Source organism: Oryzias latipes, chromosome 13 (assembly GCF_002234675.1).
Source record: "Oryzias latipes chromosome 13, ASM223467v1".
NCBI lineage: Eukaryota > Metazoa > Chordata > Actinopteri > Beloniformes > Adrianichthyidae > Oryzias > Oryzias latipes.
In genome coordinates, this window is record NC_019871.2 from 29,444,542 (window position 1) to 30,019,356 (window position 574,815).

General features: G+C 40.1%; 4 protein-coding genes and 2 long non-coding RNA genes across 16 annotated transcripts in view; 3 read left to right on the plus strand and 3 right to left on the minus strand.

The window, feature by feature from the left end:
- The first annotated feature begins 123,428 nt into the window (after positions 1-123,428).
- Positions 123,429-458,493, plus strand: bcas3 (BCAS3, microtubule associated cell migration factor). Of its 3 annotated transcripts, XM_023961828.1 has the most exons (25): positions 123,429-123,554; positions 124,339-124,432; positions 124,735-124,789; positions 125,600-125,675; positions 131,880-131,986; positions 140,488-140,569; positions 145,955-146,027; positions 156,468-156,575; positions 156,654-156,730; positions 161,136-161,212; positions 162,315-162,398; positions 167,730-167,900; positions 171,453-171,546; positions 184,850-184,983; positions 189,920-190,250; positions 211,597-211,747; positions 216,972-217,016; positions 224,483-224,607; positions 224,771-224,936; positions 225,019-225,116; positions 230,447-230,547; positions 242,730-242,926; positions 243,413-243,510; positions 432,906-433,082; positions 456,743-458,493. In XM_023961828.1, the coding sequence occupies exons 2-25, from the start codon at positions 124,362-124,364 to the stop codon at positions 456,889-456,891; spliced, it is 2,847 nt and encodes a 948-aa protein (XP_023817596.1). In that variant the 5' UTR covers positions 123,429-123,554; positions 124,339-124,361; the 3' UTR covers positions 456,892-458,493. The 3 variants fall into 3 exon arrangements, with proteins under 3 accessions (XP_023817596.1, XP_011481281.1, XP_023817598.1); XM_011482979.2 differs by lacking the exon at positions 216,972-217,016; XM_023961830.1 differs by lacking the exons at positions 432,906-433,082; positions 456,743-458,493 and adding an exon at positions 312,169-312,552.
- LOC110016264 lies at positions 269,494-285,257 on the minus strand. Its single transcript, XR_002291586.1, has 2 exons — positions 284,182-285,257; positions 269,494-270,700 (listed from the first exon to the last, which is right to left on the minus strand). It is a non-coding gene; the product is annotated as an uncharacterized LOC110016264 (long non-coding RNA).
- On the minus strand, positions 448,747-454,858 carry LOC110016263. The gene is made up of 3 exons (XR_002291585.2): positions 451,674-454,858; positions 451,082-451,297; positions 448,747-449,830 (listed from the first exon to the last, which is right to left on the minus strand). It is a non-coding gene; the product is annotated as an uncharacterized LOC110016263 (long non-coding RNA).
- A 5,738-nt stretch (positions 458,494-464,231) lies between the features above and the next one.
- tbx2 (T-box 2) lies at positions 464,232-472,239 on the plus strand. 2 transcript variants are annotated; one of them, XM_011482980.3, is made up of 8 exons: positions 464,232-464,348; positions 464,455-465,297; positions 465,991-466,258; positions 467,436-467,597; positions 468,601-468,677; positions 468,782-468,951; positions 469,472-470,049; positions 470,546-472,239. In XM_011482980.3, the coding sequence occupies exons 2-8, from the start codon at positions 464,939-464,941 to the stop codon at positions 470,993-470,995; spliced, it is 2,064 nt and encodes a 687-aa protein (XP_011481282.1). In that variant the 5' UTR covers positions 464,232-464,348; positions 464,455-464,938; the 3' UTR covers positions 470,996-472,239. The 2 variants fall into 2 exon arrangements, with proteins under 2 accessions (XP_011481282.1, XP_004075985.1); XM_004075937.4 differs by having other exon boundaries at positions 467,451-467,597.
- Positions 472,240-491,570: 19,331 nt separating this feature from the next.
- Positions 491,571-526,166, plus strand: tbx4 (T-box 4). The gene is made up of 9 exons (XM_004075986.4): positions 491,571-491,854; positions 496,928-497,073; positions 497,332-497,426; positions 512,261-512,380; positions 514,290-514,437; positions 523,950-524,102; positions 524,595-524,683; positions 524,903-525,138; positions 525,243-526,166. The coding sequence occupies exons 2-9, from the start codon at positions 496,930-496,932 to the stop codon at positions 525,896-525,898; spliced, it is 1,641 nt and encodes a 546-aa protein (XP_004076034.1). The 5' UTR covers positions 491,571-491,854; positions 496,928-496,929; the 3' UTR covers positions 525,899-526,166.
- The window catches only part of brip1 (BRCA1 interacting protein C-terminal helicase 1), a 131,965-nt gene continuing 54,182 nt past the window's right edge, over positions 497,033-574,815 (minus strand). For 2 of the 8 annotated variants that reach the window (XM_023961280.1, XM_011482982.3), the window contains exons 17-26: positions 571,855-571,967; positions 571,617-571,699; positions 571,155-571,472; positions 567,825-568,514; positions 559,749-560,069; positions 559,318-559,373; positions 556,367-556,445; positions 556,083-556,286; positions 555,741-555,883; positions 527,259-528,252 (exon numbers count right to left, since the gene is read on the minus strand). In XM_023961280.1, the coding sequence (XP_023817048.1) occupies positions 528,196-528,252; positions 555,741-555,883; positions 556,083-556,286; positions 556,367-556,445; positions 559,318-559,373; positions 559,749-560,069; positions 567,825-568,514; positions 571,155-571,472; positions 571,617-571,699; positions 571,855-571,967 (2,064 nt within the window). In that variant the 3' untranslated portion in view covers positions 527,259-528,195. Of the gene's footprint in view, positions 497,100-527,258; positions 528,253-555,740; positions 555,884-556,082; positions 556,287-556,366; positions 556,446-557,049; positions 557,966-559,317; positions 559,374-559,748; positions 560,070-567,824; positions 568,515-571,154; positions 571,473-571,616; positions 571,700-571,854; positions 571,968-574,815 lie in introns of those variants that run through there. The other 6 variants (XR_002874397.1, XM_023961281.1, XM_011482983.3 and 3 more) reach the window with 6 other exon arrangements.

Here is a 574,815-nt window from a genome sequence, read left to right on the forward strand (position 1 = left end):
CAATTATCTCAATCCTTTTGTATTAACACAGAGAGTTAAAATGCATTTCTAAAGAAAAAATATTGTTTTTTCCTGCTTTTTAATGAGAAGTCGAGCTGTAAATGCAGACACTGCACCAGCGAGATGGCTGCCAAGGGACCGTCAACAAAGTGCAGCCTCTGTGAAAACATCATTCTGTAAAAATCAATCTCTCAAAAATGAAAAGATGTCTACAGCTATATGAGCTGGTAATGAAGACTTGTCAGCATATTCATGCTACAATCAATATTTTGTGATAAATTCCATCTTTAATATTTATTTTTCACATTTTAAGAGATATGATTCATAATGAAGGTGCTCAATAGTTCTAAAGATGCTAAAGCTAATGTAACCAAACTTTCTGTACTGACCAATCATGACCCTATTGTCCTACTACAACAAAGATTATGTCATCAACTCCCTTTGTTTATTTTTAAGAATTATTTAAAATTTAACTATGAATCCTATTTGCTCAGAAATGCTCAATAAAGATACTGAAGCTAACAAAGTAATTTTCTAACAAACTGCTGAAATAAAATGTATATGTATGTATATGTGCGTATACATTTCACAGTGATTGTTTAACCATTGTTATACCACGGTCCGGTTGAAAACTCAATTCTGATTGGCTGCTGGGTGGGCATTAAAACCTGATAACCGCACGGTGAAAAAAGAAGTTCCGGTCAGCTAGCTTAAATGTTTTGTATCACTGCGCCGGCTTCTTTGAAACAACCTTTTGCTTCATCATCTGGACAAAAACAAGCAGGAAGAGATGAACTTTCTCTCTGAACTGATGCTTTATTCAACCCATCAGGACGATCAGCATATATATATCACCAAATCTTGACTGCAGCGGTGGTGCTGCGCGACGCGGTGTGTCTAAATGGTGACGCGGTGATGCGGCTTTTTGTGAGAAAAGCGATCCAAATCGGAAAAAAAACAAGCATTAAGGACTATAACCTGGTTAATATGTATTTCTTATGTAACTGATCATGGTATAAGCGGGTTAATGGCCCTTCGAAGTGTGCGATTATTACTTTTTAACGCACTTCGCGGAAGCAACCGTCCTCCGCTTCGCGTCGGACTGTTCAGGCTTCCACGGATCCTCCCACAGATATCTTAGTCATATTTCAAATATTGTCTAACATAAGGTTGCCATTGAACAAAATCATTTATCCCCTTGGCGCCTTAATATATTTCTAGCTGTGAAAAAAGATACATCTATGTTTTTCATTACAGTAGATGCCACATTTAGGTAATTTTGGAGCCAAACAGGGTTTGATGCATATTTGCATCAATAGATGTTAATAGGTTGTTACTTCTATCAGCCTAATCTTTAGTTTAAGTTTCCCATATGAGAACAAAGTGTAAGGTTGTGCAGACCATCTAATATGCCTGCAATATTCACCTGTACAAGGTTATACTCATAATGGGGGGTTGAGGGTTATTCATAGGAGAGTGTCTTTGGCAACAAATAGGGAAAGAGCATTAGCAAAGGTGGAAAAGGTTGCCATTTGAGTGTGGGAATGATTGATGTGAGCACGGGAGCACACAGCAGTACTCAAGTTGGGCCTTGCTGACTATCTGTGTGTAGACAGGCACAGGGAGGAAGCGCGTTGACCTACGGTTCACTGTGACAAAATGCTTAACAACAGTAGCAAAGCACTTAGGGTGGTGGGTCAGGGTCATAAAGAGGAACACAAAGAAAGCTTTAATCACATGTGTTGTTACATTACAACTGGATGGATTATCAGAATAATTTGGATTCTTCACAGCACTCTCAAATATTATTAAAGCTATTTTTTATCTTAATTTTGTTGTTATGACAAAGAGTTTGTCTTTTCGTATATTTTTGATTTGATTTGAATTTGATTTGAAATGGTTTATTTCAAGAAATTAAGTACAAATAATACACAACAGCAATATAATCATCAGTTATACATTCATACAGTAACTAATCAAACTAAAATAATTATACATATTAATAAATATTGCTTGAAAGGGAGTGGAAGGAAGCTAACTTATATAATCCCACCCCGTTATACTGTAACCATTTTATTACATGATTTATCAATATCTGGTTCCCAGTTTTTATCAGACAGAATTAAAAATCATAAGATATCGATAAAGCACATGACAAAGATGAATTACTTAAGTATTACGTCAAAAATAACTATTTTAGAAATCAACATGGCAAATGCAGATCAGTCATCTGAAATATATGCAGATTATGTTACTTATAAAAGCCATTCATATGAATAAAACATAATACTATATCAGTAAAGTAGACACAACACTGTTTCAGGAATTTTCATAGCAAAATTTCATCAAGTATCAAAAGTTAAAAACATGTGCAAAATTATGCTACATTAGGAAAGATTTTTGAATCAATTTATTAATTTTTGGAGAAATTGAAGTAATATCATTAAAAGTCAATCAATTTAACAATTTTCAATAAGTGATTAATCATTTGTTTTACTTTTTTTTAATATTTTTTTTGTATTTTTTTTTTTTTTTTTTATAATAAAGTAATGCTGTAGGGGGAAAGTAAAAAGGGTCCATAACTGTCGATTGTCCAAGGTTGGTATTTCTTCTTTTACTGATAACAGCCGTACTTCTGGGTTTAAACAGAGTTAATAGTTCTCTTCGATGTTATGTCTGCAGACATTAGATTCAGGTCCATATCCTTCTTCAGCTGATATCAGCGACGGTGAAAGTTGAGGTCAAGTTGTCTGCAGGTCAGAACTCTGCTGTTATTCAGGTTACGTCAGACATACAGAGAAAGTGAGGAATCCACGTGTCATAATTCTTGAAATTATTTGGCTCTTTGGTTTATTACTCTATGTTGTTTCAGACGACCGTGACCAAACACTTCTCAAAGTCCTTCATGGTGCTCACAACCAGAACCTTGGATCGGTCCTCTGGACCGAGCGGTTTGACGTAAATCCTGCAGCCTTTAACCCAAGTGTTCTCAATCTGCTTACGCTTCCTGAGAAGCCTGGCATGTTTTGAGATTTCAGCATTCCTTCTGGTCAGATGGTCGTTCAGATAAGCAGCAGATCCTCTGAGATTTTTGCGTTGATTCATCAGAGCTAGCTTGTGTTTGTGATTCACAAACCTGATGAGGATCGCTGGTTTATCCGTCTCCTTCCTCCTGGGGAACAGGTGGCAGGTCTCGATGGTATTGAGATCCAGGGAAATCCCTTTAGATGTGAGAAATGAATGTATTTGCTGCTCAAGAGACTCTGCACCGATCTCCGTATTAGCACTGCTAGCTACGCTAGCGCTAGCATTAGCAGTGCTTGCTCCTGCATTCAGTTTCGCTTGAGGCTTGATGATCGGTACTCCAGTGAGAATGACATTATTCATCCTTACTTGCTGTTCCACATCGTCCAGTCTTTTCTCCAGAATCTCGACCTGGTTTTCTCACTGCTCGTTTTGAGGCCGAAATCTTCGGAACTCTTCCATCATTTCCCAAAGTGGCGTTAGCTTAGCCGACACTTGTTCCATAAAACTTTTTAGCGTTTCTTGAATAATGTCAAGAGTCTTTTTGAGGTCTTGGTATTCCTGGGGTTTATTTGGAGGCATGGTCAGCTCTCTTTTTTGGGGAAAATCAACCTTTTAAGTAATTTGAACATAGTTGTATTCACAGAGAGGCACGCCACGCGCCCTGCCCGTAACCCGGAACCGGAAAATATATTTGAATATATAAAAAACACCTCTCACAATTAAAGACTCACTCCAATAAAATTTGTGTTTTTGGTGCTTGTTAAAGTACTTGTTAAAGTATTTCTCTCATGATGCAGGACATGTATATATATATATATATATATATATATATATATATATATATATATATATATATAAAGGTTGTCATTTGAGTGGTGTCATGTGATTCATTTTTTGTACTATTAATTTATCGTCATTAATACATCGAATTTATCTTTTTTTAATCAGAATTATTTTTAACATATTAACAATTGTAAAATTCCTGACTTTGATATATTTTAATGTAAATTCCTGACAAGTTTTCCTAGTAGAACAGACTCCTAACCATTTTTCAATCCCAAACACTGAAGAAAAAACAAAACATCAGGTTCAAAGTGCTGTAATTTAGTATATAAATATGGTAGGAACAGTATTCTGAGCAATCCAAAAAATATTGACCACAAACTTCTTAATAATACCAAAATATATACATTGATTTATCTTATTCCACAATTTACCATCCGATGCAATTAGCCCTACCCCATTAATTTATGATAGAAAACACCTCGATGGGCTTTATCCCTTACATAATAGATAATAGTTGTGGCGTTGTGGGTTTATTAGACCTGTTAAGAACTACAAAGTCGCACATTGACAAGGTCACAGCAGCAACGCGCCATGTGCAGCATTCACAGCCATACACAGACACCAAGAGGTGCACTGGGAGCAAAGTAGGAGGCGTTTTCAGCTTAGATCAACTAAAACATTAATGCAAGTAAACAGTTGGAGCTTAGTTTTATATATTTGAGAACACAACAGTGGTTACAGGTAAAAAATTGGAATAATGCAATAAATTAAAAAAACGCACTAATTGTCTGTAATGAACTGATCGCAATTAAGGCGTTGATTTGACGCCCCTATATACATAAAAAAAGAGAAACTGCGTGTCTGAGTATGTCTTTATTCATATCACTGTGAATAAGGTGCAGACAGAAAATGTAATTGGAAAACACTTCCAGTTGTTACATAAAACTTCAATCGGCGGGAAAAAGTCTCTCTGCTCTGCTCCATTCTGATCATCCATTTGCAGACAAATAGATCCATGTAGGTCTTTGTTTTCCTCATCTGAGCTGGAATTTGGCTTAAACTGTACGGTTGGATAGCTCTGATATTGCTTGCCATTTTTGTTTCACCACTAATGTAAGCTTGGGGTTGTGAGGGGTTGTAAGCTAGCGGGAGAACTTGTAAACAAAGGGTATTATGTAAAATGACTGCTGGTTTACTGCCAGACTGCAGGAACCATGTCCAACAGGTTTTTTTTTTTTTTTACTTTGCCTAAAAACAGCATAATAGTAGTTAAATGACCACTACAAATGTAACATGTTTTTTGGTAGTTTAAGTGAGACATACAAAAGAATGAACATATCTTGCTTGGTTGCGTTGAGTCACAAAAGAAGGACTAAAGATTGTTGAAGGCACACTGCTGTTCTGCCGTTGTGTTGAAAGCATTGGTTACATCTAAGAGAAGTACAAACAGATATACTTGTTGAAAAGAAACTGAAAATGCACATAAATATACACTAAAAAGCCAGGGTCAATGAGAAAACTGAGCAGGATCATAAAAGACAGGAAACTCAGAACTGCAAACACCATGGAGCAAATTTGCCAAAAGCATCAGAAAAAATAAAATGAACAACATGTGTATTTTAAAATGAATAATAGAGGAAGCAGATAATCACAAATTTGATCAAAATATCAACGACTGAACTCATGCGACAATCTAACTTTCGGTCACAAAACATCATTACTTTCTCCCACATTCATATGCTTCATAATTCCTTGGTGCCCTTCAAACTAGCTCAGCATGTTGAGCAATGGGTAGCAGTTAGAAGGATTTTATATTCCGAAGCAGAGCCAGGGGGAGCAGACCCTGACCTCAGCCTCCGTCACCCAGAACCAGGTATGCAGGTCTGATCTCCATAGGAATCAATAGACTACAGTAATAATGGTGATCTATGGGGCCGACATCAAAGAAGCCACTGACCTTTCCTGGCTGGGGGGTGGGGGATGACCACCGAGCGACATGGGCGTACATGTGTGCACAGAATAAATGTTTTGTCAGAGAACAAAGCCCGCGAGTGTGTGTGCAAGATGTACACACAGTCAGCGGCCTACATGAATATAAAGCAAAAACGATGCATATTTAGAAGCCACCACGGCCAGCCTTACATTTGCACATGAAAAGAAAACATAAAAGGTTTCATCGTTTCCTGCCTAGATATGTTTATCAAGTATCTCACTACTTTGTCATAACCTTTTTGAAATTGTTTACCTTTTCCCTCATGCCGATAGAAACTTAAATTCATTCTTCAACTGCACAAAAAAATTAAAAATCTTGTGTTTCAGTTTTAGATACTGGCATTAATAATAATTAAAAAACATTTTTTTGATAGACTATGAGTTTTCTGTGATAAAAATAATCTTAATAAAAAGTAAAAGTAAGTGCATAAAACTGGTAAGATAATATTAAAACAAATTTTTGTTTTGTTACAGTGATGCGAGGTCAATGTTTTTCTATGCTATTATTCTATAAATAACCTAGAGTTCCTCATAGTCCCAAAATAATCCCTATATCAATTATTTTTTTCTTTTTTTGTTATACCAAAGATATAGATACATTTTGACATCCACAACATATCAGACCATGGTGGAGCATTTTTTGTTGCAATAAAAATAATTGCTTTAGTTTTTTCTGATTGCTATTACTCTCAGGATTTACAAATTTTTAGAGACTAATTTTCAATGTTAAGAAAAATGTGCTTTTTTTTGGCTTTCTCATTAAAAATCTGTACATTGAATTTGTATTTTCCTTTGTGCATCTTAGCAAACATCCAATTTGGATTATTAACTAATAGAGCAATTTATTCACTTTCTAGATTTTTTGTATTGAGTAAAAGTCTTGATATTGATGTCCCTAACCCCACTGAAACAGTTGTTCCCTGCACAGCTAACTGCTGGGCTGCAGTCACATTTTATGTGTATGAGTGGAATGTGGAAAGCACTATTTTATCAGCAGAGTAGAAAGGGGGTTTTACTCTTTTTCATTGGTTTATAATCCGCCAATAAATGAATGGAAGTTTCTGTAATATGTTACCAGGATGTAAGTTAAATACATGCCATACATTCCTATTGTGGTGATTGAGGACGTTTGTTTTGTTGTGCCTCAGGACGTATTTTTATAAAATCATTTTTAATACAGATCCATATCGTCTCTGTCCGCCAGACAGTGCTCTGGTTCACTAGAAACATAGACACATAGTTCACTTAAAGTCCCTTTGCGATCATCTTTTGATCCATTTTCAAAGCATTTCCAGTTGTCTTGTAATAATTATTTACAAATTAAAAAACATTTTAGCCAAAAAAAAGAAAAAAAAACAGTTTTGTTTTCTAGGACATAGTTTCTGCAGAGCAGCAGCAGTTCATTAGAAATTCACCTGAGATGTGAGCGGAACCGTTGGAGCGGGATAAGCCAGCACCCATTTTCCATGATCCCTTTGCTGACACTCTCTGCCGCTAGCTTACAGCCCCTCACACCCACAAGCTAGCATTGGCAGTGCAACAAAAATGGTGTAAACATTGGAGGAATCCAGCCGTACAGTTTAGATCCAGATTCCAGCTCAGACGGGGAAATCAAAGGCACACATGGATCTATTTGTCTGCGAATGGATGCATCAGAATGGAGCAGAGCAGGGAGCTTGTGGCCTGCCCCTTGTAGTTTGTACGTAACACGTACAAGCCTTTTCCAATAACATTTTTGTCTGCTCATGATTCACCACGATTTGAATAAAGAAATACTCAGAAACACAGTTTTAATCTTATTTTCTTTTATAAATGTATCTCTTCCATCATGAGAAAAATACCACACGAACATGTTAAAAAACGGCAAAAGCAAAATTTTCCCCTGAACTGGACTTTAGGTTTTAAAGATGGTTGGGTGCTGCATAGACTGGCTTTTTTTTAGAATGATCTTACCCAACTTTCAGTTACAACAAAAAACAGCTGAATCTCATCGTATCAGGGCTGACGGTTGCAATGTCTTGAAGTCCTGCTATACTAAAACATGCCCAAATCACCCCCAATCTGTTATTGTGCTTGACAGTGGACAGTTGGAGCGAGCAGCACGTGTTCCCCCATCAACAGCTAAACACATTCCAGGCCCCACCCCTGGCCTGCACCCCCCTTCTGGGGTTATTATGGGCTCTGACATACCCCAGTGGCTCTATGAATGTTAATGCAAAGTGGAACGAGCTCTGGGTCTAAACATCCAAACACACACAAGGCTTCACACAGAGTCTTGCAATTACATATATATGCTTCTGTGTTTTCATAGAGTGTGTTCACACTCTGGGAAGCATATAAACAAATAGCAAGCACACGCAAAGAGCCCCCACCGAGTATAAACACACATACACACAAAGTGTGTTCTAAAGAACTGCCCACAGCCATTCACATGTGGATGTACCTATATATTCCTATGCCATATTGCTGTCTAAACAGATATTGGACAGCACTTCTTCCATCTCATGCAGCAGCCTCAGTAATGTAGAAGATAAAGATGGAGGACGGACATGAGGGTGGATGGATGAATGTCCACAATTTTACCTCAATTCTTGTCCCTTCTGTCTCTCTGACTCTTGTCTTACCTCCATTCTTGTTTCCTTTCAAGCAGTTTCTCAACATTTCAACTAACTTTGATGCCAGTAATTAAACTATCATTCTACTTGTGCATTCCCACCCATTGTGACTTAATTTATGAATGAATGAATGACTACGTTTTTATAAGTGTTTTATTTTGGAAGACCTCATCATCAAGATATTTTCCAGCACAGTTGCACTTCAGCATGAGCAATATATTTGAACCTTTGCAAAACATCAGTGTTGCCTTTTGTTTAAGATATGATGGCAAATGAACTTTAAATCCAACTGTGTTTTTCATTTATAATCGTGAATTACCAGCACTTTGAGCAAACTTCTTATTGATGTTTAGTGAATTACAGCCACTAAACATCTCTTCCTGCTTTTTGTGGGCCCACCCAGTGTTTTTCTGTTTGTGTTTTTCATTTTGTCATGTTTTATTTAACATCATATGTGAAAATTAGGTGACATTTTTTTCAGCTCAGCCTTTACACCTTTGAGCGGTGGGCGGCTCCAAGTGAAGCATTTGGTTACTGGTTTAGGGTAAGGTGCCTTGCTCAAAGACATTTTAGGAGTCATGGATTTTGGGAGAACCCCATCAAAAATGGCACCATTGTGTAATTATGAAAGCAGTATTTTTAAGACTGTTGACCAGGCTTCAGGTCATGGCTATCCTCCAAAAGAGAAAAAAAAAAGGTTCTTACTGAGTGTAAAAAAAAAAAAAAGAATCGGTGTCACTGTAAATATTTTAGCCAATAAATCATTAGCCCACACTACACTTTTTAAAAGTTGAAAATGATGATATTAAAATTTTTATGGCACTTTTGAGATGAGTTTTCCACTATACTGGGGTATAAATAATAGTACTGCAAAGTTTCCCAATGTAACTTGAAATACAATAAAAGTATTCTATTTTAAAAAAAGGACATTTCAACAGAAAATTTGAAAAAATCAGTTTTCATCACTGACATGTACATGGATATTCACCATTTTTGTTTGTTTTAGGCAGTGACATATTAATCCATCCAGCTTTTTGGTAAAAGTGTAAAATATTTGTTTTTATGTTAGAGTCTATAAGCTACCGATGAAATATTTTCAGGCATCCTTTAAGTTGTTTAAACAAAAGTTTAATAATAAAAAAAGGCCTAGGTGGTAAACTAATCCATGTCAAAGTGTTTGTTACTTTCAGGAGAGATTGAAAAACACCTTTGGCATTTCCTGACAATACTATACGTCAATGAATCTCCAGCTAGATCAATGTGCTGCACACTAAACATTACTCTGAGAACTGCTCTGGTTTCAATGACACTTCTTTTTTTCTTTTCTTTCGTGTTACATTCAAGTTCATTGTGATCCTGTTTTTCCCTTCTGTATCATTTTCCTTTGTCTTCCATACTTTGCTCAGGCTTGCATCTCCTCCCGTTTTTCTACCTTGTTGGGCATTCAACACTCGGGGTGATGCGACTCTTCCCTGGAATAAGAATTTCTGTATTATCTGATCATCAGAGTCTATTGTAATCCTTGACCCTGGCCCTGCATTTTCGACACAGATTGTGGATTAGGGTGCTTATGTGAGTTTCTGTGTGTGCATGAGTGTTTGTAAGTGTGGTTTAGTCGCACAAAACCATAAATGGGCCGTGCAACCTTTTCCATCAACATGTTAGTGGGTGATTGAATTCCTTTAACAAAATGGTCTTTTATGCAGCAAGATGCATGAAGATTACCAGTGAGGTGAGCAGATTACAAACCGACTCCTCAATATATATTTTTACACACAAATACAAATTATCTCCTTCCTAAACCTTAACTGCCTGGATTTTAATGACGTTTAAGAAGAACATACAATCTACACATCTTTGCACACAAAATGGAAAACTATCAATGAGAAGCTTTAGCAATTAGTTAAATTCAAAATGTTTTCTGCACCACAAAGACATCTAGCAAGTAATGTTTGTATAGTGATGTACATTTAGTATGATGTGAAACATTGTATGGATGTATTTTTGTCTACCGTTTCATTGGAATGATAGCAATTCATTTAGTGTTCCACTGGCAGAAAAACACAACATTTCTACAACCATTCCCAGTTCAATTATTGTTGTCTCACCTGAGATTTTAAAACTGGTGATAAAGGACACAATAGCATTCTAAATATTGGTTATGTTACTTTAATAGTAAGTAGGAAGTACCCTGAATGAGCTCACACACACTTTTTAAATGTTTTCTTTTATAATGTCCAATGTCTTGTGTCTTTGCAGACTTGGTCACAGAGGGTAGACTTTGGGTGCTCATTGCTTAATTCTTTGCAGTCAAGTGTGTTTTTTGGTTAAAATAAGAGAAGACGTTTCAGCCCCAGGGATCCTAATGGTAGTAATGGGTAAAAACAAGTCTCAAGTAATGCTTTCTTGAGAAAAGATTCAAAAAACGATTGCTTTCTTTTGTTGTAATTTCCTTTTTCTACTATCCCGTTTTTAATCATAAAGTCATTGAGCTTGTGCACTTTTTTTCTCTAGGGAATCCATAAAGTAGTGAATTCTGCTCGATTCCAATGTGGATGCAAATGCAGTTTTATGAGCCGGAATGCCTGTGTGATGAACAAATGGTGACCTTTCCCTGAAATCAAGAAGTCTAAAGGTACATAAAAAGATAAAAGCAAGTGGCAAAATGTAAAGCTGGGAGTGTTCCTCTGATGATTATGTCTTTCTCTGTCCTCATAAAGTACATTATGCCAAGCTCCATCCACAGACACACACATATACGAGTATTGACAAATGTGACAGCCAATGAAAGAACATTTTATCAGCTTGTACGCCATTCTTACTTTCCCAATAACAGTGACAGTTTTCCACTCAAGTGTATAAGACAGGCAGAAGAAGTGAGAAACAAAAGCAAATGTGAAAACGCACACTCACACAGACCAAATAGTGCAATGGTAAGCCAATTGAGTGAAAGAAAAATCACTCCTACATGCATAGTGGCAGGCAACGGAAATTTTCCTGCAACCCCAATGACTAGCTATTAATAAATGGAGTAAGATCCTAATGAGAACAGAATCCTCTGGAGGCAACTCTTCTTTTCTCTTTACTGCCACCTTTTTTCCCCATCATTTCACGCACTTCTCTGCATTCGTACTCAGGGGTTTTAATAGACTGAACTCTAGTTAAACTGAACCACTGAACCACAACTCTATTCCTTAACTGTTGGTCAATCTTTTCACAAAATCCACCCTTTTTTATCCACAAGATGACTTTTAATCACACTTTTGCTTTTATATATATTTATATATATATATGAACGTGTGTGTGTGTGTGTGTATGCAGCTGTGTCATCCACTAACTTCTGTGAAGCAGTTAGATATATTGAAGACAGCAGAAGCCCACCCATCACTTATTTCCATTTTTCATACCCAATTGATCATATTTTGTGTTGTGGGAAGTCATTTCTGTCATAATCTTGCAAGAAGTTTGACACACCTCAACGGGTTTTGACTCCATCGCAGTGTGACCCGGAGACCTAAAACATGCACCCTAACAGAAACTCCTACGGTTTGGAATTGCCAATTAGTATGCATAATTTTGATCAGTGGGGGAGAGCCTGAGGAACCCCTCCATGATTTAGGATTACATGTAAATTCCACACAGAGAGGTTCCCATCTAGATTCACAGTGGGAACTTTCCTGCTGAAGACAGCAGCACTAGAATAGCGTTCAGAGACATAAAATCCTGCAATACAACAAATTATTATGAAACTATTAATTGCAATAACGGTATTAGCCCAAAGAGAACATATTTCTTGCACGTTTTTACGGTTCAAATTTGACATATAAATGTTTATAACTTGTAAAATTTTAAATGTTAGACAGCACATGATTTTTTTCAAGCCAACAAATCACTGAAAGATAGATTACAGAAAACAAGTAGAACGCTTTTATTTGTACAATAAATGCATTGGTTTATTATTTACGGTGTGCCTCTGAGGAAACATTGAACTTTACCTCTGAATGCACATATTTACTGATAACTCGCTCAAATATATTTAAACTCCTTGTAATGATTGGAATTTAACAACCCTAAGTTATGTCATGCAGGTGTTTACAAATGAATGACATATTTTTAAGTTTATTTTTGGTTTGTCATTTTGAGCTTCATAAATGATTCATAAATAACAATAACCTTGATTTATAGGAAAAATACTGGTTTGTAAGATTGCCCTGAGATCACAACTACAAGGAAATTAGCAAAGCAAATATTTCAAAAACAACATTCAATTTTAGAAAACGAAGCAAAATTCCAGAAATCAAAATGTGAACACCAACATCGAAAAAAACATAAATTTGGAAAACAAAAGTAATATCGAGCAAAGTGAAATGTTAGAAAAGCGTAGGTAGTATGGGTCATCGCTGATTGGATAACGACGTTTGTCCATCATTTTCACTGACAGTTATTTAACATAAAACCATACTGGATATCATCATCCAACAAGCGAAATCACATAACCTTTCTGGTTTCTTTTTCTGTCATTTCATTTGTTTTCCAAAATGTTTTTCCCTTTTTAAGTTTTGGTTTCTGGAATTTCCACTTTTTTTTAAATGCTATTTTTTTAATATATGTTTTGCTTTTTAATTGTTGTGATCTTTAAAATGTTTTAAGCATCAAGTGATTTGTTGATGTGATTTGCACTTCAGGGCCACGATAAGTTTGGCTGCTAAAGACATGAAATACATAGTTCTAAAGGACAAATCAACATTCTTCACTCTTTAACCAGAACAAACTAAAAGCTCTTTTTCACAATGCACCTCAGACGCATGCATTCACTATGCTGTCCTGCCACACACAACAGTGCCATCTAGTGGACCTATTATGGCGTCTGTGGTCAGAACTGCAGAGAAAACACAACTATGACATCCAAACTGAACTACTTTGACTCAAAGTTACAAACAGCCTATCTAAAAAAGGGTTTTGTGTCACTACAATGTTTTTTCTTCAAATATGCTGCAACTAAAGTTAATTCTGAGGTTCTTTGTTGAGCACCAAAAACAACAAATATACAAACTCATCTGTCTCTCTCCATCAATTTAAAAGCAGATGTAGACCTCAGATGAATTGCTGCATTTATTTTATTACATACATTTGTTTTCAATAAAACTAAATCTAAGCTAAAATACAGGATCACGTTGTAGAAAAAAAGAACTAATGCACTTTCTGGTCCCAGCTTGTGGTTCTGTCAGGTTGAAGTTTGAACTTTGAAAGGACCATTGCAGCACTTTAAGTCTTTTGCTGCTTTTAATAATTGTTCAGTTGGATGAGGCAGCTTTAACCAAGCTTGAATTGTCAGAGAAATGTCTTTGTTTGAATCAAAACAAGCCTTTTCCTGGATCTCTACTCCTGGAAAAACTGGCAAGTTGAATGTTTTCCATTAGAAATATAATTCTTACTGTAGAGCGATGGATTCCAAATCCTAACTGAAAATAGTATTTGAAGGCTTTTCAGGTATCAAACAATTACATTTAGGATCACAGCTAAATATTCTCCTACTTGTTTTTGTGGAGCTGCAAGCGAATCAAATCAAATCAATCTTTATATATATATATATATATATATAGCAGTTTTTATTAAACATGGCACAAACTGCACGAAAAAAAAACTATTTTTGCCAAAACCTCTTTATTCGAATTTCACTTCATGGAATTAATAATCTAATGTAATTGTAGATTGTTTAAAAAAAATAATAAATTATTACAACATATAGTTGAATAGGCATGTCGAATGTGTGACATAGTTTTCTCATTGGAGCACAATTCCCCCGCCTCACTGGTAAATCCGAGCCAAGTCAATCCAAACTGTTGCCCTCGAGCCTAAAACGTACTCTTCTTCTTAAATGTGGTCTAGCTTCAACACAGGATACAGACATGAACTTGGATCACAAAGTCAATCATCCTGCAGAGCTCTGTTGTTCTTTATCAGCTGCAGCCCAACTTACTCCTGCAGACCGCTTTGTGTCAGCTAGGTGTCTGTATGGAGTCACTGCAACACAACACAATCTTTTTTCTAATAACAAAAAAAAAAGAAATTCATGACACAAATTAATCTATTGCTATGACTTGATCAAATCACATCAAATTAAACTTTATACATATGTGTTCTGTTTTTCCTATAAAAACACAACACAAAATGCTTTACACAAAAACAAAACAAATACAATAAATGATACAAAAACAAGCAAATAAACCAATCAGACCGCTGTGTTTAGCAATTACATAATCTGATTGAGACAATTGTCGGAATAAAAAAATTAAATAGAAAAATACATGTATTTAATGAGAGGTGTTTGTCTTTTTCAATGGTTTTTTCTACCGTTTCTGCTTCACTTGTCTCTCTCCACTGCTGTTATTCTTTTTGCCTTCCCCTTTTCCTTTGGAGATATGTCTTTTACAGATCAAGCCTAAGACAGACGTTTCAATTTACTTATTGGCCTTTGAAAAGCACCTCTAGTAATATTTGGATACTGTTGTTCACTTAATGGTGTATATCTGTTAAATGGCAAATGTGAAGCACAGCATCGATCAGATTTGACAGAGGAAGATGGCAGTAGATATAACAGCAGGTACATAGCATAATCCCTCTTTCAAGGATACTGGACACTTCTCACAAAGATGTGGATTATCTGCGCTTTATCCTGTGACCTCTTAAAACAAAAGGGTTTCCTGCTTTAAAATCTCCAGCGATCGGAATGTCGACACAGAGCAGCCCAGTGTGGATGCCAAGGCCTGGATCAAGAAGAGGCAAGAAGGAAGATCATGAGGGGTCGTAGCAGACAGGGGGAACTTTTTACTGTAAATGTTTTAGTAGTTTATTAGTTATGTTTTGGTTTGTTTTTTTTGGTTTGTGTATAATGCTGAGCCCTTGGTTGAAAAGAGTTTTTTTCTTCTAGGTTTTTGTTAGGAAAGTTATTGTTATCACTTCGAACAGGACAAAGATGTGTGTGTGTGTGTGTGTGTGTGTGTGTGTGTGTGTGTGTGTGTGTAGAGGTGGGAGGCGTGTGCTTTGGGATGGTAGAGACCTCATTTTACTTTCACATGCCCCCCCACCCCCCACCAACAATCAGAGTCGGAGGATTCCAATTAGTATTAGATATGCAAGACTTTAGATTAGAACATGTATTTTCCCTACTGTAGAAGGGCGAGGGGTTGTTACTCACAGCCTGAGCCAGAGTCTCAAGTCGTGATAAAGAATTGTGTATTTTATGTATGTGTGTTGAGGGTGACGAGATAAGGCATCAAGGGGGACACAGCTGAGCGTCAGGACCTCCTCGTGCACTCAGACTGACTCACATAGATCGTAGCCTGTCCCATCTGTCCGCTGAGGGAATATTTATTTCTGAAATAGCCTGACTGGTCCCAAACAGGAGTGGAGGTTATTTTAATCATCGCAGAGGGAATAGAAAAAGATATGATGTTTTGTGAGTGTGTGTGCGCTTCTGTGTGTCTGTGTGTGAAATGACTTGCTGAACTGGTTGAGAAAATATAAGAACTTTTCAAGCTTTGAAAGAAGAAAATGGCAATCATTGTTTTACCAAGAAGTATTTAACACATGGAAAGGACAGTTTTCATCAACACAAAATCTTATTTATTTATAAATTGATTGATTAAATGTGTTCTTTAAAAAATCAAACACTGTCCTTTTAATTGAATGCACAATATCACAATCCGTTTGAGCCATTGTTTTCACAATATACAGTGTACAACTTGTATCCACAAGCTGAAAGGAAAAATTAAAACAGGGCTTTTTTGTCAAAGTTTGTATTTATGTGTTCATCCTCAAAATGAAGGAACGGGTATACTAAAGGTTTTTTTTTTCTAAAATCACATCCCCTTTCCTGGATGAGACAACACTTCTTCAATGTATGGAAACAAACCTATACCTATAAACACCTACATCTACTAAAAGGAGGATTAGGGCACAACCTCACCAGGGACTCTTTTTTTATACCCCAATGGTGTTGACCTCAACTGGCAGTTGCTTCTTGCTCGGTTTCCAGCAAACCTTGCCAAAGTGGTTAGCCAGCATGGTGGGCTCTGACGGGGTACCCAAAGGGTGTGATTGCCATTAGTACAAGAGCATAATTCCTAAAAGTTATGACATCACTTACATCGCATTTTACTTTTTAATTTCTAAAACCAGCATGGACCATATTGGACCTCATTATGTGGTGACCATGTTGTGTGACAACTAGCAAACTGCGAGTAATTGTGTGATTTGAAAACCAGATCACTGTTGAAAATTTAAAATGTACTTTTAGCTCTAAAATGTATCCATTAGTTTAGTTTTTTCATTTGCTTTGTTTTTTAATGTAGCAGTAATCATTCTTCAGTGTTACAGGACATTCGAGAGCCGCTCAAGGAAAAGTTGGACTAAGAAAACAATTGTGGTTTGTTGTCATTTCTTATAGTTTACCTGGTGCACAAAGAAACAGACAAGTCTAGTGTTTTCTAAGGAAAGGCTACATAGCCGTCTTTTTATTTGGACTACTTCTCACATTTCAAAGTTTCAAAAGTAGATATCTGAAGACCTCGTGACTCTAGTTGCTCCTCAAAGTAAAAAATGTTTCTTTATGTTGGCCACAACATCTTACAGTACAGAGTAATGTCTTTCTCAAACTTTTTTAATCATCATTCGCAAGTCCGCAGAGCTGAGTCCTCCTCTGCATCATGTTACAAACAGAATCTTATGACAGCACATCCAAAATGACAGTTTTGGGTCATATTTTTACTTGATGTTCCTTTTTTAGCCCCATAACATGGCCCAAACCTCTCCTTCCATGAACATTGAGATTAGTCTATCATGCTACCCTTAGACCCTCAAACTGTGCAACAAATCTATATGTTCAATTGGAAGTGTCACCAGCTAAGCTCTCAGCGACATCTCAAAAGGGAGCCCTTCAGATAGCTCCAGCTGTTAATATACGCCTGCTTCCCCCGATGAGATTCTGAGAGGATAAATAGAGATGGGGAGGATTAGTTCTCAGGGCTATGAGGATGGGATCCAAATTAGCACGAGCCTCAATCACTAGACACAGACCTCCCCCCCCCCCCCCCCCCACATGCATTTGTTCGCAAGGCAAGCTTTTACAGGGTTTGTTGTCTTGCACTGTCGTATGTACTCAAGGCTGATTGGCAAGGAAATTCTGATGCAGCGACATGGTCAATTTGGCCACTAATTCCTGCCTCGGCTCAACTCAACATCCCAGCGACAGACCCCTCGATCCCCCTCTTCTGCACTCCTGTATGACTGTCAGATTACAGCTCATGCCTCCACTGAATTATCGCAACTACTCATTTATTTCTAAAATAATCAGTGAATCTGAATGTGCAGATAGCTTGTTTAACCATCATTTTGCAAACATGCAGTTTAATATAAATGAAAGTTGTCCTAGAACTTAGTGTAGTTTTTTGTGTCAAAAACGGGATGGACACTGAATTTTAAAACATATATTTTTGGTGATTGGGAACTAAAGTCCTAATAAAGTAGTTCAGAACAAGGCGGACATTCCCATTCAGACTTTATCATTACTTAAGTCAAAGTGTAATTGAGCAGTTCATTGTTTCCATTGTCAACATTTGAAAAGAATCTTGACATGTAATGTATGGTATATGATGTAAGTGGTTGTGTATCTAGATAGATAGATAGATAGATAGATAGATAGATAGATAGATAGATAGATAGATAGATAGATAGATAGATAGATAGATAGATAGATAGATAGATAGATAGATAGATAGATAGATAGATAGATAGATAGATAGATAGATAGATAGATAGATAGATAGATAGATAGATAGATAGATGTAGCTAGGTAGTTCAGTTGGTAAGGTGCAGGTGTGGATGCACAATGTATTGTGTAATACAGTGATGTAGTGATGTGTGGTCATTATTTTTAATTTTCATTGGTCAGAGAACATTTTCATGTTTGTGTTGAGAGCTTGTAGGTTGTTAGTAAATCAAAAACAAAGCAGTAATTAAAAAGCCAAAATTAGTACGGAAGCTTTATTTTCGGTCATCTTTTAGCTATCAAGCTAAAGCCATGTAGCAGCTAGCTATTTGTCAAGAAGTCAGTTGGGCTTTGTCAAGAATAGTTAGAAACTGCCTCTAACTGTTATTACACTAATGGTTTAAACTTCATTCACTGAGCATGTAATATTACATTTGAAGAAAGCACAGCCAAGCTATTTTCCTCACAGTTTATTCTCATACTCCCTTTTTCTGTGCATGTGTGATCTGCTGAGGAGGCCTCAGAGTTATCTTCACTTTAGCCTTGAAGCGCCTTTCCAGCAGTAACCTGTTGGCGTGATCTTCACACAGGGTCTATCGGACGATCTTCTGAATATGCAAATGCAGGCTTTATATACCAAGTTCATCTCTGAGTTTGTTGGTTCGGACTTTGAATGCACCATGTTCATCTGTGTGTCCCCTTCGTGTTTGTACAAGTAAAACCTCCACAAAAGATAAGTAACTGTCTCTAAGTCTTATTCATTCATTTCTTATTACCTGTTTTACAGTCCTGTTTAGAATCTCCAGTTTCCTCACAGGGTTGGTTGTCACAAGTCACCAAACCTTTCCAACATTTGTTCAAACTGTGTGTGCAGACAGGAATATTGTTCATACTTACATACATTTGTCACACCTTTGACTGAATGAAGCACCGTCTGTGCCATGCAGGGTTTCCTCTTTTACAGTTTTCTATCTTACAGATAATGATGTTCTTAGATATGTTATTATATCATCTTTTCGAATCTCAATTACTGTTAGCAATCTAAAAATTGTTAAGAAAATTGTAGATCTTTTATGGCTGTTTGTATGTTTGGTTTTGTTTGTTACTATTATGAAATGATAACAAGAAATATTTAGAGCTGAAATTTTCTTTCTAAAACTTTAACAGAAAACCATTTAAGTAACTGATCACCTCCTTTAGTCCCATTATTTAAACATATGAGACATTGATGACAACTACCATAGGGGTTGTTTCATTATAAAACTTATTTGCATTTTCTATCTTTAAAATCGGAAATTTTACACAGCATTTTTTAAAATCCTAATTAATCGCTGAAATCCCATTGAAACTCCATAGGAAAACCAGCCCCACACCCTGTGACAACCAACCCCAACACATTGTATCAGAATATCTTTGATAGTTTATTACTGCTTGTTACGATGACTTCAAAAAGCAAAAGAGATGCACATTTAAAAACAAAACTTCAAGCTCTCATTTTATGTAGTAATTACTGCTGAAAGATATTTGGAATATGAGCAAGTAAAAAGTGTGACAACCAAGTCGTCTTGCTTTTCTGTCAGTTTTCCGTATTTCTTTGGTTCAGGTGGCTTTATGGCCCTGGGCCGGTGGGTGTGTTGCGGGTTTCTGCCCTCTTTCTCCTCCTCCTGCACAGGTGCAGGTGCTTGGTAATCACACAATGGAAATAAAAGATCTGCCTTAGGGACTCCTCATGGCGTCCTCTCCCCCTGGTCCTCCTGCTGCGTCCGGCTTCTTGCTGCGGCGCTGCTCCGGGTCATCAGGCTTCTCATCACTCCCCTGCATGCACTCTTCTGTTTGGCTGCATTTACAAACATACACTTACTTTCCCAGACACTCATGCAACAGCATACCTTCATGTGTCATATGACTTTGTTGCTTATTTTTCATTATACATTTTAAAATACTTTGTAAGTCCTGATACGGGCTCTGTCTCTCCTCTTCTTTGTTCCAGTGAAGAAGTGGATGGATGGATTACCACCAGAGTCCAGACCAACATTTTACTGAGGGTGTTGCTGTTGTCCCTACAACCTATGTGTCATAAATACTTATCAATGTACCTTCTTAGCTGTCTTTTTCCTGCAGCATGCATCCATCGGACTAAAAAGTGAGTAAAAGTTGTTGACCCTGACGTTGATACAGACATTAGGAATTGGTCAGCAAAATATACGGTTTGACAAAGTGAACTGCATGTCGACTACTACCAACAAGGACTTCTATAATTCCTGACCCATGAGTGAAGAGACCTTTAGTCACATGGTTTTGTTTAGAAGCTTTGGCCCAGAAAGGAAATCTCCAGTTGATGGCAGTCTGAATATAAAACAAATGCAAAGTTCAGGACCCAATCCGGACCAAATTAATTGGACTGGACCCGAACCAAATGAAAAAAAAAAATCATTTTTTTTTGTCAGTTTAGTTTGTTATTAGGATACATTACATCTATAACAGAATTTCTGCACAAAAGCAAAAACACGCAGGGAATCTTTGTACCAAATTTATAAGAAAATTCTTGCTGAATTTTTTGATGTATAACCGTTTTTGCTCAACAAATGTAAAATAGAAATGAATTAAAAAATAAGAAATGAATAGTTTTATTGATCATCTCACATCTTTTTCTTTATTAGAAAGGGAAAAAAAAGCATATATGTGGAGTTTGATTCGGCCCATCTGGCAGCCAATCTGCCTTCCTCATTTTATTCAAATCAAAAAGGTAATCTTGTTCAAACATGTTTTTCATATTTTTTTAAACAACATAACTGACAATGTTTGCAATTTCTTTTTTTCACAAGCCTAAAATCTCCTATGTGGCAATAACAGTGTGTAGGCCTTTTAATAATCTACATACGCTCACGCAGAGACCAAAATATTCCTTTTTTCAGCTAAAGCTTACTGGGAGAGATTTGTCTTGGTTTAGTGGATCAGTACTTACAATCCAGATGCTTCTTCTGCATCATACCAGCCTCAAATGCATCCCAGGCTTCTGTCATCAGTCTTTTTACAACAGTAAATGATTTTTATTCTCATAGTGAAACAAAAATGACACATACACACATGAACTACATCAAATGACCAAGACAAAACAAGCCAACAAGAACAAAAAAAGCATAACTACACTCTTGTCTCTGACTTCTTTGTTGTTTTGTCTATCTCAGCACGGACCAGTGTTCCTTGCCGTGAAGTGAAAATGGTATTTGGGAGACAAACAACTTCATTCCGCTGTGCATCAGTAATTAGCTGTGGAATTAGCGGGTCTGACGTGCCTCTACAGATCAGCCGGCCCTCCAGGGAGGCCTGTGGGTCCAGGCAAGCCGCATTTCCAATTATTGCGTTGAATTGCTAATTTAGTTATTGTGCCTGCCGTAATTGTGATGGGTATTGGGTGTGCAATTCAATTTGTTTTAAATATTTGTGTGCCGGCAGACTGGTAATGGAGCTGACCTATCTGCAGGCCTAGTGTGAGAGTTAGGAGGTAAAAGAAAAAAAAATAGAAAAGAAAAATTGCAGAAAAGATTGCTCACACACAAAAAACAGGACGCACACTCACTCACACACACTCAATCTCATGCTCTACTCTGTATGATCTTCCTCATCCCCTCTAAGACTGTTGAAGTTAAAAAGCCTGAAATTTAGAAAAATGCCACTTTGATCATCTGAGAGCTTTGGTTCGATTGGTTCAATGAGTGTCATGGGGGCATTGCTTCTCCCTTTGCCTTCTGAGCAGAAGTGTTGTTTCTGATGAGGTAGCATCACCCTCAGCTTATCTGGACACATTTAGAGCTGGAATAACAATTAGTACAATTCCTCAAAAACCTTTGCTGACTGATGTCTGTAAAATATGTAAAACTAAATAAATAAATAAAGAGTGTAAACGCAAACAAATGTGTATCCATTATAAAATTTGTTTGTTTTTTTTAAACATTAGATTGAGATACTTCGAAAAGTTTCTTTATTGCTTGCTTGACTTTTACAAAGCCCAACATTCCAGGTCACTGCTGATAAAACAAATGTGGAGCATCAGTTGTTACAGCTAGACTAACTGTAGAAAACCTCAGAGGAACAAAACAAAAAGCTAAAGTGTAGATCCAATGGATTCAATAACAAAACGTTGCCACAAATATATATATATATATATATATATGTAAAAAAAAGCAAACTTAAACTCCAAAAACATGAAACAACATACACAACACAACAAGAAAAGAACTGCAGTGACATTAAATACAACAGGCCCTTCAATACAAACACCAGTGACTAAGTGCAGGCAGCTGTGACAGACCCTAGTGGACCAAAGATGGGTCCATCAAGAGCCACAGCCAACTTTCACAGGAGCTAAAACCCCAAAGCAAAGACTAGACAAGAATGTTTCACATTTGTGACAAGTGCCACTGGATTTCACAGGATATACACGTCAGTAAGTTCTTTAGTAGTTTGTTTAAAAGCAGCGCAAACATCCAATCTCAACTAAACTGACAGCATAAAATGCCCAGTCAAAATACAAAAATTGTATTTTCCCAAAATAGTTTTAATGAAATAAATACGTGTTTACGTTTTCTTTGACTATGAAGTTAAAGTCAGTAATAAATCATGAAAACATATTATTAAGAATCAATGAAACATGTAATGTGAAGGAGCGAAAGCAAAATAAGTGACCAAAAAACCAGACGAATGATATAAACTTGGCACATCCGTGTTACCTCTGTTTTTATTAAGCTAATAGGAAGTAAATCATATTTCACAATCCTTTGTAGACCTAACTACAATGGGAATGTTTAGAATGGAAAATAATCTTCAGATTCAGTAGATACATATTCAGTGCATCGTTTCAACACATGGAAATGCGTTTGAATTTGACACCACTGTGTTCATTTTACATCATGTGACAAGAGCTGCCGTAGTCGAAATGGACTGTTAAAAACATGCTTTGTCTTTGGAAAAATGTAATTTCTAAACAGTGTGGGGCAGCTGCTCTGGAAGGTCTCACTCTGTGGTAATTGTGTCTCCTTCATGTTGATGATAGCGAACACGCCTGTCTGTTGTTGCAGTTACCCAGAGGTTACGATAAAAGAGTGGATTGAATGGGAGCTCTTTGAATTCATTTGCTTGTTAAAATGCTGCAATTAAAAAATGTTCATGCATGGAGACACTTTACAGGACGGACAGCAAAGGTTCAAGCAGAAAAAGTCATTTAGATGGAATTTCCAAACAGACAAAAAGACAAACAGCTGGTCAGGCATAATCAAGTAAACTCCATATTGCTGGTTTTGTCAGCTGTGTGCCAAAGTAGATGTACAAAATTTGACTTTTTTATCTTCTGAGTCTTCCTCATTATAGCCACTTGCCTGTTGGGTGTCTAAAAAAATCTTTTGATCTGAAAGCTGAATTTTGATCATGCCAGCTGCACCTGTAAAAGATTGATCTAGAGGACTTTTGCTTCTCATCTGAAGAAGCTTCTTCGGTTCTGGATGACTAGAACAGGACAAAGAGCGAAATGTGTGTACGTGTGTGGAGGTGTGTTTGCTCTTTTGGTTGATATTTTATAAATCAACGTTGACATATCTTATCCAATTATTGACATGGCGATCAGACGGGGGCTCACAGGATCTAAAATTTAGCACGGCATAAAGAGACAGGGATTTGTGAGAGGCTCCAATGTCCCATAGACATTGCAGGAGAAGCACTGGTTAAAGGGAAAAGATTAACAGGACGGCAATTAGCTTCCTAATCAAAACAGAGACTCTTTACTGCTGTTTTCACCTTTCAAATGTCCATATTATTACCTGTTCTTTTATTTATGCATTTAACAGAGTTAGCATAGATTTACTTTTGAACTGAAAAAAATGATTGAAACAATCTATGGACATGGTCAACACATAAAGCATGTTTGCTTAAATACATTTTTGAAAGAAAGCTCTATTGCATTTTTGTTTGTTTTAAGAAATTTGCTCTGACAAGGACAAACGTGCACTCAAACCTTTGTTATTGGCCTGTGATTCACGCCAAAATACATCTAATCACACATTAAGAGATACATTAATCTGCCTTTTAATTGACATTTTAAAAATATCACTTATGAAATTAGCAGAGAAAAGGGGAGAAAAGCTTTGTATGGTCAATTACTAACGCTAACACTTGGGCTTGGCACAGGAGCCATTGGACACAAGCCATAAGCATTTAAATTACACAGAACCAGAGGGCCTGATTACAGCAATGCTGAATTTAGAGGCTGTAATTGTAGTCAGGAGCTCACAATGATGCTATTCACAGCCTCTTGTTGGAGCAAAGAAGGCTTTCCTCTATTATATAAAGACTTGGGATTTAAATGGCAAAATCTGGTCCAGGTGTCATTTTGAAGAGGTTGAATCACAATGTATCACACCTCATGTGTTAAGGTTTTACAAGAGCGCATGTATATGATAAACACTCCAAACGTTCAGGTTGGAGCAACACTAGTGGTTCATCTGTTACACTAACTATGACTCAGGTTTTATAAAAGTAACAGAAAGCTAATCTATGGAGGAGACAGAATACCATACAAATGGCCAAATCAGCCTTTATCAAAACATGTCATCGGCTTACTTAAATCTCTAAAAACCTTGCTTTCAAGATGATATTTTAAACTTTTCCCTCCTTTCTACCTCTTGTTATCTTCATTAATTGCAGGTTGTTGTTTTTTTAAACAATGCAGCTATGTACATTTATAGTAGCTATTCCCACATTTTCTACTATTTGCAACTATTTGTAAGATTTTTGTATGTGATTAATGCCAGAAAGACCTCTGAAAGTTACAGCAACAAAAAAATAAAATAACTCAACACGTCAACATATCCCATATGCACATTTAGATTGGTATTTGCATAGAATACAAAGAAACAAGACATTTGTCAACAGAGTAGAGCAGGCTGTGGCCAGGAACCAGTTAACACAGAGGCTTCAGCTACAAAGACACACAGTGAAATGTCACAAATCAAAAATTCAAAGTTTCACAGCCACAGAGGGGAAAAATACCACACCACTGCCACACCACGATATTGCCTTTTGGTCTCAACTTGATACGGGCAAAATGCATATTCATGAAGTAAGCAACTTATGATCCCAAACAAAGTAAAGCCCTGGCTTAGGGAGATTGGGCCTGCCGTTAATGACTTCTTCGTTTTAAGCTCGCATAAGAAACCCCCCAATTTCCCTGCGCTTGTAGTCCATGAGAATATTTAATACCGTTATTAATCATTTTTAATCCGTTTGCTTTTAATTAAGAAACAGCATGTTGCTGTCCTATCAGCCTGTGCCAGCGCACAGATTAATTGTAGCTTAAGATAGCTGGCCATGATTGGTGTAATGTATTAGCTAACAAGACGCCCGGCTTCTAAAGATACTTGTATGCTACCTTGGGAACTTGGCACCACTCCAGGGTCCCTTTCTCCATCCCTTTCACAGTCACACTTCCTCTATCTCTCATCCCGTGTGTCTTTCCTGTTTGATGCTGCAGTCAGGCATCTTTGGGAAACCTTCTCTCTCATCTCGGCATGCTGCTGTATTTGTAGCACCATTACTCTGATGGCAGGCCAGTCTCTCCCTGATGTGGGAACATGGTGGAAAGGAGGCTTTCATTCTGGCTCTGCCCACAGGCAATACTCTATAACCTATAGCCCCCCTTGCTGGGCCATGAGTTTCTTTTCCAGACAGGTTCAATTTGACGCACTTGGCCCCAGGTCTCCAATTTTTGTTATAATCTCTTATCACAACTAGGAAACACAGTCTTATGATCTGGAAAATACTTACAAAATTCTGCATCTTTCTAAAAGAACTAGTCATGCTCAGGAAAACAGAATATTTTGCTATAAATTAAAAAGAAAATCTAAATCTTATTATTCAATCCTTGCATTGATTAATAGTGATTCTTGGCGCATTTGCAATTAACATACTAGGATGTTGAATGAGTCATACTCAACTGGGTGGTGGGACTGGTTTGCCCCCACAGCATCTAAGAACCTGCCCCTATTTTTTACAGACATGGTTGGAACAGTCTGCCCTCCTGTTTCCTCTGCATGTTCTTCACATGTTAAAAACATGGAGACTGGTCTGTCAGTAAGTATCTTTAAACCTAAAGATATAAACAATTATGAAATAAAGGTTGTTTACACATTAATGGATTTTAAATATGTATGAATCAACAAAAGAAAATAGGTTGTCCCTCCATATGTTGTAATCTATTTTAAAAATGACTAGGTTGTTGGTATTTTGAAATATATTTCATAATATTTATGATATATTTTTCACTAAAGTGCAATATATTTTAAAACTCAAGTGACAAACATATTTTAATAATAATATAAAGAACCTAATATTCAGTGGTTCCTATACTTTGTAATGAACAGTCTTACCGGTCTTTGAGGTTCTTTGCAAGCACTGTAGAAACAATTTGTTTACATTTATCTTTGTTTTGTCTTCCAATATCCATTGTTTATTTATTTATTTTTTTCAAATACTTGTGGACCAATACCAGGCTTCAACATTTACATGTTTATTCAATTAATTAAAATATTACACCAAGTCAACTACTTTGGGATTTACAGAGGCATTTAGCACTAAGCAAAACAAGAAAGCATGAATAACATGAAGTTTTGTAATCTGAATGTGGCCTCTAAAGGCCATGTTACACTGGTGCTACGTAGAATTGCATGGATTAAAATTGGTCATACGTGAACATACGTGAAAAAGTTGTGGTTCTTTACAGTAAATTTTCATAGATGTATCACGAATGAAACACGATAAAACCACAGAAAAAGTATGAATAAACCACCCAAAGAACACGTAAAGCCACACTTCATTGAAGTTCTTCACTCTGACATTCAGAGCACTGAGCAGAAATCACATCCCTTCAGCACCATGGTCAGCACCAGCCCTCGCTATGCTTTGTTACAGTTGGATTCCTCTGGTCCGCACTAGTTCTAAGTCAGTTGTTAGGTGCTATCCAAGTCAGCCTGCTGGAGGGGGACCACCGCCAGCTGGGGAGACCACGAGAAGGGCCTGGCGTTTAACATCCTTGCTCACCATTTGCTGGACACGGCCCCCGCGAGAGACCTAAACCCCACACACACACACTTGGTATAGACTGCTCGAGGGGTGAAAGATTGGCTGATTTATTTACCTGTCACACAGTTTGCCAATTGTGCATGAACTGTGTGTGATTGTTGCGTTGTCTATATGCAATCTATCAGTGATTTGTGTGTCAATTACGTAATTTTAACATGATATTGTATGCGGAATATAAAAGTTATACATCGGTGGTACATGCGTGAAAACTCCGTTAGACATACATGAAACAGTCGTGGAAAGCCACAAATTTGCATCTCACAAGAATCACGCATGCTGTGTAAGATTTACACAACAATTGGATATGAACCATGTAAATTATGTATGAACTGTGTAATTCTGAACCGACTAAACATTTTGAACAGCTCAAAACCGAATTCATGTAAGAACCTGTCGGCCAAAACCCTCGATGGACATCTGCGCACATCAACAAATAATTAACGTAAGAAACACGTATTGATAACGTACATTACGCATGTATCATGAAAGACCGAAATTAAATATGTGGACAGTGTGGAAAATGTATGTAGTGTGACACCGCCTTAAAAAAGGAAATTATTTTAAAAAAATTAACAAAAATTGGGAAACGTTTTTAAATGACAGCACGTGGTTGTACTGTATGTTGAAGTGACTGTAAAATTACATAATGTGGCTTAAATGGAAGTCATTCACCTTCAATTGACCATGTGTAAATTACAAATATTGTCATTTTAATTCACTTAAACAATTTATTAATATGCATACTAATTTTGATCTTTTTTTTAAGTTTAATTGAAAAAAGTAGGAAAGTAATAGTGTGATAATTTATTTGCAGTGTCAACAAAAATCTCCAAAGAGCTGTAAGTTTGAGGAGAAAGTCAAAGACTCCAAATTGTGAAGATCCTAAAAACAATTTAAAATTAATTTTAGAAAAGGAACTAGCCTTCTCATTGATTGTCATAAAAAGTGATCACTGACAACGTTTTGAATTAGTAGAATTCATCCATTCATTCATCTTCTAAACCCGTTTTTTCCCTTTCGGGGTCATGGAGCTGCTGGAGCTTATCCTGGCCACTTGCGGGCAAAGGCAGGGAACACCCTGGACACTCACATACATACACACTCACATTCACACCTAGGGACAATGTAGAGTAATCAATTAGCCTATGAATTTTACTTGTGTACTTTGCACAAACCAGATTTGTTTACCATAACAGAAAAAAAATATTTTTTTGAAAAATGTTTGACGATATTTTTATTTTAGGTTAAAAAATAAATAAAAACTTTCCAACACTGTCAGTTTTAGAAGTAGCCTGGAATGGGAAACTGCACATGGCCCAGAACTAAATCACAAGGAAGCTGAGATTCCTGATCAAACCTCATAGATAATGGAGAATCCCTCACTTTTTTAATAAGGGGTGACGATGGAAGAAAACCATACCTGTGATCAACTGGATGCCCAGTCTAATGTTTGAGATGCTGTCAATGTACGTGGAAGATTGTGCAGAATTCAGTTCAACTATTCTAGCTTCTGTGCCATATAGAATCGGGTATATTAATTTAATTAATATATTTAATTTATTTAATATTTAACTGTTTCTGTACACATTGTGCATTTTTTTGTTAGAGATGAGAGTACAGTATTTATATTTTATTTTATTTATCTCCATCCCTCCAAGGCTGCTGCAATTTCATTGTATCACCATGTACAATGACAATAAAGAATTCTGATTGTGATTCTAAGACTGTGCAGAGCTATTAAGTGATCAAACCTTGGAGATTGGGATGCTTTTGAGGAATCTTTCCTGGTAAGAGTCAACAATCGGAACTCATTTCTCTGCGGCACTTGGCCATTTCAAACCCTCCGAACCTTAAAAGGAGTTATAGTGACCGGAATCCTGAACATTTAATAAACCTAAACATGAAAAATTCAGCAATAAAGCAGATGACCTGGCAAAGTAGATGACCTGGAAACCAGACACTCAAATACCCTGGAGGACAATTGACGTGAGTAAAAAGCTGTGGATGATTAACATGAACCTGTAGTGACTGAATGACTCAGAACATGACCAAAGCACCACTTAGAAAAACTAAACTGCAGAGTCCTCACAGTTGTATTCAAACAAACCAAAAACAGTCTGAACTCAGGAGGAAGTTCTAAATGTATGAGCGGTTCAATGAGGGAAGACAGGTAAACACTGCAGAACAACTCTGCTGTCAGAACAGGTTTGGTATGGTGGGATCATTGCCAGTTTAATAATATTTCAGAATCAGAATCATTTTTGCAACATATTAACTTGGATGACAGGATCTGCAGAAGAAAAAGCAACTGCAAAATCCATCCAGGAAACTGTAAAACAGAGAATGCGGGGGGAAAAACAGACATGTATTACAGAGAATTATAATGGAGAGTGTTTTACCATGAGATTGAACTTTAACTCTAATTTGACAGGGAGAGACACAACTATGAATTAGATCACTGCTTGCAGCATTGAAAGATACAAGACAGAAGGGGGTGATTCTCCATTACAAGCAAACTCTGCCTGACGGTCTGGACTGGCCAATCTTTATCCCCAAGCTCTTCCATCCTGCCTGTTTTCAAGCTTTCCTTTCTCTCATTGCTGCTGAAAAGCTGACTCAGGTTTCCACAAATCCTCATTGACTAAACACAGCTGATCCACGGAATCAGTGCTATAGCAGTACAGGACTCAAAAAAGGGCGGGGTGGCAGATCTCAGAGATAAGGTTTGGACAGCCCTAGTTGGTGTTATTCTTCCACATAATTGGTTTATACTCATACTCACAGGCTTTTGGTGAAAGAGTCAACACTTTATCCAAAACATTAATCCGTTTAACTTGGCTGAGTGGCTCAACTGAAGATCAGCCTGTTTTACTCATGCAAAATAAGACATTGTGGAATCTTAGAAGATCATCTAAAGGTTCAGAATCTCTTCATTACAGTTGGAGAAACTAGAGGGCTCCAAAGCATCTTGCCTAGGGCCCCTATATAGCGGAACAGCACACAATGAAGGATGATCTGGAATGGAAACAACATAGCTGTTGGTCATTTTTTGGACCTGTGATTCTGTCCTTGTGCGTTGCTGTAGATTGACGAAGCATTCAATAAGCATTTTTTTGGCTCCAAACATACCAGTTTCTTTCACTTCATCTGATCAATGGAGTAACTGTCCTCCATGTGACAGCATGGAGGGTTAACTACTACTTTATGCTTAAAAGATAATAATAAAAGGAAAAAATCCTCTACTTGTCAATAAATAGAGGAGATTTACTATAAAAATGTTTACTTTAACCTCATAAGACATCCTCATGTGTGAACATGTCATTCTGGCTTATATTAACTCAGTAGTTAATTCTGCCTAACAGGCGCCCTTTACTCACATGTTTAGAGGGTTAGCTCAAATATTAGCTCAGGTCTTAAGAGGTTAAATAAGAAAATCCAACAAAGCAACAAGTGCAACAATAAAAACAAATGAACACTTAAATGGCTAAGTATGTTACAATCACATTTATTAGTATAACACTAATAATAAAATTCATTATTTACGGTAACAGTTTATAGTCCTCAAAATTTTCCCTTCCGTTCCTGTTTATTTTCAAAGTCATCAATGAAGTCCTCATATGACAGCTGCTTGTCTCTCAAAATCCTGCTGTTGACCACGTAGATGCGTCTTTCACAAACCCCAGGATCTGTGATGGCCCTGGACCTTCTAAGAAGGAGGTTCTGAGGAATGTGATGGGCCTGGGCTTTCCTGATCCGGATGTTCAGGAGATCCCTCTGGCTCGTTGTCTGGAGTTCCAAAATATTTAAAATCAGTCCTGCAAAGACGAAGCTCATTAGAAAATTCAGCCAAATGGATCATGAGTGCACATTACTGTTTTATTATTACAGTGATGTTGCTTTAACAAAGGAAAACTTTTTTTATGAATTCAAATTATTTGTTTTTATGTTAAACATTGCCAATATAGTGCCCTTTACCCAACCACAAAATAGTCACTTTGAAGAAAACATTACATTTGTTTTGCTCACTTTACTAGTTCAAATCATTAAATATGACATATGACCCACTGCCACAATAGTGTAAAATAGTCAATACAATACAATACAGTAGCACAGTTCTAGATGGGGCTTATGGAATACCTACAGAAGGCTAAAATAACATGAAGTGTCAATTAAGTCAGAGACAACTCCCACCTAGTGCTCTGTTATTGCCACTGAATACAACAAGATCCCCTCCCTCCCTGTTAACGTCTGAAGAAATGGCTCTGATACTTTGTGGGTTTTACCCAGTACCAGTACTAGCTAACTTGTGAACAGGACAACATATTCCACCTCTTCAGCCCAATCATCAATAAATATATCCTTTGCCCCTTTGTCTTCATTGGTTTGCGTTTTCTGGAGTTTTTACGCACCGCTGAGATAACAAACTTTTATGCCTTGTTATCGTGGTTTTTTTTTTTTTTAACCCCCTTGGTAATGGGAAAGAATGTTGGCTGTCCATGACTCCTACCATACCTGTCGCTGTCAGTGTGTGTCTGACAGTATGGTCCAAAGACCTGGTGAAAGAAACAAAATAAAAAAGAAATGTCAGCCACAGCTTAAAAGCAATAAAACAATAAAAGAATAAAATTAACAAGCTGACCCACTAAATCCGCTCACTGGAGTTGAAAGCCTGAGTAAAAAGTTGAGTCTTTAAAAGTGTCTTAAAATTACTGACGGTTCTGGCAGACCTCACAGGAAAGGGAGAGCATTCCAGAGCTTAGTTGCTGCAACTGAAAAGGCTCTGTCACCAGCCGAGTCCTATCCATTAAAAGCATTTGACCTTCAGATCTTAGGACTCGACGTGGACGATAATAAACACATGAAATAGCAACAGGTAAAAAGGGACTTTTCAATTCTCATCAAAAGAGGCTCAACATGCAGCTTTGTGGCCCCCTGATCTAGAAACACTTCCTCCCTCCTCAATGTTGCATTAGAAACATCTGTTTGACCATCAACTATAACAAACAGTTATATTTATTCATTCATTAAAATACTATATAAGCCTTAATAAAAAATTAATTTAAACATGAATTCCTGCAACATTACCTGTCTGAGTCGTCCACTGTTCCCTAAGGTCAGGGGCAGCAAAAAACAGACATATCTAAACCAAAATCTAGATCTCAGTGTGTGCATGTGTGTTGGAAATTAAATGTATGAAAAACTAGACAGCTTATTTCAGTACTAATCTTAGTATCTGCCTCAAAGGAAGTATGTCTGTCTGCTTGTCTGTCTGCCCGTCTGTCTCCCACACTCACACTGAGCGTACCATCTCCAATGAAGAGGAGCCCATTGTGTGAGATGAGAGTTAGATTGGATGGCTCCCCGGGGAGCTGCTCTCCATTAGCTAAGGTGATCTAACAGGTAATCAGCAGATAATTAAAAAGCTTCACTTCTCTGATGGGAGGGGTTGAGGGAGTTATGTATGTGTGTGTGTGTTTGTGTGTGACAGTAACACACGCGCAGAGAACTTTTGCGTGTGCATTTGTGACTGTGATATCGTTTCCAAAAGTCATCAGGGCAGGAGGCTCATAGTCGCTCGTGTTTTGATGAGACATGGATCACATTAATAGACACCCCAATCCTGACAGAGAAGGGCCTCTGAATGGTTGTTAAAAGAAGTCCAGGTTAAATTAGCAGAGCATTTTGTTTTAAAGACAGAAGTCCACAAGTTGGTGCACTGCTGCTTTTGATCTTTACATTTAGGTAAAGCCTTTTGCGTGTTCTGAACTTTTGTGCTTTTTCTCTACCAGTTTGCCTTGTGAAAAAAGATGTGTGACTCTACAAAGTAGTTAAGCATGTGTAAACTTAATTTGGTATTGTAAACACTTTTAGCACCCTTGCAAAAAGCGAGCTGCCTGACTCCAGAGAACCGTGTCTCAGAGCGGAACAGAGCAGCCGGACGCTGTAGCTCGTTGTCTGTGAGCAGGGGAAATGTTTTGCTTCAATGTGTGCTCTGGAGGAGGGCTCGGAACGCGGTCTGGTGTCTCTGAGCAGAGGAGTGGCTTTAGGATGGTGTGTGTGCTTTTGAATGTGGAAAAGCCACTCCGTGGTATGAGCAGTTCTGTAAAACTGTGCAAACTATCGTGAATTCGTGCAAAAGGACGGCCAGACTGCTTCCATCCTTGATCGGTGGACTTCAAAAGAACAATCCTCTCCCATTCTTTAATCATCAAATCCATACAGTGACTCCTTGTCTTTGGTAGATGATAAGGGACTAAAGTTATAGCGTTTTGAACGAAGAAAGTATCATTCCACTGTCACTCCCCCTTTAAAATATTCTCAAGTTTAGACTGTTCAACTGTCACAAGTACATGTATTTACATGCGGGCTAAGAGGCACAATACTGCTTTGCTCAGACATATTTTAAGTGTGTCCAAGGCGTAAATGCTGGTGTTTGTTGCACGGATTAAGCTAACCGTAAAGTCTAACCCTTCCTCCAGGTCCGTGTGGATAAGAAAAAAGTTCAGCACTGGCAACAAAAATCGAATAAAAGCACATTCAGAAGATTGTGTCACACCAAGTTAACAGCAGCCATGTTGGTTTACAACAAAAAACACATGTACTGTATTTAGAGCTAGTGCTCCTGCACATAAAAGGATTTTGCAAAACGCTATTCAAAGGGCTCTATTTGATAGGGGTTTTATTACAACATCTTGGATCCTAGTTAACTTCCAAATAACATGTTTCATCTTGTCAATATTTTAAGGTTGAAGATTTGAATCAAGTTGTGATTACAGTTGAGAAGGTCAGCCGGTGTGAAAGCTCTTTCGCCTTTCAAGTTGCTTTGTTGTAACACATTTTGGAAAGATTAAGAAAAAAAAAGGATCTTTAACATCAAAATTTGATGAACCTAAAACATTTTATCACCATTGATTAACATGATCATCTTCTGTCATGCAGGAAGACATGGGAAAATTACAAAGTAGGGGTGGGCGGATGGATCTGAGCATTGTTACCAAGGTGAGGTATTGATACTAGCATTATGAGATTGATACTTTCAATACTTTCATTGCAGTTTTTCTTTTATAAGTACAGTAAAGAGCTTGAATGTGAGCGAAGCGTCTGTCTGTCTCCAGTGTTGCCAGATTGGGCAAAAACGGCCCAATTTGAGCAGGAAATTGCCCAATCTGGCAACACTGAGTGAACAGCGCATACTCCCCTGCTGTTACTCATATCTTACCCCTCCCTTCCCTGCTTCATTGGGAGCTTCATTAAGGAGTCACCTATTTGCACTAACTGGCAGGATTGTTTGTTGCGTTCTTAACATTTTTATATTTCCTGGTATTTAAGCCACCAAATGGTTCCTGAGCGGCTCTGTCTGCAGCTCACTGCTCCCCCAGCGGTAAAATGCAGAGAGCAAATTTCACAACACCTAAGCTCTTGACAACCAGTGGGACTTTGACTTAAATTTAATACATTGATCATTTTGGTTACTTTTTGTTTGACTGCCTTTATTTTTAAAATATGTGTTTGTTGTGCTGAAAAAGTACCGGTATCTGTATCGATGTCGGTGATATTGGCCCTGTAATAACTTGGTATCAGATCAAATCGCCAAATTCTCAGTATCGCCCACCCCTATTGCAAAGAACTTAAAAACTACTGTTTGTTTATTTTTTTCATTTAATGATTTATAAATGTTTTAACCTGTTGAGACCTGGCGTCCATATGTGAGGACATCACAGCGTGGGTTTTATTTTAACTGTAGTCAATTCTGATTATTTGAGGCCCTGTGACTACAAAGAAAAAGGATGTCATACAAGAGCTCAGGTCTCAAGAGTTTAATGGTCTCAGGGCTTCTTATCTCAGTCATCTGCTCTTAAAGACCCGGAGATCCATTGGCCTTCTAGTGGTTCATAAGGTGAGGTTTTGTTCTGTCCCCTCGTAAATGAGGGGAAGAGCTCAAGAGCTTTAATTTGGTTCTGCCATTTTGACTTACTCAGACTGACTACAAAAATGGTTGATATGTTAAAAAATGTCTAAAATTAGGACCGTCAACCGAAATGTGAAGTAACAAATAATGGATGACCAACGTTGGACCATCACATCTTCATAGAGACTGAGAGACTTCTAAAACCAAAAGAAGAGACGGATAATGGATTATGCTACAGTCTTTAGCCGCGGTTACATGTTCAAAATATCTTGATCGGATCAATGGTCGGATTAGAATCCAACCGTGTACATTGGATCAGAAAACCTTTTTCCGATCAGAACAAACGTTCACATGGTAACACTTTCGGTCGGAATAAATCATTTGGACATGCGCAGTAGTGTTGAAAATACCGGAAGAGGAAATGAGTTCCACTGTAAACAAAGTGAGCTGCCATATACATTCATGCAGCAGCTCGGCAATATACGAGATGATCTTCTAAACGTGCTTTTATTAATGTTATATTATGAAGCACCTGCTCGCTCATCATTTTATTTTTAATACGTGTGGTCAGTGCTTTTTTGTGAAAGAACGGAGCTGGAAGAAGCCAGGGTTATGAGAAGGCTAACACGGGCTAACAACAACATTAGCCTTGTTTGAAGAACACAAAATCCATGCGGGAAATGCTGCAATCTGCATCTTGGCTGCACAAAAATATGTGGGAATAATATCAGTCTTTATTTAGTCGGGACACGACTGGGAACACAAATTCATGATTTGAAGGGTTTCTAAGGACTGAGCGACATTTCTGCTTTGAAAAGCTCACACACTGCCCCAAAGCCGCTGTGTGAGCTGGCGGTCCGAGCTCTGCTCGGACAGGCACGGTTCTCCTGAGTCCGGCAGCCGCTAACCGAGAGCGGCGGATTGGAAGCCTCCCCCCCCGAAACGCACACGTAACAAAGCACCACCCCCCTGTCCGCAAACACAAAGCTACAAGTCCGGCTGCTGTGCTCACAGACACAGTTCACTCGGGTGGAGCAGCCGGTCGGTCCTGTATGAGCTCCAAAGCTTTCTCTGGAGCACCGCACCTTCAATGCATGACGTAAACCAGAGCAGTAGTGACACACGATCGGAATGACCGTTTACATGCTCCACGATCGGATCAACAATCGGTATAACCCACCTATCTCGATCGGAAAGAAATTTTGATCCGAACGAGTGTGATCGGGACAGACTATTCCGAACGGCGTGTTTACATGACGCATTTTTCTTCCGATGAGGCGTTCTTTCCGATTACTTTTGTCCATGTAAACGCAGCTATTGAGATTTTAGGACAGAAGGAGAAGCCTGTGGACTTCATTTACAAGTAAATGTTAGACCGGCGAGCAAATTCTGTGTGTGTGCCTACGTATGTGTGTGAGTGCCCCTGTGTGTGATAGAGCGTGCATCCTTGTCTGTCTGTAGCATCCACCTTGGTGTTTTTTTGTAGCCATCCTGAACCATTGTACAGTATTCATTGGCCCATTATGAACCTGCTATGTGTTTGGAAATAATGCTGATATTAGACATGAAACACAACCAGAAGTCAGTAAATATTTTGGGCTTGTATATTTTTAATTTAGCTAAATGAGTCAGTGCCTCACCAGCCACAAACCTCACCACACGTCACGCTACAATAATATAATTTAAGTCATTGTATTTTTTATTGTATTATTTCATATCTTCCTTTAGGAGGTGGATTTGTTCCAATCTTATCAAAAAAGGCGACATTTTCCCAGCAGAAAATAAAATGAATAATAAACTAAGAGTCCCTTTGAAATGAATCTGAATTCAGATAGATCAAGTGTAAACTGATAGAAAAAGGAAGACACAACAAGGACATTTTAACAAAAACCTTATTTTGTGATATGAGATCAATGGTCCCACATGGCGGGAACCTTTCTTTTGCCTTAATGCTGCTCCATAATTGATGATGATGAGTCTGATAATGAACTGCAAAAGATTGTAGATTCTTTTGACGGATGCATTCCCGCATAAATGCAGTTTCGCACGTCAGTGTCAGTTTGAAGCAGGTATCGAATTCAGTCACGTGACTCTCGTGACGATATGCACACTGACACAGGGCTTTGCTTTATGAGCTTGATGCATGCGCCAACGCATCAGTTTTGCCACACACATCAATTCAAACAACCATTTGTGTGTGTGTGTGCGTGTAGATCTGTAGGTCTACGGTCTATTCGTGCTTGTGACACACTTTCAAAGACAAGCTAAACTGGGCACATTCGTTAATGCTTGTTTAGCATGTGGTGTTCACACTGGACTCTAGCTACCTGATACTAGCGCATGTCTGCCACTTACAGCTGGAGGAGGCTTGGTGCAAAATGTTGAAAGGATGGAAATCTCGTGAATTTTGCTCCAGGCTTTTTCTTTCACAGCTCTATTCCGATACAGCGTTCCCTTGTTTATTGCGGGGGGCACACCATAAATATCCCACAATTGGTGAAATCCACAAAGTAGGATTATTGATGTTTTAAGGCTGTGAAACTCCTCACTATACACTTTCTCCACTTTTCTCAGACGGTCAAACATTTTCTTGATTAAACACACAGTTCAAACCTTCATAGATAAATAAGTCCAGTATTCTAGAATGGATTTTGTTTATTTATTTCTAGCATTAATTGTAGTCAGTACAATTTAAAAAAAAAAATCACACAGATTTATCAAACTCATAACAGAAATGATGAAAAAACAAACAAAAACTCAAGTCACATTTGCTTAATTAAATATAGTAATCATTAACCTAAGTCAAGTAGAGCTTGATTTATTGCTTGAAAAGGAGTGGGAAGAACCGATCTTATTTAATCCCACCCCTACTGAGTTATTTAATTTAATAGTTTTGCATAGTTTTCGTAATCCGGTTCTGATCAGATAAATCTTTGTACATAAACCCCAAAACAGTCATTTAAACTTGCTTAGCAACAAGTAAATGCAAGTTTTGAACCTGGAATGTCACAGTCTTTAGTTCTGTTTTATTTACCTGTTGTGTCTTGTGTGCAGCTTGGCTGTGGGTTCTTCTAGAACAGTGTTTTTCAACCTTTTTTGAGCCAAGGCACACTTTATCCTTGACAAAAATACAGCGGCACACCAGCATCCAAATAATTAAAAAAGGAAAAACTCTTAGTCTGTATTGATGTACAGTCCCTCCATAATCTCATGTTTGTGATAATTGTGGCAGGAAGTTGCAGCTGTTTTTTCTAAAAGTTGTAATAAAATTGAAGTTAGTTTTCAGTAATAATTTTCAACTAAATAATTTAAAATGTTACCCTGGTAGTTGTTTTTTCCTGCAGTTTATTAATATGCAATTTTATGTAACCTCACAAAAACCAAAATATCTTTCTAAATAGTGATTTATTTATTTTTTATTCATTTTTATGTTTGTGCAAGGGAAATTGTAATTTTTGAACAAAATGATCACAATATGTTTGATAAATTTGACACAAAAAAACGAAAATTAACATATTTATGTTTTCTGTAGCTGCACAGAAAGTGAACATGTTGAAGTTTTATTAGTTTTTCTTTTGTCTTAATCAAAGATAAAGTCTTTGAAAACTTTAACAAAAACGTTTTAATTTCTTTTCAGATGATTAAATTGTTTCAATTTAGTTTAAATGTGTCTGTTGGCCACTTCACCTTAATCCTGTTTCTTAAATGTTGTCATTACTTCTACTTTTACTTCTAGTATTACTTCTGCTTAAGTCTGAAAGCGAATTTTCCTTTAATCCAGACATCATTAGAAAATTGTTTCAGTTAAAAAGATGACTTGGACCAAACTCTGGGATGTTTGGCTGTTAATAAACACAAACTTTGAAGGAGAACTAAACTGTTGACCTCTGATTTCATCAAGAAGATTGAAAAACTGTTTGATGTGTTTGTTGTGGGTTCAAGACGTTTAACAGGAAGATGCTGTCACTTTAACACAATGCATCATGGGAGATGTAGTGATGCCAGAAAGACTCTGAGCTTTATTACTTTGATCACTTTCTCAGCGGTCTGATACCGGATTCTGTGGAAAGCTACACCGCTGAAGACGAGCTTTAGCTGGTATTTTTGTTGGAACTGAGAGACTTTATGAGCTAAATTGGAACAAGGAAGTGAAGACTTTAACCACTTCTGATTGGTCAGACTGATGACATATGATTAAGCCTCCAAGACTGATTGGTGGAGACAGTTAAAGGGGCAGAACTTTTTCAAAAACAGAGCTGAAGCTGTGGCTAAATCGCGGTACCGTCATTCTGATCAAAATTTCTTTAATAGAATCAAATAAACACAAAGAAAATAGTATTTTATGATCTTTCATCTTCCTAACTACTCAGTGTTTTATCAGGGCCTGTTTGGATGAACAAAGAGCGGGGGGGTGTTATAGACGTTTTATAGACGCAAGAAATTAGGTTGAATAAATTTAACTCAATTACAAAATTGGATAAGTTATATATATATATATATATATATATATATATATATATATATATATATATATATATATATATATATATATATATATATATATATATATATATATGCGGCACAAGGAAAATGGAAAAAGATCAGAAACTCGTACAATTACTTTGTCTGTTCTTACTACAAACAGAAACTCTTTCTTTTGATGATGCAGCCGTATTACTTTTTTGATGGACGTGTAATCTTCATACACCGTCATTTAATTCTCCGACTCCGTCTCACTGAAGTATAGCGCTCTCTTTTTTTCTCCAAGCATTTCCATGGTGACTCCGGAAATCGACGATCCATTGACAATGTCTTTATGTACCTGCTGTGCGCGTGCATTAACCCAGGGTTACCAAGTCGAGCGTAATTACACCAACTCATATCCAGTCTTTTGGAACCGACATACCCAGAGTAAGCAAGTTCAGGCGGATTTCAGAGTTCAGGATTAAAGTCAGGCTAGTTTAAACATACTTCCTGGAATACCCCCCCTGATATCCTGGTGATGGTACTGTAAATGTTTTTAGATCAATGAAAATGGGTAATTTCCAATGGCAGACCTGATCATATCTCCGGTTGAAAAACACTTTCCTAGAGGGCTCCTCTCCTGTAGCTCTCCATGAGTGGCACTCAGCTGTCTGCACTTTTACACATTTAAGTGTTCTGTTTTTGCTCTGTGTTGGAGTGTTTCTTTAGTTCGGTCTGTTGTCCTGGTGTCATGCTGGTTCCAAGTCCTGTTACTTTGTGGAGTTTTCCCCACCTAGTGTGGTTTTTTTTTTTTTTTTTATTAAAAGAACTCTGGATCTTTCCTCAACTTTTGAGTGGGTCATCCTGATATACCGTAACATGGAAACCCAAAACACACATTTACATAGATTTGTAGTTGAAGGTAATCGATTGAACGCTCGTTGCCAAGGGCGGTCAAATGTAGCTTTATGTTTATGTTGACAGGAACCTGCTGAGATGTTTGTGTGTACTTAGTCAAGTGTGGGCACCCACCCAACTAGTACTAGCAAAGCCCCGTGACTGAGTGTGTGTACATGTACAGTAAGTAGTATCTGAGGATTTTTAATGTCCAGATGAAACTACCACAAAAAATGTCATACAGTTACATATAAAAAGTATGGTCTCACCCTGACACCGAACCCAACATGGGTCTTGATCCAGCTATTTTTTTATACACTCCAGTCCACATGGAGTCCTAGCAAAAAGACCTATGATTAAAGTAACATTAACAGATGGGTCAATGTCCATTTTCTGCTTCACTTAGAGACTCACTGCTGTCAAAACACCCTCACTTTGTCAAGCATTAGACAAACAAAGCACAAAAAAGAGGGAGGTCTTGGGAAAATGGGTGGGGGGGGGGGTGTCACCTTGAGAATTGTGAGGCAGCACCCAAGGCAAATCAATACTTCTACACAGACAGTTTTTAGGAAAGTATTGTGATTTTAAATAGAGCTGTAGTTTTTTTATACAACACACTAACACAGATTCATTCACACATTCTACCATGAATATAAATATTTGCCTAAGCACAAAAACACTGAGTTAACTTTTAAACTGTTTATATTTTCTCAGAGTTGGGTTATTACCAGAATTTCAAAACAAAACACATTTAGTTGGGAGAAACGTAGTAATGTGAAACTTAAAGGACCCCCTTCACATGCACAGCTGTGTTTCATTATCACCCCCATATGAGCTCATCGTGATGTGAAAAAAACATTTTCTGTTTAGCCCAAATCTTTTGTGATAATTTGTATTGATTTGTATGATGCGTTTGTCGTGGTCAAGCAAGCAGGCGTTAACCCATCTCATCTCGCTTTGATTTTGCATTTATAAGTTTAATTTTATGGTGCCATATCTGCCACCAAACAGCCTGCTGATTGGTCTAGATTCTATCCAATCTAGTCTCGTATTGACAGTGCCTGTAAGCAGACATGAACTTTGGACGGTTCTATTTGAACGAGATTCTGCAGCCTTCAACCATTCTGGCCCGTTTATCTCAGTAAAACCCAGAAGGAGCAGCAATGCCACATAAATAAGGAGCAGAGAAAAACGTCCAGCCAGAAGTTACATTTTAGTACAATTAAAATTTGTATCTGAACTATTGTTTGATTTTCATGAAAAAATATTGAAATATAAAGAGAAAATTGCATTTTTTTCATGAGTATTTAGTATTTACTTTGGACAAAAGCACACGAGTTCTTAAAAATAAGACAGCCTGAAAATTAACATGTCAAAAATGTTTCTTCTGCTAGATACATTGAGTCTACTTTGATGAGTCATCATTGTTTTGCTTATTATTGTTGTTAATCTATTCCAAAACACGTGTGGAGCATAAAATAACATGTGCTCTAATTATTTTATTGTTTTGTTTTAGCAAACAGATCTTAAAGAAAATCCAACTTTTTACCAGTTCACAGATCACACACAGGCCGGTTGATTTAGTCTGCAGATAAACTTTACAGTTTATTTTACAGTTCAGGAGATACTCAGCCATGAATTCATAAAAAAAAATTAACTAAAACACAAAATTAAAATTAATCAACGCTTTAAAAATTATGAAAAAATAATTATCAATTATTAAAAAAAAAAAAATTCAATTATTTTTAAAATGACTAAAAATTAATTGTTCTTCAGCCAAAGAGGCAAAATTGAGGGTAGGAAAAAAAATCCAGTCTAGCTTTCGAGAAAAGTAACTCCTGTTACTTACGGTAACGCAGCAATACATTTTATATGTTTCTTCAGCTGTCTGCAAACAAAACAAATAATTTAACTGCAATAATGGAATAAAAGTGACACTTCTAGTATTCTGGTATAGTTTTACTCAAGAGATCGTGGCATGGTGTTTAATTATAATAGAGAAGACGGGTTTGAAATGTGGAAATATAAATGTTTACTTATCTGAATCACACAAAACTGCAAAAAGCAATATATAAATATTAATATTAACATCACATACACAGAATGTAAAGGTAGCAAGTATTAACTTTGAGTTATCCCATTTTTAGTTTAAATAAACAAAATAGTTTCAAACACAGTGACAGAAAATGAAAATGTAAAAACAAGAATTAGCAACCCTGTTTAATTCAAGAAGGGCCCAAGCCTTTAGTTTTCTAGTCCTCTGAAATGATAAAAGTGAGGTGCTTCATATTATAGCATTTGTAAGCTATGAACTGGTGCTAAATCTGGGTAAAGTATGAATCATTTGGTGTAGCCTCCCTGTAAGCTATGCAATTCAAATCATTTCCTGGAAAAAAAACCTCTTGGACACAACATTCAGGAAATAATGACAAGAAATTGTTATCATGGAATTTCTACAGTCATAACTCTATGAGCTTTTTTAACTTTCAATATTTCACTCAATAACCCTTAAAGAGCAGAAAAATAGACTTAAAAGAAACAACAATCCTCACAGCTTCAGATTAAAGTCTGCATAATGACTACATGAAATGTGCACTTTCTCTACTCGTAAACTGGTAGACTGCAAAGTTTCACATTAAGCACTATTCACTTGTGTTTCTAGGCTTTATTATCATATTTACTAGAAAATATGAGCTCAGTCAGAGATGATCAGTCAAAGGAGCAATAAGGGTACAAATTGAATGTCTGTCATGACAGCTATTAAATCTGGTTAAATCTCCATCTGTAATTAGCTTGACTCCCTGCTATCTGCCATTGATTTCGATTCCAGATTTGGTCCAAATTTGTTGTTTGCCAAAAGCCATAAATACATTTATCTCAGTGACAGTGTGACTGGCCATTATGTTGCAATGTGAAGTTTGGTAGTACTTCTTCTGAATTCAAGCATGCTATCAAATGTGACTCACCACAACAACGAAACAGCAAATTCCCATTGTGACATAAGTGAGGAGTCTGTTATGATTTTACCCCAGGAACTACTTTATTTTTACTTCATTTCTGTTGAATGAAAGCATTTGATATAAATCACGTGGAAAATGATAATACAAACAAAACACAATATCTGAAACATACTTCAGTGAAAGACACTGGTCTTCACAGGAGGACCTGAGCACTGACCAATCAAGGGGAAATGCACGATTGTCTTTGAATGTAGGCACGTTTCTGTGTCAGCATGCTCCCAACTCTGTGTCCATGGGCTGTGATTGTGTTTGCTGATATGCATTTGCCTGGGTTCATGGACACACACACATTCAGCTGTCTTCCAAGTGGGTTCTGCATGTGTGCTGAGAGGTAGGGGTTAGCTGGCGCTGAGGCTCCTGTAATGAGTAAGCATTGGGTGGCCTGTGCTAAGATAAATGGTGGGGGCCTGCCACTAGTGCAGCAGTCAGCAGGATGCACCGGAGCCGCAGGCTTGTTTGTGCCAAATGGAGCTCGCAAATATCAAAGGCCAGCCATCCAGAAGACGCAAGCGTCTGACAAATTTTAAATTAGCCAGAAAGAGAAAGGCGGAGGGGGTTAAAGGGTGAGAGAGGGTGGGACGGGGGGCTGGAAGGAGAGAGAGAAGACTTGGACGTGCAGAAAGGGAGACATTTTCACACAGTGGGATTACAAAGAAGAGAGTAGGAATTGAAGGAAGAACCTGGAGTAGGGGAAGTAGAAAGAGGGAAAAGGGAAATGTTTGGTTCAAGCGATGTGCAGACACATCCATCTGTCCACCAACCTGTCATTCTTCTCTGTCTTTGTTTTCTTTGGTAGCATCAATATTACTATTAGCTGGTTAGGGGGGTTATTTCACCGTTTTGAGGATAGTAAGTAGGGTGACACAGCTATGTTTAACTGGAACAAGAGTCAAAAGTGGAGTTTTCATAACAAATGTAACACATACTTTTTGGAGCAGCAAAGTAGTGTCCTACTCGACTAAAAGAGTCGAAATAATAATTTACGCAATATATTTTCTGTTAGTTGTGTATAAAAACAACACAACACTTTTTTTTATTGCAGGAGGATACTGAGGCTTTAAAAAAAGGTGATGATAACTTGTCTTTTTGTCTGCATGGGGTCAGTCACTTTCATAGAACCCAAAACTTTTATTTCCTTTCTGTGTTCATACTAATATATCCAGTTATTTTCTTCTCACAGAGCCAACAGACAACAGTTGGCTCTGTGAAGGCTAAGAAGTGAAGTAATTTGAACCTGCTTTTGTTAGGTAGAATTCCTCATAGTCATCCTTGGGCACACAAACGTTTTCTGTTTGGTCTTTTATTTCCCAACAGATATTTTTAGAGTACCTTTCTACCTTCTGGTTTTTATGGACCAAACAGGCTAAAGTTCGAGGTTGGTCCTCTATAGTTGTTTCCTGTGTTTTAACTTTAATGAAGAATATATTACATTGTTAGTATTAGTATTAAATCATCTTGTCCTTGATCTAAATGTAAAATACTGAGATTTCTTGTTGTATTTCTACAAGTATGTTACAAAATTAACACAGATGTCATCTGAAGCATTGCAATTCCAAAACAGTCGTTTTGTAAAGTAAATGATTACTTTTTAAAATAAGTAAGTAATCTGCAATTTTAATGTAATGAGAGAGAAATTCTGTGTGCCTATAGCATCTTGACTTCTGAACCCCGACTCTTTAGGCTCCACCATAGAGAGTTCATCTTCAAAATTCTATGAACTTTGAACCCATGATTTTACTTTAGGGTAGGAGCAGGGGAGATGGACAGTCAAACATCTGGTGATTATTATTGTTTGAAATAACTGATCATAAATAAATAGAGTCCCAAAATGCAAAAGGACCTTCTGTGTGGGAGGACACAGCCTTCAGCGGAGGATTTGACAGATCCTGCGAGAAACGCGCATGTATCATGTTAACGGGGCTAGCAGGCTCCTTCCACAGTCCGCCCTTACTCACCCTCGCATGTTGTTTAAGTGTTCGCTATGACCAGTCGCCCACAGCATGCCTACAGAATAAATGGGCATTAACATTTTTGCACACAGGTTCACCAAGTGGTATATACAACCTGCAAGCCACTTACAGGTTTACCCATTTTTGAGACAGTATCTAGCTGTGAGGGCAATTGTGACTAAGGCTTTAGTAGTGCATAAAAATGACTAAGTTTTAAACTTCAAGATCTATAAATCAATGAAAAAACATGTCTATGTACACGGGAAGTATTGAAATTGTTTGGTATGAGATCTTTTAAATGTATTCATCAGAGACAACTTTTTGAAAATAAACTCAGTTTTCTTTCTGCAAATTTAAAATTTGAGATTTAAAAAATGTGTTTCTTATTTTGTTCGGTGACTGTAACTAAGTTGAAAAGTTGATGGTTTGAATCTAGGTCTTTAAAGCCAAAAATAAGATAAGTCAGGAAAAATCTTTTACATAAATTGTCCTGTAGAAACCCATACATCTGAATGTATCAAGATCTTCTTTCTCTTTCAGCTTTTCCCATCTGGGGTCACCACAGCGAAACAACCTCTCTTTTGAAGAAGAGTTGCATGGTTAACTTTGCAATGTTTTACGCTGGATGCCCTTCCTGATGCAACCCTCTCAATTTATCCAGGCTTGGGACCGGCACAGAAGTAGAGAAGGGAATTGGGAGCAGCCTGGATTCAAACCCTGGTTTCACAGACGGAAGGTGCAGCAAACCAGCACGAGCTAAACCAGCTCCACTCTGAATGTATCAAAATATATAACAAAAATAAACTGCAAACTAGTCTGTGTTATAAAGTATGACTCTATGGATGAGTGTGCTTTGTTGAATGAAACGCATTTTATATAAATCACATAGAAAAATGATTTGTTATCACACTTCGTTTAAATTTATTATTTTATAATATTTAAGAAGTAAATAAGAAAAATGAAAAGAGAAGAATTTAAACTTTTCATAGCAGTATATCTCACTCTATCCTGTACCTTTTCTGTACCAAGCTTAAAATGAGTTATAAAAAAAACAAGTAATATTAATTTTTTGTTCCTCTTCTATATGGACATGAAATTTACAACCATTTGCAGACTTCTTGCTCATCATTCTGACAGGTAAGGTTTTCAGCAGATTAAATGTCATACTCTTCCTGCACCACAACGTCTAGGTTGTCAATTGTGCCTTTAAGTTGAATTTTATTTGTTTGGTTTCTGTTGTGATTTCTTTGGCCAATTTTTTTAATGTTTATTTTAGTCAGGTCATCTTCTTTTCTTTCTCCTATGGTTTAGAGCAGGGGTCGGGAACCTTTTTGGCCAGGAGAGCCATAAACGCCACATATTTTTAAATGTAATTTCGAAAGAGCCATACAATAATGTAGTGTCCCTTTCCCACACTAAGGCACGGAGACTTAACCTCTTTTAAGGTTCTTTATTCTGGTTACTGTAGACCACAACAAACGCCGTACAATTAATTCAGCAACTCCTGAATCTCTCCCGCCGAGACGAGAGCACTTCTCCCAACTTTATATTCCCCCGTCCTGCTCCAGCCCTCCCATTTCCTTATTCGGCCCATGGCTGAACCCCATTGGTCCAAACTACCTAACAACAGGCTGAGCGACAGAACTGAGGGCCAATCAGATCTCTGCTTGAACGATGCGTTCCATGAACTCCAGAACTTTTAACGCGGCCCAACAGCCAAGTTAAACTCAGTCCGCGACAATATGTTTAAAACTAAATATACAAATGAATGTGTGCATTTGATGTAATTTCAACATTTTTAAAGTCCAATAAGTCTGTGGATTCTTTTTAATAACATTGTTATACTGTTGCTAATAAATGATGAGTATTTCTCGTGGTGGTTTGCTGATGGTCTAGTCTGGTTGATACGTGGTGAGTTTCTGCTTCATGCAGGCGTTGAGACTTTAAACGTGATCGTAGGTCTGAATGTTCTGTAGATGTGAGACAGACATGGAACCAAACACACACCCACGCTGCAGGAGTGACGGGCAGCGGGTTTACGTTTTTACCATCTCTGCGCGATTCACCTGCTGCCGGTCCCCCCCACCCCCTCTGCTTTCTTCCTCACACATCCCGTCCCCAAAACTGCGCGCTCTTCCTCAGGGAGGCAATTCAAAGGTTTCCGGGTGGTACAAACTCTGTGAAATAATAGATAACAGTAAACTGATAGTTTTTTCTCCAAGCACAGCTACTACTGCGCGCCTCTGGCATCGCATTGCGCCCGAGAAGGACTGGTCTAATGAAAAAAAAAAAGTATAATTAAGGATTTGTCTGCGAGCCACATGTGATCATCAAAAGAGCCATATATGGCTCGCGAGCCATAGGTTCCCGACCCCTGGTTTAGAGTTTGGTCATGCTTTAAAGTTCTTGCCAGACGCCCTTTAGCCTTTCATTTGACATGTTTTAAATCATGTAATTTTAATTAACAGCAGGCTGCTGAACAATTATTGTGGCTATGCAAAGTCAGAAAAAAAAACATAAATCTTAAAGGGTTCAAAAAATCTCTGCAGCTGTGACAAGAGTTCAGTGGGTCTCCAAAATGACCGCACTCCTTCAAAAATCAGATAAAAACCAATGTGACAGATGTTTTATTTTCAGCATGGTGGCTGCATACAACGGCAATGCAGTGATCCTCTTATTATCTTAGTGTTTTCAATCACTCTGCTGGCAGTTTCAGTGTTTTTCCCACCCCTTCCCCCTTCTTCTGTTGTCTCCATCAGACTGCTGGGCTCACCAAGTAAAAGAGTTTTCTTTTACTAATGTCAATTTACAGCATAGCAAGGGCTCTCTCTAATCTTTTCCCACTCATTACACACGATTTCCAGGGCGTGCAGCAAGGGTGCCGATTGGTTCCTTGCTGTTTATGCAGTGAAGGCTGCTGTGATTGTTTATTCCTCATTTGTTTATTTATTTACACCACTTCCCCCCACATCCCACCCCTTCCACTTTCTTAATTTCCAGCTTCACCCACGCCCGTTTCAGTCCCACAGTCCCTAGTCTGCATTTTCTATGAATAATCAGAGTACAGCCTAGCATGTGGATCCGCTCTCCTGCATTCGTTTCTCCAGAGCAGTATGACCGCATTCTGAAGGACAAGTCTACACAAAAATAGGCTGACACCCATCATCACTGCACACCCATTGCCAACACACTAACAGTAAGTTATATATGTACACAAAATGTAGATTTGTTTTTCAAGTCTTAACCTGACTATCTAATAAACCCTTTACGTACAAATTTGGTACCATTTAGATTGTTACACATTTGTTAGGAAACCATTGTGCATTAAATTTTCTCTTGTCTATTATTTTACAGCATAGCCATAGGGGCTGGAAAGGTGCAGCATAAATTTTGCAACAAGGTGGAACATTTAAAAATCTGCAGCATCTCTGTTCATTTCATGATGAGACATTCATGTTAAAGCCGATAGACTGTCTGCTCATAGGCGCTTCCTGCTTCCTGCCAATCAGCACATTTTGTTTCCAGATTTCCCAAGCTGATCACAGAATTACTAATAAAAGACAAAAGACACACCCGTACTTTATTCCAGCATAAATGAATGCAATAAATAAAAATGAAGTCACAGCTGAAAAACAGGATCTCCATTTTGAAATCGAATCTACACAAATAGAAGTGTGTTTATTTCTCTCTTTTCTTCTCATTTTTCAACTTTACTCTACTGACTTCATGGATTTATTGATCAAACAAGCTGATTCATCTTGAACATTAAATGACTGCATGCATGAAATGACTGCATGCATGACTGAGCTCTTCTCTCCTATATGCAGGTTTAAGTGAACTCTGTATGAACTTGTCTTCATCCTAAGTCTTCAACACTAAATATCTAATGGCATATAAACCAAAATGTTTAAAATTGTAAAAAGAAACTAACATTAAAAAAATAAATAAAAACACACATTTCAATATGTCAAATAAAAAAATACAGCAAAAACAATAACTCACTATCAGCAGTAAAAGATAGAATACAAGAAAAAAGGGAATTATCCAAAAGATAAAAACAATGCATCTGAGCTAAGTTACAGCAACAGCCCGCTAAACCTGCATTATACGGAAATTCCTAGCTCTTCAGTTAAGCTCCTGCACAAGTGACAGACAGAATCAGTTTTTTAAACTGGGATAATTGGTCATAAACCGATCTAGACTGCCTGTCCCCACACTTATTGGGGAGGTGACCACTGTCTGCTATATTCAGACAAGTAATGTGATCAGTTTCAAGGGAACCTTTCGTGTTAAGCCGAATGTCATGTCTACTGTGCACATTTAGCGTTTCGTGTCAATTGCTTGTTTTTTTCTACACTCCCCTCCAATGTTGCATTAGTATTTTTATCAGTCAGAAGTTTCAAATATTGTTTCCAGAATTATGATCATGGCTGCCACACGAGCTACTGTGGCTAATAGCAGAAAGGTGGAGAGCAAGAGAAGCAAAACCCCAACTTGGACGAAGAGTAATCAAAGCTCGGCGTTTGAACCTAAAGCCTGCACGCTATCAGGGTGTCCAGAGTGGTGGACCGGGTCTATTTGCAGTTGCTAAGTCAAAATGGAGTCATCCCATTTCATTTTGATACTATGGAAATGTCAACTTCAAAAAAGTGTTGAAATGCAACAGTTGTGTAACACCGAATGACAACATTTCAGCTGTTCTGGTCTAACTACAGAAGACTTCTATCAATGCCATCCTTGTCTTTTGACTTGTTCAGATTTTTTTACATTAGATTTGCTATTTAACAATTGCAGTTCAAAACAGTAGCTGGAGAAAAAAAAATCCACTAAGCCACATTTTGAGAACATGCATATTTGAGCACATAACAAACGAGGCTGAAATAAAAAAGGCAGCTAGAGTTTTGCCCCATTTCACAAATCCTTTTAAACTTCAATATTTGTCACAATTTATGAAGTCAGGTAATGACGCTTAACCTGTCACCAAATATTTACATGTGTTTACATTTGAGAGCACATGTTTGTACAAATGATTACTTGTGTTGTCCTGTTTTTTTTCTAATAGTCTGTTTCTTTAATGCAGAACTTTTTGCTGGGTTGACTGTTTTTTATCCAGTGTAATGAGTCCACTTTGAAAATGACATATTGGTGTTGCAATACTTAGTGACCATGTAGCTCCAGCCTTATCATATGTATATATATATATATATATATATATATATATATATATATATATATATATACACATAGAAAAATATATCTTTGTATTTAAAAAAATTTGTTTACAAGTTAGTCTGACTCTATACCACTGTAACGGCATCAAATAGTAAAGTCAGTGCAGCCAATCTGCTGTCTCCACCCACATCTGGTGAGTCATTTCCTGCTCTCTGCACCAGTCCCAATAGCGTGAGCATGGATACCCAGCGGCCCATGACTATCAGTGAACAGGACAAACAAAATTAATTAAAGTGCCATCATAAGTGACACCTCACAGTTACCTAGTGCAGAGAGGTATTAGGGTGTCAGGAGGTAATGTGCTGTCATGAGGACAGCTTAGAAGTGTATCACCTCATCTAATATGCATGCATGCAGTCATGCATGTAGAGCAGTAACAATGTCCAAGATTGATTTTAATTTTCAGATTTTAAACTATTCCACTTTACATACTAACATCGACTGGAGGTATGAAGCTTGAAAATCATTTATTTCTATACTTCTTAAAGCTAGTTATGAATAATGGCTGTACTTTATACCAATAATGGACAAGAGTTTAAAGATTGATAGCACAAAGACGCACAGACTCACAAATTCAGCTTTGTGATGTTCCAGAGGAACCAAATAATAATCTGTGGTGCTTTATTACTCACTTATATTTCAGTGTTCATTACCCTCGATGTGGCCTTTGTCAGACCCTAACTGACCAATGTAAGAACGTCTACATCACATCTCTGATTCCAATCACATCTCTAAAACCATCCAGCTGCAGTCATTCCAGGAGCACTCCCGGTGCTCAACTCCAGCCTAACAGGTCAAAGAAAATTGGCAGGGATGGCCATTTTCGAAAAAGAAAGGGCAATACAGGCAAAACGACAAAGTGACTTCATATTGGCACCAAGATTACTTCTGCTGAAGTCTGAGGTGCAAAGAGTTATGGGTAATTTTCATGTTTTTCATTAGCGGTTAGATGAGGATCAGGAGATGACTGTGGAAATGGCCTCATCACCATTGCTCTGTTTTTGTGTGTGCATGTGTGTTGGGTTTGTGTGTTTGCAGATCACACCCTTGATTACAGCGGTCCCTGCTCAATGCAAAGGGAACAAATTGTTCCTTCTTTTTCTTCTTGTTGTATTCCACCATTACCTCGGAACATTGAAAGATACAAGGCTCTGTAAATGATGAGGCAAAAGATTGCAGGAAGAACATGACATAAAGGAGAAAAGAGGGGAAAAACATGATAGTCGGGTGGGTGGTTGTCGGGTTTAGTGAGGTGAGAGTACGGGGCCAAAAATAAGACTGGAGATGAGGAAAGAAAATGGAAAGACGTGTCTGTCAAAATTGTGATGAGATGCCACAATTGCACATGCTAGGATGTGGAGGGAAAATTAGAGCAGAACAGAATTGAAAAGAAGCACGCAAGGTGGGGAAATGGAAAAAAAATTGAAGGAGTGAAATGGCATACAAAAAGATAGATTGTGGGATCCTTTTTGAAACTTTAAACTGCACAAAGTCTAGCTCATAAGCTGCTCTTTAGTGATTAAAGCTAACATGAATGTCACTGTCTGCTCACAGGTTCATGATACAGTGGATGGAATTATCACTCTAGTAAAATGAACAGCATGAGCATAAACAACGCCATCTTATTTTCCGTAGAAGAAGCTTAAACAAACTTCTACTTAGTTTAAGGAGATTATTCATGCTAGCTTTCCCTTGTCTATTAGCTACCCAAACACAATCAAGATCCACATTAGCATCTTAGTGTAGCTGTGGGTATGGATTGAACGATAATTCTCCTACCAAAAAAAAAAAAAGTTCAAGGACAAAAAATTCTACTTTAACAGATCGTTTCCAATAATTCACCTTTTTTGGGGGATTTCTTTTAAACAACGATAAAATAGTGGAATTACATTACAGCAGTTTCCATTTGTAAATAAAAAAGAAAATGTAAAATATAGTAAACGTGTAAATTCAAACATGACAGGCAGATATATGTTTATTCTACTGCTTCTGCATGACCATCTTTTTTATGATTGTTTCCTTTTGTGGTTACTCTTCATCTTCAATCATCGAATATTCCAGGCTAGGATCAAGAAGATGTCTTTATTTTATCGTATCTTTTGTACTCCAAGTCCCTTTAATCTATAAATAATGTGTGAATAAAATATAATAAGGCAATAGCACACATAGATAATCTTAAACAATAGCAATATGTTACTATTTTTTGTTATTTATGTTAAAAAGTGATGGCATCAAAACTGAAAGAAAATTATATCACATTTTCATTACATTACATTTTATAAATAAAAGATCTTTTTAAAAAAAGCGTTTAACAGTTTAGCTTTGTTTTTTATAGGGAGTTTCCTGATAAATATTTTTTGCCAAACATTTCACAATTTCCACAGAGGCAGGAGGAAGGCTTTAGTGTCAACTGTTTTCCACGGTTTGCTTTGTTTTGACTCTTTCTTTTGTAGAGAACAGAGTGAATCTGCTAAGTGTGTCTAAATGAAATGTCTACACGCTGAGCTGTGAAGGGTTTAGAGAAATACAGCAGAAAGCTGAGGTCTACAAAAGGCCTTATCAGCATTTTCCTCCTCTCTTTTTAACCCATCTTCCTCCTTCCATCCTACTGTGGTGCTAGCACTACAGCTTTAGAGGTTACTACTCAATTAAGCTCAGCTCTTCATTTGTGGACATGACAAAGGCTACTGTCTCTCCTCTTCCCCTCTCTCTCACCTTCTCCTCTAAACCAAACTTGTAATTACAGTGTTGGACACTTCTGTCCACACTGACCCACTGTAAAATATGACCCTCCATTTGGCTCTTATCCATTCATCGCAGCTCCTACTCTTCAAATTGGACCGTCGGATGGTACTCACCCCGCAGCCCCGTCCCATCACTGACGGCCACTTTACCCCCCTTCACCTCACTGCTTTCAGCCGCTGTGCTGCAAAGCGTCAAGATGAGGAATACCACTGAGCACTATCTCCCCATAATGAATTACTCTCACTTTTAACCCTTAACAGATATCCACTTGAACTTCCCTCTGCAAATCATCTTTTGTTCAGCTTTTGCTCAATACTCGATTCCACAACCTCCACTCGCTTTGTTTATTTAGCCCTTCTTAGGCACAAGTTCAACCAAGCTTCATGACAAACTAAACGTAAAAGCCAGAAGCTTTCAACAAGACTAAATATAGGAGCTACAACACTTGAAATAGCAACAAGAGACAAAACACACCAATCAGGACACCAAGCAAGCAACGAAATGAGCAAACTTCACAGAGAACTACGTCTTGTGGTCGATTTTTAAAACTCATAGAACTATCGATGATTATAGATTCCACTTTTTGTTGTTGTTGCACTGTTTATGTATTTATGTACTTGTCAATCTCAAGTGTATAAACAGTGTGGATGGAGTTGAAGAAGCAAAACTAACGCTCCACTCTCTGTGTGGTCTCTGTGGGATCTGTGTGTCATTCTTAGTGCGAACAGCACACCTGAGCAACAGTATGGGGAGCATTTGATGAGAGAACTGATCACACCCCACAGTTAAAAGACTTCACAGGACTTGTTGATGTGTTCTCTGGAGGACAGTTTCTCACACACTAACCAACCCTGTTGGATCATGTCACATGGGCCTGGGATGAGCAAGATATATGGAACATATACTTCTTTCCTCAGCATGTCTAAGAAACCTGCACCTTCTCGCTGGCTCAGTGAATGCTAAAAAAAAGTTATGCTAGGATCTGTTGTATATTTAGGGAAGGATCTTTAATGACAAAAGTCTAGCTTGTTATTTTTCTTGATGCTACTGTTACTCTGATATGAAATACAGACCATGTGATCCAGATGTTGAGATTCTAGATGTGTCCTCCTAGGAAACAAAAATGGTTGTGACGTGAAACTGACATGGACAAATGCAAGAGCTTTGAAGCAATAACACTTTAAGACTTAACTTAGTTGTTACTAGTGTTCAGTTATTTGAACTCGCAAATTGTACTGCAGCTAGAACAACGCACTGGTCCCGCCGCTCAAATCACACCGCAGGACCTCAGATGACATCTGTACCATTGACTTAACATTGAAACTCGACCAACAGGCAGATAGCAAGGGGCAGGAAAAAAAAATAGAATCAGCTTCCGTCATTTGAGAGTCGACTCTTTCAACTCTGTACCAGGCAGCGATTCTTAGAATGCCTTCTTTTGAGGGCATGACCCATCACTGCAAAACAGTTTGAAAGTAGTAGGTTGGTAAAAATGTGGTTTCTTCAAGACAGGTCTTTGTTTCAAACATTCTTTTTGGGGGGGCTTCTATTTCTTGCTCCAAATTTTTTTTCTACCCCAAGTGTGTAAATGTTACAAATGTTATCAGAAAGTACGCAGTTCCAATTGTCACTTACTTGGAAGAGATGTTTCCTGACAGAAACAAGGGAAAAAAGCTTGATGAAGAAATCTGACAAACCACGTTAATCCTCTGACCAGGAGCACCTGGTGAGGCCTAACTCACTTTTGGGCAGTCAGGTTTTCTATCATTTATAATGCGTATGGCATTTACTTCTTAAAACGGACTTCTGCACTTTGGTTTAACCAAAAATGAAAGCAAAATGGATTCTCCCAGGAGATGAATCCTGGAGTGAATAAAACCTACCAATGTGTAAGACAAGAAAACTTGCCATAGCAACATTTTGTCTTCCATTATCTGGGTTTGTTGGCAAAGATAAGCTCACTTTGTCGTTACATGAACTGCTCCACGAGATTATTTAAAATGTGGTTTAGCTTGTGCTGGTTTGCGGCGCCTTCCGTCCGTGAAGCCAGGGTTTGAATCCGGGCTGCTCCCTATTCCCTTCTCTGCTGCTGTGCCGGTCCCAAGCCCGGATAAATTGAGAGGGTTGCATCAGGAAGGGCATCCGGCGTAAAACATTGCCAAGTTAACCATGTGACTCATCCTCAAAGGAGAGGTTGTTTCGATGTGGCGACCCCTGATGGGAAGAGCTGAAAGAGAAAGAAGAAGATTAATATTATGTGCAGACAACTGATGACCGAGGACTGCAGTACATGTTTCATCTTTACAGGGATGTGGTTATAGTACATTTTGTTTTATTTATTACTTTTTCTTTTTATTTCATTTCCTTCATTTTTAGATTATACTCGTCTATTAAGGCTTATTTATACAGTTATGTGTTTTTACTTTGATGTATTTCATTCCTTTTACATTTTGTTTAAGTCCTCCGTTGTCCTCAGAGGGATTTATTGAGCATTCGCTGCAGTGGGATCTCTCGGGTCTGGCTCCTTGCTTTGATCGGGGGGATCCTATCAGTGTCCTGTAGATACTGTATGTGTGGGGAGGGTCATGTCATCAAAATATCGTTTCCCCATTTCAGTATCAAGTCAGATTTTTACTTTACATTTTATTTATAAATCATTTTATGCTTGGTTTTGTAGTGAGCATTAGGGTTGGTTGGGTTGTGTTTTACAATTTTAGTTTATGTGTGAATGTCTTTGCTTTTGCTTTCATTTTTTAAGTTAAAAAATGTTTTCCTATGTGGAGCACTATGTGATACATACATGAAAACTGCTTTGCAAAAAAGGTTGATTCATGGATTTGCTGTTATTTTATTGTAAATAAATAATAGAATTAATATGGAAGTTGGTCTGTAATGGTGTATTATTTCAAATAAATACATGGAAGAGCCCCGATTTTTTAAAAATTCAGCTGAGTATATCATATATAAGCCTGCCACTCATCCAACTTCAGCATTGTGTATAACTGGACGATGTAGATTTATTCAGTGACATAGTCATTTTGATCGAGCCCGGTTTCTGTAAGAAAAAAAAAAATCTTTCTTGCAATCCTCATCAATTTGTTTAATAATGATGGTGTAGAAAAGAAAGATCATTTGAGTCCACTTTTGATTATCTGAAAATGAATGTGTGATCACCAGCCATATTTAAAAGTACATTTACTTAATTAAAAATGGAGTAAGTGCATGATTAAGTTGCTAGTGCAAGCATTTGTGTAATAGTTTGACTAATAGATGTGGGAGAAAGGCTTCTACTAAGATGTGAACCATACAAAAGACAACTGAATTGCTACACATATCTAATAAAAATACATATAAAAAAGTATATGACATTTTTAATTAGTTTATTTCAAGACCAACTATGTAGAAAAAATTGAAAATGAACAATATTTTGCTTGGTTGTCGTTTCATCAGTTAGACAGTTCAGTGCTGATAGAGACAGAGCTTTTTATTTATATTATAAGTATTTTATAATATTCTTTTAGTGACCTTATTACACTTTACTAGGGATGGTCGAATGGTTTAACAGCAACACACAGAACTCATCCCTGCATTTGGATTCACTTCAGCCATTTTTATTGTGCATTCAATGCCCTTCAGTCTTTTTCTGATCATTTCTGGTAAGTTTCACCTAAATTTGGGAAAGATAAAAACATTTTATAAAACACAAAAACAATATCTGGTTTATTCCACTGGACAGAGTCTGCCAAAGTCTTCCTAATGACACTTTCTAATAGACCACTGCAGGAAAGCTGAAAGTCTTTCATTTGGACTCTTTTTTTCTCTAATCTTGTTATAAAGTGATTTATATTCTTACCCAATTTTTTTTCCACTATTTTACTGTATTAATTGTAAGATGTGCTTCTGTGTTTTAGATTCTGGATTTTAGTCTTTTTTTAGATAGCACTTTTACTTACTTTGTGTATAAATTGTGCTGTACAAAAAAGCATGCCATGAGCTTAAATAAGGGTTAAAGGCATGAAGGTTCCGGTTCTGGGTCAACGCCAGCAGTTGCACGCTTGTAGTGGTCAGCAGTTAGCATCATCTTAAAATCGAATTTATTGTGAAATTATTGCAAATGTGAGCCGACCGTGGCCCTAAAGAAAAGCCAAATTGCTAATGAAATTAAAGACATCAAACAAGCATTTGAAGACTTGCCTGAGAGTGTGACAATCACGAAGATTCAACAGAAGCCACTATTGGAACTTAATGTATGAGTTGAAGAGCTAACTTGGGAGATCAGGAGACGTTGAGCCCAGAATGAACATTGAGACAAGTTTGAAATATTCAAGAAACAAGTGGATGATGAACAACATGATTATTACTCGATTACAGATCAAACCCTAAGGCTGATGTAGTTAATGCTAATAATGCTCCCGGTGCTGGTGAGCCGGATAGAAACTCTGGAGCAAAAGGTAGAGGTTTTTCTCAAGGCAGATAAATTTCCCTGGGTGTAAATAACATCGAGACCTGCCACTCCCTCCCCAAGAGAAGAGTGATAAACCAATAATCATCTTAGGCTTTGTGAATTGAAAACACAAACTGTCTTCATTGAAATAAAGGAACTGAACGGGATTAACTTATTCATAAATAACCACCTGACCAGGAAGAATGCAGAAATTGCCAGAAAACCCCAGCTTTTGAAAAAGCAGAAAATAATCAAGAAAACCTGGGACTATAAAATATCCATCAAACTAAACAAACCAACAGAGCTGTCAAGGTTATGGTAATCAACAACATGGAAGACTTTGAGCTGTGTTTGGTCACATAAGTCTGAACAAAACACATAAGGTAGAAGATTAAAATATGTGTTCGAGAAAATCGCTAAGGCACCTGAGATCTTCACTATCTGTCACCATGATTCGCAACAGAGTTCTGACCTGCAGACAACTTGAACTCAACTTATTCAGCTACACTGATAAGTACTTGCAGAAGGCCAATGATCCCGATAAACATCAACTGCAAATATTTTAGCATGGAGAACTTGGAAGAACCCTGGAGCCATCCCAGGCTATCTACAGAATATGGACCTTTCATTTAACATCATAACCATATCTGTAACGTGGTTCAGCTGTGACAAGGACACTGATTTTGAAAAAAAAATACAATGAAGATAAAGCCCTAGTCTTTAAATCATAATCAATAAAGGCTCCACTTTGTTACAAGCACTTCATTTTGATACTGGCACTGTGGTATATAATACTGATTTGATTTTGATTTTTTTTAAATGGTTTATTTCAAGCAATCAAATAAGAATAATGCACAAAGACATTACAATCATCAGTTATACATTCATACAATGACGTATCAAACTTAGAATAATTAAACGTAAAATGAAATATTGTTTGAAAGGGAGCGTAAGAAAGCACATTTATATAATCCCACCCCTGTTCTACCTTAATCATTTAATTACATGATTCATCATTATCCGGTTCATAACTTCTATCAGACAGAATTAAGAATCCTGACATATCAATAAAGCACAAAACAAAGATGAATTACTTAAAATAGTATATAAAAAATAACTATTTAGAAATCAACATGGCAAATGCAGATCAGTTAGCTAAAATATATGCAGATTATGTTAAGTATAAAAATAATGTATAAGACTAAAAAATAATACTATATCAGTAAAATAGACATAACACTGTTTCAAAAATCTTCATAGCAAAAATGTATCAAGTATCAAAAGTTAAAAATATGTGTCAATTATGTTTCATTAGGAAAAATCAGGAATCAATTTTTGGAACAAGTGAAGAAATATCATTAGAAATCAATCAATTTAAACATATTCAATAATTGATTAAGCATTTAAAAAAAATTTGTTATAATAAGGTAATGCTGTGAAATAAAATAAAAAAGGGTCCATAATCTGTCGAATGACCAAAGTTGGTATTTCTTCTTCTGCTGATTAACAGCCGTTCTTCTGGAAACAGAGTTTATAGTTCTCTTCGATGTTATGTCTGCAGACATTACATAAAGGTCCGTATACTTCTTCGGCTGTTATCAGCGGCGTTGAAAGGTGAGGTCAAGTTTTCTGCAGGTCAGAACTCTCTGCTGAAAATCAGGGTCACTTAGAGTGATGAATCCTGGCCCCATATTTCTTAAAATTACATTTGACTCTTTGATTTATTCTGCATGTTGGTTCAAAAGTCCGTGATCAAACACTTCTCAAAATCATTTATGGTGTTAACAACCAGAGTGGTTTGACGTAAATCCAGCAGCCTTTAACTCAAGTGTTCTCAATCTGCTTACGCTTCCTGAGAAGCCTGGCATGTTTGGCGATTTCAGCATTCCTTCTGCTGGTCGTTCAGATAAGCAGCAGATCCCTTCAGATTCCTCCTTTGATTCATCAGAGCTAGCTTGTGTTTTTGATTCACAAACCTGATGAGGATTGCTCGTTTATCCGTCTCCTTTCTCCTGGGGAGTAAGTGGCAGGTCTCGATGGTGTTTAGATCCAGGGAAAATCCCTTTCGATGTGAGAAATGATTCTACTTGGTGTTCCAGAGACACTCCATCACTCCCCATTTCAGAAGAACTGCTAGCAATGCTAGCGCTATTAGCATTAGCAATGCTAACTCCAGCTGCAGTTAGCTTAGCCCGAGGTTTGATCGGTACTCCAGTGAGAATGACATTATTCATCCTTGCTTGTTGTTCCACATCATTCAGTCTTTTCTCCAGAATGTCGAACCGGTTTTCTCGTTGCTCCTTTTGAGCTCAGAGCCCGCGGAACTCTTCCATTAGCTCCATGAGAGGAGTTAGTTTAGCGGTCACTTGCTCTTTGAAAGGATACAACGCAGCTTGGATATCATCAAGAATCTTCTAAGGTCATCGTAGTCACCTGTTGCTTGGTTTTTCTTAGGGGCCATGGTCAGCTCTCTTTTTTGTGTGTGGAGAAAATCCACTTTTAAGTCACTTGAAGATAATTGTATAGCCGCTGTGAGCCACGCACGTCCATGCTGTAACCCGGAACCGGAAGACATTACTATTTGTGGAATAATGTACTGTCTTTTTGTAATCAATAAGCTCTTCATCTTTGTTATTTGATTTCAATAACACTTATGGATTTGATAAATGAGCAGCACTTGGATTGGTAAAATATAAAGAACTTTACTTAGAAGTTATGACCAAGATTATAACTATGTAAAGACAATTGCCAAAGAAAACATAATGGGGGCGGAAGTATATAAGTTTACTTGTTCACACTACTTTTCAAGCAATTAATTGAACTCTTTTTGACAAACATATTTAATGAATTCAATGCATTATGTACTGTGTATTTAAGTTCAAATTTGTCTATTTATGAATAGCTTGTTCCTGAGCTGCCAGGATGAGCGCTTCAGTGCTGTCCTGTAGGCCAGCCCCGTCTTAGCCATTGATATGACTTATTGATATCAGCCACTTTAGTTATGGTCCGGTGGTAAATCCCATGCAGGGGTTTGTCCTCCCATGAGGATCTGTCCTCCAGCATTGCATCATCTGCTCTCCATTGCCTGAGACATTCACTGAGCACACAGTCAGTTGGTGCCTTGAGCTTGATGTATTCATCGATCTTGCATCTTGGATGTTTAATTCTGGATAGTGGCTTTCACGCTCACTAGTCCTCAGCCTCCTTCCTTGCAGCTAGCATACAGTCTCAGGGTGCTGGATTTGGGATGGAACTCTCCGGGCATGTTGAGGAGCTTTCGTGGCTTAACATCCGTGGTCTGTATCTCTTCCGCTGGCCATCTTATTATTCCTGCAGGGTATCAGATAACTGGCAGTGTGTAACTGTTTATTGCCCGGGTCTTATTCTTGCCATTGAGCTAGCTTCTCAGGACTTGCCTTAGGACAAACATCCAGGTGTAGGAGCAGGAGCAGAGACGAGGTACTCGGTCGGGTACAGAGCAGAGACGAGCCAGAGATGAGCCAGAGGCAGGATCCACAGCCAGGTGTAGGAGCGGGAGCAAAGGCGAGGTAGACGGTCAGGAACTGGAGCACGGATGAGCCAACAGGAGTCTGGAAGCACTCCCACTCCCCAGGAGGGGAGAGGAAAAGAGGGACAATACATGAATAGCACTGCACCAAACAGAGGCATGGAGAACTAAGTGATGAATAATGATCAAGAATAGAGAAAAGAGAAATAGAAATCTGCAGCTAATCCATCTCAAAACTCTTCACAGAATTTACTACACTGAACAGAGGATGTTCAAGATGGGTCTCAGTAACTCAGACATTTGCGAGCACTGTGATAATAATCTACCCGACAGCTACATGCACGCACTGTGGTTCTGCACTCCTGTCCAGGCTCTCTGGCAGCAGGTATGTGCCGATTTATCAGTCTGGCTTAAGGTTTCAATCACGGCCTCACCGTCACTTTGTGTGCTTGGTGACATGAGTGCCATCGATATAGAAGAAGGATTAGCATCTATCATTTTCACAACTCTTTGTATTGCCAAAAAAACTATTTTAATAAATTGGAAAAACAAGAAAAATATAAACATAAGTCAACACAGAAATCTGCTGTTTGATCATATCAGCTTGGAAAAAATGTCAGCCCAAAGCTCAAGTAACTTTGAAAGAATTCAGTCTCTCTGGTCTCCTGTGGTTGACTCCATGACTTAGGGGGTGGGGGGCTTGGTCGTCGCTGCTCCTTGCCCTTCTGCCGTGGTTTGGGGTGGGGGTCGGGGCCTCCGGTGCCTGGCGGGGGCGGTTGGGGCTCCGTTGGTCGGGGGGTCGGGTCCGGTGCCTGGGTGGGGCGGGCTGGGGCGCTGCGTGGTCCTCTGGGCTTGGGTGTGGGGGTGCGTGGTGGGGAGGTGGGGTGGTGGTCTGGCTTGGCTTGGGGGGGGTGGTCCCTTTGCCTGCGCTGGGGGGGTTGGCGGGGGGCCCTGCTCGGGGGGGGGGGGGGGGGGGGGGGGGGGGGGGGGCAGCGGCGCCGGATGGGCTGCCCATCTGCACCTGGGGCTGGGATCGGCCCTTCCCTGGCTCTGGGACGGGACGGGACAACCCTCTCGGGGCCCCTGGTCGCTCTGGGTGTCATCCGCTTCGGCTGCGGGGTCTGGGGTGGGGTGGGGGGCTTGTCGGCCCTGTCCTGTGGGGGGGCGTTCTGGGGGGGAGGGGGGGCCCATTATTGGTACGGGTCGGGGGGGCTAACGGGTCGGGGTCTCCGCTGAGGCAATCAGGCCTGGGATTGCTCCGGGGGGGGGCGACGCTTTCTGGCTCCTCTCTCTCTGTGTGGGGTGGGTGGTGCCGGGCCTGGGGTGTCGGCGCCTCCGGGGGTGGGGCCCCTGGCCTGGGTGGCCCTGGCCCCTTTGCTGGGGGGGGTGCTGGGGGACAACTGACAAGCTACAAGCTGTCCCCAACTTACCCCCTTCCTCATATAACCTCATATTAGGGTGAGGGGGTGGGGGGTCTAGCCTGCGATGCGCCTTGGGGGGGGGCTACTTGGCAGTGGCCCCCCTTCTATGGTTGCCGTATGGAGTGGGGCCCCCCTCTTTCGGTTTTATTTGCACCTTAGACATGTAGGGTCCTTGGTAGGGGGGGTGCTTGGACATCACTGCAAGCAAGCAGCAGATGTCCTCCTGGCACCCTACCCGCCAATTTTAACCGCACCTTAGACATTTAGGGCCCCTTGGTGGGGAGGGTGAGGGGACATCACTGTGAGTAATCAGGAGATGTCCCCTTAGTGCCCTACTCGCCAATTTTAACTGCACCCCCCTTAGTACACCCACCCCTCCCCCCTTCAATATATACATTCCAACATAAACACACACACATGCACACACACACACTCTCAAACACACATACACGCACACACATTTTGCAAGGAAGGTGGGACCTGGGTCCATCTGTCCCCTACCCCTTCACTGGTGGGGGGTGCGGGCCCCTTGGCGATGGCGGCCGTGTCCCTTGGGTGCCGGCTCCCTGGGCCCGGCGGTGCTCTCTCCGCACGGTGGGGGGGTTCATATCACACCTGAGCCGGGGGTGTTTGTGTCCCTGGGGGGTGGGTCCTGGTGCTTGCCCCTGAGCGCTGGGCCCCGCCAAACTTCCAACATGGCCGAGCCTGGTCGGGCCATATTTATAACACCCCTTGTGGGCCACCCTTTTTTCCCCGGGGTTCCCCCCCGGGCCCCTGCCTTGCTCCTCCCTGGACCAACCGTGGGCCGGGTGGGTGGCTGCCTGGAGTGCGGAGCGGGTCTCCCTTGAGGGGTCCTGGCTCGTACCTGGGGTTGGGGCGGGGGGATGCCCGGAACTCCTGGGTGGTGGTGGGGTGCTCGTCTGGGGCTGTGGGCGTCCTTCTCCGGTGGGGCCCTGCGTTGGGCTCTTCCGGCGCGGCGGGGGGGCTGCTTTCCTGGCTGGGCTGGGGCGGCGCTCTCTTTCCCTCCGCGCCTCCCTGCTCTCTGGCTCTGGGGGCCTCGCGGCGGTCCTGCTGGCCCTGGCCTGGGTGGCGGTCTTGGTCGCCCGGGGGGCGGTTGTTCCCTGCCTGTTCCCGTGTGGCGTTGGGGGAATTCCGGCTGCCGCTGCTACTGCGGCGGGGGTCTGGGTGTGGGGGTGGCTGGGCGCTCCTCCTCCTTCTTTTCACATTCCACCATCCATTTTAGAAGAACATAAACACTCACCTGAGCACAGGTGTTAGCTCACCTTTGCACTTATAGTTTGCATGATTGAATGAATGAAAGATTTCACACTAGTTGGTTTAAAGGCATAGGTATGCGTTCGTGAACACTATCTGTTTTGTGTACATGTTGACATGTGAACATTTTTTGCAGCTAGCAGGTGTGTTGATAATATTTGAGTGTGTGTGAACAGGCCCCGCCCTTTTTGTATTACATTTGAACTGTACCGTAACGATAAACAACCAGTAAACCTGTCTGCTCTATGCTGCTTCATGGTCTTATTCCACCCCCCCCCCTCCCACTATCACCCCCCCCCCCCCCCCCCCTCTCTAACATCCCTCTCTCTTCTTCCCTTCTTTTCTTTTCCGTCCGGTCCAACACCAAAGATTTTCAATCATGGTTGAAATGAATAAAGTTTGGCCTCAATTACAAAAGGGGTTTGTTCAGTCACACCTTTGGTTTGTCTGAAGATTAATAACCCCTCTTGTTAAAGTAAAATATGACCAACACAAGAGGCCCTCAGCTCTCATCTGCCTGCCTAGCTGTTGGACAGGACAAGTATAAAAAAAAAAAAAAAAAAAAAAGAGAAAAGAGAAGGGGTAGAAGTAGCAGAGAAAAGAGGACAGAACCCCGGAGCACCATAGTTACCCCAGCTTCAACTTCTAGCAGCCTTTTAAAACAAATAGTTACTATTAAGTTTAATTTAAACAAATTAACATTAAGTTAAATAATCTCTGAATACTATGTAGTCTGACAATAAGCCTGTCCAAAGAGGAATGTTTTCAGTCTAACTTTGAATGTAGAAACTGAATCGGCCTCTCTTACATGAGCTGGGAGCTTATTCCATAAGACAGGGGCTTGGTGGCTAAACGCTCTACCTCCAACCGTACTTTTACTAATTCTAGGAACCACAAGCAGTCCTGCATTTTGCGAGCGAAGTGTTCTCATTGGATGGTAAGGGACTATGAGGTCCTTAATATAGGACGGGGCCATTCCATGTAAGGCCTTATAGGTTAAAAGGAGGATCTTGAACTTGATTCTGGAATCAACTGGGAGCCAATGGAGCAAAACTAACACAGGAGTGATGTGATCTCTTCTGCTAGTTCCAGCTAACAATCTAGCTGCTGCGTTCTGAACAAGCTGGAGACTTCTTAAGGAACTCTTAGGACACGCTGCTAACAAGGAGTTACAGTAATCCAGCCTCGACGTAACAAATGCATGGATGAGTTTTTCAGCATCACTCTTAGAAAGTATATTTCTGATCTTAGCAATATTCCGCAGGTGAAAAAAGGCAGTTCTACATGCCTGAGATATGTTAGCCTTAAATGATAAATCCTGGTCAAATAAAATATGTATAGAATGACCCTCTCACCCTTCCGCGGGTGGTTTCTCACCCAAGCTAGGGTCCTCTACCAGAGGCCTGGGAGCTTGAGGGTCCTGCGCATTATCTTAGCTGTTCCTAGCACTGCGCTTTTCTGGACTGGGAGGTCTGAGGTCTTTCCAGGTATCTGTTGTAGCCTCTCCTCCAGCTTGGTGGTTACTGCCCCGAATGCTTCAATTACCACAGGCACCACTGTCACCTTCACTTTCCAGGATTTCTCCAGTTCCTCTCTGAGTCCCTGGTATTTCTCGACTTTCTCATGTTCCTTCTTCCTGATGTTCCCATCCATCGCTTGGCACTGTATTAGATAGATAGATAGATAGATAGATAGATAGATAGATAGATAGATAGATAGATAGATAGATAGATAGATAGATAGATAGATAGATAGATAGATAGATAGATAGATAGATAGATAGATAGATAGATAGATAGATAGATAGATAGATAGATAGATAGATAGATAGATAGATAGATAGATAGATAGATAGATAGATAGATAGATAGATAGATAGATACCTCCTGGAGAGTTTTTTTCACTTAGTTGGCTGTTGTGAACGGGTTCCTCTTCACAGGTCTTTTTGCGTTGCTGAGTTCACCAGTGCTTTCTTTCTTTCTCAGGATGTACCACACTGTTGATTTTGCCACTCTTAATACTGAAGCAATTTTTTGCATGTTTTTTTTCTGTTTTCTCAGCTTAATGATGGGTCTTTTCACCTTCATGGACAGCTCCTTTGACCGCAAGTTGTCTGTTCACAGCAAAATCTTCCAAATGCAAGCACGAGTCCTCTAATCAACTCCAGGCCTTTTATCTGCTTCACTCATAATGACATAACAAGGGAATTGCCCATGCAATAGCATGGAAGTTAATTGTCCAATTACTTAGGAACCCATGAAATGAAGGGATTGTGTTTAATAAAATGCTTTCGTTTTTGACATTTTTTTGCAATCTTTTTAATTAACCCATGGAATAAAAACTGAAACTCTGCACTTAAATGGCATCTGAGTTTTTTTATTTAAAATTTACATTGGTAATGTACAGAAACAAAATTAGAAACAATGTGTCTCTGTACAAATACTTATGGTCCTGACTGTATATATATATATATATATATATATATATATATATATATATATATATATATATATATATATATATATATATATATATATATATATATATATATATCACAATTAATTCATACTCCAATAGGCATACTCCAAGCAGCTGGATAACTCAGTGGGGTAGGTGCAGGACTGGCACAAAGGAAAGCAGGGTTTTCGATAAGCTTCATCTAGTGTGGGTTCTTAGGCAAGACCCTTCACGGTACTGCCTAACTATGTAGCCACTATGGAACCGAAGTCTGGGTCTCATTCTCTGGGGATACTTAGTCAAGTATGTCAAAGGGTCACAAAAATAAAACAACACATAAGACCACTTGAATGCATAAGCAGGGAAACATGCAAAACATGCAGGACAGTGTGCACCGAGGATCAGGGTTGGGAAACACTGTGCTAATGCATGGTCCTTAAAGCAGAAGAACATTTTGAAACTATACTGAATAATGATCACTGTTGGACGACTATAATCCAGGAGGCCAAGATTTGGGGGCAGGATTTGATTTTAATAAAGTAACTAAATATCTATACAAAATCATATCTGAACAAAAGATAACCAAAACAAAAGTGAGAATGTGATGTGACAGGGTGACCAGAGGTTCTGGCAGCCAAAAACCGCCATCTTAAAGTTACTGAGAATGAATAAGGCATAGCTACTTCAATTGCTTTGTCTTGGTTATTTCAGTTTAATAAGATAACAAATCTGTCAATTTAATTTGTATGCCGTTAGCCTCCTGCATTCAGGTTCAACACCCCAACAGCCTGAAGTCAAGACTCTTAATAGTTTGCCCACAGGGGCAATTTGGACTGGGTGTTCAAAGGTTTATTCCCTAAACTACCCTAAGACAAAGATTTTTTATGTCCTTTGATACCAGACCTTACAACGCTGTAGAACAGCATGTTGTGATTTATATCAAAAGCAACTGCTGTCTACCATTCTCATTAGAATATTGTCTTACCTATAAGCGAAACAGCTAAAATACCACAGCTTTAAATGTCTAAACAATAAAACACCTTAATTGGAAAATAGCCGTAAAATAGCCACAAAAACAAACCTATTGATTAAAAAACAGAGTTTTCAGTCCCAGATATGGATCGTAAGAAACTAGAAGACGGCTGTTCTTATTTTTTGTGTATTATTTTTTATCTATAATTTTTCTAAAAACAAACAACCACAGTCGAAGAGTGGTTACAGCAATACCAGATTCTCTTTTATGTTGCTTCTGATCCTAGACAGCCGCTACTACTCTTTCAAGACGTTCACATGGAGGATCATCTGTGTTGCTGTGTGTGTGTCCATCAGTGTCACGTCCACCTGGCCTGGGAGATGTAATAGGCCTACTAATCTCCAAATAATAGCAGCGGGACTGGGAATATGTCACAGGAGCACCATGGCCCCACAGCCCCACAAGATCAATACTTTGTGCCCCTTGGGAGATCCTGCTATCCAGGGAGATGTCAATACAGTCGATTAGGCATTACAGAACATTTCATTAGCATATGTGACAGCAAGAGTGAGACAGTGTGTGCTCTGTGGATCATGGAGGTCATCTATTAAAATTTGTGGTTGCTAGTGGGAACTTAAATATAAAAAACACCTAAGGCAATGTGTTAACCCTCCAAATAGTTATTTTTCATCACCTTATGTGTAAATTGGTTACGGCAGAGCTAAAATGATCAAATCAATGACTTTATGTTTTTGTGAGCTTTTCTTCCAGCTGAATTTTAGACTTGCATTTAATTATTACAACCAAGTCTACACCTATTTTTCTCACAGATGAATGTTCATCACGCTAAAACAATAACCCATTCTCCCTTAAAAATTGTTTCAGTTCATTGAGATCTTAGATATATGCTCAGTCTTACTGCAACAAGATTGATCTGAAATTTGTCTAAAGTTCAATAACGTGGTCCTTTGAATTTTCAACCATTCTAATGTAGCCTTTGTCATGGAATATTTTCTGCAGCGGAACCCACTTTTAGATGATATATACATATATATATAGGTGTAAGTTTTGAAAAGACTTTCACTTAAATTTTTGATCTGCACTTCTAAAGAGACATAAACTCAGATTCAAGCCCTGTGTGAGGTCCTAATCAATATACATCCAGCTCTGTGCTTGACACTTAGAGGAATGTGTTTGGTTTTATCCAAACATGATAATGGGCAGTAAGGCTGAAAGACTCATGCTTGAGCTCATCTGTCCAAAGAACACTCTCAGAGATTAAACTAAAAAGCTAACAGACAGCCAATACAATGTCAATTCGCCAATGAAAAATATACACAATTAATGTAAAAATAGGACATTTTGTTTAACCTCTGGCAGATGGATAGGCAAATCCAGAGAGCTACAGCAACTCTCCATGTTCAGTTAAGTAGTTATACAAAAGCTTTAGCACTCACCTGTAATAGAAGAGCCACATTACACCCGTTTTAAAATCGCTGCATTGGCTCCCTGTGCGTTTCAGGATTGATATTAAAATTCTTTGAATGGTTTATAAATGTTTTTATGGTCTTGGGCCTTCTTATTTAAATGATATTCTTTTAAAGTATGAGCCCTCGCAGACCCTGATGTCCTCCGGTGCTGGCCTCTTAGTTGTTCCTACGGTGAAGACCAAAACTTTTGGTGAAGCTCCGTTACGGTCCTTGCCTGTGGAACAATCTGCCGGAGAACCTCAGGGCCACAGAGACTGTAGAGGTTTTTAAAAAGAGGCTCAAGACCCTCCTTTTTATTTTAGCTTTTAGTTGATTTTAACTGCTAATTTATTCTATTAGTTTTAGAATAGGCTATTTTATGTATTTAATTCCATTTTATGCATATTTTTCTCAATTTTATGTTTTTATATACATCTTATGTCTTTAATTTTAGTATCTTATAATGATTTTAGCCCCAGTGTTTCTTGTGGAGATCTTTTCCTCCAGGGCTCGCCGGCTTGGTTGGCGGTTGTTGCTGCAGTTCTTGCCCTTGCTGGGACAGCTGGGGTCTAATTTTGCAGCTTCACGGCTGTGAAGTGGACCCCAGTGTTGTCCCAGTCTGGGTGGGCGCTGTGGCGATGCTCCCATGGCCAGGCTGGCTCCTGGTGTGAAGAGATTCCCAAAAACCGTACTGTTTCCTCACAGCAGAGCCAAGCCATACTTGTTTGTTTGTTTGCTTATTTATTTATGTATTTAAAGTTACAAAGTCATTGATCTTTGTACGTGGGGGCCATGGGTCATATGTTTTAACGGAGGGGAGTGGGAAGGGTGAAGGGTGGGTTGGGTTTTACTGTAATGTTGTGTGTTTTCTGTTTTTAATGTTAAAGCACTTCGAGCTGTGCAAAATGCATGAGAAGCGCTATTTTATAAATAAAGTTTGATTTGATTTGATTTGTAAATCTAGCTGTTTGAAATGGCTGGCTTTTTTTTAAAAAGAGCAATTTTGTGTGTATTGTCTTCTTTTGGTTTTATTTTATTTGATGTCTAGTCCGTCTTCAGAAACAGTAACCATAGTTTTTACCCAACATCAACTGGTAGAATTAGAAAGTTGTTGAGAGGAAGTGGTATCAATACTGAATGTAATGGTTTTTTTTGTGTGTTAATTATAAATCCTGGACTGAGCAAGTGTGACGTCCCATAGAAAATGCCTTACTTCCAACGACATTGCTTACAGACATTGTTAGTAAGCCATGAATGGTCCTTGTCAGTCTGAGTCCACATTTTTATGGCAACAACTCTTAGTAGGCCACACCCCTTCCACTGAAACCAGGCTTGAGAGAATCTGTAAATCAAACACATCACGTTTGATGTGAAACACCACCTACTTTTACTGAGGCATCTGATTGGCCAGTTTGTCACTTTAATAACTTGCACTACAGCAAAAATATCAACAACAAAAACAAAATGATCAAGAACATGTCTAAAAAAAATCTATCAGAGCAAGAATGCTTATTGTGACCAATAGAATGACTGAGTAACATCCGTTTCTCTAAGAAAGGTCTAAGGGATTTCAGCTTTTTGCGACACGCAGGTAATTCTTATTTGAAATGTCAGGGGGGAGGACTCACTCAGTACAGTTCTCCTACAGTCAACAAAAAGACTACCCTTCCATCTTCTACACCCACTTATTCCTGTACAGGGGCATAGGAGTGTTTGCCAGTCCAATGCAGGGCCACACAAAGACAGACACACATTTATATATAAATGGACCTTTTTTTTTTAATCAGCAATAAACCTTTGGTTCATTGCTTAATTCAGTCTGTGAGAGGAAGCTGGATTACCTGGAGAAAACTGTCATGTACAATATGCAAACCAACAAATAAAGGACCCAGCTGGGATTTGATCCAGGACCTTCTTGCTTTGAGGCAATAGTGCTAACATTTATAACAAAGTATAACCTTTGTACAGCCAGCAGGTATTGGAAGACATGTCTGCAAAAATAACTGTTTGTACTTGACAGTTAGACACCGTAGCAATATTAATCTTTCTGACTTCAAAATGCTCTAACCAGATGTCATTACTGCTGTTTAGAATAATAATTATACTGAAGTTTATTCTATCCTTAGCCAGCAGTTAGGCCAGGAAAACATTACCATCTGCTCTGTGTGTTAATGCCTCTAAAATACTAGCATGATTACCTTAAAGACAGAGGCCCCTTTACATAATCTCCCGAGTAAGAGCAACTGTTCAATGTGTTTTAGTAATGCCATTAATTCAATGTGCTGATTGAGGCCTACAGTCTTACGTTTTTACTTCATTTTTGTGATGTTCACCTGTTTGGCTTGACTTGTTGAGCATTTTTTTTTTGACAGTAACACCTAAAAGTTGATGCCCACTGATCAAAGGTCAAAGTTAACGATGTAAACCATGCTAACCAACATAAACTGCCTACAGGATACAGAAGTAACTTTCCAATAACTAGACCTAGTTCTCCTTTAAACAACAAAAACCATGGTGGCAGAAGTGAAACATGTGTGTTCTGGCCATCCACCACAAGATCTTTTACTGCTTTTTTGCAACAGAAGAAAAGTCACATTTTAAAAAAAATCCCTTGCATCAGGGGTTTTCATGTTTTATCCAGCCAAGGCCACAGGATCAGCATTGTTCTCCGTGTGTCCGCTACCTTTGTGCCCTGCTGCACTTTCACCCAGCCACCACCATCTGTTTGCTGGCATGGGCCTCTGCCCCCCTCCATGCAGGGCAGGCCCAGAATGCTGACACCCTCTCACCAGCCACACAGCAGGAGGAAGTATCTGTCTGTGTGTGTGTGTGTGTGTGTGTGTGTGTGTGTGTGTATGATTGTGTGTGTATTTATGCATGTGGATGGTGGATTGGTAACTGTGTTATTCTTATGAGATGTGCATGTTAAACGCCATGCCTAGGACATATGACTGTATGTTTTAGTATTTTTAATGGGTTTATTTTATATAGTGATATATTAGAATGTAATCAATCGTATATAATCTTACAACATATGCAAGACTTGCAGTTAACAAGGTTTTTGCACACAAAAAAGTGTATACTAATAAAACCACAGATTGAAAAATCATGGTTTACATGATGGTTTACATCATGGAAGATTTTGGGTCTTGTTTTTACCTAAACACATTTGTAGATTTTTTTTCCCACAATGGCAGTAAAAATACTATATGTGCTTGTGCAGTGCAGTATCCAACATTTACTCCAAAGTGTCTGTTCACAGCCAGATGCAGTTCTCTGAAGAATGGCTCTGAGGCCACTGAACTCATTTTCCTTTCCCCTGCAAAGACCCTTGACCTTTGACTTTGAGGGTCAGAATGCCCCCCCCCCCCCCCACTCTTTCTGTCCTGTATCCATTCATCAGGCTTTCCTTCAAATGGGGGGAACATCTTTTGCTACTGGACCACGTCGCATGTCTCACCTCTTTTGTTTTAACCTTTTTGCCATCACTCCTGCCACAGGGGGGTTGGGTTTTGGTTTATGGCCTTGGTGGCTTATGGGTACTGGTGAGAGGACAAGGAGAAGGTGGGGCTACAAATCTCCTACTAGCACCTAAAGCTGTCAGTGGTGCCCTGGGGGCCCTCCAGCGTCAGCCAACACGGTCACCTTGGATTGGTGGACGAATTAGATGAAGACACACAGGATTGTGCGCACACACAGAGGCGAGATGGCAAACAGAGGATATTGCCAATGCTATTACAATTCCCAGCCACTGCACACAGACAGACATCCACATGCAGACACATCAACAGGCAAGCAAACACTTTGGCTGACTGTCTATCAGACAAGCCCACAGCCACATACACATTCTTTCCCTGTTAGAGATGCAATTAATATTCTAGAGGAGAGAAAGGGAGGCCAGCATGTGTTGATACAGATTACTGCAGACTTTCTTTCCTCATCCTTCACCAGACCCCATCCCCCAAGCTGGGCGATGTCTGTTTCCATCCAGCTTCTGTTCGGCTGACTGGAGTTGTGGCCATGATAACCGGATCAGAATGTCGTGTTTGTTAATAAAATGGATGCTTTTCCTGCCAGGTGTGGGCAGAGAATGTGGAGATCCTCTCCTCACCCATCATCACAGTCCACCTCCTGCTGTTCTCAGAAGCACCCTGCGGTGCCCCAGTGAGGAGTTGGTCAAGAAGGCGGAGCTGAAAAAAAAATGTGTGTCTGAGGAGAGATGGGGAGAGGTGGTGTCAGAGAGTCAGGGGGATGGTCCAATGGCTCCTTGCAATCTTGGGTCAAAACCCTCCCTTCCACCCCACCAGCCTCTTTCTCTTAGCAGCTGTGTGAGAAGTACATCGCTTACAGCAATTCAGCCCAAAAAGGTGGGTGATAATGTGTAAATGCACAAACATCCCCTAATGGTAGTGCAGCTATCTCAGCTACTGGAATTGTATGACTGTAGGTTATTATGAAACCTAAAGCCTTAATCACATGTAAATGTGCCAAGGGTTGACCCGGACAGGTGCTGCAGGTTTTTGGATTGTCCGGGCCCACGTAGGGTCGTGGACAGGAGTGGACCACAGCTGCGTTCCCTGAAGTGTGATCGCCAGCTCCAGTCATCAGTCCATACTGACTGCGAGCAGTGCTGCATGCACGGGGTGTGCACGTGACATGTGGGTGCCCCTAGGACACCTGTAGGATCTTAGCAGAAAACCTAATTTCCAAATTTCTAACAGCCAGGCTGTGCAGAAGGGGTGTGCAAGGAACGTGTACTTCTCACTTGAACAGCACTAACAGGCTAATTGCACTGGGTTTGAGACAGCCTATATCCACCCATAAGGGCATTTGTGACCTGGACTTAAAGAAAGCACCCCTCCAGACCAAAATAAAAAGTAGATTCAGTTTTCATTTATTTAGATGTATTATTTGTTATGTTTTCCTTCTGTCTAATCTGTCTGTGTAGTGCTGTGTCTGTTTGGTTATCATTTGCAAGCAACTGGAGCAGATGTTGACAAGCCTCCCCACCTCTGAAGGTGAGGATGGTGTTGTGCTTCCAGACGTTTGAAAGTTTTAGATGTCAAAGTGTTTGGAGGCATATTTGGAACAAATAGAATTACATCTCCTTATGGGACTATCTTTGCTTTGAAATATTTATGGGAGTATGAAGAACAAAACTCGGATTTTTGCAACAGAGAATAATATCAGCCTTGAATGCCGATGTAATTCTTTTTGGTCTGCATCCTGCAGGCACGGAGCCCAGTGAATTGTCGAGGTGCATCAGCAAAGTGGCTCATCAAAAACCCTACAACGAGCCAGCACTGAGCCTCCCTGCCCAAAAAAGGCCATGCAGCTCAGCAGCAGAGCAGTTACACCAGCCTTACCAAGGTCAAGACGGTCAAGATACATTTTCGTTTGACAGACTTTCAGATCATGTTGATCTGTTTCAAAAATGATCCAATTTACATCAACAATGGACAACTTAAAATAAGCTGGGAACAAGAGTATCAAGGAATTACTTCAAGGAAGGACAGTGGTGCGGGAAATCCTGGGAAATCATTAATCATCATTTATTAATAATAACAATTTATGAATAGAAAAACATGTGGGCTTTAGCTCCACCCTCACCTCAGTGAACTTCATCCTGAACAGGAAGAAGCAGAAATAATTAAATAGATCTAAACTGGGGATGTCTCGATTCGACCACGTGATCAGAAATCGGACCCGATCATGTGGTTGATGACTTGATTGAAAATCAAATGCTGTAGCCCGATCAGGGATCGGACATTTAATTTATACTTATCATAATCAGAGCTTTATTTTTCAAACTTATTATTCCAGACAACTGCCATTCTAGAGGTCTGCATCTCAAAAGCGCTAGTTTGAGCAGTAGGCGCACAAAAACAGTTCAGCTAAGGTAAAAGAAAATAAGCTATACCGAGTTAAGCTAAGCTATCAATAACTCCCCAACAAAATCTTTTAAACTAACAGCAAGTGTCTCTAATGGGTTGTCTTAATGCAAACAATTATCTACAAAGACATTTTAGCAGAGAAAAGATCAGGGTTATGTTTCTTTTCAATGAGAACGTCTCTCTCCGTGATGCGGTCAGACAGAGACACAGTAAAACGCTGCTCCGGGAGAAGGAGATTTAACCCCTTAAAACTACGGGCTTCATGCATGTGAATACCAGGTCTGAAGAGATTGAAAAATTATTCCATATTCTTTAAAAAAAAACATCCCAAACTAATAAATGTTTGTCTTGACAGGAGATAGTCCCCATCCTCACATTTATTTTACGATTTTATAAAGAAAATCATCATTTATTTCTAATAATTTTTAACAGAGATATGAATCACATCTGATCAAAAATGTTAAATCGATCTAAAGATACTAACACTACAGTCACCAAACTTTCTCCACATAAGTAATTATCACCAGTGTTTACTAGGTAGTAGTTAACTATTTTTACTAGTTGATATAGTTTCACTATTCTTACTTGATTGTTGAAGTTACTTCACAGAAGTGATCTTTTTAAGTATAAAAATGCTAGAAGAAGTTAATAAAATAAATAGATTTGTTCAATGTTTAAATATGTCACAAAAGTATCTGATCAGGACTTTGTATCGGCAGATCCTCAAAATTAAATGATTCGGTATAAAGTTTGGGCACAAAAAAACCTGATCTAGGCATCTCTCGTTTAAACCACAGTTTTGGTGGAACGTATAAACTACTGTATTGTATGCAGTGTATACTTTAGGCACCATCTTGGGTAAAGAGGCTCAAATCATTCCTGTTTTTTTCTTCCCTGTCATCTCCTTCAGTCTGTGTGACTGCAGTGACTATCGTACCTCCTTGAAATGTCCATAGATTCTTGCCATCACACTGAAGTCTCCAGTCTGCCATATTTCCTACAATGTTTGACAACCTGCCAGTATGAATGACATGTTGGTGGTGCAGAGCAACACAGTACTGATGTGCCATCTAATTTCACATCACTGTGCACTGTAACAGAAAAAGCAGAAGAAAAGAAAGAACTGAAGCATCGGACATTGTTGAAGGTAAAAAAAGAACAGGAATTGGGCACGGAAAAAGAAAGGAGGGGTTGCAGAGGGAAAGAAATCTCTGTCTCAGCAAAAGTTTTCATTAAAATTTTGAGACAAATGATCTCTGTGTCCTTCTCCTGAAGCTGCCTGGGGCGTCATGCTATTTCTATGCAAATAACAACCTCACGCCTTTGCTCCTATTATTTCTGCAGGAGCTGCTGCAACATGACCCAAGAGAGAAGGGGAGGGAGGAGACAGAGGAGGAGAGAGAGGGAGGGTGATGTGAAGTGAGAAGGAGAAATAAGAAGGAAAATGCTATATGGAAGGAAGAGAGGGAGCGACAGAAAGGAGGAGAGGGCGAGGAGACAATCAGAGAGTGTGCTTGTGTGTCTGTGTGCATGCGATGGACTCACTGAGGTGTGAAAATATATAACACCAGGAAAGGGAGAGAGGGAGAGATGGAGGGCTAAGAACAACACAAAGACACAACTATAATTTGTTTGGAGGCTGCCTTTCTTGTAATATATGACACCCTCAGCACGGGTGCTTCCTCGCTGCACACTATTGTTTAACCATATAGCACTTACAACACTATCAGGACCAGTCCATCTCACACACACACACACACACACGCGCAGACACACACGTCAGGATTTACGTACTGAGCTTCTCCACTTCTGCAGTATGCTGCAAATGAAAACCTATGTGAAAAGTGAAGCAGCAAATGTGTTCTGTCAAATACATCTGTGCATGATATGAAAACCCTCACAAGCATGGAACTGGGTTTTCTAGCTAGACACAGCCTTTGCTTTTAGAACATTTTTAAATGTTGTTTTTTTGTAACTAGTCATCAAATTATTTGAGATACATTTTATTTGAAAAGATTAGCATTCAAAATAATAATGTTATTTAACCTTCTTTTTTTTCCACCCGCATTCTCTTTTATTCAACCTGATGCTGCATCTCTCCAACCCGTTTCCTGCCCCACTGTGCTGGGAGTCTCTCTGGTTCTGATACATTTTTGTACCATCTTGCAAAGCTGTAACTAAAATAAGTGCAATGTGAATACAGAGAGAGGCAATGGTCAAACAGGTCACAGACCTCTGCTTTTTTTGCTTCGTACGTTTAAGTACAAAGTGTTTTTCTCACCTCTTTTTTTGATCGAGGAAAACCAGTAAAGGAAAACAGCTTTTTTTTTTGGAGCTCAATTGCAGGAAATAGGGCAAAGACTGAAAAACCCCACCAGCGACATATTAGAGGTCACACACCATAAATGATTTGCATATCCAATTTTGAATACACAAATTGTAAAGACACCCAGACACTAACACGCACAAGCTCATCTCTAAGAGCACAACGGGATCTTCATAAACTGAATACGATTTCTATTTAAACATCTAAAAGTGAAATTAATCTTATGAATGGTCTTGCAATACCTTTTAGATCTAATAGGGAACTAAAATGTGGCAGGCAATGACGGGGACTGATTTCCCTAATCTTTAACCTGTCAGTGTGTGTTTTGCATAAATACACATTCCAATAATTGGCCTCATGAAAACTTGTTGATGTTGGAAAAGGATAACTGACTCCCAGTTTTGTCACAGCATGATCTGGGTAATATCCACATTTTATTTTTTTAATTTGCACCCGCAATGATCTCCCTCCAGTATAACCAGGACTGGTTCAGGCGCAGCAGGACCATTTACGATATAAATAAGCTCACTTTTTTTTGCCTGACTAAAGATGTTACACCATGTTGGTCCAATCAATCTCCATGCTAGCATGTCCAATTGTTGGGGTTTCATGCAATCTGTAGATAGAACTGGCCTGAAATAGTCTCAATAAAACTGGAAAAAGCTATATTTAAATACTTATCTTTAAAAATCTTAGTTTTAAGTCAATGCAGCTGCAGAAACTCATTTTGTAAACCGGGGACCGCTTTCAGTCACTAACAGTCAGGGTTCGCGTAAGGAGCGCGCATGTATCACGTGAACAGTACTAATTGGGGCCCTTTGTGCAGTCTGCAGGATTTGGGAGAGATTAAAAACAGAAAAATACATACAATGTGTCAGCGCCTCACATACTTCACCCTTACTTACCTTTTTGTGTTGCATAAGTGTTCGCTAGGACCTGCTGCCCTTAGAAAAACCATGCATGAACGTTTTCAAGGCCCGTACACACCGGGACGAATATTCGCCAGGCGTTATTCGCCAGCGTTTTTCGCCACGTTTTTTGTGTTCACACCCAGGCGATTTTCGCTGACGATGAGTGAAGTGAACATGCAATTTCATTCCCTGACATTAGATGGCGCTTAATGTAAACAGAAATACTCCTGTACACAAGGTGGCGCTGCGCAACTTTACGCTTCTTAAAGTCGCTTTTCACTCAGAAGAAGAGAGCAAGTATTTACACGCTTGTCAGAATCAAACAAAGAAAACATGAATATTTCAAGCACCAGTAGCTCCAACTGGTGCTTGGTTCGGGGATATTTAAGAATGCCCGTCATTATTTCTTCGCGGCAGTGTAGACGCTACTTGGCGTCTATCTTCTTCGCTGGTATGTGTGCTCAGCAAGGCAGTTTTGTGTTTGAGCTTCCCCAAGTTGTGTTTTACTGTAACTTCAGAAGCTCCAGACACGTGAGCAAAAGCGCCATTCTCATTGGTCGAGTAGATTTCGACGCGACGCGTCGAAAAAAAAAAACGAACCCGAGGCGTTTTTTTTTTTTTTGACGCTTTAACGCGTGGCGTTTTTTCGCGTCGGTGTGCACACTCTCGTTGGTGCCCTTTGTTTAGTCACGAGGCGTTAAACGTCGGCGAAAATCGCCGGCGAAATTCGTCCCGGTGTGAACAGGCCTTCACTCTACAGGCTCACCGAGCGGTCTAGAGGTTGCTACATGGTGCCGGTCCATTTCAACCCTTAAGAGCAGTTGTGACTAAGGATTCAGTTGCAGTTCAATTTGCACATACATTACCATGCACGTTGCTAATGGAGGTACTTTTCTAAACTTTGACATCACGGGTTTTGTGTTTAAATACGCAAGTATTAACTTTTTAAGTTGTTTCAGCTGTAAGAGCCTTCTAATAAAGTTCGTTCACATGTTTTAATGGGACTTTTTTATGCCTAAAATTTTAAACAGACTAGTAAGTCTATGTTTCTTTAATAGACTGGTAAAAAACACACACACACACACACACACACACACACATGGATCTATATAGGTGCATCTATTTTTTCCCCCTGTGGGTAAAATAAAAATCATCTAGTGGTCAAGGAGTCACATTTGTGGCAGTGTGGGCAAAGATTTACTGGAAAATAAAATCAGAATATTTCCACAGTTTGTCATCAGAGGGGTAGCTTTAAGGACTCTAGAATAAACTGTGGACGTCAGAAAATGCAATAAATTTGTGATTTTTATTTTTTGCAAGCCATAATATTAAAAAAAAAGGGTTAAAACATTTCAAACTGTGTGCAATGATTCCATAAGTAAGTTTCACTTTTTCCTTTTGACAAAATATTTAACATTTTTTACATTATTGTGACTCCAATTCAGTAAATTTACAGTAAAAACATTTTTATAAATGTAAAAAAAAAATCTCAAAACATCAAATTAGACGAGAAGTGAATGCAAAACTCTACATTGCACATAAGCTTTTAATCTTCTTTACCGTTTGTTCTCCTGTGATTTTTTCCCCTTTTTTTACACCCATTTCCACTCTATAAATAATTAAATCTTTCTCTCATGCTTGGGTCATGCCTCTTTGTGTAAACAGCTGGTTGCGCATGTAAACCGAGGTGCAAAATCAAGAGAGCAAATTCCACTCTTAATCAAATAATCCTAGATATAGCCTATTTCCATCTAACCATAATGTCAAATAATGAATATTTATGAATGACAGCCTTTTTGATGCAGCTCCTTAGTCTTCTCTGAGATCTGGCACACATTGGTTTCTCTGCAAAACATTAGTATGGTTTTCAGAGTCATCTGTGTGTTTTAAATAGCTTTTACTTTTTCTTAATCCTATTAGGAGGCCAAAGGATCAAAACTGAAACAAAACGTTGGAATAATTTTCAAATGGTCAAACTTCCCAAAATGACTATGACTCTTGGATTCCACCTGTGCACCCCCCCCCCCCCCCCCCCCCCCCCCCCCCCCCCCCCCCCCCGACACAGCAGGCTGAGGCTAATCCCAGCAGATGTCAACCAGTCTAACCTAAAAGAAATCACATTCACACTCACGGCACACTATGTGAACAAACCTATTCATTTAAAATGAAAATCTTCTGTCGGTGCAGGGGGCGTTGGAAAACAACCTGTGGGAGTTTGTAAATTCTCATGTCCATCAAGTATGATTACGAAGTTGGGAGTAAGTTGTGCCATTTGCTGCTGAGTCAAATTAAGAAGGCAGAACTATTTGTACATTTTACAGGTGTGCAGGGTACATAAACAGTTTTATTGCAGGGTTTAACCCCCAAACATGTTCTTTGACGTTTTTTTTACTACCATAATTATTCATCCTTAAACGCAAATAAAGTAATTCCAATGGATTCTGAAGTTGAATAAAGCAGCGTTGTGCTGATATGCATCACTTTACAGTAGTTAAGCATTTACACATCGACATAAACCAGCAGATTCTGTCACAGAGAAGGGCAGCTTTGTGCAGTGATGAAAAACCTACCAGCGTATAGTGTTGCATATCCAGCAGAATCCATTGAAATGACGTCGTTTGCATAAACGGTGGAAGAGAAACCGCAAATAAAAGAGCATGTGTTATTCTGCTGTCACCGGTGACAGCTCAGGTGTTAAAGTGTTAATTGCACTAAAGTAAATGAGAGAACATGTCAAACATCCGTGACAGCTTCCCTCAGAAGCAAGTGAGTCTTATGTGGTGTTGGTGTGAGAGAGAGACAAATGAGGGCGGACTGGTAGATGGTTTCCCTTAGCTTGTTAGTAAACACAGAATTTTCACTACAGATGTTTTAAACTGAATTCTGTTAAAGCAAATGATTAACAACAGGTCAGTCATGGTCGAGGTGACATCACATCTGCAGGTACGTCCTTACCCTGCAGCCACCCTGACATGTGGCCTTGTGTCATTGTGACTAGGTGCGGATGCTACGTCTATGTGTGTGTGTGCACCTGTGCAGATGGCACCCTGCCGCCTTCCTCACCTGCTGCCCTGTGGGGGGTCACTAGCGAGCAGCATTGCTATTTCAAACAATTACTGAACTGTGAAACAACTGCAGTCAAAACACTGAGCTGATTAAACACTAATTATATCTCCCGCCATATGGTGTTAACTGACCTGTGTGCACACAACCCCCAACAGAAATGGAAAGAACCTCCGCAACTGTGTTTGTGTGCACATAAAAGAGAACAAGGCTAAACAAGTGTTCTGTAGCTGTTACACCAGTCTATCTACGTTTTCTTTCGAATCATGTAACATAGATGCATTAAAACAAGTAAAAAGGCTTTGCTTCACCTGGTTATGGAGCCTTCAAACCGCAACCAAAACATCCGTAATGGATCCATTTGTAGAAGTGACCAGTTCTGAATAATTTCTACTTTCAACTGATACTTTAAAGAAAGTGAATTTTAGCTTAGATGGCAGTGTCTCATTGCACATTTGCCATCATATTGGATTTAATTTGAATGTTTTGGGGGGGTTTGGCAGCTTAAAGTGCCTTTTTTAATGTCATTTTTCTGCAAGTATTAGAAAGCCTATTTTTTTCTATAGTCGTATTTTTATTGCGACTAAGATACAAAGCAGGGTGATACTCATACTAAAGTTTGCTTCATTGCATTGTAATATTTTGTATAAGTCTATTTTAAAAACTGAAAAAGGAAAAAATGTGTATCAGGCCATAGATAGAATCTGTTCTAAAAAAATGATAATCGGATGAGGAGTGTTCTATGCTGTAACCAAACCAAGCATTTCTATTCTGGGCTTTCTGTTGGCTTAATTACATTTATTGAACAATTCAAGCCACATTTTTTTCTTTTTTTGCAGCTAAAATGTATTTCTATCCTAATGATGTTTTATTTTAATTTTTTTTAATCTTTCATTTTTGAACCATGGCAATGCGAGGAGGCAAAAATGATTTAAGCCTAAAGGAAAAGATCTCTGCCCTGGCTATGATGGCTTTCTGCTGTGGTGAGGGTAGATGCACTTTAGTGACCCTATCAACAGCACAAGCCTCAGTCATCAGTGAACTGGGTGAGAGGAGTCCTTACATTCACTGGGGCCCTCATGATTAATTGAAATTACTTTTACTCCTCCCCCATTTTGTTTGATTAAAATTATCTTTACAAAATATAAAAGTAGAGCTGTCCTAATGTGGCCATTCTTTGTGTAAACACACAGTGCTTTATAAAATGTCACATGGATCGAAGTTCACGTGTTTTTTTGGCCCATCTTGACTTGACGCAAAAACATTTTAAGGATCAAAAATAACAGCTATTCCACCACTAGTGTGAGTCGAAGAACAGCAACAACTGCAACACAGAGCCCCTATTCTCAACGTACACAACTTAGACCACAACAAAAACACACTAAAGACATGTCAACAGCTCAAATAGGTGACTCTCACCTCACACATACTCACACACATGCGCTACCTTGAAGCTACACCTAACGTACAAAGTGAATCCAGGACAGATGAAGCTAAAAAGACAGACACAGGCACAAACCTCACAAACCGCCTTCTTCCTTCTCGATCCATCTGTTTCACGTTTCCATTTTATGCCTGGCGGCAATTTTTTGAAGTGGCAATACTTTGATGCAGACTGAGGGATAGATTATCATTATTTCAATTTCCATGCTAAAGTGTTTTCTGTGTGGGGGGGGTGGGTGTGGGGGTGAGGGGTGTGTGGGTGAGTCTGTGTGTGGAGACAGACACAGATTGGACAGGATGTGCACCAGGCCTCTCAGCGGCAGCGTTGTCTTCATACTCCTGTGCTTGTGTGAAAATAAGGCACTGCAGGAGAAAGAAGCCGAAAACAAAGAGAGCTGAAGGAGGGGTGAGGCATGCAGAAAGAGCGGAGGACTTGAATGCAAATGGAATGGAACCAAAGGAAGAGCAAGACAGAAAGGCTGGAGATAGAAGTGGTAGAGGCATGAGAGAGATAAAGGGAGCAGCTAAGACTGCCTTGCATTTTGACATGGGCGTCTCAAGCCTAAACCTCTCCTGCAGCTATGTGCTTTGTGCCGGCTCCCTCCACTTCTATCTCTATTTCTATTTCACACTCTCTCTAAAGTCACCTCTCTCTTTTTCCTTTCTTCAGTTTAATCACCCCCCATACCTCCTTTTGCTCTCTCTTTGTCTCTCCAGGTGTGTAGAATATTTCAGTATAAGATACACTTTTTGTTATACTAGCAGGCTTGATATTTTATTTAAAAATAAAATGTTAGACGGATACATTATTAACATACAAAACAGCAAGCAACATACAAACATTACTTGCATGGAGCAACACATGAAAATAACATGACAAATATGTATGCACACAAATCCATAAAATCAGAAAACACCTCATTTTTTTAATAATATAAATTTATTTTTTTGTTTACTAAACCATATTTACCATTTTGAATGTGTATACGATGACCTAAACGTAGCTAACCCAACTCCGGGTTAAAAAGGGACTTACTACTTGATGGGTTATTTTAAGCCACAATTTTGGGTTGATAATAAAAACCCATTAAAAGGTCAAATTAACCCAACCTCTGAGTTTGTTTGACTGATAATCTCGGGTTAAATTTATCAATTTCGGTGTTTCCTCCTAGAACCTAGTGTTTTTTAATATAAGCAAAGCTTGGAATATATTATACTAAAAATACACATTACTACTCAACATGTGTTTAACCCAAAGAAAGAAAGAAAGTGAGGAATTTATGACAATTACTATTTAGACAAACAAACCAAACAGGGATACTATATAAAATGCAGAAGTACACTTCTAAAGGCCCGTACACACCGGGACGAATTTCGTGCACGATTGAACTGGAGCTAGAGCTACTGGTGCTGGAAATATTCATGTTTTCTTTGTTTGACTCTGACAAGCCCATAAATACTTGCTCTCTTCTTCTAAGTGAAAAGCGACTTTAAGAAGCGTAAAGTTGCGCAGCACCACCTTGTGTACAGGAGTATTTCTGTTTTACATTAAGCGCCATCTAATGTCAGGGAATGAAATTGCATGTTCGCTCGGCTCATCGTCAGCGAAAATCGCCTGGGTGTGAACACAAAAAACGTGGTGAATAACGCCTGGCGAATATTCGTCCCGGTGTGTACGGGCCTTAAACCAATCCTTTCTTGCATCAGCAGGGGTTAATGTTTAACAGATAAATGTTTTAATATTATAAACTGAAGTAAACATTACATGAACTGTTTTATAACAATCACTTTATTGCAGTTCAATCTTTTAACACCAGCAACACCTAAACAACACATGCGCATTGACGTATCATATATCTCTGACTGTGCGATCTAGGTTTACATGAATCCGTTAATTCTGGAGAAATTTGCACGGACACAACTTTCCTAATGTAAAGTGTGGTTTAATGGTGCAAAGCCACCTTTCTCCACATCAGAATCAGCTGATTCAAGTTGATTGCATTAGCACTTCATTACTGTAAAGTGCTGTATTTCAGCACAAGGCTGATTTTCTTTAATTCAAAATCCCTTGGAATCAAAAAGCGTAGGTGTTAAAGGGTTAACCCAATTATTTGGCAATTTTTAAAAACTTCACTTCATGAAACTCTTGTCCCTCCATATTAGATATAACTTGCTGGAGGAACTCCATGAAGAAACACACTGCTTGGGGTAGTTGATATCAAAGACATAAAATGCCTGAAAGCAGACGTCAACTGCCCCAAGCGGTGTGTCTTCAGGGTGTGCCTGAACCCCACACACAATAAGAGCTTGAGGACATCATTGCGCTGTTTGTCCAAGGGCCGGAACAGATGGGTAGGGTCTGGTATCCACCTCAAGGAGGTACTCCACCAAATTTGTTCCAACGTAAGAAGGGTAAAAAACATGATAAATGAAAGTAAATCATAAGCAAAACAAAACAGACAATTGGCAGTATAACAAGTGGTATCGACCATCTATAGAAGAAAGCAAAATTATTTAATTAGTTACTACACTAGAATGTCTTGAACCCCTGAATGGTCATAATATTGAGCCTGTATACCGTGTGTGGAATGGTTGCTGGTATCAGTCTGACAGCCACCACATCTCTGGCATCTGTTTGGGCACCAATATAAGTGTCAGGATGGTGCAGCAGGTACTAAATTGGTTTGAAAGGTTCAATGATTTTACTGAGAACAAAACACAGTGGCTAAAACCCACCCATCCTAATCCCTGACTACTAAAAAAAAATACTAAATAGTGCGGGGGTACGTAGTGGCAATTCGCAACTTTTCACAGAATTCACAAAGTGAAAATCGAGTTGATATGAACGTTTTACGACGACTATTTATGATTCCACTGTTTTCTGATGATGACAATGTTGATGATTTATTAAAAAAAATTAATGTAACTACACTTTCTCCGCAAAAATTGTTCAAACTCAACGCATTGTGGTCTATATGCGCCAATCTAGGAAGCATCGATACACACAGGTTTTTCACAGAATTCTGGGAAATTTCTAGGGGGGCAACCTGTTTTGGAATTGTAGATTCAAACAGGACTACAAAATGACAAATGCACTATATTGTCCACTATGTAGTGAGTAGTGACGGAACTCAGACATACCCTGTGGATTCATAAATAGTCATTATGGAACACTTTAGATTAGATTTTCACTTTGTCAAATAGATGTCATTTTATATTTCTATACACATATCCCTTCATTTTAATGCAAAAAGTGGATCAAGTTTACTGTAAAATCAATTATGATGTATATATAACCCAATTTATGGGTCGGAAAAATAACTCATTATATTGGGTTAAAAATAACCCATAATTGGATTGTAATACACTGCTATAACACAGAAAATTACTTATCATCCCAAAAAGTAACCCAGAATTACAATCCAACGTGAATCAAGAAATAATCCAAGTTTTTAAGGATGTGAACACACCTGTCTTTAACAAGTAGCAATTTCTAAACGTTTCTTACATTGTAATCACAGGGTGGTTAAACATTCAAAACGTCTCACACTAACATCCTCTCAGGTTGAATAATAGCTCAGTTTGTAGTTATTTTGTTTTATCGACACTTGTTTGGACCATCATTGGTGTAGATCTTTAATGAAAAACCTTCTGGATTTCACTTTCACTGTCTTTTGTTGTCTGTTATGCAGCTTTAGTGTTCCACCCCCCCACCCCCATGAGTGAACAAGTCAGGAAGCGCAAGTCAAGGAATGTGAAAAATCTTTTTCATATAAAACAAGCAAAACGTCCATTTTGATTAAAATTCTTTAAGAGTTTGTGGATGACATTGTCTGAAATGTTTGGCATTTGAAACTTTCTTGCAAACAGCCGAAGAATTTGATTTCAAAGGAGCTTTTCTTTCAAGCGTGCAGCAAAACATAGAGTGTTTTTTCCTCAGCAGTTCTGCTGGAATCCAGCCTCTTTGGCATCTTTGGAGTTCTTGGTCAGCTCTAGAAGATTAGTGGCAAGAAGCTGCACTCTATATTTCAGCTTGAAGTTTCAGAAATTTTTTTAATTACGATGTACAAAGGATGGTTCCGGAACAATATTTCCACTTTAAATTTCCACTGTAGCTGCAATTCTTTCACTTTAAACCGTTTATTTATTCTCATGAAATGAAATTACACAGTCCAAGCAGGGCTCTGGGATTAGCCAGTTACTTCCTGTGTTTGCCCCTTGTTTTGTGCTTCTTTATCCCCAGCTTGTCTCCTGGTGTTGGTGCTATTGTGCACAAAACTGCTTTTATCCTCCGGCCACGCTGGCAGAGCACTTGTTGCCACAATTAGTCATTGTTTTTTTGTTGTTCCAAACAAGCAGCTGTCAGGGGCAAAGTGTCTTATATCAAGGTGTGAAAGTTCAGAAACCTACCAGAAAATATATTGATATTTTTTTGTCTTGTCTACATTTTAAAATGCACTCTTTATATTAAGATAAGAACTTTACTCTCATTTCTAAGAAGTTTTAGGGGTTTTAACTAAGGTCATCTATTGTATCTTGAGATCAACCACAAATTTAAAAAAAAAACTGAGGAAAAATACATTTTCCTCTATGAATACAAAACGTGTGATAGCCATTTTGAAAAACAATATATAATTTTTTTATTTTTTTATCAGAACCTTTCCGTATCTTTGGGAGCTAGCCTGTTTGCAATCAAGTTTATCCGAATGCACTCCACTGGGACATGTGGTTCTTTTGTAAAATAGTGAAAAAAATATGAAGAAATTTGTAGTAAAAAAAAAAAATAGAAGATACAAAACTAAAAACCAAAAACTGCAAATTTCTATTTCCTTAAACCACATCTTCCTAAACAATGTTAGTCATTCCTACACAGTGCTTTACCAAATAACAACAAATAAACTTAATTTGTCAATTTAGATGACACATAAGAAATGAAAATCAACTAATTACACTGACTCTAACCATAAGCTGCTCAACATGGTTTTGTACTTATAAAGAAGAATCTAAAAATTGTCTTTTTGATATGTCCTAAAAACATTAAACTAATTAGAAAAGATGCAACGCTTTTTAATGTCCTACATATTAAGGCACCTCCAGGCCTAGTTACACTAATTAGAGCTATGTAGCTTGAACCTTAGAATGATTTTTACATCTTTTTTGGTCTGCAATCAGAATATGTGACAGAAGGTGAGTTTAGGATTCCATAGAAGGTAGAACAATCCAATGCCAACTTTTATCCTTTGTTTGTTGGTTGGTGAAATTCTCTGTATTAATTGGGTATGATTTTACCCAACTAAAACTATATTTAGATGAACAAAGCAGTTATATATAAATATAAAAAATAACCTGATAAAGCAGAGTTCTAGCCCCTGCAGGAGCTAGAATGAGAATAAACTCTTTGGTTCTGGGTGGAAACAAACTGCCTTTCACAAGCATTCATGTTTGATGAGTCAAGATGATAAATGCAGCGCTTCATAAAGCCCAGAGCCTCAGTCAGCTGCCTCCTGTGTGGGAAAGTTATGACAGAAAACAAAGGAGGTGCCTTTCCTGAAACACGTCATATGTGCGTTTTCTGACTTCAGGTCTATGACCAAAGTCAAATTAGGAGGCAAAACATAAAACTGGGACAAACCTGCGGTTTGTCTGATTGTTTTGTTGGAAGAAAAGACAGCATATCGCAACAGTTCAAAATAATAGAGGATATAATCACAACTAATTGTTTAACAGAACCTGTAAAAACAATTAATAGCATCACAGTTTTGTCTAACAAGCTTAGGTTTCAGGGGGGCAACAACATGGAGTGTACTCCTGAGGGCTTGTAAGGCATCATTAACAAAGTGGTCATTTATACTAGGACTGATACTATGGGAGCTGGACTCAGAGTATTTTCTCAGAATATCACTAAGTACTGGCTGAACTGTGAGTTTAAACTCAGACACAGAACGGTCAGATAAGGTTCTTCTAAGATGTTTTTGTTCACTGGGGCAGAAGGATGTTCTAATGTAAACTGGAAGGTAATCAGAAAGTGATCAGAAATGATGGGGTTATGATGAAGGACACTCAGCTGGCTGATCTCTATCCCATGGGTTAAAACAAGGTCCAGGGTGTGCTTATGACAGTGAGTGGGTTCATTCACATTTTGGATGAAACCAACATGATCTAATAAAGCTGCAAAAGCCTTTCCTAGACAGTCACTGGGATCATCAACATGAATATTAAAATCCCCTATTATTATAGTTTGATCAGAATCTAAAACAATATTAGATAATCTGAAAACTCAGATAAAAACTCTGAAAAGGGGCCGGTAGGACGATAAATAATTAACTAACCAGCGGTTTAATGATGAAAAGCAGCTGTACATTTCATCACTGACCAGGTTCGGCAATGATGGAACCTGGACTTACTCTGAGCAAACATCCTAAGGTTTCCCTCGATTTCACCAATTCTGGTCTGGATAACACCTGACTGTAGCCGCTGGGAGCTTCACATGTCTAATATAGAAGAGCCACCGACCAGGGTTGACAGTTCAGCGGGTGTGTCGCTGAGAAGAGAGAACCTGTCACACATGTTCTGAAGAGTCCGCCCATTCCGCTCCCTCCGCAAGCACAGAGGTGCCGATGCACGCTTTTATTTTTAGTAGATTACATTAATGTAATGCCCTGCTCTCTGGTCTACCACAAAAATCTTTTGGTAGCCTAAAATTATAACAGAACTCTGCAGCTCGAGTTTTGACGAGGGCCAGAGGGCGGGAACACATTACAGCCATTTAAAAATCGCCGCATTGGCTCCCTGTGTGTTTCAGGATTGATTTTAATGTTCTTTAATGGTTAAAAAAATTTTAATGCTCTTGGGCCTTCTCATCTCAATGATCTTCTATTCAAGTTTAACCCCTCATAGACCCAGAGGTCTGCCTTAGAGGTTTCTCAGGTGACGACCAAAAGCTATGGTGAGACTTCATTCTGTCATTACGGTCCTCGTCATGGAGCAGCCTGCTGGAGAACCTCTGGACCGCAAAGACCATAGTTTTAAAAAGACCCAGCTTTTATATTTTGCCTCTAGATTATCTGTGCCTATGGGCTGCGCGGTGGCGCAGTGCCTCACAGCAAGAAGGTCCCCGGTTCAAATCCCGGCTGGGGGACCCGAAGCAGAACAGCAATGGGGGACCTTTCTGTGTTTAGTTCGCATGCGTGGGTTTTCTCTGGCTTCCTCCCACAGTCCAAAAACATGCATCATGGATTAATTGGTGACTAAATTGTCCCTAGGAGTGAATGTGAGTGTGCATGGGTGTGTGATGTGTGGCCCTGCAACAGACTGGTGACCTGTTCAGGATGTCCCCTGGATACAGCAGCCTTGTGACAAAATGGGTTTAGAAGATGAATGGTCTGTGCTTATACTTTATTTTTTATTATTTTAATTATATATAATAATTTCTATTATTTTTTATAATTATAATTATTGTCCATTTTATATTTTGACATACATTTTGTGTATTTAATCTGAACATCTTTCTTACTGTGATTTTAGCCCCAGGGAATCTTCTGTACCAGGCTTGTACCAAGGGTTACCGGCTTGGTCGGTGGTTGTTGATGCAGTTCTCGCCCTCATTGGGCAGCTAGGATTCAGCATTGCAGCCTCACCGTCGCTGTCCGGATCTGGGTGGGCGATGTTCCTGAGGCGGAGCTGCTCCTGGTATGAAGAGATTTCCAACCTACTGTTTCCTCACAGCAGAGCCAAGCCTTGGGTTTCTTTTGGGATGTATGTGTTGATGGAGGGGAGGGGGTAAAGGGTACACTGGGTTTTAATTTGAATATCTGTCTCTGTTTTTGTTTTTAATTGGAAAGAACTTCAAGCTGTGCAAAGCATGAAAAGCACTCTTTTATAAACCAGAGTTGACGTTTGATAAGGAACACAACTAATAAAATGTCATTTGACATCAAACCAGCAAAGACAGACTATAAAAATGAAAACTTTGAACAGAATATGATTTGTGAATATGGGAAGAAGATGACTTCCTATGATCGTACAAGTTATTAAGATAATTTGCCAATGTGTCTATGGATATGATCATATTTAAAAAAAATACTAAAGAAAGAGGTCTAAGATTAAACAACTAGAAACTACTAAAACAATATTAGTTATAAACTTCAAATACTGTAGACCTATTTTGGAATAGATAGAGAAATATTTAAATATTTGCATATATACACATGTATTGATAGATCTAGATGTACATGTGATGTGAGATGGGGGGAGTTATAAGTGGGCGCACCAGATTCAGCTTTTTTACGTTATTATGAAATCTAAAACAGTTGTTTTCTTTATTTTGATCATTATCCAGGTTAGAAAACTTTGTCAATCAAGACCCCCAAAAGACTAATGTGTGTTCAAAAATATGTGAAGCAAAACTGGTGCAGTATTTCTGTCCCATGCAGCGTTTTTAATATGGCTGGGTATCTTTACAACAGTTGTTTTTTTATTTAATTTAATTTAATTTATTTATTTATTTGGGGGGGGGGGGCAGATTCAAAAATACGTTTACATTTGAGTGTTCTAAATAAATTCACTAGTAGAACATGTTAAAGCAGACTAACATAAAGGAGATTAATTTGTAAAACAAAAAAAAAATCCACTTTCATTTAGGTGCTACTTCTCATTGCAGCAGTGAGGTTTGATCTCAGCCAAAACATTTCTGTCAGTGGGTTCCAGAAGATGCAGATGTATCCAAGCTAGGGTCACTCAAAAGGATCACACGAGAAATCTCAAAAGGATTTTTATGATATTTCTTTCATGGCAAAATTGTAATACATTTTCCGAAAAGTCAGCAACTGTTTTAACCAAGAATTTTATTAAAAATCTATTTGTGTTTTATCTTTTTGTATTGAAGAAACTGCAATAATCAAAGCTTTTCATCACTGACTTTCTTTTTTTTTCTAAATACCTTTCTATTCTTGATTTTAGCAACTTTTACAAGATTGATCACTAAGGTAAACTGTTTTATAAGATATAGAATATAAAATATAGAATAGAATATTTATACAACCTTACTTCCTATTGTGGGGTTTTATCATGTTTTTGTATTTTTTTTCTTTTATTAGAGACCTATTTTTAAGCCGCATGCTTGTCTAAATTAATATGCTTTAAAACAAACAGTGCTGCTGTAAATTAATGAAGCTAATGGAGGTTTAGGAAATTAGAAGACAGGCTTGGTCCACCTTGCCGAAATAGATTTTTTTCATGTAACACACTTGCATGTTATCTGTTTGCCCCTTTTCACTTAAATGTTGATTGCGTTAAATGTGTCCATAATCTTTCCTTTTTCTTTTTTTAATTGCACCCTTGTAAAGTGTAATGTTTGTGTTCATTCTGCGCTGAATATTTGCCTTCCTGCTCTGAAGCAAAGGGTGCACATTCTGAGCGGAGAACAGCTGCATCGGTGACTTCTGAAGAAAAAGAGGGACACCCATAGGAGCTGCCAAGGAACTGCAGGTGACCTCACTTCTCTATCTGCGAGATCTCTCAGATAGTGATTGATACAAAAAGAAGATAAATGTAAATTTAGTGATTCCTTTTTACTGCTAAGCCAAGTTGTCTATTCTTATGTCATTAGGTATATAAATGATGAGGCATTCAGAAAGTTGGACAAAATTTCTGAACACTAAAGCACGGGAGGAGTGAAAGGGAACCATGGACAAGTTTGCGTCTACTCTCCTACACAAAGTGATGTCCACATGTTTCTTGACTGAAACAGATTCACCCACTCACCCAGAGTGACATGCAAACAGAACACTGACAGACTGACAGGCTGGCTCGGAATGAGCAGAATAGTGCTTTTGTGTTTGTCTCCCCCTCTGTATCAAACCTTGTCAAACGTGGCCTTACAGTACTTACAAAGAACCTGTCTGTCCATATGTTTCAGCATGATAGCATACAATGTACTGCAGTAGGCTGTCATCTCCCACACGCGCACACACACACACACACACGCACACACACACACACACCCCTGAGGTAAACTCTTTGTCCAGTATTGCAAGCCAAAACACTCCCCTATTATAACACGAGCCCAACCCGCCTGATTCCTCAATACATTGTAAGTGTTAATTAATCCAGCTGAACACAATGCATTCGCAAATGGGTTTTATGTGTAATACAGTCTGCCAAGTACAAGTAGATGCACTATGAAAATCAGCTTTTGGTCTTTGCTTCCACGGCTTCTATGCATGTTATTGCATGTCTGAGTGTGTGTTCGTTGTGCGTGTGTGTGTGGGGGGGGGGGGGGTACTTTTGTGGTAATGATGTTCAACCTGCTTTGTCAGAACTACAAATAATACTTCATGCTACACACTAAGTGTTTCACCACCCACTAGCAGTGTCTGATGAGTAATATTCTCAATATGCTTTCTCATTACCTGTTTGCAACTCCTGATGGGGGCAGATAGCAGACCCCCGATGTTCAAGGCTTCTTCCTGCTTAAAGGGGGAAAAAATGTGATCAGGAACTGGTTTCTTTGTTCGCTGTGAAGTCGTTACCTTTCTGCCGCATGCAGATTTTCTAAAGAGGTTCCGATTTTACAAATAAGATTGTACTGAGCTGAACTCGTTGTCATGCAGTCATGGATATTGTCTGCCAGCCAAGTTATGAATTTCAAAGTCATTAGTCTGAGATTTAAAATCTATTTTCACACCATGTTGTGCTCATTTAAGACCACTGTTGTGCAACAGCTCTAATATTCCATAATAAAAAAACAAACAAGCTTGGTAATGTTTCTTTCAGCTTTCATTTGATACAAGCCTAAATAAATTGTATGATCAATTGTATAATTACAGTCAATATTAGAAGGAAAATTGTGCTTTAATTGCTGATTGATACAATGGTCTTACTTGGATGCCCTCAAGTGTTGCTTGCTTGTTTGTAATCTACAATTTTAACAAACTGGTAAAGTAATGACGAGCAGATAGTTTTATTACTTGTGACCATTGAATTACTTAGGAAGTCATTGTGTCACTAGCAAGCTTTACGATCACATTGTTACATTTTCTGTGATATTTCTAAAAATCTTTCTAACTTTCAATCATCAGTATATTGCAGTCACATTCAATAACAACTAGATTTTCAGTGAATTTATATCCTACATGCCACAATGTCCTCTTTGGTCCAAACACAAAGAGAAGGATATGGACCTTAATCTAATGTCTGTAGACATAACATCAAAGAGAACTAGAAACTCTGTTTAAACCCAGAAGATCGGCTGTTTATCAGCAGAGGACGGAATACCATTCGAAAGATTATGGACCCTTTTTATTTTCCCTTACAGCATTACTTTATCATAAAAAATAAAAAAAAAATACAAAAAAATAACAAAACAAATGATTAATCAGTTATTGAAAATGGTTAAATTGATTGACTTTTAATGATTTTACTTCACTTGCTCCAAAAAAATTGATAAGTTGATTCATGATTTTTCCTAATGTAACATAATTTTGCACATATTTTTAACTTTTGATGTTTGATCAAATTTTGCTATGAAAATTCCTGAAACAGTGTCATGTCTATTTTACTGATATAGTATTATTTTCTAATCATACCAATGACTTTTATAAGTAACATAATCTGCATATATTTTGGATACTTCATTGCCATGTTGATTTCTAAAATAGTTATTTTTTACAAAATAATTGAAGTAATTCATCTTTGTCATGTGGTTTATTGATACTTCGAGATTCTTAATCCTGTCTGATAAAAGATAGGAACCGGATAATGATAAATCATGTAATAAAATGGTTACAGTAAAACAGGGGTGGGATTACAAAAGTTCGCTTCCTTCCACTCCCTTTCAAGCAATAATTATCCTAAGTTTGATTAGTTATTGTATGAATGTATAACTGATGATTGTTTTGTTTTTGTGTATTATTTCAATTTGATCGCTTGAAATAAACCATTTCAAATCAACTCAAATCAAAAAACATGAAACTCTTTCAGCAACTATTAACCACTGCATCTGTTAAAGTTACCCTGTTTTTCCTAGAGGAGAAGTAAATCTATCCAGCATTCAACTGCTGCTACACCTACCCAAACCGTTTGCAGATTACAAACTAGCAAATTGTGCTGTTGTTTTTTGACCAGGTGTTTGCAACATTTCCCCCCAGTCCAAAGACATGGCGGTTCGTTTCAATTTGTACAAGCATTGACCTTTCAAACCTGTCCAGTTTACCACTCATCCAGCGTCTCTTATATGTACAGTCTAAAAAACAGAGCTGGCATGCAGTGATGCACTTTGAAGTCAAGAAAGAAACTATTGTACAATGTACTATACTCTATAGCCCATATGTATGGTGTAATATGTAATGATACAATTATTTTATCTTGAATTAAGGTCATCAAATAATGAATGTTTTCATAAGAAATTCATGGTTTGTTCAGCATTGCTAATAGCTGGACTGTAGTCCACAGAAAACCTTGACTTAAAGATATGAAAATTGTCAAAAGTCTGTGGTGAACCCTCATGTCACATAGTTTTGCAAAGAAAGTGCTGTCAGCCTGAGCAAGGAAAGAAAGTGTTGTCAACAGACTGAAGGATGTGAGGGTTTATTGAGATGGAAAATGGCTGCTGGTAAGTGTCCTGGGCTAAGTAAATGCTATAAAAGCCAATCTCAATGTCTTAATGGCCTTCATTCTTCTTGGAGGGGGTGAAGGTAATTATAAAGTTCATTACAGTAATGAGATAGGCAGCGTTTGAGAGAGAGCCATCAGTATCCAGGCCAAGACACAGCGATATAACTGTTGATCAAGTCACTGGAATAGGGCACGAATGAGGTTAGGACAAGTTCTGATTATGTCATTTGTTCTGAAAGTTTTTTCTTTCCTCATATGATAGATGAACCTTTAGGAGTTTTGTTTTCGTGTCATGGCGTTCTGTGAATACTCGCTAAGGAGGGGTTGTGGCATGCCTGCGTATTAGAGTATTTCCCACCGCACATCCCTTTGTAAAATTATATGTTTTCTGCTTTATCAAAGAAGACTGACCATCAGAAACTCCAGGAACCTGTTATTCTCACACTAGCAAAGGATCAGAGGCTTTTGAAGATGGTAGCTACCAGAACCTCCTCAAGTGTTGACCAGTTAAACATAAATGTGGTACAGAGTCCTATGCACCCATCACTGAATCAATCGCAGCTCTTTGCAGGTGAACAGAAATCTGGATCTACCTCTTTCGGCTTCTCCCATCAGGGGTCGCCACAGCGAACAAGACCCATGGTAAACTTGGCAATGTTTTACGCCGGATGCCCTTCCTGACGCAACCTTCTCAAACCGGGCTTGGAACCGGCACAGGGGTAGAGAAGGGAACAGGGAGCAGCCCGGAGTCGAACCCCGGTTTCACGGACGGAAGGCGCCGCAAACCAGCACGAGCTAAACCGGCTCCTGTGAACAGAAATCTGGATGCTAACATGTAAACATGCAAACCTAAAGATAATGCATTTGTTTTCTTGTCCAATGGAACCACATTAAATTAATAACATCGACTACTTCAGGGGATTTAACTTTTCCATTTGTAAGCTCTAAAACTTTCACGAATTTACTCAAAATGCTAAAATGCCTCATTACTCTTCAAACTCATTACATTTAATGAGCTCAATTCAGCTTTTTAACTAAACCACATTTACTTTGAGGACTAATGAATACAAGGGTTGCATCTTGATAGATTGAAAGTAAAGTGTTAAAAAAACATAAATAAAGCAGAATTTATTAAAACAAGAGATTGTTTCAGAGACATACTTATTGCGGGGCTTCAAATAAGACACACGGTCCACCTGTTTTCCATTCTTGATGCTGTGAGACTCGGTGTTTAGCGACAGAGTGCTGCCTGCCTTTGAGAGGCCTTGTATGATGCAAAATTGCCAACACCTGCACCACCACTGTTGAAACAGCTTTTCTGAAACATTTTAAGTGAGGTCATTTTTAACAGTTTCATTCCTCATGTGTGGCTTCGGAGTCTGTTAAAAAGGCAAAGATTGACGCTACAGCTAAAGGTGAATGACAAGAAGAAGAAGAAAAGTGTTTTTTTGTCTATCAAAGAGGCTGAAAGCTAGAAAAAAATTGCTTCAATTTGGCTGTGACTCAGTCTGTGAGGAATCAGTTATTTACACAGTAAATTATGTCAGCGGCTGTAACCTGATTTATTGAAAAGAAAAGCTATATTTGTAATAAAGCAGGATAAATTATTGTTCAGTGTTAATATTGGAGATGTGATTGAACTGGATGCAGGGTGAAACCTCCGCAGAAATCATTACATTCCAGCTAGGTCTTCACTGTCTGAGGCTCCTTCAAGTACCTGAGAAACCTCACAGAAAATGATGGGACTCGTTTTCGTTGATTAGATGTTTCTTTGAAGTGATTTCAATATATAACAAGGAAAGAAAAGGCATAAATAATGTTCATTTGTAGATTTAGTTGTGTTTAAAATGGTGGTCAAAACCACCATAAAGCATTGAGAAACCTCACCCATCCGCAATTATGGTTGGGACATCTGACAATTTAGGCAAACCGATAAATTCATTTGCTGCTAATCCCAGTAAACTCCAGCAGAGTTAACATGTTGAGGATGTATGGCACAATAGTCATAGCAGCACATAGGCTGAGGTGACCACTGGACAAGTAGTGCAGGACAGCAAAAGAGACCCATTTTTAAAACACTATTCCTAAATGTATGACTTGCTCGTTGTTGTTTGTTTGTTTGTTTTTACCTCAGAGGTGCAGACTAGTTCATCTTAACCTGAAATTATCTGCTCCATTCACTAACTTTCCACCTTATTCTAGTCAGCATCAGTGACGCTACTCACGTTTTACAAGGCAATCATAGACATCAGGTCTAAATCATTATGTCTACTTTGTTTGTTATTGCTCGGGAATCTTAAGATTCTGTATTTACCATAATTTTCTTTTTTTCATAGTTAACCAACATGATTTACATGGACACTTACCAGCATTATCCATGTTCTCCACAGAGATTTTCTAGTTGTAAAAGTCATAGAAATGAATAATTTAATGAATAAACATGTAAATAATAGTGAAGTGAGCATTGTGTTTAGGATTGCATTCCCTTGCTATCTTAGTAAATTGAAAATCGCTGCATACACAGAACTAATAATACTGAAAAAAAAATGTTCCTAAGCAAACGGTTCTTGTCATTGTGTTGGTTATGCACGTTTGCTTCATGCATTGTGAATCCAGATACATTTTCCATTTTGTCTATAAACCTGTTACAATAGATTTTAATTGCCCGATGAAGAAAGAGTGGCCTGAGAGAGGGAAAGAGAAAGAATATGCCACTGTGTCATGGAGCTTATTACAACTCTGACGGTGTCCTCCCTTTACTCAACAAGCCTGACATGTGCCAATAAATGCCCAGTGTTTGATGATTGCTGCAAAAAAAAATCCGAAAGGGACAAAACGGGTTTAGAGGATGAATGAAGGAAAAAAAATCCCTCGTTGTGCAGAGTCTCATGCTTCACAACAGAAACTACCTACAATGGCCACAAAAAAGCTCTATGTGTATGGCTTTGGGGGGAAAATTCACACTTTTTGTCGAATAATGAAAGACTATAGTTTAGTAATTTTTGCTTTTCTCTGAGAGAAACTATAAAATAGTCAAACTAATCCCTAATTTAAACAGAAAATAAAAAAAATTGAAACAGAAAATATTGTACAAATTTGTTGAAAGACGAATCGTGACCCAAAAGACATGATTTTTTTTTTGTCTTGATGCCTAACTACACAATTTCCCCTTTTAGCCAGAGGATTTTGATGTGCGCCTGATTACTTTGGATAAATAGAAATGTTCTTTCTTTCTGCAGCTGCTGAAAAAGGACTCTGACCAATTTCTGCTTGTTTTCAAACTGAACGCATATAGTGAACCCTGAAAACATCCAACATTGTAGTCTTTGCAGTTAGACAAATTAAGGCTTAAAAGTTAAAAACATTCTTAGTTCATTTATGTTGGTACACCTAAACCAAACTTTAAACAAAAATAAAATTACAAGTCAGTCAGGTTTTGGGAGGATTTTTTTACATTAATATATTTTAACTTTTTGAAATGCAACAAACTGTTAGGATCTGAATAAGTAAAAGTCTCGTCATTATACAATAATTTATGGCATAAACGTTTCTGAATTACATATTTATGAAATTACTTAAGAATCTATTTAAAACTGTACGCACCTGCACAAGTAATTTTAATGGATTTGATGTTTTTACTATAATTTAGATTGGAAATTTTAGAAGCGAACACTTTGTTAAGGAGTCATAAAAGTACCTTCTTAGTCTGTCATATGAAGATTACAGAAATAAGACAAATTCAGTTTAAAAAACGTTTTGTTTTTTGTTGCCATTATTCTTTTCATACCATCTATAGCAGACATTTTTTTAACAATTATGTTTCATTGAAAAAAATAGTTCATGCACACCCCTTCTCTATTGTTTTATGGTAAAAGCACACCATTTTGTTCATTTTGAAAAAACAAACTGAGAATGCAGAACCACAAAGCAAGCAGCAATGCTGAGGAAGACGGTTCACACACGCTTTCCAACACATGCAGCTGGTTTAAATGTGTCTGTGTTCCACATGGCAAAGTGCGGAGTTCCAAACTGTAAGCGGATTAATGTCTGGAAAAAAGTAGCCGTCATTATATTGAAGGCTTACCAGCAGCTGGAAAAAGGCAAGTAGTCAAAGTGAAGGTGTAACCCAGCCCTGAACATCATGTCCAAATGCCTTCCTCTCAACCTCAGAGACTTGCATCACATTTGATCACTGAGCCTTAGCTTATTAAAGACATTTACACATTTTGCAAATTTAAATCTTCTCAACTTGCAGAGAAAGGTGCCTTCAAGACAAATTATTCATGTGCTATAATCTCTGGGAACTGCCTGGACCCTGAATCCTTCTTTCCGTTACCACAGGGGGATCGCAGAGCTTTATCCCCATTTACGATAGCGTAGAGCCAGATATGTGCCCTTGTAACAGCTTTAGCCGGATGGACAGTATTCAACCACACAAGCAAAGGCCAAGAGAGAGCACGAGTCTTTTGTTAAAGGAGTACTTCTCGTTGTGAAGATTCTGGTTTCCATCTGGAGAACATTTAGTCAAGATGCAAAATATTTCAAGTAGTCAGGTGGCAAGAGCAGAAATTAACATATAAAATAGAGTCGATCAGAAAAACAGATACACAGTATAGTGATTTTGCATCAACCCAACGTGGAAGTGTTCTGTGGACTAGTAGCTGCACGGTTAAGTTATAAGGGGACAGAAATAATTATATATTAAACCAAAGAGACCTTAAAGAGCACATGTAGGAATTGCTAGCACACATTTGGACTTCCTCCTCTTTATTTATGATCACATCCAAATTAACTTTTTCTACAACCTTCAGCTGCTGTATATAAAACACTGAAAGTAGTTCAAACATTGTAAGAAATAGAGTACATACGTTATATGATATATGACATTTTCAGTTTTGTGCCCACCGACATGAAAATAGATTTTCAGTTTAAAAAGAGTTTAAACATTAGCAATTTTAAAGTTAGATTAAAAAAAAGATTAGTTCTATCAACAGAATAATTTTTTGTTTCTACAACTAATCAGCATGAGTGAACATCTGTCATTAGTGTATTCAGGCACACAACATTAGACCCTGTGGATTCTACATTCTACACTTCATGATGACCTGCTGGTCCCTGTTGTCCACAAACAGAACCAGCCTCATATTGTGGGTCTTTGTAGATGAGCCTGAAACATGTGTGGGTCACCCCCCCCCCCCCCCCCCACACACACACACACACACACACCTACACACAAATACATATGCATTTGACTAAATTACTGAATGTAGTGATATAACCCACACCCAGACTCTCCTCTAATGAAAATGACAGTGTAGTTGTCATCATTGACGGCGCTGCCAAATCACTCGGTTCTGCCTACAAAGCCAAGCGCACCTGGTCAGCCTGTTGAGTACAGTCTTGTTTAGTCTAAACCTGTGATTGTCACCATGAATCCAGCACGGTCTGCTCTCAGTATTGATCCCTCACATGTGATTGCACTTGAGGGCAGATCCAGCGACTAGGAAAGAAAATCCCTGCCAATGACCTTTAGCATCTTATTGTGACCCCCCTCATCACTTGTCTCTGTGAAGAATAGAGCTAATGTTTTATTCATTTAAGGTTGATGGCGTGATTGAGATGACCAGAATGCCATGGTTTGGTGCTATTAACTCTTAAAGACAACAATCTTGTGGGGTTCTTGGAGTGTGGTGTTTACAGCCAGACAGTGATTGCACATAGATTCACAATGAACATCAACCAATGGTGTCCTATTCAAGTAGAGAAGGTACAAATCGTTTATTGACAAAATTGCAGAGGACTGATGATGAAGAGATAAATACATTTTAAAATGTGATGTACCAAATATTTTATTTGAATACTAATGGTATTTCACTTTCAAAAATATCTAAAGAGCTGACAGTGGCCTCCATGTTCTCTAGCAATGTTTAAAAGACAAAACCTGTTTGGCAGAAAAAAAAGGTCAAGTCAAAACTGAAGATTTTTGATGCTTGACAGGTACATTTTCATCAATTGGTGATGCTATTAGGGAATTTAGCATACGGTATTTTACTTCAGTGAACTTTATATGTTTAAAACTTGCAAAAAACAATCTGGTCAAGTGATTATTTTCAACACTTCTCTGTCTCTCTCCTGGTCTCCAACCTAAAACCTAAAAGTAGATGGTTGCCATTGCTGCCTACCCTTCTGCTGAATGTTCTTCCCTGTTTCTCCATTTAGAGCGATCATTCTTCTTTTCCCTAGCTTAGAACAGAGAAAATAAAAATTAAAAAACAGTATAGTCAGCTGGTAACTTTAAGTCTAATATTAAAACACGGTTAGTTCATTGGAATGACTTTAGCCATATTGGATTTCGACAAACCTGAATCGCCTGGAATAAAATAATTCTTAAAGTTGTATAAAAACATTTTTATGTTCTACTGGCTGTGTTATGAGAAATTTACTCCACTAAGTTGACTGTGAATTGTAATTTTACCTATTTTGGTGCTTGAAGGGTCTTTGAGTGAGTGAACTAAATACACTCCAATACATCTTTAACTAAAACAGTTTTGTATTGCAACACCCAGGTAAAGAAATAAGAACTCAATCAAGACCAAGAAAAACAATGTCCAAAATTCATCTGTTCAAACAGTAATACTTTGGTTTAACCCCATATTTGTCAGTCTATCAGAGAAATGATACTGTAAGCTGTTTGGTATTTAACTGCAGCTAATTATATTAGCTCACAATCCATTCAATATTAAGGGCTCCCTTAAGTAATATTAAAGTCTATTTTCTCAGCCAAGCGATGGTACCCAAGTCATTAGCCTCGGCCTGCGTGGCATTGGTTTCAAATCTAATGGGCGACGGGGTGCCTTGTCGGTGTAATTTCTCAGCTTTATCAAAATTGTTTTCACAACATTGATCAGATTATAGCCCAGTGGGGGCCTCTCTCAGAACAGTGCAAACAACTCAGGCCCCTGGATGAAGCTTATACTGTGTTACTAAGAGTAAAAGTGCTGAGGACATGTAATCTATGGATGATGAGTCACACATTAAGCATGACAATGTGAAGCTGTTTCCAACCAAACTAAGTGTAGCTTTTTTAATTAACTGACCTCTGTTTAAATTCATGTTTTTAACAAATAGGTTCATTTTGATTTTGTAATTTTCTTCTCACCTTGCCTCAACTTCTGTTTAACAAATTCCACTCTACTCAACATAAAAAATGAAGAAATAAAACTGGAGATCCTAAAAAACCCTCTGAAATTACTAAACATTCCTTTCATCCATCATGAAATCAGTATTCCTACACATGATGATAATCTCTGCAGTTTTGGTAAAGACATGAATTCCACTTTCAATCTGTCTTTGTCATAGCAGCTTTTACGGCTGATGCAGTGGCAGTATAGCATACAGCCAAAGTGAAAATAATATGACTTCATATATATCAAATGTTATCCAAAATATTTAATGAAAAGTCTTAGGTCATTGTTTATGTACGTTATTAAAGGAAACTGTTTTTTTTAACTAAACTTAGAAAAATATGAAATATATCAAAACAGCAACTACACGAGCGATAGCAGAGAAAGAGTTTAGCAGATTACACTGAAGTCCAGTTTGGTTGAGCTCTCACTGTTTCTCTTTTGCACTTCAATTTCATGCCAGAATTGGTAATTACATGGCAATGATTGGCACAAATGGAGCCACCACCTGCACATTTGTATATTTCAGTGGTTGACAGTATGAGGGGACAAGGTGTGAAACACAGTCCCAGCTGATTTGTTGTTGTAATTGAACACCTTCCCCACGTTCTCTCTGCAGAGAGATATTTTATCTTTAAAATGCAAAAAGTGAGAATAACACTAGGTAAATACAGTTGGATTTAAAAAGATTATTTATACATATATATATATGTGTATATATATATATATATATATATATATATATATATATATATATATATATATATATATATATATATATATATATATATATATATATATATATATATATATATATGTCTCTAAGTCTGGTCAGTATTGGAAAAGTCAAAAGTCATGGTTTTGTTACTTAATAGTGGTACAAGTTGGCAGTGACCTCAGAAGTTAAAATACTGTATTCATGTCAGCCCAATAAAAACTAAGGGGTCATTTGACCATCTATATGCACCTTTTTTACTGTCATTGACATTCCCTAAACAGGTCATACAAATGTCTATGAAACTGTTACTCTGACTTAAGATTGGGTAGAGTTATAACAAAAAGTGGTATTTTCAATTGGTAGTTCAGTTTCACATCAACTAGACCAAAACCATATTAGATAAATGTCATTAACAATGTTCACATTCAAACATATGGAGCTCTTTGGATTTGAGTGGTTGAATGACAATATTTCTTGAGTTTCAACTGCTCCTGTTATATTTCCCTGTAAGTTGATGGACCTAATGAAACACTAGTAGCACGCATCTTTATTTAAATCACAATAGAAATCAAGTAGCTTTGCACCATAAATACAAAAAAATATTTTTAAAACCCCATTAACTTTTACGTAAAAGGCAATTATTGTCCTAAATCTGAAATCATACCTTGGACACATTAATCTTCCCCAATTCAACCATTGATTACAAGTCAGTATTCTCCACCACACTTTAAGCTCTCCTCTTTGCTTTCTATGAGCTCCTCTGTTTTCTCTGAGCTGCGTATGGCATCTTTCTAGTGTCTCCTTCAGAAAGCTGCTTTGCATCCTCAGCGGCAGCGAATCGATATCTTTCTCTGTGTGTGGTGAGCCAGGCGTCACTGCTATAATAACAGCTGTTCAGCATGTTTGTACAGAGCAGTCTTTCAGTCGGTCCAGGGTACTCAAGAAACTCAATGCAAAACAATCATTTACAACAACTTGACTGTCAAAGGCCACCAAAGTGGTGGCTCTTTCTTGTGAAAGTATAGATTGGTTCTGTCTTTGAAGTTGGTCTTTAAATAACAGGACAATATGCTAAATATTAAGGACCAATAGGTCAAGCATGGCATCCTACGTGTGACAACATAAGTGAAAGCATGTTTCAGCTGAACCTCCAGCTCAGCTGTCCCATGGGACGAAGAAAAGACTCTTGGGATGATTCCAGCACTTGATCTGACAAAACAACAACATACTTCTTTCTAATAAAGCAACCCAGATGCCAAAGCTGAGAACCGCAGGTGCTCAGTGGGTGAGTGTTAATTGCTGCTAATTGGTGTAGCAACACATCAAGGCATATGTGAGTCTGAGTATATTGTTGTAGAGATCAGAGGGGAATGTGAAGCATTTCAGTGCTATGACTAAGAGATTATCCAGTACCTCTGCACACTCTTACGATGTCCTGAAAAGAACATTTTGGAACCAAAAGTCCTTATCAAGTGCAGTGGATTTCTGTTACTGTGCAAAGCTGCAAACATTGATGTATAAAAAAGCTTCATGTTGATTTTATTTATACATTTATTAATAATTTGTGCACAAAAAAGACAGTGATTGTGTAGACTTGATACATCTTTGAAATTACAGCAAACCCAATATACATCTTCAAGATTATATGAGAGACCCTCTAAATTGTATCAATGGTATCCCTTCATTTTTTATATAGACTAGTGTACTAGGACGATTTATCTCCCTTTTTGTCTGTTCTTGTTACTTCCAGGGGCTTATTAGAATAGCACACAAAAACACAGTATGCTACCTGGCAGCTTTAAAAATTGTTCCCCGTTTTAGAGGTTCACTCTTCGTGTTTTTTATTTGTTGTTGTTAATTATTGAAGTTCATTAACTTTTTCATGTTACTGTCTTTTTGGGTCTCAAATTTGGTTCATGACATATCCGTATAGTTAAGTTTCTTACATGCAAGAGCCCAGTTGAGTATTTTTATATAGATTTGAATAGAAATCATTTATTGTTTCATGTATTATTTAGATTTAGATACGTATACATTCAACACAAACATTCAATCTTTGTCTACTGTTGTTTTTTTTGTCTTGCTTTTAACTGTGCTGTTTGAACTTTTTGAGATGTTTTAAATAAATCGCTCTACAATTCTTTAAGCTCTATTCATCTTTTTTTTATCATTCATCCTCTAAACCTATTCGGTCCCTTTCGGGGTCACAGGGCTGCCGGGGCCTATCCCAACCACTTAAAGTTCCACTTCCCTTTTAATTCTACTTCTTAATTGGATTATCTGGCAAAACAAGCAAAGTGTCTCGGTGCAAGACTGGTTGTGTTTTCAATAAGAGGCAAAGCAGATTGTACTTTTTGGGAAGCTAAAGTCCTTAAGTCTTAACAGGAAGATGTTGCACATTTTCTTCTGTTCTGGTGAGTGTAATCACATCTGCATTCACCTGTTAGGGGAGTTAAATCTAGGAAGTTGATTAAAGAGGTTGTACAAACTGATAAAGTGGACTAACTTTAGTTTGGGTTGTCTAAAGAAAAATGTTTTTTAATATAAAAATAATCCTGGGACACTTTGAGCACCCTTTGCATGAAACCATGATTCAACAACAGTTTTCACTCAAACTTCTTCAGATCTGCTCCATCTCTGCCCACTACAGGAGCTCCTTCTTGCCCATAGCTAGTTTACAATCACTCTCTGAAAAATCTTAGAAAATGATCTCTACGTTTTCTCATTTCCCCTCTAAAATTATAAAGTCTTTTTGAATTCAACTGAAATTGAATCGACTCAATAATATCCGCAAGAGCAGAAAGAGAGAGTAGGAGGAGAAAAAGGACAGGGATATAAAGAATTTTACCAGGAGATGAAAGAAACAGCTGTATACAATTGACAAGCTTCTGAACCCCACCATCAGCAATGCTACTGCTCCCTCCTCCCTTCACCTGCAGTGATGTTGCCCTGCGCGGTCATCGAACAGCTTCAAAGAGCTAGCCAGGCAAAATGATGTGAGGCAAGCAGGCCGAATCCTCAAAGAGACGGCCGGTGTCTCCTCCTCCACTAACACTATGGTCTGTAACACACGCACAATCTACCTTATGCAGCACACCCTCCTTGCAGCCCACACCTGCCTCTTTGCAACCACTATTGCATGGGGAACTGGGGGAGGGGGATAAAGTCATAGGCGTGGCGTGTCTTGTTCCAAGGCAACGCCAGTTTTCCTTCATGTTGTGTGGTCCAACAAATTTGACACAAATCTTTTTCTATTTAACATTTGCAAAGTGTTAGCAAAAATGCACAGTTCTCCAAACAACAGCAAGGCCACATAATTACAACCCTATTCTCCTTCATTTCAGCAAAACTGTCTTTCACCAAAGTCTGCGTTGGATATCGCACACCTATGGGGGAAAGTGTTTGTTTAGTTTATCAATTGTTGATAACTATTCAGTATAAAATGGATTTATTGGTTTTAATAAATGACCATTGCAGCTGATTTTGAAACGCATCTTTAAATGTTTGCATGTGGCCATTTTACATTTGATCAACTTGCAATGTAAATAGTAGTTTGTATTATTTATTTAAAAACTTCAATGTCATTTAGTTTGAGAGAAGTAAACTCAACAAAACTGCAGTTGATGAAAAAACTTAACTTACTGTTAAGCTGCAAAACGTGCAAAGTGTTTGAAGGTTCATCAATTAGCAATACTGCTAAATGATGTCAAGATGATTAGACAGAACATAAATGTTTGTGTGGCACAGTAGAGACACCGGTCAGTAACAAATACTAAATTGGCTTTTGAACAAATCAAACCCTGCTGCCTTGATCAGAAGTGACACTGCTGGACTGCAGGTCTTGGCCTTTTCAGCTCACATGTGACAGTTATGGACACGCCTTCCTGAAGAAAAAATAGTAATCAATAAAACCATAGTGTTGCTGAGATCTATTTTGACATTATATCAGAACTCCATCTTCCTTTTTCTGAAACACCACCTGAACCTCCTCAGCCTGACCGATACAGGAGGAGGAAGTACGTTAATATTAGAATGTCATCACTGAAACTACAAGCTGTCTGCATCAACCCATGTCACTGTTTTCAAACTCATGCATGCGAGCATACACATAAACACTACCCACTGACTCAATCCCATTTTTTGTTGTCTGGTCTGGGAAATGAAGCTTGAGTGAGAATCTCATTACTACAAACACAAAAGGTTCTTCTGAGGTTTGGTGTGTAAGAAAAAAGAGTACAAGAACACAAGCTGGACAGTGTTTATGCAAAAGCTTTTTTGCTGACTGTGCAATCATGGGAACAAATATACATTAGCAGGTGCCACTTCTTTTATTTCAGTTTACTTCTGTAAAAACATCAGATGATAAAAGTTAATCCTAATATAGCAAAAATGCACAGCTCTTCATGTAACAGAAAGGCCACATAGTTAAAATATATTTTCATTTGTATCAGTTAATCTTAAGATCAACCACAAAAACACCTGCTAGAAAGGAACCTCATTATAAAGCAACCCAGGACAATAATTTAATAGCTCTTATGTCCATCTACTGCTTTACAGCAACAGCTCCAGTCAAATATGCTGTATGCCTTCCTGAAATTTTACACCATTAGAACAGAAATTGGCCCAGTCTTAATTATACAAATTTATGACTGATTTGTTCAGATGCACTTTTGCAAATTCATGATTTCATGTATTTTTTGTTTCTATTTTTTTTTTCTCCAACAACCCTTATGAAGCTTTCCAGCCTTTTTTATTCTAAATCCCCTTTAAACAACTAAGCAAAAAGGCACGAGACCACAGAGATATTTAGCAGAAAACTGGTATTGTTTTCCCTCAAGATTCAAAAGAATCCCAACTGACTGGAAGCACCAGGCCTGTGAAAGCAATCAACATGACAAAAACTCACTTAAATTAGCACCAACAAATGAGATTTTTATCTAAAATGGAACTAACTTAGAACACAGAGACACAGAATTAGATTTGATAAAACCACATTAAACACAATAGAGTAAACTAAACAAATAGAACACTAAGAAGCTAGATCAGGACACCTCTCTCCCTCCAATGACCTGACTTCAGCATCTCTGTAAGCTGCACTCATGCCATTCCTTTTTAATTCTAGAGGAAAATGTAGATCACACAAGAAACTATAATCCTTCAAATTTTGATGAGTGAACTTACCCTAATATACATCCATTTTCTAAATCAGCTTAATCCCTTTCAGGGTCACAGGGTTGCTGGAGCCTATCCCTGCTACTGTTGGGTGAAGGCAGAGCATACCCTGGACGGTTTGTTATAGAGCATGGACCATTTCATTATTTTTTTTAATTGCCATGTTATGTTAAGACCTGTCTGCCCTGTCAGGGCCATCAGTTCTCAAAGACAGCTGCTAAGTGTCAGATGTTGTTATTTTTGGTAATTTTGTGTTTACTGTACTAAAGTTAGATAAGTGTACTGATACACTTATAAAATACAGAGAAATATACATAAGGGTTAATGGCCGACGAAGTGTGCATTATCAGAAATTAACACACAACGTGGAAGCCTGAACCATCCTCTGCGCTTCGGCAAAGTACATTGATGCTGATAATGCACACTTCGAAGGCCATTAACCCACTTATACCATGGTCACCATGGTCACTTACAAAATAAATAAATATTCAACCAGTTTTTAGTACTTTGTTCATGTTATTTTTTCGGTTTGGATCACTTTTTTCACAAAAAGCTGACTATTTGTCATGTGGTGCGGCGCCCCTTTGCCGGCTCAGCCTGGGTGGACCTCGACTGCAGCGGCAAAGGAAAGAGATATATATGCAGATCGTCACGATGGGTTAAATAAAGCATCAGATCAGAGAGAACGTTCATCTCTTAATGCTTGTTTTTGTCCAGATGATGAAGCTAAAGTGTGTTTTAAAGAAGCCAGTACAGTGATGTAGAGCATTTAAGCTATGTGACCGGAACTTCCTATTTGGGCGTGCGGTTATCACTGTGGTATATCACTTTTTAAAGCACACCCAGCAGCCAATCAGAACCAAGTATTCACCCCGACCATGGTATAATTGAGGAAAATTGCTGGTTTATTACCTCCTGACTTACTGATAGTTATCTTCTCTTGAATAGTCTTTATTAACTTACTGTAAAACATAAAACTTGTGCTTGAAAATAGTATTTAAACTCTTCTGAATGAAATGCACCTGAAAGAATTACTGTTTTTCTACCTATTACTGTGTAAATAAAACCTGACTGATCAAGACAAGCAAAACCACAATGTTAATTACTGTAAACAAAACATAGAGCAAAGATTTAGGCTGTAACTTTGCCAGCAATAAGTAATTGGAAGAGACGTGTATCATAAAGAACTGACCAAAAAAAATCTTTCCTGGTCAGAATCACCTGTGAGCCTGCAAACTCTTTGGAGAGTGACAGCAGTGTTACTCAATGCAACTACCAACATTTCACACAGTGCGATGTATTTGCATGATTTGCATCAAGAGAAACAATTTTGCAGTTTCCCTTTCCAATAATCAGAAATGTGTCATTTTCATCTGCTGCATCAATGCAGTGTACTTTAGCCATGAGAACCAAAGGGTTCTGACCAGTTTTCTGGTTGGCATGTATTTGTGCCTTTTCTTTTTGTAGAAAGTTCCAATGATCGAACACGGTTTTTTGTCTTTAACTTCGAAGGTCATACTTTTTTTTTGTGTATCTTACTTTCTTCTTTTCTGGAGGTCTGTGGTGCTCATTTCGGTCCATCAGTGTTTCTTTGAAGGTAGTGTTAAGAGGTGGTGCAACATTTAACCTTAAGGTCTTATTTTGTGTTCTATGATCCTTCGTAGCGCAGCCATTGCGTGGACTGTAGGGACTTCTAAAACCTTCATTGTTACATGGAGAACAAACATTGCCACCTTTAAAAAGGCTTAAAAACGTATTTTTTTATAATGCTTTTTAGTACCATATGTCATTCTTAATCGTAAACTGTTTTTATTGCTGCTTTATAATGTAGCGCTTTGAGATTTTTTTCAAAATGTAAAGCGCATTTCTTTCTAAATATCATTATTATTATTATTATTATTATTTTTAACCCACAAGTGCCTGCGTAATGCATGCACAATGCAAATGGAAAACATTAAAATGATTGACTAATTTTTAATAAAATGACATCAATGACTATTAAATTATCCTAATCAGTAAAAACTGAGACTGAAAAGAAATGCACATTACCTGCAGGGTAGAACCAGCAGGGTTTCTAACTTGGCCAGCTTGTTATATCAGAAATTAGCATAATTTAGCATGACTGCATTAACCGCAGTAAACAAGCCTTTATGCTAAATTCTGCCATATAACATTGGACTTCTTGCAACAGTGACCTTATTGTCAGAATTGTCTGCATCTATATTGGTCATTGACCTCTGTCTAGGTTGCTGGCCTTTGCTAGCAAATATAGTTATAGCTAGTTGCTTTTCTTCAGTTTCTTCAGTTTCTTCAGCAAATGATTGCTGCTGATATTAGTTATGCACACTGACACGATAGTAACGTTTGAGATATTCAGTGGTAGGAACTTATCCTACAGATCATAACTCAAAACATGAATCAAAGCTGGTAAACAAAGGAAAAAATGGAGTGCAGAAGACAGCTTCCAGATTCATCATTCATTCATTCATTTTTCACTAGAGAGAGAGAAAATGAAAAAAAAACATTTTGACTCTTTGGGCATAAAATCAAGCTGCGGTCTGGCAGAGGACTTTAAGGTCTCCCATACAATACTGCTGACCCCCATGTCTCCTCAGCAGGTGTTGATTTTAGAACAAGATGGAAGTGGCACACCCAGGATGCAGTGGAACAAGTGGCAGCTAGGTTGTGACCGGGCACAGTAGCTACTGGTCAGGGTGGTCAGCAATCCAAGACCAAGCTACATTAAAGATGCTACCGCTGGCTGAGTGTAGAGGAGGAAAATAATCCAGGAAGACACACAGGCAGAGGGTCTAGTTTAAAAGGGGGATGCGTGGCGTGATGCCTTATCTGGACACAAGTCAGGGGCTGACCACCTCTGACTCGGTCACCCAAGAATCACTGATGATGAGTCCAGGTTGCAGCACAAGGTGCATCTCTTTACTAATTAAAACTTGGAGTGTGATAGAGCGGCAGATAATAGAGTACATATAGGTAAAGGTCCCATTAGTTCTCACTCAACTTGGTGTGTGAAATTTGTTCTCTGCATTTGGCCCATCTCCTGGGAAATTGGTGAGCTGCAGATCTGGCTCTGCTTGGGAACTATTGGTGGTTAAAGCCACTTATACCATGGTCTGGGTGAAAACTCGATTCTGATTGGCTGCTGGGTATGCATTAAAACCTGATAACCGTAAGGTGAAAAAAGAAGTTCCGGTCAGCTAGCTTAAATGTTTTGTATCACTGCGCCGGCTTCTTTAAAACAACCTTTTGCTTCATCATCTGGACAAAAACAAGCGGTAAGAGGTGAACTTTCTCTCTGAACTGTTGCTTTATTCAACCCATCGGAAAGATCAGCATATATATCGCCGAATCTTGAATGCAGCGGTGGCGTGACCGCATCACGCTGCATCACGTAACAAATAATCTGCTTTTTGTGAGAAAAGCGATGCAAATCGGAAAAAACAAGAATTAAGGCCTAAAAACTAGTTAATATGTATTGCTTTTGTAAGAGACCATGGTATAAGCTGGTTAATGGCCTTCAAAGTGTGCAATATTACTTTTGAACGCACTTCGCGTCGAGTCTGGGAGACGGTATACAGTAGCTGCTTTGGTGGTGTCATTTTGATTGTCAGCCTGGCATTACTGAAAGTATTGTCATCTGGACTTCCTAAAACATTGGCTAGCTGACATTCAATGAATAGTCATCAAACTGGAGATTAAGTCAAACTGGCAAGCAGACCTGTCTGACTAAAACTATGCAGAAGACTTAAAGGCATAAGAACAGATGTTTTTTATAACACTCCAGCAGTGCCACAGACTGATTGCATTTATGTCCCTTTTGCAATGATACAATGACTCATGGAAAGGGATCACCAAACCAGTAGAGTTCTTTATATGTTAATACTTTATTGGCACTGGGCAATTATCTGATTTTCTAAGATACTGAACTTTACATTTCCATTAGCTGCAAGTTAAATTATATATTATATAATACATTTTATATATACTCTGCATTTAAATAGAATAAACACAAACTACACACCAGTCAGTGTGCAATACACCCATATATGCGTGTGTGGTGTGTGTGAGTGTGTAAGTGTGTGAGTGTGTGTGCCTCTCAATCAGCAGCAGGCTGATAGAGAGGCAGAGTGAGGCAGCTGGGGCCTCCTGCCCAGGCCCTCAATTTTCCTCCCAGTCCAGCCACTGGAGTGTGTAATTACTATGGGGCCGGCCTGGGGGTTGGCATGGAAGTGCAAAGGCACACACCACACTCACACACCCACAGCATCTCTCAGTACTCACCCTACCGCAACCACTACCACCCCTCAAGTAACACACCTCCCTCTAATAGTCCCCCCCACATACATGCCGTCTCTCACACACCAACGGACACACACAGACACACACCCACAGAGTTAAGAAGGACGGCAGCCCTGCTGCCCCGGCTTGTAGTTCATCCTTATGCTCCACGTTGCCCTGGGGTGGCTGAGCATCTCTGATCCGCGACTGAGAGCACACTATGAAATCCCACTCAGCTCTGACTTCAGACACGCTAGGAAGCATCCACTCCCTCCACCAGGAAACATGGTATAGATTGCATATTAATCAGCACTAAAAAAAATTCTGTGGTTGGCAAGTCTGCTGTGAGTCGCATTACAGTAGTTCTTTTACATAAAACTAGTTATTAGAATCTGTCAACAAAAAAAACTAAATAAATACAATAAAAACCACTCTGGCCACTCTTTTAGACTTTTTTAAATATAATTCAAAGATGTGAACTTTTGCTGACATAGCTTTGTCACCTTTTACAAGTCTGGTGTTGTTAATTTATGGTTGTTTATACGTATATTTATGAAGCTAAATTGTGTGTGCTCCTGTGCCACATTTGAATATTGTGCCCCCTACTCTTCATATGTGTAAGCATACAACTAACTTTAAAATGTATTAAAACTAATGTCTTCAAAACTTGTGTTTGAGTTCATGTTTTTGGACTTTACAGGACAAGGCTGTGTGTTGCTGGACCGTGTCACGTTCCAGAAGGAAATTGGAAATAAAATAAATAACAAAAGTTAGTTCATGACTTTCTTGCCAAGCCTGCCTGTCACTTAATTAACCGACAATGAACTGATCCAATACAGGAAAAAATGTGCTCTGATAAATTGATGGCCCTTAACTCTTATTTGAATTACAGACTGGCTGTGTCACCTGAAACCCTGTTTAAAGTTTGTTAATAAAGTGGGAATTTTGATCATGATGATATGACCGAAATTTCTGAAGGATTTTTCAAGCCGTCACACCACGGCCAACATGCAGTGAGTATAAGAAAAAAGAAAACACAACCCTAAGAAATTGTGCAAATAATGAGGTATTTCATGGTGCTTCCTAGCACTCATGTCGTTTTGTTTAATGCAGGACCTTACTGGCATGAAACCTTCTGAATTTGATGCTGACTAATACTGACTATCCCAGACTTTTTCAACGAGGACCAGTGAGTACCTCGCAAAAATCCGAGACAGCATTTCACTGGTTGCCTTCCTTTTCTTTCCCAGGATGTTAGAAATGACACCGCTTTTTTCTGTATTTGTGTCTGCCAGTCTTGCCTGGCTCTAATTGTTGTACATTCTTTGAACTGAATTATGAATAAACAGAATGTTGTTGTCTTCTTATTATTTATTAGTAGTAGTATTACTATATATTTTTTTCTGTGGTTTTAACACATACTGAAGCACTTTTTATACATTTTTTTGTGTTATAATTTTAGTAGTACGTTTTGGGTTTTTGTTTTTTCTCAACAGGGATTGTTTTTAAGGTATGAATGTTGCAATGACCAGAAACCACTTTTAATTTCAATGTACTTGTGACAGTGACGGGAGAAGAAGAAGAAGAAAACAAAAATTACGTTTCTCCTGTAGGACACCTAGAAATAACCACCAGATCTGCTTCAAGCCCATTTTGATGGGACATCCATTTACTACATGCATCTGACAGTTGCTATGAGGGTGTGCGTTGTAACGCTCTGGCTCCCTGTGTCACATGTGCGTGGTTTTCTGTTGCTGAGCTTGTCCTCCTTGGCACAGCATGACCGTGCATACACACTCACAGGTGAGCTGTGGGACAGGCAGACAATTAAACAGGTCGGCATGGGGTAACCTCGGCCAACTTGCGGGGGGCGGTGAGCACACAGCTGGAGATAGCAGGACAGGCGAGAACAGCAACACCTCCAACGGACATGCTCTCTGTTTCACAGGCAGACACACATGCAATACACAAGTGCAGCTTGCTAGCATGAGAGAAGGATGATTAAGAAGTTAGAGATTTGAAGAAAGGCAACCCTTCATGTCACTGTTCCTCGAACAAACTCCATGTCTTGAATCAAATAAGACTATATTTAAACCTCCTTCTGCAATAACAAACAATGGCTTTACAGCAACCCAGTCAGACGAAAAGCCAAAGAAAAACGTGGAGAAGGTCATTTCATTATTCTCTTCATTTTCACTGTTGTGCTTTCTTTTGTTTGAATGTAACTTTTTATCTTTTCCTTTATTTTGCTTCTCTGACAATGAGATGAACACATTGGAAAAGGCAGTGGCTCACAGTTTTGGAGCAAACTTAAGCTACGGCTCCTCTGTGCTAAAAAGCAAATTAAAGCCTTTTTTAAGTATATTTATTTGGTAACCAATTATTAAAACAATGCAGAATTACCTCCATTTTGAACCAAATATTCAATTAAATTCACATTAAATGCTATTCATTTTGACTAGAGGATACTTTTTTTTCTCCTGTTTTTGTCCTCTCTCATGTGGCTGGGGGATGGAGAGCTGCAGAAAGAGGAGAAGCAGGCAGGAGAACAAAGAGGGACCTCTCCGAGGTTTCACAGATGCACTCACACTGCCATCCGATGGACAAAAGCCAACACTGCACACGTACACCTCAGAGGAGCGGTTCGCTTCTCTGAAGAGAATCATAGCGACTGTGGTGCTGTCTTTCTTTAGAAAAAGCTGTTCTTCTCCAACTGAAGCCACTCCCACCCACCACAGTCAGTCAAACAGCCACCATGCATTTATCTGTGTCTGTAATGTCATCGGGTTTAAAAAACGGTGATCGTAATTACAGCAAAACAAGGTCAAAAGTGACATTGGTTTTCATGACAAGTTGTTGGTGAATGCTCTACTGTATCGGTCAACCAACAACAATGAGATTCAAAAGAGCTGTATTCAATTCTGGAAAGAGATGACAAAGGCAACCTGACTTCATGCAAGAGAATGAAAGAAACATTTTATAAATTGGAGTGAATGGACAGATGAAATTATCATACATTGTGGTGTGGATATATCATAAATTGTTGTGAGACACTGGTCTCTAGTTCTAGTTTTGAGCATCTGATCACATCGTATTGAGCTAATTAGAAGATGGAATGCCAAACTGGACCTACATTTTAGTTGCTTAAAAAACAAAAATAATCAAACAAATTAAAAGCAAAACAGTTTGATGTAAATGTAATTACAAACATTTATTGTTCATTGAAGACTTGCAGATTTGTTTAACTGCCCAATTCCGAGCAATTTTGACAAAATTGTATTGGATTACAGACAAAAATTTGGAGCTACAAGTGCCAGGCATGGTTTTTAATACGATGATCATAAGTGTAATAACAGCATTGACAACATGTCTGATTCACACAAACCTAGGGCACAAAATAGTTAGAACTTCAGTATTGTTTTATTTTCCAATTAAAACTGCAGTATTTTGGTCTTATAATCTGTCTTAAGTGTGCCCATTATAAATAAAGGGGTGTACTATTTCAACAATCAGGTATGGTACAAAAACAATCCGTGGGATTCATTTTGTGCTATAATTCAGCTTTAGGTTGTAGGCAATGCCACATCAAATCTATTTCAAATCACTGAGGTTGCCATATTCTTTACATGTAGTACTCAACATTATTGTGTATTTCTAGATTTGGAAAAGAAAAAATCCTTGTTTCTCTGGAGCTACAATGACAACAACCACAACTCCATAACAGTTTGATGACGTAGAAAATCTGTCATTTCTCCATTGATCCTGCCCACACATCCATCCATGCGTCTCCTATAACCTACTTTAGTTTCATCAAAGCACAGGTTTTTAATGCAACAACACAGGATAGATTAAAATGACTTTATACTGAGAAAAATGTAACGAGCACAACATAGAGACACAATGTTAACCCTATTTTAAACTCCCAGGTTTCTGGAGGAGAGACCACATGTGGAGGGTAAAAAGGGAAGTTAAATTCATTTCTTTTCCTAAGAAATGCACACACACATGATTTATATAAATTTGTTCTTGTAGCCCAAACATTTTTGGTGAAAAAGAAAACTAGCCTTCAGCAACACCGCATCTTTGTTGACCTGCCTAAATTAACACACGTCTTCCCGCTCTTGTCCTGTGTCAAGGACATCAGGAAATGCGTCACCTGTTTGTTAGAAGTGCTTACATCCACAAGAATGCATAAGACACCAATGTTTGTGAGCACAGCTCGGGTTTATCTTTGAACAGATGCTTCCAGACACCATGTGACATCCAAATGAAAACAAATACAAAAAAAACACAATACAGCTCAGGAGACATACGTGGTCGCACATACGCATGCGTACACTTGCGTCTAGTTAAATGAGGCATGTGATACACTGTGGCGGAATATGTATGACAGAAAGACACAGAGAATAATTGCAAACAGGAGATAGAGCAAATGATGTGCTGGAGGGGAAGTAAACAATGCCAGTTCTTGTGACAGACTGCAGAACGCTTTCCATCTCATTGAGTTTGAATAATTTTTCACATCAAATAAAAAGTAATTACATCACAACAACTCCTGCTGAGTGGTTTCCTCTGTAACTTTGTGAGTCAGTGTGTATGTGTTCAGAAGCATGAGCATTAATACTGGTCAGTGATTTAATTGAGCTATTCATGATGTCAAGCAAGAGGTGACGCTACACTGTCTGCAACAGACCTCTTTACAGGACAACAGGCTCACAACAAACAGACACACAACAAACTCAAAAGCACACGTGTTACAAACAGCAGGGAACTGCTGTCACAAAAAATGAGATTTAGGGTGTGATTTAAAGAGAACACGAAAATGCCTACTCAATGTACAATGAGAGTAGTAGTACAATCACCTCAGAGCAGGCATTTAGACTGAAGCACACTCCGGACCAGCTGCAGCAGACCTAAATATTCTAGGAGTGTGTCAGTGCTAAAGCTCAGTGGGATTGAAATGACTCAGGCCATGAAGAGATCTGAGAAACAGAAACTTTTCGAACTAAATCCAAGATGGACAGGAAACCAGTGAATGGAAACTAAAATGGAAGTGATGAGATGGTGTTTAAAGCTACTAGTTAAATGAGCAGCAGTGTCAACTGCAGAGTGTGACAGTAGCCTATACAGCTAGAGATGTGGCATTTAAAAACAGAATTTATGGCTAGTAAAAGATTTTGTTGTCTTGTGCTTCGAAATTGTAAATGGCGTATACTCATGTAAAGCTTTTCTGCCCCCATTGAAGGCCTAAAGTGCTTTACAGTGACAATTCCATTCACCCATTCACACACTGATTGCAGTTGTGTTACACTGGCGCCAACCTATAACCACCATGAACGATGTGGAGTTCAGCGTCTTGCCCAAGAACATTGCAACACATGTGATCTTCCAAAAAAAGTTCGACCACTCCACCTGTGCACCACGAGTTTTCCATCCTTTCTGGGTCATGGGGCTGCTGGGGGTAACCCAGCTACTGTTGGAGAAAGGTGGGATTCCCCCTGAACAGGTTTGTTGCTTACACACACTCACATCTAGGGGCAATTTGGAGATCCCAGTGCACCTATGAAGCATGTTTCTGGACTGTGGGAGGAAGCCCACACATGCACTGGGAGGACATGCAAACCCCACACAGAAAGGTGCCAGCTGGGATTTGAAGCAGTGAGGGAAGATCACTGTGATAGAGTTTGAACACTGGAGGGAAATGCTTGTATATTAGCTTCCCTCAACTGAGCTCCAGTCAGAGAGAAAGGCAAGAAGCCAGTTCCTCGCAGACTTTTCATATCGAAGGTTTACAAAATTTGAGAAAGTGTATGGTTTTAGCTTCTTTACTCTTGTATGCCAACTCTGCCTTCTCGCCTAAGCATACATCTTTGCTTTTTTTCTACTCTGAGAAGGTTTTCTTTCCTCACTGATAGCATTTCAGCTCATATACGAGCACCTGTTCCTCCATCTGCCCCTTTCACCTCTGCTAGCTCAATGCAACACCTGCTCCTCCAACATGGCTGTCTGTAGTTCAGATAGACTCTCTCTACTGGACCTTGGAGGATACAGTACATGTCCTGTAGGTATGACAGCACTATTCTGAGAGTCTGAGACTTGAAAAGACAGAAAATTTGCTTGACTTTGTTTCCCCACATGGCTGCAGTGAAAGCTGCTCCTGGTCTGTATCCCCCATGTTGCTCCAGTGTCCTCAACTCGATAGGTTGGGGGCGTGTAACTCCTGGTAAATAACCAACTTCAAAGTTTTGAAGAAATGCTGGCAGCAGTCTCTCTGCTGAAGTCTAGAATGCACCACTGTATCTGCATAAGGTTGTTCTGACGCCATTTACACTCCATAAAACTACAGATCCGGCTCAAAGGACCCTATGATGGAGTTTGAACAGTCTGGAGGGAAATGCAGGCCTAATACCTTCTTTTAACTGAGCGCCGGTCAGAGAGCAGAGCACAGAGAAGCCAGTTCCTAGCAAACTTTTAATGTTGAGGTTAAAGGTTTACAGGATTTGAGAATGTGTGGGACTTTAGCTTGTGCACGCAAACGGCAGCAACAATATGAAGAAGTGCGGTCTCAAACAGAAAAATTACTCTGAAAAAGAAAATTACCGTACTTTGCTAATACATGAAAAATTAAATACCTAAGAAATATACAGTACAAGCTCTAAGTACTATCCCACCGTGCAGCCCAATAAGAGTTTTCCAGTCTCCAAGAAAACTCTCAAACAACGGTTGTTTGACTAAAGTTATTTGGCACAAAAGAAAATAAAAGTGAATTATAAACTCTTTCACACCGAGTTACACACGGTGTGCACATCTAGATAATTTCCTTGGTTTGATACTTTTTCTGTGATCTACTTTCATCAGGAAAACATTACTGAGAAGCAGAGCATCTGCTGTGCAGAGGAAATTTAGTTTTTGAAGATATCTACCAACTAGAATACAAGTATGCTGATTTTAACTACTTTTTGTTGAAGCATGCTAATTTGAACTTCTAATTTATCTTTACTGAATTTTAAACAGACTAGAGGTTTTATTATTCTTTTCTAAATGAGAACTTCAGAAATCTGCTGTTTAGAAATAGTCTTTTTTCTTTTTGCGGTACTGTGATAAATTTTAGAATAAAATTCAACCAGAAATGGATTTGAGCTCATGCATAAGTCAGGACTTTTTGACCTTCTGGAACGATGACTAAAAAGTGACGTCGAAATTCTAACCTATGTGGTTACGTTATAGATGATCTTTGCAGGTATGTGCACGGCGCAGTTAGTTGAAGGTTAGTTTGTTTTCAGAGAGATGAAGCAGCATGCCGTGTCCATTTGAAGATGATTTAGTGGATGAAGAAGCTCAGATCATACGTAAGAGGGTGTGATAAGACCACGTATCCATGTTTTAAAGATAAACTTTTTTACTTTGATCTAACTTACTTATTTGCTTCAGTTAAGATAAATCATTTTTTTGAGTTGAACTTAAAAATAGCACGTAGCTATCAGACATTTATTTTACTTTCATTCAAATTAATCCAATTAAGTAGGTGCAACTTTGGTGCTGCTGTTAGATTGGCAGCTCAAGGAATTGTAGGATACCATTCCCTTTGCCTGTCTGAACGGATTTGGGTTTAAGTGCGGGTTTTTGACCAAATGGACACACGGTAAAAACCAAGAATTCCCTTTTTTTCCTTAACAGCAGTTTTTAAGCTAAATGTTTCCCCACTAATATACCCCTGGTATCTATTTGAACCTTAACTAGTATTTTTGTTTTTACTAGTTTTAAAGTTTTTTGTTTCCCCTTATTTTACCAATGTTAACCATTAACATAAAACCCAGTTTTCTAGAAAAGCCTAACCCTATAGACTATTTTTCTGTAGTTTCAGAGAGGTGATGGAGCATGCCGTCTGCATTTACTGGAGCCGTGACGTCAGTGATGAAGAAAGACAGATTCCTTATTGCAAATGAGTTGGTGCAAACATCTAAACCATTTAAACCATATAACCATTTATATTGAATTTATTTTAAAAAAATGCTAAAGGCTGCAGAAGTCTTGTGCCCCAAAAAGCAGTTAACCTTTCCCAGCATAAGTCTGTCAAGGATTACCACTGCAGATCCAACATCTCTGATGTGACTTGGGCGCCAAATGAAGGAATCCAGTCATTTTTTGGATGTCGCTGTTGATGAAAGCACCGACATCACAAATAATAATATTAATAATAATAACAATAATAATAATAATGATAAATTCTTCTCCACATTTTGACCCACTAAAGCAGTCTCTCATTAATGTAGTCACTACTTAAACCTATTAAGCTTTAGTCACAACTGCCCTAACAGGTGGATACGGGGTGTGTCCAAGTGAAAAATGGAGGTCAAATCTTTGCAGGGCACATAGGTGGTCCGTACAAAAACTTAAGCTTGTAGACCCCAGTCTATGAAAATGTTCATGCACCTATTTTGCTACGGGCAAGCTGTGGGCGACAGGTCTTAGCAAACACTTAAGCAACACATAAAGGGTGAATTTGGTGAGATGCAGGTGTGTTTTTTTTTTTCGACCCCCTGAAATCCTGCAGACTGCCCAGTAAGCCCGTTAGTGCTGTTTAAGTGTCAAGCGTGCACTCCTTCCGTAAAGCCTGATTTTTAGAAATGAGGAAACTAGATTTTCCGAGGGTAGTTTGTGTGGACATACAGGTGTCTTGCGGGCACTTGCACATCACCTGCACACCCCGTGCGTCATTGCACACAGTCAGAAAGGAACCACTGCACGCACCTCAGTAACTACTGGAGTGCTGTGGGTGCTGTTCAAAAGCATCACTCGTACGTCATGGGTGAGTGACTTGCATTATCTTTACCAATATTTCCCAATAATCTTAACGCACATACGACAATGGTACATCCCATTTCCAGAAGGTAGTCAATTAACCCTTGTGCTATCTTAGATGACCCCCCCCCCCCCCCCTTACATTGACGTGTTCTCCCTACCATGACAAAGGTGGATAAAGGTGGAAAGATTTCATGTAATCCATGGACACCAGTGAAGATCACAAATCATTGAAGGAAAAAGGTTCAGAGCACTGTCTAGTGGGTCTAGATGACCCCACACCCAATGTTCACATGCCTAGGATAGCACAAGGGTTACGCCTGAAGGGAACAGCAAGACCTGAACCTGCGCTTCTGTTAAGATGCAGCCCCTGCTCTCTACAACCCTGTATGGGCCCTGACAACCCAGAAACTAGCAGCACCTGTATGGATGTTGACCTTTACGGGAACACGTGACAAAGTTTTCAACTTATGGATGTTTCACTTTTAGCATGGGAGCTTTTTCATGACTTTTTGTAAGTTTAATTTTATGTTTATTTCTTTATACTAATTATATGTATATTGGTCCAACTGTATATAACAAAATGTCAAAAAAACAACAACGTTAAAATCAACTTTTATGTACAATTATTACATGAAAAATATTAGTTATACTTCTTAGACATTGAACTTACAGCTAATGAAAACTTATTACTTAAAACCAGAAAGAAATATACATAATTATATTATACATGATTTTGATTCTGATATAAAAACTGTTGAACCTGTTTGTCAAGGACTCATGGTAAAGAGCTTCCTCTAGCAATTTGGTGCATTATGAAATACACCGTCATATGTGTCTGGCATTTTTCTTTTTATGCTTTCAATTCTCTGTCTGATTTAGGTCAGATGAGTGTAACCAAACTATCATTGACTGGAGATCTAGTAAATTGGATGCTGTGCTTGTCCTCTCTTTCTTCAGACTCTGTAACCTTAAAAAAGGGGAAAATAATTTATAGAAATATTTAAATATTAAATATTTTCAGTGACAATACTACTGTATACCACTGAAAAACAGTCCAGTTCCTTTTGGGGCGGCCGTGGTGCAGCGGTAGGGCGGTTGACCCTTGATCAAGACACTGAACCCCACTTTGCCTCTGGTGGGAGGTTGGCACCAGTGTTAGGGAGCAGAGCTGCCATCAGTGTGTAAAGGTATGTGTGCACATGGGTGAATGTGAGGCCCTTTGGACCATCAAGTAAGGTGAAAATTACGACATCAGTATATGCTATTTACCATTTATGAAGTCATTTTGGAAAAGCAGTTTACAAGTGAGATTCAAAGAAAAAGCTGAGCCAAAGCAAACCACTTAAAGTTACCTGACCTGAGGAAAAGTGTTCCATTCATAGAGTCAAGAATTATAAAAACAATGATTATTTTCCAATTTTGTGCAAGAGAAATTACAAAATGAGGAGATGGTTATATCTTCCATGTGCAATGTCAGTAGAAACTAATAAGTCTGCAGTCTTTCATGGCTTATGATGGTTAAAGTAACAGACGATAACCGATGGAATATTGTTTTGTGTTTTAAATAGTTATCTGATAACACTGTCAAACAATAAGGTTGCAAGAATGAACTGCTTTCTTATAATAATGTATACAAAAAAGGTTTGGATCTTAATTTATTTGTTCTGAAATTAAGAAAAGCATAAACACTGTACCTGACAATGATAAATCTACTTACGGTAGATCAATCTCTGTAAAACCATCAGACATTTAAATCTCTTCACCTGTACCAGAAAGATTTTTTTAATCCTCCTTTAAACTTCATACACTGTCTGTTATTTTTATTTATTTTATTTTTTATTGTTTCAACTTAAAAATATATGTATCCAGACGAAATGAAATCGTCACACCCTCTCAGCATTTTGATTGGATTGACGAGGTTGTTGCTGTTCTCTGATTGGCTGTCTACTCACAACACAGTTCCGCAAATACAGTGCATGTTTAGGTTTTGTACTGGCAGCTCTTCCAGCGGACAACAGTCCAAACCGAGAACCGCTTCATTTTCTAAAGGTATTGCCGTCTGACACATTCGTAAATGTCGAACGACAGGTTTGCAGTGATGTTGTTGAATAAGCAGCGGTGCGTTTGGAAGCTAGCTGTAGCTAGCTGGGTCTGTTGGTTAGTTAGCTGCTGGGTCCTGTCTGTCTCTCTGCTGCCAGCAGCTGGGTGTTTTCAGCTGACAGATGCCCGGGTTGGTGCTCGAGCTGCCGAAAGTGTAGGTTTGGAGAGGCTTAGTTCCGGAAGCGTTTTGGGGGTAAAAAAAAACAAACAAAAAAAACAGGCATGTCAGGACTTTCGTCCAGTAGTGGAGACGCTGTCTCACTCAGTGGATGACAGCAACGTCATCCACGTCACACGATACGACGTGTCTTTGTTTTGGTTAACTTTTGATTGTTTCCACATGAACGTCTGTCGAAGATTAGGTAATAATAATGATAATAATAATAGGACAGAACGCAAGTGTTGATTGGCAATAACCAGTTGTATTTGACTTCCATCCTAAATGCAGTAAACAAAGGCTCTTTGCTAGCAGAACATGGTTTTTGAGTCTCCCAGCTATTAAATAAAAGCAACCATGTATAGATATCTATACTTTATCATGAAAACATTTCAGAGGCTTACAAATGCTATCGTGTTTTAAGGCAGAAATGTGGTTAGTGCTTCTAAAAAGGTTGCTTCTCTGAAAAGATCTGTCACAGAACTTAGAGTTTCTTGAGTTGAATATTAGGTACAAACCATGACATCTTTCTGGAGTTGTTTGAATCCTCCTTATGATTCCTTTCTGGCTTTTCAGAATAAAGAAAAGAAGCCACAGAGATGGCATCGGACTCTCCACGCAGACCGAGTCGCTGTGCTGGAGGAGTTTTGGTGCGAGCACAAGCTGCAACGTAAGAAGAAACTTTTGTTATCTAGAAATCCATGCCATTTTGTTGCAGTGGCTCCACTGATGTTTGTCTTCAACCAGAGTTCATTATATTTAACTTTAATCTGGAGTGTTTGTGTGTCTTGTTTTATGTATAATAGGCCATGCATCTGTTTGTTGCTCAAACGCATCAGCTTTAAAGCATTAGCACTGCAGGGGCTTGATAATGAGACACAGACATTTGAATTTGGTTTTCTTTCCTTACAAATCCAGGAGTGAGACTGGTTTTTGGGACACCTGCCAGATTAATTTTCCTTTTTTTGACAGGGAACAGTCGTACATGGAAAGTGTTGTGACCTTTTTACAGGATGTTGTCCCACAGGTAATACACAAATACTACTATTGTTATTCATTCACTAATACACTTATATTAAGTGTAAGGCATGTTTAGGATTGTGGGTTGTACTAACATGAATTAGGATATAATTTGCTTACAGTCACCTACATGAGAATAACAGTCTGCAGCCTGGAAAATGTCAGGTTTGGGTACTACAAGTGTAAAAAATAAACATCCTATTATTAGCAGCTTTTGGCAAATACAGCTTTGCATAATTGTCTGTATTACTCATGCATTTTGGACACCAATGTTAAGCATCTTTCTTAAGCTTCCTTCTGGAACTATGCCTCAGTTTTTGAACATTTGCAGTCATTAATTTACGCTCTGCTCTCTTCAGGTCCCACCACAGATTTGTTGGGTTGATGTCTAGACTTTGACGTGATTGAAACCATTTTCCCCACTTTCTGTGGTAGATTTTCCAACTTTACTAAAGCAGAAAGCCTGCATTTCCATCTCCTTACCATCTCTGGTGTATTTATGAATACTAACCAATGACAGAGCCTACAATGTAGTTCTTTGTAAAGCTTGTACTGCTTACAATGGGATGTTACAAGGTGGAAAGTATCACACCTGGCTTCTTTAAATCTCACAAAGGTGTTTCATATACTGAGAAATAATAATCTAATATCAGTGTTTGTCCATTTTAAAAACATGCAAAGACTATGACTTTGAACTCTTCCATTGTCTATCCTCTCTAACCTATAGAAGAGTTCACTGGATCACAGTATATCATTCAGTTTTTGTTGTTATATGGCTAATAAATAAAATGAAAACGTGTATTTCTTCCTTTTGTAGGCCTATACTGGTGCTGTACCCTCTGATGAGAAAGAGAAAATCATTTGGATTCGGTTTGAGAAAGCTGACATCAATGGTAAGTGTTAAATAAGCCGGAGTGGACAAGCCCTCTAACGTGTCCAGGGATCAGCCACACCACAAAAAGGAACTAGCCATCACATCATACATGCTGGAGACTGTGCTGCCCGTTACATGAGGATAAAGCTACGTTCGCAACAAACGTGGTTCATGTCCATTTTCAATGCTAAGATAACATACAGACGTGATCAAAGGTTGGCATGTTATGGCTGTGTGGCGGCAGCGCAACACAATGTTTCCTGGCTGGGTAGCTCGGTTGGTAAGGTGAAAGGCTACCACGCAGGAATCCAGGGTTCGATTCCCGGAGGGGAATCAACAATGATAACATATCAATGGCGAGCAATTAACATCACCCAGTGAGGGCCCTTGGGCAAGCCCCTCCCTACCTCTGTGAATGATCCCGGTGTCCATTTATACAACCGTAGGCGCTAACTGGCAGCCACTTTTCATCACCAAGTGTGAATGAATAATGGACACAATGGAAGGGCTTTTAGCATCTGGAAAAGCGCAGGTAAATCCATTTTGCGTTCCGTAAATCATCCAGGAATTCAGCTTTGGCCCATGACGTGTTCGTGATATGATCAGCGAGCGAAGTGAAAACCATCAGGAGAAGCTGTAAGCGCTCCACCCGAACATTATTATTCTATTCTTATTTGTGTGGAAACAATAATATAGAGGTCCACTAATTTGATTTTTTTTTTTTTTTTTTACATCTTTTCCCACCTGGTGGTCAAACTGGGTCACAGAGAGACGGAAGTACCGCTCTCTCAACATCATCCTCGTTTTGTGCATTGACTATGTGAGCTGCAGTCAATGCTCGCGTGTACCGATGAGGCAAAACAAATTGACTGACGGTAGCTCCTTCCACACGTCAGCAGTGTCAAGTTTATGAAAACAGTTTTGGCCAAGTGTCGAGCAATTAAATTTGACACGAGTCAAAAGAGATTCAGCGGATGTGAATTTGACGTGTGAACCATGTTTGGTGTGAACTTTGCAGAAGTCTTCAGCTCCTTGTCAGTTTGTGTGAACATCCCAGAACCAGTGCACTGCTGGATGTCTCCTGATTAACCAGGGGAAGAGAATTTGACCTTTGGGTTTTCATGACTAGCCTCATACAAAAGCTTGTCTGGCAATCCTTAAATCATTTTTTTCCACCAAGTGATACTTGACTGCATACATGATCCTTTTTTAAAGTCCCCTTATGACAATTTGTTAAAAGCAAAAATGTTCCCAGTAGGGTTGGGCGATGTCCCCTAATTTGGCGTTGACGATGTTTGCTGTCAACCATCGGGATGGACGATGACATCGTCGGGGGGGGGGGGGGGGGGGGGGGGGGGGGTATTTTTACATTTTTCATACTTATATAACTGCTATTCGTTATTTTGCTCTTTTCATTTTATTTCCCAACTAATGGTTAATCCGCGATGATCCAGTATAAACTGAGGGAAGTGACTTTAACAGAAAAAGTAACAAGCAAAATAGAAAATTAGTGTAGTCGCTCCCGCACTTAATTAGTGAAGTGGACCGGCGGAGCGCGGACTTAAAGCTTTGTGTTTGATGGGAAGGGGGGGGGGGGGGGGGGTGGGGTACATGAGCGGTATGTGTGGGAGATTTAAGACTGCGATCCGTCCCGCAGCTCTAGGGGTACAAGCAACCGAACTCAGAACCGGGTCTAAAAGTGTGTGTCTGAGCACAGCTCGGATCGTCAGCACACACACACAGCGGTTTGAGCTTCAAAGCAGAAATGTCGCTCAGTCCTTAGAAAACATTCAAACAATCACGTGGATTTGTGTTTCCAGTCGTGTCCCGACTAAATAAAGGCTGATGTTATTCTTACATGTTTACGTGCAGCGCCACCCAAAGCTAATGTGTTAGCCCGTGTTAGCATACTGCTAATCCTGTCTCCGTTCAGAAAAAGCACTGACCACACGGATTAAAATTCAAATGATGAGCGAACAGGTGTTTCATAATAACCGTAACATTATTAAAAGCACGTTTAGAAGACCGTCTCATATATTACCGAGCTGACATGTCAATATATATAGCCGCTCGGTGCTGTTATCGTTTTGTATTGAATTGTTACATTCAATAAAGTTTGGGAAAAAAAACGCTCGGCGGAAGTTGTATCCCCTTCCGGTTTTCAAACTGCGCATGTGCGAATGATTTATTCCTACCGAAATTGTGACCTTAGTGAACGTTTTTATATTCTGAACACATTTTTCTGGGCCCATCTACACGGTTGGATTCTAATCTGACCATTGATCCCATCAAGATATTTTGTACAGGTAACCGCGGCTTATGGTGTCGACGCGCAACATGGCGGGGGCGTGGCATCACGATGGTGGTCTCTCCATCGGGATGTCAGTCACCCATCACGATGGACGATGATATCGTCCATCGGCACAACCCTAGTTCTTATGAAGATTGTGATGATTATGAAGTTTTTAACCAAAATCTCACAACCTAAATGTCTTAAAAAGTCATATTTCCTGTTTATCTGAAGTCCCTCTTTCCAAAATCCCCTCTACATGGGCGTGGCCATTGGTGCTGAGTTGGGTAGCTCCGCCCTTTCTGATAATGATATCTGTCTTGCATGAGTGAAGAGCTTGACACAAGGGGGGGGGGGGGGGGGCACAAGAGACACTGACCAACACTCTCTATTCTCAAAAGTTTCTCTTTAGTTATAAAGAAACTGTGAAAATTGATATATTTTTGGTTCCAAATCAACACTTTGTGAACAATGTATAGAATAACAAAAAAAATATGTGTACCAGACCCAACTGTTTGATAAAATGACACATAAAAAATAACTTTAATTAGTCCATGAAAAATGCTTTGAATGACATTATAATTTAGGCTACATTGCAGCAGCACTGGCTGTGGCTCAGAACTGATTTGATGCACAAGCAGATTGTTGAATCACATTTCACAGCAAATAGAATGAATTGCCATAAAAATAGTGGCCATTTACACGTTATTTTCAAAATATGTGCGGCCAGTGCTGAGCTTTTTTAAGTTTAGGGTTAAGTTTAGGATCACAGGTTACGGTTAAACTGCGCTCACAGTGAAAGCGATTCAGCGGCGCGATTTGAGTGGCGGGTGCAGTGCAATAGTATCAACAGTTGCCCAACAGTACCCGTCCCAGCTACTGTTGGGTGGAGGCGGGAACACCCTGGACAGACTGTGGCAGGGCGGATGGAGCTGGAGATGGAGATGGAGCCGATCACTATGCCGGCTCCCGGGAGGTGAGCTGGCGGCCAGACACAGATCCGATGCGGGATGGGGAGCCGTGCTCTGCCCTCCAGAACTTTAGGATATTTCTCCTATCCCCTAATTTTATCCTTGTTTTTATTTTTACCCTCTCTGGGTAATACTGGACAGCAAGCCTTCAAAGTTAGAGAGAGAACAGCAATGTGGAGAACACATTTGGGATTTGAACGTGTGGCCAACAACAAAATCCCGCCTGGGACACACTTGGTATACGTGCGGGGAATGCAGCAATGTGCCACCTGAGCTGATGTGCACAGCGGACAGGGCAGATCGGGGAGCTTGTGCATTGCACATGCGCTCCTGGGCCGTTGTGACATCACAACAACTCGTTAATTCAAACCGAGTGTATTTGCAGCACTTTGATTGACAGCGATTTAAAAGGAAAAAAACTCGTAAATCCAAAAATGAAATGGATTTTTTATGACATTTGTTGTCTTTTATAAAGAAAATGCCACACGTACAAGTCAAAAACTCAAAAAACATGATTTTCAACCTGGATAGATTCCTGGATACGTTTGATTCTGAAAATGAGAATTATTCTGATCCCAGCTGAGAGCAGGATAGGAGGCTGATCTAGTACCTGTTTCTCCTTTACCCCCCCCTCCCAAAAACAAAAAAAATATGAAAGTTGCAAGAAAAAGATGCACTGCTAAAATTTTGTGCTGCAATTGTTGAATACTGGTAAAATTTCAACATGCTTTCTCAAAAGAAAGAAAATCATGCAGCTCATTCATCATTAAACTGCTGATAGTAAGTGACTTATTTTTACTTCTTGTTTGACAATGGTTCATTTTCTTTAATCAGAAAAGACAATTTGAATTTTTCATCTTTTTATTAGAAATTAAATTTGTAGATTATCTCAATACTGAGATCAACAATACAGACACATACATCTATTAACAGAAAAGCAGCTTAACCTCAGAGGACACTCAAAACAGAGACAAAATCCAGAATCCTGTTTTAGAAGTTCATGAGTCAAAGGGCTCCACTCTTGTCTGAGGAGTTGTTGAACATTTCACGTTTTGTTTAAGGTGTTAAAATGTGGAAAAGGCAAATACGAAGTACAGTAGAGACTCATCAGTTCACACACTTACTGTACATCGGCTCAACATTTAAATAAGTGTAATCGAACACATGAACTCCTGCAGAGAAGCAGGTCTCTCATGCTCCACAGCCTCAGACCGGCGACGAGAAAACATTTAAATGTGTCGGTTTACTGCACGGTCACATCTTTAAATAAACCAGACAGAAATGCACCTGGAAAGAAGCAGAGAAGAATTAAAGGGAGGTTTTGTTAGTATGTTTAAAAAAAAAGGGAGTCTCCTGCTGAATCAGCCAGATCGATTGAGCAGAAGCACGAAAAGTTTGATTTTTTTCATGCTCTTAAAGAAACTACATTCTCATGGTTAGCACTTCTTATTTATAGGCTCTTCTTGATCCGGGAGAAAGCTCTGCCTTTTTCCATGTTCTCTCATCTTTCTGATTCTTTCGGGTCATCCCAAAATCCCCATTCAAGTGGATCTAGGTGATTTGTTGTGATCCAGCTAAGTTTTGAAATACCAAGATGAAAATGTCTGATCCCCGGAGTCGGATCAGAGGATTTGGTCATTTGGATCACTTTAATCCTGATCCAAAGTTATGAAATACTGGGCCTTGGTGTAAATAAGATATAATCAAAACACAGTTAAGGCAAATTAGCCTCACTGGTCCACATAACAATTTTAAACTAGTTTAAACGATTTGAAATATAAAATTGTAATTTTTCTTTTGTTTTTTGATTTGTGTGGTGCCTTAGGACAATCTTTGTTAATTCTGTATATAACTAACATATAATATATAGATAATCAGCTTGTGGCTGAGCATAACCTAGTCATCAGATGAAGATGGCTGAGGGCTCCGTTTTGTAAATTCGTGGAACCTGATCAAGACGGATTGGTGCAAATGTGGATGTGTCCGTGGCTATTGGGTTTGTTTTTGACCAGGAGGAAAATCAAGGTTCATGTTGTTTGACAGGACAGTCCAGTCAGTCGGAGAGCTGGTTACAATCGACAGTTGTCTCTGCTTAAGGCCTCAGAGTGACACGCAAAAGCTAGATGGAGAGGGGAAGATCCAATTACCATATGTAGATGTGGGAATTAAAATCCATTAAAGGAAATGTAGAAACTCTATGATGTTCTTCTTCTTTCAAAAGTAATATTTTCAAATATAGTTTTACATTACAACAATCAAACAATGATGAACAAGGTAGTTTATTATATTATCATATTTATCTATTATTAAATACATGTTACTATATAATATTGCATGTCACTTTTATGTGGCCGTTTTAAATGGCATTCACAAAAATTTGCTGAAAAGATTTTGCAGTTTGTCAATCATATTTAGTTGTCTTTTTATTTATTTTTCCTGCTGATAGACATGGACCACATAGGCTGAATCCAAATTCATTCCCCACCCCTCCAGCTTCTCCTTACCTCCTACATTTATCCCTCCAAGCAAAGAAATATAGAAATATAGCGACTTCAAATCCGGACGTTACCACCACTTGATGACGTCATCTACGTTAGTGCGTAGCTGCCAGCGCTCAGAAAATACTAAATATCGGTTTTATAACTTTAAAAAGTCATGCAGAGATCCTATTTGTTTAATAGTAACATCTGCATCTAGAAACATAAAAAAAATAGTTTATTGATCATCACTTTAAACTTTTGATGTTACGGAATTACTGTCTAGGATTCGGGAAAAACAACCTTAAAGATGTCAAATTAAAAAAAGCATGGAAATGAGAGGGACAGAACAATACATGCAGCAGCAATATATTTATAGCAACTGTTTTCTTGTTACCGCTTTTTATTGCTGATAGCTCTTTGTGTTACCTTTTTTGGTGTACTTCATACAGAACTGTTTGTGACTGAACATTCTCTGCATGTAGACACTGCTCGAAACCCGGAGTTCATAGAGATGCATGGTGGCACCTCAGACCCCCCCCTTTGCCTCATGATTGGTTATTCGGACGGGATGCAGATCTGGAGCCTATCTGTAAGTCTTTTCTTTCTTTTTTGATGTTTGAATAGTTTGTGTGTGTGTGTTTGTTTGTAAGTAAATGCATAAAAATACATTTTATCTCTATAGGTTCACCATAGATAAATGGTTTCCTGTTTTTTTTCTTGTGCTCTTTATTAAGTAACCCAAAAGTGAATGTCCACTAAAGTAACTGCTTTCTTTAGTTCTTAGGCTCATTGTGTTTCAATCTTTCAATGTTTTACACTTTTAGAGTCATTACATGTTTAATTAAAAGGGGAAATTTAAAGAACAGTTTTTTACCTTGTGTTTTCATCAGCAAACTACGTTTCAGATGGTCTCGTATGTGAGGCATAATGTTTTTTTCTCTTTTGTTTACTTTGCTCTGCCTCTTGAAATATATCAGTTTTTTGAGTAGATTCGTAAACAGCATGTCTGGACCTGTTAGGACATCAGCCAAGTGTTCCCTGATAAAAATAGTTTCAAAAAAGCTTCCAACGTAACTTAAGGTGGACTCATGGTGAATGAATTCTTCTTCCAGCAATTAAAACATTTCTTAATTCAGGAAAAAGGATTCATACGTGAGTGCTTGTTGTATTCCAAACAATTTCAGCAATAAAAACGAGGAAAAAAGACATAAAAAATAGTATATTAAATCTGTTTAAGTTGTTAGGAGATGATGCTATTTTGACGTTACAATTACTCCTTATCATAAATAGACATATTTGCATTTATACTGACAGTAAACTTACAACACAGTTTTTTTTTCCATCAAACATAACGAATATCTAATAGTTTGATTATTTGCTTGAAAGTGGAAAAGGTGAATGGTCTACAAGACATTGTTCCTTATAAAATGTTTTGTTTTTGGACAACTTTGAGCCGGATCTATCCAGATTTTTAGATAAAACAATGTTTGTAGTGCCACCTTCTTCCACAAGGTGGTAGTGTTGATCAGGCAACGTATTCACTTCCACTGAGAGATGTCAGTACAGTTATATCATCAAAGTTAAAGAAAAACTGCAATAATACGTAATGAATGCCAGTCAGAAAATAGATCTTCTAATTCCTCAAATTTGTCCTGAAACTTTGACTGTTTTATTGTTTTTGTTTTGGTTATCTTTATATTAATGGCTTTCTTAGTGTATTGTAGCAACTTTACCTTCGTAGTATACACTTATGACAGAGGAAAATTCAAATACAGAATTTTAAAACATTGAGAGACTATAAATACATGTATTCATATTTCTTATTGAATTGTTTGCTGGTTAAAATGATTCTATACTCTGCCCAGACAGTTGAGCCATTATCTGAATGCACCACATTTTGTCTGACACACATTCATTTTCTAAGTGCTCCCAGCTTTGTTATATCTTGCGCTCACCAGCATCTTTCCGATTGCTGAAAGCTGCTTGATAGTAGAAACTGTAAGAATTGAAATGGAGGGTATTAGAATGCACGGTGGGGTAGTGCAGCGCCTCAAAGCGCCCTCACATGCCCTGGTTCAAATTCCAGCTGGGTCCTTTTCTGTGGAGTTTCCATGTTCTCCCCTTGCATGCGTGAGTTTTCTCTGGGCACTCGGACTTCCTCCCACAGTCCAAAAACATGCTTCATAGGTTAATTGGTATTACCAAATCGCCCCTAGGTGTGTGGCGATGCATTTAGGGTGAACCACGCTTTGGCCTTCCAACAGTAGCTGGGTTGGCTCCAGCAGTCCTGTTAGCTTGAATTGGTTAGGTTCAGAAGATGGTAGAATTAGAGTGGCAATATAGCAAAATAGACCAACATCTTGCATGGAAATATCAATAGGAAATAAATGAAATGTCATGAAATATCAATAAATGACCAATGCAAAACATTATAATGAGAATTAATGAAATATTCATATAACTTGATAAGTTTCGCCAGGGTTCAGTTTAAGTTTGTTGGGGTATTGGGGGTTTTCCCCCGTCGATGTAGATTATGACTAACAGTTTAAAGTGGTACAAAAGTCAGCAAATGTTGTGTTTTGTTTTCCTGGGTTTGTCTTGTTTGTTTCAACAGAGTGATTATTTTTGGAAGACCTTTTAACACTGGTTTTAATCCTGTGCAGCTTTGAGGATTTTGGGGGAGTTTTTGCTACATTTCTGACGTGTGTTATGATGAGTTACCACGCCAATGGATGTGTTGTGTACATCAGGGAAGAAACATGGACCGTGGGTCTTTTTCCGGGCACTTGTGATTATGATGGTAACTCAAAGCATAACAGTCCCATCCTTTTGAGATTCAAGAAATGTTTTTCTTCTTTTGATACTCTTTCCGATCAATAAAGTATGTTTTGAATATTTTATATTTCAAATGTAGAAGTGGTACCACAAGTCTCTACAACAGTCAAGAACTACTTTATAGGTACTGTATCTTATCGTCTTGTGCCTCTTTTTTTCTACATTCTTGTTGAAAGGCATTCATCTTAGGGCAGGGGCGAGTTTCTTGGAAAATCATTAGACGATTTTGTCAGCTCTCTTACTTCACACATAGCCCACAATGGTACTGAGATTTCTTTCACCAAGTATCGCCTTTCATGTAGAGGTTGTCACTGAAACATGCAAACTTCCCATGCATCCTGTAAGATCTGTAAAGTTCAGAGTCCTTAATCAGGCTTTTTATAAACATCCACTGGCGGCGGGTGGAAGGGCACACTTTGACCCTATCCATGATCACACACATTAGAGCAGTGTGATGTGGCAACTAGCAGCATGCGTTGCAGTTATCAAGGGAAAAGCAATCCTGCAGCTGTTTCTTTGGTACTACACATGCCCAGTGAAGATTTGGATTCGCTGAACCTCCTTTGTGTTCATCAGCTACCCTGATGCACCTTTATGACATAACATACTTAGCCTTTTCATAGTTTTCCTTCAGTTTTTAAAGTTCACTGTATTTTTCTGGGTTGTGTTTTTTTTCACAGGACTCTAAGTAAGTAACAGAGGTGTCTCTGTTTTTAGCTCCTGAGTGGCCTTAAAATGGTTTGGACAGTTGTTAAACCAACACTCTATGTAATGGCTCAGTGCATGAACATATACACACAGTGGGACACTTGTGAGATGGGGACTTGGACTGGCGGCATCGATGCTGACAGAGGTGTTAAGGCAATGTAGATTACTGTTGGCTCACACTGAAGAGGTGTCATTCCCCGTTGCCTGATAAGAGGCTCCCTGCCGGAGAGTAATTGTGAGTCTCCTCAAGTGTTGAGATGAAATGCTTGGAAACAGGTTGTCAGTGTATGTGCTTGAGAAAAATCATATGTGAAGTTATGCAGCCATTGCACGATAAAGGCGCCACCGTGGTTCCATCTCCACTCCATGGCAGCCGATCCATGTAGGCCCCCGCGGTGTAAAAGTTCTTTAGGTCTGTGTCAATTCATGCAGAATTTCATTGTTCTGGTACCAAGAGGGCTGTAATTGGTGAGACTCCACATGATAACACCATGAAAGGTTGTGAGATACACCACAAAAATACCAGACTCTAACAAAGAGGATCTTTGTTACTGAGGATTATATAGATTTAGTCACTTTATCGGATGTTTACACTTTAAAAAGTAATGATTTAATAATATATGAATTACACACAGTCTTAAGTAATTTATGTACAGGTTTTTTTCTTCGATCTGTCCAGGTTCAGCAGTTACTTCCTGTGAAAACATGGAAGCTGCTGGACACAGAGTGTGTAAACCACACAGTCTTTTCTGTTTCTGTGTAATTGGAACTCGCCTGTTTTGTTTTCTCCAGGGTGTTTTGGCAAATGTTCAGGTTGTGTATTAATGGGGCTGTCTTCAAAAATTTGTATTAAAAATGAAATATTTATTGTAATGTATTTTTATGTTGAGTCAGAAAAGGGCTTTTGTGGGACGGATCTTATTATTAAATGGTTTGTGCCAACAGCATAAACAGCTGCTGCACTTTAGAGAAGAAGGGCTCCACAGTGGCGCTCTCGCCTCACAGCAAGAAGGCTCTGGTTCAAATCCCAGCTGGAGCCCTTCTGCGTGGAGTCTGCATGTTCTCCCCTTGCATGTGTGGGTTTTTCTCTGGGCACGCCGACTTCACAGGTTGATTGATTACTTCAAATTGTTCGGTTTGATTACTTCTAACTGAAAAGACTGGCGACCTGTTTTGGGTTAACCCCGCCTTCATCCAACAGTAGCCAGGTTAGGCTCTGGCAGCCCAGTGACCCTGAAAGGGATACAGTGGGTTACGAAGACGGATGGATGGACTTTTGTGAAAGAAAGAAAAGCTGAAGGGAGCCGGAGTTGTTCATGTGTTACACTGCAAATAAAAGACTGGCTTTTCCATATCAACCTGTTTTGTGTTATCCCTTTCTGTGGCATATTTCTCAAGGACTGTCCTGTTACACAGCCAATGTGATTGTATGTGCTTTTAATGGTGTTACATATGCACCTAATACTGCAGACACGCATAAGCAAAAAAATAAAATCCTTTGCTCTCATCAGGCTTTCAGTTATTTAAGTACAACCTTCTATAAGATAGCACGCTACATGACTAAATATCATACAGCTCTAAACCAAAACGCAGCCTTCTGCAAGACGATTTCAGTCTCTGAAATCATTGTTCATTCCAATTCAATTCAATTCAATTCAATTTTATTTGTATAGCCCAAAATCACAACAACAGTCGTCTCCATGGGCTTCGAAGTAAAACATGAACTCAAAAGGATCATACATAGAATTCAATAGTAAAATACTAAAATGAACTAACAAACTGAATAAGCTATACTGGCATCCCTGCCCTTAGACCCCCCCTTCGCGGTAAGGAAAAACTCCTAAAAAAACGGATTCCGGAAAAAACGAATAAACCTCAGGAGTGCTTACATGAAGGAGGGATCCTCCCCCAGGACGGACAGGCGATTTACCAGAACTCTTAGAGAAGAAATTATTTATCTAAATCTACAACTACATATTTAAAGTCCAGCAGACGAGCTTCATCCAGCTGTGTGATTTAGTTCTTTATTCAGTCCATTGAATTTAGAAAGACTCATATTCTAATGAAAATCATGTAAATAGTGCAATAATCATGCACAGTTCATGTTCTACGTTAATTTTCATGTTCTTTGCGTGGCTTATTTGTACTTTTTTTGTGGTTTTTAACGTGGTATAACACTTGTGTTATCCTAGGCACTTTACCATTTGGAGTTGGGTCATCTAGACCCACTAGACAGAGCTCTGAACCTTTTTTCTTCAATGATTTATGATCTTCACTGGTGTCCATGGATTACATGAAATCTTTCCACCTTTATCCACCTTTGTCATGGTAGGGAGAACACGTCAATGTAAGGGGGGGGGTCATCTTAGATAGCACAAAGGCTAATTATGATACATCTGTAAAATGTCTCGTAGGAGCCCTATTGAGTAACACGTCATGTGGGTGTCGCTGTTGTCATTTTTTCTGTCTATTAGACATTGAGATTAGCTGACCTCAGACATGTGTGCATCCGCCAGATGAAAAGGTTTTTGACCGCTGGTGCGAGAAATGAAGTAAAAGAAGTCAAATCTGTTTTCAGTAATGTCAATAATAGAGGAACAAATTAATTGGAAAGTTGATCGGAGTGAAAGACTTATTTTCTTCGTTGTGCAGGTAAACGGCAGCCTGCTTAGTGCGTTAGCCAGGTCTGGCGTCACACATCTCACTAGCTCAAAGTGCTAGAATTTGCTCAACAGTTTCTAGGCTTTTTTAGCTACTACACTCTTAAAGACCACAACTTTTCTCACTTTTCCATGTATATTCACATATGACCAATTTTTATCCATGTAATATGTGCAAAATGTATGTAGTGGCTATGGAGAGCCGTGAGCCTGTTACTGTCCTGAAGCACCTGCTCCCTCCAATATGTCCAGTCCATTAGTGAGCGGATCCATTCGTGAACATTGGACACATATCTGTTAACAGCTTATGGCATTACATTTGAGAGATTAAAATAGAGAGGTGAACACCATGATCCTGAGGGGGGAAAAAAAATTAAAAAACGTGATAAAATAAATATAACCAATGGCTCTATGTAAAACCAACTTTGAAAAAGCAATTTAGCATATTGCACACCCTTTGCCATTAATATAATGCTGGGAATGTTGTTGATGACACAGGATGTCATACAGAGCCATGTAAGGCGAGGATGATCTGTGAGATAAAGCACAATAACTCTACGCATTAACCTCTGGCCATCCCCTTCTTGGTTTAATCCAGCAAATTCCATTATTGCGTGCACAGGAATCCAGCTGTGCCGCCAGAGTCCTTTCATTCAGCTATCGCTACTCTTATATCCTACCCTGTCTTCGGTGTTAATCTGCTGCCGCCGGACCTCGAGCACTTTGAATAAAAACACGGCTCTAAATCCATCACTTTGAAAAAGCTATTATTTGGACAAAAGAGCGATCATCCCCTCAGATGGGTTTAAAGATTTAAAACAAACAGCTTAAAGCACCAGTAAAGTGATAATGCAGGTTTCACTGAAAAGAACAAAAGTGGGACATTCTGCTCTTAGAACAATGTGCTGTTTCACATACCAGACACTATAACATCCATGCAGAGCACACCATGAAGCTTAACCTGAACGCACATGCACAGGCATCCATTAAACTACTTTACACTTCAGCTTTATTTCCTGTGTAATAAAGAGCAGTAATGCAGCAAGCTTTAAATACAGCTATTACAAGGCTTTAACCTTAAATTTGGAACCTTACATGGAATTAAGAGTCTGTGCAGATGTGTTGGAATGCACTTGTTTGATCAGCGAGGCCTGATGATGAGCTGTGATCCTCGAAGAAACCACAAACTCCAAGTGCTTACGTTGAATTAAATATCCCGCAGTGTCGTGGTTTCATTAGAGCCCATTCTGCTACTGCCACTTTGTTGTTTTCATTTTTTATTTTTACTTTTTATGTTGGCGAGCCAACATTCATGATAAGCCACTATTCTGTCTGCTTTGTGTGGATGTTTGTAATGGGAAAAAATCATTCATGCTAGTGGCCTTTAACAGTCTTACAATAAGTTTGCAAAAGAAAGAGGTTTAAACAAAAGGCATTACATTCAAAATATTCAGATTTTAACTTCTATTATTTTTTCTGACACTATGTTCATTTTTCTTTTGATTTGTCGTCTCTGCTAGCAAAAGCAACTATGTCACGACAACAAAATAAAAAACCATAGTTCGTGAAAATCTAATACCGGAACTTGAGTTATTTTTGATATTGTACCTTTAAAAAGAAGACGAATGTATGTTTTAGAAGATGTGCCTTAGATGTTCCTGGCATTTTATGTGCCGTGTGCTAAAAGCTTTATTGCTAACTGCACTTAACAATATCATTCAGTGACATCCAAACAACTTCAAATTCTAGATGCTCTCAGGTTGTTCTTTTTCGTTGCTACCAAATGTAGCCTTGTATATTGTATATTTTAGTTCAACTGCAAGTAGTTCTTCTGTTTACTTTTTTATGTTGACAAAGAACAACAACAGACAGTTACTAAGGTAACTGTCTGGAAAATATCCTCTGATTTTACTGAAAAAAATAACTTGGAGCTATCAGTGTAATGCAGGTATGACAATAAACCATAGAAAATTGATGCAGGGGATCCCTGAGTTTGCGCCTTCTGGGCACGGGGTGGGTGGTATACATAACATAGAATATAACATGAATCTTGTTTTATTCTATTCTATTTTTATTTCTCATATATTTCTCCACCCCACTGTCACTTCTTCCTGTATGCTATATCCCTCGTTCCTAGCCCACAGTGTAGTGATGGACACATCAGATATTTTCTATTATGACCCATGGTCAGTTATAAAAGCTTATCTCAAAACCATAACCTTCTCAAATTACCACAGCTTGGCACTTGTATCCTCCCTCTCTCTCTGTTTTTCTTCTATTTCACACTTTTCCCCCTCTCTCTTCCTTTTATATATATATATATATATATATATATATATATATATATATATATATATATATATATATATATATATATATATATATATATGAAAAATGAAGATAAAAAACAACAAAACAACAAGTGCTACATGGCATCATATCAGTGATGCTCACTTGGCACCAGCCTACAGTGTATCTCAAACTTTTGTTTGTGGTCCCTGATTTGTATAGTTTGGCTTAGTGTCTAATTGATCTATATCATCACTTCCTGTCATCACCCTGTTGTATTTAACATTACATAGACTGTCTTTGTTATTTAGTCCTTTTGTAGACTATACAGAAGGTTTGTTTTCCCTTTATACCTACATGTGTCCTAAACATGTTGAGGTCCTAAATTTCTGTACTTTTTTAATAGTTCAGAGACATTTATTAAGCCTTACATTTAAGAAAAAAAGTTATTTTGAACTGCCTAAATGCAAAATATGTGGTTTAATGTAATTGATCTTAAAAAAGCAGTTTGGTGTTTGACAACCAACTTTATTTTTATGTAATTTGGAATATATTTTGTAATATTTAGCTGTTCAATTGTTCTTTTTGTTTTTTTCAGTTGGCAGGGGAAGCCCAGGAGCTGTTCTCGGTCCGTCATGGACCTGTGCGAGCTGCTCGCATTCTTCCAGCCCCTCATATCAGTGAGTTGTTACTGCTTTCAACATGCATTAGATACAACTTTTTTTTCTCTATGGCAAAATATTTTGTATAGTGAATCAAGTAAGATTGATTATTACATACTGGTGTGTAAATTTCCCTCTCACATCAGTTATTTTACATCTTGATACATGGTTTACGAATCCATACATAAAAAATTCAACTAACTTTGTAGTGATATTTAACAGTCCAGTTACCTCAATGAATGCAATCTACATATATATTATTCATATGATGTTTAAAATTGTTAAAATGGCTTTTAACAGAGTCTTTTTTCTCACCAACCCATTTCCTTTTAAGCAAGAACAATAAAATGTCTTTAATAAAAAATAACAAATAAATAAACCCAACAATTTTGTTTTTCCTCCCATTTGTTATTTTCTGTTTTATCTGTTTTCATACAATGTTCCTTGACATTCAACATTTTCTACAAACACAAAATAACAATTTCTCCTCATTATTGTTCACAAATCTGTGATAGTGAGGACTTTTCCTTTGCTGAGATAATCCATCCCACCTCACAGGTGTGCCATATCAAGATGCTAATTAGACAGCATAGTTATTCCACAGATGTGCCATAGAGTGGCCACTATAAAGGCCAGTCTGAGATGCGCACTGATTGTTTTCACTCAGAAAAAAGGTCAGTATCTTGTGTGACCACAATTTGCCTCATGGAGTGCCACACATCTCCTTTATATAGAGTTTGATCACGTTGTGGATAGTGGCCTTTAGAATATTGGTCCACTTCTCTTCAGTGGTTGTGCGGAGTAGCTCAATGTTGGCAGGAACTGGAACACGCCGTCTTATACGCCGATCCAGAGCATCCCAAACATGCTCAATAGGTGACATGTCCGGTGAGGATGCTGGTCATGTTTTCAGCTTCCAAGAATTGTGTACAGTTCGGTGTTTTATCATGCTGCACCATGAGGGTATGTTCTTGGTTGTATGGCACGACAATGGACCTCAGGATCTCGTCACGGTATCTCTGAATTCAAAATGCCATCAATAAAATGCACCTGTGTTCTTCTTCCATAACATACACCTGTGCCCATACCATAACCCCACCGCCACCGCGGGCCCTTCGATCCACGACAGTGACATCAGAAAACTGCTCAACCTCACAACTCCAAAAACACTGTCTGACATCTGCCCTTAACATTGTAAACCAGGATTTATGAAGAGAACTCCTGTCCAACCTGCCAAACACCATCAAATGTGAGCATTTGCCCACCCACATTGGTTACGACAAAGAACTGGAGTCGGGTCGAGACCCAGATGAGGACAACAAGATGCTCCAGCACCACAGTGTCTAATAATCATGCTGTCTAATTAGCATCTTGATAAGGCACATCTGTGAAGGGGGATAGATTATCTCAGCAATGGAGAAATGCTCACTATCAAACAATATTTGAGAGAAAAGGTTATTTTGTTGTTGTAGAACATGTTTCGGACCTTTGAGTTCATCTCATGAAAGATGGGAGCAAAAACCAATGTTGTGTTTATATTTTTGCTCAGTGTAACAGATTTAAACATAAAGACCTGTCATTTTAAAGCTTTTAGACGGTTTTGTTATCTCTGGTTAAAAAGATGTGCCATATCAGTTTATTCAGGTATTGTTTGCAGTGCTGTGAAAAAAAGTGTTGTATCTTCAGTGAACGCAACATGCATCCTCATTGTGCTTCACCTTCACTTAATTGTAATGGCCTGACTTGGTAGAAGGAAGCTTGTGATTGGATGTCTCTTCGCTTGTATCACATGTACAAAAAAGTCAGAAAGTAGAGACACAGCAGGAGAAAAAAACTGACAGTTTGCCAGAAACTAACTATTTACTCACCTACTGATTTTAAACCTTTTTACCAACATAATCTTGGTCTTATTTGTGGTTTTCATTTGACACTGCTGCTACCAGTGCTTGATCAGTTTCCCAATAAATATTTGTATCTTTTACATATTATTAAACAAATAAAGTTTGACTAAATGTAGTGTCAAAGCCGTTAGCATGTGCAACCCAACAAAAGTGTGACTCATCAAAATATAAACCCCTAAATGATGAAAAAATTAAAGATTTAGAAGATTATAATCTATACTCTTTCATAATGTTCCACTTTAAATTTAGTAAAACAACACTCAAAGATGGAAGCCAACAGTGTGTTGTATAGAAATAAATGCAGCTGAAACTAGTGGTGTACAGTCAGGAAATGGAGGATGGACTTTATGAAAAAGAAATCCTTTTATCTTATTCTGTTCAAATATAAAATTCAGCTCAGCAACATTCCATTAGCCTTAGTCAACATTGTTGTGATTCTGATTAAGTTCAGACAAATATGAGTTCTCAGAAGTTTTTATTATAAGTTTAAAAAAAACAGTGGTTGGTTTGACTTTAACATCCTAAGGAAACACCTTTAAAATTATATTTATTTTCTCTGTAAGTAGTTGTGGTTGTAGACATATTAAATAGTGTTATGTCCTCAAAATTAAAGAGTGCTGTATGCCTTCAAATCCTGATGCAGAAGTCAGCCTCTGATTAGTGTTGGACTGCTCTAAGCGGTGAGTAAAAACATATGCCGATTTAAATGTTCCAAACATAAAAAGCAAGAGAAACTTTCACCTCATTATGTCTCCAAAATCTGTGCCTCTTCATGGATAGCTTTTAACTCTTTTCAGCTTTGCTCAAATTACAAAAAGATTTGATTTGTTTTTTGTGGAGAGGACCAAAAAAGTGCAAGGACTCAATTAAAAAACTAAATTCATAGCTCAAATTAAAAAACTTACAGGGATATAAATAAAATGTACAAAAGTCTTAACAGAAGCATGGAAATAATTCTTAGCTCAGGTTTTTTTATTAATACAAGTGGAACCTTTTTGTTCTTTCTGTGTGGAGTTTGCATGTTCTCCCCATGCTTGCTGGGTTTCCTCCGGACACTCTGGCTTCCTCCCACAGTCCAATAACATGCTTGGTATCTCTATACTGGCCCTAGGTGTGCATGACAGTATGTGGCCCTGCAACAGATTGGCGACCTGTACAGGGTGTTCCTGCCTTCGCCTTACAGTAGCTGGGTTGGCTCCAGCAGTTCCGGGACCATGAAAGGGACTTAGAGGGTTCTAAAAATGGATGGATGGAAGTATAGATCCCGAATCACATGAAGTGGATGCTTTATAACTGATTCAGAATCAGTTATAAGATCAACTTGTTGAGCTTTTAATTGTATTATAATGTAATTTCTCACAAAAAACAACCTCAAAGTGGTATTTTGATCTATTCACGCATTTCTGAGCGTTCCTCTAAAAACCTGCACTCCTCCAAATCCACGAAAACAAGTGAATTCTCACATTGTGACATCATAAAAAGAGAACAGCCCCTTCCATGGAGAATCTACACTGCCAGAACCGCCCCCAGGCGAACACACACACCCAACTTCTCCACTGAGCTAGTGGTGATTGGCTAGACACTTTCCTGTCATATGCACAATGTGCACATCCATCTTTGCAAAAGTTTGGATGTTGTTTGATTTCGTGGGTGAAACGCAGACACGCTGCTGAGGCCGGCTTTAGGTTGACGTCATGAAATGGGCGGCACCCATAAGGAGCGAAAGGCGGTGTCTCAGAGAGCGAGTCCTTTTACCGCAGAGTAGGAAATTATATTGTGAAAAAAACTAATATTTCATAGAAAATGTGTTCTTTATTGTACCAAAGGTAATATATTATCATATATAGGATATAGTTTACTCTGAAAGGCTTAAGAATAGCAAGATATAGGTCCTTGAAGCATGTAACAAGTTTAGAATTGTCTGTAAAAATACTTAGTGTCTTATTTTTCACGTTTAAAAAAACCTATTAAATAAAAAGTGCTTAATACTCTATTAAATAATCAGGTTGAAATGTGGATGACATCTAGGACTCCACAAGGCTCTAGTGGAAAGTTTTTTTCTTCTTTTTTTCTGAGTAAGATCTTATTTAAGTTGGAAAAAGAAGATTTATTGTGCTTGCCAGCTCATATGCCACATCCTTAGAGCCATGTTTCACATGGCTCTTAGTGGTTCCACAGTTGTTCAGATGTTCCAGACACAAGGTTTGAGTTTCATCACTGCAGGTGTTGGTCAGTGAAAACCGGTTTGTGGCATTTTTGTTCTATGGCTATGTTCCGGTCCTTTGGCAGATTTCATTATATCACACAATGACAGCGTTTGAAGAGGACTGGAAGTGGATGAAAGCAAACCACAGTAATAGGAAGCAGCAGAAAGGCTGTCACATAAAGAGTCTGATTCTCTCAGCACAAAATAAATATGAATTGTAAAACTGGCTGGAGAAAGACGGTGATTGCAATCTGCCAGGACACAAACACTGTTGCTCTGTGGTAAGCCTTTAAAAGACCAATTGTCTGCATGGGAGACGGTGGGTGGGTGGACTTAAAGACCCCAGAAATAGGTGATTATGGTAGTGAAGATTTCCCATTCCTAGAAGAGAGACGGAAGTCCAGATTTTTTGCATGGAATACATTTATTCCCAATGTCTATGGAGTTTACACCCTGTGATCGTTCATTGACTTTGAAAAATTTGGCAACATTTTCCCCGGAAAAAAATCAGTGTGGAGGAAATGCTAATAGTGAGAATAAAATGTGTAATGCACATCTTTGCACTTGAAAAAAAATCAGTTTGCATGTCCTCACCAAAGTTACTCTGAAGGCTTTTGTGCTAATGAAGTGTTTCAGTGAATAGAGCATTTCTGTCTGATATAGTTATCATCAAAGTGTTTTAGTGAATGTGACATTTTCCTCAAAAATGGGTATCTTAACATGTAAAATATGTGATGGTAAAAACAAAAGAAAAAAGGACTTTTTGGGGTGTTAAGGGCTGGCAGAGAATGGGCTTTTGCTCGCACACTATACCACAGGAACTCTGGCTGATTATGCTCTAACCTCAAATTACAGTCTTCTAAAGGGTAACATCTTCTTTCTAAGCCCCCTTTCCCTTCAATCCCCTGACTTAAAAAATAAGACAATTAGGAAAAATATGGGATCACTCTACTTAATGCAACATGTATTTTTTTGTTGCTTTGTGGACTTCCTGGCATCCCAAATAAAATATAGGACTAAAACTATATTCAATGTTACATTAAAAGCTATTCTGACAACTTTAGCTTTGTTTTTTTTTGTTTGAAGTTTGCAGTAATGTGTATTTTCTTGAGAATCTAAAGCCTGTTAGAAGCTTTTGAAGAAATCTCAATTGATCTAAAATACTGTGAATATAATTAGTATCTATAAATGGGATGATATTGGGCCACACCAGAAACCCCTCGTCTTTTTTGAGGTATGATTCCAGATCTTTCCGATTGTCATTCGTCTTACATTTGATGTTTTTTTCCTCTTCAGGTTCTCTAAAAACAGATAGCTTTGCTGAGAAGAGACCTTTGTTGGGAGTGTGCAAGAGCACGGGGTCCTCTGGGTAAGTAAACATCACAGCTAGCATAATTTCCTCTGTTGAGATTCATCTTTTAATGGATGTTGTTTCTAAGGTGTCTCTTTATTCAGCATAAGTCTCAACTGAAGTATGTATATTGCAAACAAGCTTGACACATCACTGTATAACATTCAAGAATTATGGGATACCATTGAATGTAAATATGCTTTATGGCTGTCCCTAAACTGGGTCAAAACTGGGAAATGGAACAATTGATCAACGTGTCTAGCACAAAGAAAATCTGAACATTAGTTTTCTAGTTAAAATAAATAATTGAAACAGTGAAATACAAGGTTGTTTAGACAAAAGAAGTTTGTATTAGTTGAAGTTCAAACTTTCTGTGAGTTCAAAACAGCAGATCTAACAGACTGGAAAGTAAGGACAATGTCATGTCAAATCTCTTTGTTGGAGTTCCAAGAACTGTAGCCCTGTCATTTGCATATCTAGTTCAATGGTAGTGGAAGTAGGTTTGAAGGGGGATAATGGCTCTGACTGTTGTTTTATGCTGGTAATGCACAGCTTTATGGGACCAGACATCATCACACAGTCAGGTGTGAGCTCTACTATCTTGTATTTTATACTTTATTTTATAAATAAAGTTTGATTTGATTTGATTTGATCTGCTTTCTTTAAAACTTTTTATTTTTTTTTGTTACAGAGTGGAATAACATAACGACACAATATTAACAAATTGATTGTTGAGAAGAAAATATGTTTTGACATAACTTATGTCTGTGCGCATTTCACTCTAAATGCTTCACTTTCAATCAATTGCCTTTTCCATCCACTCACTCTTCCAGAGCGGCAAAGTGTCCTCAGGAAATGAACTAGTCCTTAGTTGAGCCTTTATGGAGACCACCTTCCTGATATTTTCCAGGACCTGTTGCCCCCGTCTCTGCCACGGTGTCCATTGCTTCTGCTATGTCCTTACTGACTATGAGAAATGCAGCGCTTTCACGGTTTGGCGAATCATCTAGGCGTCGCTCGCCACTAATGCTGAAAACATGCGCTGTGTTGAAAAGCAGAAACCCTGACCTCCATATGAATGACACAGCCTGGTCCTTCCTTCTGCAGAAGTGCTTGGTAAATAACACTTTGGTTAAAGACATGAAGAAAAAGGCTTCCGGGTGCGGCACTGTTCTTTCCATTGGACCTGTTCATAAACTTACTAGGGTCCTCACACAGTTTTTCGAATATAATCATTTTAAAATAACAGCTTTTGTTAACCACCAAAAAGGATGCCGTCCTGACACATAAATGGAAAACAGATTGGAGCCTTGGCTGCTGGAGCTTTGCTGGTTTAGAAGTCGGCTCAGTCAGCCCTAGGCTTAGATTACAAGATTTGCAAATTAAAGGAAAAGTGAAGAGGGGAAAAAGCATGTGCTGAAGCCCTGTACTTGTGGATTTCCAGCCATCCACTCTAAGCACAGTTTTATCAAAGGAAAGTTTTATGCGTTAAATCCTCGCAGCGTGAGGATGCAGTGATTTATTTGACAGCCAACCAACATTTATGCCCTTTCGACTGATAATTGATGAACTTGGTGTCACCGCATTGATATGCATGCTCACATTTCTGTAGAAGATGTATATTTCTATGCTTAAGATACCATTTAATCATTCTCATCCATTAATTACATCCAGATGTTTGTAAATTCTGTGTGTTTTCCTCTGTTCCATTTATTGTAAAGTTTATGTTCAAGTAAGTGCAATTTTACTGTTTGTGGGTGTCTGAGCACACACTCTTGTTTTTCTAAAGTTAACTGATGAAGACGCAAGCTTTGAATTTAAAGTTTGGGCATTCTAAGGGACTTTCTTAAGTGACTGAACTCTAGTTATCCACAGAACATCTCCAGATGTTTGGAGGATGTGGCTTTTTTATTTTTAAAACGACAATTCTCTCACACCACACACATTGTATTAGAGCTTTCCTTTAAGGCTTATAAACTTGGTGCACCTCACTTGCTTTGGATTGTGAATGTCTTTTATGGTAGATTTGGTGGACCCTTTATTTCATTTGGCAGGAGCAGGTTGGTGAAAGTTCATCCTCATGTTTGTTTTTATTTTTTATTCACTCAATTTTAGCACCACTGTGCAATCTGTATTTGAAAACAAATTGAGACCTGTGCTGTGAAGTTAAAAATCAAAACAGTATATCGTTGAGAACCAGATAAGCCTAAAAAATGTAATGAACCTAGCTGTTAGGAATTGCAGTGTACTTTGGGATCAGGGATTCATATGAAAACTGGCCGAGGAGATGAGTGGCTCGTTCAGTCTGCTATGATCAACCACTTTCAAAAATTGTGTTAATTCATTGCTAAAAAGAACTTTACACCATCTTCATGGTATTGTGTTTCACTGCAAATCGTTTGGCAATTTTGATAACTTCTAAAAAGGAACTGTGTTCACTTTAGGGTTTAGGGTTGGGTTAGGACTCTTAAATTTGCTCTCTAAAGTTTTTTAACACACCAAGGACAGACGTCCTGTTTGATTTACTTTGCATAGAGATCTGAAGATCTTCAACAATCATTTATCAACAATGAAACTGGATTTTGTTTTTCAGACACTGAATGAAAGTTAAAATGAAACTCCCATCAGTTGTCACGCACCTAGGTGTGTGAAATTTGTTCTCCCCATTTGACCCATCCCCTGGGGACACAAAAATAACACTCGGGAACCATTTGGTGGTTTAACCCCCAAATCCAACCACTTAATGCTGAGTGTCAAGCAGAGAGGCATTGGGTCCCAATTATAGAGTCTTTGGTTTGACTGTGCCTGGATTTAAACTCCCGAACTTCCTGTAAAAACAGCTGTAATACTCCATTCTGTGTCTACAAATATAAATTATATATAAAACATTTATTTAACTTTGCAAGGAGCCTACGACAGAGTTTTAGGGCAAGTTTACAAACAATTTTTTTAAATTTTTTTAATTACAACTGCGAATTCCTAAATTTACAAGAAAAAAGTCATAACTGTTAATGAGAAAAAAAACACAAAGTTGTCTGTTTATTGGAGCCGTGTTCGAGAATAAAGTAAATTTACAAGTTTTTTTCTCGTTAATATACGAGATTCTATGTAATAAATTTATGAGAAAAGTCATAAATTAACAAGAAAATAAAACAGAGTTGTCTGTTTATTAGAGCCTTGTTCGAAGATGAAAGATGTTGAGCATTTTGTGAAGCTTTTTTTCCGGATAAGTTTAAAAAATAAAGAAATTCAGAACCTTTTGGCCAAGGCAAGGATTATTGTTAGTGTAGGTGGCTTTCCGGGGTTCGGTGCCGGTAAAGCAGAGTTTCATGTCTAAAATAAGGAGCTCAGAGACACGTTTGGGTGAAGAGGACCGTTACTTTTTCAGCCCTGTTCATTTACATACCCAGAAGTCCATTTGTCACCTTACGTCATATAACGTCATGCGCAAAATACCAAAGCGGAGGGAAAACATTCCCTCCTCCAGATGAAACGACTCGTTTCAACATAAAACAACAAAGATGAATGAAAATAGTCTGTTATGATAGCATAAGAACGTTGAAAATGCCAAAAGTGCTCCTCCTCAGAAAGAAGCATCGCAGAGATCTTGTCTTTGGTGGAGGAAGAAAGGATTGAAGTGGACAGCTGCAGGGATACCGATGGCTTTATCAATGGGCTGCACAGATCCTACAAGCCACACATCAATAAATTAATGAATCATAAGTCAAACAAATGAGCTTCCAAACATTTGCAACATTATCAATAAACATTCAGCTCACCTGTTCGGTCTGCTCTGCTCATTCACTTGCTGCTGCTGCACTGTATGCCCACTTCGACTTTAATCTTGTACACTTACGAGTTTTTTGTCGTAAATTTACGAGTTTAAATCGCGTAATTTAAATTTTTATTTTTGGTGGCCCTAAAACTCTCCTGCACAGGCGCATAGATAATTATTTTTGCCTGCCGTGGCTGAGTAGGTGAAGAGGGCTTGTAGACAAATAATGGTGCATTTTCTTGTATTTCTATCATGCACTGCATGTATCATGGAAATTATGTTTCCATGACACATGGATATGTGTGCGCGCGCCTGTGTAGAAAAGGGCTAATGTGGCTTTGTGATGTGAAAGTGCTTGGAGTGGTCAATAGAGCTAGAAGTGCAGCTTTCAGAGACTGCGGTCCATTTGCTGGTCCCCTTACATTTCTCGATAAAGCTTAAAGATGTCAAAGCTGAAGACAGAATTGCTCTGTTAGCATATGTTTCTTTTGTCAAATGCTTTTACTTTACTTTGACAGCACATTGGCACACATTGCTAAAATCGCTAAAATTGGATTAAATGTGGGCTTTGGTTTAGGGCATGAATATTAATATTCACTTGACTGCTGTCAAAGCGAAAAAGGAATAAGTTGTATTTATGAACTGCATATACATAAATTTCCATGTTTTTTTCATTTTTAATGTTGGTCTCCTACTTTTCAATCATTTCTAGAGTTGGAGTTTATATGTCAACATAAAGATTTTTTTTGGTGGCAATTTTGCACTAAACACTGTAAATCCAGTGTTCAAAAGTAAAGGAAATGCATCTCTCGCACTTTTGCCTTTGTGTAGCAGTGGTTAAATCTTTTACCTTCTGTACTTTCCTACTAATGTCTGGCACCTGTCAAAGTCTCTGTGGCCTCCAGAGCCTTGGCAGACTCTGATGTGACAAGCAGTTTATGTTATGTATGTCCCAATCAGAGTTATTGTCCCCGACCCGATTCCAAGTCATTTGATTTTGATACCAATATTGAGTCCCGAACTTATAATAATAATTTTTTAAATTGAAAAAAATGCTATAAACTGATCCAAGTTGGTCCTTATTTTCTACACCTTCTTTTATTATTTAACATTTAAACAGAGCACTTCTGTGAAGTAGCTTCAATGTTCAAGTAAAAATAGTGCAAATAATATTAACTAGGAAAAAAAAGTTGATAATAGTCATGTGAGAACGTTTGGAATCTGTAGCGTAATTGGCCCCGAGATGTTTAACTTTTTTGGTATATAAAGTTGAGAATTGTGGTTTCAGCATTTAGAAGTTCATATGATTTAAACATTAGTGGTATACGTGAACCCCCATTTTTGCAGTTGGAGTCCCACACTTCTTGCGTTCAGCTGGACTTGCCTTGACTTCCTTGAAGGAGGTTATATTTGTGTAACATTTCCACAGCATGTAATTGCCATATATATTTGGGGAACTTGTAAAACTTTGGACTAAGAGAAAATGTAGTAACATCCTTTCCTCTTAAATTAATTTACTTGCCTTCTTTTTGGACAGATTTAAGGGGGGGTTTACTTACAATTTCCATTTTCACATAAAGTTTTGTGGTTTTACATGGGTTGGTTTTACTTCATGTTCATAAAAAGATGTTTGCAAAATGTCTTGGCCAGAAAATAGTGCACATGAAATGAGGCTCTGCCTGAATGTCAAATGAAAATAACAGATATCACACAGTTTCAGCAAAAAGGGACATATCGAAGCCCGTTGGTTGATATTACAATAAAGCACAATCTATCTTTAATAGTTTTGAGTTGTTTAGGAAAAGGTTGAGGAGCTGAAAAATGGAACTTAACAGTTTTTATTATAAATAAATAAATAGATAAATAAATAAATACATACATAAATAATCATCACCAACAAAAAGTTGAGTATTTTTTAAAGTAAATCTGTATGGCTTCTTCTTCTTACTGCCTTTTACGCCTTGAGACGCTTAGGGCAGCAACGAAATCTTTCCACTTCTGACGGTCGCGGGCCAGGCTTAATGTCATTTAAAGTTTTGTAAACCTTGATACCAATATATGTTTTAATTATCCAGTGTTTCTCTCTTTGCTGGCCTCTCAGACCCTAACTACTCTGATCAGAAAGTTGCCCACTGGTTCTGATTCTGATGGAGATTTTTTTCCTAATCTTCCACTTAAATTGAGTTTTCCTGTCTTCTGTCACCCAATGCTGGCTCAGTAGGGTGATTACATATGAGACCTTTCAATATACCGGTAATCTGTTTTTTTAAAGGGCCAATATCGTATATCTAGCATATTACTGAGCAGAGGAAAAGAAACTAACCAGGACTCCCTCATTAGGGGCGAGCAAAGACCAACGGGTGCATATCCCCCTGCACCAGTGCGTTGCGACGGGCTCCGGCTCGACAAGCCCGGCTGCCCCGTGCTTTACAGTGAACGGCGCCCAGACCTCACCGCACCAGGGCTGTGGACCGCAGTGCGCACTTGTCTGTGGGCCCCTTGGACCAGTGTGACTGTTGACCGGCTCGCACTGTTGTCCGCTCTGACCGCTTCGTGGACACCAGCCCAGATATAACAGGCGCAAGCAGTTTGTGGCGATGTCGGCCACTCACGACCCGTTTTTAAATATGCCGATGAGTCTAACAATTTGTGTACATCTTAGTCTGTGTGTAGATTTGAATAACATTACAACCATTTATCAGGTATGCGTTGCGGTTTCTATATGACTTATTTATTTATAGAAAAGTTTGAGGCCTCGTATGCACATAATTGTCGTGTAATATACCACAACCTGCGTTTTATTTTTGTGATGATCAGAGTTTTTTTCTTTTATAAAATCAGACCAAAATGAAGTCTTATTCTTTATAGAAAATGGTGTCACTGTGTATGTATTTCGGAGAACTGTAACAGGATAACTTAGCATCTCTGGTAATACATGTCATTGGTTTCATCTAGGAAAACAAACATAAAAAATGGAATTGCATATTGTGCATATAAAATAAAAGCATTTAGTCGATCATCGCTAGCTCCAAGTAGAAAGTTGCTGTGTCTGCTAACGGGGGGGCGGTGCTGGACTCTTCCTGGAAATGAAATGAAACATATGAGTGCAGACCTTAAGGTCAAGGTACTTTATTTGTACTTACCTTGTCCTTACATGTGGTAAGTACCACACAGGACAAATTTGCACAACATGTAAATACCCAGTAAGAATATTATAAATACCCAGTATGTGCCTCATAAGTATGAACCAAATAGTACTACATAAATACAAAGTAAGTACCATGTAAGTACCCAGTAAGTCCCATAAAAAGTACGATGTAAATTCCCTGAAAGTATCCAGTAGTTACACAATAAGTACCATGTAAATACCACTTAAGTACACTGTAAGTACTGTACTGTAAAAGAAAGCGTTACCGATCAATTATCGGCTTATTACAAAAGATAAGTTGCTCACGATGACAAGATTAGTTTACAGGTGAGAAACTGGTTTAGCTGCCTCCCTTATGGCACGTCCCCGCTGAGACGTATTTTTATAAGGAACCAAAAAGCACAGAACCGATCCCAAACCCACCCAAGTTATGTCCACCCACCCAAAGCAATTTTGTAGCATGTGCACCTGCTCCAGTTGTGACTAAATCCTCGAATTCTACATAAACCGAACTGATATTCAGCCTTGTGCTTTAATCAGCTTGTATTATTTTATGTCACATTCATCACTTGCTAAACTAGCGAAGGTGTAGTTTTTCCTTTTTTGCCCTGCTCCCTGTTGTCTTCTCGCATTTCATACATTCTTAATCTGGCAGGGTACTCTATTTTCTCGTTAATTCCTGGAGTGGCTACACTTCCTATCAAAGGAAGTAAATGAGCCAACCCTCCTCTTTGCTATCCCCCCCCGATTTTGTATCCTTTCAGACCCAAGGGCCAGTTTGAGTAATAGTAATTGACAGATTGATCTAATAGGGCCATCATAATAGGCCTGTTACTGAGCTGGGCAATGGTGCTCGGCGTCACCTTAACATGTGCAAGGACTGACATCCCGCCATGATCCATAATGATAATTATGATTTAGCCTTGCTTTCAACCTATGCCCCAACGTCCCCAGCATCAGGAAATCATATTATGTCTGACCCTGGACTGCCTCCATTAGAACTGGGTCATTTGTTAAAATACTGCAAAAGCAAAACAATTGAACTCTGTGCCATTTGGATTTTATAACAGCAGATTATCATTGTCCCTGTGAATCAATCCAAGAGCCCCATTTTTCAGGATATAGCTCTGAATTGGATTGATCTGACTCTGATAATACTGAAATCAATGATGCAGCCGCCTAAAAGTAAATTATCGTCATGTGAAATTTTTGTATTAATCTTAATGTTTGTACTCTTGATTGGTAATGGTAGCTGTGAGTGAGGACTTTTAAAACGCTGGTGGAGACATTAACCATCAAAATAGAAAATGAATAATCCACTGTCTAGAACTTTTTTCTGAAACACTTCTTTTATCTTCTCTCAGAAACATTAACAGTGGACGAAGGAAGCGGCCTTTTCAAGTTCACTTCTAAACACTCCCACAACTGCACAAAGATCTGGAAAGACAGAACACATGCAGCTCTGGGGCAGTTTTTACATGGCATTGTTTCAACAAAGCCATTTGTGAGTCTTAGGTCTTGAAGCGACCATCATGTTTGCTGTTTGGCATTACAGCATCAAACCTTTGGCAAGACTTAGATTTATGTAATAATCTAGTTTCGTTTTCATGGAAGTGACACAAAAGGTATGTACCTTCCAGAAGTAAAGAAGACCTTATACAAATGTTTTCATAAAAAATTAAAAAACTACAATATTATCAAACCAAATTTTATCTGCCTATTTTTATTAATGGAAGACATGAAGAACTTTTTTTGCCTTTTGACATTCTGTAGTTTTTGCCACTGGGTCTTAGGTATGATTTACTTATTTTTTTCATAGTTCTGGTTCAGTTCAAGCTCAAACTTGTAATTGATGAAAAATATCACCTGGTGATTTTTTACGACCATCAATGTTGTAGATGTGCAAGAATTCATGATACCAACACAAAAAAAGATTTACTTTGTTAATCTAAATTTTTCCATGCCCTTTTTCTCAACTCTACTTTTAATACACTTCATCAAAGGTAAATGCAATGATTTGTCTTGTGCTTTTAGTGGTGATAGGTTCTTTCTGTGCAACCACCAAATCCACCTGCTGGGTTGTAGCACAAGGCACTGCGCTTGCAATCAGCAAGAGTTGGCTCTGTGAAAAGTTAAGACTAGAGATTTAATAGATCCACAAAAATTGAATTAAATTGTTTAGGTCTATGAGGTCTTATACGTAATTTAGTTTTGTGTTTTTTAGTTTAAAATTTTTTAGTAACAAATTGAAAGCTTTCTTGAAGTTGTATCATGGATTTAAAGTCTTGTTTCTTTCAAATATTTTACAACTTAAGACACTGAATCCCACATTGCTCCTAGTGGTCACTGGTTAGCGCCAGTGTTCAGGAGTGGAGCTGAACCAATCAGAGTGTGAATGTGTGTGTGCATGGGTAAATGGGACTGTGACTGTAAAGGTAGTAAGGCACTTTATGAGTATACGCCATTTACCGTTTAATCAAGTGGCTTTATCAGTCTTTTTATAAAGCTGTAAAAATAGTTTGTTTGTTATTGTTTATTTGTTAATACCTGGTTGTCTTGCTGCAACTAAACGTTTATGTGGTTATTCTATTACAACACACTAATTACTGAATACATTTCTTCATTTATTGAAACATCAGATGATACATCCTGTTTTCAAGGAGTTTCTCCTTTTAGATTTAACAATTACATTTAAAAATAGGATAAGGGGAAAGTTAAGAGCAAACAAACTATCAATCTTACGATATTCATCTCACGGGAGGTACATTCCAAGCAGCACATTTATCAGTGACTTTTCAGTGTTATCTACTTGTTTTTCTATAGTGTCTTGAATATGATTTGGTTGGGGAAAAAACACAGGTCACACTTTAGGTTAGGTTATGTCTCACAACTGTTCTTGCATGACACTATGTCTGAAAATGGCATTTTTAAAGTAACACATTTCAAATAATGGCACAGTTTTCCCAAGCAGGCCTGTTGAAGTGATACATATACATAGTTTTATGGCTCAAAAAACTGCCTACTTCATGTCATCTGTGTGTTTCAGCTAACATGGCACTACATGACTTGTCTAGGGAGCCAGGACATAAAGCAGCAGTCAAGGGTTACTTAGTGAGGGGAATTGGGGGACTGGGGGGGATTGATTTGCGTGGGGTCTCTCTTGGTTAAGATCTGTTAAATTTGTTTTCTTTTACACCAGCTCTCTTATGCCATTGGACATTTTTCACCCAACCCACTACTTAATTCTAAGGAGAGATGCATATAAATGAAGTATTCTTCTTTTGCCCCACTCTTGCTTCTCACTTTCCATTCAGTTCTGCTAAAAGTATCCTACATATCCTAAATATAAAAAACTCAGCTAGGCTAAAATGGTTCTCTTAACTTGTACACGTTTTAATCCTAAACGTGTTTAAAGTGCTTGGAATACACGATCTCCGCTGTTTCCTACTATGTTCATCTTATGGCATTTATTTACCGTGAACCTTGGTGTGCCAATATACTTTCCGATGAAATTGTTTTGTGTTTTTGGTTGCAGGACAAGTCCTCCCTACTGTTGTGCTGACCTGTACTCTCTACGGACAGGAGAAATGGTTAAATCCATCCAGTTCAAGACACCAATATATGATCTCCACTGCAACAAGCAGTAGGTCTCACTTCTCTAAAAGCACATGTATGACGCTGCATGTTTTTTACACTGGATTGTGTTCTCTTCTTTCCACAGTATTCTTGTGGTGAGCCTGCAAGAAAAAATTGCAGCTTTTGACAGTTGCACTTTCACCAAGAAGTTCTTTGTTACAAGTAAGGATTCTCTTAAGTTCTTAAGAAATAAAAAAAAAGGTTTAAGAAAAAATTAAACAAATTTTAATTTTAGTTATATTAAACAGATAAAGGGCAAAAAGCAAATAAATTTGTGTTTAGTAGATTATGTATTTGTTCTAATGCTTCTTGGTGGTAAATGTTTGGAAAGCCTGTTGTTTTCTTTTTAAAAGTCCCACATTTGTAAGGAACATTCTTGTGTGGAGTGAGCAGCAGCGCTAAATGTGTCAGTTAAGCTCAATAGAAATTTTCCAGATGTTCTCTTGTAATGCCAAACTTCATCACTAGCCTGCTCGCACACTGCGGTGGGACAGCCTCCCCATCTTCTGCCAGCATTTGTTGCAGGTCTACAGGAACTGGCCAGCCTGGCATGAAGCGCAAACACGGTGAAGGGGGGTCAAAAAGGGCCTTTTGGCAGTCCCGTGAAACCAACGGTCGTTCGTGTGCAGTCTGTTCTGGACTGACTTTTATTTTAGAGTTGGAAGCAGGACTTACTCCAACCAATGCCACACCTTGGTTTTGGGGAACACCAGCTCAAAGTTCCTTTGCTTCTTCACTTCCTGCAAAAAGAATACAGTTTAGTAAATTATGCCGTATATTAAAAATGTACAAAATTCAGTGCCCAAAAAGGAATACAATGCCTGTTTTTAGAATTACTCCATTATCTTAAATTTGAATTAAGTAACAGATGCTTCGTAGCTTAGGATGAGACATGAGGTCAACAGAGTTTTAGGCGGTAGACAATCTACAGTAGATTTTCACCGGCCCATGAAGTCATGTCATAAAATTAATAATCCGTGGTCTCCAGCACTTTGTAAGAACTGTGTGTGCAATTGCTTGATTGTGATTGACGGACACGAGGGCTGCCACTTCTAGGACAAGTGGAAATTGGCATATTTTTTATTGGAACACAAAACAACTATGTCTGCCTGATAAGCCAAGAGACTGTGGCTGTTTTTAAGGAGTTTAATATCAAGAGGCATTACCAAAGAAAAGTACTGCAAAACTTTTTATGGATGGGGAATTGATTAAAGACTGCGTGATGAAAATGGCGGAACACATTTGTCCTGAGAAGAAGCAGGAGTTTGCTAAGGATTGCCGGGAATGCTGTGGTCCGGAGAACTGAAGACACTTCATCTGATATTAAGAGACAGCTGGAGGCAAAAGTAGAAGAGTTTAAGTGGGTTTCTTTAGCCTGCAATGAAGCACGGACATGTCAGACACCGCTCTTTTGTTTTTTGTAAAGGAATAGACAATTTCTCTGTGCACCCCGATGACGCTCCAGACCACCTGCAGACGAAGCTCAGTGAGCTGCAGTGGGACGTAAAGTATCACAGTCGACAGTAACAGCTCCTCTGGTCAACTTTTACCGCCAGCTGGGATAAAAGCAGCTTTTAACAGATGAGAAGATTCGCTGTGAAATTCTGAGATTGTTTGACTCCATCACGAAATGTTAAAAGTCTCATGGCTTTTCTACAGGGCTACTGGAATTCTGTAGGAGGAAATGTCCCATTAAGAAAAAGAAGAAAACTTTTGTGGCTAAACAGTAGTTGTCTGCAAGTTGTAAGCCACAAAAATATGAACTAAGGGAATATCTATGAAATGTAAGCATGTTGTATGTCTTTCAGATATGTGCAGTCTTTATGCTTTTGCTTTTGGGAAGGGCATTTAAAAGATTTTTTTTTTGCTGACCTACATTTTAACGTCCCAAACATTGTGTCCAGATTTGTTCCGTTGTGTGCCACTGAACTACTGCAAGCACCAAGCCTTCCTTAAGATCTGCATTTTAGTAAACAGTTTTTTCTTTTATCAAAGCATGATTGAAGACTTTAGAGTACAGCTGTTTATAGCATAGCATGTGCATTCTGCCTGCTATACCTTTAGTGTGTACAACACAGTATTACAAAACCTCTGCTGTCCACTTAAGTCACGGACAGAAGTAAACTGACCTTCCAGCCTTGCTTTAATGCGTCTCCTCCTTGTCTGCCTGTCTTCCTTATCAGCGTCTGAGCAACAGGAGACTAAACACGCTCAATAGTTAATAATCGTTTCTGAATGAAGGGGCCTCCTTTTCATAATGTTGTTTGGCCTGTAAAGGCAGTAAACGGAGCGTCCTGTGATGTTGGGGCTCTGCTGTGGTTGAGGTCTGCAGATCTGATGCTGCATCTGTCTTGGTTTTGGAGGTACTTAGTGTTCTTATCCTGTTTATGTTTGTCTTCTAATCAAGTGATGCGTGGTGAGAGCTGGAACTTAGTCACCAAAAAATGACCTACTTCTTTGGTTCTCGGCCTCCTCCAGGTTTAAATTAACAGTTAAGATTTTACTGAAAATTTTTTTGTGCAATTTTTAGAGGCAAACCTTTTAAATGACTTTCAGAATTTCACAGTAGTGTTGTTACACACTATTCTCCTTTTTTGTTATTGTAAACTAAGCCCTGACTTGACTTCCCTTGTCAAACATTTTGTAACAGCTGAATAAAAAAGGAACAGAGACATTATTAAAGGTGAAACTTTCTTATTCTGGGAGAAATGAACTGCCCAGCACTATGAATGGCAACATTTGAAAGTGTTGATGTGTGACAGAGGTCAAAACATTGTGGCACATTATTTCTTATGAAAAAAACATACGCTGGCACCAAAATGTGGTGATTGATTCTAAGTTGTCATGTGAGACTTTTTTAGTTGAACCGTAGTCCTGTTTCCTCACTCTTGACGCTTGTCCAAGCAGGGTTTGATCATGCTGTATTTGAATCAGACCTGCAGGTCTTCTATTCTGTACTCAGTAAAAGAGTTTTAAACAGGAGGTGTGTCATTGCAGTTCACACGTTTCAGACAGACCGAGCAGCTCTTTGAGGTTAACTTTAACCTTGTATGGCTTTATTGGAAAATTGAACATAAAACGCAAGATTAATTTTTTGGTGTTAAAGTAAAACACCACTGTGTGTCATATCACCATCTGACTATTGCATTCAGTGCAAAATGACCTGTTTGCATGATAAATGTTTCATACTAAAGTCACAAATCTTTTAATGACCCTACTTTCAAGTTTTTTTCCCTCCTGGACCAATTTTTTTATGTTTTTCATGACGATTGAGCCTTTCAGTCTTTTGTTTAGGATTTTGAAACCGTCACAGACATTATTTGGCTGCCAGAGAACCTGTGCTTGTGTGAAATATAAACATGTAAACAGATACACATGAAGAAATGGTCATTCAGAGCCTAACATTTCCTAAATGACAATAACAACAGGGATTTATTGAAGTAGCACTCAAACAGAATTACCTTCACTAATATGCTCTGTATTTTTTAAGGATGTATGGTGGTGGTTTGAGTGGTTTCTATTGTGAAATTGATTTATCCTCAGGTTTGTTTCTGTTTACTTGTAAAGAATTTTCCTGCCAAAAAAGAAATCCCAAACATGCCTGACTTGGCATATCACCCATGACTATTAGTATCTATAAGGACATGAAAGACATATTTTATGACATCGTGTTGCCTTCTTTTTAAAAGTTCGTGTTGCTTTACAAAAACAATCTAGCACAAATAATTACATTATAGAATCAAAATCCTGATAGTAAAAACTCAAGAGGAAAACACTCTAAAGAAAAGAGTTAAGACACAATTGTCTAACCCTCTTGCTATTTTGTGCAGCAAAACAAGTTTATCAGTCAAACTAGTAAATCTAATTGTTTTTAAAAAGAATCAGCTTTGCCATAGTTGCATCATTTTCTCAGATTTGGCCTTAAAGGTCTGAATCTCCTTTTAATTTGATCTGCACCACGTGCCTCTTTTCTTTCTGATCTCCACTCAGGATGTGGCACACATATTATCTCACTGGCTGGGCTCCCCTCGGCCTTGGACGGACTCTAAAGGCTTAGTTGCTGTTACCAGCAGCCCTTGTGGCTTACCTCAACAACCCCCTCTTCCCCTCTAGCCCCCTCCTCAGCACAGCACACTAGATTAGTGTCTGCTTCCACCTCATCTGCTCCCTAAACACTAAATTATATCAAATGAGTCACTCCCCCCACACCTCTATACGCTTACATTAGCTACAGTAAGTGTGCTTGCATGTGTGTACATTAGTGTAGAGTTAGGAAAAAGACCACAGTTGAGTTAGAGTTGAATCTCCAAAAATCTGCCTTTTTATTAAGTCACGGTTACCGTTTGCATTTGGTTTTAGGGGAATTTCTACAGAATTCCATCATGATTTGGCCTATTTTGATGAGGAAGGTAGCGGTCATTTTTACATAATGTGTGCATGTTCATATTTTTTTGTTTTTTGTGATCCTACAAGAATTACTTGGTAGACCTAAGCCATCATTCAGTGCCGCAGCCTTTAAGTGTTGAAGTCATTTACTAAAATATTTGATGATGTTTTGTCATCTCAGGCTGCTACCCTTGTCCTGGACCTTGTCTCAATCCAGTAGCTCTGGGAAGCCGTTGGCTCGCCTACGCTGAAAACAAGGTGGTCTACAAATACACACTCATTCATTTAGTGTAAAAGTGCCTTATCTACAACCCCCCTCCCCTCCTTTCCCTCATCTGTCTCTCTCTCACAGACACACACACACACACCACTCTGCAGAAAAAAAACATGCATATATCCGTTTTCTGCTTCTTTAATCTGACTGGATAAACAAGTAATTCCAAGAAGAGTCCACTAAAGATGATAAAATGCTGAAATTTACCAGATGCACTGGCATTTTGTATTTAATGGAATTGTTAAGTATTTGCTAAAACTAGAATGTTTGGTTGTGCTCTCTTCAATACGTTTAATGCATGACTGTGTTTTGGTGCTGCTCCACTCAAGTAATTGACAGATGGGGCTGGTATTCGTGTGTGATTGCCTAAGGATTTCCAGAAAGGACTTGCTTTTTGAACAACAATTGCACTGCTGGGACAGAGGTACTCAATATTGCATTGAATTTTGCGGCCTCTTTTCTGAAGCAAAATAATTTTTTCTAAAATTGGGGTATAGAGCACCCTCCTCAGTATGAATCATCATTTCTTTCTGTAGGTATTGCCACAATAGTAGAAGAAAAACAACAATTAAAACCCTCCTATGTGTTTTTTTCTTTTTAGTACGCATTTGAAGGATTTTGGTCCTCTTTGTTTATGTTGAGATAAGTATAGTGAGATCAATTGAAAAAAAGGATGTCTGCAATCATCCAATTTTCCTGATTCAAGACTGAAACTGGTTTTTGGCTTACTCAGCTACAACAAGAACTAGAGAACCTGTAGTCATGGATTCAACAATAAACTCTTATTCATACAAATGTCTGCATCACACAAGTTAAGATTTGCTGAACTTGGTTGTGCAACAGACTAATGCTTTAAAGAACAGCAAAACCATACAGCATGGCTGACATGGTTTTCCAAACACACCATTTTTTACTTGAGCATAAAGAATGTTCAGACAGTTGAATTATGTACCTTTCCCCCAACACATATTGTTCAACTGTCTGAAAATAATTATTATTTATTCACTTTTGCTACTTTGACATACTATTGATCTGAGTTTTATATAATTTTTTGTCCATTTCTTTTGTCTTTTAATCTCTTTGCAGTTGATAAGATGTCATCAGTCTCGTGGAGGAGCCTGTGGTGACAATGCACAGTCATATACTGCTACAGTGATCAATGCTGCCAAAGTGGGTGGTGATAAATACACAATTACCATATTTTCATCCATAGCTATCCATAACTTAAATTTTGACATAAAAATGTTTAATCTTTGAGTTTTCTATTCTAGTTTCTTACCCTGTCCTGCAGCATGTATGCTATGAGTTGTTACTTGCAGTACTGCAGGGATTTTTGGTATGTTCAAACAACAGACCTAATGTACGCCAGCAGCAGCACAATTACATCGTTTGCTATTATATTATATTTTGATTTACATGAGTGCTATTCTTATTTGGTCTGAATTTTAATGAAATACATACTTTGATATTACCAATAACAGCCAAGAAGAAACACATTTTCATTGCTTTCATATTTATTATCCCCCTTAAATGAAGACAATAATAACGATAGCCTCAAACAACAAACATTGACTATGTCAATAGCAGACATTTGTACCATTTGCCACAGTGACAGCTTGACCTAACGTCTCACGGTCCTCACTAGCCTCATGATGTTCTGTGGCATTCCACTTTTCCAAAAACGCTACATCCAGTTCTGCCAGGTCACTCAGGAGTGAGATGCCATCATTCAGTCTCTGCTCTATGGCAGTCGTCTACAACCTTTTTCAGGTTGGGAGTTTATTGTCAGAATATATTTTCATGAACCTACTTTTCATGTTAAAATGCTACTTCAAGAAATTTAGTTTGAAAAAAATCTGAAAACATTTTTTTGCACATGATGACTATTTAGTGAAGGATTGATAGTTGTTTCTGATTTGTAAAAATTCATTAAACATGGCATTAAAGGTATTTTTCCCCTATAGAATACCATTAGAACACAGAACTCAACCCAGTCTCAGATCATTATTTAGAACGAAAAGATTTTTCATTTTTTGTTTTTACATTAATCATGATTCATTGCATATTTATTTTTAACTCAGTTTTTTTAGCAGTTTCTGGGCTAAAATTTCTTAACAAATGCCTGCCTATTTCTCCCTAATCTCTGTTTTATAAGTTTCCTCTGATCAAAAAACATCTTCAGCTGGTCGACTTTATTTGATCGAATCTTTATTCTCTTTAAAATGTTTGTGTCTGCTTTAAGCGTTAAAGTGGATGCTAACAACCGGATACTAACTTTAGCTGTGTCCACCTTTTAAGGTGTGATGGATAAATTAAGCTAAACAAAATGACACAACCATCGTAAATCTGGTATTTTCTAAGTATAATAATAAACATTAATCCACCGTGTCTGCCTGCCGGCTATTACGCAGCAACTGATTCTCGAATGTTTCACACATGCAGATAATGAAAGACTCAAAACCAAAAAAAAAACCTCCTTCTTATTTTATGTAAATAGCAGCTTCATTTTTCTTTGAAGTCGAAGACCCTTATTCGGTTTCCGCACTGACTCTTTTCTCCCCAAAGAAACATTCTAAAAACGTATTATTGTTTGTTTTTCATTAGCTTTTTAGCATTGGGCTACTAACTTCTAACTAACTAAAGTCATGTGACACGTCAAGATAGAATCCTGTAGTTTTCCAAAATTAAACTTCCTTCAGAAAATAAGCAAAGTGTAAATAATCCAAGTTAGTGTATGCATTTTTTTTCTGTCTGCGGCCCTGTACTAAGTGGCCCAAATACCGGTACCATTCCGCAGCCTGGGGGTTGGGGACTACTATTCTAAGGGGTTCAGGTCAGGGGTTATTGCTGGCAAGAGGATATGAGAAAGTCCCACTTCTTAAAGTTCAGCTATGACAATTTTATTTTGAGACTCACCAAGTTCACTTGCAACATTTGAATGCCTACTACCAACCCCAAGGGGCTATGACCAGGTGGAGCTGCTCATCCAATAAGCGACGTTGTGTGTTCATGGCTGTTTGAATAATAAATTTAGAACAACTTTCTGGCTAAATTAGCTTTTTATCCCCACATTGATGCCACATAGAAAAGGTTTTTGTTTTGAGATGTTTTTGGTTTTGGCCCCAAAAGTGTGCACAGGGAGACCATCATGTGGAAATCACAAATGAGATGTGTGTGTCATCCCAATACATTAGCCTCCCTATCCCAAAAATTTGTGAAGTGAAACAGTGTTCACGTCATCCACAGAGTTTTTCATACTATCCCCAATTTATTGTGGAAATTGTACTTTCAATATCTTTTTTTTTTAATATGCATCTGAAAAACACAATTTTTTAACTTCCAAGTAACATACCTGCTTTGTGTAAACAAAGACTTACAAGTTCCTAGAGCGTTAGTGTCCTGTTTTTCAGAAAATCCTGCCACAACTACTACTGATATGTTGAATTAGCTGTCATCCACCAATGAGAAGGAACAGGGGCAGAGGTCAATGGAAAAGCAGGAAGACACTGGCTTTAAAGTACTAGGATTAGACTCTTGTACACTACTCTTGACACTTGTATCTTAAGATCTTGGTCACATTAGCAATGGGCTGGGGTGTTTAAAAGCTGGATTTTGAATTCTTTATTGGGTTGGTTGACATTTTCATAAGTTTATTTATATCTCTACAAAAGACAGATAGCTCTGTGCGTGATTTTATCATATTGGGCTTCCCAAAACAACTAAAGATCTGTAAAGGCTTGCTTCCACTGAGCGGTACAGTACGGTACGGTCTGGTTTAGAATGGTCCAAGCAATTCAGGGGAGTGTTTTCGCTCAAAGTTGGATTGTCACTGCACATGCAGGGAGAAGCTAACAACAATGGCAGTCAACCAGCAACTCATTTTTTTCTGCTTGGCTTTTGGTACTTTGAATGTACAACACATTTTATGTTGTCTGAGAGAAGATTACAGGTGGTGAAGAGGAATACAGCCGCTGTTTTGGTGCACTAACCAGTCTGTTTCATTTTTCTATGGACTTACAATCAACGGGGGCCCAAAAATGTTACAGTTCGGTTCGCTTTTGTGAGTTCATTTTATAATGGAAACGCTCAAAATACCGGACCGCAAGAGGTTTTAAATCTCAATGGGACCCCCCCTTGGTTAAAAAAAAGGTTAAAAGAAACAAATCCTCACATCTGCTGCTACAGTCTGTCTTGTCTTTGCTACTCCTTATAACAAACACATAAAATCATACTGAGAATACAGACTATAGTCCCAGAATATGTCATACCAAAACCTGACTGTTTTAGTCCTTTCCCTTTGCCGTAAATTCCATCCATCCGTCCGTCCGTCCGTCCGTCCGTCCGTCCGTCCGTTCATTCATTCATTCATTCATTCATTCATTCATCTACCAGTTCCACTTAGTCCTGTTGGGAATCTTTCTCAGCTATTGTAGCTAAACTGTCAATTACAGTCCATACACTCACAGCTAAGGGACCTTTTGGAGTCACCAACGTATGAAGGATGGTTTTGGACTGTGGAAGGAAGCTTAAAAGCCTGAATTGTACCTTCATGCAGCCCCCTTCTATAAGTCTCTATTCCATAAACCAGCTAAGATGCAAACTGCGCAAAATGTCTGGGCTTGTCATAATTAACAAAAAGACTTTTAGGAAGTTCTACAATTGTTTATTATAACCCCATGACAAGGAAAGGGGCAGAAATTGTATTACTGATGATTTTTGAGGCTACTGGCACAAATAATCATAGTCAGATGTAAACAGCCGGCCCTGCAAATTAACACAGGAAGCCAAAGGTGACTTTTGCCAGCTGGCAAAAAATGTTTTGTTAAAAATAATTGTACATTAACTTTGACAGAAGATTTTTTATAAACAAATCTGCCAGAGTCTAAGTTAAACGCTGTAATTCTACAAAGACATGAAAATTTTATGCCTGTACCATCTGTAAATCCATTGACATTGGATCTACCTGACCTGCTTGGCTGACTGGAGCTGAGTTTATGAGACACTTCATCAACCTTCCTATCTCTTTGTTCCAAATGTAATCTACTTTTCCTCATTGGTCGTGTTTCACTCGTCTCCACGGGGAATGGCTGTAAGATCACTCACTAAAGGCCAAAAACTCCCTTTGACACCAGGCTATCCTGTCTAGCCTGATTTAGTTGCTTTTCAACACATGCTAACTTGTGTTTTTTCATATGGTTTTCATTTTTTTCTCCACTTTGTTCTACAAGTAAAAATTATTGATTTACAGGTAGTCATTAATTCTTGCAGCTACGGTGTAAGATGTATCATTAGCAGACTAATGATAGTGTACATCAGAAAAAGAGCTGTGCCACTATCAGGTTAGCAGTGTAGTGCAGAGTGGAAAGTGGCACAGGGGATTGATATGAAGACAAGCAGTCTGCTAGCTCACCCTCTATTCATTTAGGACCATATATCTCAATATGGATGACAAGGTATCTCATTCTGGCTTGTGGCGCGACACGCTGGCTCTTAGTGCTGAGACATAAAGGAGGAGAGTGTGGGGGCAGGGGTTAGCATTAAAGTGTAATTGCTTTTGTTTATACATAAAATTTTACAGAGTCCAAGAATTCTTCAATTTTCTCTTCTCTTACAGGAAATCTTCCTGTCAGATAAACTCTGCTGTCAAAGAGTTTTGAATGGTTAAGAAAGACCTTTCAAAGAAATTAGATTTAAATTCTTTTAGATGGTGACATCAGGCTGGGAGTATAACATTTTGTCAGCCATATTCAGTCTTAAGAGCCCCCTCCCCATCTTGCAACTGAATCAATAACCCCTGTTTGGACTTGCCTGAAGAACTCCACAACTACAGTGATTAGAAAACACATTAGTGTTGATCAATTAGGAGCCAAACGCCTTGCTTAATAATTGATGGGTTTTCTTGCATTTTACACACACTAAAGCACACAGGCAGCCAACTCTGTAAGTGTGCCTGGTGGAGAAAGAGAGACAGTAGGTGATCCTCAGACCCAACAAGCAGGAGGCGCCACGCTGTATTGACAGGGCCGCCTAGTCTGAATGCTTGATTAGGCTCTCCAGGGCCCCTTTGGCGCTTACACACACAGAGACACTCAGTCACACGCATAGGACTCCATTAGACTAAGACAGTGTAGTAGGTGAGATAGACTCCACTTAAGCAGCATTATCCATTTCCCTCCATCGAGCCACAGAGGTGTGTTTGAGCCAGACACCCTGGCTGGGCCTTAAGCTGACACAGAGGAGCCTTACATGCACACACACACACACACACAGACTCACACACAAACACACTCTGTGGTGTCTCTTGTGGCGCTACAAACAATCAGCACTACGAGTTATCTGTGGGCATCAACTGGACATAATAGTGTATGCATGCTTCCTGTAGTGTGCGAGTCATATGTAGCTGTTATGAGTTTAATTTAAAGCATCTAGACACTGAATTTAATCTGTTAAAATATTGAATATTAGTTATACAGTTCTAATCTTTTATGTTTTCCCTTTCAGACTTTGAAAACCGGCCTAACAATGGTGGGTAAAGTTGTGACACAGCTGGCAGGCACCATACCGCCAGGCACGCCCGATGAGGAGATGACCCCTCACAGCTCGAGCCGCCGCGGCCCCCACAACCCTGGTGTGGTCACCATCATTGACACAGAAAGTGTTGGAGAAGGACAGGTCAGTTCACTGCACCTTTCTTTCTGTTTTTTAAAGTTCATTTTAAAACTTTGTTTAATCAATTTGAATGGGTATTGGCAAAACAAGCATCAGCAGGTGATACCTGTGTGAAACTCAGATTTCAATCATTTTTTACACTAACGTTCCAATTTTTAAAAATACAATGGGCAAAAAAACATTTGCCAGTCACCAATTCTGCAAGTTGTTCCAAGTTGTTCCAGTTCCAATGGTACTGGGGGCAATTACCATATCAATGGCGAGCAATTCACATCACCCAGTGGGGGTTCTTGGGCAAGATCCTTAACGGGCGTGGCTTGTCTGCAGCTCACCGGTCCCCCAAGGGATGGGTCAAATGCTGAGAATACATTTCGCACACCTAGGTGTGTGACAGAAAGGAGCACTTTCTTCTTCACTTAAAAAGATTAAAAATTTCTTTCATTTTGGGCATCTTCAGCTTTCCCCAGAAATGCCCAGAAATCACATTGTATGACTTTTACATTTATTTGTATAATGGTGCAGAAAGTATAAGTCATTAACAAAAAGCCATCTCACTACTTTAAACTGTAACCCTAAACACTTCCTTTGGATCCACAGCAGGTCTGCACACACTGTAGCTGCTATTTCAGCTCATTCTTCAATGCATGCTTTCGCAAGAGCTGTGATGTTTTGGGGCTGTTGCTGAACAATATTGAGTTTCAACAGGTTCTGTATTAGATTGAGTTGTTAAAACTGGCTAGATCACTCCAGAACCAAAAAAACAGTCCCAAAGCTTGATGTTTCCGCCTTCATGCTTCACTGTGGGTATGGGGTTCTTGAGATGCAACTCAGCATTCTTTTCATTCCAAACACACTGGGAGTTGCGTTTATACCAGTTTCCGGTTGGCCGCAGCAGCGGCTCAGGCGGTTGAGCAGGTCGGCCAATGATCGAAGGGTCGGCGTCTCGATCCCCACTCTCCCCCAGTCAACTGCCGCCGTGTCCCTGGGCAAGACCCTCCCTGCCTCCAGTGTGGCTCCACTGGTGTTTGAATGCGTATGAATGTCCCGGTGATGGTCAGAGGCGCATACTGGCAGTCACGCCTCTGTCAGTCTGCCCCAGGGCAGCTGTGGCTACATCAGTAGCAAACCATCACCAAGTATGAATGAGGAGTGAATGAATGAAGGACATACATTGGAAGCGCTTTTAGCGTCTGGAAAAGCGCAGACAAATCCAATCCATTACTATTATCTGACTGAATGATTTGATTTTGATTTGATTTTATTGATTTATTGCAATCATTGTAGTCAAAGCAATAAAGAATTTACACATATTTATCAAACTCATTACAGAAATGATGAATTGCATAGATTAAAAAGACAGAAAATAAAACAAAACAGAAACCTCACTTGAATTAATGATGTTCTGGTACATGAGTCTGGGGGCTTCATACAGTAGGTGTAAACAGGCAGAAGCACAACTTTCCCTCTAAAATTCCATATTAGCAAGTTTTCAAAACTAAAAAAGGATTTAACCAAGGTTTTAGAAAATGAACGACGCAATAATTGCCAAATAAAACTACACTAATTGAACAAGAATAGTTGAATCTTGTCTTTAAGGTAAAAACTTATATATCAGCAGATAAATTAAAGGAGATGGCATCCGCTCAGTATTTAAATGAATTTTTGTGATCGTTAAAAACACGTCCGCTGCTTCTTTTTTGACGCATGTCAAATTGAATGCTCAATGCTCGTTCTAAAGCATGTTCATAAACTAGACGATCCCGTCATGAGTGGAAGAAGCTGCCGTCAAGTTTTTAGTCTCATCGCTACATGGAAGATTGGAGAGATCAGGTTTATTTTGAAGATCTGTAGAAAAACATCAGTAGGCACTTCCATGTCTCAGTAACCCATGACTTGCAGGCCCAGGATAGTCCAAAAAAGGAACAAATAAAAACAAAAAAAATAATGTCTCGATGCAAATAAGAAAAATCTTTAAGTTCAGGAAGAGAACTATCAGATTCTCCTCCATGTTCGTTTTGGACAGCGCTTCTCCTGTGTTGCTGTTGGTATATAATAATGATAGCATTGACTATATCAGACTCCTCCCCCCTCGTGTTCTAAGCAAAAAGTACCCGCAGGCTCCAAGAAGCCGAAAACCTATAAACTTCTATAGAGAAATAAACAGCTATGACTCTGTTATTCTATTGGTCAGAATAACTATTCTTGCTTTGCTGCCTGTTTTTGAACATGTTCTTGCTAGTCTTCATAATATTTTTGCTGCAGTGCAAGTTGTTCAAGTTATAAACTGACCAATCAGATGCCTCAATAAAGGAAGGTGGTCTCATGTCGAACGTTCAAAGTGTTTGATTGACAGATTCTCTCGAGCCCGGTTTTAGTGGTAGGGGTGTGGCCTTTCAACAATCTCTCTCCTGACTGGTGAGAGTGGTTGCCAAAGAAATAGACAAATCATTCACTAGACCAATCATTGCTTACTTACGTTGTCTGGTTCCAACATGGAAATAAGGCATTTTCTATGGCTGATGTCACACTTGCTCAGTCCAGTTCTCATATGCAGTCAATGACTGATACACACCTACAGTTCCCTCTAGGGGTTGTTAGTGGTAAACAACTGCTAGAGGGGACCAGTTGTTATTTGGAAAATAACAAACATATGAGCCTATTAATGTTTTAAAAAGATCACATACAAATCACTCAACTATGCAAAAAATCTGTATCTTATACTCCAAAAAACAAGGTATATTATCTGTCGTATCCATCTACCTTATTTATCTCTCTTATCTATCCTGAAATATTCTAAAATGTTTTCCTTTCAAACATGTTTTTTCAGGGGCATTACATACTCCTGTGTTATATATCAGCGGTCCCCATCCTTTTTAACACCACAAACTGATATGACGTCAGTCAGACTTTTCACGGACTACTTTCTAAGATGTGGCAGACAGTTATTGTGGCAAAACACCACGATGGAGGAGGAACAGAGCATGGCAAGACGAAATCTGAGCTTTTATTTTGACACGCATGGCAGTGTACTTCGCACAGGTGTCATCATCCTCTCCCTTTCCCACACTCTAATGGTGCATAAAAGAGAAACTGTCTATTAAATGTTGCTTCCTTTTTTGGAAGTTGAAGGCTCCTCTTCTGTGTCCTGGCGGGGCGTTTTCCCCTTGGCAAAGGAACTTTCCAAAGACGTTTGTTTTTTACTCATTTCGCTAGTTCCTGGGTTTTATTTTAGCGGTAACCTATCACGTGACTGAGAAGAGTGCCTTGTCCCGCGTCAAGAGTGACATATACGGATGGAACAGAGAATCGAGCAATTTTTCAAAATAAAACATCTTTCAGAGTCGGAAATAAATAAAATGGAAGTAATGTAAGGTATTTCATTTTTCTGTGTGGCGGTATCGGTCCGTGGCCCGGAGGTTAGGGTTGGGGACCGTTGTATAAACAACAGAGCATGTGAAAATATAAAACCCCCATTATCATTGTAAAAAAATCATTTTAAATGGACATGTATGTTACCGTTTACACATGCTTATGATTGTGTGTGAACTTTCACAGGTCTTGGTGAGCGAGGATTCAGATGGAGAGGGCGTCGTGGCTCACTTTCCAGCACATGAAAAACCCATATCCTGCATGGAATTTAATCCGAGTGGTAAGATGCACCTTTAGTTATACCACTGCTCACATACATGGTTATTTCTTTGTAAATGAAAGTTTGGTAAAAAGAGCAAATGAGCACTTTTTTGTGTGTTTCTGCAGTCTGGTTTTGATTGTTAGACTGTAAGATTTTAAAGTCCCACTTAGATCATCTTCTGATCTTTTGTTTAAGTGTTCCCACTAGCTTTTCAATTATGATTATATGCTGTTTTTAGCCAAAATCAAAAAAGCTGTATTGTTATTTAGGACTTATTTTCTGCAGAGCAGCAAAAGTTCATTAGAAATTTACCTGAGTTATGGGCGGAACTCTTGGCGCCGAAGTACGCTTATTTCCCATCATCCCTTTGTTTACATTCTCCTGCTAGCTTACCCCAAGATAAGATTAGAAGTTCAACAAAAATGGCAGGCAGGATTGGAGCTGTCCAGTCGTACAGTTTAGATCCAGATTCCAGTTCAGACGAGGAAAACAAAGACGTTCATGGATCTATTTGTCTGCAAGTGGATCAGAATGGAGCAGAGAGACTTTGGGCCGCCCATTTCAGTTTATGCATCACAACTAGGGGTCGAATGGATCCATGATCTTAATGGGTTACTAGCCACAGTTCGGTACACACGTGTACCACGGACCCCCCCTCCTTCTTGTGAGGACCTCTTAACTGTCTGTCCACACTGAACACAATTCATGTATGCCGTCTTTGCTTTAACATGTGTCAAAGTTGCTACTCGACGTTTCTCCTAAAGTGGGTTAACCTGCAGCTCCTGCCGCTTGTGGGAGGAGCTTCTGTCAAAGCGTTTCTCGACCTTATCACAGAGGACGCAGACGATGAAAGATGCGGTTTATTTATTTTGAAGAAGTGTACAAAAGCTTCGCTGCACATCTTTATGAAATCCTTCAGATATACAGTACAGACCAAAGCTTTGGACACACCTTTTCATTCAGAGTTTTCTTTATTTTCATGACTATGAAAATTGTAGATTCACACTGAAGGCATCAAAACTATGAATTGACAAAAAAGTGTGAAACAACTGAAAATATGTCTATTCTGGGTTCTTCATAGTAGCCACCTTTTGCTTTGATTACTGCTTTGTAAACTCTTGTTATTCTCTTGCTGAGCTTCTAGAGGTAGTCACCTGAAATGTTTTTCTCTTCACAGGTGTGTCATGTCAGGTTTAATAACTGTGATTCCTTGCCTTATAAATGGGGTTGGGACCATCAGTTGTGTTGTGCAGAAGTCAGGTGGATACACAGCTGATAGTACTACTGAATAGACTGTTAGAGTTTTTACTATGGCAAGAAAAAAGCAGCTCAGTACAGAAAAACGAGTGGCCATCATTACTTTTAGAAATGAAGGTCAGTCAGTCTGAAAAATTGGAAAAACTTTGAAATTGTCCCCAAGTGGAGTCACAAAAACCATCAAGCGCTACAAAGAAACTAGCTCACATGCGGACCGCCCCAGGAAAGGAAGACCAAGAGTCACCTCTGCTGCAGAGGATAAGTTCATCCGAGTCAGCAGCCTCAGAAATGGCAGGTTAACAACAGCTCAGATTAGGTCAATGGCACACAGAGTTCTAGCAGCAGACACATCTCTACAACAACTGTTGAAGGAGACTGTGTGAATCAGGCCTTCATGGAAGAATATCTGCTAGGAAACCACTGATAAAGAAAGGCAACAAGAGAATTATTTGGGCTAAAGAACACAAGGAATGGACATTAGACCAGTGGAAATTTGTGCTTTGGTCGTATGAGTCCAAATTGGAGATCTTTGGTTGCAACCACTGTGTCTTTGTGCGACGCAGAAAAGGTGAACGGATGGACTCTACATGCCTGGTTCCCACCGTGAAGCATGGAGGAGGTGTGATGGTGTGGGAGTGCTTTGCTGGTGTCACTGTTGGGGATTTATTCAAAATTGAAGGCATACGGAACCAGCATGGCTACCACAGCATCTTGCAGCAGCATGCTATTCCATCCGGATTGGGTTTAGTTGGACCATCATTTATTTTTCAACAGGACAATTGTCCCAAAGGAAGGCCTCCACACCTGGGGCGGCCATGGTGCAGCGGTAGAGCGGTCGACCCATTATCGTAATATTGCAGGTTCCACTTCCGTGAGTCAAACCTGCATGAGTCGAAGTGTCCTTGGGCAAGACACTGAGCCCCACCTTGCCTCTGGTGGTAGGCAGGCGCCTGTGTTTGGCAGCGGAGCCGCCACCAGTGTGTGCTATTTGACCAAGAAGGAGAGTGATGGGGTGCTGCGCCAGATGACCTGGCCTCCACAGTCACCGGACCCGAACCCAATCGTAGTCACCTGAAGACCATTGCAGGTGACTACCTCTTGAAGCTCATCAAGAGAATGCCAAGAGTGTACAAAGCAGTAGTCAAATCAAAAGGTGGCTACTATGAAGAACCCAGAATATTATATATTTTCAGTTCACTTTTTTGTTATGTATATAACTCCACATGTGTTCATTCACAGTTTTGATGCCTTCAGTGAGAATCTACAATTTTCATAGTAAAGAAAATAAAGAAAACTCTTTGAATGAGGCGTGTCCAAACGTTTGGTCTGTACTGTAAATCAGAGACTCTCCCAGTAAGGAACTGTTATGTTTTGTTTTTTTTCCATTTTACTGATCCGAAAAATGATCTGAACTAGGCCTGCACAATATACCGCAAATTTATCGTTATCGCAATATCCAGCTCTGCAATATGGATATCGCAAAAGACGGCGAATATCGCAATAAATCGCAAACCCAAAATGTGTTAAAACAATCTTCTAGCAGCTTGAAGCATTTAACGAATCAAATAAATCCCTTTATGCTTTGACCAATCAGATGGACGCCTTCCCATTGTTGACCAATCAGATGGAGGCCTATTATGTTAACCCTGGTCCTGAAGAGCCTCAACCCTGCCTGTTTTCCAGCTCTCCTTAACCAGCTTGCTGTTGATTGGCTGACTCAAGTGATTTCACATCCTGATTGACTGAACACACCTGATTTTGGTTATCATTATCGAGCAGTCTAGGGAGAATTGGAAAACAGACAGGGTTGAGGCTCTTGAGGACCAGGGTTAGCCACCCTGACGTTTGTCCCCCATGTCGATGAGGGTCATTTGGAGTATAATTTTTAAACTGTTGCAATGAAATGGGAATGATGTTTTTGTTTATTTTTCTATTTGTTTATTTACCGTAAATTTATCGTTATCGCAATATTGATCACTAATATCGCATATCGCAAGTTTTCCTCATATCGTGCAGCCCTAATCTGAACCGAGTTTTGTGTTCTGTTGCACCCCTATTCACAACTGAGGGCTTTTTCAAACAGAGGGTTTTTATCTGCTCCGGATCCGTCATAATTTGAATAAAGAAATATTCAGAAATGCAGCTTTAATCTCAGTTTTCTTTATTTATGTTTTCCATCATCAAAAAATAAATGCCTTATTGTTAAAAACATGTTAAAAACAACAAAAATAACATTTTCATTGGAGTTGATCTTTAAGTATATTTTCTTTCATTGTTCAACTTTGGTCAAATTTAGCTAAAAATAAAAACCAAAGCTGCATTTTTTTACAGCAACTTAAAAATGTTTTAACTCTCACCACTCTGAGCTATCATCTTTGGCTCTCTTACTATATTCCTTTGATTCCCACAGTGTGCTGCTTCTTTCTGTCTAAGCTAATAAAGACACTGCTGACAGATGGCTTTAACCTCACATACTCGAGGTCAGAGAATTGCTCAATTACCTAAACTTATGAAAAACATAGCAGCTCTGTCTGAGCATGAAGAGGAACACATTTTTAGACAGATGATTAAACATAATTTAAATTCTCCTCTTCAGAAGTCACTTGTCACATGTGAGACCTGTGATTTGAACAGAATCCTGAAAACAGCATGTCAGAATAAAACGGCTTTTTGATATCAGGGAAACAAAACTGTCACCTTTCCCACAAACGATGAGGAACTTAATTATGTGTGAATTATGCCCCTCTTTAGGTGTGATGTCATAACTCTCTGCCCTCATGCAAAAATGGCAATTATACATACGTTTTCCGTGTGTAGCTTTATTTGTAGAGGCAAACAAAAATGTTGACACTGATTATCTAATGAGACATCTAACAAGCTTGTTCATGAACATCTATGCATATTTATAGAGAATTATAAGAAACATGATCTTTTATAGCAATCCACAGTTACTCCATCTTGAGAAATTCTCAGGTTGTCTGTACACTGCAAATATCCAGTTTGAGGTTCCTTTAAATGATTTGATGCTGACACATTATTGCAATAGTAGCTATAATACACTAGCAACAAGATGGGACATCTTCTGGGCTCCTTTCCATAGGAAGGAAACGCGTATGATCTTTGTGTCTCACAAATTCTCTAAATTTGTAGAAGTTACAAACATAACTTTAAAGGAATTTAAAGAAACATGTTAAAAAAATGTCACAGCAAGTTTATTGGGGGCTCTTATGATGGAAGGCCTCATGAATGTGGTGGATTTGCTGCAGCCTTATTTGCAGCTTTATCGATCTTAACTTTGTTATTATTTTAACATCCACTAAAATGTGCAAAGTTTTTTTTCTTTCCTGCAGATCTCAGTCAGAATAGCGAGAGTGTCTCTAAATAGACTCCTTCAAAACGGGCTGTTGTTGAACTCCTATGTATTTCTGAGAATTTGTTTGCAGCGGTCAAGGTCAACATGGCAGACATATGAAAGACGGAAACAATCATATCACTCAAAGAGAACTCCGAAAACCTCAAGGTTTTGGCTGGGAAGTGTTGTGTAAGAAAACCCGGCGGCTGTGTGTGTGTTGGAGTCTCTACAAAGGCCGGACAGAAGGCTGCCAGTTTCTGGTGTGGCGACTGGTGCTTTGTGGCGTTTCATTGGATCTGTGGATCTATTCCTAGTGGTGTAATTAGAGGGGCGCAGATGCAGTGCAGTGGCAAAGTGCTCTCTTTAACAGCTGCAGTATGTGTGCTTGTTTTCTTTCACGTCTCGTCCTTTCCATTTGTGTTTAATGATCCTTGACTTGATTATTAGGTACAATGCCAAGTTCAAAATTCTCTCATGTTTTGAGGGTGGAGATGTTGCCCAGCTATTGTTCTTGTGATTGGCACTAGATGGAGTTATAGATTCAGCAAATTCAATTCAACAGTTGTGTCCTTAAGACCTTTGCGTCTGTCACAGAAACTATGAGGGGGAAAAATCTTAGCAGCTTTGCAATCCAAACTTAGTTGTGAAAGGAGTAATCTTGAATAGAACTTATTTGGCTGGACTGACCTGCTACATCTGAGGATAGAATCTACCTGCTATAGATCATTGAAATGCTTCTAAACAAAATACAGTTACGCTTGATGATGTTTTAAAGGGGCTTTCCACTGGGCCACTTGACCTGCAACAGAAATGAATCCCTTAGTTAGTTTTCTGGCAGTTGTCTGGTAGGTCTGTAACAAACAAATTGTACGGTAGTTTGCCTGAAAATGGGCTGCATGGTGGCGCAGTGGGTAGAGCTCTCGGCTCAAAGCGAGAAGGCTCGGTTTGAATCCCAGAGGGGAGTCTGCAGGCTCTCACCGGGCATTTGTGGGTTGTCTGCAGGCACGCTGGCTCCCTCCCACAGTCAAAAAACATCCTTCATAGGTTATCTCTAGAGTGTGATTGTGTGTCCTGCGACGGACTGGCGACCTGTCCAAGGTGAACCCTGCCTTCGCCCAACAGTATCCAGCATCCCTGTGAAGAACTAATGACTAATCAGTTGCTGGTGAAAAAAGTTTTTACAACAGACTTAGATTTCAAATGTTGTACACTTGGTTCTAAACTAAAAAAACTTTAGTCTGCTGTTGAAACATAATGCTGAATTTTATTTGTTTTTGGAGCCATATGAGCTGTCTGTCAGTCTTAAAAGAGGGCTTTTTAAATGCATATGCTATGGTCTAATTCAAATTGTTTTACTTGCTTAAATGATAAGGAATAAGACAAAGAATTTTACATATAAGGTCAATGTTTAACTTTAGCTAATGTAAAAAGGAAAAGGCTCTCCCCAATTTTCTCCTTTAGCTGTGAATAGTCTTGTGTATGAGCTCATAGTTTATTTGATCTATATTTTTTACCTAAATCTGATTGAGGTGTCATCAGTGTGTGAATGGGTGAATGGGACTTTGACTGTAAAGCGCTTTGGGCCTTCGAGGAAGGTAAGAAAACGCTACACAAGTGCATGGTGTTTACCATTTAAAGAGCCAAAGAAGCTAAACTTTTTCTTCTTTTTACTGTATGTTTGTTTGTCCTCCTGGTAGCAGTTGTGTTCATTGCCCTTTTTTGGTCTCATAAAACAGCTTATTTTTTTTGCAGCCGCTAAAATGTTCTGAAAAGGGACATTTTGCATAACCCATCAAAGCCCAGGGTAATGGCAGAGGAGTCGAGGCTGCGTCGCTCCCCACACAGAACTGTCCCATAAACCATAGCCCTGGTTTAGTAACATGCCGGTCTAATGAATAGCCTTGCCCGCTATGCCCCACCATTGAAGCAGCTGCACCATGAAGGCAGCTTTCCATGGTTTAATAACTCTTTCTCTCCCTATTGATGTGTGGAGGAGCTGGGCCGATGCTAAAAAACCCTGGACCCACATGCACATGTTGAACACGAGGGGAATTCCCACACACAACCCGTTTCGCTAAGCCACACATTTATAGCTGCGTATTTAGTGTGGACTGAATCATGTCTTCACACCAAGATAGTAATTAGCGCTCACAGCCAGTTCAGATGTGATTTACAGTATTTACTCTGGGCGCCCACTGTGGCCTTTTTGGCTTTTCCAAGCTGACCTTGGAAAAAGAAAAACCCTGGCTTTAGTGTCTGAATTATTCCTTGAATTCTCAAAGGTTAGTGAGGTTTATCATGTTTTTTTTAAAAACCTTTTTAATGCTTCTCTTTGCAACTTTCTCAGTTAAACCCCAATGGTAAGGAAAGAACATTTATCAAAAGTTACTTTCTTCATACAAGAGATATAAGACTAATTAGTTTTTAACTGTTCAATTTCACACAATACTTGGATGTTCTCAACAATAGATACAAATAATCCTCGGGCAATTTGTTTCCAATGTCTTTTACATTTCTTTTTTAAATACTGTTTTCATTATTTTATTAAGATTAATAAAAAGTATGCTATATAGTATTTAATATTCCCATGAAAATATTCTAAAATCATTTGGTTGAACAGCTATAACTGTTGGAAGATATCCCACCAATGAAAAAAAAGAAGAAGGTGACATTCAGGTTTATTGTGAGATCCTGTGAGATCATGCTTCTCCTTTGTCAGGAAACTACAGGAAGGTAACTAATAGAATTGATGTTTACTGGGAATTGAGATTAGTGGCTGTTAATTGTGGTCACATCCTTTTAAGATAAACTCTTGGGAATTAAAAAATAGTCCATGCTCCCGCAAAGTGTACGTATCTTTGTGTGAGCCTGTGTGAGTGCTGTTCTCTCCAAATATTTTTGCATAGTAAAACAGAAACGTCTCCTCTTGAATACCATTCAACCAGGAAGTCTGCAAATATGTAACTCTTCAAATAAATGTGTTTAGGTAGTGTGTTTTCCGCTTAAGTTGATAAAAGAATGAGCCTGGAGCCCTGCCTTGGAAAAAATCATGCTTTGTGATCTCCACTGTCACGGTCCCTGCGCTTCTGTGTCGGCACAACTTTAAAGGCAGGTGACTTTTTGCCCCGCTTAAGTGAGTCGGTCTTCCAGCACGGTAATATCAAACTAATAGCCGAATGTCTGGTAGGTTAGCCACACACAGACACCTTTTTTTCATACCTATTAATATCTTAATGTTTGCAGGTGGTCTGCCTGTGGAGCACATAGAAAAACACAACCCTTGGATTCAGCCCACTCTGCATTTAATGAACCATATACCTTCTTTTCATCTCGTTTTTCTCTGTTGTTTTGTAGCCTTTACCTCTTCTTTCATGAGTGATGCTAATTCTTAAGCCCTGGGGGTTTAAAACAATGGTAAAGTTTGTGCAGAGACGTGGTGGATAAAGGATTAAAGCTAAAGACTTTCAGTTAGAAAGTGTAAGATCAGAATAGATGCTGGTGGTGTACAGTATGCTGGTGGTAAGAATGCAGGGAGGTAAGTGATTATAAGTGGTTTATGGATGCTCATTTTTTTCACTATGGATGGGTTTGATTACATGTTCAAATGCAAAGTTTTTTTTTTTTTTGTTTAGCATCTGCACAATCACAAAGAGCTTTGTCCATCTCATGCAGCCAGAGCCCTAAATGCAACGCTTTATCTCACGACAGCCACTCTTCCACTTCTGTATTAGGATCATTTGCTTTGATGTTTATGTATCCTGGTAACAGTAAAGCAATCTGAATCCCCCAAGTACTCCATCTTTTGAGCTTTATTCCTTCCACATGGTTATAGTTTGAGATTTCCCCGATTTTTCAAAGCTTTTTTGAAGCCTAGTGCTGTTAATTAGAAAGCTTACTGGTTTTGTTGTGGCCCTTTGTGCTGCCAAGTTGAGAAAACACTGTCTTTTTTGTGCTATTTTCATTTCTTTCTCTGCTTTTCTTCAACTTTTCCTCCCTTTTCTCTTCCACCCTTGTGCCTCATCTGCTTTTGTCATGCACAAAGCAAGCTCAAGTAGTGTCTAAATGAATCATTCTCTCACTGTTAATGTGATTGAGCAGATGTTTTTGATTGGAAAGTCAGAGAAGGACAGCCTAATGCAAAACATAACATTTTTGGCAGAAGAAAAGAAATGGCAAAATAGAAAATTAAAGGGAACTATATCATTTCCCTCCTGCGCCTTTTGGATACACGTCTTGCACACATGTAATGGTGTCTGTTCCATTATAGTGAATGTGTGTGCACGTGTACGGGTGTGTGTGTGTAGTTTATTACTAAAACATAGTCAGTGACACTCTGACTCATAGGACAAGGTGTTATAAATAGGATGTGTTGAAGTCTGCGCGGGCCAGCCTCCGCTGTTCCCGAAAGCCTCCTTTTTCACCCACCAAGTGGCCCTGCTGCTTTTTAATTTGGCCTTCCTGCGGGCTAACCGACTGACGCCTCTTAGCGAGTGCCTCTGTATTTCAACATTGCCGCAAAATCCCCAACCTTGGGCATTCACAAAGCTCGTGCTTCTCTTCACTGTTACTTTTTTGGAGTCCAGACTCTACCATCAGCAGAGGAGAAATGTCCGGCCAGTGCAGAAGTCCAGCCAAGTCCCATCTGTCAGAAACCCAGGAGCCACTGGATAGGCAAGGCGTGACCAAAACTGAAAGAAAAAGAAGGAATGGAGAGTGAGGTATAAAGAGTTTGAGAGCGCGAGGAAGCTCCCAGATAAACAGACCACAGTGCCTTAACTCCTAATCACCCCGTGCTTCCGTTTCCATTCTCTATAATTAGAAGGGCCCTGTCCCTTTTTTCTCTGTATCCCCAGTTGACGCAAATGCTTCTTGTGGCTTGGCACCTCATTTGGGGTGTGGGTTTTCAAGAGTTTACAGGCCCAGGGCCTTAGCTCTTTGGCTTTCTGGTCGCTCTGATATGGCATGAATAACTAACCACTGTCTCTGTACACTCTTGGCTTGTCGTTTGCTTTCTTCCCTCCACCTCTGGTAATCTGACTGACCCTTTTACCCATTCACTCCTTGCCTCTGTCATTCTGCCTTTTTATCATAGAAAAAGTTCAAACAGAAATCTTTCATCTGTGAGCGAGTGGGCAATCTTTTGTGTAAGCGTTTTTGCCATTTTTCTCCTTTCCACATGTTGCTGATTTTTTTAATCTCATGCCATTTTGACCTCCTCTTTTCATTTGACGTACCACTTATTAGAGGCCAACCACTAATTAAAACCTACTGCAGCTACAGCAGTTAAGTTGGAAGTGGAAAAAGTAGAGAAAATACATGATTACTTGATTAACTCGTTTTTCACTCACACTTTAAGTCAGCTTGTTTTGCGGCGCATATCAGTGTTTTTAACACGGAAAAGTGCAGGTTTTTTTTTTTTTTTTTACTTCTCAAAAACTTCCTGAGAGATGCTTTTTGTTTAAAAAAGTAGGGCTCTCTGCCACGCCAGTTTAGACCCTCGTTTCCTCTGGTGTGGTTTGTTGAGCATGCTGTTTATGGTGAGGACCTATACTTTCTGCACTGTGACATGCTTCAAACAAAATGGGAACAAATGAAAAGGCCTGTCAAGGCTGCTACACTTGTCAGCTGCTATTCAGTTCCTGACATGCATGCACGAAGTGACCATGTGGCCGTACAAATGCATTTAATGTTTTCCTCTTCACAAAGTCAACTTTTTCTTCTTTTTAAAGAGTGCAACTTCAGTTCTGCACGCTGTAAGAGAGATGCATTCTATGATAATGGCTAACAACACCTTATGCACTTTTTGTTTATTTTCCAGCATGTACTGCACAGCTGATTGTCAGCTTTGTTGGTCTCATTAGTATTGAGTCAGACTAAGTCTGTGTATGTTTATTTTTTGGCCAATGTTAAGTTAGAATAAATGATAAAAGTTAAACAAATTCAAGAGATAGCTCTTAACTAACTACATACAACATACATTTAAAGGGTCTCTATCATGCTAAATCAACTTTTTGAGCTTTTAAGTGTTCTATAGTATTCATTCAACCCCAAAGCGGCATTTTGATCCATTCAAACATTTCTTAGTAATCTTCTAAAAACCTGCTCTCTGAGCACCGCGCCCCTCCCCCCTCCTCAATCCACAAAATGGGCGGGTTCTGACATTATGATGTAGACACGTGAGAACAGCCCCTTCCAGGAAGAGTCTGCGCTACCACACCCACTTTCTCCGTGGACCTAGTGGTGATCGGCTAAACTTTTTTTTTTCATTTCATTTATTTATTTGTTCCATTCATGAAAATTATTGATTGTCCAATATGTTTACATGTTTGTCTTACAATGTTGAACATTTTCATGACTGGAGGGGACGAAACCCAAACTGATTCTCACTTAATATTTTTTTTTTTCAATAAAGCTGTCTAGTTTGTTAACCAACAACTTTTCTAAAACTTTTGAAAATTGGGAAAGTAATGATACTGGCCTGTAATTATTAAAAGTATGTCTGTCTCCATTTTTTAAAAAAGGAATAACTTTAGCTATTTTCATCCTCTCAGGAAAAATTCCCAATGTAAGTGAAAGATTAAAGATATGATGTAGTGGTTTTTAAAATACAGTCTATTGTCATTTTGATTATTTTCATGTCAATCCCATCACTGTCCTTTGAGGTCTTGTTTTTCAGATTGTATAAAGTGGTCAAAATGTAATTTTCCGTCACATCAGATAAATACATATATTGGGACATCCAATTTTTATTTTTACTAACATCTTTTGATTGTATATTGCATGTAGTATTTTCTGCTAGGTTGGGTCCTATATTTACAAAAAATGAATTTATTTAATTTGACTTGTCCTCTTGCTTTTTAATGACCACATTGTCTTTAAGAAAGAAATGAGGTTTTTGTTTTATATGCACATCCATCTTCGCAAAAGTTTGGATGTGGTTTGTTTTAGTGGGCCAAACACAGACACGCTGCCGAGGCCGGCTCTAGGTTCACGTCATGAAGTCACAAGAATTTAAAGGCGGAGCCTCAGAGATTGAGTCATTTTACTTTCGGGTAGGAAAAGAGCTTCCAAAACTGTATATGGATATAGTTTACTCTGAAAGGCTTAAGAAAAGCATGGTGTAAGCCCTTTAAAGGCCAAATCTACCATATTTTTTGGAAAATATTGAAACTTTTCCTGACAAAATCCTCAGTGGTTATTAAATCACTCTCTTCCTGTTATGAACTGCTGCAAATTTGATTTATAACTGTCCTGTCATGAATTCTAATGACATCTAACCCCTCAGCACTTAAATATATTTTCAAATATGAAAGAGGAAAAAAAACCTCTCATGTTATTTTATTTAAGTAGATGCTACATTAATATGCGACGGTAAATATGACATTGTCACATAAAATATAAATCATTTTAGGTTTGTCGCTAATCTGCAAGAGCAGGCATCTGTTAAAAAAAAACACTGGTTCCTATTTCCAGCATGCTATTTCAATGTCATCAGTGATGATAAAGTTCCACCTAAGGCCAAACTGTTCCTGATCTTGGTTTTGTTTAGGCCCACTTTAGCAGAACAAGGATCAGCTTTTGTGATGGTGACAGGACCAATCGTGCTCCTGTAACCTGTCAGAAATAAACCACTCACAGGTCTTCACTATTCCAAATCAAACCAAATCTGTCCACATTTTTCTGCCTCTGACTCTTCTTACAAGAAACTAATGCTAGAAAAAGGTTCCTAGGTATATATTGAAAGTAAATCGACTGTGAAGGGAAGAATATGGACGGTATTTTGGGTGCATTTCTAGCAGAAATGGTTTGAGACGAGAATGCCTGTTCAGGGGCTAAGTGTTAGCTTCCTCATAGGTGACATGCTGTTTTCTCTGTGGATATCCTGGTTGAATCTGTGTTGTTTATCTATGCAGATTTTCAGAGTCATAGGAAGCAAAGTAGAGGCAGAGTATCGCAGTGGCAGCACGAGGCTTGATGAAGGCAGGCAAGCCTCTGATGGTATATTGCAATGTATTGCAGTCTATAGACCCAAATAGATCAATTGACTTATTGCCTTACAAAAGAAAAGTTTCTAAAGTTTACCTTTACCTAAAGGTCAGTAATGGTGAGTAGTTATGAGTTCATACAAAGAGATCTTTATTGTTTCATATGCTCTTTATTTTTCAAACTCACACCTCAGTGTCGGGCATGCACCAAACTTTGATTTTGCTTTTCTAAAGGTTTTTGACCACCTTCTCTCTCAAGAACCTTTTGACAAATAATAGTTTCCTTTTTTTTGACACATTAGAGTTACAGAGCTCCTTTTTTTTTTTTAAAAGATGTAAATATTCCCGAGGATTTATCTAATAAAAAGGTTCAACATCTTAGACTAGTTTTAGTGTTTGTGAAAGTCTTAACTTTGTGGAGAGGGGAAAACACACTGCTTGGAGCTTTGTGCGTTCTATTCTTATCATTCCTGTTCACACTAATAACAGGAAATGAACAAAAGCAACATTTTTTCATCCTAAAAATGGAATTGATATGGGAAAACCTAATCCAAATGTGCTAGATTACAAAATGGTACTGAACATGTGGGCATCAGACCCATACAGAGACATAGACAACATGTTCTCTTAAGCTTTTACGCATCCAAGCTTAGACTAAATGTTGAGTAATCCTCAGGATTTTTTTTCAGTGGTTAGCAACTTTTTTGTTTTTGTATTCTCTTTGCAGGAATGCTGCTGGTGACTGCCGACACACTGGGCCATGATTTCCACGTTTTTCAGATCCTCACCCACCCCTGGGCTTCCTCCCAAACTGCTGTGCACCATCTGTACACGCTGCATCGTGGGGAGACAGAGGCCAAGGTCCAAGACACAAATATTGGTTCACACACTACAGAAAGTTAAAAAATTGAAGAGAGCTAAGAAATGACACATTTATGTTTTTTTTCCTGGTTAGTTGTCATTTCTTTGTGTTTATTTTTTAAGTTGTGTCAGCCATTATGTTCAGAGAACTGTGATGTAAACGTGATGGCTCAACAGAACTACTTCAGGCCTTGTTCAGTTCAGGATTATTGACAAGGCAAACACACAAACACTCTGGGAGCCCGTCTGCAGTCCGGTCCGCTGACCGGCTGCACATGGAGCATGCTTTGATCTTGGGTGCTGTAAACACTAAATGTTAGCCGTAACCTAGTGCTCAGGCCAGGGGGTTATCAGCATGCACTCACTCACACACACACATAGACACACACTCGCACTCCAAAACACAGTGGACAGTGATAAAGTCTCAGTTAGGTGGGTGGAGAAACGCCTTATCTGTCTCCAGCAACCAAACAAGCGCCGGCCGACTGCCAGTGACCCGAGGCCAGGTAAACAGGCCTGATAACAGGCTCTAAGGCTTGAGGGGAGAGCAGAAGGAGGCCGAGCTCAGTGTCAGGGGGCAAACTACAGATCACTTGTTGGTGAGGTTACAGAAGTGGAGCTGGTTTCTGTTTAACACCACAGCCGAGATGACACTGGTGTATCACTGTAAATAAAAAGGTTCTGGCATTCACTCACCTTGCTGACTTCAATGTAGAAAGCAGCCAACCTGTTTAGTTTGGCTTAATAACTAGATGGTTAACACAATTACTTGTCTGGTTTAAGTGGGGTAAATTATAAATCAAACCAATGATTTAATTCCTAATTTTTGTAAAGAGTTTTTGAAATTACTCTGATAAGGTGATGCAGATACCTGTCGCTGATCTCTTATGATCCTCGTGTTACTGACATCTTTTAAAACATTGCATGCTAGTTGTTGTTTGTTCCCTGGTCTCTTTACTATCCCTTTATCCATCTGTGTCAAATTCTTGTCATTCCTTTGCAGGCCCTCTCAGGTGAACACATTTGTCTTCTTCATAGCTGCTGTTACAGGTTTAAAAAAAGACAAAGAAGTTGCATATTTACATTTCTCTGTCTATGACTAATGTTATTTTGTACAAGGATAGCGAGTGAGACCTGTCCAACGTGCCTCAAATAGCCCCTCACATCAACAACCCCACATCATGTGAATTACCTACAGATGCATTCCTTTTTTAAAGATACCTGTTGGCACAGTGAATGTGCAGTCACTGGCACCTTTCAGGTACTGCTCTACCTGGCAGTACAATCCAGGGCCCTAGTTACAGTTGAAACTCTGACAGGTCCATTACAGCCATTTATGACCCACACAAAGTGGCCCTTTATCATCTTTGAATCATCCATAATCTGCACAGCAGAGGTCAGGCCTCTTCTTTCATTCATCTTTGTGAAGTAAAGTAACTGTCTGGTATGCAATGGATACCCAATTAACTGTCATTGCTGAGAACAGTTACCTAGTCTGACCTGGCAATAGATTAGACAGGCCTGCAGGTACAGAGCTGTCTTTCTGACTTGAGATGAACATTCTTCCTCTTAACTTTCTATCATGGAGTGTTTTTTTTCTTTCTTTCCTATCTTTGGTCTTGCGTCGTTTATTTTTAACTAGCTTTGGTCTTTGAATAACAACTGGAATGACAGAAACACCAAATCATTCTGTCACCTACCATTTTGTCTTGCATTTATAGTTGTTTTTTTAGGCTGTATTGTCTCCTGCAGCCTATCTGTCTGGTTTCCTGCGTGTCTAACATACTCAGAAAGATCCTATCATGTCAAGTGTCTACTCTCTGAAAGTTTAAGGATGACTTAGAGAGGGCATCGTCACCTCTTTTGTTAGTTTCTAGGTGCCTCAAACTGATAAAGGGCTTCAATGAATTGTCCACCTTTAAATAAATTCTTGCATAATCCTCTAGTCAGTTGGATTTTGTCATTTGCCAGATGTGAATGTGTTTGAGGTAAACGCCCGGCCACAGTGGTGTTTGCAGGAATTCAGTCCTTGTCTCAGCTGTGATACTTTTGCAAAAAATATCCCAAAATGCCTCAGTATATTATCAATATGTCAAAGACATAACTAAAGTACAGGAAAGCTTACTCAGTAGTATATAGAGGGGGCAGTAATGTGCTAACAAAATTAATTCTGTTTTTCTTTAAAGTTTTTCTTTTAAAGTTTTTATACTGAATAGTAAACATACAATTACTTTACACTGACTTCCGTGGTTCAGTTTGTTGGTGATGGTTCTCATTTATATAAGAGACGTTGGCTTCCTAAGTTGAGGCATGGCATTTAGACTTTCTTGAAACATTTCAGCGCTCATCCAAGTGGAATGAAGCCACTTGGATGGAATGAAACCACTTGGATGAGCGGTGAAACGTTATAAGAAAGAAGGCTCAGTTGGACTGGCACGCTTCTGGTTCGGTTCCCACAATAAGTGAAAAATCCAGCGTGGGTCCTTAGGCACCCTTAGACCCCCACGCTGCTGCCGATCTGGGTCATCCTGTGCCTTGAAAATACAGGGGTTTGTCAGGAAGGGCATCCGGCGTAAAACTATCATTGGCAACCTTTAATGGGATCAGCCAAAAGGTGAACTACAGCTACAATGTTGCACCAAATTCTGGATTGTTGGAGCATTACGGCTACAGTAGTCAGGAGCCTCCTTAAGTTAAATCTACGAGTGTAATGATTAATATCATAACTTGTGGTTGCTGATACAATTCGTAGTTGATATTGGTTCAATTTGAACCAATATCAACTGCCTGGGTACTGAACGGTGCTTGTGAAGTTTTCCAGATTCCTTGGTTTTCTTCAAGATAATCAAGTGAAAATTAAAGGTGTACAAACAAAGAAGTAAACAAGAACGAATGTCAATGCCAATCACATATTAGTTTCCAAAAGTTAAGCCCACTGTTGTTTTTCCACATCCAAAAAAATCCAAAGGGAACATTATTAGAACTTTCTAGCTCACTGTATGGTCACACGTCTTTACTAAATTCAAAGTGTTTCCACACGTAGGACTGAAGTGATGGTTGATCAGTTTTGTTGCATCACATGTGTTGTCCACTGTGATGCACTAAGCCAAATTTACCTTATAATAAAGTAATCCTACTGTGTCTCAATCCAAAAGATATTTTCCAGTATTGATTATAATACATTTATTTCATTTTTAAACAATTTTTTTTAATGGTTTAGATCAATGAAATTCGATTAACAACAACCAGATTGATCTGGTTGAATCGTAGGAACAGAAATCTATTCATCGATTAGTCAATACAACCCTAGTTAAATGGTTTTGACTGTTTTATTTCACTTAATGCAACTCAGTATCCAGTTTGTCTTATGTATGAAAGTAGACCCATTTGTTGATATTGCACGTTATAATCCGGTGTGCATTATAATCTGAAACATTTGGAATATCAAAAAGCAACAAATTACAAGTTCCATGTCACAATTGTTTCACAGCTGACATATCTTCTGTTTATTTGTCAAGCAGTCTATAGTAAAAATGAAAGTTGTCAGGACTTAAACTTGGAATGAGCTTTTTTGGAGCCCCCAGGTACACTGATATTTAATCTTCAGCGGCTGTTCCTTTTGCACCGAGTGACATTTTATTTTTAACTTACTACTGTGATCACACTTTCTGATGGTCTCATTTAAGAGCGCACCTATGCTGGATCACACGTGAAAAAAATTAAATGCCATTAACATTAAAGATAAACACATGTTGCAATGTATGTCAACTTAACCCTTGTGCTATCTTAGATGACCCCACCCTTACATTGACGTGTTCTCTCTACCATGACAAAGGTGGATAAAGGTGGAAAGATTTCATGTAATCCATGGACACCAGTGAAGATCACAAATCATTGAAGAAAAAAGGTTCAGAGCACTGTCTAGTGGGTCTAGATCAGTGTTTTTCAACCAGTGTGCCGCGGCACACTAGTGTGCCGTGGGAGATGGTCAAGTGTGCCGTGGGAAATTGCCTTAATTAACTGATTTAACAACATTTCCCATCTCCAGGATTTCAGCTCTCTGTTCATCCAAACAGGCCCTGATAAAACACTGAGGAGTTATGAATATAAAAGATCGTAAAATACTTTTTCTTTGCGTTTATTTTATTTTATTAAAGACATTTTGATAAGAATGACGGAACCACGATTCAGCTGCACCTTCAGCTGTATTTTGGAAAAGTCCCGTCGCTTTAACTGTCTCCACCAATCATTCTTGGAGGCTTAATCACATGTCATCAGTCTGACCAATCAGAAGTGGTTAAAGTCTTCACTTCCTAGTCCCGATTTAGCTCGTAAAGTCGCTCAGTTCTAACAAAAATACCAGCTAAAGCTCGTCTTTAGCAGTGTAGCTTTCCACAGAGTCTGGTATCAGACCGTGGAACAAGTGAACAAAACAATGAAGCTCCGAAAAGCAATCTCCGCCGGCCGTTTATGCACTACATCTCCCATGATGCATTGGGTTGTGAGAGTGACAGCGCACAAGGAGATCTGTTGTTAAACGTCTTGAAACCAACGAACACACATCAAAGTGTTTTTAAATCTTCTAACTTAACTTTTATTGCATCTTTTAGAAAAAAACAGCTGCAGTTTCCAGCTTTTTCTGCAACAATTATCTCAAAAATGCATGTGAGATTGTGGAGGGGCTGCAGATCAATACAGACTGAGTTTCTCCTTTTTTTTTTATATTTGGATGCTGGTGTGCCGCAGGATTTTTTTTAAGGTTAAAGTGTGCCGTGGCTCAGAAAAGGTTGAAAAACACTGGTCTAGATGACCCAACTCCCAATGTTAAAGTGCCTAGGATAGCACAAGGGTTACTAATGAAAAGGTGATTTCAGATTTGAATTATTTTGTATTTATTTTGATTACTATTTCTTGTTTTTTTCACCCCAATTTCCAGGTCCAAGACATGTGCTTCAGCCAAGACAGCCGCTGGGTAGCCATAAGCACTCTCCGCGGCACTACGCATGTTTTTCCCATCAACCCTTATGGTGGCGCACCTTGTGCCCGCACCCATATGTCCCCAAGAGTGGTGAACCGAATGTCCCGTTTCCAAAAAAGCGCTGGCCTGGAAGACATCGAACAAGACATGAACAGGGCTACTGCAATGGGAGGAGGAGCAGTTGGCACAGGAGGAAGTAGCTGCATCCTAGGGCCAGGGGGAGGCATTGGAGGCCGCTGTAGCCCCATACCCGGTTTGTCCAGCAGCCCATCAGGATCTCCCTTGCATGGTAAGAATATGAGTGAAAAGTAGCAGAGGGGATTGTTCCTTTTTTTGCGAAAGTATTGCAATCTTTATATGAATGAGATTATTTGCAGCTGAGTTTTCAGTCCATACCATTCGAAAGAATTTGAAAGCATTTACTTTTTCTACATTGAGAGTTCTTATCCCAATATTGACCAAACACACAGTATTGCGCAACAACCTTCAGTTCCATCATTTATTTTTTTCTTTGTTTGTCAAAAAGGATCCAAACTTTGTTGCATACCATGCTTTTCTTAAGCCTTTCAGAGTAAATTATATCTATATACTGTATATGATAATATATTACCTTTGGCACAATAAAGAATAGGACTAGGCGATACAACGATAATGATAAGAATGTTTTTATTTGAATTCACAGTTAGATGATAATAAAGAAGTAGTCCATTTATAAATTACTTTTGTGCAATTTCATTTTCTTTAAAAAAAATCAGAAAAAGGTTCAAAATGTAAAATTGCTTAGGTATTTCTGAATAAAATAGTGTTAATTTGGCCACATGGGAGTGGACACATCATGCTTTTGGGCCAGTAAAAATATGTTTGGCTCTTTGCTTGACTCAAATGATCCAGGTCCTTAAAAAGGTACAGCTACAACACAACACACTTCTGCCAAATAACTTTAATGGAAAAAGTTGTGTATGACAGAGGTTATTTTGCATGTAGACGTTGTAAAAAAAAAAAAAGGACTTCTTTACTTAAAATAGGTAGGGCATACTTTAGTTTGTTTATAGTCGTATTCCTATTGGCAGGGAATAAAACATATCTGTCTTTGGTCAGATTTAGAAGTTTTGGCTGGTTTGCTTCTCCTGATTTGTGTTTTGTTTTCATCTCCATTGAGTCTGCCTGTTTATAGGACAATGTCCGACAAGCCTCACACTGATGTCAAATGTATTCCTTTTTTTTCACTTTTCTTTGTAGGTCTTTTTATAAATCTTGCCATTTAGTGGGTTAAACAAGAACTACAGAACCTACACTGTCACATCTGAGTCTTAAGCACTTTCTTTCTCTGATCATCTTTTGATCTATTTTCAAAGTGTTCCCAGTGATCTTTTAACTATGATTATGTCATTTTTAGTTGAAATCAAAGACTTGTGTAGTTTTCTAGAACTCAGTTTCTGCAGAATGGCCGGAGTTTATAAGATAGTCAGCTCTGAGCTGGGGGGGGAGTAAGCCAGACGCAATTTCCCATCATCCAACTTTTTACACACTCTCCCGCTAGCTCACAACCCAAATCTAACTATATCGGTGCAACTATTTATTTATTTATTTATTTATTTATTTTTCGGTGCAACAAAAATGCAGAGCAATACTGGAGCTATCCAGTCATACAGTTTAGATCCAGATTTCAGCTCAGACGAGGAAAACAAAGACGCACATGGATCTATTTGTCTACAAGTGGATGAATCAGAATGGAGGGGAGCAGGGAGACTGTGGCCCAGCAGTTGTAGCACCTACGTCATCCCTACAAGCTTTTTCAAACGGCATTTTTTCATCTGCTACTGATTCACAATGATTTGAATATGAAATATCAATTACAATTTCCTTTATACAGTGGGGCAAAAAAGGTATTTAGTCAGCCTTTAATTGTGCAAGTTCTCCCACTTAAAAAGATGACAGAGGCCTGTAATTTTCATCATATGTAAACCTTCACTATGAGAGACAAAATGAGAAAGAAATCCAGAAAATCATGTTCCCTGGTCCCCTTGCTGAAAAACAGTCCCAAAGCATGATGTTTCCACCCCCATGCTGTACAGCAGGTATGGTGTGTTTTGGATGCAACTCAGCATTCTTTCTCCTCCAAACACGACAAGTTGAGTTCTTACCAAAAAGATCTATTTTGGTTTCATCTGACCAAAGGACATTCTCCCAATCCTCTTTTGAATCACCCAAATGCTCTCTAGCTAACTTTAGACGGGCCTACACGTGTACTGGCTTTAGGGGGGGCATGTATGGCACTGTAGGATTTGACTCCCTGGCAGCGTAGTGGGTTACTGTTTGTAGCCTTTGTTACTTTGGTCCCAGCTCTCTGCAGGTCTTTCACTAGGTCCCCCCATGTTGTTCTGCTCACCGTTCTTGTGATCATTTTACCCCACGGGGTAAATCTTGCGGGGAGCCCCAGATGGAGGCAGATTATCAGTGGCCTTGCACGTCTTTCATTCCCTAATAATTGCTCCCACAGGTGATTTCTTCACACCAAGCTGCTTAGCTATTGCAGATTCAGTCTTCCCAGCCTGGTGCAGGTCAACACTTTGGTTTCTGGTGTCCTTAGACAGCTGTTTGGTCTTAGTCATAGTGGAGTTTGGAGTGTGACTGTTTGAGGTTGTGGACAGTTGTCTGTATAGAGAAAACCTGTTCACACAGGTGGCCTTAATGCAGGTAACCAGTGGAGGACAGACGATCATCTTACAGAAGAAGCTTACAGGTCTGTGAGAGCCAGAAATCTTCCTTGTTTGTAGATGATCAAATACTTAATTTCTACCAGAATTTGCAAATAAATTCTCACTTTGTCTAAAATCAGACAATGTGATTTTTGTTTTTCTCATTTTGTCTCTCGTAATTGAGCTACACTTATGATTAAAAATTACAGGCCTCTCTCATCTTTGTAAGTGGGAGAACTTGCACAATTCGTGGCTGACAAGTACTTTTTTCCCTTTTTTCACTGTATATGTCCTTCAACGTGAAAAAAATGCCACAAGAACAGGTTAAGAACACCAAAAACACCATTTTTATTGGAGTGGGTCTTTAAGGATCGTGTTAAGGGATTGAAGTTGTGACTTTTGTCAGAACTTCCTGGGTCGTCGACCGATGAGAACATTTTTAGCCCTCCTGACTGATCTCTATTTTTTTTAGTGTTTCTTACTATGTGACAAATTTACTAATATGTTTAAGGAATAATGTCATAGTCGTAGTAATGAGCTGCAAAAGCTGTGTCTTGTAGATTATTAGTCAGCTCTTTCTTTTCTTTACATTGTATAAAGAAACGCCTTAACACTCAGATTATCGAGTTATCGAAGTTTGGACGTCAGCACACCTTATGATGATCAGTTCATCAAGTGTGTATAAAAAGTAGCTGCAGCTGACATCTGCAGTCCAAAAGATACAGAAACTGTCGTTTTCTGCAACATTTTGACTTCACTTTTTATCAAATCCAGAGGGATACATTTTACAAATAAAATAAAATAGTCACATAAGTGTATACTTTAATGGCAGCTGTTTTATTCTGAATAAAATTAGGAAAAATAGAAATTAAAAATGAATCTTGATGTTTGTCAGGATTTAACATCCTCAGGCTGTTGCAGCAAGAAGGATTTTTGCAAATAAATTCCTTCCATCAAATAAAAATGAGAGCAACCTGCCGTACTGCAGCTGACTTGAACTGCGGTTGTGCATTTCAGCTGATATGACGCCCCAGCAGCCCACTCACAGTTTGTGTGTAGCCAGCAAATACACTGCTGTACTTGTGCTTTGTGGGAAGTGCACTACTTCACCGCTGGAGGTGTTACATAGTGTAAAATATCACAGTTCTCATCTGTGATTGGCTTCCAGGAATATCCCTGAGTTTTGATAGGTGTGCTTTAGCGGGTGCCAGGCCGAGAACTTGTAAACACTTCGGAGAACTGAATGACTGGTAACCGTCCTCTGAGAGAATTTATGTAACATATTTTAAATCCTGCTTGATGAAGTCCTACTTTAAACGTGTTTTTACCTTTCTGCGGTGTAAATCAGATATTTCACCGTTCAAATGACAGTTCTGGACAAAAGGGGGAGTTGAGTCTTCCATGAAATGATTGAGACTTCTATGAAAACTGTTGAACATGTGAGGCTAAGGTCACAGAAGCTGTTGCATGTTCCCCAGAAAAGTGTTCAAAGGCATTGATCTGCTGCCTCTTAGAAGTCCAGTTTCCAAATAACCACATCAACCGCTTAGCTGATGGGGTGACTCTCCTGGAGGGGACAAAATGTCCCAAATTTTAGAGGTTGGTTAATTTGTCCTTTTTAAAAGCTTAGTTTTCTTACAGAAGTTTTTATATGTAAATTGTGGTACTTTTTTTTTTGCTCCTAAGATGACAAGACATTTTTAAAATCACATACTGGACAAGATTATTTTTCCATTTTATTCTGATGTGTAAAATGTAACATTGTAAAGCAGGTACTTTCTGACCATATCAGCAGCTTCACCAGAGCCCTGACATCATTTTAATAAGGAAGCTTCTTGCTGTTAAGTGAGAGTGTGAACCATCAAACCCCAGTTCAGTACCTAGCAGGGGTCAAATTCATGACTTATTAAATACCAACAAAGACACATCCAAATTGTACCAGAATTGCTACTTTATAATTTATTGAACATTAATTTGTATACAAGTAAAAAACTGTAAATGTAATTTGTAATTTTTTTTAATTTCTTTTCTGTGAATTAAGAAGGAACGGTGGTTGAATGAGCAGCAGAAAACGTCAATGTGTTTGAAATGTGAAAACATGGTGTCTGCTCACTTTTGTAAAAATTCTAGCGAAAGTTCAAACCAGATTATATCCATTCCTGGTTGATAGTATCAAGTGCTACAGTGCTCAGGGGAATGACCTGAATAAACTGAACTCATAAAAGATGCTGCGATGAGTTTTAGCCTTGCACAACATTTTCAGTTGTGTGTTCCAGAAGTTGCACTCCACTTTGAGCCACGCACACGCATTCAAACGTCTCCTGACAGGAGGTGCCCTTGCTTCCTCACCTCCTTCCTGTCTCTTCTGTTGAGACTCGGCTCCTTTTTTTAACCTGTGCAGTAAAGTAGACACTACTTGTACTAAAAAAAGAAAATTAGCCCAAAAACCTTAAAGGATCTCTATCTTTGGAGACTGTCCCAAGACACAAAGAGGGACAAACCTCATTAAAGTGGCCTGTGAGGTCAAATTAAAAACAAACGAAAGCAATAGATACCAAGGGAAAGAGTTATTAAGAAGGAGGGTGATGCGTGCACAGCAAGGGGGGGAGATACCTTTGTGTAATGGCAGCACAAAAAGCTGGTTTCTTAGGAAGTGTTGTCATAAATCAAGTTTTTGTTCCAATGGAGGGCAGTTGGACCATCTAACAAACAATTAGTCTTCACAATTATACAACTGTGTGTGCACACCTGGGAAGAAGACAAACTGTCAGTAGTACACATCATTTTTGTGACAAGATGCATACAAAGAAAAGATCAGAAAGCAACATTCTAAAAGTAAAGCTTTTTACAAGTGTGATATTCAACAGCGTGTATCATAGTTCACAGGAAATTAAAGTCAGACTTCATATTGCTTCAAAAGCTCTGGGCTTTTTAGTGTGAGAAACGCGCTATGTGTTACATGAGAAGTTCATGAAATAGTGATGTCTGCAATGTTTAACTTCTGAAGAGACACTGATCTAACACTTCTGTCCACACCGCAAAGAATCTGCCTGAGCAAAGAACATGGTGGGCCAAATACTGTATGGAAGTAATGCATTTAAACAAACTAGTAATAAAGTCCTTCTTTCTTCAGTTTTTCAGACTTGTCCTCTGCAAAAGAAAAATATGCAAGTAATGTTTAATGTTTGTTGAGTCCACGGTCTCCTTGACTTTTTGTTTAATAATCCATTCCTCAATAGTTGAATTCTGAATAAGGCCTCTTCTCTCGCTGTAAAAATGACAACTTTTGTTATCACTAAACAAATGACTGAGTGTTACAACAGATCAACGGTCCTCAAACGCAGAGAAAAAAACGTTCCAGTTCTGACAGATATGTGGCTCATTGTAACAACACTCAGGTATCACTGTCTAAAAGTAAGAATGGATGTCCAAAAAAACCAACATGTGGTCAAAGTTAAGAGAAATTGTCAATGATTTATGAATACTACTACAGACATCAGGACAAGGTGTGAGGACATATCACACCTTGTCCTCATTTCATTTAAACAGTTGCATTCTAAACATTAGGGAAATTACTCTCCCCAAAGTATTTTGAACACTTTTTATTTATATTACTGATACTTACAATAGTTACATTACAAAATAAGTTTGTTCAGTTTGTACTTTTAGAACAACAAATTTAAGCTCTTCAGTGCTTGAATATGCCACTCTTTTTTCAGATTTGTCTGGAGTTTGCACTGCCTCTGCTTGTGTTTCATTCCATAGTAGTTTTCTTCAATCTGCAGCTTGACTTATAGCTGTTTTGTAAAGTTAAGGGCAACATCTTGGATCGAATGTTGTTTGTAGCTTTTCAGTCTTGTCTATAGGTTTGAGGAAGTAATAGAATTAAAGTAAGAACTAGTGTTTCGAGGCTTTCAAATAAAAAGCAGCCACATGCTATGTGTGCTGAAAAACATGCCCAAAACACTTTATACGGGTACAGATTGCTATCTTTTTGCTTTCCCCTGATTTGCTCTTTTTACAGCTAATTCTAGGAGTGTAACGATTCAATTTAACAACAATTCAATTTGATCAGATATTTGTGGTTACTGATTCTATTCACTTTCGATTTTGATTCATTTGGAATGATCCGATTCACTGACCTAAAATGGATCCAGGACATCTTTAACCAAAAATTCCACCAGTGTGACTCAGAGAAATACCTGGTACTGAACAGAGCAGGTGAAGTTTTCCAGATTTCTTCAAGATAATCAAATGTAAATTAAATGTGTGTACAGACAAAGAAGTAAACTAGAATGAACGTCAAATCCATTCACATTTTAGTTTCTTAAAGTTCAGGCCACTGTTGTTTTTCCACATCCAAATGATCCAAAGGGAACATTCTTAGAACATTCTAGACACTGGATGGTCACATGACTTTGCTAAATTCAAAGTGTTTCCACACATTGGACTGGAAGGATGGTTGATCAGTTTTGCTGTCATCACACGCGTGTTGTCTGCTGTGATGCACTTAGTTGTTTTGACCTTACAGAAAAATAAACCTACTGTGCTTCAATCCAAACGGGTAGTTTCCAATTTTGATTCGATAAATGAGTTATCTCATTTTGAAACTGTCCAATAATATATACATATAGGTGGATCCAATTCCATTCTGCCTCAGACGGATCGGTCTGATTCAATCCTAGGAATAGAAATTGATTTATCGATTAATTGTTACACCCATGACTAGTTCTGAGTTTCTTCAGCAAACTTTTCAAATGTCTTGTTTTTGGTCTCAACTCTTTCCTCCGCTTTCACTCATTTTTGTTTTTTTAAAAATGAGCCAAATTGTAACATTACTTGCATTTATAGAATAAATCTTTTTTAAGATTTCAAATTAAAAATTGAAGAATAATTAATTGTTGATTTTACTTTGATTTCATTTCTGTACAGTTTTCAAGTACAGCTGCAAAAAATTTTACTTCTCTTAATCCTAAATGCAAATACATATTTAATGTAAATTTAAAAATAAATTGAATTTTTTGTCCTCATACTATCATTTGTAAATACTAAAAGAGTTTTTCAAGCTGATCCTGATGCTATTTTTGAATAAGAACAAGTTCATTCTCACTCCATAAGTTTGCTTTTGGGTTGAGAATTTGTGATGCAGAAATGACCAACAGTGTATGTTGCAGCATGCCTGTTATTCTGGCTCCTTAGCTTCCTGCCACATGTAAATTTAGAAGTGCAGTCCCCTCCTCCACCAACCCATGCTAACAGTGTTGATAAAAACTCCATCATTTGTCTAGTTTACAGCGGATGCAAACACACTGAGTCACATATGCTTTTGTGTCTGCCTTCCGCCTGTTTTTGTGAGTGGAGTGTGAATTTTGGGCAGTTGGGCCGTTTTTTTTTTTGTAGATTGGCAGAGAACAGCGGGGTGAGGCGAAGCGGGTCCGAGCCACCTAGCCACAACAGCTGCTCAGTGATTGTCGCCAGTGGGAAGAGCGCTGATTTTGGGGAAGGAACTGTAGAAAAGTACACATCCTTCTCAAAGCTTGCAGCCTGAGCCGCCGGCACACCTAAAAATAGAGGCAGCAATTGGCTGTCCTCTTGTCACTGTTAAAATCTAGAAAAGCTATTTATGTCCCACAGTACAACGTCTGTACACAGCACCATTTCTGTGCTTCCAGTTTTTCCTAAGAGCTTTTCCTCTGGGTGATCAATGCGATGTCATTTTGAGGTGATGTCCCACAGTGTGACTGTCGTACATGGCTAGATTAGTAAGTACTGATTCTTCGCACTGTGCAAAGGCTATGGAGGCTATACCAGCCACCAGCCAAGGAAGACATCTTACCACAAATACTGTAAGCACTTCCAATCCTGCCTGATCTTCATCTAAAAGGGATTTTTTTCATTGGGTTTTCTGTCTATCCTGCATTGATGAGGAGACATTGAAAGAGAAATGTACTGTTCCAGAACAGAATCTTGTTAAATTTCTCAACTTTACTTGTTGCTGCCGTACAGCTGACAGCTACGACATACACACTTCTTTAACATCCCCGGGCAGCTTTCAAGTGTATACACAGAACTACACTAATTCACTTCCCAAGTGTGGAACATCAACAGAGGGCTATTAGTCAGTGCAACAGATTTGTTTCCTCACCAAGCAGAAGTCTTGGTGGTCCGATCACAGGGCCATCTGGGCCCTGGCGCTGGTTCAGAGAGAGAGAGGGAGGCAAAAAACAAGGTGTGACGGGAAACTGTTAATTCACTTGTTGATAAAGGGACACTTCCTTTTTGCTATTAGAGGCTGACGGCTTGGTTATTTGGGTTTGTGACTTTTGTTTTATCTTTGCCTCTCCCTCCTCCAGCACTTCTTGCGCCCCTCCTCATGTCATTCATCGTCCGGTTGTGAAAAACACCAAGGCTTTGCAGTCCATGCTGAGGAAACATGACCTCATTGCTGCTGAAGTGTGACATGTATGTGTGCGGCTGTGTGCTGAGCCTGTTGTTCAGAAGGTCTTTACCAAGCAAGTTTTGATACATTTCCCGTTGGAAACTGTAAAAAGCATTGTGAACGTTTAACTGTTACTCATTCTAGCAGCACGACTTGTCTTTTTTTGGACCAATGTCCATAGGTTGTCCTTCTGTCAGTGGCTCAGCATAGCCTCACTTTGTAGCAACTGAGAAGTTTATGTAGCAGTTTTTATTTCTTTAGGGACATCTATTGCTGAGTCTGTAAAAATAGAGAATGAAACATACACATTTTGTTTGTTTTTGGTGTATTTTTGTTTTCTTAGGCCAACAAGGACCTGCTTGGTTTCCTTTTCCCAATAAAAGAACACGGGGTTGCTGTCACTAATCCACACCCTTCACATAAAGTACTGACATCTTATCAATGACAACTACATTGTTACCTGTGCCACTCTATGTTATTTTTGTTGATTTTCAGTGAAAAACGCCATGTGTCCATGTATTTTTGTTGGAAGAATTTTATTAGAAAAAAACAGAAACAGTTTACTGTAGTTTGGTGGAATCCCCTAACTGTTTCTGGTGGCAGAGCAGGGTTTTGTACCACAGTCGTCCTCTGTGTGGTGCTGTGTGGTTAGATTTGGCTCCAGTGTGCAGGAAAGCAGAGCTGCCAAGCTGCACCGCACTGCAAAGGAAGGACCTGTGAAGCTCTACTTACTGTAAGGGTTTCGCCTTGATACAGATCTGACGACACACAGACAGGCGTAGTTTCTCCTGCTTTTTTATGAATGACTGCTTCCTAAACTTAAAGCTATTCTGTTTTTTTGTTTGTTTGATTTTAGTCTGGGGATCATTTTGCAAAACTTTAAATCTTTTCACCTGTAAAAGTGTTTTTAAGTGATTAAAGTTAGACATAAAAAATTCCCTTTCTTAAAAATCAATTTGACTTCCATGTCATTTACATTATTTCCTTTTGCAAATTAAAATAATTTTCTTTAACAAGGAGTTGTTTCATGCTTTTCAGCTTTGATTTCTTTTTATATTTGACAACATATTTGACCAAAAGATTATTTCAGAATACATAAGAACAGACACATCTCTCTAAATTGGGCAAATGACCTTTCAACATGTTTTCCCTGCTAGCTATTGTGCATTCAGACAATCTAAGCTTTGTGCATTTCTCAGCGCAATTCAATTTAGCACTGAATACCATCAAAGGTAAGAAGACCGTGATGGCTGTTTTGTGCAGGCTTCGTCTGCAGGCCTCTCCCTGTGGTCGGCAGAGGAGCCGGGGCCCAGCTCGCCATGAGTCAATAAACGGAGAGCTCAACGCAAAACCACACGACAATCGAACAAGCTGTTTACCCAGAAAATTAGCCTTCCCCTGTACTTTTAAGGCTTTAAAAGAGACCAAAAATACAGTGTGTGGAATATGTATCTTGGCCTGCATTCGGGCTCCGCCAGAGACCTCTGTCCTTTCTACACAAACCCTAATAACTCAATCTGCACAACCACTAAACCCTCTTATCACTGGGCACTCGCCGCTACACTCATCATTATTTGATTTGCAAAATTGTAAGGTAGAGATAAAAGAAATAAAGCTGCCTTGCTGTTACACACAGAAGGAACTTGTGGCTTTCACCTTATTGCCCACCAAATAAAAAGGGCATTTTCTGAAAGCATGAACCTGAAGCATCGTCCCAAAATCAAAAGGCTTTACATCCAAGAATCTTGTTTGTCAGTTTACTGTGGAAATGTCCTTATCATTTTTAACATAAAGCAAAAACATTTGGTTTGAGATAAGTGCAAATTAATTTATCTAGTTAGAGTTTATGAAATGTGGCTGTGAGATTAAATCTATAGTTTTCCCAGTAAAATCATAATCAGTATTTCCTGTTGAGGGATCATGAGTTACCTAAAATATTTGCCTTTAAAAGAGGAACATAGAGAAAAAAAACCTCAAGCCCTTTTTTGTTTTAAATTTGTTTACTCATTTGACATTTGAGTGTTTTTGACATGCCGTTTATTTAAAGTGGAATGCCGGCACTCCACGGGCTTTGTTCAGATCAAAGCTGCCTGGCAGGTCTCTAGCAGCTTTCATGTAGGAACTTCTGTGGCATCTGCAGAGTCTGCGAGTCGGCATCACCGGCTCATCTAAACGTGGGAAATCACTCTCAGAAAGGTGACAAGGCAGCCAGTTTTGGCGTTTTTCTTTCTTTTTTTTTTAGTCTGTGTATGTTCAACCGGCTTGATTCCATAGTAATAGGTGAAAAAGCAGTCGCCTGAACTTGGTTTATCCTTTATTATTGACGACATTTTTATTGCCGACATCTTCTCTTTCAAATCAGAAATACAGTGGGAATAGAGCTGCTTTATATGCTCTTTGGAAGACGTGGCCTCCCATTCAATGCGTAAAGAGATTATTATACTAACAGAAAGTCTATGGGGTTTCAGGTCATTAAAATTCTTCTATTGTTATTTATTTAATTTCCTTTTTTTTCGAGAAATTTTAAAATTTAGGCCTACAAAAATTCCAGCCTTTTTAAAGAAGCTGGAAGAAATAAAGCACCTGGAACTTACGACTGAACCTTTAAATGTTTAGGTTTGGTTATGAATTTGTCGTCATCCTTTTAAAGGCGGTGCAGATGTCATTGTGTTTCTTTTTATTGTGTCCTCTGCATCATAGCACGCTGACTTCTGCAGCCCACCGCCTCTCTGGCTGCGGAGCCCCGTATTTAGTTCCACTCTGATCTGTTTTTCATCACGTACAGCGACAAAGCTCTTCTTTTGGGCTGAGATTAAAATGCTGCCAAAATTATCCTGTAAAAAAAAACATATTTTTGCGATTTAATATACGACTATAGTGGTGGATTAGTGAGCAATGTGTTGTGTAGGAATGGAGGAAAATAATTCTGAAATACGAACTGAATCTTGATCATCTTCTGTGGCTTCTGCTGCAGGCTAAATAAAGAAAAGTGTGGTTTGCAGATGCAGGTTTTTTTTTCCTATTCTTTCCGTTTAATATGAAATGATTAAAGATACAAAAAGTAGACATTTTAACTTCATAAAACTCCCCTTCCCAAAGCAAAAACAGAGCTGCTCCAGAGTCCTTTCTACACTAAAGCTTGAAGTTGTGCATGAAAAAGTTTCTTCCAAAGTGCCATCAGTGTTTTATGTAAGACCTAATAGAGATTTGACCTCAATGCTCGGATATAATCAGTTTTATCTGCATCTTATTTATTATAGGATGATGTGCTTTCATACAGAAATCTTTGGATTTCAGTCTATTAATGACAGTTAAATAGCCTCTTTCTGTCTGTATTTTATTAAAACAAAAAAGGATAATTAAAAAAAATGTTTTTTTAAATGTTGCATTTGTGACTTAATAAATTTTTATACATATTTCATTTTGAAATACAATAGAACTAATTTTCCAGATAGATTTTTGCTTACAGCGGTGTGGAATTTTCCTTTAGTGAGGATTTATCTTGCTAAACATAAATAGATATAAATATAAATATATAGAAAATATATATATATTGTAACACTCTACAGTTGTCACAATATATATATATATATTATATAAATATATATATAGATATAAATAGCATGTAGAGCATCTCATAGCCCTCTGCCTGTCCTTCTCCCCCCCGTGATCTTTTTCCTGTTCACCCCCCCCCCCCCCCCTGCCTTCTCAGACATCTAATTGTTTGCCATAACCCGTCCCCCTTTAACAGTGAGGCACTAGCTCCTTGACCCAAATCAGATGATAGAGACACACATGCATCCACACACGTGCACACACTCATAGTGGGAGTGTGGGTGTCATCTGATCCAGCAGAGCTGTCTGGCCCCCTCCGAGTGTTTCTTTCTGGCGACGCAGTCCTGTCTGATGAAGCCTTGTAAATACTGACATGCTGTAAACTTGTGGATCTGATTTCAGGGTGCTGCTTGTGTGTTCCTGCAGTGTGTTCTTTGTTTGCACACTTTACTTTTGCTTTGTTACTGTTTGTTAGAAATGCCATCGAGATGGCAAAGTGATGCTGTGCTGCATGTCATCTGGGCTCGACGTATTTGTCTTTGCAATTTTTTTATTAAACGAGAATTTTTTATGGCTTTTTACGTTAACTTTTCTTTTTGAATTTTTCTGACCCTTTATTAAGATTCAAACACATCTTGTTATTTATTCTTGTAAGCGATTGTTTATCTAAGCTTCCTGACATGAGAAATGTCAATAAAAATACAAAACACACAAAAATGTTCCCAAATGGGGTTGTTAAAAATGGCTCCCTGTCAGCCTGCGGTTTGGGAGCAGGAGACCAGGCAGAAAGCCATTTTCACACAGGCCGGCCTGACCCTAACTCTCAGCTCTGACGAGCGGGATCGCTCCTCAGGCTGAAACGAGAGGCTCTGAGCTAAAAAGCCGCACATCCCTCTGCTGCAGCCGAAGAGAGAAAGAAGAAAGGGACGAGGAGGGGAAACAAAACGTCCTGATAGCTTTTCCACAGGTCCTCCTATTCCTCAACAAAAGAGTAAATCATGTGAAGTTTATTTTCTTTGCAGCATCTGTGTTTTATAAAGGCTCTTTTAATTTGTTTTTACTCCGTCCAGTGGGGGATCCCCTCTCCTTTTTTTCCCTTCTCCTTCCTCTTTATGTTCAACCCCCTTTTTAGCCCTCCCTGCTGTCTATTTTTCTCTCTTTCTTCTCCTCCCTTCTGTTTTTGCTCTCTTCCTTTCTTTCCTCCTCATGTGGAAGTGAGTGTTTTAATAATGATACTGTTGGGAATTGGGATGCTGGAGCAGCTTTTTCCTCATGTTCAGAGACACCCCCCCACCCCACCCCCAGCACCCGTCTCTGTCATTCTCCCGTCCCCCTATTTCAGTCCTTCCTACTGTTGGGCTTTCAAAGAGAAATGGAAAGTTAGAAAGTATTTCTTTTGAAGGGAGCTGAGATTTTAAAGTGCCAGGACATCCACTGTCAAAGACAGGTCTTGCAAAGGTGTAAATAGGAGATTTTTTAATGTCAATAATAATTAGTATCTTTGAAGTAAATTTACTCTTTTTTCTTTTACTTAACAAAAGAGGCTAAACGTTTTTTTTTACTCATCCAAAACGTCATGGTGAACCTTTTACAGTCAGTTTCTCCCATCCAACTGGGGATCTTGACTTATCAGAGAAAATATGACTATTTTTAAGTTATTCCTAGAAAAAGAACTTGTTCAAGTTGTATTTTTTTATATTCATCAATGTTATTGTTTTTGTTTAGATTTTGACCTTCATAAGTTTATTTCCACCACAATAAATCTTTACTTCAAAGATTTTGCTGGGACAGTAGACACATCCACATTCTCAGGACATCAGTGCTCGATTACAGCTTTTTTTTTCCTGACGTTTTGTAAAGTGTTCTTTTTGTCTCTGTTTCTTTATGCATTCTTCATGTTACATAGCTTTTCTGATCAATGTTTTTGTGTGTGTGTGTGTTAACGCATCTTAACAAACAACAGTAAAGTGAACAAAAAAAGTACAAACAAAGCAAAGATGGAGGTTTTTTCCTTCTCTTCATATGACGCCACCTGCTAAAGTCACGCCGTAATATGAATTTGTGTGGTGCTGGAAGGTCCAGGCAGGTCGTTTGTCAGAAACACCATCACTGAGCAAACCGGGTCCGACCTGCACAGGGAACCTGTGCGCTTAATTCATCCTTTAAGTGTTATTGATATGAAAATGTCCCCATTCTCCTTTTGCTTTGGAGCAATTGAGGTTAGTCATGACTTGGGTTGTTCCCAGGCCCCTGTAGAGAGGCCATACCATTGAACATGTAATTCTCTCTGAGGCAGCCTACAGACCCAGAGGAGGTATCCCATGTAGTGTGATATAATTAGAGATCAGGACAAGCTGTGCTAAAGTACAAAACCCATTTTTGTTATTTATGTTGCCTTCCCCTGAAAGATTTCTCAAGACATGGTGGAAACTGGCCTTTGATTAACAAGATGTGATTTCATTCAAATAATATTGCACTGAGTGAGAAACTCCAATGTGCATCATGTTTCTGTGCAGAAAATGACATTGAAACCAAAGAGTATCATTAGGTAAGGGCACATTTAGGTTAGTAGCAAGATAAGGATGTGTCAGAACAGGTCCAATGAGGGACTTTTACCATACTGTTATGTTTTGAAAGAATTGTTTTTTTCTTAAATGTTTATTGAGGTTGTTTTGTCCAAGACTAACATTTTTTTTTAATGTTTAAGTCTTTGCAAATCTGCAAAAATGTCTTCAGATTTCTGAACTTTTTGTCTCTTTACAAGGTATTCAGTGATTGATTTAAAAAAATAGCTCAAATGTGCTAAAAGTTTACAGACTCTAAAGTTAGTTAAAGTTAGTTATCTAACTACTTGCCTTACCTAAACAATATTGTTCAATAAAGATTCAATGGCTGATCATTTATGCAAAACCAAATGCAACTATTTTGGAAACTGACGCGAGTTCATTTCTGGTAAACTCTTCTCTAAACTTTGAATTATACAACCCAACACCTGCAGTTCTCATCAAGGTGAAAGTTTTATCATTTTGGCCATGAAAAATATGGAGCATGGAAAATTTGAAAAAAAAAAAAAAAGGTCTATGCAGAATCCTCTTCAAAGAGGATTTCCGCTGCTCGAAAGTTGTAGATTTCTTTCCCACACCGTCTCTCTCCATCATCTTCAGCTGCAGTTTCATCCTCAAGTTCAAGGTCCTTTAAATCCTGGAGAATCAGTCAACATGTCACCTGCCTAACCTGCTGCCTCCTCACACCTCCCATTCACCTTCCCTTTAGATCAGCATGCTTTTTTTTCCTTGAACTGAAATATCCTCTCAGGCAGAACGATTCAAATAAGACACAGTGTTTACGTGGGCTTCAGAGCTTGTCCTTTCGCACATCAACTCTTCGTTGGAAGCCGCCTGCTTGTATCGGATGCAAATCGGGTATTAGAAGAGGTAATAGAAACATGAGATAGCGTGACACCGGGGAGGCTGAGGAGAGAGAAAAAGCGCAAAGTGTAGAGAGGGAGGCTTAATGCGAGAAGAGAATGCAAATGCTTTTGAGATGGGGATGGACAAGTGGAGGAGAGCAGGAGGGAAGGTTGGATTAAGGTAGAAAGAAAAGGCGCGGGTCAGGTGTTGGTGTGACTTCTGGGCTGGGTCAAAGTTTCACTCTGGACGCTTGCGAGAGCTAAATTTGCATTGATGGGTCTTCTTTCCATGGAGAAGTCATGTATCAGTGCTTGGGAACATCATACGACAGCCATTAATCAAATCATGGCTCTGTCTAAAGCTGTCTGTCTGTTCTTGGCCATGTCTCTCTTTGTCTTTGTCTTTGAGGCGGCATTAGTCAGCCTTACTTTGCCCTCCTCTCTGACAGATGTTTTTCTTAGGAAAGATGGCAGTTAATATCACATTTATCAGGTAGACACACTTGTAAAATGACCCCATTGCCTGCGTTTGAAGAAAACAGCTCATTGGCTTAAGAAATGTGTTCAGCATTTAGAACCAGTATGTGAACGACCGAGCTGGTAAAACTAACAGTGACAGCTGTGTACTATTCAAACATCTTTCAGTTCTTTATCAGGCCCTTAATATCTTTGTCTTTAATAGACTGGACATGTTGATTTGTTCATAAACTGAAGTAAAAAAAGCTCATCATTTTTGATTGTGTTTCATTAGGTCTCTGGGAGCCATTCACAGACCTGATTTTCCCTCCTACTGTTTGCCATGGGTGACACACCCTTAATCAGTTGTTTGCATAGGTTTACTCCAGCACCCTGTCTATGAAAATAGCTGCAAAGACATGCAGTTTCACACGATTGCATTGTCAAAAGTATTTGGACAGTGGCAGAGCAGACATCCTGTCCACTCATTCACTGCTATTAATATCTAAAGTAATCATCACAGACATACATTACAAGCAGGCGTTTCTCTTCTTCAGCTAACTTTTTATTGGATGTACCTCTCTGGGGTTTACGTTTGCCTCTTTGCAAGACCAAACACGACCAGTCGACCAGTGTTAAGTTAGACGTGGAATGTTTTAGAATAGTTTAAATGTGAACTGAATTCAAAGCTTTATTACAAAAGCCTGTTCCTTTCAACAGTACAGTGTTTTTTCAAAGGTAATGTACTAATAAAGTTTTATTTTCTAAACCTGCAATGTCAGTGGTTTTGAAGTTATTTACCACTCTTCAGTTGTTTATTAAATCTTTTAAAATACATATTTTCATTTTAAGTATCCATTTCTTGCAGTGCATTAAGCATATATCATAGATTGGAATTTTCACGTGGAACTATAACCATGAAATATTCTGTTTTTCATGATGTTATCAATGATAGTTGTGATTCAGCTTAGTGGCATTGTCTTGAAGTTGAATCATGGCACCTGAACGTTTGTTTCATAACTTATACAACGTTTTAACACATTTTAGTACGTTTTAATGTATCGACTTTTGGTTTGTAGTCTCATTCCTGGACGGTTAGAGGAAAATCCTAGTGTGAGTCACATATTTGCACCTCAGGAGTGCTAATCTTCTCTTTTGCTGATCGTGTCCAGCCCACCACCCCAAACCCACATCCTCACACACGTCTTTCTGTTAGCCTTTCTACCATTCGGGCTGTCTTCACATATCATCCCCAGTCTTCAACACGTCCCGAACAGCCTGTCTTCACTGTCTGGAAGGTTGTGACCCCTAGCCTCGAGTGGCAGCACGTTGTGGCGCTTTGGCCAATACTGATCAGCGCCCCTCACTCTCAGCCTGGCCACACCTGTTCTGCAACCCTGTAGTGCCTGGGTTTAGAGGGAAGGCTTCTTTTGAGGAGTGGGGGTTGAACACAAATGAAGCAGCGGACCAAAAGTGAAAGGTCCAGTTTGGAAGTGGATGCTAAATTCATTGACACCCCCACCCTCACCCCCTCTCGTCTTTTGACTCAAGGACCATTCTGGCCTTTCAGGCTGCTTCCTGCACAGATTATTTTTTTTCCTCATCTGCTGCCGTCCCCACAACACAAAAGGTGGCTTCCCTGGCTCTGGGGGTGTAGCACTTTAGCAATGTGAAGGGCTTTCAGGAGCTGCCTCGGTCCAGGCCTCTGGCGGTTGGTCTGAGAGAGTAGTAGAGTTGGAATGAAGGCCAGCTTGGGGGTAATGGTCTCCTCTCCCCTCTATGAAAGTCATGCAGCATTGTTGGCCAACAGAAGTCTAAGAGACAGGCCAGAGGAAGGCCACAAAGCAGGGCTTTGGCAGGACTAATGAAACTCAGAGCTACACGTTAATGATCTAAAAGGCTGCACCAAAACACTCAGCAGTCCCTCTCCGCTCACATTCAAACTCCTCTTGATCGCCCCTTCCCAATAATGACAAGGCACTCTGCTGTTCCACATTTATTGTAACCTTTGATGTGTGCCTTGTTTTCTTTGTCTCTGTGGACCCCCTCCCTCCTTTTCATTCCTTTATGTTACGTGGCTGTCACTCATCTATTAAGGCAACAAACAGAACAAGGAAAACATTCAGTGTGTATTGTAGTGCACCCAAAGGTTTGCGCTTCATTTTTTCAAAGCCCTTAAACTTGGAATTTTCCTTGAGCTGCCAGCAGGATACACTTCTTTTGTTGTAGCAATTGCTGCATTATTGAAAACAGATTTGTTTGTTTTGTTTTATTGCCTATAACTTATTGAAACCGTGTCATTTTTCACCTATAATCTTTATTATATTGTACCTTTTATTAAAGGTAAAAAGCAAATAAACACGCAAACCACGTAAATTATTGTTACTAAAATTGTAGTTAACAACTTCTTCATGTTCTCTGACTGAAAATGTAGTCAGCGTGAGGTTTTAGAAAGATAATGTTGATACAATCTAAACGATACATACTGAAATACATGAATTTAAGATGTTACTATCTCATAAAGTTCATTTCACAATGTTGAGATTTTTGCAAATAATTTGGGACACATAGCATTCCATGTGTCAAGCCTGTGAATGTTCACATTCTTTTGCTGATCACCTGCCTGGGATTTTTTTTATTTCTTTGCTTGTTTAGCCACTGACTTATTTTTTTTTAACCATGAAAGACAACACACTAAAATTATAAAAGAATATGCACCTAAATTATAAAAGAAGCTCACCACTGATCCAGCCTGAAACCCTCTCTGAAGGTTGACTGATGCAAAGATTGGACTGAAAAAAACGAGCATTGTCCAAAGCAAACCTTAGAGGATCTTCACAAAGCATGAAGATTAGCTGCAGCTCTTTGAAAGTCTATGAACCCGGAAAACACAATTTAAGAAATGGAGAGTTGAAATTTTGCACTTTATGGATGAGAAATTTTCATGTTGAAAAGATTCAGAATGGGTACGGGGGTTATAACGGTGCCAGTATTGGTATCGGCTGGTATTTGCATAATTTAAGTATTACGGTATTGGTCCGATATTTTCAAAAATCTGCCGATATTTTTCTGAATGTTTTCAGAAACACTTTATTTTTTAAATGTATACTTGCAGATTGGGAAGCTTATGTTCACAGTCATAGTCGGTAATTGACTGTTTTAATGTAAATGTTATTAATGTTGTTCCTAATAGATCCCTGGCAATGGGGAGTTTATGGTTTACAGTTATGTCCGATAGTCAATAAATGGTTTGAATGTGTTCAGATGTATTTATATGAATGTTTGAAAGTGATCCTTGTTTCAATGAGATCCTTTGCTGTATGTTAAAAAGGTCAAGGTAAAAGAAAAGTTGTGTATTTCTCATAAAGAAAAGAAAAGGAAATCTAAACTCTGTGTTACAGTAGATGCTTAAATATCGGCCATCGTCCACAGCTACAGGGGAAATATCGGTTAAAGGTATTGGCCAAAACAAAAACTACATCAGTCCATCCTTAATTAAGAACCAGTTCAGAGCTTATTTGAGAAAAAAAATCTAAAATTATGCCCAAAATTCGTAGTTATTTTTTTCCCCCCTTCAATCAGAGATTCTACTTGTTTGTAGTTAATTTGATTTAAGGCCAATCAGAACTAATACCCACTTTAAAGTGCCTTATGAATATATTTGCTAAAAACAAAGTCAGTCAATCTTAGTGAGAACAGTTTTGTGCCCTGCTTATCCTGTCAGGGATTGGGTCTGCATGATGTGTGTAAACTGTGGTGTTCTCTGCAAAATGGAGGCTAGTTGCATGATCGCTGTAAAACAGGAAGTTAGACAGTAAGTGAACCAGTGGCCTCCCTCTCACTGATTTAGCTGGTTAAGATCATTAGGCTTTTAAGGAGCCCTTTGAGATGGCCTGATTATGTTTGACTGGAGCTTTATGGTGTATGCGGCCTGAGATAGGTTTCTCTGGATCATCTGTCTTTGTGGTGCGTTTATGTGTTTGGCCGTATGTGTGTTGTAGCAGAGTGCAGGGCCATTTGATTGCTCTTGATTAACAGACTGCCAGGCAGCAAAAACAGAGTCTTTGTCATGTAGCATCTTGAGCTGGTTACTTCCAATCATTCCTGGGGAAAGCTTGGGCGATGCATGAGTGAGGCAGCAAAAAGTGAGAAAGGGTGGTGTTTCTTTTCCAGGAAAATAAAACTTAACAGAAAAATTGAAAATAGTTTCATAAGAGAAACAAAGGTGCCGCATTTTAATGAAGCCGTTCTGCTGTGCAGAAAGTAGCAATAGATTTATCTAGAGCATATTTGCAAATTAGCATCTTCAAAGATGACTGAGCTCAATAGTAACAGAACATTAAACAATGACTGTGAATTAAAGCTGTCACTATCACTGAGTCATGTTTAATGTAGTGGTAAAGGGGCTACTGTATGTCATGCAAAATAAACTTTTTGAGCTTTGAAGTGTTTTATAATGTTGATTCCTCACTATAAACAACCAAAGCGGTATTTCACTTTATTCAAGCATCTCAGAGTTTTCTTTTGAAAAACCTGCACCTCCCAATCCAAGAAAACGAGCAGGTTCTCACATTATGACATCACAAAGATAGGAACAGCCCCTTCCAGGAAGAGTCTACTCTGCCAGCACTGGCTCTGGGCTAACACACACACAACCACTTTCTCTGTGGAGCTAGCACTCATTTGCTCAACGCTTTCATTTTATATACACAATATTCACATCCATCTTTGCAAAGGTTTGGAGGGTGTTTGCTTTTGTGGGTGAAACGCAGACATACTGCCCAGGCTGACTAGGTTGACATCATGAAATGGGCGGCACCCACAAGGAGCGAAAGGCGGAGCCTCAGAGATCAAGTCGCCTTACTTCTGGGTAGTAAAATGAGCTGTAAAAATAAGTAATATTTCATTTTAAAAAAAATCATCTTTTGGTGTGCTAAAGGTAATATATGATCATATACCAGTCTCAGAGGCTTAAGAAAAGGATGATAGAGGCTTTTAAACACAACTTGGAAAAGTCTTCAACTGACATGTTGAGTCAGACAGCTCTGGAACTGACTAGTCTGTCATGTCTTCACAGCTAAACTGAGTAACCAGGATTCCTACAACAACTTCACCAACAACAACATGGGGAACCCTCGGCTCAGCCAGCTGCCCAGCCTCACGGTGGTGCTGCCGCTGGCTCAGATCAAACAGCCCATGACCCTCGGCACCATCACCAAACGCACCGGGTAGGTCACAGGCTAAAACACACAGCAGTGCTTATGAAGAATTTCATTTGCTTTTGAATACACTTTTTTAAACCTGACTTTTGCTAAAAACTACATGTTCTTTTTAGATGCTGTTTGTAAGCCATATTGTAAACTAACAAAATGAAATGGAGAAAAAAAACACATTATCTTATTTATATTCAAAATTAAAAATACAAAAACATGTTAAATGAATTAAAATAAAATCATAAATATGTCATACCTGCTATCCATTTGTACCATGGCTATGTATACAATGGTATTTAAGCTACAACTGAGTTTTCTTTCCTCCTGCTCGTTCTACATACTGTGTTTTGTATCCAAGAACACTTGACAGTCAGAGCATGGTGGAGAAACTGTTGCATTCTCATGCTGAGCTTTTACATTTCCCTCCTTGGATATCGACTCACCGGTACTTTTACCAGCAGACTATGTTGCCATCAGGAGGGCTTAGCAGGCCAAAACATTTTCTTCTGCACATCCTGCTGATGCTCAGACTTTTCTTTGCATAGGGTAATGAAGCACAGCACACATGCAGACTCATTCAATGCGCTGTTGACTTATTTTTGATGTTCGTTTTTAGTATATATCTTCAAATTTTGAAAAAAAAGAAAAACCGTACAGTTGTTTAAATAAATTCAAATTGCCAGATTTTAAAACAAAATGTGGTTTAGTTGTGAAAAGTAGAAAAAAGTATTTTCCCCTTCTCCTTGTCTCTGGATCTTTGCCAAACATTGTAATTTTGTAGTTTTAGGAGCATCAGCAACTACAGGCTTTTGCTAAGTGCATTTACATACGCTACAGGTGGCTCTGCAAGTATAGGCCGATTTTAATATTTTCATTTAAATGTCATTTTCATGCCCTGTTTGAATAGGAAATGTGCTAATGATTCAAACAGACGGCAATGGATGCCCCCACCCCTGTGATATTTGATAAGTGGAGCTTTGGGGATTAAAAAACAGAGTCCTGATCCTGCAGTCAACATATGAAGAATTTGGATGCTTTCCCCGATCATAAAGATAACTTTAAGTTCATTTGTTATGGAAAACTGATGAGATGGGGCTGTTGTGGTGTCAGCATTTGCATGTTTATGGGATACCAATACTGCTGCTTTGGTCTTCCAGTCTGTTATAAATGCATACATTTGATTTGATTTGATTTGATTTGATTTGCACCTCTTCATCATCAAATATAACCAATTATGAGTTACATCTCCAAAATGTGGGTTCAGTTAAATGCTTGACGATACTTTTAAGGTGTGCAGACTTGCAAACCCTTCTGACAGTGTAAACATGCTACCAAACATAGAAGTCTTTGCATTGTGCAGTGCATAGTGGAGTTAAATCCAAGGTCTTTGAAGGATCAGCATCTCCGTGACTCTAACAGGGATTCAGTGGTTTCTGAAGATGGAGACCTCTCCCAGCTCAGCCACATAGACTACTTTATACTGAAAAGTCTATAAAAATAACTTTTATAGACATTTGCCTACTACAAATTGCTTTTGTTTGCAAACTCCAGTGTGATCATGACGAACAATAAGCACATGAACTGTGCAGGGAGTGAAAAGAATCCAATGTATCTAATGACAGCATCGCTGACAGTTTGTCTGTTCAGTCTGTTTGATAGCGTCAAAGCTTTTCAGTAAAAGCAGTGATAGAATTTGGTATGTTGTTCTTCATTATCAGGAATTGTTTAAAAAAAACAGCTGGACATTATTTATTTATTTAAAACCATCTTTGGGCGTGAGGTGAAATTCCAAAAGGCGAATAAAGATTAAAAAAAAGACAATTATTAAAATATAACTTGAAAATATTGGTGTAAAAGTATTAGTCAAAGCAGAAAATGCAAAAGTCAGAAAGAGACGTATTTTCCATTAAAGCTCTTTGTTTTAATTTTAGGACTCCATGTTCTTGACAACTTTACCTGCCGTGCGTCTGGCATAAACTTTCTGCTCCCTGTGTTGGGAAATGATCAGAGGCCTGTCAGCTGGTCTGCTCCAGCTTCACCCCTTCATCCAGTCCATGTCAGCATTAATGCATCAGGACATGCAGCTGTGCAGCACTCTCCTGCCTGCACGCGGCTGCACCAATGCACCACGCCGCCACACACGCTGCAAGTGAGGCAGCAGGTTTGCCCCCTAGAGTGGGAGGTGATATCATATGCTTTTGTGCTAGACTTGCACCAGAGTACCCAAGCACCATCTGTTGGTCTGCGCAGCCAGTCCCTCTCTTTCTCTTTTGTGTCTGCTTGGTGAAGGGTGGGGGGGTGAAGTCGAAGCATCCAGCAGCTGTATTTACACCTGTATGAGCAGATCCCTGTTGGCAGGGCAGCGGAGGAACACACCAGCTGCTTAACCTACATTCCCTGCCGTGCTGTCTGTGTGTGCACTGTGCCGTGACACACCAACACCTATGCACACATGGATGAAGCCTTTCCCCAGTTTGTGTGACCAGGGTAGATCCTCTGGACCACCAATGTGCAAAAGATGTCACTGTTTTTCCTCCCTGATGTCATGTTTGCAATGTCAAGGAAGACCTCCACAACTCCCTTCTCTCTTAATTTAGTCTTTGTGCTCTCCTGCCATCAAAGCGGGGAGGAACTGTGGAAAAATCCTCCGCATCCGCCTGATAACCCCGTTGCAGACCAGCCCGGGTCAGAAAGTGAAGGAACGCATCCAAACTTCTGCTAGGCTTCAAAGGGAACACGCGCGGCTGGGGGTGTCCCGTTGCTGATCTCTTTCCTGTCAGCCAAATTTGGCAAAGAGCTGAAACCATTTTCATCAAATCCCAAAGAGAGTGTTCATCGAATGAACCAATTCTTTCTTGTTAAGGGAAATAATTCAAGACGTTTCACTCATCCATACAATCAGCGCTGTTGTATAATCACAGACTTTACTTGTCAAAATGTCTGCCGGCTGACATTTGGCTTTGCAAACCAACAAAGCAGAGCACACTTATCCCATCTACACACCGTCTGACTTTAACACAGACAAATGAAAATCCAAATGGAGAGATTGTCAGACGCAAAACATAACACCACCCTTGACTAAATCCCACAGATAACATTTTCAGGCAAATGCAGATGAAGTAAGTGCAGGCGGGGTAACAAGAGAGACAACAGCCAAAGAACAAATGAGAGCCTGTGATCTGTCACAGATGTGCTGTCAGCTTACTGTAATACTGGTGTAAGAGGCAGCCTCGTGCTGAGCCATTGTCTTCTCCAGCCTCACTGAGACCACAGCTAAAAAGCAGCTTTAAGAATGCACCACATGGCAGCAAGGCTAAACCATTTGCACAAATCACCTCACTTCCCTCCCTTTTTAATGGCCCAGGCGGAGCTGCTGTTGGGGCCAATAGGTTAGGAGATGAATGTGTGAACAATTATTCTTTGGGAGAGGGGTCGTTGCCCTTGAAGGTCGATTATGCTCATTCTTTCCTCCTTCTCCCAAATCTCTTCCTCTGTTGCTGGGTCTGTATAACGCATCCACTTAGTTTGACATGGTTCTATATTTACCCATCTGCTGCTGCTTGGACTTGGGGACTTTTGCACCAAAGTGTGTCACTCTTTTTGTGACCAGTTTGGTTTTATCTGCCGTTCAAACTTTTCCAAGGCACCTTTCCAAGGACGGGGTGTCTCTATTTGTATTTTGGAGATGTACACATGAAGCAGCAATCATTTTCTTACCTAAAAAAGTGAACTGGTGGAAATCCAACTTCAGATGAAAAATGGACGGCAACATTTAAATTGAGAATTGGCTACAATGCTAAATGGAATCGATATTCTGGGTTACTTAGAACCATGGTGTTATGTAACGCTCCATGCTCTCCTGCTGCACAGCTCCCTACATGCATTGCAGGGAGAAACCCAAAGCTGTTTTGACCTTTGCTGCACCCTTGTCCTTCTCCCTTCACCCTTCCATTACTCTCCCATTGGGGTCCCTCCATTTACCCAGCTGGAAGGCCAAAATGGTTGCTCAGCTGGTTTAATAGGCTCAGTGCTGTAGATGGTAGAGGCCAACCAAAGCCCTCTCTCCCCCCAGTGGCAGTTTACCAGGGGCCTCCATTACACCAACCAGTTTAATCATCTGTCTACTTGCTCTCCAGAAGTAAGACATTCCATAGCAAATTGTTGCTCCCCGTCTCCCGGAGGAACATTTTTCTACATATCCGTGTACCAAGACTAATTGGATACTGCGTGCTATCGTTGGGAGGGCCGGGGCGGATGCGGTGAAAGCGATAAAATAAAGAAGTGCTCCAGAGTGCTTTGGTTGGCGAGGGATTCTGTTTTTCATGACTGGAGGAGGTTGGCTTACAGGGACAGAGTTCAGTCTCATTGGCCCTTTATTGCTGTAGGGAAAAAGCTTATTTACTGTAAACTATTTACAGAGCTCTGTCACTATCTCTGGACATGCAGAATAAACACAGGAACACACTCCCGCTCCTAATGTCTTGTAAACACACACAGACTGCCAGATAGACAGAAGTGCATCCTGAAGAAGACACTACACTGTGGAGGACATACACTTCATACACAAACAAACTCCATACTTGTTCATATAATCACAGTGGATAGACATTTGCCCACACCCTTGCTTTCAAAATGGACATGTGCATTCAGTGCACAATGCACTGCCATCAACACAAACTTAGTCTAAAAAAAGAAGTGGGACACACATACACAACTTGTCTTGACAATGCTTAAGTCCTGTTAGTTTTTCTAGTGTCTCCAGTCGTTAAACAAATGGGATAAACACTTTCGACTCCTTCTTAGTCAGCAAGAGACAACAGTTCAACAATTGGAACTGTTCTCCATCTGTTATTTTTGTGTGGTGTGTTTAATTGTCTAGATTTTTGTTAGTAAATGAAGAAAACACTAGAAGTAATAAAAAACATGAAGATTTTTTAGGAAACAAGAGAAATAAATAATCCCAAGGTTGTGGGCAGGTCACATCTGATAAAATATGGTATTGTCATTTTAGAGCAGCCCCAGCAGATGAGTCATCAAGCTGTCCGGCAGGTTTTCAAATCCATCTTGGTGCAGACATTCTGTTTCCTGCCTTATGTGTGTTGTGCACTTAAACAGACACGTCAAAGAGTATGTAATGTGAAAAGTGTGCTTGGTCAAGTGTGCTAGTTTAAATAATGGTTTTTCCGTCTATTTTTGTGTCCCCACCCTGTTCACCCTCCCCTGCACCCCTCTTGTGAAGACCTTACCTCTTTGGGGCGGGATGTTTTGCCTTTAAAACTCCATGGTGAGTTTTGCCTCTCCCCTCCTCTTTACTCCCTTGGCAGCATGCAACTGTTCAGTCCGCCAAAGCTCACCTCCTCCTTTACCTCTCATTTGTCTCCTTGTATATTTTTCAACACACTCTGCAGTTTGCACAGTTGTAACTCAGGAGCGGGCAAAAATCCTGAAGAGGAGTGTTTCTTCTCTCAGCCTCGCTTTTGTTATTCAGTATTTTTTTTCGTACATCTCATTGTCATAATGTCAGAGATGTAGATATTAGATGATTCTCTTCCTTGTTTCAAAGTCACTGTAATACTTTATTACCGGTACTTGAAGATTATTGTGTACTTTGCTGGATTGTCAGAAAGCAAAAGTGTGCGTAATATTTGGTGCTGGTAACTCAGGAGACATTAAAACCTCTTTGGGACAGAAATCAGTGTCCTGTAACTTTAATCCGCTCATTTAAAAAAAAAAAAGGATTGTTTTTATGTTGTTCTGTTTCTCATTATTTTTTTTAGTTTACTTGTTTGTTTGTTTTCCACGCAGTGCTTCTTTCTGTACAAGACCTGGTAATTTGTTGCTTCGATATAAAGTTCTGCTTTTTTCTTACGTTTTACCTTTGTTATAATTCACTCTACAGTTACAGAATACATTATAGAATTATGACTTTTTCATTCCTATGCATGAAGCACATGGTATATTCGTAAAGCAGTCAAGCACTTGGGGGGTCTAATAGTAATGCCTTTGTTTGTCATCTTAACATGGCTTAAAGCAGTTGTATAGCCTCTGCTTAGTAACAACAAAGTAAGGCCAGTTTCACCTCTACTCTGTTCCATGTTCTCGTTTTCTAATGAGTCCATCTTCTCTAGACCTCACCTCGTGTTCTGTCTAAAACGTAACTCATTTCCTCATTTAGTTATTTTAATAACACACTAGAATAAGCTTCATACTGACATCTCTGCAACTTTTTAGAAGTTTAAATGTGTTGTCAACTTCTGTCTCTGCAAACTCTCAAGTCCCATCCTGTGGCTAGAAGCTTTAACTGAGAAAAAAGAGAAAAATGACAAGTACCAGAATGTTAAAGGATGTATATGCTTGCATTGTTGGATGGAGATATTAAAGCATGAGATTTTATTAAGTGACAGAAACAGAAAAACAATTGGAAACATCTGATCTGTAAGGATCAAAGGAATTACAATTTTGGTGAGAAATTATAACAATATGCATCTATTAATTTAGGATTTTTCTGACTGCATATGTTGAGCATTAACATTTTTCTATACAAAACTATTCATTGTTCTTTTTCTTTTTTTTTTACAATGTGAAAAAGCCTACTCTCTTGTCATCGCTGCCTTTGTGAAATCAGATGCTTACAAGCTTTTAAAGAATAAGAGTCACTTATGGAGAGATGATTGAGTGGCTCAGTCCAGTGAACTTTTCCCTCCCCGGTTCTGTGCTCTGCAGCTCCTCCCTGTTGCTTCCATTCACTTTAGAAATGAATAGCATGTGGTGCCTTCATCAAGTCTTGGGTTTCATCTTTTGTTTTTGGGCAGTAAGTCATACTTTCTAATTGAGACATTTTGTTTTTCATCTTTTTTTTTCTAAGTTGGCCTCTTGTTTATTTCTGAGTGTATCATTTGCATAGCTACACCTTATTGGTGTTGGAATCATCAATATCAGCTGCCAAATCCAATTTTCTTTGGGGTTTAAAAATTCAGCGATGAGATTCTTGAAAGCCACACTTAGGTTTGTAGTTTCTGAAATTGTCCACATCTCTCTGAGTTTTCAATGTATTAACATTATTATTGATATTATTATTATCATTATCATTATTATCATAATAATAATAATTATTATTATTATCATTATTTTCTTTCAAAATGTTCTTTTTTGCAGGAAGGGGGGAATAGGTTGAAGTTAACTGTGAATACTTTTCAGAACAAATCCTTATGCCTGGAAGGATTATTTTCCCTAACTTCCATTATTTGAGGCACTGATCATTAATAGTACTAGAAGGCTATGGTTAGCATAGCCTGAAGGCTGCATTATTTTGTCAAGGACAGCAATCAAATAATAAACGCAATGTCGACTGATCCGTCCTCTACTTAACTGCCCCCTCTCTTTGTCTTTCTTTGTCTGGCATGTGCTTCCTGAACACAGTTATAACGCTGTCTCCTGTTCTGATAATAATTAACCACAGCCAAGAATCACTGCTTCAGAATATGTCCTGCTCTTGGTCACCACACAGCCAGCTCATAATATTTGTTTACCAGGAGGGTTTTATAAAATAAATGGAAGCTGCCACTGGCCTTCCAGTCCCCCCCTTAGAGGCGCCGCCTGTTAGCTCCGGACACGGTAATGTGAAGGGACTTTGATGGTTGATGTCTCAGATTGAATTATGCCCTTGAGGAAAAGCTATTAGCTCAGTCAAGAGTCCTCATTTGTTAAATTAAAAGTGGAAATGACATGAGAGTAGTCTTTTCAGTGAATTAAAGTTGGAAAGAAAATAGATTCCTCTCCATGCTAAAAGGCCATGGTACAAAAGGAAATCTGGTAGAAGGGGGAAAGAATGGCATTTGCTGTTTGTTTTGGTCTTCCATCTTGGTGTTTTTATATCTTATAATTTGGAGAACTTTACAAACGCCTTATTGTGCCAATGGTTCACTTGAAAAAATGTTTTCCATTCAAACACAATGGGGTGTTAAGGCCACAACTTTTTGTTCTAGGAGAGGAAGCCTTAACACTTCCATTCAAATGAGTTAAAAAGCTAGATATCATTAAAATACAGATGAATACAATAAGAAACCAAACTGTCATCTGGGGTCCAGTTGGCGAACTTGGTGGGACATAAAGCCTCTTCAGAGTTTCAGTTTAAGGACACAAAATTATAGTGAGGAGGAAGAACCATAACTTGCATTTGGAAGCATTTAAGTTCACAAACACGTGTGTGAACACATGGTTGTCTCTGCTTAGGTTTTGTTAGTGACTTCAAACACAAATTGCTCCCACTCTACTTAACCCAAGGTCAACCATTTGTCACTTTCCTGTAAAGGAGAAACAATGAGTTTCACATTGTTTTTAACATGCTCTACAGTCAGATGGGTCACTGGCAAATTGTGAGTGTTGTCATGTACCAGGTGAATTTCAGGATTTTTTTTTTCTGCATGATGTACCTCGATTTACTTTGCGTGTGACATCATCAAGAGGTTTATGTATGCATTCAAACTATCAATCAAACTTTATTTATAAAGCACTTTTCATATAATAGTATAACACAAAGTGCTTTACATAAAAAAGAACAAAATAAATAGTATAAAAACAAGCAAGAAAATTAAAATAAACAAGCACAAAATCAATCAATAAATAAAAATAGGCCCCCCCTCCCCGTACCTACACTCCCCCCCCCACTTCTTTCACATCTCCCACCCCCAACGAGAAATAGAAACAGGCTGTAAAGTGAAATAGTGAACATTGCTGTAAAGTCGGGGGTAAAGTCCAATAAAGTCAAATCCATTCTAGAGTGTTCTTTTTGCAGTTCAATGCATACTAATTCCATTACAGTGGACCCTTCTTTTAGCAGATTTGCATACTTTCTTTTTTTTTTTCATACAGCACAAAGAGTCTTGTGTCATAATTGGCTGTAGACCCTTTAAAACTGAACTCCTTTGTGCTGTGTCTCCTGTACGGAGTGCGTCCAGCTTGCCAAATCTACTTAAATCTTCAAATGCTAGCAGATCTTTGGTTTTATTCAATGCCGTTGGCTTTTTTTGTTTGTTTGTTTGTTTTTTACAAAGGTTTGAACTTTGAAAGTCTCAACAAGAGAGAAAAAGCTTAAAAATGTTAATGTCTGTCTGAAAAAAGTATGTCCTCAGGGGGTTTTCAGCTATAAAACATCGAGACTCATTGTAAACAAAAACAGAAAAGGTGGATTTCAGCTATTGCTGGTTAGAACATCACTCCCGCGATAAATGAGGGACCACTGTATATTCATTTCAGTTTATTTTTAAAACACCGATTTGCAACAGGTGATATCGAGGTGCTATCGAATTTTTTTCCTTACATTTTTTGTAAGCGTCTTTTTCCCCATGCTCTTATATTTATACCCATTGTGTCATATACCTTGAAGATGTGTGTCTGGCTCAGGGACACATGGACTGGTTGATTGTCATTGCTAGAAGTTGAATACCTATGAGTCAGATCAGCTGAGCTATTCAACCACTGCCAATTAATAATGCGCAATAAAACCGTTTTGATCTAAGCTGATGTCAAAGTCAAAAAAATATTTTTGCTTTGTGCCAGAAATCGTACATTGTGTAGCAATCCATGGGGATCAAACTATAAGTTTCCTCTCACACTTTGCCATTTACCGCATGTTATAAATCACGCAAGGGTTTCACAAAATGTAAACAGTGTTTTGTGTATATTTTTAATTCTTTCTGTTTTGTATTAAGGTTCCAGGGGTTTGTTTGATAAAACAATTTAAGAACAGGGATGTTTCACCATAAAAGGACAAATCTTGAAAATCCCTCTTTTAATACGAGCAAGCCTTTTCTGCTGAATGCTTTGTTTTAAATGCACTGAAGGACAAACAGGCCCAAGGAAGAGCCTAGAGGCAAGGACAAGGGCAACCCAGTGTTAGCCAGTGCAATATCCTGAGCGTGGCTTTATCTTCCCTTCCATCTTCCTTTCACAGACGGGGCTTACTGTGGATTTTTTAGTCATCCAGTACTCTCCCCTTGACCCAGCACCAATAAATACAATCAAAATAAGTTGTTTAGAGAACTTTCCAGTGAGCGGCCTTGTTACTTCCCCTTTCCTGATTCACAGAAGGCAAACAAAGATATAAAAATTACTTTTATCCAGGGAGTATTTTACAAGGTGCTGACAGTCTGAAAAGGGGTAACAGACAGCAGATTTATCAAGTCTTTCAGCGCCTGGTATTGTGTAAGTTGCTTGACCTGATAAACCCACAATCTGCTCCTATTAAGTTTCCAAATTAAATAGCAGCTTTTATCACTACTTTTATTAATTTTACTGTATTCATTGCAAGGGAAAGCAATCCATACCAACTTAAATCTCTTACAGGCTAGAAGTAAAAGTTTTGGATGTCATAAACGGTGTTGTGGTTTATTTTAGATCTAAAGATTTTTCAAATAAAAGTTAAAAGCTATTACTTAAAACATTCAACATTTTTTACTTCATGTTATTGTATATTTGATAGAACTATCAAGTAAACTATACCTAAATATTAATTATCTAAAAGGTTAAAGTTAGTGTACTTTGAATAAAAAAACTGACAGTATTGAAAGTATCTTTACTTGCCACTATGCACATTTTATTCTTACCTACTTCTACATTTATGCACAGCTGTCAGGGCGTTATATTAATGCAGGCCTTCTATTATTGAGCCCAATTCATGTCTGATCCACTACAACCACATATTGATGTCCAGGTTGCTCATAAGTTTGGACAATAAAAGCCGATCCTGCTACTGCTGTCTGATTGTAACCACATGGGCAGTTTGCTGCAGCTGAAAAGCCTCTCTTCCTGCCTCTCCTGAGCCAGTTCCTGACATGCTAAATAAACAGATTACTTCCAATCAGTTTTTTACTCAAAACAGAGAGAGACAGCTCGTAGGTGTGTAGTCCATTAGGTAATAATCATTGTAGTTTTTGACTAAATGTAGTCCATTTATCTACATGCAAGTCTATTACGTTTATTTTTTTAACTTGTTCTGTCTTTTACTATCACAAAAAGAGGTTATATAACTGTGTAAATTTGTATAAACCCCTTTTTGTTACTTTATTGTTTTTTATTTATTTGTTACATTTAGTGTGTGTGTGGAGGGGGGGTGGAAGAGAATAAAAGGAAGAGAGGTGGAGAAAGTGGGGGATACAAGCGCTGATTTGAATACGTTTTATTTTTTTTATAAACACAGAAAGCCAAAAGTATGGTGAGCTTCTTTCTAAGATGTCTAAAAGAGCTGGCTGAATTGTTTTTTTTAGTCTTTGCACAGACTAATACTTAAAGAATCAATTGCTGGGAAACCTGAAGTCAGTGGCTGAAACAACTGACTCCATTGGTTTGACAGTCTGTGAGGTCTGGAAGTCTCGCTGGCTTGTAGGTGCAAAGAACTGATCTTCTGCACCATTATGATGAAAATGTCTTTAAAATTCATATCATGTGATTTACTTCCTTTTTTTATATTTTACTTTCTTCTATCTTTCACGGAGGCTGAAATATTACAGACCCCTCTCATGTTATAACTTGGTACAACTTGCAGAATTGGTGATTGCAGAATACTTTCCCCCCATTGTGTTTCATGGTCTGTCCTTCTCTGAGGTCTGTTCACGGTGACAAACAGAGTCTGAATAGGACTTGTGAGAAGAGAACACAATGTGAAGGTCCCTAAAAAACATTTTTAACATGAAAAAAGGGGGGTAGGCTCAGTTTTACATTGATAGCAGATAAAAAGTAGAAGGACTTAACAGTTTTTAAGCAAAAGTTTATGTTTTTGCTTAAAAACTTAAAAAAAATAATTAGTTGTTTTCTATTACAGAAGAAAATTGTTGCAAATTATTTTTAGCCTACCTTTTTGCAATTATCTTTACTTTGGTTTGTGAGGGAAAAGGTCATTGCTTCCTCTGAATCAGAGATGGACAAAGTGTGGTTACCAATGTTGGTAAAACATGCACAAAAGCTAAAATAAATATCTGAACCTCTATGTGTTGTGCAACCTTGTCAATTAAATTGAGAAATGGGAAATGAATGACGAGTTTGTGCTTAAGAGCATTACAGAGTACAGATTATCATCCATTGCTCTTACAAAATAAGTTGAGGGATCTCAGAAAGGGATTGTTAATGATGACCGTCTAATATTTGAAGAACAAAACAACAACCTGAGGTTAAATCAACTGCTGGATTTGCGTTAGCTTGGATTTAACAGATTTTCTTTTGTGTCTCATTTGTTTTGGGCACAACCATTTCGCTGTACAGTCAAAAACCATTTGTGTTGTGAATGTTCATAATGGGGTTGCCTGGTAGGGTAGTGGTTACCGCTCACAGCGCCTCACAGCGCCTCACAGCCAGAAGTTTGTGGTTCAAACCCTAGCTGGGTCCTTTCTGTGAGGAGTTTGCATGTTCTGCCCATGCATGCGTGGGTTTTCTCTGGCTTCCTCCCGCTGTCCTAAAACATGCTTAATGGATTCATGTGTGACTCTGGATTGTCCCTTAGGTGAGATAATGTGTGGTTGTTTGTCTCTCTGTGGCCTTGTGAGGGACAGGTGACCCATCTAGGCTGAGGCCTGACGGTAGCTGGGGACGCTCAAACAACCTTGTGTCCTTGCTTTTGCACAAGAGGGTATTAGAAACGGAGGGATGAATATTAACATTTAAACACTTCAGTCTGAAATCTTTGTACAAAGTGCTGTTTTTTGCCTGAACTTGTTTACATTTGTTTTTGTCGTGTTTTGTGTTTTTCTTTTCCCAAAGCAAAGCTAAGCCACCGCCTCAGATCTCCCCAAGCAAGTCCAGTGGAGGAGAATTCTGCGTGGCTGCCTTATTTGCCTCATCTCGCTCCTGGTTCATCACCAATGCCAACATCAAAAGAGAGAAAGGTTAGACTGATTCCTCAACATTTTCAGTCCTTGCTAAATGTCCAGAGAAGTCTTCAGAAATAAATGCTCAAAGGTTTTTTATTTTTTTGAAGAAATCTTTTTAAACTTTAGGTTAAATGCAAATAACATTTTAAAGTCATCTTATGTCTCATTTGCGCTACAGATCAGACTCGACAGTTGGTCGTCGATTCACTTTACATTGTAAGTTGCTACGGCAATTTGGTGGAACATGTCCTTGAGCCGCGGCCAATCAGCACCGCTCCAAAGATTAGTGACGATACACCTATGGAGCTTAGCACCTCTCCAAGGGCCTGCTGGACTCTTGCCAGGTAATACTTTGTGGACCCTTTAATCTTCAGAAGGTCCCGGAGACACTTGTGAGTCTTATCCATTATTTGTCCTGTGGGATAGGACTCCACAGTGGAATGAGCTGCAGCCCCCCTTTAGCACCAGCCACCCACTCGTGCTGGCCTCAGACCTTGTCCAGTATTATCAATGTCTTCTTGCTGGTAAGTGTTACACTAGCTTACCTTGCTTTTGTAGTTTTACTCAAACTGCTTTCTTTACATTAGAGCAGCTGCTCTTTAAGAAGATGCAAGTGATGGCAGTGGTGTTCTTGATCTCATCCTTTTTGTTTTTTTTAATATGCAATATATTTTTAGAATTTTAAAGAGGTTTGCTGAACCAATGCACCGTAATATAAGACACAGATTTATCTTAAATATCTTCATTCATTCATCTTCTAAACCGTTTCTCCCCTTTCGGGGTCAGGGGGCTGCCGGAGCCCATCCTGGCCACTTGTGGGCGAAGGCAGGGTACACCCTGGACAGGTTGCCAGTCTGTTGCAGCATTGTAAATATCTGAAAAATGAAATCTCTAAAAGTATGCAGTGGGTAGTATAGAATTTTCCATGAATACCCTCATCCATTTGAAGTTTTAAAAACGTTTAAATCTTGGAGAGTTTTTGGTTTTATGTTAAAGGGAAGCATCATAAATGCAGCTAATATACATATTAATATCTTTGTTTTCTTGGATCTTGTCTTTCTATATTTCACATGACAAAAAAAGTGTTTAACATGCCTCATTAAGCAAGGGGCGACCCCTATTCACCACTTACTTTCCATGCTGGCTGTGTTGAAAGCAGGTCACCAACCTTATTGGAGGCGCATGCTGAGAAGGAGCCATTTTAGTAAACACCCAGAAGCTGTTATTTCTGCTATTTCAGTTAGCATGTTTTTATAGATTTGAGTTTTACCTTGAGTCCAACTTCGGCAGGAAATTGCAGAGGATAGTGCTCTCAGATCTGACACCTTGAACTCCCCCTAACTCTGTAACAAGTACAGAGCAAGAAGCGCTTTAGGTTTCTGTCCAAGAGGCCATTTTGCAAAAGTGCAGAGTGCACATGGATGGTCACACACAGAATCAATCCACCCCCGTGGACTAAGATGGCGTTTTGAGCTCATTCTATAATGATAAACATACAAAATGTGTAATTAGTGCTTGTGAGTGCTTCAGGCTAAGTAGTATCTCTGTTTATACTAATCTCTACTCATGTCCATTGGCGTCTGCAGTGCTTTAGGTCTAACTGGTAGGATATTTTCTCAAATTAGTGCTAATGGTCTCTCCTAGTGTCAGAGCAATGAGAACATGCTGGACTGATGGGCTCGGGCATCAGCCTATTCCACCATTCTTTGCCAGCATTGGCAATGGAACAGTCTGAATAATGAGAAAAAAATCATTGCATTAACATTAGCATCCAATTAACAAAAACCAGATAACATTGCCATGGCTCTTTCTTCTTTAACCAACCAAGTGTGAAACCATTGAGGCCATAATGTTATAAACATAATTGTTCAACCCCCTGACACACACATTTGTTCTCCTGCCATTAAGCTTTTGGGTCAGCATCTTGTATACCCCCACCAATAGCTAAGTTTCTATTTGAGCGGCACCTTATATTTCTGTGCTTTGCACCCAAAGACTCCCAGCATCCTGTTTCCCAGCATGCCTCTCCTTGCTGGGCTTTTTCTCTGCAGTTTGCTTCAGGGCAGGATAGTGCTGCTGAGAAGTGATCCAAGACAAAAAGTCAGTTCAATCATGGGATGACTTGGAGCCTTGCCTCTGTGCCTATTGCTTGAGCATACAGATCAAGTTATGGAGAAGAATCAGAAAAAGAAATAGTTCCTCCTTGCACACCACATTGTGTCATGTAGATCTAATTTACATTGCAAAGTAAGCAGCGTTATACAAAAAGAATCAGACAATATGCAGAACTTAATAGAAAAATATGTTTGCATTCTCCCCTTAAGCTCAGTATTTTGCAGGATGATCATGTCTCCAGACAGTTGGAGCAAGACAAAGAGGTGTTAGCTTTTGAGTGACAGGCGCATGGTTTCCAGTCTCATGGTGCTATATTGGATGACCCAGGCTGATTAAATATGCAGTTGTAAAGGAGAGGAATTGGAAAAGGAGAGTGAGGGCCGGAGCTTCCAGGATGAAGAGATAAAGAGCAGCGGTGGCGCCACTTCATGGTCAGTATCTTCACCTGTCTATCTGCAGCAGCCACTGGCACCACTCAGCCGTACACGGGACTGCGAGGCATGGCACATCTTTAGACAGATAAGTGATATGGAGCCACACATCATACAGTAAAGGCACAAACAGAGTAGACAATGTTTTTTGTGATCTGACTGTGTGGGGCAAATGGGATTCAAGGTGAATTATGACATTCAGACATGCTATTTTAAAAGTCAGTCTCTACTATTGGGTTGGCATGAGTGGATGCCCATTCTTTACCTCTGACAGAAACGACAGAACAGAATAAAGAAAGGGACATTGTTTTATCTTAATTTTTTCCTCCTGATTTGTCACATTAAAAAAAACATTAAATTTACATTTATCAGTCCAGGTATGTTTTCTAGCAGTAAAGTTCTTCTAAAAATTGTCAGTCAAGTATTAATTTACTATTAGAAATTCTGGTTGCCTTTTTTCAGATGTAGTGATGATTCAACGATAGAAATGCAGACAATGTAGACAGCCCTTCCCTCTTTAAATGCCATATAATGTCCTATATGTAGAGACTGGTTGACTGGCTGGCCGGCTCGGAAGCTCTCCTGGGACTGAGAGGCCCATGACAGACCAGCCACGTTTGCCTCGTCAATAGATCTAATTGCTCTGAGAAAGGGGCCAGAGTGAAGGCTTTGGTGCATCAGGCGTTTGGTAAAGAGATACCGTGGCGCCATGACTGGCCCCAGCAATCAAAGAGATGCAAAGAAAGGGTAGGGTAAATGTAGTCCTGGCTGAAAGAGCTGTCAGTCAAATGCATCTTGAATGATCTAAAATGACAAAGCTATCCTGCTCTGAAAGTATGCCAACTCCATCTGCCAGGCAACTGCTCTAAGGAGGAAAGAGCAGACAGGTGGAGCAGTTGACAGGAAACCCAGGAAGTGAGTGTGGCATCCATGTTTTCAAAAAAAAGATACTACAAGACAATAATATGAGTTTTCTAAAAATATGAAAGAAAGAGATAAAGGAAGAGAGATCAGACAACATGGAGGAGACAGCTGTCCTCTGTTCACTATGCTTCTAGCTCTCAATATCCATCAGATCGCTGGCTGCTTATCTATCCCTTGAGATCGGCCTGTCCGGCCCCTGGCCCCCGTCCCCTGGAGGTCGGGCTACATCAATACCAAGGCAGCCTTTGTTCTTGTTCTGACTCCCTGCTTCACTGCTCTGGCTAACAAGCCTCTAGCTGCTGGCCTTCAACGCAGCAAAACACCCTGCTTTCCACACTCGATAAAGAGTGCGTCACCGACATTTCTATTCTTTGCCCGTCCAGGGGACCTGCGTTGTGTTTTGTGTGTGGTCATGCAAATACGTTCAAGGAAATCAGAAGAAAAGACTCAATGAGGCAAACATTTGCTTGTTGTTTTTTTAAATAAATGTAATTCTAGTTTAATTCAAGTGTCATAAAATAGCCTGATGTTTTTCCGACTTATGACATTAGTAATAAGTCTGTTTTAGAAATATCTCTTTTTTACAGGGCTGCTGTTACATATCACTTTTCCCAAAAATCCGTTTTTTACACATTAAGAATTGTTCTTAGTGACAGTTTTAGTGCATTTTTGTTTTTGGGGCTTAGGCAAAAGCCCCGTGTCTACACAGATCATTTTCTACAGAGCAGCAGCAGCTGATGCCAGGCTGTGTTCTGACATACACACTGACACACACATTCATTTGCAAGATTGTCCCTTTCCCTGATCCACAACATAACTGTTCTGCAATTCTGGCCTTTGAAAGACCCCCTTCATACACATCCACTCCTTGGAAACCTGATCCAACCAGTCCTCCAAATGCTTCAGAACATCAATAATTAATTAGGGAACAGCTATTGGCCCCAAGGGTCATAGAGCAGGGAGAGAGTCAGAGAGGGAGGAAATCAGCAAGTTGTGATTTTGTTTAATAAGTAACACAACGCCGACTTTGTTCTTGTATCTTCAACACGCAAAACTGCTCTCTCTCTCTCTCTCTCTCTGTCTCACACATTCTGGCCTCTGCTTGCTTTCTTTTACATGATATGAGCAGGTCAGAACAGGGTCACTCCCTTCAAATAATGAAAAACAACAAGTTTGATGTACAGCAACCACATAAATCAGCGTTTGTTTTCATTTAGATTTATATATTTATTTATATATTTGTGTTGTTTAATTATACATATGTGTATGTTTGTGTCTATATAGTGTACTTATAATAATGTAGTATAAATAATGTATTTACCCTTTTGGCAGTTTTACCATTTTCTACTTTTTTTTGGCCCCTTTGTTGATTGATCACTCACTTTTTTTTATAACTTACTAATTGGTCCTAAACAGGTTTAAACAATGATCATAACTTAAAATTGAAAGATGTGTGGGATGTGTGAGAGTTACTCCAGAGGTGTTGAGACCAAGCTACATCCATCCAGGGCATTTGAACACCTTACACATTTGTGGAAAGAGGGCTGCCTCCTGTGCTCCAGTTTTGGCCCTGACAAGTTTATTACCAGTCTTGTGTAGAACTGACCCCATCAGTGAAGTAAGACATGGAGTGGGCAATTGATTTGGCACATTACAGCCCATTTTCCACACCTGCTCACTGAAGCCTGTAAGAAGTCCCATCTGTCTTTGACTCTGTCACTGCTCTTTTTTAACCAACACATACACTCTCTCGCACATAAAGACACTCAGGTTACAGCTCAATTCAGAAAAAGTAGCTCACAGTTATTAGCTTTTACAGAGTCAGTTATATAAATACTGTAAGTATTTGCTGTAAGTGACTTTGATACAGTGGTGTGGTGGTTAACACTGTCACCTCACAACAAGAAGCCCTTGGTTGAAGTTTAACCTGGGTCTCTTCTGTGTGGAATAAGCATGATCCACCAATGTGTGTGTGGGGTGGGGGTGGGGGTGGGGGGGGACTGGTGTACTGCCCAGGGTGCACCCTGCCTTTGCTCCAAAGTAGCCAGAATAAGTTCCAGCAATCCCCATGACCCTGTGCTATAGCTGTCATACTGAGGCTTAAGCGATGGAAAAATTGGAATACAAAAATAGCTCATTGAAAATAGTGTATTTGTGAGATGACCATTGAAGTAGCTCAAAATTCTTAAGTGCCTCTGTAAATTAACATTTGGTCAGGTGAGTGACTTCAATCATTTAAGTCGCTGTTTTAATACGTTCCCAGTACTGTACTCATTATGTCGAATAAATAAAGTTAATTCATGGACAACTATCGTTACTATTGTAATACTTTATATTTATTACGGATAAAAGCTTTGTGATGATATGTTGTGTTTCTCAACAAGCAATGCCACCAGGGAGCCCAGGCCCCATCATGCGGCACGAGTCATCAGACAGCCTTGCATCAGACCATGGTACACAAGAAGATGAAGAGTGGCTCTCTCAGGTAAAATATGTGTCCCAACTAACGTTGTATTGTTGCTTTTTAGAGGCACAGGTTAAACCATTATTTACAGTTAGCTGATATGACATGCAGCATTCACATGCCTTTGCAAGCTTTGGTAAAGTAACAAAATCCACTGTACGCTTCTCTAAGAAAAGTCTATTTTTTACTACTGTAGTAATAGAGATTCTAAAAGGATGAAGCTGTGTTGGTCATTTTGTATACAATCTGTCACGGTGGGGCCCCTTTTTATAGACCACTCACACCCCAGTGACTTGTATTTGTCCTTTTGATGTGCTTTTATGTATGTGTGGTGGTTTTTGTTGACAACGTGAGACCTTTCTGGAAACTTTAAACGTTGTCAAAAATCTGTAATAAGACCATTCACTGGGCTGAGCACATGTGACATGAGCCACAGAAAATGCCTTACTTCCAGCGAAATGAAGCCAATTCAGTCGCCACTTTCCAGACACCATACGCACATCGCCATGTTGGAGCCAGACAATGGTGATTGGTCCGAGTTGGTCTGAATCAACATTTCTGTGGCAATCAGGAGTGTCCACTGAAAGTGGCTCAGGAGAATCTGTCAATCAAACATTTAATTAAAAAATAGGATGAGCAAGAACATGCTGCTTTTTTTTTTTTTTTCAAACTTGTCTTGTCCAGCAAATGAACACAGCAATAATACTGAGTCATAGCATAAGTCATGACCAAGAAGATTAGCAATGGTTAGTCTGACTAATGTAATGACTGTGGAATAGCTGTTTATTTCTTGCTTCTGGGAGCCAGCTGGTACTTCCTGTTTGGAAAGCCAGAGAGGAGGGTTCTCTCATACACTCAATGATTAAAAACCTTGATTTTATTAGGATGTACTTCAACTTCTCAAACCACATTAAGATATTTTCTTTTTAATTGTAACCACACAAGCACTTAAATGGGCATTAGGTCTGTTTTGTCTGTCAGACTCTTAAACAGTAGCTGTTTCCAAACTGTGGTTCTCAACCTTTTTTCGAGGCACAGTTCTTTGAGAATATTTATAATTGTCTTGGTGTTTATGTCAAAATGGTTTTGCCCGTCCAGGACTTCCGTTGTTTTCGTTGTTTTGTGGTCAAAAATAGGGAGTTATTTTAGTGTAGTCTGCTTTGGCATTGCTTCTTATAGTTTAAATGTGTAATCAGACCTCGTGTTTTTTTCCGTTTACTTATGATTTTTAATTATTTAGTTATCCCGCTATCTGACTCTTCCCCAACCCCCCAAATACAAAATTGTTCAAAAATGTTTCCTTTAGGCATAACAAACCCACTACATTCACCCTGGTCTTTTCAGCTTGGTTAACCCTCACAGCACTCATCCCTGGTGTCGGCAGGTACCACTACATTTTCACCATCAATAATTCCAGTGTATGCATAATTGATTGTCTAAAATGCAGCCCACTTAGCTTGCAGAGGCTCTGGTTCATATCTGTCATGATAGTTTGCCAGGAGCAAAACTATCCATTGCACTAACCTATATTTCTGTGACTTACTGTCAGAGTAGCTGTACTGATGCATTTGTCAGTGCTATGAGATGTAACTGTGTAATTCTTCAAGCCTTGGAAAGTACTCAAGATGATTTGTAAGTATCTTCTGCAAAACCTTTTAAACTATCAGTAAATCTTGAAAATACTCAGCCAACAAACCTGAAAAGTTTGCTTCTAGATTCATTGTACAGGGTAGCCTGTTTTTCTTTCAGCCCCTCTACAATACATGACAAAACTTTAGGTTGCTGAACACAATAGCTTGGAAGATTGAGAAATGCTAAATACACATATACTTTATTGAATTAGAGGCCAAGTGCTGTCTCATGGATTTCATTATGTCATATCGGGGGGCTTCATTAGATTATTGGTGGGCATTCTGCTGTTTGGTTGGGGTTCAGGATTGATCGGCCATTCTCTAATGAAACGTGAGGTTTGTGACCTGGGACTTCAGTGCTACAGCTCAATGCCTTTTTGTACCTATCATTGTCAGGACCTCTTAAGATGGCTGTCGGTGAAAACCAAGTCACTTGTCAAGACAGAGTCCACCTCAGCTTGTGAAATGTTACCTGTCAAGTGATTAGGTGGGTTGTGAAAAGGTGACTGCAAAATCAACCTTTAAACTTGGGTATCTTTGAAATAATTAGGTTACTGCAAAAATTAAGGTTATTATTGTAAACATAAATAATCTTTAAGTCTTTGGTTTTTATTGTTCATGGAAGATTTTTTGTTGGCTTGATACAGTATATGTGGATCGATTGCTAATCTCTCGATATAGTTCTATGAAAGGTATTACTTGTTTATTTATGGTACATTTAAGTTTTTTTTAATAAACAAAACGAGATATAAAAAAAATATGAAATTATCTTTGAAAAAATCAACGACAGCACCTATAAAGCTGGCTGAAATATTCAGAATGTACCGTAATTTCCGGACTATAAGCCGCTACTTTTTTCCTGCGCTTGCAGTCCTGCAGCTTATTCAGTGACGCGGCTGATTTATGGATTTAATTGGCGGTTGCCATGTACGTACTTCCGGACTCAGTGTATGGTTTGAATTCTCTATCCAACTCCAAGCAACAAGTCATTTATTTTTCAACACACCTCTTAGCAGCCAAACAGCATGCACCTCACTTCAGGTCTTAGACACTTCAGTCATGGTTCAACAAAACGAAACACGCATGCCCAGCCGCATCCCAGAATCCTTTGGTGCCATTAGACCCAACGTGCACGTGATCGCCACTACAATATGCAGCTTTCAAGTTAAAAGCAATCGTTAAAAGCAGCGTGAAAAAATCCACCATCACCAACGGGTTTGGAAAAGCCGGTCAGCTGCTGACGGAAAAGCTGCAATCTGCAGCTGGGCTGCACGTAAATATGTGAGAATAACATCAGCCTTTATTTTGGCGGGACACGACTGGAAACACAAATTGACGTGGTCGTTTTAACTGTTTCTAAGGACTGAGCGAAATTTTGCTTTGAAAAGCTCACAGCCTCTGTGTGAGCTGGAGACATGTGTGTGAGCTGGAGACACTGCCGATGGCTCCCACACGTAACAACGCATCCGCCCCTCATCCACAAAACGTTCAGTATTAAGTCCGATTGCTCTGCACAGAAACGATTTGCTCCTTCCACCGGCGCAATGTGGACGAAATGCTCCTCTTTGAAGCCGCCCTGGCCAGGGCTGTGCAAGAACATAGGAAGGGGAGACAAAGAGCAAAGAGCCCGCTTGGCGAGCGCGGAGCGCAGAGGCGTCCGCGGAGCAACAGTGTTTGTTGTGGAAGGAAACGTCTGACGCACGCGCCGCGCTGAGGCGCGCATATCGCGATGAAGCGCACTTTTTTCAGTTGCCGCTGCTTTATTTTACTGGTGTGTTTTTCTAACCAGCCCTGTTACTCCCATAATGCCGCCGCGACACAAGCGGAAGGAGAGCTGTTCTTCCGTTCGCCCCTCCATCCACTGCTGTTCCTTGCTCATTCTTAAACACGTACAACAGTGTGGCGAGCCGGGTTAGACCCGCCTTTAGCCCCTAAGACTCATGGGAAATGGGGTATCGCGGATGTAAATTTCCTCATCATAACTGAGGGATGTAATGTTGATTATATGGTTACTGTTTGTAATTTTATGTATGATACCTAGATTGTCAATAAGTAAAATAAAAAAAGAAATTAAAATAAAAAAAAACATAACTGAGGAACTTGTGAACAGAATAGAGCTGCATGCTGTTTGGAAGATGTGGATGTATTCAAATACAGGAGCCTGAGGCAAGGCTGTCTCCTCCCACAGTGTGCTAATGAATTGCACTCGGTCTGGGAGTCAGGATGTGATTTGTCAGGCTGACCATGTTGCGTAATGCATGCGGCGTGTACACTGACGCGGCTTGTGTATGTACAAAAGAACTTAAACATGTGGAAATGGGTGGGTGCGGCTTGAGATCAGGTGCGCTTTATAGTCCGGAAATTACGGTAAACGTTTTGGTAGTGATAGACCATGTTCACATTTTGATAGATTTGACCTCTTTTCTAACTCACTAGACAAACACTGGGAGCAGAATGTATAAAGGTATGGATGGGCGATAAAAACACAAAGTAAATATATCACAAAATATATCAGTCTAACGCGATAGACTTTTTTTTTAAAATATCCAAAATTAACACTCGTTAATTGCAAGCTTTTTCTCCTCGTTGGCAAGTATAAGATAGAGGGTTAGTCTCCACAAGGCGGGTGAACACCTGCGTAAACTTAATCATGTTCATTGACTTTACTTTTGGTGAATTTCTTTTGTCCTCTCCTCATGCACTGTCTGCATTCGAGTTAAACAAACACGGGAGAAATCCGTCCACCCCCGCAGTCACTTTAACTGTTTTTAGCACTTACAGCGGAACATGCAGCGATTTTTAACAGTATCCAGTAAGAACAGGAGAAAAAAGCTGCTTCACTTACTGCTGCAACAGACAGATTAATAAAAAAGTGTTGTAGTGTTGCAGACAGCGCAGTTATTAGACGCTAATACTATGATGCTAATTATGCTAAGCTAACGAGATGTTCCATCTGTCACCTAATTCAAACATGGACCAGTTTAAAGATGGACAGTATTTTCAACGACCAAACTTTGGTACGTGGCAGATAAATAAAACAAAATTATATTTCATTTATATTTTATAAAACTATATCTCATAAATATAACAGAATTGAATCCAATGTGTTTTAGCAGCTTCTTTATAGCTTTACAGAGCCGGTGTTACACCAAAAACAGTGACCTGTCAGATGCTATGCTGTATCTGTGATGTTCTGCTTGGTCAGAGAGACCCAGATGCTTGAACCTGGAAAGAAACACAGGAGAGTTAGATGGAAATTAAAGGTATTTATTATCCTGGACGTGGATCAGAGGGTGAGTAAGTTGATGATTGTCTGACGGCGAGATGAGACTGGTGTGGCGACCGGGAGTAGTGGCTTTGAGTTGTGGCGTGGCTTGAGATCTTGGCGTGGCGAGGGGATCTTGACTTGGCTGGAGTCGTGGCGTGGCTTGAGGCTTGGATTGCAGGTGAGGAGAGGACTGCTCATACAAGGCAGGACCCAGGAGGACAGGTTCGTGGTAATTGATCCTGTAGATGAGGCAGAGGAACCAGGTTAGAAAGTAGCAAGACCAGAAGAGCGTAGTAAACGTAACGTGAGTGACCAGGTAGGCACCATAAGGGGCAACGAACTGGCAATGAATGCTGGAACTGGATCTCCTATGAAGGCAGGAAGATGATGAGGTGAGCGTCCACAGCTGGGTCCAATCAGGAAGGTAGACCAGAGAGGGAAGGGGGAGGAGAGACTTCCAGAGGCACCATGACAGTATCTGCCCATCCCCTTCCCTTGTAAGAGCTGCAGATTTAATATCAATGATGATATATAATAACAATAATCAAAAACTTAAAACTGCTGGTGGTGTTAACTGGCAAAACATATACAAACACATGTGGAAGAAAACACAACCGTGTCTGATGGAAAAACTTAAGAAGTCATATACAAACACACTCTCAGAACATAGCTGTCTGAATCTTTTGTTGCCTAAATTGTAACGCTGTAAAACATTGCAAACTGCTTGGTCTGTGCAAGCTTGCTTGGGATGTATAAACACTCCAAATGTAACTATATTTTGGACTCTACTTCAATTGAACTTGTGGAGTTAGTATTAATACATTTATCTTCATTTGGAATTTTTCTTTTATTGCAAATTTTCACATTAAGAATTGCAGAACATTTCTAACAATACTCCTTGGGCTTAAAAGAAAAAAGTACAGATTTTAGTACAAATAAAACAATATTTGCTTGACTCAAAACAGTAATCAACAGTAACAGATTGTCTTGACAATGAGGTAAATCTGAAATGGATGGACATTAATCTATCACTTTCTACCAAGATTTCCTATTGGTAAGATCTACATGTCAACAAAGAATGGTAGTGGATTATAAGAGGGCACAATTGCAGTAAAGAATGTGAACAATTACATTAGGTTAGATTCCAGGTTGTGTTCGTGGTCAAGGTGTAGGAGGTGCATGAAAAGCATAGGAAATTCCATTACCAATAGGGTGGAAGAATGTACCAAATCATATTTGATGAGAATGTAGGTACTACCGCAAAGGGACCATTCCTCTGTAGACAAACCAATCATCTGTCATTGCTTTTTTAAATCAAAATGATCTAATCGAAGGTCCCATATTTACCAGTTGTTGTCATGGTATCTACCGGATTTTCCGGACTATAAGTCGCCCTTTTTTTCATAGTTTGGCAAGGGGTGCGACTTATACTCTGCAGCGACTTATATTAGAACTAAATTGAAATAAATACATCGTTAACCCTCCTGTTATGTTCATTTGTGAGGAACAGAGATGATGTTCCTGGGTCAATTTGATGTATGAGGTATGTTGAGTGTTAAGAGTATGTTAAGTGACTCAGAGAATCAGCAAACTTTTTTTACAGTAAGATCGTGAAGGCTAAAAACACAATATTCTATTTTCCAATGATTTCATTGATTCAGAAATGTAATAAAAATGACTATATTCTACAAATACAGGATAAAAACAGAGTTTTAGTAGGACAATGATGCTTCATGAAAAGAATAAATAAATAAGTATGAGAAAGAATTACTGTGAAATTATGAGATAAACATTCTGCTATGATTGTGTCATATGAAGTTGTGGAACTTATTGGTTCTTGGTCTCAGATTTTGCCAAATAAGTTTCCCGTCAAAATGCGACTTATAGTCCAGTGCGACTTATCTGTGATTTTTTCTACTTTATAATGCATTTTCGGGCTGGTGCGACTTACACTCCGCAGTGACTTATAGTCCGGAAAATACGTTACATTATGTGAGTTTTTACATTTTTGTTTTAATCAGATTTCTAGTGAGTCAGAAATGAATTAAGACCAGTAAATATCTATCTATATATAAATAGCTATATCTGTTGGGTTTTGGTATATTGCTGCTTAAGAAAAATTAACATTAAACGCATTAAAAGTCACATGCCATTAATGTTTTTTGCCTAGGTTTAACCTGATTTCAAATGATCATTTTTTTTAAATAAAACTGCTTTTTATAATTAGGTCTTAGACCTTGTCCCCCCACTCCTCCTTTTTTAGACCTTGTTTAAAACTTATGGGAGGGCCTTCACATCAAGCAAATCATGAGAAATGTTGGCAACTGGCCATTTGAAACCATTAAAAATGGAACCATTAGCTGAGTACTGAGATGATCTGACAGATCTGGAGGAAGTAAAGATGATATAAAGTGAACGGTGAGACACAGAGGGGTGTTAAGTGCAACAGAGAATTGAGAGGGGGAAATTGTTAGTTGGTACATTTTAAGGCCACGAGGAGATGAAGAATGAAAGAGGCAGTAATAGTTCAAGGTTTTTTCTATTAACTCGCTCTTAAGCCTTCCGTCTTCGCCACTCAGCTCAGGTGCCAGTGGACTGCCTGCCATACCAGTGCCATCTTGTCCTCCCAGTGGGCTCCTACTCATTTAAACCACCATGATATTGCTTGTGTCAGACTTATGTAAGCCCTCTGGGAAGATTTCCTCTATTTCTGCCAGCACTTCACAATATACACAAGATCTTGACAGGTTCTGATGTTATGTTTAAGTTTTCATTTCAAGTTTTTTCTTAATGATGTATGGGATAAACATTGTTACAACCTCTGATTCCTAAAACACCTTGTTAAAATAAAGCATAGATTCATTCTTAGACATGTTACCAAGACAATTTCAGTAATGACGCCTGCTGACCATGAGAATAAATGTTCACATCATATCAACATTGCAAACTGTCTCTAGATATTTTGTTGCCAGGAGTTGTTAAATTTTGTAGCACCTACCTATCCTGTTAAGTTAAAAGATTACAGGTTTGAATGCATGGCAAGAGTCTCTGAGATGGTTACTATAATAATAGCAGCACATACAAACTTCACTGCAGCTCCTCTAGGTACTGTTTGCATCCACACTTTAGGCTCACTGGTGCTCATATATTTTATTTTTGTGATTGTTTTATTTAACATATGTAAATATTTTGGGAAAAGGTTAGTAATAGAGCTACCAAGAAGAAGACCTAGAGAGTGACCATAGAGGTCCATGGATAGAGTGAAGGTGAATGTAAGAAGGTGTGAACTGCTGAGGCGTGACTACCTTGTCATTTTCCCTGTGACGTCATTTCCGGGTGAGCTATTCCCAGTACTAGTCGTGTCTGACTGCTGTTCTCTTGTTTGGCATTAGCCTGACTACTATTGCTTACTCTAAGGGTTATCTGGGTTAATATTCACATCTAGTACCTTTTATTAGTGAATACACCACTAATAAACCGCTTGCTGTTCACTTTCTATTTTTGCTAAATAAACCACTTCTCTTTACCTAAACACCGCTAGCATTACCATCCTGTCAGTCTGGATCTGGAAGTCCCACAGGCACCTCTTTGCACAGCCTACACCTTGGGTCTTGTCTGGTGTGGTAGATCTCGCTCTGTTGCTCAGGGCTTGTTCCTGAGCTGCCAGTGCTGTCCTGTAGGCTAGCCCTTTCTAGCCATTGGTAGGACTTCTTGATGTCAGCCACTTCAGTTATGGTCCGGTGGCACATCCCATGCAGGGGTTTGTCCTCCCATGAGGATCTGTCCTCCAGCACTGTATCCTCTGCTCTCCATTGCCTGAGACATTCACTGAGCACACTGTCATTTGGGGCCTTGAGCTTGATGTACTCATGCATCTTGGATGTTTCATCCTGGATAGTGGCTTCTACGCTCACTAGTCCTCGGCCTCCTTCCTTGCGGCTAGCATACAGTCTCAGGATGGCTGTTTATTGCCCGGGTCTTATTTTTGCCATTGAGCTGGCTTCTCAGGACTTGCCTTACTCGTTGGAGATATTTAGCTGTTGCAGCTTTCCTTGTTGCCTGCTCCATGTTGCCATTTGCCTGCGGAATACCAAGGTACTTGTTACTGTCCTCAATGTCTGCTTTTGTTCATTCTGGGAGTGAGACCCCTCCTGTGTGGACTATTTTGCTTCTCTTTGTCAACATCTGACTGCATTTCTTGAGCCCTAATGACATTCCAATGTCAGTACTGTAGATCGTGGTGGTGTGGATCAGGGAGTCAATGTCACGCTCACTCAAGCATATAGGTTGATGTCATCCATCCATGTAGAGGAGGTGACTGATGGTGGCCCCATTTCTGACGGGGACCTGGCGTGCTGCAACGTAAAAAAAATCAGGCATATTTAACAGAAAAAAAACGTAAAACCACGACAGGAAAACCTAATAAACTGTAAAACAGTTTAAAATTGTTATTTTGACTTAAAGTTCCTGTTAATCAGTTCACTGGTAAAAATTATAATTAATACATTATTTATTTGGAAAAAATAAATAATCCTACTGTACAGGACTTAGGCATTGTTATTTTGACGGAAATTTTCCATAATGCTTATAACAGTCAAACACTATTATTTTTACAACTTATTATTGACAAAACCACAGGTTTTTATGGCTAAATGTTAATATGCAGTTTCTGTGATATGTTGTGTTTTTTGCAGTAATTTGAGAGTGGGGTAAAATGAACTACCATATTTTAACGACCAGAGGGCGGACCGGGTTATAGGGCACTGTCTCAGTACGGGGGATTTTTCGGTCTTTGACACAAACAAAAGGTGCACCAGGTGTTAAGGCGCGGGCACGTTAACGCCCCTTTGGACCCTCAGAACCTCCAGAGTGGGTTAATAAAAGAACCAGTCTCTGTTCTTTTAGAGCAGTGGTTCTTAAAATTGTTGGAGCTACTGAACCCCACCAGGGCCATATGCTTCATATGGTTCTGCTGCACGGAAGGATTCATGGAGAGACTTTGCAAGCTTATCTAAGGGCGTGGTAGTTGCTTGTTTCAGTTCCATGGGTACAGAATGTCACCAAGTTATTGTTCTCTGTTCATCTTTTCCATAGTTGGTAGATTTTTTTGAAAAGCCTTCAGGGTTTCTTCTGCTTCCATGATGTTAACTCCACCCCCTTGCATCTGCTGATCCAGGTGATTGACAGCTGTCAATATATCAGCCATGTACGCTAAAATGAGAATGAACTCAGATTTTTTGAAGCAATCTGCATGACAATATTGGTGCTCTTCCAAAAACCAGGCGAATTCCACACGCAAGGCAAAACCACGATTCAGTAACCGTCCCCGGGATAACCACGGCACATAAGAACGGTCCAGAAGTACGAGGAATTCAACCCATTTCTTTACACAGCTCACTGAAGATGCGGTGCCTCAGAGCACTATTTCCCACATAGTTCACACATTCCACTACAGTTTCTGCCATTTTTGGAGGCAGGGTTTTTGTTGCCAACACATGCCTGTGCAGAATACCATGTTGTAACAAAGATGTGTGGTGCTTCGGTTTTACTGGCGCACCAAAACCAGACTTTCTTCCCAGCATGACTGAAGCTCCATCCGCAGAAACCAGATGATTGTCTCTGAAGAAGTCATCCACCAGCTTCTTCACATCGGTTGCCTTAGTTGTCGTTGTCAGAGGCTTAAAAAATAAAAACTTTTCTTTTATCATGTCGTCTTTCACATCCCGCACAAAAACAGCAATCTGGCTCAGATTAGCAACGTCTGTGGTCTCGTCAGTTGAAGGCTTGGAATCAGATCTGCGACTACTTGAGCCAAGATGCCTTTACTCATGTCCTCTATTCTGTTGCTGATAGTGTCATTTGAAAGAGGAACGGAGCTGGAAGAAGGGTTAGGAGAAGGCTAATGCGCTAACAGCAACATTTAGCTTTGTTAGATGAACATAAAATCCATGCGGGAAATGCCGCAATCTGCATCTTGGCTGCACGTAAATATGTGGGAATAACATCAGCCTTTATTTTGTCGGGAGATGACTGGAAACACAAATCCATATGATTGTTTGAACGGTTTCTAAGGACTGAGCGGCATCTCTGCTTTGAAAAGCTCACCCACCGCCCCAAAGCCGCTGTGTGAGCTGGCGGTCCGAGCTCTGCTCTAGCAGCTTGCTAACCCAGAGCGGTGGGACGGATCGCAGTCCGAAGTCTCCCACACATAACAAAACAATAAAACGCACATGTAACAAAGCATCCTCCCCTTCCCCTCAAACACAAAGTTAATAAATCCGGCTGCTCTGCTTAGAGACACGGTTCACTCGGTCCACCGGCACTCAAGCCCGGACCGCGCAGGGTCCAGACGTCACGGGGCACGAAGCGCTCCTCCCCGGCACCCCCCTTGCGAGGCGTGTAAGAGAAGGGAGAGGCGAGGAGCCAGCGGGGCGAAGGCAGAGCGGCGCTTCGCACCGGGCTTCTGCAGAGCAATCAATTGAAGATGAGTCAAAAAATGCAGCTTCATTCTGAAAATGAAAAAGCATTTCTGGTATTGAATTTTATTTTTAATTATTCTACAGAATCGCTTCCATACACTTTTACAGTCAATTGCTGCACTCATCTCTACTAGAATTTAGTGTATTTTAGCACAGTGTTTGGACAGGTTACTAGTTTTACCGCCCTTATAAGCCACGTTTTTGTCACATCTGAGACAGTCTGTATCTACTTTGGAAAAATACAGACACACTTTGGACCTTTTTCTTCGCGTTCTCTCTGCCATCCGCATGCGTTTGTTGCCACTTTTAGCATAGAATTACTTATTTCTGAGTAAGGGTGTGTCAGCAAACCCTCCTTTTCGCACCGGAGCAGCAATGGAAAAGCAGTGAGGAAAGACAGAGAGACAGCCAGTCTTTTTAAGCTACATCCAACCTGTTGCCCCGCCCTTACTGGCACCATTAAGCAATACCATTAAGACTGAAACGTATCGGTCCGGTACAAATTGATGATAGTATAGGCATAGTAGGTTTTGACAGAGACACCTCCAGTGTTAAAGTTTTAAAGCTTAAAACAGAAAAAACACATAACTGTTAGAGTCGCCAGTTAAGTTAGTCTTTTTCAACAACAACAACAAAAATAGTATTTTTTCATCCAAATCAGGAAGGGAAGGATGGGGCAGGAACTTCCTGTCCCTGACTTCCAGTTGCAGCTAATAATGTCTGGGCACCATCTTGTTGTCTGCAGCCAGGTCCTCTTGGTATAGGTTACTGTTATTGCACTCAATGCATGTACTCACTATTCTGTTTCCACACTGACATTGTCAGGTGGAGATTGTGACCCACACAGGACCCCACCGCCGCCTCTGGATGGGCCCTCAGTTCCAGTTTAAGACCATTCATCCTTCAGGTCAGACAACAGTCATCTCCTCCTCTTCGTCGGTGCTTCAGTCCCAGGGCCCCAGTGATGTCCAGCAGCCCCTTCTGGACTTTGACACAGATGACTTGGATCTGCACAGTCTGCGGTATTTTGAAACTTTCCTACATCAAAGAACCAAGAACAAAACTGTCACTATTGTAGAAGCCTTTGATTTAGACACTGTGTTTGACAGAGTTAAACAAATCGTACATGTCTCCACATCTGGGTGAATGTGTATGTTCATCCTCTTGCTGGTCCAAGGTCTTACAGTTGATCTTTATCATTCTTTACTCAAAAGTTAGGTCAAAGGCTCAACTGATAGGTCAGGTGCATGGCTTAGCCAGCATGGACTCTACCAGGGGATTGATATTAAAGTTTTCAGAGAAGTCAATAATTAAATACAGCTTGACTTCTTTATCACTACATGCTGAATGTTGCACCATCTATTTCAACTACTGGAAATCGTTATTGCTTGTATTTGAAAGATGTAAACAGTAGATCCATACATCTGAGTGTAACCCATTTTGGGAATTTAAATGTTACTGTAGTCCTCTTTGTGATTTTTTTTTTTGTGCTCATTTTTTGTGTGTAGGATCCAGCCAGTGCGTTCAGAACCTGTCAGCATGCCCATCTCTTCACGGTTGATCACTGATCGCAGAGGACAGTCAAATATTTTGGACAGCGGATCAGGTAAAGGACTTTCTGCCACTCTTTTTAAAAGTTTTTTTTTTCTGCTCTGCTCCTGTTTTTTAGTCTGCTTCCATTTTTTACATCAGCACTAGTACTGAGGTTTGTCTCAACTCAATCCACTTTTGGTTCATTAATCTTGTTTCCCTCTGTTAATCTTACAGTTTGTTTTGATGCTATCAATGTAGCCATCTTTGGATTCTACTTGTACACTAAAACTCTGAATGATCAAATCCTTGCTGCTAAGTAGTCAGACACCATTGTTTATCTTTGCCCTGTTATCCAAAATTAGTTGATAACAGCTGTGTTTAAAATTAAATGTAATTAATTAAAAAGGACTTAATTTGAAAGAAAACATTGATTTAATAAATAAAATGCTACAAGTCAGGTATGACTACAGGACTACAAACAGGTTTTCTTTTCTTTTGAAAGGTGTTTTGAGTCAAATAAAACAATATTTTGAGACATGTTTCCTTTCAGATCACGCATTTGCTTTAACAGTAAAATGTTATTGTAATGTTAGTTGCTGTCTATAAACTGGTGTGAAGAGTTTATAGAATTATACTGGAAGTTTTTATTGTTTGGTTATCGCAATAACATTAGATTGTGCTATCGTGCTTCTTGGAAAGTGCAAACAGACAACTCATTGATAAAATGGTTTTCTTTAGAAAATTATAATTTATTACACTGGAATTGTTGCTCTATGGGATTATTTTGCATTAAATAGTTGTTGTAAAAAGCTATGCTTTTTGGGATGAATCATTGGAAAATATTTGTATTCTTTTTATTCTTATTGTTGAAGTTGTTCCTGTTGTTCTCCCTAAGTTAGAGTTTGAAAACATGAGACCATAGGGACCATGTGAGGCAGCTCATTGGTGTGTTTCCTTGATGCTCAGATGCTTTGTTGACCTTGTTTGCTCAGATGCATAGAACTTGACATGTCTCAAACTGTTGTTAGTTTCATGGCATTATGAATGTGCAAGGAATCAGTTTAGAGCTGGTCCAATTATTTGGTTTGCTCATACAAAGCTACAGAAGTGAGAAACGTCTTTCCTGATTGGCATTTCCTAGTACACGAGACCCTACAACTCCTGTGAAGCCGTATAATAGGTAACAATGAGAGTGAAAAAAACAAAAGGACCTGTGACGGTCCTCAGCTAAGTAAAAAATACAGGTTTGTGTCAGGAAGGGCATCCGGCGTAAAACTCTCTGCCAAAAAGCACATGTGCGCATAATTGGAAGCTGCTTTTCTGTGGCGACCCCTGAAGGGATATGCTGAAAGGTGAACAACAGCAGTAATAGTAAGGATCATATTATTTGACTTGATTAAGATGGAGAAAAATGAGGTTAATTTGTTATGATTATAACCCTTTAACACTGAAGGTGTTGCCAGGGAGACACGCTCTTTGACATACCATAACTTGATTGTTTGCGCAATCAACATGAATCAGCGGGTTCCGACTCAGAGCGGCTTTTCATAACAGTTTTGCATCGATATGCAACACACTACTAACGCAAAGTGTTACGTAAAGTCGCAAAGCTGCTTTCCTCTACTTCAGAATCTCCTGGAATCATGCAAGCACTGTAAACGGTTGAAGAGTTACGGTAGTCGATAATGTAAATACTGGAGCAAAAGTTCTGGTGTTAAAGGGTTTAGAGATTATTGAAAATGATGCAGAATGATTGCCTAATAAGTCAGCTGCTCAACTCCTTATGTATTTATCTCTGACATAACTGACCCAAATTTGACCAATTACATAACAGTTACATGTGTGAGACAAGAAAAAGTTTAACTTGGGTGATGTCTCAAAGGCAGGGTGTATTAACAAATGTCTTTTGTCGGGGAAACCTCCTATCGTCGCAAAAAGCCTCAAAATGATTCTAAGGTTAGTTGGTTGATCAGTATATTTAAGCATCATTACCACTGAGCGGTACAGTCTGGTCCGGTTTAGAATAGTCCAAGCAATTAAGGTGAGCGTTTGCACTCAAAGTTGGGCCGTCACGGCACATGCAGAGTACGAACTTACTGCGTATGTTTGTGTCTTAGAAGGGCGACTACAGCAGAAGCAAAGCTATCAACAATCACGGAAGCCCATTTTTTGGCTTTTGGTACTTGGTATATACAATTCATCTAATGTTGTTTGAGAGAAAATTGTGGGCGACGAAGAGGAGTACTGCTGAAAAGAGGAAAAACTTTGGCCTGGATCTTGAGTCGGGATTGTTGCAGGCATCTTATCTTGATACACGTCGACTGAAAGACAAAAAATTTAATGTTTGGATATGTTGGCCCTGGTTTGGCACTTTCTTTTGGCGTAATGACTATCCACCAATCAACGGGTTTCATCATGTGACGACAATAACTGTTCTGTCCCATTTTTCTATGGACCAACAACCAACGGTGGCCCAAAAATGGTACAGTTTAATGTGTCCATTTGATAATGGAAACGCTCAAAATACTGGACCGGACTGGACCGCTCAGTCTGGCCCGGTCCGCTCAGTGGAAATGAGGCTTAAGAGACCATCAAACTGGGGAAAATCTGTATTTATTTATTGTTTAAATGCCAGTAGTGGACGAAAAGTGTTAGTAAAATAAAATAAAAGGGTTTTACTGGAAAGGAACACTAATATGGAGGCTGGAGTCCTCCACAGACGTGAACGAGAAGTCGTCTTTCCTTCTTTTGTTGTCCTGCCATGAGGAAATTTGAATTAGAACTTTTTTGTTATTGTTTTTCTTGTGTTGCTAACTTTCTGGTTAGATTTGATTTGAGATTGGCGCTATCTCAGTGGTTATGATCAAACCTGACTGAGGATTTCTGTCTAAAAATGTTCTGAATCTTGATGCTGTTATCATCTGTCCTGAAAATGTGTTTTGGGTGTGGTGGCCCAGACATCAGAGCATTCAGCGACACTGGAAGTGAGGAAATAATCACATTTTGCGTGACATATCTAGTTACCTTGTGTTTGATCAAGTAGATAAAGACTGGCGTCTGTGACATTATCAGCTGTGTCTTGTGACTTCACCTTTGCTAATCAGACAAATTCTATAGCTGTTGTTGTCTTTGTTTATGTGTCAGAAAAGATGACAAGAAACTATGAAACCTGAGGGGTCCTAGCTCCCTGCGACATCTTTACCTATGAGCTTGATCAGATCCTACTAGTTAAAATACTATTAATAATAATTTAATCATTAAACTCTACTAATGCTCCAATAAATTCAGTCAGGCTTAAGGACTTTCATTGATCGCTCAGCTGAATTAGTCGGGGGGGGGGAGCAGTTGTATCTGGATGGCCGTTCGCTAACTTTATCTGCTAAACCCCCGCACATCTTGTGCGTAATCTTGAACTGAACCATTGTTTCTTTTTTCCATCCATCTTCTTCCATCTTTGGAGAGCTGTATCTGTGGTTTCTCTGTCTCCAGCCAGTATCATCTGTGTTTTCAGTGTTCCCATTCTCTGCTTTAGTGCAAAGAGAGACAGGCGGACGGAGGAAGGCCGAGGGATGGAGGTGATGCTTATCACTGAGTGTACATGTGCAAAGGGAAGGTTCTGTGTTGTGTCCTGCCACTGCCTTGGCGCCGCCTCTTATCACACACACATCACTTTTGTCTCAACCCTTGAAGAATATGCATGTGTGTGGTACAACATAACCAGTGTGCAATGTTGGTGCAGGCTGTTTTTAAAAAATAGTCTTGCACTATGACGAATTAAGTCCTCCAATGATCATAAAAATACTAAACGTCTAACCTTCCTAATAACCTAGCAATTGTAAAGTGTTCCTGCATTAATGCAGCTTTATGAATTGTCCTCATAAGGTTACAGTCCTTACCAACATAGTACTTTTTCACCTTTTTTAATAGTACAATCGGTGACCATGAGCTGTCATGTGGATGGAGCTCTTCCCACAAATAGTAGAAATAGAAATATGGATGTAGATCATTTTTGTTTATATATCATTTATGAAGCATTGGTGTCCCTAGCAGTTCAGGATGTGGACCTTGCCATGTGTCCAGCATTGTGAAGCCTGGTTGGGACTGATGTCAACTGCCAGTCATTATTTGATTGTTGGCCACAGACCTGCTTTCGAATGGCGTATAATTACATAACACTTTTCTATAGAGATGAAGTAGAGCGGCTGTCAAAATGGTGTGAGGAGAACAACCTGCTCCTGAAGACAAAGGACCTGATCATTGACTGCAGGAGGAAGAAAAAAGTTCATATCTCAACATTCCATCAACAGGCAAAGAGTAGAGAGGGTTGCAGACTTCAGATTTCTAGGAGTCCAGATTGAGAAAAGTGTAACTTGGAGCACAAACACCTCTGAGTTGCTGACAAAGGCTCAGCAGAGGCTCTACTTCCTCTGCCAGAGACTCCTGCTGTCCTTCTAGCAGCGCAGTACAGAATCCATCAACACAGCAGCTCAAAAAGAGTCCTCCAAAGGGTTATAGACTTGACCCAAAAGATCATTAGCTGTCTTCTCCCACTGCTTCGAGAGGGGTCAACATATCCTCAGGGACAAATCACACCCAGGACGCACTCTGAACTGTTACCTTCAGGACGACAGTACAGAGCAATCAGAACACCTACAAACAAAGTGAAAAACAGTTTCTATCCCACAACCCTCACCATGCTTGACAAACATAATCACACACGCACAGGAGGGCTGCTCCAACGGGAAGTGTGCAAAAGGTGGGCTAGCATGAGCTTAGAGTAGTTAATTGTGTTAGGAATGCCTTAATTTACTCAACTAATTTCATTGTTTTTCTTAGCATTTATAGTGTAGATCATAACACTTTGTCTTGTTCACTTTTCTGAATATGCAACTGAATGACACTTTCTGGAATTTTTTTGTGCATGCAACATGTCACAATGACAAAAAAGCCTATTCTATTCTTCCTTACTTTAAGGCCCAAAGTGCTTTACAGTCACAGACTCATTCCCCCACACACTCATTCACACACTGTGACGACTCCACTGCCGAACACTGAATGCCAAATTTAACCACTAGAGCAGGCAAGGCGGGAACCGACCCTGCGATTCTTCAGTCAGATGTCGACCACCCTACCTCTGCACCAAGGCCGTGAAGCAGAGGTTTCTTTTGGTCAGCATTGCAGAAACCTGACGAAGCCTCACACTGAATTTTGTCTGTCATTTACTTGAATGTGTCTCCATTTTATCCAGTCGCACTTTCCGTGATCCAGGGGGTGTGAAAATCATCATTTCCAATAAGAAATGAAGAAACGCACATGTGCCACTGCACTGCAAGTCATGAGCCTGTGGGAATATAGAGCCTTGACATTGTTCCTTCCAGAGTCCTCAGGCCATAAAACTGCAGTGACTCACTTACAGTCAGTCAGTCTCCGCGGTGTCTGCTCTGATCTTATCTCGGCCCATACACTCTGCTTATCTCTGCTTTCCCCGAGGTGATGGGACGCCGTCTGCATGACACACATGCTCTCACACACTTGCACAGAGCATGCTGTGCAGTGTTTCCACTTTTTGACTCAGCAGATCTGTCTTGAATTGAATGGAGAAGCACAATATTAGTGCTGCTGTGTTATTTCTTCAGCTGCACTGTAGTGGATCGATGTGCAGCTGTTACAAATACACCCTGTCTGCACACTGTGCCTTGCCATGAAGTTTGTGTTTAAATGTCTTTGTGTGTAGAGACAGCCTTAATCAAAGCTAGACTACACAGTGACGTCCTGTGGCCCAGCGGTTCATATCAAGACAAAAAGAAAAGGAGACAGACCTGAAAGACAGATAACACAGAAAGACTGAAAGAAAGAGTATTTAATCTGCCTTTATGCATCCACGTGTGGGTGTGTGCGTGCACGCAAGCCGCCCCTTTGACACTGCTGTTGTTGTTTTGACCCTGTAAAGAAAACCACAACAAGAAACAACAATAACTCTGTGCATCTGCAGCCCTGTTGTTTTCTTATATTGGGTGTGCGTAAATCCTTTTCTTGGTGGCCACATCTCCTGCTTGCTGCTTTTCTGTCTCTGTGACTACTATCAGTGAGGCAGGATCGGTGAATGAGTGGTATCTGGCATCCCAACAATTTAAGTGGTGGTACATGTAGTTTGATCTTATAAAACTAACAACATTGAATAGGACTTCAGTTGCTTTTTGTGTTTATCAAAGCTGAAATGACACATCATTTCTAAAGCCCAGCGTGCTGAGTGTGACATGCCTCACCTGGAGATTTTGCTGATGGACCCGCCCACCTCCTAGCTTACAGGGCCTATATCATGCAAAATAACCTTTTTAATCTTTTAAGTGTTTTAAAATGCTAATTCCTCACAAAAACAACCCCAAAGTGGGATTTTGATCTATTCACGCAATTGTGAATATTCCTCTAAAAACCTGCACTCTAAAGGTCCGTACACACCGGGACGAATATTCGCCAGGCGTTATTCGCCAGCGTTTTTCGCCACGTTTTTTGTGTTCACACCCAGGCGATTTTCGCTGACGATGAGCCGAGCGAACATGCAATTTCATTCCCTGACATTAGATGGCGCTTAATATAAACAGAAATACTCCTGTACACAAGGTGGCGCTGCGCAACTTTACGCTTCTTAAAGTCGCTTTTCCCTCAGAAGAAGAGAGCAAGTATTTACGCGCTTGTCAGAATCATACAAAGAAAACGTGAATATTTCAAGCACCAGTAGCTCCAACTGGTGCTTGGTTCGGGGATATTTTAGAATGTCCGTCATGTCGCGGCAGTGTAGACGCTACTTGGCGTCTATCTTCTTCGCTGGTATGTGTGCTCAGCAAGGCAGTTTTGTGTTTGAGCGCCCCCAAGTTGTGTTTTACTGTAACTTCAGAAACTCCAGACACGTGTGCAATAGCGCCGTTCTCATTGGTCGAATAGATTTCGACGCGAGGCGTCGAAAGAAAAAAACGAACCCGAGGCATTTTTTTTTTGACGCTTTGACGCGTGGCGTTTTTTCGCGTCGGTGTGCACACTGTCATTGGTGCCCTTTGTTTAGTCACGAGGCGTTAAACATCCGCGAAAATCGTCGGCGAAATTCGTCCCGGTGTGAACAGGCCTTGAGAATCAGCCCTTCCCAATCCCCAAGGCTAACACACAAACCCACTTTCTCCGTGGAGCTAGCAAATATGCACATCCATCTTTGTAAAAGTTTGGCTGTTGTTTGTTTTCTTGGGTGAAACGCAAACACGCTGCAGAGGCCGGCTCTAGGTTGACGTCATGAATTGGTGACATCCACTAGGAGCGAAAGTGGGGCCTCAGAGATCGAGTCATCTTACATCCGGGTTTGGAAACAAGGTCAGGAAAATAAGTCATATTTAATAAAAAAAACAAATGTCCTTTTGTGTGCCAAAGGAAAATTATTATCATATGCATTGATATTGTGCATTGATACTATAAAAGGCTTAAGAATAGCATGATATAGCCCCTGTAAAACTTTACCCAACTCTTGCTAGTGTAAGAAATTATGGCTAAGCGTGAAAGCAAATATTCATTATATATTGAAGTTAATTAAAATGCTTAGATGAAAAGTTTGTTTTTTTCATTGGCTATCTTTTTGAAGTTTATTTAAGACTTTTCACCTGAAAGCATTGCAGCCCCAATGCAAGAGTTGTCTGTATTTCACCAGGTTATCTATTGGCATTTATGGTTGTGCTGTGGACCTGTCCATTAGCAGCATCCTGTAAACCAGTGAGTTAATGAGTGAGAGATCAGCAGCAATCAGCCATTAGCCACATCCAGTCTGCTTTATCACAGCTCAGTTTAGCACTCCTCCTGGTGTGGAGACATACCTCTGTTAGTCAAAATTCCATCTTGATTTTAAGAAATAGTAATTAATGCTGAGTTATTCACCCTCACTTCCGCAGTCAATTCTTATTAAGTCATTATAGCCATTTTGAGATCTGCTTTGTTGTCAGGAAATGTTAGCCATCCTGAGGGAAGGCCATGTAAGAACAGCATCATCAGCATCTGCCCTGGAAAGGTTATGGAGTTTCCAATTTACTTATATCAACTGGCAGATCCCTTTACAGGATGGAGACCAACCAAAGGTCGTCCATGTCATTGAGCTGACCCATTTTCTAAAGACTAGTTGACACGCTTTTGCTGTCATCATCCTGAAAATATCAGCAAACCATTATCTGTCGTCTACTCATTCAGATGTAATGACTGACACTGCCCTGCTTGTTTAACAAACATCTGGACAGTACTATCAATGACGGAACATTTGCTGCGTGGCAGTAAACACTCAAAAAACACAAAACTTCCATCAAAATCTTTTTGATCATGCTACTTGATGATACAGCACTGAATATCTATTTCAGAGACCGTCCACAGTCTGTGACTGTTTCTCTTCAACCAATTGGGGCCCGCTTTTTCACTTTTACTTATAACAAAGAGTTCTTTATCTGCTAGTTTCATCTTACTTTCATGGAAATAATATTTGTAAGGTATGTAAAAGCTCAGAGTAAAAAGAGAAAGCAACAACTTGCTTCACACTGCAAAAGCTCTAAATTTAACAACTAAAGGATCTAGTTTTCAGTTTAATTGACATAATGCCGATTTTTTTGCAGCTACAAGTTATATTGTCCTATTTGCCAATTTCTCAGTTCATTGAAAGCTCAAGTGGTTGTCTGTAGTTTAATTTCCAGATGAGTCTCATCCAGAGCAGGTTCTTGAGCAAGACCCTTCATGTTACTGGCTAACTATGTAGCCACAAGGGGGCCCAAGTCTGGGTCTCCCAGTGCCGGTCCCCAACCCAGATAAAATACAGGGGGGTGTCAGGGAGGGCATCTGATGTAAAAATCTCTGCCATACCAATTGTGCGAATCAGTGAACGCTGATTTCCTGTGGCGACCCCTGAAGGGATTATGTCAAATCGTAAACAACCTTAGAAGTGACAAATCCTTTTATGTTTTAAAAGGATTAACAAGTTAACCTATCACAGTAAAATGTTGCCCTTAAAACAACAACTTGCAGTTGATTGGGTAACCAGATTTAACGTGTTACCCACGCTAAATAGTTCACACAATTTTTTTTACATGTTTGTCATGTTTGGATCAGGTAGATCAACATAGAACATGCAATGTGATCTTTTTTTGCACTTTTATTTTGTTATTGGACTCACCAAGTATCAGCAGTTGCTTAGTAATTAAATGAACTTGTTGATATCATTTGATTTAGTTACAAACTACTTTGTTGTCGCTTTTGAATCGAATTCAATTGAACTTTTTTATTTCACACGTGGGCTGCACGGTGGCGCAGTGGTTAGCGCTCTTGCCTCACAGCAAGAAGGCCGCTGGTTCAAGTCCCGGCTGGGGGACACGAAAAATACATCAATTGGGGACCTTTCTTTCTGTGTGGAGTTTGCATGTTCTCCCCGTGCATGCGTGGGTTCTCTCCGGGATCTCCGGCTTCCTCCCACTGTCCAAAAACATGCTTCATAGGTTAATTGGCAACTCTAAATTGTCCCTAGGTGTGAGTGTGAGAGTGCATGGGTGTGTGATTGTGGACGTTCTACCCTGCGACAGACTGGCGACCTGTCCAGGGCATCTTCTGCCTACGCCCAAGTAGCCGGGATAGGCTCCGGCAACCCCGTGACCCCGAAAGGGACAAAGCGGTACAGAAAATGAATGAATGAATGAATATTTCACACGTCATGACAGTTCAAAGAAAAAAACTATTGATAGTTCCATTACAGCTCACCAAATATCAGATCAACCAATCAAATAAATAAATAGGTTCATAAATAATGATTACACATTTTTGCACGTTTTTGATGACCTGGTCAAACAAAGGGGTTGTGTAGTCTGGTGGCAGTGGGAATGACCGGCCTGTGATAACGCTCGTTTCTACACTGCGGGTGTCTAAGTCTGCCGCTGACGGAACTCCTCCTTTTATATGTTATTGTAGAATTAGTCCTTTTCCTGTTTAAGGTGACCGTCTATTCATATTCTTAGCTTGGTTCTTCCCTGTTGGGGTTTCAAAAATCTGGTGAAAGGATCCCAGGTGTTTTTGTGGACAACAGTATGTCCTTGCACAATGGGCTTCTCCTACCAAAAGCAATATATAGACAACAAAAGACACTAGCCATCATGTTTCAGATTTTTCTTCGGGCTGACCCTTGTGTTTTTGGACTTTGGGACAAATCCACAGAACTCTGATAAAGTGCACAGAGAGAATTCCATACAGGCAAGTTTGATCTGGGGCCTCCGTCTTACTTTAACTAGTTCAGACAACAACAATAATTGCTAAGTGGAAAATGAAATATTGTTTTTTACGTATTTAGATATTCATTGTTTTGTATAAATGTATTTTGTAATATTTATGCACACTTCTGTTACGTCTCTATTTAAGTACCTCCTGCTTCAAATCCCTGTAATGACCATTACTGGTTTAAGAGGAAAAGAGTTTTCCTCATCATTATTGTCTTTACAGACTCAACAGCAGAACCCAGATCTGTCAGGAATGACTGGTCGACAAGAAAATGTAGATTTTTATGACGGTCAACACCCAAACACAAGGAAAGACTCTTACACAAACATCCCTTCCATCATTTCTTTCCTCTTTTCTACCTCCCTTCATACCTAAGCAGTCATTTAAAAGACAAGGCACCTGTTCAGTGGTATTGTCCTCTTTTTTTTTTCTTTTTCTGATACACACATCCTCTAGTAACCTATACCCCACAATTACCTCGCAGTCTCATAAAGGGGCCTTGTATTTTTTGCTATAGCCGTCATTCTGACAACAGTGAGCACGTAGACTAGAAAGATGCCCTGCCATCTGATCTCTCTCTTTAAGACAAATACCCTCATTTCACGGGAACCCCAGCTACCCTTCCAACAAACACACACATGCGCACTCACACACCTCTTTTCTTCAGATTTTATTCTCATCAATGGCCCCCTTGTCACTTCACTGCTTCTCTGCCCCTCCACCCATCCTGTTCATCGCCTCGGGGTGCTTTCGGTGACCGTTGGCTGGTGACAGGACACAGGAGCTGGTCATCGACGCTCCTTTTTCGTCTTTGTCATCACCAGTCATCAGGCTAAGAGACGCACTGAAACGCTATCAGGAAAGGAAAAAGGAGGAAAATGATATTTTAGAAACTGAAAAAAAAAAGTAAGCCGAGGGAAGACAATCAACACTATCAGAATATTTTTCAGGCTGCTCTTAGTCCTTCAAGCTTTAAAGTGCTTAGTGCTTGCATGGATCATTTTGGTTGGGGATATTTTCTGTCTCTCATAAGTGATAAAAATCAACCTTTCTCCTTAAAACAGCAGGTAGTTCCCACAGTTTCAGGTTTAAGCAAAGGTTTTATCAGAAAAATGAATAAGCTGGCATGTTACATTTTGATTTGATTAGATATGATGTGAATTTATCCCTTCGTTGAAGAAAATATTTTTTGTTCTGTCCACCTAAATTTTATAATCAAAAGCAGTCTTTTCAGATATAATTTACAACTTTACTAAAAAAAAAGAGCAAAATTGTAGGCTGATGATTACTGTGGTGGTTGCTCTACAGATTATGCATCTACTGGATTTGCCCTGCTAGTCACCAAGTCCATAAAAAGGCACAGAAACTGTGCTTGCATAGTCATTGTAAATGTTTCATCTTCTTTATTTTCCATTCACCTCTTTATTTTTTTCCCCCATTTTCTATCCCTGTATCCATCCCTGAGATTTCATTTTCCACGTGAGAGGCTTTGGGGACTAGAGGGTGGTTTAGCCACATGTAGCGATTTGTGGTAAGAGTGTCTGTGTGACTGAGAGAGATCCGGGTGTGACACAGATTGTTATGGGTGAGTGCTGATCAGGTTTTTGTGGAGCTCTTATCTCTTTTCCTGTGTGTCGTTGTGTTGCTGCACTTTTAATCTGCCAGAGCTGGAATGCCCTCCAGCTTTAGTGCCATACAGCAAGTGCATGTGTGCCTGTGCATCCATGTGACTGTGTGTGTTCGCAGTGCCAGAGGGCAGTGGAGACTAAGCAGCTGCTCTTTATAGTGAATGAACGGACACCAATGTGTCGGGCATCTGCCACACATTCAGCCTACCGCCTACCCACTGGAGTGAGTGTCTGTTTGAGTGAAAGTGAGAGAAGTCATGTTAGTGTGGGTAATCACATCAGTCAGTTTTTCAGTAGGTCCTTAAATATTGGATTGTACCCCTGACACTGCGGAAACTGCAATATTTGTTTGCTTTTTAATGCAAATAATAGCAACAAATATTACTCAGACGTATTTTTGGTTTGATGTGAGCATACCCGTCCGTCATGCTCACCTTGGTTGTAAATTCTTACAGACACAATATGTAAGAGACGTTCCTTCTGTTACAGAGCTTTCATGTGTATAAATGCAAAGGTCGGGGGTTTCTATGGGTGCCACCCTTTCATTCCAATGACCTCAATCTGTGGTGGGCACTCTGCCATGCTGCCCATCCCTCCATCTGCTGCTTCATCACGACTCTCAAGATGTGAGAGGAAAAAAGGAAGCAGCCGTACAAGAACTCGGCCAAATGTCTCAATAAGGAGGCAGAAGATGCCCAGTGTTTTATTGGTCCAATATAACATTAAGACCCTTCATAGTGGTTTGCTAGAATCCTGGCAAAACAATCATTCAAACCAGGTATTTTTATTAGAATTTAAAAAAAAACAAAAGAATAAAGTGGTTCACCTTTCATGGCCTCCCGGATTTGTTTGTGCTGTTTTGCTTTCTTTTTTTTTTTTGAGGTTATTGTTTTCTCAGTCCTGGTTGGCTGTAGACCATTGTCAATGATACAGTATTTGTTCAACTCACAAACATCTTTGATTGCTAGCAAATCTTTGGTTTCAGTCTATAATACTGGATCTATTTTTCTGCAAAGGTTTGAACTTTGAGAAAATAAACAAGAGAGAAATAAGTGAAAATCTGCAATTAAGCAGGGACCACTGAAAGAATTTTGAGGTTTCTACTTAATCTAATTATCAAGTTTATTCTGTTGGTCTGTTTAAATGGATAAGATTACATTTCACGCCAGAATAAAGACTTTACAACCTGTGTGGCTTGTCCAAATTTAAAAAATAGGCATCAGTATTAATGAGGTCATTGTCTGAAACTTGAATATTAAAGTCAAGCTTTGAGAAAAATGAAAAAAAATAAACAAAAACTCTTGTTTTATTGATAAATAAGGTGCTTGTGACAATAAAATTAAACTACATCTAACTTTTACATTATTACAACTTGTAAATAACCTTCTACATTTAATTAGGAAACACTTTCCAAGTCAGGAAATAAATATTATGAATAAATAAATATTTACACTGCAATTTGAACTGAACTTTAAGCGTAAATTTGAGGTAAGTTTTTGATGAAGTCTTCTGACATTTTACATGTATTTAACTATACTGAATTGGCTTTATTTCAATGTTCTGCGTTATGGTAGAAGATGAAGCCAGATGTTGTTGAACTGGGAAGTTGTTCTACATCAGGTACAGAGAAACTAATGGGTTCCATGAACGTATGCACCCTTAATCCGTCTTTATCTGTTCATTTCCTTGTTAACTGTCCTTTATTTTATTTATTTTATTTACTTTATTTATCCCACAACGGGGGAAATTGTTCTCCGCATTTTGACCCATCCCCTCGGGGGAGCAGTGAGCTGCAGACTGGCCGCGCTCAGGGGGCGACAGCTGGCTTGGGAGGGCGGGGATCGATCCGCCAACCCCTTGGTTGTTGGACGACCTGCTCTACCGCCTGAGCTAAACTGTCCGCCATTTAAGTATTTATAATAGAAAAGAAATATTCCCTTCTCTGCTGCCGTGCCGGTCCCAAGCCCGGTTGGATTGAGAGGGTTGTGTCAGGAAGGGCATCAGGCGTAAAACATTGCCAAGTTAACCGTGCGACTCAACCTCAAGGGAGGGTTGTTTCGCTGTGGCGACCCCTGATGGGAGAAGCCGAAAGTGAAAGAAGACGACATAAACAAAGCTATAACATACATTTCTTTTAAGGACTCTAAACTTGGAATTCTGCTAATCACACAAACTTCTGAATGCTTTTCAGAGTTGAAGATGAGCGTATGGTTCCTATAAGGTTAAAGGAATTACGTGCCTCATCTCTGTCTATTTCTATTCTTTGTCTACAAGTCTCTCTCTCCATCTCAAATCACTGGAGACAAACACAACACATTGTCATCAGGAGTGACACATCTCTCTTTTTGCTCTCCCTGCTCTCCCTCCTTCCATCTGTTCCTGTTTCCTTTCCCCTCCTTCAAACTTTCTCCATGTGCGCTCTCCTCTCCCTCGCTCTCTCTCTGACACTAACACTTCCTGACAGTGTCTCCATGCTGTCGCACACTAATCCACCTCTGAGAGGTGTTAAAGCTCTTCTACACACACACTCATGCTCTCCAGATCCCGTAAGGTATTGATCTGCCGTCCCGTATGCTCTAATGGGATTTTTTACACCTCAGCATCACAAATGCTTAATGCGTTGCATCACATCTGATGTGGTCAGCAGCGCAGACTTACATGCACTCACATGCACACTTTCGTACACAGGAATGATTACAAGGGGCTAAGGCTTGTTGGAAAATGTGGTAAAAAATAAATGCAGCACAGAGGAGGAGAATGCACTCAGCAGCATATGCGTCACACTCCCTCAGCATCTGACTCGTGTCACAGATGTTCTCTACACAGCAACACACACACCACTCAGAGTGGATGAATGTGACAAAAAAATTATAAATCTTTGTAGATTGATTTTGCTGACTGATAAACTCCAGCAAGACCCTCTAAAGGGTAAAAATACATATATATATACCTAGATATATATATATATATACCTGTGTGTGTGTGGGTGGGTGGGTGGGTGTGTGTGTGTGTGTGGGTGTGTGGGTGTGTGGGTGTGTGGGTGTGTGTGTGTGTGGGTGTGTGTGTGTTTATATGTGTGTACATGAGCACTTTGTCTTTAACAGTAACAAAATGAAAAATTGCTTCAATTTATTGGCCTTTGTTGTTTGTATCCAGTGAATATGTTCCTATTATAAAAACACCATTACTTTCTGTTGTTTCCCAGTTGTTCAGCTTTGCAAAGATTGTGAGGCATGGACAGTTAGAATGTTGCACATCTGCAGTGCAAAGAACAACAAAGCCCAGAAAAGTAAATGCTATGTGAACGTAAAAACCAACACAGGAATGGGACAAGAAATGTCAAAGTTTAAGAGAAACAAAAATAGATTTGCACAATAAATGGGTATTTATTTATTTATGTATTTACTTGCTTGCTTGCTTATTTACTTACTTACTTGCTTACTTGCTTGCTTGCTTGCTTGCTTACTTGCTTGCTTGCTTGATTGCTTACTTACACATTTTCGCCAACAGGCCAAAGCCCATTGAACTGTTGCTGTATGAGATGCATTTACGGAAAAAAAAGAATGTATTTACATTTTTATTTCAATTAAACAGGATATAGTTCTTAAACTATAAAATGACTTGATGTTGATAGCAACTAGTATTGTCAGTACTTGGATTTGAAAGACCACGATTGTCTAGAGAATGATGATTATCAGGAGATTTCAAAAGTAGGTCAAGCAGCACTGGACACTTTTTAAGAAAAGCCCTCAGTGAGACAGAGGCCTCGGTGGTGGGGGGGGGGGGGGGGGGCAGTTGGTCTTTAGCTGTTAAAGCCTTAGTCACTCGTGTGGGAGGTTGACCCATACAGGTGCTACGGCCTTCTGGGTTGTCTGGGCCCATGGAAGGTTGTAGACATCCTAAGGGGAGCACAGGTGTGTCTTGCAGTTACCTTGAGTGTTGTGCTGCCACTTTAAGGGGACTGTATGTAATGGTCATGTATGGTTATGATGCGTGCGGTAAGTGTATTAATTTTTTGCCACATTATTTCTATTAAATTTTCAATGCAAGAAAAAACAGGAACAGATATTACATTCCACTCAATTCAGCCATTACAAAAATTGCAACTTTAATCAACAGTATTTAGGTAATGCTTTCTCTTATTTTAACCCACCCCAGCCCCCTCCCCACCCCAAGAACAAGAGTGTGGTAAGTGTATTCCGAAGTATTTGTGTGGATAATGTAAGTTACACACACTTATAATGTGTGGGTGATGCCTTAAAGCCACTCTCTAAGTGTTGTATAAGTGTTCGCTATCACCTGCTGCCTGCAGCATTCTCATAGAAAAATATGAATGAATATGTTTGCTCTATTTTGTGCGGCCCCCCTGTCTGCCCCGTACAGGTTTGCTGTGCAGTCTCTAAATGACACAATACTAAAAAACACAATTATTTCTTACTGGCTATCCAGGTGTCCAGTTGTCCCTGCATTTGAACATTACATGAACAAAACATGATCTACTGCTTTTCAATAGAATTAATGAATGCACTTCAGTTCAAACGGAAAGTTATCAGTGTAGAGCTATACTTTTATCAGTTTGTAATTATGAGCACAGATAAATGTATTTGCACACAAAATATTTCATTTTTATCACATTGAGCTGCTTTTAAAAGACACAATCTCACTCTTGGCTTTTAACGCCCCTCCTTTCTTTTTTTTGCTTTGTTTTTTGGTGTCACCTCAAGGCTGTCCAGGTGGAGACATGCTGAAGATTCATTTCCTTACCAGATGTGTGTGCGTGTGTGTGTGTGTGTGTGTGTGCGTACACATGCACACACACACACTTACAAAGATACTATCTGTTCACCTGTTTCTGCTAAACCACAGAGGCCACCATTGTGTATTGATGTGAGGCAGCTAAAGACCAACCTCCTCCAGGTGACAACAGGTGTGTTGTGTGTGTGTATGTGGAAGGATAATATCAAGAAGGATATTGTTTAATGTGTGGTGGTGGGAGTTTTAGACAGAGGGGAAGAGGTTACTGCCTTTCTATCCTCACCTGGAAATTATATTCTACCTCCATTTTACTGGTGTGTTTCCAATCACTGCAGAAACGTGAGAAATGTCCGCTAGAGCTATAATGTCCGCTAGGGAATTCCTCCCAAATTTCCTGTCTGTCTTTCATTGTTTTGTGTGTCTGTGTGTATTTATGCAAACATAGGTGAAGAAAAAGGAACAGAGGGAGAATTTGTATGCTAAACTCTATCAAATATGTCAACCTCAAGCACGTTTGGATAGATTTAGAATTCAACACTTCTATTGTTTCTTAGATATGTAAAGTCACGCATGGAAATCTGCTCAGTAAAACAGGAGGTTAATGCCGACTGCCCATGAAAAACGATGTAATCTATGCGAGTGTCTGCTTTTTGCCCCACAGGCATACATTCTCTGTAATAATCTTTTAGCAGCAAAAAAGTCCCATAAAATGTAACCAATTTCAAGTCAAAACAGTTTTTTAAGAAAAGGGAACATCACAAAAAACGTTCTCCAAATACAATCTACAAAGAAGAAAAAAACATGGCAACCAAGGCATGAATAGTCTTATTAGCACTGTTTTGAATCCAAAGAAAAGCTTGTGTTGAGTGTGTTTAAGTATCAATGTTCAGACAGTGAGAGCAAGTGAGGAATTACTTCTTATGTTTACAAGAGCAAACTTCTAAATGACTTGCTTTGTGTGAAGTTCATTTTTTTGGCTGTTTCTTTCTGAGAAAACGTTCCTATTTCTTTTTAGATAGTCTTTTTGGTAAGTGACAGGTGAGGCGGAAAATTAAACTGTAGTTTATGAGTGACACAATCTGTTATTCTCCACGTCTTTGTCATACTTTGATCACGATAGCGTTTTCTACTGAATCCTGTTCCATCTCTGAGTGTCTCCATCCGTCAGTAGAAGGAAACTCCGTCCTGCACTGATTCAGATGGGCAGGAGTGAAATTCAGTGACCGTTTCTGCATAAATATCCTCTACATTAAATCATTTCATCGCAGCTGAATTCGACATTATTTACTCTTTGTTAGATATGTTTAAAGATGTTAAATCTCAGTTCACATTTGATTCATTGCGTATTTATGTAATTTAATATTTAAAAAAAAGCATTTTACTTGTTTGCTACGTGGGAACAATTTTAAAACAATTCTTATCTTCAGAAAAATGACACAAATTTTAAACTTGTGTTTTCTTCATAACTCAATTTAGTACTTTTTTGAGTACTCAAACTTTTTTGTTTAATTTTTTGGACCGATAAGGTCTTGAAAGGAGGGTGCATCAGCAGAGCTTTGGCCTTCAGACAATGAAGTGACTGAAGGAAAAGAGGTTGAGATGTTTAGGCAGAAAAGCACATACCTTTGTTGCTCACACACACACACACACACACACACACACACACAAATGCACATACAGACCCAGGCGTAGCCTCGCTGACGACCAGCAGAAGTGGCAGCACTAGCAACACACATGCTGCGGCTGCAGAGCGTTGCTTCTGCTGTCACATATCATGGCACAGACAAAGTGACAGCTTCCTTAGACAGAGATGCTTTCCTTTGTTCTTTTGTGCTATTTCTCCATTCTGCTGAGCAGATCTTCACTGTTATCAGAGTGAGCAGGTAGCTTAGTACATTTCTCAGCATCTCTGCTAGCCTTTTTTGTGGATGCTGCAACTCTGGTACCCTTTCCCTGCCCACTAAGATATCCCTCCATCTCATCTTCCTCTCTTTGGTTATTATTTTACTTCTTTTGTAAACCCTGCGACAGACTGATGACCTGTCCAGGGTCTTTGCCCAACAGTAGCCAGGACAGGCTCCAGCAACCTTGCGACCCGGAAAAGGATAAAGCAAGTTAAGGAAATGGATGGATTCATGTATTTTTTGTAAATTTGGAAGCTTTTTCTTAAGATAATCCCCCTCTTTCTGGTTTGCTTTCCTCCCTAGATTTTTTTTTTAAATTTTCCTTGTGTAAGTCTCTCCGTCGTTGTTATCAGCAGCACAGGAAGCTGTTGTTTCTACATTGCAGTTAACAGTTAACATCCATCTATCTGATGACAAGAGGAAAGAGTCCAGATGTGAACAGCTCTCCCATCCCTCTCTCTGTCTATTTTTCTGCCTTTCTTTTCATTAGTGTTTCCTCTCAGTCAGAGAGCTGTGTTTGAATTACACATCCTGCAGGGTCTAGACATTAGCCTTGATGGTTTGAACCAATTTCTGGCACCAGTGCTGGCCTGGTATTCAAGATTAGATCTTTCTTTGTCAGCTTGATTGATAACATAGCTTTGGTATCCTTGGTTTCAAACTGAGTTTGTGTCCATTGACATAAATATGATATTCAAAGATAATAAGTATGTTGTTAAAAGTTATAGACAGTCCTTTTTCTTGTCGTTTTAAGAAGGAATATTTGAAGACAAAAGATACAAGAAGTGGGTCCTAACAGGTCACAAGAGGAGTGCTGTGACATCTGACAAGTCACCATCCCAAAAGGACTGGAAGAGGAAAAACTAAATGCATTATTTGTGTTCATTTAGTCAAAACAGCCCTGCACTATATAAAAATATGCACACAAACACACACACCTTTGTTTGAATGGTTTACATGGACATCTGCATGTATTTGACCTGATGAGAGAAGAAAGAAGTCTAGCTGGAGGCCTGATTTTTGTTCCAATCCAGCACTACAAGTGTGTATGCACATGGGGCCTGCACTGAGTAAAAAATGCAGAGCAAGATTTGGATAAAGCCGGAAATGTATTCAGAAGCGTAACACATACGGAGAAAGAGTTTGCTGCACACTAGAAGCACATGGACACACTGACATGTGTTTCCAATGAGAGGCACTGTATGAATGGAGGAGTGGGTCAGCCATACAGTATGAAGTCATTCAGTCAAGTGTGTGCATGTGTTTCCAGTCTGCATGCGTGTCTACAGACGTGTGACTATTTATGCAGAGTGCTCTTAAGAACACACTTACACGTTTGCCTTAAAAGCCAGTGTTGGCTGTGGTGTTCACATCTGTGAGCGTTGTACAACTTTCACGTTTTTTGGAATACCTTTAGATTCTTAACTAGCCTTTGCCTTTGTAGGTTTGTCTCTTGTCTGCAGTGTTTGTGTGTCAGTGTGCTGAAATGCCGTGAGACACCAGACAAACAAACACACTTAATACAATTATCTCTTAGCAGAGACGAAAAAAGGAGACAGGCGGCACCTTAGAAGTTGCACTGTCTGGTGTGTATGTGTGTGTGTGTGCATGACGGTGACGTTGTCACTGGCAGCAAGTTGTGGCCTTTCCACGCTTGGCCTCCATTGCAGTGTTTCCATCCTTCCCTCCAGTGCCCCCCCAATGCTTGTCTTTCTTTTTTACAATTGGGGCTTTCCTTTGTAATTAGTCAGTCTTGCCTCCCACCTCCTCCCCTGAAGGAGAGGCCAACTTGTATTGCACATCAGCCTCAGTAACAAGCACCCTTTCCCCCCCGTGGCAGCGGCGCTTCCCCCCTGAGGCGTCAGGAGTCGGAGCTTAGCTTATAGCATGGCAGCTAACGAGGCTCTGGAGCCTCAGAGCGCGCCCTGGCGCCGGCCAGCCACATCCCCACTGGTCAGCCTTGTACTAATCCAATAAATGAGCTGCGCAAAAGGGCAAGTGTCACACACTCTGAAGGCCTGCGCACACTTGCATTTAGATGCACACTCAGAATGCTCAAGCAGCGACAAGCTGCCGCTAATTGTGTTCTGCCTTTCCTCGTCTCTTCCTTCAGCCTCACTAAAATTCCTCAGGCAGTGGCCACAGCTCATGTCTGTGTGTTAGTGGTAGGTGTTCATGTATGTTTTATGGTTAAGTTTTTTAACACTGTTCTTAAGTTGATGTTTATGTTTGATCCTAGTTTCCATCTGAGTAGGTTCAATGTGGCTCTTTTAGTTTTTGAGGAAATGTCCAAAGGGGAATTGATCCAGGGAAGGTGTGATGCCGTGTTTTATTCCACTGACATGAAGCTCAAAGCATCAGGAACCGTGACACACGCCGAACTGTCTTGCATAGATAACAAAAGCTTCATGTTGGTTTACCAATGTGCAACATGAAACAGCTGTGTCTTTCCTGGTACAAATTACCAGTGACAGAAGGCTAGTAGAACTTTAGAAAACAATGTTTTTTAAGTCATTAAAAAAATGTGCACATGGCTTGTTCCATCACCTAGTGTCACGTAAATAGGCTTTGCATGAGTCCTTGTGTACACATTGCAAACTTAACTGTGAAAAACCCTTTATTTAAAAAAAAAAAGTGACTTAATGTGGAAAAAAGGTTAATACTAAACTTATTTCATCTTACCTAATTTCTTGCAAATGATCAGTTGTTCATATTTAAGTTAGAACATGTTTATTTCTAATGTGAAGAACTATAAGCACTTAAAGAGGAAATTTAAAAAAAAGTGTGCTAACAAAAAGAAGTTTGCTTGTTTTAGTAACAAAAATGAGGTTTGCTGTAGCTAAACTCTAGTCTGAGAACGCTGTCTGCTGCAATAGTATTTACTTTTTGCATATGCAAACATAAATTTGTCATTAAAGACCCACTCCTATGAAATTTGTGTTTTTGGTGTTTTTGACATGTTCTCATGATGGAGGACATGCATGAAGAAAATTAAGATAAGTGAGTATTTCTTCATTTAACTTGTTGTGAATCAGGAGCAGATGAAAAAATGTCGTTTTCAAAAAGAGCGTAGTTGTTACGTCAAAAATACACCGGGTGGCCACCAGCTCCCTGCTGATGCATCCACCTGCAGATAAATAGATGTTTTTCTCGTCTGAACTGGAATCTGGATCTGAACTGTACGGCTGGACAGCTCCAACATTGCTCACTATTTTTGTTGCACCGCTAATGTTAGCTTTGGGTTCTTAAGGGTTGTAAGCTAGTGGGGGAGAGTCTAAACAATGCCGCTCTGCAGAATTTTTATTTTGGCCAAAAATGGCATAATCCAAATTATAATGCTTTGAAAATAGATCAGAAGATGATTGGAGTAGGACTTTAATAAAAATAATATACATTTGCAATATCTACAGTAGTCTTGTTTTAAATTGTGTTTATTTTATGAGTAATTCCAAGCTATGAATTAAAGGGATTTTACATTTGTGTCTTCTTGATCAAACTTAACCAAAGGTTAATATAAAAATGAAACTAAATCCATTCTGTACATTTTTTAATTTCACCATTTCTTCACTTAATGGCCAAAATGCCATAGTCTTTACTTACAGCATGAGATGAAGTACCATCCCTTTATCTGTAAGAAACTGTTTTATGTCAGTATGTCAGTTACCAGTGGCACTTATTTTCCTTTTTTAGTCTATTTTTTATAACAACTTCCAAAAACAGCTGTTGGTCTTTATACTCAGTCCTGACACTAAAGCTACATAATAATTACATTTGTGTAAAGCTAACATTGTTGAGTACACCTCAGCAGTTACTTACACTAAAATGAGATGCTGTGTTACTTTCTGATCCATGAATGCTGCATGGAAAACTGTCAAACTCATTACTCTCAAAGGCATGTGTCAGCCCTATGATCATTTTTAGCTTTTTATCGAAATCCTGCCTTAGTCACCATTTTATTAAAGCTCACTGGATGAGGCATTTTTGTGGAACAGCAGCTGTTTTGTCCAACGTCTGATAAACAAATATGACTTAATGAAGCGGTGAGCAGTTTGAGTCTTTCTATACAAATCAGGGACACATGGTTGAGTGTAAATCTGCACTCACAAACACACTCATGTAGTAAACACACTGATGACACACGCACTAACAAGAGGCTTTGTGTCATGTGTCTCAGCCTGTGTCCATGTAACCCTGGGAAAATTCTGTTTCTTTGAGATGCTTCCGTGAGTGACTCAGGTACTGTCATCCTCATCTAAAAGCGTGTTACAATTTGTAGTACTCTTCCATTTGTAACTATGTATGGTGTAAAACATGACACATCTTACCACAGGAAAGCCCTGAGCCAGAACAGACAGGAAAACTCTGGAAAACCAGGATACAATTTGGCACTTATGGAGCCTAAACGATTTCCTCCTGGGTGTTGGGCTCCATCCTACTGGGAAAAGCCAGAAGAACAGCAGAGAAAATTACATCCGGGAAAATGTTTATGTAGCGCACTCTGCTCCCTCACTTTATGCCCAGCAAATGAATGATTATTCGTCTACTCTTAACCTCTGAGAGGGGGGTGAAGTGGAGGGAGATTCTTTCCAGCATTAGGCTTGGAAGGGGCAGCTGCTGACATAGTTTACCCTCTTTGTCACTACACGAGCCCCCTCTTTGGCAGTTGCATGTATGTGGAGAGCTCTCTGTGAAGCTGCTCGGTGCAGTGCCAGTGGTTCAGTGGGAAAGGAAGGGGATTGGGGGAGCTTTCACACAAAAAGGGACACAGTTTTACCCTCATTCCACACTTGTCTCACTCGTTTCAATCTGTACTCTCCCACTGGGTCAAGTTGGACGGAAATAGACAACGTTTATCCAAACTTAATAACCAGTTGGGGCTGGGGCCCAGGCTAGGTATTTGAGGGGTGTACCTTCAATTTATTGAAGGTCTGAATAATGAATGAAGTCGAGAAATTGTGTTTAAATCATAAACTAGTGATTTGTTGTGGTGCAGAAATTCAAAGGGTCAACTACTGATGTGAAGACTGCAGGTTTGGTCCCCGCCTTGCCCTCCCATGTGGCAAAGTGTCCTTGGGCAAGACACGTGAACTCCACATTGCTCCTGGTGGTCATAGGTTGGCGTCATAGTAAGGCGGGCGAGTATGTACATGAGTGAATGTGACTGTAAAGTGCTTTGGGCCTTAAAGCAAGTAGGTAATCACTGAATAGGTATAAACCATTTGCCATTTACTGTGGCTATAAAATATGGTAAACCAAAGAAACTTAATAAAAACTTTCGTCTTTGACACCGATGTATTAGACTGAAGAAATCCTAATGTCAAGTTAAAAAAGTTGAAATATACTGATGTTACACATCAGGCTCAATGAATCAGTGAATCCTAGCAGGTGGTGAGTGACAAAAATGACACATCACTTCCCTTAGATGCATTACAACAGTCACCCTTCGCATCGTCTGCGCTTCAAACAACATTACTGAAAGATGAACCTGAAAACTAATTGTAATGTCCTACCAAGAAATAGGAATGTCTTTAACATTGTTCTTTTTATTCCTTGTTATTTGCTTATCTTTGCATTAAGTCTTGTATTAAGTCTTTATTTGTGCAGAAAGTATGTCGATTTTATTTTGTATGAAAGCAGTGATGCATGTAATATATTCAGCAACAAGCAGTTGGGTTTAATTAGTGAAGTTTCCTAAAATATAAATCTTGCTATGTTGATCTTTTAGTGAAACTTTGTGTGCAGTCCCACATTTTTGCATAGAAGTTGTTTGTGTTGCGGTGTTTTTTCAATCACGTGTTTGTAACCTGAATGAAAGCTGGTCACATCTCAGTAACTGTCCATATTCTGTCCGTATATTATTGAATTGGAACATCAATGAAACTGTTACAAACAAACCCTGCTGGAGCCCGTCCACATACAACCAGAATGTTCATTGAGATCTTTTACTTTATTTACTTTACTGCCATACTATACCATTTTATGACTGATATAGTTATTGCTTCTCTTTAAATGAAGCATTCAGGTAAACTCATCACATATTGTTTAGCAGGGCAATGGGCTTTTTTGGATCAGTAAGAAAAATCCACAGAACATTCGATGATAAATGATAACAAGCCTTTCAGATTAGTTGTCAGATTACCGGTAGTTAGTATTGGTTAAAGGACACAGTGGAAATCCCAGACTAAGCCAGCATCTTTCCTTTTGCTGTCTCCATCAATGTGTTCACTCTAACTTAACACAGGAGCATCTAGGTGATGGATGGATGTGAAGGAGGGATGGGGTAGGAGTCATGGGAAATAACAGGCATGACTCTGCTTTTGTTTTCCTTTAACAGCTCATTCGCACATCACGTCTTCATATGCAGGCAAGCAATTTGTCAGCTTGGGCTGCCCCTTCTCCATCCTTCCCTCTTCCTCCCTCAGCCTTTGAATCGTACTCCAGCTGCATCCAGTTGGGCTCATTTCGTGTCACAGTATGTGTGTTTGCATGATTATGTCTGGGTCTGCAGTGCCTATATTTGAGGGGGGGGGGGGGGGGGTTATGACACACACACACACACACACACAATGCAGCCCCAGGACCTTGACAAATTCCCAGTGGAAAAGTGTGGCGTCTCAACATCAGGACATCTGGAAGTGGGCATTCTGCAGTCAGCAGCCGCTCTGCTCCTTGACTATATTATCTTGTTGAAAAGTGTCATATTTGTGCATTTAAACACACACATTACACGTCATGTAGGTGCATTTATACATGTATATCTGTGTGTGTGTGTGTGTGTGTGTCGATGTCTTCTTCAGATCTTCAAATGTTGTGTGTGGGTGAAGAAGACCTCTTGAGTGCATTTCCTTGCATGTGTGTGCGCGTGTGTGAAGGGGTCAAGTGGTGATTGCTGATGTTGTCTGCTTTAAACACATGTTTAGCCAGGGCCCACTCAAACGTTTGGCAACCATTAGACAACTTCCTTTCTATCTTCCGGAGTTAGCTCTCTGTGGATTTGCGTGTGTGTGGATGTGTTTAAGTGTGCTGATGCATTTGCAGGTGTGGGCCACTTGGAATGAGTTCAAAACTGCTTTTATTTGGTGAAATATTCAACTTGGAAAGATGTGAAATGCTTGTTCTAGTGATTCACATTGAATCCACAGATTTCTCCCAACTCTTGGTTTTGGTTTGGGATCAATGCAGCCGTGAACTTCACTTGCAACTGTGGCTTTTGAGAAGAGGCACACATAAACACATACCAGGGCACAGACACCTAAGGGCCACTGTCGGTCATCAGGAAATGAAAGGATCAATTAGCTTAGAGGGAGATGAGTGGAATAAGGAGAAAAGGAGTTGGAGGAAAAGGAGTGTCAGGAGTTTGTCACAGATTTCACAGAGTCATTTGCCAAGAAGAAGAAGAAATAACCAAACAAAAAGACTACTAAAGTTGTTTTACATTAGTCCAAAAACAGTTTAAACTGTTGTTGGAATAGATAAGAAACACCTTTAACATTATGTATTTGGAATGTGCAACGTTTTTATTTGAATTACCAGTACATACGTGCATACTTAAAAACTATACTGCAAACAGAGAGAGCTTAAACATTAGGAAAAGAACACCATTCTGAAGACAAATTATATACATGGACAGATGATTTCACTGCTTTCTAGCGATTTTCTCATACGATATCAAAATCTGTTAACATACATTTCTACATACATATTTAAAAAGGGAAAAATAAGCTAAAAAAAGGTAAATGTTGGATAGAATTACTTACAGTTTAATGTTATACTTTTATTGAACTATAAAACAACATCAACATCAAAAGTCTTAAGTTGAGTTTGGAGGAAAATAATATTTGGAAACACTCAAAGATACCGAATTATTTAAAAATCTAATCAACTGTCTGACATTCAAAAACACACAAAGCTTTTCATCTTTTATATTAGATATTTTTTGCATATATTTTGTTAATTATTTTTAAGGTGTTGTTTGGCTCTGTTCACCTTTGTCACAGGTCAAAAGACTAATACTCTTATTAATAGTGTTTGTTTTGTCTTATTTCTCTGATAATGCAGTTACATTTAAATGACCATACATTTTTCAAGGCACGGTCAGTTGTAATTACACTATATATCAAGAAAAGAAAAATTATGTAAACATATTCCAGTAAATACTTGAAACTGAGTTTATTTAAGGTTTAAAGGGTTTGTTGCCTTTTGTACAAGTCAGGGTGATTACAGAAAGACAACAAAATAACTAAATTAACAAGGTTCATAAATAAGATATGGAACACAATTTAAGAAAGAGAGGAGTAAAGTAAAAATACAAAACTATAAAATATTGCAGCATCCCAACCTTTTCATTATTGCACTTCTGTCATGTGTTTGACATATTGTGGTAGTTAATTGTTCATTGCACTTAGCGTCCCAGCTGGTTAGCATGTTGTGTGGTTCAGTTCAGTTCAGTCCAGTCTTCCCTCTCTAATGTCCTGTGCTAACATTCTGATTGCAACTGGGAAGAAGCTGTTGTGGAAGCGTGTGGTGTGTGCATGGAGGCTTTCAGGCCTGCGGCGTCCGAGGTTGTGGCCTGAGTCCACGCAACGGATCAGTGTGTGGGCGGGGTGGTGTCTGTCCCTGATGATCTTCGCCGCTCTCCTCCTGCTGCGTTCTCTGTAGATGGTCTCGATGGATGGAAGGTTGCGACCAATGATTTTTCCAGCTGTGTTGGAAAAATAAAATAAATAAAAATAAAATGAAAGCAGTTTTGAACTCATTCCAACTGGCCCACACCTACAAATGCATCAGCACACTCTAATCTGACGACACAGATTTATTTTTTTCTTCAAGAATCCGCATAAGTCTTAGACAAAGCTTAGACTACTCTTCTTGCTGTCCGCTTTAAAAGAATGCATGTGTCAATACACATCATAAAAATACATACACCATATATATTTTTAAAAAAATAAACGCCCCTCTCACCCTCCGCGGGTGGTTTCTCCTCCAAGCTCGGGTCCTCTATCAGAGGCCTGGGAAATTGAGGGACCTGCAGTATCTTGGCTGTTCCTAGCATTGCGCTTTTCTGGACTGAGAGGTCTGAGGTCTTTCCACGTATCTGTTGTAGCCTCTCCTCCAGCTTGGGGGTTACTGCCCCGAGTGCTCCAATTACCACAGACACCACTGTCACCTTCACTCTCCAGTTCTTCTTTGAGTCGCTGGTATTTCTCCAGTTTTTCATGTTCCTTCTTCCTGATGTTCCCATCGCTTGGCACTGCCACATCCACCACAACAGCTGTCCTCTGTTTTTTATCCACCACCAAATGTCTGGTTGGTTCGCCATTACCATCCTATCAGTCTGGATCTGGAAGTCCCACAGGATCTTTGCCCTCTCATTCTCTACCACCTTCTGAAGTGTTTCCCATTTTGACCTTGGGGTTTCCAGTTCATATTCTCCACATATGTTCCAGTATACTATTCCAGCCACTTGATTGTGGCGCTCCATGTATGCTTTCCCTGCCAGCATCTTACACCCTGCAGTTATGTGCTGGATTGTTTCAGGCGCCTCTTTGCACAGCCTACACCTTGGGTCTTGCCTGGTGTGGTAGATCTTAGCCTCTATCGCTCTGGTGCTCAGAGCTTGTTCCTAAGCTGCCAGGACGAGTGCTTCAGTGCTGTCCTGTAGGCCAGCCCTTTCTAGCCATTGGTAAGACTTCTTGATATCAGCCACTTCAGTTATGGTCTGGTGGTACATCCCATGCAGGGGTTTGTCCTCCCATGAAGATCTGTCCTCCAGCACTGTATCCTCTGCTCTCCATTGCCTGAGACATTCACTAAGCACACTGTGAGTTGGGGCCTTGAGCTTGATGTACTCATACATCTTGGATGTTTCATCCTGGATAGTGGCTTCCACGCTCACTAGTCCTCGGCCTCCTTCCTTGCGGCTAGCATACAGTCTCAGGGTGCTGGATTTGGGATGGAACCCTCCATGCACGGTGAGGAGCTTTCGTGTCTTAACATCCGTGGTCTGTATCTCTTCCTTTGGCCATCTTATTATTCCTGCAGGGTATCTGATAACTGGCAGTGTAGCTATTTATTGCCCGGGTCTTATTTTTGCCATTAAGCTGGCTTCTCAGGACTTGCCTTACTCGTTGGAGGTATTTAGCTGTTGCTGCTTTCCTTGTTGCCTGCTCCAGGTCGCCATTTGCCTGCGGAGTTCCAAGGTACTTGTAACTGTCCTCGATGTCTTCTATTGTTCCTTCTGGGAGTGAGACCCCTTCTGTGTGGACTACCTTGCCACTCTTTGTCACCATCCGGTTGCATTTCTCGAGCCCGAATGACATCCCAATGTCAGTACTGTAGATCCTGGTGGTGTGGATCAGGGAGTCAATGTCTCACTCGCTCTTAGCATATAGCTTGATATCATCCATGTAGAGGAGGTGACTGATGTTGGCCCCATTTCTGAGTCGTTATCCATAGCCAGTCTTGTTGATTATTTGGCTGAGGGGGTTCAGACCTATGCAGAACAGCAGTGGGGACAGAGCATCACCTTGGTATATCCCACATTTGATGGACACTTGTGCAAGAGGCTTCCCATTGGCTTCAAGGGTGGTTTTACACAGCTACATTGAGTTTCCTATGAAGGCTCTTAGAGCCCTGTTGATGTTGTACAGCTCCAAGCATTCAGTGATCCATGTGTGTGGCATTGAGTCATAGGCTTTCTTGTAATCAATCCAGGCTGTGCACAGGTTAGTGTGTCATGACCTGCAGTCTTGAGCGACTGTTCTGTCAACCAGGAGTTGGTGTTTGGGTCCTCTGGAGTCTCTACCAATGCCCTTCTGTGTGTTGCTCATGAATTGATCCATGTGCCTATTTATCTTGGTTGCAATGATGCCTGACATGAGCTTCCATGTTGTGGAGAGACAGGTTATTGGCCGGTAGTTGGATGGGACTGCACCCTTTGAGGGATCCTTCTGGATTAGGATCGTTCGCCCTTCCGTCAGCCATTCGGGGTGAGTCCCATCTCTTAGCAGCTGGTTCATTTGTGCTGCCAGGCGCTCGTGGAGTGTGGTGAGTTTCTTTAGCCAGTAGGCATGTATCATGTCGGTGCCCGGTGCTGTCCAGTTTTTCATACCTGGGACTCTTTTTTGCATGTCTGCCACTGTGATGGTTACTGGATTCTGTTCAGGGAGGTTGCTATGTTCTTTTCTCAGAGAGACCAGCCACTGGGCATTGCTGTTTTGTGCTGCCTCTTTCTCCCATATGTTTTTTCAGTACTGTTCAGTTTCCAGCCTTGGTGGGTCTGCTCGACTGTTTTGACCCTGCCACTGAGCGTACACTTTTGCAGGTTGAGTTGCAAAGAGCCTGTTTATTCGTCTGGCTTCATTGTCTCTTGTGTACCTCTTTAGGCGGCTGCTCAAGGCTAGGAGCCTTTGTTTGGCAGTTTCCAGTGCTTCAGGTATGGGCATCTGGCTGTATCTCTTAGGTACTTGCTTTCTCATTGTACCTCTTTGAGCCTCTGTCAGCTTACTCACATCCTTCCGAGTTGCCTTGATTTTGGCCTCTAACTGTTGCTTCCAAGGTGGGTACTGTTTTCTTCCATGGTTGCTCTTGAAGCCAAGCATCTCAAGGATCACTGCTGCTGAAGTGTAAACCAGTTCATTGGTTTCTGTGATTGTTGTGGTGGGAATTGCCCTCAATGCTTCATTCACAGTTTCCAGAAGACTTTCAGGCGGTACATTACCTAACCGTTGTAGCTGGTGTCGGGGTTGCCTAGTGTTCATTCTAGACATGATCTTGTCTTTCAGGTCAGTTGCTGCCTCGCTCAGAATATCTGTAGTGGTTGGGGCTGTGTACCCAAGCTCATAGTGGGAGTGTGGTATAGCATCCTCTGACCTGCTGTTCTGGCTCTCCCTTGGTATTGTATTGAATCGCTTCAATCTCAAGTTGTGATAGGAGTTGCCGTTTGTGGATGTTAGAGCACTGGGCTACCAGTTATTTGGCAGTTAGCCTTGATTGTGGGTTTCGAAGCATCCATTAATTCCACATTCTCTGCATGTAACCCCTCTGGGTGGGATTACTTGAGTAGTAGCATTCTAACAGAACCTTGTTCTCACATCTAGTCCATTTCCATCTTGTTACAGTAGCCCACTTTCCATCAGGGTGCTCTGGTCCCCCAGCACCTGACGCAGACCTTGTTTGGCCGGGCGACGTGTGGTTCATTGTCTCTCATGTTGTGAGGTAGGCAGTAGCGTTAAGGGTCTTGCCCAAGAACCCTCACTGAGTGATGTTAATTGCTCGCCATTGTTATGGTAATTGACCCATTTCCATTGCCATTAATTTTTCTTTCCGACCCTTGGAATCGAACTTGGATTTCCTGCATATCTACTATATACATATATATATATTGTAGTGGTGGACAAGGAACAGAGGAAAGCCGTTGTGGTGGATGTGGCAGTGCCAATCAATGGAAACATCAGGAAGAAGGAACATGAGAAACTGGAGAAATACCAGGGACTCAGAGAAGAACTGGAGAAAGCCTGGAACGTGAAGGTGACAGTGGTGCCTGTGGTAATTGGAGCACTCGGGGCAGTAACCCCCAAGCTGGAGGAGAGGCTACAACAGATACCTGGAAAGACCTCAGACCACTCAGTCCAGAAAAGCGCAGTGCTAGGAACAGCTAAGATACTGCAGGACCCTCAATTTCCCAGGCCTCTGGTAGAGGACCCGAGCTTGGAGGAGAAAACCACCCGTGGAGGGTGAGAGGGGCATTTATATATATATATATATATATATGGATGTATGTACATATATATATATATATATATATATATATATATATATATATATATATATATATATATATATATATATATATATAAATAAGCCATAAACCATCCTATTAAATTAAGTGACTCAGTTATGCAGTGAAAGGACATTATGAAGTATAGATTTACACAATATAATAATATATATATTTTTTTATATTTAATGTGTTCTTCTTACCTCACACAGATAGTTGTAATATCATCACAGCAGCAGTTTAGAAAACCTTCTGTAGCTATTTGTAATCAATTAGAGGGTCATGTGCAGATGGGGGCATTTGCTTATTGAAATCATACTTTGCTATAGACTGCTGACCATCATGGCTGTACTGAGCAAGGCAGTCTTTAGTAAACAAAACGCCTGTAGCAAGTCTATGAGGCGAGCGCCACCACGACGCTGCAATGTCACAGATGACTCACTGAGGGAGTGGATCAGCAGTGGAGTGGTGTGCTTTGGCAAAGGGCACTAAGAGGACATCGACAGATCCCACCGGGCAATTCAGCCACATGTGTCTCTACTATCACACCTGGTATTCTGCATGCCTTCGTTTGCGTGGGTTTGTGTGCACATGGAAGTGCGTGCACGCTTGCATGCCCTATTTATCCATGGCAGTGTGAAAGTGGTGCAGAGTGTTAGTAAGTTTATTTGCCACTCTAGTGGTGGCCTGGTATGAGGCAGGGGAAGCTTCCACATATTATTAATGGCTGTAGCTGCTGAGGCACAGCTCGAGGTGCGTGCGCTTTTGAGTGTGCAACTATTTATACATAACATCTGCTGGGCTGTTTGCTCTTCAGGGATTCTTGTCATCCTTGTGTTTATGCTCTAACCGCCATGTTTGCGCTTCTCACATGTGTCAAAGTGTGTGTGGAGGTGGAGGTGAATATACATTTTCTATCCTAAACATTTGTGTGTCCATTTGCAAGTTTTCACAGTGATGGAATGTGGGATCATGTTTATAGTTACGTCTTTGTTTATGCATGCATGTCTTGTTGACATGTGGGAATACCTCTGCATCTTTGCACCTCAGCATGCACACAAATGTGCGTTAGTGTGTAACCCAGGTGTGCAAGTCTAGCAGCTCCACATTAGCTCTATATCCGAGCTGGTTTGACACCTTCACATCCAGACTAGCGTTCAGCTGCTGGCTCTGGCACATCCAGGACCAGCTCGACCCCACGTGAACGCTCTGTCGCCTCCACTCATGCTCACTTAGGTGTGTGTTTGTGTGTGTGTATGTGTGTGTGAGGACTGGGAGAGGCAGACTAAAAGTGTTTGTGAGCCCACACCTCATTCATGCACTTTTAATGTAATTTCTTTGATTCCTCTTATGTCACTGCCTTCAGTCTACCCCCTTCTAAATGGTTTTGGGAATTTAAAATGGGTTTGAATTTTCACACCTTGTAAGGGCAGAGTGTGTATATGATTGTGCTTCTCTGCAGTGTTATGTGGTTGCTCTACATACACATATTTTGTTTGTGTGCAGCGCTGCCTTTGCAAAGTGTTCTCTTTTGGCAGGCCGACGTGATGTTGTGTCACCTCGATAGACACCCAGTCAGCAGTGCCTTCTAATCTGCCTCTACAGTACTGTGTGTGTTTGCGGGTGTATGTTTGACAAACCCTGCCTAAGTGCTAGCGCCACAATTTTTGAAGTGTGTGTGTGTGTCATAGCCTATATGTGTTGATGGAAGGATGAGTCGGACAGAGACTGAACACATAAAAGAAATATAAGAGACGTGTAAGACCTGAGTGTTTCTTTTCTTTACACTTCCATCAGATTTTGCATTCTTTGTCAGTAGACAAACACACAAGCACACATTGGGCTGGTGATCATTATAGCGTATGAATTGCCTGCAGGGAATGAGGGCCTTTTAGCTGCAACCATCTCTTTCTTTTTCTATGTGGCATTGTTTCCTGGGTTTCTTTTTCCCTCCATCTTCCCCACAGGCCCCACCAGAGGCTCCAGGAGTACCACTTAGATGCCACTGTCAGATATAGAACAGGGGTTTGCTGCCCTTTGAAGGAAATGGATTTAAAAAGCAATTTGACATTTAATGAAGATTTTCATCTTCTTAGAAAATAAAGGTTTCCTTGAAAATTAAAGTTGTATTGAGAATGTTTTTGCTTTTTAACACTAATTGTTTGTTTAGCTTCTTTTTCTTCAACTTAGTGGACAATAAATGTAGAAACCCAAACTTTCTTTTTTAAATACAACAATGGTAAAATGTCAAACAGAGATCCATCCACCCATGGACGACTGAACTGTTCTCTGCACTAGCAAACATTGGCTAGGATAGGCTCCAGCAACAACATAACCCCAGATGGGAGTAGAGTGGTTTAGAAAATGGATGAATTAATAATTGTGTTGTCATTAACCCAGAAGATTCATAGCCAACCTTTTTTTCAACCTTGGAGTTTTTGCTTTTATTTTGATAAAATAGGATGTTTTTTGCTTTTACTTGACGACCTAAGACTGGCTATAGCTAAATAGGTAGATGTAGTGTATGTGGAAATTGGATGTTTAGATCTTTGCACATAAAATTACACATTGTTAAGCTCTGTCAGAACAATGTTAAACCAATAGGTATTTTTCAAAAGCAGAGGCTGTGGTCAAATTATCCAGTTATGTCTTCACTAAATAGCTTAAGGTAAACCTTTTCTCTCAAGATGGCACCAGTGTGTGGGCCTGTCGTCTGTCGTTCTCCTGCGTAGGATTTTACTCTTACTGATTAGTGTTGCTCACAAAACAACGTTCTTGCTGGTAAATGATTGACGGTGGCTTTAGATCTTTGAATTTCTGCCACCATCCCTGATGCAGGATTCTTTGGTGGTCAAAAATATTTGCCACCTTTCCTTGAAGTGTTTTCACTACCTGGTCTGGGGAATCTGTAAAATTGTCCACCAAAAGGCCTGTTTGGGACAATTTAACGGACACCTCAAGGCGAAGGCTTACTGTGTCCCTCACCTTCAACCTCCAAGCCGGAAAAAACTCCTCTATAGCATTTTAGAACAGTATGTATTATGGCAGGAATATATTCTATTAAAACGGATCTAGTTTCACCTGACATTCAATTACAGCAATTAACCTTAGTACCTCTGGTACATACACACATGAAAAACATGCACCAGACACAGGTATGACGCTAAAATAGAAAGAAAGAACAGAATCAGCTCAAGGCCAGGGCCTTCCAACACACTTGCAGGGATTTACTACTGGATTTACTATCCAGAAAAAAAAGAGAGTCTAAAAATCTCCCATTATGGAGAGATTTCCATAAATGGAAATCTAATACTGAACAGTCTATTTTATAACAACCTATGCACTTAAGTAGGAAAAATACAGAATTGTTTTTATTTACTAACAAGCATAAAAACTGCCAACCAAAACCACAGAAATTTGTAGTTTGTTTACTTCAAGAACAAAATGGCCTTAAAATATGTGCCTGTGTCAAAGGAAGGCTGTTTACCTTTTCAGCTGAATATTTAAGTTTTTCACTTCACATTGTGATAGCATTTATGAAATAAATCAAAGAGCAAAAATCCCTTTCAGATATATCTGAAATAGTACACATAAGGTAAACCATTTAGTTAACAACCATGTATGTTTTCACAAACATATGTGCATTTTAAGACTTCAAACCTGTGGTCCAAACAGGTCCTACTGTTATATAAAACAACCTGCACATCACATACTGTCAGCATTTATTGATTAAAAACTATACAAAATGCAAAAGCAGGTTATGAAAAAAACGACGTGGAATACTTGAATTAAGGGCTTCCAGACTAGTTTGACAGTAGTTTTCTGTTTTGTGATATCAGTTTCTCCCACTATAGGCGAACAACACCCTCCGCTTTAAAGTTGTGCGTCATTTCTTTAAAGCAGGCAGCATTTGCCAACGCAAAGCTAATTTAAGGGCCTGAGACAGCAGTTTTTGGCATTACAGTCTAAATTTTAACTGGACCACAGAAAGATTGAATCAGGTGCTTTGGTTCTTCAGTTCTTCATCAGGTTTTTTTATTCCTGGTTTTCCAGCTTCTATTGAGGACCTTGAAGGCATGGATGATCCAGAGGTGATTGAGCTCTCGGACATATGCTCTCAAATTTGATTTTAAAATACACAAATATACCAAAACATATATGCATACACTGGCAACTTAAGCGAATGGTTAATTTTACAAACTGAGATATTTTGATTTGGAAATGTCATTACATTATTAAATTTTACTTTTGCTTATATTTATCTCCAGATTTATGAAATTTGTGGACATTTTTTTGCTCAATACTTGAAAAGAATGTAGACGCTTTAGTTTGCCGAAACAAGCACCCCAAGCTGTTCTCCAATGTCGTCTCAGTGCAGCAGTCATAGGATGACCTCTTTATGACCAAATAAGCGTCCTTGTGACCCTGCCTTTATTAATAGACTGCTCACTCTCAGCCTTTACACACAAGGATCCACCATTCTCTTAGTGCGTTTGTGAGCATGTGATTCATATGTTGAAACTGTAAAATCCCAGTTGGTGTGGTTACTCCACCTCACACCCCCAGTTGATATAAGGTCTGGCACACCATACACATGTATACACACCACCCATTCACTTACTGGAAGACATATGGAGCATGACTAATACCTTTATAAAGGCACACATACACACTCAGTATACATTTTTGTCTATTGTGATAATGGTTTTAACCCAAAAATCCCCAGCAAATACTGTAGCAGATGTGTCTCGGTGTTCACAGTCCCCATTTGACCCACATTCTGTGTGAACATCTTATATACAGAAGTTAAGTATACTTCCTTAGTAGAAACAAACACACACGAACACGTAAACTTCCAAAGATGTCCCTCTCATCCTTCTCCTGCTAAAAGTGTGTGGTTTGTGTATGTGCAGGGGGTGCTCCATCAGAGCCCCAGTCCAGGAGCGAGGCGTCTGGGCTCTCGTCATCCCACATCACTGTCACAGAGCTGTTAATGAGGGGAACATTTGCTGCTGCATTAGGCAAATGTAGCAAGGCACCCAGTGACTCAGACACATACACACTCCATGATTTAGATTACATTCTTTTGTGTTGACCTGTGCTTGAAAGCGTTTAAAGCTGTTTACTAGTTTAAAGCTGTTTACTAGCTGTACACTAGTTTTTCAACCAGTGTGCCGCGGCACACTGGTTGAAAAACACTGCTCTAGACCAGTGTTTTTCAACCAGTGTGCCGCGGCACACTAGTGTGCCGTGGGAGATGGTCAAGTGTGCCGTGGAAAATTGCCCTCATTAATTGATCTAAAAACATTTCCCGTCTCCAGGAAATCAGCTCTGTGTTCATCCAAACAGGCCCTGATAAAACACTGAGTAGTTAGGAATATGAAAGATCATAAAATACTTTTTTCTTTGTGTTTATTTGATTCTATTAAATAAATTTTTATAAGAATGACGGTAACGCGATTTAGCTGCAGCTATAACTGTTATCTGAAAAGTCCCGCAGCTTTTACCGTCTCCACGACTCCACCAATCATTCTTGAAGGCTTAATCACATGTCATCAGTCTGACCAATCAGAAGTGGTTAAAGTATTCACTTCCTTGTTCCAATTTAGCTCATAACTCACTCAGTTCCAACAAAAACACCAGCTAAAGCTCGTCTTTAGCGGTGTAGCTTTCCACAGAATCCGGTATCAGACCGTGGAGCAAGTGAACAAAACCATGAAGCTCAGAGACGCGAGTCTTTCTGCCGTTTTGTGGCAGTTTTCACACTACATCTCCCATGATGCATTGGCTTAAAGGGACAGCGCATCAGCGTACAATGAGTCGTCCTTGTTACATGTCTTGAAACCACAACGAACATACAGTTTGTATGTAACTTAAGTTTTATTACATCTTTTAGAAAAAACATCTGCAACTTCCTGCTTTTTCTGCCACAATTATCACAAATTGTGGCGGGGGGGGGGCGGTTTAGATCAACACAGACTATGAGTTTCTGCTTTTTTTTTTTTTTTTGGGATGCTGGTGTGCCGCGGGATTTTTGTCAAGGTTAAAGTGTGCCGTGGCTCAAAAAAGGTTGAAAAACACTGCTCTAGACAACCACTTCATCAGTTTTGCTGGTGGGACCCCTGGGCAGTTCAAGACCAGCAGGATCTTGGGACCAGATCTTTCTCAGTAGTAGACCTAGGACAACCTACAGATGGTACAGTCCACTTCAGTTGGCTTCTTTCAAAGTGAAAGAGCAGCTCCTTCTGTTGACTGAGCTTTGTAAATGATCATTTAGGGATTGCTCAGTCAACTTGTGAATTAACAGGTTTTAGCCCCTTATAATTGGGATCTTGTCCTTTTGGTCAGAACCTAATGATCATCGATGAGAAAGGGAATATAGTTTGACCAATAAAAGCTTTATCATTTAACCTTTATTTGATTATCTGCAATAGCCAGAAATAAAATCCAGAGGTTCTGGATGTTGTTTCTTTCCCTTGCTGCTCCTAAAAAAATGGTTCATAAAAAAACGATGTACAGAATCTAACAAAGAGCATCCCAGCTTGAGTCCAACATATGCTGAGATCAGGTTTGACATAATGCAAGCAATACAATTAAAGCTCCTGCTTTGATTGTACAGAAGCCTGACAGCCTCTACAAGTGTGCCTAAAACTCCATACTCTCAAAGACTCCCCACAGGACACCAAATTATACACAATTGAATGCCATTTCCAAGTCCACAAAAACATCTGAATGGAATGAGAAACTCTCATGAACCTTAGAATACTCCGATTATAAGATAACCCTCTCATCAGCACACTCTTTTATTAAACAATTGCCCAAAAAAGGGGTAGTTAACATGAGCTCTGGTAACAAGGTAGTTTGGGTCCCTAATCCACAGAAATTGATTCACAGATCAGGCTGAACACTAAGGTTTAGTTAACAACATGTTGTGACTGTTGTCAACAGTCAGATCCTGTATTTAGCTTCTTGTATAAAACAAACAAAAAAAGGCATTAAAGTGTTGTTGAATTTAAAATTTGTGTGTGGTAGGATGGTATTGCACAAATTATGTCCTCCCAATTTTTTACCTTTTAAATGCTGTGACTACGTTCAAGACCAGAATTACTTATCAAGACCTAAACAGAGACGGGATTTGGGTTAGGATGTACAAATGAACAAACTAAAGTCCACGAAATGTTCTAATCAGAATAGCTCTGTAAAGACTGTGTGCATGACAGATGACTAACAGGAGTGCTGTCAGCGTGTTTGGTTACTCTCACGCCTCTGTCAGTGTGACTCAGTCTGTGTGTGACGACTCTTGTGTATATGTGTTTGTGAGTTACTCATTGACTGGTGAGGGCCCTGGGTACATTGACATGACATTTGTCTGGGCCTTTCTCTCCCCTCTGTGATTTTTTTCGCTGCTATGCCTACATGTGTTCTGCTCCTTTCTTTCTGTTTCAAATTGATTTTTTTTTCTTGAGGCTCAATTAAACTGTGATTGCGGAAAGTAAAAACTACAGACCGACTGACGTACATCGTTGCTTATTATCATTGACACTGCTTAGTTCTTCAAACATATCAGACCAATTGTGGGTCAATTAAAATAATGCAAAATCCAACTCATCCAAACATTAAGCAGTGTGTGGTTAAAAAGGGTTAGTGTCAACATGCTTAATAAAAGGCTTAACGATTGTGGGCTGATGAAAAAAAACGTAGTGGGTTTGAAGTGGTTTCTCTTGTTGATTTAGTAGTAGCAACTCAGACTATGGTCACATATCCTAAAAGGCCACAGCGCAGCGATCAAAATGAACGACCTTGGGAGAATTTCAAGGAGGCAGCTTAGCAGTGCGTTTAACTGTTTACTCCTCCCTGCAGACGGTTCAGCACAATTAACTCACCTGTTCTGCGTCCTACTTAAGAACCAGGTGTGCGGCCCATGCCCCCTTTATCCATTTCACCCTCCTCCCCGGCTTTCACCTGTGAGCTCCGTTAGGGGTAGTTTTATACCTGTAGTTTTCTATGGAGATCTTGTTTTATTGTATCTGAACGGAGCCTTATGCCAAACTAAAAGAAAATATGGAAATAAATCATTCTCTACTGCATGAGTTGTCTGACTGAAAAGCAAGTTTTACAGCAAAAACAGCAGCTGGCCATGCTGCAGCATTTGTAATTAGAAGGTGGCAGTCGAATTTTAAAAGCCATGCGGTGGCTGCCAAGGTTTTAAGAAAGAGTTAAAATTAAACAGCAACTGGATAATTTTTTTACATCTGTCAGTGGCCACCCGGGGACATTTGGAGGTCGCACGGAGGCAGTCCACCGGCAGACGGGTGGCAGGAAGGCAGGTATGTGGTAATTGACTGATAAAAGAGTCTCCAAGGTCCCCAAAATCATCTGATGATCGGCTAATTTCAGATTGCCACCCTCCAGACACCCCCCCTACCCCCGTGCTGCCGTCCCACTGCCACCGGCCAATTGTTAGTAATCAGACAACAAACTGGCCATCCCGGCCATTGTGGGTCCAAATGGGGGGAGATGGTATCGATGCTGCACAAAACTCATCATGGCATTGACAGCACCACAGCGACTCCAAGACCTATTGAAGAATTGCTGTTGATGCTGAGAAGAATACGTAGAAGACAGAATATGGTGCCTTCTGAGGAGGCATGTTGTCCAAAAATTTGTAAATTGACAAGATTATAATGTATGCTCAAACTATGAGTTGCGAATAACCAGTGGAGCAGAATGGCACGCTTTTTATATACCCCTGGACTACTGGGCTGTAGGCAGCCAGTGGCACTTGATATGGACGGCCGCCGTCTGGAGACATTTACACATCCTCTAATCAGAGCTGCTGCCGGCCAGCGATCCAGCTGCCACCGCCCCGTGGCTGCCCAGCTGTCACCCGAGTTCGTAATGGCGTCATCCCCGCCTGACTGATAACCGCCTGACTGCTGCCGTCTGAATTCATGACTGCACCAACGAGTTTAGAAAAAAATCAGGCAATGGTAGCTAATCTTGACAATTCTGCCTCCCCATCGCACAGTGGCAGTTGTATATGTGACTGTAGCATCAGTGAGATCAGATCAACTTGTGATGGGACTCTGTAATGCTAACGTTTAACTCAACTACTATAGTCACAGCTGAATGATACTGCATGTTTTAGCCAGCTCACATTAGTAGGTAGGATTTCTAGGTAAGTCATCAGGATGCTACTTGACAACACAAATATACTGTACACATCAAATGCTCACTAAGAAAACAAAAAAACTGCACCTCAGCACTTTCTACCTGTTTGCCAAATGCAAACTGGTAACTTCGAAACGTCTTTGACATCTATAATAGGCATGATTACATTCCCAGGGAACAATTGATGTTGTCAAGTACACATGCTCAGAAACAGTAAAGAGTTAAAACCCTACCTTTAGGGAACAAGGCTTAAGCGGGTTTGTTCCCAGTCTCTGTCAGTCATGTAAAGCCTGCACTGACACAAGTTTTTGCTCCATGCCCCCCACCTCCCCTCTGTCTGAAGGATAGTGAGTAATCAGAAGCAGATGGAGGTAAGATTGTGTAGTCAGACTGTTATTTTAGCCCTCTGTACAGCCAGTTCTATTTCCTCTCTTCTCTCCTTTAGGCTTGTATTTCATTTTCAGACACTAATTCTTGACCTTAACACAGCAAGACTTTCTCACTATTTAAATGCCATGTGTAAGGGTGATCATAGCACACCCGTTTTTTTCAAACCACACTGAGGGCAATAGCACAGAGGCTTCATGTTGTAGTAAGTACTGTACGATAGAAAATTACATCATGGAAACTAGTAATAGCTCTACTCATCAGCTCACTCCTTCTGCTTGTGTTTCCATCGCATTTGAACATCAAAGTGTTCCCCCAAAACCCATGGACACTGGATCAGCTTTTCCTCATTTCCTTCTCCTTCAAGATTATGATCAAAAGAGTTTCTAATCTTATTAAAGTTTCACACATAGAAACAACTTGTCTTTGACCTAATCCTCACAATGAAAGCAGACTTTTTATTTTTTTTGCAAAAGAAAGAAGCATTTAGACTTCACACTATGTAGCAATGACATGTTTGTCCAAGAATATAAAATGCAATCATTACATTTAGTTATAAAGATTAGATCAGATTTTCCCAATTCTATTTTTTATTCTCTCATTTTGAAAGTATTTTTCCTTCTAATGACAGCAGTATTGTTCAGTAAACATGGAGCCAATGTGCTTCTAACTTCTGCAGCCGTTTGGATGTTTGAAAAACTACCATTCCATTGTTTGGGTTTAGCTGACCAATCCACTAAAAATGCATCATGTCGATTCCCACTTCAGAAAGGTATACATTGAAAATGTTTTCTGTTTTATGATTTACTTATCTTAGACTGCTATACTTATATGTTTCTGTTTAAATGTTGTATTTGTTAGAAGAAAGTAACTTAAGTAGCATGCTGTTTAGTAGGACTGCACGATATGAGGAAAACTCGCGATATGCGATATTGGTGATTAATATTGCGATAACGATATAATTTGCGGTATATAAACAAATAGCAAAACAACCAAAAACATAATTTCCATTTCACTGTAACAGTTTAAAAATTATACTTCAAATGACCCTTGTCGACATAGGAGGCAAACATCAAACATAAAAGGGCTCATCTGATTGGTCAACAACGTAAAAGGGTCCTTCCGATTGGTTAAATGCATAAAGGGATTTATTTCATTTGTTCAATATTTCAAGCTGCCATGAGTTTGTTTTAGCACATTTAAGGTAACCATTTATTGCGATTTTTGACATCCTTTGCGGTATGCATATTGCACAGCTTGATGTTGCGATAACGATAAATTTGCGGCATATTGTGCAGGCCTACTGTTTAGTATTTGCCTTGTATTTATATTGGTACCTACTGTGAAAGTATTTGATTTCATTGAATCTGTAATTTACATGTTTTTTTCTCAAGTTCATCTTTTTTTTATGTTTGAAGATCTGATTGTTGTCTGTTTTTCATGTCATGTCAAATATGTTCTAAACATCTTAGTTATTTTTTTTTCCCCATTGAGCAACAGCAGGCCAGCTCCTAGAAAATGACACATTGTGGGGACATTAATGTAGGATCAAAGGGCATCATGACATTTTAGATGGGGTATACGCATTCAGATAGCAAGGAATGACTATATATCCACCAGCGGCTTCAAGCCCTGCAGATCGCCTGCCCACACCAGGGAAGTGGGAGGACGGGGAAACAAACCTGTCACTTTGGGGCTGAGTTGAGCTGCATGTGTGGTGCTTCTCCATTTCCACTTTAGGTTATGGTACTTCCAGCTCATATCCCTTTACAAGGCTAGGCCATTACATAATTACCCAATGTCAATTAGATCACATCCTGTGCCGCTCTGCCTGCTGAAGCCAATCTTAATTAATCATTGCTCCCTAGATTCATTTACCTCACCCTGATGTCATAGCCCCTGCAACCAAAGATGACGGGAATCATCCAAAAACATGGAGGGAATTCCCTAAATAGCTTCTGATATAAAAGCAACCTGTTGGGGTGTCAGAGTGAGTGTTGCAGAGTACTATTTGTCAAAATGTCTTGTGTCTGGTCTTCTACATATACTTTACTTCAAACTAGGTGTACTTTACCTGTGAGGAATAGATAAACGCAAACATTTTTCCATCAGTGATGTTACTGTGACTTAAATGGCTTAGTACTACAACTGACAGCTGCCTTACTCATCATTTAAACCCACAGAAAGAGTCAGGTAAACGCTAAAATACTGAATAAAGACCAAAGCCATGCAGAGCTTAATTGATGAAGCATTAGTGGTATGCAAAGAGGACTTACAGTTCCACCTCTGCATATTTACTGCTACTTCATTTGAAAAGAGTGTAATACCTTAAATAAGGAAAACAAAACACATCATATTTTAATTTTTATACAGAATCCATAAGATGCACAAGCGCATAAGGAATATTTTAATTCCTTGGCACTGAAACAAACTTGTGTTAATGTTCTGTTTTTTTTTCTGATAGTGCGCAACATGAAAGTGGTTGTCAAATCATGCCTACTGTCTACATGTGCTGCACTATATAATACACTTTGTATTATATATGTGTTTTATTTATAATTAAACTATAAATTTAAACCACTAAAAAAACAAAAAAGGTTCTGGAATGGTTTAGTTACAAAACGTCTGTTAATACTGACAGTCTTGTGTAATAGTGTTTGCAAAGACAGCAACGTTTTTATGTGTACTTGTAATAAATTTAAGTCCATGACCTTTACATTACATTACATTTGAATTGAGCACTCTGATTACTATGCCAAAAAATAAATAGATAAAATAAAGAAGTGGCTTTGAAAAAAATATACATTTGTGAACTGATTTATCATCTTATTTGTATATATGATATTATTTTCAGCTACAAAATGATGTATAATTTTTGTATGAAATAGTATTTTCCTCATTTGTTTTGCTTTGTCCCTTGAATAATACAAATGACAACTAACCTTAAAAGAATGTCAGCAAAATAATTCCCAATTGCAATGTTACATTATATAGAAGACTATTTTGAAGGTACCTGTCCAGGCCCAACAGTAGCCCGGATAGTCTCCGGTAACCCCGCGGCCCCACTGGGTTAAGAAAATGGATGGAGGTTTAGGACGAGAACTCTTGCATGGATGAGCCATGTTGGATTTGTACTATACCCTCTTATCGAGACATTTAAAACATCACGTCATAAAGCTGAGTCCCTGATTGGTTGAAGTCCTGTGTCAACCATGTCAAGTTCAGATTTTTGAAATCCTGACATTCCTCGTCTAATGCCCAAATTGTGCTGCGACGCTCAAATCACACTGCTGCCGAACTGACGCACCATGCCTGACATCAGACTGCATCTGTACATTAACTTCATATTGAAACTGACGCCCCGTCCGGTGTGAATGCAGCTTAATGAATGCACATTCTGCCGGTCGTGTTCACACTGGACATGGAGGGAGAGGCAGGGAGGGGGATTCTTCCTATTTTGTTTTTGTACTGTTTACTAGCGCTTGTCCGCCACCTACAGTAGGATGAAACCTGATGTGAAATATCATAGCGGTGCAAATCCTGTAAATGTTCATCATGGCGTCATATTAATCCTGCCAGGCACAAAATGCACTTATGAATAACTCCTCTATGATCATTTTTTCATCGGTTGGTACTTCAGTTTTTTTTAAAAGGTCTGGACGTACACGTCACTACCAAATTCGAGTCCCAGATTGATCGCGGTGCCACACTGCTGTGACACAGCTTCAACAAGTTCAACCGGTTGAACTTTCTGCACACAATCCATGAACACCCAATTTATATGTAGAGCCTGTGACCGGCTTAAAAAATTTGCGCAGTGATGGGCTTTCACGAGCGTTCTTGATGCGGAAGCCCTAAACTCTGGTCTGTGTGCGTTTGCAAAGACTTTTAATTGAAAGTGGCCACTTGAACGTGGGTTGGTGTGTAAGCACCTTAAGAACGTCATCAAGCAGGTTAAGTAACGTTTAAAATTTAGGAGGTCAGGTAAAACAAATAAACATGACTCAAGACCCTCTTCAAAACCGGTAACTTTTTATATATGAACATCATTATTTACAGCAGTTTGTCAGTACTCAAGGCATTGACTGAAGCTGTGCTGGAAATAAGAAAAAAAAACTTGTCAGAACTGACTTCAATCATTTTGAAGAGGGAAACATAATTTAGATATCTTTGATTTATCAAATTTTCCAAAACTTTACAAATACTTTTCCCATGTAACAGGGATGCTTTCCTTGGCTTTGTTAGTACCAGGTCATAGAAAAGGCTAAAAAATATCCCACCTTTATACGAAGGTGTGATCTGGAAGGAGTGGTAGACTTAGTAAAAGATTTATTTTTTTAATCAGACGATTAGTCATGACATGCCCTCAACAAATGCTCTCTGTGCTGAAGGAGACACGGTGGGGCATATAGTTTAGATTAATCTCCTCATCTGCTGTGTGCATGTGTGCTGTCATAATCTTCCAGTGCCATGATCAAAGCAGGTAGTCCTGTGGTCACACACACTCACACAGACACACTCAACAGACAAACATTCCTCCAAACGGTTGTTACATGCCAGAGTCAAATTAGTCCATGGGCTTTTTAAGTGGCACAAAAGGTTCAAATTAGAGACGAGACTTTGAAGCTGTACAGTTTGCATGGATATTTTGTAGCCCCTCGTGGTTTTGGCCTCCATATCATTCCCTTAGAAAAGAGCACGTTCACATCAAAGGTTAACTGGGGCATGTGTACTGTTACTTGTCACTGGCATAGCCCTGATTTCTAAACAGCAGGGAATTGGGACAGAATGGTATGTTGACCAGGAAGAGGCAAAGTGTGTAATTACATCAGGATCTGTGGGCCACTCTCAAGCCTTCTGACTGCGTATCTCAAACAGGGGTTAGGGACTTGATGAGTGTATATAGTTGATCCAAGATCAGGTTCTTATAGTTTACCTGACCGAACACTGATGTTAGGCAGGAATCACTCATTAGAGTCAGCTGTCTTCACATCAGAGGTTGGTTTTATAACCTTGGCAGTTTTTACCGTTACAAGTTGAGTAATTCGAACCTCTTTTTATTTCTTTATTTTTTTGCACTTTACTAAAAATGTCAGAAACTGTAAAATACAAAATATTTCTTTAAACAATATGGTCCCCGTCTTGTTTTGTCAGGCCCCAAGTCTGCATAGATCCAGTTCAAAATGAGTATAAATACATGACAGCAAATCAGAAGTTTGCATTCTTTGGTTCATCAAGACCAATGAGCTACAATTTGCCACAAGTTAAGTCTTTAGACCAGTTTCTAGCACAGACGTGAACCCTTGGCCCAATTGTTTGCTTTTTCTTTTGTGGGAAATGTTCTGTGACATTGATTAATCGAAGAACAGACCACTCGTCTGTAAATAAAGTGAGGTGGCACAAGAGTAATGTTGATACTGAGCCTCCAAACAGTCAATAATGACAGGTTAGTCCCTGCCACTGACTTCCCAAAATTGTACATTTTTCATGTGATGAAAGATAAGTTCCAACTGGTTAGGGTACAGAGTGGTGCTCTGTTTTGAGAAAGATATGAGGGAAACTGACTTTATTTGTACATGTGATGATGCTGACATGTCCAAAGTCTCTCGCAATGATGGAATGTCATATATTCTTTGTTTACAGTGTCAACGCTGTGATTGTGCTCTGAAATCTAGTCTCAAATGACTGATGAGACATCAGAGGTGCTGATAGGTTAAGCCTGTGCTGACCGATGGCTTAATTGTTTGAGCACTGAAATGTGTTTATTTGTGTGTATTTCTTAAGAGCTACACTTTCCACACACCTTTTAACCTAAAAAAGCAAACCCTTGTCTGAAACGTGAAAAATCTCTTGAGATCCCTCAATTAGATGAAAATAAAAATAAAGTGGTGAGTCGTGTAGGTGCTGTAAGCCTGAGCCCTACTGTGATGGTTCTTTTGACATCATCCTTGCTTCATGTTTCAACTGGAACGCTGAGGCATGTTATGCATGTATTGAATGTAACTGCTTACTTACAATAACAGAAAAAAGTGAGAATATGCTCAAGAGAAAAAGAAAGAGTAGAAGAGGGGCTGTGGGATTCCATGTTCTGATAAATGTGTGCATTGACATTGATTGTGTAAATGAGACACAGATGGACTTCAACCCATGTGGTCACTTCAGCCAGCTTTCTCTGTTATCGGCAGAGACTTAGACCTGATCAGAAACACCTGTGCCTTCTGTTCCAACTCTAGGTTTTTTGTGTATCGTTAACACTAATTCTGCATCACTAAATAATTGACGTTAACGGTAAGCAGGCTATAGATTTTATTTGGTTGATTTCCAATTTAGACCAATTTGATGACATCTGTAAGGTTTTTTATCTTTTTCCTTAAACCTGACGTATGAATGGCTTGGGCCAAGAGGAGGTTAATCTTTACTGCACAGGCACTGTGGGTTTTGCTCACCTCTTTCACTTGTGTGTTTTTGTGTTTGCGAAGCGGTTGTCTCCATCTTCACCTTTCTTGACACTTGTATGGCCCATCAGTAGCTATGTGAAGTGACAAGCCACATCCTGGGGCAGCTGGCTGGAGCTGGCGCACCGCAAAAGAGCAGCACAGCTCAATGAAAGCGTACAAACACACACCCCACACACACACACCCCTTAGGCCATTTCCCAGTCTTAATTTCTAAATACATTTGCTCCAGTTCCTGCTGAGGCCCTGCAGGGAAGACTGTTGGGGGGGATAGAAGACAAGAGAAAGAGCAGAATGCATGGAGAACTCACTCTTTACACACTATTACCCCTAACACACACATACACAAGGTTATTTACCACCTCTGACATACGCACAGTAAAGGTTGACAGTGCTGAAGGGAGTGGGATGGAACAGGCTGGCACTGCCCACAACTGCCAACAGACACACACGCACACACACACACACACTGCTGCTCCGCTGGAGCCTGGAAAGGTGGTAAAGCCTGGCTAATGTAATTTATGCCACGCTGTTTAACATTTAAATGAATCAAACTTCTGTCTGTAATCACATCCTTCTGATTTAAAGTAGAGATTTTTTACTGTCAGAGTTCAATCTTAACTGCTTAGAAGATTAATGGAGCATGTGCGGAAAAAGATGAATAGGCCTACCAGAGATTGTTCTAAAACCTTACACATTCTTTCATTGTAAATTCTCATTTATCCAAGTAGATTCCATCAAAATAGTTGGTAATAAACAATAGTCAGCTGGATTTGGTTGATCTTTAGTTATAGTTAACATCTCAGCTCAAGTCTCTCAGAAAAGAAGTGATTCCTTTGACTTTACTGAGCAAAGGAAAACAGCAAAAACTTGTTTTGTCCCAGTATCAGATATTAGGTAATAAGTAGGTGTCACTAACTTGAGCCAACTTAATTTTTTTTTACAGGCTTGATTTTGTTTTATAGTAATATAAACATTTTAATAAGCATAGGAACCTACAGACTTTTAAAAAGGATTTTTCTTTAGATTACTAAACACATGACTGCCATCCGTTTTTGCTCTGATTTTTTTTTCCTTAGCTAATGAAGGAAAAGGTGTTGAGTGTTGTGCAGATGCATTAGCTTCAAATAAACTTTAGGAACTGTTAACTCTGATGTGCCCTTAAAAGGGGGGGTGTTCCATCAGAAGCTGTTATCTCTTTAGGACAATGATGGACAAAGACATTTAATGCACAGATCCTAATTTTAAATCCCGTGTTCTAACCTCTTTAGCATGGCTGATGGTTTGATGTTTTCTTTCCTATTAAATGCGAGTGTTTGCTCTTTCACACCAGGTTATTTTTGTTTTTTTTCCAGATTATGTTTCACACATCTGCCCGTATTAATAACCGGGAGGAAACTTAACAATTAGCCTTCAAATATCACACTGAATTTGCCTAAATTAGTTGCCAGTCACTCTGCCCTTGTCTTGGCCCAATGGGATTTAGACGGAAGAGGGAGTAAGGGCCAAAGATGAAAGTGTCTGGGAGGGATCTCCGCTAAATCAAAAACAAATCTCCAGGAGCGTCAGGGTTAAACCCTTTGGCCGTCGAGGACTTTGAAGTGCTCGGCCATACAGTTAATTGACAGAGTCAGGATTAGAGAAAGGTGGTAACAATTTAACCCGGGCAGTGAGAGCTGAAGGCCGCTGCTCAGGCCTATCAGGTGTTTGCAGATGTTGTGTGCCTCAGGAAAAGTGACAGCAAATTCCTGGAGATGAGAGGATTGCTTAACTGACCTTTAATGTTTTGTTTGCTCAAGCCCCATCGCATTGCAACTGGCTGAGAGGGGAAAACAAACCAGGTGCTTGGACAAAAGTCATTTTTTTGTTTTTTAAGTTGGATGATATATTGTTCCGGAAAGGTTGTGAATTTCTTTTCTACATCTTGTTGCTGCTGCAGATATACTAAGATTGTGAAGTTGTAACAATGTAGTCCTTTTTTAATAGACCCCATTTGTTCCTTACATTTGCATTTTACATCATATTCTGAGGGAAGTTTAGGAAGAGAACGTGTTGGCATCTCCATGTTACTGAGTAACATGGAAAAGCCCAGTAACCTACTTCAGTTTAGATAGACACATATTGGCTTTTTATTTTATAAAGATATTGAAAGTGAAAACATAAAACCTTCTCCCAATATGCTAATACTGACCAAGTAATACTCAGTCTTTCTTATTCTAACATTCAAGAATTTATTTGAATATTTATGGGACTAATCGGCTCATACCATTCAAAAATTTGCTTTATTTTTTTCTCGAATATGTTTAGCATGTTTTTCTCAAAAGGGCACTCATGTGATACACTTTAAAGCAAACTAAAAAATTTTCTACTGTCCCAGTGGTTTAAGACCAACGTGAGGTCTGTCAATGAAAGAAAGAAATGGGGTTAAAGTAAAATTAATCCAGGATTTGTCTATTTTTCCACATTTATTTTGAATGCATCTTTTTATACTATTTTTATTTACCGTAATCTCAGTGAGGCATCATCTCTGCTTTAGATTATCAGTAGTTTTTAAATTAAGCTTTGCAAATGAACCTCATGCAGCAGTTTAAACTGAAATGTTCACAATTGAAATAGTTTTTATAAGATGTATGTTTTAAAGGTTTTGCGATGATTAGTTGTGGTGACGTACGTGTGTGTGTGTGTGGGAGTGATTGTGTGACCTGTGATAGTCTAGCGACCTGTCCAGGGTGTACCCCACCTTTGCCCAACGGTAGCCAGGACAGGCTCCGACAACCCCATACTACTGACATGTTAGCGCTAGCAGCATAGTGACCGAACACCTGAAGAGTTATGTAAAAACAATGTGCTTAGTAAATTTCACACAAAAATGGCTGTGTTAAATAGTGAAATTTAAACTCTTTTATTTGGTGACATTTTGGGGAATTGCTGCAATCAGTAGATTGTGAAATCCTGGGGGGGGGGCTGAATTTGAGGTCTTGTTAAGTCATTTGTCACAAGCAAGGGTTTCCAACACGAAGACCGACATTTGGACTTTTTTTCCAACTGCAGTCTTTTATAAAATTGTTGGTGAAGCATTTGCTTAATAAAGCTTACAGTGAAAGTGTGCCCCAACAGTTTTAAAGTAAACATTGATCGTGTAAATTTTTTAGCTGAATATGAAAAATAACCAGAATAATCAGCAGGTCAGTTCAGAATTTATTTTCAAATTAAAAACTGCTGATTACATTGTAACTTAATATATGTCAGGGCCTTTAATCATCATGTGCATATATAGTCAATTCTAGAAAGGACAGCATTTGGCTTTTTTATTTAATTTTTTTATAATTGTATCTATGATTTCATTATCTGACATTATGTTACCAATTTTCAAGGGTGCTTTGGAATTTTCCCAACCACTCACTGCAGACCAATACATCTTTAAAAAAACTTGACAACACTTTGACAGCATCATTGATCCCGCCCATAGCCCTGATTGGCCGATCATTAGTCATCCCATGTTGCACATTTAAATGCTTTTCCACTGAGAAATTGCTGTTTTATGTTATAGTTGCAGAAAAATCTGTTCATATATTTGAAGAAACAAATTCATCCTGTCTTCAGATAATCACCAGAACAGAGTCTTTGAAAACACGGGCGGTACTTTACAATGCTTGTGAACGCAGCCTGCCTCTAATTGTATCCCTCACCACAGTTTTTTCACTCAGCAGTAACACTTGATGTTTTCTTATTTAAGATGTTCTGGTGCTGGCTCCTGCTGACTTCTGAGCTCTTGTTTTCATTCAGGTAAAGCAGAACACCCCTGACCTTTGGTTGATCGTGCATCAACGATCAAACTTACATCTGTTTGTTCAGCCTTTTGTTTCTTCAACCTGTGGGAGGCTGTCGTCCTGGCGAACCACTACCTCAGCATGGGCTGCCAAAATGGATTCTGTTGTTGCCTGTGTCACAAAGACTTCTCATTCCATTTTTCTTACCATAGCTTTTTTTTGAAGTGAGAGGTAAAGGGAAATGCAGTAATCATGAGTTTTCTTTCAAGGAACCGACAGAAAACTATCAAACGTTTAACATTCAAAGCTTGACAATTATGTCACTCATGAAAACCTATTTTTTATCTGAGCAGCTTTATCCAGTATATTAATCTGTCAATAATGATTTGTGCTGCTGTTTTTCATTGTAGTTGATGGTGACGGCTAAAATGACAGCTGCGTTGTGCGTCAGCGATTTGTCCTTTTTGTTCCAATTCTATTGAAACGAGGTTAAGTGTTGCTTGATGCCGTCACAGACTTAGTTGGATTGATAGACAGTGCAGGCCGCGCATGACAGTAACCACTGCTGGGACTAAGAATAGGCTTGTTGTCCCTCAAAGAAGTTGCAAATATTGACTGTATAAGAGAACTGGACTGAGTAACCCCCTTCCCCCCTCACGTTCCGAATAGGAAGTACCTGCCTGTCTCAAGAAGCTGCAATCCCATAGACTTCTATTGAGAAATAAATTGCTGTTACTCAGTCAGAATAGCCATTCTTGTTCTGAAACTTTTTTAACATGTTCTTAAAAATCCTATTTTTTATTTAAGTTATTCCATTTATAAACTGACCATTCAGATGCCTCAAAAAAAGCATGTTGTCTTGGATCAACGACAGCGATGGCCGTATCGTGACAAAATAGTGACCGAATTGACTTACCGTATTTTTGTGGAAGTGGAAGCAGGTCATTATCTATGGGTGACATCACACCCATTCAGTCCAGTTCTAGTATACAGTCGATGGCCTTAACAGTTGGGTACAAATATTTAACTGTTAATTAAACACATAATCAGCATGAAGCATGAGGACTACACCCGTTTTGGAACAAGCTGATGGTCTGATGGGCCTCAGAGGACAGGTTAAAAGTGTCTGCCATGTTGTCTTGTGGAGAAAAAGCTCTGTTGTTTTCCCTAAAATGATGTTTTCAGTTGCTTTATAAATAAAGGAAAACTTCAGTTAGAATACTTTCACAAGTTGTGAAAAATAAAAGTTCCTTCAGGTTGTCTAAACTGCAAGCATTTGGAAAGGTTTGAGTGCAGACAGTTGTGCTGTTTAACCCTTTAACACCAGGGCTGCTGCCGGCAAAGGCAAAATGACACGCGCTCTTTGACCTACAGGAACTCTTTGACCTTTTACACAATTGCCGTAAATCCAACGGATTCTGACGCAGATAAAATCCACTTTGCTCTGTGTGCAGCACTTTACTATCAAAGTGCTGAATCAGTTGATTTACATTGGTTGAGCACTTCACTACTGTAAGGTGTTGTACATCAGCTGCTTTTTGAAACTTCAGAATCTGTTGGAGTTACGTAAATTACGCAAACGTTTGAAAGGAATTCAAAGAACATCAACACTAGAGCTAAAGCTCTGGTTAAAAGGGTTAATCTAAAGCAGATGCCATTGGTGGATAAAGTCCTACATTTAGAAAGGTGGTGTAGGGCCGTTGACTGGACCCTCGGCTGGGGGTCATGCCTCTGTGCCCTTTTTGTCTCTTGCAGTGGAGCTTTGGGTGATGGTCCGTCCATTCCTGGCTCTAGATGGCTGGTATCTGGGGGTGGAGGTTCGAGGACTGTTTGTCCTGGAGGATCCGGGGTGCCCTGGCTGCCTTTGCTTCCACGGGCCATGGGTTTTCTACAAAGGGTTCCCATTTCACAGTTTTGGGTTCTAGTACATACACTCACCTGAGCGCACATGGCTGCTGCATTAACCCTATGTACAGTATCTGATCCAGAGATAGCGTGTATATGTTGTCAACAGTTGTGCCTGTGGAGCTGCATAAATTTGTTTGCGTGTAGACTGTGGTTATGTGTCTGCTTATTGTGTTTGCATGCATATTTGAATGTTAAGTTGTGTGTAGGTGTGCATAAAAATGCTCCCTTTTGTTGACAGTTCTTCAAGACATTTTTAAAAAAAGACTCAAGCTACTTTAGCAGTTATTTTTAAGTTTACTCTCTTTCTGTCCAATACTTTTTGTGCGTTGCACCTTTTAATCCTTCTTCCTTTTCACCCTCTTTCTACTAATGTTTTCTTTCTCTCTTTTATGTCAGTACCTTCAAGAAAGAAACATGTTTGTATGATAGTATCACGCAGTTGCTGTAGTTCAAATTGCTCAATTTCGTTTTTATATTTAATATTTAGTGGGATCTGCAGATGGTTTTTACAGGGGCAGACCTCCTCTCACAAAAGTGAGAGTTTATGTGTGAGTTTATGAGGCAACCCAAATATATCATTGGAGCACACCTCCCCACACAGCATTAAACATGATACTATTGTTTTATCATGCTATTAATTAATGTAGTTTTCCCTATTATAAATGTATAACCTGTTCAGCGGTTTCGTAAGGCTTTACCTGGTTCTCCTGTTGGAAAGGAAACATTGCTTGTGATCCAGGAAGTACTTTTTTCTTTTGTTTTTTTCCTTTTTTTAATTTATTTCCACCCATTTGATTTTACAGATGTGTAGCAGGATTCTAACATCCTACATCCACTTTGGTTCTGAAGCTAGCAAAGTAAAAAAACGACCATCTCAGCAGCTGTGACACATTATTCTGGCCTGTGTTTTTTTTTTAAAAGTGCTTTTTTATGTCCTCATTTACCCCTCCTTTTTTTCTGCAACCATCCATTCTGTTTGTCGTTTTCTCTCGTGCTGTTTTGGATTCTCTGGTGGGGGTGTTGTTTGTAAAGCGTTATAATTTATAATGGAGCAGAGTGGATTTAATTTCAGTGCATGAAGGCTCGCCAGCAGGGCGCCAGCTTACAATCAGGGGAATCAGCAGCCTGAGCAAGGCCTGCACACACACACACACACACACACACACACACACACACACACACATTTCCACAAAGCAGATCCCCTTAAAGAGTCAGCGAGAATGGAAAGTACTATCAGTGGCCACATACGAGGGACAGTGGACAGTGTTTCTCCCAGCTCCTCGATGTTCGCTGAGCAGCCCGGCTCCCTCTCAGCATTACTGCAGCTCTCGCTCTTTTTCCCGCTCTGCTTTTCTATCATTTCTTCGTCTATGTCTGGCTTGCATTATCTGCATTTTTCCCCTCCCCTCTCTTTGCCTCTCTTACTCATTGTCTCTCATTACCACTCATTACCTATTTGTTGGGGGTAAGAGGCTTTCTCATCATAGACTCCACTGCCTTCTACAGACAATTAGAGTTCAACAGGAGGTCAAATCCATCAGTTGCATGTCTATGTCAGATATGTGCTATTGTCCTTGCCTCTCTTCATCCTTTCCTATTTCTGCCCCGGGGAGGGGCTTTTTTCTTCAACTCTGCCCATTTGTTGTTGCAATTTCCCCTTCATAAATCCTGTGTCTTTAGCAAACTGTGCCAGACGGAGGAATGATCCTTTCGCTCAGAAGGTCAGAGACCGAGCACAAGGAGGAGGAGGTGATAATGTTTTTCTCTAGCTGTCAGCTCAAAGCTGTTGGCTTTGCAGAAGACGCAATTGTCAGTTGGAAAGGCCTAAGAGTTTTAAAAAAGAGTGGTTTGTGCGGTTTAGTACTACTACGACACTACTACTCTATTTATACATTAACTACAGCTGGTAATGTGAAAACATTGCCATTATTTAAATTGAAGGTAAAGAGCTGCTGCCACTATTTTCTGTTTCAAACTTGTAAAAATGTGATTTTTTAGGGGGAAAACGAAAGGTCAAAACAACAACACTTGCTTACTAAGTTGGTATTGTCAACGCCTCGTTTTACATATATATATATGTACACAGTACAGACCAAAAGTTTGGAAACGCTTTCTCATTCAAATGAAGGTGTGTCCAAACTTTTGGTCTGTACTTTATATGTATATGTATTTTTTTGTTTTGTTTTTCTCATTCGGGTTTTATGAATGCCCTGCCAGCCGGTTTTGTTCACATCGGACAAGGAGCGCACACGCAGGTAGCGACAGGGAGAAGATTCTTCTCTTTTGTGTATTAACTGGCTCTTAGCGCTCGTCCGCCATCTACAATAGGAAGAGGCACGGTGCCCAAAGTCAAAGTGGTGCAAATCCTGCAAATCTACAGGCATTTTGTTTAACAGCTCTGTTTCTATAAATGTTTGTCTTGGTGTCATATTAACACAAACTGCAATTATTAATGTGTCCTTCATGATCATCTTCCCAACGGCTGGTACTTCTGTGTTTTAAATTGGACGGCACCCACATATCACTACCAAATCTGAGTCCCCGATTGGTCACAGGGCTGCGTCGCTGCGATTCAGCGTGAAACAGTTAGACCGGTTGAACTGTCACTACACGATCAATGAACGCCCCATTTGTATGTAGAGCTCGTGACCGGTCTTAAAAACTTGCGTAGCGTCACACGATCACAGATATTCCGGATGCAGAAGCCTGAATTTCTGGTATTCGCCATCGACTGCAGCCTGGGGAGGAGCCAGTGAACATAAGGGATGGCTGCAACACTCACACAGAACATCCTTAACGTGTTTCTGGAAGGAATGAGACTTCTGTCAATGCTTGAAGAGGATGGACTTAAAGACATGATTGGGGTGCTGCAGCCTGGAGACCACCTAAGTCACTTTTGCAAAATTATTGTCGAATATTTTACTGTTCACTAATTGCAATACAGTAAAACTCATGTTCATAAAAATATTTTTTGCCCACTATTTCCATGGGAAGTTTAGACAATAGTTTAGTGCACGGATCAGGAACCCTATAGCTTGCAAGCCAATTATGGTTTGCATATGGCCTATTTGGGACCTTAGACTTTTTATCTTCTATTAGGTGAAATTGAAATTGATGAACTGTACGTGTAAAATTTAAATTTCTGTGAATGCACCATACGCCATGCATTAGCAGAACCAAACATGACACGAACTTCCACGGACTGCACAATCACCTTTTGTAAAAGAAAAAAAAAGCATAAAAAATAATCATTAACTAATAAACTATTGAAATAATTGTTATTGACAGCCCTAGTCTACATAAATGCATTTAGTTGCTGCCATGTGATTGGCTGATCAGAAATTTCCGTTAATGAGCAGTTGGACAGGTGTGAATACAGTGGCCTGTTAGTTTGTGTAAAACTGTTGCCAGGTCTCTTTAAAATCCATCATGAGAAGTCCACTTTTATGTTCAAATGTTTTCCTGACATTGTTAAGAAGTTATTAAACTAAATAAAAGGAATATAACAAATTCCCTTACAGATACTGAAAACGAAACTAGAACAATGTTTCCAAAAATTAAAGCTTTTTTTGTTCTAATGTGTTGATTGTGAGCAAAAAACTATATAAGGTCTCTAATTTTTTTATTTTTTTTTTATTTTTACTACCTATTGTGAAGTGGGAGAAGGCCTAAGACCACCGAGACATTTGGAAGTAGAGGAAAAAGCATATTCACTGTTAACCAAGATTTGTATGATTGTTGACTTTTAAAAAGATTTTTAATGCTTGTTATAGTAATTTCTAAATCATTATTATCATTAACAAGAAGTTATGACCACAATCCTGTTGAAATAGTTTCTGGAAAGTTATTTTTATATAAATAAGACTTTTACAATCTGAAGGTAAATGTAAATATTTCATTGAAGAAAAACAGAAAAGGTCACTTATTCTGTTGCACAATTATTCTTTTTAAATTCAAATATGTACCTCCAAACAGCAGTGGGGCTGGAATGTTTTTGTTCTAAAAAAAAAGCTTGTGATCAATGTTTTGTTTGTTACTGCATGTAAATGTGCTCCGTGCAGAATGTGTAAAATGTGTGTCTGTGCAGTTTCAGCTATTTTACTTTGTGCCAGGGTGTTTATCTCTAACATAGAAGAGACATTTTAAAGAGGACTTTATGCTATTATATTGTCCATTGAGCGACATCTCTTCCAAGAATGACATTTCTTACAGATTTATTGCTGGTGTCAAATTCTTCCAAGTGCTTAGGATCCACTGCACTAGTTTTATTTTGCACTGTAAATAAATAAAATCTGGTTACGATTGAAGATACTAAAAAAGAGCTTACTTTTATTGTAGTAAAATGTGTGAGGATTGTGGACCTTGGTTCGGTTTTTGGTCATGTTCTGTTTTGAATTGTCCCTCAGTCACACCAGTTTCATGTTTGTCATGAGTCACAGTTGCCTTCATTTCAGTTATTTACCGTCAGTCTATTTAAGTGTCTGGTTTTCAGTTCTTTCTGGTCAGGTCGTCTACTCTGATCGGTTCTTTTTGTTGCTCCATGGGTTTCCACCACCAAACCTGGTCTCCTGCATTTTTGGGTCGTACACCCCCAGTTACCTGACAAAATGAAACTTTGCCAGCTTTAAACATTTCTTCTCTGCCATACATCCATTTTTTTTTTAAATATTAAAACAGAGCGTTAGAGAAGCACTCAGATGTTGTTTCTACTTAACGGGACAGGACAGATGATTGAGGCATTTATGGTTTTAAAGGCTTCTTGATTTTTACCTGTTTTCCTTTGGAGCATCAAAGTGAGTGGGTCACAGTTATCACACCATCTTGCATTATAGGAAGGGCTTGGTTGGAGCAACAGACACAAATTACTTTTATTTGTGGATTATTAAATGTTAAAGTGTTCCCCCACGTATTCGCAGATTTATTTTCAGTCTCGTGACTTCTCCAGTTCATAACAAAAACTCAGCTCAAGACGCTTGCATGAGACTTTTGCATCCGAGGAAGGTGCTGCGGGGGAGGAGGGGAGCAGAGAGGAAGAGCGTGCCGGGCCATCGGCTTCCTTGTCAGCTACTTAGGAATATTTCACAGCTATTTCCAACAGTTCCTGAATCGCTACCAACCAAAGTTTGTGCCCCTGCATGGAGAAAAAGCATCAGCTGACTCAGAAGCGGCCGGAAAATATCCTGAAACTCTGAGGACGATAATTGCAGAGAATAATTATCATGGGGGGGCAGGTGTTTACTATGAATGACAGCAGGAGCTGGTCAGTTCTCTCTCTCCCAGGCCCATCTCTTTTAAATCCCACTTGTGAGTACCAAGGCTTTCTCAAGTCAACCACTTGACATAACACATTAATGGGTTTGCTTCTGGTTGCATGCCCAAAAAGAAATTAACCTTGGATATTATTAAATTGCAATGTTAATCCCAAATACCCTGTGCAGTTTTTGGTTACTTTAATCTTGAAAATCTGGTTTTGTGTAATGGAATGCCATAGACTAAACAAACCCCAGCACACTAAACTCCCCCACAAAGAGGAAGAGGATAAGTTGATGCATTACAAAACATGACTAAATCTCACCTCATCTTGCTCGCATTAGTTTGCTGCAGTGCTGTTGTGTTTTATCCTCTGGGATGCAGCTAGTTTTAATCTGAGGCCTTAGCTGCGGTGTTGTTCTTTTCCTGCTGTTATATTAGGATGATTGGACATCTGCTGTGGGCTTGCTAAGCTGGAACACCAGTCCAATCTCTACTAGGACATTGGTCTGACACCGCAGGCACAAATGTCACTGAGTGTGTGTGATGCTTACACTCTTCAGACTGATGGGTTGTGAACAGGGATACATGGAACCGGTTTACATTTTTCCCCCATCTGATATAATACATGCATTTATGAAAAGGTGTGTTTTTGTGTTTTTCTTGTGTTTTTCACTATGAACATGATCATTTTAGCTCTGTTTGGGCGAATAGTAGATCTTGTTCTGACAGCATCACAAAATTGAGTTTGTGCCAAGGTTAACAAATCTGAATTTATGATCTATTGGCAACATACAAATTGGCAAAAACACTTCAATGTATTTTTTTAAAGTAGACAAAACAAGAAATGCTTAACACAATTGGAGCACTGTATAACATTCCTTTAGTCCATCATGTCACCGTGGATTATCCTGGATTATAGCTATACGTTCAGTCTTTTGGACGTAAATCATTCACATCTAGTATAGCTGTAAAATACCCTAAAAAAACCTGTGTAGCCTGTTTCCCAATGTTCATCTCCATCAGTTAAGGGGGTGGGAGGTGTGAAAGGCGTTTGGGGTTGTGTGTGTGTGTGTGTGTGGGGGGGGGGGGGGTTGTTATATCGTTGTATTTTTTTTCATATTGTTATGTTTTGGTGTATTGCACTTAGTGTTATGTTACATACGAAAATTGCTATTTAAATAAACATTGGGTTCCACACTGATAATGTTTTTTTTGTTTTCTTCCACTGAGTTTAAAGATGAAGGAGCTCGATATTTAAGCACAATTCTGAGTTTCTTATTTCACCACATGACATTATGGACAGAAATGCAATATTTTTGCATTTAAACAAGCACTTTTTTCTTTGGGTCACTTGCAGATATTCAGCTTTCATGTTTTTATTTGCCACTCCATTTATGAGACTGCCAACTTTCCATAGATAGGGTTAGTTTTTCCATTTGTGTTGTCAGACTGCTACAGTGTGGTGTGGCTCACTGGTACATCATTGGGAACAGCGTCTGACAAGCCTGACATCACATATTTTGTGTTCTATTTACAGTTTTGCTTGTATTGACAGTTGAAAGAAAACATTTTTTCTTCAAACTCTACTTTCATTGAAGCCGTCCATTAAGGTGGAGAATCATGCCTCACAATCAAATTTGTTTATTCTGACAACCCTGAGTGTCGCTGCACATCATGGCTGACACAGTTGCTTCTCTGCCAATGAAAATAAACCTAATGACCCTGGTCACCCCGCCAACTTCTTAAGAAACAAAGAGTGTATTTACGTGTGTGTGTATGTATGTATGTTCCCCACTAATGGCTTTAGAGTTGTAGTTGTTTCATTTAAATCAGAGTTATGAAGTGTTATGCAGCCCTTTTAGGTTTCACCCTCCCTTGGCAGCAGTTAGAATCCGCATTACAGAGGTTAGAAAGCTCTGCAGTCTCTCATTGTTGCTCTCTTTTCTCACATGTGTGTGTACGTATATGCATGCCAGTGTGCACGCACTTGCCAAATACACTTTGAAAGAAGTAGCACTGGCAATGTCCCTACACATGAGCTGTCTTGAAATTTAATGAAAAGTCATAACGGTTTCTGTGCGGGCAACATTGTGTGTGTCTACACATGTACGTGTGTACGTATGTGCAAATGTAGGCACGAACACGCAGGCCAAAGGGGGCCTTGAAGGCAGCAGCGGTTGATTGGAGGGCACATATGTGATGTGGTTGAGAGATCAAACATACTTTCTTGATGAATGGTAGTGTGGAGGGGGCACCAGCCCTTCTCTCTGCTTCTGATCAGGGTTGGGTTGGTCTCGGTTCACCACACAGACACACACACACACATGTGTGTGTGCATTGTAGAATAAGTCATTTACAGGCAGAAGTTCAAGCACATTTATATTTTGACATTTTTCTCCAGCACCTTTTAGTGTGTGTGCGTGTTTTTCTGTTGGTCTGTGAGCTTGTTGCCAGTAATGAGGTCAATCTCCTGTGTGGAGCTAAAACCTCAGTGTGTCTTTATCTCTGTTACATGGCCAGAGGATTATGCTCATCACTCAACACCACTTTTACTTTCAGTCCTCTCCAACTTAGCCTCAATATCTACCCATTCATTTGCAATCGCTGCTTCTTTTGTCTTTGGAAAAAAAATCCCAGAAGAAAAAACAAATGATTTGTTACCAAACATATTTTCACATGAGATGATGTGAATGAGTCTTTGAAATGCGTTAAGGTACAAAACTTTATATCTGCAATTTTTGTATTGTTGTTTTGTTTTTGGCTGTGGGACTTTGTCTTACATCATTTGGGCATTTTGATTGACTTGAGAAATAATATTAATAGTTTTTGAAATCACACATTTCTGTGAATAGATTTTAAGAAATGAGAAGAATTTTTGAGAAGCTCTTTATTCAGTTGCTGATTTTGCCTCAGAAACTGTCAAGTTCACACGTCAACCAATAATCTCTACCATATGAAGTCATCTCTGCATAGAGAAGTAGGTTTTTGTTTCAGTCAACATGTGTTTCTTTAAGAATAAGTTTTAAAGCACTAATGCTCAACATTGGATGTACAAAATCCATTCCTGTGGTGTTTGGCTTAATGAGAGCAGACATTCACACACACATTTGCAGGACATTGTTAAGCATTCTGTTTGTCTGATCCAGTCTCAAGAGGGGAGTTCTAGCCGTTTTGGCCAATTCTTCGCTTGTGTTTTTCAAACATGGTCAAGTGCACCACATACTCAATTACATGCACACTCATGTCTGTCTCTCCTTGCAGTCTGTTTCACCATAAACGCTAGCACCCCCTTGTTCTCTGTTTGCTTCACACATGACGTGGCCCACCTTTTTACCCATCTGTCAGAACTATTGTGTGTGAATGTGTGCGTATGTAGGTGCTGTCATGCAAGGCTGGAGTGGTGTTGATCAGCATGCCAAGCCAGTGGCATATGGCCATGTCCTGGGGTGCTGTGGCATGTAGGAATGCAGGATAGCAAAATGAACGGACAGGAGCTTGCGCACATGGCTGCACTGATACAGACGAGCCAGCACTGCATATGCAGCTCATCAAGTGGAGTTTGGCACCCATTTCTCCTATTTCTATGGCTCCTTAGAGCCTAGGATCCGTCTTATCAACACAAACTTTGGGTATGTTTGTCTGTTTAGGATGTAAATGAAGTCTAATGAAACCATCTCGTTCTGATCTGTGTGATTCAGCCACAGCTCCTTGTATTAGACAGGATTCACTGTGACAACACAAGTAGGCGGTAGCAGCTTTGCTCTTTCAAACATCCAAGACAGCATCTGCATTTGAATAAAAGTACTTGACATTTATACATCTGGACATTTATTGTATGTTTCAGTCCGTGGAAAAGGGTTGGACTCTCTACCATTCTGGAGATGCACATGGTAAGAAGTGGCGGGCCGCTGTGGGATTTCTCGCAAGCCACGAGCTCAACTCCAAGTGTTGGAGTTCACCCCAGTGGACGAGGGGGTCATGTACCTCCACCTTTGGGTGTAGGAAAGGTCTTTGACTGTGGCCTTCTTGGTGTCTCTCAAAGGGGTACTGGAAAGTGATTTTTTTCTTTACCGCAAGTTACAAACTGACCAATCAGATGCCTCAGTAAAAGCATGTGATGCCCACTGGCCCCAACCTTGATGTTTGATTGACAGATCTTCCTGAGCCGCTTTCAGTGGAAGGAGTGTGGACTTTGAACAAGTTTACTCCTAAATGTGACAGTAGTTGCCATAGAAGCATCGACTCAGACAGAATCGAATCAATCACTGCTTACTAATCTTGTCTGGCTCCAACATGGTGACGAAAAAATGGCAACTGAATTGGTTTCATTTTTCTGGAGCCGGAGATGAGGCCTTTTCTGTTGGTGATGTCACAGCTGCTCAGTCCAGTTCTTTATACAGTCAATGTGTCATAATGAATTACTTCATGATGTTTGGCTAGGACCACACAGCAGGGCTTAATGCTCTTAATGCCCAATTTTTGGAAAAAATCAGATTTTTTTGCAAGGCTGTTCACATTTCCAAATACATCCGAACTTTTGTGATCTCCTGTGTGACCGTGAAATGACCCAGAATTGACCCGCATGCGCAGAAGAGTACTCAACGGTGAACGACGTCACTCGTTGTTTGTGGAAGTAGCTAACGTCAGCAATGGATGTCAACAACAGTGTTGTCAACAGTGGAGCTCTTTTTGCATTATTACATTTATTTTCACAAAGGAGCCAACAAAATGAATATCTTCTCATTTTAAGAAGGCACTGGAGCCAGGATCGTCTGTACCCACTGTGTGTGTAATAAGAAAGAGCGGAAGTGTGTCTGGTGCGCGCATTCATGTTGTGTGTTACAAAGGAAGGAGAACGGTAATAAAAGAAGGTTTCCCCCAGAATAACTACTATTGACTCTTTATTAACCCTCTCTGGAGAATCTGAGGGTAAGTGGAACACCAGTGAACCCCGGAGGAGGATCCGCCTTCGGCCCTGGAGAAGGGCTCCCCCGCCTCTGACCACGGTCGGAAAGGAAAAAAATTCATCGCGGGAAAGGTTCAACACCACCCTCGGCCATTTTGCTGGAAATTTATTCAAAAAACGCCCGTTTGCGATCAGAGCCCTTGAGTTGGCCTGAAAAGAGTTGTCACCTCAAATGTTAATCCAATAGGTGACCTCGCTTCCCTTCCACTGACTGGTCTCAGCAGCATCGTCCGCCATGGTTGATGTTTATGTTCTCCTTCCCGCCTACTTCAACGCAGAATTATGACGTTTGTAGCGTATCAATAGCCGCGGTTACATGTGCAAAATATCTTGATCAGATCAATGGTCGGTTTAAAATTTAACCGTGCACATGGGCACAGAAAACCTTTTTCCGATTAGAACAAACGTTCACATGGCTCACACTTTCAGTTGGAATAAATCATTTGGGCACGTGCAGTAGTGTTAAAAAATCCCGGAAGAGAAAATAGGTCCCGTTGTAAACAAACAGCTGCCAAATACATTTATGCAGCAGCTCCGTAATACGAGACAATCTTCCAAACGTGCTTTTTATTAATGTTGTGAATATTATGAAGCGCCTGTTCGCTCATCATTTTATTTTTTTAATGACTGTGTGGTCAGTGCTTTTTTGTGGAAGAACGGAGCTGGAAGAAGCCAGGGTTAGGAGAGGCTAACAGGCGCTAACAACATAAGCCTTGATGGACACAAAATCCAGGACCATGCGGGAAACAACGCAATCTGCATCTTGGCTGCACGTAAATGTGTGGGAATAACATCAGTCTTTATTTTGTCTGGACACAACTGGAAACACAAATCCACGTGATTGTTTGAACAGTTTCTAAGGACTGAGCGACATTCCTGCTTTGAAAAGTTCGCACACCGCCCCAAAGCCGCTGTGTGAGCTGGCCACGGTTCTCCTGAGTCCTGCAGCCGCTAACCCAGAGCGGCAGGACGGCTCGCAGTCTGAATTCTCCCACACATAACAAAACAACAAAACGCACACGTAACAAAGCATCCTCCCTCCCTCCCCTCAAACACACATTAATAAATCCGGCTGCTCTGCTCACTCGGTAAACTGGCACCCGAGCCAGGAGCTCCGGGTCCAGACGTTAGGGGGCATGAAGTGCTCCTCCCTCGCATTTCCCTCCTGAGGGGTGTAAGAGAGGCGAAGAGCCAGCGGGGCGAGAGCAGAGTGGCGCTATTCACGGGGCGTCCAAAGCTTTCTCTCAGCGAAACACCATCTATACATGACATAAACAAGAGCAGTAGTGACACACAATCAGAATGAACCGTTTCCATGCACAACGATTGGATCAACAATCGGCATAACCCACCTATCTCGATCGGAAAGAAATTTTGATCCGAATGAGTCTGATCGGGGCAGACAATTCCGAACGGCTCGTTTACATGACGCATTTTCCTTCCGATCAGGCATTCTTTCCGATTACTTTTGCCCATGTAAACGCAGCTATTGACGTACGGGTGGGATTCATGTGGCCTGGCCGTTCAGACGGAGGTCGCATTTCAAAAGATCGGATACGTATCGGATTCAGGACCACATACCCAAGTGGCCTGGGTCGCATTTGAAAAGATTGGATCTGTGTCGTTCAGACTGTCATGAAAAGATCAGATACAGGTTGCATAGGGGCAAAAAAAGTCAGAATTGGGTCGTTTCAGCCTGCAGTGTTAACTGATGAATTTGATTTAATTCTGATTACTGTGCCTTATATTATCACCAGAGTAAAAGAATGGTGGCCTCGAGAGCTCAGCAAGCTCCTGCAAAAACAAAAAAGATTTTCTCTGCGAAAGAGCAATTCCTGTGTTTGATGACTCTGTATTGTTTTAAGATGACTCATCACAACAACTGAGCATGATGTAACCATCTGTTTTCTATCAACCACACCTGTGTGTACAAGAAACCATACACAGGTTGTGATGGTCAGCTACATTTTGCTTTTCTTTATAATATTTGAAAAATTCTGAAACAACAAATATTAAAGCTCCTCTCTCTTCATTGTAAGATTACTTTAATTAATGATGTACAGATCATCTCCAGCTGAACACCCCCCACCCCCTGAGGGTTTTCACTGCATATGACTGGCTGGCTTATTGAGAGACACAATATGCTATTTTCCAGATATGTGAATACGTTTACATTCTATTTTATTTTCTTTGCATGTGTTTAATAAATTACTGACATTGTACATTTGTCTGTAGAATCAGTAGTTATTCATTTTCTTGAATTTGACGTGGACAGCTCAGATAGCTGTGTTATCAGGATAGAGCGGATTGTGAATGTAGGGGAAAAGAAGAAAGCAATAAGGACATAAACCCTTGTTCCTTTGTGTTGTGGATTATATGTACCCTGTTTATTAAGAGCTGGGCTTTGGGATAAAGGATTAAGTGAGCCCTCACTTCCACTAGAACAACTGGGATTGTCCTGGGATAGAGGCGGCGCATTTGGATTTTGTACATTCTAATCTCCTGTTCTGTGTGAAAAACAGAAGGTGACTAGACCGCTTCCTTAATTAGGTAGGATTTCAGGAAAGCCACAATTGGGCAAGGAGGTGATTAACAGAACTGATCAGATTTGTAGAGATCCTGTGTTAAAGTGATTCCCAACAAGTGATAGAATGTGGCTCTTGTCTGATGACATTTTGGGAAAATAAACATTTTCCCACTGATTTGAGTAGGAGAGAAAACCCAATGACTTTAGGCTGAAGGCATTGATTCAGATATGCATTGTGACAAATCTCTTTTTTCAATTCTACTAAAGATGGTTCGTAGTTTTACATTTTACAATTTCAGTCCCATCCTAAGACGCATTTTATATTTGTAAGAAGTTTCAAGAGTGTTTAAAATGACACATTTGTACTGAAAGAACTAATTTTGTACTTGTTACTAGTTGTTGAACAATTGAATAATGAATAATTAGGTTAACCTTCTGAAACGTGTTGGAATGATGTTCATAGTTGAACCACACTTGAAAGTGCATTTTACTAAATATGCATGTTACACGTCTGTTACAATGATTTACAGATTATCTCATTTTCGTTTAAATCCCTTTAGTATGTTTCTAAATAAAGGATAGGTTGGACTTCCTAAAGGTGTTCAATCCAGGAGAGTAAATAAAAGCAAAACAGAAAATTCTACTTTAACAGCATGGCCCTCTAGATGTCCTCTCCAGTGCCACTGACTAGTTTTATGTCTCTTACAAGCAAGCATAGTGTGTTAAAAGGGTAGTGAATTCTAAATCAACCAATATCACTTCAGTGGTCAAGAAAATGTTTTCTAGATATACTTACAAAGATAAATATTTATTTTCCAAGACAAGATTTTTAGGGAACTATGTGTGTTCTGGCGGGCAAAACTGTTTCATTATTCTAGTCCAACTCGGTCATTACTTAGCTCTTTAAAGGACAGCAAAATGCAGCCAAACTGCATTCATATTACATCTCCTTGCTTTCTTGTACTGGATTCCTTTTAGTTACTTACTAGATTAAATGTTAAGATCAGCTTTTCCAAATACTTCATACTCCAATAAGCAATACAGGTCTTGTCCAGTTTAAAACAGCAAAGACATAAAGAAATTACAATAAATTTTCAAAAGGATTCTTTACATTACAAAATGAGATTCTAAAAGTATCCATTCTTTTTACTTTCTTGTTTTTCTTCAATAATTTTTTTGGTTTGAATGTCTTTAATACTCTGGGATGTTTTTTACCTGTGCTTCTGGATGGCTTATTTAGCCGGTTTTAGGGGGATGTTTAGTCTTTCTCTGCAAATATTTAGTAATTGATTTTTTAAAGTTGAAGTTATGTTTTATTTGTGTTTTTGTTTAACATTGGGCAACACAAGTTGCTCTTAAAAGTCCTTAAAGTTAAATCTGTCTGGACTTTATCTTTTGCCACCCAACAAAATCTATTTACATTTGAGTTTTCCAAACAATTTAGTTTACGTTAAAATGAAAAAAATTAAATGTAATTGGATCAAGTAAGAAAAGCATTTAGACAGTAAAATCAGTTTGAAAATCCTGCAGTGTTTTAATTCACAAGTTAGGAAACTCTATCGAGTATTGTTTATAGCAGAGGTGGGCACTGAGGGCCGCAGTCCTGCATGTTTTCCAGCATACCCTGCTCTGGCATGTTCTGATTGGCTGGACACACCTGAACCAGGTAATCAGCCATGAGTAGGGCAAGATTATCTGGAAATCATGCAGACACACCGGCCCTCGAGGCCTGGAATTGCCCACCCCTGGTTTATAGTGTATTATATCATATTATATCCAATTATTCTTTAAGTAACATTTCTACTAAAGTGTTTTGGGTAAATAAATCTTTGACATTTTTTTTTGGTTGAAAGCTGAGCTTTATTAAACAAACAAACTATACCTATGTAGACAGTTTGTTTGTTTTGAATCCGTCCTTGTAAAGTCAACTGCTTGTCCATTTTCCAAACCAAATTCAGTTTATGTAGCATTCAACTGTCATTTTAGGTTTATACTTTAGCTTCCTTAGTGGGATCAATAGCCGATGATTGATTGCTGAATGATATTAAAAGTGAGGTGTTTGTTTTTGGTGCTGCTCATGTCGGCTGAGGACAGCTCCTCTCTGAAACTGTGGAACAACAAGAGTGCGTGCACGTGTATCTTTAATTGATGTCTGATGCTTCTTGCAGTTTTCTTGTAAAACTTTGTCAGACATGCCATTCTCAACACACACATGCAATCACACTGAGAGCCTCAGTCATTTTTCCTCTAACTGCAGAGTCGTTTGCCAGTTGTTCTGCATTATCAGTCTCCCAGTATTAGCTCTGTGTGTGTGTGTGTGCACGTGTGTGTGTAAGCATGCGTGTGTTTGTGCGTGCATGTTTCACAGACATGCTCTCAGCTGAGGGAGCTGGTTCACGGGCCGGTCAGAACCGCCTTATTTCCTTTTAATTGATTTAAGATGGGCAAACAAGAACTCAGCGAGCACACGGTACCCATTACACTCAAGCACAAGAAACACACAAGGCCAATATGTACACTAATGAATTACACAAAGTGACACACACGTGAAGCTGCACTTGCCCCTGTGTGTGTTAGCTCCAGCTCTGGCATCCCAAATGAAAGCCTGCATGTTCTAGCCAGCTTTGCCACTTCCAGCCTCCTGCAGAACCTCTGCTTGTTTTCCTGCGGAAAACCCTCCTCAGGGTCTATGGGCTCAAATCGTCTCATGTTTGGCATCAAGATGAGTTTTTTGTTCATTTAAAACTGTATTTGTTAACACATAAACCTTGTTAGGACCTGGTTATCCCTGTTATTCTTCTTGGTGGCAGCTGGAACTGCTGTTTGGAGCTTTTGTTTACATTCTACAACTTTTAAAAAAAACTCTGCCATTTGAATTTGTCACACTTTCGTCTTATCAGCAAAGAATAAAAAACAACCTCTTTTCCTGTCATTTCCTTTTTTTTCTTCTGCAGGTTATTCCAAAATAAAAGAAGCTCCTCGTTCTGCCAGTTATCATTTCCATTAGTTTTTTTTATCGCTTTTATTTGCCTTCACTTGCCTGCATGACTACCAGTCCACTTCATGCATTCATCCCCCCATTCCCCTCCAACTTTCCCTCACCCCCCAGTCATTGTTTTATCATGGATATTGTTGAGTGAAGAAGAAAAGCGGGAGGAGGAGGAGGAGAAGGAGGAGGAGGAAAAGGAGGAAGATGACCAGCTCTCAATTTGTCTGTTTCTCTCTTCATGTGTTTGCTTTTTTGCAAGTTTTTCTGGGTTTTTCATTAATTTATATGCTTAAAAAAGATGTGACCTATATAAACTATTTAATTTTGACAGCCATAACCATCATTGTGTCACACATTCCTATATATTCATTTTACCACATTAGTATGATTGAAGATAAAAAAAATGCATATATATTTTTTAAGTCATTCCTAATTTGGAATCAATAAAAACTTTAATATCCTTAAAGTTTTTATTGATTGTTATTAAAGGAAAACATTTCGTAGTTTTAATGACATCATGTAACTGATGGAGTAACTTAAAGGTAACAGAACATTAAAAAAAGTTGTGTAGAAATGTTCTCATTTATGAATAAGCATTGTTTATAGAGAGCTGCCAGAGCGGCGTCCTCACAGCGAAGAGCGCTCTAAACTCTAAAGCGTTTCTCATAAACACACTCAGTATGCTCTTCTTTTAGTGTTAACTTTTCATCTTTGATTTTCTTTCTTACGTATTAATTAACATGAAATGAGTTCCCAAGCCATGATTCAAAACAGTGCTTCATGCTATTGTGATTTAGTGATCTTCATCATGACGGCATATCTCTGTTTAATAGTAAATGACACCTTAACAGGCAAAAGATGCAGGCAGAATGGGGCTGCATTGTAAAGCAGTATTTTTGTCTTTATCTTTTTTTTTCTGAAAAAAAGTTGCTTTGAGTTGCTTGTTTGCTTAGCACATGAATAGCAATTTGAGATGAGACAATATAATAAACATTTACATTGAGTAGAACAGTACAGCGTGCAGGAAAGGTGAAAGAAGCCGTAAAGGTTTATGTTGAGACCACCCCCAGCTAAGCAAAAGACAACGTATTAAAGAAAATGTAAAGAAATAAAACGACATATGGCAAAAAATTTACATAAAATAATTAGTATTTAGCTCATTTGTTTTTAACGTTATTTAAAGAAAAACTCGATTAAGGCCTAAAAGAGACTGGTGAACTGTCCAAGGTTTTATCCTGCCTTTGGTCAGGGTCCTCCTTACATCATCTTCTCCTGGAGCGATTTACCCGGTGCCTTCTATTGCTTGTGCTTTTAGAATGAATTAAATGCAGAGAAGGAGTTTCGCTTTTTCTAAAGAAAGTCTTAAAAAAAACAAGCAAACAAAGCAATTGAATAGCAATTTTAAATATACAAAATTGTGTTTGAGAAGTGAATCCTTCATCTTCTTAAACCAGCACCCTTTATGCTACAAACAAAACAAATTCTGCTCACGTGACACAAACATCTAACTGTGAGAATTTTCCATCTAACTTGTTCTGATAACAAACAATAAATGACTGTGGACTGCAGCACATGGCCTATTAGGAAAGCTGCCCTCTTGAACAGGTAACGTCAGTTGCTTAACTAATAATCTTTAAGACGTTTCACCTGCCTGCTGTATTTTTTGTAGGTCTTCAGCTGAGTGTCAAAGCCTGATATCTTTCTATTTTAGAGTTCTTTCATTTTTCTTCTTATATCAACAAGTTCAAATCTGTTTTGTAGAGAATTCTAAGGTATATGTAATAATATGCTAATCTTCAAGTAAGGATTAATGTCAATAGTAAATGTTCCAAGAATAATAACCGTGTTATTTTTTCAGAACAATGTGGCAGTGATAAAAACTTGTACTTGGACTCAGAGACAAACTGTATAACCACCCACGATGGAGCACCTTTTCAATTGCAGCTCATTTAAGGAACCAGGAAACGTTTGTTTTACGTGAGGTGAAAATCATTCCAGCCCCCAGAATACTAGAACACTAACTTTACCTATTGATAAGATGAGCACCAACAATAGTGAAGAATAAGGAAGTGTTTGGTTGAGGAAGAGGGCTTATGATTTACTTGGTCTTGTTTTGTTCATCTTGTGGAAATATGGCTTTCTGCCATTTCCTCAGTATGTTATGATGGCATACCCCAGTACTACATTTCTGCGGTGGATGGAATCATGCAGCCTAACGTACGTTCAATCCCCCAGCCCACTGAACCAAGGCTACTCCCATTTTAAATGGATAAACTGGGAAGATATTCTCACAAACAGAACTTGCCCCACAGGAAGAGAAATGTTGGAAATAGGACATCCCATACACCTTTGGAAAGCAAAGACCACCCAACTTTCAAAGATATTCCAAGTGTAACTTCTTGTTGTGCGGCTGCTGTGAAAGACTATAATTCAGGAAGCTTTCAAACTAAACTGCAGACACCCTGTGTAACAGAGTTCACATTTTCCTGTGTACAAGTTGGCGTTGCACTCCTCTCCCAATTTGAACCATTATGCTCCACTTTGTAATCAGCTCCAACAATTATAGCCTTGCATTTCGTCTCTGATTACTGTCCGGGTGTATTTTGGACTGTTGTGGGAATACAAGAAAGAAAAGAAAACTAATGCTGGTTCCAGCAGAACTCTAGGTCACACACATTTACAGTAACCCTGTCTGTGTGTGTTTATGTGAGGGCTGCTTTTCTTTTGAAGTGCTCATTCCCTCGAAATTACAGTGCTGCCATAATGAAAAATCACCGTATGACTCCAATGCAGACCAGTACAAAGACGAGCAGCAGGTAGATCAGGACTCTTGAGGTCAAAGTTCAAATGGGATGTTCATCCAGTCTACAAGCATTCGCCAAACCAGCATATTTGAAACCATAGTTTTGTGTTTGCATGTGTTTAATGAGGCTTAAAGAAGCTGTTCTGGGCAGTCTAAATCCAACGTTATTATTCATTTTGCATGTAACGATGGTTCTGACTTGGAAAAAAAAGGGCTTTGCATGAGAAAGTTCTGTTTCTAAACTTGTAAATCCAGCAGCCAGCTGTGTGAAAGCTCAGACATACCCTTAAACATACCCTGGGATGAGCTGGCATCTTTGGCTGCATGCTATGCTGCTCTCACCTATAACCTCCCTGGAATGCTAAATTTTGCAAAAGGCCTAGCCGCCCTTTTACATGATGCATGACCACAAGCATGCCATTGGATGATATTTATGTCAGATTGGCACCTGTACCCAACTTTACGAACAAGTCCTCAATGCCTTATTTGTCAAAACATTCAGAGCTGTTTAAGGACAAGAATGCCAGACTTGGTTCAGCTTATTGTTGATGTCTTTGTTTCATGCTGTTGTTGTTTGTCCAACAGTCTTGCGGCTTCATCTCATCTTCAAAACATCTCAACATCTTCTGAATAACAGTAGTTAAAGAGACTGTTCAAAAGCTATGGAGTACATTGTCACACCAGCATGCATTGTCCATTAGGGCTCAGTTTAGATATCAAATATTTTAAAAACTGAGTTTGTTGAAATGCTGACCCAGCATAGTCATCTTTGTGTGTACTCATGCCGACTTTGCATGGTTTGGTTAAACTTGATCAGAGTTTATTTTCAATGTTTGATCAAACAAAGCAAGTTGAAAGTGAGCCGAGACCTGTGTGCTTTTCCAAAACTACATTCTCATGATTGTTTTTAACAAAACTCGTTCTCATGATTAGTATACCGTGTTCACACTAGACTGTCGCTACCTGATACTAGTGCATGCACTCATAGTGAAAAGAGGCTTGATACAAAATGTCAAAGCAGTGGAAATCTGGTGAATCTTGTCTTATACAGCTCTATTCCAATTTGTGAAAGACTTTGAGTCCCTGATAGGTCATAGTTCAACTGGTTTAACTTTCAAAGTGCGTTCAGTGGCCGTGCCTTTTGGACGTAGAGCTCAAAAATAGACCTGAAACTTGTGTAGTGACGCCTGAAGCCCAAAGCGTGCATATCAGGTGCTTATGTAGACTGTTCATTGGAAGTGGTCACTTGAACATGCGTTGCTGAAGGCAGTGTGAACGTAGCTAGTGACTTTATCTTTAACCACAGACTAAAAAAAGTATGGTACCAGAGATGAATGTTGTTGTTTCACATATCTATGCTATGGATGTTGATTTCGGGGAGACTGATGGCCCTGGTGAACCCAGACACGGTGATGTGCTTGCTGTAGAGCTCTCCAAAACATATAAACCCAAGCTACTTGCTCAACATCATCCATGTTTTCCATGATGTGGCAACAAATAAAGTCCAGAAAAACCTTGACGGTCGCTCCACGGCCGGGGCATCAAGACATTGAGCAGTTAATTTGATTCACGTCAAAAGAGAGGCGGGCGGCCGTCTCGAATTTGACGCACGAATTGTGTCGGTTGTGAATGTAGCATAACAACCTACTAAACCACTGCTAATGCTAGTGGTAGATGCTCCTTTTCTATTCCAAAGGGTGATACATTTTTAGTGACGGAACAGATTAATCGTTGCTGTCACCTTTAGCACCGACTGCTGGCATATTTTAAATACTGGCTAATCCACATCTCCACATCTTTGAACTTTAAGATCCTCTCCAGACCTCTGATGGTGCCCTATACAGAAGGAAAGGTAGGGTTACTCTTCACTTTGGTTAACCGCTCCATAAATTCTATTCATTACTTATTTTATTCCCAAGAACAAGCATGTCATGTTAACATGGCTGTAATAATGATGAACTTTGCCTTTCTGCTCAGTTGCTGACATACCTGTCCTGCAAAACATTAAACATTATAGTCTTTTTATTGAGGTCAACCATCAATTGAATTGTGATTCAACATAAAATTTGATGGATGAAGGTGGATATTTCACTGCAACCTCCTTTCTCAGGGGTGACCATTTCAATTTGATTTGATTTATTTATCTATTTGTTTGGTTATTTATTTATTGCTGTTTTTTTTTTTAACCAGAGAAGGCCTAAAAAATAATAAAGATAATCTGAATGTCAATAACCCAGTTCATTGAAGCTGTATCAGCTCGCACTCTTCCAACCTTCATAGCGCAAGGGCCTGACAGGACTCATACTTTTAAAGTGACTGCTGGTTTGGGCTAACGTCTCTTCCTCACAGTCAATGACCTCTCTGTTTTTTCTGGTCTTTCTATTAAGTGATGGAGCCAAAAGCCCTTAGACAAATCCTCCTGCAAAGCAAGATTCTGCTAAATGAAAACCATTCCCCCCCCCCCTTCGTTAAGAGGCCTGCTCACAGATAGGAGCTGTGGGGTCAGCAGCTGGTGGAGGATATGGCAATTTTTATGAAAAAAAGCCTTCTCAATCCCACCAAATACACAATTGGGGTAGGGAGAGTTAAAAAATGTCCTGCCCCCGAAACAGCCAACAGCTGGGAAGGGTTCGAAGTAGCCTGAAGGCTGGCAAGTCGCCCCCTCACCTCCTCAGTCCAGATGGGGGAGGTTAGGCTGAGGCTAACAGCAACCCCCTCTACCCCCTCCCTTCTGTACCCCCCCCCTCCCCTCCCAAACTTCCCATTCCAATTAAGGACAGGGTGAAGATTGCAGAGGAAGGGGAAAAGAGGAAGAAAAGCAAAAAGGCATGACTGCTCTAGTTTTCACCCCCAGCCTCTGTCCTCAGCCTAATCAAATAGAGCTGGAAGCTTCCGAGACGGAAGAAGAGTGTTTATTGATATTTGCGTGAGCTCCTTCACCCCCTGCCTTGTCCCCTGTTGTTTATTTTCTGGTAACCACTTTTGAATTTTCTGATACTTCCAACTGTTTTTGTTTCATATGTCGCGTCCAGTTGAACTTTTGAAAGCTGCTGTGGTCATGTTTCTTTCAGCTTCCTTAGGTGCAATTTATCTAAAATTAAGCCAGTGGGAAATTACAAACCAACCTGACATCTGTTGTAAAACAGCCATGACCAGTCACTTTATTACAATAGTAGGCTGTCGTATGAAATGAAATTGCCTAAAATTAGAATTGATGACCATCTTTATTCAAACACATATAAAGGCATAAAGCCAGATACGTAACTTGTGTCAGAGCCAAGACAAATTTTGCCAGAGTATAATGTTACCATCCTTTACTTTTCACTGCCTATAAGTAGAAATTCCATCTTAGAGAAAGAAAGTTATGGAATCGAAGCAGGCTTTTAAGTAGAAAAGTGTATTTGGAACAACAAAGCAGCTTTCATGCAAATCTCATTAGGATCAGTGCCAGGAGAGAGGTAGCATCATAGAACAGACACTTTGTGTTTTATGACAATAAGCGACTCTGGTTATTCCCAGGAATGATACGTCTCCAATGTTTAACCAGGTAATAAGCATTTTGGTAAGCTGAGATGATGTCTGCTGGACCCCCGGCTCCGCATCCCTTCAAATGTGTGTGAGAATCAAAGTCAGATAGCCTTATTAAAAATGTTAAGGCGATGTAAAAATGTAAAGGATTCAGTGGATAATAACTGAGAAGGCAGTGGTGACTTTCATGTTAAAGTCTTAAGGGGTTAGTGGGTAATTACTGAGAACGTGGTGGTGACTTTCAGGATGTAAAGATTCTGTTATTGAAAAGCTTAGAAAGCCAAAGTTGGATGTCAGTTCTGCGGTGCCAGTTTTCACTGCTTATCTCTTCACAATGAAGTAAACCCTTTCCAAACTGGATTGGCTTCTCTGAGGAACTCTAGTGAATAAATTAGGCTGTGCTGAGAAGTTGCCTGGACTAACAAAGAGAAACTTTTTTTTGAACTTCCACTGTGAGAGGCTGTCTTGTTATTTTCAATGGTTCTTTTGTTGGAGGTTATTGAGAGGCGACAGCTTGATTTCCCCTCCAGCCAACCATGTGTGTGTGTGTGCCTGCGCACATTTGTCCACACATGCTGCTGGTCTCTGATATATCACTCATCATGGCATTGTGTACGTGTTTGTGAGAGCAGTAAAGGAATCCAAGCTTACCTGCAGCTCACTGAGGACGGCTCCCATAAGGTCAGAAGTGGTGACCTTTGTTGTTCCACTGCCAACCAGTGTCCAAAGGCTGTCACGATGCCATGGCCAGCAGTTTCATATCCACTTACATCCACTCAGAGCTAGAGTATGACCTGTCACTCTGTTTGACATGTCTCCTTTTTGTGACACCATACCAGCATACGTTCCATTTAAATTACAGAAGGATGAATGGATGCAGGTATAGACCACCTCAATTGGTGTTACTTTAATACAGTATACCATAGGAAAGGGTAGGATAATAGAAAGCACAGTACAGAAGAAGAAAAAGCAAGTTAGGAAGGAGAGGGAAAGAAATGACTTTCGAAACGTGTTGGAAAAATATGTAAAATAATGGGTACCTATTATAAAAACAGTATTAAAACTAAACTTGAGTTTTTTTCTATTGCATAATTGAAAAATGTACTTGGGACCTGAGTAACTTGTGTACAAAACCATCTAGTGCTCAAAAAGGGAAGTGCAGTAGCTCCAGTTCCTTGTCTTTTTAAGCAAAACTCAAACAGGAAGAAGTACAGTTTTTGCCTCTCTGGTAAAACAGCATCGTAAAAGTTTTTTTGTGTAAAAACATGTAGGATTCTCACTGGATTATACAGACTTGAAGACATTTCCATGGTAAACACAAACACAGACCATTATAACATGCTTGGTATTGTCGATAAAGTTTTGTTTTAAATGCAGACAAACGTTCATATTAGTAGGAGTCCATATCTGTTTAAATGTTGCTGTGTGTATTTTAATGGACAGTACACACACAGATGTGTAGCTGGTTTCTAAATCTGTGCTTTGCCACATCTTCATCTATTAACATGTGCTGGTGCTGCAAGGACTTACTTTAAGGGTGTATTCAGACTGGACACATTTGGTTCACCAAAAGTGAACCAGAGTTCTCTTTCATCAATATTCCAAAACACATTTTCAGTCTGAATAGACCCAAGCGGACCCTGGGCCGGGACCAGGAACTACTCTCGCACCCATCTTTGGAGATGGTCTCCATTTGTTTCCAATTGGATTTAGCTCCGGTTCACTCTGAGTTTACTTAGTCTAAATAGACTCCATGCTCGGAGTGGAACATCTGGACCAAAACAGCCGCTGTAGCCGGGTGTTACGGGATGTAAACAGAGTAGCAGAGCAACAATTACACACAACAACTTATTGAAATGTGGTTGCATGAATGCAGGCTCATTGAAACAATTTTTAATGTGATACACATTGCTTCTCACTGTTTTCCCGACAATCTATATGTCGTAAACACTTTAAAGTGTACCTTCATATCTGTCATCTCCTTAGTAACCGCCTTGCAGCATTACTCCACCGTACCAAAGTAAAGGTGTTGTACCTGACGTCGATACAGACGTTTAAAATTGGTCAGAGAAAAATAAGATTTGAATCAGTGAAATAGCAAAGCGCAGGACTTCCATTATTTCTGCCTCTCTTTACTTTATCTTGCCTTCGTAATTCCTGGCCAATGACTGAAGAGATCTTAAGTCGTGTGGTTTTATTTGCCAACATTGGTTTGAAACTGGAAAGTCATGCTTGACGGCATTCTGAATACAGACCAAATGCAAGCTTCAGAACTTTATACAGACCAAATTAAGCCGACTGGGTCTGGACCAAATGAGTTCTCCAATCTGAATGCACCCTTAAAGAGAAAAGTTCTGTGTTTTCCCACTCCATCTGACATGACGCCCACTTACACCCCAAAATCGCTGCAGCTGCTACTTTTTTGCAGATCTGAAATATTAGACGTGTAAGAAATCTTAATATTTCTAATCTTCTAAAGTTAGTATTTTAACTAAAGTCCAGATAATGCAGTTTAAATTAACACCAAAGCAGAACATTTTTAAAAACTTTACTTAGATGTTGAACTTTTCTTCAAGCAAATGGTTAACATAATTCTGAATCTAATGTAATGACTTATTAGGTCTGTAAGCAGTCTTTATGACATAACACTGTTAAAATTATCATGACATTATGCCAGATACTATTATACATATCAGTTAATTATAGTTCCATTAAAATGTTCAACGTCCTAAATACTATGAAGGGATTTCATGCTTTCCCAAAATTGAATTGCTTAGGCAGTACAAGTTTTCAGTGTGGGAGTCCTGGCTGTAGTAATTACTGACATGCTGTGAGTGATCATTTTTGTGTTGGAAGCTGGTTCAGATCTAGGCTACTGTCTTACATGACACAAATCCTGATTACAATCCAAAACTCTAATTAAATATCCAGACAGGAATCACAAGATTTGCTGTTTGCAAGAAAAAAACAAACAAAAAAAAAACAGGGGAAACAATAAAAAAAAAAAATTCAAGTTATGGCTTAATACAATTAAGGATATTTTCTGTTTCCTGTCAGAAATGACCTTTATTGGAGGAGGAAAAGAAAGATTAAAGAGTGCTCTATTTGTTTCAATATTGGTATAAAACTGTCTTTCTGGTCCTCTGAAGAAGAAGGAGATCTAAAGTGACACCTTTATCCAAAGTCATTTTTTTTCCCTTAATGTTGGCATTAGTGTAATAAGCATATCCAGCTTTTTTTCTTTCTATAGCTTACTGTCTGTGATAACTGATGTAAGGCTATCTGATCATTTTCTTCAGGCTCTGCCTTCAGATCATGCTTAGGTTGAAGGTTGACACATTGAGATACTTGCCTCATTTTTGTTGACATGTTTGTTTAAAATGAAAAAAATAATAAAATAAAATAAAAAACACACAGCCTGAACCCTTAACAGTTTTGAGCAACAGAACTTCAGCTAAATATCTGCTGCTCTGGTCTTAAATTTAAGAGCAGGCAGATAGGTCTAAGAAGTAGACTAAAGTTGTCCTCTTCAAAATCATATGATCTTTATCTTTTCTCACCAGTTTTCCATAGCTGTTTTTTAGTTCATAGTTTGTGCCTTTTTCAAAATATGCTTACTTAAATGAGATATCGTGTACATTGATCCAATTAGCTGGAAAACTGTCTCTACGTGTTGCAGGTTTGATTTTTGGAGCTCCATACGTATTCATATTTATAACATATAACAGATTTTACTGTATCCCAAAAAAAAAAAAAAACAGATTTTTTTTTCTCATGCCAATGTTATAATTTGTTCATTCTAAAAAAAATGTACTTTGTCTTTTGGGATAAACAGTTCATTTGGGTTGTTTACGTAGGAAGCTTTTCTTGCCTTGTAAACAGCATTTACATTTTAGTATTGCAGGTTTATGAGAGATTTGTTCTTTTCTGCAACAGCTGCCTTCAAATGTGCTACTTATGCATGTTCTCAACTGGTGGTTAAGCTGAGTAATTGCAGAAATCCTGTTACTACCGAGCATGTGCTTCAGTGGTCACACAGGTAAATCCAGAAACCACTGTAATTAAGTCAGTCCTCTTCAGTCAATGTTTGAGGTGATATAATTAAGCGGTAATGTCATTAAAACCTAATTCTTTGAGTGCACACACTAACAAACCCAGCAAATGACATTACCTCACAGTCTACAATGGCAAAGCTTACATGTTGTGTATTTTGTGAGAATTCCTGTGGAGCGATCCGAGGCCAGGATGCTTGTGTGTGTCGAGTGCTTTTTCCCTGTTAGCTCTCAGAATTAGCTTGTAAACGGACACCTATGAGCAGCTGGGCATTTGGCTGCGGCACAACTCCCTCACGGAAAGGAAGAGAACTGCTGACCTCCACACACAACAATGTATGCATGCACCAACAAGCAGTACATAACCTCACACAGACACACAAACATCCATAAACACACACGTCCTCTTGACCACACACTCGCACACAAACACATTTCCCTGAGCTCCCTCTGGAGACAGACGCTGCCATGTTTACTGCCTCGCCGGAAACTTTCACAGGAAGGAGCGACAGACCAGCGCCTATCATTCATGCTCTGTCTCTCTGTATCTATCTCTCTCTACATCTTCTCTTTCTATTTTCCTATTCTTTTCTTTTTTTCCTGTCTTTTTCAGAAATCTCTACATCAACACTTAAGTCCGTTTATTTGTCCGAGGCAACAACTCAGCAAATTTTATTGCTCTCCAAATCTAAATCAGAAGGGGGCGTAGGGTACAAATTTCCGGATGAACACACCACTCAAGAGAATGTAAACCGGGCCTGGAGCACAAGTGATAACAAATAGAAGATGTGCTGTAGCTGTGAGGCACTCACTCTAAATGTTTATGTTTTTACTCGGATGGACACAGAGGAGTCTGGCTGGAGCTTTGTCCAGGAAAACACTCCAGAAGCTTCCAAACAGACTTTTTCGCTCCCTCAAGAGTTGCTGTGTCCCGGCTTTCACACACTTTTTGTCTAGGGGTGGAGGCCGATTCACTAGACCTTCTAAATACAGAGGTGAATGAACACTTTACCCATAGGAGGGAAGTAGAAATCTTTTTTTCAGTTTGACAGTGGGGGCACGTAAACCTTTGGAAAAGAGGTGGTTTCCAAGCTGCCTTAATGTCTCATCATTTTGTTTTAGATTTAAACAGATGGATCCCTTCAGATAGAATAAAAGGATATTTCTTCGAACAAAAGTAGAACTGCTAAATTCAGCACAGTAGTACAAAACTTTTTATGGCTGAAAGAGGCACATTAGGCAAACGTTGACTGTTTTACTTCAGTTAATACATGTCCTCCTTTCAGCAGATCCCTTCAGGGGTCACCTGTGCAAATCAGCTTTCACTGATATGCACAGGTGGTTTGGCAGAGATTTTTACGTCAGATGCCCTTCCTGATACAACCTTGTATTTTTTCCGGGCTGTGGACCGGCACTGGGAAACCCAGACTTGGGCCCCTTTGTGGCTACATAGTTAGGCAGTAGTGTGAAGGGTCTTCCCTAAGGACTCATGCTGGATGAAGCTCATCCTGACTCCTGGGAATCAAACCCTGATCTCCCCTTGTGCCAGTCCTACACTCAACCAACTGAGCCATCCATTGGCTGTACTCCAGTGAATCCATGCTACTTTGATGTCAATGCCAAACTCCACATTGCAAGTCTCAAAAATGACATTGTCTGAAAAGATTCTCCTTTAGCCCGAATTCTTCCAACGTGACTTGGAATGAGATGGTTTCAAAACATTAATGTGTTACAAGGGATTCATCTTTGAATGTCTGTTTTTGTTTTTTACATTAACCCAGCCTATGATGTAAACAAAATGTCATAATTGTGCAATCAAAAGATTTTACATTTGCACTTAATGTTTTGATTACATCCTAACTGTGTTCTTTTAATGAGTGTGAATGTTTTGGAGAAATAAATAATAATTTATATACTAACAATGCTTGTAATCTGTCACTACATCTGCAACTCATAGACAAACAGTTGTGTTTTTTCTGAGTTCTCTGGTGTGAACTAGATGAGAATAAAATAGTCCAGTAGTGTGAACAGAAAAGCATTGTTGTAGTAGAATAACTTGTAGTAGAATAATTTTAAGATCTCCTTTGCTGGCTGTGTATGGTGGAGACATAAAACCTTCAAACTCTGCTAAATCAGAAGGCAGACCTTTAGTTTGAAAGTCTGTATCATTCAAAAACGGTCTCAGTTTTTTTTTTTTTTTAGCAGGATCACTTTGGGTCAAAGTTTTGATGAGTTTATATTTTTTGAAACTCATACATGGACTGAATGCCTCATAGAGTAGAGTGTAGTTTGATTGACAAGGTTTCCAGGCAATCCGGATGCAGAACACAGCGCTCTGTAGATAAGGGGGGGGGGGGGGGGGGGTAAAAGTGCAAAACTGCACACAAAAAAATCCACAAACCAATGAGAACACGAAAGGTGAACCACAACATAGCGAGGGAACACTTTACTATCAATTTCCAAATTTTTGATTCAGTTTGATGAATCTCTGATATCGTCTAACTATTTAGTCTGCATCCCATAATTTGTGCATAGGAAATCAGTAAATTCTAATGATTTGCTTCAAAAAAGGCTGGGTGTTTGCTCAGTTTACAGCCAATACATCCAATCTCTCATCCTTGATCAACTGTTGTGATGCCATCAGAAGGAATGTGCGCCTTTTAGTAGTTTTACTTAAAAGACTTTATTTAAAACATATAAATAATGCAAAATATTTTTAACTATTAACAAGTAAAGATTTCTTAGAACCCCTAAGTCTTTGTAGAAATTGTCACAGTGGCTGTAGAAAGTGACATCATTTGTCTAAACCAGAATAAAATAGTGCTGCTGCTTTAGAAACAAAAAAGAAGAAGAAGAAAAAAACCTAGCAGGCAGTATAAAAAGCATTCTGGTAAAAGTTTCTTTACCGTGATTCATTTTTAATTCATTTCTGTGGCACAAAGGTCAAACACATGCTTAGAAATATTCTACAGTAAAACCATATTTATGACTTTGATGACTGCGTCTTAAATTCTTAGCTTAGCTCTACATTAGAATATACCAACTAGAAGTGATCTGTCATTTATTTCAGTTTAAAAGTCAAGAGACATAAGCAAAGACTTTCATGGGACATCAGAAAAGCAGAGAAGACACTTCCGTTTTCCCTCTGTGTGTGTGTCTCTAATCACGGTTACACAGTGATGGAGTTGTGGATGAAATGCCTTTACAGTGACCTCCTTGGATTATTGACTTCGCTGTGGCTGTTGATGCTCAACACACTCACTGTCACTCCTTTTGTGTGAGCGAGAGCTCTGGCAGAGTTATTGGGAGGGAATGCATCATGCAGGGATGGATTGCTCCAGGCCCAGGCTGAACTTCCTGTGAAGGTGTAAGGAATAAATGAAGAGTGGGATGCAGAGAAAAGGCTGAATCCATGTGAGGAGATGAGTCTAAGCCCGGCTTAGACGGCCTCTTTTCAGAGGCTTCTGACATCCCTACTGGCTATCATTTTTTCCGTTGCCTTAACACACAACTCTCATATACACTCACTTTTTTTTCCCTCTCTTTTCTTTTAACTTGTCCGCTCCTCTGACCTTAAGCGCTGCTTTTACAGAGAGCAGAGACACTTTGTGCTGTCGGGCCACTTGTAAAAGCCTCCATCTCTTTCATTCTCTCTGGCTGGGGTGTGCATCAAGAGCAGAAGCTGTTTAACGGTGCCGCTGGCCTCAGAGGGTCATGGCAAAGGACACATCGGCTAAGTGTGGAGTTCCATACGGTTCTGTCTTAAAGTGTATCGCTTCAAGGCATTTTGAAGTTTCATGTGGCTAAAGAGAGAAAGTGATATTATGAGGCCTCTGAAGTTGCAAAGTTTTCTTTGAAGCTACCCTGAGACGGCTTGTCTTGCGTTGCTAGTTACCTAAAATTGTGTGTTTTTGAACTCACTGTGATGGATATGCAGGAAGCATCCTCTGTGGAAGCTTTGTAACAGGTTTTGTGTGCAGCGTTCACTCGGAACCATAGCAGTCTGTTCAGTTTAAATCACATTAAAGTTCTGTCGTCTTGTCATGCATCTTTAAAATCTGCATCTTCAGTGTGAGCATGAGCTGATGCTCCAACACAGCTTTGGTGAATAAAGTGCACCAAGAACAGGTTTTATCGAAACAATTTGAAACATGCTTTTTCATTTTAAAATAGTATTTGGAGTACACTAACTCCAATCAGGATTTTATTGTTTTTTTAGCCAAAAATAATGTTTTTTGTTAGGAAATAATGAAAATGACTTCTGCTGATGGTGCTGTGATGTATCATACAATATTTGCATGTGAGCCCTGTGTTCATTAAATCTCTTTTTCAGGCTCCCCTCTTGTTCTCTGTACTTCATTGTGCTCTTTTTAATCCTGAAGAAAATATATGTAAAAAATACATCTTCAAAAAGCAGTTCTTGTCAAATATGAATTCTAGTAAAAAACGATTGTTTTTTTCTTTTCCATTTGGCTTCCTTATGTTCTGGATTTTTTGCTGTGGTACAGGTGAGTAAGAAAGCCTTTTTGACTCATCTGTTGCTTTTCTTTGTCCATCTCCCCTGCTCTCTCTGCCCCTCCTCGGTTTTGGTGTCAGGCTCTCAACACTCCCATGAAGAGACCCTCCATTCTACCCTGACACCCTGTCATTATTTTAATCAAATGCAATTACCCTCACTCTGAGCACAATTGAGTTTTGTTGACTGCCCTTTTTTCTGTTAGCCCTCGTCATGGCCTTGGCCTGCCGCCCCCTCAGCCAACCACCACACACATAAACACACACATGCAACTGTGTTGGGTGAGAGGACAAGAGTTAGAAGTTTAAATGCCAGGCAGACGTGTGGGCTCAAAAGGATGAAAACCCACATTGTGTTGCCCGCAGCTCACCACCATCATTTTTGCTTTGGTGCTTGGAAGGAGAGTTTAAATGAAGTGTTACTGGAGACTTGTGTTTGCTTGGCTTGTCTGAAACAAGCGATAAGTGTACTTAAGCATGTGTCTGCATGTGGTCTGGGTGCACCAACCGGGCCTTCTTTTGGCCAAGGGGTGGCAGATGCTGGGGGGGGGTGAAATGACCATGACGCTGTTGTGGGACAGGGCGTTGAACGGGCCGCATTTGTGACAAGTGCAAAGGGGCCTGAACTGAAAAGCAACCTGGCCTTTGTCCCACCCCTTAACTCCCACCCCAATTATCTTTGCACCGCTTCAAAATGTGTTTTGAGATGACCCCAGAAGAAAGGAGAAGATGACTGCAGCAGAGCACGGTTGTGTCTGTGAAAGAGAGGGATGTAGGGAAGGGGGGGTACTTGCTTCTGAATGGCCTCCTGTGTAGTAATCAGCAGGCTGAGCCCCCCAGGATGGGGGAAGAAGAGTGGGATAAAGACTGTAAGTGTTCTGAATATGTGACCACCACACCACCACTTCTTTTGCCTTTTGGGCACAAGGAAAGAATTCACAGATCTGTCATCTGCCAGACATTACCCTGATACCCCTCCACCCAGCTCCGCTCATTTTCCTTCACACACACTCTCCTCCACATCACTGCTTCCCCCAGCCATCCTCAGAATTCCTTCCTGTAACTTTGGATGACCTCCACCCAAGACCAGACACATAATAACCCCACAGATCCTTTTGCGCCCCCCCACCCCAGCTTCTCTCTTTGGTGTCAGAGGACTCAGCCAGTGGGGCTCAGAAACTTATGACTTGCCTTTAGTTAAACTGAAAATCTCTGTGGAGCAAAAGGAGCATCTGAAGTTATGAGAGTGTGAGGATGCTCGCCATGAACAATGCACTCTGACTTGGAGGCAATATAAACATGACACACCAACAGGAAGGGGGAATTCCTCACGCATGGCTACTAACAAAACATGAAATGTTTATGTTTTCTGTGTGTGGGAGGGTCGGTGGATGTATTCACTCAAGGAAAAATGAAAGAGGCAAAGTTGCCTCTGATCCACAGACACTGCCCCCCGCCACTCTGTTTGTTCTCTCTTAGACAGGGAAGGCGGCCGCCGTTCTCCCCCCCACCCCTGGCCAAAGATACAGATATTGAACAGGACAAGACATTAACATTTCACCAGCACCTATCCTCCATCTCTTTTTCTCTCACCCTCTCATCTGTCTTTGACATGGCGCTGGCGTTCCCTAGAGCTGCAGTTCTCTGACAGCATCACACAGCAGTGGAGAAAAAATAAGTCTTCATTTGGTTAAGGAGCCGTAGGCCGTCTCTGTTAGCTTTATACCCCATCTCATATTCTCCCATTTACAATTTATTTGTCTTTAGTCTAACACTCTAACATTGGATCTAGGATCATCTGTACTGCATGGTGCTTGACGTAAGGGCGAGAAGAATTTTGTTCTGAGCCTGAGCTGGAGAAATGCTGGTGTACCTCCAAAATGACAGGGCACTGGCAGCCTTTGTTCCTCATGCCTCATTTTATATGGTTTCTTAATAAAAGACTACAGCAAGTTCCGAGCAGAAATAGAGCACAGTCTTCCCCGCGCTGACCGTCAGGGCAGTTCACTTTGAACAGTACATTAACACCCAGCACACGTATGTGAGCGCTCTCAGAAAGTACAGTGTGCGGTCAAAGGAAGGGATTTGTTCAAATTAGACTCTTAAAAATCATGTAACATAAGTGGAAACAAATGTGAACGCCTAGACTGTGTTATTCTTCCAATGCTTTGTCAAAGCCGTAGGCTTTAGCACGGCTCATATCTCAACTGCTGAGTAAAGACCAGAACTACGATGTGGAAACACACGGATTTTCCTTGTTCTTGTTTCTGTTTTCTACCCAAACCACTCAGCTAAGTTTTAATGTGACACTTAGACGTGTTTAGAGAAGCCCGCCTCCTGGCCTTTTACCATCCTGCTTCAGAAAGTGTGTGGGAGGACAAAGTTATGCCTAACGCTCAGTGTTCTTGACTGTTATACATGGTAATGAATGGCGGTCAGAGAAACAGTGTCCTGTATCAAAGAGCTGAACTAACATGCCTTTCTCACGGAGCCAGAGAAGTGGCCCTTTGTCACAGCGGACGCCTGCTATCAACTCCCAGCATCTCGAAAAATATGCTCCATTGTTGGTGAAGGCCAACTCCGTTTACAACTCTGAACCGACAGCATTCCTGAAGTCAGCGGCACCAACCCTTTCTCCTGTAATTTTCAGGAGCAACAGCAGCTAGTTCCAAATAACTGTCCTCGTTTGTGTTTGGAGATTTTACTCTTCCCTTTGTTTCTTTAGTCTCATTATCACGGGTATAATTACATCATTTTTAACCTCAGTAAATGTGAACTAGAGTAGTGTCACATGATTTCCTCGTATCATTGTCCAGGACACACCTGCACCATGACAGAGAGGATGTTTCATTCCTTGGAACTTCAGAGAGAGTCTGTCATTGGCTATTTGTCGAACTGAATATTTTGGTTGATTTTTCTTTTTTTTTGTAAGATTTTAAGCTCCTTGGGTTTGGTGAACAACACTGACAGACTTTTCTGATTGATAATACACTTTAGGCTAAGCTTATCTAGGATAGTCTTGAGTCTTGCTTTTGTTTTATTAGTCAATGATTGGGTTTAAAAGCAACTGACAGTAAGAACATGTTTCCATTTTGTCTCAACCTATTAAGGTCTTGTGCTTTTTTTGTGTCACAGCTTTGGCCCCAGCTCTTTTATCAACTTGTGAGAAGAGAAAAGATCTGCTCTTTGAACAGAACCTGTCTTTGTTGGTACCAACCATTAAAAAAAAATTAGGGATGCGTGGAGCTTTAGTTTTATTTCCTCTGCAGTCAGGAACATTCTGTTATCAAGAAAAACCTTTGCTCCTTTTTTTCTGCAACCAAACACAAAAAACCACAGTGGCCTTCTTTTTCTGTGAAAATGGTAAAAACAGTGCTTGAGGAAGATAGAGAATTCCAGCCGATTTTAAAACCCGACAGCCACCACCTAATCCACCATCCACTCCCTGTTCATGGTGTTAGTGGTGTTGGAATGTTTTTCATCAGAAGGAGGCTATTTACTCGGCTCCAGTCCCTGTTTGAGTCTGTAAGAGAGAGAGAGAGAAAGACCTACAGCTTAGGAAAGCATTTATTTATAGGTATCTGAAAGCTGCAGGGCCCTCAAACTCTGGGAAGTGTTATGACGAACCTTTTGAAAAACAAAGACAAATCCTTTACAGCTAGATACAGCTATTTTTATCAAGGTTAGCTCCCAATTGCACTGCATAAAAGCTGCATTCTTGCCCCACTCACTTGCCCACTTTACCTTGTTAAGCCCAACACTTGTGTTCGGGACCCATGCAGGCCTATATGCCAGGAATCTGCCGTGCATGACTGCTGTTAGGGTTTTGATGTTGTCCCTTTTGGCTCTAAAATGCAGCCCGTTGTGAGAAATGAGGGGCATTTTCAAAACAATCCAGAATCTCCAGGTCTGTCTTCTGGAGCATATTGCTAAACTTTATCAGGACCTTTGGTGCTAACTACTTCAATGATGAAGTCAGCACCTCTCAACATTTTGCCCTTTAATGGAGTCTTCACTGCCTTTGTCCTTAACCATCCATTTCCATTAATTATTCAGAAGGAGAAAGGAAAACCGTTTGAGTGGGTAACACTGATCCAGTGTACTCAACCAATCTATGCAGTGTAAGTAATAAAATACCACGCACTCAGACGACACAATAAAAGAGATGGAGACAGAGGAGATGCTTGTTAAAAATGTAAGTAGACGGAAGCTACCCCAAGACAACAGTGGAGGATGAGGTTGTGGCTAGGGAGTCAAAAGACACAGCAGCAACATCTTAGTGTCTAGGTTAATCAGCAAAACAGGCTGATAGCAGCTGGTGTTTCAGTGTATCTGCCCAGTCCGTGGAGGGCGCCTGTCTACTCAGAGGCTGACTCGATGTGATGCGCCCTCAGTGCAGTTGAATGATGCTAATTGGGTTTAGCGCCAACTGTGCGAAAGTGACACAAGACATTGGAGGCCACACCTTTTCAGAGTCTGCTCTCTACATTGTCAAGCTCTGCCTTATGCTTTCTCTGCACCCTCTGGGCTTTTGAGAAATGCACAGCAATAGAAGTACAGCGACAGTAAAGTGCAAGCGCTGACCCAGTAGGGTACTGGACAGGTGAAATCGAGAAGAAGATAAAAAGTCTGAGCTATGAGATCAGTTCTAGAAAAGGTTGCAGTGCACTTTTGAACTCTTGTCCAACCTTTCCTCGCTCGGATGAGAAAAGGGAGGGGTTTGAAATCCATAAGACATCATGCAAAGAATAATCTGTTCAAGCTCTACCCCAGAGTCAGTGAGATCCTCATTGACAGGTGGCTTTTTCACCCTGACTAGGATACACCCACCCAACAGCCAGTGTGAAAGGAAGAGACTGAAGAGAAGATAATTTTTTCTTTTAGATTTTGGAGGGGGCCTTTTCTGTGGTATTAGATCCATGAACTGGGAGAACTGTATTGAATATTTTATCGACTGTCTGCTTGCCCCGTGCTGACCTGCCTGACATGCTAAGTTCCTGGCTCGCTGGAGACGCCACGTCGCTTCGCATCAGCCCAGCCACCCGTGAGGCTTCCCTGCATTTCCTGTGAATAAACTCGCACACAGTGGGGGAGGACGAGAGGCCAGGGCATAGGGGCACTGGGGCTGAGATGAGGAGAAAACACATACACATTCTTTCTCTGAAGAACAAAACAGACAACCTTGGCTACAGTATGAACTCCCTTGGTCAGAGCCTGATGATTCCTCTGAAAGCATCCAATGAATTGAAACGACCTGAGACCTCGATTTTAATTACAGCTCCACTGTCCATAAAGTTTGCACCACCAAGACAGCCCAGAGTTGACTGAGTCTGTAATTAGATAAAATTATGACCAGAAGAAATCAAACAACTACTTTTTCTTAAAGAGGCATCATTTTACAGTTATGTCCACAGGTAGGACTACTGAGTAGCTCTCCTCTTTAATTAACAAAATCAATTTGCTTTTTTTCTTTGCTTTTCATATATATATATATATATATATATATATATATAAAACACTAACCAGTCATTAGCTTTCAGATTTAGCAAAGTATTGCACTAATCAAAAGATGACACTCTTTATTCAGCTAAATTGTATTTGAACGAAAAGTTCAGTTTTCAGTCAAGGAACAAAACTGGGGACTAACACTGCTGTGTCATGATGACACTGTATGTTATTTGTATATTTCTGTGTTTGTCTGTCTCTTTTTTTCCCGTTTTCTCTGCGTCACTGATTGATATGGATCATGTAAACATTTTACTGTTGTAAAAGGTTTCATATCAGCGCAAAGCTGCTTTTATCTGCTTAAAAAATTTAATGGAATTACGCTAGCTAGGTTAACGATTGAAGACTTACGGTATTCCAACGAATGTCAACACTGTAGCTAAAGCTCTAGTGTTAAAGGGTTCATCTTCTATTTAGAGGGACTTCTGCTCCCCACTGTCACCTTTGCTCTAAACAGTTGCAGATGTCACCAAAAAACATTTTTAATGTTATCTGTTAGCCAATAAAAAAAATCAGAAAATCTGGCTTTGGAGATTGGAAGGAATTATATTTATCAAAACTAATGTCTAAGGTTTTTTTTTTCCTTTTTGAGTTTTAAAACAACCTTAATTGTGAGCAGCTCCTTCATAAATATAGACTTAAAAAGCTAATTTTAAAAAATTAACTTTTTTTTCTAAATTCTAGTTGGTCCTATCTAAATTCAGTGTTAAAGGTCACATCTTTGTATTGACATCTTCTGCTCTTGGTAATCTGGAGTTTTCCATTTAAATTTGGACTAGGAGCGCCAGTAGATTACCCCTAAAACTCCCATCTCCATTCCTCTGTCTCTGGCTCATTACAAGCAGTGGGGCATCCTAATGTGCTAAAACTTAGTGGAGTGGAAACATCAGCCAACAGACTTTGGTCCCATAACGGTCTTTACTTATTTATGCAAGCCCTGGCCTCTCCCAGGACAGCACAGTAGTGACCCAGGAGGACAGCATGATTGTGAAAAAGGACCCTGCATTGGAGTCCCTTGGTCTTGTAGGACAGTTCAGCACTTTCCTTGCTTTTGCCCTTATTTAAACTATAAACGTGAAGGCAGTGTGAGAGACTAGAGGCCCTCGTTGTGATCATTTGAATTACTTCAGGAATCCAAAGAAGCAATAAACATTTTCACTACCTGATGAATCTCAACTGTCAAACAAATATTAATGCGAGACACCTTCAAGGTCAATGAAACGGAAAAAGTTAAATAATTTCATTTACTACCAAAAAAGTTCACACACGTTTTTGTTTTGACATTTTTTTTTGTCTGATTTTGAACGTCACTGTTCCCCAGGCTTTGTGCGATCATGCAATATTGTGTCAGTGTCAGTGTTGTCAGGTTAAGCAGCTTTCCTACCCATTTGGGTGATTCTGATTCTAAATTTCCAGGCAAAAATTTCTTTGGGCTAATGGACATAATTTGAGCGGGTTCAGTTACTTAAATGCGTATCAACCAAGGATGCGTTGTCAGGGGAGGCAATGCCTCACCTGCCATCAGAGATGTAGACCTATAGTCTACTAGTAATAAAATAAAAACATTACCTCTAATCTGCTTTCACATCAAATTCATATGTATGAAATCTAATCATGTTAATCATTTTTATAATCAACATCTCTTTATTTTGTGTATTTCAGTGCAGACAGTGAAGCGATGCAGTGCAGAGCTCTGCCTCACGACCATTCATATGTAAAGTGGCTTGATTGTTCCTTTAGTTTACTCAGCATATGCTAAAATTGTAATGCCTTATTCATTTTTTAATACATACATGACATTTTTGTTACAGATTCTCACTTTCCATTTAATAGGTATTGCAGCCTCTTTCATGTTTACCGGTAGTTGTTGTATGTATTTTTTGTTTGACGTAAAGCTGCACTGAAAAGATAGAAGGTAATTCAGGCAGGAAGACAACTGTGCTTTTTGACATATTAACCAAGAAACAACAGATCATTTGTTTTATAAAGGCTTATACAATATGTTTTTGCTGTTGTTGTACAAAATGTCCTGTCTATCCAAAATTAGAAAAACACCAAATACTTTTTTGAGTAATCTCCGGTGAATAGTCATTTGATTTAGTTCTTAATGTTTTATTAACACTTGGAATATTTCATATTCCCAATAACAGATTTTTAAAAATCAAACCACTCTTTATTACAAAGAGACTTGCTTACATTTTATCTCACCTAAACTCATAAAATGTAAAAAAACAAGATTAACTTCTACTTTCAGTTATGACAACAAGTTAGACATGAACTCCTAGTAATTGATTATCTGTGTGCATGGGAGCAGGGGAGCTCATGTTTGTTCTTCGCTGGTGGCTAATATAGTTCAGGAGTCCCTTATTTTTTTAGCCATTTGCTCTGACGAACAGGAGGTGGATGTGATATCATTAAAAGATGTCTCAAAGAAAGACTTTCAATCAGAGCGTAAAGTAATGGATGAATAATTATTACTAATTATGGCTTATTAATCACTGATTAACTTTTTGAACATTTTTTTGTGCGTTTTGGTCATTTTTAGATTACTTTTGGGCTGGAAAACCATGACACTATCTGGCAACACTGGTCAGTGCTGGGCCAGTACTGTATAAGCATTTATAAAACTCTTCCATTGACTGTAAAAATGGACAAATTGAGGTGTGACATCACCAACATCATCCGAGTGGGTCTGAGTCATTGTATCTATGGCAATGGCGACAGTAGTAGGAATAGTACTTCCTATTTGGGAACACGAAAAGGGAAGGAGCTGTCCATTTGTTTACAGTCAATGGTCTCTTCCTTGGTGTTGGTACATGAAGTGATTGAAGCATTGACCAGGACTTTTAAAAAGATCTGTTAGCATTCATAGTGAAGCTCATCAGTGGCAAATTGGTACGAATATTCAGATCACAAACGTTGCTTGTTATTATTAGTAGTATTCTAGGTTTCTGGTTATATTACGGTAGTTTTTTTCTTCATCATAGCCCCCCTATGCTTTGTGGTAAAATTTCAAAATGTTTAATAAGCTTTTTTTATCACAAAATACTAGGGGTGTAACATTTAATCAATGAATCAATGTATGAATTTCTGTTCCTTGGTTCAAACCAGATTAATATGTCTGAGTATAGAATTGGATCAACCTACACCATTAAAAAATTGTTTCAAAATGAAATAAATCAATAATCAAATTGAAATTGGAAAATACCATTTGTATTGAGGCATGTTAAGTTTATTTTGTTATAACATAAATATGACTAAGTGCATCAGAGCAGACAACACACACGTGATGACAGCACAAAACTGATCAGTCCATCATTCCAGTCCAATGTGTGGAAACATGTGGAAACAAAGACATGTGACCATACAGTGTGCTAGAATGTTCTAAAAATGTTCCCTTTGGATCATTTGGATGTGGAAAAACAACAGTGGGCTGATTTTTAGGAAACTAAAATGTCAATGGATTTGATATTCATTCTTGTTTACTTGTTTCTTGACCAGTTAAAACTGTATTTCTTTTACATTGTTTTTCAGCTCACTAGAATTTCTAAAATCTGTTCTGACATTAAATTGTTGCACAGGTCAGAGATTGTAGTTGCGATATTGCACAAACACTGGTACAGTATGGCGATTACTGTCATTGTTATTGGCATTAACTGTATGTCAAGCAGACATACTTTGTAGCATCCAGATACACTTTCATTTGCTGTTTTTAAGTGTGAAAATAAACACACAAACAAATCATATTTGTGTTTTAATCAGGAAATGTTTTAATTATTTCAATATGGAGAGATCTTAGGAATGCTAATAGCTACTGATTTGTGATACAAAAGATGTGCATGCAATAAGTCCGTTGTCTTTGACAGTGAGGCTTTGGGACAGGGGTGTCAAACTCAAATTCACAGTGGGACAAAATTAAGCGGTGAAGTAAAGGCACGGGCCAAACTCAATATTTATTGAAATATTAACTGTAAATGATATGTAATGTTTAACCTTTTCATATATTGTCTTCCTATTTTATATTCTTTTGTTACGCCGCGTTAGCTCCGCACACGAGACAAACAGGTCTGTCATCATATTCGTGAACAGAAAGCTTTACTATCACCTACCGCCTGTCTTGAAAGCTCCTGTTGTCCATCTTTCTTTGGGCCATTTTTGTGGAGGGTGAAATCAATTTGTCCGATTGACTGAAGCATGGCTGTCAATGACTGTTAACAGAAAAAAGGAGAGCCTGCCGGTTTTGTCTGCGCGCCAACATACTAGCAATGCATTGTGGGATTTGGAGTATCAGTGGTACAGTATATACCGTGGGCCAGCTCTAATTCACATTTGACATGATCTTGCAGGCCAATCATATTTACACTGCAGGCCAAATTTGGCCCGCAGGCCTGGGTTTGACTCATGTGGTCTGGGCAGATGATGTCCTGCATCCTGGTGGGATAAGCTCAGACTATAGATGAATCAACCTCAGAGCTAGATGCTGATGGTGGTCAATGACAAAGCATTGGTCCAGGTTGGGGACGGCCGGCAAAACCTTCTGGAATGTAGAGAGATAAACATCCATGAGTTTAAAAGCAAAAAATTCTTTGGGATTGATTCAGAACAAAAGGCAATGGAATTCAGCTGTTGGTTTATAAATAAGCGGCATGCAGAGTGAGTGACTTAAGAACCTAGCGTAACTCGGAGTGAGGTAGATCCTCCTTATTGAAATTCAGAACTTTTTTACACAGTTTTAGAACTGGTTCATATTTATTTGTTGGTTTAAATAAATTTTACTTTCGAAACTGATTGTAACAGCTTCAAATTTTTACTTATTTTATTTTTAGTTGTGTAGCCAGTTGTACATCTGTTTACTATGATCTCATCATACTTAGTGTGAAAATCAAACAGAATTCAGGATCTTACCTGCTCTGAGGACCTTAACTGGGTCTTTTTAATGTGCTAGTGTTGTGCCTGCCTACTATAACTCAAGTCCTACAACAAGCTGTACTGAACAGTGAGCCAGTGGAGCAGCCTCTAGTCCTGCCACTGTCTCAGAGCACAGCCCATACTCCAGCAGCAGTGCTGATAAAACTGTCAGAAGACGTAGTGAACATCAGAATGACAGTGCCGCACTGCTGTTTGGTGAGTAGAGCAGGATGCCGTCAGTGCTTACTGTCTCCTCTGACACCTTTACACGTTCATCTCCAAGAGACAGAAAAGTCTGCCTTTAGTTAGAACTTTAACTAAGCTCAGACTTACATATAGCTTCTGGGTTTTAGTATTGTTTTGACCTAAGAAGAACACTATTTATTTTCATTTATTTATTGGTGAATCTATTTTTTTAAGTAAAGAAAAATCAATATCGTCAAGTAAATAAATGTGTGTAAAACATTTATTTACACATGTGTAAAGTTGTTTTAAAGTATTTTCAGAGAGGCATGGTATTAGTATCCAATTGATCCTCTTTCCTAGATGTCCTTACCTTTCTTTTATAAATATGAATCGTCATTATATTGTCAGAGCGTGCACTGACCCAGTTTGTGCTTCCATTTTTACCCATAAGAAAATGCAGACTGCCTTTCCTATGTGTTTTACAAATGAAAACTCTCAAATAGAAAATACATTTTGGAGGTTATTTTATGTAAAGAAGGCAATCAGATCTCTCAAACGATCAAACAAAAGTAGAAAAGAAATTTCTATGAAAAAGCTCATGAAAAATTAACCTCTGCATTGGAATACAACAGCAAATTCAGACCTTTTTATCACAGTACAGTACTGCCTCAGGATAATAGGGTCTTGGATAGGAAAGTAGTGGTCAGTGTGACTTACCATTTAAACTATTATAAATGTTAGACATTTAACCTGGTGATAGAAAATATGAATGTCATGTTTTTTTAACTTCTACTTTTGGATTTAAATGACTCATCAACGAGACAAGTTGCAACTATGCATGTGCATAGTTCCCATTACCCCATCATTGAGACAAATTAGTTAAAAATAAATGAATTACTCAAATGTCTATATTCATATCACAGACTAAAGATGTCCTGATATTGTCATGGTTGGAAGATTGCAAGAGAAACACAAAGTCTCAACAGTTAGCCTCACAAATACCACCTCGTGTGCACCACACAGCATACACTCTGTCTCTCTGCATTAATGATTCATCTGCTTCATGAACTTCACATAGAAAAACAAACTGCAAACGTCTCTAATCTTTGTCTCAGATTCAATTCATGCTTTGAAAAAAGTTTGCCCGCAAATTAGTGTTGCTTTTCTAAATAATGTTTTCTACTGATTTTCATCTGCAGTCTCAATAATGATTTCCTGAAGGGATTGTTTTCCTTACATTTTGACCCTAAGGGACACAAGCCTACATGTGAAAGCCAGTAAGACTTCTGTCTTATTGTGTTGCCGTATGAATGAATGAATGAGTTAAGTAAAGCTGGATCCACAGTACTTCCATGCCATACTCAGAGGAGCTAGTTGGAGCCATGTAGAATGGCAAAACTGTCAGCTGCTTTATATTGCCGAAGTCTCAGTTCTGAAGGCCAGCTCTCAGGACGCCATTGAGGCATCGGTTGGGGGGGGGGGGGGGGGGGTCTTTGCTGTTTCTTTTGTGGGAGAGTTGCAGGGCCAGTCAGTGGAGCACCTCCTCCCTGACCCCATGATTTACAGCCCCCTGTTCTCCCAATAACTGCAACACATTTCAATGCAGACACACTGTGGGTCAACAAGCTTGGATGAGCACAGTTCACCCCTCAATAAGTGTCCCCTCTGAGGCGTCACTGAACCACTACCATCCCAGAGTGTTGGAGAGCCATTAAAAGTCTGTCTCTGAGAACAGTTTCTCCGCTCACCTAAGTTGCTTTTTCTCTCAGGCCATATTTAATAAATAAAGCTGGCGGCACTCTCGCTGAGTAAGAGAGCTTCTGCAAAGTGTGTGTGTGTGTGTGTGTGGAGGTGTGTGTGGAGGGGAGGGGGAGGGGGGGTCACTATTATATCTTGCTAAAACACTCCAAATGTAATTCAGCCGCAGGTCAGAACTTTAAAAGTGCGACTGCATGCGTGTATGTTGGCACTAAATGTGTGTGAGACGGTGTAAAAGGGGCCAGTTTTCAAGGGGTTTTAAAAGGTTTCAAGGAGTGAGGGGTCAGCTGATGGCGAAAGCGTTAACAGCAACTCTCTCCCCTTTCTCCATCCTGCTCTTCTCCTCTGCCGCCCATGAAAGTTTGATGTTAGAATTAGGTTGTTGACTCATCTCGCATCTCTGTGCTCATAGTATTGACAGGCTGCCAACGGACTGCTGTGCAGGCCGAGATAGCCACTGAGAGCATATTCCCTCCCTCACTGTCTCACTCCCTCTCTTTTTTCCACTTTCCTTTTGCTTCAGCATCAGCCAACAGCACCAGAAGTGTTTTAACAGAGCTTTAATGGCCTCAGCCCCAAACCTCACCTCTAGAACACTTTCACTCAAGCACACGCACATGTGGGTTTGAAATATTTTGCTGGTGGTGGAGAAAAAGTGTTAAACAGAAAAAAGGAAAGAGAGAGAAAGCTGGTTGTGCTGATGGAGGATGACATGTCCTCCTTTTCTCACCCCCCCCCCCCCATTCTTCCATATTCATGCACAGTTGCTCATATGATCAGCCTTGCTGCATTTGTTTTTCTATCCCTCCACCTCTGCTGTTCATTCTACTTAACATTAATCAAATTTATAGTAGATTTATGTCTTCATTGTTCCTCTTAGTTCTGTTATTTCTCTTCAAAAATTAGCTTTTGGTTTAACAATATCTCCTCTTGATCTTCCATGCCTTTTAAAAACTATTTTATTTCAACATGTAACCGAGGGACTAGACGTGAGTCTGACATCCTTTGGAACACTTCTCATGATGTTTAGCATATATACCATTTCCTCCACTGGTTAGTCCTCATACACCAAATGAGACAGAGCGAGCTCCAGGTATTGTAGCTGTTACCATGTCAACGCGTCACATTCCATATCAAACGGTCCTTTTCTTGTGAAAAATGATTTAAACTTTAAAAAGAGCTGAATAATGCCATTCTAGGTGTCTATTATCAGAGATTGAAGGACTTTGCAGAATAAGACATCCTCTGCTTTGTGTCGCAAAGTTCACGGCTGTGCGACATCCACTAATTTCTAAAGATGAATTCCTAGTGGGGTGTTATCCTTTATGTAACAGAACAGACAAAATATTGCTAACCGGTTTCTGATTGATTGATTGATATGTGTTCACACTCCTGGAAGACGTTTGGCACCCTTTACATTATGAAAAGGAACCCCACGGGGCTCACTGGATTACCTTTAAATTAATTCAAGTAGTTGTGGTAAAAAATGCTACAAATAAATATTAGAAATTTGAATTGTTGTTGTTTTTTTAAATATATATTTTTGGTGGTACTGGCACAGCTTTCAGTATATTTATTTGTCTATTTTTTCCCCCTATTTTTCCTTTGTAACAGCCACTCTGTTTTACCACAGCAAGCTGTCTTTATTATACCAAACTTAATGGGAATTATTGGCTCTATTCAGAGCTGTATTACTCCTTAGAATAGAAATGTTCATGTTTTTCTTTTCATGATCAGAAATAGATGCTTTTATGTACAGAGGAACAGGCTTGGAAGAAACTCTGTGCTCCCACAGCATGAGCGTCAGCTGTCTCCTAATGCAGCACCAGAGAGGGAAAACAGTTTTTCTGCCTTTTTAACGAAAGTTTTCATTAATCCATTCAATCATCCTAACCAGTGGCCCTGTGGCTCTCTCTGCATTAGGAAGCATCAGAAGCAGAGGTAGACTATTTTTCGGAAGACTGCAGGTCCAATTCCTACCTTGCGCGCCAAGGTATTGAAGTGTTCCTGGGCAAGACACTGAACCCCACATTGCATAGCGGTTATAATGTTGGCACCAGTGTTAGGCAACCGAGCCGGCATTAGTGTGAAAATGTCTGCTTGTACACATTCTGTGACTGTAAATCACTTTGGGCCTTCAAGCAAGGTAGTAAAGTACTATAAAAGTATACGCCATTTACTATTTAATGGAAGGTTGTTGGTTCAAATCCACAGTCAGGTCAAACCAAGACTAAAAAATGCCACCCAGGTTCTTCCTGCCTGATACTTAGCATGACCATTATAGATTGGGTTATTAAGTTCCAATCTGATCATCTTTTGATCTAGTTTCAAAGTGTTCCCAGGGGTCTAGTCATTATCATGATTATGTTGTTTTCAGCCAAAATCAAAAACCTGTCTCGTTTTCTAGAACATAGTTTCTGCAGACCGACAGGAGTTTATTGGAAATTAAGTTGTAGGTGGGCCTGTTCTCGTGGAAACACAAAGATTTTGTTCTATGCTGATTTCACATCATTCCATTGTTTACCCTCTCTCTCACTAGCTTACAGCTCCTCACAAAAAAAATGGTGATCAATATCAGAGCTATCCACCTGTACAGTTTAAATCCAGATTCCAGCTCAGACGAGGAAAACAAAGACGTTCATGGATCTATATGTTTGCAAATGGATGCATCAGAGTGGAGCAGAACAGAGAGCTTGATGGTGTGGGGGATATTTTCTTGGCACACTTTGGGCCCCTTAGTACCAAATGAGCATGGATCCAACGCCACAGCTTACCTGAGTATTGTTGCTGACCATGTCCATCCCTTTCTGACCACAGTGTACCATCTTCTAATGGCTACTTCCAGCAGGATAAGGAGTGATGTCAAAAGGCTGAAATCCTCTAAGACTGGTTTCCATTGACTAAGTTCACTGGACACAAATGGTCTCTAGTCACCAGATTTTAACCCAATAGATCACCTTTGGGATGTGTTTGAAGGGGAGATCGGCATCATGGATGGGGAGCCGACAAACCTGAAGGAACTGCTTGATGCTGTCATGTCAATGTCAATATGGACCAAACTCTCTGAGGAACGTTTCCAGTACCTTGTTGGATCTATGCCACCAAGGATTAAGGTCGTTCTGTAGGAAAATGTACTAGCAAGGTGGACCTAATGAATTTGGCCGGTGACTGTATATCAAGGCAGACAGTTGACAGTTTATTTTAACATTTTCTAACAAGATTTATACTTCTTGTTCATTAGTTGCTGCAAATATGGATTGATTTTTATTTCTTTCTCATATCGATCAATTTCCCTAAGTTTGGGCCAACATTCACAAAAAAATGTATTGGAGTTTTTTATTCTATCAGTCATATTTAGATTTTTGTTGTTGGGAACAAAGAGTGGATTTGTTTTATTTACAAAGCCATGTTAAATATAGCTGTTTAAGATGTATCAAGTTATAGTTTTCATTGAATATTTTTTTATCATACTTTTTTTTTTTGTTAGTGTCCTTTTAAATGTTTTACATTTATGTTTAGACTATTTAGTTTTAACCTTAGCAAATAGAGATTTTTTTTTTTTTTTTTACAAGTATTCAGTATTCCTTTAGTAAGCCAAGGACTTTTGGAGTAACATTCTATTGTAAAATTCTATTTTTAATTGAAATTTTTGGAAACAACGAGAAATCCCAGAACAAGAAACTGTGGGATCCTAATGCACATGCCTGATTGGACGGATGTAATGCCTCTGCTGCTCATCAGATTAACACATCCTTTGTTCCAGTTTTGTTCTGTCTTTTTTTTTAACTCTACATATTTAGAGACTTGTTGTTGTTCATGTTTTTCTTCTCTGGTTGTTTTGTCTTATTCATAAACACAACCTTTTGCCTCTCTGTTTTCTTCCCCCTCGACCCACCTCAAGAGTTTGCTTAAACTCGGGAGTATTTGTGTGCTGAAGTGTGTGGGTCTGAAGCATACTGTGCTAGCCGGGCCCAGCCACAGGCAACGCTCATTAGCAGAGTTTAGCCACAGAGGCGCTCAATGGGTCGGCTTGTTGACACACACAATGGGATCAGCCCCTTCACACTGACACACATAACCAAGTTGTGGCTCCAGCTTGACGCGTCTTGTCCTCAACCCCCTCTTTTGCCACATAAGAACAAAACATCCAGAGAGCTCATCTGGTACCCTCTGCCCTTCACCTAACACTGCTTCAGTCATGTGTTGCAACCTCCTCTGCATGGACATGAGCGCATTTACACATGTTCAGATGCATCTGATCACCTATCGCACAATTTTCTCATGTTTTTCTGTTTCACAACTGTCTGTCACAAGAATGAAGAACCTTGGATGGAGTGGTCTCCTCAGGGCTTATATACCACCCCTCTCTGATCATCCCTAGTCGAACTTGCACACATGCTACCTCCCACTACCACAAAGGCACACACACACAGACACACACATCCTTGGTAATTGAATAAGCAACTCTAATACACAGTAAACTGACCAGTTAGTACTAATAGGTTTTTCACTTTGGCCTGGTTCGGCTGTCACATGGCCCTAGGACAAGGCTTCGTCTTATGGTCCAATCCAGGCTGCCGGATGGGACATATCAGCTCCAATTTGGCCCATCGCCGCCTTTAAGAAAATTCATCAGGCCCTTGTTAGGAAAGAAAGCAGTCTGTGTACCAGGAGTTGGGGCAGATGGGAGATTAGTTCTGGCTCCCACGGACAGGGAATGCTAAAGGAAAAGTCCAGTGTCTGTGTAAACCTAAATGTTTAAAATGGGGCAACATCAGTGCTGTTGTGTTTTTTTTCTCATTTATTTTCTTTGAATGATCTGACAGTTGTGTATTCTTGGCTAGAGGTGTGGGGTTCGTCCGGTTTAACCAGTTTTTGTGAAACTACCAATAAGGGAAAACACATATTAGAAAATTATTTCAAATCCTGTACAACCTTGAAACCAGATGACTTTACTTGTTATTGACTTTGAAAATGGACTCAGGCTTCACATCATCCAGGCTTATTGGACCAATTAGTCCAGCTCCTCACACAGATGACCTGTGGCCTGCGATCAGGACATAAACTCCCAGCATTGTGCGGCCCTATAGTGGTTTGTCACAGTATTGACAGTTTTCAATCTGGGCACTAGTACCACTCAATTTATCCTCAACTTTAAAAAACAAATTGACTTAAAATGAGAATAGAGCAAAAATATTTAACTCAATGTATTAAGTTTTGAAATTAGGTCCCAAGTCCGTAGGTCCTATAAAACAGTGTTTTTCAACCAGTGTGCTGCGGCACACTAATGTGCCGTGGTAGATGGTCAGGTGTGCCGTGGGAAATTATCCATTTTCACTGATCTAAAAACATTTCCCATCTCCAGGATATCAGCTCTGTTCATCCAAACAGGCCCTGATAAAACACTGAGGAGTTAGGAATATGAAAGATCATAAAATACTTTTTCTTTGTGTTTATTTGATTCCGTTAAAGACATTTTGATAAGAATGACTGTACCGCGATTAAGCCGCAGCTTCAGCTCTGTTTTCAGAAAAGTTCCGCCCCTTTAACTGTCTCCACCAATCATTCTTGGAGGTTTAATCACATGTCATCAGTCTGACCAATCAGAAGTGGTTAAAGTCTTCACTTCCTTGTTCCGATTTAGCTCATAAAGTCTCTCAGTTCCAACATAAACACCAGCTAAAGCTCGTCTTTAGCGGTTTAGCTTTCCACAGAATCCAGTGTCAGACCGTGGAACAAGTGAACAAAACAATGAAGATCAGAGAAGAGTGTCTATCTGCCGTCTGCGGCAGTTTGCACTACATCTCCCATAATGCATTGGGTTAAAGTGACAGCATCTCAGTGTAAGATGAGTCTTCCCTGTTAAACGTCTTGAAACCACAACAAACACATCAAACAGTTTTTCAATCTTCTTGATGAAATCAGAGGTCAACAGTTTAGTTCTCCTTCAAGGTTTGTGTTTCTTAACAGCCAAACATCCCAGAGTTTGGTCCAAGTCATCTTTCTAACTGAAACACTTTTCTAATAACGCCTGGATTATTTTATACGTTAAACTTAAGAAGTAATAGCAACAACATTTAAGAAACAGGATTAAGGTGAAGTGGCCAACAGACACAACTAAACTAAATTGAAACAATTTAATCATCTAAAAAGAAATAAAACATTTTTGTTAAAGTTTTCAAAGACTTCCTCTTTGATTAAGACAAAAGAAAAACTAATAAAACTTCAACATGTTCACTTTTTGTGTAGCTACAGAAAACATAAATATAATGTTGGTCTTTTTGTTTAAAATTTATCAAACATTGTGATCATAAAATTGTTCAAAAATTATAGTTTCCTTTGCACTAATATTTAACAAATAAATCACTATTTAGAAAGAATATATTTGTTTTTTTGTGAGGTTACATAATGTTAATGAACTGGAGGGAAAAACAACTACCAGGGTAAACCTTTAAATAATTTAGTTGAAAATTATTACTGAAAACTATTTTAACTTTTAATACATCTTTAAAAAAAAAAGCTGCAACTTCCAGCTTTTTCTGCCACAATTTTTACAAAGATGCATGTGAGATTGCAGAGGGACTGTTCATCAATACGGACTATGAGATTCTCCTTTTTATAATTTTTGGATGCTGGTGTGCCACGGGATTTTTGTCAAGGATAAAGTGTGCCATGGCTGCAAACACTGCTCTAAAACATGACACACATTTGAAGCATTAGTTAATGTCTAAATGCAATAGGATTTCATGTGCATGACGGTAACATTTGTGTTGTCACATGTCCCAAATCAAAGATTTTGTTAACAAAACTCCTCCTTAAATGTAGCTGTTGTAGTCCGTGATGTTTTTGTAAAAGTGGTTTAAAACATTTTTTTTAAATTCCTTTATTCATCTTCTAAACCCGATTTGTCCCTTTCGGGGTCACGGGGCTGCCGGAGCCTATCCCGTGGGCAAAGGCAGGAGACACCCTGGACAGGTAGCCGGTCTGTCACAGGGACAATTTAGAGTAACCAATTAACCTATGAAACATGTCTTTGGGTGGTAGGAGGAAGCCGGAGTCACTGGAGAAAACCCACACATGCACAGGGAGAACATGCAAACTCCACACGGAAAGGTCCCGGGGGCCTTTTTGCTGCGAGGCAGGAGTGATAACCACTGCACCACCGTGCAGCCAAAAAAAGGAAAAATACAAAAGTTTAATCAAAAATCAAATATACTTTATTGATACCCAAGGGAAATTTTGAAAAAAATTGAAAGTACCAAATGAAGTTTTACTGAATAAGATATATTCAGTATATTTCAAGCTTAAATTCTCACTAAAGAAAAAAATACATTTTAAGCTTAAAGGTTATTCAAACAAAAAAAAAATTAGCATTAAAGTAATTTTACTATCATTATTTCAAAATGTTTTTTTTTACCTTTCCCTTAGCCTACCTAAAAATGACTAAAAATGTCTTGAAAAAATTACTTAACATTTCTTTGTCTCTTTTTACCACAAGAAAAACTTTCACAAATCAAATAACTCAGCCTCTTGAAACTCTTTTTGCATGGATGTCCTCTTTAGGACGCACTGGACCAGCACATCCATGAAAAAAGCGATCTCTCAGCTGAAAGCTTTGAGCTCTACAAAGCTGTCCAATCCAGGACCTCTGGTATGCCACAGTTCCCCTTTTCACTTTGACCACAGGTGTTATTTTTGGTCAGTTTGAGTTTTGATAACAGCTCTTTTCTGACCTCTCAAAGCTCAGGAGCCTTCAGAACCTCTGTGTGCCCTCATTGATGTGGCGTGTTGGTTAAGAACCATAAACCGGAGCTGTCATCAGTTTACATTCTGCCTCTATAATAAGAACCTTTGCCTTCATTGTCATCTTTGGTTTTGAGTAAAGCTGATAGAGTAGCCAACTGGTGACTTTCAGAGTTGGCCACTGCCAAAGCCAGCAGCCTGATGGTGTTGGTGTTCTGAATCAGTGTCAGTCTGGCCCATTTGCACTTGAACTTCTTCCTGCCCCATCAAGGGCCTCAAAAGTTACCGTCACCCAGTACAGCTTTACCGCACGTTACTGAAGCAGTCGCTGCCTACTTTTTGGTGACAAACAAGTGTCATTTAGCACCAAATTAGTTGTGTACATTAGCTCTCCTTTTGGTGATTTTTTTTTCATGAATGAAATGACTGTAACCAATCAGACGTGATCAACGTGCTCACTTCTTGGTGCTGACATAACTCATAAAGTATCTCAGTTCCAACAAAAGTAACAGCTAAAGATCATGTTTAGTAGTGTAGCATCTTGCTGGATCTGGTGTCAGACCGAGTAAAATGTGCATAAAACAATTAGGCTTATACACTCAAGTCTGTCCAGCTTGTTTTGGAGCACAAAGAAATCATTAAAAGTCAGTGATTCCAGTGTTTGGACCAAGTCCTCTTACTAACGGAAACAGCTGCTTTCTAATAATGTCTGATTGAAGGACAAATTATGTTTCAGACTTCAGTCACTTCTGAAAAATTAAGTTTAGTTAAGTTTAAATATAAAAGATAACATCATAAAAGAAACAGCATTAAGATGAGGTGACCAACAGACACATTATTTTTGTTAAAGTTACATTTCTGATTTAGACCAGTGGTCTTAAACTGGCAACCTGCGGGCCATTTGCAGCCCCCAAGACAATATTTTGCGGCTCCCACCCTTAATATGAAACTGTAATGTTAGTGCAGCCTGTGAGTTTTGTATGAATGGCAATTTTACAATCTTGTGTGCTGAGCTGACGAATCAAGCAATCAGGTGGGGTAAATGGCTCTCAAAGTCTGTGATAATAGGAAAACATCATAAAGACAGTATTTTGGTTTTAATTTGATCTTTTGCATCTTTGCATGATCTTTTTCATTTGAATTTTGTCAGAAATTCAAATGAAAATATCTAAAAATGAGGCTTTGTATAGCAATGAATAGGTTAAAAATAACTGTGATTAAATAATAGATTCAATTATTGATTACAGGTCACAATTGATTAATCACATAACAGCACTGATTTTAATTAAGTAGTGACTTCCTCTCAGTTCACATTTAACATAATATCATTTTATAAAGCAAAACACCTGAAGTTTGTCTGTGAAAATAACTCATAATTCATTAAAAAACAGTTTTTACTGTGACATGTCATTGTCGCTCTTTAAAATGCAAAACGCTGCTTATATTTCAATATATGCATGTTTTTTTCTATGAACGACATTTCTGAATAAAACAAAAAAACTATAAGGGAACTATTTTATTGTTTATAACTAGTTTAATTCTTTACTTTTTCTGCTGTAGATTCAAAATAACACTCATGATTTGAACAAAGGTAATTTCTTAAAAAATATTCATGTTGTAAATAAATGACTGTGACTAGAAATAAACATTAGGGATTTGATGAAAAGAAATTGACGTGTTCATAAAAAGGGTCAGAGATCAGAAGTGTCTTTTTTTAAAATAACAAAACATTTCTGTAATGTTATAAAATCTGACATAAGATGACCCTTTCAATTATTAGTAAGGTTTTGTTCTTGTGAGAGAATAATCATCAACTAAAACTTAATTTAAAAAAAAAAAACGTGAATAACTGTTTTGCTCTCAAATACACAGGTTGGTTTTTTTCTAGAGAATTTTCTGGCTGGTAGAAATCTAATTTTTGACTGTTTGGTGCTGATTTGGAACAAAAACCTGCTCAAAATAAATGAACAAACTAACAAAGACAGTTATGTCTGCAGGTTGGCGTAGTACTCATGTCTGATGTGTACTGACTGTTTTAGCCTGTTTAAAGGGTGGAATGTTGTTAACTTTGTGTAAACTGGAACTTTGTTTTATATCTAAAAAGAAAAAGGGGGTGTTCTGCCCCACGGCGACACCCCTTCTTTCTTTTTTCCCGTCTTTTCTTTCTCTTTTCCCTTATCTGCACTGTATCCATCACATTCCAGTCTTTGATCAATGCCAAGGGCACGCGTGGTCACAATGCGTGTGTTTGGATGTGTTTGCTCGTGTGCGGCTGAGATTGTAGATGTGTTATCATGTGCCCTGTGCAGAGGTGCGTGATTGAGCCCGTTTGTGTGCATGCATTCAAGATTGGCAGCACTTTGATCTCCTGTGCAGTGTTGTCTTTGAACCAAGGGGCCATATCTCAGAGCCTGGTGTGAAAGCAGTGAGGGGCACACGGCTGATAAGACAATTGTCCCCGAGGCCACACGGAGCTCAGAGGCCTACTGCCACCAAATGAACAAAGTTTGACTGCTGTCATTAAAAGAAAGGCCTTCAATTTTAGGAATTGACTCATTTGAAAAAAATCACGCTCTTTGATTTGGATCATGGTTTCAGTAACTTACATGTCCTTTCATAGAGACATTCCTAAAATGCTGAGAATATTTTAAGACTAAAATCACAGTGAAGCTGTACTTTCTATTTGTACTTTAGGCTTTGAAGCAGGATTTGCAGTTGTAGTCTCACAGTTTACCTGTAAAATAAGGAAAGGAATTGCAAAAAGCAGGAAAGTGCAACGCAGCCTATTTACGTAAAGGCTTTGGGCAAAACTAGCCAGCATTACAGTTTTAGGTGGGGAAGGGTCAAAGGAAGGCTTAGGTCAACACTGTCACCCTCTACTGTTATGATAAAAGCCTTTCTGACAGTCCTGTGATGGCTGTTAAATCACTTCATCAAATCTACCTTGGTTCTGAACATGCCTCCAGCAGAGTACATACCACCTGACCAGAGTCATTATCTCAGGTTGCCATCGGAAGCCTTTCAGCAGAGCTCACACTCTCTACTGTTTCAGCTTGACAGCTGAATGGATTCTTTAACTTGTTTCAATTTGTCATCATTTCAACCTTGGTTTTGATATGGCTTGACCACTGTGTTGTTTTGCATTTATTTTTTCTCCATAAGAGCTTTTTTTTAAAATATCTGCAGGGTTTTGGTTCAATAGACAGTAGTTTTGCTTGTAGAGGTACGTTCACATAGGTAATTCTGCAGTCTCGTGACTGTAGTTGTTGACGGTAGATTTATCCCGAAAGAGTTTGCTCCCCTTCTGGCAGTGGTACATGCACTTGGTAACACCTTCACTTTGACACACCTTTATTCACTCGCATCACACTTCTCTCGTTTAGAGCATTGGACATGACGTCTGCTGCCCTGACCTCCATGCTCATAATTTTATGAGGTTGCCATTAATTCCCTGCTGGACCTCCACGACAAACTACTGGGATTTACAGCACCAGCAAATGCAGGCGTGTGCATGGCTAGGAGCTAAGGCCGTGTTGATGTTCAAGAGGGGCCCCCTAACTAGCCCAGTAAAGGCTAGTAAAAATGTGTGTATGCTGTGTGGCCCTTGCTTACCCTGTGACTCTGATCCTCCATTAATCTTCAGCATTAGTGCTAGTGAGCTAATGGAACCAGCCACAGAATTAGTGGTGGGAGGGAAAGGGTTGCAACAGAAAGAATGCAACTTTAAAACACGAAGCTGCAACTGTGTTGATGCCCATTGACACTATGAAGCATGCCTTCCAAACGGCATGCTGATGTTGTGTGCCTCTGTTGTCATAGATGTTGTTCATACTGCTGTTCGTACCCATTTAAGCTAACTTGTTAAACTATTTGCCAAATGTAATATCCATGTACCGTGCAATGTGGAGAAAGTTGAATTCAGCAGGAACCTTAGGGCTCTTGGACCTGTGCAGGACAGATGCATGCCATCCATTCTCACTATTTTAAAACATGGCCTTTGCCTTTGATTTGCCTATGCTACCAGTCACAATGTTAGCCTCAGCAAAAAACAAGAAGCAGTATCATCTTTCATCAGCATCCTGCTGTCTTTTTAAACCCCATAAACATGCGGTTTAAAGCAGAAATGTTTGTATTAATGTTTTATTCTATATGGGGTTTTTGGAAAATGAAAATAAAATGACTACTTTTTTCCTTAATGGAAATCAGCTATCGTTAAAAAAAATGTGTGTATCCTTTTCTACAAAGGCACAAAAAGCTACCTACCAGTTGCGTGGCTATATGCAATTATTAATCAACTAAGTTAGAAAAAAAGTCTGAAAGTCGATCAATCAAGTTGCTGCTAAGAATGAGAATCTTGAGTGTAACACAAAAACAAAATGTATTGACACGCTTTTTGTGGGTCATCTTTTGAACCCACTTAATCCCTTTCAGGGTTATGGGACTGCTGGAGCAAACCCAGCTACTATTGCAGGGCCACACACTCACATGCACACATAGGGACAATTAAGAGACAACAATCAACCCATGAAGCATGTCTTCGGAATGTGGGAGGAAGCCCACGCGTGCACAGGTAGAACGTGCACACTGCACACAGAAAGGGATTCGAACCAGGGTCTTCTCACTGTCAGGCGAAAGCGCTACCAACTGCCCTTTTTGAATATAATTTTTTTCTTTCTCATAGAACAGCAACAGCTGACCTTTTTCCCTCTAAATGTGAAGTGGCATTGTGAGATGAGGTGTCCATTTTGTGTCAGAAGCTTTTTAAGAGTTGGAGTCCCAGACTCCCAAAGTGCTACTTTGTGTCTTCAGGCGGAGGGCTAACACCTATGCACTTAGCTCTATAGCATCCCCCCCTTTTCACCTTTAACACTGCAGAAAAAGGGGGGTATCACAGTCTCAGAGGTGTTATTGGACCTGTCCACAACCCTACAGTGTGTGCTCATGTGTGTCATGTCTTTTGCTGTGTGCATTTTTATACACATGCGTCATACTGATCTTCCTTCAGGTGGAAGGAACTATGTTAATGCTGATACTAAATGCCTGTATGTATCTTGAGTAAACCAAAGCTTTTTCACAAAAAATGACATTATTGTATCATCATAGCAAATTGTTTTGTTTAACCAAACTTTTAGATAAATTTAGAATTTTAGGGGCCTTAAAAGGGAATAAGACCCAAACATTAACAATGATGACAGAAAGGGCAACTTGTGTTTTTTTTTTTGGCTCAGTTGGCAACTCAGATCCATGAAAACAAACATTTCCCATGGAACACCTGAACATCTCCCACAGCACACTGGTTGAAAAACACTGATCTGAACCGTTCTTTGACATTTTTTTCACTCACAAAAACTACCCTCATGCCTCTTCCACTGTGACTCACATACAGTCTTTGACTTGGCTTTGTTTTTTTATGTTGGAAGTTCTTATTGACAGCTGAGTGGCAAACCAAATCTCTGGATTGTCTACATTTTCTGCTGCATTAATCTAGTGAACACCATACTGCCATAAAACCATTAGTTGTCCAAAATTGTAAACAACACCACATTTAGCCCTAATCAGCTTTTGTTAATTGCACGTTGTGGGTTGCTTTGAATCTGCATAGCTGTGAATCAACTTAAATCCTCACAAAAGTGTTTTTTTGCCGGTGGCAGCCAAATGAGAAGGGGCCTCCAGTGCCTCTTCGCAAAAAAAGAGTTCTGCCAAAAGGTTCTGTGTGATGTGGGAAGCCTCTTGGACCACCAGCTCTAATAGGACTGATGACAGTCAAAGACAAAGAGGCTTCTCTGAGTTTGTCTGGCTCTTGGTGTCTGTAAGGAAGGGGGGCAATGGAGCAGACAGCTTTGATCCTGAAGCCTTGTCATGTTTATGGCGGTGTTGAGAAGGGTAAGCCAGGCCAAAGAAACAGGTCACAGACAATCAAGGCAACATGCCCATGTTAGGTTAATAGTATGTGTGTGTGCATGGATCCCTGATCGTCTTTACTGCCTCAGACCTTCTCTCACTCATAGTCAAGATTCAAAATCATTTCTGAACCTTCACATTTGAACAGGGGAGAACAAATACAACAGCTTTGTGTTTACATTTAAAATATTTAAGATTGCAATGATTTGATGAACTATGCTAGAATAGATCCAACTAAAGTTACTGTCCTTTGATCAATATTAAGATGAATTCCCCCTTTTTTGTAACCCTTGTGCTATCCTATGGGGTCCAGATGACCCCACCCTTACATTGACGTGTTCTCCCTACCATGACAAAGGTGGATAAAGGTGGAAAGATTTCATGGAATCCATGGACACCAGTGAAGATCGCAAATCATTGAAGAAAGAAGGTTCAGAGCACTGTCTAGTGGGTCTAGATGACCCAACTCCCAATGGTAAAGTGCCTAGGATAGCACAAGGGTTAAACCAACCCTTTGTTCACAGCTCAGCTATGGTACTTCTTTCATTTGCATCCTGCCTCTGTCACGGTACATGCATGTTTTGAATGTAGCAAATTTAAAAAATACTGCAACATGCGTGGAAATAAAAGTTTTATTCTCATTGAACTGTCTTGAATGACATGTTTTTGGTTTTTCATTTAATACTGGAAGTTTTGTCTGCCCGTAGCCTCAAACTTTGATTTATGATCTCTGTAGACCTCGAGTCTTTGTCTTTATGAATTTTGTACATTGAGCCATGATTCGTCAAAATAATACTTGACCAAGTGTTTGGTGTTTCTTGGTTTAACAAACCAAATTCTTTGACATCTTTAATGCGTCACACCCAGCCTGGTATGTTTGCCAGCTGCTATCATGTAGAGAAAAAAGAGGACATTTCTGTTTTATTTGAGCATTTACTCTGAGCTCTCATCAAAAATCATCAATAAATTATGAATGACAATATTTTGTGTCAAATTGTTGGGTTTCTTTCTTTTTATTTCTTTTTTTAAGTAGTGGCATTATTGTTTGTAAGTCAAAGATGCATGTTTATGATGTTGTCAGTTTTCTTTTCCTCTGGACTGGAACCTCACCCAAAATATAAAGCCACCCTTTTTTTCTTACAATGTGACAAAACCACTTGAGTGAGCAATTTAGCAAAGCTATGTCGGACTTACTGCTTAGCTCCTTGTCACCAAACAAGGAACAATTATCCCTTTTTTTCAACAAGAGGGAATGCACCCCACTTTTCAATGCCATTTCAGCAGAAGAAGGGTCACATCAAGTTATTTTTATGTAATTGTGAAACTCAGGGGAGTGAGTGTGTGCAGTTTTAATGTTTGTTAGTGCCTCTCAAATACATGGCGTCTACACATATGCCTGTGTACGTGTTCAGTCAAGGATGAGCAACCAGGTTTGCACCGAAGCCTCCTTCTTCATAAATTCCTGGTGAAGATGCTTATGTGAGACCCTTACTTCTGTGTGTGTTTATGTCCTTCATTCTGAGAGAGCTGACTAAATCTGGCCTTTAGCCTGGGGCAGTCCCTTTTCTGCTTCTCAATCTTGAGTGGCCACACAGTAAGAAGCCTAATCCACTCCTAACAGCGGATGAAAAACGCAATCAGGCAAAACATGGCTTTTCTTTTGTCATATGGTTTTCAATGCAGCTTGTGAAATTTTGTTCCAACTTGCCTAACTATTAGCATCATTTTTACAACTGTAACCCTTGTGCTATCCTGGGCACTTTAACATTGGGAGTTGGGTCATCTAGACCCACTAGACAGTGCTCTGAACCTTTTTTCTTCACTGATTTGTGATCTTCACTGGTGTCCATGGATTCCATGAAATCTTTCCACCTTTATCCACCTTTGTCATGGTAGGGAGAACACGTCACTGTAAGGGGGGGGTCATCTAAGATAGCACAAGGGTTAAGAAAAGAATACCTGAAGACCGTTAGGGCCAAGAACTGTACAGTGGTCTCTCGCTACAATGTCTTTTGCGGTCTTACAGGTTGTGTTCTGCGTCCTGATTGGCTATAAACCCTTTCCATCTATCTCCACCATGCTGTGTGTCCTGCACAATAAAAGTTCAGCTTGCCTTATTTACACAAATCTTCAGTTCCAGGCATATCTGTGGTTTCGTTCTACAATACTGGACCTAATTTTTCTATGATGGTTTGAACTTTGAGAGTTTAAACAAGAGACAAAAGTGTAAAAAAATATTAAAATTTGTCTAAAAAGGTGTGTAAAGTGTGAAGGGAGGAGGGTTTACAACCTTAAAACATCTAGAAAAAATTAAGATGACTAATTCACAGATTTCACCTACCATGGTTTAGATTTAGAATAAACTCCTGTGATGTTTCCTTTGAATAAATCCCTCATAGAGGGTCGCCACAGTAAAGCAATTCTCTTGTAATTTACTTGGTCTGCTCTTGCTAATGCAGCTAGACTATAACCATACCTGGGCTCAAACGTAGGACCTGCTGGTACTGAACTCAGTGTTGAGTCCATAAAATCCAAAAATGCATACACCACTGGCAATTTCTGGCTTATAGTTAGTCAGCAATTTCTTCTTCATTGGGATTAACCCTGGCATCTCCTAGAAAAAAAAAGACAACGTACAAGAGGCATCAATGTGAAAACCAATGCTTTACTTTTTCTAACAGAACTATACAAAATTTCTTATTAAATAATTAATCAAAGCTCGTCATTTAGTTATGTATTAGTATGTGTGAGGAGATTCTGCTTGTGTGCACACGTCTCTGTGGGGAGCGTTAGACACTGCTGCCATGTGATGACTTCATGTCAGCCAAGGACTTTAATGTCTAGCCTGTGTCCATCTGCAGCACAAACACACACACACACACACACACACACACACAGGAAAGGACACTTACTGCACTCTCTGTTGTGCAATTTTTTGGTGATTTTATTAGTGTGTGTGTGTGTGTCTTGTTTGACTTTATGATTTTGCCTTTTACTCTGTGAAGTGCGTCTGAATTTCACAAACATGACTCTGTGTTAGCCTGGGTCTTCAGATTCACTGCAGAAGAAGGTTTTTGGGAATTCATTTTACACAGATGCTACTATAGCTGATCCTTTAAAGGTTTTCACAGTACTTGTCTGGTCGGTGGCGCTATGGTGCCAAAAGCTGAGCCGATGAAGAAGAGCCTCCCTCTGTGAGTCTGTGTTTCTCTTATTGGCTGAAGAGCCTGGAAATGAAATATGATCTTCAGAGTGAAACATCAAACAGCTAGCAGCTGCTGGGCTGTCAGGTCACCGACCGGTCAGAGGATGGACCGCGGCCTCCTGTTTGTGTGTGTGTGTTTGTGTGCCTGCGTCTGTGACTGCGAATGCAAGTATGCAGGAGTTTTGGTTTGCATGTGTTCTGAGCTATTTCTGCTCCGTTTTGAATAAATGCCCCGTGCTCAAATAAAGGCAGTTGAAGATTATGATCCTCTGGATACGCTAACCAAACACAAACATGCTAACTTGTTCACAGGCTGTAAGCTCTGCACGCAGTACACTGGGGTCCTCTATCATCACACAGCATAAGTCTCCTCACAGACGGAGTGAAGCTGCACTGTAGAAACAGTGGAAAAAGAAGAAGATAGAGGAGATCCTGGGTGTCAGGTCTGGATGACTACAAGAGGCAATGAAGGGCTGTTGAGAGCTCAGGGCGGATTGGGTCTTCAGTTGGGGTTTCAGGGGCATCTGTCTTGTTTTTGGCATGTGGAATGGGTCAGGAACCGTGTAGGCAGGCAAGCTAAAGGGACTGGTGTAGCCCAGTTAAAGCAGATGGTAGAAGGGGTCATAGTGGGGTCGTTCCTGTGATATTCCTGCCATATGTACGTGACATTTTGACAGAGAACAGAAATCTATAGGGACTCGCCTCCCTTGGGCTCCAGACTAAACCTGCAAGAAGATAGTTTTGTCACTGAGTTGTACCTGTAATGTCCTTTTAAGTGTAAATGACTTTTCCTATAACTTTTTTAAGCAATTGTGAGCTATCATTTTAGATTAAGTTAAATGTAACCTCCTCCAATCTGTTTTACATGTAAAGGCTTAATGTCCAACAAAGAGTGCCTTGGAAGCCTGAACCGTCCAACGTGAAGTCTGTTCATTTCTGTAAATGGACGCTTTGAAGACCATTGTCCTGCTTATACTATGGTCAATTACAAAAGAATTGGGTATTCAATCAATTTTTAGTACTTAAATCTTATTATTTTTTAAGGTTTAAATCACTTTTCACAAAAAGCAGACTATTTGATACATCGTGCGACACGTCATGGTAACAGCTACAGAGCCCGCACCGACCTTCACTATAGTGGCAAAGGAAAGGTGTGTTTTAGATAGATGGATGGATGGATGGATAGAAAGATAGATGCATGCTGATCTTCATTATAGGTCACATGAAGCATCAGTTCAGAGAAAGTTCTCCTCTTACTGCTTGTTTTTTTCCTGATGATGAAGCAAAAGTTTGTTTTTAAAAAACATAAATCCTAAATAGTTCAATTCCTCCTCGTGTCTCATCTCTTCCTTTTCCAGATTCTTTTTTCTCGTTTGTTCTGCTGCATAGCAATCTTTAAAATGATCAACAGGTAAAGGAAACTATAAAATCACTCATCTTTTCTGTCTTGCTGTTGTGATAAACTGTGGTAGGTTTATTTATTATTTGTTTAAAAGATGTTAATAAATGAAATACCAACTGACGTTTAGGCCAGCGCAGTGATATAGCACATTTGGGCTATGTGACCGTAACTTCTTACTTTTTAATCCCCACCCAATCAGAAATGAGGATTCACCCAAATGATGGTATAGCTGCCAAATGTTACTCACTGATGTCCTGTGTGTCAATCATTGTTATCGTCTTTGTTGGCAAACCAGGTATGTCTAAATGGCTCTCTGACATGTATTTTTAAACACTGATTGACTTAGTGCCTTAAATGTTTCAGATTTTGAGGGAAACAGTAAAAAACAAAGAAGTTTATGGCTGTTCTAATTTTGTCATTAAATATTTTCTAAATTTAAATTGCCATTTAATGTAGAATGTGTTTTGGAGCCTTTTGTCAGACGTAATGAAGTTGTGCATTGATTTATTTACTCTGTGCTTGCATATACTGTACCTTTGGTTAGACGAACATAGTTTTCAGACAGATAGCTCAAGTTAAGGTTGGATTTACTTTTGTATAAAAAAGCACTTCTGTTGATTAGATGATTAATGATGATGAGTTTCACTTTGTCAAGTGAGTCTTCCTGATTATACTTGTCATTGTCTTGTTTTAGGCTCAGAGCAGCTAATTGTGCTGGAACCTAAAATCTCTCAGACCAAATTCTTCAGATTCTGTCATATGCTAAAATGAATCACTGCAATACTAAGCTTTGCTGAGAGCAAAGAGATATGTTCTTGGTTTAATTGCACATTGGAGAGCTCTAGTATCTGCCAGACACCCACTGACAACCAAACATGCTGTTTGGTTTCAAATGTGTAACTCAAAGTTGTCTTGTTGTATGCGTGCAGCACAGCATAGCATAACAGGGATTAAAATCTCAACCGTGTCTCATTAATTTAGTCTTTTACGTAAACCTTTCTGTTGATAATCTGTCACTGGGTAATAACCTGTGCTACAATCACAGATAGAAATAAAGAAGGAGGCTAAACTAAATATGAAAACAGCTGGGGAAGGCAGCCGTGCAGCGACCTTGGAAAGTAGGTCTGTATAAAGCATTACAAAAGCCCTGGGAGACACTCGGCCAATACATAAAGGACACTGTCTGCTCATCTTCGCTCCTCCTTATCCTCCTTCCTTCCTCTTCATCTCTTTCTCCAGACTACTCTCTTTTATATCCCTCCAGAGGTTATCCTCTTCCTCCTCTACACGTCTGCTGTCTGTTTCTTCGCTCATTCTTTAGTTCAACTTGATTTTCTACCAGCCTAGTTTTCTTGAAATCTCAAATCATTTCATGTTAGTGATCAGATACAAGTTTTTTAGAGATAAAGAAATATGTCACCTAACGTGAAAATGAGAAAAACATTTGAATACAAGAATGAATCTCTGAAGGTTTTGAAAAGATGTGTTCCACAGTCAAATGAGTAAAACATGTGAGAGCAGCACTGTAAGGATCATGGACATAGTTTACATAGATTAGACTATTAAAGCTGGAGGCCTTTTAAGTGGGTTGTCTTATGTGGTGTCAATGCATTGCTTCATAAATTGCTGTAAAAACTTTCTGCAAAGGCAGATGAAGTATATCTTTTTTCAGATATTCTTACTGATCATGTGAATCGGTTCTGCCTTTATTCAGCTTAACCATGTACATTGTTGTTTTGTAAACTCACATTCATTTTATTCATAACCTCTTTTTGTCTTTTAAAAGTGGAACAAACAGCTGTTTTTAAAGCCATAGTTTCAGCACAAACCAGAAATGTTTTTTTTTTTAATTATCATACAATTTTGACATCTTTTTATAGCTACAGGTCAGTCCCTCTGCTTTATTTTTTACTACAGTGTCTCCTTGCCAGGTCGGAGTTCACCTTTCATGGTCTCGCCGTTTTGTTGATCATTTTCAGAACAATTTTCCATGCTTTTTTTTTTTCTTTTTCAAACAGCGCACTTTTGTGGATCCTGATTGATTGGAGATCTTGTCAATCAATCTCCTCTTTGCCGTGTCTCCTGTACAGACATGTGCTGCTCTCCTCCCCAACACATCTTTGAGATCAGAATTCTGTTTTTCGTTCCATAATCCCGGACTTATTTTTTTTTGCAGGTTTAAACTTTGGGAGTTCAGACAAGAGAGAAAATGTGAAAATGTTCTCATGTCTGTCTGAGAAAAGTGTAGAAAGTGTGTAATGAGGACTTGTTTAGCCTCAAAGCATCCTAATGATCCTACTTTGGGGATTTTACCAATCGCAAGTTATTTTTAGAACTTAACCCACGCGACAAACAAGGGAACATCCTACTCCCAAAATGAAAGAATGTACCAGTGGTTCACCTTTATATCCTCTTCATTCAGTATGAGTGTCAACAGTTTCACTCTCCTTATACATATTTATATTTACATATTTCCATACTTACAAATGATCCTTCTTTGCATAGTTGATCAGATCTCCTTGAATAAAGGCTGTGGCTGCCAGTTTGATCTTCCTGCCTAGCTAAGTGGCTGTTAAAGCTCCTACACGTGTTTACGGTGCACCACCTATAAGGAAGACATGTGTTAGTGAGTGTTCAGACTTCTGTTCCACTTTCCCTTTTTTTTTAAAACAGTTGTTGGCCAACTTTGAAGTGAACAGCATTCCTTTCTCAGGCCAGGCCTCAGACTCCAGCAGCCTCGTCCACAGACGCTCTCACCCCCTTAGACAAACTTTAATTAACTTGTGTGTGCACGTCTAGATCTCCTAGCTTAACCTTTGACACGCTGTCTTACCTGAACACCGCCTCTACAAGTGTCTCCACTCACAGACAAAGGCTGCATAAAGACAAGATTAGCTCCTCGCCATTGTCTTGTCTGCTCATCTTATTGGAGAGGTTTTCGGGGCTCCGGGCGCAGAAAGCCATTCAGCAGGCCTGAATTAAGCACTAGCTCTTTCATACTGGAGGCCAAGGGGCAGCCGGTAGTACACTTGTAGTTGGTAGTGGCTCAGAGCTTTCAGACCTAACCTTGTAAAACCCTACATGGTGAATAGAAGTGGATTTATCCTGGGCAAATCCCTGTGTTGGAGTCGAGAGCTGCGCTGGTGTCTGTTTGAGTGTGTGTGATCTCTGTCTGGCTCCACTGTGGCTGCAGGAAAGAGGTTTGGACACTCCGATAATTGCTTGGACCAAACGCTGACTACACACCCTTTCCCCTCTTCAGAAAAACCATATCCTCTATATTAGCTTTGTGCAAGATTTCTTGAGCTGTAAATGTCCACGTATGCCAAAGTGTGTGCTTGTGGTCAGGCAAACTAGAGAAGTCTCGTAAAGTCTCTGAGCCGGGCTGTGTGCGTGTTTCCAAACTGCTTCTGACCTCACTTAAGATCTGCTCAGCTGACCACAGCTTCAAGTGTGTGTTTGTGCGTGCACATGCTCAGGGGCGACTGTCTTCACGGAGGGAAGTGGCTTTAAGGGAGGCAGTTTTACAACTGACAATTCGTTTGGCACTCTGAACCGTCCGCTCTAGCCACCGTCCTTGAAACAAGATCAACATGAAAGGATATGTCTGCCTCCGTGAGCATGCATGAGTGCATGTCTGCGTTTTCATGTCCCTTCCCAGTTTTAAACCAGTGTTTTACTCTTTAGAGTGTTCAGCTGTCGTATTTTATGGTATTGTCTTACTCCGAATAGAAAAACTTCAATGATATATTTAAGCTAAGTTATGGATTTCTTCAGCACTTACTTTAAATAGCAGTTCTTGTTTAAACTGTCCATGTGTGTCTATGCGTGTTTTTTGTGTCCACATGAGAGTTTGGGACACCAACCCCATAAAATAAGGCCGGCCTTTCCAGACTCTTACAGATAATCCCCACAATTAGCCACAAAGGCTGCAGGGCACTTTGATCAGCTAGAGGCAATGTACAACTCCTCAAAGATATGCTCTTCCTTTTCTGTCTCTCCTCCCAATCTCACCTAAGCAAACTCAGACTGTTCCCTGCATCTTTTTTTTTTTAAAAGAGAGAGATTAAAACAGTCAATGTTTTATCTCTTTTTGGGTTTTTTCTCTGAAAGGGTGAGAAAAGGCTCTGTGAAGTCCAGGTAGCTTGGGGTTCTTGTTTATGCCATGGAAGGTGGTTTCTCCATACGCTGAGCTGTTTGTGAGGCAAAAAGAGATCACAAAAGTATTTGGGCCAGACTGGGAGGGGAAAAAGTTTAATAATACATGACAGAAAAGGGGATGAAGATCTGTTTCCGATGTGTGGACAATAAAGATAAAAACTACAGGAAGTTTAGAAGAAAAGCTAATTTGTCTCACATTCAAAAACTGGTTTAATGAATATTTTATTTCTCAATATGTGCTAGGAAGACATTCTTACCCTAGCCTGTGTTTTTAATGTGGTCCAATATTAATCAAATGTTTACACTGAATATTCCTAGTTTCGTTACGTTTAATTATTTATAGCCTTTCTCTTTTTTACCTTTGATATGTTGTCTTTAAATGTTTGGTTTTATGTCATCATTGGTTTTTCGATCATTTTATTAAAACATTTCAAAGGCCAAAGATTCTGCTGTCTCTTGAGGGACTGGTAAAGTCCCCAGCGGGTCGATCCCTATGTTTTTGTCGTTCTGGGGCCTCACCCCTCTGACAGCTCCTCCTACAGGCATCTGGGGCGTCAAGCTTACAAAACATTTTTGGACAGGGGACGAGCAGTGAAGAGAGGCAGCCGACACAAACTTAATGAATTTAATGCAGCTTAAGAGTTTAGTGGACTGATGATTCCATTAATGGATCCATAAGACTATCTGTCATTTTGTCAGAGATTCACCTGAACGTGGCTTTTTCTAAAGCTCGCTCAACACATTTCATCTGAAGCACTCAACAGACACTACAGCATCTTTTAATCATTCTAACAGAAAGTAGCAACACTGATCAAACTGAGGATAAATCTGTTGCAGAGATCTCTCAAAGAATTTGCAATAGATCAAACTAAGAAATAAAGTGACATGTCACTGACATGTGACGTGTTCTGAAAATATTTAGTAGATAGCAAAAAGCCAAACGGGGAGTGATCTTTTTAAATGAGCTTGGTCTTAAGTTTTGTATTTGAATTTGCCTCTCCTGTCCCAAACTGCATGAGAAACTTTTTAATTGGTTGTTAATGAACGCGCTGCAGCTGTGCACAGTTTTTAAAAGACACAACAAAGTAGCAGCTTCCACTGTCTTAAAAAAACGCTTTTAACAATTTACCAAAGTATTATTTTTTTACCATTTAATATGTATGGATGTTAACATTAAAAGGTTATTTTTTTAGCATTTGAGCTAAACAGTTGGTTAACGTTGAAAAAAAAACAATTGATAAGCATTTTTTAAACGTTTATTTTAACGTTTATTAAAAACATTTCTGTGCATTGTGTAGAAGTACATGTGCCATGTAAAAAGGACAGAACATCTTAATATTTTGTACTGTATCCACTCACATCGTTCTTATTTAGTTGATGTGTCATGAAGCTGGCCTTAAGGGCAAAGCAGAGGTCCAAGATAGGGGCCCACACTGCACTTTGTGTGACGGAACGGCAAAAGCCATCCGGAGCATTTCAATTACCTTTTAAAACAGAAGAATACAATTCTGCAAATAAACTCGTAATTTTTGTATCTTGCAGTAGCCTCAAAACTCTTTTAACAGCCATGAAAGTTGCATGGTGGAGTTTGAGACATTTTTCTACTTTTAAAGCCATATATAGTGTCTTAAAAGTACACAATGACTGTAGTCAGAGTCTTCTACTATGGTAAGAAAAAAATCCACCAAGCTAAAATCGTCATTTAAAATAAAACATTTTAGAACTTTTTTACTGTTATTTAGCATTAATACCACTAATGTTATTAATAAGATGTAACTGTCAAAGTATGAAGCACAGACAGATTTGCAAACGGTCAATTAGTTTAATGATGTGTGCAAAATTCACTTCCTACTCTGAGATGAAGGGCCACATGAATAAAAGCAGCTAAAAACACACAACCATAGACTCACACACAACCATACATTCACATAACATATACACTCACACACAACCATACATTCACATAACATATATACACACACACGACCATACACTCTCACAGCATGCTGTTAGCCTTACCAGGGAATATGATGACTTAGTGGTGACCCCTCAACATATCTCTCTTCTTTCACACTCCTCGCTTTTTCTCAGCCTTCCTCCTCGGCCGTTCACATAACCCTACCAGACTCCAGAGGGGGAGAAGAGGGATGAGAGAGTAAAGGGGGGGGAGACGCAAGGGGCAAATAGATTGGTAGAGGAGGCATGAGAAATTACAAGGAAGAAGTGGGATGGGGCAGTGTGTGTGTGTGTGTGTGTGATAGTGTTCAGCAGTGGTCCAGGGTAAACACAAGCTAGTATGGGAAGTTAACAATTTTAGCACTGTGCCGCTAATGTAACCCCCCCCCCCCCCCCTCCATAACCAACAACAAGATGCATCCCCTTCAGTTCTTTCTTCTTCTCCCATACTCCCGTTTAGTTTCTCCAGAACATTTATTATACTATCATCTGTGCAGTTGGACCATCGTGGTAAAAATCAGTCTTGCTGTCGTACTTAAACTGAACTAATCTGAGTTGAAGTTAAGTTAAATGCCCCTCATAGAAGAGAGAGTTTATTGTAAGCATTTCTTACTTTACTAAACTGGGGGGGGGGGTGTTGGATTTCTTGTGGTTTTTACAAAATCTTGGTGCATACATAAATCTCAAAAGTGTAGAAAATAGAAAAAAGCGACATACAGCTAATCTTGGCAGAGGATCATATGTTTGTGTTTTATTTACTTGAGACTTGTCCATAGTAACGAGTCATTTATTAAAAAAAAAAGAAGTTTTACACCCTTAATAATGAAATAATGACAGGAATGAGAAAGATTTTCTGTGTTTTAGCTTAGCCTTAGTCCTAGTTTCAGAAATGGAAACATTCTAGAAGCTGTTTAGCCTTTTCTCTCAAACGTACGTGAACAATAACTGCAGGATATTGTACGAGTTTATATGGTGATCAGTCCATGTGCTGTCATAATACACCTTCTATGGATAGTATCTTATTAAATATGTAACTGATCATTTTTTTGTTTCATCCCTGCTTTCTTCCATTGGTTGTGAGGTGACATTTGTGTCAGAATGTGCCACATTTCCAATTGGGTGCTTCATCCTAAAAGTCTGTCACATTCTGTTTGCCATCCTCATCCTCGACTCTGTTTTACTGCACTGATCAGAATTTTGTTTGCCAAAAATGACGATGCGTTTTTTTTCCTCGGCCAACACATAAACATTTACATCTATGATACTTCTGGTTTCAGTATCGTTGATTTGTTTGATTTGCAAAAGAGGGAATTTGCTTAGTAGTCGTTGACATTGTAAACTATATAGTTTCATGCTTTTACGCTTTAATTAAATTGTCTTACCTGCCTCCTCTTCTTCAGTGTGTTTGTTTCCAGGAAGGAGTGTTTACATATGGCATGTGTAGTCAAATAGGTCACATATGTGTGACAAACCAAATTCTACAACACAGCAAACTTACTTAAAATACTTGACTTGAACCTGTTCTTCATGTCTTGTAGCCTATTTTCCTTTTCTGCACCTCGGTATTAGAGGAACAGTAATTATTCCCAATGTGAGCACAGCAGAAACAACTGTAAAAGTGACCTATAGGTGTTTTTAAAGTTCTAAAGTTATATTTCTAGTTGGTAAAAGATGAAAATGTAACTTGTGATTTATCAACTGCAGAGAAGCTTGATTGTCCTTCAGTGATCATTAATGTAATGGTTTTAGGCTACCGCTGGTTAAATGGCTGACTTATCGTGCTCTTTAAAATGTTTTTATTTGTATATGTGCCTTCGTTTTATTTAAAAAAATGTTTAAACCATTGAATTCTTACTAGATTGAGTTTGTACTTGTATAAATAGTAAATGGCAGATACTTGTGTAGCGCCAGCCTTCCACCAGAGGCAAGGTGGGGTTCGGTGTCTTGCCCAAGGACACTTCGTCTTATGGGCTGGCAAGGGGATAATCAAAACTGCAATCTTCTGATCAGAGGTCGACCGTCCTACCGCTAAACCACGGCCCATAACAAAGTCCAGCATTTTGTTTTCTCGAGCTGCAATACAGTAAAAGACAAACTGTAGATTTCATGGTTAATGTCACATTAATGTTAGGCTCATTTTTTGCATCCTCAGACTGTCAAATGTAAATTGGTTTTATGATTATTTATCTAGTATGATATGAACACTCTTACATCCAGCATAGTGTGCTGCTGCATATTTCTGAAAGAAAGATGGGCCATAATGAAGCCGATATTTTACATGATGCTTCAGTGAACATGGGCCCAAGAAGAGGGTGACAGACAGAGACGGGTGATGAGGATGGAGTACCACAGCCCTGGGAAAGGACAGATAAGGGAAGCAAGTGGCTGAACTCTGGGTCATTTGGCAAGGAGACGGTCCAAGCTAGCTGGGCATGGCCTTGAGAAAAAGTGGGAATCCCCCAGAGGAAGGCAGTTTTGACCCAGCAGGGAGAGACGTATGAAGCCGGAGCAAGAGAGCTGCGATCCCTTCTGGGAACAGATTTCCCCATGTCTTGCCAGGATACCGCTTTCTCCTCCAACCCCCTGTGGTTACACACACACACACACACACTGTGTCGCCCTGATCCTGCTGCAGGTCAAGGGATTTGGGGAATCTTCCCACCAATTAGGTTCCCTGTCTTTCCTGCCTCCATCAGGAAACCAATGGAAGGGAGAAACAGGAATAGATGGATGGATGTTAAAATCATTCAGCGCCTGAACTCTCAACATCACTCCTTCCCACATCTATGTTTCATCCATCTTGACCTTCTTAGGACCAACTGCTATAATACTGTAATATTAGTGTATTATACAAGCATAACATCCTCAGGTTTTTAAAACTCTCTGTGGCTATAACCTGGGTTTTTTTAATTGTCCACTAATAATACAAAGAGATGACAGAAATCCTTAATATATTAAGAAATTCAATTGTTGGAAACCCAGAACTTTCAGAATATAAACTCCTCTAAGAAATAATGCATCTACAATTGTAAAAACCAAGTCGTTAGTGTCATTCAAAAATCATGATTTGACTAATTAGTGCAGATCCCACATGAAGTATGTCAGAACTGTACTTATAAAAAAGAAACACACATGCCCCCCTCCCCCCAGATGCATATCTAACTATTATAGGGTTCATCACACCTAACGATTGGATTTTTACTTAACAAATACTCAGTGTGTTGTTTGTCTGCTTTTATTGTATTTTATACAGCATTTTTCTGTTGTCAGCCTCTTGATAGGTTTGAGTCAAAAGCCTGAGCACATCTGCAGTTAGTTCTTACCTTCATCTTTATGCTTGCATTCGACTTCTAACAAGCACATTCATCCAAAAGTAAAAACTTGTTGTGTTCTCTCTTCTTATGGTTGTTTGTGTTCAGATGTGTGTGTGTTTTTTAACATATGTACAGCTTCATTTAGTCAGTATCTATCCCAAGTAGGAATCACAACAGTTTCAGGGAATCTAATCTTATCTGGTGTGTTTGCACTCATGAATGCTGTGCTCTGTATTATCTGTGAGTTTTTGTCCTTGAGCCTGAACTGTGGATGAACCTGCTCAAATCTGCTTTTATGATGTGGACCATTTTCATTAAAATGCCCCCCCCCCTCCCCCCCTTCACTCGTAATTAAAAGGCTGTGGGAGACTGGTGGTACCACCTCATATACCAGACCAGACAGTACCTGGCCTGGGGGTTACCACAATGTTTGCACTCCCACACAGCTACCACACAAGCAGAGTTTCAAATAACTAAACCTGTAAAAAAAAAGGATTTCAATATTTTTTAGATGCTCTCTTTAAAAGTTTCTTGGCATTTCTGTGCCAAAATATCATCAATAGCAAAATCTCGCTGTTTGCATCCCTAAGGGTGATCTTCACTGTCCTACAGAACTTTCTCCACAGACTTTAGAAGTGGGTTTGCAGAATGGAAACGTTTTTGCAAGCATGGCTGCTGAAATGACAAAAATTAAAGCTTTTGACCATTTGGTAAAAGTAACGGTTTCCTTCTTAATGTCTTAACAAATGGATATTTGAATAGTTCTTACTGAAATAAAGATTTAGGGTCCAATAGTATGTTACAAGGGTACCAGGGACACCGTGCAGCGTGTGTCTTTTTGCTCCCTGCCAGCCAACACGATTATATTTTAATGCCGCAGGACAAGGTAATAAACAGAAGAACATTTAAAAAAGAGATGATTGAACAGGCAAAAAGAATCCCTACATAAGGTAGCGGTTTTATCCATTCTGCCATTCTCATAGGCCCTTGTTCACATTTCCCCTCATTCAATAGCAGATCCGTCTTAAATCAGCCTGACCTCCAGATCTCTGAAAACAGAGCACCTCATCAAACACTTCAGCTCACTTCTCCTGGAGGAGAAGTGAAGGTACATGCTTATTGATTCTTGTTTGTTACACTGAAAATACATCCCTGTGTTTTTCTCTTCCCGTACTTGTTTTTTTCGCAGCATCGTAAAATACTGGGATCACATCCAAAATTGTACTTTCTGCCAAACATTTGTTATAGCGTAGTGTTTAAATGTAAACTATATTATGCTGAGCAAACACTAAAAAATTGAAGTTTTCAACACCAAGATTGCTGTCTTGCTTAGGGAAAAGGTTTGAGTTCCAAGTCCAGCACAACTACATTTTTACGCTAATAAAAGTATAGACAGACAAACTGTACTCAAGGACTCGGGACATCCAGGAATGATGTCCTGAACTATCTGCTGACTAGATCACACACAGGGATGTTTGACTTCTTAAGATGTGAAAAATTGAACACCAAGAAGTCTGAAAATGTCAAGAACAAGAACAGCCTGAAGTGCTCTCTTACTCACATCTTTTCACTCTGATTACATGCCACCACACAGGAAGAAAGCACATTTTCTACACTGGTGGCTGGGTTTGACATGCCTGTTCAGACAGAAGTTCTGAACCAAAAAGCCATTTCTTCCATGGATTTGAGTGTGAAGGGGCAATACTTCTACTGTCAGAAAGTACATGCATATTTTTTCTTACCCTGTGGTCACAAAAGACCTCCCCTCTATGTCAACACTATAAATGTCACTGCCAGATCTACGGAATGACAGTGTGACATTTTTGATTGAAAACTGTAAGTTGTTTCCTGTTGGGAATGACACGGTATGTGCTGAAGAGTATGACACGGGAAAAACAATTTAAACATGACTAAGCTGTTTTTTAAGGGGAAATCATCACAGCCTTTTAGGGATCCTCTTAAAGTGCGGCAGAATCTCTGCATACGGTTTCCCTGCTTTGATCAGGACCCTGTCGTTTGTTTAACAAAAAGCCTTGACCAACAGATAATGACTTACATGTAAACAACCTAAATGCATGTGCACTCAGTTACAACTGTAGCCGAGGCACACATGCATGCTATCTGATCTAACTTGGAGCATGTCACACAGGATTAACTGGATTCCAGTAGAGCAGTGTTTGCAAAAACTGATAAGGAAGTAGCTCACTGTGCTTCATCACAGAATCTGACCACTGTAAGCGGCTGTTAACTGGGGATAGAGTTAGATTGAACTCTTCTTCAAAACATGTGCCACAAAAAGGAAAGTCAGAGTGGGGCAAGTTTGGTTTTTAATGAAGAGCTGTATGTGAATGTTTGCTGATGTGGACGCAGATCAAAGACAAGGGGCTCTGGAGAGCCAAACTGGTGCTTCTTCTTTGACATTTCTGTTTGATTGTGGGATTGCGTCATAAGTCCCCAGACCCCAGAAAGGCCCATTATTTGCTTGTGGCGATTTTTTGAAGGGTCCTGCCGTTAGCATGTGGGGCTTCCTGTCTCTGCGTGTGTGTTTAGGCAGGTCTGAGTAGATAATGGGGCTGGGAGGCTGAGCTGTGGTGGTGTAATGGAGACAGATAACCTAGCTCCACTGTAAACACCTGTCCATACAGTGTGATTCATCGTACACAGACATGAAGACGTACACACTCGTACATCAAGGTGTGGAAGTCTGCTAGACTAATGTGTGTGAATATTGCGTCTTTGTTGTGTCTTTGCTTTATCGTTTATTGCGTGGCTGCAGTTTGTATCTAGTGCTGTTGAGGTTGTGGCCTTTAGTTCTGACACAAAGCTATAAACAATTTAAATTATGCGTTTCCACCATTGAGTTGATATAAATACTGAGGGCACTGGTTGCTGACTTCCTAGTTACACAATCAAATAAATCTATAAGTGCTTAGCAAAATAACATTTTAGTGACACATGGGTAAGTCATGCAATCAAGGCACACATTGCTTTTGCTTCCTCCTTTTCTTTTTGTGGACCTGTCTTCCTACTTTGGTCAAAGTGTTTTTTAGATTTTTTAGTAAAAAGAAGAATCAGCTAAAGATCTCCCTCCAGCCTCCAAAACTGAAGGAAGTGAGGGTGTGAAAATGTAACTTTCGTGCTTACCGAGGCGCTTTCATATCCTGTCACAAACCGCAACCAGAAACCGTTTTTCTCTGCAATAATACATTTGTCTTAACTGCATTTATTTTCATGTGAACTCTTTTAATTTGAATTTGCAGTTTGACTTTTTTTCTCTCCTTGCTTAGCTGGAGTGAAATTGAATTTGTGCAAAGGAATTAAAAGAATTGAGTTGCCTGTCATGTCACAAGAGTTTCATTTCTGGTGTAAATCTTTGCTCTTGTGTCCTGACATCATGTAGGCTCTTCACTGCCTTTCATTTTTGGATCTGGTGTTCATTTGGTTAAGCAACAGACCCATGTGGTTTGCTTGCGTGCACTACTGTGCAACTGAGACAGTGCTGCCTGGGTATGTTCCTGTGTGTCTTTGCACACATCTTTGTGTGTGCATGTTTGAGTGTGTGTGTGTGTGCGCGTGGATGGGTGTGTGCGGACGCCAGGCTGTCTCCAGTGGAGGAGGCCCTGTGTGTCAGTGTGGAGGTGGAAGGGGAGAGCAGGGCTAGACTCTATAAATCAGGCCAGATTACAGAGGCAGAGAGGCCTGCGACTCCCTTCCACTGCCCAGCCTCCTCTGCTTTATGTCAGCAGCACACACGCACAACCTAATAATTTAGCAAACTTCTTACTTGTCCCAAACACTATTGTCCTCAACATTTCTGAAAATTTTTGAACAGTTTTGCATAACATTAATTGATGTACAACTTGGAAAAACTTTTGTAATTCAGTTTGTGAAAGTCCCTGTTTGAGGATCAGATCAGGAAACTTTAAGAGCACCACTTGATATCCTGTGGTGCCTAAACGCGATGTATTGGTGTAAATGTTGTGTGAGTGTCTCAATGATTACCTCTAATTTTCAATGTTCAGAAAAAACCCATGTGATGTTTCACTCGTTATTTATGAAATCATTAACACTATTCCTTAAAACATTCTTGTGTTGTTTTAAAGTCATTATTTCAGATTTCTAAACTTCTGTGCCATCTGGTCTGTCCATTGCAAATGATGTGTTGTGTGTATTGGTGGGGGCACACGCAGAATCATCCATGTCTTATTATTGAATGGTCAGTGAGGGTTTATGCATGGGAAGATGTGTGTGTTACATGGCATTGTTGTGGTCAGAAGACATTTCTGTAAATTTCACTGCCAATCACATTTACAAAAAATTATGTATTTTATTGAATAGCTCAGTTTGTGAAGCATAGGAGTGGCACATGGGAAATCAGGGTTCAATTCCCATGGGACACAATGAGCTTTATCAAGTATGGGTCCTTGGGAAAGACCCTTCATGCTATTGCCTAAATAGGTAGCCACAAGGGGGCCTAAGTCTATGTCCCCCTGTGCTGGACAGATAAAGTTCAGGGTTGAGTCAGGAAGGGCATCCGGCGTAAAAATCTGCCAAATTAACTATGCTGGGGCGACGCCTGAAGGGATATGCTTAAAGGTGAACAACAACCTTAAAGTTCCACTCCGATCATCTTTTGATCTATGTTCCCAGTGGTCTTTAGTTATGATGATGCCGTTTTTAGCCAAAATCTAAAAACCTGTGTCGTTTCTAGGACATAGTTTCTGCAGAGCGGCAGGAGTTCATTAGAAATTCACCGCTGCAATGTGGGTGGACCTGTTGGCATGAAAGTAAGCCACCACTGATATCCCATGATCCATTTGTTTAGACTCTCTCCCACTAGCTTACAGCCTCTCACAACCCCAAGCTAACATTAGCGGTGCCGCTAACATGGTGAGCAATATCAGAGCCATTCAGTCCTACAGTTTTTAGCCAGATGCATATTCAGACAAGATAAAATGAAGACATACATGCCACAAGTCTGATTCCCCATTTGCTGGTCCCCAGCCTAGATAAACTAAGGGGTTGAGTATGGAAGGGCATCCGGCGTAAAAATCTCTGCCAAATAGCCTGTGCAAATCAGTGGAAGCTGATTCGCTGTGGCAACTCCTGATGGGTTATGCCAAAAGGAGAACAACATGGATCTATTTGTCTGCAAGTGGATGGAGTGGAGCAGTTAGACTTTGGCCCATCCATTTTAGAAACGCAGAGTCCTGCATCATGAGAAAAGTGCTACAAGAACATGTTAAGAACATGTTAAAAACAGCAAAAACACAATTTTTTCTGGAGTGAGTTTTAAAGATACAGGGGCTTCATTTCATTATTAATACCATCCGGTATCCAGGTTATGTAAATCACAGACAGTCCCATATATTTGATTGGTTGGAATTTATGTGAAGATATCAATCGAAAGGAAAAAAAAGCCTTGAGTGGAAGTCGTGCCTTTCTGTGTATCTAATCAATGCATGTACTTTAACATGCAGAAACTAGCTGCAATTGTAAGGTTTGGAATGAACCTCAGTATTTCATCAGTACAAACAGCTTAAACCCTATGTAAAATGTCCAAAAAAAAGACCACACGCCACCAGACTTCAGAACAGATATAAAAAATAAAAAAAAGACAGCTATTGTTTCAACCATCTGCTGGACATGACACGTAAAGTGGGAACACAACATTTACAGAGGGCTAGTTGACGTTGCTAAGGGTTACAAACAAGAAAGGGCTTTAGCCTGAATGATTGGTTTAACAACTCAAAATAAAAGGTCTAATTTGTACTTTCATCATTTAAAGCTGTTCTCTCTCTTGTCCAAGAATCTCATGACAACCTTGGAGGAGTCGAGTCACTCCTACCATGCAGAATAAGTAGTTTATTCATCGTGGATATCTTTACTCTGTTACAACAATCCATCTTTAAACCCCGTAGCAGTCACGACTGTATTTAAAGTTTTTCTAAATCAAACCTCTCAAAATTTTGGCTTTTGATCTTTAGACAGAAGTTTTAATGTGTCCATTCTTCATCCCTGACACCAAGAGTGACTATTTGTTATGTTTTCAGTAGCCCTATCGTTTAGCCAGCTCAGATCACCCATCTACACAATCCTGCTCCGAAGCCTTCCAAAGTAAAATAATGGTTTTCATGTTTTTCTTTCCTATTTTTGGGAAAGGAAAGCCGGCAGTATGATGTTATGGACATTTTCTCTGTTCTCTCTCACCATACTTTGGAATTTAATTGTGTTTTGACAACTCTTTTCCATAGCTGGCCCAATTATAGCTTCCAGTTGGGCTGGTAATGCTAGTTGTTAATGGGGTGAAAAATGAACGTGCATCTCTGACGGAAACCATAAGCAGATCCTTTTAAAGGAGCCAAGGAAAGCAAGAGGCAGGAATGGCCTCGCAGTGCTCCCATCGTTTGTTGGCCTTTATATAGCATCCATGGCTTACAGCATCTCCTTCTAGCCCTTTTGCCGTCCTGCTGTTTATGTGAGCCGGCCGTTTAGTCCGTGTTAAGACATAGCGTAGTGGTAGCAGTAGGAAGGCTACTGTTTGAGGCCATGGGAATGACACAGAGCAGCTCGTCACACACATTTCTAAATGTTGTCAAATTTCTCACGCTTTTTTTCCTCCCTCTCCTTTTGCTGCTACTCCTCTGCTACCTCCATCCTCTCTCATGTTTCTCTTCTCAGAGGGAAAGTATTGATCGGCCTCTTCCCAAAGTTATTTTTAATCAAAGATAAACAAAGACTCTACATTTCCTTTAGAGATATGGGGTCATCTGCAATGTCTCAGTCCTTCGTACAGTCTTCTATATGGACTGAGAAGGCACTGAATGTAGATCAGGCAAAAGAGCTGAGTTCCACAAGGGAGGGGGTCGACGAGTGTTTAGAGAATAACACAAGTGCCACCAGTGAGTGGGAGACGTGGGAAGTCCGGCTTTGGTCTCAGTTAGTTGTAGCACATCCTATTATTATCTCCCGGACTGTGCGACAGCGTTGACCAGAAAAGACCCCAAACACGCAAACACATTCAGGCAGAGTTCCCCCTTCTCTCACACAGACACAGGCCAGGCCATTCCCAAGTCTTATGTCTTCTGGACTTTATGGGAACACTTAAATTTAGCCCTGGCAGGGAGTGCAGGCATAATAATCAAAGCTCTTGTCACCAGGCTCCCAGTGCTAGGTGGTCTGCTGTTGGAATAAGAAAACTCACCCACAGTAAGGCATGTTTTCCTCCTAGCACTGTGGTATAGAGGACATCTATTACACTTGTTTGATAGTTTGAGCTAAAGCAATAGACTACCCTTTCCAAAACCTTGGAAAATCATGGAAAAGTGTGTTAATTTCCATATTTCCATTCAATGAATCATACTTCTATAGAATGTAGATTCTACTTGATTGATTTCAAGTATTTATTCGTTTATTTTACATAAATGTACATAAATTGGGGTTGTAGCTCATAAAACCCATAAAAAATGTATTTAAAAAAACCAGAATACTATAGAGAAATTAACATTTACTTCTCAGTTCTTGCGAGAAGAGTAAAAAAGAGATTATGTACAAATTAAATCAGTCTGAAAATGAAAAAACGTTCAATGATATATCCGTAATTAATACTCGGCTGAACATTCATTGCCCAATGTATGTAAAAATCAAGAAAGAATAAAAAATACTGTTAATATATGTATATATCTTTTCTGAGAAAAAAAAGGATGTTTCCACTCTTCTTCCAGAGGTCTGCTGTTAGAGTTTTTTATGTTTCTGATTTTTTCCCTAGATCAAGACAGTTTGAAAGGGTAATTAATTATTTTTTAATAAATTGTTCTGTTTATAAAAATTTGTATTTTTTTCATGTGCCTATAGAGGTCATCATAAGTTGCTAAGAAGGTTAAAACGGCTTATAAAGTCATTTTGTGAGCTATCCCTCACAAAATGTCCCTGATGTTCAGGTCTGTGTCTTTGTGTTCTGACAATGCAGTGATAATGTTATTCATAGCATGGCAGCCCTTATAAGGGCAAAGGTGATGAGGTGCTAAGGAGGTCTTTGACACTTGACACACTTGCACAGTGGCTGGCCCGGCTCCCCACAGAGATCAACTGTCACCACCCAGAGTGGAGCAATAATTAGCCCATGATTTGTGAAATACATGCAGTTGTCCTACAGAAAAAGTTGTTTTTACAAAAGAATTCCACTAATTCCCTAAAAGGATGACGGTCTCTATAATTCAACTTTGTCTACATTTAGCTGGATTGAAGAGTTTTGCTGATTTGGGGTATTTAGAGGAAGCCGCACTCTAAGACAAAGGTAGCCGACGGCAAACCATCTTGATTCACTGGATGAAAACATTTTAAAGGAAATATTGATGTTCATTTTAAATGTAAAATCTTGTTTTTATAACTTTTTTTTAGCTTTCCATCTAGTTTTGAGGACAGTTTTTGTACAGAAATAACCCTCATTGAGTGAAGTCCCACTTTGACAAGCAGGTACCTAGATATAAAAAGTTTAAGTGGTCAAGTAAAAACTAAAAAGAAGCCCATTTGAAAGAAAAAATGTGCCGGCCTTCCTCCCCAGGCTCATTTTGTTGTTTCTTAGAGGATAGAAGTAGCTCACAGTGTCCTCTTTTAAGACATCATCTCAAAAAAAGATAAAAAATAGTCTCCAGAACCACAAAATAACTAAGACGCTCTGTGTGTTCCTTTTTAAGATTGCTAAGTGACATAAGAGGATCTGCTTAGTTTTTCTTATTTAGTGTGTTCTCTCTGACTAGTGCAGAGGCGTTTTTGAAGACACTAACAAATCTCAACAGTAATTCATTCTCTATAAATAACCACCACCAGTAACTAGCTTTGTTTATCAGGATGAGATTGGCATAAACTCTGAATGTAATGCAACAATGTCCAATGGAGAGAAACATCTTTTTTTCCAAACCGTTGTTGTGAATTTTATTTATTTATTTAAAGAAACTACAGATTTTTCTTTCTTTCTTTGACCAACTTTGATCGTACTTGCCATCCATCCATTTTCTGTACCTTATGAGGTCACGCAGGCTGCAGGAGCCTAACCCGGTTACTGTTGGGCAAAGGCAGGACACCCTGGACAGCTCACCAGGACCCCAATCATGGACCCTTGTACACACACAGCCAGGGACATTTTAGTCCTCTTAGAGTAATCAATGCCCCTGTGAGGCATGTTTTTGTACTGTGGGAGGAAGCTGGAGTCCCCGGAGAAAACCCACGCATGTACAGGGAGAACATGCAAACCCCACACACCGGGAAATGACGGCCTTCTTACTGTGAGGCAAGAGCGCCAACCACTACGCCACCGTGTAGCTCCTGCTTGCCATTCCATGGTACTAGCATGTTTGGCCCTCAGTTTTTTTAGTTATTTAAGTGAAGGATCATACAAATGGCACATTATGAAAGTCTTTTGTTCTTGCACAGAACGGAGATGGAAACCCGCCAGTGTTCATTTTCTTCCGGTTGGGTGACACATTTCAGCCCCTCTGGCCAAAATGTTATGCCAGCCCTGCAGCTTTGGAATTCAGACAGAAATGAAGAAGCAGAAATAAAGAAAGAACGAAAGGGTTCAAAGACTCAACAGACCGCCTGCATAAATAAGATGGATATAGACTGTCCTCTAACCAGAGACCTCTCCTTTGTCTTTTTCATGTTGGCTGCCTATCCACACCAAATGGATCCTTACAGGTCAGTGTTCATCTTTTCATTTCCCTCCTTTAACACTTTTGCCAGTTTGAGCTGGCGTTCGTTCTGTTTCCATTGGTTGAGGTGTTTACATGCAGGTTTTACTGTTGGAGCTTTTTCGTCACGAGCTGACAACTGAAATCGCTGAATAAGTGTTACGGGCACAGACAAACTCAAACTTCTTTAGCTACACAAAGGATGTTTTCAACTGTGGCAACTGTCCTGTTTTGTGTATGTAAGGACCCACGCTTCATGTGATCTCAATCCCTACAGCCAAGATTCCTCCCATCATTCCTCTTTTTTACTCTTTTGGGTGTGCTTCTCCCCTTTGGCTCAGTGATGTCAGAGTTCCTGACTGACAGGAAGCTGATGTGTCATAGCTGCATCCAGTTTTAATGCAAATGGCTTCTTCCGCCAACAGAGAGATCAGCAGGAATGGTCAGTAACATTGAAAAAACCTGTTGGTGTGTTTATTTGGCCTGCTGGGTTGCAGCTGATTGGAGGCTGTCAGAAATGTTATTCAGTAACAGACATGCAAGGCATGAAAATCCTTGTTAGAGGTTAGCACAGAGGAAGGTTCTTTGTAAATGATGTCATATGGTCTTATTCCCCCTAGATCAGTGTTCTCTTCCGACCTGTGCTGTTTTATTGCCCTATCTGTCACTGCCTGTATTTCTTTGTCTTTTTTTTATGCTCCCAAGGTGAAAACCAATAAGTGATGGCTAACGGATTTGCTTGTCTTCATTCTTCCTCTTCTGCCTTCGCTCTGTGAGAATTAGGGGGGATGAAGGGAAGTTGAGCAGCTCATCCATCATGCCATAGAGAGAGGGAGGGATGAAGTTCTGAGGAAGAGAAGGTGTAGGAGGCTTGGTTTAGCTGAGGGGAGTCCCAGCAGGAATATACACACACTCATGTATACAGAGAGGAAGAATAACACTCATATATCAGGTGCGTCAACAACTGGCCTCTGTTTTGTCAGTGCTGACACCGGGACGGCAGAGCCACTGCCGCAGCACCCTTGTTTGGTGCTGTTTGTATGCCTGGTTGCACAAATTGCCACCAGGAGCCCCTTTGCTTCAGGCTGAAGCTTCATCTTCAAGTGTCTTGCTGTTGCCAGACTAGTTCAGAACTCAGAAACAGCAACCAAAGCCTGCCTGCAGTGTTCCAGACTAAAGGACCTCACAGTGGCAGCTGCTGGATGGATTGCTATGAAATTTTCCACCAACATTTATAGATACACATGCTTGAAACAGATTGAATTTGGTGAGCTCCTGATATTTCACACAGTGCCAGGGGCTTTAACCTGGAGTTTGGATTCCTGCAAAGGTTTTAAGATAAATCTAGTTGGCCTTTGTCAGAAGTACACATTTTTTCTAACTTTCCTTTGTGCTGCTTTTGCATGCTGTCAATTCATAAAACCATTTCCATACTGTACCAAAATGTTGTTGAATATTCCTTTCGACCCTGGTACATTTTTTAATCCTACTTATGATTTTCTAAATTACTTTTAGCAATGTTCCCCTTTGGGTCTGAACAACTCTGAAAATCCTTAAAAAGTTACTAATCTACAAAACATATATTTAAAAAAACTTAGATGTAAATAGATTTTAAATCTATCAGATAATATATCTATTTTGTTATAAACTTTTTCTATCTGTTTTTATACTGTTTGGTAATGGCGTATACTTAGATAGTACCTACCTACAAGGCCCAAAGTGCTTTACAGTCACACACACATTCACACACACATTCACACACTGGTGGCGGCTACGCTGCAGAACACTGGCACCAACCTCCCAGCAGAGGCAAGGTGGGGTTCAGTGTCTTGCCCAAGGACACTTCGACTCATGGGCTGGAATCGAACCTGCAATCTTACGATCATCTAAGCCACAAAGACACCAATGCCAGCCTCATTTATTTCACACTTTCTAGTGTCACAATTTTTGTCCCAAATTGGCACAAGTCGGAACGGTTAAACTTAAACGTTGAAGTCCAACAGAACGCTGTGACAAAACCTGATGCTGGTCTTATGAGCAGGAATGCTAAGATGCTGAAGAAATGTTTAGCATTTATTTTGACTGGTACTATAGAACAATGAATGTAGAAACATTTACTTTCAGAAATAAATGGTTTCTAAATTATAGAAATACTTATTTTTACTTCCAGCTTTTCAGGTTAAATTTATACTTTTAGTAAAAAAAAAAAAAAAAGAATAATAATCATAACAATAAAAGCACATTTAGAAGATAGATGGTTGGACCAACACGCACTCAGCGTCCAACACGCAAACGTTTAGCATGGCGAAATCTGCTATAGCTGTTGATGGGGCTCCAGCTGTCCTCGAACAGCAAAATCAGCGGGAAGCTGCAGGAGACTATCTTCTAAATGTGCTTCATTACTGTTGTAATTATTAATAAGGGCCTGCTCGCTCATATGTTTTTAAATCTGTGCGGTCAGTGCTTTTTTTCTTCGCTGCAAGGAGGACCCGAAAGACGGGTTAGCTTAGCATTATGCTAAGCAATATGTGCTTCAAACATTAGCCGTGGAGGAACTTAAAACTCAGAATAGGCAATGAGCATCTTGGATGTAAAGATGTGGGAATTACATCATCCTTTATTTTGTTCTGGACACAACTGGAAACACAAATTCATATGATGGTTTATCAGATCGTAGCAGCACATCCGCCTTCGGCGATCGGGAGCTTCAGGTCGCGGGGCTTAGCGCTCCACTATGCGAAGGCGGCTGCTGGTCCGAAGAAAAAAAGCTTGTCGGGGGGGGGGGGTTGACGAACCGCGGTGCATCCGCAGAAGGTGGAAATGCTGCTACGTAGTCCTGAGAAGCTGTGTACAATCATCAGAAGTTCACAACCGTCACAAAGCCCTCTCCTCTGCCACATACACAAAGCTACACTGCTCCTAGCATGAGTCTGTTAGCAGCCGCACACACAGAGAAGCACTGACGTCATCGCCCCGCCTCCCCTCTGGAAATACTAAGTCAAATTGAATAATGTGACAATGTTGGCAGGGTGGATGTTCGTTTTAATTATGACATAGAATAAGCGTTTTTTTAGTGGAAATGAAAAAGCATTTTGGAGCATTTGATGCAGTTACATTTTTAAAAGTAAAAATCATTTCTGTTAATCCATTTTTATTAGACATTTCTAAATGAATTTTGAAACATATTCACCAGAGAACTTTTTGAAAATGAAATGTCAAATACCATTTTCTTTATCATTTTAATTAAGTGACAGAATAATCAATGTTGAAGAAGAAAATGAAAAAGCATTTTGGAGGATTGATTTTTTATTTTAATTTTGAGTCAAAAAATGCTGCTTTATTTTGAAAATGAAAAAGCATTTCTGGTTTTTACTTTTATTTTTAATTATGCTACAGAATCGCTTCCATACTATAGGACTTAAGGTACTGAATAGTCTTAACTAAGTTTCAGGGAGGAGTGACCGCTCTTCCTGCTCATAGACCATCTTTGCTCCATGGACTAGAAAGAGATTTAGCTGATTTTGTTATCAACATTAATTTTGTTTCCTTTTAGCAGTTAAAATGGGATTTTAAAAAGCAGTTGCATACCAACTGACAGGACAGTACAATACCGAGTCAGTGTGGTCCCCTGTTTCTGCTGGATTTTTGTTTGAACTAAATTTGATTTGGTTCAGATCTCTAACTAACCTGCTGCTGTTTGAAGAATCAAACCCATCTAGATCAATTTTTGGTGCTAACTCTCCACCTATTTGACTAAGTTAGTCTTACTTACTCTTCATTTTTATAAACTAGTCGTGTTACAGCTTATGCTTAAATAAAGAAATCTTTTCTTTAAATTATTCAAATTTTCTGTGTTTAAACTTTAATGCTATTTATTGAAGTGAGGCGTTTTACTTTGTTTTGAAATCTCTTCTTTTTTGTCCATATTTTTTTTTTTGGTTTTTAATTATAGGGAAGAGTGGTTATTTTTGTCATTTGTACTGTTATTTACCTAATTCAAACATTTTGTCACTGCACACAAGTGCATCATTTCCAAAAAGTTATATATAGATCCACCCTCAATCATGTCTTACTGAAAGCCAGAGTAGTTGGAATTGTAATCTGTTTGAAAATTGAACAGTTTTGTGACAGTTTTTAAATGTACAGTACAGACCAAAAGTTTGGACACACCGTCTCATTCAGATGGACGGGAAGGTGTGTCCAAACATTTGGTCTGTACTGTATTTCAATCACATATTTTTCACTTAAATATGTCACTCCAATAAATCAAAGGTCAGTTAAAAAAAAGACAAAAACACTACAAATAAGTCAGCATTTAAACATCATTGCAGACTGTGACTATAGTAGGAAATGTCAAGTATCCTAGGTTTTGGAGTAATGCAGACTTTGAGGGTGTGCAGTTTTATCCTGCAGTGAAAGTCAGATTAAGAAATGTTGTCTAAACATTAATCATAAAGACCACAAAGGTGTCAAAGGGGAATTTTTTACTGTGGCATAAACACTTTATTAAATTTGGATAATATTTGTTGTTGACTTAAAACCTATTAAAGACAAATTACCATCAAAGTCTCACCCTCCTATTATATATGAAACAAAAAATGTCAGATTTTTTGGTATCTCTAAAATGAAGAAAAACGTGTGTTCATTTTTAAACTCCAAATAAGTGGATCCCATTTTGGTGATATTGGGAAAGATAGAATTTGTTGAAGCAATTCAAAAAATGCACTATGAATATAATTCTATCTGACAATTTATTATCAGCCTTGGTTTGTGTTTACATTTTTGACTCAATCAAACTCAAAGGTAAGCAGGTATGAGGAGGTCTTTTTTTTAAATAAAGCAATATTAATAAATACATTTCCCTCCAATGCATTTATTTGTGCCCGCATTTACGTAGAATATTTATTTTGACATTTTTAACAAGTTTTACGCAGTAGTACTCTTTCCAACTTTTGAAAAAAAAATATCTTTGGTTATTTTCTAAAATGCCTAAAAAGTTTGAAATTAAACTTCAAACCTGAAGGAAGTTTCAGTTTTATTGCTTTTAGAGAGATTAAAGTCAACAAGACTGTTGTTTCACTGGTTACTAGTTGAAACTGTTTTTGCTGTTTTAACTGTCAGAAATACAAGATCAATTATTGTCTAAATAATATTAATGCATTTTTTTTATAATAAAAGCTTATAAAGCTTATAAATATAAACAAAATAAATAGATAAAAGATTTTTTTAAAGATAATTACAATAATAAAAGGATACTAATTTTATTCAGGTATTTTTCCTTTTCTCATCCTCTTTTGGTTGGGAGAAAAGGTGATGTTTTCAAATGTTGGCTAAGCTAAAGTACAGTAATCAGCTGACATGATCAGCATTTCATATGTAATTTTTCTTATTCTTCAACAAATATGGGCCGGTTTAACTATACTTTGATTGTTATAATTGAAATTAAAAATATTAACATTTACTAAAACTGTTTTTGAACTCTGAGAAAGAGGTACAAGTAAACAAAACCTTTTTTAAATAACCTATGCTGCTATAGACATACGTTTTGCACTTTTGCACGAGTGAAATTTGACTGTTTGTGAGCAGCCTCCTAAAGACACTGGGCCTTTTGATAACTGAATTCCCATAAAGTGTAGGAATAGATCTCACTTTCGGATTGGGGGTCTCGCAAATTCAAACCCTCTATGGCCGTGAAAAAGAGCTCTGCTAAAAGTTATTGCCCTCCAAAAATGAAATCACTTAGCTTTGTTTGATCTTCTTCATGAAATATGCCAGCAGACAACATTTCATATAATCCCATACCGTTGGTTGCCGACGGCGGACCTTATGACAGCCGTAAATTACAAAATGGCCGACTAGCAGAAGAGCAAAAGGAGGAGAAAAGGGAGAGAACGGATGGCAAAAACACACTTGGGTAACCCAGCTTTGCCCCCACTTCTGCTCCAGCTCCCCATGGGATCAAACAAGTGGGAGGATTTGGACGAGTAAATCATTGCCTTCAAGTGGTGAACTCTCAGGGCTGCAAAATGAGTCAGACGTGTGCGTTCATATCAAGTGCAGGCATCACAGCAACACTTGGCCAGGAGGCCTGGCTGCTTTTCTCTCACACTCTTCCTCAAACACTGGAAAATGTTGGACTTTGAAGTCCTGATAAAGAAAATTCATCACATTCTCTGCGGCTGCTGTAGATGCTTATATGCTCAATGAGAACCAGTACTAAAAGTCCAGGGATAGAAAATCAGATTTCCTGATTCAAAAAGAAGTTCTTTGGTATAAATTTTTTTTATATTATTATTTCTAATCATTTCTTATTGGTTTTTTTGTATTGTATTGTATTGTATGATTTCCCAAAAGTCTACTTTTTGATAATTAGGCCAATTCCCTCCTTTTGGCTAAAATTGTTTCTCCACTATAACTGACATTTTAAATGTTTTTCCCTTGACTTCAGGAAGTCAACTTCAGTTGTTTCTGTAAGGACATTAAACTGAGAGTTGTTTTGCCCCTGAGAGCATCCAGCTACCTTGGGGCCTTTTGCTTTAAGACTGATAGAAAAATCACCCGCTGTGAAGACACACTAATTCTCCTCCTATTTGCAAATGACTACCATTAATGTTAAAGGTTGCCCCATGGCCTCCTCTCAGTCCGAAAACTGGACTTGTGACATTTATGGCTCTGCTTTGGTATTATTGTACCAGTGTGTGCGGTGCAGCCTTCTATTGAAAAAGCTCCTGTTTTTTTTACAGCTTCACCTAGCACTCCTGCGGATATTATGAAATTCCTCAGTGAGTGTGCTCGTACGTGTCAGTCGTGGGAATATTTTATCTTTCATGAGTTATCTTTTTTTCACCCAATGACTGCTCCCCTAGATCCCCCTGCCAGACATTGTGTTAAAAGGGAGTTTTCATCCTCAGAGGTGTAACGCAATCTTGCAGTGGCCAGAGTTTGACAGGATTGGAGATGTGTGTCAAACATAGCCTGCGCCTGTGTGCATTTTAGCACAGTAGTAGAAACTGATGACTTCATGTGAAAGCTCAGAGGCATGTGTGTGTGTTGTGTTGTCTTGCTTACCTGTGTGTGTGTGTGTGTGTGCATGCGTGTGTGTGTGTATGTGTGTGACATTCTGGTTTAGGATGCTGTGAGCGACGGGTGAGAAAAAGCAGAGCCTGGATCTGCTTTCAATCACACTGAGCTGCACAGAAACAAAAAAGACCTGCCGACACACACATGCAAACCTATGCATGCACAGTTGATTAAACAGGCCAATAGTAACACAGCACAAGAAGGCCAAACATGACTAAACCTGGATAAAAGCACATACCTGCACCTTTCTAAAAGCACATTTTGTGAGATTTTGTGTTTTAATCCTCAATAATCCCCAATTTCCTTCTTGCTTGGTAATGTCTGCTCCTTTGCTCTGAGTCAAACAGCTCTTCTCTGTTTTGCTTTAGTGCACTCTTTATCTTCGACAAACTTCCAAACCTTTTCAGGAGGAGCCCCAGAAGGACCCTTGTTTGGAAAGTAAACTCACTTGAATGAAGTCAATGAAGTGTTTAATTTTTTAATCACAAATCCTGATTCTGCCTCCAGTTGATTCATTTTTATATGAAATCATAACAGAAACAGCCTAAAAGCATGATCATGGTTTAGATTCTTGTCATTAGGTCATTGACAGTAAAGATGCAGGCATCTATGGAGCCTGTCTGACACACTCTCATATGAGCAGTGTTAGACATTGGTCATAAAGTTTCATACAAAGTGGATTCATTTCTGTTATAATATTTATAAAATTGTTTTTTTTATGAATGTCCTATGAATTAATGTAGGTGTATTTATCCGACACGTCTTAAAAACCAGTCCACGATAATATTGTGTGACAGTAAACCAATTTGCGGTCACATACTACACATAACAGCTCAATTGCATAGCATCATAGCATCAGTGTGAAACAACACCACTGTCCCCAAATCAGCACTTTTTATTAAACTTTCTGCTGCCGCTGTAAGTCCAACAGGTTAATCCTGCAGTTCTGTCTGGATCCTATTAAACATCGTCACATCCCTCTGCTTCATCAGCCAAACGCTACATGGACGGGTGTGTTCTCGTGTCATGCATGCTTGTTTACCAACGTGTGCTGGGAAATCAGAAATCAACAAAAGGAAGCATTGGTAACTTAGCGCAAACATTGATGACATGTAGCCGGGTGTTTTCGAGGCCCCTGCGGTGTCTTACTAAATAAAAGAAAAGGGAATAAAGTTGTGTTAACTTTAGCAGCAACAAAAAATCATCATATCATGATTGGTTCAGATAACTAAACACAATTAAATGATTTGAGGGGGCAAAAAAACCTTCCCTTTATGTATCAGATTTAGCCACATTATTTCTTTTTGGGGTCACAGGGTTGTCGAAGTCCATTTTAAGGGCAGAGGTGGGGTACACCCTGAACAGTTTCCTAGACCATCTCAGGGCAACACAAAGATAAACAACCACACATATTCCCACCTTGGGACAATTAGGGAAACCAATTCACCTATAAAGCATATTTTTGGATTTTGGGAGTAAGTCAGAGTGCCCGAAGAAAATCCACACTTGCACAAGAAGAACAAGCGAACGCCACACAGAAAGGTCCTAGTCGGGATTTGAACCAGGGCTTTACAGCGCCAACCAGGGCTTTACAAGGCCAACCAGGGCGCGATTCCTAACCACTTTGCATTCTCCATCTGATTGTCCTCTCCATGGACACGGTGCAGACATGCTGGTCAATGGAAGAGCCAATGCTATTGGTCAAGCACACAAAGGTTTTGGATTGTCCCCTGACTATTGTACTAGTTAGGAAATGAGCAAACTTGGATTTTGACATTTGTTTATTTGTAGGGCTGTGAAGTGCACACCTTAACTGGTACTCCTTACTTTTTTACTCTGGACACATTTTTCCTTTAAATGTAACAGTAAAATGTAACTCTAATACTAAGTAAAAATATTTTGCTTTTCTACGTATTTAACATGTAATAAAAGTAGCTTTTTAGGTTGAATTGCATAATTTTCTGCACTTTGTGCTAGTAAAATACTGTATTGTACGATGCCTATGAAGGGAAAAGCATGTCATTCCTTTTCCTTTTTACCTTTTAGCACCAGTGATGTCACCTAAATAACACATGCTCTTTGACATACTGTAACTCCTTGTCAAGAATCACGCGATCGACACGGATTCAGCTGGTTCTGACATGGAGAAAAGCGGCTTTTCATATTAGCTTCGCACTGATATGTAACACATTACTAAGGTAAAGTGTTGCATTTTGGCACAAAGTTGCTTTGCTGTGTGAAAGAATCAGCTGGTTTACGTCGATTGCTTTAACACTTCACCTGTAAAAATGTTGCATATCACATTAAGGCTTCTTTTCTCTGTTTGAGAATCTACTGGAATTACTTTAATTGAATCAGTGGTTGAAGAGTTACAGTTGTCAAGACTGAAGCTAAAGCTCTGGTGTTAAAGGGTTAAATCAATGACTCTGAAGGAATTTGTCTTTTTTAGCTAAATGGTATTTCTGCAGGATAAGAAAACAATACAAACATGAGCTTTTCTGGCAACTTATTAAGGTTATTGTGATGACCGATTCTCTGATGGTCCTCAGCGTTTGACTGTAACAGATTTTGATTTGTTAGCATATTCTCTTGTGCGCCTCTTTTAAAAAATATCTAAAGATCATCAGTTTTTTAGGAATGTTGTAATATTTCCCAGTGGGGATAAATCACTTAAATAATTATTTTAGGTCGTACTGAGCCTCATTTTATTTGTCAGAATAACCATTCTTGATCTGATGTCTTTTTCTTAACATCTTCTTGCTAATCCTAAATTTTTTTCATGATATTTTTGTCTTTATCACAAATGATTAAAGTTATAAACTGACCAATCCGATGCCTCAGTAAAAGCATGTGTTGCTCTCCTGAGCTGCTTTCAGTGGAAGGGGTGTGGACTTCGAACAAACTTACTCCTGATTGGTGACAGTAGTCGCCCTAGAAACGTGACTCAGACCAACTCGGACTAATCGCTGTTGACTGGCTCCCAATGGTGGCGCCCAGAAAACAGCGACTGAATTGGCTTCATTTTGCTGAAGCCTGAGGTGAGGGTGACGTCACAGCTGCAGCACACACTGGCAGTGATATATGTCTGTGGGGGTGACCCTACGAGGGATTTAAGGCCACTTCATTTAGTGTCTCAAAAGGTCAAAGTGTCAGAACCCCCCCATCTTTCTTTGTTGTCCCTAATCTGGTCTTTTTCACAATTGGCAAGTATGTGTTGTAGTTGATCTTATCAAAGGAAATATTTCCCATCTGATGTCCGCGTGTGTACTGGGAGTTTAATTCGTTCTTGAGAAGATCGTTTTCTTTATTAGTAAAACATAATTGCAAGCCACATTTTTGACTCTACCATCTTTTTTTCTGTGTTGTTTTTTTAAACTTTTATAGACACAAGTGCTCTTCTGTGCCAATGTTTCCTTTTTTGAGTTGGTTTATCAAAGTGGTCCTAGAGGGCTTTTTGAATGAGACACAAATATTTAGACTCCCTTTGAATGTGGCTTAAAATGGTTTTGATATAGACTCTTTGTTAAGGAAAATTGATTCTAAAGTGCTTTTACAAACATTAAGCTTTGAACGGAAACACAAAGAGCTTGTGGCTCTGTATTTTCCAAACAGAGCACTTTGTTTTTAGCCTGCACAGGATTACAAGTCATTCCTAAAATTTCTAAAACTGGAATGGGGAACAGTTTGGGAGGCAGATGCCATCTCTGACTTTATGGTAAACTTAAGACTTTTCTTTTGACAAAGTTTATGGTTCTGGATGTCTTGGGTGTCCGAGTCATGCTGCCAGCTGCCAGAATCTCACCCCGTTGGAGGTTATTTTTGGATGCCAGTGGATGTTTTCTTAACTATTGTTAATGTACTCCTTTCCTCTGCTCACATAGTAAGGACGTAATTGTCATTGTTGCAGTTATAGGTGTATCTCTTATGCAGTAATGCTGCACTTGCTTGTTTTCTCTTCTCTCACTGCTGCAATGACTATCGACCATCTATCAAAGAGGCTCTAGAAATGTTTTAGTTCGTCCATTTTTATTCTGTTCTTGCTGTTGCAGTTTCTGAAGCGACCTTCATACCGGCTGCGGAAACTCGTGTTCAAGCAGCCACTTTCAATAAACCGTCTGCGTTTTGAGCTTCTCCGTTCAAATCCATCCTGTTTACGCATGGCTACGCTTGTTTTTTTCAATATCTTCCGGGGCTCTGCGTAAAAACCAGGCATTCTCTACGTGCATGCTGAAAGTTCAACCAGCTGAACTTTCTACTGCTTAAACGTCAAACAGCCAATCAGGGTCTTTGATTTGGTAGTGAAGTGTCAACTGTTGTGAACATCATCATGGAGGAGAAATTGATAATTGCAGTTTTTGTCCAGCAAGAATTTTTGACACCAAGTCTTTCATATATTGGAATAGAGCTGTGAAAGAAAAAGCCTGGAGCAAGATTCACCAGATTCCCTGTTCCGACCTGGTTGTCCTGTGTGAACACCACTGGCTGAATGCCCGGTGAAAGTGTAGCATCCCATCTCTTTTGTCTTGCAACCAATTTTAGGTGATCGTGTGATTCCTTCTGTCATTGCTGTAGTTACTAAACTACTGTTTGGCTCTTATCATATTCATATTTTTACTTTATATTCTTTATTCTTAGACCCTAACCAGTCAGAGCAGATGGTGGCCCTTACTTTTTCTGATTTTGCCAAAGAACTCTTACTAATTTTTCAATAGAGGGAGTTCCTTCTCCACTGTCGCCTGTTTGTTTGCTTAGTTACAGTGGTGACATGTAAACATCTTCTGTTATCTGTTGGCCCTTTATTTTGGCCTCTGGATCGAACTGAATTAGAACAATGTTAATTGGGTGCATTTAGATGTTTCTTAAATTTTGTGCATGGTCTTATTATTTCTTAAGAAATGTTAGAATAGAGTTGCACTGCTTTCCATAACAAGCAATTTGCTATGGTTTAGCCATTCAATCAGAGACCATAGCGGGCATCTTTGAGTAAATCCATTGTGCAGTAGAACCTCTTTTAGACAACTTGTGTATCTGCTCAACAGGAAACTGAAGAGACACTGTCCCTGGAACCTACAGTACTAGAAAAAAGCAGAAAATAAATTATTTATTGACAGGAAAACATTTCTAAAAAGCTATGTTGCAACACTGTCTTTTATAAATCAAGTTGACTCTAACTTGCTACCTAACCTGGGGATGGCCCTTTATGTCAAAGTGCTCTAGTCATTCCTAGATGAGATGCAGATCTCGTGTGGTGACAATATGTCAACCAGGAGGTCAAATCTATGAACACTCCTCAATATTGCTCTGTCAAATTCCCAGCAGGCTTTTTACAATTTTCTTTGAGCAGTTCAGAGAAGTTGTTAACAGAAGTTTGTTGTAAGTAAGACAATGGTTCCATTTGAAACCATCCCAGCAGTTACTGCCCGTTATCACAAATGGTTTGTTTGTGCTGTATTTTGGGGTATATTGGTGGATCAGCACAAAGATATTACAGATTAATTCTCTGTCTAACAAATGTGCAGCTGTTCATGTAAAGTGTCAGTCTCTCTTTGGTTTGTCCAACATCGTTTATTAGTGTAATTTAGGAAAATAAAGTGTCGCTTTTGTAGCCTGGTACTAGTTACTTTCTTTTGCTTGGTAACAATGGTGTAAAGAAAATTCTAAAATGCTCACACTGAAATAAACATGTTAATGTGTTCCATTACTTACTGGACAAATCTTGTAATTGTATTATAGTTGTGGCAAACAGTGATAATAACAGTAGTATTTTTTTAAGTCTGCTGCAGTCAGTCAAGTGAAGGCGGAGGAAGAGGGCGTGTGTGTCTGTCTGAAAATAGAGTCATCACACAAGTTGGAGGAAAGGTGCTGAGAGCTGAGTGCTGCCTTCTCTCACCAGTATAATTCCCGTTGGGCTTATGTGTGTGCTCCCTTGCCAATATTTCAGTATATGTGCTCATGCTGTTTCACAGATGTAGGCCTGAATTATCAGAGCCTTTTCACCCTCATGTGTCATAAGTCCCATTAATAGCAGTTTGATCCACATAAGCTGTTTTGCCCTATAATTTTATCCCCCGAGGGTGCTAACACGGGTGTTGCTGAGGTCACTCAAGTATCGTTTACAAGTCTGTTTTTATTTTTCTATCTGTAGCTTGCTTGAAATTGTTTTCATTGTGCTGTAGTGTTCTCCACATCTGTTTGGGACTATAAAATAGATTACCCTGCCCTGAGTCCCAGTACGAGCTGTTCCCCAGTTGCCCTCCGCACATCCCTGTTACCCAGCTGAACTCATCCCCACTCAGGCTGACGCCACTTTAGTCCAGGAGTACAGGGTCCCACAGGGCGGCTGGGCTCTGTTCATCCACCCAGCTTATGAGGGCAGGGATTGGGTTTGGGCGACAGGTGCCAGAGGGACCAGCCGGTCCCTATGCCGCGTATACACACACACACACGCATGCACACCAATACACACAGAAATACATACATGTTGAATCTGGACATGCCTTAATCCTCAGCCAGCTGTTGCAGTTGCTGGCCCAATCAGTCTAAAGTGTTGATCACTGAGGCAGATTGTCGATGTGTGTGTGTGTTTCATGGTGGAAGGGGTTGACTGGGAAGGGTCACGTAGCTGCCATGCATGTCGGTCATGGTAGCAGTCCAGAGCATTTGGAACTGAACCCCAATCTACTCGATGACGGGTCGGGCGCCCGGACTGATAAATTCATAACACATGTTTCTGCCACAGACAGCAGGCACCGTCAACTACACACACAGACACATCCAGCACCGCCCCACACACACACATACAGACACACACTAATTCTTTATCAACTTTCAAGCCTCATATAGGACCAATACTATCCTGTCCAGCCCATAGGCCAAGAGGGGTGAGATGTGGCAAGCATTCCTCAGTGGCCCTCTTTCCTTTTAGTTGACCCCTCAGTATGTGACCTGTTACCAATGTAGTCACTAACATCAACACCAGTGTGTGTAATATGGAAGTTAGAAAAGTTAGAAGTTAGAAAATACGTTATGCAACTTGGAATTCAAAATGAAAGATTACAATTCAACCTTACATTTTCAAAACAAAATTTTAAATTAAAACAAATCAATTGCATTTTAAATTGTCTGGGTTTTTGGTACCATAATTCAAATGAAAATGCATTATGCAATTTACTATTTTAAAATTACATTTCAATTAATTGTTTGTTTTAAGCTCATTTTAAAATAACTTAAAATCTATTGCATTTTAACTTTCCATGGTGATTTTGTTTTAAAAATTCAAAAGAAATTGCAAGACAGCACCACCACCATAGCCAAAGGTACAGTAAATAAGGTTTTAGTTTATGATTTTAGTTATAAACTCTGTGAATCTTCAAAAACATTACCGAACTATTACTTAACCGTTAACAATTGTGAAATGATTATTGGAACCCTATTGTAAAGTGTGAACAATTATCTCTTAAGAAGCAATTAATGAATGTCTGAGAACCACTGTTAAACATCATATTGTGTTTTTTTTTATATTTGGTTCTTCAGAAATGCATAACAGTGGTAAAGAAGCCGAACTTATCTATGATCAATAGCAAGCAATTATAAACCAAAGGTTTTCACACATTCTATCTAATTCCAAACTAATCTACATGTCACCTTACATCTCACACACATATACTTAACACAACCAGAACAACAACTTCAACTCGTCATCTAAAATGCAATTGATTTAGTTTTCTTATATTGTATTTTTTATTATGCCATAATATAAGATTCAATGTTATTTTAGTTCTCAATTGCAAAATACATTTTCAAATTGCATGATTACATTTCAAATTAAATTGTCAGTTGAAAAATAAACATCACTTTAAAAAAACTTTAATGTTTTGTAGAAACTAATAATGCTGCAGCTCTGCTATTTTTTATAGAAACCTGGGAATACTAGGGTATGGTAATAGGGCAAAAACACCTACAGCCAGAAAGAAGTATATTTAATAAACTAAGATGGGCCTTTCACTAATCAGCCATACTGTTGTGACCACAGCAGCGCCTTGTTATATTGGACTTCAAAAACACACTTGGGGACTTGAACTTGCTCTCTACGAATGCTATACGGTCTCATAAGATTCACATTAAGGGGCAGACTGAATCCTTTGTAGTTTTTTGTGCTTCACCAGATGAGTTTTTGCGGTTAGGTGTATGTCCCTAAATCATAATAGCCGATTAGCATAAAAAGCAATATATTCCAATAAATCTAAATTAAACTAATGATTTTCACTTAGGAGAGGAACACAGGTAAATGGAGATTCCTGCCCTTGATAGTTTGCTGGTTCACAATCCTGTAACTGAAAACAATATGAAACAAAGTCACATTCAGCATCTAACAGTCCTGTAAAAGCGCTGCAGTTCTTTATTTACAAGAAATGAGTGGCACAAGAAATGGGACAGAAACCACAAACTGAATTAAAAAAAACTTTGGCCCACCTTTTTTTTTTTTTTTTGGTTTCTTCTTTGGAGACTTCTTTTTTAGAAAAATTCACCTGTGATTGGTGTAGTGTTTTTAAGTAAGAATTGTCTACATCTTCGACTGTGAGACTAATTAATCTGGAGTGTTCATTTATCACAGCGTATTTTTTTAAATTCATATTTTGCTTCAGGATAACACAGCAACATGGTGAATTCCAAATGTTTTACATTTTTCTTTTCAAAAAGAATTTAAAACTTCAAAAAAGTGATTTTTTTTTCACTAGGTAAATTATTAGATTACTGTAACTTATTGTAGCCTTGCATAGTCTATTCTAGTAGCATCTAGATCGAACTTGTTTTTGCCTATATGTAGATACTGCAGGTCATTTTGGTTTTCAAGGCATGTGCTTTTGACAGAATGATGAAATTAGATCTATTAATGTTAATAGCTGCTCATTATCTGAAAATCCACAGAAATATATTCTGTGGAGCCAAAGAGTTTTACCAATAAATGCAAATGAAACATATTTCAAAGCTAAATTCTCTGTAACACATTGTGGTAAGGACTTTTCCCATAACCAATTGTTGGACAGAAACCGTGACTTTTAAAACGTAACTGTAAACATTTCAGTTGCAGTATGTTCTGGACATGACGACCATAACCAGGTTAAGGAGGGTGAAACCGTTGCACACTAGTCTGGGCTTTTAGAAGATAATTCTCCTACGTCCAAAGCATCACATCTTAGCTAAAGAGATATATTTAGAGATATATTTAGATTGAACTTTTCTACCTTGCATTTAAGGCCCAAAGTACATCTGCATCGAAACGTTGGTATATTTTTTTTTGTCCCAGTGTGGCATGAATAAAATGTCAATAAAAACACCCTTGTGTGTGCTTTAAAGTAGTGTTGAAGAGTGTCCAGAAGTGGTTACACACAAAGTACACTGGCCCCATCTTATTTATTGCAATTTTAAAAAAAATTCTGCACTAAAAATGGGTCACCTTTCTGTCAAAAATAAACTGAAAACTTCTGAATTTTTGTGTGAGTAAACAAGGGATTTAAAATTTGAACTGTAAGTGTCAAATATGTTGTGTCTCCTGTGCTTCACTCAGAAGGTACATGTTCGCAGAGTGATTTGTTTTTCTTTCCAGGCCAACATCCAGTTTGAACGTGTCTGTGGGTGTCAGTGAAAAGCAAATGCAAGTCTTATGAGTATGATTCACATAATGTGAAGATTTCATCATGTCATTAGTCTATTAGATGATCACAAGATGAATCTCAGTGCTGCATCGCCAGTTCATAGGAACTATTTCCACACAACATGCTCTGCATGAATATGATATCTGCTAAGAGCCACATCAATAGGATGTGTTAATATGATCCACTCTGCATTCACAGTCTATGCATTATCCAGACCCTCCTTTCCGTCAATATCACAGCTGCAGATGCTCCCCTGATAGTGTTTGCTATAAAGGAGTATGGTATGCTTAGACTGATATTGGAAGAAGAGGAGCAAAAAGCACAATGACATGAAGTTGTTCAAATTTCACATTGATGTTTCTAGGTGTAGCCAAGGGAATGGTATGAAAACTTAACAAGCTGGCTCCATGAGTAGATCCAGTATCAGTGCTTCAAGTCCATATGGCACTCTTCATATAATCAATTCAATTTGACAATCTGAGGAAATAAGCCCTAAGAATATTGTGAGTACAATGAACTATGTAGCAGTAGCAATTATTTCTACAACAGCATCGTTTTTATAGTTTTTTCTTAACAACCCATTCTGACTTTAAGCCTGAATCTGCATTTGTGTGTTCCAACCAGCACTCTGTTCTTTCAAATAACACTGATGAGGAGGTGACCATTACTTAGGTTAGTAGAAGCATAAGCCACATTCATAATGTTGTTTGTCTAGACCTTTTTATGTGTCAACCAAAAAAATGAATTCAAAAAGGAGTTGATAGAAGTTGCCTCCAGTTGGTCAAAAGAGCATATAAGCTCTAAACATTTTCCTAAATCCTGTTTATAATTATTCTAAACAAACTGGCTTTTATGTTATTTTTCTTCTGCTCAATGAGATGCAGCTGCAAATTTTAATTTCTTTTCTTTGTATGCATCCTCATCATATTTTAACTCTCCTTTGTAATGTCTCAGCAGATGGAGGGTTTGGGGGTCAACTGGTAAATCATCAGTTTTTATTTTAGATTTTCCTTAGGGTTGTCCTTTAGACTCTGATTGTTCTTTATTTTTCAAATCCTTGAATGTTCTGACCTTTTTAACTGCCAATGCCTTGTGATCAGGTTTTGCAGTATTCTATCCGATCTTGCTAACATTGAAGTGTCATTTGGTAAATGTGATGCTGATGTTTGAGACCATATTGTGTCAAAAACACAAGGTGCCTCTCATCTTGTTGCCTCTGGGTGACTTTGAGGATGAATGGAGCAGTATCCTGAGTGACTGTGGAGCAAACAAAGAGGATCCAGGTGTAGGTCCGGGTTTTTTAAAGCGTTCCCAGTGGTCCTTTAATGATGATTATGCTGTTTTTAGTCAAAATCTGAAAAACCGGTGTTGTTTTCTAGGATATAATTTCTGCAGAGCGGCAGGAGTTCATTAGAAATTCCCCTCTGAGTTGTGGGTGGTACCTTTGGTGATGAGTAAGCCTGGCCTGACTTCCCATCATCCTTTTGTTTCCAGACTCTTCTCCTAGCTTACAAGCTAACATTAACGCTGCAACAAAGATGGTGATGGCCCACCCATTTCAGTTCATGTGTTAAAACATTATTTTTAATCTGTTCCTGTTCCACTTGGAAACAATATTTTAATCTTACATTCTTTTACATATGTCCCCCATCATGAGAAAAATGCTACAACAAAAAAAATGTTAGAAACACAATTTTTTTGAAGCTTTTTCTTTTATGTGTCAGGTTATAAGGAGGCAAGTAAAAATTTAAAAAAAACGATCATCCATGCAACATGACCATTATTGGGTGTGACCTTACATGATCCAAAGCTTTGCATTGTGTCTCTCCAAAACATTTTTAAAAGGTTTAGCAGGAAACTAAAAAGATCAATTATTACTCAAGAAAACTTTACTCTAAAAAGTAAAATGAAGTTTTACTGATTGGACGTCCGATTTAAAAGTGAGGGTATTACTTTTACACAGAATAGAAAATACGATTAGGAAGGATTGTGATGTTTACAAAATACCCCTTAAAAACAGTTTCATTAGTTAAAGATGTAGAGGAGGTGGCACGATACCAAGAATAACAAGACGTCAGCATTTGTGCCATTCCCTCAATATGAAAGACGGTGTTTAGATTTTACAGTCGAGCCCACTCTTTCTCTGCCTATGTGGTTATTGGACTGTACAGACAAGTGTGTGTTTGTGTGTTGGTGTGAGAACTGGAGAGCCCCTTAGTGCTCTTTGTGCTAATAAAACAGCAGCTCTATGAGACACTGGACACCCAAGATCAAACTCCATCACATTACTGAAATATTACACCTCCCCACGCCAGAGGCCTCCACCCGCTTGATGCATCCACATGTCAAAGGTGTGTGTGAGCGCATACATTAGTGCGTGTTTGTGCATTCTCATATGATGGTGTGTGTTTAATGCATGTGTGCATCCAGGAAAAAGGGCTATGTGTGTTTACTGACGTTGTTGTCAGCAGCTTGACAGTAACTTCACAATACACCATCTGCGTCTGCTCTCTAAGAGCCGCCGTTCATCGATCTCCATCCTGTAAGCAGGAGACTGTAATACATGAAGGCCTGGCATGTCTCTGATGCAGGACACACAGGCTCAAAATCTTCTTCAGCGTTCATGCAAAGAGGAGCAGACACGGCTTCGACTGTACTTCTTTGTGATGTCTTTGTTGAAGCTGAGAGAGAGAAGGATGAGGAAATGAACATAGTTAACAACTTTTATACAATGCGAGTTCATTGTGCAGCAATCATTTGTTAGTTTAAAGATTGTTTCTATTCTTCTTTTAGTGGTTTTCTTACGTGAACGATGGAATTCCGCTTGTGGGTCTGGATGTGTGTAAGACAGAGAGCAGTGGCCTGACTTTATGGGAACTGCACAGAGTTAAAGCTCTGCTCATTCCGCCTCCTGGTCAAGACCCCGGCACTTTGATCTCCCATTAAAGGGCAGCTAAAACACATAAGCACCCCTCAACTATATTACAAACATTAAAAAAGACCACCACCCCCTGAAAGCACAAGCAGGCTGATGTAATGAATCAGTGTCAAAACACAGGCGGCTGGAAGGAGACAAAACACCGCTTGTTGTTTATATGCAGATAAAAAGAGGTCTCATTTTCCTTTCCAAAGGTTTGTTGTTGGAAAATGAGCCTTTAAGGCCCTAAAGTGCTCCCTAATGTCCAAGACTGGTAAATGTCAGTTTAATTTTAGAAGTTTAGCGGTATCACCAACAGCTGGGGGTTCAGAACTGTACTTTTTATCATCAGAATAAGTGGACAAAACCTTTTTTTCGATTATTCTTTGTCCCTTTTTACATCACTACATTACGACATAGCACTCGCTCTTTGACATACTCATTTATGCAGTCGGTGTGAATCCTCTGATTCCGACACGGAGAAAAGCTGCTTTTCATATCAGCTTTGCACCGATGTGCAACACATTACTAAGGTAAAGAGCTGCATAACTGTGCAAAGCCAGAATCAGCTGACTCACGGCGATTGCTTAAATCCTTTCCTGCTATACAGTATTGCCTATCACTGCTAGGCTGCTTTTTGTTCAACCGTTAATCGCATCAACGGTTGAAGAGTTACAGTAGTAAAAAGATGTTAAAATGTGTTGGTTCTTTGATTTTTGTTTATCAGCCTTGTTGTGATCAATGTTATTTCATTATTTGTTTTGGATGGAGCCATGTTTGTAAAAGCAGCAGAAAACTATGAAGAATGGATGAAACTGAAGTCTATCGATTTGTGTTGGCGCATATCAATGACTGATAAGTGTGCTGGGGAAATCTAGTAGAAAAGGCACAACAACAAAAGAGAGGTTATGAATGACAAATGGAATTTCTCTGAATCCTGAAAAATCCCTCCTCTCTCTCTAACCTAGTCTCTCTTCACTGACCCCATAAGCAAACGGCGTGCTCAAAGGAGAAGAGGGAGGAGATGTCCATAAGGAAAGAGAAAAACGAGCTCTCTGCGTTTACAGAATTGTTCCCAGCCTTTCCTGCTGCCACATAAGCAACGTGTCAGCGGCTGGAAATGACTTTACCCTAATAATGTGGGAAGATGGACTGCAGCAAAGTTGGAGCTGCGTCAAGCCAAACATTAAACAAAAAACCTGAACAACAAAAAATATCCAGCATTACTTCAAAAAGGTTCTGTTGTTCTGTTGTAAATGTTTTTTCAAGAGTCCATCCGTCTCGGATGGCGAATCTTTGATTCTTCTCCTAAGAAGCTTCACTTTTGATGTTTGACTGCAAAGTATGGTGAGACTGGATCATCAAATGGGGTGTTCCGGTAACGAGGGTATAAAAGAAGGGAAAAAACGTGTTTCCTTTTTATTTTGCCATATTTTAACGTCCTTCACCAAAGAGACACTAAGTTACCTTTGGGTCATTTTCTTTTTTACAAAGAAGTGCAGATCCTTGGTTTGAACCCAACATTTATCTGTTAAATTAAGAGTTGGGCTGCTGTTGAATAGTATTAAATTTGGTGAAAAAAAGCCCTTCGGTGCAGCATCACATTAACAAAAAGCTGAGCATGAATGTACATTTGGATTTGACCTCTCCAGACACTTAGAATGCAAAACTCTTGATATTCACCTGCTGCACCCACAGTATGCCTTATGTTGCTACATTAGGGTGCCATAGGGTGCTTAATTTTGAATCATACATCATCATGGAAACCACACACAACTTATGTTCTCTCTAAATTGTCCAAATCATTAGCCATCCTACATGAAGTCAAATGTTTTTTAAACACAGCTACATTGTATATTCTATATTGTTCCCTCATAATTCCTTATTTGACCTATTGTTTAGAAATCTGGGGGCATAGTTACAAGTCAAATACAAAATCTATTTTTATTCTGCAAAAAAAAGCAATTAGACTTGTAAATCACTTTTCATTCAATCAATCCACAAAACAAATATTTCCTAAATTAAGGGCAATTAAATTTTTTGATTTAGTAGATCTTAGTACTGGAATTTTTATGTTTAAAGTTAAAAAACAATGTGTACCTGCCAAAATACTGAGTTTGTTGAAATAAAAGTTAATAATTATGATTTTCGAGGTAAAGACATGTTTAAAAAGAAAGTGGTCAGAACTAATGCATTAAGGAATAGTATTTTTGTTCAGGGGGTCAACATGTGGAATTTATTATCAGACAAACTGAAAAATGCAAAATCCATACTGCACTTTAAGAAAATGTATAAAGTTAAAATGTTTCAAAAATACCTTCTGGATGAGAGATTCTGGTGGTTTTGAGGTCATTTTGAGAAGTTTTTTTTTTTTTGGGGGGGGGGGGGGGGTTCTTCTTCTTTTTTCTTTTTTGATCTAAGGTTCTAACAATTTTGTAGGTAGATGTGATGTTTGTATTCAGGGTTGGGGAAATAAGCCTTGGCTTCACCCAACACCTTTTTCGGTTAATTTTTTTCAATGTTTATGTTATTTATTTTTTTCAATGTTTATGTTGACATTGATCAGTGTCAATGTTTATGTTGATGTTTTTAAGTTTGTTTGTTTAACATAACCGAAATAAATGTTTCTCACTTCCATATAGTAATAGAATAAAAATGGTTTTAAAATACATAATTAATTCTATTTTGAACGCTTTTAATGATCGAAATTTGTTGATTTAAAAACAAAATATATATATATTAGAAATGTGGTGCATTAGGTGGCCGTCACATTCCAAGAAAAAAATCCTTTTGTTTCAGTGTTTGTCCTTAAAGCTGTCAATAAAGTTTATTCAGAAAAACAATCCACCTTTAATTACTCAAATGAAATGTGATTAAGATATAGTATACCAAATAGCTGTTGCAAGTTGTACCTGGTTTGCTTGACCCATCGAACCTCTGTGTGGGTGTGTGGGTGTGTGTGTGTGTGTGTGGGGGGGGGGGGTCAAAAGACTGAGAGAAGGGAATCCAAAAATTAAGATTATCACTCAAACTAGGGGAAGAGGAATCAGTAAAGATCCAGATTTGTGCCTCAATCCCAGCCATCACAACAAGCTGGACATAACCAAATCACTCATCCACTGACAGGTGCTCAGCATCATATGGGATTAGATACGTAAACGAATCTCAGTGATAAAAGGATTTAATGGCAAAGTGTATCTGCTATGCGACTTTTTAATTCCATAGAATTTCAGAACAGTTTTAGTACAATATCTGTAAAAAATCTGTTAAGGATTTAGGATGTAGTCTTCTCTGCTTTTGTTCTTATTTATGACAATAATAAGATTTCTGCGGTCATGTGTTAATGCTCTGACTAATGAAGAGGAGAAACACACCAACACATTTCTTCAACATTAACAGCTGATAAAACTGTTATATGGTTTTATAAATGCAGCTGACTACCAAGAACATTCATTTCCGTCTTATCGCATTCTGATCTATTTCCACAAATTAGATTCACTTCCAGTTCTGATTATTCACGCTCCTCTCCAGTATTTTATTGTACTGCAAACAAAAAATGTACTCCATCAAACGCTGAATTGTAATTTTTTTTTTGGGCTTTATTTTCCTTTTTTTAAAAACTCTTTTCTGAGAAAATTTAGGATTTTGTTGACATTTTTTTAGGATTGATCTAATTCTTCCACAATTAGTGAAATAGGTTTTAGTCAGCGGAGCGAAACCCTAAATTCAAGAAGCAGATTGGAATATTTTGCAGTAGGGTCTGCTTTTCTGTGAGAGTTTTTGAGATATTTTGAACATTAAGTTTTAATTAAGACTTGATGATTGTCTGATTAAACGCCCTCATAATTGGATTGTTCGTTCTGAGGAAAATTACACTAATTTGAATTTTTTGTGCTGCCATTCAGGGACATTTTGGAACCAGGGTGGCGCCAGTAGAGATTAGACGGGTTAAGAATCTTAGCAGGCCAGATAAAGCCTTTTGGAGCACGTCCTTATTAATCTGTCCCACACCCCTAGTAAGACATTAGCACCAGGTTTAGGCCGATTTACCTCGCTTGATAACGCCCCCGCCAGATCTGTTAAACCACACTTGTACTCAAACGGCAAATTTTCATTAACAGCAGCTGGAGAGAGCAGAGATCAATTTAACATCCTTTTTTCCCTTTTTGACCTTCTTCCTGCTGTTTTTTTTTTTTCATTAGACTATTTCCTCATTTACACGTTTTATTCTGTAATAAAACAGAAATAATTTGTACTTCCTTTTGGCTCTTCTTTGAATGTTATTTTGTGTTTTCTTTATTATACTTGATTGTTTTTTTCTCTTTCCTAAGATCCTGCATATTATTTTTTAGTGAAACAATAAATCATGTTTTTGTGATGAAAATAAAAAAAATACAGAAATGCACAATGCTGGTAAATCCACTGCTTTTGGTGCAGGAGTTGATCTCTAAGCAGAATTGGGCACAATTCACTATTGAGCACAAGCACACCCTTCAGTTGCTAGTTTTCCAGCGCACTATTATCTGGCCCAGACATTGTTATGCTGATGGCCTCCAGTAATAGATATAAGGGATCCTTTTCACACCTTTGCCTGTCCTCACACCCCTTAACCCGCCAGTGGCGCCCTGTGTGCCGCTGGGGTGAGTTAAGACCCCTCGGCTCGCGTGGATTATCCTCCACATAAGAGCCTTAACCCTGGTCAGCACCACAGGACTACAGTCTGCACGCACAAACACAATCATATACAATTTATATTCCAGCTAACAATCAAGCAGCCCACATATGCAAAAACTGGAAATGTTGGATCACCTAGAGACTAGCTGTCAGCAAACTGCATTCAGACTCTGCACTTTCTAATTTACCAAACTGACTTTTTGAGGTTAGGTAAAAGGATTTAAAAAGATGGTTAGCCACATCATTTGGACTGTCAGGGCTGTCTTTAAAAAATGAGTCAAAGGGATTTGTGTCACTTTTGCCTGCTGTAAACATCTTCCTTGTAAGTTTGGCAGTTTCTTTAGTTAATCTCTTCACTTTTACAGCAGGAAATCTCTCCTAAACACTGCAGTTCGAGACCCATACATTTAAGAATTATTAAAATATGTGAAGTTTAAATTTGTGTCATTTACGTAAAAAAATGACAAACTGTGTACTTTTTTGGTGAAAGGATTGATCCCATCTAGATCTGGAACTACTTTTCATTCTGCTCTAAATGCACTCATCACCTCTTTTTTCTATTTATTCCATAATTGTCTTCACGTGATGCTAAAGTTGCAAATGAGAGATGCTGAACAGTAATTCCTTATCTTATGATAAAACAGCAGGCTGCAGATTACAGGGTGTGTCATCAGCTTCTGGTCCGTTCATGACAGGGGACTAATAATCTGCTGCCAAGGATGGACGCGTACAACTTCATTTGGAAAACATTTTGCTCACTTGTCCCCAGGGTGTGGGTTTGGTGTGTGTGTGTGTGTGTGTTTCAATAGAGAAGTCACAGATTAAAGGGGCGGAGCAGTGGTGGTGTTTTGGCTGAAGCTCTGTGGAGGCCAGTGCTATAAAAGCGCTGCAGCCGTGAAATGCATTTTATTGTCGTCTAATCCCCACAGTGTGTCGGAGCCCCCTTTCACACTGAATTCTAGGGGCCTGCTTGTGTGTGTGTCTGTGTGGGAGCATGCTCACACTCCTCATGGGCGTGCCTAATTGGACAAATTTGCACAGCAGGGGTGGAGGCACAGGCGCTGCAAGAGATTTGATTTATGAGTACCAGGGTGGTGGAGAGACATTTTAATCAAAGATGACACGCATTTATCAATGTATTTAGAGAATACTCTGTGTATTTGTTTCTTATCTACTTCATTTAATCTTGCACACAAGAATTGGAAGGGTTAGGATGGTCCTAAATTTTTTTATTTAAAAACAAGGCAGGTATCAATGAGAAGCCCAAATTTCAAAACAGAGGTTTTGCACCGGGATTTTTTTTCATTTTTTATTTTAAAGGCAGTTTTTGTAACATCTTGCATGCAAACACAGTTTAAATATTTTTTAGAAACATAAAGAACTGACAGCCATGATATATGAATAAATATTTAAATAAATTTCAACTCCAAGGAGAGCCAGCATTTAAACCATACAATAGAGAGATAAAAGAATAGAATAACAGCGGAAGACACTAGTCACATAATTATCTTGTAATCGTATAATTTATAAGAGTTCATTTTTTTGGTCTTTATTTAAGTAGCGGTCATTCGGCCATTTGCTACTTTGTGTTTTTAAAGTAAAGAATAAAACAATTATTTGTTCACTATTATAAATATAAGATTTGTGGACCTAAATCAGTAATAAATTCAATTTTTGAATTTTTCGATTATTTTTATTATTATTATTATTGTTGGGTAAACCAGATTTGCTTTAATGCTGTAATACTTTCTTCATTTCCTTCCTCTACTCTATATGTTCTATCTATTTATTTATCGTTTTAAATATTTTTGTCATCTCTGTGTAAAGTGTCCCTGTGTTTTAAAAGCAACATTTATTATTATTATTATTATTACTATTATTATTATTATTATTTAGTGTCAACAAAAATGTCACCAAAACTTGACACACTAAGAAATTGGGAATTACAAGAGGTGATTAAAAAAAAAGAGTTTGAAGTTTATTTACTTATCAGAGATATTTTTGCTGTAATGATTCCTTGATTTGTAGGTTTAAGTTGTTTTTTTTCCTGTACCTTCACACATGCGGCTGAATATCTCTGTTAGACTGGCGCATGGAAAACAGGGGTTCGATTCCGGGGGAGCGCGATGAGTCTAACTCTGTAGGGTCTCCCTGTGGCGGCCCCCTGCCCGGATGAATACGGCATCCATCGTAAAAATCTCCCCTGAAGGGACATGCTGAAGGGTGGCTAACATACTTTCCTAAGGTTGCATCATTAGAGAGAGCTGTTAGATCTAAACAACCACAAATTCACCTCAATAATAATAAGATGTTTCCTAATACATTTCTTTGAATAAAATTGTATTTTCATCGCTCACATTTTCTTTCTTGCACTTTTAAAGCCTGTCAAGCACGACATCTAAAATCAAATAAAACAGCTAAATGATTCTGGCGTTGGGCTGTAAAATACAAACTCCATCATAGTGTCCTCACCTCTGAGGAGCTAAATGAGACTTGCTGGAATTTTTTGGACTGTCTTTCTACGTCCTGACAGCAAAAAAATGAGCATAACATACATTTTTAAAACAACTTTTCACTTAACAGAATCTGATGATAATAGAGAGTAAACGCTCCCTTTGACCAGAAAAAAAGAGAGACAGAGTTTAGGTCTGTTGGCGCCTGTCCCAGATGTGGCAAATGAAAGGAGGTCTGGATTTGCGAAAATTAGCTTCAGGTCTTTAAAAAAGGTCATAAAAGGAAAAAAAAGGGGGACCGTTGGAAGCATTTTAGTTCAACCAGAAGCAAAGCATACTGATTACAATGTGTGTCTTGCCACAACGTCCACCCTTACACTGACACAGAGGCAAACACACAGCATGGCCCTGCAGAGGTGAAGGATATTCCTGGGTTCTTCTCTGGTGTGAGACGCCTTGTTGACTGGTTTTTCTCTGCTCTCTCATTTCACTGCTTTGATTCTTCCACTGACACATTGGTCAGAGTTTCCAACACCACAGCTCTGTTATTTAAGGACAGAGCTCAGTATCTGTGTGTAATACTGAGTGTGGATGTGCGAACCGCAGCAGGTCGGGGTGCTCCGCCATCTGGGCCCCAGCCTGCAAAGTCATCGTGTTAGGGTGGTAAACACACACACACACACCCACACACACACACACACTGCAGAGAATCAGTATCGCATTTAGAATGGCCTTTCCAGCACTTCCCTGTCATTTACTGTATTAGCTGTGGTCTCTGTGCTGAAATGGCCTGTTATGTGGGCTATGTGTGTGTGTGTTTGTGTATGTGCACTGTACGTGTGTCTGAAATATGTGAGTGTGTCTGCTTGCATTCACCAATCTGACTGATTGTGTAGTATATGTGTGTGAGCAGTTCATCTGCAATTTTCATCTCAGTCAGAATAGTGCGGTTGTGTGTGTGTGTGCATACACGCGTGTGTGTGAGATGCTGTTGTTCCACAAAGTAACACTGTGCTGGAACAAAAATTGAACACGCATTGCACGCTTTGATGTGTTTGTGTGTCTCTTCATGTTGCAACCACAGTGGATGACAATATGTCCTGCTTTTTTTCAGCAGGATCTTTGCGGCACACAAACACACTTATGCATGCTCATGGAAACAGAAAAACACACACACACACACCTGCAAATGGTTACTCGACCCTGCTCGTCACCATGTAACAAAGAAAAAAGAATATATATATTTACAGAACTGGAATAAAACCCCTAAACTCTAGTTCAATTGATCTCAACATTATACAGTGAGATACGAGCAAAACACGCGTTTTTATGGAGCTTGATTTTCTTTTTATTCTTTTTTTTTACGTGTGGCACAAGCTATGACTGAGAAAAATACCTTGAAGATAAGGTAGATTTAAATAATTACCATTTCCCCAATGTGAAGTCGTGTATGCTGTGATGCGAGTATTTTGAACCAACCAGAAAACCACGGCATCATCTGCACAACATTTAAGGTGTCGACATTATAGACCGTATTTTCTCTGTGTGAACAAAACCAGAATTGGTTCATAGGACTACAGAAAGGTGCAGCAAGAAAAAGTTGGCCAAACCACCCCTTTCCAAACATGTAGAAAGTCAGAACTTCAAAACGTAAGTATAGAGCTATTTCTTGGGTGGCTAAAAGAAAAATGGATATAACAGTTTCATGCTGTTTTTAGAGGAAGTAGTACAAATAGTAGGAAGATAATGTGTCACCTATAAAACCCCAGAAAGCTCATCACACAATCTGTCCAAAAGTTATAAATATGGAGACACTCTTTAACTTCCTATAAATCACAAATCTTGTATATTGGATGACCAAAACAAACATTATTATTTCCTAGGAACCCACATGTCAAACATTTAAGTTTAGGATTGTTTGAGAGCACATCTATCTTGTGGGTGAGTGTGTGAGTTCTTTATGTTAAATGATGATAGCATCCAGCAAACACTCTGTCCTCCACTAACTGTGTTCTCACCAAACGGGAAGCATGATGATTCCCAAAGGAACACTGACTTTTGACCGACAGGTTCAATGAGTGCACCAAAACTGCAGGAGAAATCAAATCTGTCTTCGTTTGTACAACTTGCTGGCAGGAGCCGAACCCTGCAGCACCTACTGTATTTGATAGGAATCAGGAAACTGAAAGCACATGTGCGTCCCTGCACTCCATCTTTAGTGAAACGGAATATTGATGCATTCAAAATAAAAGTTTGATAACAAAATGCAGCTTAAAGTGAAGCATTTCTATTTATTTATCTCATTTTAACGGCACTCTTAACTCTTTATTTCAATCTCAACACTAACCAGTGAAGGGGCTAAATTCCCCTTCTCCTAAACACACACATTTATAATAGATTTAAAAAAAAATATTTGTTTGTTGTTTAAAATAAAAATCCCCTCTGCATCCATAATGCCAGGTCTGAGAGAGGCTCAGAAGCAGCACAGCTCCTCAGGTGTCCACATGCGCTGGTCCTGGCCCTTTAGTTTGGCTGACATTACCCCAGCACATGCGTTGTGTGAGTGTGTGGTGTCTTTTCTTTTTTGTCTGTTTAGTGTCAGTGAAGGCCAGTGAATGCCACATCTGTGAAGCAAGATGCTGTGTTTGCCGGCTCAGCTTCACAGCTCCGTCACGCTCGCCGGCTCCCCCTCTGATGCAGCCACTGATAGCTTTGGTTCCTGTCTGTTTTTGTGTGTTTGTGTTTGTGAGTGTGTCTGTGTGTGTCAGTCTCAGGAGGGGCACAGCTCGTTGGTTTTCTCAATGGAGGCTGTCTCCTGTACTTGGCTGTGAGCATGCGTGTGTGTGTGTGTGTGTGTGTGTGTGTGTGTGTGCGCGCTGCCAGAAGTGTGAGTTTGGTGGATGTGCATGTGTGCTGTAAAAACAACCTGTTGGTGGGATGTATTATGTCTTGGCTTTCAAGTATATGCAGTTTCATATCAGCTCAATCAATCTCGTTTCCTTTTCCAGATCGCCATGCATGCACATGAACAAACACACTTTCTTGTGTGTGTTTGTTTGTGTCCTGGGCCTGCAGGACTCATTGTTGTAAACCCTGCAGTCCAGAGTGAATGGATGACGTATTAGCCTTGTTTTCTCTCCTCCCATTGTCTGAGCTTCATCTGGAAGTGTTTTTGAAGCTTATAGATCTCCAGTGAGGGATGTTCTGAGTCATTCAGACTCACACAATATTCCCTTTGGTTTTTTTGTGTGTGTTTTTTTCTTTTCCCCAATGTTTTTTGTTAGCTGAAAAGGATTCAAGAGAATACAATTATCTTAGAAACTTTTTCTTAGTTTTTTTTTCTTCCACTTCATTTTTTTATTGTTTAAAATATACAAGTGTTTATTTAGCCAATACCACTTTTCAGAAATATTAACAACCAAGTGGTTTGAAAAGTGGTCTCCTAAGGACGTTCCTCATTTTGTTTTTATTCCGGTCTTTGTGCCTGACCATCTTCAAATAATTCCAGCTGAAGTCTTCTCTTTTGTGTGGACACAGCCTGGTTTATTCCTTGCTTCATTTCGCGCCTTCTTATGCTCGAGTTCATTCATAGCTCACTTTTAAGTAGCCGACGCTGGAAACAACAAAAACTTCAAACAAAATTAGTCAGATAGAAAAGGAAAGTAAAAGACCCAGGCAAAGTGAAAAGCTCAGCTTTTCATGAATCCCCAGAACGCTTTATGGGAAATGAGGGGCACAAAGACACACCCACATGAATGCACAGACCTACATGCATGTGTGCACAGTTTAGTACTGGACAATGTTTTTTGTGAGATTTTTGTGTGACCATCACACTACACAAATGGTAAAGTCCTGCCATTTTTTTGTGTACTTCCTATCTCCCAGTGTGTGTCTGTGTGTGTATGTGTTTGTGTTGGCTGTGGCTGGCGGAGATCGATGGTCTGTAAAGTGGATTCCTTATTGGCCTGTTTGCTTTGGCAGCTCTTGAAAGAAGCCCACTGATTACAGTCCCAGATGTGTCACACACATGCATACAAAGTCACTTGCACACATACACAAACTTCATAGTGTTGCTTGCTTTCATGTCTGTGTATGTTCCTCTTTTATTCCGGAAGGTTACATCTTCATAGGTCCAACCTCCTTTGAAACACACATTCGCAGACAAACACTTGCGCGCATACACACACACACTTTAAGCAGGGGGGCATGAAAGATTGTTTTCATATAAGGAAGTTCATTAGGGGTTTTCCTATGTGGTTGCTGTGTGCCGTCAAACATAGTTTCCTTTCACTTTCATTGAGCAGTATGTTGTTTGCAGGAATGATACGTCAGATCCCTCCAGAAAAGACACGCATGATTTGTAGATAAAGAGGATTTTTAAAGCTGTTCTTACCGCTGGATGTGGCAGTTACTTTTCATTGTAGTGTTTACCGCAAGCTTGGTCCTTCCCTGAGGATGTTGCCATGGCTACCATAAAGTCCATTACATTTTTTTTTAAAAACGGTATTTTTTTATTTTTACCACATTTTAGCTTCACATTTCAAACAACACAAGTGACAGTTTACTGTGAATAAAAGGACTGTTGTTTAAACTGGGTAAACAAATATGTCTCAGTAATGTGTTAATTAACCCAATTTCTAAAAAAGAGAATGGCCCTAAAACCTTTTTGTAAAACCCAATAAAAAACATCCATATTAAAAATGACTGCAGTGAAAAGACAAAAACAAATGTCGGCTCAAAGCACATCTTTGTCATCAGCAATTAATGAAAAGAATGTTTATTTTTAAAGGTAATGCATTTCAAGTGCTTGGCTTCAAACCCCGTTGAAGACTTTTGTTGCTGCAATGCATCAAGAAGTGCATTGAATAAATAAGGCCAATGATATCATGAGGCTTTTTTTATCCTAACAAACAAAAATCTTGAAAGTTGCTTTTTTGTAAAAGATGACTTCCTAAATGTTTCTTTTGCTTTTCCTTCTCTAAAGTGTCTTTAAAAATGCAAATAATTTTGTAAATGATTGTCAAAAATAAGCAAATAACTTTTCTAATCTGATTAAAAGTTAAACAGTTTATCTGGAAACTGATGGGTTTATTTGTATTTGTGAATCATTTGGAAAGACTTCTGAAAATAAAACCAGGATTTAATTGTGATTTATTTAGTTGACAGATTTTTGTTTATTTTTGAATTGAGTAATAAATATAAAACATTTTAATAATTATATTTATTCTCCTTCTGTCCATCAAATTTTCAGTGTTGTCTGCCATAGTTTTGTATTTAATGCCATCCATTTCCTTTTTTATGTTGTTTTTCTCAACACTTTGGGCCTTTATATAATAGAAGTCCCACTCCAATCATCTTTTGACCTATTTTAAAAGTGTTTCCACAAGACTTTTGATTTTGAAGCTAAATCCAAAAACCTGTGTCGTTTTCTAGGACACAGTTTCTGCAGAGCAGCAGGAGTTCATCAAAAATTCACCTCTGAGTTGAGGGCGTGACTGTTGGCGTTGAAGTACGCCTCTACTGATTTCCCATTACCACTTAGTTTATATTATCTCTTGCTAGCTTACAGCCCCTCAAACCCCCCAAGCTAACATTAACGGTGAAACAAAAATGTCGAGCAATGTCAGAACTATTCAGTCGGACAGTTCTGATCCAGACTCCAGCCCAGACGAGGAAAACAAAGACGTTCATGGATCTATTTGTCTGTGAGTGTATGCATCAGAATGGAGGTTGGCACCCCCCCCCCCCCCCCATGTGTTCTCTACATCACAAATAAGCTACTTTTCCAACAGCATTATTTCATCCGCTCCTGATTCACAATAATTTGAATAAAGTAATACTCAGAAATGCAATTTTAATCTTAATTTTCTTTATTAATAATAATAATGTCCTCCATCGTGAGAAAAATGACACAAGAACATGTTAAAAACAACAAAAACATCATTTTTATTGGACTGGGTCTTTAACAATTTATTTTCAAGTTCAAAAAGCTAATAACCATTTTGCTCAGTGGCCGATTGTCCACCCTGAGAGTGAGATGGACACTTCAAGTCCATGGTAAGGTTCTACCAAAGATCATAAAAATGATGCCCAAAGCCTCCTTGGTTGACACTCAGGCTTAGGGGGTCAATTTGGTTTTTAAACCACCAAATGGCTCAGAGTGCGGCTTATTTTGTATCATTTATCCAACCACCTTTAAAGACCATTCTGTTCAAAAACTTTTTGTGTTACTTTGTGCTTTACTTGCTGTTATTTGCTTTGTGGATTTCTTGCCCTAGGTCTTCCAAAATTCATTTTTCATATCTACTCTACTAACAATTTTCAACGTTGGATTTTTTTATTTTGTGGCACAACATAAAAGAGCTACTTATCAATAAATCCTGCGTTTTTCTTTATTTTGTTCAGGGTCAAAAAGAAATTTGTTCTTGCTTAAAGTGACTGCTCTTACACACCTAACATCATAGCATCTCTTGCTCTCGTTTGTCAGTGTGTTCAAAGGAAAACACCAGCATCCCCACTTTTTAGAATATCTACTTTAAAATGATTGCTTTAAAATTGACAATAAAAGCAATAATACATTTTGGATCCAGGAAAGTACTTCTGGAATAAATATAACATATTTAATTTTTACCTCATGTTACGCCTGTTTATCCAACTGTATTTCATTTTAGGTGTTCTATTTGCTGAAGTGGTTTTGGTGGGAGGGGCCAGATTGACATGAGTGGCTATGACAGGATCTATGAGGCTAACTTTGTTAGCACAGAGTCACATCCACCTATTAGCATTAGAGGTCAATATCAATGTATAGCTGCTCAGCTGCTGTCAAAGATGACAAGATAAATGGTGAGTAAAAGGCTTTGCTGGATGTTTAAGAGCCTGACTTGTGACTTGGAGGTGAATGTAGCCAGTGTGCGTGTGTGTATGTGTGTGTGTGTGGCCCCATAAACCCTCATTTCTGACATTTTTACTGCATGTAAGTAGAGGGTGAATTTATGGTGCCTGTTTAGAGGCCTGAGGATTCTTGGCTGGCCGGGAGCTGGACACACACACGCACACACACTTTTCGGTTAGTTTACTTTTCCACCTCTAATTGGATTTATACTCATGCTGTCTGACAATTTCTTCCATAGAGCTGAAACCGAACTGCTTTAAAAGTGGACTTCTTCCATCCACGACCATCAGAGTTTAGCAACTTTAACATTTTAGCCTAATGACTCAAAAACCACATAGACTTTGTTTTTAGGCCAAGCAACTTGTAAATTATATGTTGTAGAGCCAAAACATACCCTGACTTTATATTCTTCTGCTCCTTTTCATGTCTCCCTAACGGTCACTGTGTGCCGTGGCACGAGTTCTCCATCACCTTTGGGATTTCTGCCACTCACTAAATGAAGTCCATCATTAAAGTTCTAAAGGTCCTAATTCACGTTGCCGACTTTTAGGTTTATTTCCCCATGTCCACAGGTTAGGCCTTTTGCATTGGGATTTCTCACTCCTTAGGAAAGTGTTCATCCTTGCTGACTTTTTTTTCAGACACTATCTTCTATGAATTTATTGTCAGGAACTTCATTTGTGTTTTCGCTCTCTGATAAATCATGAAACCTCACAATAAAATATCTCAAAATGTAAGGAGGACATTTAATTACAGCATCATGAAAGAGCACAGGAAGGACACAGAGAGTTTTTAGCCGACAGGATGAGAGCGAGGCCCAGCCTGCCTCTGACAAAGCAGACAAATGGCTCTGGAGAGGCAAAACAAGGGGATGAGAGAGAAGAGGTCATTCCCAGGTGGCTGCTTGGCTTCAAGTACAATTCTCCCCAAACTTGATGAGGAAATGAAATGGACTGGCCCCCCTCTCTGTCCAATACGATTAATTCCCAGTAAGATGCTTTCTTTCAGAACCCAAGAGAGTCATGATAATGGAGGATTTATTCTGTTAGAATGAAGAGGCTCGGGGAGTAGAGTTGGATGTTTCATAATGCTGTTGTCTCCATCTCACTTGGATCTCTGCTCTCTCCCAGTCAGTCTGTCCTGCTCCTGTTTACAGTCTTTATCAAATGTCTTACCGTCTGAAGTCTTGAGTTTACTGTTTAGCTAGTTAGAATACAGGCATGTTGAGATGGCAGGCTCTCAAGGATAGGATGACCTGCTGGTAATGTAACTTTATGTCTGTGTTTATGCCTTCTTGCCGTCTCTGTGGTGTGATAACGCCAGCTTAGGGACACATTAGGCGCAGCAAAGCATAAGGATCGAATGGGATTTCAGAGGATTTCCAGGAACGCATGGTTGTGGGTTTGGATTTGGGAATCCTCTTCATGTACCCCCCTGAGAGACAACAAGCACGTAACGGTGCAATATTAATCATCAACTCTTCAGACAGCCTGCTGCAGCTTCTGTCTAGCCAGTCTGCTGTCAGTTGTAGAAAGAAGGGTTTGGAAAACAACGAGCGTCATTGTCAAAGAGGTTTTGGCTTCTCAACTGTATTCTTGAGGTTACCCTTCACGCCTAGAGTTAAGAAACGGCTGTAATCCATCCCTATGAACTGTGAGGCTTTCAGGCTTCAGACGTCCAACATTTATACCTGATTCAAACAGGACTAAAGCATCTGTGCTAAAAGGCCGGACAAAGTCATGTTTTGCAATTTTTGGAGTCTTTTCTGCCACAGTTCACATTTACATCTGATCTCGTATGTGTATGCGTATGTGACTAAAACAAGATTGCATCATTTTCAATCTTGCATGGCTTCTGCATTTGCCTCTCAGTCAATGCTTTTTAGCACATCAAGTTAAATTTCAGGTAAAGATTACAGACTTTTGTGTATGTGTTGACCTGTTTGTGTGTGAAGATCTTTGGAGCCAACAGGTATGTCTGTAACATACCTGAGTCTGTGGACAGGCCCCGCCCTTTTGACTAACATCCACACCTGACAGTGATAAAGCACCAGCATGATAACCCTGATTCTACCCCTCTACTTCTTTAATTTACCTCACCCGCCTTTTATGTCTCACTTTATTTTGTATCCTTATCCCCCATCTCTTTTACTCTGTTTTTCCATCCGGTCCAACAAAAAATGTATATAAATATGATTCATATGAATAAAGCTTGGCCTCAAATACAAAAGGGGTGTATACAAATATACACCTCGTGTGTCAGAAGATTCATAACCCCCTATTGTAACAGTAAAATCTGTCCAACACAGGAGGCCTTCAGCTCTAATCTGTTTGCTCTGCTGTCGGACAGGACAAGTTAAAAAGTCATTACTCTTAACTTATTGGTGACCTTCCCGCCAAACAATCAAGTTCCTGCATTGTAACTATACCTTGAAAAGAACGCTGTTCACATCTTTTTGACTTGTCTGGGGTTTTAGTACAGACCAATGCAGCACTTAAAACCCTATCAATATAGGAATGACAAATTAATACCACACTTTAGTAATCCTTTTGAAATTGGTTGATCTGTTTTTTTGGTGGGGGGGGGTGTTAATACACATACCTTCTGACATCTATGGATACACATTTGCACATTTGCGATTTATTTGTGCCGTCTTGTGAGCCTTGTAAACAGCAGAAAAAAAGTCTAGAGTTAAATATTCCCCAAAAGAAATAAGCTGAGGTGTAGATTGAGTCATAAGGAAGACCATTAGGAAGGAAGTGAACAAATTCAGGGTGATTGATAAAGGCCTCTGACCCTTTCACACAGTCTGTAAAAGTCAGACAACCAGCCTCTTACACACTTTCTCTCACACAAACACACACAAGTATATGCACAGGCGTTGACACCCACAAACCCTGTAATTGAATATCGTGCAGAAAGCAAACATTCTCTTGTAAACATATCATCTGTCACCTCTATAGCTTAATCCATATCCTTTATGCCAAATGGAGAAACACACCCTCCCATACACACAACCCTGCAGTCTGTCAAACAAACAAATGAGGCTTGAGTCTCTGTGAAAGTCATCACCATGACCATCCCAGCTTCATCATCACGTTAGCCTGCTCCATTACACAGCAACACGATCCGGCCTGAAATCAATTAGCTGGCCATGCTAGCACCGTGAAGTGTACACACCCCAGTCTTTGTTTTGGTTTGATGGAAAACAATGTCAAGCTTCCAGTAGAGACTTTTTGTTACAAAGCCGCTGAGTCTTTGACTAGCTGAAAGATGCTTTTAATTGGCTTTGTGGTGATGCACATAGGGATAAATAAAACAACAATGTCGTTTGCTGTTTATCTGAGTGGAAAGTTTAGGTTATTAGTTATTGAATTTATAATACATTCTAATTAGACTCCATGCTGAAGACAGCCACTGGGACTCAAATTCAATGTCTTATGCTTATGCTGAGATTTTGGGAAGTTCCTAAATCTTTTGCACACTAAATAAATAAATAAATCACTAACTAAATGCAGATAGTTAAAATGCTACATAGACATTATATCACAGGAAAAAACAATTATCATAAAGTTTCCTAACCTAAAAAAACATTTACCATTTTTTTATCTGTTATTTTAAAATGCAGCATAGACTCAAGCCTATTAAATAAAGCATAGACATTTTAATTGGGCTTATAGTAATAGCTCTGTTAAATAACAAGCCAAAAACCAGCAGTCCCCTTACGGGTCAATGCCCAGTGTTGGTGCTCATGAGACTTTAAAGTTCCATTCCAATCATCTTTTGAGCTATTTTCAAAGTGTTCCCACTGGTATTTTACTTAAGATTATATCATGGTCTGGGTGAATACTCGATTCTGATTGGCTGCTGGGTGTGCATTAAAAAGTGATAACACACAGTGATAAACCGCATGCCCAAAAAAGAAGTTCCGGTCACCTATCTTAAATCTTTTGTATCACTGTGCCGTCTTCTTTAAAACAACCTGTGGCTTCATCATCTGGACAAAAACAAGCGGTAAGAGGTGAACTTTCTGTCTTAACTGATGCTTTATTCAACCCATCGGGACAATCAGCACATATATATATTGCTTTATATCGCTGAATCTTGACTGCAGCGGTGGTGGGGCGTCTTGTCACATTACCATGACAAAGCGCAGCACCACGTAACAAATAGTCCGCTTTTTGTGAAAAAAGTAATCGAAAACAGGAAAAAAATGAGAATTAAGGACTAAAAACTGGTTAATATTTATTTCTTTTGTAAGTGACCATGGTATAAGCGGGTTAATGGACTTCGAAGTGTGCATTATCACTTTTTAATGCACTCCGCTGAAGCACCCACGGCATGAGTTAAAAAGTGATAATGCATATTTCGTCGGCCATTAACCATTACTCATGACATTTTTAGCCAAAATTTTAAAAAACTTGTGTCGCTTTCTAGGACATAGTTTCTGCAGAGCGGTAGGAGTTCATCAGAAAATCACCATGGAGTTAGCCTGCGCTTATATCCTATCCTGTCTTTGTTTACACTCTCTCCCGCTAGCTTACAGCCCCTCACACCCCCATCCTAAAATTAGCAATATCAGAGCTGTATAGCTGTGCAGTTTAGAGTCAGATTCCAGCTCAGACGAGGAAAACAAAGACGTACATGGATCTATTTGTCTGCAAGTGGATGCATCAGAATGGAGCAGAGCAGGGAGCTACTGGCCAGCCGTAGTAGCTTCTAAGTCACTGCTACAAGCTTTTTCAAAGTGACATTTTTTTCTGCTGCTCCTGATTCACCATGATTTGAATGAGGAAATACTCCGAAATGCATTTTTAAGCTTCATTTTCTTTAAATATGTCCTCCATAATGTCCTTCTAATTTTTCTGGTTACTGTACTGCTCTTTCCTATACATATGTCAACCAGTGCTGCTATCTATCTATCTATCTATCTATCTATCTACCGTAAATTCCAGGCTATAAAGCGCACCCGATTACAAGCCACACCCACCCATTTTCACGAGTTTAACTACTTTTAAACATACATAAGCCGCGTCGGAGTAAAAGCCGCATGTATTAGGTAACGTGGTAAACCTGACAAATCACGTCCCGATTCCCAGCATGGGTAAGGTTCTTTACCACACTGTGGGAGGAGTCAGCTTTGCCTCAGGCTCATGCATGTGGGTACGCCCACATCTGCCAAACAGCATGGACCTCTATTCTGTTCACAAGTTCCTCAGTTATGGTTTATTTATTTATTTATTTATTTTTTAGTTTTTTTTACTTATTGACAATCTAGGAATCACACATAAAATTACAAACAGTAACCATATAATCAACATTACATCCCTCAGTTATGATGAGGAAATTTACATCCGCGATCCCCCATTTCCCATGAGTCTTAGGGGCTAAAGGCGGGGCCAACGCCCGGCTCGTCACACTGTTGTACGTGTTTAATAATGAGCAAGTATCAGCAGTGCATGGAGGGGTGAAAAGGAACAGCTCTCCTTCCGCTTGTGTCGCGGCAGCATTATGGTACTAACAGGGCTCGTTAAAAAAAAACACCAGTAAAATAAAGCAGCGACGACTGAAAAGCGCGCCTCAGCGCGATACCAGCGCCTCAGCGCGGCGCGTGCGTCAGATGTTTCTTTCCACAACAAACACTGTAGCTCCACGGACGCCTCTGAGCTCCGCGCTCGCCCCGCGCGCTCCCCTTCCTATCTTGTCACCTCTGGCCAGGGCGGCTACAGGGAGGAGGAAATCGTGTCTGTGCAGAGCAATCGGACTTAATACTGTACGTTTTGTGGATGAGGGGCGGATGCTTTGTTACGTGTGGGAGCCTTCAGACTGCCATTGGCCCCGCAGCTCTATGTGAACGAGCAGGAGCCAGGAGAACATGTCTCCAGCTCACACGGAGGCTGTGAGCTTTTCAATGCAAAATTCCGGTCAGTCCTCAGAAACCGTTAAAACGATCACGTGGATTTGTGTTTCCAGTCGTGTCCCGACAAAATAAAGGCTAATGTTATTCCCACATGCGCTGTTCTCTCCGCCACGCAGCTGACCGGCTTTTCCAATCCCGTTGGTGATGGTGGATTTTTTCACGCTGCTTTTAACGATTGCTTTTAACTTGAAAGCTGCATCATATGGTAGCGGCGATCACGTGCACATTGGGTCTAACGGCAGCAAAGGATTCTTTTTTTTTTTTTTTTAACTTGTCCTGTCCAACAGCTGGGCAGACAGATGAGAGCTGAGGGCCTCTTGTGTTGGACATATTTTACTTTAACAAGAGGGGTTATTAATCTTCAGACAAACCAAAGGTATGTCTGAATAAACCCCTTTTGTAATTGAGGCCAAACTTTATTAATTTCAATCATGTCTGAAAATCTTTGGTGTTGGACCGGACGGAAAAGGAAAGAGGGGAAGAAGAGAGAGGGATGCTAGAGAGAGGGGGGGGTAGGAGGGTGATAATAGGAGGGGAAGGGGGATAAGACCATGAAGCAGCATAAAGCAACAAGTTTACTGGTTGTTTATCATTACGGTAAGGTTCAAATGTAGTACAAAAAGGGCGGGGCCTGTTCACACACACACTCAAATGTTATAAACACACCTGTTAGCTGCAAAAATGTCCACCTGTCGACATGTACACAAAACAGATAGTGTTCACACGCATACTTATGCCTTAAAACCAACTAGTGTGAAATATTTCAGTCATTCAGTCATGCAAACTGTTAGTGGAAAGGTGAGTTAACACCAGTGCTCAGGTGAGTGTTTATGTTCTTCTAAAATGGATGGTGGAACGTGACAAGAAGGAGGGAGAGTGCCCAGCCATCCCCACCCCAAGACCCCCACCGCAGCAGCAGCGGCAGCCGGAATCCCCCCAACGCCACACGGGAACCGGCAGGGAACAACCGCCGCCCGGGCGACCAAGCCCGCCACCCAGGCCAGGGCCAGCAGGGCCGCCGCAAGGCCCCCAGAGCCAGAGGCCAGGGAAACACGGAGGGAAAGAGAGCGCCGCCCCAGCCCAACCAGGAGAGCAGCCCCCCCGCCGCGCCGGGAGAACCCAACGCAGGGCCCCACCGGAGAAGGACGCCCACAGCCCCAAACGAGCACCCCACCACCACCCAGGAGTTCCGGGCATCCCCCCGCCCCAACCCCAGGTACGAGCCAGGACCCCCCAAGGGAGACCCGCTCCGCACCAAAGGATTCTGGGATGCGGCCGGGCATGCATGTTTTGTTTTTTGAACCATGACTGAAGTGTCTAAGACCTGAAGTGAGGTCCATGCTGTTTGGCTGCTTAGTTTGTTGAAAAACAAATGACTTGTGCTTGGTGTTAGATAAAGACTTCAAACCATTCACTGAGTCCGAAAGTCCGCACATGGCGGCCGCCAATTAAATCCATAAATTAGCCGCGTCACTGAATAAGCCGCAGGGCTGTGAGCGCATGAAAAAAGTAGCGGCTTATAGTCCGGAAATTACGGTATCTATATATCTATCTATCCCTCACTCTCTCTCTCTCTCTCTTTCTCTCTCTCTCTCTCTCTCTCTATCCATCATGAGAAAAATGCCACAAGAGCATGTTGAAAACACAAAGATTACAATTTTCAGTGGAGTGGGTCTTTAAGGCTGTTGGGATTTACTTTGTACTGTGTGAACTAATGCAGATCTTAGAGTAAAAGGTAGTTTTACCTCAAAGTTAGCCAAAAAGAAAATGTAAAACTTACCATAAATAATCAAGAAGGTCTGCTAGTCAGTATGTACAGAAAAATTTGCACTAGGCAGTTTTTATATGAAGGGCTTATTATAATTATTTGTTGATGAAAATGAAAGTGAGCAAAACTGTCATGTTCCAAAAAACCATGTTTTTAGAATTTACTTGATTATCAGTGAGCATCAAGAGGTGCTACAGTAAATGTGTGGCCTAGAACATACCAGATGTTTGTGAAAAATGTGGATTTAAAGGCACATTAAAGCATTGTATGTGGGAGTGTCACCAAATACAAATCTTTGTGGAAGAAGTTAAAATTACAATAGAAAAAATAATCTCGAAACAACTTACATTGAGCCCTAACCTATTTCTTTTGACTATATATCCAGTGAAACATAACTTTAGTAATGCAGAGAGTACATTTATTGATATCAGCTTCTTAACGGCTAAAAGGTGTTTTGCACAAGTTTGAAAAATATGAGCAGACCTAGCATAAATAAATGACTAAAACAAATGTTGTATTGCCTTCCTTTGGAAAGAATAATGTATATTCATAAAAGCAAACAACACCTATTTGAGGAAATTAGACCTAACAGATGATCCAACAGATTTTTTATTTCAACTGCATGGAATTTTGCAACCTTAGCTTAAAAGCTTTTGTTAAGGAGTTCTGTGGTGGTATCATGGAAGAGAAGCAATGTTCATTGTTAAGTTTTGTTTTATGTAATTATTATTTTTGTTTGTTTGAGTGTAGATACTTGTTTTGAGTAAAATGTCTTACAATACAGCTTTTTTTTTCTTTCCTTTTTGTTTTTTATAAGGAAATGTAACTAGGATTATTGAAGTTGCTGTGTTGTCTTGACTAATTTTTTAAGTAAAACGTCGTGGGGGGGAGCAGGCAATGGAGTAGGCAGCACGAAAGACAGGCTCCGTTGAAAATAGGTTTAAACTAATGTTTTAAGGCATTTTATTTTTATAAAAACTGTAAAACTCCATCAGGAACTGTGTAATTATTGTGCCATCTTTCATATTTGTTAGCTAAAACTATTTTAATGGCCAATAATTTGCGAAAGTTCAAGTTCACCGGATCCGCTCCGTCGGCCGGCCCCAGAGAGCCCGGCTCTAGCAGCCCACCATCCGCGGCCCAAGCTGACTCCTCGGCTATGAAAGCATAAATTCTTTCCTCTCTGAAGGCGGACATAGCTGCAATGTTCCGACAGGAGCTGAAGACTGCGCTCTCGGACGACTTCGAGGCCATTAAAACCGAGTTACATATGCTAAAGACGGAGCTAGCTAACAACACGGCTACAATGCGGTCCGAGGTGGAGGCGATGAAGATTACAATGGCGGACATGGGGCAAGCTCTCTCCTCTCAGTCTGACGAGGTGACCTCTCTCCAAAACAGAGTGGATAAATTGGAATCAGAAGTGAACGGCCTGCGGGAGAAATGCCTCGACATGGAGGGGCGGATGAGACGCTCAAACATCCGCATCATTAACATCCCCGAATCCGCGGGCTCCAGCTCACCCACAGCAGTTTCCAAGCTCCTACGGGATGTCCTGCAGATGGATAAAGACATCCTCATCGACCGCTCTCACCGAGGAGGACCGGCGAGGAACCGGACCGGCAGACCGCGGGTCATCATAGCCCAGCTCCACTACCATCAAGATTGCATGGAAATCCTCCGGCGCGCCCGGGAGTCCGGCCCGCTGCGCTGGAAGGGCGCCGACATCTCCATCTTCCCCGATTACCCTCCAAGTGTGGCGCAGGCGAGAGCTGCCTTCGGCGAGGTGCGACGGCTCCTCCGGGGCCGGGAGGGAGTGAAATACGGGCTCATGTACCCGGCGCGACTCCGGATTACGCACAATGGGACTGAAAAATGGTTCCAAAACGCGGAGGAGGCGACGGCTTACGTGAAATCCACGATCGCGGGCAGCGCGTCCACAAAATGATTTGAACTGAGAGCGGATCTGAACGAGGTCAGTTAAAATACAGACATCCGTTTTCTCTTATTTTATGGTCGCACTGACTCGCGGACTCCCAAGAGTTGCTGCTGCAGTCCTTCTGTTATGTTTACTTGTTTTAAGTTGGAGTTTTACTTATCCTATATGTGACACATGTGCCTGTTCTGGAACGGAGCCTGATCTCCTGAGAGCTAGTGTTCTTCCCAAAGCACTTAAATGTGCAGTTATCTTTCTATGGGTTTGGGTAATCACCGTGTTCTGGTTGGTGATGGGGTGGGTTTCATTGTACCACACTTTGAGTTCTGGTTTGACCTTGTAGTATTTTATCTCAGTCTGCATTTGCTTATCTCTTTTTGTAAAGACCTCCACAACGTTGTTACAAGCCCTATTATGAGCAACATAGAAATTATTTTCTCTACTGATGACCAGGACACCAACTGATTCAAACTTTTCATTTGGGCCAGCTGGCCACGATGTTCATTTTATTACTTGGAATGTAAAATCCTTAAACACCCCTGTAAAGCGAAAAAAAGTATTGAACCACTTAAACAAGTTAAAAGCAGGAATAGTTTTTCTCCAGGAAACTCACCTTCGGACCTTTGATCACTTTCGACTCAGGGGAGGGTGGATCGGGCAATCATACCACTCTAATTTCCACTCTAAGTCTCGAGGTGTAGCCATTCTCATTAATAAGAACGTCCCCTTCGACATGTCCTCAGTGGAAACAGACTCTTCAGGACGTTATGTAATTGTCACCGGCAGGTTGCTCAACACACCCGTAGTATTGGTTAATGTTTATGCACCTCATTGGGAAGATAGCTCATTTTTCCCTAATTTTTTTCCCAAGATACCAAATATGAACACTCACCATTTAATATTTGGAGGAGACATGAACTGTGTCTTGTCACCGAGTTTGGATCGCAGCTCGTCTCGACCAGCACCCTTGACCAGTTCGGCTCTACAATTACAGTGCTTTCTTAGCACAAACGGTGTTATTGATATTTGGAGGTTTTTGAATCCCACGTCCAAACATTACTCCTTTTTCTCTCCTGTCCACAGAACATATTCTCGTATTGATAATATTTTCATAGATAAACGACTCCTCTCTCTTGTTCGCAAATGTGAATACCAAGCCATAGTTATTTCAGATCACGCCCCTTTACTTATGACTTTACGTATACCAACTTCCTGTAACAGTTATCGACCCTGGCGATTTAACAACACATTACTCTCTGACGAAAAGTTTACTAAATTCATCTCATCCGAAATAACATTCTTCTTTAAATGTAATTTGACCCCTGGAATATCCCTTTCTACTGTTTGGGAATCATTGAAGGCGTACCTGAGAGGACAGATCATCTCCTATTGTGCCCAACAAAAGAAAAGTAATAATCAAAAACTCGATAATCTGACTAAAGATATCTTTAAATTAGACACAATGCTTTCAGTCACTCCATCCGAAGATTTGTTTAAATTACGTCTTAATCTTCAAACAGAGTTCAATTTGTTATCTACTGGATATATAGAAAACCTAATAAACAAAGCACAATGCCGGAAATATGAACATGGTGAGAAGGCTGGAAAAATCTTAGCCCACCAGCTTCATCAAAAAGCTGCCAGCAGAGCTATAATTGAAATAAATGATCAGTCAGGTAATAAACACAGAGACCACTTAGAAATAAACTCCTGTTTTTATAAATACTACTCGACCCTGTATGATACAGAATCATGTGGTGATCCAACTCTATTTGATGCATTCTTTAAGAAAATAAATGTCCCCTTAATTGAAAATAACTTGTCTCGGGAACTGGACAAACCCTTCTCTGTCCAAGAAGTTATGAACACAATTAAATCCATGCAAAATGGAAAATGCCCAGGACCTGACGGATTTTCTGTTGATTTTTTTAAGAAATTTTCTAACCAACTTTCTCCATTTCTGCTCTCAGTTTTTGAAGAGTCTCTTGCCACAGGCACTCTTCCTCCAACAATGCGTCAGGCGGTCATCTCCCTTATCCCAAAACCAGATAAGAATCCTCATGAATGTGGGTCATATCGTCCTATCTCCCTTTTAAATGTAGATAACAAGATTCTTTCAAAGATGCTAGCCGGGCGTTTGGAGACTATTTTGCCCTCAATTATTGCAGATGATCAGACCGGCTTCATCAAAGGTCGCCAATCATTTTATAATGTTAGACGCTTATTCAATATTCTTTATGGTCCCGCTTCACCTGATGTCCCAGAAGTTCTCCTGTCTCTGGATGCAGAGAAGGCTTTTGACCGAGTGGAGTGGGATTACATGCTCTACACTTTAAAACAATTCGGCTTTAGTGAATATTTCATTTCTTGGATAAAGATTCTGTATTCTTCCCCATTAGCAGCTGTTTGTACGAATAATAATCGCTCCCCCTATTTTTCCCTCAAGCGCGGGACCCGCCAGGGCTGCCCCCTATCCCCGCTGCTATTCGCCATCGTGATTGAACCATTGGCCATAGCAATACGCCAGGAAATTAACATTATTGGAATAAATAGATATAATTTTTCAAATAAGGTATCCCTTTACGCTGACGACATGCTTCTGTTCTTGTCCAACCCCCTACGAAGCTTACCAGTAACTTTGAATCTACTAGAGGAATTTGGTAGAGTATCAGGATACAAGGTTAACCTTCAGAAAAGCGAGATCATGCCAGTGAATGCAGAAGCTAGAAAAATTAATTTTGCCCAGTTCCCTTTTAAGGCCAGTCTACATAAAATAAAATATTTAGGAATTTCTGTGACACACTCCTTTAAAGATATCTTTAAATCCAACTTCTTGCCCCTGCTAGCCCAACTTAAAAAGGATCTAGAACGCTGGAGTCTTTTACCGCTTTCATTGGGTGGGAAAATAAACACTATTAAAATGAATACTCTCCCAAAATTTTTATATATATTTCAATGTGTCCCCATATACATATCTAAATCATTTTTTACAGATGTTGACAAATTGATATCTGGATTCTTATGGAATAAAAAGAACCCCAGGATTAGGAAAAGCGTCCTTCAACAACACCGAAAACATGGTGGACTATCTCTCCCTAATTTTCAGCTCTACTATTGGGCTGCCAACATAAGAGCCATGTTACACTGGAAAGTCATACACTCCCCCACTTTAACACCTCCAGCATGGCTATGTATGGAAAACTCTTCTTGTCTTTGTACCTCCCCCTTTTCATTACTCTGTTCCAAACTTCCATATCCTGAGCCTCTCTCGAAGTACACCTCCAATCCTGTAGTGCAATATTCTCTTAAAATTTGGGCACAATTTAGAAGAGTGTTTTCCCTTAAAGATCTGTCAAAGTTGGCTCCTGTTTTTAGAAATCATCAGTTCATACCTTCAACCTCAGACGAAGCTTTTCATGAATGGAGCAGGAGAGGAGTTTGTTTAATTGATGACCTGTTTATTGACAACACGTTTGCATCTTTTGATCAACTTCTGGTTAAGTTCAACATCCCTCGCTCTCATTTTTTTAGATATCTGCAGCTTCGTAGCTTTGTTTTTAAGTCATATCCCTGTTTCCCATCCCATCCACCTGATTCACTATTAGAATCCACTTTGAAAATTAATGTTGGCTCCAGGGGAACAATTGGCAAAATCTACTCCTTGTTAAACACACATGATTTAGAGCCCTTGACAACACTCAAATCTCACTGGGAAGAAGAACTACACTTGAATATTCCTGACAGTATTTGGAGTGAAGCGTTAGATAATATACATTTCTCATCAATCTGTTTGCGTCATCAGGTTATCCAGTTTAAGATCGTACACCGACTCCACTGGTCCAAAGCTAAACTTTCCAAGTTCGTCCACAATATAGATCCCACATGTGACCGATGTAGCTGTTCCGTAGCCACCCTGTCCCATATGTTCTGGTCCTGTTCCAAGTTAGATCACTTCTGGGAATCTATATTCACTTTTTTCTCTGATGTGCTGCGTACGCCTTTACAACCCTCTGTTTTTTCTGTATTATTTGGTGTTTTACCTGTAAACCTGGACCATAGAGCACAAACCATCATATCCTTTGGGACACTGATTGCCAGGAGACTCATACTGCTCAAATGGAAAGAAAAATACCCTCCAACCTTCAACATGTGGCTGAAAGACCTTCTGCACTTTTTGGTGCTGGAGAAAATTCGATCCTCTATGAAGGGATCGGTGCAGAGGTTCTATCTAACATGGAATCCTATATTAGAGCATCTGAGAGACTTGCATGTCATGGTTGCCAAAAAATGTCTGTGACTGGTCTTGTAATGTGAACAGGTGTTTTTTTTTTTTTTTTTTTTTAAATTGTGTCCCGCCAGGTGTCTAAGCTTCTGTAAGACTTGAGACTGAATGGTACAATGAGAGTGGGAGGGAGGGTGGGGGGTGGTGGGGGGGGTTGTTTCATGTTGTCTGTTTTGTACTGTTTCCAAAAAACAAAATCAATAAAAAGACTTGGTGCAAAAAAAAAAACGTCGTGGGGGGAAAAATGTGTGGCCTCCTTTCAGCTGGCAATCCATTAGGCTGGTCAAATGAGTTGACAGAACCAAGAAAAACATTTTTCTTAGGAGTTCTCCATTTACTGATGCAGCAGAAGAGTCCATGTTGGCCCAGGACAATGCTGAACTGCAGCATTTCAGCATCAAACTCTTAACGGATGGATTTGAATGGTTAAGAGGATTCCAGCTCTGTTTACTTGATATGTGCCGTTTTGAAAACAAACATGTCGCTACAGTAAGTATCGGCATGTAGCTGTTTTCTATCTGTATTTTGAAACACTTTTCTTTCAGCTACTGTGTAAATTTGAAGCTATCCTGAATATGTTAATCTGATCTGATGTGATGAAGATTTATGTCACTGTCATGCTGCACATGCAGTGGCTCTGGACAGGAGACACAGCATGGAAGAGATTGATTGACAAGATCAACAGCCAATCAGGACGCAGAACACAAAGTGCTGTTTGAAAAAGTAGCATGCAAACAGTATTAGGCAGCAAAAAATAAAAATCTGCAAAACAATAAGACCCCAAAAGGTAGACCGCAATATTGTAAGGAAACACTGCACAAACACCAAATTCAAATGCATCTCACGCCTGGAGTCCACTGTACTCATGTCACTCTTGTTTTGAAAACTGACAACCAGTGTAATTTAGAAAGTGTCCTTTTTAGATTTTCAGTTGTCGATCTGAGTTTAATCTCTTTTTCCTGAAAGCCACAGTTTGTGGCACCTCTGTGCTCTTCTGAATCACATCTTTCTGCTTATTGTTCCAGCAGTTCATCTCTGCTCTCTGCTTTTATTTATTGCAGATTGGTTCATCCCAGTCTTGTTCAGGTGTACCATGTTGTCTCTGGTGTCATTTGACAGCTCTTTGGTCAAAAGTCTGGACAGGTGTGTTTTTATACAGATAGTCGATTCAATCAGGTGCCATTAATACCAGTACCAAGTGATGGAAAGAAGAGCTTCTTAAAGAAGAAGTAACAGATCTGCCAGGACTAGAATTTTTGCATGTTTGTTGCTACTGAATACTTATTTTCTGTATTTTCAGACTCATGCTTAACAGAAGTTAAAAATCTTAGCTTCATAGATCAGACAATGAGGCTTAACGGGTTCACTTTTTTAAAGAGCAGGTCATTTTTCATTTAAATGTCCAGTTGAGCTTGGAGGCCTGTTGAGGTTGCTTTTAGTGTTTTGATATAAATAAATGTGGTTTTATTTCAAGCTCTGACTCTGGACCGCAGCAAACTGATGTCACATCGTAGCAGAAATTGAGATATCTGTAAACATCACCCCGACATCCAGTGAATTGATACAGTGTGGGGATATTGCTGGTGATTTACTGAGTGACTTAGATGACACTGAGCCACACTGACAGAAACAAGCCAAAACGTGCTGCAGAAGCCCTATAGTGAGCAAAGCTCAGCAGCTGTCTAATTTGTCCTGTCTTGGATCGGCTTTGTAGGTGGTAATGTGTGCATGTTTGCATGCATGCCGCTGTTATCTGCAGACTAATCTGCAGTTGACTGCACATAGGTTAATGCATTTTCATATTTGAATACCATGTGTTTTCGTGTGTAAGTGCACATGGTCTTTGGTAGTGAGTAAAGGGCCTGCAGGCAGTCCCCGGTATCGATGGGGATTACTAACACTTAGCCAACACCACTGAGACTGCAAAGGAGTAAATGATTTAGAAGCACTGGTCTTAATGTAATGAAAGAAAGGCCCTGCCTGTCAAGAACACACACACACACACACTTCTACCTATGGGTGCTAATCCTGTGAGCTTACATCTCCATTAACACTGAGTCTGCAGCACAAAGCCAACTTGCACTCTGTGTTTCCCTGAGGATATCAGAGATGCTCTCACCCCCCCCCCCCCCCAACACACACACACACAGCCTGAAGGAGTGTCAGTGTGGGTTCACAGCACAGTCACAAATGTGTTTGACTGAGTAGAGTCTATTAAAAGTGTGCTGTTGTAAAGTTCCATCTTGAAAATAATAGACCGTCTACTTTAGTGTGAATGGCTATTCACCTCAGTAACGGTGCTGAAAGAACAGCTAGGCAAGGCAAAGAACTAGATTTTTTTTCTCATCTGTGTTTGAGATAATATAAACTCTCTCCTCCCACAGCTAAGTCAGAAAATATGTGCTTTATAATCAGGGAACACGTTTTTAGTGAAGAGAAACATATTTTACCTCAAATTTGCTGGTCAATGGCCTGTCATCAGTGAGAGGCTAAAGATGGGAAGCATAAAGATGGTGGTGAAAGCAGCCATGTTGTTGGTTTTAGAGCTCAGGCTATGTCCAAATTCCTATGCTACTCACTACACTGCCTTCGCCATTTTGTAGTCCAGTCTGGATCTACAATTCCAAAATTGAGTGGCCTAGAAATCTCCCAGCTAGTAAACATGTATTTATCCAGCCTTAAGACGAAGTCACATGCCGTACATGCGATATAAAAGTTATACATCGGTAGTACATGCATGAAAAGTCTGTTAGACATACGTGGAACGGTCGTCTTGCAAAAATCACAATTTAAGATTAATGTAATAAATGCATTTAGACTTTGTTAAATACACGTAAACTGCGTAATTCTCAACTGACCAAGAATTTCAAATATCTCAAAACCAAATTCACGTAAAGATCCATGGGTCAAAACCCTCGACAGACATCTGGGTACATCGACGAACACAACACTTATACGTAAAGTATATCACATGTGTATGAGGAAAAAAAGCAACGAAATTCCATAAGTGGAAAATGCGCAATATGTACATAGTGGCTGTGTGACATGGCCCTAACCATGGTTTAGACACTGCCAGAGGTGAACACATTCCAATTCACAGAACCAGGTTATGTTGTGTTAGATGTCCTAAGATTTTAGAGATGTGTCTCATAAATTGAGAAATGAATGCAGTTCCCACCTTAGATACCATGTTGACAATCTGTTGGTGACAGACTCTGTTTTCACAGTGCATTACTTAATGGTGTCACCACCTGAGTCTCCTCTCTCTATTTAACACAAACTCACACACTCCATTACATCTTATACAGCCCCTGTAATAAAAGAATTAGTCTGATCTGCTCCTGTGCACTAAAGCCTGATTGAATTAGCACTAACAGGCGCCAGCTTTTTTACTGCCCAGGTTACCCAGGAACAGTGGCATGAGCGCATGAAGCAGTGTGAGAATCGATTCACCAGGACTTTTCAGGGCCTTTGTTACTCTCACAGCATTTTCTCATCTCTAGGAGGCTTTTTCGTTTGCAAATTGTTTGGATAGTTTTTCCAATGCAAACACGGTTTTCTGCTGTACGACTGCTACAGGGGATTGCTCATTGTGTGGAATATTGATCTAAGTTATGAAGGAGAGGTTTTTACAGCATCACGCCCCCAGCGGTCTTGGATGGTGTGTTGATGCTTGAAAGATAGGCAATGCCTCTGATTCCAACAAATTCTTGTCCATTTATTTTTTAAGGATGATGTCATTTGCATTTATTGATGTGCTAGCGGCTCAAAAAGTGATTGAAATTCATGTTGACCACATGTAGTTCCTACAGCCAAGATGCACATTGCTGCCTTTCCCGCACTTATTTCAGATGCATCCGAGGCTAAATGTTGTTGTTTTTGGTCGCACGTATTTAAAGTTATTAGCTCTCACGTACCTAGGTGTTTGAAATTTGTTCTCCACATTTGATCCATCCCCTGCAGGAGCAGTGAGGTGTGAAAACAGGCGCGCTCAGGAACTATTTGGTGTATTAACCCTAACCGTAAACCTAACTTTAACCATTCCTCCGGGTCCGTGTGGCCAAGAAAAAGTTCAGTACTGGCCACACGTATTTAGAAAATGACATGCGAATGGTCACTTTCTATTTTTAAAGTTCATCTCTGCTCAAAGTGTAAGGCCAAGACAAATGGTTTCAAATACTCCAGCCCAGGCACAAGCAAATCAATTAAAACTTTAAGAGCAAAAAAAAAAATGAAACAGTTGTAGCACCGGTGTAAATCACTGCAGGTGTGACCTATTCATGCTTAAATGGACTAAAGCTAAGGGATCAACCTTGAACTTCTCTGAAATAGTATTTAGCTGAAATGAACATCCCAGTATAGCAGATTGCCGTCTTATTAAAGCCTAAAAATGTTACAAAGCTAACATTCTTTGCATCATTAGTCACTCATGTTTTATTTTACTCCACAATGTTTGCGAATCATCTCCATTCAACATAATGAGGTTTATTCAGTCTTTATGGAAACATGTTTGAGATTGAAGTACATCTTTTATAAATAAGAAGATGGATAGATGGATGATTGAAGGTTACACACATTTCAGGCAAATTTACTAAAATAGAAACCAGGTAACGATGTGGCCTGGCGTAATAGTTTATTAGCATAAAGATGTGTTGAGTTTCCTTTATTTATATGGGGTTAATCATAAACAGAAGATGTATCAACATCATGAATCTGTGTCTTAGCAGCAAAGCAGAGGAGTGGTGGTGTTGTGCTCACACTCTGCTGCAGTGTGATTAAATCTTTAAAGAAAGTAGCAGTGGCTGGAGAGATAAGCAGGCCAGTAGGTGGGGGCCAGCAGCTGGGTGGAGGGTGGTTTTTAATCCTGCAGGATTTTAACATGCTTTAGGGGAAAAAACAACATTCTTTCTTGAGCCAGTGTCTTCACATTTCCAAAGAAACGTAGGATTACAGAGCGAAAAGGAGAAAAACACCCAAATGAGAAACTGAAACAGATTCCAGTTTAGGTCATATATGTAGAGGGTGCCTTTTTAAAGTTTTATGACATTAATGTGAGTATGCTTGTTAATGTGTGTAGACACTGGTTTGTTACACTTCTTGGTGTGTTTACAGAACCTGCACTCTTCTGTCAGTGGCCCCGGAAGCCAAATACCCAAACAACTAGGCTATTCTTTATTTAGAGGCTGCCTCCGAGAAATATATATATTTTTTTTAATGGGTTTATCTGAATTTATTATAGTGGGAATAAAAAATAATTTTGAGCTTTAGCAACAAATGAAATATAAAACATCTGATTTTCACTAGTTCAGTTTGGAAACACTGGTTAGGTGCCATAGAGGGAAGTTTGGTAAATGGTAAATGGCTTATACTTATATAGCGCCTTTCTTCCTACAAGGACAAAGCGCTTTACAGTCACAGACCCATTCACCCAGTCACACACTGGTGGCCGCTCCGCTGCCAAACACAGGCGTTTGTCATTATTCTAAATGTTAAATACATTTGTAAATGTTGGACGGACATGCTGTTATCAATAGTTTGAGTTTGAAGTCATCAATGTGGGTCTTCCTATACTCACGTTGACCAAAGCCTGGTCTGATAAGCCCAGAGCTCCTCCTAACCTTCTGCCAAGCGCTTATCATCCACAAAAGCTACCGCTGTGGAGAGCTTTGATGTTCCCGGCTGACCGGCTATCAGGGAGCAGACTGCCGGCTGTGGGTGCCTGTTGTGTGTGTGTGTGTGTGTGTCCTGAGGCCTGGTGAGTCTCCAGCTCACTGCAGGCCAGTGACAGGTGCTAATGTTGGGGCGAGAGGCTGCACGGGCGTCCGTGCGGCCTCTCTGTGATAACACCGTTCGACCTCCAGCAGCACGCAATCACACGCACTCACTGTCACACTGAGCGGCTTCACTTCCTGATAACTTCACTTCAGAGGCAGCCTGTTTGTGTGCACTGACTGGATTGATTTTTGAAGGATTCCCCTTTAATGCTGGCAGACCTTCCTTCAAAGAGCCTGTGTGTCTGCATGTGTGTCTGTCTTCATACATGTGTGAGTGTGAGAGAGAGAGAGAGAAACAAAAACCCTGTGATTTGCCTCAGAAGTGAAATTATGTCATGAGGTCTAACAGGCTGGTTAGCTTGATGCTGGATAACTTGTGGCTCTTTTGAAGTCTAAGTTTGTGTTAGTTTCAGTGTTGTTGCTCCAAATTTCCAACCGGCAAAGTTGACTGTTAGAAATTCAAATTCTCCGTCTTGTGGACTTTTCACAGTCATTGTCAGCAGTCCAAAGGTGGTGGTAGGACTTAAGCAGGCTCAGACATTTGCAGCCTCCTTCACACCAACCTTGTGAAAACTCACACCATTAATTATTACACAGGGAGAATAACTTGTCTGTTTGCTTCACACACAAGAAATGAATGATCTCATCTTTCAGATTTACTGGCCTCCTGCAGGATGCGTCCATGTTGTGTGTTCAGCAGTGTAGCAGATACACACAGACGTGGTTATTGCCCAGCGATGCTGGTCTTTCCATGAAAGAGGAGCTGCATGTCCTTGCCTCCACTCATCCCTTTGATGTCATCTTGTCTGCTGTCTCGCTGGTGTTTGGCTGATACCAGCAAGACTGCTGGACCAACCATTCCTCTGTGTGTGTGTGTGTGTATGTATGTGTGTGTGTGTGTGTGTGTGCATGGCAGCGTGTGTGTCTTCGTAAACTGCTAACAAAGTGAAGAACCTAAGAAGAGCAAACAGCTGTTTCTGTTCAGCTTTATTCAGCAATATTTAGTAGCCCAGTTCAGGAAAACCAAGTAAGGATTTTAAAAGGATTTCTATCTCTTCCTTGAAGGGAGTCTTTAAAAAAGCACAAATGTATCAACAATATAAAATTGTATCGTTTGAAGAATATGGATATTAAATGATGAATGTGTGAATATGGCCAGTGATGGACCGGGCTTACAGTTTCATGGGTTGCTCAGAGCACAGTAGCTTTGAGATGCCCCTCCGTTCTGCATTGCTGGGCATTTGTGCAACGCTGTTTCTGGTTGTACCTCTTTCATCCTGATGTCACTAAATGTATCACCAACAAACAGTAAGAGTAGATTTGATGTAGTCATTTCCTGTTGTTAGTCTGTTGTATGTTTTTGAGTGCCGCCAGGAATATTTTAAATGCAAGCTGATCACTAAAAGTAGGCCTTGAATTGGGGTTGTATGTGTGTGTGTTTGTTTTAAGTCACAGTATCATTAAACAACGCTGCATGCAGGCACTGTGACCAACAAAAATGGACACACTAACAGAATAAAGCAGCGGTTTTGGTGTCTACATGCTTGACTTGTCACACACACACACACACACACAGAGGCAGGTTGCAGACTTTCTGGCTCCAATGTGCAAGATCTGTCTGATAGCTGCAAATGTGGAAGACATAGAGGAGAAAAGATTAAGATGCAGCCAAGGCTTGTGTGGATTTGCTTTTGACAGGCATAAAGATTATGTTGCACTTTCAAGAGGCCTGCAGTGTGATTGTGCGACTGATCCATATACTGCAGCATTTGTACCTTTACAGCTGGCTGTACTGCACCGGAGGTATATGCTGCCACATAAGCAGTGGTCAGTACAACTAAGAATGTCAAATAATTAAATTAATTAAATTGTGAAGACACCATAATTAAACAGCTGTCATTTTGGCTCAAGACAATAAAAGAAACACTGTTAACTGAAATAGTTTTTCCTTTCAGAGTCTTGACACAATCAAAGATTTCATGCAAATCTGTCAGTGTCTTTTTGTTTGTAGTTGAATTTCATTTTATCTTTCTGTGTTTTTATGAATAAGATACCATTTTTTAAATTATTAAATAATTCTAAATATACAAAAAAAAACATAAAAACGTCACTATTGCCAATTATTATGACAAACATGCAGAATTTATGCAGTATTTAGATAGACTCTAGCACTGACCTCGTCAGTGCTAGAGTCTATGTTTTTTGTGTGATTGCTTACGTTGATTGAATCTTTGTGGGAACATTTCACAATTTCTAAATGTACAATTGTGCTTGTTCCCGACTTTGTTTTTTTTTTTTTTGCTTTACAGAATATTTTGTAGGTTTCTCCAGACAAACCCCTCTTGTTCTAAGAATTGTCATTAATATTTCAATTTGACAATTCCACTAACATGAGCCGTTCAGACAGTGGCAGTAAAAAGTGGCAGTAAGTATTAGACACTGTCGATCATAAAATTATAACTTTTTTGTCACAGTTCCGTGTCCTCAGAGTCCAATACAGGAGCATATGCTTTAAGCAGTCCAAAGATAACACACAGAAGGATAATTAAGACAACATTTCTGTGCTGTGTTTCATATTGATGTAGAACTGATCCCGATGCACCAATGATCCCCTTGACACTGCTGACTTACAAAAACACAGTTGGCCCACTGTGCTGTTTTATCCTGAAACTCGTCTGGTATTTGTAGCTGCATTACTACAAATGTGTTTGTTTCTGCTTCCAGGAACCTTTGATGGACGGGGTGTCACCCTGCTGGAGGTCTGTGGGAGCTGGCCGGAGAGCTTCAGCGTCCCACGACACATTATCGGATCAGCAGACGCCAGTGATGAAGGCCTGCGGGAGAGATTGGCGGATGCCATGTCTGAGTCTCCCTCCCGGGACATCGTTGGCTCTGCTACAGGTTGGTGGAGACAGGATAACACATAAATGCAATCATGACCTGCAGCACACTCACACACACAGACACTGGTGGCCATGTCTCTGTCTGTATTTCAGGTCTGATAGAACATTTTGAAAACATTTATATGTAACTGGAGGAAACATATGGGATGTTCTTTAAAGCAGATGCTTTAACAGGCTAAAAATGAGGTTCTTCACAGTTTTTTTCTAGAATGTCATCCATTTTCCAGAGTGATACTGATGTCTCAATCCAAAGCTCATCATGCTCTGTGGCCTTTGGCAGCTGCCTAGTGAGCATCCACGTATGATGTTTGGCTGTTTGTGTCTGAGGTTTTGACATATCTGCACACGGCGTGTTTACACCCACATGCGTGTGTCTGTGCGTGTGCACAGCCGTCCTGCCGTTGGCCCTGACAGTCCGAACGGTTAACTCATTTAGGAAGCGGCACTGAACCCCCACCATCCTCTTCTTGAACAAGAGCGCCTTTGATTTAGGCGTACATGTGCTCCATTGCAGGGGGGTCCCATAGATGCAGCCACTGGGATGGGGTGTGGTGTTGTTTGGAGGGGCTCGGAAGGCACTAATGAATTTAACATCGACTATTAACCCCCTCCACCAGTCATCTCCAGCCATATTCTGCCCAAAGTCGCTCCCCCTCCAAACCCCCGCATGTCTTTTTCTCCGTGTTCAGCCTTAACCTCATTTGTAGCCCCTCTCCCTCTCCTCTTGCTCTGTCTTCTCATCACTCTTTCCTCCTGACCTCCTTCGTCTCCCTCTCTGTTTTCCTTCATTAGATTAGATGTTGGAGACTTCTGGTCACTACAAGTCAGTTCCCCCGCCTCTTTCTTTCCCCATCCTTGACTGCGTCTCTCACATCCCTCCTGCACCCCTCTTTAATGCAACACAAAATTCATTACTGATCACATTACATCAAAATTTACCCACCACATGCACACACACACACACACACACCAAACCATGCACTCACACTCTTATCCTGCGCCTCCAGCCACAATGAAGACATCATCCTTAGGGAATGTGATGGACTTGTTGGTTCCCCCATCCATTCATACGTACGCAGAGGCTTCAATCTCCTTTGGCTAATCTAATAGCACAGCACTTTTGCCCTGGAACATATAGAAAATGTTCCTATGTCTTTTGTTGGGAGGAGGCAGCCATGCAAGCATGGAGGTGTCTTAGAAAAACAAAAGAGGAAGTTTTTCTAGTGTCATCTATCATGCGATGATGGAGACAGTTTGAGCAATTAAAGGTTAATTATAGAAATAGTTTGAAGTTTGTTTCTGAAGAATCTGTCAAAGATTCTCAATGTGAGACTATCAAACCATCATGCCAGCAAAAGAAAGAGAAATGAGAGCAAAGCTGTTGATTTTGCTGCCAAAAAAAGGATTTCCTGCAGCAGCTTGACGCAAAATACATGTTTTTTTTCTGATTTTGTTAAAAATACGTCCTGACCCAATCTTGGAGAAAAGGTTTATGGATTGCAGTTAATAGAAATTATTTTTCACAAAAATCAATCACAGGTCAAATCAAACATAGCATGATAAAAAAAAGGATCTGAAACATTTGTAGATTTTTGTCTCTGTTTTTTGTTCTGGCTGCTTGTTCCCCACGATCAGGCACATACACAGACACCAAACGCCTCCCAACTGACAAATCCATGACAGTGATTCAAAACCTGCTATTCTAAAACATTCCACGCATGGACGCCATATTGACTGCAGAGTTTGCGTAGAAGTCAGCCGCATCCTTCTCCAGCCCCCCTGCATGTAGAGGGATGGATGAAACTCCAGGGATGAGGAGCAAGAAGGATCGTTCTCGTTCTTTTTCATTGTCTCTGATGTTTTTTTTCCCAAAGTCTGCAGATAATGTAATCAAAATCTCTTTTTTTTTTGTAGATTAGATTTCCTCTTTGAGAGAAGTTGCTCAGCATGTTATGAATGGTCTGCACAATGCACAGCTGTTTGGAGAGAACCCTTTCCCGATTATTTTACCAGTGCTTATTCTCAGATCTACATCCGTGCTATCCTTATGAACATGTGATAGTGTATCCCTGTTATACTGGGTTTTGAGAGGCCTGTGTGTGAACATGTGTGTGTGTGTGTGTGAGCATGTGTGTGTCGTCCAGTAGATGGGCAGAGGCAGATGGAGCCTTGCTCAGAGAATACATTTGACCAAAGCGTTGCCCCCTTCCATCCTCCCCCAGGTTCGAGAGTGAGTAGAACAGCTAGCAGTTTCCCTGAGTCTGCTTGTAAGCGCCCTCTTTCTTCATCCACTTACACAGAGAAGTGTTGACTGAATTTTCTCCAAACTTTCCTAGCTTTCACATTCTCCAGTTTCAGCTTAGTCCGTGTCATTGTTTATGCAGTCTTACAGATATTTATCACAGCTTTGTATTAAAAAAGGCTTTGCTGAATGACAATCAGCTAAATAAAATAGACGTGTTGGTTTTTCCTCTGTGTGTTTCCTTGGTCACGCTAAGAGGATCTCAGAATTGGTATGCTTGCCGATTAAACAAATCACTGTCTCCCTGACAGACTTCTACAACACGCAGACACACACACAAACAGACACACACAGTCAGTCACACGTGCATGCATGCACTCTTCTGCAGATTCACAGTGAATACAAAGCCTCCAGTCAGAGCATGGGGCTCTCACGCTAAGGCCGAGACCCAGCGTCGCCAGCTACAAGGGCAGGTGACACTCACACAGCAAGATGGACGGATGGACGGAGGGAGAGAGGGAACAGAGCACGAACGAGGGAGGGGGGGGTCCCTGATGACTAAAACACTGGAGCTCAAATTAGATTTGGTTCCATTGATATAATGTTGCTAACTAGATTTGGCTTATTGGTGCCTGCCCAACATAAATTCCATTGAAGCCATATGGAGAGTGGAGAGCTGCTCAGCCTGGCATATCACAGCTGAGACTGCTCATCAACAATGGCACCTTTTTATCACCCTGCACACATCATATGCACCCAAAAAGTCTTTATTTCTTGCTGTGAGCATTCAGTTGTGATGGCTCTGGACAGCAGCAGTTCTTTAGGAAAAGAAAAAGGGATTTTTTTAAAGTTTAGAACTAAAGATACCTTAAAAAAGTCAGAGAAACTATTCAGATTAACCATTAAAACAGGTCTAATCTCAAGCATATTTGATAAGTAAAAACCCATTAGCCTCCACGTCACCGTCTCAAAAATCCTACATACAACTTGATGAAGTTTCCTTTTTGATTACATTTTTCTCTGATTGCATGTACTGTGTTTGGACCATTGCTGACTGATGGCTGTTTTTAAGTCAGTACCAGCAGTTTTGGTCAGAGCCTGTCGTCAGCTGAATTTTAAAAATTGCTTTGAACGTTTTTGTAGCTCCATACCAGAGGAGTCACAAAATGTTATGCTTTATTTTATCCACAGATGCAGAGTGGCGTTTGCACGCCAACTGTGCTGTTCTTCAGCCGAATCATCTCTTTTCCATCAATTTTAGCATTTCTGAGATAAGGGTCATCATAGTGAGAATCTGAAGGAAAGCTTTGCCTTACGTAGGGTTTCTGAGTTCCTTTTAGAGATAGCATTTTTTAGATACTAATGCTCTGAATGGGTTTTGATCAATTGATGTGAGATTTAAAGGCATTTCTTCCAAATTCTTCCATTCATTATTAGTATCAAATGAAGTGTTTTAATTAGTGAAAATATCATATATTCTTTCAGTAATGAAGTTCAGAAAGTGAAACTCAGATGTTACCTTTTTCCATTACAGACAGGCTTTAAGTGTTGATTCATGTATTTTGATTATTATAATCCAAACCATATGAACAAATAAAACCAAAGAGTTACATCGCTAGAGGAGACACGCCCGCTTGAGAAGCCTGGCCAACTGTGGCGGAGCGCGACGCCATCTAGGTGAGGCCGTCGGCGCCTACATGACAATGCTTTCTATAGCCTTTAGTGGCATCTAAGTAGCTTTCATATAATATATATATTTATACATATATATAAATATATTATACATATTTAATATATTGAATATCATATATATAGTATATTATATATTATATATAGAGATACATCATTCAGAATCAGAATTTTTAAAAATAATTTCTAAACATTCAGAATTTTTAGACGTCTTTGACATGTAATTTAAATTATTTAGAAAAGCCCAACAATGAGTAAATAATAATAATAATAATAATAATAATAATAGATAATGATAAATCAATAGTAAGTCAGTAAAAATAATAAATAATAATAATAAATCAATAAAACGTCGACAAAAAGTCCAAAAGTCAACAATAGATTTACCCTAAAAAAACATAGAAAAACAATAGATTTACTGATTCATGTGAGTGATCGATTTGTGTAACACAGATGCTATGGTGTTGGGGTTCAAGCAAACAGTCTGGCCTCTCATCGAAATCTGTTTCCACCAAATGTTTCTAACATATCCAGACTGTATTACTAGTTGGTATATATATATATATATATACTCCTTTGTGGACTCATTTCTTCGATTTTGGCGGTTGACACCCGCACAATGAACTGGCATTTTGTACAAAATGTGTTGACATGCATGCACTGCAGCAGTGACTTGACCTCACCAAGATGGCGGTGCTCTCCTCCCATGAGGAACCACGTGATGTCTCCTCTAGCGATAGAACTCATCGGATAAAGCTATCAATTTCAGAAAGCTAGAAAGTAGAATAAAATAAATTATACATAAAAGTGACAGAAATGTCTTACTAACTATGGCTCAGACTCCTTTGCAGGTATTTTGAACTAACTTTCAGGTCAGAATGTGACAGCAATAATCTGTCAAAGGCTTTCCTATCTTCTGAAAATCTTAACTTGGGGTTTTCAAGGGACAAGAAGACAGTGGTTCAAATTCCGTCTGGATCCTTTCTGTTGCTGCGTCACACACAGAGTCCCAAGTTAAACTTTGTTATGGGAACCTTTTGAGTGTAATTGTGTTTGTGCGCACCTTTTTATGCATGTATAAGTGTATAACTGCATACAGTGCGTGCGTGTGTGTGTTTGCGTTTCCCAGTCTCAGCATGTGCGTGTGTGAACCTTCTGAACATATAGAAGGAGGGAGCACAGTATTCAAGTGTGAGTGTGTGTACAAGTGTTTGCAATTATTGTAGTTAGTATTTGTGCATGTGTTGATGGATGTGTTTCCATCCTCTCCCTCATACATTTGTGGAAAAGCCAAAGCGTGTGTTAGTTTTCCCTAACAGCCGTGCCCAGGTGACTGCTCATGCACTTCCTCTTCAAATGTTCTTGTGTGGGTCCAAACGGTCACTGTGTCTTAATGGACTGAGTGAATGTAGGCTTTGGGAGAGTTCCTGCATGTCTGATCTTATCACTTCAGAGAAAACATTAGCTCTGCAGCCATATGCAGCTCCGGAGGTACACATCACCCAAACCATTATACAGAGTCAGAATATTGTTGATCTGCTTATGTTTTTGTGACTTTCAAAATACATACATGTGTATTTGTTGCTGTGTGTCTGACACTGCATTGAGAACTCTCTTTAAGAAACAACTTACTATTGATTATCTCTCTCGCTCCATTTACTAATCAATATGATACTAGACAGCTTTTCACCTCAATACCAGACTTTCTTCCATTTGGGCCCAGTGTTCATTTTCTATTTGATGAATATGCATTGCAGATTCCAATAACCTATCAAATGGAATGCTTTATTGTTTTAAAGCAACTGGCAACTGCTAAGAGCCTGTAATCTAACATGTACATCTAACTGGTGTTGGGTTCCTGACAGGAAAAATTCAAGACATTACTCATTACTGTTACTCGTTTTTTAAATGATCATAATTGCTTTATTTATTAGTTCCTATGGCAGTAATTTGTTCAAGTATTTGTTTTTTTCTCTGTCGAACATCCTGATGAAGGGCTTGTTTCAAAATCCTGGACTTTCAGTCTGGTGCCTTGTGTGTGTGTGTGTGAATAAAAGCCGCCATTGTTTCCAAATTATAGAAGATTTAAGCATCACAGAAAATCTACTGAAATGCATCCAAAAATGATCATAAATGTTAGCCAATTTAGTTGACTTTGAGGGTTTGACTGGTATCACAATGGTGGGATGATAACAGGTTGTTGTAGGTACAATTCCTCACACATTGGTTAAGCATGACCATGATAGTTGAGCTCATGGTTCAGTTCTACGGGGATTTTGTTGATTTGTGTGGCTGCTATGTTTTAAGATAGTCCTTCCTGTACAATGTTTCAGTGGAGTTAAGGTCTAGACTTAGCCTCAAAACACTTGGAGCATTGTCTTGATCATCATTGATGCCTGTTTTGGATACACTGACATTTCAAGGTGCAGCCAGATTTTTCCTGTTTTAAAAACAGGGAGCAAATCTCTTATGCCCCCTGGCTGAAATAGAATTAAAGTTATTGTTCCTATTATAGCCGTTCACAGTTTTTAGTTTTAACATGTTACATTTGAGTGGGTATGTAACCTCATTTCCCTTTCATAAACATATGTGGCCAGCATGCACCACGGCCCGGTTAAAGCAGCCTCAGCTAAGGTGACAGACTTGTTTGGCTATTAGCTATCAGACTAGTCACTAGTGTCCCTTTTCACAGAAAAAACAAATCATATATTAATGTTGTCCACCGAAAAAAAAAAAAAAAATTTATGTTATGTTAAAATGTATTTAGTTATTTACTAATTTACCTTTTTATTTATTTTTTTAGTTGTTTTTTTTTTACATTGGTTTCTGTTTTTATTTGGGCTGTTTGACTTAGAAAAAGATGCCGTGGTCATCACAACTAAAATTTGGTTTCAAGAAAAATAAATACCATTAGGGGAGAAAGAAATTAGACAAACTGGTCAAGCAAAACAATCATCCAACCTAAATCCAGAACAAATTTAAACCGAAAGACAGGGCCGGGGAAAAAACACAAATGACAGTTTTGAAGGTAACATCAGCATTTGCAAAACCTGATAAACCTTCTTCACTATTTTTTTAAGCTTGTTTAGCTGCAAGATCAATAAAATGCTTTTTTGAATATATAAAAATGAATGACCCCTTCAAGACTTTATATTATGTTAATCATTCTATAGAAGCCCCCATTAATTGGTCCATTAAAGAAAAGTGGAAACTAGACGGCACGCCTGTTCAGACAGCTGTGTGGTGCAATGGTCACACAACAGATCCTGTATTTGAACTGGCCACTTTGGCTTTTCACACAAAGCCATGCAATTATGCTGCCGACTGACTGGTTTCTTTGCTATTTTGTCTTGTTTTAGTTTGCTGATATCCATCATAAGCGTAACAAAATGCAGGGATGTGTGTGCAGCAGGGCTGCGGTGCTCTGACTGGCTTGGAGGTCTGTTTTCCAATCAATCATTTCAAAGGTCTGCTGGCTTCATTTCTGAACATAAACTCTAAATTGCACAGTAACACACAAGAAAAGCATCAAGAACCCTAAATAGAACAGATGTTATAACAGAAATGTTCTATACTGGGTCCAGTTTCTTGTAAATATTATAAAATAAATCATTAATAAATGATGCATGAAGTATCTACAACAAATTTGTCTTAACCCTTGTTGTCATTGCGCTCAGGCTTTCTTTTCTCGTCTTAATATTAAGTTTTAGTGGAATTATTAATTTTTTTGACTGCACTTTCCTTTTTCAAAGTGTTTGATCAACACTAAACATCTGATTTTTTAAACAAGGTGCTTTTGACAAATCATCAGACCAGCAGAAAACCTTTCATTCATTTCTCTTCTATGTCTATTTGTTGCTCATTATTGTGAGAAAATATCCCTTTTACTACGTTTTATCATTACCGATAAATATTCCACAGATTTAACCAAAGTTGACAATGCATGTTTCTGCTAAATTGTGAGTATTTGGAGTTTTTCCTTTTGCCTAACAGAAGTTGGAGGCTCTTCTCCAAGAATCCAGAATTCTTGTAAACCTTTTTTAAAAGTGTTCTTGAGCTTTACTTTGAAAATGAACCTTAAGAACTCCTCTGTTTATGAATACTTGACTGCTTCTTTATTTAGATTCATTCCTGCTTTTGAAGCTCACCGTCTTCCAAGTTATTAACATTTGTAGGTTTTCCAATTCATATTAGCATGACTCTGGTCTTTTCTTTGAATTAGTAGCTGTTTTATTTTTACATTTTTATTGGTTTTATGTTGCTGAACAAACAATCACAAGAAAGGAATTCCCCACAAGGACAGTCGGGTAAAAGCAGTCAACTGAAAATAAGTAATCAGGAAAACTTATTGATCTAGCCTACTTTAAAAGTTTTTCAGAAAGTCTATTTATCTGAAGAGGCATACAAGAAATAAAGGAGGAATTCAAGCTTTTGCTTTGGATGTTGGGGTTCTTTTAGAACTGATGGGATTAGAAACCAGAATATTGCTTTAGATCACAAATATAGTCTGAAAGAACCAAAATAAAAACTTGACTTTGAAGCAGCAAGTTTTTATTTTTTCTGTTGACAGAACTGGTCATACATGCTCATAGTAACAATTGTTGATTGTGTTTCCACATGTAAATGAATAATGCTGTCCGGACCTTTTAAAATGTGTCAATAAAAAACTTTTTAACCAAACTTTTTTAGAGACAAAAGAGAGCTGTATAAGATTTTCATCCATAGGATGAATACAGAGGAAAATCCAACATTTTGCTATGTTTTTTGGGCTGACGAGAAGATAGTTTCTGTCTGTCAGCCTTGACCTTTATCATTATTTACAGTGTTAGTTTTGTTATTCATCTATGACTATCACTTCAGGTCCATTTCCTCACACACACACATTGTGCTGCTGTTTAGTCAGGAGGAAAAAACTCTTTATAAAACTTTCCTATCACGCACAAAGTTTTTGCTTCATAAAGGCCGTATGTCTATGAATGTCTAATGGACTTTTGGGGTCAAGTCTCTCTCGTGTCCGGCACTGTTTAGAAGGCGGGTCGTGGGAGGGGGCGTGGATGGGACCCTTCTTGCGGATCTCCCCAGCTGCAGCCCCCACACAACCTGTAAAAATGCAGCTGCCGCCTCCTGATTCTAAATGCCGCTGCGCGGCCATCTGTCAAACTTGCTGAAAAACTTGCTCTAGATCTCCGTGCGGCGGCATTTTGGTTTATGTGACCCAATTGTAGGTGGCGGGGATGACACCATCTGAATTAAAATCAGAGTGATGGAGTCATAGTTTGCTCACCCAAACACAGTTTTGAACATGGTTCTACCTGCTGCAGTTTCAAGAGCTGTGGATTGTAGGAAACTGCCTAAAAATAGCAGCTCCTGAAAGAAAAGAAACATAGCTGAAAGCTTTTGAATTTCTCTTCAAGCTAAATGAACATAATAGTTCGGGGGTTTTTAACATGGCAGTGTGATTTATCATTAATTCTAAGTAATTTTGAGCCAGAGTGCTGCCTGAATAAATAATGAATCACATATGGCCCCTTTAGAGGCCTTTCAACATTTGACATTTCAGTTTCTGATCATGTGCCCAGGTGGTTACTCCTGACCTTCTCAAAGTTTCACTTGGTGCACAACTCAATGTTCCTATCAAGTATGAATATTACCCCTATAGTCAGCCTTATGTCAATTTTAAGATATGCACGCAGAAGATGGCAACACATATGTGCAGCCATCTAGATGCAGACAAAATGTGAACTTCCATTCTTTTGGTGCAGCCTAACCCCAATCTTAACCTTTTCATCTTTAGATCTTAGCCCTAACCCCTACTCTGATCCAGAAGTGATGTTCTGTCTGATTAGAACTAGTCTTTGGTACTGATAAGGATTGCTGATCCCAAGAAATTGGTGTTTATTCTTGGAAATGTATCAACAATGTAACAAAAACCAGTGGACACACATGCACACAACTTGGCTCACTCAGATGTTAGTTAATCATTTTGCAGGAAACCCAGAGGGCCATGTTGTCCCTTTGCTCAAAACAAAGAGATAGAGAAAAAAAAGCCAAGGAGGGAGGAAATTAATAGAGTGTCTACATAAAAGCAGCCCGAAGCAACAAAGGGAGGAAGAGAGAGGGGAGAAAAAGATGTCAGGGGGCAAAGGAAGGAGCAAAAAGAGGAACCGGGCCTTGCTGAGGCTGATGAGGAGATGGCGAGTGTGAAAGCAGAGTGTGGTCATTACAGCTGCCCGTCAGCTCTTCCATCACCTTTCCTCCAAAGCTCCTCTCTTTTCCAAACTCCCTCTCTCTTTGCACATTACCAGGCCAGAGTTTGAGCCTAATGTGCGGCGACACTGCGAGACGATGAAGAATAATTCTGGTATTCAGAGCTGCCACCACCCTCCCCTTTTTTTTTCTCCCCCCTCCTCACCCTCCCTCTCAGCTCCACTGACAAGTCAGGCCTGGATATCATTGTATCATTTATCCCAGCCTCGCTTCTGCCACTCTGCCTGCTTTGCCCAGAGGAAAGTGTGAAAAGTGTGTGTGTGGATGCAGTTGTCTATATATGCGTCTGTGCTTGTGAGTGTCACTCTGCACTTGCATCGATGCTGTGTGTGAGGCTCAAGCTGACGGCAAATGGGCTTTTGTGGGCTTCTTTTGGAGACTGCACTTAACAGTTCGCTCAAGGGAGACACACAAGGCTGGAAGGCTTCACGGAAACCAAGGCCGGGAAGAGCACAGTGAGGGAGAGAACTAGGACGAGAAAGAAGAAGACTGCCTCAGAAAGCAATTCTTAAAGCGCTGATCCTGGGTCTGTTTTGGCTCGCTCAGACAACAAAGAGACACACTTTGTGCTGCTGAGCATCAGAAATGGAATGGTGGCTCAAAGCGATCTCCTCTGTTTCATTGTGGTGCGCAGCAGCAAATTGCTTCTTGTCACTGTATTTTTTTTGTGCCCTTTGTTGCTCAGATGACCTTGCTGTGGTCTGTGAGTCACAACTTGAACTGCATCTAAGATATTTTCTTGTGTCACATTTAGGTCAGCTGTGACAAAAAGAAAGACAGAGTAAACACAAGTAAATACTTGCAAACCAATCAGTGGATTTTAGCTTAGATGTGCAAATCCCAGTAGGAAACTAAGGTGTTGCTTTAGTGGCTGAGGAAGTAAGAAAGGGAGCTCCGCGTTATATGAGACCCTACCGTATGCACAGGTGTCATGGTCTGCTTTTATCAACCACTGCTCTCTGGAAAAGACCACATAGAGAATAAGCACCACAGACTTGTAGTTTTTGAAATTAAAGTTGTTTAGAATATTAAAAAGCCAGGAAAAATGTAAATGTATCCCTGCAGATCAACAGCCAGCCGAGCAGCACATCTTTGCTTGTCACCATCACTGCTCTTTTTTTTACGTGTGACGGGAAGCAAAGTCAGAATTTAGTGTCTCAAACAGCACCACACTGAGGAACTCAGAAACACTCAAGCCAGTGCCTCCGAGCACTTATTCATTACTGAGAGTTTACACTGTCCTACATCTATTCTGCAGCACTCTAACTTTCATGTATGCACGTTTTACACTTGTTAACACACAGGTGTGTCCATATGCGTGTTTCAGAGTGTGTATCAATAAAATATAATGACATGAATAAGAAAAAGGATGCAAACTGGAGAGGTGGAGCCGAGCCGAGCCGGAATGAGCTGAGCCAAGCCAAGCTGGACCAACATTCCTCTTCAGGCATCAGAATGTGCAAACGTCATTCATACACCGTCATACACCTTGAATTTTATTTAAAAAAGCTTTAACAATTTTAGGATGCAAACATCAAGGTTACTCAAACATAGAACATAAGAGAATTAAATGACTTGGGCAAATTTTTCAACATTCCTTTGTGATTTAGGGTATTTTAATCAAGAATAAAGCATTACTAACAAACTAACTAAACATAAGGAGGCAGGTGTTCTTCGTCGCCTCTCTTTCCAGCTCTTCATTTGCAGGGTTCTTTTCTGATGATCTTAGTGTGGTAAATTGTCAAAGAAGTGATGACACTCCGCAGGCAGGATGGGCTCCATTGACTGGAGGTCCTGGAACTTTGTGTCCTGGATTGTCAGAGCACATGGAAATAATCTTGACAGAGGCAAAACAATCTTCTGAGAAGGACAGTTTGAATGGACTTTACCATCACTGCTAAACTGAAGAGCCTGCAAGTCGTTCACAGTTGGGTCTCCAGCTTTTTTGTCTGGTCTGATGTTAAAGAGGTAATATCCATTCAGTTCCAGGAACTCATCATGCTTGAGAACTTTCACCTGGTAAGGAGATGGACTGACAAGAGACGTAGCCTCTTGGGGTGTGGATAGCTGCAGCTGTTTTGCGTTCTATAGTACTATGTGTGTTGTCACACTCCATTTGTGTATGAACTGCAATAATAAGGTATTTCTGTGTTATCAGTGCCCCATGCTTCCTTGCTAGCTCAGTGCATGCATTCGCCACTCATGCATTGCGATTCTAAAAATTGCAGCCGTCGCTCCACACTCCTTAAGCTCTGGAGCCTTGGATGGTCTTTGATCACGTCTTCAAGATGACAGTGCTGAAGATGAGCAAATGCCATGCTACACAGGTCACCTTCTGATTCATCCAAACGTAGCAGTAGCCCTTCTTTGAACGAAAGTTGAAAAGGTTTAAGTTTTGTTCTCTAGGCTGGTTTGCGTTTTTGGACACAGACAACAGCTTTCAAGTCCGTCGTCCAAACACGGGATTTCTCTTGCCTCTCTTTATCCTTCTTGGTGATATGTGCTTTGTATGAATCCTTATTAATATTCCAATGTTTGAATGAAACACAAATATCACATTGATCTTTTCATGGAATAAATACAGAATAAATACAGTTATAAAGTATTGAACTCCTACAATCCTCACTCTAGAAGTTGCAGCTGCCTGTTGATATTCATGATGTAGTTGTGGGATGGTTGTGCAGGGCAAAGGAACTTCTTGCCTTTGTAGGTAGCTCTTCTTCTGCAGTAGTGTGAGTCAACACAGGGCAGGTCCTTCAACCAGTTTTTAATGAAATCCCTGACATCATGCTCAACCTTTGTCAGCTTGCCTCTCTTAGGTCCAGATTTAGATGGTGCTGCTGCCTGTTTTTCAGGGTCAATGGAGTTGTTCGGCCATTTTGTAATGGTTCTTTCAGAGAGATCTAGTGTGGAGGAAAAAAGTGCCTTGCACACTTTAACACGTGTTCCATCTTCAAGCTTCAGTTGGAGGAAAATGATGAATTGCGTCGGAAATCCTGATCAACTTTTTTTACTTTATGTTATTCTTTGTGAACAAAGTGGTGACGTATAACCAGCGTTCTTCCAAAGTGTTTAGTGTGAAGGCGGAGTACACCATGGACAAGTGCAGGGCACACAATCACTCCCACACACCATTGTTGACCAATGAAGCATGTTTTTGGGCTGTGGGAGGAATCCAGAATGCCAGGAGAAAACCCATGCATGGGGAAAACATGCACACTCCTCAAAGAAATCCCAGCTGGAATATGAACCAGGGCCTTCTTACTGTGAGGCGAGAGCACTAACCACCACACCACTGTGCAGCCCATGATGCTCACATTATGTTTAAATGAAATTGTCATTAGTTAAAAGCACAAAATTGAAGAGGGTCCTTTTTTTAAAAGATCAACAGCATGCCATGAATTCAGAGAGAGAACAAAAAAAGGCCTGATTCATACAAACCTACTAATTACCTATTGGATCCTTGTACTAAACAAAATAAATCATGCTGCCATGTTTTCTCACAATTTAAATTCATGCACACTGGGGTGACAGTTCAAGCCAGCAGCCTGTGTGAGAGCTGGTACACTTGAGAACCTGCAGACACTCCTGGAATGATCAAGTTTGTCTATTAGGACCTCCGTAAGTTGCTTTTAGCTTTTGCACTCTATTCTCCTGCTTTCTTTGATTTGTTCTTGTATTATCTGGTTTAGACATTTTGTAACATTTTTCCTGCGCTGCTCACTATTGTTCTTTTTGGGGCAACTTGTATTAAAGCTCCTGTTAAAATCACTAAATTGAATTTGAAAAGGCTCTTTTCTATCCAGCGTGTAGCCTTATCCAGCTCCTTCCTCGGCCTGGTTGTTGACCTGGTCAGATCTTGATGTGATGAGTAGTGACATCCTCCTGACGCTGTGCTGTCCATCAGTTTCCTCAGTGGACACCAACACCAGCAACCTTTTTCAGCTGAGACCAGCCATACTGTCTGAAGCTATAGTTCTGCCCACTTGCTTGTCAAATGATATCAAAGCAAACGTGTCTACGTGTGTGTATATATGTTCAGATTGAGGCATTTTAACAGTCTCCCTTAGTACAGGCAGTTTTGTTATGAATAGCTTAAACAGAACATTTGAGTACAAACTTACCTTTAAAGCACACGACTGTAGAAGCCTCATACACACAGACTCATTTTTCTTGTCTTTGTAATATCAACAATGACACTTCATCACACAGATGGTGAGCTTAGATGGACTAAAGTTTGACAGCAGATATTTCATAAGCAGACGATGAGATGACTGGCGACTTAGACTTTGATCTAGTAACTCTGAAGAAAAGAGGCCACACAACAACAACCTTACATTAATACGTGAGTGTCTATGAAAGTGTCCAGTCAGAATAGTTTAAGCACAAATCAAAGGAAATGAGTTGTAATTAGAAACAGAATGAATGATTCTGTGGGTTTGACCAACAAATGTCCTAACCTGCATTTTCTCCTTTACTAAATGACACACCTAAATACCACCTCCTCAGTTTTCGTACATTTACTCTCCAGGACCCAGCGCCTGATATTTTATCTTTTTGTTTTTTTGCCTCAGACTAGCCAGGGGTCTATTACAGCAGCTTCTAGCATGTCCATTCGCAAGGCGGCTTTCAGTCTGCCCACGGTAACCAGCCGGTCACCACTAGTTTTTCATTAAAGGCCTAATTCAAAGCGGTCCACATGGAGTGTCAGGAGTGACCCGGCTTGTTGTTAGCACCCCTTATATACACGCTAATGAGCAGCCGCTGGGAAAGCTGTGTTCAGTTGCACGTGCTGAGCTAGTGAAGTTTTGAATATATGGTCTGAGAAGACGGGAGGAAAGTCGGTGCTCAAAGGCCTGAATTAGTCCTATCAATCATTTACTTTCTTTTTCACTTGTTCTCTAATCACATAACCTGTTGAGTATCGTGATTCATGGGTGTAGCTGCTGGCCTGTAAAGTTCAAGCATGAGGCGGTCATACATTTTCAGAGGAGAAGTCCTCTGCCTGTGAGCGGGGCACAAATATCATGTGTTGCTGAACGTAATTTAGACCCCTGGAACTAGCCAGAAGTATGTGGATGATCATATAGGCGTTTGTCAAATCAGGGTTACAGCAACTCAAGCTAAAAAGGTTGGTCGATCGACAGAGTCAATTACTGCTCAAACCAGTAATTGACTCTGAATTGATGTCTTTTAATTTGTTTTCCTGAGTGAATAATTTGCGAATTAGGAGAAAAGGTGTACACAATTGTGGAGTTAAGGCATATTGGCATTCTGTCTAATATTTAGAGCTAACAGTTGACTCCAGTTTAACCTGTCAAACTGAAACTAGTCATTGGAGAAAAATTCATCAAATGATTAAAAGGAAAAATTATTAGCCAATATGTAATTAAAAATGAGTAGGAACTCAGATGAAGACTGTTATATTACTGGTCTTAATGGATGAAGTTTGTCGACTCTGTTTTTAAACTTCTTCAAAAAGACTAAATTCAACTATTTCCTCTCTGGTTTCATTGAAGACACAATGTTTTTCAGTTTCTCTGCTTTTGAATGATGACTGCCTGCTGACTGTAGTGCACTGGTTCACTACAGTCAGGAAGGTGGGACTGCAAGCACAGGCCCCAACACCACACAGTCTGGCTGTGACAGAAGCAGCACGTCTGTATGAAAACAGTATTGTAAGAAATCCTAACTCGGAAATCAGATATTAAATGTAACAAAAATATTGGTTAATTAAGAGTTGTTATTTATTCACTTTAAAAAATACAAATCTTCAGCTTCAGCACCAGATTCTCAGGATATAAGCTCTCAGCTCATATCCTTCAGCAGCATTTTTCCTGTCATACGTGCAGAGATTCTGTATGTGATATGCGTGTCTCCATCCGTATTAATGTGTACAGAAGGGTGTGTTAAGCCTGGCTTTTCACAGTCCATCAGGATGATCTCCTGTAGATTTTAATGAGCTTTTTCCCTAATGTGAGCTCATTCCTCCAACTGGAAAGCTTTCCGTGGATTGTGCAGAACAGGCCTCATATGTTGATAATGACATGATGTCCTGTATCAAACATCTACAATATCTTTGATGATGATGTTTTCTACTGGTGTGGCTCAGCTCTAAAGTCTATTTTCTACAGCTATTCAGTTTAAGGTCCCCATGGGGATGGAGCATGCTCCCATTGACAGTGCATTAAAGGTGGGTGACCCAAAGCAAGACACCAGTTTGACACAAAATTAAACAAAACACCACACAAAATTTTTATGTTGTTAAGTTGTGGAAAGAGCATCATGCAGGAAGAACCTGAAACCTTTTTTACTGTTTAGTGATTATGCAAACCATCATCACTCCCGTGTGTTGACAAAGCAAAGTATTCTATACTCAAATGAGGCCATCTGTCTGAAAGCTAAAGCTGGGCGGAAATTGGGTCATGCAACTGGACAATGGTCTCGAGATCAGCAGCGAAAACAGCAGAAAGGCTGAGAAGAGAAGAATCATGATGTTGCATGTCCAATCCTTGACCTGATCAGAGCTCAGCAGGACCTGAGAAGAGCTGGGAAAAAGGAAAGGCCTTAAAGGTTCACACACATTTGGAAAAACAAGTCACCAGAATTCTCTACTCAAAAAAAGCTCAAATGATAAAGAAAAAAACAATATACTATTTATGTTGATCAGACATGCTTCTAAAAAAGGCATGATCTTAGAACAACTCCAGCCAAAATGTTGAAATGTAGTTACCTAGTTAGATTTGACTCATCTGTCAAATTTGGGTTGATCATTTTGCAGCACAGTAACAGGGAGAAGCTCAGAAACTGGTTCAAATTTTAGTCAGCTTTTACACGTGTGTGTGTGTGCCTGCGTGTGCATGTGTGTGTGTGTGAGTGAGTGAGAGATGGACTGACGTGAGAGCTCTAATCAGAGGCAGCTGGGGCCAACGGTGAGATTAAAGTTAAAACACAAAAACAATCAGCTGGGATAAGTATATCATCGCTATGGGTTACTGCCCCCATCCCAGTTCTCACACAGAGACGGATGAAGCGGATGGATGAGATGCTACCTGGCCTGGGTTGCACAGGCACTCTGATTAAAAGCTCCTTTGTACAGAGTTTGATCCCCGTTCTCAGTGGTGGATCCTTTCTCACCACAACAGGCAGACGACACAAACCAGCCTGGGTTCCAGGACGTTTCTCCCCGTTTCTGTTCTCACGTCAAAACACATGAGCGGGCGGCAAATGTGCTCAGAAAACTGAAGAGAAACTTGTGCTCCTGACTTTCTCATCAGAGCAGCTTCTGGATGTAGCTGTGAATCCCAAATTTACAGCAACATCATAGTCAAAGATTCTGTTGTAGAGTTGAGGCGCAGCTTTCCAAATAAAAAGCTTAGACTTTTCAGAATGAGAAACCTTCACTTCTTCTTCCAGGTTAAACGCTCTGAATTCCTTACTTTTTTGCTGTGCTTTGTTAGTTTCTTCGATGAAACAATAACCAGTCTGTGCAACAAAGTAATTTAGAATAATAATAATGGTGCAGTGTTCTGGGAATTCTTTCCGTTGTGTCGGTGAGGCTTTTGCAGTTAGAAAATGCACGATTTGCTGTTGTTTGCCTCGGAGGGTAGATTTAGCCTGTGTGTTTGTATGAAATTGAAAGTGTGTATGCTGGCGTCTGTGTGTGTTTGTGTGACACTATAAGAGGATTAAGGCCCGTTCACAGCCGAGGCTGCAGACTGAAGCATTCCCCTCAGTGTGTCAGATCAGCTGATGTGATGCTAACTTTCGCCCGTCCCGTGTGTCCCTGTTGCACTCACATGTCTCCAAAAATCGGTCACTTTTATTTCCTTCCTCGTCTTGAGAGCTCCCACCATCACCAGCTCACTGCTGCCGCCGCCTGAAACTCTGCCCTGTTATCTCCAGCTGTGGCATCCTCTGCTGTTGCACTGATAGCTTTTTCCAGCCTCACATCTTGTGCTGACTTGTCGTTTCTTTGAAGTCTGGCCATCAGGGTCGCAGGACACGGTGTCTCCCTACAGACGTAAAGCAGCAGCAGCAGAAAGGCTCCTAAGATTATTTAGCAGACGGTATCTGGGTCGAGAATGGTTTGTTTTTTTGCCATATTGTGTTCTCTTTCCACTCTCTGTCGCCATCAAGAATACGGTAGAACATCCAAACATGTTAAACTGACTCTGGTGTCCATTCTTTGTTTCTGTCTGTGTTTTTCATTAACATAAAATGAATGTCACTAAATAGAAGTACAGTTTGTATTTGTCACTTTGTTCTAATCAACTGTCAATATTGGCCAAACTCAGCAGCTGTTTCCATTTTTTTTGGCCTCCCTCCGGATCAGCATTATCTCACATCACGTTGCACAAAACCACCTCGTAAATAATCATATTACTTTACCTTGTGACATCAGCCCCAAAGGAAAGGATCGCCGTCATTAGAGCGGTGGGGGAATGCTCCGGGGACGTGAGAGGTTAAGACTTGTTGAATGGCTGGTAGGCGTCACACAATAAGGTGGATTAGGCAGCACTAGAGAGGGCCTTTGGGGCTTTACTGGGGTGTTCGGCAGCTTACAGCGCCTACAATAACACGACGCCTGTGAACAGCAGATCCAGCTGAGCAGGCTGGTGTTGGCAGAGAGCTGGGAGGGTAAGTGGCTGGGAGTGTGGATTCATGCTCTGTGGAAGTAGAAGTCAAGGAGATTCATATTCAACACACCCTGTTCTAGAGCCAGAAGTGCAGCACATCTGTCCATCAACTTTCTAAAGTCACCTTTTTCCCATGTATGGGGGTCATGGAGGTGCTGGAGCCTACGCAACAACTGGGGAACAGTTTGCCAGTCCATGCGCTTCACACTCTGAAGTTACATGTTGTCCTCGTATCCATGAGGAGAACATGTAACTTCACACAGGAAGGACCCGGCAGAGATTCGAACCAGGGCCTTCTTATGACGCCTCAATGCAGCCCAGACCATAAACAAGCCTTCTCCATGTATACAGCAGGGATGGTCTTCTTTCCTTGATAGGCTTCGTTTCTGCATCTGTAAACAAAGATCTTGTTCTTGGTTCCGTCTTATACGCTCAAAGGACAAGGTGGGATGTTTAATTATATCCTGATAGTTGAATAAAAAGGAAAATGATCACTTTCAACAAACGTTGCTGATAAGCTGATCAGACATCAGTTTCTCTTTTTGCTGCCACATCCAGAGACCTGTAAATGTGTACATTTTCTAATATGTAAAGCAGCTGTAGTCACAGGAACATCCAGCTGCTTGGAGACGTTCCAGCAGCCTTCAACATTTTTGGCTCTGATTTCTTACTAATCTCCAGAAAAACTCTCTCCTTCTCTGTCTGTTGTCCATGCTCAGTGTGGCTCAGACCATCACCAAGCAGCACCATGCATCATGCCGCCGAGAGAACAGAATTGATTTATGGTCAAATCATTTTTGGAGCACAAATCCTTAAGTCCACACTTGTTATATTAGGTTTGCTTTGTAAAATGGTTCTGTTAAACAACTACTCAACAGAAACGTCTGATTTTATGGGTTTATTTTTAGTACTTTTAATGTTTTATTATGTTTTTAATTGTTTTAGATGATTTCCCTGACTACTGTGGGTTTAACTCTCATCAACAAAGAACTACCAACAACTCCATGTTTGTAGTTCCTCGTATAATCCAAACCCTGGTAGAATGAACAACAGAGATCACCTCAGCCTGGGAGTCCTGAAGGATATAACCTGGATGTAGACTTGAGCAATTTAAAGAGGAAGAGAGTGGCACATGGGCCGTTTGCTTGATGTGGGTTTGGTTTCCTGAGCCAAAGCTAGAAGGTGTCAGTTCCTCCCACACTGGCAGGGAGAGCATCCTCGCTTCTCCAGCTCCCATCGAACCCACACGGAGGGAAAATGGCAATACAGCAGGTGATTTAAAAGACTTTCAGACCAATTGCTTTTCCTATGCAGCCCAATTTAAGTGTATTGCAGTTAGTTAGAGGCGGTGAATCCATGTCGACTTGAAGAACGGAGAGTACAGAAAAACACTCTGTACTAGAGCTAAAGAGCTAAAGCGTGGCTCACAGCAGACATACCTGCAGTGCAATCAGCTCTTATCAGGCTGTATCTGCAGACAGAAATGTTTTGGTGGTAGACTGGGCTGTTGTCGAACTGATTTCTGGATTTTATTTGAAGTCAGGAAAAAATGCATAAGGTCTATTTTGATTTAAAAAGTGTATGCCAAATTGAGTAACCTTACTTTAGGATGCTCAGCAGAGAGTTATTATCACTTGTGTTTCTACTTTTCGCACATCAACGTGACATCTTTTCAGTGTGATTATTTTATACCATAGAACTTCACTTAGAGTTTCAGTATCTCTTCTAATACCAATGACACTGAATCACAGTGGCTGGGAATCCATGTGAAGTTTCTTCTTCTATAAAGTCTGAGTGATCCTGAGAGAAGTTCAAGTCCAGAAAGTTTCTGCTTTGCTTTTAAAATCATAAATCATAAATACTGGCACTTCTATTATGAGAAATGCATGCCATGTCAGAGGAGTGTTCTTAGTTCTGTACATACAGGTGAGATCTGCTGACAGCATCTTTTGGACTCGTTATGGTCTTGAACATCAGCCTGACCGCCGGTTCATGACACTGGTTCATCCTCCTCATTCACCTCAGGGCTGCACTGATGTTTTGTCCCAACATGACTGCCGTCCGTCATGTTCGGCCACAGGACACATCCACCCCTCCAGGTTTTAATAGCTTTAAAAGGGTTATATTGGGAAAACTGGGTGGGAGGAATTAAGAGAGGGAGGGAGGCTAATTTTGTGTGACTGTCATGTATTTTTTTCTTTCTGTTCATTTGTTATGAGTATTTTATTTGTTTTTATGTGTAAAGCGCTTCTTGTTTAAACCAGAATGAAAAGCATGAATTAAATTTGAAGTCTGAAGTGAATGCGTTCTCAGCACAGTTTTAGTGTCTTTTCTATAAATATTCTACAGTTTGTTGGTGTTTGACGCTGCTGATGTCTGCAGCTGTTGATCCCTAACTGCACCATTCTGGCTTCAAAACCTGCTTTAGAGCTAAAAGCCATTTATCACTTCAGGTTCTGACATTTGACAAACACAGACACGATCATCGACTGGATCACTTTACTGTTGAACTGACAGTTTTTGTACTTCATGATAAAACAATAACTTTGCATGTCTCTCTGTGTTTAATGCACTGTGTGGGCTGAACCCTTTTGGGGGGGCAGATAGCCTCAGGTGGATCCTAAAACCACCATTTCCTCTCATCCCTCTGACAGAGTTGGGACAGAGGTTGCTTAGAACATAGTCCAGCCCCACGTTTGGAGATGATGATTGCATTCAGTAATGGAGGCAAACTGCTGAGTGTTCGTAGGACAGTGTCCACTGTCAACAGAGCGGCGAGGAGATGAAACGCCGCCCAACAGCTGCTGGACATCACTGTGCACTACATGCATCACAGTCTTCATGCTATGCTGCCACTTAAGAGCACGCTACTCCGTCCACATATCCACGGATTCGGCTTACAGCATATAATAACAGTAATGAGTTCCTGATGGAGAGATCCGGAGCGGAGCTGCCTGGTCAGCCCACCGCGGGGGGGGGGGGGGGGGGGGGCAGAATGACACCCGGAGAACAAATCCACTGAGTTCATCATGAAATGATGTTCTTCACGTGCAGCCTCCAATGGTTTTTTCAGCCTCTTTTCTAGTTTTTGTTCATTTCAAAAGTCCAGTTTGCCCTGCAGAGGTTATTGATCCCCAACAGAACTCTCTTTGACGCTAAATACAAAGTTTGTTTTCAGATAATGGGCACTTCAAACCAATTAGCTCTGTTTTGCATTCTGAGCCCATATAATGTATACTTTTACAGTGTTGTTATTTCCTCAATTAAGACTTCATTTGCAATAAAACATATTTTATTTTCATGTTTTTTATGTTCACTTCCACAGTACAGAAGACGTTCCCCAACAACATTCATTAAGATGAACAGCTAACATTAGCGGGTTAAGAATTATATCTAATAGTTTACATAGGAGAAGCATGAAATAGGAAAGAAAAAATGTGTCAAAGTGGAGGAAATGTGTTGCAGTAACCTGTAGAGCTAAAGAGGTTCTCTCATTTTAAAGAGTTTTTAAAAATAGCATCTGAAATAAAGAAGTAGTCTGAAGGTTTTCAGGTCAGGCCTTTCAACAGGAACAAATCGGGCTGTTGCTCAGAGGCCCATTGAAGCCAAAAAGCCTGATTTCAAAATAAAAAGGAGACATTCCAGAGTAACAGTGTTGGCAGAGTTTCCATTCACTCACAGGAGAAGCAGGTCATGTATTATTAAGTGTGAATGCCCCCTCAAATCCAGCCTGCAATAGTAAATTACAGGCCACATTTAAGACTGATGAGCCAAAACATTACAGTTAACCCTGCCCAGCTCCACCGGCTGCCAAAAGCCCCAACCTGCTGACGAAATGAGGCTGAGGCGAGAGCTGATGTCTGCAGCAACAACGCTAAGTCTCTGAGTCTTCTTTACATCTGAGCTGCAGCTGCCGTGGAGAAGAGCTTTCAGAGCAGATCCACAGTGTCTGTGGCTTCTCTCTATACAGACTGCACAGCAGCACTGACCATGAGTCCTCTGACCTGTGACTCACAGCTGATTTCCACTGGTCCGTCTGCGGTCCGTCTCCTTTGCATTGCATTAAAAAATAGAATGTTCATTAACCAATTGGAATGTTGACATCGCCTCAGTCACGTCTGTGTCTGACATCCATTACTCCGCAAGATTGACACATGGGTTCTATTCAGTCCATTGACGTAGCAATGTCGCGGCAAAAAGCCGGACAAACGGAAAACAGTTCCATGTTTCAAAGTAAATATTTCTGTTGTACTTTCAAAATAAAACTTGAAAAAAATGGAAGTCATATTTAAGGTGACATGCCCACGCAATAACGCATGTTCACACAGCAGATAACACCGCCGTCCATTCTAGCCGTGGATGACAAAAGTTTAATTTTGGAAGTACAAAAACGTGACATCGTTTATGACACAAAACATGCGTTTCACAAGGACTCAGCGAGGAAGGAGAGGGCACGGGGCCTGAGTCCTTACGTTTTGGATGAGCGAGAAGAGCTGAATGAACTACTCGACACGGGGGTGACGGGACAAACCACTCCTCTGAGAGCCACGGGGGACAGACTGGAGACGCAACAGAGACCATGTAAACTATGTGACGGTCGTAAGACAGACTCCCCACTTAACGCAATGGAGACACAACTCAATGGAGACGCAGCGCAGACGGGCCAGTGTAACTCTGGGGTCAGAGGTTTCAGCGTTGGGTCCCTCTGGTGTCTCCATGTTTCTCTGCTAGAAGACCGTTGGAGGGATGTTGTAGGAACAGCCAGAGGTTTTTTAACTGTGATCCTGACTGAGTGGTCTTTCTGTGTCTCTGTCCCTGCAGAGCTGCAGAGGGAGGGAAGCATTGAGACCCTGAGCAACAGCTCGGGCTCCACCAGCGGCAGCATCCCACGCAACTTTGAAGGATACCGCTCCCCGTTGCCCACCAATGAGAGCCAGCCTCTGAGCCTCTTCCCTACCAACTTCCCCTAGAGTTCCACTCCCTGCCTGACCCCGCCCCCCTCCTCCTTCCAGCCGGTTTTACCCCAGACACGCCCACTGGTCTACCTGAAGTTAATTCTTTGTGTTTCTGTTCAACTGGCCCATGTGTGGCTGCTTGTAAACTCAGTGGACGTCCAGCTACATGAGGTTTTCCTCTTCTGAAGTTTGAATACAGAGATTTTTGAAATGTTGAAAGACTTCTTCAAGATTTGTCCAGTTTTAATCCCACAATCATTCCCAAAATAAAAGATAATTGTTTACCCCTTAAATGTCCCTAAAACGGGTAGCAGGGATCAGATACTCTGCAGGTTAAAGACAAAACAGTGTGCACTCACAGAGATAGAAACCTATAAAACCGTCTTTATAGCAAATCTTAAACTCATAATGATGCAGAGAAATATTATCTGTTTATTTTTTGAAGCAAAATGTAAAAAATCAATAAAAGCACAGGGTTTAAGAGTTCAAGCAGCTGAATTCAGCTCATGCTGGAAAGCCCTAACCGTCACATGACCCATGCAGAGCTCTGTGTGCACATGAGCAGCAGGAAGACACAAGTGTTAGACGTTTTTAGTGCAGGTTCCTCTAAAAGCTTCACAATCCAGCAGGCAACAGGCAATCTGAGTGTCTTCCAGAGTTGTTGAAACAGCCGCAAAGCTCAAACACTCACAATAATGATCCACGTTGCTTCTTGTGAAACTGTTTTGTGATTTGGAAACTTTTTTCGTCTCCACTTTATTGGTGTGGGGCTTAAAGGACTTTCAAAGTGTTTGTGCACATATTCTCCATCAGGATCCATTAATAATAATTCCACATTTCTTAGAATGATTTTTAAAACTGCTTTGTACAAATTTAAAAACAAGAGCCTCCTGTTTGTGACGTCCCTGGCTCCCCCCTCACTCACTCCTTACCTTGGTTTGAAGATGCAGCTCCGCAGGAAGGAGGTTCCCCAAACTCATCAGCATCGGCACATTTGTGGGGGAGGAATAGCCGCCGTTTGTGTTCCAGAGAGAGTTGTGCAGCAGCTCCCCGTCTCCTCAGTGTGCGCTTGCATGTGATGCTGCCCTCATGGTTCTTACTTAATGTTTTTTGATTGAATTAGCTTCTTTCATGCCCTTGATTTTATGGAATTACATTTGACAAAAGAAGCCGTAATTATGTGACGCTATGATTGCTTTGGAGGAGTAATTTTGATGTTTACAGAATAATTGAGATGTGTCTTTTCCCAATCATTCTGATGTATCGCCCACTAAGTCTTTCTGCAAACGAAATTTTAATTCTGCAGGTTCGGAGGCCTCTTTCTCTGGATTTTGTACAGAAACAAATTTTGACCAAAATATAAATTCTGCCTTTTGTGCTGTATTTAGTTGTAGCAAAAATATTGAGTGATAATCTGAAATGTGGCAGCCTCTCTGCTGCAGAATGAAAGGGGAGTTCACAGACTGACTGTCGTTCTCAAAGTGGACTTCCAGCATGTGGAGGTTTCCTCACCTGTGGACAGACCCTGAATCTTCTAACTCACAGAAAAGGCTTGTTGTTGATGTTACTGTTTCCAGCTATCATGCAATAAAAACTAATTAAAAGTTAAAAGAATAAGTGTCTCCTCTGTTTTCTCCTCCTTCTACACTTTTCAGCCACTGGGGTGACCATTAGCTCTCAGCACAGCTGCTAATTACTACCATATTTTTTAACAGGCAGTAAATAGTTTAAGGGACTTTTTATGGCCAGCTCTTACTTCTTAAAGAGTCAAGAAAAAGTCTGACCGCATTTGTAGCTTTACCATAAAACACTTTTTGTCATGTTTTCACTCAGTATTTCTCTTTGGTGCATTTTGGTTTCTGAATATGTCCAGAAGTCTTGGAAGCAAAGGGAGGTGGTGCCACAGCAGCAGAGACAGCCTGAAAGAGTCTCTTTACTACTGGATGCTTGAAGCACTTTGAAGCAAGACAGAAACCACATTCTGCTATCAAAAAGGTTTTTTATTTCAAGGTCTCACAAACACTTTTTTGTCTTATCAAAAAATGTACCATTCTAAAAATCTATTTTTTTTTTTTTGGGTAAAATTGGGTCTTGCTCACTGATTCTGGACTCCAGAACCGCCTCTTGAAGGAGCTGCTGGAACCTACAGAGTCCAGAACACGGACCTCCTGCGTGCAGTGGCGTGATCCCTGAAGGTCCCCAGCAGCTAGAATATGGCAGAAGAATAAAAACGTGTCTTCATTAACGGATGTGGGAGCGGCCATCCCTCCATTTCTGAACATCTGCTCACAGGTTCAGCTCCAGCTCCAGCAGAGGGAGGTCAGAGCAGGTTTTTCCTCAGGTCTAAATAAGTCATCCTGTATTGTTTGTAACAGGCTTCTTTTCCACAATCATTCTTCGTACATGAACTCACTCTTTTGAAGCTCTCCCCAGTGCCTTGGTGACCTCCGTTTTCTCAGGAAGGACCTGCAGCAGGTTTGTTTGGAGGTTTTTCAAGGTGCAGTGTAAAACACACCTTTCCTTGTAGAACAGCTGACACCTGCAGGCTCCTTCGAACATGTTTAACCTGGATCCGACTTGTGTGGATTCATTCCTCCGTATTTATTTTCATTATAAGCCATGGCTTTAAATTGTTCTAATTCCTGCTAAAACGGAGGGAATGTGATGGGAACAGCAGTGACATCCCAACCAAAAATGGTGAGCAGGTCAGCTGTACAGACACATAAGAATATAAGATCAACGTTTTAAAAAGGCTGTGACAGTCACGCACAGAGACAGAGTACCTGAGAGGAAGCCTGAACGTCTCCTCACCTGATCCCGTATCTGAAGCTTTTACTCGGGACCACCGGGGCTGTTCGGTCAGGGAATTGCGTTAGAGGAGGAGAGGCTCCTGAACACTTGCGTAAAACACAAATCAAAGTGAGGAACAGGTGGATTCTGACAGATAAGATCCTACCTGCAGCAGAAGATGTGGGCGGCGTGGCGCGTGCGCAGAGAGCTCGGGTGGCTCCGGGGGATTTCTGGTGGATAAAATAATGACTTTTCAGAAGGAGGAGTCAACAGCCCAAACCTGCCTTCGAGTCATCGTGAGCTGTTGAGATGATCTGAGTTCCCGCTGCTTTTGTGTTTTCACGCATGCAGCAGCGGGGTTTTCTGTCCTTTCAGTTGTGACATGAACTCAGTCTTTAAAGAAGGGTTTTCTCAGGTGAGCAGGTGTCTCTGCATATTCCTCCTATGTCTTTACTGAGACAGGTTCACATATTTGAAGATTCCCCGATTTTAATACTGACAGACATTTCAATGCAACACGCGCAAAAAGCGAGAAGGCGCGCGCGCTGCAGCGTCTGTTTCTTATGTTCAATGCGAATACCCGAATGTCTCCTCTGCTGCACCCGCCCAGATAACGCAGGAGGCACCTCAAGGCACGAGATAAATGCCAGACATGCAAAGAACAGAAGCAGGGGCAAATTACATTTGCGCACAGCCACAGCGCAGGTCTGCGGGTCGTTTTCAGGTCAGAAGAAACTGTTTCCACGACTTCAGGGTGATCAATAAAAAATACTTTATTGTAATTAACAAACAGTTTGAAATAAATCGAATCAAAATTAAGAAGCTAAGTGCATTATTTTATCAAGAAAACTGAATCAATTCATTTCTGAATTTCACTGGAACGCATTTAGACTCATATCCGTCTGCGGACGCAACTGCCCCCCAGTTTAATTCTATGGGGGTCTGATCACACTCACCTCTATTCCCGCGCGCCAGTGCTCACTATTTGACGCTTATTTGTATTTTCTTTTAAGCCTGATTTCCCCTCTTTTCCGTTAGATATAGCCACATAATTTTTAAAAGTCTATCAAGAGAAGCTCCCTGCAGGTTTCAGTGTGGACGTGGGTTCGGATGCCTGTTGAGGTCTGCGCGCGCAGGAGCAGCAGCGGAGGCCTGCAGGTAGTTTGTGCTGCTAATGTGATTCTGTGTTCCCGGCGCTGCAGCTGCGCGCGCTGCTTCTGCGCGCTGTCAACACATCTGCAGAGCAGACTGGCTCGGTTCTGCTCAGGAACACCAACACTATTCATGTTCTCTTGAAAATAAGTACAAAATTAGTAAGAGGCACAAATACTAGAAAAGACAAGAAAAACGAGAACATTGTATTGTGTCCTGCACTAAATAGACACACACACACACACACACACACACACGCACACACACACACACACGGTTGTTCTCATCCCCCGACTCGTAACAGCCTGGAAACGTTTCTTTAATTTAGTTACAACTTTTTAGGTTAAACTCCCAAAGAAAAAATCCACCCAAAAGCAAGATAAGTTTTTTCTCAGACTCTTTTCAGAAAATTCATTTTGAAAGAGTCGATTTTTCATTTCACAGAGTAGGACTCGTTCATAAAAAATAAAAAAAACACTGACGAGCTTTTATTTGACAATAAACAAGGGTTTTAATGAAGATGATCACATGGAGCTCAGAGCGCGCAACCCAACTAGAAACAACGGAGATAATAAATAACATTTTATCCTATTTTGAAATTTGATTTTAATGGACAAATAACACGCGCATACACGCACACACAATGAATAAAAAAGTTTGTCCTCGAGGAAGTTCTCAAACATCATTGGTGACACTTTACCACTATCGTGGATTGTAACGGGAGTTTTTAGGTGTGTCATTCACACCGGCCGCACGCAGCTGCGTGGATTCAGAGTCACGTGACGGTATCTGTTCTTAAAAAGGCCCCAAACGGTTCCTGACGGAGAGGGATTTTGGTTTCTGTGGGGACAGGAGAATCTGATCGGCCCTGCTGCTGTCACCTCCTCAGCTTCTGTGGACCACTATAGTATAGGTGCTCCGCCTGGCCTCCCACCTGTTAGTCAGACCTAAACGGCAGTTCCCACGCGGGAGTTTGCATGGTAACCGGATCTGAGTAGAAGTAGTTTGGGTTTGTCATGAAGTCAGATCTAGAGAAAATGTTTTTGTGACAGCAGAACCTGATCGCAAAGCAGCATCTCCGCTGCTCCAAACAAGGGGAGCGTGCGCTTCACTGTGAGGGACAGGCTGGGAAATGCTAGACTTTTCCACAAGTCAGCACTGACATGTGCCATCGGGCAGAGGAGGAAGTGGAGGAGTTGAAGAGAGGAGTGAAAGGAGGAGGGAAGGACAGAATGGGGAGAAGGAGGAGGAGAGGGCCGCTGGTCGCCGGGCTTCCATGTGACAAGAGGAAATATGAGGGACTTTGACAGGTCTTAAACGGTCTGGCGCCAAGGCCTCAGTCTAGCCGCTAAATATAGCCGGAGAGATGATGCAGGGAGATGGGAGGAGAAGATGGAGAGATGTAAGGAAGAAGGGAACAATGTGTAGGAGAGGGGAAAAAACAATACTCGATTCTAAACGAACATGGCGCAAAACGGTCCGGTTTGTTGTAATTAGAGCGTCTGTAAAGCGGATGTGGAGCCAAATCATCGGGAAGGAAGACGCTTTTGACGCACTTTTTCACATCTGTAAGTGCTGTGCGCAGTATTGAGCGGGCGCGTCAAGGGCACGGAAAAAACACAAAATGTGGAGCTGAGAAGCACGAACTCTCCTCTAATTTGAGCCCAGGTTCAGGCTGGGGGGCAACATACACGCATTCATGTCTCTCATCCGCGCCGCAGATCTTCTGTCTCATTTTGTCTGATTAGAATAGTTTTTCTTAGACAAGTTTTCAACATGCAAACACCCGTAAGAGCTTTTCTTTGTGGTTTACTGATTCTTTAACAGCTGAAACATTCTTCCCTCGCTCAGAACAAGTGCAGAGAGCATATTTCCTGCCTGCTGTTATGAATCCCCGGCACAGAGGATGTGCTAATCTGTCAGTGCAGCGCCCCAAGAATTACCAGCAGCTCGGAGCAGTCCTTCCACTTAATGACTTTTAAATCGCGCGTAATGGAGGCTTCTGTGCCGTTGAAGGCGCAGAACAAATAAATGGTGACTAATTTGCACAAGAATTGTTGATACAATTATCCTGTTGTGAGTATTCTGGGAGAAAAACCATTATCCACGTCCATATGCCACGGTTCTTTTTCTCTTTCAGTCAATAGTGCGCAGCCGCAGCATAGGAGCCCGGTCTGGTCAAGTGCACAACATAAAGAAATCAAAGAAACATTTTGCCAAATGTCGGCTGAGGATGTCTGCGCTCTGAAGTTGAGTTCGGGTGGTTCTAGAATGACCCAGAAGCGCCAGCGCGCGCTCTGCATGCGGTGCGGCGGGCGGCGCTCGGTTCTTGTCGGCCTGCTGGCTCTCTGGATGCCGAGCAACAAGTGTGCACCGCCGAACAGAAGCGCCAAAGTGTCGCGCTCTGACAGTGTTTCACATCTTTGTCTGCAGCAGAACATCCTCATGTTCTCAGACCAAAATCAAGCATTGTCTATTAATTCATAAAAGATTAGCGCAAAATTTGAAAAAATGTTCAGTGCTGCGGGCGGCGGTGAAGGTGAGACTCGCTCCATGATTGTTTTGTTAAACAAAATGACGAAAACGAAGTTGGCAGAGATTCCAGTCTTCACTAAGTGTTGACTAGAGCAGGACAGAGACGCGGATGAGTGTTGGGGCGCCAGGACGGGAACAGGCAACACTTCAGGGAAAATCTAAAGAGACAATAGATTGTTCTTATTGTGGCGCATCCGCAGACTGGCGCCGAGCTGCTGTCTAACAAACGGAGTCCAAGTTAATCAGGCGCTGGACTTTTCTAAGGGAGCAGAGTGTGGGGAGGCGGGCGGGAGGGGCCCCGCACTGTCCCCCAGTTTGACAACGTGCCGCTCCGGCCTGCACTGAACCCCGATCTAAATCACTGCGTCTGTTTGATGGGTAACAGACGATTGGCACTCGGACGCGCAGCTGTAAACTCAACTCTATCTGCATCAAATCTCTGCGGTTTGTCTGAAGACTGCACTCACCGCGCTCTTCCTCTCTGAACGCGCAGTCAGAGCTCATCTGGTTTCCTCTTTTTATTTTCTTTTTCTCTGCGCAGTTTCGGTGTTTGCTCCTCCAGACTGCGCTCCTGCGCGGCTGCCTCCCCGTCAGGCCGATCAGGAAGACGCGCAGAGAAGCACCTCCCGCAGGGGGGAGCCGGAGCTGTCTGAGGCTGGGAGCGCCGCCTGGGCGAGTGTGAGGCAAATCCAGGCTGAGCGTCAAAACAGCCCACATCACAGCCAGTGTGTTAGCCTACAGAGAGCGACCGGGCAGGAGCAGCAGCTGTGAGTGAGGCGCTCTGGCAGACAGAGGGAGCGTGGACGCGGCTCCTCTGTGGAGGTGAGCTGTGGACAGCCGCTCTGGCAGACAGAGGGGAGCGTGGACGCGGCTCCTCAGTCTGTGGACAGCTCGGCTTTTCCGGAGGCGACATTGCACAAACGCAAGCCGAGAGAGGTGATGCCTCCACCGGCCAAGAAGTGCGGGCTGAGCCGGTGTTTGGATTGGAAGTGGGGGTGGGATTTCCCGATCTTTCCTGTCATTGGTTAATATTTTATTCTGTTGACATGTTTTCTTACTGCTAATGCTTCCGACACCTTCTTGTCCCCCCTCCCCTCTCAGAGTCTGGCCGGAGCTGTCAGAACCACGCCTATAGGGGCCTACAATTGGTCCAGAAAGCGTAAAATCAGCAATCAGAGGGGCTTGGTTCATTAGTGTTGGGGATGAAGGCAGGAAGGACATGTGAGATAGTAACAGATCTGCAGTGAACGGAGCCACATCTCTCCAGTCCGAGAGGGATGACTGAAGCAGAGAAGCAGCTCATTCCTGAGAGAGGCGCGCTGCGCAGCCCGGCTCTGCCGTCACAGCGCGGCTCCTGCTGAAGCTCAGCGGACGAGCTGGAGGAAAAGCTCTGGACTGGAGCAGCGACTCTTACTCAGCTGCCGTTTCAGTCCCGCGACACACTGACTGAGCGACCGGCGGGCCGCCGTGCGCCTCCACGCCGCTTCGCCAAAAGAGCTCGACAGACGCGGATCTAATCCGCCTTGAACCCGGAGGAAGATACCACTGACACGTCCATCGTTTCACGGTTTTTGTGGATGCACCGATGAGAGATCCAGTTTTTACAGGGACTGCAATGGCTTATCACCCTTTCCACGCGCACCGGCCGACTGACTTCCCCATGTCCGCCTTTCTGGCGGCCGCGCAGCCTTCCTTCTTCCCGGCGCTCAGCCTGCCTCCCGGGGCTCTCACCAAGCCCATCCCGGATCACGGCCTGAGCGGGGCGGCGGAGGCTGGGCTGCACCCGGCTCTGAGCCACCATCAGGCGGCTCATCTGCGTGGTATGAAAAGTCTAGAGCCCGAGGAGGAAGTAGACGACGACCCCAAAGTAACACTGGAAGCCAAGGATCTGTGGGACCAGTTTCACAAACTCGGAACAGAGATGGTTATAACCAAATCCGGAAGGTAGGAATCACAGGGGAAAAAAAGCTTTTGTTCTCCTAAATGCACCCAAATGAGTTTTTCTATTTGTTTAGCCAGAAAATAACCGTAATATTTCCACTATAGGCCGCTAAAATCAAATCTAAAGCAATAGTAACATCTGTTGGTCTGGTGGACAGGCCTTTTCTCTGGTCCACAGATTATCAGTCTGTTGCAAAAATATTTTTGATTCTAGAGAAGAAACAAAAATCTGTCTGAACACAAAGCAGAGGAACAAACACTGCAGTGAAAAGGCAGATTTTAGACATTTGTTTTCATGCGTGGAGGCAAAATTTACCACCAGAAAAAAGTCGAATCTATTCGGAATGATTTTAATTTCTCTCTCTACGATCAAAGTGAATTTTTGTGATTTTGTGTCTGTGTGTGTGTGTGTCCGTGTGTGTGTGTGTGTGTGTGTGTGTGTGTGTAAGGGGTTCAGTGCTGTTATCAGGTTTTATCTCCTGAAGGCAGCAGGGCTTCTGGCGTTTCTAAAGCGGCTGTCACTTCAAAAAGCTGCTTATTTGTGGTCATAAATGTGCAACTCCGTTTTGGCCGGGAAAGCGCGCCCGCAGAGGCTGACGGACTCACGGAGGCCTTTTCTGCGTCTGTGGCGTGAATGTCCCAACCCACCAGCGTGTCCGTAGCGCGTGTCTGACCCACGCCTGTGTGTGTCTGCAGGAGGATGTTCCCCCCATTCAAAGTGCGAATAAACGGCCTGGATAAAAAAGCCAAATACATCCTGCTGATGGACATCGTGGCGGCCGACGACTGCCGCTACAAGTTCCACAACTCCCGCTGGATGGTGGCGGGGAAGGCCGACCCGGAGATGCCCAAGAGGATGTACATCCACCCGGACAGCCCGGCCACCGGAGAGCAGTGGATGGCCAAGCCTGTAGCCTTCCACAAGCTCAAGCTGACCAACAACATCTCGGATAAACACGGATTTGTGAGTACAGCCTTTATTTCTGTTTCTGTTTTGCTACAGTAACCTACATAAATAACTACATTCATTTAAAAACACAAACTAAAGTCTGGCGTTACGTTTGACCCTGCAGCCGGAAGAAGAAACACACACAGGCGGAACACTGCTGACACAAAAAACAGAAAGGAATATTATTTTGATGCAAAGGCGTTGCAGAAATATTATTCAAGCCTACATAGAATCATAGGCGTGTGGATGAGACACCCTCGTGTCTATAGCTGTTGACACTTTGTCGCCACTCGTGTTCCAGGCGCTGCTGACACGCACGGAGCTAATGTTTCCCTGCAGCTCACAGAGTATTATCAGCCGGCTGAATCCCCCCCCCCCCTGCTTCAGTCAGAGCTCCCCACTGCTGCGGGCCTGCGGAGCGGACAGCCAGGCAGACAAACAGGCAGACAGGCAGGCAGGCAGGCAGGAGAAAGCTCCGGCTGAAACAGAGGCTCCAACAAAAACGACTTGTCCGAGCCTGATCAGCTGTGCACCAACGTACAGCACAATAACAATTTACAGGAAATTGTGCTGAATTTTCAAATATTGTAGTGTAGAATAATCTAATGGATAAGATATTGCTCTATTAAAATTGTTTTGAGGACATTTAACCATTCAGTCCTCTTCAAAATTTAGAATGCATGTTTTCCACTCGTTTGCACTTTTCATTTTTGTTAAAAAAAAACCGAAAAAATCTAAAGCATATTTTAGTATTTCCACATATGAATACATTGTTACCGACTAAAATATGCGTGAAGGGTCTTTTCTGAGTAGAATGCTTGTTTCTGTTCTGGATAATGTCCTAAAAATGTTATCATTGTTTATTTTGGTTTATATTTTATGCATAGTAAATTTTTGACTCTGGTCTTTTTTAATACAACGATTTTTTTCAATGACTAAATGTTTGTTATATGTTACAAATAAAATTAAGCCGTTGATTTTTAAATAAATGACACAAATGTGTTGTTTCAATTTTTCATGTTTTAATGTGGATCTGATGTGCGCGTTAGCCGTGCCATGTGTGGCCTGCTCGACTTTAGGACTAGGTCCGGCGCTAATTACAGAGCAGTGGCTGTATTTGAGTGGAGTGAGAGTGAAGCTGGTGATTAAACATCCTGCAGAAACAAAAACACGCTGTTTATTCACTCCAAAGCTTTGCTCCATGCAGACCATCCTGAACTCCATGCACAAGTATCAGCCCAGGTTCCACATTGTGCGGGCCAACGACATCCTGAAGCTCCCCTACAGCACCTTCCGCACCTACGTTTTCCCGGAGACCGAGTTCGTGGCCGTGACGGCGTATCAGAACGACAAGGTGAGTTCACGCTGCGCGCACGACCTCCGTCCTACCCCAGCGGTTTGCGTAATAAATGCCCTATATGCGCCCCCTCCCCCGCCACCAAACCCCTAAGACTTAATCTGATTTTGTAGGTCGCCTAATTTCCCTGCTGAGGACTCCCATGTCCCACTTGATTTTTTTAATTGGCGCCGTGCTTGGAATTTGAAGGCTGCGCAGAAATGTCTGCTTGTGGTTCCTCTGCGTCCTTTTAGCTCTTCCTGCGCTCAAACAGCTTCAGAGATGGAGTAAAAACGCGATGTTTGTTGTGATGCAATATGGTGGCAGCTGTATACTCACTAAAGCGGAAATGGAAAGAAAGACGCTGGAGTTATTGTTAGTATAATTTTTAAAAGAAATATATAACGTATACGGGCACGCGCCCCGGCCCATGCACTTCTGCTCTTCATGGCGGAGCTAATTAGGGCTCGTGTCCTGGGCGCGGGGTTCTCTCCGTCGTAAAAGTTTATAGCAATGAGTCAGCATCGATTAGAGGCTGTTAAAATGGTCCGGTCACCCTGCAGCCAGAGTGGACAGATGCCACTTCAGCTGCGCATTGAGGCAGACAGACAGGCAGACTGAGGGCCTGCAGGAGCCGGGAGCCACAGTAGCCCTTGCGTCGCTCCTCGCACCGCACCCACCCCAAACAGTGGGCTGGTCCACACCAGGATGCGGTGCGGATCCCGACCGCAATATTAATTATTGATATGCAGGCATCTGCTCAAGTGTTGCGCCTCCTGCCTGCTCCTCCTCGGGTTGGGGGGCTTGTGTGGCCTCATCGATGAGGATTTAGCGACAGAATGTTTCTCCGGGGGCTGATGAAAATTACGCTCCATCACTGCGCTCTCATTACTGATGCGGCTCCCGCCCGAGTGTTAATGCGAACGCGCCGTTTGCCCGCGTGGACAGTGCGTGATGGGAGTGTCAGCTGTGCGCTGCTGCTGTGGTTTAATATAAATCCCTCTCGTTTATCGGTGGACAGATAACGCAGCTGAAGATTGACAACAACCCATTTGCCAAAGGATTCAGGGACACGGGAAACGGGAGGAGAGAAAAAAGGTAAGCCCAGTGCTGAGCACCTGTGCAGCCATTGCGCGTGCGCACAACGTTTGAATTTTTTTTAAACATTTTATTTCATTTTATTTTGTTGTATTTTATTGCAGAAAGCAGCTCACCATGCCGTCACTGCGCATGTATGAAGACCAGTGCAAGGCGGACCGAGAAGGTGCAGACTCCGACGCTTCGTCCAGTGAGCCTCCGGCCGGCAGGGACGCCGTCCACTCCCCGGTGGGTGGTGGGACCAGCCCGCTCAGGTTCAGCAGGCCCAGCCGTGGTGAGACACTTCCTGTTCTGGTTTTAGCCTTTGTTTTTTACGGAAGAGGCAAATAATAATTAAATAAAGCCATATTATTGGAAATGTTTAACTTAAAAAACAAAACACATAAGAAAAATAATTCATACCTATTATAATTATTATTATTTATATAGCACTTTTTATACATTATGCAATGCAAAGTTCTGCACACCAAAAATACATTACTACTATTAGTGCTGTTGTTTATGTTAGGCTTCTATTATCAGATGTGCTCTAATCATGGAAGGATTTTTTTTAAAGAGTCTGCTTGTTTGCTGGTTTGAACATAATCAAGCTGTCAGACTTTTCACAAAAACTGTCACCTTCTTTACTGAAAGTTGTAGATGACCTAAATACGTTAGAGTCCTATAGAGGATTGGCTATTTCTGAAAGACACACGTACGAGAGCATTCTGATAGTCTGAAAAAAGGGTCAGCTCTATTGTCAAAACTTTAAAAAAAGAAAACTCATTGAAAACTTGTCACTTTTTACCTTTCAGATGAAAAAACGTGCACTGACAGTGAACAAGAGCTGGAGCATCACGATGAACACGGCTCCAACAGCCCGGGAACTGAGCCCATGTCGCCCTACAGCTCCAGGTGTGAGGAACGTGTGAGGGAAAGAGCAAGTGCTGAAAAGAAGGATGATTCCATTTTTAGTATAAGGAACCTGGAGAAGGACAAAACGGAGAGCAGGCACAGGAAGGACACTACGGACGCGCTCACAAAGGACTCAGAGAGTGGAGGCATTAGTGCCAGTAAGGACACTTTCTCCCCTCTAGTGGTCCAAACGGAGAGCCCCTCACACTTCAGCCCCAGTCACTTACAAAGCCTGGCTCTGTCTGGTCTTCACAGCCAGCAGTTCTTTAACCCTCTGAACGCCGGATCACCACTGTTGTTTCACCCAGGGCAATTTGCAATGGCCCCTGGAGCATTTTCTGCCATGGGCATGGGGCATCTACTGGCCTCTGTTTCAGGAGCAAGCGCTTTGGAAAACGGCAGTCTCTCTGCCCAAAGCACAGGAGGAACCCCAAACCCCTTCCCCTTCCATCTGTCTCAGCACATGCTCGCCTCTCAGGTACGGAGTCTCCTTCAGTCTCAAGGGTTTTGTTTACTCCTACACCTGTTGCTCTAAATGAAAGGAAAGAGACGGGAAATGTAGCGTTCAAGGCTCTGTGTGCAGACCATGTTTTTACCTTAAACTGCCAGAAATGGGCCTGCTTACAAGATCCCCTCTGAAAGAAAATGTGTGCTTCGCGTCAGGAAGACAGCAGATAGTTTGACATTTTAAAATGAAACTGGATAATTTCATTAAAGAATGGTCATAAATTAAAAACTCGTTTATTAGGCCCTCATAATTATACTTTAAACAGCCTTAAATCAGTATCGGAGATATTTGTTTACATTTGGCACTTTCTCAAAGTGGATTGAAATATTTATGCTAACCATGCTGAATGAAGTTTTGAGAAAAAATATTAAAGGTGTCTTTTTATTACCGACAGGAAGGTGTTTTACTTGTCTACTTGTCTGAAATAAGTGATCTGCAGCTAAGTCTTTCTTTTTCTTTTGTACAGGGCATTCCTATGCCTCCATTTGGGGGTCTTTTCCCGTACCCCTACACCTACATGGCAGCCGCTGCAGCTGCAGCCTCCGCCTCAGCTCTCCCTGCCTCCAGCACGTCCAGCCCACTCTCCAGGAACCCCTTTCTGGGCTCGACCCGGCCACGTCTCCGCTTTAACCCCTACCAGCTCCCCATGTCGCTGTCCCAGAGCTCCACCCTGCTCACCACAGGCCTGCCTGGCAGCCTGAATCTGGCCTCAGAGACCTCCAAGCCCGGCAGCAGGGAGGGCAGCCCAGCTCCAGAGCACCACAGCACCCACAAGACGGGAGGCTCCAGTGGAAGAGCGGCATCTCCCAAACCCTCCATGAAGGACTCTGTGAACGAGCTGCAGAGTATCCAGAGACTGGTGAGCGGCCTGGAGAGCCAGAGGGAGCCCTCCCCAAACACTGATTCCCCCAAGTGATCCAGGCCCAAAGCTTGGGATGAACACGAGGCTTGAAAACCAGAGGACAATACGTGCAAATGTCCTGTACAGCACATCACAGAGACTGAGAGGAGGGTGGGACGACGGGAGGGGGGGGTCGATGGAGGCTGATTACAAACGGTTTTTGGAACAAAGCTTCAGGTAGACAAAAATGTAGTCCAAATGATTATATTTAACCATTTAAACACACTCACACGCATGGAAGGTTTGCTCTGAGGCTGCGCTGGAGAGCCTCCCTCAATGTGTGCAGGGTCAGCAGCTGCTGAAGGTTGTGTGTCCGTGTTTGGTCTGAAAGGGGGGGGGGGTCTGCTGATTAAATCAGGGGGAAAACAGGAAATTATCCAGAAAAGTGCAACGATACAAACGAGAGCTAGAGCTAGTTTTATGTTATTTGACTTTAAAAAACAAGAACCACTTGAGTTGGAGGAAGAGGAACAGCTCGAAAAAGGAAAAGCATCCAGTCATGAACCACGCGGGACCCCTCTGGGGCCTCACGCATCTGTGCGACCTGTCTGAGCCTGCAGCTCCACGCACGACTTTTCCTCACTTGAAGCATCCAAGTCCCGCTCCTCTCCCACGAACCGAGGCTGGAGCGGAGCCGCGTGGCGCCGTGGGCCGGTCTGACCATTTCAAAAAGAGGGGGGGGGGGGGGGGGCGTTTGCGACTGGGAGGAAAACACACACCTGTCACTTCTTGCCAGAAATATTATTTCTGAACTATTTATGTAATTAAGAAAATCTGTAAATAAAGCTAAGATCCAAGAATATGCAATTGGTATTAATTTATTTAAAACTGTATATTAGCCTGTACATATTTCCGTGGAAGCTGTCCCTTCTTTATTTCCCTCATGCCCATTTCTCCCGTTTTACATGAATATAAACTGTAAATTGAAGTTATGTAGCCGCTGGTTTGGAAATGCTGTATGAAGCATCGCTGGTTTTATGGCATTTCTTTCTTTGTTTTGTTTTTTTTAGCAGACATGTGTGTGCCATGTTTTAGTTCACATCCACTAACAGACAAAGGAAAGGAAAGATAACAACAACAAACCACCTCAGGTTACTTCTTTGACTCCAGTGTGGAGACAGAGCAGTTCCTCCTTCTGGGCGCAGCGTTCACACTCAGAACCGTTCTGTGTTGTTTCTGCTGGTTGTCCCCGTCTATCTTTCTATTCCCTTTATTTTTTATTGTCTTACAATTTCAATAAAAGTATCGTTGTGCTAAAAGTTTGCATTTTAATGATCATCATCATCATTTTTATTTTTTTAACTAAAAAAGAAACGGAGTCGTTGGAATCACGCGTGGACTTCTTGTTGAAAGTGGGGTAGGAGCGCCCTCTGTCGGTCGCGGAAAGGAACAGGCAGCTGCAGTTTCTGCTTTGTGGATTTGGAAACAAAAACGGAGCCGTTTTCATGCTGAACTGGAAAGATTACCAACATCTGATCGAACAAAAGCAAGAATTATTTCATCCTAGGGTTACTGTTTTGTTTTTAAGCTGTAGGCGGCGGTATTTTTTAAAAACCGGCTAGAAAGAAGGTTTCCCGCTCTGCAGTCCAGGTTCCGTGCAGGAGAATGCGGGCCTCCTCTCACGCAGCCTTTGTTGCTTGTTTGTTTGTTTATGTTTTTCTCCTAAATACGTATTTTGAGGCCCCTGCGTGTGAGTGTGTGTGTGTCTTTGCGCGCGCGCGCGCGTGTGTGTCGGTTTAAAGGGTTACGCAGGGGGGGTTAGGGCAGCAGACAGCCTTTTGTCCGGGACCCGGCGCCTGTCGCCTGCCTGACGGCCACAGCCTCCACACAGCCCCGCTTCCTAATTAGAGCTCCCCTCCTCCCCCTCCTCCTCTTCCTCGTCCTCCCCCTCTTCTTCATTTTCTTTTCTTTCTGTAGAAACAACCACAAAACTCTCATTCTGTGGCGGGGGCCATTGTTGCCCCTCTGTTTTCTTCAATTAAGTAGGAGAGACACGACCTCGCGCACTGGGAGAGAAAAGTGTTTGTCTGAACCAATCAGTCAATGACTGATCAATGGCCTCCGTGGATCATCACTAATGGCCGTTGACGGCGCCGGTGTAAAAAGGCCAAGATTATTCACAACTTTGTTAACCGATCAGCACAGTTGCGTGATGTCGAGGTTCCGCGGGCCAACAGCAGAAGCTGCAGTTCTCCTGAACCCGGGTCACGCACGGAACCAGCTCCCAGTGGACCGGGTCAGACCCGGGTAAGCAGCTGCAGCGGGGAGTCCGGAGCGCGCCTGGACCCGCACCCTTCTCACGCCTGCTTTCACGCATGACGTTCAGCGAAAGGACCGAATGTGCGCTTCTCCAAACTGCGCGTGACCCCAAAAAATCGTGTGAGAATTCTGCTAAAGTTTTTAGATGATAATGTGTGAAGGTTTTCGTCCTAAAAAAATCCAAATTTATTTAGATATACATTTTTGAAAATTACATATTTTTTATAAATTGAAAAAAAATTGATTAAGTATAACTTTAATTATTTTTAGCAGTAAAAGATTTTTACTAAACAAACAAAAAAGTTTGTTCACATTTGAATGTTTTTTGGAGTTTGGACACGTGTTAGAATCAATTACAAAAGCAACAAAAACTCCCTCAGCTAACTTTTACTATTAAAAAAAAACTATTTATGTGCATGTCTTATCGATGTATTAATTCATATATTAACACTCAAATAAAAATAATTTATTTAACTGTGTCTGAATTTGTAGATACTGACCAAAACCATAGTTGTTTTTTTTTTCTAAAAAAAAAGAGTCAGAATAACAGTTTCTTATTTTTAACATGAAGTATCTTTTTTTGTGGTATTTTTAGTATTTTGTGTATATGATTTTAAAAAGTAGCATTTTGTGAGTGTACTTTTAAAAGTACCCCCTCGTCTAAATTAATTATCTTTATCCCTTCTATAAGAACAGGCGCAAACATCCCGGTTCTTCTGGTGACTGTTTTTCCAGTGGTTCTGTCTCCACGCACGACTCCCGCAGGATTCCGTGAGGGCGTTCGGAGCCGCGCGCTCTGACAGCAGCGGCGCGCGGCGCTCTGCACTGCGGCGCGGCTGTTCCCTCCTGCTCCTCCAGCTCCTGGCAGGCAGGCAGCTCATTGGCTGCCCCCCTCAGGTAAAGCCCCACAGCTGAGCAGTCACAGACTGTCCTGCAGGGCCGCGGGGGGCGGGCCCAGTCAGGACCTCCCTGACTGTTCAAGAACTCCTTTATCTGATTAGAAAAATCAGAATGATAAAAATGTTCATCACAACAAGTTGATGGAACTTTTTGTGGGGGAAATTTTAGCTCTTGAGAGCTGAAAACGCATCAACACACGACATAAGATGCAGTTCTGACTGAGCACCGAGGCCGAAGCTGTCCGTCCGTCCAATACACGTCTGTCTAAAGAATGAAACAAGACGGATTTATAACCATCACCCGCTCATAACACACAGATCAGAGGAGAAACACATGCAACAAGTCATGAAGGTGGTGGATCATACGCAGAACCGTCGCCGCCTGCTGGATGCAGAGGGAAAAACAGGCACCACTCTGAGGTAGCTGTGCTGCATTTACTCACCTCTCGCAGGCTGTACCTTCGGGTTCTCCTCCTTACCCCGCCCTCACAAAGGAGCAGATCAATAGGAAAGAAGAGTCGGACACACAAATCCTTCTCTCAGAGGTTCAGACAGGAAATCTCATGGCTCACATTGTATCTGTAAAAATAAAAATAATTGGATTTAAAAAAATCTTTGTAGGTGTGCTGTTGGTTAACTGGTGATGACCTGGAGGTGCTTCTTTCAGACTCACACCCCTAAATGTACTTAAGTCAGACAAATGTGATGGACTTCATGTGCACGGTTTGGAATCATTTAAAGAAGACCACTCCTGGCCACTAGGTGGCGCACATTCACGCATTTCACACATTACTTTGATGTAGCGGTCTTTAGATGCACAATCCTCTTTGTCTTCCCATCATCCATGTCCTGCCTGCAGCTAAAAGCCAGGATCAGGTGTGTTCAGTCAGTCAAAAACCCCTGAGTGAGCTGATCTAGCTGGTCTGCTGTATGATGAGCAGGGTTTGCTGGAAATCAAGCAGCGTGGTAGATGTTTAGGACCACTCCAGTACATGACAGCATCAGAAAGAGCAGATTTATTCCCCCACAGGTTCACAGCCCTGTGACAGAGCTGAATGCATTTTCAGACCTGTTAGCATTTTCCTGTTGACATGTTAAATCTCAAAGGGTTGCAGTGGACTCTCATAGATTCAGACAATCCAGATCCAGAGATGGAGATGGTTCAACCACTTCACGTCTTCAGAGAGGCCTTCATCCAGTCCTGGCATACAGTTTTGGATGTTTGAGTTCTAACAAATTTATTTCTGCCATTCATGAGGAAAAATGTGCTCCTAGATGTCCAGATAGGACTAGTCCTGCGCGGTGTAGCCTAGATTTGGAGCCTTTTCAGATCCTAATATCTCCTGATCTTCCGTCATTCTATTTATTTTCCTTTTTATTTGAAACTTGAATTTGAGCAACTAATGTAAAAAATGAACATTAAATTCTTTTGACGTTGATATACTTTTTTTTTTTTTACTTTAGGTTGCATTTGTATTTAATAGCAAAAATTCAGAACCGCAACATTTAAAGAGACACCTTTGCTGACAAAAAGACTTGGTTTTCAGTCAATAAGAACCCTAGATTGACTTTTCTTTCATATATTGAACTATAGGACCCAATATGGATTATGAAAGGTTGTTTTTTATCTTCACCAAGCATTGGATTATTCACCCACTAATAGGGAATGTGAGCTGGGCTCAAGGCCCGTACACACCGGGACGAATTTCGCCCGCAATTTTCGCCGACGTTTAACGCCTCGTGACTAAACAAAGGGCACAATGAGAGTGTGCACACTGATGCAAAAAAACGCCACGCGTCAAAGCGTCACTTTTTAAAAAACGCCTCGGGTTCGTTTTCTTTTTTGACGCGTCACGTCGAAATCTATTCGACCAATGAGAATGGCGCTTTTGCACACGTGTCTGGAGCCTCTGAAGTTACAGTAAAACACTCAAACACAAAACTGCCTTTCTGAGCACACATACCAGTGAAGAAGATAGACGCCGAGTTGCATCTACACAGCCGCGAAGAAATAATGACGGACATTCTTAAACATCCCCTTACCAAGCACCAGTTGGAGCTACTGATGCTTGAAATATTCATGTTTTCTTTGTTTGATTCTGACAAGCGCGTAAATACTTGCTCTCTTCTTCTGAGTGAAAAGTGCCTTTAAGAAGCGTAAAGTTGCGCAGCGCCACCTTGTGTACAGGAGTATTTCTGTTTTACATTAAGCGCCATCTAATGTCAGGGAATGAAATTGCATGTTCGCTCGGCTCATCGTCAGCGAAAATCGCCAGTGTGTGAACACAAAAGACGTGACGAAAAACGCTGGCGAATATTTGTCCCGGTGTGTACGGGCGTTTAGAACGTCGTGAGACAGTTTAGTTTTACCCTACTGATGATGATGTGTTGTTGCAGCTTCTATTGTTAAAAGCTGCAAATGTCACACCAATGACTGGAGAGCTGTGTCTTATCTACTTTCAGTTCCATTTGGAAATTTCTGAAAAAAGGACTTTGAATACTTGAGTATTTAAAAAATTAGTCTGTGTCCCTTGTGCTATCCTATGGGGATGACTAAGATGACCATTGACGTGTTCTCCCTACCATGATAAAGGTGGATAAAGGTGGAAAGATTTCATGTAATCCATGGACACCAGTGAAGATTAAAAAAAATAATGATAATAATAATGAATTTTATTTAGAATGCGCTTTACATTTTGGGTAAAATCTCAAAGCTCTTACAATGAAGGCAGGAATAATAATGCTTTAAAAATAAGAACAAAGTAAGACAAAAACAACAATAACAAAAGTACTAAAAAGCATTATTAAAAAGGAAAGTTTTTAATCCTTTTTTAAATGTGCAAAGGCTTTGTGGGGCTCTGAGGGATTGTGGAAGATTGTTCCAGAGTCGAGGGGCAGCAGCCTGAAAGGCTCTGTCTCCCGTTGTGGTTAGCCTGGTCCTTGGCTGATGAAGGCAGTGTGTGAAATTGGAACGGAGGAGTCGTGAAGTGGCTTGCGGCAGTGGCGCCACCAGGGGGTGGCCAGGGGTGGCCATGGCCACCCCTCTCCGACACCTGGCCACCCCAGTGGCCACCCCAGTAGCCACTATAAGCAGTGGTAGCATCAGTTGTGCGTTTCATCCCAAATGCACAGCCAGCAAGCGGCAAGTCGCTCTGATCACCTAAACCGGCCCACACCCCCTCCCCTCCCTGCTGCCTTTGAGTGCGCAGACATCTACAGAGGAGCCGCTGGACGCAGAATGAATAAGACGCATGGTTCACTTCCGCGTTCGAACCCTCAGATCCTCTGGGCCGGTCAGACAAAAGAACCAGTCTCAGTCACTAAAGATAAACTTTCTTTATTACTTTTTCCTTAAGTCCAAAACGGCGACTGACCGCGCGTGTATGCGCTCCACACCCTCAAGGCCTGTTCACACCGGGACGAATTTCGCCGGCGATTTTCGCCGACGTTTAACGCCTCGTGACTAAACAAAGGGCACCAACGAGAGTGTGCACATCGACGCGAAAAAACGCCAGGCGTTAAAGCGTCAAAAAAAAAAAACGCCTCGGGTTCGATTTTTTTTTTCGACGCGTCGCGTCGAAATCTACTCGACCAATGAGAACGGCGCTTTTGCTCACGTGTCTGGAGCTTCTGAAGTTACAGTAAAACACAACTTGGGGGCGCTCAAACACAAAACTGCCTTGCTGAGCACACATACCAGCGAAGAAGATAGACGCCAAGTAGCGTCTACACTGCCGCGAAGCAATAATGACGGACATTCTAAAATATCCCCGAACCAAGCACCAGTTGGAGCTACTGGTGCTTGAAATATTCATGTTTTCTTTGTTTGATTCTGACAAGCGTGTAAATACTTGCTCTCTTCTTCTGAGTGAAAAGCGACTTTAAGAAGCGTAAAGTTGCGCAGCGCCACCTTGTGTACAGGAGTATTTCTGTTTTACATTAAGCGCCATCTAATGTCAGGGAATGAAATTGCATGTTCACTCCACTCATCGTCAGCGAAAATCGCCTGGGTGTGAACACAAAAGACGTGGCGAAAAACGCTGGCGAATATTCGTCCCGGTGTGTACGGGCCTTCACTCGCGCTATCCCCCCTCTCTTCCTGCATCGCGCGAGCAGCGGTTTCAGCACGCACACACACGCGTGCGCGCGAGAGCGCACGCACGCACACACAATCACACATCCCAAAATGCTACGTTTCTTTTCCTGTTAAATATTTTCCGTGGGTCTTTAACAATCTGTTTACTGTACTTTAGATCTGTATAGATAGATAGATAGATAGATAGATAGATAGATAGATAGATAGATAGATAGATAGATAGATAGATAGATAGATAGATAGATAGATAGATAGATAGATAGATAGATAGATAGATAGATAGATAGATAGATAGATAGATAGATAGATAGATAGATAGATAGATAGATAGATAGATAGATAGATAGATAGATAGATAGATAGATAGATAGATAGATAGATAGATAGATAGATGACTTTATTAATCCCACAATGGGGAAATTTCATTTATCTGTGGCAGCAACACATTCAGAAATAATCGGTATAATATAACATCAATAAAGGACATCACAAATGACATTTATATTAAATAATTAAAAATATCACTGAAAATTATTATGAAAAATTATTATCAAAAATTAGATTCTTATTAAATAAAGAAATACATATTAAATATTAAATAAATACAGCTGCAAAGGTGTAAAAAACATGCGGTGTGCAAAACATGTAAACCCAGTGTGCAAATACTTGGTACAAATACGCCACATCATCAGCGGCGGTGGATGTGTCATTACTTCTTATTAATAAGTAAAAAAAGGATGTCCCTGTCACAAGCCACTCATTTTCATGGCACTATTTAAGCACTGGTTGTTGTGTTACCGCAACATTTTGATGTGTTTTTGTTTCCACAGAGTTACCTATAGTCATTAGTTGATGCTTGTGTCTGTCCATTTTCAGAGAATGAAGAGAAATTCAACATATATTCTTATTTTAAGAATAAAAGTGCAGCAGAAGGAGTGAAAGAGATGGTAGGGGAGCAACAGAGGAGTAGTGAGGAGGAGGAAGATGAGACAGAGCAGCATGAATGACAGAAGAGAATGAGGAAGACAAAGATGAGACGGCATCAGAGGAGGGACAGTCAGCATCATCGGTCAGAGAAGCAAGGCAGAACTCAGCATAAGCAGGGGCTCCACCTGTTCCTGGACCAACTGGTGAAGTTAGAATTATGTTACCCTAATAATAAAAATGTTTCATGATTATTAGTCTGAATAGAAATGTCAACAGATATAATTAATAATTAGAAGGATATTTTTAATATTATTTCAGAACAACAGATTTCATTTTTTGTTTATTATAGATATCTCTCAGTCAAGAGCCGAACACCCCAAGCAGACACACCAAAGCATTAAATATAAACAAAAGAAAATAAATATATATCAGTAGTAGTATCTACTAATGGTATCTACTAGTATCTATTAGTTATTATACTAGTAGTATCTACTATAAGTTCATGTTCTACAAAATATCAGTAGGCATTTATCTTTCTGTTGGTTTTCTAAAGGTTGTTTTACTACGTTTGGTAGAATGAATTTTAAAAATATAGCTCATGGTTTTTGTGTGCCACCCCAAGATTTAATGTGGCCCCCCACTGGCCACCCCCATGAAAAATTTCTGGAGGCGCAACTGGCTTGCGGGGAAAGGAGCTCACTAAGGTAGGCAGGGGCAGTTCCATGGACGCATTGGTAGGTGATGAGACAGTGTTTGTAGTGAATTCTGGAACGAATGGGTAACCAGGGAAGTGACTGAAGAACAGAAGTGATGTGGTCAAATTTCCGTCTCCTAGTCAGGACCCTCGCAGCGCAGTTTTGGATGTGCTGGAGCTTTTCCAGGCTCCTGCCAGGAATCCCAACAAGGAGAGGATTGCAGTAATCTAGTCTGGAGGGGATAAATGCATGGATCAGTTTTTCTGCATCAGACAGGGTGAGTGAGGGACGGAGCTTTGAAATATTTTTTAGATGGAAAAAAGAGACTTTGGAGAGGTGACGTATGTGATGATCAAATGTTAGATTAGAATCGATTTTGACACCAAGATTTATCACAGGTGAAGAGAGCGGAATGTTGTGACCAGAAACCAGAATGCTTTTGATGGAGGATGTTTTGATCTGGTGAGGGGTACCGATTAACTCTTGTGCTATCCTAGGCACTTTAACATTGGGAGTTGGGTCATCTAGACCCACTAGACAGTGCTCTGAACCTTTTTTCTTCAATGATTTGTGATCTTCACTGGTGTCCATGGATTACATGAAATCTTTCCACCTTTATCCACCTTTGTCATGGTAGGGAGAACACGTCAATGGAAGGGTGGGGTCATCTCAGATACCACAAGGGTTAATATGGCTTCAGTCTTGTTGCTGTTGAATTGGAGAGCGTTTTCAGCCTTCTACGCCTCTATCTCCTCGAGACATGCCTGGAGCGCAGAAGAAGTTAGGGTGGGAGTGGAATCCATTTTTACATATAACTGTGTCGTCGGCGTAACAGTGGAATGAAATGTTGTGTTTATGGATGATTTGTCCAAGTTGAGATATGTAAATGGTAAAGAATGAGGTCCAAGAACAGAGCCATGAGGGACTCCGCAGGTGACTGTGTGTGTGTGTGAGATTTAGCAGTTGCCAGAGCCACTTGTTTTTGAGATTTGATTTAACCCTCGTACAACCCTAGGCACTTTAACATTGGGAGTTGGGTCATCTAGACCCACTAGACAGTGCTCTGAACCTTTTTTCTTCAATGATTTGTGATCTTCACTGGTGTCCATGGATTACATGAAATCTTTCCACCTTTATCCACCTTTGTCATGGTAGGGAGAACACGTCAATGGAAGGGTGGGGTCATCTAAGACAACACAAGGGTTACACCAGTTGAATATGTTCCCAGAGAGTCCAACAGTAGTATGAAGACGGTTAAGGAGAATGCCGTGATCCACGGTATCAAATGCAGCTGATAGGTCCAGAAGGAGGAGTAGAGATGGGGAGCCCTGGTCCGCAGCTATGAGTAGGTCATTCATGACTCGGACCAGGGCTGTCTCTGTACTGTGAGCTGGCCGGAAACCAGACTGAAATTTTTCATATAAGCTGTGCGTTGAGAGATGTTGGTGGAGCTGAGCAGCGACAATTATTTCAATAACCTTGGACAGGAACGGTAGGTTGGAAATGGGTCTGTAGTTTGCCAAACTATCGGGATCCAGTGCAGGTTTTTTTAAGCCTGGTCTTATAATGCCAGTTTTGAGAGCAAGGGGAACATGACCAGGTTGTAATGATTGGTTAATTATAGTTGTGATAATTGGACTGATACTTGAAATGTTGTCTTTGATCAGGGCTGTTGCGAGGGGGTCAAGTGAGCAGAAGAAATCATTGAAGAAAAAAGGTTCAGCGCACTGTCTTGTAGGGTCTAGATGACCCAACTCCCAATATTAAAGTGCCTAGGACAGCACAAGGGCTAACCGAGTTAGGTACTTATATTGGAGTTTTATTTGACTAGAATCTTCTGCATTCTGACTCAAGTGGTGCAGTTGTGTGCACTTTGTTCACCACTGGGCACACATTTCAAATGTAACACGTAAAGGCTGCAGGTTTGGTCATTTGAGCTGCCGCTCTAAAAACAAATCACAGAGTGGGAAGGGCTGAAAGGGAAGGTGGTAAATCAGAGAGGGACCAAACACTGTGAGGCTGCTAATGATGGCTGCAGAGGGCCTGATGGGGGTCCCTCCACTCTGATTCATTACTGCAAAAGGAAACTGTGGAGCTTCATGTTGAAAACAAACAGCAGATCAAACAGCAGCACGAACCGGGAGCCAGCACTCTTCAAGCCCAAATTACAAACTCAGGTACACCCACACCTTTTCAGAAGTCAGCTTTTGATCATGGTGGAGTCCTCAAAGACAGGTTCAAAGAAGACAACCGGAGAAAGTATGAGGGATGTGTGAGTGTGACACTGTGGAAATCATTTATTTCCACATACAGCACTGAATCTGATGAACAGAAGAGATAACAAACACTTACCGAGTCAAAAGAAAACCAGCCAGCACCTGTTAAAAAACATAAAGCCCCCCAACTACTGTTGAAGCTCAGACACACAAAACACAAAGAACCCGTTTCACTCTGCAGAAATGTTTAAACCCCAACAGAAAATGTGAAGGTTTCTTGAGATGAAATGAGTGAGCTGGTCCTCGTTCATGATGCGATGAGACACCAGCATCGCTCCTCTGCACTGATGAAGCCCTCTCCTCCTCTCATTTACCCCTCCATCCTCAAAAAACAACTGGTTCACTTTAAGCAAACCAAACGTGTCCAGTCTGAATACACCCTTATCTTATGTTTCTGCAAGTTTCTTTTCATCATTAATAGATTGTTTTAGCTTTGCATGTGATCAAGTAGATGAGTTTTGTGCTGCTCTGGTTCTGATGATACCGTCTTTTCTTTTCTTGCCTCTGCTGCGCCTGAAGTGTGCTTTTTCAGCTGCCTGCCTTCCTGAAGAGCTCAGAGCTGTGGATGTTTGCACAGACATTGAATGCCCACAGTTCTGGTCCGGTGTGGCTCTCCTCTGTGTTCTCAGGCTGAAGAAAAGAAAGATGCATGTAAGCTTATTTGATGATAAATGACCTGGGAGGGAGTGCTCCACTGTTTGTCCTGGAGTGAATCAAGTTTGTTCAGTACATCTGTTGGTTGTCAGTTATGATTTCAAATTCTGAATCAAGCTTTTTAATGTCAATTAAATCCTGTTTGAACAGTGGAAAGTTTTCTGCATGTCAAAAATCCCTTTACAAGCCTCATTTTTTCAGATGTGCCTCTTGGGTAATGGCGATAAACACTGATTATTCTTTCTTTGGACACTCACAGCTTAATTCACTTCCTTTTCAGTTATGTTTTTTGTATAAAAAAGTAATAGATACAAAATTAAACTGAGTGTGGTGATGTGTTTTTCTGCACACACTGCTCTGGTTTACCTCTTGACGATTTGCTAACTTGCATCTGAAGTCAGTTGTTAAAAGTTCTTCAGAAAGTTTGGATGAGTTTTTTAAAAGCTAAACGAAACAAAACAAATAAGCAGAGCCTTCAATTTTTACAGTATGAATATACACAGCCAAATATTTTGACAGGAATGAAGGTTCTAAACTACATCAATGCCACAATAAGGAACGTAAAGAGTCAAGCAAACGTCCAACTTGAAATAAAGATATTCTTACCCAAAAAGATTAGAACTACCTGTCATGGCAAGCTAGGCGAGGCAGACCCAGGCGCTGGAACCCGGAAGGAAAACACAAGGTGAGTAAGTTGGTAAGTCAAGTTTTAATAATATTCGGAGTTGCTTGAGATCTTGATGTGGCTGGAGGCTGGAGAGCAGCGGGTGAAGTTGCTGAAAGTAGTTATGGCTTGAGGCGAGGCTGGTGGTCGTAGTTGGCTCGTGGTGAGGCTGGAGGTTATTGGTGTTCCGAGAGGTTCTGTGGCTCAGGTAATCCGGTGACTCAGGTGTCCACTCGTGGTCAGAATGTCCATCAGGGGCAACGAACTGGCGATGAATGCTGGTTCTGGATCTCCTTAACCCTTGTGCTATCTTAGATGACCCCCCCCCCCTTCCATTGATGTGTTCTCCCTACCATGACAAAGGTGGATAAAAGTGGAAAGATTTCATGTAATCCATGGACACCAGTGAAGATCACAAATCATTGAAGAAAAAAGGTTCAGAGCACTGTGTAGTGGGTCTAGATGACCCAACTCCCAACGTTAAAATGCCTAGAATAGCACAAGGGTTAAGTAGTTCTGTTCAGTGATGAGGTGAGTGGACACAACTGGGAATCATCAAGAGCCAAGCAGAGAGGGGACGGGGAGGAAAGCTGACAGAGACACCATGACACTAACTAAACCACATCTGAAAAACAACTGTGTCCTACCTGAGGACATCGGCTGATCAGGACGTCTGGGTTAGGAAGAACTCCCTGCAAAAGCAGGGATGCAGCCATGTCGTAATCCACGTTCTGTGCACGTAGCAGCAAGACACAGCCAGCGTACAGTGGGGGCGGGTGTGCAGAGGAGAGGTAAGGCTACGTATTTTCAGTGGGAGGTCTGAGCAGCAACATCCTCAGCTCTGTACTCAGGCCTGTGAAGTCAGCAGGATAGCAGGTCCCACGTCTACCATGTCACATGTTCAAGAAAACCAAAGGCCTGATGTGTGCCTGTATGCCTTGAACTCTGTGACCAGATCTTGAACCAAGCAGCACATGATGCCTACATCCCTCCACCAGGCTGCTCTCTGAGGTTAAACTCAGCACAGTGTTTAACCTTGACACTAATATCATCAAGCTGCGCCCCAATTAAACGATCAGACTGCAAACATGGCGCCCACTTCAAAGAGTGCAGAGGCTTAATTCTGCAAAACAAAGGCAGCGGGACTGTTTAAAACCAGCTCCATTAAAACCAGGAGCTTTGGCGCTGCTCAAGAGCACAGAGGCCACACACACACCAGCTCAGAAGAACCAGCAGCTTTGCTCACTGTACTCCATGCTTCTATCTATTTATCTGTCTGTCTAATTTCCCCAATTTTAGCTTCTCTGCTGAAGCTGCCAATGACCAACGTTTTCTCCTAACACAAATGTTCCGTTGCTTTCATGCTTGTCTGGTTTCTTTTCCTCCCTAAAAGATGTAGAAGAGCTTCTGAGTTGGTCTCTCGTCATCCTGACAAATTAAACATGTTGACACTGCTAGCATGTAAACATGTTTAATTTTTCTTCTTACAGATGTTTGGATGTTTTCTGTGTTTGTCTTTCAGACCCCTACCTGGTTCAACTGTAATTGAGTCTGAAAGGTTGATCTGAATCTTGTTTTACGCACTTGTTGTCTCCGCTCTCACGTCCTCTGCTCAGTTAGCCCTTGTGCTATCCTATGACCCCACCCTTAAATTGACGTGTTATCCCTACCATGACAAAGGTGGAAAAAGGTGAAGAGGATTTCCAGCTCATTCACGTCCCTCTTGTTGAATAAATCCACTGCTGTCATTGCCTCTATAGAAGGTGCAATAAAAGTCATTGCAAGAATTTTAGACCAAAAAGAACAGCCACAGGTCAGATCAATTTGTTGTAAGTTTCCAAGAACCTCATAAAATACAGAAAGTGTAGAAAAGTTGAGGAACACAATGGTTCAGGTGAAAAACTGATATTGTAATGAGTTTAAACTTATTTTAGTCATTTATGTTTTTTTATGTTATTGCTGGGCCTCAATGAGGACACCTCTACTTTTGAAATCTACTTCTACTTCTTTTTAAATCCCATGTGTCAAATAGAGGAATAAGGCCACGTACTGCTTAACCCTTGTGCTATCTTAGATGACCCCCTCACATTGACGTGTTCTCCCTACCATGACAAAGGTGGATAAAGGTGGAAAGATTTCATGTAATCCATGGACACCAGTGAAGATCACAAATCATTGAAGAAAAAGGTTCAGAGCACTGTCTAGTGGGTCTAGATGACCCAACTCCCAATGATAAAGTGCCTAGGATAGCACAAGGGTTAAGTGCTGTGCAGAAAGTTCAGTCCACTGAGGAGATGGGAACACAGTTTACTGACCTGGACAGTAAAAAATTCTAGAAAGCTTAAGAAGTTCCGGTCATTTTGGCTTCACTTGAAATGCAGAATCACTCCTAGCAGAAAGCACAGACTCAGCAAAGAGAACTGAGCCTACTGTAATGTGACTGTGGAGTTCAGCCACCTCATGTAATGAAACACATCTGCTACATTTCATGTGAGGCTTATGTTACAACATTTTTTCAATGTTCAAAGCGCTTGTGCTGCCAAAAATTTTTGCATTTTTCGGACTACTTTCAGAAAGCAATCTCAAAGTTTGTCTGTCAGCTGACATTTATGAATGCTTCCTGCCAAAGTGTCTTCTGGGATGTGCTATCCCTGGTGTAACCTAGGCTGTGACCAAATTCCTTCGCTCCTCACAAGAGTTCACTATACAGTGCGTTCACCATTTTGTAGTCCTGTCTGAATCTACAATTCCAAAATTTAATTCCCAGAAGTCTCTGGGAGAAACCATCGATGCTAACTAGATTGGCAAATATTGACCACAATCCATTGCGTTTCAAACCTGTTGCAAAAAAAATGTTTTTAAATGTATTTTTCTAATAAACCATCAAGGTTTTCATCATCAGAACACAGTGGATTCATCAAAAGCATGTGTAAAATGTTCACATTCATTAGGTTTTCCCTTTGTGAAATCGGTGACAGAAAATTTGCCGTTTTAATAAAAAAGGCACTGAGCACAGTGTCCGGATTGCTTTGAAAATCCAGGACACTAGATAGTTCAGCACTATTTTGTTTTTTAGTAGTTAGGAATTAGGGTGGGAATTCAACGGAAGAGGATTAGGGCCACAGAGAAAGAAAGAAAAAGGGCATGGAAAATTCTTACTTTAGTCTCAGAATTCTGACTTTTTTCTTAGAAAACTGACTTTAATCTCAGAAATATGAAGTATGGAGGCCTGTGAGCTACTTCTTTCAGTTAGCTTTAGCAGCACGGTGGAGTCATACATGCCGAGTGGAACTAATGAAACTGTCCAGTGAAGTTTTTTTGTTGCGTGCTGAAAGCTTACCAGAGGAGGCCACTGTGTTAACAGAAGGTGAGTAAAAAAGACATTTATTTAAATGGAATTTGTCAATAAAAGGGCTACAGACTCTGCCAGCAATTCTGTGAGACTGTTGAGCAGTCACAGATGTTTACCCTGATATTTCAGCTGCATACACACATTTTTAGATGTTTTACGTCTGTTGGCTGTTACGAAATGCTAGCACTCTGAGTCAGAATTCTGAGTTTAAAGTCAAACTTTTCCATGCCCAGTTTTTTCTTTCTCCATGGCCCTAATCTGCTTCCGTAGAATTTAGACATAGCACTAGTTTTTAGAATTGTCAATTACATAATTAACACATTCTGTTGATCATAATAAATGCTTTTACATAAAAAGACTGTTCAAACTTTTCATATTGCACACTAATAAGTATGGGTGCTAAAAAAATCTCACATTGTTTACATGTAAATCTAATAAAATGAATTGAAATTATAATCCAAATTAGAATCCATCAAAATTCAACAGAATAAAAAAACAGGAAGACAAATATGTGGGCATCAATACCATACGTCCATAACTTAGCTTTGTCACCTCCGGAAATTGAGGTGCATTGTAGAGCCTAAGTCAACACAATGATAAGCCACATCTGACCATTGAAAGGACTTTTGAGATCTTTTTCGTTGTTTACTGCAAGTCTGGCAACAAATCTGCAAAAGCCATGAGCAGCTCAGCTCTCACACGTTCACTTGTTCATTAAAATAATGTATGCTTAACCCTTGTGCTATCCAATGGGGTCAAGAGGAAACATTGACGTGTTCTCCCTACCATTACAAAGGTGGATAAAGGTGGAAAGATTTCATGTAATCCATGGACACCAGTGAAGATCACAAATCATTGAAGAAAAAAGGTTCAGAGCACTGTCTAGTGCAGTGTTTTTCAACCTTTTTTGAGCCACGGCACACTTTAACCTTGACAAAAATCCCGCGGCACACCAGCATCCCAAAAAAAAAAAAAAAAAAGCAGAAACTCATAGTCTGTTTTGATCTACAGCCCCCCCCCCCCCCCCCCCCCCCGGCAATCTGACGTGCATTTTTGTGATAATTGTGGCAGAAAAAGCAGGAAGTTGCAGATGTTTTTCTAAAAGATGTAATAAAAGTTAAGTTACATACAAACTGTATGTTCGTTGTGTTTTCAAGACGCGTAAGAAGGAGGACTCATTAAGCCAATGCATCATGGGAGATGTAGTGTGAAAACTGCGAGAAAACGGCAGAAAGACTCGCGTCTCTGAGCTTCATTGTTTTGTTCACTAGTTCCACTGTCTGATACCGGATTCTGTGGAAAGCTACACCGCTAAAGACGAGCTTTAGCTGGTGTTTTTGTTGGAACTGAGTGAGTTATGAGCTAAATTGGAACAAGGAAGTGGAGACTTTAACCACTTCTGATTGGTCAGACTGATGACATGTGATTAAGCCTTCAAGAATGATTGGTGGAGTCGTGGAGACAGTAAAAGCTGCGGGACTTTTCCTTACACAGTTATAGCTGCAGCTATTTCGCGTTACCGTCATTCTTATCAAAATGTATTTAATAGAATCAAATAAACACAAAGAAAAAAGTATTTTATGATCGTTTATATTCCTAACTACTCAGTGTTTTATCAGGACCTGTTTGGATGAACAAAGAGCTGATTTCCTGGAGATGGGAAATGCTTTTAGATCAGTTAATGAGGGCAATTTTCCACGGCACACTTGACCATCTCCCACGGCACACTAGTGTGCCGCGGCACACTGGTTGAAAAACACTGGTCTAGTGGGTCTAGATGACCCAACTCCCAATGGTAAAGTGGCTAGGATAGTACAAGGGTTAAGTCATGCAGGCAGCAACAGGTTGAAGTTATTGTTTGCTGCTTCTTTGCCTCAAATGCATGAAAACGTTAGAGGGTTACCAGTGATGAGAAGTGTTTTTGCTGACAGATGAGTCAGAACTGTTACACTTTTTATGGACAGCCTAGGAACAGCCTGTTAGGCTGAACTCCTCCCACTGTTCTAATGTGGAACAGAGGAAGGAGGGCTGGGGCTTCAATAGACTGCGTAGAATAATGCAAGGAAAGGAGGTGAGAGGAATCTGCAGACTCCGCCTTGTCTGTGACTCTCCAGCTGTTGAGGGTTTATCATTGGCCGAGAGGAGTTAATGTGACCAATCAGTGATCAGAATTAAGACTGGTTACAAATGCTGGGAGGGTCTAAGTAACTTTGTCCTCCATGCCATTTTTAATTCAGAAGAGGTACAAAGGAGCAAAAAGTCAACAGTGCAACAACCACACAAGCACCCGTGTGTACTGTAAAAGAAAGAAAAAAACTGCAAATGTAAATCTAAGATGTATGTCCTTCTGAAACCTCCTCCTGCTCTTATCATGTAGCAGTGGGAGTATGTGGGGGTTCAATTCTCTCTAACAACCTCAGATCTAATGCAAAACTATTAACAAACGATTTGGTTTTCCTCTTGGTCGCAGCAGAGCTGCAGAGTGTGAGGACCGCAGGCCTGCAGGTCCACAGCAGGAGGTAGGAACAGCGACAGACCTGCTGACGCATGAGAGCTGGGCATTGTTTCTACACAGTGTTTACTCTGACATCCGTTGGTGCTCCACTGTCATCTACTCTACTGGCCTCCATGGTCATCTACTCTACTGTCATCTACTCTACCATCAAATAATCTACTGTCATCTACTCTGTCATCTTCTGTCATCTACTCTACTGTTCTCTATGGTCATCTACTCTTCTGTCATCTACTCTACTGTTCTCTATTGTCATCTACTCTACTGTCATCTACTCTGTCATCTACTCTGCCATCAAATACTCTACTGTCATCTACTCTGTCATCGCCTACACTGTCATGTACTCTACCGTCATCTACTGTTATCTACTGTTCTGTCATCTACTGCTGCTGTCATCTACCCTCATGTACTCTACTGTCATCTACTGTCATGAGAAAAAGTTTGAACACTTTTTTTACTCCTACCCTGACATGATGCCTTGGCGGATCCATGACTGTCTCTGCAAGTGTCCATCATTCCTGCCTGGACCTTCATCTCTGCACAGTGATGAAGAGCTCCCAGGTGTCACCTCAGTTCCTATTCAGCTAAAGATCAGTGATGACCAGTGATTTGTTCAGTGATGGTATTTGAAACTATTTTAGTAAGCATGTTTATTTCAGAGCATGGTCAAAGTACTCAACCTTTCTATCAGCTTCTGTTATTTCCGGGCTAAATGTGTCCAGTTTGATTCATTTTTTTGGGCTGTACTTCATGGGTCTCGTCGTCTTCTGGTTTTGTGTGCTGACATGCAGCACCCAGAGTTTGATGTGCATGCTGCAGGTTTCTACACAACATAACACCACTCACAAGGAACACACTACTGCTTTCCAGTTTGAAGGCACTGCGTCTGCTTTTGTGGGTCTGAAAACTGTTGGTTCGATTTCCAGCTCTTGCCTTTGAGCAACCCCAACCTTGAGAGTTAAAAAGCGACTCAGGACTTCCCTTTTTGTTTTTTTCTGATAGGAAACATGTGAAAGCTCTGTCCGTGACAAACACGCACACGCATACATTTCTAACAGTGGCTGTTTATTTGCACATATGTCCACAAACAAACACTCACAACGGGGAATTTTAGTGCTGCTGGAGAAGCGCTGCCTCCTCTTTCTCCTCCTCTCGTGAGGAGATCCATTTTCATGTCATCCAAGCTGATATTATGCGAAGAACAACAAAATATTTGAAATAAACTGTTGCTTTGTTTATTTTTCCTAAGAGGAAACAGAGGGATATTAACTGCGTTCAGGAAAAAGGAAACATTTGAGATGAATCAGGACTCTTTAGAGGCATGTCCAAAGTCCGGCCCGTGGACCAGATGCAGCCCACATTCAAATTTCCACTGGCCCTCAGGCTCCAGTCGTAAAATCAATCATACATTTTTTTTGGGCTTCAAATATGAAATTCACATTAATCTGGGCAAAATGAATTTAAATTTATGTTTATGTGGAGAAATGAAAAGTATCTCATTGAAGTTAAATATTTAATTTACATTTCATGTTATTATAAAGGTTCAAATAATGCTGGCCCTGACCAATGTTCCCCGCACCAAATCTTGCGCTCCTTGCTATAAATGTGGACACTTATGCTTTAGACCAATAAAGAACTAATCTCTGTTTGATGGTTAGTCTCCATGTTATTAAATGTTAGGATATCCGTTATTGGTGCTCAGGATCACGTGCAAACAGAGCGCGGCACGGGTAGGCTAAAGAACGGCTCCAACATCTTCACCACGGAGAGGATGATTATGATGAAGAGTTTGTGAGTTAAGTTTTTTTGGGAAAATAGCGTGATTCCCTGATGCTTCTGTGACGTTTTAAATTGAACCAACAGTGGGGAAACCAGCAGCAAAAATGCGCGTCGGCCTCACGTCGATGCTCTTTGGCCCCTTTCATTTTTACTGTTGGAACAGAAACGTGCTAAAAACGGGCGCTATCGCAGAATCCTGTCGTTGGGTTGAACATCCCCGCTCAGCTGAGCTAAGGCCGCGCGCAGAACCTCACCTGCACCTGCGCCGGTGCAGGTGAGGTTTGTGCGACTTCAAATCTGTCTCTACAATATGGATGAAAGCATTAAAAAGCGTAAAGGCTTCATGAGAAGCATGTCAAATCCAGTCCCAAAAGAGGATCCACCTGGAGACAGAATGTGACGGCGCATGTTGGATGATCCGGTTGGATGGGTGGCTGGGCGCAGGGCCGGATGCTGCAGCCGGGAGGAGGCCCCGTGGATCTGCGCCGCAGCATCAGGGTATGGGGTAGAGACTGGGAGGACGAGCCCCTCTGTTTGCTTGCACACATCAACGAGGCTGAGCAGTGCGGCGCGCGTGTGCGTGATTTTAACCCCCCATCCCACCCCCAGACCTGAGCTCAGCCCACAGACCGCGCTGCACAGGCGCACAGCGCAGCTCGCAGAAGCAGCAGCAGCAGCAGCCAGAGAGCCGCCTGAAGCTTTCCCCTGCGGGCCCAGGACGGAGCTGCGCGCCATGGATGCCAGATGAACGCAGGAGCCAGGTAGGCTGCAGATGATCAGCTTGATTTGTCCAAACTTCACTGCAGACGCGCGAGTCCACTGCGCAGCAGCGAAGCGCACGCGGGACTCAATCCAACATCCAAGATTCTGGCTTTTATTTCAGCGGTACCTTTGCGTTAACTTCACATTATTAACAACAATAACTCTGATAATTCAGCCTTACATTTTAATAATAATGAGGTGTAATTGAAACTTTTGATGATTAATAATAGTCTACATTTTTAAAGACTAAATAAACACAACAAATTTATGTAAAACACCTTAAAACATCTCAGAGAATTATCTGAACCTATTTTCATTTTTTCCGGTAGTTTACGACAACCTTTTCAAATTGTAAACATTTTAATGTGTAAAGTCATCTTCAAACAGATACACACAAATAAAACAATACATAAACACATTTACATCATGGCTTTATTAGGTATTTTTGCAAACAACAAATAAAAAACAGTAATTTTTTTGAAACTGTAAATATATTAACCTTTTATCCTGCCTTAGGACAACGGATGAAATTTCGCTCCTGTGCTAATAACGATGGCATATTTATTTTGAAGCAGCTGCTGAAACATTGATTAATATGCAATTTCCTAATTCAAATAAATAAACAGATGACCTGAAAATGGAAAAAAAAAGAAACAGTGATTTACTTTGAAGATGAACAGGTCTAAAGATCAGTTGTGGGGAAACAAATTAAATGCTCTTCAGAAAATCCTGCAACTGTTTACTCCTAAAAAGGAAACAAAGCCAAGAAACGAAAAACATACAACTAGTGAAAAATATAGAAGTTTATTCTATATTATGAAATTGTTTTTCCAATCAACCCAAAATTCTCCTTTCTTATTAATGATTTTAAATGAAGCTTTTAAATTGAAGTAAATGCTTTTATCCAGATGTTGGGAGTCATGGCAGAGAAAACAGCCTCACCAGCACCAGCAGTTTTCGGCCTTTTAAAGAACTTTATTTTTTTTATTGCATGTTTGTTGTTTTTTATTTATAATTTTATTTCCTTGCATTTCTTGTTTTCATAAAACTTTTTTTTTATCCTCTTTCAGTCTTCATGCAGGCGCAAAACGACATTAATCTAAGTGAAGGAAGCTGTTTGACCTTCTTTTGTATTGGATTTGCATGCTACTGTTGAGGGAATTTAAATGTATTCTTGCTAAGTGTTGTTGGGGAGAAATGCAGCCTTTGGGAAATAAAATAATTGGATTAAAATGAGAACAGGATCTTTTTTTTGGCCAAGCGTTCTTGTTATTTGTCAAACGTTGGGTTTTTATTATTCTTGCAGCTGCATTAATTAAGATTCATTAGAATTTGGATAAACCAATACTTGTAGGTTCAAACAGGACTGTAGGGCGCTGAATCCAAGTCAGAGTGAACTTTTGGCGTCTGATTGTGTGACACATCCTGTGGAAGTTTGTGGGCTTTCAGAGTGACAGAAACAAAAACAGGGTTCTGGTTCAGTTCAGCGGGATGAGTAAGAGGCCTGGATTCTCACAGTAAAGAGCCCATCCCTCTGTCAGCCACTATCTTTATTAGCTTTCCCGAATGTCCTCACCAGTTTACACTGCCCACTTTCATGGATGAGAGCGTGCTCGCTCCGTGTTTACAGGCCCACGTCTGCACAGCTCAGCCCTGAAAGTTAAACAGCACCAGGCCTCCGGGTCTGCAGACGGGAGCTCCTGTGTTTAGCTTACCCAATGCCAAACGTGTGCACACCTTATTCTGTAATGACAAAAAGGGTTCTGAAGAGTCAGACTAAAGTCTAATCTCTGCACCGAGGTCCCACTTTGCTCCTCCTGACCTTTCAAATTAAAATGTTCCATCAGAAAAGGTTTGCTCCCGCTTCATCTTTAGGGTCTGGCAAGGTGGTGGACAGTGAGCACGTTGAGTTCTGGCTCTGACTGCCGAACCCGTAGTTAAACCCTCATGAACCAAAATACGGAAGATTGGTAAGATTTACTGATAAAGACCAAACTTTGCAGTTTTGCCTTTAGGGACAGAACTTCGACAATCTGGTCTTATTTAGCCTGCACCGCTGCTAACACTGTCCATTACCAGGCTAAAGGACAAAAAAGGGAATAATGGTCATGGATGATGAGAAGACAATCTACCTGAAATGCCTTTTTATGCCAAAGAAGGTGTCTTCTGAGAAAAAAGAGAAAAGAGGATCCAATGCAGATATTCAAGAACAAACCAGCAGATTCACCTGGCTTGAAGGTAAATCTACAGAAACATATTTTGTGGTCATCAAAGATAATGTCGAAAGCTTAGATCATCAGATCAAAGACACTGGTGACAAACAGCTGACACGAGCTGACATTTCTCAATAAAGGTGAACAAAATGGATCGTTACAGTCGCAGACAAAATCTTTAACCGTAAATAAAACATCAAATCTGAAGACGACACAAGAAAGAAAGCCTTTAAGATCTTCACTGCTGCGGAGGAAAAACAAATATTCGTTTTTCTCATTTAGAATGCATCGTAAACCCAAAGACACAAGCAGACCTCATCCTATCATAATACAGTTTACCCATGTCTTCTGACAGAAACTATAGGAAGCTTTCAATGGGCTTGGCAAAGACTTGCCTTTTGCTGAGAAACAAAACTGGAGAAAGATTGAGCCCCATGTAGAAAGAGTTCAAAATGAAGGGAAAGTGCTGCGTGATGAGGCCAAGAGGCTTTCATTTACAGGAGAAGACTTTCTGCAGACTCAAGAAAGGAATGAACAAAGGAACCTTTTACTAAAGCTAAATCTATCTATAGTGTTCCTTCCTTTTTAGTGCAAAATGTCCCAAACTGACTGTTTAGCCTGACATCGAGAAAGAAATGTAGGTTGATAGACTGTCCCCTCTACACAGTTCATTGGTTTGCATGTATTTCATTGTGAAACAAATACCAGATTTTTTATTTTTAAGACAGAACATTTTGGAAATATTTTTTCTCATGTGAAACACATCAGCAATACTGTTTAACAAGGTCAAAACAAATCAAAATGGGACATTTCCTGTTTAAATAAAGGTTAAATAAATAAAAAAGAATGCTGAGAAAAAAAGCAAATTAATATTTGGAACTGCAGTTTGATTTGAATTATGTATTCTAAATTATTGGGTAAAAAATATCTTAAATCTTTTAACTTTATCCGGTACTTTGTTCCCAATAATATCTTGAAAAACCTAATTTTCTACTGAAATCCAGTTATTATGTCAAAAAGACGCTCACAGACCTGTCTAACGTCGATCCGCGGCTCTTCTAGCTTGTTACACACAGTTTTTCCATCACAATACAGTTTTTCATCAGCAATAAATTTATGCCTTTAACAAAATTGTGAGCGAGTGGTTTATGTTGACAATCTTTTGGACGTTAAATTAGAAACGGTTTTAAAATAAGAAAGTAACAAAGAAAAACCAACATTTATGTGGAAAATCCAGTAAACAAACATCCACAAAATGCTCAAAAAGAAATGCAACATCTAAAAGTTGCTTTCTGGAACTATTTTATTTTAACAATATAATTTGGAACAAAGCTTGTTTACTTTGTGAAGATTTTATATGAACATAAAAGTTAAAAAGATGTTGCAATGACATTTCTTCTACAAATGTGTTCCTGTTAATTTTTTTAAATGTTGATTACATCTTTAGTTTTTGCAAAAACCTTTCAGGATCTACTGTTTTTTTTAATGAATCTATTTAGTTTATTGCTGGAAATTGTTTTTACAAAACAAATCTAACAGTAATATTAAGATAGCATTCAAAAAGGATATCATTTCTTTCATGAATTAACTATTACTAAAGTACAAATTAAAGTTTACTTCCATATATGCAGAGTAAGAAAATACTTTCAACATTTACTGATTTCATTAAAAAATGCTATTAATTTTAAAATGATCACACTCAAACCTAATTAAACTAGTGAATTCTGCCTGTTTGTTGAAGAATGACAACACATAATTTACTTTCTTTTTTCCACGTAACTTTGTCTTTGTGTGCTGAATTTTGTCATTACAATGTTTCAAAGCCCCCCCCCCCCCCCCCCCCTCTATTGTCTGTAAATGTCTCAGTGTTCTAAAAGATGAAAAAGAGTCTTTGCAGGTCTAGCTGCAGCTCTGTAGCCTGCTTGTGTGGAGTAAAACCTCAGTGCTAGGCCTGTGGACTGCTGAGCCTGGAGCTGAAAATCCAAAGGCGCCACACACTGCCGCCGCCGTCAGAAGCGGTTCCTACATCTGCTTCAGTCAGTCAGTCAGTCAGTCAGACAGACAAAAGTTTCTTCTGATGCTGTGCGAGCAAGGAAGCGTGGACAGTCCTGAAGTAAAGTCTAAAACCAGAATCTTTACGTGATTTGTGCAGCAGCTCAGCTCCGGATGGCAACTCTGGATTCATGTGTTGGAAAGTCTCTGGTGGCTGCAGCCTTTTTCATTCTGTAACCATGTTTACACCGAATGACCGAGCTCTCCAAACAAGGACTTTGCTAGCTAACAGCAGCAGCTTTCTGTCTTCCTCTGGCCAGTTTTTCTCTGAACATTAAAGCTAAACCGAAGGTTTTCCTCAGAAATGTCATATCAGACACACATTTTATTTTACCATCAGTTTTGCAGAAATTTATATAGTTTGTCCTATAATACTAGAAAGGTATTGATCCTTTTATGCCTTTTGTTGCTAATTTGCAATATTCCATTAAATCCAGGTGTTCACTTAATTTACCATCAGCTTGAATAAGAAAAAAAAAGATTATTTCTAGAAAATTGGAAATTAAGTCAGACATGATGGAGTTAAAGGTAAACTAAATAAAAGGAGACAAACCTCCAGTTTTACCATAAAGAAGAAACTGAGAAGAGAATAAAATAATGTTCATAATTCAGTCTTGTCCTATTGGTAAAATAAGCTAAGTTATTAAGTTGGGCAAAATGTTGTGTAAACTACAACTTTAATGCATCATCAGGACTCACCCAAGATTTACCAATAATCTTTGTGTGGAAGACGTGAATTTGGATTCTGCAGAGAAGGAAGGCGGTGCAAAGACAAACAAACGCCTGAAAGTGTTTCTGCCCCTGCAGAGATGCTGCAGGACAAGTCTTCATCTGTGACGGATGAGCGCGACAGCCGGGCCCAGAGCAGCCTGGAGGCGGCCCTGCCTCCGTGCCAGTCGCCGCTCCGCATGTCCCCGGCTCCCACAGTCCCCAGCTCCAGCGGCCCTGATCAGGTACATGTGAACGCTGCTGGCAGCTGCTGCAGGAAAACAGAGGATTACTTCTCTACAGACACCACAGGTGTTTTATTACAAACAGATTTAACTTCATGCACGTCTGCCACTTTTGTTTGAGCGGCACCGGAATGCTTTACACTAGTTTCCTCCTAATTGCTCACAAGTTCTTGCATTTGTGAAATGCATTTAATGTGAGGTTTTCCGCTGTTCTTGCATGTAAATCAGTGGCTGCTGTGATTTTCTGCTATCTTGCAGAACATTGAGAGCATGAAAGTTGTCCTCCATGAGCGGGAGCTGTGGAGGCGCTTCCATGAGGCTGGCACGGAGATGATCATAACCAAGGCAGGAAGGTTAGTAATGCTGTGAGTGTGGCTAAAAACTAATGCATTCCACCTTAAAAGGGTCATTTCAGACAGATGTTTGCACTACAAGTGCAAAAAAAAGTGTATGTATGGAAAAGCTAAGCAGGGAAGATGGCACCAGCTGCCATCATACTTTAAAAAAGTCCATCAAAGGAGTTTGAACACAAAAATGTCCACGAGGATTCTTTATGTGTAAAATACTAACAGTTTTAGCCTTTGTATGTTGTCATTTCTGCATCTCAGAGTCACAGCGAAGGTTAGGAGGGTAAATATGAGGGCCGACAAACACTGACACAAAACCTGCTTTGACAACGGCAAACTTTATTTAAAAGTCTCAGAAGTTTTTTTTGTTTTTTTTTATTCATTAAAATGCCACAAGCGTGGAAACTGTTGCTTGTGTTGTTGGTTCCATTTTTAAAGCTGCTCACATTTAAACATTAAAGCCCCTTTCGTGGACAAAGATATATATATGAATTCTCGCTGAAACCAACACAGAGCAGGGTTCTGTTTGAAGATGAGACAGAACGTTCGTGCCACATACATAATTGAAACCACCAATGAGTGCCTGGCCTGTTGAATTTAATGCATCCTGAGGATTACACAGAGAAGCCTTTGGACATTTACCAGAGAACAAGAGCACTCAAATCGACCTCTGCTTCTCACTTTTCATTGGATCATTTTCTTTCCACCAAAAAAAAAATTGAAATTTACAGGGTCAGGGTCTTTTTTCCCAATGCCTAATAGGCTTTCCCATGGCCGTCTGATAAAGCTCGTTCTGATTCTTTAAAGCTCTCTGCAGGTCTGCACATTCCTGAAACCCAGGAGATGTCTGCTCCACCTGCAGCAGGCAAAATCTGTGCAAAGGAACGTATCCCAGTGAGACTGAGTGTTTTCAGAATTAGCATTTACTCTACATGTGGTTTGGTCAAACAGCCATTATGGAAGAGAATATTTAGTGTAGCTGAATGTCAGTTTTTAGCATTTATGAGCTGTTTTGTCTGCTTCCTTACTCGTTTGTTTTCTCGCTTATAGGAAAAAAAATTAAACATAAAGCTTGATAATGTGATGTCCACATGGGACAGTTCCTCCAAATGATGGTGTATCATGCTGTTTATTATTTCAGAGACGGCTACAATGCCATTTAAATTACATTTGTCACATTCAGTTCAGCTATAAGTATTAGTGGGGCTGGCTTGATAAAATTGACTAATCGATCTAAATTGATTCAAGCTTAATAAATCAATCATCGATCCATAAAAGTAGAGATCGTTCTTTTATGCATTTACTTTTCTGGTGACTTTACACATAACAGCAGTAAAGCCAAAGTCTGCTAGCTTGATGTTAGCATAGAAAGGGCCGCTAATGCTAGCGCTTGTTCGACCTAAACAGACATTGCTGACTAAGTGAACAGCTTTATTTACTCACAGCCAAGAATTTTCTAAAGTCTTTTAAGGAAACAGTTTTTAAATTAGCCATTTGTGGTCTAAAGCACCGTTTTTTTGCTGAAATATTCTGGAATAAAGTGTAATGCTATAGCGCGTGCTCCACCTAGTGACCACATTGAAACGCTCTCCAGGAGAGGCAGAACATTTCATTTTGTAATATGAATCCGTTTACAATGTTAATGATCTGCACATTTTTGTTGGAGCTTCTCTTTTTGAAAAATTGTGTAACGCTGTATAGTGTTAACCATTGGTTTATTATTTCACTAATAGATTTTACATTATGTGAACTGTATCAGATTAATATGAAGATCTTTAAAACATTCAGATTATTATTGTATTCCTGTACAAATATGCCTAAATGTGTAAACCATATAAATTCAAAATCGAATTGAGTGGAATTGATCAATAGGATCAAAAAAAATTGTGAACTGATCCAGGCTCTGGTGAATTGAATCGAATTAATTCTGGAAATTATTGGTGATACCCAGCCCTAAGTATTAGTAAGAGCAGTTTTTTTATTTAAAATACTTCTGTTTTGGTGCAGAGGGATCTGCCTGCCTAAACACATCTAGCAGAAATGGTGATGGCATGGGGGACCGTCCTCTCTATCATGAAAGATCCTGTTCAGTTCTGTTTTTTGTGGAGTTGCATGATCTCTGTGAGTTCAGCTTCTTCCTAGACACTGACCACAATTCTGAGCATGTGCAGCCCCCGTCGGCTGTGTGGTGGGCCCTCCTTTCTTGACTCCAACAGCTGGGATCAGCCTCAAAACGGACAGATTGAGCTCCCTGGAAAATGAAGCCGTGCTCTGAGAAAGTCTGAGTTTGCAGATGTGCCAGGTGACGAATGACAGACACAGCACAGGCATCATCTAGCATTTCCCCACCCATCTGAAATGACCGAGGTTGGCCCCCGAGCCAGCAGCACCTGGCAGCTTCATTGTTGTGATGAGGTTCCCTGTCCAGCTAAACCCTGAGTCTTCAAAGCAACTTTGTAGAGAACAGCAGCAGCAACAGGATGTGGCGCCCACAGCCCCCACTCTAGAGGGGTGGAGGGCCACGTCACCCCCCCCCCCACGCTCTCCTTGATCCTTCCTTGGTATTGGAGATTCCCAGAGATGGAATTGATCTGTGAAAGGCCTGCACACGTGGGATGGTTAGGAGAAACAGCTGAACCCTGACCCCGCCCCCCTCTTGACACACACACACCCACACAAAACAACGCCTTGAGATCCTACACAGCCTCCTTTACTTTCTCATTGTCCCCTCAAAACTTGTGGCACCATTCCTGTGTACCCATGACTGAAATACATGCAGCACTGAAATGTTCATCTTTGTTGCTCCCAATGTGAGCTTTATGCATATTTGAGGGGCATTGGTCAAGAGGTCGGTTGGTTTGTTCCGATTTTATTGTTTTTATAACCCTTGTGTTATCTTAGATGACCCCACCCTTACATTGACGTGTTCTCCCTACCATGACAAAGGTGGATAAAGGTGGAAAGATAACTCCCAACGTTAAAGTGCCAAGGATAGCACAAGGGTTAAACAGGCAACTTCAGTCAAAAAAAACACCTATTCATTCTTTGTTGTGACGTCATCGACTTTCATTTATTATTTATTACAACTCTAGGAGGAGGGTGGGGTTTAACCCTTGTGCTCTTACCTCTCAGGCCACACCCAATTTATTCTATCAAAAACATTTACTTCCCACACAGTTCCTGTCAATAGAGGTGTGTCCCAGGGCTCTGTCCAGGGACCCCCTGTTATTTATCATTTACCTTCTCCCTCTTGGTCAAATCCTTCGTAAATACAAAATTAATTTCCATTGTTATGCAGACGACACCAAGCTCTACATCTCCACCAAACCAAATTCCTCTCTTCCTCCCTCTTCCCTCACTGACTGCCTTCTTGCAATAAAATCCTGGCTTACGACAAATTTCCTAAAACTAAAGAATGATAAAAATCGAACTTCTCCTGATAGGCACTAAATCCAATATAAACAGCATCCAGAACTTCCCCATTCCCCTCAGGTTAAGAGCCTGGGTGTCATCTTTGTTGACAGCACCCTCTCCTTCACTCCAGACATCAATAGTAGGGGTGTGTATTGGCAAGAGTCTGGCGATACGATACGTATCCCGATATGCGGCCCGTGCTACAATACGGATCCCGATATTTTACCAAAACATATTTTCTAATATTTCTAATAGGGTAATGCGCTTAGCATCAGCCGCTGCCATGCTTCACTCGTATTTATCTGAGCCGCTAAAAAGCACCACAATCCTCATTTTTATATTTTTCTGGAAGCAACATGGCTCAGATTTGATGTTTGGTATCCATAAAAACGAAGTATTTCATGTCTCATAACAACAGAACGAGCCGCCTCTGGCTGCAGTCCTCCTGTTGTCTTGTGTGGAGTACAGCTGCTCTAAGAGGCTCCGTGTGCTCTGCTGCCAACTAGCGGTCGGAGGGTGAAGTGGACAACAAGAGTCAGACACTGAAGGACGCTCAGAAATAATTAAATAAATATTGTTCTGGCAGCATTTTGAATCGATATAAGTATTGCCAAATAAACTATCGCGATATTTTGCCGAAGCGATTTTTTCTTACACCCTTAATCATTAGCATCACCCGGTCTGCCTGTTTCCACCTTCCCAGCATTCGTCTTCTTCGCCCTTCCCTCAATCCTCATTCCACTGCCGTCCTGGTGCAAAGTCTTGTCACTTCCCGCCTGGATTACTGCAACTCCCTTCTTTTTAGTTTACCACAACAAACCCTACGTAAACTACAATATGTTAAAAACTCAGCTGCCAGAATTATCACTCAAACACCTTCCATCCAACACATCACACCTGTTATGCAGCAACTTCATTGGCTACCAATCATACACCGAATTACATATAAAATACTTCTCTTTTAAATCCATCCACAACCGTGCCCCCTCACACCTGTCGCGTCTTGTCCATGTTGCCACCCACCCGTACCCTCAGATCCTCCTCCTCCCTTCAACTGGATGTCCCTACTGCTCACCTCGTCAATATGGGATGCAGAGCATTCCAGAGCCACACGGATCTGGAATTCGCTACCTCCTGATCTCCAAAACATCGGCTCTCTCTCACAATTCACCAGGAAACTAAAAACTCAGCAACTTGCATATTTCCCCCCTATAACTTGACATTCTTGGCCTGTTTTAAAATGCAAATTTTACTGTAAATTCTATTGCTTTTTATTGCTTTTAACTTTCACTATAATGTACGGCAACCTAGGGTTCTTAGAAACAACAAATGAAATTATTATTTATTATTATTATTATTATTATCATTATTATAAGGCTGGACTGCTGGAAAAGGCAGGAGGCCGGCCCTCCAGGCCTGGACTAGAGCTTCAAACTTAATTTTGTCCCGTCAACTTTACAGCTCAAGTCAACGTACCGTTCCCATTTCAAGCTTTTCCTTTCATTGTGTAGAATTTAATGTGTGCTGCCAGAGATTATTTTTTCAGTGAAAATAAGTCAACAGTTTTAGCTCACATTAAGAAAAATGATACTTGGCATTTTTGTACTATCACTGGATGCTGAAAAAGCCTTTGATAGAGTAAACTGGAAGTTCCTCATTGCTGCCCTCCATAAGTTTGGGTTTGGAGAATCATTCATCAATTGGATCAAAATATTATATCACAACCCCAATGCATCAGTTAGAACTAATAAACAGACTTCCAACAGGTTTTTTCTTGGAAGAGGAACTAGACAGGGTTGCCCACTCTCCCCCTCTCTTTTTGCAATATTTATCGAGCCTCTAGCTGCAGCAATAAGACAGAATGAGAGTATTAAAGGAATTAAAACCAAACACAGCCATCATAAAATTAGTCTCTATGCAGATGACATATTACTGTTTTTAAGTAATATACATTCTGTAAATGAAACGGCAACAATCATTAATGAATTCTCTTCTATATCAGACTATTCCATTAATTGGAATAAATCTGTTTTATTACCACTGAACAGTAATGCGGAGCAAGGACTCACAATACCAGTCAAATCAGGCAATATAAAATATCTAGGTATTTATTTTTCCCCCAAAATTTCAGAACTGGTGCAGCTAAACTACACCCCATTACTGAAAAACATACAGGACGATCTAACACGCTGGACCAACCTGCCTTTGTCCCTTATGGGCAAGGTAGCCACGGTAAAAATGAAAATCTTACCCAAAGTTAATTATCTCTTCTCAATGATTCCCACACAACCGCCATTAAAATGGTTCAAAACATTAGACTCATCCATATCAAGCTTTCTATGGAACAATAAACCTGCAAGAATTAGTCTAAAAACTTTAAAATCTGCAAAAAGCTGTGTAAAGAATTACTTTCTTGCAAATAGATTACAATATATCTTAAAATGGTTAAAAAATAATCCAGAAACTAACTCATGGTTAGACTTGGAACAGGCGTTATGTGGAAAGATCAACCTGTCAGATCTTCCATTTATTAGCCAAATAGTTAAAAAACAGGATTGTTTCAAAAGTATTAATATAAATGCCACTTTAACAGCCTGGTGGGAATTTCTCAAAATATCAAAATCATCAATTCAACCGTGCAAAATGACACCCATCTGGAACAACCCAGACATCCTCATAAACAAAAAAATTATCCACTTCCCAGCTTGGCAAGCAGGGGGCATAAAACAACTAGAGCACATAATTATTGATAGAAGATTCATAACTCCCCAGGAACTTCAAGACAAACATGGAATATATAACTTCTTGGAATATCAGCAACTTAAATCAATTATTACTAAAAAGTTTAAATACAGAGACAACGATTTAAAGCTACCAGATGTAGTTACCACTCTGATCAATTTCTCAATGAATAAAACTCTCTCCAAAATATACAAACTTTTATGCAATTTAGATAACAATATTTCACTTCCGACAACAAAATGGGATGCGGATTTGAGCATCAGCACAGATGAAAGTTTTTGGTCAGAACTTTGTCTAAACACCTTTAAAATGACAAAAAGTCCAAATCTGCAGCTAATCCATTTCAAAACTCTTCACAGAATTTACTACACTGGACAGAGGATGTTCAAGATGGGTCTCAGTAACTCAGACATTTGTCAGCACTGTGACAGTAATCTACCCGACAATTACATGCATGCACTATGGTTCTGCACGCCTGTCCAGGCTCTCTGGCGGCAGGTATGTGCCGATCTATCAGTCTGGCTTAAGGTTTCAATCACAGCTTCACCGTCACTTTGTGTGCTTGGTGACATGAGTGCCATCGATGTAGAAGGAGGATTAGGCTCTATCATTTTCATAACTCTTTGCATTGCTAAAAAAACTATTTTAATAAATTGGAAAAGCAAAAAAAATATAAATATAAGTCAACACAGAAATCTGCTGCTTGATCATATCAGCTTGGAAAAAATGTCAGCCCAAAGTTCAAGTAACTTTGAAAGAATTCGGTCTCTCTGGTCTCCCATAGCTAACTCCGTGACTTAGGGGGTGGGGGGGGCCTGGTCGTCGCTGCTCCTTGCCCTTCTGCCGTGGGCCGGGGTGGGGGTCGGGGCCTCCGGTGCCTGGCGGGGGTTGTTGGGGGCTCCGTTGGTCGGGGGATCGGGTCCGGCGCCTGGGTGGGGCGGGCTGGGGCGCTGCGTGGTCCTTTGGGCTTGGGTGTGGGGGTGCGTGGTGGGGGGGTGGGGTGGTGGTCTGGCCTGGCTTGGGGGGGTGGTCCCTTTGCCTGTGCTGGGGGGGGTTGGCGGGGGGCGCTGCTCGGGGGGGGGGCCCAGCAGCGCTGGATGGGCTTCCCATCTACGCCTGGGGCTGGGATCGGCCCTTCCCTGGCTCTGGGGCGGGACGGGACAACCCTCTTGGGGCCCCCGGTCGCTCTGGGTGTCCTCCGCTTCGGCTGCGGGGTCTTGGGGGGGGTGGGGTGGGGGGTCTTGTCGGCCCTGACCTGTGGGGGGGCATTCTGGGGGAGGGGGGGGGTCCACTATTGGTACGGGGCAGGGGGGGTTGACGGGTCGGGGTCTCCGCTGAGGCCATCGGCGGTTTCCCCGGCCGGTTGGCTGCCTCGGTCCCGTCGAGGCCTGACCAGAGCTCTTCTAGGGCCGGCGTTTGGGGGTGGGGGCCTGGGCTTGCTCCGGGGGGGGGGCTGGCGCTTTCTGGCTCCTCTCTCTCTGTGTGGGGGGGGTGGTGCTGGGCCTGGGGTGTCGGCGCCTCCGGGGGTGGGGCCCCTGGGCTGGGTGGGCCTGGCCCCCTTGCTGGGGGGGGGGCGGGGGACAGCTGTTTGACCACCGGGGGACAGTCTATCAGTTGTCCCCAACTTACCCCCTTCCTCATATAACCTCATAATAGGGTGAGGGGGTGGGGGGCTTAGCCTGCGATGAGCCTTGGGGGGGGGTTTACTAGGCAGTGGCCCCCCTCCTATGGTTGCCGTATGGAGTGGGCCCCCCCTCTTTCGGTTTTACTTGCACCTTAGACATGTAGGGCCCTTGGTAGGGGGGGTGCTTGGACATCACTGCCAGCAAGCAGCGGATGTCCTCCTAGCACCCTACCCGCCAATTTTAACCGCACCTTAGACATTTAGGGCCCCTTGGTGGGGAGGGTGAGGGGACGTCACTGTGAGTAATCAGGAGATGTCCCCTTAGTGCCCTACCCGCCAATTTTAACTGCACCCCCCTTAGTACACACACTCCTCCCCCCTCAATATATACATCCCAACATAAACACACACACATGCACACACACACCATCTCAAACACACATACACGCACACACATTTTGCAAGGAAGGTGGGACCTGGGTCCATCTGTCCCCTGCCTCTTCCCTGGTGGGGGGTGCGGGCCCCTTTGCAACGGCGGCCGTGTCCCCGGGGTGCCGGCTTCCTGGGCCCGGCGGTGCTCTCTCCGCGCGGTGGGGGAGTTCACATTACATCTGAGCCGGGGGTGTCTGGTCCCTGGGGGGTGGGTTCTGGTCCTTGCTCCTGAGTGCTGGGCCCCGCCAAATTTCCAACTGTGGCCGAGCCTGGTCGGGCCATATTTATAACACCCCTTGTGGGCCCTCTTTTTTTCCCCGGGGTTCCCCCCTCCTGGGCGGGGGCGGCGGGCCCCCTGCCTCGCTCCTCCCTGGACCAACCGTGGGCCGGGCGGATGGCTGCCTGGAGTGCGGAGCGGGTCTCCCTTGGGGGGTCCTGGCTCGTACCTGGGGTTGGGGCGGGGGGATGCCCGGAACTCCTGGGTGGTGGTGGGGTGCTCGTTTGGGGCTGTGGGCGTCCTTCTCCGGTGGGGCTCTGCGTTGGGTTCTCCCGGCGCGGCGGGGGGGCTGCTCTCCTGGTTGGGCTGGGGCGGCGCTCTCTTTCCCTCCGTGCTTCCCTGGCCTCTGGCTCTGGGGGCCTTGCGGCGGCCCTGCTGGCCCTGGCCTGGGTGGCGGGCTTGGTCGCCCGGGTGGCGGTTGTTCCCTGCCGGTTCCCGTGTGGTGTTGGGGGGATTCCGGCTGCCGCTGCTGCTGCGGTGGGGGTCTTGGGGTGGGGATGGCTGGGCACTCTCCCTCCTTCTTTTCACGTTCCACCATCCATTTTAGAAGAACATAAAACCTCACCTGAGCACTGGTGTTAGCTCACCTTTGCACTAATAGCTTGCATGACTGAATGACTGAAATGTTTCACACTAGTTGGTTTTAAGGCATAAGTATGCGTGTGTGAACACTATCTGTTTTGTGTACATGCCGACAGGTGGACATTTTTGCAGCTAGCAGGTGTGTTTATAACATTTGAGTGTGTGTGTGGACGGGCCCCGCCCTTTTTGTACTGCATTTGAACCTTACCATAATGATTAACAACCAGTAAACTTGTTGCTGTATGCTGCTTCATGGTCTTATCCCCCTCCCCCTCCTATTATCACCCCCTACCCCCCCCTCTCTCTAGCGTCCCTCTCTCTTCTTCCCCTCTTTCCTTTTCCGTCCGGTCCAACACCAAAGATTTTCAGACATGATTGAAATTAATAAAGTTTGGCCTCAATTACAAAAGGGGTTTATTCAGACATACCTTTGGTTTGTCAGAAGATTAATAACCCCTCTTGTTAAAGCAAAATATGTCCAACACAAGAGGCCCTCAGCTCTCGTCTGTCTGCCCAGCTGTTGGACAGGACAAGTTAGAAGAAAAAAAAAAAAAAAAAAAAAAAAAACTCAGCCTTTTCAACTTGCATATTTCCCCCCTATAACTTGACATTCTTGGCCTGTTTTAAAATGCAAATTTTACTGTAAATTCTATTGCTTTTTATTGCTTTTAACTTTCACTATAATGTACGGCAACCTAGGGTTCTTAGAAACAACAAATCAAATTATTATTTATTATTATTATTATTATTATTATCATTATTATAAGGCTGGACTGCTGGAAAAGGCAGGAGGCCGGCCCTCCAGGCCTGGACTAGAGCTTCAAACTTAATTTTGTCCCGTCAACTTTACAGCTCAAGTCAACGTACCGTTCCCATTTCAAGCTTTTCCTTTCATTGTGTAGAATTTAATGTGTGCTGCCAGAGATTATTTTTTCAGTGAAAATAAGTCAACAGTTTTAGCTCACATTAAGAAAAATGATACTTGGCATTTTCCTATGGTTCATCATGAGCCTTCTGTCCAGAGTGAGACAAAGCGGTGTTAACCCTTGTGTTATCTTAGATGACCCCCCCCCTTACTTTGACGTGTTCTCCCTACCATGACAAAGGTGGATAAAGGTGGAAAGATTTCATGTAATCCATGGACACCAGTGAAGATCACAAATCATTGAAGAAAAAAGGTTTAGAGCACTGTCTAGCGGGTCTAGATGACCCAACTCCCAATGTTAAAGTGCCTAGGATAACACAAGGGCTAAAGCCTTCATGACGAAGCTGCTGTGCTTTAGTGGTCAGCAGGTGACCCCTCCCCCTGGAGCATGATGGTGGCATTCACAGGTGACATTTCTTCTCCACATTTATCCCATTTTTCTTTAGTGGAGGAGTGAGCAGAAATGTAGCAGATCTTTATGTGGGGACTCAACTCTCTGCATAATGGTTTTATGCAGAGAGTTGAGTCAGTCTCAAAACGTTCCTTTTGTCAGAGCCAGTCAGTCAGAGAATGAGTCAAAAACAAGAAGACAGAAAAAATACACTTAAGTTTGATGGAATTTTCCTTTAGTGGACAAACATTATTTAAATAAGGAGAGATCTTGGTAATATGATTGAAAGATTTATTAGTGAAACAGAAATTTGTGCAAGAAATACCCCACAGTCTTGGTGGTTGGGCTCTTGGGCGGAGACATAATGATATATGTTCAAGATTGATTTGATATGATTTGTCATTATCCAGTTCATAAATTTTTATCAGAAAGAATTAAGAATCTTTAAGTATCAATAAATCTCATGACAAAGATGATGTACTTAATAATTATGTAAAAATAGACATGATATAACCAGGTGTACAAACATCTAAGACAGTTCATTAATAATTGTGACTTTTTAAACCTAAATATCCCTCAAAGCTCTAATGTACAGGTGCTTTAACAATTGATAATTTTTTATTGTTTGTATTTATTACATGGATGGTAGTGGCCTGGCTGGACTGGCTGGAAATGACTCATTTCCAGACTGGGACAAAAACAAACCCTCTCAGCCCTCCAACAGGCAGGTTTTGAGGCCTGCATGTCTCTTCAGTTTGGGTGTTGTGGGAGACGCCAGAGATGAGCAGAGCTGTTATGAATGTTCCCCTCAGATATTAGGCTGGCTTTCAGTGGGGATGAATGCAGGAATGACCTGTCCTTTGGATTGGATTTGAAGACTAAAAAGAGATTTAAATTACCGTAATTCAGTCGTTCTCCTCTCTCCGTTCATCTCACATGTGGGAAATATCTACAGTAACATGATCATAACTATGAGCTTTTGAAGATCAACACTTGCTTAGTGAACAGCAGTGAGGATGAAGATTGCATGCTTCCCCATCTTCCTGGAAAAGCATGAAGAGTTGTTATGAGTGTCTCATTCAGTGTTTGAATGTGTTGCCATGACGGTACCCATGGATAAACTGCAGGCCATTTTTTTACCATAACTTCTTAGGCATTGACGAGCCAGCTGTTTAAACTGTCCAATCTGGGGAGCCATTAAAAACCACTTAGGCCTTTATAAGAGGGCGCACAGCCCTCAGCGAAATTTCCCTTGGTGCACATGGGATAAAAAAGGTTTAGGTTTCGCAAGAAAAGGTCAACAAAAGTAGCTCCCTTCATGTGTTTTATGGCCTTCACTGCTGTATTAGCATATTTTGTCTTTTAGACTCAAAGCGTCCAAAAGATGAAAGTCGTTCCCATACTTCAGTGTTTCACAAGCATGAGAGGCTTTCACTCTCCTCTTAAAGAAATGCCACAGGAGAATAAATTATTGGCTGGTCCAGAAAATGTGACATTTGACGAATGACAGTTTCAAGAAGCATTCCTCTGGGGCTCCAGTTTCTGTCTCGCATGTAGCGTTAGTCTGAGTGAAAGTAGGTGCCATCTACTTTAGGGCTGGGAATCACTGGGTACCTCACGATACGATACGCAATACATTGCTCTCGATAACGATACTATCATGATATGGCGATAATGTGACAATCAATATTAATCGTCTCTAACAACTCACGATATATCAAACTTTAAGAAAGAAGAACTTGAAAAACTGTTTTTTGGAAAATATTTCCCCATTTATTTTTTTGTTTTTCAACACAATGATAATGAAAAACTTGTGTCCTATTTGGTGTAATGAATAACAGACTTTTGTGTAACATTGCTGAAATCAGTTATACTCTGTCTTTGACAAAAAAATGACAATTTTCCTTTGGAAATATCTGTAAAATTCAGTGTAAACAATAGTGAACATGAACAGCAGCCATTATTTAGTACAACATTGCTGTAAACAGGATCAAAAATGAATAAGTCAAGTAGCTGCAGGCACATTGGTATTACTTTACACCATTTAGTGCAAATGTGGTGTGAACAAAATTAAAAATCTCCCAGAAAACAAAAATCAAGTAGCTAGAAACTTTCCTTTAAGTTATTTATGAAATAAACTACTTTTAGAATAAATGACCAGGGATAAAATCCATGAACTTAAAGTGCATCTAAAAGTAAACATATTTGTGAACAAAACGTTTGGGGAAAAGCTGCATGTGATGTATGTTTATATGTTCATGTTTTTCTGGAGAACATCAGGCTTTTTAGCCTCAAGTCGCTCGTCTACCTCTTGAGGAGAAGGGGGGTCTAAGGGCAGGGATGCCCCTCTTTCTGCTGTTTCCATGTCAACCATAGCTCTGGTCTGGGCGTACAGTGCAGGGATCATTGTTTCAGTATTTCTGAGAGGGAATGTCAAAGCGTGGCTCTGATGCATTCAATAAAAACCCAAACCCCTGGTTCTCCACCTGCTGCAGGGACGGAGCCCCTTGTTCATGTAAACAGCAATCCCGTTTGTTATTGCCTCTGCTCTGGCAGAAGACGGTGGTAGCTTCTCCTGGATAAAGGTATCCACGCCGGGCTGTGTCGGATTCAGGCCAGCAACAACCACGGCTTTCTCACACAACTCTGTTGATGCAGCTTCAGTGCTGCCGGCGCGTCTTTTAACTTGCTGCTTTCACTATTCTCCTTGTTTTTCCCGACAGCCATTTTCGTTTGAATGTGTATTCTTCTTCGTCCGCCCGCGACAGCCAATCTTGCAATGAGCGCCCCCTATCGACCCTCTGAAGAATCGTTTTACCAAAGGATGGTTAATATAATGTTTTACAGGTTCTTCAAACCTAAATAAAAGGTCGATACTTGATGAAAACGAATCAATCACGGGACTAAATATCGCGATATATCACCATATCCATATTTTGGCACACCCCTAATCTACTTGAAGCTGGACAAAGTTCTGTTTTAGCCTTCCGAGTCACAGCTTCACCTTTGGGTTGTTCTCCAGTTTATTGTCTTAACTGGACCCTGCTAATCCCAATCCCCTCTGATCATCACCGAGCTGCATTCCAGGAACACGAGGAGGTCATCCACACAACCCATAATGACACAAGGGAGGCTACATACACCTCATGGACTTCAACTCTGTTAAAATCTCCAAAACCGATGGGTGGGTGATGGCTTAAGCTGGGGCCTTTCAGTGGTGGAGCAGAGGCTTTCTTTTACACAATACGAAAAATGTTACCAATGCTGAAAGAACTTAAACTCCCAATAGTGGATTTAACCATGCACCTTCAGCCAAATAATGCAATAGCAAAGTATTTTTAAGGACAATATTGTAGATCTAGTAATCTCAAATTGAAGAATAACTCCTGACTAGTTTGGCTTCACAGTCTCCAGGCCTGGAGAAAGGGGATTGTAAAATACTTTTGCTGTTAAAAGGGGTAGAAACAAATGTCAAAGCTGCTAAAGGGACTTCATTTTTATTATCTTCAGAGAACATATCAGCAGATTTATGAAGACTAACAAATTAAGTGAAAGTATTGTGATTTTCTAAACACAGGCATTACTGGACCTGAAGGGGTGACATTTTGGGGTGACATTTTAAACTTCATCAGGTACATAGACTGGATAGTGAAGTGGACACAGAACAGACAGACAGAAAATGCCTTTCCTCCGGCTCCAGCCAATGAAGCTAATTCAGTCGCCATTTTTCCGCGATACGGGCGACGCCATTTGGAACCAGTACACATTGATTGGTCTGAATTGGTCTAAGTCATAGTTTCAATGGCAATTACCGTCACCAATCGGGAGTAAATTTATTAAACGCCCACACCCCTTCCACTGAAAGTGGCTCGGGAGAATCTGTCAGTCCAATGTTCGAGGTGGGGGCCATTGGGCACCACATGCTTTTACTGAGGCATCTGATTGGTCAGCTTATAACCTCAATAACTTGATAAAGAAGAAATATCATGAAAAAAACTAGGATTAGCAAAAAGATGTTAAGAAAAAGGATCAAAGTAAAAATGGTTATTCTGAAGAATAGAATAACTGAGTAACAGCTGTTTATCTCTCCATAGAAGTGTATGGGATTTCGGCTGCTTGGAACCAGCGGGCACTTCCTGTTTGGAACGCGCGGCCGGGGGGGGGGGGGGGGGGGATATCAATATTTCTCATTTATATTTACAATCAGTGATCATGAGTGTAGCTGGACACAAAGCCGCCCCCATTATTGCCACAGACCAATCCCTAAAATACATTCATGATGGAAGTCAGAAAAAAACTACTAGCCCAAAAACAATCAGTGCCTCCATCTTAACTGGTGTCATCTGAGTTTTAACAAAAACCCAGAAAAAGGTGAAGTATAAAGTATTTTATTACTATAACAATATATAAAACAATGACATGAGTCAAGAAAACATTTGACATTTCTTCACAGGAGGATGTTTCCAAGCTACAAGGTCAAAGTGAGTGGGATGAACCCAAAGACAAAATATATCCTCCTTGTGGATATTGTTCCAGCTGACGACCACCGCTACAAATTCTGCGACAATAAATGGTAAGTTTGTGGGAACCCAAAGTCTCCTGCTCAGGTTTTTGGCTGCTATGGTTTGTTAAAAAAAAGATATCATCCAAGGACCACCAGAAAATAAACAACAGAAACCATTTTCTACAAAATTATTATGATGATTTAATTTTCATTTTTATGTTAGAGTCTTTTCATTTTTTTAGAGTTGAAATCTGTGCAAAACTCAGCTTCTGTGCAAAAATGTTTGAACACAGATTTCTTTATCAGACGTGTGATTTTTTTTTTCTGATTTAAACTTTTTCTAAATTTCTTTAATCTCATGAATGTAATTTTTGGGAAGACTTTAAAGTTAGTAGTTAGAACTAAGTTTTGAGAATTCAACTTTTTTACAACTCTGAGTTCTTTTATCTCATAATTCCAGATGTTTCTTGAAATTCCAGGTTAAACTGACATTCAAGCATAGTTCATAATTCTGATTTGAACTGAGCTTAAAGGCAGAAGACTGAGGAAAGCCAGAACTCTTTACACCTGATTTTCTTCCTTCTGTTTTCGTCGTCTTCTAAAGTGAGTGATGCAGCTGACCCCATTCGATCCACATCTACGCTGACTTAAAATCTGGCTCATTATGGTCTTTGATCATTTATGGAAAAATCTAGATTTCTCCACACAGACAGACTCACACCATGTTCCGTAGTTTTACATGGCAAAGTCTGGCCTTATGTAAGTTTGTAGGTTTGATTACCTAAATTCCCCCAATTTTCCAGAAACAGAGTTCTCTGAAATTCTCTGGTCATCTCCCAGGATTAGATACCAGTTGTTCGGCCTATCATGTTGCTTTACAGCTCCTCTTCAATCTTCAAAAACGTGCTATAAGAACTAGTCATAATGTTTCTTACCTCCAAATTACAAAAATTATTTGATTTATTTATATACAGTAAAATTCCTCTATAAGGCTAGTAATAAAGTATTACCTCGTAATATTCAGGAACTATTCACACAAAGGGATGGAGATTAATCTCTGAAGGGATACAGTATTTTTAAGGAACCAGCAGTTTGAACAATTAGGAAAAGTATGTGTGTGTCCATGAGTTAAACAGTGGAACAGCCTTGAAACCAATACAAACAATGCCTGGACATTAAAAACAAAATGGGTGAACAAAAATTATGAAATATCCAATAATTTACTGTGAAAGGTTGATTGTGGAAGAAGAGAAATATAATTATGTAGAATATTATGGACTAGTATGTAAAAGGAGAGGATAGGCTTAAAAAAGCATTGGCTTCTGCTTATCCCCTTTTCAAACATGTTTTTTTAGTTCCGTCTAATGGAGCCCTTTTTTATTCTTATGTATTTGATTTGATTTCTTATTGGTTTGTGCCGCTCAGGGTGCTTTGTTTTACATCTTTGAAATAAATCCAAATTCAATCCAAAAAGTCGATATATTACTTCTTTTTAAAAGTATATCTTGTTATTTCAAATAAACTGTATTTATTGTAAGTATTACCGGGGGGAGGGGGTCTTGTTTGAAAAAAAGATGATTTTATTTTGAAGGAGTTGCAGTGAATTGTTTTACTTTCATATTTTTCAAACTAAGAGAATGTTTGCCTTTAAGGGCCTGACTTTGGGAACGTTGCTAGTGTTTGTTTCTGATCTTGGGTCTCATTTTTTCATGCGTGGGTTCTGCTGTACCTCACAAACACTGTGGAGCAGCACAGTTTTTATGATGCTCAGGATGATCCAGAGCCTTTCCGTGCAAAGGATTTAATACTTTGGGAAATGTGGAAAGAGGTTTACTGCTTCATGTTGATAAATGAGGCAGGGATATCTCCTGACAGATGGAATGCCTCTTGCTCTTCAGCGACGTGACATATCTCCTCTCATATATAGTCTAGAGTCCATCTCAACTTACTTCTCTCTCTCTCTCTCTCTGGTTTTTAGGATGGTGGCTGGCAAGGCGGAGCCGGCCATGCCCGGCAGGCTTTACGTTCATCCAGATTCGCCGGCTACAGGCGCCCACTGGATGAGGCAGCTGGTGTCATTTCAGAAGTTGAAACTTACAAACAACCACCTGGACCCGTTTGGACACGTACGTTTTACTGGAAAATGTTTGGTTTCTGCAAAAGCTGAGACTTCACATCAATCTGTACACTCCTAAAACTTCAAATGCAAAATTTGAAACCAACATTTACTGCCACATTGAATTTGAACAAAAACGATATCTATCGTATTCACAGATAGAATTCTAATGAAAAATACGGAAAAATACATTATGCAAATACTACTAGTAATCTCAAATTGAAGAATAACTCCTGACTAGTTTGGCTTCACAGTCTCCAGGCCTGGAGAAAGGTGATTGTAAAAATTTTTGCTGTTAAAAGGGGTAGAAACAGATGTCAAAGCTGCTAAAGGGACTTCATTTTTATTATCTTCAGAGAACATATCAGCAGATTTATGAAGACTAACAAATTAAGTGAAAGTATTGGACCTGAAGGGGTGACATTTTAAACTTCATCATGTACATAGACTGTATAGTGAAGTGGACACAGAACAGACAGGCAGAAAATGCCTTCCCTCCGGCTCCAGCCAATGAAGCTACTGCCAGCCATCTGAGTCAGATTTAAAGTCAGACAGGATGAGAGCCTGAATTCTGAGTAGAAATCCAGTCTTATGGGTTTTTGTAATTTGAAGATGAATGAAGAGTGACCCTCCTCCCTGTGTTTAACAGCTCACAAACCAGTCTGCAGGGCTGGTTTAGACGTAACGTGGTTTCTGTTGGGTGTTTTGAGTCAAGGAAAGTCTGTCCTACATCGAGCCAAGCACTAGCGCCTTTAAAATACCAGCAACTAAGGGGGAGAACTATATATGTAAAAGAAAACAACAACCACATATTAGTAATAAAAAACACAACCCCCCCTTAAAGGGTTTATATCATGCTATTCTTAAGCCTTCTATAGTAATAAAATATCCATATGTCAGAAGTCAGAACTCTGTCTCCCCCTCTGGTCACCAGCGGGAACCATCTCCAGAGTTCTAGCCACACTTCCTGAATGCTGCACACCTCATTTACTCAAACATCCACAGCATAATTAAGCACTGCACTGCACTGAGCTCAGCTCAATGTGAAGTATCGTTTGTGCCACTCTGCCTTCATTACCTTCTGGACCTAATCTTCTGTCTTCTGACCCTGACTCTCTTTGCCTGCCGCCTGCCCTGACCCTGCCTGTATTTTGACCATCCTGTCTCTCCTCTGATGAACTTATGCCTGTTATTGACTTCTGCCTGCTTGACCCTGATTTAGCTTTGTGGACTTTTAGCTGAGCTAATAAACCTGCTGCATTTGGATCCAGCCGTTTGCCTGTTCTTGTGACACTATATATGATAATATTTTACCTTTGATACACTAAAGAACGAGTTTTTAAATAAAATATGAGTTTTTTTCCTAGTTAATTTTCCTACCCTGCAGTAAGACGTCTTGATCTCTGAGGCTCCGCCTTTTTCTCCTTGTGGGTGCAGCCCATTTCATGACGTCAACCTAGAGTCGACCTCAGCAGTCTGTGTTTCACCCACGGAAACAAACAACATAAGAACTTTTGCAAATATGGATGTTATGGATGGATGGATATTGTGTATAAAAAAGGAAAGCGTTTTAGCTGATCACCGCTAGCTCCATGGAGAAAGTGTGTGTGTGTGTGTGTGTGTGTGTTAGCTGCGCCAGCCCTAGGGGTAGCTGGGCGGTAGCAAGTGGCACAAAGCTAGGGTGTCTGTGTTGCCAAAGGCGGTATGGCTTTGGACAAATCCAAAACACGTCTGATCAAGCTTCAGCTCATTTAATAACGGAGCATTCATTGAAGACATTTTCACAATAACCAATATTCCATATTTCTAATAAGTAAACACAATGTAATTAATTAATCTTTAACAAAGGTCAGAAATAAAATATAAAATATTCAAAAATAATAAACAAATAAACCCTAATTCACAATAAACAAAATAATTTGACTCACAATGGGCAGAAACGTTACTACACAAATACATTCAGTTATTCATTTCAACTTTTCTCTAGTACTGCACTGAGTCCACATACACTCATGTACCTCGGGCACATCAAAAAGACCGGGGCACTAAATGGTGGTGAAACACATTTAGAAAAATACGCCTTTTATAAATGTAGGAACATTCCTTGTTCTTCTACAACAATCATGCACTAGGAAAGGGTTACTGGCCGACGAAGTGTGCATTATTACTTTTTAATGCACGCAGTGGAAGCCTAAACCGTGCCACGTGAAGTGCGTTAAAATGTAATAATGCACACTTCGAAGGCCATTAACCCGCTTATACCATGGTCACTTACAAAATAAATAAATAGTAACCCGTTTTTAGTCCTTAATTCTTGTATTTTTTCCCAATTTGGATCACTTTTCTCACAAAAAGCGGACTATTTGTTACATGGTGCGGCGCGTTACAAATAGTGCACCACCGCTGCAGTCAAGATTCAGCGATATATATATTTATGCGGATCTTTCCGATGGGTTGAATAAAGCATCAGTTCAGAGAGAAAGTTCACCTCTTACCGCTTGTTTTTGTCCAGATGATGAAGCAAAAGGTTGTTTTTAAGAAGCCGGCGCAGTGATACAAAACATTTAAGCTAGGTGACCGGAACTTCTTTTTTCACCATGCAGTTATCACTGTGGTTTATCACTTTTTAATGTACACCCAGCAGCCAATCAGCATCGAGTATTCACCCATACCGTGGTATAATTTAAAATTAATCACAACAGAAAACTCCTAACATCACATTTAACACAAATAAAACAACATACCTGTGGGCAGATCCAAAACACGGCTGATCAGGCATCTGCTGATTTAATAACGGAGCTGTCCCTGCACTTAGTTCGCTGGTAGTCCACAGCGGCATAGCAGCACCGACGGCACCTCCTACTAGTGGCCATAAGTAACACACCCAACTCAAACAAATGTTATTAAAATACCAAAAAAAGGGTGGGTGTCATTTTCTCTCTCTCTCTTTTTTTAACCTACTACATTAGCCTGGGGGCGGGGCTGACAGCCCAGACTCTTTCTGGAAGGGGCTGTCACACATTGTGACATTACAAATTGATGTCATAATGTGAGAAACCACTCGTTTTCGTGAATTGGGAGGGGCTGGTGTTCAGAGAGCAGATTTTTAGAGGAATCCTCAGAAATACGTGAATAGATCAAAATACACTTTTTGGGAGGAATTAACATTATTTTACACTGAGAAGCTCAAAAGGTTAATTTTGCATGATATAGGCCCTTTACCAATGTATCAAACCTTAAGTTGGGGTCTCTGGTTCTGCTCCATGACAGCAAAAGCCCTTGTTCCTGAGCTTTTGCTGCATCCTCACAACCTCTCAGGAACATCAACCAAGCACAGCAACACAAATGGAGATGCTAAAACATGTAAAAGAATACACTCAAAAATAAAAAGGCAGGGCAGGTAGGTTTGATCCACCCTGTAAAAGATTTGATCTGATCTGATAAACAAAGAGTTTTAGTTTTGGAGTGGATCACTGTCTGAGGGTACTGTTTATTTTGAATGGACGTTTTTTCCTTGCCTCAAATAAAAGAAGCTGGATTTGACCTAAGCACAAACCTGTTGATCCTTTTTTAAATTCTTTCCAATCACGTCAATGACTGCAAGTCTGACATGATGGTAAAACGATTCAAGTTTGAAAGTGGAGGGTCAGCTGGTGGTGCCAGGACCCACTTCCTATTGAAGTAAAAAGCCATTTAGTCTCTAAGTTCCTCGAGGCAATTGGTCAAAGTATTCATTGTTATTGCTATGGTGCGACTCTCAGGTTAAAAAAGAAAGACATCAGGATTCTGCCAAAAACACAGAGACTGACAAAAATCCAACTGTGAAACACATATCTCTCTGAAAGAAAACTTTTTTTCTAGTTCATCTGATTCGAATAGGAGCACTAAAAAGCTGTTAGTGCATGCAGAGTCTTGGCCAAGGGAGGAGGAAGGTGAGGAGGTAATCTGAGAGACAGATGGAGCTAAAGAGGCTGCAAAAGGAGGTGAGGAGTGGGACTGTGGCAGTGCTCCCCAGGGAACCTTTGGGATAGCTTGTCTGAAGCCATCCCATCACTGGCAGGACTCATTAGGTTCATAACCTCTCAGATCAGTGGTGGAGCCTCCTGTCAGATCGAGTTGAGTGCCTGGACGGTGATAAGGGCGAGTAATGAGGACTGAGCAAGTCAGGGGCCAAGCAAGGGCCAGAAGAGGCCCAGACCAGGAGGCGAGGAACAAGGCCCCCTAAAGTGTGATGAAGAACATTATTTGCCACTTTCAAATGTGCAGAGCGAATAATTATGAAGCTTTGTAAAAATACATTTCTCCACACAGAAAAACCATCAGATTTTGTAATTACTTTTGCTAGTTTTTTCCCAAATGTTTCTTTTTTCTTTTTTAGCTCAGAGGATTTAAACCAAACCGATTTTTCTGGGCTGATACCGTAGGTTTCGATTTTTAGATCATTTCTAGGCAGGTTCAAGGTACTTTTTAAACATCTCACCTCCATCCCATATGAGATCTCTGCCAAAAAGACAACCACAAAACATTAGTGAGGACCAAGCTTACCCAAAAACAGCTGTGATCAAAGCCACACACACCTCTGGAAATGAGATGTTCCCCTTAAGTTGTTGCCTTAAAGCAATTTGAGTGATCAGCTGAACAGTTACAGTGGTGCAGATCAGTTTTCTGATCTGCAGCTGTTGTCCACCATGGTCCAGGCCATCCTTTTACTACTCCATTTCTTTGGGGAAAAAGTATTTTGCAAAAGCAGTGATTGGAGGGTTCCCAAAATATTAATATAATGTTACAATTTAGCTTGGATGTCTACACTGACCATGCTCGTTTGAGACACCTGACTAACAGCATCAGGTAAATTGAAAACATTTATTGTAGATTGTCTAGAGTCAACAGAAATTACTTCTTAATTTCTATGTTGGCATGTGTTATTTTATCTGAAAGACACATCTGCTCTGTATCAGCAACAAGATCTCTGCTTTTTAACCACACTGATGTTAGAAGACTGGGACAGATGTGCTTCTGGTAACCAAAGCAAAAGCATAAGGTGGTTTGGTAGTTAGCCAAACCACATGTTAATTCCACCTTTCAGTAGGAACTGCCATTATCATAATAATTCCATGACAGTGAACTGCAAATGTTTACCCCCGTCAGAGTAGTTTGATCTGATGGTCTTTCACAAATGCTGTCTGGTGTTTAAACAACGCAAAGACAGAACTCTATTTTGATTGGATCCAAGTTTCAGCAAAAGTGGTTTTAGAACCCCCTACAGGACACATCAGCCAGAGAAAATCATCACATCTGCATGTTTTCACATCGTTGGAGATGAAAGCAAATCCTTTCAGTGATGTGAGGAAAGCTGCCCTGATCAATGGTTTCAGACGCTCATCTGTGAGTCTCCAGTATCACTGTCTGACAGCAGAGCAGACAAAGGTCAACACAGAGCCTGTGGTGAACCAGCCACTGGCTTATCTCTGACTCCAGCCTGCCTGGCAACAGGAGCATATGAGTAAGGGACCGGTCTCCATTCAGCCTGAGCCTGGCAGCCCGTAGCGTCTTCAGCCTTTCTTCTCTTTGGGAGCCCTCTTGAGGAGCAGGCTTCTTGTCTAGGACATTGTGTTGGGTGGGGTGTGTGTGGATGTGAAGCTTGATGTTTATTGAGCTTGACAGAGCTGGACCAATGATGACCCTGCCTCTCTAAAGCTATGCCTCGCTGAGCACAGCTCTGGCTGCAGCGATCAGAGCAACGTTAGAAGCTGACCTGGAGCCACCCAGCAGCCCAAACACTGAGCGCGCTCAACACATGCCACCTGCTACACGCGTACACAACACTCACACCGCAGCAAGTGTGATGGAGATGAAGGATGCTGGGAAGTGTTCACTGATCTAATGGATTCTTGCAAGTTTACACTTGAGAGGTTCAGCCTGAGTGAGGAATTCAGCAGGGATGTACCTCATCTATGGTGCAGCAAGACAAACAAAAGCATTACCAAATGCTGGAGCTAGCTTATAAAACCCCAATAATGTGCATTCATGGCTTGAATCTGCACCTAAAGCAGATTTACCAGTTTTCCAACAAAGTAGTTGGAATAACACAAATGTACAAAATATGTCTTGTCTCTCCGAGTATAACAAAAACTGATTGTAATATCTTTAATTCAACATTAAAAGATGGGCTTTGGAGTGTCAAACTCCAGATCTTGCAGGCCGGTGTCGTACATGGTTTCCAACCAACCTGCTATTGAAGCTCATTGGGGAAACACTTCTGATCCAGGTACTCAGCAGCGGATAAGGCAGGATTTCTGGAAAACCAGTTGGAGTTTGACATCATCTAAAGTAGAATGAGCTCTGCTACACTTTAGCTCCACCTACAGCAAAAAACCTCACACTGCCATCTAGTGTTTGACCTACCACATTTATTTTTAAAGAAATTAAATAAAATCAATAGTGATAATGAAATTCCTTCTGTGTAGCTGTTTGGTGCAGTGTCCTATAGTTGGTCTCTACAGCAAAGTGATATCCATAGGGATTTAGCTAACCTTCTTCACTCTAGATTCTCTTCCTGACACAAATGTGAGATAGTCACTAAAATAGGGTTTAAACCAGCAACATAAAACCAGTGCAGTGGTCTCTGGTTAAAAAAAGATCATATGAACCTCATAGTAAGGAGTGACGCTGGCATCCGGTTTAGTGGCCAATTAGCAAATATCTACATGTGAAGAAATATTTATTTAAATGGTAATTTAACTGATGATAGTGGATGAATGATTACGTGTATGTTCACCATCAACTGTTTCAGCAATAGTACTGGCAGCTTCATATACTGCACAGCAGTGTATAGAAGACAGATTTAGACTGGGCACTGCTTACAAAAAAAAAACTGTTACAAAGCAAGATATTTTGCCCATTTAAACCAGTTACACATTGTCATCTGTACAGTATCTGGTTGACAATTAGGCCATAAAACAAATCCTTCCCCTACCCCTCTGGCTTATCTCACCTTTATTTAACCAGGATAAAAAACTCATTGAGATTAAAAATCTCTTTTGCTAGAGCGTCCTGCCCAAGAGGCAGCAGCACAACAATGACACACAACCCTTATATTCACTCACACTCAATCATAAAAGACAGTTTTAAATAAAGCATTTACAATTTGAAAGCTTTGTCTCACGTTCATTTAAAAGTTTTTTAAAAGAGCCCAGGGAGATCAAATCTTTCAATTTAAACTCTTTCTGGAGTTCATTGCAAAACTGTGCCGCAGCAAATCTAAAAGCCCTTTTTCCCATCTCTGTGCGCACTCTGGGCACAGAGAGCAGGAGCATGTCCTCAGACTGTAGCTGCTGCTGCTCTTCAGTTCTATGAGCTGCCGGAGATAAGACGGTACCAACCCAAGAATACATTTATAAATTAAAAGGTACCAATGTTTCAGTCTGCGCTGGGATAAGGAGGGCCAACCTACCCGAGCATCCAGAACACAGTGATGGGTTTGTGACCTCATGTTTGTTATAGAACGCAGTGCACCATGAAAAACAGTGTCCAAAGCATGCAAAGCATCAGCAGAAGCATTCATATAAATCACATCACCAAAATCAAGGACAGACATAAAAGTGGCAGTGACAAGTTTCTTACGGGCTTTAAATGATAAACATTATTTGATTCTGAAATAAAAGCGTCATTTTAGTTTCAGCCTGTGAGCCAGTTTCTGAATATGTGGTTTAAAAGTTAGACAATCATCAATTAAAGTACCAAGGTATTTGTATTCTGTGACCAGTTCAATTAAATGTCCTTCTTTTGTAGTAATTGGGAGCAGGTTTTGGAGTTTGGCTTTGCTTTTAGAGAATAGCATGTATTTAGTCTTATTAGAGTTTTAAACCAGTTTTAAATTATAAAAAGTGTTCTACAGTTGATTAAAAGCTGATTGGAGCTTTGATATGGCAAGCTCAACTGAAAGTGCTGAAGTGTACAAGATGGTATCATCAGCATATAGGTGCAGGTTATCGATGATACCTTTATCAAGGTCGTTTATATAAATGGTAAAAAGCAGCGGCCCAAGAATTGAGCCTTGTGGAACCCCTGCGGATACTTTTAAAAATTTTGAATTTTGGTTCTGAACCTTTACACACTGTGTCCTGTCAGACAGGTAGTTTGCAAACCACCCGACGGTATGCTCTGACAGCCCAATACTGCACAGTTTCTGTTTAAGCACAGTATGGTCCACAGTATCAAAGGCTTTAGAGAGGTTGATGAAAAGGGCGGCACAGTGGTGTTTGTCATCCAGAGATTCGGATGTCATTTAAAACTTTAAGAGCTGCGGTTGTTGTGCTGTGTTGCTTTCTAAAACCTGATTGTGATGGGCTTAAAATATTATTTGAAATGAGAAATTATTTTAATTGTACACTTAAGACCTTCCAAAACTTTTGCCAAAATGGGTAACTTGGAAATTGGTCTATAGTTATTCAAATTTGTTGGGTCACCACCTTTAAGTAGAGGTAACACATAAGCCAATTTCCATTCATGCGGAATGGTGTTTGTGGACAAGGACAAATTAAATAAATAGGTCAGTGAAAGTGCGATAGAGTCTGCTGCCGCTTTTATAAAATATGGTTCCAGATCATCAGGACCAGCAGATTTAGTAGGATCAAGGAGTTTAAGGGCTTTTGAGACTTCTAAAGTTGTGAAGGGGGAAAATGAGAAATTATGTGTTAAGTCTTCGTGATTCACAGGGAGGGTGTACTCAGCTGAGTGTTTTATAGAATTAAATAATGATCCAGAGGAAACAAAAATGCTCATTAAAACATGAAAGCATCTCTGTCTTGTCTGTTGTATTACAAGTGTTTTTCATTATACTTGAAGGGAGCTCAACACCTGAATTATTTTCATTTAGGGACTTAACTATCTTCCAAAACTTTGAGGGATTATTTAAATTTTCTGTAGTATTTTTCAAAAAATGGTCAGATTTCACATTTCGAATTGCAGTAGTGCAAGCATTGCGTAGTTTTCTGAATGCCAGCCAGTCAGATGCATTATCAGAATATCTAGCTTTTGCCCATGCTACATTCCTTTCATGTAGCTGGTTAGCCAAAACTGAGCTAAACCACGGATTATTACGACCTTTAACTTTATAGTGCCTGATAGGAGCATGTTTATCAAGGATTTTTGTAAATGTCCCTATCCCTCCAATCGTTGGGGCATTTGGAGGGATAGGGCTGTCCGAAATAGTTTTTTGAAGGGGAAAACCCTCACTGTGGAGGGCTCCGTTTCCCCCCGCCACGAGGGTAATCCGAGGAGAAACGAAATTTCTTTATGTGGGTGTGCTCTGATGCACAGAAGTTTTCATTTTAATGTAAGTAACAACTTTCTGTTTTAGCATGACTTTCAAAAAGTGATAAAACTGATGTTTTTATGCATTTTCCGAGTGCTGGCAGCTGCGTGCTAATGTAGATGACCGGCGACTGTTGGTGATGTCATCGAGTGGGAGTGGGAGTACAGGACTATACTTATCATCTATTCTTTTGTTGCCTTTCCTAGATCATTCTGAACTCCATGCACAAATATCAACCCCGGCTTCACATCGTCAAAGCTGATGAAAACAACGCTTTTGGATCAAAAAATACCGCCTACTGTACACATGTCTTCCATGAAACATCCTTTATCTCTGTAACCTCCTATCAAAACCACAAGGTATACCAAAATCCTCTGTAGATAAGTTATGTCAGTCATGGTATCGGTGAGATTACACTCCCTCACAGCACTGTTTATTATTAGGACTATCTTCATCAATGCCATATGAATGAAAGGCTAAGGTGGCACTAGGGTTTCTGTTGATCCCAGCAAAAAGTGTTCTGGACATAACCCTTTGATCAGGGTTAGTACAGCAGAAAACAGCAGCCACCCAACCCTAAGTTATGTAAATCATGCATAAATGAAAATGCCAACAGACAAAAGAGCTACTTTATCTTAAAATCAAAAATAAAACTTTGTCAAAAAGTTTTTAATTGTTGAAACAACCCATCTCCTTACGTTGAAGAGGTAGAGTTTAAATCCAGGGTTTAATCAGGGAGAGAAAATCTGATGTTCTGCTTTAACCTTGCTGAGAGATTTAAAAAAAAATGTACTCTTACAGTGTGACTTTGTGTAACGATAACTTAAACAACTGAATCTTATTTCTTTTAGATCACACAACTGAAAATAGAAAACAACCCATTTGCAAAAGGATTTAGAGGGAGTGAAGACGGAGATCTGCGTGTCTCAAGGATACAGGGGTAAGTCCACACACAACGGCGGAAAAATTTGTTTTATTTTTAAACTGAACATTTGCCATCTATTTAGAGTCTATTAAACACTTACCATATCAGAGCCATTCTGAATATTATTTGCTTGAAGGATGACCGAGTTTTGGTGGAGGAATCTTTCTAAGCTCTTTAGACTTGAGTTTCAGGGTAAAATTTGTTTTCTTCTTTGTTTGTTGTTGCTGTAATCAGGAAGGAATATCCAATCATTTCAAAGAACATGGTTCGCCAGAAGATTATCTCTTCACAAAATCACCTCACAGGGAAACTCCGAGCAGGAGTTTTAACTGGACATCCTCAAGTCCTGTCCTCTTACCAGTATGACACTGGAAGTCCTTTCTCAAACTCAGGCTCCCAAGATCCCATGTCAAACAACTTTCCTCAAAGCAGAGATCCCAGCCTTATGTATCACTGCTTCAAACACAGGGGTATGCTCTTGCTTTCAGCTCATGCCTGTAGTCATAACCATGTCAAAAAGCTGTATATTCATCCTTTCTATGAAGACACACCCGTTGACTTTATCTCTTTGTAGATAATACCCGTCACCTGGAGCTGGGATGTAAGCGGCCTTATCTGGAGACAGCGTCTGTGCTGTCAGAGGAGCATTACTTTCGTTCAGCACCCTCTTATGAGTCGCCTTTGGTGTCTCACTCTTACTGCACTGAAGCCATGTCCTCCAGGGAGGCTTGCATGTACGGGGGCATCGACACAGATTCTCGACCGGGTGTGGTGGATGCAGATGGCTTGACCAGCTCTCCTTCAGTTGGTGGCAACATGTGGGCTGCCAGGCAGCCGTACCCTCACTACAGTGTGGAGGGCATTTCGTACCAGCCCTTCACAGCTCACTTTACCAACCCTGCCCCCATCACCCCTGGGGTACCTCACCAAGCGCCTTCTGTGGTTTCGCGGTCACAGGCTGACACCGATGGCTTCGGCTTACCTACAGCCCAAAGAGGTCTGCCCGTCGCACCTGCATCACCCTCCTCTACATCCAGCTCTGTAGTTGTGCCTGGCTCCAGAAACAAGGCAGGCCTTTCACCTCTGTGTCACCGGAAGGCAGGCTCACCCGCTCAGTCTCAAAGAGACTTGTCAGCCTATTCCTCTCAAGGAACTATATCTCTCCGAGATGCATCCCATCAATACCAAGGAGGCATGAGTAGTGCAGGGAGTCACTGGAGTGACAGCTAATGAGAAGAGGCAAAGATTCCTGAAAAAACCATTGAAGGATGTTGAGAATCCATAAACGAAACAGGCTGATGATGATAATGAACTACAGCCACAATCCCTGTGTAATTGCACTTCAATGGATGCACATCAGCAATCATGTCTGCATACATTATGCATGTGCTGAGCAGTGTTTGCTGTTTCAATAATGCAGATGTGCAGCACATGTGCCATGAGCTGGTGGTCAGATGCAGCTTTGAGCAGAGATTAAAGTCAAACTGTAAAAAAGGAATTGAACGGTTATTTCTTCCAAACAACAGTCTAGATTTCTAGAACCTGGGATTCAGAGCTGCTGGGTTCAACTGGCTGAAAGAAAAACTCCATGTTCAAGGTGGTGGTGGTGGTGGTGGGGTCGTCCTCCAATCTCAGGAATACTTTTTGGATTTCACACACTATTCAAAACGTGTTTTGAAAAGTTTGGCTTTCATAAAACAATATTTTTTTTCTGTATTAACAGCTTATTTTAAATGTGTTTGTATCACATTAACCTAAGTTTCATGATAAAAGTTACAAGCAAATAAGCAGAAATAAGCTATTTGGCTGCACGAATTTGTGGCAGATTTTAAACTGCAGAATAAAATGAACTCCAGATATTGCTGAGTGAAAAGTTAGCAGATGATTGTCTAACAAGAGGGAACACATGAAATAACCTGCTTTAATAAAAAAACACTTCCCATTAAAAACAGTTATGAGCTATAATAAACTAAACTAAACTCCTCCTCATGATAGCTTACATTCAGACAAATTCTAATTTTCCTGAGAGTTCTTGGTATGGTTCCCAGCAGGAGAAGGCATCATGCAGTTCTTACTGAAAAATTTCTAAAAGAGCTTTGAACACAAAAGATTTTCAAATATGATAACAATGAATAAGGATTGGCCTCGATTACAAAAGGGGTTTATATAGACATACCTCTAGTTTGTCAGAAGATACAGAACCCCTACTGTTAAAGTAAAATATGTCCAACACAAGAGGCCTTCAGCTCTCATCTATTTCTGGACAGGACAAGTTAAATAAAGGAAAAAACAAAAAGAGCTTTGAACATCGGAGAGTCCCAGCTGGGATGGGAGTGAACAGACAGAATTATGTATGAAATGGTTCTGATCCACATTTGTTCATCATCCCTATATGGCCGTTCAGACTGTTGGATTATGATGTGTTTGCACACTTGGTTAATAAACATGTTCATGCCTTGAGTTCCAACCCTTCTGATAGGACAGGTAGACTCTACCTCAGAGCCACAGCCCATAGAAACATATCTGGTGTGCCTTAATTCAACTTTGCAATCTTTCCAATAAAAAACTGAAACAAACAGGTTAAGAGATGTTAAAAGATGAAGAGTATTGATTTATTGCCTTAAAATTACAGTTATAAAGAGAAACTCTCTAGGGTTGAGCAAAGCAGCCGGAGGGCCTCAGCAGTTCACTGCTCTCCTTCATGTGCAGCTTCTGACAGATCAGGAGTTATGTTGATGTCTCGCTCCTGGTTCATGTAAGCACATTTTTCTCCATTGCTTTCTCAGCCATCGACACACATGAAGGGAGTTCCCTTTGTACAGAGCTCACCTTTGAATCGACAAATCAACAGCCAGTTATCTTGAAAATATTCAACCACAGGTTGGCAGATGGTTGTACTAAAACCCGCCCTTCGATGGAACCAAGTTTATAATCTGCAGCTCTTGTAACCTCAGACAAAACTTACATAGTAGAGTCTGTATGTTAGCGTTCTTTTCATTTTAGAGTAAATAATTGTATATTCAACTAAAACAGCATATAACTTTATCTTGTATTTTTTAAACCCATTGAAACTTTTTATCAAATTAATTTCTGGTGACCGAAAGGAGTTGCTGAAAAAATCACGTTTTTTTCCTCCATTGCTAAATGTTTGTTAATCCATTTTCCCACAGTTGTTCCAGCTTTTTCTGACTGATAAACCAGTGACTGATAAAACATGTCTTTTTATAAATTGGTTCACTTGAAACAGTTGATAGAAAGGTGAATTTTAGGACAATACTGCCACTGCATGCATGCTACAAACCCACAAAAGCAATGGAACAAGCCTCTTTAGCTTTACTGGTAATTTATATGAATTATTGAAATAAAGCTAAATTGACAATGTTTGCAATTTATTTTACATAATACAAACTCTCTGATAGACATACAGTGTAAGAATATCTAATCATCATCCTCGACAAGATATTGTTTTGGAAATCTTTAACTTCTAGAAGGACGGTTAGTAGGTTGGTACTGGTCTCCATCAAGCTTCAGCCTTCAGTTGGAATGAGTGCACAGAAGGTGACTGCTGCTGGAGCCAACCATATCTGTAAACGACAGAGAATAGTCACATGTCTGAAACATGCCGTCTATTCAAGCAGTTCACACCGCCACAATCAGCAACATTTAAATGTGTAGTTTAAAGGCAAAGCAGAACAGGTTTACACCAAAGGCCCCAGACTTTGCTTTAATGCTGCAGGTTTTAGTCTGAGCATTAAGGGAACAGGGAATGCATTTTGAAATTTATGTTATCTGACTTTCCACATAAAACCCCAGTCAATCTCATTATAAAGAAGCCCCATTTAAGCCCCTCATGGAGCACACGTTACCCAAACTGCGTATGCATCTCCACTGAGAGAGGCAGGTTTTAAAGGACATCTGGAAGTTGTTGAGGGAGCTCTTGCTGCCCCCATCTCCCCTGCCTTGCACTGGCCTTCCCTAATGTCGTCCCATAATCCCACCTACCAGCAGATCAGGCTCGGTAAGTCCATTCCCACTCGCTGATGGGCCAAAAGTTGTCCTTCTCGTAAAAAGAAAAAAAAAAGAAAAGAAAAAAAACCATGGATTTTTGGCAAAGCACTCCGACAGGAGACTTTCAAAATCTGGGAGGGATTTAATATCAAGTCCATTAGGGTTTCTCTACAGCCCTATAAATAGTCAATTAGAGGAGAGTTCTGATTTGATCCACATGCAGAAGAGAGGGCAGCCTGCAGGTTTTCACCTCAGCGTCACATTACCACCCATGTGCCACAAGCACAGGGTGACATTGGCTGAGTGGAAGATGGTGTTTCAGGTTGTCTTACTTATAATCCATCATAAAAATGATTGATTAGGTAGTGGAGGCCAGAGGAACCTAATTGTTGCAGAAGGATTACAAACAGTAGGCGCAGATTAGAGCCCACAAAGAGCCGAGCCAAGTGGGTTCAAAGCTTTTGCTGAAGGGACATTAAACTGTTTGTGTCCCTGATCAAACACAAAGCCGGCTGGCAGCAATATGACCGGTGCCAATTCTGCTGGATAAAACAAGATCTGTGCATTTCAAAGGGGCTTCAGATAAAAGCATCTGTAAAGACTAAAAATAATTACAGCGCACTTCTGGTTTAAGTTTTTAACCAGCAAAAAGATACAGATTATTCCAACAGTGGATGAACCAAGATTTCTGAAAAAACAGTTTAGATCTGAGAAAAAGGTCACGATGCCTGTAGACCAGATTTTACTCTAAAGACAGAAAGCAAAACAACAATGCTTTTTTTGACACCCAAACTTTTATAACGCTGATATGGACAGGCTCTTTTTAGGAGTATCTCCATCTGAAATTTACACAAAGAAAAAACTTAAACAAACTCAAAGTTAAAGAAAGCTTTGTGAAATTCTATTGCCATAGGTGTGTTTGTCTCTGTGAGCAACAGCCTAGAGGTGAACAAACAGCTCTGATCTCTTAAAGCCAAAGTTTTCTTCTTGTACTGACACTTATGAGGGGACCTACTATAAGTTAATGTCTCTTTAGTAGGGGGTGCTTAACTTTCCCTCTCCCGTGATTCAACACGCATCTCCATACATGGTCCACCAATTGCTACATAAAAGATTCAACTAACTTTGTAGTAATACGATGCAGTCCAGGTCTGTTACCTGAATGGATACGGTCTAGATATTCATTATTTGTTTGAAATTTAAAATTATGAATGAAAATGCCTTTTAACAAAGAAACATTTTCTCTTACTTGCACTTTTTATTTTAGGCAACAAAATGTCTAAAGAACATGACAGTTTCAAACATCAAAACCTGCATTTTAGATCTATTATCCTGTTTTTTTTTTCTTTGGGGTTAGAAAAAGTGAGTTATATTTTTTCCAGCCATTGTTTATTTAGTGAACACAACACACCCCTTGCTGTGGTTCACCTTCAGCCAATTCTAATTGACTTGCAAGTCGGGTTAATTGTGATAGAAGGTCTTTAAGCTTGCACCACATATAGATAAAAAGCATAAGTATCTTTATCTTTTAGATCCCTACTTTTTGTAGATGGCCTTGTGAAAAAAAACACTGGATTTTTAATAGATTTTCTTTGAATAATTTCAAGAAATAGATGTTAAAAGATGGGCTACATGGTGGTGTAGTGGTTAGCACTCTGGCCTCACAGCGAGAAACCCTGGTTTTAATCCCTGCTGTGTGGAATGTGCATGTTCTCCCTGTGCATGTGTGGGTTTTCTCTATTATATTTCTCTATCGTATTACCAAAATTAGTTACTCACCCATCCAAATGATCAGAATCAGGTGTCCTAATCACTTGGTCTGGCCACAGGTATATAAAATCAAGCACTCAGGCATGCAGACTGTTTTTAAAAACATTAGTGAAAGAATGGGCCGCTCTGAGGAGCTCAGTGAATTCCACCGTGGAACTGTCATAGGATGCCACCTATGCAACAAATCTAGTAGTGATATTCCCTCGTTTCTAAATCTTCCACAGTCAGCTGTCAGCTCTATCAGAGCAAAATGGAAGAGTTTGGGAACAACAGCAACTCAGCCACAAAGTGGTGGACCACGTAAACTGATGGAGAGGGGTCAGCGGAAGATGAAGAGGTCGCATATTTCCTGCTCAGTCAGTTGCTGCAGAGCTCCAAACTTCATGTGACCTTCAGATCAGCCCCAGTAAAGGACGCAGAGAGCTAAATGGAATGGGTTTCCATGGCCGAGCAGCTGCATACAACTCACAAATCACCAAGTGAAATGCAAAGCGTCGGATACAGTGGAGTAAAGCACACCGCCACTGGACTCTAGAGCAGTGGAGACTCCTTCTCTGAAGAGATGAATTGCGCTTTTCCATCTGGGAATTTGACGAACGAGTCTGGGTTTGGAGGTTGCCAGGACAACGGTACATCTGGGCCTGCCTTGTACAGAGTGTGAAATTTGGTGAAGGAATTAGGATGTGGGCTTGTTTTTCAGGACTTTGGGCTTGGCCCCTTAGTTCCAGTGAGAGGAACTCAGGATACCAAAATATTTTGCATAATTCTATGCTCCCAGCCCTGTCCGAACAGTTCGTAGTGGGCCCCTTCTTCTAACATGACTGTACACCAGTGCACAAGGCACTGGCAAGGCAAGGCAAGGTCCATCAAGACATGGATGAAAGATTCTGGCGTGGATGAACTTGACCGGCCTGCAGAGAGTTCTGACCTAAACCCGATAGAACATATTTGGGATGAATTACAGCGGAGACTGAGATCCAGGCCTTCTCCACCAGCATCAGTGAGTGACCTCACAAATGCGCTTTTGGAAGAATGGTCAAAAATTCCTGTAAACACACTCCTCAAGCTTGTGGACAGACTTCCCAATAGAGTTGAAGCTGTAATAGCTGCAAAAGGTGGACCGTCATCATATTGAACTCTACGGGTTAGGAATGGGAGCCAATAGTTTTGGTAATATAGTGTAGGTTAATTGGTATCTCTAAAGTGTCCCTAGGACTGCAGGTCACGACACACCAACCTGTGCACAGCCTGGATTGATTACAAGAAAGCCTATGACTCAATGCCACACACGTGGATCACTGAATGCTTGGAGCTGTACAACATCAACAGGACTCCAAGAGCCTTCATAGGAAATTCGATAAAGCTGTGGAAAACCACCCTTGAAGCCAATGGCAAGCCACTTGCACAAGTGTCCATCAAATGTAGGATATTCCAAGGTGATGCTCTGTCCCCACTGCTGTTCTGCATAGGTCTGAACCCCCTCAGCCAAATATTCAACAAGACTGGCTATGGATAACGACTCAGAAATGGGGCCAACTTCAGTCACCTCCTATACATGGATGACATCAAGCTATATGCTAAGAGCGAGTGAGACATTGACTCTCTGATCCACACCACCAGGATCTACAGTACTGACATTGGGATGTCATTTGGGCTTGAGAAATGCAGCCGGATGGTGACAAAGAGAGGCAATGTAGTCCACACAGGAGGGGTCTCACTCCCAGAAGGAACAATAGCAGACATTGAGGACAGTTACAAGTACCTTGGAATTCCGCAGGCAAATGGCAACCTGGAGCAGGCAACACGGAAAGCAGCAACAGCTAAATACCTCCAACGAGTAAGGCAAGTCCTGAGAAGCCAGCTCAATGGCAAAAATAAGACCCGAGCAATAAACAGCTACACTGCCAGTTATCAGATACCCTGCAGGAATAATAAGATGGCCAAAGGAAGAGATACAGACCACAGATGTTAAAACACGAAAGCTCCTCACCATGCATGGAGGGTTCCATCCCAAATCCAGCACCCTGAGACTGTATGCTAGCCGCAAGGAAGGAGGCCGAGGACTAGTGAGCGTAGAAGCCACTATCCAGGATGAAACATCCAAGATGCATGAGTACATCAAGCTCAAGGCCCCAAATGACAGTGTGCTCAGTGAATGTCTCAGGCAATGGAGAGCAGAGGATACAGTGCTGGAGGACAGATCCTCATGGGAGGACAAACCCCTGCATGGGATGTACCACCGGACCATAACTGAAGTGGCTGATATCAAGAAGTCTTACCAATGGCTAGAAAGGGCTGGCCTACAGGACAGCACTGAAGCACTCATCCTGGCAGCTCAGAAACAAGCCCTGAGCACCAGAGCGATAGAGGCTCAGATCTACCACACCAGACAAGACCCAAGGTGTAGGCTGTGTAAAGAGGCGCCTGAAACAATCCAGCACATAACTGCAGGGTGTAAGATGCTGGCAGGGAAAGCATACATGTGTGTGTGTGTGTGTGTGTGTGTGTGTGTGTGTGTGTGTGTGTGTGTGTGTGTGTGTGTGTGTGTAATATATATATATATATATATATATATATATATATATATATATATATATATATATATATATATATAAATCCTTAAATGATTAAACAAATTTGAAACAAAAGTGAAATAAACAAAAATTGAAAGTACAGAAACTAAAAAGACTTTAAAAAATTGTCTAAAACTAATTTTTATCCTAGGGAGGAAATACCTCTTTCAAAAACAATATCGATTGCATTTCATAGCAGTCAGGAATTGTATACAAGTTAAATATTGGTGACCATATGCATCAGTCAAGACCAGTTTACTCACCACCTACTGTTCATTTTAGTAAAACAAGAGTTTCACTGTTCAGAGGTTCCACAGGTTTCTAAAAGTTCAATTGAAGACTTTAAAATACTGCTTTAGAGTATCTTAAAACATTTTTAAGACTCAGACCACCGGAAGTAAAAAGAGTACTAGTGGGTACCGTCAAATCTTTATTTATACAGGAGAAAAAGTATTCAGTTAAAGACATAAAGTGATCCTACTGAGAGGGTTAGTTTTCTAAAAATGTATTTCTTTACTATTTTTTGCATATTGTCTGTAAACATGTATAGGACAAAAACTGTTTTACCTGCCAGTTTGAAAAGCTATCTTCCCTTAGAAATATTTTTGTGGCAAAAATTTGCACAAACTATATTTTTTAATAATATTAATTAGTTTTCTTTTTCGAATAACTCCCTCATCCAGATAAACACAACTGCCAAAAGGCTGATGAAATAAGAAAGAAGTACTATCTTTACAGAAAATGCAGAGGATTCAGTTACAATTTTGTAATTATGGAACAAAGATTGTCTATTTGGGAGTATTCACCCCTTCCCTGCTTAACGCATTCACCAACATGGTCCCCTATACCAACGGTCCCCAACCTTTATTGCACCACGGACCGGTTTGATGTCTGGAGAAAATTCCCACGGACAGCTCCCACAGTAACCCCTGGCTGCAGCCTGTGGAACTCCCACAGCAGACCAAACGTGCACGTGACCGACACTACAGTACAACAAAATAATATGACCTGCATGAAAACTGTGGTATTTTCTAAACATAACAATAAACACGAATTATGACATGAGCAACGTCCTCTCTGCCCGCAACCCTCTCTGGTCGCTATTATTATAACATTTAAACATGCCTTCAAAATAAGTGCATGGAAAATCCAACTCACCACAATGCTGAATGGTAGGAGGGAATCTTCCGTTGGGATAAATCCGTATTATAAGTGGGACTACTGATACTGTCTATTAAATGTAGCTTTCTTTTTTTGGAAGTGGAAGGCTCCTCTTCTGTCTCCTGGCTGGGCCTTTTCCACTTGGCAAAGAAACTTTCCAAAGACCTTTGTTTTTTATTCATTTTGCTAGTTCCTGGGTTTTATTTTAGTGGTATCCTATCAGGTGACTCAGACGAGCAAATTGGCCTGCGTCAAGAGTAACATAGATGGATGTAACAGAGAATCGGCCAATTTTTCAAAATAAAACATCTTTCAGATTTAATAAAAAAAAATAAAACTGAAGTCATGAAAGTTATTTTACTTTTTCTGTGCGGCCTGATACCAAATGACCCACGGATCGGTACCGGTCCGCGGCCCGGGGGTTGGGGACCACTGCTCTCTGCAACCATGAAGTAAGGGTTGAGGAAAAAGTGGAGCATCTTTACCTAGATGCAATCTTTGTTTTGGTACCAGACACAGCTTTGATTCTGTAAATTTTCAAAACCCCTGAACTTCTCTGCAAAATCTATGGAAAAAATTTATAAAGAGATAACTTTAATGTAAACAAGTAGGTATTTACCTTTATTATTTTACAACCAAGTTCAACAAAAGGAAAAGACTAAAATTTTATCCAGGTTGCACATTACTTCAAAGTTTGCATTAAAAGGTTTGAACACAAGTTGTGACATCTAGTGGCTTGGGTATTTTACAAACCCAGCAGGGACATCAAGTTCATAAAAACAAAATGTAAGACCTTCTACATCCCATTAAAAACCCCTAAAGAAAATTTGGAAGTTATCATTCGGTGATTTGTAAATGTTTGACTTTTTTAGACCCTGCGGGTAACTGGTTTAGTCATGCAGAACTTTTGAGCTGGAAGGCTAAACTGATCTGCAGCAGACAGCCTGCATGGAGAAGAGGATGCGTGGGAGGGGAAGGATCTCCTTGTCGGAGTGCTTCTGCCCTCTATTGGCTTAAATGTGCCATCTTAGACTGGAAGGACTTCTACGCTTAACAGGTAGTGGAGCAAATGTATTTCTTTAAGAAATAAAAGAAAAACGCAAAGCAGTTTTATCTGGCGGCAAGAACAATATATAAAACAGATTTTCTAACCATTTTGAGTCATAAATTAGGATTTGCTCATCAAGTGAAGTTCATTTTTCTAAATTTGGTTCATAGAAGCAATAATTTTCAGTTTAAATAAAATCATTTAACACAGGACAAATATATTAAATGCCAACTTACTATGCTTGGCTTTAACATCTGAAGAATAAAACCCTTAAAACTCTTCAATTTTATTGTAACCTAAAGGAATAAAATGCATTTTCACAGGCATTGTCATTGTGATTTGTGTCACAGTGAGATGCTTCAGTATATGTCACACCAGTAAATAGAAAGCCAAACCATAAATCCATTAAAAAAAACACATAAATACATAAAAACAATGTTATTTTTCAGGTTGTTGTTATTGTGTCTTAAGAAACCCCACCAAACTGAAGCATTTGCTCAAACAGACACCAAGCTATGCTAAGTAAAGGTGCGATTCCAAGGTCAGTGTTATACATCCCACTGAGATGATTATCTACTATTAAGTCAGTAATCACAGTAATTTGAGCCAGCTCATTAGAGCTTCATGTTTAGCAGCCGGCCTGGTCCGGATCAAGTATTTACTTTGATAAGTCCGGTTTACCGGGGATCACATGCTGCTGTCATGCAGGTTAGCTAAAGGAGGAACAATCCTTCTGGGGATGATTAAGTACCTAAAGAAAGGCGGGGTAAGATATATACGACAACTAAGTGTGTCTCTTTTGCACACTCTGTGTAGGTGGAGCTCATGGCTGCTACAAAAACAACCATGAGTTTTCAACCCTCCTCCTCGCACAAGTTCACACAAAGCTTGTATATTACAGTGTGACTTCACACAGATGTGAGTCTTTCTTTTCTTTTCTTTTTTAACTAAGGTTCTGATTTGCCATCAGAGTAAACAAGAAGAACAAAACCCATTAAAGTGAACCAAAAAAGAAAACATTCAGCTTAAAACTCAATGACAGAAATAGTTTGAAACCATTGACCTTTTAGATGCTCAACTCATGCACTAAGAGGAAAAAAGGAATCAACTCTACAATCAAATATGACATCCCAGTATTTTTACTGATAATCACATTTTTGTAAATATACATTATACAGGAAAAATGTAATGTAACTTTTTTGGGTTGAATTACAGACACAAATAGTAGTTTAGCTGCTAACTTCTATTAATTAAGATTGTCAAAGTATTATTTCCAGCCATGTTTGTTGAAAGTGAGATCCATATTCCATATTTAAAAAGAAAAACTCCAATAATGCTGTTAGCTTTGGTTAATTTGCTTAGCTCCACACTTCAGAGCCTAGATTAAATTTTGTTTTGTACATTATTAGGGGTTGGTTGACCTCATTGACCAAAATACTTTTTAAGTTACTGCTTTTGCAGCAACTAACCACTGCACGGTGGCGCAGTGGTTAGCGCTCTTGCCTCACAGCAAGAAGGCCCCCGGTTCAAGTCCTGGCTGGGGGACCTGGAACAGAACACCAGTGGGGGACCTTTCTGTGTGGAGTTTGCATGTTCTCCCCGTGCATGCGTGGGTTTTCTCCGGGATCTCCGGCTTCCTCCCACCACCCAAAAACATGCTTCATAGGTTAATTGGCAACTCTAAATTGTCCCTAGGTGTGATTGTTGACATTCTACCCTGCAACAGACTGGCGACCTGCCCAGGGTGTCCCCTGCCTTCGCCCATAAGTGGCCGGGATAGGCTCCGGCAGCCCCGTGACCCCGAAAGGGACAGAACGGAATAGAAATGAATAAATTAGTTTGCAAAGATGTTGTCTTTTGTTGGAACATACCACATTTTAACTTTTTTTAGCATTATGTTGCTAATCTGTATAATGTTTTCCTTACTACAGACATGTGAGGATTATTTTAAAATTATAGATAAATACGTACCTTTAGCAAGTTGAAATAAGTTTTGTAAAGTAGCACCAGCTCATAATGGGCTGCACGGTAGTGTGGTGCAACCTGTTCAAGTAGCTGGGTTGGCTCCAGCAACCCTGTGGGTTCAGAAAATGGATGGATGGATGGAATGGATGGATGGAGCAATGGATGGTTCCTAATGCTTAAGAGCAATTCTGCTGTAAAATGTAGTATGCATGCTAAGGTAGGTCTTTCTAGGCATCACAGAAATGTACATGATCTCAGTTTACAAATCAGCGCTCCTATGGTGTACCAGTCCGAGGCAGGAAACAGTCTGCTGATAGGACAGGCGACAAAAGACAGGCCCTGCTGTTGAAATGCAATCTCAGTAAATCTGGACACCAGGTGTCCTTCCAGCAGGTGTTGGATTATCATCCGGCCTTTCCAGGACAAGACCCTCTGTCCTGCGAAGTGAGCATACAGTAAGAGGCCTAAGCACAGGTAATGAAGGTAAACTTGAGGATTTAGGTCCTCAGCTCTGACTCCAAAGACTCTTAGCAGGTGATTTGTGGCTCATCCCTTCAGGGCTTAGCGTGTGACGATCTTACAAAGCTTGACCATCAAATCAGGTGTCTGCTTAACGCAGTCCAGCCAGGTTGCTTGGAGAGATGGCTGAAGAGGAGGTCACACATCCTGTTAGAGTAGCTGTTTGAAAGGGTATTTAAGGTGTTATCCCATTATGCTGGATTGAAATCTTTGTAATGTGTTCCAAAACAGGCCCAGGAAGGATTCTGACAGAAGCTTTTAGCAGGAAACCTTTCCAGGACATACACACAAGTGCATCAATTACATCAGTGGTAAAAAAGGAAGAGAACATTGAAGCAATGTCAAAGAGGGCCTCATGAGTTCAGGCCCAAATCACCTGAAAAACATGAAACATATGTGTGATCTGCTAAAACAATGAGCCTGCACAGTGAGTCCCGGATCAGAGCAAGATGCCCCATTGTCCAGTTCTTTAGGAATGCCCAGACCCCTCATACAGGAGGTACACATGTAGTACAGTCGGTATACAGGCAAATCACTGCTGTGTGCTTTTATTTTGGTGTATTAGAAATGAGTCCCGGCATCTTTTTTAACAAGCAGGACAAGAAAAAAAAATCCCCAAACATACCCATGATGGTCACAACGGAGAGTTGTGACAACTGTGGGACTGAAGACCGAAGAAATTGTACAAGTACTGTAGTTGCTTAGGTACCAACGCTCTAAGAGAATTGTTGGCAGATTGTCTTCTTTAATGGATTACAAAATTGCCAGAAGTCTACCCCCAAAACAGAGCATTACCCTATTGGGAAATCTGATGAGCCCTTTGTTTGGTGTATAAGTACATAATCTACACTGACTGAAGGTCCATTTCATCTGAAATGAGAGAAAAATCTCAGTCGTGTGTTCCTTTTTCAAAAGAAAACCTGGTTAAGCAGTAATTATTTTTGAGTGATGAATTAGATGAGAAAATTAATGAAAAGACAAAGGGAATGGATTCAAGCAGGACAAAGAAACCCAATCTCAGAGAGTCTTCAGTGAAGTAAAAGTTTTCCTGGAGCATGAACGGCTCTGTTTTTATCAGCAGGCAGCTTCAGGCAGAGGACACAGGACAAGCAGAGTGATTATCATCTCAGGGGTCAGGAAGGGCGGATAACAACAGCGGGACTTATCACGCCCATCTCAGTCATTTTCACCTCCTCTCCTCCTGGTCCCAGAGCTTCATGTCTGATGTGAGAGGATGACACCTCCCCTTCCGCTGCCTTTTTCCTATGGGCCCCAATCCTCGTCAAATGAAATCTGAACAATTACACTTATGGGCTGGATAACATCTCTGTCTTTTTCCTGAGTTCACAACACATCTGCTCAACCTGGAGATATGCCTTTTTTGAGGACAAAATCTGACTTTAAGAGTTTTACTTTGAGCTCTTCCTGACGCTACACATCCCAGACATACACACAACATTCAGAGAAACTGTGTGTCAACTGCAGAACTCACTCAGTGCACACGCTGCAGTCTCTGATTGATGAGATAGCAAAGCTTGGCTCCATGTTCAGGCTATCGCAAGCACCCATCTCACACAAACACCCACAGCCCAAACAAAGACCAGCAACATTTCTGATAGGACAAACAACATCCTGATATAATTACACACTCAGGAAATTAACAAGACAGTGTGTCTGCTGCAGTGGAAGCATGTCCTCTACGCTAAATGTGATGGAGAGGAAGGAAGACTGAGGAAGGATGGGAGAGGAGGAGGAGGAGTTAGACTCCAGACAGAACTTTAGATAAATGGCTCGCTTGGGAAAAACAGCAGGCAGAGCCAAAATTAGTATTTTTTTATACTCAATCCTCAACAGGATGTTTGTAATTTGTTTCCCTGACCCGATAGCCTTCTCCTTAGACTCCTAAAAAACAGAAATAAAAACAGCTACAGAGCTGTCTTTGAACTTCTTGAAAATACTGAAGAAAAGATGCTCAGAAACAAACAAAGCTCTGTGCAGCAGTTTCCACACTGATATATCCAACCAGCTCAGTGTGTCAGGTAACAGTTAGGTGGCTTGTAACACAAGTAAGGCATCCCCCTTCATTTAATGAAAAATGGTCCAACGTTGCAACAAAAGTAAAAATAACAGACTTGGAAGGAATTTTCATGGACTTCATCGTGGTGTCTAACATTTGCCATTTTTTTCAGACAAGCAGGTGTGAGTTGAACCCTCGGCTATACAATGACCTCACTAAGTGTTATAACAACCGTTAAGCTTGTTTGTGACATTCTTCATGGGCCTTTATTTAAGGCAAGTGCCTTCAAATTCTACATAAGCAGCAAAGCGCTTACTGCAGTGGTTCTAATTTAGCCCATAACATTTCAGGGACTGTCAGGGATTCTGAGTGCACGATGAGTTGGTGGCTTCATCTCCTCTTCAGATCCACTGTTCATCATAAATTGTTTCAGCAGCATCTTTGGCCGAGCGTCTATCATGTTACACATACCTGCTGGGCTCCATCGTAGTGCATTGGTCCAGCTCAGCAGTAACAATATGAGAATGACTTAAGTTGCCAGGATTTTTACAATTCTGCCCCCAAATTTGTACTTGGGGGCAGAATTAGTTCTGTATCCAGAATTAGTTTTGTGTCTATGTATTTGTGTTGTGATCAAACCTGCTTTGTTAACATTTATTCTGCTCTTTTCCAATGGGGCCCATTATTCCACAGGGATTGGTGCTTCCTGTCTTATAGTGGCACATTTTCAACAACACGTCAATGGTAAATTTCACAGGTCTTGACCACAGTTTTTTAATCAAACTCCTTATTTTTGCCTTTCACTTTTGCTATTAAATTTTGGTTTTCCTTCTAAATCCTATGGGTTTACATGCAGACTGCATGACTTCAGAAAGTTCAGTGACTTTCTCAAAGCTAAGGAAACAATTTGACTAGTAGCCATCCTTTTATGGTCTTATTGTTTGTCACACATGTTTGTATAAAACACAGACCAAATTTTTTACAGTGTTTTTCTATGCAGTCCTGTACATCCTTGTGAAGTTGAGCAGACACTAACTAATGTGACTGTTTGTTTCATTGGTAAAAGTGTTGTAAAATCTCACTTAACCGTAAGGTGTGCTGGTGTTTTAACATTGTCCTCAGTTCATCAAAACCTTGTTCTCCTGTCTGATCTAAAGTTACTTAGTTTGACATCAAACTAGATTTGGCAGCCAAAAGCAAAAACAATAATAGACTCAAATTACTTAAATGTGATTCTTTTTGTAGAAAATGTTAATCCCTTTTTTCAAGCTTGTGTCTTCAATAACTTTCCAGTTTACTGGTATCTTCCATTCTCTGATGCGTCTTAACACAGCTTCCTCCCATAAGTCATTGTGGAAAGACAGAAGAGCCATCGGGAACTTGTTATCCACATCAGTCTCCATGGCATAAAGTTGCTGATGGGATTCAGCGCAATGGTGCCTTATCAATGGAGCTGCTTGGAAACAGGCTTACAAGCAGAATCTTCCAAGCTATTTAATAACGCCGCTGGAGGTTACTCCAGAGAATGCAAGTAATCCTTGAGCCTTAGTCACAACTGCCCTTATGGGAGAATAGAGGCTGTGTGTGGGTGAAAAAATGGCAAACCTGTACAGGGCATGAAGGGCAGCAGCAGGGAATATCATAGTCGTAGACCGCTCAGTGAACCCATAGAGAAAGAAATGTTCATGCATATTGTTTTCTACGGGCATGCAACAGGTTGTAGTGAACACAAATACAAGACGTGAGAGAAAGCAAAGGTGAAGTGGGTGTCACGCAGTAATGGTTTTTTATTTTTCTGTTTCCCCAAATCCTGAACACTGCACAAGGAGCCTGGTCTGCATGTGCACTCTGCACTCCGACTATTAGAAATCAGGAAACTAGATAATCAGAGAGTCCTTTGGGTGTGCATCCGACAGGTATTTACATATCACCTGCACCCGCTGGTATACATTCCTACATGCCAGTCCTCCAACTTTACTAATGACTAGAGTGCGGAGTAAAGGGCACTGTATGGGAGCATCACGAGTAGGTCATAAGTGCACGCAACATACATTTGCCTTACAAATACTTCATGATACAATTACCAGACGCACAACAATCCTACACCCCATTTCCATGACGTCCCCTAAGGTGGAACTGCAAGACACACCTGGGCTCCCCTTAAGATGCGGCTGCTTTTCTCTACGACCTTCCACGGGGCCTGACAATTCAAAGATCCACAGCACCCATACAGGTCAACCCCAATATGTTTGTGTGTGACTAAACCGTTAGGCTGTTCATACAAGAGTAGCTGAATAAAGGCTATGAAGTTTTGTAAGGGGAAATGAGGCGCTTATGCTTGGACTGTGACCGGAGCGTTACTCAACATTCACAGCTTTCATTTTATGAGTTTAGCTTACCTCTCTTAATGTGAAAAACCTCAGATGCTAAAAGGCAGCCAGGAACACCCAAATATTGCTGTTTCTACACTGCAATGCCTTTCTGCCAAAATCACCATTTGTATCATGATATATACAATAACATGCTGCTAGAAGTTGTTTTTCCTTGAAAAGACTTATGGACCCAATCCCCAGAGGAATCCACACCAATAGATGTAAAGTCAAAAAACCATCAGTTTTTAAAATCAGTCTTCATCTTGGTAAATGTTAAATGGCATATACTCAAATATCGCTTTTCTACCTTCTTCGAAGGCTCAAAGCTCTTTACAGTCACACACACATTCACACACTGGTGGCCGCTCCGCTACTGAACACTGGCGCCAACCTCCCACCAGAGGCAAGGTGGGGTCCAGTGTCTTGCCCAAGGACACTTCGACACATGGGCGGGCAAGGCGGGAATCGAACCTGCAACATTCCGATCTGAGGTTGACCGCCCTACCACGACACCACGGTCGCCCATACTTATCGTGAACAAGTAATCAATCCACGACCAAGCAAGAAAGTCAATGTCCTACTAACCTTTCTATGTTCTGTGATGTGGAGAAAATTATTAGCAGATCAATGCCATCTAATTTCTCAAAGTCAGAAAAGACAAAAGGCGATCAGCAAATTAGTGAGTTGTCTCAGACTGCCTCTCCCTCACCTTTAAAGCTTGCTTTTCCATTAGCACCCATTGCTGCTGAAAGGCCACAACTGGAAGCGGCTTGGGCTGAGAGATGGCTGTCAAACAGGCTAAGAAAGCAAACATTACACTTTTATCCATACTGATGTGCAAACACACACACAGACAGACAGGCAAACACATGTAAGTGCAAACACAATTCAAAGGTGAGTGGCAGAGCCCTCCCTGACACCCACGGGCCACACAGTTTAAGATTTATTTTACAGTTTGGCCTCCACACCCTTGTTTGCCTTGCTTCACATTGATGGTCCGCTCTACACATGTTACTCTCACTGCTGTCACAAGTCCAGAACAGAAGAGGCACTGGTTCAAATGCTGTACATTGATTTTATATTCCTGTTTGTTGTCCATGTTGAAGAGGTGACTCTGTTCCCTTTTTCTGTTTACCATGTTCAACGGAATGAGGCTGGGCTTAAAGTCTCATTAGCTTTCACGCTCCTGGGTGTGTGACGTTTCTTTTCTCCACATGTGACCCATCATCTGGGGGAGCGGTGAGCTGCAGACACAGTGGTGCTTGGGAACGATTTGGTGGTTTGATCAAACACACCTACCGACATACTCACTTACATATGATTTGGAGGCCAGTTAGAATAAAAACCACATCAAAAGGTTAACATGTTTGTGTCTCTTCAACAGCAGCCACATTTGCATGGCATTGTGTGCAGTGACCTGATGATTTGCACCAGGAACTTTACATTTGGCCTGACTTGAAGCTTGAGTGATGCTTCAGTTAATAGCTGCAAATATGTCAGGCTTTAAAAAAAATGTGTGTACACACACAGGAATGCTGAAACACTGAAGAAGGCAATTTGGATGTTTTCTTGACAAAACCCCCTGACTTTAGCTTTTTTAGACTTTCAAATCTGTCAATCTCTACGTATTTGTGTTGTAAGCCAACCTCAGCGTGGCCTCAGGGCCCTGCTTGGCTGTAAATGGGTCTTTTTGCTGCCTCACTAAATGGATTCAACAATCTTTAGGGCTTTACAATTTAATTTAAAGCTGATAAGCAAAACAAAATGGGCAAGAACTATAGTAGTGTCTCGTCTCCCTTTATAACACAGACATGTTAATGCCTTATTGATAGACAAAATAAGCAGAATTAAAATAAAAAAATGAACCTAATAGCACAAACCAGTGTTTCATCCACAGGGGGTTAAACCCAAGAGCTTTGATACTTCCCCTCGGGTAATGTAAAGGAAACAGCGCCCCTCTCTGTCTTAAAAAAGTTAAGATTTTTTTTCTTCAAGAAGTGTGTCAAGGGCGAGCTTAAGGATTCAAGCAAGAGGTGGGAGAAGCTAAAGACAGCACATCATCAACAGCTCAGTGTCACAGAGGGATTATCAGGCTGAGATCAGCAGAGACACTTTGAAACCGGCAGCCCCGTCAGCTGAAGAGGCAGCAGTCACCAGCCCCGGCGGGAACATGACAGTAAATAAAGACGGGGTGGGAGGTGTCTCTATGCGGGGCCACACTGTCACCTGCCCATCCTTTTCCGCATGGCTGTGTTTGGCTGAAATTTCACACAGCTGCGATGAGTCGACCATAAACCTCCTTTTGTGTTTCTGTCAATTATCATGTTTGCACTCGCACGATCCTCTGGCTTTAGTTCTGCTGCACCTTAGCGCCACCTAAATGACTGACTGATGTATGGTTTTCCAGGGATCAACACAGCAGCTCCTGACATGTTTTCCCTTCTTTTCTTTGTATTCTTTATCTTTCCAGTCTGTTTCACAATGTTTGAGCAGTGATTTACTTTAAGTTAATGTCAAAGGTGTTATTAAAAACACATATTATTCTGTTTTATATAAATTTCTCTCCCCCAGTTTAAGTTCTAATTCATCAATGCTCCTACTGTACAACTTATTTTGTTAGGATATAGGATTTGTGTTGATGCTGCCAGACATGGGGTATAATTCAAGCCCACTCTTGTTCCTGTCTGTCACTAATCTGGTACTTTTGCCAGAAACAGACTAATGTGAAATGTTAGGCGTGTAAAATATTTACCATGAGGGAAAAAAATGACCAAAGTCTAACTGTACAACTTTCAAAATAACGGAAACATCTCTGACCCCACAAGTTAATCAAGTTAACATTTGAAATGCTTACAGAACAAGAGTAATTTACTTATGAAAGTTTTGACAAAACTAAAAAAAAAGGTAAACCAGTTTTTATGTTAAAATTAATCTGGATTTGGTTTCTTTAACCACTATTCCACCCACCCGTTTTTTGTACCCACTAAATCCCTTCTGGGGTCACAGCGTTGCTGGAGCCTATCACAGCTACTATTGGAAGAAGGCAGAGGACACTGTGGACAGGTCGCCAGTCCACCACAGGGTCACACACACATTTACAACTAGGGACAATTTAGAATAATCAATCAAATCCTAAATGTTTCTCAGTAATATTAAGGAACATTTTGCATTTCAGTGTGCAAAGGTGCAATGCAGCAAGAAATCAATGGCTTCAGTGAGGAATACACAATTACACTGTAAAAAATGCCTTATTACAGTTACCAAATATTAAAGAAAAAACTATTTTGGTATTAGTATTAGACTTTCAATACACAGAAACAGATGTTTCTAATTTAGTTTTTTTTTTTTTTGTAATTCATGAAAATGGATTTTTTGATCAAAGCTGTTCAAACTAAAATAAAAAAGAGTCATGAGTGTGAAGAAGAACCAGAATCCTGGATGATTTCTTTATTGGAGAACTGTTCATAAATCATGTGAAGAGGTAAAGAGTTGTGACACCATCATTTAAAGAGGAGGTTGTATTTTGAGGACTTTCAAAAATGAAAAATTGGCACAACAGCACAAACACAGTCATTTAGAGGAGGAAGAGCATTAAAGTGACTGAACAAACACGAGTGTTCGCTTCCTAAGCCATGCTTTCAGGATCCTACACAAAATAAAAGCACACAGGCTTATTGAGTCTATTTAGAGAGAGTCACCAACAAAGTCAGAAAACAGATGGGCTTTTGGAAATGATCGAACAATAAATGAGAAAAGCGACTTCAAGCGGCACCTGTTATGGAGCAGGAGAACCAGGGTGGAGGACTGTAAAGAACAAAGGCTGAGCATTATGCTGCTCTGATAAAGGGAAGGTAACCCTGTTTGCTTTAGAGGTGTTGGCCCGGCAGCCCCAGCGGCTATGCATTGCGGGGACGCCTGTGGCTTTTGTTTTTTGACACGAACACGGGGTGTTGAGAGCGAGCTGTGGACACTGATGCGTGACTGTGGTCTTATTAGACTGGTGCAACTGGGCGAGTCTTTAAAGGACACCTTCAGGTCTTGTTTTGTGAAGCTTTAACAAAGGCCATAGAAACTGAATGGATTTTTAAATCTAGATTAGTACACATTAATTTTTAGGCTGACACTAAAGCATACCATTTTTTAAAGATTTTATGTGACATGAGCCAAAAGAGACAACTGTAAGACCTGGAGAAGTTACTGAGAAGCACTTTACCATTCCACTATGAATCAGCTGGAACCTCAAATACAAAATCCTCATTGACAGATGGCACAAACCATCTCCATTAGGTTTTTTACATTGCTTTATTACAGGAAAAGAAAAATCGATAGCTTTGATTTAAGAAAACACCAACACCTGTAGCAATCACGAATGGAAATAAACAGTAGGAAACAAGCTTGACAGAAGATATGGGATGTTTATGGTATCAATTAAATATTTGTTGCTGTTTATTGCTTATTTCAAGCAACAACAATGAAATAAAATAAAATAAAAATCGAAAATACAAAAAAGTCAAATATATCAATAAATTAAAAAAAAAATTAAACTTCTGAGGCATTAAAAAAATTCCCAGCTTTCAAGTTTCCATACTACATAATGATGTGCACACAAAATATCATGTAAAAATCTTTTCAGTTTCACTAGTTTGTATTATTTAGAGAATAACATGGGACAGGAACATTTCACTCGAGCATTTTTAACGTAGACAGAGCTCAGTGTCTCAAACAGAAAGGAAGACGAATTGCAGTGCATAATGTTCTCATATTATATTCTAGGTGTGTAACAATTAATCGATGAATCTATTTCTATACCGTAATTTCCGGATTATAAGTCGCTACTTTTGTCACACGCTTTCAACCCTGCGGCTTGTTCAATGATGTGGCTAATTTATGCATTTTTTCTTTTTTAATGCATTTTTTCTAACGGCCCTAAGGGGCGCTCGAGCAGAAAGGGTAAGAGAGAGACAGGGGGAATAGGGTATATGTGTGAGGAAGATGCAAGTTTAATGTAAATTCCTGCTTTGTGAATGAACAGCACGAACAGAATGAACAGCACGAACAGACCCTCATCATGGAAAATGCAAGATGAAATGCAAATGACGCAGCTTTCAAGTTAAAAGCAGTGTGAAAAAAATCCACCATCACCAACGGGTTTGGAAAAGCCGGTCTGCTGCGTGACGGAGAGGACAACGCAAGCTCAGGAGGGAATTTACCTCAGAGTGACACTGACAGCAACAACGAAGGAGACACAGAGAGTGTGGCCAAGAATATCTGACGCTATTCCAATCCAACACTGAGGAGGAAGACTTCCATGGTTTCAGTGCACAGGAGGAAGATGAAGAAAGCTCTCAGTGACTTTTACTGGCATGTTTTTTAACCAGCCCTGTTACTATCATGTTACTACCATATTACTGCAGTGTTACTGCTGCGTCACATGCACTGTTTGGAATAAAGCTGTGACGGTGTGGGATTTTTTATCACCACGGTGATGAAGCAGCAGGGGTTGCGGTTAACCTCCCCCACCCCACCCACCCTCACACACAAAATCCCCCCGGCTGCCCCGTCGGAACTGAATACCGGTACAAGTATGATAAGCGCTATTTTATAAATGAAGTTTGATTTGATTTGATAAGTAATAATTAAAACGCAGTATTCTTTATTAACAAATAACAGTAACAACTAACTACTAACCATCTCACTAATGAACTAACTATATAGGTGTTGTAGAATGACTGTGTGTGTGTGCGTCAGCGCACTGCGTGTGTAGGAGGAAGGAAAGCAGGGCAGAGGGAGTGAGAGCCTCCCTCTTGCGCTGCACGCGCTCGGCGCACGGTTTCAGCACATACACATCCTCAATCTACAACACATGTTTCAATGTGGGCACATGCGGTTTATCCTACAAAATGGTTTATCCTTTAAAAATGTGATGGGTGCGGCTTATAATCAGGTGGGTTCTATAGTCCAGAAATTACGGTAAATTGATAATCTTGGAAAATAACTTTTGGACTGAGACATTGTAGGTTTATTTTATCCTAAGAGAAAAACGATCAAGTTCATCACAGCATACACCACGCGTGTGATGACAGCATAAACTGATCAACCATCATTTCAGTCCAATGTGTGGAAACACTTTGAATTTAGCAAAGTCATGTGACCATCCAGTGTGCTAGAATGTTCTAAGAATGTTCCCTTTGGATCATTTGGATGTGGAAAAACAACAGTGAGTGGAACTTTAGGAAACTAAAATGTGAATGGATTTGACATTCATTCTTGTTTACTTATTTGTTTGCACACACTTGGTTATTTTGCAAGAGATCTAAGAAATCTGAAAAACTTCACCTGTACTGTTTAATACCCAGGTATTTCTCTTAGAGTCACACTGGTTGAAGTTTTGGATAAAGATGTTCTGGATCCATTGTAGGTCAATGAATCGGATCATTCAAAATGAAACAATATCAACTATGAATCGTATGAGCAGCCACAAATTATGGTATGAATCGAATTATTGTCAAAATGAATTGTTACACCTCTATCGTATTCCATAAATGATGTGCTAGAAGGGCTCGTCAGGTTTGAACTTTTTCCAGAGTGCTTTGGTGTTTTATCCTCAATTTCAGGTGAGCCTGAATTCTGCCTGAACCCCAAACAATAAAGCCAGCATGATCCAGACAAAATGCTGTCTTTGTACTGCCCTGCTGACAAATTGCTTGTGAAACTTTAAAGTAGCAAATCTACAGGTATTACCAGGAACTGGTGTTATAGGTGAAGTAAAAGTACCCATAAACTTGGTGGTCAAACCTGTGATGTTGGGTCGCTCTGACATGACTGATAAACTCATTTCTGGGCAGCTGCAGGATCTTCAAAATGTTTGAGACCTAAGACACACAGTCCTTACTCTTAGATAACATAAATATCTTTATCTGCTGAAAGAGCGAGCAGAACTCATTCATACCTGTCCACACCTTTGAGCCAACCTGCCAGCTTACCGACAAATAAAAAAGGATTTATGCATACATCAAAGAGAGTAGGAGGTGCGTCTGTGTCCACACTTCTGCCTGGCATTCAACATTTGTAAACCGTTTTTGAAGTCTGAGCTTTTGCATGTAGCCAAAGCTCTATTATAGCTCGGAAAATCTGCCAAATTCTCAAAGCAGAGTGCAGAGAAAGTGGAATCAGGCTGTTTAAATAGAGTTAGGGCGAAAAGTGTCATTCCCACGTTGAGGTGTGGCAGCAGGCTTTGAAAGTCTAATGAGTCAGAGCAAGCTTTTGGCTGTGTTGTTACAGAATTAAACACTGAGTGTGTCCTGTTTGATTTTAAGAGCTCCAGTCCTTTAATAGCCTCGTCTGTCAGCACAAACAGATTTCACTGAGAGGCCAGAACAAAGAACCTTACCGTCAGGACTCTAGCAGGATTTTCTTCAGAGCGTTGGATGACTGCGTGTGGTAAAAACACATGCAAAATAGGTTCAAGAGGGCAGGATTGTTTTTTATGTTGTTGTCTTTTTTAAAGTAAAAATACAAACAGTAAGTTTGGTCCAAACTCTGGCAGGAGGATCTCTCTGCGTAACAGGCTGCATTTCTGAGGACAGATCCTTCTGAAGCTGCGGGGTGTTGTGATGCACTATGTCTTGACACTTGCTGTGTTGATCTAGATCAACACAGATGTAGACCACCAACAGCAGCCTGCTTTTAACCCCTCCCATTTCTGGAAACATTAATGTGCGTACATGTAAGTCCCTAAAGCTAACAGAGCTTTCTCACAACTTTTAATGCCTCACCTTTCACCTGCACTTTGTCAAAAGAAAGGCAGTCCATCATTTCCACAGGAGAAAGGCAGAGCATTTAGCGGGAGATGAGTGAGAAGTTACATGTTTGATCTGTTGAAATGTTTGCGGAGGGATTCCCAAAAGCTGGGGTGCTTTAGGTTTTTCTGAGGGAGTTCCCCACAGCTGTCCTCGATGATTAAAAACTGCACTCTGTGATCAAACTCTACTTTAAACATTCATTTTTTGACGCAGCCAATGATCAGGCAGAGCACTGGGATGGAAGAGTTCCGCAACACACCATTGGTTAATGACACCTTCATGTAACGTCCAGTCACAGCGCATTTCTAGAAAGAAAAAAAAAAGTCTATTTATCTCAATTGTAACAAAAACATGTCATCTGGGATTTGAATACATTTAAGAAACAGGAGCACAAAAGAACATTCAATGGATCGAGAAAATAAAAACAAGTCTAGAGTTTGATGCCAGCAGCACTCAAGAAAACATTCAAGTGTTTTGTGTGTTTTTGCTAAATAATTTTCCCCCTTTTGCTTTCTTAACTTTATTCCATGTCAGGAACTTGCCCTTAAAATATTTGCTTGTGACATACCTAAAGTAATTTAGAGACACTATTTCATTCTTGTCTTTGTTTCCCCTTAAACATGGAAAAAAAGTGCAACATTAACATGTGTAAACCTGAAGCTACATAATGAACCTAATGCGGTCCTAATGCCCTCCCCTGCCGGTGTCTTTACTTTATGCATTTTTATTCTGACCAGGCGCTTATTCCAACTACTTTTGTCCATGTAACCGCAGCTATTGATTTAATTTTTTTGACAGAAGAACAGTTGTGGTTTTTAGTCAGGACCAGTTCTCTGACCAGTCTTTTTCAGAACTGGCAAAGCCTCTTGAAAAAGAAGCGATACATCCTCTGCAGAGCAGTCTAGGTGCAGATGCACAACGAAAAAAGTAACCCTAACCTTCTTTTAAAAAATGCCCAAAATGTCTTTAGCTAAATTGGCCTAAAAATGTCTCCCTTTATTTTATTTTCCTGTTTTGCTACTGGAAAAGAAGAAAGTTAAAAAAAAATTTGGCTTTGAATATCAGCTCCCCTTAATACCTGTGATTCCTATCAGTGTTTTACCACCATGTTTTGTTGCTCACTGTTACATCTGCATCTTATTTTCCACTCTATTAGTTTGTTTTTGGCTCCCTTTGTGCTTTAATAAACCTCAGGTCAGGTTAGTCTGACATTTGGTTCAATGCTTGAACATTTCTGTGTCAAGACCAATCATTTTTACTTTTGTGTACTTTGTTTAAAAGACCAAAGACAGTCCTCAAAAGCTCTAGGTCTACTTTGGATTTCAACTTGCAAATTTAGGTAATGAAATAAGTGTTTTTTCCCCGCAATCCTTTAAAAAAGCCTTGCATAAATTACTACTGATAGTTTGAAGATGGAGGATTGATCCAATCATCCTGAACTTCCATCCCTCCATTTTCTTAACCCGCTGTTTCCCTTTTGGGGCCACTGGGTTGCTGGAGCCTGTCCCAGGTACTGTTGGGTGAAGGCGGGGTAAACCCTGGAGGCCCATGGGGCTTGAGCGAGGGCGCTCGGTACACCGGTCCTGGGGAGGCCCGCTGGGGGGCAGACGGGCTGCGGCATGGGGAGGCTGCAGCCGCTTGGGCCTCCTTTACTTTATGATATTTTTTTATGTTTGCATTGAGAAAAAAATAAAAAGATCCTTTATTTTTATACCTAATTTTTCCCGCTTTGGACTAATGTGGGGCATCAAGTCATTAAACTGGGTCACAGAGACACAGAAACATGGCAGAAAGCAGCCGTCAATCAGACACCGCTGATTGACGACAGAAGAAGTGAAGCTTCACCGTCCTGGGAGAGTGTCTGAATAATGTAATGACCCCAGACATGAGACGTGATTACAGATGCTTTTGTAGAGCTCTTCAGAATAAACCAACATCCTCCGTGTCTTCCATTTGTTGTAAATGAGATAAACACAGACGCTGCTCCAAGTAGCTCAGGCTAAAAACATCTGGCTGTAGCTCCTCCCATACACGTCTGGGACGACAAGTTTATGAACAGATTTTTTGGACGGGCGTCGAACAGCGAATTCACCGCAGGTCCAAGTAGAGGCGACCGACGCGAATCTGACGCGCACATTGCTTTGAGTGTGAATGCCGGATTGTACCTCAGACTTTAAAAGTAAAAGATGTAGAATGTATTTTACTACTTAGTTTTTTAGATAACACTTAGAAAGTTTGACCAAACACAATACTTTGACAGAAAGAAATCAGCACAGAGCTAAAACAAGTTAAAGCTGGACCAGCACTTAACATTTCTGACAGTTTGGCTGAAGTCAAGGTTCTCCCTGAGCAGAAAAGACTGCAGGGATGTTCAGGCAAAATGGGATCCTGTCACTTTACATAGATCCGTGTTAGCAAGTTGTATTGATGCGTGCACCAAAAGACAAAAGTTACATGTACAAGATTAGGAAGTATCAATGGTACTTACGGAGCTCAATAAAACTGTTCATTACGTCTAAATAAAATCCAATTTGACTGAAACTTTTTTCTGCCTAGTGTAAATCAATGATTGGCACTGATCGCCTTAAATGGAAGAGAAAAATTCAATTGTATTGATTGAAAAGAAAAAAGAAGAAGTAAATACAGTTACCCAAAAATCAATAGCAGAGAAAATGAGGGTGATTATTTCTGTTTTCTCGTTTGAGGAGAATATCAAACCATAACAAAGGCGTCGTCATGGTAACGCTGTTTTTTTAACACAAAGCAGTGTGGACACATAGAAGCAGACACCAGCCACTCAAAACTTCAGCATCAACTACATAAAGAACTTAAGTAGTTTAATGGATCAGAGTTTCTTGTCTCAAGGACGGATCCGCTGGGGAGGGGGGCCATAAATGGCTAATTGCCAGGCTTTAATGCTCTCCCACTGAGACCCTCTACAAAATGAGGAGTTTAAAAAAAATCCAGCTTTCAGCTTACAAACATTTGCCACAAAAACACATAGCGTTAATCAGTTTATGGCGTAAGCATACCAAGATGAGACCAAACAACGGATGTCTATGCCAAGATTAGTCAACTTATAAAACCATACAGGCAGATTAGGTGTCTAATTCCACTGACCCTCTGGATTAAATCCGGGTTTATTATCCAAGGAGCTCCAAACCTATGACTCAAGCCAAGTTCTGACAGCTGCTGCGGCAGACAGACCGCTAAAGACCCTCCACAACCAGATGATCCGGTCATCCTGATCAGGTTAGTTCATCTTAAAGAAATCAATTTCATTAGCTCTTCTCCAAAAGGCACTGCAGGTCCACGTTAACCATTTAATTTGTACCTTAAAAATGGGAACTTTCAAGCACCACTAAAGGACATTTCCAGTTTCTGACTTTTCATCATTATTTTTTTTACTACTGAAATACCCTCACTGTTTAAAAAAGCTTGTAATATGTTTGAATGTCGTCATTTAAAACTAATTTGCACCTTCTCAGCACATTGAAAAGATATTTCCATGCATAGTGTGACCTGTTTTACTTCACCCAGCAACACAATTCATGCTAGGTTTGACATTTCTGCTTGCAGGAGACAGAGCTGTGTAAATATTATGGCCACAAAAAGTACCCACTATTGTGAAAGAAGGACAATATTGGCGTTTCAAAATGGAGAGCCAAGAATAAATCCCCTCATATTCACTATTTTCACAAAATAAAATCAATAATACAAACCATTAAAAGACAAATAATCTTCCAACATTAATTCTACTCTAAAATTTACCGGGGCTCTAAGTTAGCACCTATTTAAAGGTCACAATTTCAAGTTTGGCATTATTAGTGCTAAAAGAAGGGCCATTCAAACACACATGGTGTCTGCACACTCTCATTAAGTGAACATAAACAATGACTGAATGAAGCTGGCAGGTCAACTCCGAGCAGCAGCACAAACAGACACAGATGGCAAAGTGATGAATGTTGAGGAGGAAGAGGTTGCAACGAAGGCCAAAGGAGATTAACAGGTCAAGATGACAATGGTTCACTGTGCCGTTTCTGTGAGCGTGTCGAGCCCCACGCCAAGAGTGTTGCCTCAGATAACTTAACTGCATGCAGGCAGAGCCAGACAGACTCCAAACGCTTCACATGCAATATGGTGTCTGTCAAAACCACAGCTCAGCTGCAGAAGACAAGAATGCCTGATGCAACCGTCCAAAGGACCACCAGCTCCTCTTGGCAGAGGTGGGCATGTGTCAAACTTACACTGTCACTAACATGGCCCACACATCGAGATAAAGGCACAAAAAAATCTAATCTTAGTTTCAAACAATGCTTTTCCCTCATTTACAGTTTTTGGAAGGAGAATTCTTAAATTAATGTTTTCATAAAGAAGGCTTAGGGTTACGCTTGTTATTTCTGCACATGCTTCAAACCTCAATTTACCAGGTTTAAGACAGTGAAACCAGCAATGACTGGTACTTACATTTAGAATGAATAAATATTTCTTACATGTCTGCTCCTATATATATAAAAAATTGTATGAAAGAAAAAAATTGTGAAAGTCTCACAAAGTTTTGAAAGTCTAACCTAAAATTACCAGTCCTTCAAGGTTAATCTTTGTAATCTGGCCGTTAATCTCCACTCTCTGCTATGTGGTGAATCACAGCAGCCATGAAAACAGCAATGGTCAATAAAAAGCATTTGAGGACAAAGATGAATGTAAGTGAATAGTTGATAGGATAATAGAATCAATAGTAATGGACACCATAAATGTCACATCTGAGGTTTCAGAGTAGAATTACAGCATCTAAGTCTGCTCAGCATTAGGAGATTGGCAATAAACTTTAGAACCGTGTTATCATTCAAACAATTTATTCCAAAAAAGTCACATCCACAAGTTAGCTAGTTCTGAAGAGCAACAACTTTTTCTGATCAATGTTGTGAGCATTTTTCACACTTCTCCAAAAAAATTGACCTGAAATGTGAGTTTGTGTGTCCCTCAATATTCATTTTAATTGAGCCCAAACTGCCATATGCCTTAAATAAGAACAAAATAAAGTTGCTGCAGCAAAAACAGCCTGAAGGTCTAAAAATCAATCAGAGTAAAAAAACGAACCAAGTGCATAGAGGCTCCTGGGTTACCAAGGCGAGACAGATTATGGAGGGTGGGAGTGGGTATTGATTGATTCATGCCTCCTGCTGTAACATGTGTCCACTTTGTACAACTTGGAGGTCCACGCATAAAAGCAACGGAATCAAACCAAAAGGTCCCAGGGGGTAACACATCCTCACGAAAACCTCCATTTGCATGAGTCTTGTTACATTCTCTAGGTTATTGCTCTTTCATTAGACCTTGGACCTAAGTGTGTCCACATCTCTTCTTCATCGTCATCCTGACTGAGGATGAACTCGGGTGGATCTCAACAGCATTTACCACTGAGAGTCAACCCAAAGACGCAACTGCAGCACTGTTGGATGCACAGCTTAACCTGTCCCCAGAAAATCAGTTCCATTCAAGGGAAAAGCTCATCCATTAAATCGTTTTTGGTCAAACAAAATAGGTATGTGTTACACCTCGTTCTCAGGTAACAGAGGTTACAGTCGCTTGGATTGAATTTGCTGTTAGTGAATTAACATGGAGAGTCTGTTGCTTCCAAAAGGCGTTTTTCTTTATCAGATTTACTAATTACAGGTTACAGCGCCACCTTAAGGCCGGGGGCGGGGCTTTCTCATAAAGGCTGGAGTGTTAATCTATTAAAAAAGAATTTTAAAACTGAAACCTCTTTTTTTTTTGCCCTGTTTTGAAGAACCTGGAGAGCTCCACTCTTCTAACACTGGTTTCCAGTCACAAACCTGATTCTGAGCCATGTTTCTGGGGTAGAGGATTTCCGCTGCTATCAAAGCTGCCGGCAGACCAGGAATCTGGGAGCAACAGCCTTTGCATTGCAGAAATCTGGTCACAGAGCCTTCTTCAGGGTTCCAGATGGCATTGTATGCTATGTCAGGAAGAAGAATTAGGAAAACAAGTAATTAGACCAACTGTAGAGAAAAGTGTATACAATAATAAGGGTGATTCATGATCCTTAACATTTGTATTTTTTATCTGTTAACTCAGTTAGTGTAATAAATCTGGTACTATAACCACACTAGAATTTACGTTAAACTCCATGACTAATCAGCCGAGGCTCCGCCTACCAGTGCCAGTGTTGACACTGTCAGGCTGCAGGGTTGTCTTTAGGATCTTCATTGCTGAGAGGTTTTGAACCACAAGCAGAAAGTCCCCTGAACCTGGCGGCTGCAGGGGTGAACACCGGCAGCGGCGAGTCAGGAAGGCAGGACCGCAGTCTCTTCGAAGAACTGCTAGCTGTTTGAATGTACATGCAGACTGCCGTACTATACCTAAAAGTGCAACTATCAAAGTAAAAAAACCCAAAAAAGTTCCAAAGGCACTGAACAGTGAGAGTTGACTTAAAAATGACCTTGAGTCTTAGGAAGGAGCTCTTTTTCACAAACAGCACAGTGAAGTCCCTTGAAGCACGGCTTCAGTACCTCAGTGATCTGGAAGAGCAATGAACATGTTACACATATGAACTACATACTGCATGACACCGTTCACTTCCATTACAGCCACAAACAGTTGACATTAGAAGTTGAAATGTCCGTTAGTTTTTTATTTGGATAACCCTTTTTCTTAACATTAAAAATGTGGCACAGATCGAGTCATATTCTCAAACATTTAAAAACAATCAAAGGTTAAGGAGACATAACAAAGTTACTTCCTAAATGCAGTCTATTTTTCTAAACTAGTAAAGCATTAAAACACAGACGTTTAATTCTAAGGGAAAAGCATCCTTTGAAGTCCCACTCTGATCATTTTTAATCTATTATCAAAGTGTTCTCAGTGGTCTTTAATTATGATTGGGCTGTTTTCAGCCAAAATCCAAAGAGCCTGACTCGTTTCCTAGGACATACTTTCTGCAGAGCAGCAGGAGTCCATTAGAAAAGTCACTTCTGAGAGCTCTTTGTTTACAGTCTCTCCTGCTAGCTTACAGCCCCTCACAACTCCCCAGCTAACATTAGCAGTGCAACAAGAATGGTGATTAATATCATAGCTATCCAGCCGTACGGTTTAGAGCCAGATTCCAGCTCAGACCAGGAAAACAAAGACGAACATGGATCTGTTTGTCTGGAAGTGGATGAATCAGAATAACGGTATTTTCTATACCATATATTTTTCAAACACCAAATGTTGTTGTTTGTTTTGTCTGTTCTGGGAGCTGTTACTCAGACTACCAACAGACTGTTCAGTGGGAAGCTTTATTGCTCTAATTAAATAAAGAAATTAATGCAAGTTCAAATTCTCTGCAGTAACAAAAATCTACAGGATTTTTGTTACTGCAGTGAAGTTTTCCAAACTTTAGTGATGAATCACACTTTTGAGTGTCTGCGATGGTCTGGCAAGGCATCTGCTCCTGCATTTGTGCAGCCACACTACTGCTATTCTAGATGAATCACAACAGGAAACATGCGGAAACAATGGGGAGGCTTTTCTAAAAGGAAAAAACTCCTCAGAGTGTCACCAAAGTTGAATTCATCCTTTCCGACTGATCTGGATTGACTGATCCAGATCAGCCCCATCTGACTCTGAACAATAGAATCAGATGAAAACCTTCTGCTGCAATAAACCGCGGCAAAATGCAGCGGTTTTCTGTGTTCCAGCTAACAGCAAATGAAAGGAGATCTGTATCAAACAATTAGTCAGAATGAAGTAAATAAAACAAAGAGTCAGACTGCCACTGCAGTAACAAAGGTATCATGTTTAATGGGAAAAAATACCTCAAGTCTGAGATTTCCAGCATTGACGACAAACATTTGGTGTTTGGATTAACAGTAAGGCAAAGAATATGGATGGTTAAACAGGTTACAATGTGCTGACGGCATGGAGTATACCAGACATGAGTGGTGCAGACATAAAAGTGGATCTGGGCTTTGCCTTTGAATGCGTTACTGCTTTAGAGCTGTAACTTAGCTTTCACTGCAGCATCCTGCTTTCCTCTCAGGTTTTCTTCATGCTTGTGCTTGAAGTGGGAGGATCAACATGTTTAGATTTAGGGGTGTGACGATAACCGCCGCATCACTGCACTTTTTTTTTGTGAACGTTTTTTTTTTTGGGAAAGTTCTGCATTTGGTGCATGATTGGAACTATAATACACAAATTAAACACATCCATCTTTGCTGATAATTTACTTTTTCTACTAGTCCTGTGTTCGGACTTCAAGGGCTTCTGGGGAACACCTTTTATTACTGTTCTCCTTCACTACCTACGCTGCACGCGGCTCCCTCTTCTTACACACTTGTGCGGTTTCAGAAGCACATACACATCCTCATTCTACAACAGAAGTTTCTGTCTTGCGACTAAATACGACAAATTTACTGCGTTGCGGAGGATTTTGTGTTGGGGGGTTATTACTGTTCTCCTTCACTCTGTAACACCAAACGTGAACACGCACTGTTAGAGTGCGATGAATATCACTACATGTTTTGTTTGGGAACTATTTTGTGCAGCGCAGAGTTACGTGTCTGTATAAATAAAGGCGGGGCCTCCTGCCCCGTGTTCTTCATGGGTGTCGGGCTTCATGGCTAACGGAAAGGTGACAGAGTGTCTGCAGTCTGTTTATTACTGCGCAATAATATATAATATTCTGAGAAGATGTCTGTACCAGAGAGCACAGGTGAAACCTCGCATGCAGCTAGAGAGCAGTCCACTGCAGAAGAATCAACACACACCCCCAACACACGTGCGTGCTCCTTCCTCCTACACACGCAGCGCGCTGACACACACACACACTCATTCTACAACACCTATATAGTTAGTTTATTGGTTAGATAGGTAGTAGCTAGTTGTTACTGTTATTTGTTAATAAAGAATACGGCGTTGTCATTGGGGGATTTAGTGGGGTTTTTGGGGGGGGGTCAAAAATCCCACACGTCACAGCTCTATTTAGAATAGCCTTCATGTTCTATAAAGTGTCTTGGTTTGGCACCAGAGTATGAGTAACAGAGGTGTTACAGAGCTGTCAGCCGCTTTTCCCACGTACAGAGTATACTCACATTACTTATCAGAGAGGTTTTTCTAAAGTGTTTTAGAAAGTGTAACCTTTAACTGGTGCAGAGAGATGAAGATGAAGTGGCTTCAAGACAGTTTTCTAACATTCCCCATCACTGAAAGATCACTGGTCATCAGAAAAAACTGATCTTTAAAGAATGTGGTTAATTCCTAAACAGTTACAAGACTCTCTATGCTAATGTGAGATGCTGGTGAGAATTGAATGTGACTCTGGGTGGTTTAAAGAAGCAATGCCACAATGCAGATATGAATCAAGCAAAGCACCAGTGAGGGATTTTGCAGATGTAGATTTTGAAGGATTACCTTTGTTGAAGGGGTCTTCCTGTGTTTCTGTTTGTAAGACCTCCTCACTTTCACAGCTTAATTAAAACAAACAGAACACATACATTTCCCTTAGCAAGCATAAACCGTGTGCAGTACACACTGTGGCTGGAGTAAAAGACCTACTAGAGTCTGTCATTCCGCTAAAGAAAACTAAACCTAAATAAATTCAGCAATAATTTATAAATGGATTAATGTCAAATATTTGGTTTTTATGAAGGAATTTAAAAAATACATTATTATCAAAATAAACAGCCTATTCCTTCATGATAGGTAAATAAAGTGTTCACATTTATCTAAAGACAGTTTATTTTCATGCCACAATATTTATGGAGGGGGAATAAAGTTTTTTTCTGTACAAATTGGGAGCATGTTATATGACCTTTGTGCTGTAGATTTGTGGTAAAGTTTACCTTTGTTGTGCTGAATTCCTGCCGTTTCTTCCGTCTGGTCGTCTGCTTCTCTGGTCCACTTTTCTTCTCGTTTAACAGAAGATATCAACTCAGCAGACGTTCCATTCTGCGTCAGGATTGGTTCTGTTGTTTTGCAGCTGCTTTCTTGAGCCTCTGATAGTAGATGTCTCTGATGAACACTTCTGGGGCTGGTCTTCACACCCTGGACTGGCAGTGTTAAGCTGTGACCCGTTCTGGACTTGTCTGACCCCTTCGGGCTGCTGCTACTCTCAGGCTGCTGAGCGCTGACCCTTCCTACATTCTTGACTTCGTACACTCCTCCTGTTAATGGTTGAAAACAATACAAGAGATGCTTTCGGTTCATGGATTTATGGAATATATATTGGGTTTTTCTTCTAAGTAAAGATCATTCCAATTCTACTCATCTTTTTTTTAAATTTACGGGTCAAAGGAGAACCCGAAAAGTTTTTTTTTTTATATTTATTTTTCTTTGAGAGGGACAGGACAAAAAACATTCTTACAGTTTCAGATCCAATTGATGCTATGTCTATATGCACTATCCAACTCTGAAATAGTTGTTTCCATATTTTATCATTTTCCCTAATTTCTCTATGATTATGAATATGTACAGGTTTATGTATGCATACTGATAAGAAAAAAAATGTCTTTCCTTTTTTTGCTTCCTTTCAAATTGCGATATTCTGTCTTGTATTCACCATATTTTGTGAATTTTATGTAAATGTTCTGGTGTTGTTTTGTATTGTATTCAATTTAAAAAAAAGTCTATATGCCATCTAGCTAACAGCTAATTTGCAGACCAGGTCCCTGAGTGATTTGGCGGGTCTGCAGTCACTCCTTGTGGTGACACATCGGGTTTGATATTTTTCAGTTGTGTTGCTTCTCATCTCTGGGGCATTAAGACAATTACAAAATAATGATGTAAACAAAGAACACTATAAAATTTTAAAAACTTAATAGTGCTATTCTTGAATTCTATAGTAATGCCATTTCATTGGCTTTTGGTCCAGCACTTTTAAAGCTTGTTTATAAAGAGAAACGGCACCTTTCATTGCAGACTGGTTAGCCTGGCTCCAAACAATGATACAGAAGGATTAATGGCATCAAATCATTGCATGAAAATATAACGTAACTACATTTTTTGCTGGACAAGATCTTTTAAGATAGAAACAATTCTTTTAGTCCTAACAGTCTTTGTTAATTTCTTAATTTGGGCGTCACATTTTACATGTAAATATAAAACGACTCCCAGATATTTAAATTCATCAACTTTATGGATTGGTTGGCAATTAATTTGTGTTTAGAAGCTATCTGTAGGTTTATATTTCAAAGAAAAGCACATTAAAACAGTTTTGGAACAACTAAAAGATAAACACTTGTCTTCAAGCCACTGAGAGACACTGACCATCTGCCTGTTCAACAGCTCTGCAGCCTTATAAGTCTGGATGCTTCCAGTTATTCTGTTGCAAAGCTGTTCCTAACCTGTCCATCTCAATGGGACTACACCCTAATTTCAAAACATTTTCCCTCTTTAAGTTACAATACAATGAGGCCCATAAAAAAATGACTCCAAAAGAGGTGACTTGGATATTAAACCTAACTACAGAGGTAAACAAACCTTTTGTAGCCAGCTAATAAGTAAAAATTATTATTTTCTAGAGTAGATTGTTAAGGGGATCTAACTTTAGGCCCTTTCTTTAAGTTCCTCAAAAATTAAGTTCTTGTTCACAAGTGAAGGTGCAGCGGTTTGATTAAAGCAATCATTGCATTACTTTGCCTAGGTGGATCTGGCCAAAAAGTAAAACTCAAGAAATACATCCCATTTCTCTTTGTCAGCGGTCCAAGATATTACTAAAAATTATTACAATAAAGGTCCAGTTTTAGAAATTTTGTAGTAGAATCTGTTGGAGAAATCCAGCCCAAACTTTTCAAAACTGTAAAATTTAAATAAATCAACTTTAACACTTTTGCTGCAAGTTATTTTTCACTTTGTTCCAATGTAAAAACACCAAGATTCTTCTTTTTCTTCAACATACCTTTCTTTTCACATGATACGTCTTGGATTCCATTAATGATTATAGCAAAGTTATAGAGATTTACCTGCCTGTTATTTGTGATTGATGCCTTTGCAGTAATACTTTTTACCCAACCAATTTGGGGACCTTTTGTGTTTGAAGCTTGCAGCAAGGCATCATTTAGCCGGGTTGCTGCTTGACCACAGACTATAGCACCAGATCTCATTCTGATCAGGTCACACATACAAATCCCCTCTTTTCAGGCTCCAGGACATTAAATGACATTAGTGAGGTCATTGACGAGCATTATTTTTCAGCCAAAAGCAAAAACAAAATGTATTTACTGATTTAGTGCTAATGCAAAGCTTTGGTGGTGTTTTCTACTTTGTTTTACTGTAACTCATTAACCTGATAATGGTAATGTAGCTTTAGCTACAAAGCCATGATCAACCATACATTGTTCTTTATATGCATTGTGTCATTTGATGCTTAAACCAAGCCACACAGTTCTTTCCCGTTTGTCTACCAGCAAACATCGTACTGGAAATGTTAGTTTTGCTCAAATTAATGCTGAAGCGAGGCCTTTGCGGGCCGTGCCTCTTTGACTAGCTGCAAAAGTGTCAGCTCTAAATTTAAAATGTTGTTTTATTACAACACCATCCCCAACCCAAGCTTTTTATTTGACTGTATCTCGTCATTTGTTAATCTAGACAGGACTTTGTGCTACATGCTTCTTTGTCTGGGAGCATTAACATCAGCTTGCAATTTGGTAAGAAGTTGAAAAAAATATCGAAAACTGCTTTAAAAAAGTGTAAATTTGTAGTTTGTTACACAGTTGGTATGTTTGAACAACTGAAATGGAATGGCAACGATTGAGCAGCATTATTATGGCTTGTGGAAACAAAGCTGGTGGTTTTCTTATGGTCATGGCACAAACTAAGAGCTGGTAACATAGATTGCTACAAGCAGGAAAACTCTAATTTGTGGTCTCATAAGATGTTTATCTACTTCAAGTTTGCATAATACCAATAAAAACGTTTAATGCCAAATGTATTAAATATACATTGGCCATCCCTTAACAAAAAGTAGTCCATTCAAGCATACTAATCTATGCTAAAAATGAGGCAGTATACTTGAAGTTTTTATACTCTTTATATATCCTAAATTAAAAATATTCCAATTTAGTCTGACGAAATATTTAGTTAATATACGTCCTACATCACACGTACAAGGTTTATAGTATACTTGTTTTACTGATACTCAAGCATAATTAAAGACCCACACAGATGAAATCATGTTTTTGGTGTTTTTAACATGTTCTTGTGGTATATTTTTGGATGATGAAAGACATCTTTTGAGATAAATAAGATTAAGATACCATTTCTGAGTTTTTCTTTATTCAAATTGTTGTGAATCAGGAGGAAAATGGCATTTGACAAAGCTTTAAGCTGTGATGCAAGTGCTACAGTCGTCAGGCCCAAAGCTCCCTGCTCCGCTCCATTCTGATGCATCCACTTACTGACAAATAGATCCTTGCTAGTCTTTGTTTTCCTTGTCTGAGCTGGTATCTGACTCTAAACTGCTCATTTGGACAGCTTCAATATTGCTTGCCATTTTTGTTGTCCACGCCAATGTTAGCTTGGGGTTGTGAGGGTCTGTAAGCTAGGGGGAGAGTGTGTGGGGGCCACAACAGACTTACCCCACACCAGAATCAGAATCAGAAGAATCAGAAAGCCTTTATTGTCATTGTTACACAAGAAACTTGTGACAACGAGATTACCGGTGCTCTCCAGCTGCTTAAACAATAAAAATAGATAATCTTCTAAAGAACAATAAAATTGTGTTTCACTGAAAATATACATATGTACAAAGCTAAATAACTATTTTAAATTGCATTATATTGCACTGGGAATTGTTAATATTGCACATTGGTTTCAGTTATTGCACGAAGTTACAGCTTTTTGTGGGATTCACATTTATTTATGAGGTTGACTGCTCTGGGGAAAAAACTGTTCTTGAGTCTATTTGTGCGAGCCTTGAGCGATCTGTACCGTCGGCCTGACGGTAGCAGTTGGAACAGGTGGTGGTTGGGATGGTGGGAGTCCTTGATGATTTGCCTGGCTCTGCTCGTATAGCGAGAGCCAGCAATGTCCTCTAGGCTGGGCAGGGGGGAGCCGGTGATTTTCTGGGCTGTGTTGATCACCCTCTGCAGCGCCTTCCTGTCTGCGGCCGAGCATCCTGCATACCAGGCTGTGATGCAGTACGTGAGGATGCTCTCGATGGTGGCTCTGTAGAAGGTCACCAGCAGCTTCTTGTCCAGGTTGTTCCTCCTGAGTATTCTCAGAAAGTGGAAACGCTGCTGGGCCTTCCCTACTGCCGCAGTGGTGTTTGCAGTCACCAACGGTTCCATGGAACTTTAGTCAAATAAAATATGAGTATAATACTTTTTGCTAGGTGATTCGCGAATGGCCTATGAGTAAATATGTCAATAGGCATGTTTGAGATGAACCAGCGCCTCGCCAAGACCAACGGTGAGACCAGGCGGCTGCAGGCGGGGACGGGGAAAGGCACCTAAGAGGAAGGCGAACGCTGAGCTGGAGCTAGACTGAAAGAGAACGAGAAGTTGGGATTGTCCTTAACATTCGATTGAATTTTAAAGTGCATCTCCCCCTTGGTATGATCTATTATATCTTTTATATCGATTTTAATGTTATGTAATGTATGTAGCTTTTTTTTAAAATCAATTTACGTTTTAATTTTCATTGTCTTATAATTGCATTTTTCTTGTATATCCTTTTTTGTATATCCGATATTTTCAATTGTTGTTTTTAAATTGTTCTTTTTTAGCTTTAAAGGCAGACAATTTTAAAATCTGTCTGGGGACAACAGATGAAAAATAGCACTGGGCTAATTCTGGCTCATTGTGGTGATGCTTTTAATGGTCACTGTCCTAGAAAAATGAAAATAAACTGAAATAAAAGTTTGTTTCTAAAGGCCACCATAAAACACATAACCACAGATGACTTTTGATGGCTGTACTTATGAGTTTATGAGTCTGTCTGATGCTTAGTAATAAAACCAAAAGGATTATCAGTAGAAAAGATACAAGAATTCAATATTTAAAGTAAAACCATTTCTAATAAAGTAATTTTAGTGATGTTGATTTCAGTTACCATTTATATAAAATGAAACCTTGTTTATTTTTCATCAGTGATTCATTATTTGCAGAGTTACAAAATACAAAGATTTCCTTCATCAAGCTCTGGCCTTTTCTGTTCAGCATCACTTTTAACTACAAGAACTGCTATGACACCGTTTCCCACAATGCATTGTTTTGTAGTCACTAAATTTCCAACTGTGCACGTCTAGGTAGGTGCCTTGAACCCGCCCTTTTCTCACAATATTTTTTCTGATTGCTATGTGACATCAGGGCAAAACACTGACCAGCATACACGGCACACCAGGTGATCTGCGGCGCTGCGTCCACCTGGGTGATCTCAAACACGCTTATTTTCAATATGAATGTTAGAACGTTTTCTTTCTTCTTCTGCTTCATGTTTTTTCCAAAAAAAACATATAAAGTGCAATACATATGACAGATTTGTGTGAAGAATTTATGCTTTACTTTTTTTTTCATAGCTTATATTCAGTGGGTATTTCTGAAATGGCAGTTCTCGTTATGAGGCAGCTTTAAAGAGTGTTTAGGAGTGTAAGGGGTTTGTAGAAATTCATGACACAATAGATGGGTAGACTATACCGGGCCTGAGAAAGTCCCAAGATGTAACGTCTTAACAGCTAGGATAAACATTTTAAAGATAGGTTAGTTCAAGACTTCAGAACTACAGAAGTATCGTCAGACCAGATCTGAGCCTTAAGAATGCTTTAAATTCCAAAAAAGCTTTCAATGAAAAGCTTAAAATCCTGCAGAGATTGATGAATAGAAAAAAAGGAAAAACAATTTAATAAAATGCTGTCAAAAAAACTATTATACAATGGTAAATGTTTGCTGGTTGTCAAATTGAGCAACTACAGCAAAATTTACTCAAAAATGCAATTAATCCAAAATAATAGACAGTGTCCAAACCGTAAGTACAAAACCAAAGACTTTAGCTATCTTTTCTGGGGAGCTGTTCTGTTATCAACCACAAAGTACAACACACACTAATTAAAATAAAAATAAATTTTTTTATTTTTTTTTCAAATGATCTATTCATGACAAAATGTGTAATTGCTCGGTTTAACATTCAATTTATGAGGCATCTGTACAAAAATTCAATGATCAATCCAAAAACCTGCTAAAACTGGATTCTCCAGAAACATCTTGACAACAGTCTAGTCTAGCCCTTGTGCTATTCTAGGCACTTTAACATTGGGAGTTGGGTCATCTAGACCCACTAGACAGTCCTCTGAACCCTTTTTTCTTCAATGATTTGTGATCTTCACTGGTGTCCATGGATTACATGAAATCTTTCCACCTTTATCCACCTTTGTCATGGTAGGGAGAACACCTCAATGGAAGGGTGGAGTCATCTAAGATAGCACAAGGGTTAGAGACCAGTTCTGCTCCAAGGATGGATTGTATTCAGACTGAGGAATCTTAGAGAGAACTGAAGCTTAGTCCTATTGGAAACGAACCGAGACCACCTCCAAAGATGAGTCCGAGAGCGGTTCCTGGTCCTGGACCAGGGTCCACTTGGGTATATATTTATACTTTGATCCGGATTATAGGGGGAAACGAGCTCTGGTTCACTTTAAGCAAACTAAATGTGTCCAGTCTGAACACACGCTTAATTAGGGAATAGCCTGAATAATACTAAATGCATTAAGACAAAAGACACACAATGTAAGCCATGAATCTTTCAGTAATGTGAGCTCCCCATTAACTGCTTTCAGGACACACTCACTGACTCCTCCACGCTCCGGGTTTCATTATGTTAACGAGCGATCGTGTGCGATTACGTAGACAAGGGCCTTGGCGAAGCAGCTGATGAGCAGAGAAATGTTTTAATGAAACACTTGCTTGTTCTGCGCAGATCACACATCCATGAAGTTTCTCATGTAATGAGGCAAATCCAGTTAATGTAATTGTGTTTTATGTCATTATTTGGTCTTCCTTCAAAGTCGGCCTATTTGATAATCTGGCATTCAACATTTTAATAAATAAGAGACTTCTCTTTCAAGGCTAAAGCAACCAATAATGGCAATTTTTACTGCAGTCAACATTAAAGTGCTACTCTGAGAAAGATGAACAGAAATTATTAACTGTTATTTGGCTTCAAGACTTTTCAGTAATATTTTAAACTGTTTTACAATAAAAGTTCTCTGCATATATTTTCAACTTCTACCACAATAATCTTTTTAATATGTTTTTTTAAATGCTTTAATTCCTGATAGATAATTTATTTTTCCAATGTTCTCATTTTTTTAATTGTCCTCTGTGTTGGGAGACAAGGAATTCATTGAAAGTAAAGAAACAAACAAACAATTTAGAAATTTTTAAACAGCAAACATTCCATTTTATTGTACTAAAGTTTTTAAACATCACTTTATTTTATCACATTAAATAGCCTACTTAGAAATAAAATAGGGAAAATGTTTGCGTTAAATCGGCCATGATGGAGCATCTAGAATCTTCACCTACACACGAATCCTTACACAAAACTCAGTGATTGTGCAGAGAACGCAGATGCTGCTTTTGCATTTTAATGACTCGTCCAAACAGCCTTTCAATCAGTGAAACAATTTCAACACCGTTGGTTAGCTGTGCGTCTTTGGAGAACAGGCTTTAATTAGATCAGCTGTCACACAAAATAAGAGCCTAGTCTGAGGTTCTGGAGCCTCCATGTCCACTGAAAACATGGTATTAGTGATTCAGGCAGCACTGATAAACCGAGGAAATGTGAAAACATCATATATGGACACGATCCCTCTCTTGCATCTTGTTGGATATTATCTCCAGTAAATATCTGATTAATGTTTTGTCAGGTGTGAGCTATGTATTTTTTTCTTCAACACTCTTTCTCCTTTAAAAGCTGTTGGTTACCTGTGTGGGTGGAGGACAGCCTCTGCCTGGACCTGGATAGCCTGTGAAGTCTACTTCCTGTCTGTCTGCCTGGTGTTTCGACCTCCTCTAGCTTCTCGCTTTGCTCTTGTCGCCTGACTTCGGCTCCCTGTTCCTGAGTGAGCTCTGAGCCCCTCTTGCTTTGTTCATTCAAAGCAGAAACTAACCTTGGGGCCTCTTCGGACCCAAACAGCTCCTCTGAAAGCCTTTCCGGGCTGCCCGTGATTGGGGAGTTACTGGAAACGGGCTTTGTGTCCACATTGGCCTGAGGACCCTCTGCGTCCCCCTCGCCCTCAAACAGTTCTGGGGTAAAGAAAATGCTCTGGTCCTCCTCATCCTCATCCGAGGTGGTGGTTGGGGGCGTTTCGTTTTCATACTTGGTGAGGGCAGCCACCACAGGCAGCTCGGCACAGGGATCTGCAGATTCTCCTCTGACTTCACCTGAACAGGTTTCTGCCTCTTGCTCTTGGCAAAAGTTCTCTGGCTTCACTGGTAAAGGAGGCGCCTCAAGAATCTCCTTCTGACTGGAGGGGGGTATTTTACTTATAAAGATGGGTTTCTTGAAGACAGTGCCTGCGGCGCTGGAGGTGAAGATGTTATAAAAAGGTGGTGACGCTGTGCTAAGATGAGGAATCTGCTCTGGTGGGGGACTGCGTGGAATCTTCTGCAGTTCTGCAAGGAGATAAAAACAAAAGTTCAAATCAGGGCTTTTAGCAGTCACTTCACAGGACACTTGTAATGCTTAAACCAGCGGATTACTGACAGATATTGTAGCTATGGAGCTGCCGCGGGTAAATAAATGTGTATTAAATGTGGGTATACGCTCAATATAACCCAAACAAAGGTCAAAAGGATTTAATTAAAAGCAACAGTCCAACATCTGCTCATCAGCGCGCTCCAGCGCCACTCAGGCACGCAAAGGACCTTACAGTAATGAGGCAAGCCACTCAACTATGAGAGCAGTGGATGAGTAGGGTGGAGAGGGAGGGGGCTGCTGCCTTTTACCACTTCACCCACCACACTGATTCAACTGGGCAAACAGCTCAACCTCGCCGTGACCCCAAAGACAATGGCTGCTCACCAAGGCGATGTGCAAACGCGTCACAGCGACAGATTTCCTGGTAGTGATGTCATGCTCAGACACTCTGGAGTGTGCAAATGAGCCACAATGAGCAGCGGTTAGCTAATGAAAGTACTAAAAGATGCAACGAATGGATCCTCCTAATAACTGAAGCCGTGTTTATGCAATGTAACTCCTCTGTCATGGTGGTCTGCTGCAGCGGTATTGTTGCACCTCACATCATTTTTGACACAAACCAACACTGGTTCATGTGTGAAGAAGAACCACTGTCCCTGTCCAAATGTAAAACTTTACCATAAAAACAACAAAGTTCCTCAAACATTAAAACGATCCAGAGGTGTAGCTGTCAGATAATCCTATATATGTGTAAAAACATTAAAATATGAAATGAATGCACAGTTCTGACTGTATGGAACAACCTCAAAGGTTTTTACCTCCAAAAGTCAGTTTTCTTTTTTCCAGTGGACTAAATCTTTGACATTTTTAATAGATTTTCTATTTCAAAAGATTGATTGGTTGTTTGATGATGTTTTTAATGGAAAAGCAACAGAAAAGTTTAGATGATGGGATAGCAGGTCTGTTTAAAATCACGCAGATGTCAGGAACATTGACTGGACGTATTGTGTGTGATGTCACCCATAGAAAATGACCCCTTTCCGGTTCCATCGAAATAAAGTCAACTCAGTCGCCATTTTACTGCGATCCGGCTGTTGCCATGTTGGTCTACATTTCTATGGCAACCACTCTCTCCAATCAGGAGTGAGTTGTTGGAAAACAACACACCTTTCACTGAAACCAGACTAGGGAGAATCTGGCCATGCAAACACTTTCAACATTCATTACAAAAAACGACCTACTTTCATTGAGGCTTCTTATTGGCCAGTTAATAACTTGTGCTACAGCAGAAATATCATGGAAAAACTAGGATTAACAAGAGCATGCGTCCAAAAAAAGGTTTTAGAGCAAGAATGGTTATTATGACGAACATAATGATTGGTGTTTGTTTCTCAATAGAAATCAATGGGCTTTCAGCTTTTTTGGGACCACTTCCTGTTTGGAACGCGGATTCCAAACAGTTCTCATATACAGTCCATGGTCAGGAAGTGATACGCGAATAAAGAGTTCCAGTCTTTTTTTTTTTTCACCCACTTTTTTTCCTCATGGAAATACAGTGTTCAGTTTTACCAAGCTGTTGGAAAAGTGGTGAATTACTACTGCCACCATGTGGGGCATCTAAACTGTTTGCCTTCTGTCTTTTTCTGATGTCTGAAGGACTAAAAAATGCAGAACCAAGACAGACTACGGTTCTTAATGGACTCTATTTTTATTCTAACTGACCAATTGAAGTGCTTTTATACTTTAAAGCACATTATCGTCTAAAAAAGGAAAAACAGTTTTTTTTAATTAGCTCACATTTTTTCCCAAATATACTTATAAATTCACTCAAAGGCAGCTTTGGTATAATGTCAAACCCACAAACATCAACTGTTTCTTGCCTTTTGAGTAATACCATGAGATCTGTAAATATTGATGCTATAATGGTGTGGTTTTGAAAAACAAAACAAAAAATAAGTGCCAGTTATTGTTACTGTCTTATTTTTGTTTTTTTTAGCTTATCAGTGTTAAGTGATTGGTCAACTTCTCATAGCGACAAATATTTTATTGAAAGCAATTTCTACACTTAAGAGAAAATCATGTCTCCATCCCTGTTCTGCTTTGTCCTGTGTTGGGTTATAGGGGTTGCTGGCCTTCAGGGTGTCTGCACTGGACGGTTTACCAGCCCATCACAAGGCCGCACACAGCCAAACACACTCAAGAGAACCAATTCAACCAATGAAGCCCGTTTTTTTAAACTGTGGGAGGAAGCCCGAGTGCCTGGAAAAAAAACCACACCCACAAGGGAGAACATGCAAACTCCACACAGATGAAACCCAGCTGGGGTTTAAACCAAGGCCATTAAGCTTTGAGGCGAGAGTGCTAACCGCTACACCACTGTGAGGCCACATAAAAACATTTATATATGGTGGAAACTATAGAACTGTATGAGAGAAAATACAACAGGAATCATTTATTTTTGATAACTTTATGTTCATATTTGCAATAGTAGTTTCCGATACTTCAGATAAAAGCTTTAAAATATTCCAATAATACCAGTATTACATATTTATTCTCAGATTTCAGAGTCCCAAATGATCCTGGGAAAAAGACATGCTGACCCTCATATTTCTCACCTGTTGTTTGGTTGCTTTCACCCTTGAACTGTGCAGACAAAACAGAAGGGAACAGCAATGAGCTGGTTTCCTGTTGGGGCTTAGGTGGTTTGACACTCAAAGAAGAGATCTGAACCTCTGCAGCCTTGAGCAAACTCTGTCCCCCAGCAGCTGCTGACGAGTTATTGCTGGGAGACGAGTTGATGGAGCCGAGGGTCAGGCAATCTGTGGAGGCCATCTCCACCTTCTCCTGGACTCGAGAGAATGCTTTCAAAGACTGCATGGCATTGCTGAAGGTGTAATGATGCTGAACAAGCTGACGAACCCATTTAGACAAGCCTGAGACATACAGAAAGACAGAAGCAAAAAAAAAAAAGCAGAAGACATTACTGATGTTCTTTCAGTGGACAATTACTGCCATCTAGTGTTTAAATGTGAAGGCTGAAAAAACATGTGGGGACAATAAAAAAACGGATACGTTACCTGTAATGTACTTGTTGGGATTATTCCCATAACGGTCATCCACGAGAATCAGAGCACCCCAGTCATTCTTGTGGCGGATACACCTGCAAAACCAAGATGGAGAGCTGCAACAAAGCACTGGAGAATTCAGGTTTAGGCTGTAGGTCAGAACGACTACATTTCTTTTTATTTTATTTAAGCTTTACTTTATCAATAGGAATCGGTTGAGAACAAATTCTCTTTTTCAATGATGACTTACCTTCCCAGGGCTTGGTTCAGAGCTCTGTACGCCTGGATCTCATACCAGCGATGACCCGGAAGAAGACCTCTGGACTTGCAGTGCTGGTCATTGTACTTCATCTTCAGTTCCACCTAAAGCAGCCAATTTTGTTATTGTATAGAAATGTTAGAATGTGCATTTTAGCACAGATTGTTATCCTGTTGCCTGTACTTTACATTTAACCATTTATAAACTCACAAACTGAAAAAAAGCGATTAAAAGTTACCGAGCCTATAGCTGTTATACAGTTCTTTTGGTTTTTGGTGAACTTTTGGTTTAAAGCGACACAGAAACTTGCAGATACAATTTTTATTTAATGTCTCCATTTTACAACAATGCAGTAAAAATATATTATTGTAACTTTGAAACTATAAATAGTGTTAAGTTGTAGATTTCACTTTCAACCCTGGTCTCAAAGAGGTTTAAAGCAATAAACAAGCTATCAACAAAGTCTTTCTGTCTGCATCATCACAGACCATCAGTTTAATTACATAGGCATATGAACGACTACATTTAGCGGGCATTTATGGGCCAACAACCTAGTCTGTAAACACATAATACCCAGGCAGTGAAATGGTGAGGAATTTGCAGTCATCTCTCATCATCATCCCCTTTTCAGCGGAGGAACTGAATAGAGGGCCGTGACAGAATAAGGTGGAGGTGGAAAGGGATTGGCAAGTTGGTCCAGGCAACATCAAGCATCCCTGTGCAAAAATGCCAGAAAAGCAGCCATCCATTTGCATCTGTCGCTGCTGATTTTAGCACTAACCTTTCAGAATTGACAAGTGAAAAGTTCAGCTGGCATCTGATAGGATGCCATGCTGTGCAGGCCGTTGAGCAGGGCTTTAACTGCTTTTGACAGGTACCGTGTGTTTGCCCGGAGCCCTGAAACACGGGGCTGTGGCAGGTACAGCCCATTCGCTCAAACACGCCGCACGCCGCCGCCTGTTCCTATTTGTGTGCGTCAACTGTCCACCAGCATCACAGCACGTCCTAAATGTTCCCCCAAAGTTGGAGTAAGACTAATAACATTTGAGTGGCCACGGAACACTTGTCAGCACAAAACAGAACATGAGCTGAGCACTGCCGGATTCAAATGGTGGTCCAAACTGTCAGCTGGGGGAAGGCCATACTAGCGTATCACAAGAAGTCTTCAAAGTGCTGCTGGCCTGGTGGTGAGAGGCTTGCTAATGCATGAGACACCAAGAGCAGTTGAAGAATCCACTTCACAACACACGAAAGGCCGGCAGCCTCAAGCCAAAAGTGTCATCTAAATCCAATCACAGTCCATTTCAGTATTGGAACCATCACTTCCCTGATGTTCACCATGTCATTGTCCAATCCAACATGACAGGCTGCATATGTGAAAAAGCCAATTCTGGCTGCTAGCAAATATCACAAATGTGCAAGAAACCTCAAGCTTGAAGGGATTAGTTAAAATGTCAAGAGATCACTCACTTGCTTTGGCCTTGTCCTCCACCGCAACCTGTTCATCCCTAAAAACATATATTTGACCACCAGGCATGATTTGCAGCTGAGCGCGTCTGCTTGAGCTACATGTTATGGAGGGTGTTTGTGTGTGTGTTCGGGGGTCGGGGCAGCACGCCTCCGTGTGCACGCCCCTGGCAGTCCAAGACATCTTGTGCCTGTCACTGAGATTGCGGAGCGCCTCATCTGCCACATGTGGCTCAGCTGACAGCTGAGTGGCTCGTCTTCGAAACTGTGTCCGTGTGTCACTCTGACATCACACTCCCCTGTCCAATCCCCCCAAAGATTGGCTCTCAGTGTAACTCTACACAGAGCCCTCTAACTGTGACAACCTAATGCCCTATTCAAATGAACTAGCTATGCTCCATTTAATAAACTGCTTTGTTGTTTTGAAAAACCTAAGATTTATTATATTAAAGGGCCTATATCATGCTATTCTTAGGCCTTTCCGAGTAAACTATATCCACATATATGATACTAAAAAACTAAACCAAGTTGTTTTTTTTTTAAATGAGTTATTTTCGCAATTCATTTTCCAACCCCGAAGTAAGACGACTATAGCTCTGAGGCTCCGCCTTTCACTCTTTGTGTGTGCCGCCCATTTCATGACATAAACCTTGAATCAGCCTCAGCAGTGTGTCTGCGATTCCCCCACGAAAACAAACAACATCCAAACCTTTGCAAAGATGGATGAGCATATGTACATAAAAAAAGGAAAGCGTTTTGCCAATCGCCGCTAGCTCCAAGGAGAAAGTGTGTGTGTTAGCCTGGGGGACTTTTCCTGGAAGGGGCAGTTCTTCACTTTCATACGCATGAATGTGATAACGCATTTGTTTTCGTGGATTGGGAGGGGCTGGTGCTCAGGATCAAAGGCAAGCAATACAAAATTTAACTGCAGAGCAATCCACTGCTGCATGAACCACCATTGGCCATCTGGGCTGTCAAGATGGACAAGTGATCACAGGATACAAAACCAAATCTTTTGGTGGGTCACACCCATCTCACCAGTCTTGTAATGTAGCTCTAAATGTGATATTATGGTACATGACAGACCAAGACATCGGGATTAAAGAATCCTGAGCTTAGACTGCATTCCAATTAGGTAATCAGATAGGCTGATGCAATGAAAGTCAGCCTTTCTAATGGGAAGAAAAGAAGTTAAATGACTACTGTGTTATAGTTGTAGAAGAGTGCTGGGTATTGTATCAGTCACTTCTATAACATAGTAGAATCTTCCAAAGACTTCAACACTTCAAAATTCTTTGCATGACAGCAGCTTTAAACCAGGAAACCAGGACATGTCACGTCAGGTGTTTTTCTCAAATCTAGCAAGCTATCTGTTGCTGAGAGATAGACAACGTTTTACCTCCAACTATTTCACTAGATTAATATATTGTTATTGAAATATACAACGTAGAAAGATTGTTGTTAAAAAGTGTAACTGAACCTGAG

What these genes read in the sequence shown, in the direction of transcription:
- bcas3 (XM_023961828.1), top strand. Translation starts at nt 124,362, where the DNA reads ATGGCATCGGACTCTCCACGCAGACCGAGTCGCTGTGCTGGAGGAGTT. An exon ending in AAAGTGTTGGAGAAGGACAG is followed by an intron (nt 167,901 to 171,452) that starts GTCAGTTCACTG and finishes GAACTTTCACAG; the next exon opens with GTCTTGGTGAGCGAGGATTC. An exon ending in ACCATCACCAAACGCACCGG is followed by an intron (nt 211,748 to 216,971) that starts GTAGGTCACAGG and finishes CCTCTTGTGAAG; the next exon opens with ACCTTACCTCTTTGGGGCGG.
- tbx2 (XM_011482980.3), top strand. Translation starts at nt 464,939, where the DNA reads ATGAGAGATCCAGTTTTTACAGGGACTGCAATGGCTTATCACCCTTTC. An exon ending in CGGCGTATCAGAACGACAAG is followed by an intron (nt 467,598 to 468,600) that starts GTGAGTTCACGC and finishes ATCGGTGGACAG; the next exon opens with ATAACGCAGCTGAAGATTGA. An exon ending in AACGGGAGGAGAGAAAAAAG is followed by an intron (nt 468,678 to 468,781) that starts GTAAGCCCAGTG and finishes ATTTTATTGCAG; the next exon opens with AAAGCAGCTCACCATGCCGT.
- tbx4 (XM_004075986.4), top strand. Translation starts at nt 496,930, where the DNA reads ATGCTGCAGGACAAGTCTTCATCTGTGACGGATGAGCGCGACAGCCGG. An exon ending in AAATTCTGCGACAATAAATG is followed by an intron (nt 512,381 to 514,289) that starts GTAAGTTTGTGG and finishes TCTGGTTTTTAG; the next exon opens with GATGGTGGCTGGCAAGGCGG. An exon ending in ACCTGGACCCGTTTGGACAC is followed by an intron (nt 514,438 to 523,949) that starts GTACGTTTTACT and finishes TGCCTTTCCTAG; the next exon opens with ATCATTCTGAACTCCATGCA.